This window comes from Aethalodelphis obliquidens, unplaced genomic scaffold (assembly GCF_003676395.1).
Source record: "Aethalodelphis obliquidens isolate GAN/ISIS:26980383/991018 unplaced genomic scaffold, ASM367639v1 scaffold23, whole genome shotgun sequence".
NCBI lineage: Eukaryota > Metazoa > Chordata > Mammalia > Artiodactyla > Delphinidae > Aethalodelphis > Aethalodelphis obliquidens.
Window position 1 is genome coordinate 8,277,636 of NW_020837967.1, and position 509,004 is coordinate 8,786,639.

General features: G+C 42.0%; 6 protein-coding genes, 3 long non-coding RNA genes and 1 pseudogene across 66 annotated transcripts in view; 5 read left to right on the forward strand and 5 right to left on the reverse strand.

Annotated features, from left to right (window-relative positions):
- Positions 1 to 4,502: 4,502 nt before the first annotated feature.
- ABI1 (abl interactor 1) lies at positions 4,503 to 110,282 on the forward strand. Of its 14 annotated transcripts, XM_027121693.1 has the most exons (12): positions 4,598 to 4,829; positions 47,573 to 47,740; positions 82,982 to 83,158; positions 88,068 to 88,082; positions 88,814 to 88,914; positions 90,210 to 90,350; positions 92,945 to 93,045; positions 93,962 to 94,042; positions 98,310 to 98,486; positions 101,721 to 101,807; positions 105,526 to 105,711; positions 108,337 to 110,173. In XM_027121693.1, the coding sequence occupies exons 1-12, from the start codon at positions 4,713 to 4,715 to the stop codon at positions 108,510 to 108,512; spliced, it is 1,527 nt and encodes a 508-aa protein (XP_026977494.1). In that variant the 5' UTR covers positions 4,598 to 4,712; the 3' UTR covers positions 108,513 to 110,173. The 14 variants fall into 14 exon arrangements, with proteins under 14 accessions (XP_026977482.1, XP_026977483.1, XP_026977486.1 ...); XM_027121681.1 differs by lacking the exon at positions 93,962 to 94,042 and having other exon boundaries at positions 4,503 to 4,829; positions 108,337 to 110,282; XM_027121682.1 differs by lacking the exon at positions 93,962 to 94,042 and having other exon boundaries at positions 4,503 to 4,829; positions 98,313 to 98,486; positions 108,337 to 110,282.
- PDSS1 (decaprenyl diphosphate synthase subunit 1) lies at positions 98,421 to 157,459 on the reverse strand. Of its 12 annotated transcripts, none has more exons than XR_003435969.1 (12): positions 157,182 to 157,459; positions 153,271 to 153,335; positions 151,581 to 151,701; positions 148,830 to 148,960; positions 139,938 to 140,079; positions 136,084 to 136,195; positions 135,880 to 135,989; positions 119,435 to 119,515; positions 119,221 to 119,334; positions 113,494 to 113,574; positions 110,495 to 110,718; positions 98,421 to 98,528 (listed from the first exon to the last, which is right to left on the reverse strand). XR_003435969.1 is itself a non-coding variant. In XM_027121695.1 (11 exons), exons 1-11 carry the CDS (start codon positions 157,317 to 157,319, stop codon positions 110,578 to 110,580), a joined length of 1,236 nt encoding a protein of 411 aa, XP_026977496.1. In that variant the 5' UTR covers positions 157,320 to 157,459; the 3' UTR covers positions 110,265 to 110,577. The 12 variants fall into 12 exon arrangements, 6 of the variants coding, with proteins under 6 accessions (XP_026977496.1, XP_026977498.1, XP_026977497.1 ...); XR_003435970.1 differs by lacking the exon at positions 98,421 to 98,528 and adding an exon at positions 105,628 to 105,736; XM_027121695.1 differs by lacking the exon at positions 98,421 to 98,528 and having other exon boundaries at positions 110,265 to 110,718.
- Positions 157,460 to 157,554: 95 nt separating this feature from the next.
- Positions 157,555 to 185,639, forward strand: LOC113628295 (UPF0061 protein ETA_18310-like). 5 transcript variants are annotated; one of them, XM_027121676.1, is made up of 19 exons: positions 157,555 to 157,984; positions 161,334 to 161,452; positions 162,071 to 162,199; positions 163,451 to 163,515; positions 163,598 to 163,654; positions 163,745 to 163,843; positions 164,033 to 164,100; positions 166,622 to 166,709; positions 169,185 to 169,254; positions 170,012 to 170,084; positions 171,544 to 171,627; positions 172,421 to 172,550; positions 175,698 to 175,742; positions 175,854 to 175,935; positions 176,037 to 176,129; positions 178,036 to 178,115; positions 179,154 to 179,197; positions 182,299 to 182,378; positions 185,345 to 185,639. In XM_027121676.1, the coding sequence occupies exons 1-19, from the start codon at positions 157,678 to 157,680 to the stop codon at positions 185,465 to 185,467; spliced, it is 1,836 nt and encodes a 611-aa protein (XP_026977477.1). In that variant the 5' UTR covers positions 157,555 to 157,677; the 3' UTR covers positions 185,468 to 185,639. The 5 variants fall into 5 exon arrangements, with proteins under 5 accessions (XP_026977477.1, XP_026977479.1, XP_026977478.1 ...); XM_027121678.1 differs by lacking the exon at positions 176,037 to 176,129; XM_027121677.1 differs by lacking the exon at positions 163,598 to 163,654.
- Positions 185,640 to 187,792: 2,153 nt separating this feature from the next.
- On the reverse strand, positions 187,793 to 291,255 carry APBB1IP (amyloid beta precursor protein binding family B member 1 interacting protein). 2 transcript variants are annotated; one of them, XM_027121673.1, is made up of 15 exons: positions 291,168 to 291,255; positions 290,802 to 290,991; positions 247,984 to 248,055; positions 245,661 to 245,748; positions 242,070 to 242,362; positions 239,360 to 239,437; positions 231,983 to 232,142; positions 230,695 to 230,816; positions 217,874 to 217,960; positions 212,757 to 212,900; positions 208,858 to 208,968; positions 201,455 to 201,553; positions 200,712 to 200,871; positions 190,164 to 190,267; positions 187,793 to 188,649 (listed from the first exon to the last, which is right to left on the reverse strand). In XM_027121673.1, the coding sequence occupies exons 3-15, from the start codon at positions 248,053 to 248,055 to the stop codon at positions 188,140 to 188,142; spliced, it is 2,028 nt and encodes a 675-aa protein (XP_026977474.1). In that variant the 5' UTR covers positions 290,802 to 290,991; positions 291,168 to 291,255; the 3' UTR covers positions 187,793 to 188,139. The 2 variants fall into 2 exon arrangements, with proteins under 2 accessions (XP_026977474.1, XP_026977475.1); XM_027121674.1 differs by having other exon boundaries at positions 188,140 to 188,649; positions 200,757 to 200,871; positions 291,168 to 291,251.
- Positions 291,256 to 291,362: 107 nt separating this feature from the next.
- Positions 291,363 to 322,027, forward strand: LOC113628301 (uncharacterized). Of its 3 annotated transcripts, none has more exons than XR_003435976.1 (4): positions 291,363 to 291,856; positions 319,138 to 319,310; positions 319,417 to 319,461; positions 321,336 to 322,027. It is a non-coding gene; the product is annotated as an uncharacterized LOC113628301 (long non-coding RNA). The 3 variants fall into 3 exon arrangements; XR_003435977.1 differs by having other exon boundaries at positions 291,363 to 291,852; XR_003435975.1 differs by lacking the exon at positions 291,363 to 291,856 and having other exon boundaries at positions 317,846 to 319,310.
- Positions 322,028 to 322,485: 458 nt separating this feature from the next.
- LOC113628302 (uncharacterized) lies at positions 322,486 to 325,078 on the forward strand. Its single transcript, XR_003435978.1, has 2 exons — positions 322,486 to 322,589; positions 324,851 to 325,078. It is a non-coding gene; the product is annotated as an uncharacterized LOC113628302 (long non-coding RNA).
- A 617-nt stretch (positions 325,079 to 325,695) lies between these two features.
- CCNY (cyclin Y) lies at positions 325,696 to 453,029 on the reverse strand. The gene is made up of 10 exons (XM_027121702.1): positions 452,773 to 453,029; positions 358,705 to 358,779; positions 351,830 to 351,864; positions 346,564 to 346,664; positions 340,776 to 340,811; positions 337,504 to 337,561; positions 337,292 to 337,411; positions 331,992 to 332,158; positions 328,565 to 328,727; positions 325,696 to 327,906 (listed from the first exon to the last, which is right to left on the reverse strand). The coding sequence occupies exons 1-10, from the start codon at positions 452,924 to 452,926 to the stop codon at positions 327,790 to 327,792; spliced, it is 1,026 nt and encodes a 341-aa protein (XP_026977503.1). The 5' UTR covers positions 452,927 to 453,029; the 3' UTR covers positions 325,696 to 327,789.
- Positions 453,030 to 469,041: 16,012 nt separating this feature from the next.
- LOC113628303 (uncharacterized) lies at positions 469,042 to 469,790 on the forward strand. Its single transcript, XR_003435979.1, has 2 exons — positions 469,042 to 469,147; positions 469,275 to 469,790. It is a non-coding gene; the product is annotated as an uncharacterized LOC113628303 (long non-coding RNA).
- A 19,259-nt stretch (positions 469,791 to 489,049) lies between these two features.
- LOC113628305 (heterogeneous nuclear ribonucleoprotein K pseudogene) lies at positions 489,050 to 491,724 on the reverse strand (annotated as a pseudogene).
- Positions 491,725 to 495,728: 4,004 nt separating this feature from the next.
- The window catches only part of CREM (cAMP responsive element modulator), a 66,042-nt gene continuing 52,766 nt past the window's right edge, over positions 495,729 to 509,004 (reverse strand). For 5 of the 27 annotated variants that reach the window (XM_027121707.1, XM_027121706.1, XM_027121723.1 and 2 more), the window contains 3 exons: positions 504,578 to 504,613; positions 500,498 to 500,654; positions 495,729 to 496,547 (listed from right to left, as the gene is read on the reverse strand). In XM_027121707.1, the coding sequence (XP_026977508.1) occupies positions 496,403 to 496,547; positions 500,498 to 500,654; positions 504,578 to 504,613 (338 nt within the window). In that variant the 3' untranslated portion in view covers positions 495,729 to 496,402. Of the gene's footprint in view, positions 497,276 to 500,497; positions 500,655 to 504,577; positions 504,614 to 509,004 lie in introns of all 27 variants that reach the window. The other 22 variants (XM_027121711.1, XM_027121714.1, XM_027121704.1 and 19 more) reach the window with 8 other exon arrangements.

Sequence of the window (509,004 nt, forward strand, 5' to 3'; positions counted from 1 at the left end):
TTTTTTTTTTTTTTTTTTTTTTGCGGTACGCCGGCCTCTCACTGTTGTGGCCTCTCCCGTTGCGGAGCACAGGCTCCGGACGTGCAGGCTCAGCGGCCATGGCTCACGGGCCCAGCTGCTCTGCGGCATGTGGGATCTTCCCGGACCGGGGCACGAACCCGTGTCCCCTGCATCAGCAGATGGACTCTCAACCACTGCACCACCAGGGAAGCCCTTTTCACTTTCTTAATAGTGTCTTTTCATGAACAAACTTATAATTTTAATGATGGCTATAGTAGGCTGACTAATGGCCCCTCAAGGATGTCCATGTCCTAATCCCTGCAAACTGTGAGTATATTACCTTACATGGCAAAAGGGACTTTGCAGATGTAATCAAGTTAAGAATCTCGAAATGGGGAGATTTTCTTCGATTATCTAGGTGGGATGTATGTAGTCACAGGATCCTCATAAGAGGGAGGTTGATGGTCAGAGTCAGAAAGAAGTTGTGATGACAGAAGCAGTGTCAGAGAGAGATCTGAGGATGCTGTGCTGTTGACATGAAGATGGAAGAAGTGGCCATAGTGAAGGGATGCAGGTAGCCTCTAGGAGCTGGAAAAGGCAAGGGAATGCATTCTCCTCTAGTCTCCAGAAGGAAAAAAGCCCTGACATTTAATTTTAAACAAGTGAGATCTCTGATCTCCAGAGCTGTAAGATAATGAATTCGTGTTGTTCTAAGTCACTAAATTTGTTGTAATTTTTTACAGCAGCAATAGGAAATGAATACAATGGCTTAGTTTTTCATTTTATTAAAAAGCAATTTATACACAAAACCAAAAACCCTAAATAAAAGCAATTTATCTTTTTTTTCTTTTTTTTGTTAGTGCTTATTGTGTCCTGGTTAAGAAATCTTTGCCTACCCCAAGCTTGTGCAGTTACTCTATGCTTTCTTGAAGAAGCGTTATTGCTTTACCTTTTGCATTTGGAACCGTGATATATCCTGAATAAATTTTGGAGTATTGGGTGATGTAGATTCAACGTTCATATGAAAAAAACGAATGTCCAATGGCTCCAGCACATTTATTGGGAAAAAGAATCCTTTCTCCCATTGAATTTCATTGGCACTTTTGTCATAAAATAAATTTCTGCATATATTAGTGTCTGTTCCAAAGAACTATTTGTGTTCTTCACCAAGTCCACTTTGTCCTAATTTCTGTAGCTCTTTAGTAAATCTTGAAATTTGGTAGTGTATGTCCTCTAACTTCATTTTTCTGTTGTCTTGGTTGTACCAGGGCCTTTGCATTCAGATAAATTTTAGAATCACCTTGTCAATTTTTACAAAAAACCTGTTAGGATTTTAATTAAGATTGTACAGAGTAAGTTGTTGTGTTTTTTTTGTTTGTTTGTTTGTTTTTTGGGTTTTTTTTTTGCGGTATGCAGGCCTCTTACTGTTGTGGCCTCTCCTGTTGCGGAGCACAGGCTCAGCGGCCATGGCTCACGGACCCAGCCGCTCCACGGCATGTGGGATCTTCCTGGACCGGGGCATGAACCCGTGTCCCCTGCATCGGCAGATGGACTCTCAACCACTGCGCCACCAGGGAAGCCCCAGAGTAAGCTGTTTTGATATAGAAATTCAGGTCCTTTACTTTAGCTAAGTTTTATTCTATTAAATCTTTTAATACATATTTTTCTGGTCTGTTAATAACTGTGATTTAAAAAAAATTTATGACAATATAAATTTATCATAATAATATATGCTTAGTAAAGGGTCATATTTGTTTAATTTAGTGGAAGGGAAAAATGGTTTTCAAACTATGGGTCATCTTTCTGTAGTGGATCATGAGATCAATTTCATAGTCCTTACCAGCATTAAATAAATTGAATTAGAATAGGAAAAATAAGAGTATCATACTTAGTTTTGTGAAACTTTTAAACCAGCATATATATATATATATACATACATACACACACATATATATATATATATATATATCCTGGTTCACATTGTGTCAAAAAATATTGAAACCCATGGCTACAGTATGGTGCTGGTGTTTTATGGTTTTATCCCCACAAATCCTATTTGGTTTTAAAGGAGATATTGCCTTATTACAGACTATCATTATAAGGGAAACTAGTAGTTGTTTTTTTAAATAAAAATACAAAGGATAGCATATTCAACTCAATCACCTTAAAGGTATGAGGGATAACTTCATTGAATAGACTTTATATAAGCCATAAATATTTCAAGAGAAAGTTTTAACTGGATAGTAGAAAGACCTCTGTTCTAGAAGTCAGAGAACTTGACTACTATTTTCAGTGCCATTAGCTAAACCTCTTAACCTGTGTGCGCTTAAATGTCCTTATTTGGTGAAGATAGAAAAGAATCTTTAGGTCATTTATCTCTGAGTTGTGTGCGTTACAGAAATCTTATAGGACTTTGAAAAGAGTAAAGCAGCATCACCTGCCTAATCACTCCCCAATGTTGTTGAAATGTATCAGTATGTGGAAATAAGTTTAGTGATTTCCATAGTTAAATCTGGCTCGTGTAGAGACCAGATTCAAGAATACATCAAATTTCAATAACTTGTATTAAATGATGTTTGGATTAATGATAAGTATTAAAGAAAGACTATTACGTCTATTTTGGATTATTATGGAGAGTATGTCATTTATTGATTTATGGACCTTAGAATCCTTGATTGGGGGAATTCCCTGGTGGTCCAGTGGTTAGGCCTCCGCCTTCCAATTCGGCCAGGGTTCAACCCCTGGTCAGGGAACTAACATCCCGTAAGCTGCACGGCCGAAAAAAAAAAAAAAGAATCTGGTGACTGGGTGTAGTTATCTCTTTCAGGTAGGAGAAGATATAAATTTTTCCTTGTAGAGGCTGAACATCATATGGCCCCTAGTAAAGGCAATATCCAATAAATACCTATTCATGGGTCAATTTTTAAACATTTGGTTGTTATGTTATTATTTTTATAGTTATTGTGATTCTAAATGACTTCATGGAGAGATGAAAATATGGACTTTTAAATGATCTTTAAATTAGTTTCCTTTTGGCCTTTGGACAATACTTTTCATAGTCCATTATATCAAAAGCATTTAATGTTTCTCTTGAAATAAAAAGCTTGAAATATAGGGTGTTTTAGGCTTTTCCAAAGCAGTTGATGATTTTTAAAAAAGCACAATGATTTTACACGATGTAGAGAAACAACCTGTACAAAACTTCAAAGATGTAGGGAGATATATGCAAAGAGTCAAAGAATAAGAGATCAGGATGCAATAGTACTAAAAATTGTTTGGTTTTATTTTTAAAAATTAAAAAAAAATTAATGGAAGTATAGTTGATTTACTGTATTATCTTAGTGTTGTAACCAAGCAAAGCGCTTGTGGGCTAATGGCTCAGAAAGCCAAACTCTTGACTGTGGGAGTTTGCAGCAGAGTAAGGGTTTATTGCAGGGCGCCAAGCCAAGTGAGTGAGAGAAAAGCCTCAAACCCACTCCAGCTTGGTCTTTGAGTTACGGGTGTTTTAAAGATGAGGAACAAAGAAACTGGGATTAATCGTTGCCCTGTGACATTTCTGTGACATTTCTTAATCGTGATTTCGGGAGTCAGAATGTCTCCAGTTTATGATTCTCTGGCCAGGTGGTCCATGGTCCACGGTCTGTGAGCTCACCTTGCCCTGGAGAAACATCCTGAGTTTGTACCTTAATGATGACACCTGTAACAGCGATTTTAGTGCATTAACGACGTTATTGACAGCAGTAACTATAGTCACCTGACGTAGGTTGATTAGTATTAGCACAGGATTGAGGTCAGAGGGGAGAAAGAAATGAATGAAGTTTTGGATAGAGATTAATCATAAACTCAATAAGGGACCATGGTTTTAAGGGGACTCCAGTTTCAGGTGTACAACATAGTAAATATTTTTTATAGATTATATATGTGTGTTTGTTTTTAAATCGTCGGTCTGTAAGTGTATAGAGTCTCCTTACTGAACTTGTACCCCCAATGTTGAGTACATTGCTTGGTATAGAGCTGTTAATATCAAGTGTTACCCAAATTTTAAGTGAATTGAGGAAGTTTAGAAAGTAAAGCCTGCAGAAGTTTAGAAAGTAAAGCTTGAGTCGCGTTATCTCTAACAAAATAGAGGAAGTAAAGATTTGGAGTTTTCCATACTCTAGTCCTTTTAAATCCTTATCAGATGGGTATCTGATTCAAGGGCGTTTCCTAGTTAACCAAGTTCTGCCAAGCTTCACAGCCTTCTCCGGGAACCGGTTTCATTCTCTAGAATCACCCTGTGGCGCCATCTCCCGGAGCTGTCAAGAAACTCGGGATTTAAACCACCACCCTTGTTCCAACTTCTTTAATTGCTCTCCTCCCGGGTCTTTTTCTGAGGTTCCCTGGACGCATGCGCTTTCGATGGGCGGCCAAGCCAGTGAGAGACTACAATTCCCAGAAGGCCATGCCAAAGGGGGGGGAAAAAGCCCGTGGTTGCGGGAAGGGGGAGGGAAAGACAGGAAGGCTCGCGAGAAAACGAGCTTGGGGAGGCTGCGAGAAGTGGGTGGAGGCGGGTGGAGAGCGTGAGGAGAGCGAGGAGGAGGTGCCGTCCCACAATACCAGGCGGGAGGGCGGGCAGGCGGTTTGTATCCGGGCTGTGAGGTGCTCGAAACCTCCGCGGACCTTGCAGCCTCTGTCTCTTTAACGCGAGAGGAAGCGATGCAGAGGGGTGGAAAATGGCAGAGCTGCAGATGTTACTAGAGGAGGAGATCCCGTCTGGCAAGAGGGCGCTGATAGAGAGTTATCAGAATCTGACCCGGGTGGCGGACTACTGTGAAAACAACTACATACAGGTGAGGAGCGCGGGCGCGCGGGCGGGCGCTGCCGGCCGGGCCGAGGACCCGCCGCCGGCCGCCCGAGTGACTAGCCCACTGGGCGGGGTGGGGAACTGGCTAACCTCAGCGGCAGCCCCAACCCCAGCCCCAGTCGGGGAGAGAGCGGGTGGCCGGGCTGCAATACAGGAAGTGGCCGTGGTGGTTGAAACCCATAGAAGCGGAGAGAGAAAATGGGCGAGGGAGCCCGGAGCAGCGGCCGCCGCGGTCCGGCGCCCCCCTGCCGTCCGCCTCCCCGCGGACTCGGCCCCCCGAGCGCGTTGCCCCCCGGCCGCCCTCCACCCGCCGGCCTTCCGTCCCGGAGCCCCCCGCCACCTCTCCGCCGGCCGAGGGTCTCGGACCGGGCGAGCGAGCGGAGAGCAGAGGGCTGGGACGAGGCTTGGGGAGGAGCGGCAGGAGCGAGAGGAGAAGCGGGGGGTGCGTCGGGGGAGGGTGGGTGGGGGCGAGAGTATGTCAGTTCAGCCCAGAGGGTGTGTCTTTTATTTATTTATTTATTTTTAAAATTTGTCGTGAGTCACATCACACAGACCTCCCCCGAGGAGAGGAGGAAGCGGGTGGGGAGCGAGGGAGGGCGTAGAAGAGAAGTTAAATCTCCGAATTCCGTTAATTGAAGGTTTGTAAATCTGCCCGCCTGTCCGTTTTCAAGTCGGGTTTTCTCCCCCGCGTCTCATCATTTTCACTTCCGCCCCCACCGTAATATATTCTAGAGGTTGTTAGGGCGGTCGTTTGTGTAAAGCACAAATTATCCTTAACTGCTTGGAAAAATGGCTTCAATACTCTCTCTTCCCCAAAAGTTCTTGAACTGCTGGCTTCTTAAGTAACTTAACTTAAAATAGAATGGTGTAATCGCCGGTTGCTTTTTTCCTGAGGTTTCTCTCTTTACAGTACATGTAGAGAATGAATCCCCGAACTAGAACCAGAACGTCAAATATGTCATTCTAAATTTATTAGAAAATTCTTTGGACCTTATCTATGGCAGATAGTCGGTTGTTTGCTTTTATTTTAATGATTGAAAGTGAATTATGTTGTGTGGTAGTTTGGTGTGTAGATCTTTAACTGCATAAACTAACACTTTGCAGTAGAAGCAAATAAAAGTAGCAGAGTCCTTTATATCAATGTAATGGCACCAAAAATTCGCTTGTTAGTGGTAAGGCATGACCAAAACGTGGTTTCAGAGGCTGGGGTTATTGCAGTTCAGAACTAAAGTATTTATAGCAATGCATCCCACGTGATTATCATTTTTAAGAACCAGTGGTTTCTGTGTTGGCAGATGCTTTTCCTCTATTTTTAGAAGGAGATACTGTTTTCAGAATATTTTGAATGTTTCTCAGTTTCCATATTAGTAACATTGTATCTTCAGTAGCACTACTAGGAGTTCATCTCACAAATTTTTTCAAGCTTTTACTTTAGGAATTCCACTGATAAACTTGTTGAATGCCTGCCACATCTACTGTATTACTTGTTTTTGCAAACTTTATATTTAGCTTTTAAAAAAATATTCTAAAATCTAGTAGAAATGTGGATATAGTTTTCGAGCAGAAAAATTTTCTGTAGGTTATCGATATTAAAAATAAACATGTTTTATTCAACTTCACATGAAGAACTTTAAAATTGAAGTGAATCTCAGTTTGCTGAAGGTTTTAAAGATTTTGAAAGTCAGAGGGAGAGCACAGGAAGTTAAATTGCCCCCTTTCTAGAAAAGTCATTTCTTTGTAGAAGTCAGCAGATAGGCACTTCATAAAGGGGTGGCTTCTTTTCGTTTTGCATGTTGGGAAATCTGACAAATATATGGTGTGTTAACTGCTACGTGTTTGCCAATGCAAACGTGTTTTAACCTGTCTTCTGGCTATTTCTTTTTCAGGTAGTTGTGTGCTGTACATTTTTTTTTCCCCTGACCCTTTTCTTTTCTCCTCTTGCCACCGTAATTTTGAAGCACTTTAAAATTTCATTATATCCCTAATAAAATAAATCATGTTATTTCTCACATAGTCTTTTAAGCATGTTAGTACCATGATGCCAAGATCCACTGTCACTGGCCCCAAGTTTTTTTGGTGGTCCTAAACTTGACACCAGTGAGATATTTAGAAATACTGGGGGGGGGGGGAGAATGAAATTCACACATAGCACTGTAATAGCTTTTAAACTTTGGGCTGCATGAAGCTGGCCACTAGCTCCCTTCCCAGGAGGCTCAGACAGGGTCACGCTCTGACAGGCTCAGAAGATGGTAGCTGATTTTGTGATGTGCTGTGGTGCTGTGAAGAAGGAACACATAGTACTAGAAATATCCATTTAGATGTCTTTTGAGATCTCTCTGTATCCCTTCTGTGACCGATTGGATAAGGGCTAACACCCTATGTAAACATACCTTCTCTTGGGGAAGGTATATGGTCACTTGTGTTTTGTGAATTTTTTTATACCCAAGGTGAGTTAAATTATTGCCTGAGTGATTTTTATCCTGAGAATTTACTTTTCATTTTGTTGTTTTCCTACAGTTCGGAAGTACAGCTCAGGTAAGGTGTTTAGCTGGCAAGTTCTTTTGGCTGTAGTGCAATTGAGTCCTTGAGCACTTTATTAGCTCTTTTGGTCTTGTTGACTTTAATTATTAAATTGTATTATTAATAGCAAAACTTCTCATAAGAGTCCACTATCTTAAAAAGGACAGGGTTTTTGAAATTCTTATGGGAAAATAATACTCAAAGCAGAGAGTGTACTTTATATAAACATTTTTATAGACATAAAGAAAAATCTTTGCCTTTTCCCACCTTTAGTTTGAATTTTCTGATGGATTGTGTCAAGGACAGTCACTCTTCAACTTGAAGAGTTGTTTGTTCATCTGGCCAGTTCTCTTTGCTCTACTTTAGGGTCCATACTGCCTTTGTCATGGGGATTATTTTGAGGAATAGGGCAGAGATCTAAGTGAAAAGGAGTAGAAACTGGTTACGAAAGGTTTCTCGGCATAGATAGGGTAAGGACAGAAAAGTCTCCCTTACAGCTTAACTTTTTTAAAATTAATTAATTAATTAATTAAATTTTTTTGCGGTACGTGGGCCTCTCACTGTTTTGGCCTCTCCCGTTGTGGAGCACACGCTCCGGATGCGCAGGCTCAGCGTCCATGGCTCACGGGCCTAGCTGCTCTGTGGCATGTGGGATCTTCCCGGACCGGGGCACGAACCCGTGTCCCCTACATCGGCAGGGGGACTTCCAACCACTGCGCCACCAGGGAAGCCCAGCTTAACTTTTTAATTTAATTTTTTCCACGGAATTCCGCCAACAGGGGCTTGTTTGGGTTAACAAGTATATACTAAAGTCTGGGAAGATGAAGGGGATGTCATCAGTGAGCTACTTAATTTAGCTTGATTTCCTCCACCCATGACGTCAGTTTATATTCATTTGCTCATTATACCCATGTGATCTTGGAAGGCAGATAATTTTTTGAGGGGGAGCACTTTAGAGTAGGTAAAAGCTGACATTTTTGGTACTTTACAGTTTATTCCAGTTTATAAACTAATGTCACTTAAGTATTACAATAATTATGATCATTTTTTCTTTCTTTTTTTTTTTTAAACAAATGAGCAATCTGAGGTTCAGAGACGTTGAATACCTAGCCTAAAGTTCCATATCTTGTATGAGATGGTGCCTAGAATCAAACCCAGATTTTCTGATTCTGTATCCTAAGTGGATAAAAAGAAATGTATGAAAAGGGTAATAGAAAAGGGAAGAGTAACTTGCTTCTACTTATTGAGTACCTACTCTTTCACAGTCTGTGCTGGTTGATTTGTATTACCTTTAATCCTTACAAAAACTCTCTGTGATAGGCAGTATTCTCTTCCAGATGAGGAAATTGGGACTTGGAAAAGTTAAATGAATTTTTGTTTGATCACACATTTAGGGATTGGCAGTCAGGATTTCTCCCTAACTCTTGACAGGCTCCAAAGGCTATGCTCTTTCCATATCACACTGTCTCCAGATGTGAATGAGTCTAGAACTCAGACTAGTTCAGAAATGTCATGGAATAGACTCTGATGGGTCATGTCTGGTAAACTAACAACTGTTTTACTGTTGTTTCCTCTGCGTTCCAAGTTGTAATATAAGAACAGGTGTGTTTGTAATTTGGGGACTTGCCCAATCACAAAAGATGGTAACTTTGGCACTTGAAGTATTGAATTACAGGAATCATAGGCTAGTTTTTCACTGAGCTCAGTGGATCCTCTTCTCTTGTGCATCTTTGCCTTTTATTTTTTTTCTGTTCTGAATCAGCTTTGCAATTGTGATAAGGAAATTTGTAGAAGAATTAGTAGAAGTTAGCAAAACAAAAAAATGTCTTGAAATATTTTGGGTAGTTCTGATTTCCACACAAACTATGTTCAGGTAAAGATGTCAAAGTGCTTGCTGAGATTAGGACAGATTGGAAATGGTAGAAATCTTACTTGCACTTGGAAGTTTGAGTAAAACAGTGGCTAGCAAAATTAGAGATATAGGTTGGAAATCTAAATGAATTAAACAGGGTTTTAGTAATGTACAACATGGTAACTCTAGTTAATAATACTGTATTGTATAATTGCTACTAGAGTATATCTAAAAAGTTCTCACCACAAGAAAGAAAAAAAAAATTTTTAATTTGTGTGGTGATGAATGTTAACTGGACTTATTGTGGTGACCATTTTGCTGTATATAAAAATAGTGAATTATTATATTGTACACCTGAAACTAATATGGTGTTATATGTCAGTCATATCTCAATAAACACAATAAAATGGGATTTTAGATAATTTTATGAAAAATCCTCAGTTAATTGTTAGATTGACCTATATCATGTCATAACATTAATTAAACATTAACGCTGCTGTCAAACAGGCAGAATCTGACCTTGCATATTAGGTCTTAATGAAAGTCCATTCATCTCTCTTTTTTTCCTTTTGTAACTATAATATAATAAGAACTTTACGTGTGGTACTGTGATCTAGTTCTGGTGTGTTTAGATCCTCAGTTTTAGTAGGTTTGTATCTTTAGAAGAGGGTTTTTTAAAGAAAATTGTTGAAATAATCCCTTAGGATAAGAACACTTTTCTAATTCCTCTTATGTGCTTCTGCTTTCTCCAGTTGGTTCTGATAGCTGAAGAATACTAATGCTCCTTGAGGTAGAAAAGAGGTATTTGGGCAATTTGGATTCTGATCTATGACCATTTATTTATTTATTGGCCGTGCTGTGAGGCGTGTGGGAATCTTAGTTCCCTGACCAGGGATCCCCCCTGCAGTGGAAGCTCGGAATCTTAACCACTGGATAGCCAGGAAAGTCCCTCTGTGGCCATTTAGAATAACTGTATCTTCAGTTAAATTATGTCCTAGGAATTAGAAATTTGTGAGTTAATAGGCAAGAATGTATTAGCCAGAGAAGAAGAGTGCTAATATTGGAACAAGAATTTGAGTCAGACATTAGGAGATTGTGTAGACGTAATTCCATGAAAATAGTGTTTGTAAGAAAAGTAAGGTAAAAGTGATAGTTGAAAGGTAATTTTGGAGCATTTAAAAAGTTTGAATTTGGGGGGAGCTATATATTTTTTCTAATGTCTTTTTGTGTTGATTGTAATTTTTACTGAAGTTATGGTTTGACTTTTGAAGAATAATAGTCAAACCCTGGGGCTACAAATGTTTTAGACCTTAATATTTATTTAATAAGACGCCATCCTAAAAAATAAGGGATTTTTTAAAAAAGTATGATATTGAGAAAATGGCAATTGTTTGATTTTGGAAAATGTCAGTTACTGGATTTTGTTTTTAAAGGAGATAGCTAACCTGATGATTTTAACTGTAAACATTAATTCCATAGAAAGGAGACTTGAAGTTTTTTAGTATTACCACTCTGTGTCAACCCAAATAGGTACACTTAACTAACTAATTTACTAATTTTCTTCATTTACAAAATGAAATTTTCTGAGAAATAGTTGGTAGTGAACTAGTATTTGTGAAAAAAATCTGGAAGCAAAACAAAACATCCTAAGGAAGATAATATTTATTTGTTATCAGATTCTAATTTTGATATGCATCTGTGCTTAGCAAGTTCAGCAGATGTTTGTGGAATTGTGATTTATATCAACTAAAGAATATTGGTAGTACCATCTCAGGTATAGCTTAAAGTATAAGGAAACCATTTAAAGTCTTATTTTACTAATTTTTAGCACAGTAATTAAAAACTCATATACTCAGATGTGGAGAGAATGGCATAATGAACCCCGACGTGTTCAACATCCAGCTTTAACAATTACCAACTCATGGCCAGTCTCCTTTCATCTGTAATCCTCTCCTGTCTGTCTGTCATTATTGTAAAGTCCATCTTTGATGTATCATTTCATCCATAAATATTTTAGTACGTGTCTCTAAAAGATAAAAGGCTTATTTAAATCCATTGCACAATTTCTATATGTGGGGGAAAAGATAATGAATGTTATTATGATTTATTTATGACAATAAGGAGTAGAGAGCTTTAAAATAGTTAATGTATTTTAAGTTTACAAACCATTTTGTTAGTAATTCCTGCCATAGGTTGATTAGAATATAGCTATATTATATGCTTCATAATGGAATTTAAAAAATTGAGCTGTAAGTCATATAATATAAAACCAACCATTTTAAAGCATACAGTTCAGTGGTATTTAGTGTATTCACAGTGTTCTGCAACCACCGCCTCGATGTATTCTAAAACATTTTCATCACTCCTCGGGAAAGCCCATACCTGTTAAGCAGTTTGTCCCCATCCCAACCCCCCGGCACCTGGCATCCATCAGTTTGCCTTGTTTCTATGAATTTACCTATTCTATATATTTCATATGAATGGAATTATACAATATGTGGCCTTTTGTGTCTCTTTCACTTATGTAAAGCGTAATGTTTTCAAGGTTCATTCACTTGGTAGCATGTATTAGTACTGTATTCCTCTTTATGGCTTAGTAATGTTCTAGTGTATGTATAGTATACCACATTTTGTTTATTCATTCATCCTTTGATGGACATTTGGGTTGTTTCTACCTTTTCGCTGTTGTGAATAGTATTGCTATGAATATTCATGTACAGTATTTGAGTGCCTGTTTTCAGTTCTTTTCCATATATACACCTAGGAGTCCTTCATAGTGGTATTTTGTTGTGAAATACCTAATTACCTAATTTTGCACGTAGATAATTTTGAATTTCTACCATTGTACTGCAGTGTTAAGAAGGAATTCCAGGCATGAACATACACTCAGAACTTCAGTGTGGATTAAGGCTTGGAGCCTAATTTTCCACTTTATATGTAAAGTTAATTTTCCCGCTGATTACCAAAGTAATATCAAATACGGTAATTGCACGAATTTTAAACTTTTTAGAAATATATATAGCTTAGACAGGACAAGTTCCTTGTAATATCACTCACATATACAGCTTTCAACGAATATATCTAAACTTTATATTGTACAATTGGTAAACTCATATTGCTGATAATAAGGCAGAAAGTATTTCAGTCATAGTATACTTTAAAATTAAATTCTAACACTTCTGTGAGATTATCTAATTATTAATTCAAATGTGAATTATATTCTTATTTAGAGCTTAAATGAAGCATAGTACGTAAGATGTGCAGCTGGATATTCTCAACTGCTTTTGATTGGAGCAAAATTTTATTATTTATCTCCTTGAAACTTAAAGGAAACAAAAATACTGTTAATGAAAAAGTGTATTACTGAAAAAATTTAATTTACCTTTAGTTTGTTTCCTGACTTTATGTTTAATTACTGTTAGTAATTTCTACATGGTGTGATAAAATTGGGTTTGGTAAATTTTATTTTCATTTTCTTGAAAGGCAAGTGTGGTACTTTGTGGAACCCTTTTTATTTGGGCCATGGGGAATTAATGCCCTCTACTTAAACACCAGAAAGGTATGTAATGCAGCATATGGAAAAAGATACTTAGTTCAAATACTGGCAACCTAAGACTTGTAGTAACAAACACTTTTAGGAGGCAGTGTAGTGGAAAGGGTTGATTAGTGCCATTTAAAAATCATGGTTACCACTCAAAAGTGAGGCCTCAGTATAGCCCAGCAATCCCACTTTCTTTTTCCACGTCATTTAATTTAAGTTAATTAATTAATTTATTTTTTGGCTGCATTGGGTTTTCGTTGCTGTGCGCTGGCTTTTCTCTAGTTGTGGAGAGCAATGGCTACTACTCTTTGGGGTGCGTGGGCTTCTCATTGTGATGACTTCTCTTGTTGTGGGCACGGGCTCTAGGTACACAGGCTTCAGTAGTTGTGGCACGTGGGCTCAGTAGTTGTGGCTTGTGGGCTCTAGAGCGTAGGCACAGTAGTGTGGCTCACGGACCCAGTTGCTCCGCGGCATGTGGGATCTTCCCAGACCAGGGCTTGAACCCGTGTCCCCTGCATTGGCGGGCAGATTCTCAACCACTGCACCACCAGGGAAGCCCTGGCAGGCAGATTTTTAACCACTGCGCCACCAGGGAAGTCCTTCCACGTCATTTTACACCATAAACTGTTTTAAATTTTCTCTTCCCTTTTAAAATCTCTTTCCTTTCTCATCTTTTATTTCATAGAGAAAATAGACCTCATTGTATAAGACATATACTTTCTTACCACTACATTTCCAAGCCTACTGGTGTCCTCATTCGTCCTATTCTGCTTCCTTCTTGTAATGGAGGAGAGGTGTGCTTCCTCCTAGCTAAGGTCAGTCCTTATCTTTGCTCTGGGTCCCATCCTTGCTTGCCTTTTTAGAAAACTTACACTTCTCATATCTTTATTTCTTCTCTCCTTACTGATTTTGTGCAGCCAGAATTGAAGCATCTCAAGCTTCTTGATCAGTGTTTAGTTCTTTTCTTGCTTGTTTTCTCAGCATCACTTCACACAATTGACCATTCCCTCTTTTTTTTTTTTTTTTTAAAGCTAATTCTTTGGCTTCTGTGATGACATTCTTTTCTACTTTTTCCTGTTACCGTCTGGCCCTTTGTTCTCCCTTACCTTGAAATATTACAGTGACTTTGTATGAGCTCCTTTCTACACCTACCCCCTTAGGCTGTTTTAGTTATTCCCATCTGAATGATCTCTCTTCCACTGCAATTTCAATCCATATATCTGCTTGTTTGAGTCACAGGTACCTCAGACTTATAGAAACTGAACTCATCCCCTTTCCCCAGTCTCTCCTACTACTTACTTTCCGCTGACTCACGCACTCGAAACCCGGGCATCGTTCTTGGCTCCTCCATTATTCTTTCCTGGCACCTCCTTCCCCAACTACCACTACTGATTCATCTGTACCGGGTCCTGTTGAATCTTCTTCTTAAATCTGTCTATTCCATCTCCTAGTGTAAAGCTTATACAACTGCTGTAGCTTCTGTCTTCTCATCACCACGTACCCCCTCTGATCACCTCGCTATTATCCACACTGTGCCACTTGAATGTCACTTTCAAAATGGAAATCTGATCATGTCACTTCCCTGCTTAAAAGTTAGTCAGTGATTCCTCATAAATATGCAGTTTCACAGCGAGGCCTATTAGGCCATATGTAGCATAGCTCCTGTCTTTCTAGTCTTACTGCATTCATCCCATTACCCTCGTCTTAACCAGTCAGTCATATTGGCCTTTCAGTTTTTGAAATTTCGTTTTTTTGCCTTTGCAAATGTTATCTGACTAGAAAATTTGTTCCTCTTGGTCTGAATATTATTCATTTGTCAGGTCTTATAGTTCAAATGAAAAATTACTATATTCATTCATTCATTCTTCATTTGATCAAAATCCTTTGAGTACCTACTAAGTGTCAGGTACTATCCTAGGTACCACAGATAGAAATATAATGTGAGCCACATATCTAAGTTAAAATTTTTCTAAAAACCACATTTAAAAAGTAGGAAGAAATAGGTTGAAATTAATTTTAATAACATTTTATTTAACCCAGTGCATCCAGAATATAATTATTTCAATAAGTTATCAACATAAATAGTTTGTTAGGGACTTCCCTGGTTAAGAATCTGCCTGCCAATGCAGGGGACACGGGTTTGAGCCCTGGTCGTGGAAGATCCCACATGCCGCAGAGCAACTAAACCCGTGCGCCACAACTACCGAGCCTGCACTCTAGAGCCCGTGAGCCACAACTACTGAGCCCACATGCCACAACTACTGAAGCCCGTGCACCTAGAGCCCGTGCTCTGCAACAAGAGAAGCCACTGCAATGAGAAGCCTGAGCACTGCATCGAAGAGTAGCCCTTGCTCACCGCAACTAGAGAAAGCCCATGCACGGCAGCGAAGACCCAACACGGCCAAAATTTAAAAATTTGTATTAAAAAATAGTTTGTTAATGAGATATTTTACATTCTTTTTAAAGTACTAAATCTTTGGAATCTGATTGTGTTTTATACTCGCAGCACATCTTAGTTGCTGCAAAGACAGTGAAAAACTGGGACAATTAATACGTGGGAAGTCCTGTGAAATGTAAGGATAGTTGGAATCGAGGTACTAGAGTAAACTGCAGAGATAGAAGTTGGGTGTTTAGAATGTGGGATTTTTAAAATCTAGATTTTTGGAAATGGTGTAATTACTAGTGATGACCATGGGAGGTTTTGACAGTGATGAAGAAAAAATGGAAGAAAAGATTGTTTTAATTCAGGAAGTCAAATGACTGAGAGACAAGAGTTTTGGGTGGATTATCTGAGTGAATGTTGACATCACTAAGAATATGATAGGAATAGTGATGAATTAGTGAGTCCTTAGCGAAGGAGGGGAGTAATTAGGATGTTGGTGGATGACAGCAATAAGGTTTCTTTCTTAAACACCTCTTCCCTGTCCTACAAAGTCAATTTATACCCTATTAAATGCTCTCATAGAATCCTATATGTTTCCTCTGTGGTGCTCATTACATATGTTTGACACTTGATGCTGATCTACAAGAAAGCAGGTTTACCACGTTTGTCTTGTTTATTCCCATATCTCCAGTGCCAGGCACATAAGCTCTCCAAAGTTTACATGAACTGTTTAAGGAGTCTGGAAGCTTAGTTCTGGTCCTCAGTTCTATCACGAATTAGTTGTATTTTAACCAGCCTTTAACTCTTTTATTTTATCTTCTAAAAAAGGGCGAGTTTGAACTAGATTATGTCTAAAGTTACAATTCTGATGGTTTTTAGTAGAGTTTGTCTCTAACTTTTAGCCCTATAGTTCTGATGTTTTTCATTAGTTTGTTTCTGAGTTAGTCCTTCAATTTCCTCTAAAAAAAAATCGCCAATTTACTTACACTTATTCCTTCTATTTCGTTGTTAACAAATGTTATGTTTAAATGTTTACTTTGTCATAATTAAGGTATCAAGATACTGAATAAATAGGTTGTTCAGGAAGTGGTTTAATTCAGATTGTTATGAACTGTGATTCCTCTTAAACATTCTTAAAATCTTTTTATTAAAATCACTTTTTCAGTCTTGCTGAAGAGCGAAAATATAAGTGAGATTGTGTTAAATTAGACATCTTTGTCTTTATTCCTTCACTGTATAGATCAACAGTACTGAAACTTACGGTCTCAGCACTCCTTTATACGCTCAAAAAATATCAAGGATCCCAGAGAACTTTCCTTTAGGTGGTTATATCTATCAGTATTTACTGTATCAAAAGTTAAAATGGAGAAGTTTAAAATGTTTATTAATTCATTTAAAATAACATGTAATGGGTTTTAAGATAAATAATGTAAATAATAATTTTCTGAAAAATATCCACAGGTTTCCCAAACAAAAAAAGTTTAATGAGAAGAGTGGCATTGTTTTATATTACTGCACATCTCTTTAGTGACTGGCTAGAAGACAGCTAGAAGACACTTCTGCATTCAGCCTGTTGTGATATTTTATTTCGGTTGAACTATGTGAGAAAATCTGGCTTCATACAGTTATGTAGTTAGAAAGGAAGGAGTATTTTAATAGCCTGTGCATAGAATTATGGATAATTTTCTTCGATATTGTATCAAAACTCGGCAGATAGTAGTTCTTAAAGGTTGATTGCTGTGTGGACTCTGAAACCATACCGATGAACATTTTATACTCCAGTACATTAAAATTCATTGCATGGGTCATTTGGATGGAAAGTATTTGTTCACTTAGTTATGTGGATCCTTCTGAATGTTGACACATTTCATTATACGATATGAAAAAAATCACATTCATTAATATCACTACAGATCTTATGAGTCTTTAAGTATTGAAAAGCTTCCAAGCTCACACTGGTGGATGAAAGGTTTCCAAAATTCTATTTTTTACTTGAAAGCTCGAATTTTACTGTTGACAACAAATATTGCCAGTTATTTTCCTTGAAATGATAGGCTCACTTCGTTCATTTTTAGGAAAATGTCTGCCAAATATCCTATCTGATTAACCATAGTTTGTCAGTTGTTTTTTGAAGTTCCGTGGAAAAATGGCTTATTCAGCTTGCAACTAAATTGCACAAGTGCTTTTTCCTATTGTACTTAGAATGCAGAATTACTTTATATATACTTTTCATTTTGTCACACAGAATGTTAAAAGGCATCTTGCCAGAAGAGAAGGCAAATAGCATTAGTATTATTATGAAAATAGTTTTGACCTTGTGAACGTCCAGAAAGGGTGTGAGAGATCCTCAGTAGTCCGCAGACCACACTTGGAGAAACTTTGGTATAGATGATTGGTTTAGTAGACTTAATGTCTTCCATTTATGGTAATAGTGGGACTCTGAATTTTAAATATCTTTGTATAGCACTATCTGTAGTGCGCATCTCTGACTAAAAGCTTGTGTAAATACCTCATAAAAAATTTAAAGTTCCTTGTGTAGGAATTCTCTTAGTACAGCATATACTATGTTAATCATTTTGGATAGTTTCTTATATTATGGGTCTTATTATTGCTCTGTATATTTCACCTTTCAGCACTAATTTTGAAATAGTATTAGTTTCATATATCTGTTTTCTCCAAATTTTACCCATGCCAAAAGTTTGGTAATTTGTTTGAATAAATTTATTTGATTAGTAGGAAGTTGTTTAAATTATATGATTTTTATGAAGCAGTATGAAACACTAATTTTAAAGTGTTTATCTTAATCATTTAGTTTATTTCTAATTTGAGTATGTTCCAAATTAGAGTTGAAGAAATCTGTTGTCGATATTACCTATGGTACATATCTTCCTTTTCTGTACTAAAGTATTTGTCTCAAAAAAAATAAAAATGACCCAACTAAAGTAGTAGAAAAAGACAAAAAAATGGAGAATATGTTTTTTGTTTCAGCTGTTTCTCTGACATTTTCCCTCTTCTGTTATTTATTTTTATGCTTTTCATGAAAAAAGCTTTGGATTAATCCACTTCTCTTTTAAACCATTTCCCTTTCAAAAAGGTTGCGAAATCTTTTTTTCTTTTTCACCTCCACATTTCATTAAAATTAATATTCAATCATATTTAGACTTTATTATGAATAGTGGGGAGACAAACTGGCGATACTCCCATTCTTTCAGAATAATCAGAGAATGCCATAAAGATCCTAAAGAAAACTGGCAAATTTTTATGGGTTCCCAAGTTGGAACCATAGGAATGCCCAATAAAGTGAAATATGTGTAATTATATGTAGCATACTTCACTGTATGACAGAATATATTAGTTAGTCACTTATTCAGTTATTCAGCAGTTTTTGACTATCATGTGCCTAAGTATATTTTGTGAATCAGATGTAATGGTTGCCCTTAAGATAAAATCTCTGCCTCCCTCGCTAATCAAATAAATCACATCCTGTAATAAATTTTGTCTAGGGAAGCACATGTCGACATGAGAGTGTATGTCAGCTGCTCCCACCCAGCCTGGCATATCAAAGAAGTAATGTTGGGATTGAGATCTGAAGGGTGAATATAATTAACCAAATTTAATATAGTTAACCAAGAAATTTTGAGGGAAGGAACAACAGTGTCCTTACCAGAGGGAACAGGAACATTATGTATACAGGCCCAAAGGTGAGGGAAAACAGAATTATTATTATTATTTTTTTGCATCTTTATTGGATTATAATTACTTTACAATCTTGTGTTAGTTTCCACTGTACAGCAAAGTAAATCAGCTATATGTATACATGTATCTCCTCCCTCTTGAGCCTCCCTCCCACCCTCCGCATCCCACCCCTCTAGGTCATCACAAAGCACTGACATGATCTCCCTGTGCTATACAGCAGCTTCCCACTAGCTATTTATTTTACATATGGTAGGGTATATATGTCAGTGCTACTCTCTCAGTTCGTCCCAGCCTTCCCTTCCTCCCCGTGTCCATACGTCCGTTCTCTATGAGCAGAATGATTTTGAACAAGTTATAAACCTGTGTGCTTTAGAGTATAGTGAGCAAAGAGGGGAAAGTGATCTGTGGGGACTTAGGGACCAGATCAAATAAGTTTTTTATAGGCTATGTTAAGGATGTTGGTCTTTTTTCTGAGGCTGATGCGAAGACGTGGAAAATTTTAAGCAATGGTATGACATTATCATTTTTACTTTTTAAAGATTACTTGTGTTTTGGGCTTCCCTGGTGGTGCAGTGGTTGAGAATCTGCCTGCTAATTTAGGGGACACGGGTTTGAGCCCTGGTCTGGGAAGATCCCACATGCCGCGGAGCAACTAGGCCCGTGAGCCACAACTACTGAGCCTGCGCGTCTGGAGCCTGTGCTCCGCAACAAGAGAGGCTGCAATAGTGAGAGGCCTGCGCACCGCGATGAAGAGTGGCCCCTGCTTGCCACAACTAGAGAAAGCCCTCGCACAGAAATGAAGACCCAACACAGCCAAAAATAAATAAATAAATAAAAGACAAGCATTTGAAGCCCTTTTAAAAAAATAAAGATTACTTGTGTTCAGAGTGGAGAACAGATTGGAAGGAGGCTGGAGTATGTATGGATTGGAAGGAGCTTAAGAGGAGCTGGTGGGAGGCTGATCTTGAGGTGATGGTAGCGAGTGGTCGTGAATTATCTAAACTCTCTAGTGCCTGGAATCATTGTGATGGGCTGTGACTACTTATTTTTCTTTTCTAGAAGGAGGAGTGTTTGAGGCTGTAGAGATGTGTTAAAAGTAATTCAACAACTAGTTGTTTGATGCTCAACGAATAGTTATTAATTGCCTACTCTATGATAAGACTCCAGGTGTTGTGATGTCTATGTTATATGCAGTATAGTTATGTAAAAATCATTGAATGATAGAAGATTATAAAGCCTTAAATTTAGGGAAGAGAAAATTGATCTGTAGTACTTACATTTAAATGAGGAAATGTTCTGTATAGAAGAAAATAATTGTAACTTTTGAAAGGTTTTTAGTTTTGGCAGTTTGTAGAATTTTGCTTACAGAAAGAAAAAATGTCAAGCAGCATTTTTTTTCCTAAAAGAGCATCTAGGTAATTAATAGATTCCCATAAAAGATTAAATAATTCAGTTGTATTAAAAGCAAAACCTAGAGTTTCCCTTCCTTCTCCCCATATGCCTGTTCATCCCCTCCCCCAAACCACCGTCAAGTTGTTTTGTATCCTTCCACTTTTTGCACAGAGGATGAGGAAGATTCGTCTGGCATTGGTGCAGGATGGATTTGTGAAGGGGCAGACTGGATGCAGAGTGACAAGTTAGAGGACTGTTATATCTGTTCTTGAATTGAGATAGCTGCAGTTAAGATGGAAAAGGAAGAAATAGGTGCAAGAAGAAGAATCAGGAAGCTCGGTGAAGGAGATATGGTGGATAGGGAAAGGGAGAACTCAAAGATGACTTATTTCACCTGGAGCCATTCTCCTCCAGCGTAAAGCCAATATGCCCACAGAAGGTAATTTGCAGTCACAGAAGTGAATCTATGGACCTTCTCTTTTTCAGCCGTTAGTACACAGTTGGTTCCGGCACACTCCAGCTTTTACTCCTCCACAATTGAATTGATTGGCAGAGCAGTGGGTTGGAAAATAGGAATAAGACTTGACTGTTAGCTGGCAGTGTGGGTAGAAGTGGGCAGCGGGAGGAGAGAGGAAAGGCACTCTAAGGTTTCTCTGGCTGTGTGCTGTGGTGTCATGAGGCTGAGGGGCAAGTTCCTCCTTCTAACATTAATTTTGATGTTCTGTCGTAATCTTCTGTATTATAGATTGCTGGATTTTTAGACACTTAGAATCGTTTTATAAGTACCTTCAAAATATGTGTGGCTTATATGTGGATTGAGAACTGTCCCTTTTAAAAAGGAACTTTCAGAGAGAATTTTAAGGAACAGTGCAATGTTTGGGGGTTTCAGGGAAATTTAAATTTCTCATGGAGTGAGTTTTTCTGAGTCATGAGTTAAGCGGAAGGGGAGGTTGGGAGGCAAGGGATCTAGGTAGTAGGAAAATCATGTGTACCACGACAAGTTTGAAAGAGCTACACATAATTCGTTTTTGATAGTGTCAGATGCAAGGGAGGGTAGTGGAGGAGATGAGGTCTCAGTCAAAAATATACCCAAACTGCTGGCATTAAACTGTAGAAAACCAGTGTAGTATTTCCCACATTTGGAAACAGAGAAACCACATTTTAAATTTAACACTGGTAAGATGACACTGTGCTTTTTTTTGCTGTGCCCTGATATATATTGTGTTCTTTCATCTGGACACATTTGGCGTAATCAACAGAAGCCATTCAGTAAGTGGGTAAATGCAGGAGAAATGGATTATAGGTCTGAATAAATCCCTTTTGTATCAACTAAGTATAATAACTTGGGGACTGCTTGAGTTACTGGATTTATTATTAGTGTTTAATTATATCTTGTGGAATATAGAGCCACTTATCTCCAGTTCAGTTGCACATTTCTTACACTCATCCTTATTCCCCCTATTCCCCCTGCCTCCCTCCGCCCCCCCCCCAAAAAAAAAAGAGAGAGAGAGAAAAGAAAGGCAGGCAGGTAGGATGGTACTGTCTATATGAAAACCCTGCCACTCTCAGGGTTTTTGTTTCGTTTTTGAGTGAAGAGGTAAGGTGGTGTAAAGTGAGAGGAATAAATGACATATTTATGTCGCTGAGAAGAACTGTAATAAAACATTCTTTTTATAGTCAGGCACAAGTCTTCGGAAAAAAGTTTACTTCCACCAAGATGTTTTGACCTCATGGATACTATAAGTCATGTAATGATCTTGTTTCTTTTTTTTTTTTTTTTTTTCCCCCCCCCGGTACGTGGGCCTCTCACTGTTGTGGCCTCTCCCGTTGCGGAGCACAGGCTCCGGACGCGCAGGCTCAGCGGCTACGCGGCATGTGGGATCCTCCCGGACCAGGGCACGAACCTGCGTCCCCTGCATCGGCAGGCGGACTCCCAACCACTGCGCCACCAGGGAAGCCCCTGCTCTTGTTTCTTTATCTTTGTGGATTCGTGGAGATCAGAGCCAAACTTATGGCTCTGATTTATTATGTAGTACTCTGTGGTCTCTGTGGTCTGTGTATTAACATCTTGCCTTTATCTTTTATATTATTGGATAACCTGATTTTTATCTTGTATATTTTCCTTTTTTATTTTACACATTTTTGTATTGATATAGTAATACCTGATGGCACTACCCTAGACCAATGAAATTGTAATCTTTTTGGGGGGAGGTGAGGGTTAGATTGGGTCCAGGGCTCTGGACTTTTTTTAAACAGCTCACCAGGGGTTTTGATGTCCACCTAGGGTTGGAAATCACTGTTCTAGAGCAGGAGTGGGCAGATGTTTTCCCAAAGAGCCAGATAATAATTATTTTAGGCATTGCAGGCCATGTGGTCTGTCACAACTACTCAGCTCTGCCATTGTAGTAAGAAAACCATAGATGATATGTGAATTAATAGGTGTGAAGGTGTTCTAATAAAACTTTGTTTGCAAAAATGGGGGGTAAGTATTTGGCCTGAGGGTCATAGTTGTTGAGCCCTGTTCTACAGCCTGAACTATACTGTTGATGTACTAAAACTGTGCTTGAGCTAACATACTGAGGTGAATGGATTTATTTTTTTCTCTGTCTCTTTCTTTTTTCTTTTCCAGTTGACTTTTTGCAAGCAGGTTTAGATGCACAGCAAAATTGAATGGAAGGCACAGAGACTTCCCATGTACTGTCTGCCCCTACACATGTACAGTCTCCCACATTATCAACATCCCCCACCAGGATGGTACATTTGTTACAGCTGATGAACCTACACTGATACATCATTATCACCCAGAGTCTGTAGTTTGTTTACGTAGTTTAGGGTTCACTCTTGTTGTTGTACATTCTTTGTTTTGAAAAACGTAGAATGACATGTGTCCACCATTATTCTGCAGTACACAGTAGTTTCACTGACCTAAAAATCCTCTGTGCTTCACTTATTCATCCCTCCCTCCTTCCTGACTCTTGGCAACCAGTGATCTTTTTACTGTCTCCTAAGCTTTGCTTTTTAAATAAGATCATATAGTTGGAATCATACAATATGTAACCTTTTCAGATTGGCTTCTTTCAGTTAGTAATATTCATCTAAGGTTTCTCCTTGTCCTTTCATGGTTTGATAGCTCATTTATTTTTGGCTCTGAATAGTATTCCATTGTGTGGATGTATCACAGTTTATTTATCTGTTCATCTTGGTTGCTTCCAGGTTTTGGCAATTATGAGTAAAAACTGCTATAAACATTCATGTACAGGTTTTTGTGTATACATAAGTTTTCACCTCCAAACTGACTGTACAGTTTTGGATTCCCATCATCAGTGAATGAAAGTCCTAGTTGCTCCGTATCTTTATCAGCATTTGGTATTGTCATTGTTCTGTATTTTGGCCATTCTAATAGGTGTGTAGTGATAATTCATTTTAATTTGCATTCCCCTGATGACATGATGTGGAGTATCTTTTCCTATGCTTATTTGCTATCTGTGTCTCTTCTTTGATGAGATGTCTGTAAGGTCTTTGGTCCATTTTTTAACTGGATTATCTGTTTTCTTATTGTTGCGATTAAGAGTTCCTTGTGTGTTTTGGATAACAGTTCTTTACCAGGTTTTTAAAAAAATTATTTATTTATTTTTGGCTGCGTTGGGTCTTCGTTACTGCGAGCAGGCTTTCTGAAGTTGTGGTGAGCGGGGGCTACTCTTCGTTGCGGTGCAAGGGCTTCTCATTGTGGTGGCTTTTCTTGTGGTGGAGCGTGGGTTCTAGGCGCGTGGGCTCAGTAGTTGTGGCTTGCAGGCTCTAGAGCGCAGGCTCAGTAGTTGTGGCGCATGGGCTTAGTTGCTCCGCAGCTTGTGGGATCTTCCCAGACCAGGACTCGAACCCATGTCCCCTGCATTGGCAGATGGATTCTTAACCACTGCGCCACCAGGGAAGTCCCATATCAGGCATATTTTGCAAATATTTTCTCCCAGTCTGTGTCTTGTCTTTTCATTCTCTTGACAGTGTCTTTCGCAGTGCAGAAAATTTTAACTTTAATGGGTCCAGTTTATCAATTCTGTCTTTTCATGGATTATGCTTTTGGTGTTGTATCTAAAAAGTCATCACCCGGGAATTCCCTGGCAGTCCTGTGGTTAGGGCTCCGTGGCTCAATTCCTGCTGAGGGCCCGGGTTCGATCCCTTGTCGGGGATCTAAAATCTCACAAGCTGCGCCGTGTGGCCAATAAATAAATAAATGAAAAGTCATCGCCCAACCCAAGGTCTCTAGATTTTCTCCTATAAAACTAGGAGTTTTATAGTTTTGCATTTTGGGTAGGTCTGTAATCTGTTTTAAGATAATTGTGATGAAGTATGTAAGATCTCTGTTTAGATTCATTTTTTTTGCATGTGGATTTCTAGTTGTTCTAGCACCATTTGTTGAAAAGATTTTCCTTGCTCCGTTATGTTGCCTTTGTTCCTTTGTCGAAGATCAATTGACTATATTTATATGGGCCTATTTCTGGCCTCTCTGTTCTGTTCCATTGATCTATTTGTCTGTCCTTTTGCCAGAACCACACTTGTCTTGATTACTGTAGCTTTATAGTAAGTCTTGAAGTTGGGTAGTACAACTTCGGTCTCAAAGTTGTATTTAGCATTGTGTTGGCTATTCTTGGTCCTTTGACTCTCTAGATAAACTATATTTATTAAAAATTTCAATCTTTATTGATATACAATTGACATGCAATATTGTGTAAAAGTTTAAGTTATATAACATGGTGATTTGATACACGTACACATTACCAAGCGATTACCACAGTAGGGTTAGTTAATACGTCCATCACCTCACATAATTACCATTTTGTTTTTTGGAGAAAGCAACTTTCAAATATATAATACAGTATTGTTAATTATTGTCACCAAGCTATACATTAGATCCCCAGAACTTAGTCATCTCATAACTGGAAGTTTGTACCCTTTCACCAACATTTTCCCATTCCCCACCACCCTTGGCAACTACCATTCTACTCTCTGTTTATCTGAGTTCAGCTTTTTAAGATTCCACATATAAGTGATATTATACAATATTTGTCTTTCTCTATCTGACTTATTTCACTTAGCATAATTCCCTCAAGGTCCATCCATGCTGTTGCAGATAGCAGGATTTGCTCTTTCTGGTGGCTGAGAAATAATCCTGTGTGTGTGTGTGTGTGTGTGTGTGTGTGTGTGTGTGTGTGTATATATACACACCATATCTTTATCCATTCATTTGTAGATGAACATTTAAGTTTGTTAAGCTTGTTTCCGTATCTTGGCCATCATGAATAATGCAGTGAACATGGGAGTGCAGTTATCCTTTTGAGATCCTGATTTCATTTCCTTTGGATATACACCCAGAAATGGGATTTCTGGATCATATGGTAGTCCTGTTTTAAAATTTTTGAAAGCCTCCATACTGTTTTCCATGGTGGGCATACCAATTTATATCCCACCAACAGGACACAAGGGTTCCCTTTTCTCCACATCCTTGCCAGTGCTTGTTATGTCTTGTCTTTTTTTTTTTTTTTTTTGGCGCTACGCGGGCCTCTCACTGCTGTGGCCTCTCCCGTTGTGGAGCACAGGCTCCGGACGCACAGGCTCAGCGACCATGGCACACGGGATCCCCCCAGATCGGGGCACGAACCCGCATCCCCTGCATCGGCAGGCGGATTCCCAACCATTGCGCCACCAGGGAAGCCCTATGTCTTGTCTTTTTGATGATAGCCATTCTGACAGGTGTGAGGTGTGGTTTTGATTTGCATTTCCTTGTTGATTTGTGATGTTGAGCCTCTTTTCATGTACCTGTTGACCATTCGTATGTCTTCTTTGGAAAAATGTCTATTCAGGTCCTCTGCCCATTTTTAAATTAAAAAAAAAATTTTTTTTTGCTATTGAATTATGTGAGTTCTTCGTATATTTTCAATATTAACCCCTTACCTGATAGACGGATTTCAAATATTTTCTCCCATCCTGTAGGTTGCCTTTTCATTTTGTTGATGGTTTCTTTTGCTGTGTTGTAGCCTTTTATTTTGATATAGTCCCACCTATTTATTTTTGGGTTTTTTGCATGTGCTTTTGGTGTCATATCCAGAAAGTCACTGTCAAGACTAATGTTAGGGAGCCTTTTTTCTGTGTTCTTCTAGGAGTTTTATGGTGTTAGGTCTTACGTTTAATCCTTTTTTGAGTTGATTTTTGTGAGTGGTGTAAGATAGGTGTCCAGTTTCATTCTTTTGCATGTGAATATTCAGTTTTCTCAACACCATTTATTGAAGAGATTATCCTTTCCCCATTGGGTATTTTTGGCTCCCTTGTCAAATATTACTTGACTGTATATGTGAGGGTTAATATCTGGGCTCTTAATTCTGTTATATTGGTCTTTGTATCTGTTTTTACACTAGTACTATATGTATGTATATTTTATATATACATAATTTTTTTGATTAGTATCATTTTGTAATATAGTTTAAAATCAGGAAGTGTGATGCCTCCACCTTTGTTCTTCTTCCTCAGGATTGCTTTTTCCAATATATTGTAGTTCCAATACAAAATTTAGGATGTTTTTTCTATCTGTGAAAAGTGCTTTTGAAAATCTGATAGGGCTTGCATTGAATCTATAGATGGCTTTGGGTAGTGTGGACATTTTAACAATACTAATTTTTCCAATCCATGAACATGATAAATCTTTTCATTTATTTGTGTCTTCAGTTTCTTTTTTCAAAGTCACATGGTTTTTACAGTATAGTTCTTTTACCTCTTGGATTAAGTTTATTCCTATATATTATTGTTATTTTTGATGTTATTGTATAGCATCCATACAAACCAGTACAAAAAATTGTATTTTATTGTTTTTGATGTTTTGTATGCTATTAATGGGATTTAAACAAATTTCTTTTTCAGATATATTATTATTAGTGTATAGGAAGGCAACTGATTTCTGTGTGCTGATTTTGTATCCTGCAAATTTACTGAGTTCTTTTATTCTATTTTTTTTTGTTGGAGTCTTTAGCATTTCGTATACAGATCATATCATTTGTGAACAGACTGTTTTGTGTATCCTTTCTGATTTGAATGCCTTTTATTTCTTTTTCTGGCCTAATTGCTCTGACTAGGACTTCCAGTACTAAGTACAATAGAATAGAGGTGGTGAGTGTGGGCACCCTTTGTCTTATTCCTGATCTTAGAAGAGAAACTTTGAAACTCTCACCTTAGAGTATGGTGGTGTCATCTGTGGCCTTCATCATGTTGAGCTACATTCTGTCTGTACCCAATTTGTTGAGAGTTTTTATCATGAGAGGATGTTGAATTCTGTCAAATGCTTTTTCTGCATCTAATGAGATCATATGATTTTTATCTTTCATTCTATTAATATGCATCGCACTTATTGCATATGTTAGGTGTTTATGTTGAACTGTTCTTGAATCCTAGGGATAAATCCCACTTGATCATGGGGTATGGCCCTTTTATTGTGCTGTCGAATACAGGTAGCTAATATTTGTTGAGAATTTTTGCATGTTTATTCAACAGGGATATGGGCCTGTAATTTTTTTTTTTCTTGTAGTTTTCTTATCTGGATAATGCTGGCCTTGTAAAATGAATTTGAGAGTGTTCCCTCTTCATTTATTTTGGAAGCCTGTGAAAGATTGATGTTAATTCCTTTTTGAATGTTTAGTAGAATTCACGGGAGAAACCATCTGGTAATGGGCTTTTCTTTGTTGGGAAATTTTTGATTATTGATTCAGTCTCCTTACTTGTTATTGGTCTGTTCAGATTTTCTAGTTCTTCATGATTCAGTCTTGGTAGGTTGTATGTTTCTAGGAATTTATCCGTTTCTTCTAGGTTATCCAGTTTGTTGGTGTATAATTGTTTATTGGAATCTCTTATGATTTTTTTAATGTTTCTATTGTATGAGTTGTATGTCTCCACTGTACTTTCTGATTTTATTTATTTATTTATTTATTTTTTGCGGTACGCGGGCCTCTCACTGTTGTGGCCTCTCCCGTTGTGGAGCACAGGCTCCGGACGCGCAGGCTCAGCGACCATGGCTCATGGGCCCAGCCGCTCCGCGGCATGTGGGATCTTCCCGGACCGGGGCACGAACCCGTGTCCCCTGCATCGGCAGGCGGACTCTCAACCACTGCGCCACCAGGGAAGCCTTCTGATTTTATTTATTCATGTCTTTTTCCCCTTAGTCTTACTAAAGGTTTGTCAATTTAGTTTGTCTCTTTGAAAAGCCAGATCTTTGTGTCATTGGTCTTTCCTATTTTTTCTGGTCTCTATTTCATTTTTTTCCACTCTGATCTTTATTTCCTTCCTTCTGCTAACTTTAGGCTTAGGTTGTTCTTGTTTTTTTCTTGAAGTGTGATGTCAGATTGTTTATCTGAGATATTTTTCTTAATGTAGACATTTATTTTATTTTATTTTTATTATTATTTTTTTTGTGGTACGCGGGCCTCTCACTGTTGTGGCCTCTCCCGTTGTGGAGCACAGGCTCCGGACGCATAGGCTCAGCGGCCATGGCTCACGGGCCTAGCCACTCCGCGGCATGTGGGATCTTCCCGGACCGGGGCACAAACCCGTGTCCCCTGCATCGGCAGGCGGACTCTTAACCCCTGCACCACCAGGGAAGCCCCAGACATTTATTTTAAAATGCATTTCTTTTTAATTTATTTTGGCTGCGCCACATGCTTTGCGGGAACTTAGTTCCCCGACCAGGGATTGAACCCGGGCAACGGCAGTGAAAGCACCAAGTTCTAAGCACTAGACCACCAGGGAATTCCCTTTAATGTAGACATTTATTGCTATAAACTTCTCTCTTACAGCTGTTTTTGCTGTATCCCATAAATTGTATTTCCATTTTGTTTCAGGATGTTTTTTGATTTCCCTTTTGTTTTCTTTTCTGATCCATTGGTTGTTCGGGTGTGTGTTTTTTAATTTCTACATATTTGTGGATTTTCCGGTTTTCCTTCTGTTATTGGTATCTAGTTTCATACCATTGTGGTCAGAAAAGATTCTTGGTATGATTTCAGTTTCTTTAAATTTGCTAAGACTTGTTTTGTGACTGACATGGATTCTATCCTGGAGAATGACCTGTGTGTGCTTGAGAGGAATGTGTATTCTGCTGCTGTTGGATAGGATATACTTACCTGTACCAGTGTGTTGTATATTTTCATGTTGCTAATTAGCATCCTTTCATTTCATGTTGAAGAACTCCTTTCAGCATGTCTCATAAGGCAGACCTAGTGGTGATGACCTCCCTCAGCTTTTGTTTGTCTGGAAAAGTCTTTATATCTCATTTGTTTCTGAAAGACAACTTTGCTGGATAAAGTAATCATGGTTGGCAGTTTTTTCTTTAAGCACCTTGAATGTATCATCCTGTTCTCCCCTGGCCTGTAAGGTTTCTGCTGAGAAATCTGCTGATAGCCTTATTGGTATTCTTTTGTAGGTGACAAGCTTCTTTTCTCTTGCTGCTTTTAAGAGTCTCTTTGTCTTTGATTTTTTGACAGTTTCATTATAATGTTCCTTGCGGAAGATTTGATTTAAATTTGTTTGGGAACGTGTGAGCTTCATGAACTTGGGTGTCCAAATCTCTCCCCAGATTTGTGAAGTTCTATGCTATTATTTCTTTAAAAATACTTTTTGCCCTCTTCTCCCTCTCTTCTCCTGTGGGACTCCAATAATTCACAAATTTCTTTTTATCAGATCCCCAAAATCACATAGGCTTTTCCCAGTCTTTTTCATTCTTTTTTCTCCTGTGATTGGATAATTTCAAAGTTCCTGTCTCCTACTTAACAGATTCTTTCTTCTGATTGATCCATGCTGCTGTTGATGGTCTCTGTTGCATTTTTTATTTCATTTATTGCATTTTTTTGCTCCAGAATTTGTTTCTTTATTATGATTTCTGTCTCTTTGTTAAATTTCTCATTTTTGTTCATGTGTTTACTGATTTCGTTACATTATCTTTGATTTCTTGTAGCTCATTGAGCTTCCTTGAAACACCTGTTTTGAATTCTTTATTGGGTAAATCACAGAACTCCATGTCTTCGGGATTGGTTACTGGAAAATTGTGAGCCTTTGATTGTGTCATTTTCTCTTGAATTTTCATATTCTTTGAATTCTTGTGTTGCTGTCTTCACACTTGAAGTAGCAGTCAGCTCCTCCAGTTTTTACTAATTGACTGCAGGAGAGAAACATCTTCTGTCAGATGTGCTAGGGATTCCGAGGCTTTGATATATCTTCTATGGGTATTCCTGCTCCACATTTCTTGCTCCTCCTTGTGACAGAATTCTTAAGCTTGTTTGCATTCTCTTGATCCTGCAAAGTACCAGGCCGGATGCTGACAGCCTCCTTTTTGCTTTCCTGAGGGTGGTGCTTATGGCTCAAGTTTATGGTCTCTCCCAGGCCTGCAGGTTCAGGCTGGCTTTCTATGTGTGCTCAGTAGCCTGCTGCAAAAGCTCACTCTTGGTACTGTGTGGAGCGCTCACGGGAGCCCGTCATGAGGTGGGGTATGTGGGGTCGGGCATGAGGGGCACTGGTGGCACCTGTGGGCCAGTGTGGGGATATCTGTGGGCAGAGCATCCCCAGGAGCTTGTGCTTGGGCCTCCTAATGGAGCCCTTGACATGCTTAGTAGGATCCACATCCCTTCTGTTGTGTTCCGCACCAAGGTCTGGCTGCTGGTCTCCCAGCCACTCACCACCTCCTAGTTTTGCTGCTCATGACTCAGTATTCTGGACGGGGCTTCTTTGGCAGTGTGTCACACAGCTGGGGAAGCTAGGCGTTCCCTCACCTGCTCTCACTTTACCTCGAGGGGGAAGTCATTGGCTGAGAAGTGTTCTCTTGGTTCTGAGCTGTGCTGCCTTGAAGGGATGGGTAAAGCGGGTAAAATCAAACTGTGCTTCTTACCCTTTCCAATGCATCTTATCTCAGATTTCTTTTGTTCCATTGGTGGGCTGGAACTTCTCAACTGGACTCCTAGACTTCCACAAAGGTTCTCTAATCTGTGGGTGATTGTCTAAATTAGTGTTCTCTAGAGGCTCCTGGACTGCAGCTGCGAGGGGCTGGAGCTCATTCACAGGCCAGTTCATGGTTCACATCTGAGACTGAATGTATGTGTATTACCTGATGTACTGGTGGGTAAGAGTCCTCCCATGCCCCTTGGCATATGGTGCTGGTGTCAGAACCAAAGCTAAATGGGGCTATAGCCATGGCCTCTGATATAAAGTTGGTTCTGAGTCTGTAGCTGAGACCGTGGGTACAGGTCTGTCTTAAAACAGCTCTCCTTGATCTTGGACTGCTCCTGAGTTTTATAGTCTCTTTGGATCCCACAGCTCCCTTTTGCCCAAGGACGGATGCAAAATTGTTGTTGAAGGTGGATACGATGAGGGGTGTCTCACTCGGCTATCTGGATGACATCATCTTTGTGTATAAACTTTAGAATTACCTTTGTTGATATTCACACAATAACTTCCTGGGGTTTTGATTAGGATTCCATTGAATCTATAGATCAAGGTGGGGAGAAGTAATGTCTTGACAATATCAAGTCTTCTTACGCATGACCGTGGATTATCTCTCCATTTATTTAGTTTTTTGATTTCTTTCATCAGAGTTTTGTAGTTTTCCTCAAATAGGTCTTGTACATATTTTGTTAGATGGCTTTCTTTTTAATATTATTGTATCTCCCTAATTGGTACTTAGATTTCTGATTGGTTAAATTATTTGGTTTGGATTCAATTTGTGGTAATTTGTTAATAAAATATTTTTCCTTCTTTTGTCTCTATTTTTATAACTGATGGGTGTTAACAGAATGTTCCTCTGTTCATGTCTTAGATTTTTTGGAGTAGTTGTAAAAATGACTCTCTGTCTCACAGTTTTTGGGAATAGCTGTCTGTAATTTAGAAAATTTAGTTGATTTCAGTAAAGATTTGTTAATTGATTCATACTGTTGTAATTCTTATACTTTTATATAACAGATTAAGAAATTAGGGTAAAGGTAGTTTGTCAGATAGTGTCATACTAGTTATGATTTTTGGTTTGGAAAATGTGGTTAATGAATCACTCGGATGGAGATAGCCAAGACTGATTCTGTGAGACTTATATTGTAAGCTGGTGTGAGTGAGGAAATAGGCAGAGTCAGTGGTAGCACAAGGTACTTTTGTTGATATTTATAGAACCTTGATTTTTTTTTTAAGCAGAAGTACTTTGTTTTTCTTAAGTTAGTTAATTAAGGGTGGTGCTGACTGTGACAGTGTTAACTACTACCTTACCTTGTAGTTTTTGAAATGATGCATTATATTCCTTTAGTAATTTCCTAGCAAAGTCACATTTATTTGGGTATGAATTAAAGATGTGAATTTGTTCCTTTATTGAGGAATAACTTAGAAAAGTGTTAAATGTTTAAGTTTTTTTTTTTTCATTTATAGATCCCGTATATAGAGCATTAATTGTTTCGTAGATCAGAAACATTCTCAGCTATCTGGAGAAAGTCAGCTTTCTCACTCTATTCTTTTTTCCCTTCCAGTTAATTAAAATTCATGTGGTGCACAAATTAGTTAATGATGACTTGGGGTGGCTCATCTTAGACGAAATATTTCAGTGGTTTCACTGTGACACATTAGAACTATACTTTGTTCACTCTTAGAATTGTAGACTGGGAGGCAGTGTGGCATAGGGGAGACCATGGCCTTTGGAGACCTGGTGGCTCTATTCCTTCCTAGCAGTGCTCCTTTGGGCAAGTTACTTAACCTCACCAAATTTCTTTCTCCTCATTGTTAGTTGTCTTCGTGGGGTATTTAACATAAAGATGACTTTCTTGTGTGTGGTGCAGAGTACATATTATAACAGAATTCTGTCTCCATTCTCGTCTGTATTTCCACAGTCCACTTGGTAAAACTGCAACTGAGGTGATCTTTCTAAAGCCAAAAACTAGTCATGTCTTTTCTTTCTGAAAATCCTTCAGTGGCTCCCCTTTAGCCTCAGGATGAAGCCCAAATTCCTCAAGGGTCTGTAGGATTACTCTAGCCTTGTGGCATATTTCCTTCTCCGTTGAGCCTGCTGACTAAGCTTGCTTACCTCCAAGCTAATGTTCCTGTTAATTTCATTCTGCTTTGAACTCTGTCCTTTGCTCTTTCTGACCTTCCTCTTTCTGACCCCAAGCTGCTTCTGTTGTTCAGAACATTAGGTTAAATAAAATTCCTATCTTTTAAGTGCATATGACAAGATTAAGAGCTGTGTGGTACACAGTCCTAGCTCCACCATTTACCGTTTAGGGGATCTTTGGACAAATTAGTATCTCTGAGCTTTACATAGTGCCTTATCTGTGAAACGAGGATGTCTGCTTAGTTTACTATGTGAAAAATGCTTTGAAAACCAGTAATACATGCTGTTAAAAGTATTACTATCAGGAGTACATTTTGGGTATTCGTAAGAGGATATATTTCTTAATGTTCAAGAAGAAAAATGATGGTATGGATTGAATTATGCCCCCTGCTCCCAAATTTATATGTTGAAGCCCTAACCCCCCCACCCGTATAACTACTGTGTTGGAGATAGGGCCTTTGAAGAGGTGATTAAGGTTAAATGAGGTCATAGGATGGAGCTCTGGTCCAACAGAACTGGTGTCCTTATTATAAAAGAGGAAGAGACACCAGAGGATGAGGACGCAGTGAGAAAGGTGACTGTCTCTGCAAGCCAGGAAGAGAGCTCCAGAAACAGAAGCCTGATCTTGGATTTTCCAGTCTCTAGAACTGTGAGAAAATAAATTTCTGTTGTTTAAGCCAGTCAGTCTGTGGTATTTTGTTACGGCAGCCTGAGCAGACTAATACAGATTAAAATATAATTGCCTTGTGGGAAGGGCAAACTAGGCTGATTTTTCAGATAAATTGTAATGAATAACACAGTCAGCTATAAATTAGTGGATTAGTTTGGAAAATAGTCTTGGTAATTTGGAAGTTACTCTAATAGATTTTTTTTTTGTGTCTATATGACTAGGAGTATTACTATAAATTGTTAATTTCTAGTTTAACCAAGACTCTTTTTGGGAAACTTACTCTCCCCCTCCCTCATATAAAAGTTAAGTCATGGGCTTCCCTGGTGGCACAGTGGTTGAGAGTCCGCCTGCCGATGCAGGGGACACGGGTTCGTGCCCCGGTCCGGGAGGATCCCGCGTGCCGCGGAGCGGCTGGGCCTGTGAGCCATGGCCGCTGAGCCTGCGCGTCTGGAGCCTGTGCTCTGTGACGGGAGAGGCCACAGCAGTGAGAGGCCCGCGTACCACAAAAAAAAAAAAAAAAGTTAAGTCATTTAGGATGCATTAGGTTTGCAGGTAGTAAACTCATCTCAATTAAGATTAAACAATAAGAAACATTTATTGTTACTTTGTATTACAAGAAATTCCAAGGTAAGATTATCCTACTGTTGGTTAATTCTTTAGCTCAGTGTCATCAAGGATTCAAATTCTGTTTCCCCCTCATGCTGTACTAAGACTGCCTTCTTAGTCTCCTGGTGTCTGCAAAAATGTTACATGGTTATTGTTGAACATTTGGAAATGTCACAGAAGGATAAGGATGAAAACACAGATCATTTATAATCCAGCTGTTAACATGCTGATGTATCTTCTCTCATTATCTGATGAGTTAGCTTGTGTAGGTATTTAATTATACCAAAGAAAATTAGGTCAGAGTATATACACAAATATATATTCTGTTTTTTTTCCCATTAAGATTATACCAAGAGAATTCTCTTAGTAAAAATAATCATTTTTGCTTGTTATTGGAGTAATGATCATTTAAAATATTGGATATAGAGAAATATAAAGAATATTTAAAAATCACCCAGAGATGACCACTACTGTATTGATACATTTCCTTTTAGACCTTTTCTGAGGTGTATACACATTTCTTTTAAAAAAGCAAATACATAATCATTTTATATCTTGCTTTTTTTTTTTTTTCTGCGGTACGCGGGCCTCTCACTGTTGTGACTTCTCCCGTTGCGGAGCACAGGCTCCGGACGCGCAGGCTCAGCGGCCATGGCTCACAGGCCCAGCCGCTCCGTGGCATGTGGGATCCTCATGGACCAGGGTATGAACCCGTGTCCCCTGCATTGGCAGGCGGACTCTCAACCACTGCGCCACCAGGGAAGCCCTATATCTTGCTTTTATTACTAAGTATTTTATATACCTTCTCTTGTAGTGTGTACTCCATATGGTGTATACTCATACTCCTGTTTCTTTGCTTCTTCACTCTCACCCCACACCTATGGCCTCATGAGGAGTCCCAGTCGACTGAGGAAGAAAACACTTTGGTCTAGTTTACAGATGGTTCTACATAATATGCTGGTACCACCTGAAGATGGACATCTGTAGCATTATAGCCATACTCAGCAGTTACCCAGAAGGGCAGTGGTGAAGGGAAATTCTCCCAGTGGATAGATCTTTTTTTTTTTTATTGACGTATAGTTAATACACAATACTGTGTTAGTTTCAGGTGTACAGCAAAGTGATTCAGTTATATATATATATATTTTTTCTTTCAGATTGTTTTCCATTATAGGTTATTACAAGATATTGAATATAGTTCCCTGTGCTATAAATACTTGTTGCAAACCACTGGTAGATCTTTGAGCAGTGCACCTAGTTGTTTTGTCTTGAAAGAGATGGTTAGAGATGTGGACCCACTCTAATTCATGGCAGTAGCTAATCATTCGGCTAATTGATGATGGGCTTGGAAGGAACATAATTGGAAGTATGGGGAATAGATACATAGATATGCTTCCAAACGGACACAGAGTAATATTTGTGTTCATTGTGAATGCCCATCAAAGAGCAGCCTCAGCAGAGAAGGATCTTAGTGATCAGGTGGACAGGACGTTACCTCTGGATTTCACCCTCTTTCCCTATCCACCTCTGTCCTTGCCCAGCGAGCTCATGAAAAAGACACTGGTGGCAGGCATGGAGATTGTGCATATACTCAGAAACATCGTTTTCCACTCACCAGACCAACCTGGCTACTGCTACTGCTGAATGAACACCTTGCCAATAGCAGAGAGCCACCAATGACCCCCTAAGAGGGCACCATTCCTCTGGAGGGACCAGCCAGATATCTGGTGGCAGGTGGTTGGCATTGGACTACTTCCATAATGGAGAGGACAGCACTTTTTTCTCCCTGAAAAAGCTGCTTACTCTGGGTATGGATTTGCTTTCCCTCTCTGCATTGTTTCTGCCAAAACTCTTTGTGACTTTCAGAATGTGTTAATTATGTCTTGGTATTTGATATCACATTGCTTCTGACCAGGCAGTTCATTTTACAGCAAGTGAAATGTGTCATTGGGTTCATGTTCACGGAATCCCTGGTCTTACCTTGTTCCCCATTAGCCTGAAGGAGCTGAATTGATAGAACAGTGGAATGTCCTTTTGAGGACTCACTGCCCAGTTGGTGGCAATTCTTTGCAGTGTTGGGGTAGTGTTCTCTAAGATGTGGTCTAGTCTCTGAATCAGCCACCGGTGTGTGGTGGGGTTTCTCTTGTAGCCAGCATTCATATGTCAGGGAATCAAGAGGTGGAAACGAGGTGACGTTTTCTCACGATTACCCGTAATGATCCACTACCAAAAATTTTTCTTCTGTATTCACAACTCTGGGGCATGCTGGTTTAGAGTTCTTAGTTCCAAAGAGAGGAATGCTTTCATTGGGGAATGCAGTGCTGGTTCTATTAAACTGGAAGTTGAGCACCAGTCACTTTGGCTTCCTCGTGCCAGTGAACTAACAGGCAAAGCAGGAGATTACTGTATTGGTTACTGTGATTGATCCTGACTCTCAAGTGGAAATTGGGTTGCTACTGCACAATGGGGGTAAAGAGGAGTATGTCTGGAATGCAGGAGATCCTCTGGAGTGCCTTTTACCACTCCTGTCTCCTATGATAAAAAAGTTAATGCAAAACAAAAAACAACCCATTACAAGTAGGACTGCTAATGGCAGAGAAGGTTTGAGTCAGCCCACCAGGCAAGAACAACAACCATATGAGGTGATTGCTGAGGGCAAATGAAATATGTAATGGATAGTAGGAGAAGAAAATTATGATAAACACCAGCTATGACCTCATGACCAGTTATAGAATGAAAACTCTAGTAGTTATGAATATTTGTTCTGTATCTTAATATTTGTGTACATAGTAACCTATTCTCTGCCCCCCCATTCTTCTGTATTTAACTTAAGGTGTGTTATTAGTGGTTAACGTTGTATTTCAATATTTAAGTTACAGGATATCAAAGGGGAAGTACAACTCAACTAAGAAAGGAAAGAACATTACTCAAAGAGAAAAGTAGACTTTGTACTCTCTTTTGGGGAGATGGCATCTTTTTGGTTGTATGAGGGATGGTTGCATTATGTTAGACTGAAGCGTGATTTTGCTGTTGTTTTTTTTTTTTTTTGTGGTACGCGGGCCTCTCACTGCTGTGGCCTCTCCCACTGCGGAGCACAGGCTCCGGACGCGCAGGCTCAGTGGCCATGGCTCACAGGCCCAGACGCTCCGCGGCATGTGGGATCTTCCCGGACCGGGGCACGAACCACGAACCTGCGTCCCCCGCAGCGGCAGGCGGACTCTCAACCACTGCACCACCAGGGAAGCCCTTGCTGTTGTTTTTATTTAGGAGCTGAATATGATGACAGAGGTGTGTGTGTACCATATTGACAGAGGGTATCACGGTGGTTCATACTATATCAGTTTACTTAAGGTGGAATTGTGTATGGCATAGTTATAGTATGGTTCCTTCCCTGCATGTTTGTGGATTAGAATTGGCTAAAAGAGAATTTGTGTAAGCAATACTCACTAACCTCTGAAGGTTTTTGTGGTAAGATGCAGTGAGAGATGCAGAGGTGTTGGTGGGTTCCAACTTGACCTTGGTCTCCTTTGCTCTGCATCCAGCTCTCTTTCTTGGTTGCTGATAATTTGATCAACAGTGGCATCAGGCCCACTCACCTGGTGGGAGACCTACAGCTTCCCAGATCTCTCCATGAGTCTTTCCGTTGCAGTTGCTTTTCTGCAGCTGGATGTGTTGGGTGTCTCAGATAGACTATTTGATGACTCTCTGATCCTCATACTTCCCTCTGGGACCTTCACAACTTTCCCAGCTATTCCTATAATTGTGTAAAGTAAAATTCTATAATTTCTTATTCTGTAACTCATAGTGGTTCTACTTCCCAGTTTGAATTCTGACTTAATGCATTTTCCTTGTTGGTAAATACCTAGATCACTTTTATTGACTGCACGGCATTCTAATACATGAATATTTTAACCACCAGTCATTGGCCATTTAGATTGTTTCTAGGTTTTGTGGGGTTTTTTTTCTGTTACAAACAAAGGTGTGGACATTCTTGAGCATACGGTTTCTTTGCACTTGGCCTTTTATTTCTTTTGGGTAATTCCTAGAAGTGAAGAATATATGCATTTTAAAGAACCATGATACATATTATCTAATTGCACCCTCCAGCAGAATGTTAAAGTGCTTGCCCAGGCAACACTCCTGATCGTCATGGCTCTTTCAGTTTAATTCCTTTTAAGAAGAAATAAGATTATATGAGAAGATAATTAGTTAACATGGAAGGAGTTGATGGAAGGAACCCAGTGTCTTGGACTCCTGTGCAATATATCCTGTCAACAATACACTGACATTATTTAACTTATTTAATACATTTAACTTATTTTGTGTTTAAATGTAGTTGCTCTTTCTAAAACTGGGTTTTTACAGGTTCTCATTAAGCCTGTTTTTTATAAATATAATTCCTTTACCATCCTGTAGTATGGTACAGGATGGTAAAGGAATGAGTCGGGATTAAGTGTCATTGACTGAGGCTATAATTAGGGTAAAACCTAAAGTTTCAGAATGTAATTATTTGGTTATTGGAAATGCCCTGGAGTTATAAATTGACTTGTGAAGGTTTAAAAACATGATCTATGTTAGAGTTGAATTTGGAATGTTATTTAATAAGTATACCAGCTAACGGGCTTTCCTGGTGGCACAGTGGTTAAAAATCCGCCTGCCAATGCAGGGAACATGAGTTCGAGCCCTGGACCAGGAAGATCCCACATGCCGTGGAGCAATGAAGCCCATGCGCCACAACTACTGAGCCTGCGTTCTAGAGCCCACGAGCCACAACTACTGAAGCCCGTGTGCCTAGAGCCCATGCTTGGCAACAAGAGAAGCCACCGCAATGAGAAGCGCATGCACCGCAATGAGAAGCCCACGCACCACAATGAAGAGTAGCCCCTGCTCGCTGCAACTAGAGAAAGCCCGCGCACAGCAATGAAGACCCAACGTAGCCAAAAATAAATAAATAAATTTATTTAAAAACAAAGTATATATATGAGTATACCAGCCGTTGATTGTTCTGTGTTAGCTCTTCAATTAAAGAAGAGCGTGTGCAACAACTCCCATGCCTGTACCTCAAAACTGTGTGACACAACAGGCAGCAGGGATTTCCCCTGGATTTTGCTGGGAATGAAAGGACTATTAGGCAGTTAGCAGTTACTTTAAGTGGGAGGTGGTGGGGAGGAGCTGTGCTAGAGCTTACAGTGACTAGGTTTCAACCTGAATTGTTATGCAAAAATTTATTCTTCTTGCTGGATATTTGCTGTAACTTGGTAGGGTTTCTTTTTGTTTCCTTTTTATTTTTATTGGAATAGGTATTGTGTTGGAGAAAAATTAGATCCTTTCAATGTTAGCTAGGTATTGAGTGTATGCATACATACCCTAATCCCCATGGCTCCAACCAGGATTTGGCCTGTGTGCTCTTTTTTCCTGAATCCTCACATCCCTCTCCACAAAGTGATTATGGATTCCTCCTGGAAAGTTTCTCAAGTCTCAAACTAACCAAATACCTAGGTGGCCTTCAGCAAAGTAGATGTTTTGTTTTGTGTGTATAAAACTCCTCCTGTTACAGGTATTAAAAGTTGACATTTTAAATCCTTCTCATTACCATTAACATACTTCTTTAAAAATAAAAAGAGTTTTTAAACTTTATAGAGTGTATTTTAGCTGTTCTAAGAAACTTTCTCCTCACCCCCGCATATTAACATTTCTGTAACTGGGATGCATTTTACAATTAATGTTGTCCTTAAAAAGCTATCAGCCAAGCAGCAGTTGTTATTGTTCCCGGTTGTCTTTGTATGAATTTGGGTGGTTTTGCTGTTGGTATAACTGTATTATTGCAACCTGTCAACAAACCATTTAAGGACCATTTGAGGAAAGAAAAGAGTCAAACCATTTAAGGAACATTTGAAGAAAGAAAAGAGTCTTGGGTTTTCTCTTAAAAAATTTTTTTTTGATACCTCCTGGTAAGATTAAGGTAGCACCAGCATCAAAGTTTACAGAATTAGTGTCAGGAGCTTGGAGCAAAGTCCTGGGAATAAAGGTGGAACCTTATTTTAAAAGATGTATCACACGTAGTAGGAAGTTCACAGCATCTCCTATATATTATTCCAGCCTCTCTGTTTAATCTGAATCTGATCATGAGGAAACAATCAGACAAATCCAGGTTGTAGGACTTCCTATAAGACAGCTGGCCTGGAATTTTAAAATAATGTCTATGTTTTGAAAGAGAAAAAAAGGTCAGGGTTGGGAGGGGTTATTCTAGTTTTAAGGAAACTGAATAGACATGACTGTCAAGAGCTGTGCACAATCTTTGGTTACATCTTGAATCATACAAAACAAAAGATGTAAAGAGTTTGTTTTGGAAGTTGGAAAAATTTGAAAATGAGCTCTGTAGCTGGTATTACTCTGTGATTAAGAGTGACATACAAAGTTCACCATCTAAATCCCAAAGAGCATTTTCTTTTAGTATAAAATAAAATTTCTTCATAAGAAAGCATTCTGACATAATTGAGTTGGCAGGTTTTTTCCTGAGTGATACATAAAAATGGTGCCTCTGACATAGCTGTTTTGTTGGAGTCATTGAAATATGGTGTTTTTTGGTAGATGTGGGCTATTTTGTAATGAATTATCATGAAATATCTTCCATTTTTTCATTGGAAAAACCTTACTTAAATATTTGAAATATTCTGTGGGAAAAATACTGACTGGAAAAGTTTCTGGCAAGTTTGGATTAGAGTTAAGTTAGAAGTTGTTAAACAGATACAGTGTGGTGACATTTCTGCAAAGAGTGGGAGGAAAGGTAAAGACAGAAGCAAGATGGTTAAAACTTTTTTTTTAAATGCCCATGAGACCCCTGTTTTGTTACCTAAGCAGGGTTATTAAACCACTTGCAATTAGGACACAGAGAAATTATTGTTCCTCAAAGAAAACAAACTATTTTCAAATCCTCTTGTCAGACTTTAAAGAAGGTTCAAGGTAAGTAAGAAAGAGAACATTTTAATTTGTCATACTATTTTTCTGAAATGTTATTAGGCTAGTACTGTAGGATATGTGCTAGGTATAGGCTCTGTTTTCCCTGTAGGACATCTTGCAATAGTTGGGCCCTATATTAGAAATGATGCTCTTAAAGTTAGTTTATAGGTTAGTGTTTGTTTGGAACTTAATTATACAGCTAAAATGTTACAGAGAAGAGTTGGGAGAAAGTGATTAGTTTTATTAGACTTGTAAAATAAATAAACAAATACTTTTTTTCTTTTGGCCTCACCGCGTGTCTTGAGGGATCTTAGTTCCTCAACCAGGGATCAAACCTGCCCCCTCTGCAGTGATAGCACAGAGTCCTAACCACTGGACCTGCAGGAAATTCCCAATAAACAAGTACTTTTTTTTAAAATAAATTTATTTATTTGTTTATTTATTTTATTTTTGACTGCGTTGGGTCTTTGTTGCTGCGTGTGGGCTTGCTCTCGTTGCAGCGAGTGGGGGCTACTCTTTGTTGCGGTGCGCAGGCTTCTCACTGCGGTGGCTTCTCTTGTTGTGGAGCACCGGCTCTAGGCTCCTGGGCTTCAGCAGTTGCAGCATGCAGGCTCAGTAGTTGTGGCTCGCGGGCTCTAGAGCGCAGGCTCGGTAGTTGTGGCACATGGGCTTAGTTGCTCCGCGGCATGTGGGATCTTCCCGGACCAGGGCTCGAACCCATGTCCCATGCATTGGCAGGCGGATTCTTAACCACTGAGCCACCAAGAAGTCCCAACAAGTACTTTTAATAAATCAACAGTAGTAGTGTTTGAGGAATACAGATTTAAGGTGGAGCTAGAGCAAAATGACAGTATTGATGTTTTGGTATTTATTTCATATGATATAAAAATATCTAGGGCTTCCCTGGTGGCGCAGTGGTTAAGAATCCGCCTGCATCTGGGAAGATCCCACCTGCCGCGGAGCAACTAAGCCTGTGTGCCACAACTACTGAGCCTGTGCTCTAGAGCCTGTGAGCCACAACTCCTGAGCCCGTGTGCCACAACTACTGAAGCCCATATGCATAGAGCCCGTGCTCCACAACAAGAGAAGCCACTGCAATGAGAAGCTGTGCACTGCAACGAAGAGTAGCCCCTGCTCGCCACAACCATAGACAAGCCTGCACGCAGCAATGAAGATCCAACACAGCCAAAAATAAAATAAATAAATTTATATAAAAAAAGAAAAACTTCCTTAAAAAAAAATCTGTGTTAAAATGGGTATTTTAAGATATTTTCTAAGGGTCCTGACTTCATTTAAAAATCAGTGAAACTTAATTTTTAATATATTTTAGATATAAAACTTTGCAAGCATTATAAAACCAAGTAAAATGTGAATTTTTAAAACTAAATATGACATTTATTGAAGTTGAAGGACAGATACATGGGGTTATCATATTACTCTTTCTACATATATATAAGACTCTGTGCTAACCAGGGGAACAGTAGGAGATATTTGTAATTCACTGTACATGTTTTCCATTGGATTCCTACAGCTACGAAATAATGCCATCTCTTGTTTGGTTATTTAGAGGAAGTTGGATTTGAACTTGCTTTTCACATTGATGCCCTGATTAAAATCAGGGTCTTAATACTAGAGGAATTAAAATGAGAGTAGGCAACAATCAGTTACTGCCATAATCATGAAGCTATTGAAAATTGTTTTTTAAAAAAGAATAGGAAGAGAAAAATAGCACATGGGAAAATGCTCATGGTATATTTTTAAATGAAAAAAGGTTATGTAGCTATAGAGTATGGTAAGTTTTACATTCTTGTATACATACATGTACTTGAGAGACTTCGAAGAAAATACACTAAACTGTTAACAAGGTCAATTTGAATGATAGGACCATGGTACATTAACTTTTAAATTTCTCTCTCTCTCTCTGTTAAAAAAGCAGGCAAAAATGAAACCATATAGTATTTTTTTCACTTAGAATGCATTCCTTTTTAAATTTTTTAATTCATTTTATTTTTGGCTGAGTTGGGTCTTTGTTGCTGCACGTGGGCTTTCTCTGGTTCTGGTGAGCGCAGGCTTCTCACTGCGGTGGCTTCTGTTGTGGAGCATGGGCCCTAGGCACGTGGGCTTCAGTAGTTGTGGCATGCGGGCTCAGTAGTTGTGGCTCACGGGCTCTAGAGCACAGGCTCAGTAGTTGTGGCTCACAGGCTTAGTTGCTCTGTGGTATGTGGGATCTTCCTGGACCAGGGCTCGAACCCGTGTCCCCTGAATTGGCAGACAGATTCTTAACCACTGTGCCACCAGGGAAGCCCTGCATTACTTTTTTTTTTTTTTCCCCTGCATTACTTTTTAAGCATACTCATGACAAGGATGTTCTCTCTATCTCTTTTGGGGTTTAAGTAATTACTTGTGATAGAGGTAGAAAGGTTTTTCTTGTGGTCGTATGTGAAGGTTGAGAATGAGGGAGAGGAAGTGTGGTTAAAGATAAATGTATAGTTATGAGAGAGATTGCTTATAACTCCGTAATTTCCACTTTAGGGAGTGAAAAACGAGATTATTTTGCCTGTGTAGTCACCTTGAGGGGCAAGAACAGGACTTAATAGGAGTAGTTTTACTTGAAAAGTTTCTTTTCTCTAGCTAAGCTTGGTATCCACAGGTGGATAAATGAGGAAGAAGAGAGCTAGTTTTATATATGGGCTCTTCAGAAAATTCAGTTATCTAAAGAATTTCCTGTTTAGTTCTTGGCTACATTGTTTATTTTGAGTTTAGCTCTTTTAAATAATTAACTTTTCCTTTAAAGCTGAATACTTTTATTTCCATTTTAAGCAAACTTCATAAGTGGCATAAGACAGGGATGGCAAATGGGTTACGTATCACGTGTCAGCTCCTAGAGTGATTAGTTAAAAGTATATAGACTTTTGTAGGAAGACTGCTATAATTGATTAACAGTGTCTGTTTCAGCTCCTTGGAGAAGTGCTGGCTATTTGTCTTCTGGTTTATAATCCATTTTGTGTGATCCTTTGGAACATACTAAGGCTGCTTGGTAGTTAATACAGTAAAAGCACCAAAGAAGGGCTTCCCTGGTGGCACAGTGGTTGAGAGTCCGCCTGCCGATGCAGGGGACACGGGTTCGTGCCCCGGTCTGGGAAAATCCCACATGCCGTGGAGTGGCTGGGCCCGTGAGCCATGGCCGCTGGGCCTGCGTGTCCGGAGCCTGTGTTCCACAACGGGAGAGGCCACAACAGTGAGAGGCCCGTATACCGCAAAAAAAAAAAAAAAAAACACCAAAGAATGAGGGAGACCAACTATTGGATACTAAACTTACAAACCTGAAATAAGTGACAACAGTAATTCTTGTGCAGATTTAACTTTTAAATCCATGGTCTGTAGAGGAAATTAACTGTGACTAGAACTGCACTGTCTCCAGTAAGGCCACAATCTACATATGGCTCTTGAGCCTTTAAAATGTGGCTAGTTTGGGAAAATGAATTTTAAAATTTTATTTGATTTTAATTAATTTAAATTCAAAATAGAAGCAGTGTAAAATGGTTTCTGTTAAATACAGCTTTACTTTTTTGGTAGGGCTACATTTTACTTTAACCATTGCATCGGAAGACGCATGGGAAGTTTTTACGTCTAGGCCTGGAAGTAGCACCTGTATCTGCTCTCATTCCATTGACAATACTTAGTTAACACATCCATCACTTTATGTATATCTTTTTTTTTTTTTTTGCTGAGAACATGTAAGTTCTACCCTATTAGCAGATTTCAGTTATGCAGTACAGTGTTAACTACAGTCACCATGTTTTACATTTAGGCCTTTTCGTTGGACAGAGTTAGGATATTGATATATAATACGTGATAAAATCAAAATTAGGTTCAAGTGAATGCTTTCAGTTTAAATCCAGAGCTATAGTTTTTTCTTAACTTCATTCTTCTTACATCAGAATCTCTTTTGAATTATGCCAAACATCTCAGGTCTCAATGACTTAAACATAAGTAATGACTTGCTTTGTCCCACACTACACAAACAATAGTCTCAGGATAATAATTCCAAAAAAACCATCAGCAACAAAGTGATTGAAAACAGCTTTAGTATTTTTTTGTTTTCCTCTTTCAGTTGTTTTCGTCCTAAGGATAAGCTCCATTAAGAATGTACAATCAGGGCTTCCCTGGTGGCGCAGTGGTTGAGAGTCTGCCTGCCGATGCAGGGGACACGAGTTCGTGCCCCGGTCCGGGAAGATGCCACATGCCGCGGAGCGGCTGGGCCTGCGCTGCTGGAGCCTGTGCTCTGCAACGGGAGAGGCCACAACAGTGAGAGGCCTGCGTACCGGAAAAAAAAAAAAAAAAAAAAAAGAATGTACAATCAAAATTTCTGTGCTTTGAAGCCACTTTCAGGATATTTTCTTTCTGGTTAAGCCACTAATTGGATGCACAGTTAGGCTCATTTGATTAATTTTACATTTAATTTTGGGAAATTCCTTTTTAAAATTTAATTTTGTTATAATTGTATGAATTATTTACATAGTTCCAAAAACAAATCTAAAAACAAGGTATGTTTAAAGAATCTTATCCATGTTCTCGCCAACCTATTTACCCCCGACCCCATATGTAATTATTTTTTAAAGATGTTATGTTTTATCCTTTTTTCTTAAAAACTAAAAACATATATTTATGTATCTTTCCCCATTTCTTAAGTAATAGCATTCAATAAACATTTTTATTTTCTATCTTTTTTTTTTTCACCTTAGCAATATTCTGGAGATCGAGTGTAGTGGTAATAACGACATCCCTCAACGTTCCTTCTTAGAGCTGTATAGTACTCTGCTGTTTGGAGGTCCCATAGTTTATTCAACCAGTCCCCCATCACTGGTTATATCCGTTGTTTCTAGGCTTTTCTATTGCAAATAGTGCTGTAATGAATAATTACATAATATTTTTGCCAGTGATTATTTGAGATAGATTCCTAAAAGTGAAATTACTGGGACAGAAAATAAGTCCATGTGTAATTTTGCTGGCTATCACCAGCAGTATTATCAGAGAGTCTTTCCCACAACTTTGCAGAGTACCTTGTCCCACTTTTGGATTTTTGCTGGATGGGTAGGTGAGAAATAATATCTCATATTAGTTTGCATCTGCATTTCTTGTCTGTGATGAGCGATGTTGGATTTTTTAAAAAAAGGTTAAGAGTGGTTGCATTGCTTCTTTTTTTTTTTTTTTTTTTTGAACTGTTAGATCTCTGTTCCATTGTTTCTATTTATTCTCGGCCTTTTAATTTTTAGATTACATATTGTTATACAAGTTGCTGGCCACCCTGCTCCCCGCCCCCCTCCATTCCCTCCACCTCCCCCTGCCCCCCAGAGTTTATCACTTGTATTTGAATTTTGCTCTGAACTTTGTCTCTGAACATTTCTTACTGTTTGACTCTGAGTTGTGTACTAGAGTTTGGGAAGAATGGATGGGTAAAGGGTGGGGTCATAAGATTTACAGTAGTTTTTGTGGAGATGAGAAGCTTGGTTGTAATGGTTAATGGGGGGTTTGGATTTCTGATGGTGATTAATGTAAACAGGAATGTAAGGTAGAATGGATTTATAGTCCATATCACTGGACTAGTAGATGTGATTTTTTTGTTAAATTAACATTTGTTAATTAGAGCCCCAGGGTGTCATGGATGGTGAGCTCAAGGTTCAACAAAAGACTGGAAGGGAAAGTGAAATAGAGACATTTATTACTCACAGGTCCTGGAGGAGATACACAGCATGCCTTGAGGGGACACGTGGCGAGGTCAGTGCAGGGTGCAGGCAGAGAGTGAGCAGTAGGACCTGAGGCACGTGCCTTTATTAGGGTCCAAGGGTAGAGTGCTTTGTGGTTCATCAGACAGGTCCGATAAATTTTTTGATTCAGTTGGGCTTTTCTATTAAAAAATATAAATTATAACTCTACCTTTCTATAGAACAGATGTTTAATGAATGTTAACCTAAATAAATATTGGTTGTTTTTGTTCTTATTTCAGGCTACAGACAAGAGAAAAGCTTTAGAAGAGACCAAAGCCTACACAACCCAATCCCTAGCTAGTGTTGCTTATCAAATAAATGCATTGGCTAACAATGTACTCCAATTGCTGGACATCCAAGCCTCTCAGCTTCGGAGAATGGAGTCTTCCATCAATCATATCTCACAGGTAACAGCTTGTAAAAAGCTTTAAATTCACATTTAATTAACTGGCAATATAGTATCAATAGGTAGCCTAGAAATATGGAGTCCTTACTCATTTTCTTACTGACTGACTAGTCATTACTGCTTTCAGCTTTAGCTTTGGGTTCAGTAAGCCTACTCTTCTTTTTTTTTAAAGTTTTTGTGTGTGTTTGGTAAAATATACATACCAGTGGTTATTGGTCTGTGGTTTTGGTGTTAGTGTAGTGCTGGTCTTACAAAATATGTTGGACAGTATTCCCTCCTCTTCAGTTTTATGGAAGAGTGTGTGGTATAATTGATTTTCATCCATTGTATTGATTTTCATTCTGGTCTTTTTTCTCTTTTTTTCCTTATCCATTTACCCTAAATGCTACCTTTACTATGTATGCTTTTTATTGTAGTTGGGGAGTTTTTGAAAGGCAGCAGATTGTATTGTTATTCAATTTAAAAAATTCTAGAACCTAGCACTAAACCTGCCATATGCTTAGCATTCAGTAAGTGTTTGTTAAAATTTCTGTTTAGGAGGGGTTGGTCTGTATACTATTCAATACAATACATGGAAATATTTAATAAACATTTGAATAGAGAAAAAAGTCCTGTGGGCATGTAGTTTGGGTGGTGCTGAAGGAGTGACATTTAAGTTGGGGTTTGAAGGGAGCCTGTGCATTTATCATATTGACATGGAGTGCAGATGCATTCCAGTCTAAGGCAACGGCGTTAGACAAAGACATGATGGCTTGTTCAGGGTGACTAGAATGTAGGTTTTGTTTGGAATGAGGAATGTACCTGGAGGTTAGTTTGGAAAAATAAATCTGAAGTTCTAAATTGTAGTTCATTTCTCTTTGATTTGGTTTCATTGATAAAGCTGAATGACAGCTTGTGTTTCATTAGGGGAGTAGGTGTATGCTTTTGTTGCTTCTCTGCTTCTCTTACCTGCTTGGTGGGAAATATATAGCTCCTGAATCAGACCAGCATGTTTAGCAGAAAAAGAGAGTTATCAGTCTTCCCTAACCATCATCAGATGGCAGACTGATGTGATTAAGCCTTGAAGCAAGGGAAAGAGGATCCTTTGGAAACTGGAGACTCTGTTCTTTAGTTTTAAGGCAGACAGCAGGCTATCCTCCCTCTGTTCAATATGCTTTTTGGAGAAATGAATCACCCAAGCCCATATTCTGCCTCAGATAGTCTCTTTGTGGTGTTGAGGAAGCAAACCTCCAAACCCGTACCTGTTGATCACAAAGTTTGGGCTAAACCATATTTTAGTTCTGTCCTAATCAATAGTAATAACTGGGGACTGGTCTCATCTCACTTAGAATAAGGGCTACGTTTTTCAAAAAGGGACTTTGGGGGCTTCCCTGGTGGCGCAGTGGTTGGGAGTCCGCCTGCCGATGCAGAGGACGCGGGTTCATGCCCCGGTCCGGGAGGATCCCACATGCCACGGAGCGGCTGGACCCGTGGGCCATGGCCGCTGGGCCTGCGCATCCAGAGCCTGTGCTCCGCGACGGGAGAGGCCATAGCGGTGGGAGGCCCGCGTACCGCAGGGGAAAAAAAAAAAAAAGGGACTTTGGAACCCTCCTTCTTCTGTTTTGATTATAAGCGGTTAGTTTGGGAGTTTCTTTCCAGATCTTCTGACCTTTTGGTTGTCTGTAAGCCATTCACCAGGCTATAGCTTGAACCTCCTAATCAGTTGCTGGGTCTTTACAGTTGCCTAATCTTGTTTCAAAGCCTGGAAATGGTTTTTCACTTCCTGTGGTTTAAACCTCAGATACCTTAGCGTGGCATAAAAGGCCCTTTGGTCTGGTCTCTTCCAGCTCTCATCACATTCCTGCCATGCTCAACTTCTTGAAGTGTTCCAAACACGGCATGCAATTTTGTGCTTCTTTGCTTTTCCGTAATCTGTTTATCTTACTTGGAATTAACTTTGTTCATCTCTGTTCTGCTTAACATAAGCGCCAGATGAAGCCTTCACTGATTAGCTCAGGGTAGGGTTACTGACGCAGTCTATGCTCTGCCGTCTTCCTCCTTGTATCAGTTACTTGAGGTATCGATACATGTCTGTCTCCCCTTCCTCTCTCTTTGAAGGTAAAGATCATCCTGTGTAAGTACCACACCCCGACCGATTGTGCCCCAGGAGCTCCTCATCTCTGTATCCTCAGTACGTAGTTAACCAGAGCTTAAGAGGTGGTTTGAAAAGTATTTTTTGAATGAGACAGTGTGGTATGGTCTGCTTTGAAGTCATAAAGATCTGGGTTTGAATCCTAGTTCTGCCAGCATGTGATTTGATCAGATAACCTAACTTTTTTGAGTTTAGTTTTCTCATATGCAAAATTGGGACTATAGAGCTGACCTTAGAGATGAAATAAAGAATTACATGTAAAGCATTTAGCCTGACACCTGGATATAACACGTTGGCATTATTAGTCATCATAGCTAATCATCCATTCTTTCTCTTATATTCAGCCTCTCTTCAATTCCCCCTCCAATCAACATTATTTTCCCCCATCTTAAAAAAAGCATTCCTTACCATGTGTTTTGAGATATTACCTTTTCTCTCTTGACAGTTCACAGCCTGAGTTCTTGAATCTGTCATCTTGTGGCATCTTCTTCCTTGAAACATATATATGCCTCAGTCCATTGTGGTTTGATTTTGTCTCCTTCTACTCCATGGATGTTGCTTTTGCAAAAAGGAGCAGTGATATCTTTCTTTTAAATCTAGAAATATTTTTTGCCACCTCTTCCTTGTTGCTTTTATTTGTGGCACGTGACAAATTTGTGATTATGTTTGTTTACTTATTTAATGCCTGTTCCTTCTCTTAGAGGTAAGTTTAATGATGACAGAAACCTCATCTGTTTGGTTCATCACTGTGTCCCTAGTGTCTCCCTTAGGGTCTGGCAAGGAGTAGATCCTTGAATCTTTAAATTATCCGTGTGGAACTTCAGAAAATCTGTAGTCCTTTGTGAATAAGCATCACTGTTTTTATTTTCTTTCAAATTAATTAATTAATTAAAATATTTATTAACATTAGCTTTTAAAATTTATTTTATTTTATTTGTTTTATTTTTGGCTGTGTTGGGTCTTTGTTGCTGTGTGCAGGCATTCTCTAGTTGTGTCGAGCGGGGGCTGCTCTTTGTTGCGGTGTGCGGGCTTCTCATTGCGGTGGCCTCTCTTGTTGTGGAGCACGGGCTCTAGGCGCGTAGGCTTCCATAGTTGTGGCACACAGGCTCAGTAGTTGTGGCTCGCGGGCTCTAGAGCGCAGGCTCAGTAGTTGTGGCTCACGGGCTTAGTTGCTCTGCAGCATGTGGGATCTTCCCAGACCAGGGCTCAAACCCGTGTCCCCTGCATTGGCAGGCGGATTCTTAATCACTGCGCCACCAGGGAAGCCCAATATTTATTTATTTATTTGGCTACACAGGGTCTTAGTTGCAGCACTTGAGATCTTCATTGCCGGGATCTTCGTTGCGGCATTCAAGATCTAGTTCCCTGACCAGGGATCGAACCCGGGCCCCCTGCATTGGGAGTGCAGAGTCTTACCCACTAGACCACCAGGGACGTCCCTCATTGTTGTTTTTAGAAAGTTCTCCATTTCAAAGGAAAATGAATGTACCCTAAGGTAAATTTTGAATTATCAATGATTTGGTTCAAAATCTTAAACATAGAACTTAATGTGGTCACTGAAAATATTTTTGCCCACCTGTTCCCTGAGAAAGTCCAAGTGTGGAGAATTAAAAAAAGGCTGAAGTGGATTAGAACCTGTAATTACATAGTGTCAGTGTTTGCAGTCTTCTCCATACTCACACTCTGCCTTGCAGTTCTTGTGAAACAACCAGACAGGAGCTGGTCAACAGATAAGAGCGAGAATTGACCATTACCATTAAAAAGAAAATCTCTGTGCCTATTACTTTTATTAAAAACCCACACCCACCTCTATCAGATGATATTTCAATCCTTAAACTTTGCCTTCAGGACAAAGGCTGGATTGTTGGTGTGGTATTGATGCAAGCATGGTCTTGTCTTCCCTTGCCTTTCTAGCTTCATTCCTTCCCTCCCTTCACACTCTGTGCTTCAAACCTCCTCATTCAGAGCTCTAGCAGTGTGTGCTGTAGTGGCTGTAGTCCCTTTGCTTGGAATGTCTGTCTCCCGGATTTCCTCTGCCTGGCTCACTCCTGCTCACTGTTTAGGCTTCAGCTTAATTGTCCTGGTCTCATGGAAACCTTTTCCTTGGTTCCAGAAGGCTAGGTTTGATCTTTCCTTGTACTTCTGTGCCTACTCCTTCATGACAGATAGCTTATGTTTGTTCTTCCTGATCTGTTCTCTCCCCGCTGGTCTTTACCCTGGGAGGTGTACTGTATGCATTATGTCAATGGGCGTCTGTGACTTCCGGCTTCAGATAGGGTGCAGCCAGTGTGGACATGGGTAGATCGGAAGCAGTGAGAAAGGTAAGCTCAGAATATTTCCCTGGTTTCTTCCTGGTGGACTGGCTGTGTCCCAAGACAAGTCATTATTCCCCTCAATAAAGCCCTTCCTGGTAGCCTTGTCTGTGTGACTTTCTCTTCCTCGTTCTGGTAATCTCTCCTGCCCTTGTCCTTTTGGATTTAGGGGTGCTGTTGCTACTGCTAACACTAGTTCCTGTACCTTCCTTTCTGTTCCCCTATCCCTCACCATTCCTTTGTCTTTAGTCCGTCTATGTTATAAATGCTCTTTGAATTTTTCTAATTGGAATAGTTTGTCAGTTTCTGATTGGAAATCTGGCTAATACAGCCCACCATGTGTTATTTCTGATACTGCCCCCTCTCTTTCCTCCTGTTTTTGCCTTTGCCCTCACTTAGGGAAGCAGGAAGCTCAGCTGGTGAAGTTCTAAAGCACCCTCTTTCTACTTCAGACAGGACAGTGCTACTTTTGTTTATATTACATAATGAGATTCTGTGTAAGAGTTGATTTGAAATTAGGATGAACAACAGAAAGATTTGAAAATCAGTGACTGCAAGAAAAATCTTAAAATCTTTTTAACAGCATTTAAGTTTCTTTAAGAGGCCTGGCACCTGCCTTTATTTTTAGCCTTATCCCTTGCTACTAACCCACCTAGGACCTTTAAATTCCAGGGATAAGAAATCTCTCTGCCTGTCAGTGTCCTGGCTCCTATTGTTACAGACATGTTTCACCTGGCTAACTCCCACTCATCCTTGAGGTCTTACCCTAAATTTTATTAAAGGGTGGTTTTCCCCAATTCCCCTTTCTGGCCTGCCTCCCACCTGCGCACATACTATTAGAATTCTGTTAGTTGTTTTTATAGCGTCCTATACTTCCCTTTCATCGCATTTATTATTAGAATTACATCGTTAATTTGTCCTATTCACCGTCTGCCTTCCATAGGGTTCACTGTGACCTTTGCTGTATTTCTGGTGTCTGGCATGCATATGTCTATTTATTCAACAAATAAAAGGGAAGGAAGTTATAGTGGAAAGTCTCAATCTCTTTAGAGGAGCCCAATGCAGAGACTTTAGGGCCATTAGAATTTGTAACAGTTTTTTTTTTTTTTTGCAGTACGTGGGCCTCTCACTGTTGTGGCCTCTCCCCGTTGCGTGTAACAGTTTTGAATGGGGCCATCCCTTTTTAATTTCAAAAGTCATTGTATCCTTATTTTAGAGAAACCATATTTGGTTGTGTTCCTCCACAGATTAATGGAACATTGATTGCTAAATACCTCTGAATCATTGAACTTGAAAAAAAAAAAAAGTCTTGCTCTCATTTTTATCACTGAGTAGTAAAGATGACTTAAAATATTTTTTTGGAGGGGGAGGAGGGACAATTTTAAACTCACAGAAAAATTGCATGTACAGGACAAAGAACTTTTTTGTTTTGGACTGTTTGAGAATAACCTGCTGCTATGATGCCCCATCACTCCTGAATACTTTGGTGTGTATTTTCTATACATAAGTACATGCTACTGCATAGCCATAAAACAGTCATCAAAATCAGGTTAATTACCATCTAATCCACACATTCTACTTATCTGCCAATTTGTTCAGTAGCTTTATGGGAAAAAGACCCAGTTCAGAAGCATTTAGTTATCATGTCTCCTCAACCTTCTTCAAACTGCAACAGTTCCTCAGTCTACCCTTGACTTCACCTGACCTTGATACTTTTGAAAATTACAGGCCAGTCAGTTTGTAGAATGTCAATATGAATATGTTTGTTTCTTCATGATTAGATTCATGTGATAAATTAAAGATAACTTTTTGGAGGCAATAGCTTCCTATTTAAAAACCACTTTCATTGTCTTAATTTTTTTTTTTTTTTGCGGTACGCGGGCCTCTCACTGTTGTGGCCTCTCTCGTTGCGGAGCACAGGCTCCAGACGCGCAGGCTCAGCAGCCATGGCTCACGGGCCCAGCCGCTCCACGGCATGTGGGATCTTCCCAGACCGGGGCACGAACCCGTGTCCCCTGCATTGGCAGGCGGACTGTCAACTACTGCACCACCAGGGAAGCCCCATTGTCTTAATTTTTTAAAGAAACTTTTTTTGTTTACTTTTAAGTCTTTTTCTAAGTGTTTCTAGCATTAGGGCTTGTAAATCCATAATAATATATATAAAGATAGAGGAAATCTATAAAGAATCTGGCATGTACATCAAGGCATAACATCCCTAAAAATATTTTGTTAGAGATCCAACAAAATTTGCTGTCATAGGAATTTTTATTTTAACTAATCAGGAATAATTGATTTTGCTATATTTTGTCATTAAGATCGTTTCAGAGCTAAAAAATTTTCAGATTTAAAAATCCTTTGGTTCTGAATTGCAAGTGATACTTGAGAACTTCTAAGATATAAATAAGTATATTTAATTATGACAGAACTTATTTCTAAAATAACCAACCATCTTGGTTAAAAACAAATTGTATACATTTTAGCTCTGAAATAATTTGAAAATCCAAATGAAGTCAGTCAGAATCACTGTTCTAAGACTATTTTTAGTTATTTTTCCTTAGAGCTGGTTTCCTTTCTAGCCACCTGCAGTTTTATGTGCCGTCCCACGTGTTCATTTTTTCTAAAACTGTTCCCCCACCAAGCTTGGCATGAAAGTAGCTTCTCTAATGTTTTTGGTTTGTTCTTTTGAAGAGCAAAGTATAAATTATAAAACCTCCATTGAGTAAATTCATGTAAAAATATTGATGAAAGACAGCATTACTATGGAATAAAGGATTCTCTGGCTCTAGGGTTTTTTTTAATTACAGTTTATTTTGTCTTGATATCATTATACTACATATTAATATATAGAATTTATCTTTTCCATTCTTTTAAAAAAATTTTTTTAACCTTTTATTGAAGTATAACACACATAGAAAATGCACAAAACGTAAACCTACATTTTTAATGAACTATCACAAAGGAAAAATCTGTGTATTCATCAAGACCTACAACATAGCCAATCATCCTTATGTTCTTCCCACCTGCCACCCCTCCTCTCCTTCCCAAAGGTGATCACTATCCTGACCTCTGGTAATGTAATTTAGTTTTGTTTTTTTTTAACATCTTTATTGGAGTATAATTGCTTTACAATGTTGTGTTAGTTTCTGCTGTATCACAAAGTGAACTTTTCCATTCTTTTTACTTTCAACTTTTTCCTGTTAAGATTTGTCTCTTTTAAGAATAACTGGATTTAAAAAAATACAGTGTGAGAGTTCCTTCGTGCACTAGTGGTTAGGATTCCAGGCTTTCATTGCCATGGCCTGGGTTCAGTCCCTGGTTGGGGAACTGAGATGCTGCAAGCCAAAAATAAAAATTAAAAAAAAAAATACAGTGTGATACTTCTTTTAACTGGGGCATTTATTGCATTTATATATTGATATATTTGGATTCAGATGAACCACCATTATTTTGTACTTTTTATTCATGCCATCTATTGTTACTTTTTCTTTTCTTTTCTTTTCTTCTCTTTTCCCTCCTTCCCTCCTTCCTTCCTCTGGATTAACATTCTCTTTTGGATTAACATTCTTTGGAGGCCTTATTGTGTATGTGTGCACGTATATGTACGTGCATATGTGATGTGTGTATGCTGCCTCCTGCTTATGGTGAATTATTTCCTTATGTGTTTTATAAATTTTGATTGTGAGCTCAACTTAAGATCTCATCTTTGAGATCTCTCTGCAGGCTAAGGGTAATACATTGATAAGATAAATTGATTATTCCTAGACAGTTTTGTTCTGCCAAGTGTTTTAGGGATACTATCAGTCCAGGACTATTTAGAGTTTTGTACCTGAAAACTTCATGGAACATGTTATACTATCTTGGATAACTGCCCCCCTTCCTCTCCAGTATATGTGTGTGTGTGTGTGTGTGTGTGTGTGTGTGTGTGTGTATGTATTTGTGTCTTAGAGGTGTTGTAACAATTACCTCAAACTTAATGTCTTAACACAACTTTACTATCTTATAGTTCTGAAGCTTAGAAATATGAAATGGGTTTCACTGGGGCCAAACTTGAGATGTGGGCAGGATTGTTCTTTCTGGACATTCTATGGGAGAAGCTGTTCTCTTGCCTTATTTTAGCTTCCAGAGGCTTCCTGCATTTCTTAGCTGGTGGCCTCTTCCTCCATCTTCAAGCCAGAAATGGCCAGTTGAGTCTTTTTCACATGGCATCACTCTGATCAGCACTAACTGTCCTGCCTCCCTCTTTCCCTTTTAATTAAAGACCCTTGTGATTACATGAGCCCACATCAGTAATCCTGGATAATCTTCTTTTCTCAAGACCTTTAACTTAATCACATTTGCAAAGTTCCTTTTGCCATGTCAGTTCTATCTTCCCATCTTCAGCAAGCCAAGGCCTTATATTTAGTTCCCATTTGGCATAAAAGTCTAACCCTGTTTGTTAGTGGCCAGCAAGCCCCTATAGGATAGCTTCTTTCATATTTTCTGCTCTGAGTTTTAGTCCTCCTTTCTCCTTCTCCCTGGATTTTCTTTGCTCTATTTAATATTGGACTGAATTTTAAAAAGATGCTGTCATAGTCTATCAAGCGTGTTTAGGCAGTTTGTAAGTGGGAGAGTTTTCAGGTTATCTAATCTGTCATATTGCCTCGGTTGGTATTCCTTATATTAGCAAGGTATTCCTGAGTTTTAATAAGATATAAGGTCTTATTAATATTACTTTTATTTTCCGATTATCTTTTAATTTAAAATGCTTTTAATTTAGCCTCAAAAGAAAACAAAACAAAAACCAACCCCCCAAACCTCAGTGAATCTCATCTTTGAACAAGCTTGTCATTTAACTGTGATTAAAAGTCAGTTTCTGGGCTTCCATGGTGGCGCAGTGTTTGAGAGTCCGCCTGCCGATGCAGGGGACATGGGTTTGTGCCCTGGTCCGGGAGGATCCCACATGCCGCGGAGCAGCTAGGCCCGTGAGCCATGGCCGCTGAGCCTGCGCGTCCGGAGCCTGTGCTCTGCAATGGGAGAGGCCACAACAGTGAGAGGCCCGCGTACTGCCAAAAAAAAAAAAAAAAAAAAGTCAGTTTCTCTGTTTAAGTACTCTGTTTTACCCTTATCAACAAACTGTGTTGTTTTTCTTTAATCTGACCCAGGCTCTCCTGGGTTACTCTGGTTCTGCTGCTCAACCAGACCAAAAATCTCTCTTACAACATCCTGTTTCCCTTTTTGACTGTCTGGTCAGGTGGTTCTCTTTCAATACAAATTTTTGTTTTCTATTTTTCTGTCTCATTTGAGCTAAAGGCATATAGATATTATTCTCTGCCCAGGTGTTATCATTGGGCGTCATTTCACAATTCCCTCTGTCCGTCTGATAATATGTGAGTGTGTTCAAGCCAGTGAGATACTACCTAAGGGATTATAGTGAAAAGCTAAGTTCTGTATCACCCCTTTCTTTACCCAGGCTTGCTTTCTAGAGCACTTTTATAGTAAGTACTGTGTATTAGGCTTTTTACACACATGAACACCTATGAATTAATTCTCACAACAATCCCATCTCACAGATGAAGAAACTGTTATACAAAGCAGTTATATTACTTGTTCAGGATCATACAGCTATTAAATGGCATTATTTGAACTAGGAAGTCTCATTTTGGAATTTGCTTGTTATCACTGTGCTGTACTGCCCTTAGTTTTAGACTGAAAATTATTTTCCTTCGAAAGGCAATAGAGTCTATTTCTTCTGGCTTCCAGTATTGTCATTGAGAGGTCTGATATGTCTCTGATTCTAGATCCTTTGTACGTAACTTGTCTTTTTCTCTCTGGAAACCTTTGGAATATTTATTCTCTTTAGCTGTGGTGTTTTGAAATTTCACAGGGAAATAACTTGGTATTGGTCTTTTTTTTTTTTATTGGTCGGTTTTTTGTGTGTGTGTGTGTGGTATGCGGGCCTCTCACTGTTGCAGCCTCTCCCATTGCGGAGCACAGGCTCCGGACGCGCAGGCTCAGTGGCCATGGCTCACGGGCCCAGCCACTCTACGGCATGTGGGATCCTCCCGGACCGGGGCACGAACCCGTGTCCCCTGCATCAGCAGGTGGACTCTCAACCACTGCGCCACCAGGGAAGCCTGGTATTGGTCTTTTGAAAGTACATTATGCTGGCACTTGGGGGATATGCTACTATATTTTGCAAGGGGGGGGGCGTCTAGTGTTATTTCTTTGATAATTTCTTTTCCCATGTATTCTCTGTTCTTTTTTTCTAGATGTTCTATTCAGATATTAGACCTTCTGAATTAATATTTTAGTACTGTTTTCCTTTCTAGTTCTACATCTTTGGGAGACTTCCTCAACTATAAATTCCAGTGTATCAGATATTTATATTGTTAAGTTTTACTATTTTTAATTTTTAAGAATTTTCTTGCTCTTTTTCACAAGTTGGATTCTTATTTATTAATGAATTACCTTTTATTCATATAATATATCAACATATATGACATATGAATATATATATTTCATATAATATAAATCCTTTTAAAAAATGATTCCACTAGGCTCTGCAAGTTTTTTTTTTCATGTTCTTTTTTTCTGTTTTTTGTTTTGTTTTGTTTTGTTTTAGGTCCTCCCCCACCCCCCATGCAATGTTATATCAAATAATCTGGTGGTCCTAGTCTGCTTCTATTTAAGAATGAGGAACTGAAATGCTTAAGTAGAAACTATAAATATGTGGCAGAGACTGTCAGTTGGGGGTGTTGTGCTTTGGGCAGGGCCCCACCCAAGTCTTCAGTGTTTAGAAGTCTTTTCTTGTGCTGTTCTGTTTCTGCAGTGAAGAATTTTTCTAATTTCTTTCATGAGAGTTGTGTTTATGAGGAAAAGCTGGCATTTGAGAACATGGTGAGTGGAAGGACAGCGAACTCAACAGTTCAGTATATAGACACTCAATTCTCCAGCTTTTAGCTCTGTTCCTCACTTTTAAAAGAAAAGCAGTTGTATTGAGATAGAATTCACATACCATAGAATTTACCCACTTAAAGTGTACAATTCAGTGGCTTTTGTTATATTCACAGAGTTACACATCCATCACCACAGCAATTTTAGAATATTGTCATTACCCCAAAAAAGAAACCCCCTATCCTTCTTAGCTCTCACTCCCCAGTCCCTGAATCCTCTCTCCACCTAGCCCTAAGCAACTAACAATTTACTTTTTATCCCTGTAGATTTGCCTATTCTGAGTATTTCATATAAATGGAATCATGTAGTAAGTGGTCCTTTGCAGTGGTTTCTTTCACTTGGCATGATGTTGTCAAAGCTCATCCATATTGTGGCCTGTGTCAGTGCTTATTCCTTTTTATTGCCAAATTAATATTGTTTTATGGATATATCAGATTTATCCATTTATTAGTTAATGGATATTTGGACTGTTTCTACTTTTTGGCTATTATGGATAATGCTGCTGTGAACATTTGTGTACAAGTTTCTGTGTGGACATATGTTTTCAGTTATATTGGTTATATACCTATGAGTGGAATTGCTGGATCCTATGGTAACTCTAGGTTTAACCCTTCAAGGGACTGCTGACTGTTATCCAAAGTGGCTGCACCATTTTACATTGCCACTGGCAGTGTATCAAGGTTTCAGTTTCTCCACATCCTCACAATCTCTGTTTTATCTATTTATTTTTAATAGCCATCCTAGTGGATGTCAAGTGGTATCTATCTCATTGTGGTTTTGATTCTGTTCCTCACTTTTGTAGTCTAAAGAAACTGTTGCTTCCAAATTCTGAGCCTCTCAAGGGTTATTTTTTTCTTTTAGAATAAATTACCTTGCTGTCTACGGGCGTTTTGGGTTTTAGCTTCTTCTGTTGTTCTGTTCAGTTAGTTACCTTGCTTCCATTTGTTTTCTGATATCCAGTGATTTATTGGAAGTTCTTGTCCACTGATTTTTCTCCTCTTATTTCCCTTTATCATTTTGGGGAGGAAAAAATATATATATATTCAATTATATATATATATAAATATAAAATAATGTAATCAATCCTCTAAATTTAATCTCTAAATTTAATCTACCAACTTGTATCTTTAAATATTTTTTCTGTATAAATATCCCCAAATGGTGTCCTTTCTTGTAAGAAGAATTACAGGACCAAAAATACTCCTGTGATGAATATGAAAGAAATGAGGCTCAGAGAGGTTATTATTAAGTACAATCCAGATCCTTTTAAAGTGTTGGATTTGACTCTTCTGATAATACTGATTTACACTCCTTGTTATATGTCTAATGTATCTGGAACATCTTAAATGAATTAAGTAACAATTTTTAATTTCTAAGATTGTTCATAAGAGTTGTATTTATTATTGGCTATAAGCTTTAACAGGTTTAACATCATTTGGTAAACTCAGAGTTAAACACTTGAATATGGATGGGGAACAGAGAATAATAATAATGATGATAATAATAATAAATAATACTAACATTTATTTAGTCCTTTCCATGCCAGACACTGTTGAAAATCCTTTATACATGTTACCTCATTTAATCCTCATATTAACTGTGTGAGGTTGATAAAATTCTTTGTTTTTAAACCTCATTTGTCTGGTAAAAAAACAGGCTACAGAGCTAGTAAATGGTAGAGTCTACTTGTAAATCTGTGCAGTGTGCTTCCTGAGTCTATGCTTTTGAAGTCATTAGATTATAATGCCTGACATTTTTACAGAATTTTAAATATATTATCTTTTTGAGAGGGGAGGGACACTCATGAGATATTAAAACAAATGTTAATTCTTGGGTAAGGAGTAGTAGTTGGGGAATTAGTACAAGCTTATGAGTGATATGTAGAAGATGAACTGTGATCTAATGTTCTCTTAAAAGCTCATATTTACTTTAGATCCTGGTTTGGATCAAAAATGATTATCACTAAACTAAACACAAAAAATTGTTTTTTGATGTGGACACATAATTGCCATGTAGAGTGTTGTATAGTGTGCATTATATTTCTTAAGCAGGAGGGGAGGAGACAGAAAAGTGTCCTTGTGTTGTACTAAAGTTGGGTGTAGGCCAAAGTATTAGTGACAGATCCAGTTTTTCCCAGGATAAAATGTTTCAGAATAATTCTGATCTGGGTGTTTTATATTATGTTCTTCTACCAGAGTCATATTTTGCAGCTCATCTTTTCTAAATAGGTCTGTTTTATAGTGTGTATATATAGGTCATTCTGAATCAAGTTAACTTCACAGTTGATTGGGACCTTGTTTCAAGCTTACTGAACAAAGCTCTGTAACACAGAATTTTGGGCATAGGGCCATTTCCAGAGTCTGGTCCAAATAAGCAGTAACAGACAAAGATTGTCTCTTTCTTAGCTGAAGGCTTTCTCTGTGTGGCTGGTCTCAGGACTCTTTTACACTTTTTCTACCCCTTTCATACTCCTCTCCTTTTTCTATTCAGGGCAAAAGTGTTTTGGTTTTCATTCTGTAGTTACTCATTCAGCAAGCATTTATTGTGCTTTTACTTACATACAAGGTTCTTTGCTTGAAACCTATAATGACCTCGCTGTATTGGCACTGTCATTTCTGGGGCTAGTAGGCCTTCAGATATGATATTGAAGAAAATATGTGAAATATTAAGTAGTTTTGCTATGTCATACTTCTTTCCCACCTGTCTTTTGATAATTAAAAAGGATTGTTTTCTGGAGGATATTTAAAAGGAGCATATGCTTTCTTTACACCCCGCCCCCCGCCCAACTTCCCAAAGTGGTAAGGGAGAGTGTAATTAAAACAACATATTTCCATACAATAATTTTAAATAATCATGTCTTAAAAGGCAATTTAAAAATCTTGTCTACTTGTGAAATTTATCTTTTGATTTCAACATTCGTTTTGGAAAACAGTTTTTCTTTTAAATAGAATCACTTTTTGAATATTGTAACTGTTCTTTCCTTCGAACCTTTGCTTTCTACACAATTTGTTTTACCTATTCCTATTCAATTCCCATTCTGCTCATATTATGAAGGGTCAGCTTGGCCCTTTAAAAAGAACTTGTCAAGTTTGGTTTCCTAATTTCTTTAGTCTTTCTTTAATAACTCTTAATATGAGTAGAGTTCAACTCATTTTTATTCATGCTATTTAAAATTTTCTCTAATCTCTAGGCAGGTGTTGTATTTTCACGCCTCTTTGCCTTTGCTTATACTGTTCCTTTTGCTTGGAATCCCCACCCCCACCCCCCACCCCCAGTCTACTTTCTTCTCTTTGGCCTGCCAGATATGGCTGGCTAAAGTGAGGTTTCTTTTATGGAGTCTTCTGATAATGCTCCAGGAATAGTAGTCATTTTTTTCTCTGTGCTCTATTTTTTTTTTTTTTGCGGTACGCGGGCCTCTCACCGTTGTGGCCTCTCCCGTTGCGGAGCATAGGCTCCAGACGCGCAGGCTCAGCGGCCATGGCTCACGGGCCCAGCCGCTCCACGGCATGTGGGATCTTCCCGGACCGGGGCACCAACCCGTTTCCTCTGCATCGGCAGACGGACTCTCAACCACTGCACCACCAGGGAAGCCCCTCTCTGTGCTCTATTTGTGCTTTTTGTGCAATTTAAAGACTTAAAAAAATTATACTAAATAACATTCAAAAGAATAAATGTAATATAACAAATTTTATAATAAAATAAACATCTGTGACTCTACCACCAAAGTTAACTAGAAAATGGTCAATTCTGTTTTTTCTACCTTTGTGCTTCAATCTATACTCCCAAGGGACATTATTATCATTATTTCCTTGCCCTTTTAAAGTTTATCACAAATTATGTGTATCCTTAAATAGTTACTGTTTAATTTTGTTTGGGTTTGGGTTTAATAAAAATAGATTCAGGCTGTATGTTGTCAAAACCAAAGCCCAGTATAGCTTGCTTTTTTAATTCAGTGTTATGTTTCTACTATTTAGCTGTATTTCATTCATAGTAGTTCATTCTCATTAATGTAATATTTCAAGTATAAGTTTGCCACTTATTTGCATTTACATTTAATGAATCTGGAATTGGTTTTTTCGCTCTAGCGTGAGGTAGGGATCCATTTTCTGTGTTTCTATCTGGCAAACTAGTTGCCCTATTTAAATAATGCATTCTTTTCTCCTGTGCAATCACTGTAAGGTAACAAGTTTCCTTATGATCATGCGTTTGTTTCTGAGTTGTATCTTCTGTTGAATTGGTCCATTTATTTAACCCTTTTTAAGAACCCTACTGTTTTATTTACTTTGGCTTTATAATAAATATCAGCAGGCAAGCCCCCACCTCCCCCTTCCTTTTTTTGTTTTTTAAACCATGTCTTGGTCATTCTTTCCCCGTTGCCCTTCCGTATATATTTTGAAACCATGAGAAACCCAGTTAGGGTTTTTATTGAGAGGCTCGAAGCTGAAGATCAGTTTGCGAAGATTTGGCATCAATACTGCATTGGATGGGAGTGGAGGAATGAGATGTATATCTGGTTGTGAGTAGGTGGGGTGTGTTGTACTTGGCTTTGAAGGCCACACTTTTTTTTTTTTTTCAGGTTAATCTGTCAAACTCTCATTTCACTGTTTATAACCGCATGGGGAGGGAGTTTCTTAGGGTTATTCAGGGTGTTCTGGTTATTTTGGGGGGTAGAATATTTCTGCTGATTTTCCTATGTTCCCCATTGCTATTATTCTTTCTCACAACTCTTGATATTATTTGTACTTGTTATGGTAAGTCTGCCAGAGTTTTCTAGTTGTGTTTTTTGTTTTAATTTTATTTATGTTTTTGGCTGTGTTGGGTCTTCGTTTCCGTGTGAGGACTTTCTCTAGTTGCGGCGAGCGGGGGCCACTCTTCATCACGGTGCGCGGGCCTCTCAGTGTTGCGGCCTCTCTTGTTGCGGAGCACAGGCTCCAGATGCGCAGGCTCAGTAGTTGTGGCTCACAGGTCCAGTCGCTCCGCGGCATGCGGGATCCTCCCAAACCAGGGCTCGAACCCGTGTCCCCTGCATTGGCAGGCAGATTCTCAACCACTGCGCCACCAGGGAAGCCCAGTTGTTTTTTTTTTAATAAATAAATTTATTTATTTATTTTTTGGCTGCGTTGGGTTTTTGTTGCTGCACGCGGGCTTTCTTTAGTTGTGTCGAGTGGGGGCTACTCTTCCTTGCGGTACGCGGGCTTCTCATGGCGGTGGCTTCTCTTGTTGCAGAGCACGGGCTCTAGGCGCGCGGGCTTCGGAAGTTGTGGCACATGGGCTCAGTAGTTGTGGCTTGCGGGCTCTAGAGCGCAAGCTCTGTAGTTGTGGTGCACGGGCTTAGTTGCTCCACGGCATGTGGGATCTTCCTGGACCAGGGCTCGAACCCACGTCCCCTACATTGGCAGGTAGATTCTTAACCACTGCACCACCAGGGAAGCCCCTCTAGTTGTGTTTTATTAGCTCTAGGTTGTGCCTCTTAACGTTACCCAGATCCAAGCCTTGTTTACTTTGTATTAGGCTACTGCAGCTATGTCTTTGTTATGAGCCCATTGAAGTACTGTTTCATTTTATGTGCTTAAATTGCAATATAAAATAATAATAAAATTCAAAAAATTATTTTTTTAATGTGAAGATTTTCTTCAAATTAAAAAAATAATTAGGAACCATTGTGTAATTTCAAAACTGGACAGGGAAGTTGTTAAACTATTTTATTGTCATTTGATGTTTAAGCAGGAAAGAAATACTGTCCTGTGTTAAACTTAGTTCTTGAATTTTTGTGAGTTTTGGATTATAGATAAGATCTTTAAGAATATACTAATGCCTACAAGGTGATCACCCTATGCTTGTTCATTCGATTCATTACTTCCAAATGTATGTCATATCATTCTTTTATTTATCAGTTCTCCTTAAGTTGCTGGATCATCAAGCATGGTCATTGATCAGAACTTGTCTTTGGGTTTCTATCTTTTCTCTAGTTTGTCCTACTGATACCCATATCTGTAAGATCTGCTTTCTTCTTTCAAATGAATTTTAGCCTTTAGGACTTGTCTACCTTGGAATCAATGAGTTTCAAGCTTCTAGAGCCTTAATGCTTGTTAGACTGGGCTCTGAGGAGTTTTCTAAAATCTTTTTTATTGCTAGTGGCAAAAATAGAGATTTGAACATAATGCATATTCGTCATCTTTCCTTTTTTATTTTATTTTTTAAGATAAAAATCACATATATTTAAGATGTACACCACCATGATTTGATACACATATACCTAGTGAAATATGACTACAGTCAAGCTAATTAATGTATGTTTTCCTCATATAGTTACCTTTTTTGGTATGTGTGTGATGAGAGCACTTGAAATCCATTCTCCTAGCGCATTCCCAGGATTCAGTACAGTATTATTACCTGTAGTCACCATGCTGTACATTGGATCTCTAGACTTATTCATCCTGCACACCTGCAACTTTGTCCCCTTTGACTAACATCTCCTCATTTCCCCCACCTCCCCACCCCTGGTAACCACCATTCTGCTCTCTGCTTCTAGTGTTCAACGTTTTAAGATTCCACGTATGAGTGAGATCATGACATGTCTCCCCTACCCCCAGCCCCGTATCTGACGTATTGCACTTAGCTTAATGTCCTCCAGTTTCAACGTCTGTCGTGTTTCTAATACACCATGTGCTGTGTCCATGTTTTTGTATTAATATTTTGGAAAATACTTTGCCTTAACTGCAGAGCTGTAGATTGGATAGTTTGATAGATATGATTCAGTTGTGGTTAATTTTTTCTGGTACTTTTTTTTTTTTTTTTTTTTTTTTTTTACGGTACGCAGGCCTCTCACTGCCGTGGCCTCTCCTGTTGCAGAGCACAGGCGCTCCGGACGCGCAAGCTCAGCGGCCATGGCCCACAGGCCCAGCTGCTCCACGGCACGTGGGATCCTCCCAGACCGGGGCACGAACCCGCGCCCCCTGCATCGGCAGGCGGACTCTCAACCACTGCGCCACCAGGGAAGCCCTGGTACTTTTTGTATTAAGCAATATTATAAATAGATTCTAATATTATCCCAGCCCCCATTTTATATAAGCAAAATGGAATCTTAGTGAGTTAAAACTTGTATAAAATTTCATAACTAGTAAGTGAAAGAGTATTCAAACCAAGGCTTTCTGATTTCACATTTGTGTGCCTTTTTAAAAAAATGAGTGGTTTTCACCTGTGCTTCACGGGTCTAGGGATTGCTGTAGGGTGCTGCAGCCTGCTAGTCCCTCTCAGCTTGGGATACTCTTGAATTTTATGGTTATTATATTAGAATTGAAAACTAATTTCTTTATATCAGACTGCTTCTTTTGCCATCTAAAGATAAAGTGTGAAAGTAAGGAAATTCAGATATGAGAAGGAATTGGTCTCCTTGGAAAAGCTAACTTTGGCTTGGTGAACATACGCATGCTGCTGTTATACAAATGTTCCAAGCCCGTTCCCCTCCTCCTCCTGCTTTATTCACTCACCCTGTCATATGGAGGGTTGTACACTGCCGGACAGGTTGTGATGTGGACTTTCATTATTCGAATTGGGAGACTGGGGAGGGAGTAAACTCAGAGAAAAGTTTTTTCAAGTAATTTGAAATAGTGTCCTGAATAGTGCTACAGTGTGTGAGGGAAATGGGAAGGATGAAAAAAAAGATGATTTTAAGGAGAGTTGTGGACACCATGATGTTTGAGAAAAATATTTAAAGAACTTGAGCCATTTTGGATTTGTTTTTCCCATGAAGACTGGGAACCATGTGGGATATTCTTTTAAATAGGATTTAAACAGGTAAGATAGCTTCAGATTTTTTCATTTTGTCTTCACAAATTTACTTTTTTGGTGAAGATCACCGTGGTTATACCGTGGAGAACAGATTGGAAAGAGGCTAGATTGGATGCAGGTGGACCAGTTAGACGGCAGATGCAGTAGCCAAGGTGAGAGATGATAGTAGATTGACTAGGATTAAAGTGTTGGAAACAGAAGGAAACAAATTTCTGGTACTTAAAGGTAAATGTGACAAGATTTAGTGATATTGGGTATGAAATAAGCGCTAGATGTCTGAACTATATAACTTGATAGAGAACTGAAGTAGGAAGTAAAGTTGACTCTGTGTGTGATTTTGGGCACATTCATTTTGAGGTACCATTGAAATATCCCAGAGGAACATAGCAGGTGTTTGTATGATTCTGTAGCGCAGAGGAGAGGTCTAGAATAGAGAAAAGTTTATGTGAGTGTAAGAGTAATTTAGACCTGAATGTGGATGAGTTTGCCAAGGATAAAAGGGGAAGATCCTACGACTAAACCGGGAGGCACCATGCCTGTCAGGCAGCCTTGTAAAGGAGACACAGGATGAGTGTTGAGTGTTCGGGAGTTAGGAGCACACCAAGGTGAGTGGTGATCCATCTTTTTTTTTTCCTTTCCAGTGAAATCTCTATTTTTCCTTTTGTGGAATAATGAGTACCTAAACTTAATTCCATGTCAAGCAAAATTTAGCTAAAATTTGTACTAGTTAATCTTGTGCTGGAACTGTCAGACAAGGAAGGAGTTTGAGATATGTAGGGGCACACACACACAAAAATGTAGCTAACTGCAGTTTAACAAGTTAGCCTGCCATAGTTTCATGGATGCTGGTAGAAGACACAAGACTTCTCAGTCAGAGACATCGGACTTGATTCCTCGCAGTAGCAGGATCGGAGTTGTTAGCATGTGAGTTGGTTTCCTAGCCTCACGCTCCATAGAGGGCTGTGAGGAGGGTGAGTGATGCCTGTGGTGGCGCCGCTCCTACATTTGCAATGCAGCCTGTTACAGGAGAGGAACCTCCAGACCTTCATAATGGGCAGTAAGCCTGCCTGACCTTAATCCTGGAGGGAGGTGACGTCTTTATTGTGCTAGATAGTGAACAAACCTGCCCTTTGTTCCTGAGGGAGGCATTTCTATCCTTCCTGGCTGTTCGCTGTTCACTGGACAGACATACTTAAGATAGTCTGGAACAAAGAGAGGCAGCGCCTCCACCTACAAGATGCACAGAAATGCAGTGGGCCCAAGGATAATTGCCTTCCAACAGCATTCACCCCTCATGTCTCTCCCTTCTTGGCTTCTGGTAAAATTTCCCATGATTACGCTCTTCATTGGCCACCCTGAGTAATCTGTCTGACAGAGCCAGGTACTGGAGCCATTCAGTTTGTCTCATAAAATATGTAATTTAGTTTACGTACTATCAGCATGGTAGCAGGATGAGGCCAAACTGCAATCTTGACCTCAACTATGCTCCCCAGGGTCCTAGACCAGCCAGCTGAACAAATACATAAACCTTCAGGGTCTGCCTTAGAGAGCCAAGTGGCTTTCTCTTTAAGTTTCTGTACTGACTTTCTACTTGACCCAAGTACTGCAGGAGTATTAGGGAATGCACAGATTTGGCCTCCCTGCAGGAAGGAAGTCTAGGGCAGTTCTGTCATCCATAACGATCCTGGCCCCTGAGCTGACACTGACCTTAATGGCTCCAGGGCTGATCCGATCTCATTGTTCACCTCAGCTAAAGTCAGGGACAGATTTCAAACTACTGTTTCTAATTGGATAACTCCCATTTCAGGCATAAATGCCTCAGAGCAGATTACACATAATTAACAAGTCAGTTATCCTTCTGGGAGGGCCCCCTCCCCCCAATCAAGAATAGCCTTACTTTGGAGAGGTCACAGCTGTCTGGGGATACAGGATCTACTGGTGGTGCTTGCTTAAATACTTGCAGGTCTCTTATGATCACCCCTGCAGTGCACGTCACCACATTTCTGGAGGGAAGTAAGGTAATGCCTGGCTTCTGCATGAGTACACCTGCGAAGAATGTGGTGCTTACAGTTGTCGTCTGCCCTCCCACCCCCACCCCCCGACCCCAGGTGGGACCTACTTAGCGAGCACAGGCTGGCAGTTTCTCCAGTGTTGCCTCCTGGACAGCTGGCAAGCCTTAGGGCTCCCAGTTCAGTACAAATAACTGAGTCTAGTACTTCTTTTTGTTTATGGAGGTGTTACCTGAAGGCAGTCAGTCCAGTCTGTCCTGTTTGTCTGTGCCACCTGTCAGGTTGCATTCACCTGCCCCTTAGGGATGGCTGAATGATAGCTACAGGAATTGGGCGGGGTGGGGGCGGTTTGGAAAGACACCTGGAGGTATTGGCAGGTGTTCTTTGTGGGAGGCTCAGGGGGTAGGACCATCTTCTTCTGCTTTCCTAAGATTTTTCAGTGACCTTGAGGAGAAGGATGATCACGTTGTGATCAGAGCTGTCCAGCAGGGCATGGCAGAGCTGGCAGGCAGTTCAGTTTATTGAGGCACTTGCACAATCTGGGAGAGCCACACCTGGGACTTTTCCTTTGTGAGGAAGATTCTGGGGGATTCAGAAAGACAGAATCACGAATGTCCCTCCTTCTTACCTCCTGAGGTTTAAAGTTTTTCTTTCACTGGTGCCAGGGTTGTTCTCCTTCCACCGCTGCAGAGTCAGTGTGTCCCATTCCAATCACTAACCTTTCCCTTTTTCCCAATTATCCCTGACCCTCACCCTGACCTTTTTTGTCTGGAAGGGTCAGGTGCCAGAGGGATGAGAGCATTTTTATTAAACTTAGAGATCCTATTATGTCCACCACTTTGGTCCACATGGTACAATGTAAGGGGATTTGGTGAGCAGAATACTTAAGACCACAGAAGTACAACAAGAAAATTCAGGCGGCTAAACCACAATTAAGTTAAAATTCCCAAGGCCCCCTTTTGGCTGGGCTGCCACCCAGAGGCTGTACCGATCAGGCCAGCATGGGGTCTCCATTAGGGGAAAGAATGAAGCATCACGCTTGGGCGGATCCCAAGTGGCCAAGAGGAGACAGTCTCTTTCTGGGAACAGCCATGTTCAGTGACCAACCTGCTTTGCTGACATATGTAAACCAGGAAGAGTCAAAGGGGGTATAGTCAGAAATCTTTTAGAGTTGACTAAAAAAAATGTTTTTTAACTGTGGTAAAATACACGTAACAAGATTTCCCATCTTAACTGTTTTTAAGTGTACAGTTCAGTAGTGTTAAGTACATTCACAGTGTTGTGTAGCCAGTCTCCAGAACTGTTTTCATCTTGCAAGACTGAAACTCTGTGCCCATTAAACAACAGCTTAATTGCTCTCTCCCTGCAGCCCCTGGCAACCACCATGTTACCTTCTGTCTCTATGAATTTGACTACTCTAGGCACCTCATATAAGTGGAGTCATACAATACTTGGTTCTTTTGCAACTGCTTATTTCACTCAGCATAATATCCTCAGGTTCATCCATGTTGTAGTATGTGTCAGAATTTCCTCCCTTTTTAAGGCTGAATAGTAGTCCATTGAATGAATATATATACCACATTTTGTTTATCCATTTTTTCATTGATGGACACTAGTGTTACTTCCACCTTTTGGCTCTTGTGAATAACACCACTATAAACATAAGTGTACAGATACCTCTTGGAGACTCTGCTTTCAATTCTCTGGGGTATATACCCAGCAGTGGAATTGCAGGACCATATGGTAATTCTATATTTAAGTATTTAGGACCCACCATTCTGTTTTCCACAGCAGCTGTACTGTTTTACATTCCTACCAACAGTGCACAAGGGTTCCAGTTGCTCCACCTCCTTGCCAACATTTGTTATTTTCTTTTGTTGTTTGCGGGAGGCAGATAGCAGCCATCCTGATGGGTGTGATGTCTCATTGTGTTTTTTTTTATTAGTTATCTATTTTTTTATCTTTTTTTTTACATCTTTATTGAAGTATAATTGCTTTACAATGGTGTGTTTCTGCTTTATAACAAAGTGAATCAGTTATACATATACATATGTTCCCATATCTCTTCCCTCTTGAGTCTCCCTCCCTCCCACCCTCCCTATCCCACCCCTCTAGGTGGTCACAAAGCACCGAGCTGATCTCCCTGTGCTATGAGGCTGCTTCCCACTAGCTATCTATTTTACGTTTAGTAGTGTATATATGTCCATGCCACTCTCTCGCTTAGTCACAGCTTACCCTTCCCCCTCCCCATATCCTCAAGTCCATTCTCTAGTAGGTCTGTGTCTTTAATCCTGTCTTACCCCTGGGTTCTTCATGACATTTTTTTTCTTAAATTCCATATATATGTGTTAGCATACAGTATTTGTCTTTCTCTTTCTGACTTACTTCACTGTGTATGACAGACTCTAGGTCCATCCACCTCATTACAAATAGCTCAATTTCGTTTCTTTTTATGGCTGAGTAATATTCCATTGTATATATGTGCCACATCTTCTTTATCCATTCATCCGATGATGGACACGTAGGTTGTTTCCATCTCTGGGCTATTGTAAATAGAGCTGCAGTGAACATTTTGGTACATGACTCTTTTTGAATTATGGTTTTCTCAGGGTTTATGCCCAGTAGTGAGATTGCTGGGTCATATGGTAGTTCTATTTGTAGTTTTTTAAGGAACCTCCATACTGTTCTCCATTGTGGCTGTACCAATTCACATTCCCACCAGCAGTGCAAGAGTGTTCCCTTTTCTCCACACCCTCTCCAGCATTTATTGTTTCTAGATTTTTTGATGATGGCCATTCTGACTGGTGTGAGATGATATCTCATTGTAGTTTTGATTTGCATTTCTCTAATGATTAATGATGTTAAGCATTCTTTCATGTGTTTGTTGGCAGTCTGTATATCTTCTTTGGAGAAATGTCTATTTAGGTCTTCTGCCCATTGTTGGACTGGGTTGTTTGTTTTTTTGTTATTGAGCTGCATGAGCTGCTTATAAATTTTGGAGATTAATCCTTTGTCAGTTGCTTCATTTGCAAATATTTTCTCCCATTCTGAGGGTTGTCTTTTGGTCCTGTTTATGGTTTCCTTTGCTGTGCAAAAGCTTTGAAGTTTCATTAGGTCCCATTTGTTTATTTTTGTTTTTATTTCCATTTCTCTAGGAGGTGGGTCAAAAAGGATCTTGCTGGGCTTCCCTGGTGGTGCAGTGGTTGAGAGTCCACCTGCCGATGCAGGGGACACGGGTTCGTGCCCCGGTCTGGGAGGATCCCATGTGCCACAGAGTGGCTGGGCCCGTGAGCCATGGCCGCTGGGCCTGCGTGTCCAGAGCCTGTGCTCCGCAGCGGGGGAGGCCACAGCAGTGAGAGGCCCGTGTACCGCAAAAAAAAAAAGGATCTTGCTGTGATTTATGTCATAGAGTGTTCTGCCTATGTTTTCCTCTAAGAGTTTGATAGTTTCTGGCCTTACATTTAGGTCTTTAATCCATTTTGAGCTTATTTTTGTGTATGGTCTTAGGGAGTGATCTAATCTCATACTTTTACATGTACCTGTCCAGTTTTCCCAGCACCACTTACTGAAGCGGCTGTCCTTTCTCCACTGTACATTCCTGCCTCCTTTATCAAAGATAAGGTGTCCATATGTGCGTGGGTTTATCTCTGGGCTTTCTATCCTGTTCCATTGAACTATCTTTCTGTTTTTGTGCCAGTACCATACTGTCTTGATTACTGGAGCTTTGTAGTATAGTCTGAAGTCAGGGAGCCTGATTCCTCCAGCTCCGTTTTTCTTTCTCAAGATTGCTTTGGCTGTTCAGGGTTTCCATACAAATTGTGAAATTTTTTGTTCTAGTTCTGTGAAAAATGCCAGTGGTAGTTTGATAGGGATTGCATTGAATCTGTAGATTGCTTTGGGTAGTAGAGTCATTTTCACAATGTTGATTCTTCCAATCCAAGAACATGGTATATCTCTCCATCTATTTGTATCATCTTTAATTTCTTTCATCAGTGTCTTATAATTTTCTGCAAACAGGTCTTTCGTCTCCTTAGGTAGGTTTATTCTTAGATATTTTATTCTTTTTGTTGCAGTGGTAAATGGGAGTGTTTTCTTGATTTCACTTTAAGATTTTTCATCATTAGTGTATAGGAATGCCAGAGATTTCTGTGCATTAATTTTGTATCCTGCTACTTTACCAAATTCATGATTAGCTCTAGTAGTTTTCTGGTAGCATCTTTAGAGTTCTCTATGTATAGTATCATGTAATCTGCAAACAGTGACAGCTTTACTACTTCTTTTCCGATTTGGATTCCTTTTATTTCCTTTTCTTCTCTGATTGCTGTGGCTAAAACTTCCAAAACTATGTTGAATAAGAGTGGTGAGAGTGGGCAACCTTGTCTTGTTCCTGATCTTAGTGGAAATGCTTTCAGTTTTTCACCATTGAGGACGATGTTGGCTGTGGGTTTGTCATATACGGCCTTTATTATGTTGAGGAAAGTTCCCTCTATGCCTACTTTCTGCAGGGTTTTTATCATAAATGGGTGTTGAATTTTGTCAGAAGCTTTCTCTGCATCTATTGAGATGACCATATGGTTTTTCTCCTTCAATTTGTTAATATGGTGTATCACGTTGATTGATTTGCATATATTGAAGAATCCTTGCATTCCTGAAATAAACTCCACTTGATCATGGTGTATGATCCTTTTAATGTGCTGTTGGATTCTGTTTGCTAGTATTTTGTTGAGGATTTTTGCATCTGTGTTCATCAGTGATATTGGCCTGTAGTTTTCTGTCTCTGTGACATCCTTGTTTGGTTTTGGTATCAGGGTGATGTTGGCCTCGTAGAATGAGTTTGGGAGTGTTCCTCCCTCTGCTATATTTTGGAAGAGTTTCAGAAGTATAGGTGTTAGCTCTTCTCTAAATGTTTGATAGAAGTCGCCTGTGAAGCCATCTGGTCCTGGGCTTTTGTTTGTTGGAAGATTTTTTTTTTTTTTTTTTGCGGTACGCGGGCCTCTCACTGTTGTGGCCTCACCCGTTGTGGAGTACAGGCTCCGGACGCGCAGGCTCAGCGCCCATGGCTCACAGGCCCAGCCACTTCGTGGCATGCAGGATCTTCCCGGACCGGGGCACGAACCCATGTCCCCTGCATCGGCAGGCGGACTCTAAACCACTGTGCCACCAGGGAAGCCCTGTTGGAAGATTTTTAATCACAGTTTCAATTTCAGTGCTTGTGATTGGTCTGTTCATATTTTCTCTTTCTTCCTGATTCAGTCTTGGCAGGTTGTGCATTTCTAAGAATTTGTCCATTTCTTCCAGGTTGTCCATTTTATTGGCATGGAGTTGCTTGTAGTAATCTCTCATGATCTTTTGTATTTCTGCAGTGTCAGTTGTTACTTCCCCTTTTTTTTTTTTTTTTTTTCCTGTACGCGGGCCTCTCACTGTTGTGGCCTCTCCCGTTGCGGAGCACAGGCTCCGGAGCGCAGGCTCAGCGGCCATGGCTCACGGGCCCAGCCGCTCCGCGGCATGTGGGATCTTCCCGGACCGGGGCACGAACCCGTGTCCCCTGCATCGGCAGGCGGACTCTCAACCACTGCGCCACCAGGGAAGCCCTACTTCCCCTTTTTCATTTCTAATTCTATTGATTTGAGTCTTCTCCCTTTTTTTCTTGATGAGTCTGGCTAATGGTTTATCAATTTTGTTTATCTTCTCAAAGAACCAGCTTTTAGTTTTATTGATCTTTGCTATCGTTTCCTTCATTTCTTTTTCATTTATTTCTGATCTGTTCTTTATGATTCCTTTCCTTCTGCTAACTTTGGGGTTTTTTTGTTCTTCTTTCTCTAATTGCTTTAGGTGCAAGGTTAGGTTGTTTATTTGAGATGTTTCCTGTTTCTTAAGGTAGGATTGTATTGCTATAAACTTCCCTCTTAGAACTGCTTTTGCTGTATCCCATAGGTTTTGGGTCGTCGTGTCTCCATTGTCATTTGTTTTTAGGTATTTTTTGATTTCCTCTTTGATTTCTTCAGTGATCACTTCGTTATTAAGTAGTGCATTGTTTAGCCTCCATGTGTTTGTATTTTTTACAGATCTTTTCCTGTAATTGATATGTAGTCTCATAGTGTTGTGGTCGGAAAAGATACTTGATGCAATTTCAGTTTTCTTAAATTTACCAAGGCTTGATTTGTGATCCAAGATATGATCTATCCTGGAGAATGTTCCATGAGCACTTGAGAAAAATGTGTATTCTGTTGTTTTTGGATGAATCAATGAAGTCCATCTTGTTTAATGTATCATTTAAAGCTTGTGTTTCCTTATTTATTTTCTTTTTGGATGATCTGTCCATTGGTGAAAGTGGGGTGTTAAAGTCCCCTACTATGAATGTGTTACTGTCGATTTCCCCTTTTATGGCTGTTAGTATTTGCCTTATGTATTGAGGTGCTCCTATGTTGGGTGCATAAATATTTACAGTTGTTATATCTTCTTCTTGGATCAATCCCTTGATCATCATGTAGTGTCCTTCTTTGTCTCTTGTAATAGTCTTTATTTTAAAGTCTATTTTGTCTGATATGAGAATTGCTACTCCAGCTTTCTTTTGGTTTCCATTTGCACGGAATATCTTTTTCCATCCCCTTACTTTCAGTCTGTATGTGTCTCTAGGTCTGAAGTGGGTCTCTTGTAGACAGCATATATATGGGTCTTGTTTTTGTATCCATTCAGCCAATCTGTGTCTTTTGGTGGGAGCATTTTAATCCGTTTACATTTCAGGTAATTATCGATATGTATGTTCCTATTCCCATTTTCTTAATTGTTTTGGGTTTGTTATTGTAGGTCTTTTCCTTCTTTTGTGTTTCTTGCTTAGAGAAGTTCCTTTAGTATTTGTTGTAAAGCTGGTTTGGTGGTGCTGAAATCTCTCAGCTTTTGCTTGTCTGTAAAGGTTTTAATTTCTCCATCAAATGTGAATGAGATCCTTGCTGGGTAGAGTAATCTTGGTTGCAGGTTTTTCTCCTTCATCACTTTAAGTATGTCCTGCCAGTCCCTTCTGCCTTGCAGAGTTTCTGCTGAAAGATCAGCTGTTAACCTTATGGGGATTCCCGTGTGTGTTATGTGTTGATTTTCCCTTGCTGCTTTTAATATGTTTTCTTTGTATTTAATTTTTGACAGTTTGATTAATACGTGTCTTGGCGTATTTCTCCTTGGATTTATTCTGTATAGGATTCTCTGTGCTTCCTGGACTTGATTAAGTATTTCCTTTCCCATATCAGGGAAATTTTCAACTATAATCTCTTCAGATATTTTCTCAGTCCCTTTCTTTTTCTCTTCTTCTACTGGAACCCCTATAATTTGAATGTTGGTGCATTTAATGTTGTCCCAGAGGTCTCTGAGACTGTCCTCAGTTCTTTTCATTCTTTTTTCTTTATTCTGCTCTGCAGTAGTTATTTCCACTATTTTGTCTTCCAGGTCACTTATCCGTTCTTCTGCCTCAGTTATTCTGCTATTGATCCCATCTAGAGTATTTTTCATTTCATTTATTGTGTTGTTCATCGTTGTTTGTTTCATCTTTTGTTCTTCTAGGTCCTTGTTAAATGTTTCTTGCATTTTCTCTATTCTATTTCCAAGATTTTGTATCATCTTTACTATCATTATTCTGAATTCTTTTTCAGGTAGACTGCCTATTTCCTCTTCATTTGTTAGGTCTGGTGGGTTTTTATCTTGCTCCTTCATCTGCTGTGTGTTTTTCTGTCTTCTCATTTTGCTCATCTTACTGTGTTTGGGGTCTCCTTTTTGCAGGCTGCGGGTTCATAGTTCCCGTTGTTTTTGGTGTCTGTCCCCAGTGGCTAAGGTTGGTTCAGTGGGTTGTGTAGGCTTCCTGGTGGAGGGGACTAGTGCCTGTGTTCCGGTGGATGAGGCTGGATCTTGTCTTTCTGGTGGGCAGGTCCACGTCTGGTGGTGTGTTTTGGGGTGTCTGTGCACTTATTATGATTTTAGGCAGCCTCTCTGCTAATGGGTGGGGTTGTGTTCCTGTCTGCTAGTTGTTTGGCATAGGGTGTCCAGCACTGTAGCTTGTTGGTCGTTGAGTGAAGCTGGGTGCTGGTGTTGAGATGGAGATCTCTGAGAGATTTTTGCCGTTTGATATTATGTGGAGCTGGGAGGTCTCTTGTGGACCAGTGTCCTGAAGTTGGCTCTCCCACCTCAGAGGCACAGCACTGAGTCCTGGCTGCAGCACCAACAGCCTTTCATCCACACGGCTCAGAATAAAAGGGAGAAAAAGTAGAAAGAAAAGAAAAGGAAAGAAAGAAAAAGAAAGAAAGGAGGGAGGGAGGGAGGAAGGAAAGAAGATAAAATAAAGTAAGATAAAATAAAATAAAGTTATTATAATAAAAAATAATTATTAAGAAAAAAAATTTTTTTTAAAGAAAAAAACGGACGGATAGAACCCGAGGACAAATGGTGGAAGCAAAGCTATACAGACAAAATCTCACACCGAAGCATACACATACACACTCACAAAAAGAGGAAAAGGGGAAAAAATCATAAATCTTGCTCTCAAAGTCCACCTCCTCACTTTGGGAAGATTCGTTGTCTATTCAGGTGTTCCACAGATGCAGGGTACATCAAGTTGATTGTGGAGCTTTAATCCGCTGCTTCTGAGGCTGCTGGGAGAGATTTCCCTTTCTCTTCTTTGTTCTCACAGCTCCCAGGGCTCAGCTTTGGATTTGGCCCCGCCTCTGCGTGTAGGTCGCCGGAGGGCGTCTGTTCTTCGATCAGACAGGATGGGGTTAAAGGAGCCCAGACAGGATGGGGTTAGAGGAGCCGCTGCTTCGGGGGCTCTGGCTCACTCAGGCCGAGGGGAGGGAGGTGTACGGAGTGCGGGGCCTGCAGCGGCAGAGGCCGGCGTGACGTTGTACCAGCCTGAGGCGCGCCATGCGTTCTCCCGGGGAAGTTGTCCCTGGATCCTGGGACCCTGGCAGTGGCGGGCTGGACAGGCTCCCCGGAAGGGAGTGTGGATAGTAACCTGTGCTTGCACACAGGCTTCTTGGTGGCGGCAGCAGCAGCCTTAGCGTCTCATGCCCGTCTCTGGGGTCCACGCTTTTAGCCGCGGCTCGCGCCCGTCTCTGGAGCTCACTTAGGCGGTGCTCTTAATCCCCTCTCCTCGTGCACCAGGAAACAAAGAGGGAAGAAAAAGTCTCTTGCCTCTTCGGCAGGTCCAGACTTTTCCCTGGACTCCCTCCCGCTAGCCGTGGTGCACTAACCCCCTGCAGGCTGTGTTCACGCTGCCAACCCCAGTCCTTTCCCTGTGCTCTGACCGGAGCCGAGCCTCAGCTCCCAGCCCCGCCCGCCCCGGCGGGTGAGCAGACAAGCCTCTCGGGCTGGTGAGTGCCGGTCGGCACCAATCCTCTGTGCGGGAATCTCCCCGCTTTGCTCTCCGCACCCCTGTTGCTGTGCTCTCCTCCGCGGCTCCGAAGCTTCCCCCCTCCGCCACCCGCAGTCTCCACCCGCGAAGGGGCTTCCTAGTGTGTGGAAACCTTTCCTCCTTCACAGCTCCCTCCCACTGGTGCACGTCCTGTCCCCATTCTTTTGTCTCTGTTTTTTCTTTTGCCCTACCCAGGTACGTGGGGACTTTCTTGCCTTTTGGGAGGTCTGAGGTCTTCTGCCAGCATTCAGTAGGTGTTTTGTAGAAGTTGTTCCACGTGTAGATGTTTTCTGGTGTATCTGTGGGGAGGAAGGTGATCTCCCCGTCTTACTCTTCCGCCATCTTCTCCTCCTCAGTTATCTATTTTATACATATTGGTGTCATGTGGTTTTGATTTGCATTTCCCTAATGATTAGTGATGTTGAACACCGTTTCATGTACTTATTGGCCATTTGTATATTTTCTTTGGAGAAATGTCTATTCAAGTCCTTTGACCATTTTCGAATCCAGTTGTCTTTTGTTTTTGAGTTTTTTAAGTTGATTTTTGAGGACGCTGTTTCAGCACTCACCAATACAAGATGCCTGTGGATGGTAGGGAGTGTGGAAGGCCATCACATACTTTGACAACCCATTTTTTGTGACTTTTTTGTTAAAAAGTATACCATTGTCAGATAGCAAATGGTTTGGAAAGTGAAAAACATGACACAGATTAGTGTCAGGGGCCACAGTGGTATGGTTGGAGCCAGCTGATTGGATTGGCATTGTAATACCATAACCTGGAAGAGTGTCATCAGCGGTGAGGCACTACTGATGGTGTGAAGACGGGGTTAAAGGTCTGATGTAGCCGGTCTGCCAGTAGCAGGAGATGTGGCCTCTCTCACCATGAGACGAATGGGTCTTTTCCTGGGAGTCACCAGTGTGGGACGCAGAGGTTGCCTCTGCATCAGGAACAGAGTCCTTTACTCTGTGTCTGTTCAATGATGGTCCATGTGTTGACGCATCTGGAGTGGTGATGGATCCGCCGGCAGAGGTGGCAGTCTGGGCAGTGCAGGCATCGTCAGCAGCTGGACTCCTGTTAGCTTCACCAGACAATGGGCCCTTACTATGGCCCATATTAGTGACCTAGATGGTCTGCTCGGCAACTACTGTCTGTCTCCACAGTTTATATGGCAAGTCTTTAAGATGTCAGTCTGTAGTTTTCTAAGTAGCAGACCCAAACAACTATTACCAATGGGTATTAGCCCCATATCAGTAGAAGCCTAACAAGGTTTATCACCGGGAATATCAGCCAGATCTCTGAGAACATCCTTGAGTTCTGCCCGCAGAGCACAGCAGCCACACCCACTTTCATTTCTGCATAGCTGGCACTGAGGTTGAACAGCACAGCAGGCCACGGAACACCACAGGGTCTCAGCTTAGTTGAGTCATTAGTGCACCAGGCCCAGGCATTTAGGGGATCCTCTGTGAATCAAGGGCCTCATTGAACCAACAGAATGGAAAATAAATTTTCCCTAAAGGGATAGCTGCCACTCTTTCCTGTAGAGCTGAGAGGTCATAGGGGCCAGGCTGGCTGCATTCTTGAATATACCAAGTCCAAGGGGCACCTCTGGTTGGAGGCTGTTCCTGTTGTCAGAAGCTCCAGTCAGTAACATTACCCAGGCACAGAAACTTGTACTCAGAGGGGTCATAAGGACTGTGGGCCACTAAGGCTGCTAGTGCTTTTCTACATGTGGCTCTTCCCAGGTGGCATAATCCCCTCTGGTTCTTAAGAGTATTCACCGTGCAAGCATGAAAAATATGAATACCAATTATACATTCAGTGTTGGAAGCCACAACAGTAATACATTGAGTTGGTACCAAGAGTCCCACCCAAAAGAACACATTAGCATCTCTTCCGCACCGTGAACTGCACCCAAACCTCATAGCTGAAAGCAGGTACCCTCTCCCTCCACAGGATGAGGCATGAAGGTGACATGGGCTCCAATATATATCAGTCAGAGCTATAAAATGTCCCTCCCCTCCCTACAGTGATCTCGCAAACCCAGGTATGTTTGATCTTCAGTTCCCCTTGGGGACTGGGAGAACTTGGCCCCGCCCCTAACAATCTTTCTCTTTAAAGGGCGTAGGGGGAGGCTGGGAGAGAGCAGCTCTGCACCAGTAAACAAGGTGAATTTATTTCAGTTTTGAGTGGCGCCGTAGCTGCGAGCATTTGGGGCACCCAAAGCCCTGTGTTGTGTACTCTGTGGCAGGGCCGTCATTGCTGACTGGCATCATCCATTTCCGTTAGGGATGCCTTGATTCAGCGGCTACAGCCACATCACTTCCCGGCGGGGGCCATGAGTTTGTACTCTTTGGCCGACTTGGGCTTGATCTGCACGGGTGGCATCGTTGTTTTTAGGAGTCCACCTAATGTGGACTATCTGCTGCTCGCTCCATTGTCAAAAGAACAGCCCTTCAATTCTTGCTTGATTTCAGCATAAGGACTAGGAGGGTTTTCTGAAGCTGATAGAATTTAATCTACATTTCTGTGGGTGAGTTTCTCATTCTGTGGTGAATCATTTGCTAAATCACTTAAAATCCACTTTAGTACGGAAGAGCCCAAAGACTAGTCAGTGCCCTTGGGAGATTGTTTCGGGGAAAGTTTCCCAGAAGGACCAGAACTGTCTTGTAGCAGACAGGGCCCACTGCCAAAACCTGAGGTCTTTTACTTATCTCGAATGGGGTTAATGTTGAGAAGACAGACTGCAGGAGGGGCTGAGCACTAAAATAGCCAGGTGTTGCCTTTCTTCTTTAACAAGCATTATGTGCCCCTCCCACCCCCTCAATCTCCCCAGCAAACTAGCAGTTGCTAAAGATTCTCCTGGTTCTGCCCACAGTGGTTACAGTTTTCCTTCTTTCACACTCAGTATGGATACATTTATGGTGCTCCCGCCTCCCTCTGCCAGACAAATCCTATTACTAGTTGTTTACAGGGCCGACCTGGTGAGCTTGGTGGATAGCTGACAGTAGCCAGGGCATCGTTCAGACTGCTGTGTTTGAAACTACTTCCTGGTACTCAGCCTGAAACTGCCGCACCAGTTCAGCATCATTAGCAGGCAGTGAAGTAGAGGACCAGACATTGCCTGGGGGGGACCATACAGTCTGGTCAACATGTTCACTCCCGATTCCCATGGACTTCTCTCAGTTCCTGCTAACTGTCCTTTCATTCCGTTTCTAAAAAGCTTTGTCTTTGTCAGCATTCCATCTTCATTACCAAAACTCAGAAATTGTGAGGGGTTGAGATCCTACCCTTTGTGGAAGCTCACAAGTTAGCCTGCACAACTCCATGGATTCAAGTAGAAGACATGAGACTCCTGGTCAGAGACAAAAGCTGTCATTACTCCTGGCAATAGTCAGCACTTGTGTCAGATAACCAGCCACAATTTCTACAGGATACTGCAAAGAGAGCCAGGTGACTGATGCCTGCACACACAATTGGGTGTGTTACAGGAAAGGAACTCCCAGCTTAGGGGACCAGATCTTTTATAATGGGCAGTAAGCCTTCCTGTCCTTTGCCCTGGGGAGTGACAGTATCTTTATTATACCAGACAGTAAACAAACCTGCCTTTTGCTCTTTGAGGAGACACTATATCTTCTAAGGTTGTTTATTATATAAATATACAGAACAAAGGGAATCAGTACCTCTTCTCACAAGATGTGCAGAAATGCACATAACATTGAACTTTTTTTCCTGACAATACCTTCCCCACCCCCTTTCAGTTCAGTTCACATACTTAAATTTTCTCACCTAGGCTACTGTAATTATTTCCTAACTGGTCTCACTGCCAGTAGTCTTCTGTCTGTCCTCAACACCTGTGCCAGAGGGATCTTTTAAAATGCAGACCTGATGATGTCACTCAGTTTAAATTTGTTATTGGTTTCGCATTACTGTTAGGCCAAAGTTTAAATTGTTGAGTGGTTGTGTAACTATTTCTCATGTGCTGACTACTACCCAGTTTTTGAATGTTGGCAATTAAATAAGGGGGAAAAAAACCTTTTTAAAGCCGTAAAGGCCAGTACTAGATAGGCTGCAGATGTGTAGGCTGCATGCTGCCAGATTGGAACCTCTGGTCTTACCTTTTTTTTTTCTCTTACACCTTTGTCTGCAACATGTTGTTCTTTTTGCCTTGAATAATTTACATATTTGTCTCATATTTCTATTCATTTTTTAAAAACCTACTTACTCTATAAAGCCTTCCCAACCTAGTTGGACATCTTGCTCTCAATACCTTTAATTTCAAATAAACTGTGTGTGTGTCATTATAGTACTTCATCTAGTTGTTATTACTGATTTTTTTTTCTGGTCTGTATCCCCACAAAATAAAGTGTAAGCTACACAGAGCAAGAGCCCTCCCTTTCCATACACACCAGGTTTTTAGGAAAGAAAATTGCTTTCCTAAGAATCATTTTGGTATCAAAACCAATAACTTAGTTGGTGCTTTTAATCACCTTTAGATAGTCCATGTTTTGAGCCTGAAAGATATTAATTTGCTTAATTTTGATGGGGAAGATGCAGTATTATTCACTGGAAAATAGACATGTGATACAGTCTTATGGTCCATTATATGTGGATATCGTATATATTATTTACTCTTCCAAATAATATTTTCTTGTTTTGTTCAAATTTAAAATATAGACTGTGGACATTCATAAAGAGAAAGTGGCTCGAAGAGAGATTGGTATTTTGACAACAAATAAGAATACATCAAGAACTCACAAAATAATAGCGCCTGCAAATATGGAGCGTCCTGTAAGGTATATTCGGAAACCTATTGACTATACAGTTCTGGATGATGTGGGCCATGGTGTCAAGGTAAGCGTTTTATATTATATTAACTTGAAATAATTTGCATATCCAATAAATATTTTGGATAGGAAATATAGTGAGAAAGCTGATTTTCTTAAAGAATTAATAGATTCTCTTAGTAATTAGCAATACAATTTTTATAGAACATTTATTTAATACTAGTTATGTATTATACTAAGCTTGGGGCAGAATTTTACATGTGCAGTAGGCTGTATTCAAGAAGATATAAACACTTAAAATGGCCATTCATTTGTTAAGCCGTTTGAATCCTAGACTGATGTTATAAATTTGTGTTGTCAATGCCAAGTCTTGTTTTCACTACTGAATGAATTTTTAAGAATAAAAAATGTATATGCTTTCCAGAATTGGTTTAGAAAGTAATTTATAAATACTTTTATTCATTTATTCATAAATATGTGTGTATTAATACATCTGTGTGGATGTGGATATAATTTCAGCAGTTTATGCAAAATGACACAATTGTGTGTAATCTTGTTCTGTACATCACTCCCCACTCTCCCACCCCCTGCCCCAACAGGCTTTTAGGAAAGGGATTGTTTGTTGCCCTTGTCCATTTCTTAGCATGGCAGAATTAGCTGCTCTTGAAGGATACCTGTAGCTTCTCAACTTTTTAGATATTCATGTGTTATTTTGGAAGCATCTGGAATGACCTGAATTCTTTAGCTATCTTTGCTCAAGATAAACTATTCCTCTGAAATTTGGTAGTCCCTTTCTTAGAGGACCATTATTTGATTTTGTTTCTGGTCTCCAGAATATTTATAATAATTTTTTTAGGGGTCAGCTAGAATCTTGAAGCTTTTCCTAGCTGGTTATCTGCCTGGTGCTATTGCTGGATTTGTTGCATTCTGACTTATCTGGGGTTCCTGATCAAGAGGGGAGTATAGCTGGTGACATCGCTCTTTATTCTGCTCTTCTCAGAGACTATTGGAATCTCCCCTTCACTGTCAGGCTTGGAAGTTGGAACACTTTGCAAATGTAGAGCAGGTTACTCGTTTCTTGTATTTTTACCCAAGGATGTGGCTAGGGTTGTCTGAGAGTTTAAGTTCAATTTTAATTTAAGATATTTAGACTAGATTGATTTAATTTGAATTTTGAGAATTTGGAAGAACTTATTATTACCTGCCTTGGAAGTAAAAATTATGTATATACATACACCCGTGCACACACATTCTCATGCACTCACTTCTTCCCCTTTTGCTTGATTTTTCTTCCTACCAAAGCAATATACACTCATAAAAAAAAAAAAATCTGTCACCATCTTAGAAGTGATTATCCTCTATTATCTCCCCACTAATAATTGTGTTTAACAGTTTAATACATAGTACATAGCAGAGTATAAAATGAAACCAAACTTTACAAGGAAATTTTGGGTGAGAAAATTTAACTGTTTTATTATGTATGTACAAATGAGAAATGTAAACACTGCATAATATATACTGAAAGTCTGCAGATGTCAATTTTAGCAATCTACTTTTTGTAATGTGGATAGTTTAGACGCAGGTTTGTTTTTTTTTTAAGTTTTTTATTGTAAAATATACATAACATAAAATTTACCATTTAACCATTTTAAGTGTACAGTTCTGTGACATTAAGTACAGTCACATTATTGTACGGACTATTTTGAAATATTTTTTTGACCATGGGTAGGAGGGTGGGTGGTCAGAAGCTGATATGTGGCTTATTTGTCCACATTTTGTTTCTGTGATATACAAATACATACAATTATTTTTCTCCCAGTAGTCTCATTGCAGCTATATTGATCCAGTTTTATTTCCCTAAGAAATCATTGTTGGCTTAAATATTTCTAGAGGATTGTAGAGATCTGTGAAAGTTGGAAATTTGGAATAGTTGATGAGCAAATGCCAGGGCCAAAACTACAAGGAGGAAAACTGTAGATTTATTTTTAAATTAGTGTCTAAAGCACTTTTAAGGATTGGAAGACACTGTACTTACAGTTCTAGAGTTATTTTCTTATCTTTTGCCTACTTTTCTATTTAGAAGTTTGTTTTCTTACTGACTTGTAAGGGTTCTTTTTTCTATCAAAGAAATTAGCTCCTTATATTTTGGCAAATATTTCCTCATCCTGCTGTTTGGCTTTTGACTTTGATGCTTTGGTATTTTAAACAAATATTTACAGGATGTTAAAAAATTGTATCCAAATATATTAATATTTCTTTTTAAAATTATTTTTTTTCTTTCTTTTTTTTGGGGGGGTGCTGTGTTGGGTCTTAGTTGTGGCATGCGGGGTCTTCATTGCGGCGCGCAGGCTTCTCTCTAGTTGCGGCTTGCAGGCGCTCTCGTTGAGGCACGTAGGCTCAGTAGTTGTGGTGCGCAGGCTTAGTTGCCCTGTGGCACGTGGGATCATAGTTCCCCAACCAGGGATTGAACCCACGTCCCCTGCATTGGAAGGCGGATTCTTTACCACTGGACCACCAGGGAAGTCCCAATATTTCTTCTTATAGCTACCAAGTTTTGTGTTGTTTTTTACCCCCCAAGATTAAATATTCCATCATATTTTCTTCTTTCATGGCATAAATTTTAGTGTTTTGGTATTTGTATTATTCATTTAATTGATATTTATTGTGTTAATGCATTTTATGCTATGAAATAGGTGGTACACATAAGTTTAGTAAGAATTTAAAATATGGAAAAGGTGTCTTAAGGTAAGTCTGGTTTGACTTTTGGAAACAGCATAAGATATAGATAAGAGAATCCTTGCATAGAGAGACTGCCAGAAAGTTTGCCTAAAGGAGAATAAAAAAGAAGATGAACAATAAAGTTCATCCTAATAAAATAAAAATAAAAATACTAAAGTTCATCCTAATAGAAGGAAGAACAAGGTTTCAGAGTATGCTTAGACTAGAGAAGGCTTGAGCACTTAGTAGAAACATTTAAAATTATTTCTGTTAAACAGTTATAATAATTAACAGCTTTATAGCCTGGTTCATAACTTATGAACGACTTTCCACATATGTCTTTGTTTTCAAGCCTTGAAAAGACCATATGATCTAGGAGTTATTACATTTTATTAATGGAAACACTAAAGCTTTATAATACATAGGAATGGTATTTTTAAAAGGTTTCGATTTTATTAGAGGAGTGAGCTAATGAGTCATTTCAGAGAAAGAATTGGCATCTTACAGACTTTCGTACCTGTGGTATGCAAAGCTTATGATCTACTTCGGGCTTGCAGGTAGGTAGGAATCAAAGAGTTCTATTTTCAACCTGAGGTTCCAAGGAAATGGTAAACTGACTCATCCATAAATGTAAATGTTAAGGAAATGAAGTGAGATCTTAAGGAAATAAAAAGCCTAGTTTTGAATGTGTTTGGGGGACACTGAAATGGAAAAATTTTGTAGGTTGCTAACAATTATATTTTGAGTTGTAAGGTATAGAGATCATTTCCTTCCAACACTCGCTAACCCCAACACATTTGTATACATAAACATGCACTTAAGAGAGGAGGCTGTGCTCCATAAGAGGTTAAAGGTTACACCATTGCATAGTAGCAGAGTTCAACTAGAATTTTCATTCCCAATTAAATTCTCCTTTCATCCTTTCATTTGGGATCAGTTTATACTGGTATGCTGTTTTTTTTGTTTGTTTCTTGTTCACTTGAAACAGCAAATGAGGGAAGATGTGTGGTCATATTTAGAATATTTCTAAGTTACTTTAGAATAGTATTTAGTGTATTATAATGCTATCATATTAATAAAGCTTATCTTCAAGGATAATAAAGTTATTCAAGTTTAATTTCTAAATCCAGGTGTGAAATGTAGTGGCTAGGTAGGATTCCAGACATTGTTTAATCAGGATAAAAATGAGTCATATTATTCTAAACAAACACTAAAGAATACCAAGATTCTGGCACAGTTTCTAGAAATGAGAATATAAGTCAAAGGATATTCCATTTTTGGATGATTTCCTTAATGTTGCTTCTGTGGTCACTTGAAAATGATAGATACATATTTGGAATGGCAGGTATTATGGAAAGAACTTAGACCCCACACCCCACCCCAAAATGTAGGAAAAGACTGCAACCTGAAGGCATTTTTTTCTTAAGTGGCGTGGTACAAGTAGGATGCTTTGGACGCATTATTTCATATATATAAGCTAGCCAGTTTTCATAGAAGTAGCCTTTAGGATCAAAGCAGCTTTTCTTCAGTTTTGAATTATGGTCAAACTTGTTCAGAAGAAAATTTAGAACTAGAGCAACATATAACTTTCTACTAGTGTTGGCCTGGTCAGGATTTGTATTCATAAGCTACACATGAGAGGGTATCCAGACCCTGTTTGCTTGTTCCTTAATCAGAATCTGGCTAAGCTATTATTGTGCATTGTAATTTTGTTTTTAAACACTGAGGTGCTAGGTCCTTTTCTGAATTTGGAAAACAAGCTGTGATTTTGAATTTTAACATTTGCAGTTTATCACTCTTTAAAATAATATACTACCATTCAAATAATAAATACTCATACATGGGCATTCATTATCCAGCAGTCTTAGGTCTTATACACTGATGTATTAAAGTAGCCATACATTTAATGAGGTATGGTGTTTGTGTTTAAATCAAAATTTGTTTTTTAAATCATCTATGATTCAGTTGGATTAATTTCATAGGATAAAATACTGACCTAAGAAATTATTGGAGCTGCATGAGATTGGCATAATTAAGTGATTTCCTTATGAATGTATTATTTTGAAAAAATATGTGATACCCATGAATATTTCCCTGCTGCTTATGGATATCTTTTCTTTACAAAATATTTGAAATATGACTGGGTAAAAAAGCTTATTAACATGAATTGAGTAACTGTAAATGTAAACCTGTCCTATCAGATATAACTTATCTAGAATTAATTTCTACTTTTTCCCCCCTTTTTTTGCAACGTAAAGTGGCTAAAAGCCAAGGTAAGAGTTACTACTTATCATTTGATCCACAGTTTCCCCTCTATATCGATAGAGGCTGCAGAGCCACTAAAATTTGAAAACTTTTCCTATGTCTGTCTGCTTTTTCCCCATAGGATTTATGTAGATTAAATATACTCAAACTCAGTTCAAATCAGCAACATTTAGCTTGGATGTGTTAATATATCAAAGATATATTGACATCTGCATTTATATAGGAACATTAATTTTGCTAACATTTATTGCTTTGCTCATTTTTTGATAGTTGCCTTGCTTTTATTGACTTACAATTAGGAGGTTTCCCAGGCATTATATATGACTTTGTTACTGAGTTGTTGGGATAGAGGTGATTTTTTTAGATGAATATTTTAGCAAATTGACACTGAGATCTGCAGTTTATATTCATGCACACATTCCAAAAATTTTAAGAAATCCAGCATTTGAATTGCAGATAAGTTAGATCTCAGTGAACATTTTTAACAATAAAATAATATATAAAATTCAATAATCTCACCTGTATTTTGCAATAAATTGGTATGAAGGGCATAAAATAATAAGAAAAGCCAAGTGCAAGTGGTATCTTGACTTTTTAAAATGTAGTACCAAAGTCTGTTATTAAAACTGTCTGGGAATCCTTATTTCACATTCTGATAATAAAAAAAATAATACATGGTGTCAAAACACCAAGAGAACAATTTGATATAAAACTAAAAGCTTTTCTTTCCACATTTTAGCATGGAAATAACCAGCCTGCAAGAACTGGCACACTGTCGAGAACAAATCCTCCTACTCAGAAACCACCGAGTCCTCCCATGTCAGGCCGGGGAACATTGGGGTAAGAATTCAGCTACATCTTACAAGAGGATTTGTATGTCAAAGGAAGAGATGTTTTTGTGACTTAAGTAAATGTATGGATCCTTGTGACGGGACCCTCTCTGTGTGATAATACTACCTTTTACAAATTCATTTTGGTTCCTATTTCCTTGAACAGAATCCAAAATGAACCTGCCTGTTCTGTAATATTCTCTAAGGAATTCTGTACTAGAAAAGTTTTTTTGTATGTATGTAAATGAGCATTATTTATTTATTATCTTCTAATTCATTAAAAAATATAAATATATAAATACATATATAAAAAGATTTATATATGAATCTGAGTTATGTTTATTTAAAATGAAATGACCAGAAGGTTCCATATATGGTGTCTTCACATGTATTTGCAATATTGATATTACAGAGCTTTGAATAAGTGGTCTACTTTGGGTACTTTGGTTTGCTAGCCTGCAGTTCTTCTGTTTCCCCTGAGACTTGGGGACTCTTTACTTGGAGTACTTCTAACTGTGCTTCTGCTGGTAATCTTAGGGCCCTTCATTCTAGAGTAGCTTTGTAAGAAGGCCAGTGGAGAAGTAGAAAAGGTAATTGTGACTTCTTCCTTTCCAATTTTCAATGCAATACAAATATTGAATACTTCATAAGACATTTCTGAAAGATAGTTCACTTTATTATAGAAAATTAGACTCCTTATTTTTGGTGGAGGGGTGGGGGAATCATTTTATAGTAACAGGGATCAGCAATCAGCTTTCTTATAGGATCTTAGTTTCTATTTTCATTCTGTAAACCCCTTACCTCTGAAAAAAACATACAAAGTTATTAAATAGAAAAGTTAAAATCATTTATTGAGAAGTTAATGGCATCACATCTAGGATCAGAATGTACTTGTTCATATATCTCTAGATTGAGGTAGGAGTAAATTGCACAGGAGATATTTAGCTTCCATAATATACAAGGACAGTGGCTTGTGGGTTACTGATCTGGGAATAATATGTATTTCAAAGTTTGATATTACTGAGCATTAAAAAAATTATAACCATGATTTTTAGAAATAAGATGAGAACTTTTAAATTACCCTTTCCATTGGTTTTCCTAAGAAAAGGCAACAAATTTTAGCTTTTGTGTTAAAGTAACAAAATTCATACACCCCAATTAAAAATGTTTTTTAAAAACAAACTTTATTATTAAAAAAACCCAAAACTTGTGTTATACTTGGTTATAAAGGGACAGTCACAAATTTGGGAGAAAATACCATTTATCTTTCTTATTCATATTCCTTTCTCTATTATGCTTCTTTAGACGAAATACTCCTTACAAAACCCTGGAACCTGTTAAACCTCCAACAGTTCCTAATGACTACATGACAAGTCCTGCTAGGCTTGGAAGTCAGCATAGTCCAGGCAGGACAGCTTCTTTAAATCAGAGACCGAGGACACACAGGTAAATTTTTAGGTTGAGCCTTTGAACTGAGAACGTGCATTATTGATTGGTGACAAACTCCTATAGAGTTGCTGGTAAAGGTAAAGTGCTAGTCTAATGCTAATATAGAATGTAAAAGTTTGAGGGTATTAATATTGTATATGTTCCTTTAAATATATGTTATAACTTCTATTTTTTAGATTTTTTAGTATCTATTTATACTGCTAGCAGATTGCTAGTATTTCCTCCTTTTGACAGAGGTACAAATGTATATTTGGATGAAGTCTGAAGAATGTTTTTTTAAAATGGTCTTTTAGAAAAGATGAAGGTAACCACTCTTAAATTTTTTGGATAAAAGGTTAAACATCAGAAACTCTACAATGTGATTTAAACTTTAAGAGGTTGGAGGAAAGAAAACAGTTTAGATTTGAGGAAGAATTTCTTAAGAGAGTTGATGTACTAGAATATGTTACTATATAAATTCATTTTAAAAAGTTCTAGAAATCAGCTACCCAGTGGATTTTTAAAAACTTGGTTATGGAACATAACATACATTCAGAAAAGTATATACTTTATTAACTGTAACAACTTGATGTATTAATACAAATTGAATATAGTCATGTAACCATCACCCAGATCAGAAAATGGAACATAACCGCAATCCAGAAATCCCCCTCAGGCCCTTTCCCAATTATTGCCTCAGCCTTCCTCCCCTCAAAAGTAGCCACTTTATTTTTGTGCAAGTTTATAAAGCCAGACAAAATTATCGTATAGCTCAATTTGTTTTATTCTTTGATTTTTACCTCTCACTTAATAACTTGGGCAAGGACCCTCTTTACCTTGACTTTTAGGATGGTTTTATTAGAAATACAGTTTGGTAAAATCATTTTGGAGGCTTCAGTTACGCAGGATATATCACGCTCTTAGATGCTATGTAATTGTTATTTGTTGTTATTGTTAGTAAATAAATTGTCATATTGATATCTGCAGTTACTGAATCAGGGTAAGTTCAATGAGGACCAAAATTGCGTTTTTTTTTTATATGTTTATTATTGAATTATTATACCAGCATGGTTGTTCTTTATAGTGGATGTAGTAATTAATAGTTTAATCATATTCAACAACTAGTTAGTTGTTAAGAGTTACTTCATTAGATATCACGGATATACCTATGAGATATAGTTCTTTTTTTCAGGAGCTTGTTCTGTTAGAACAGGGATCAACAAACTTTTTTATAAAGGGCCAGATTGTCAATACTTTAGGATTTGTGGTCCATACGGTCTCTGCTGCAATTACTCAGCTCTATCATTGTAGCATGAGAGCAGCTACCAGCAACACGTAAATGAATGAGCATGGCTGTGTTCCAGTAAAACTTTATATATGGCACTGAAATTTGAATTTAATATAATTTTAATGTGTCATGAAATATTATTCCTCTTTTGATTTTTTTTCTACTAATTAAAATGTAAAAAAAATGTTCTTAGCTCACAGGTTGTAAAAATCAGACCATGGGCCAGATTTGGCCTGTGGGCTGTAACTTGCCAATCTCCATGTTAGAAAAAGGCACATAAGCCAGTAATTGTGGAAGTGCATAAGTGCAAAAATATTCATCTGTCTGTGATACGGTGGTGGCAGAAAGCAGAGTATTGGCCAGCTTGGGAGGAGGGAGGCCTTCATAGCAAAGCTATTTTTGTTATATAAATAGCTTTTTTCCCCTTTCTATTAGTATGTGATAATGTGATTATAGAATGCTCATATTGGAGGGAAAAAACTTATCTAGGCAGTGCAAATCATTGCCCTGTTGGGTTTCTGGGCCTACTGAGCCAATGATGTTGATTTTTAAAAGTATAATATGGAGCTTAAGGCTACACGTGTACATATGTACATTTGCATAATGTACATGTGCACACATACATTACTAAAACTGGTCAGTGCGAGGTTGTATACCTAAAGGGACAGTAAGTCCATAGAAGTAATTGGTTAAAGTTTAGTAGTATCAACTATTCTAGACTGTGCCTTGCTGAAACTTCATTATTGTCTTATTTGTCTTTTTTTTGTCATTTGCTCATTTTTTCCAAACATTTCCATGTTTTATTGCCATTCTTTGAGATGAGTGGAGGTTTACATACTAATTTCAGACTAAAACTGGTTACCGTTTTTATTAACTTCCATAGCATCTTTTGTGGCTTCCATCACACTATTTGTTAATGTCAGTTTTCACAGTCTCAGTGAAGAGCTCCATGACAGTGTGGTTCATGTCTTGTTTGTTCACTGCTGTTTATACGAGGTTTTAAATAAATCCTTGTTGACTCATTGTACTATAAGATTATATTGGTCATTCATGTCTCAGTGATCTCTTATAGTTCTGAGTACTACGTGACTATATTGGTTTTTCAGTAGTTGGAGAAATAGAGTGAAACACAAGAACCACTTCAAGTATTAGGGTTAAAATTTATATTGGACTGTTAAAATTTGTCTTTATATATACTTGTGTGTATACATACAAGCACACACATATGCATCATAAAAGGAGTATTTAGTGGCTTTGAGTTGATTTTTTTCCTGAGTAAATCTCTAGAATTGCTATTTTCATAATTTTTCTCTCTCCTTTGCAGTGGAAGCAGTGGAGGAAGTGGAAGCCGAGAAAACAGTGGCAGCAGCAGTATTGGCATTCCCATTGCCGTGCCTACACCCTCACCACCCACTGTTGGACCAGGTGTGTCATATACTCACCCATTTTAATATGTGGTAGTAGTTAGCTTTATTATGGAAGTCTGAAATAATTTAATTACATTAGATAAAACTATTTATTAAACTTATGAGATTGTTGCCAGAATGAAAGCAAATTTAAAAACAATTTTTGATTGGTTTTCACAGGGTCTTTAGAGTTTTGCAGATGTTTCTCCTTACTTATAGAAAAGCATATTAAATAGCTTTATTAAATAACTTTTTGGACATTTTGCTTTAGAAATACTTGCCTTGGGCACAAGTCAAGAATGATATTTATTATTTCAAGAGCAAACCAATATTATTGATAATTCAACCAAAAGATCAGTGTCTTTAATGTGAATTATGTATCATTGAACTTTGATGTTGCCTTATAGGCTAGTAAGTATGTCAACTCCACTGTTAGCTGGTTTTGTGACTTTACTACATTTATGTATGGTATTCAATACGTATTTCAGTAAAATGCCATGAATGTAAAATGGGATTAAACCAGGAGAAGCTCTTTTACTTTTTAGATTATATAAAAATTTAAGAAATCACAGCAGAGCATTAAATTGGTCCCTTGATTTTTTTATTAAGTGAAAGGAGGACTTTATGGTGTTAAAAGTACACACTTTAAAAGTAAGTTTGATAATCAAAAGTTGTTAGGGAAAAATACTTAGTTTCTCAAGGATGTTGTTGAAAAGGGAGAAAAAGCTACTTATAAAAACAGGCATATTTTATAGTTAATGAATGCGTGAACTCAATGATCTTTTTACCTAGTAAAATTCTTACTCATTCGAACATGCTTTACATATGGGTATCTTTCTCTTTTTTTCTTATTTCCAAAACGTACTTCCTTACTGTTTCAGAATGATTAGTTCTGTTTATTGCACTCTGACCTGAATTATAAACTATTTTATTAGAAAACATTTCTGTCCCTCCTCCTTCTGGAGCTCCACCAGCACCACCTCTTCCACTACTTCTGCCCGTGAACACTGTGATAGGTGAGACTGCATAACCACCGGAGTGATTTACCTTACTGTGCAGAGTTCACAGTAAGCTCCTCTGTTAGACGGCTCGCTTTTGTAGTTGTTAGGTTGTAGGTGGTAATACAAAGTTTAAAGTATTAAATCTAATTTACACTAATTTCTTCTGGTGAAAGGCCTCTGAAGTTACACAGAAACTTCTCTGTGATGTCAGATGCTTCTATGCCTAGTTTATAACCAATTTAATGTGGTTTGCATTTGTTCTGTTTAGATTTTTCTAGGAATATTATAGCAGTGATTGTTCAAAAAAAATTTTTTTTAATAGTGATGTAATATTTTTTTAAAGTGAAACTTGATTTGGAACTCCCTGGTATATACCACAGTCACAGGAGTGGGGTGAAGGTGGGGGACAAGAGGAAGAAGATGAAAAAGAGAATGGTGTGCGGTGTGGGGTACCCTGAGGCTTTCCAGTGGGTCACAGCTGAAAAACTCTGATATAGCCCAGGATTTATGGCATCTGAGGATGCCATGAAACATTTTGTTCAATAAAATACATTTAAATTGCTCCCAAGTTGGGGGAGACTGGATTGAGCATATAAGGAATTCCAAATATAGACTTGGTATAAAACCATTCAGCCTAGAAATGCACAGTAGCATTTGGGTGGAAATGGATAAAGAGCTGTTTCAAATATTGAGAGCTTAGGTGAAATAAAGCCATCTAGCAACTTCTTTTCAAAACGTTGGCACTTGTACTCAGAGGAGAGGGGAAAAGGAAGTAATAAACAAAAGACCCAAGTAATAGAAATTGTTGGCAGAAAGTCCATGTGGAAAAAAAATGCCCTCAACCTAATTAATAATCAGGAAAACAAAAACTACGAGATACTATTTTATAGCTACCAGATAGGTAAAAATGTAGAAGTCCACCAGTACCATATGTTGATGAGGATGTGCAGTAACAGAAAGGTACGTTGCTGGTGGGAGTTTATTTGTTGATTCAGTCACTTTAGAACATAATTTGTTGTTACCCAGTCAAGTTGAACCAGGTTTCTACCTTAGATTTATCAGTTTCATTTCTAGATATTTGCCCTAGCGTACTGGTTCTCAAAACATGGTTATGGAACTCCTGGGGGTTGCCAAAATCCTTTCTTGGAGTTTTTGCGGTCAGAACTATATCCATAATAATACTAAGACTTATTTGCCTTTTTTATTCTCATTCTGGTACAAGTACACAGTGGAATTTTCCAGAGGCTACATAACATATGATAACATCATTTTTGACAACTAATGGATTGTGTATTTGTGTATTTATGTATTTTAAAGATAAATCAGTTTTAATTTCTAATATGGTAATTAATCAGTTAATTATGGTAATTAATCAGTTTCTAATATGGTATAACCCACTTCAACAAAAATTTTTTGAGGTTCTCTAATTTTAGAGTGGATCCTAAGACCATAAAGTTTAAAAACTACTATACTAGAGCAGTGGCTTTTGGAGTATGATTTACAGACCAACAGCATCATCATCATGGGGGAACTAGTTAGGAATGCAAATTCTCAGGTCCCATTCCAGACCTACTCATTCAGAAACTCTGAGACTGGAGCCCAGCAGCCTGTATTGTAACAAGCCCTCAAGGTGAAATTCTGATCACTGCTGAAGTTTGCGAACCACTGTTCCAGAGAAACTTAGGAACCATATTTAGGAATGTTCACAGTAGCGGTATAATAATAATAGCAAAAATCTGGATGTATCCCAAATGTCTACAGTGGAATGGATAAATAATTGTGGCATGTTCATATGCAAATAAAGCAATAAAAATGAATGATATATTGATATACTTCTCAACATGGATGAATCTTAAAAGATAATATCAAAGGAAAACAGCAGAAATACATAATCAATACAGAATCATTCCATTATGAAAGTTTATAAATTTGCAAGGTCTCTGTGTGTACTGTTTAAGGTTATAATTATCTATGATTTTTAAAAAACTGCATACAGTGAGTCCCCTACATACGAACGAGTTCCGTTCTGAGAGCGCGTTCATTAAGTCCAATTTGTTCCTAAGTCCAACAAAGTTAGCCTAGGTATCAACTAACACAATTGGCTATGTAGTACTGTACTGTAATAGGTTTATAACACTTTTCACGCAGATAATACATAACAAACACAAAAAATAAAACATTTTTAATCTTACAGTACAGTACCTTGAAAATTACAGTAGTACCAGCTATACCAATGCTGCTTTTACACTTGCTTCCGGACATCCTGGGCTTGAAATAAAGGTACTGTACTACTGTACTCCATACAGTGCTGTACAGTAAAGTACACGGAAGCACAACCACTTGTAGAGGATGCACGCACATGACAGTGTACATCAGACACGTGAACTAACTTTAAGTGATTGGACACGCGAATGCATGTTCGCATCTTTTGAAAGTTCGCAACTTGAAGGTTTGTGAGTAGGGGACTTACTGTATAGTGAAGAGAGAGAATGTTTAACACATATGTTTTGGAGTTTGGGGTTCAGAAGGGGCAAACAAGCTTCAGTGATACTGGTAATATTCTAGTTCTTGGAGCTGAGTATTTTTCCTTAAAAAATATATGTAATATATATAAAAATATAAATAATATTTATTTATGTAAACAAATTATATATAACCAGTATAAATAATTATATATATTAGTATATGTAACCATATGTATATGTATTATTTATATATAGCATGTATGATTATGTATATATCAATCATACACCGTTTGGTATTATTTATTTCATAATTTTATTTTAATATTAAAATAAATTCTAAAATAGGCATAGTTTGGAACTGCTATTAAATAGCTTTATTTTGGTTTTAAATCACCAAGACAAATAACCTGGATTTTATACAGTTTTTATATAAGTCAAAAGAAATATAGAAATCATTTTATTGAGATTTCTATTAAAAATGGTTAAAGGGTTACTTCTTAGCTCTTTGGAAAACTTACCTGTCCAGAGTTACTCGTTCATGAAGGCATTTGAATAGACTCTTATTTATAAAGTGTGTTTCTGTTTAGGAATTGAGCATGTGGATGATTTAAATAATTAGTGACTGCCTATGGCTTGGGAGCTCCAAAATGTTGAATATTAGCACTTCTTTTAATGAACAACCTCTGCTGTATGGCTTTTTTCTAATAATTTATATGACCTCTAGGAGAGGTTAAATTGGATGACTGAATGAAAGTAAACCAGGATGTTGTCTTTTTATTTGCTCAGTCATGGTTAGATGTTTGGGAGGATAATGTTAATCCTGAAGTTACCTTTGGAAGGTATAGTTAACTTTAGAGGCTTTGAACTTTATATTAACCTTTAAAATTTTAAACTTCTGAAATGTTGGTAAATAAAATTTTAAGTATTGTTAATACTTTAGTTAGTTTAGATATGCATAATATAAAAAAAAATGTGCTTTGGGTGTAGTACGGAAAAAAAGCCCTCCAAGGATATGGAAAAAGATAATGGATTTTCTACACAAAGCTGCCTTAAAATGTCCATGTTTTACAGAGTCCAAAATTTTTTTCAGCTTTATCAGTTACAGAAATGTAAGTGATAGGGCAAAATGTGTAATTCTTAAAAGCTGGGAGATATACAACAAATCTGACATATATAAGTGCTTTGAAACTAGAAATTATACTTTTCTTAAAAATGATTCTACTATAATATGTATTGGTAATAACTGCTAATACATTAAACATTCAAATAAATATAGTAGTGCATGTGGAAAATATGCTTAATTGTTTACATTTTATAATTTAAGCTGGGTTTGGCTGGATAGATTCTTATACTGTGCTTCTGAAGATTTGGCAATGGAAAGGAGAAGTCTGTAAACCAGATATTAAGATATTCACATCTAAAAACTGATGCTTTCCACCTCAGACTATCATTTGGTACTTATTTTCTTGGAAAGACACAGTTGACATATAAAAGCTGTATGTTTTAAAATGTTACAGAAAAAAATTTATACATTTTATTAGCAAAATACCATTTGGTATTATGCTAAATTAAAAGGCTTAAGAATATTACTTATTTACTTTTGCACTTTCCACACAGTATCTGTTTTTCCTTCTTTTTGTAACTTCAGAGATAGAGCTGTTTGTGTTTTATCTTTACTTTTCTCTTTATTTTGTGCTGTGGGCTTTAAAAAGTAATAAACATTTCTTGCCGATAGTCTCCTTCTCTTTGTTCTGCCATCGGAGGTGACGTGCAATGCTCAAGTTCTTTGTTGGTTGCCTTTGACTAATGCTTTTCAGCAGCCCCGGGCTCAGCTCCTGGTTCCCAGTATGGCACAATGACCAGGCAGATTTCTCGACACAACTCTACCACTTCCTCGACATCTTCTGGTGGATACAGACGGACTCCCTCTGTGACGGCTCAGTTTTCTGCTCAGCCTCATGTTAATGGAGGTCCACTTTATTCTCAGAATTCAAGTAAGCTTGTGCTTTGCAGGTTTAACGGCAGCAGTGGAGCTCCTTTTGAAGGAAATTATTTGAAATTGTTATTCTTGCCAGTGATAGACAACAATTGAAACCGTGCTATTTCATGTTTATTTTTGTTTTAAGAAGTTAAACCTTGGGGACTTCCCTGGCTGTCCAGTGGTTAGGACTCTGCACTTCCACTTCAGGGGGTGCGGGTTTGAGCCCAGGTTGGGGAACTAAGATCCCGCATGCTGCATGGTGCGGCCAAAAAAAAAAAAAGTTAGACCTTGAAGCATATCATTTTAAGAATAATTGCTTATCCCTTTCAAAAAAATTCAGGCTTACTGAGTATACTCGTATACTAAAATTTAACTGATGAAATTTTTACTACTGTAAGTAGAACTAGAGAAGAAAACCACTGAAATTAATTAAGCTGAATTTATTTTTATTGGCATGTTTGATACAGTTCAATAACAGTAAACTTAAAAACATTGTGACAGTTTTTCTTTACAATAATATAATGAAATTGCTGGCTATCACTTTTAAGCTTGTTAACCTATACTGAAATGAGTTCCAAACCATTAAAAACCATTTGTGGTGCCTGCTTATTCTGTCTCTAATAATTGTAACAGTGGGGAGGACTTTGTTTTGATTTTTTTCTGTTCACCTCAAATTGCACATCTCAACACTAACTGCAATCAGTGTTTAAAGGCTGATAAGATTAGAAAATAGCTTTGGCATAAAATGTGAGAAAGTTCAAATTGCTTAGGGTAGTCATTAATTCCACTTTCCATATCAAAATGCTCAGTCCAACCAGGAGAAATCTGAAATGAGCCAGTTCAGTATTTGTTACTGGCTTGAAGCGGTGATCACCAGGCATAGACTGAAACACTTCCCCATGTGGCTTTTGTAGGCTGCATGTTATGTTATATTATTTTACCTAAAAAACACTGAATACTCCATATTTACATAGAAAGTTGGTTTTAAGTTCTTTTCATTTATGATGCATGTTTTGAACAAGTTTTAAAGTAGAGCTAAGGAGAAAGTTCTGTTATTTATTTTTTTGGTTAAACTTTAAAGACTAATTGTTATAAACAAAAAAAGTCCTAAGAACTGAAAACCACTTTAGCAGAAATATCACAACTCATAGATAATCCCAAAATGTATACAACCCTTTTCCAGACTAAAATTTTCATCCAAGCTACTAAGAAACTTTACCAGTTAGAATTTTACCTCACATTTCCCCTGGTCTCCTTTTGGTAATGAAAAGTAGCTGGCGGCTGAGAATTCCACAGTTAATCTGATTATTAGTCTCACTAGTTTCATGAACTTTTAATTTTTTTTCATATTCTGCATTTTTAGATCCCATCTTTGTGTTCATTATTTTTTTCATCGCTTAGTTTACTCCGCAAATAGGGTTTCTGGTGACTCTTCACCTGATACATGTTTGTGTGGTTCTGTTTTAACAGTACTTGGGTGGGTTGCTTATCCTCAAGACATTTTCATTACTGAATGACTGTATTTTTGGACATCATAAAGCAAATTTGGCCTCAAATTTTAAATATATTACTGTGTGTTGTCAAATTAATCATCCTTCAACCTGAGTTATTGTTGGTGTTGTAGTAGCAGTAGTAGTAGTATGTAAATGTTTTTAGTGTTTTGATGTGCATATTCCCCTTCTGTCTAAATGTGGTGATAATGATTAGTATTGTCACAACATAGCCTCTTTTTCTTTATGTACTAACCAGCATGGCTCATTACTAAGGGTTGTTTCTAAAAAAATTTTTTAGGTTTGTGGGAGTTGTTTTTTTTTTAAGTTAAAAAGCTATAATGTTTTATTAAAAGTATATATATGTATATACTGGAACAAGTGTGTGTGTGTATACACACACACACACGCACACACACACACACACACACACTTGTTCCAGTATATACATACTTGTGTATACTTCTATATACAGAGTATCAGAATGAACCAGGACTAATTTCATAGTGAATTGAATGTTATTTTTAGCCATACAATGAATATTAATGCACATATACTGCTTTAAGTTGTTGCTTATTTGTATACTGAACATCTTTCATATTTTTATGCCTACCAAACTGAATTTGTAGATTGGATTAATTGAAACAATCTTTCAATTAAATGATCCTTGGGAGCCAATCAGTTGTTTTTCCCTGTCAGTTTAGTGTCACTTCTTGGTGACTACCAGTAAACTGAATTTTGTGATTCAGTCCTGTTGACTTTTTCTAAGCAATCTTTGGCCATTACCATCTTGTTAAAATAAGACAGGGTGGTAAATATATGAATATTTACTTTTAGATAGTTTTAATTTTTAATACATTTGCTGTCCACATGAGCATTTGCTGTCAGTTTCCTATAAATTATGTGTTCTCCAGAAAGAAGACAGAGTATGTTTCCAGCTACCCAGTGATTCTTTAGAAATTATTTTAATACAAATAATTGCATATTTTACCTTATTGTTAGATTAGGTTTCCTTTTTCAGAGTATTGATGAAAGGAAGGTCACTTGAAATATTCCATGAAATTCAGTGAACAATTAACATGGTATATGGAGCACTCTTATGCCCTAGTAAATTTAAGAGTGATGTCTTTAAAAATAAAACTGTCAACTTAAAAAGTAATAATAACCTTGTTTTACAAACAACGGTTTTTCCTAAAGAGCTGTGTGTAAATTCGTTTTTAAAGAAAACCTGTAATTGATGCATTTATTTATACATGGAATAAACAGCTATCCTGTAACATATTCGTTTTGTTTATTTAGGTTTATTTACAACATCACCCTAAAGCTAGACATACCTGTTAGGTTAGAGAGATAAGGCGAAGACACAACATCCTGGAAACCTTTATTGGTATTTCACTGTTAGCTGTTTTTTTTAAAGTCTTTCCTTAGAATTCAAAAATTTCATTGCGTGAAAGTGATGGTAAATTTAAATCTTACCCAAACAATATAACATTAGGATTAAAGCAAATGTATTTGTTTTTTAATAAAATTAACCAGCTGGCTAAACACAACTCAGCTTTAGGTTTGCTCCTGGGAAATGAACTTGAAGAAGGTTCTGCAGGTTTTTGTTTTGTTTTTTGTTTTTTTTTTGTTTCATTTGCAGACTGTTCTTTGCATACTTATGTTTGTGGTCTTTGTAACTGACTTCTGCTTTTTGTTTGTTTCCTTTTCTTTCCTTTATCTGTTTTACTTCCCCCATTCTGTGTTGTTGCTGCCAGTTTCTATTGCTCCACCCCCTCCCCCTATGCCTCAGTTGACTCCACAGATACCTCTCACAGGCTTCGTGGCCAGGGTGCAGGAAAACAGTAAGTTTGGAAAAACCGAGCTATCCAAGAGTAGAGGCTGTCTCCTTATATAGCATGCATGGCTGATGAGTCATCATTTTCCTTACTTTTATTGAGAAGCTAATCTTATCTTGAAAAGGGGTGCAGATATGTTATTGAAACTGAAGAGCACGATCTTCAGTTTTTCTTCTGTGTGCATGATTACTGACTCAGATGACTTTCAAAACTGAAGTTTTCTTATGTATTTATATGCTCTAAAACATGAAATCTGATCTTTGCAGATTCTTAAGGAAAGAGTAATCAAACCCCAAAATTCAAATTGTGTGGAAACTACTAGCTTGAATTCAATAGTTATTAGGGGAATTGAGTTCTCATCAAGATGTATAGGTAGTTACACTGTGAGATTAAATTTATCATGCAGTTGGGACGGGTGTTTTATTTTGTTTTTCATTGTTTTTGTTTTCCTCCTTTGGTTACATTTTTGGAGAAAACTTTGTAGCCTCAGATTTTTATACGTAAATCGTTTTGAACCTATTATTAAGATTTGTTGTTAGGATAAAAATGAATCTGCAAGAATAAGTAAATTACATCCATGCTCTCCGTTAAGAGTGATAATCAGTGTAGAGTCCTCTTCATGTTTTGTCTATGTGTGGGCCCATGAGGATGATTTCTGAACATGCAAATCTGTCACCTTTTTTAGGTCTTCTCTGAAGGTCAGGTTTAATGACTTGGAAATTCTTTTGAATATATGGATTTAATTAGGATAGAGTAGTTTTTATATTACTACCTGAGTACTTTGACGTTCTAGGAGATATATAATCCTAACTACATGATCATAGTGAGTGTTATTTGGCAAAATGAAAAATACCCCTATTACTGAATTGTATTATGCCAAAATAGCTGTTGAGGTTAAGATGGTAAGGTGGTCCAGTACTAATTCACCTCATTTGGGATCATCACCATGCAAATAAATCTCAGAATGGTTTGAACAAATGTGTAACTCATATGACCAGCCCATCCTCCAGGAGAAAACATTGTGGCAAATTCCACCGTGCAGCTTTTGCTGACCCTATTATGTTATTCTCCACATTTCCTCCCTTCGTCCAGTCAAGTATTTGTTTATTCAGTGTTACGTCCTAGGCTCTGGGAGGAATACACAGTCTAAGACAAAGTCCCTACCTTTAAGAAATTGGTGATTTAATGGGCTTTTAAAACAGTTTCAAAATGTTGAAACTTCTGAGCATAAACCAACCTTATCGTTTACATTTGGTTGGAAACTCTGTTTAAACATGTAAAAATAAGTGAATCTTCCTTTTAAAAATAAGTGAACAAAGGTAAATCGCTGGTCCTTAATGCTCTAAGAGTTTAAAAACTGCAAGAGTTTAAAAACTAAGCCAATTCAACTTTTGAAGTGCCTTAGAGCCAAGAATTTTTAGGACATATTTTAAAATGGCCATAATAAACATCCAGTTAGTGAGTCCAAAGCTCATTGATTAGGTTTTTGGTAATAACCCCTTTTTTATAGAAATTCGGTGTTAACGTACATGCATGGTCTTGCTAAAGAGGCCCACGGTACTATTTTAGTTCTTTTTCCTAAACATATGAACTTGAGTCAGTAATTCTCCTTGTGCTGCAGAATGCCCAACTTTATTTGGCATCTGTTTTCTTTAAAAGCACGTTAGGAAGGTTGTTGATAAATTGTGTATCAATATCTTAAATGTTTTATGAATTACAGATTTTCTGTGTTCGTTCTTCTCATAAACGTTCACTTATGGCACTCAAATTGGTGATAATGAATGCACGTAGCAGTTAACCTATTAATAAATGTTTCAGTTTAAGACATAAGCCTCTGAAAAAAGCAGTGTGTTTACATCTGTTTATGATTAACATCTGAAAGCGTTTGAACAATCATGCGTCGTGCTAGACAGAGTATTATGCACAGAGAATAAGACTGACTGGACTCTTGCCCCAATGTATGTAATTTGAAGATAAGCCAGTGTAGATTAACAGCAGTTGGACATAGTAAACTAGTAAATTATGTATAAATCAAGAGTAAATGTACTTTAAGATTTCAGGCAAACATATATAATTTATACATTAAGCCATATTAAGGACATGAGCTATGGCTCTTTAATGTCAGAATGGATTCACATGCATTTTCTTCTCAATAATATTTGCAAGTTTTATGGAGAAGGGATGGGCAGAAATAAAATGAATCCTACCATTTGGAGGAAAAATAAATTGTACACCTGTTTGAGAGCTATCCGAATGAGCATCAGCACACAGGATTTGTTTCTTAATAGTCTTTTTCATCCCCCAACAGGATAAAATAGAAATCACAGAATTAAATTGGTTATCAAGTAGGGCTATTATCTGCTTATGTTTTAAATCTGGATTCCTTGGTTATATTCTCAGTGCATTATTCCAAATAGGGTGTAGAAAACTTTAAGACTATATTACAAATAGATGATGACCATTTTCTTTGATCACATAAATAGCCCCAGAAATTGGCATTTGAATTAGTATGTTGGTATTCTGAATTTCTCCACTGCAGATATTATATAATTCCTGTATCAATTTATATCAGAGCATTTTCATATGTCTTTAACTTTTAAAGAAATTTGTCAATCAGAAACTTAAGAATTAGTTGTGCTCCAGCTCTGAATTCCTTAATATTGGGAGCATTTGTTATCTGGTATCATATATTTCATTGAACACAGTTCTAGCCTGACATTTTCCTGTTTCACTGTTTACACCTTTGATTATTTAAATCACACACATACACATTCCACAACCATCTAGAATTTGAGGTATGAGTCATTTTTATTGTTTTGCATGATTTGAGTTCCTTTCTTTTTTCTTTTTTTAAACATCTTCCTGCAGTACTTTATTTTTAAAATCTTTATTGTGGATGTATTCTTAGAAAATTGGATCTTTAGGATCTAGTCTTTCCCTCGTCCCATTCTTAGTTTTACTAGCAATAATGTAAAAATCTTAGCTTGCTTTCTACATTTAAGAAGTTGATTATCTTAAAAAAAAAAAAGTTGATTATGAATACAAACATTTTTGAAAATATTCAGTGAGATTTTTTTTACTAGCTTGGAATTATTTAATTTTAAATTTATTTTCCCTTGTTAAAATTTAAATAAAATAATAGAAAAACGTACACATAGAAGCAGACCTAATACCACCAGCTTTCTTTTTTTTTATTCCTCCAAAAAAACAAAAAATAAACACGTATCCACCCACTGGAGACTTATTTCTGTGGAACTAAAGGTAACTTTTTAAAAGCCAAAACCAGGGACATGAATGTGCACAATAAATGATTATCAAACCATTAATGTTATTCATAACGTTTACTATAGTGCAAATGACAAATGTGACGTAAGGCTTATTTAGGGAGATATGCTAACTAAAGAGTGACATTTGTTCTGATCTGAGCCTTGGAATAAGGGAAGTTCTTTATTCCTGTAGTCTTATAAACAGATTGTCTCCTAACCTCTGCATTCATTAATTTGTAGAACTTCCTAATACCCTTAATTTTTTAGCTCATTTTATTATTGCAAAATTATTCTTAAAAGTAGTAGAAGCTTTAACACACCAAGCTTTTATTTCTAATCATTGCATGTTTTATTATAGTGCATGCTGTATACGAATTAGAGCTTTCTTCAATTCTGTTAACTTACGAGTTTCTGTCTAGTCTGATTTCTGATTCAAATTCAGTATCTGGATGTTTTAGTTGCTGATAGTCCGACCCCACCACCTCCTCCTCCACCAGATGACATTCCCATGTTTGACGACTCTCCACCACCGCCACCGCCGCCGCCAGTGGACTATGAAGATGAGGAGGCCGCAGTAGTCCAGTATAACGATCCATATGCAGATGGGGATCCTGCTTGGGCCCCCAAAAATTACATCGAGAAAGGTAGGGTACAGTCATCGTTGAACTGCTGTAAAGGGTAAGAGCTAATTATAGTATTTTAGAGCCATAAAAAACACAGAGTCCAGCGTTTCTCCACCTTGAGAATAGCTTTACCAGCCAAGATGATTTAGTTCCTGTACATTCCCAATATAAAGTGAGGATTCTTTATTTTTTCTTTATTTTTTAATTAGAGTATAGTTGATTTACAATGTGGTGGTGATGTTAGTTTCAGGTGTACAGCAGAGTGATTTGATAGCTGTATATATTGCAAAATGAAATAGTTTAAACTTGCCAGCCATTCAGTCTTGTCACAACTACTCAACCCCACTGTTGTAGCACAGAAGCCGTCGTGGGGACTTGCCCGGCGGCCCAGTGGTCAGGACTTGGCACTTTCACTGCTGAGGGTTCCATTCAGTCCCTGGTTGGGGAACTGAGGTCCCATAAGCCATGCAGTGCAGCCAAAAAAAAAAAGGAAAAAGCAGTCGTAGCACACAAGTGAACGGGCACGACTGTGCCCCGGCAAAATTTCACGGACAAACAGAGGCACCGGCTTGGATTTGGCCATGGGCCACTGCTTGCAGACTCCTGGTCTAAACCAGAGAGTTTTAGTATTTAGTAGGGTATTTAGTAGGGTTAGAGTCCAAGCCTTCAATAGTCACCTTTGTAAATCACAAGATGACTAAAACCTGGTTTAATAGGAGTTCAGTTGAATATGTTAACCTGGCAGTATGACATGACTGTTCCAGAAGTCAGATTCTTAGGGTACATTAGCTGAACTTCAACCTAATATGTACAAATCTGATAATATTCATTTATAGTAGACCAGTATTATGTTTAATTTTAAGTACCATATTTCAGGATCTTGCAAACAAGAATGCCTTCAGAGGAGGATATTCAGGAGGCTGAAATATCTAGAAAGTGCATCTATAAAAAGAAACAGCTGAAAGCACTGTTTTTAAGTTGAGGAAAAAGATTTCAGAGGGACTAGACAGCTATTTTCAAATTTTTAATCATGTAGATAGAGGTAGATAAGAATATTAGATTTCTATTTCCAAAGAACCCTACCGTTAAGTACATACAGAAGGGAGAGTTTAGATCTTTATGTGGAGTTAGGGTCCTGGAGATAGAATGGACATTGAATGGTTAAATACTCAGCAGTGAGAGTTATTAAATGAGAGAATATATGCACTGGGGGAGGGGAAGTTAGGTGGGACTAGGTTTCATTTACAGAGGGGATTTGGAAAATAGAAACAATTAATTTGACACAGTGTTTTTATCAGCTCTTTGTACAAGTAGAACTAAGAACCCGAGGAAATAATATTTTCATTTTGCTGAATGACTTTGAGGGTGTCAGGTGTTGTCATGATCAGTTTAAAAGTCATCTGTACCACTCAAAATGGGACTCTGAATACAAAGAAAATGTTTCTCCCTAGCAGTCACTCGGTTTTCTTGGGTGGTTATTTAGCCAAAACACCAGGATAATAATTTAACATTATTTATTCTGTATGTTTTGGTGTTTTTAAAACTGGTATGTTAAGTGAGCTTGTGATCACAATACTGTGATTCTGCTACAAGATTAAAATGGAGAATGGACTTGTTGGATTTACTTCATATACTGTTTTGTAAAGGGGAAAAAAGATTGCCTGTTTCAGTTTAGAAAATGATGCTGTGGATCAGTACTACACGTCTCTTCCTTATTGTAATTCACTGGTTCAGGATAATTATGGGGCAAAGCCACCTTTCTTAAGGGAAAAATGAGTTCCAGAAGATCTTAAATGTCTTAAAAACTCTATTTTAAGAGAAACACTACCTGAGGTAAGTTAATGAAAAAAAATTTGTATGACATACTGTTTCACATATACTAGAAAATTACATATTTCAGAATTATGTTGTAAAGACAGAGGAAGGAATAATTAAATTCATAAACCAATAGTTTGGAAAGCTGGTAGTTGTTTGATGCCTTTCCTTTCCACAACACTGTTTGCAAAGGAAGTGGATATTTTGAACTCAGCATAATCACAGAATTGCAAAATGGTTCTCTAAGTCTTAATTAATGAGTCTTTACTCACCTAGTTCCCCTTTAAAAATAGAAATTCTTGTTGACCTTTAAGGGGTGTGTGTGTGTGCGCATATGTGTATGTATATTTAAATCTAGGTATAGCCCCATAAACTACATGAATATTCTCCTGCGATGGGTAGGATATTCACCTCCCAGTATATGTATATTTTTAAATTAGATGGTTGTTACCTGGTTTACTGATTGGCTACGCAGCTTTGCTTACTAGTTATTTTGAAAAATGGTGCTTTGCATGTGGTTGGCACTTAGTAGACATTTGAACGAATGAATTGAAACATCTAATAAATCCTAAAATTCAGAGATCTTTCCTACCTAGGTTGGTAGAAACTCTTGACTTCTCTAATTTAGTTGTCAGTTTGGCCCGAAGATCAAGCTAGTGATTTAGTAGCCATGGTTGGCTACTTGACCTACCTGGTATATAGATTTAAGAATTAAGACTTTTCATTAAAATAGTTGGGTTGGCTATACTGTTAATTGGTATTACATTTTAAAATTCGATTAAATGTTGGATATAGTGCACTGACATGATATTTCAACTCTTTTCTCCATAGTTGTGGCAATATATGATTATACAAAAGACAAGGATGATGAGCTATCATTTATGGAGGGTGCGATCATCTATGTAATAAAGAAGAACGATGATGGCTGGTATGAAGGAGTCTGCAATCGAGTGACTGGTCTGTTCCCTGGGAACTATGTTGAATCGATCATGCACTATACTGATTAAATCTTTGCTTTTAAAGTAGGTTCTTATTATCACTCAGTCATACTGTGGGACTATTACGGTTAACAGGATTGTCTTAAAATGTTTTAAAATGTGCCCATATGTTCAGGACATGCTGTTTTATTGGTATAATTGAATGTCTACCTGTAAGCATAAATCTCTGAGGCAGTTGGGGTATTGCTAAACAGCAATCTATACAAGAGGCTGTCTGTCACTGATTGTGCTTATATACTTACTTACACATTGTTAACTTCATGACCAGCCTAAATATTCTGGGGGTGTGGGGTATAATATTTCACAAATCATGACTCAGATTGTGCCATTACATGTTTCAGTGCAGCATGGTTACTAACGCTCTGTCAGACTAATATTAAAATCAGAAAACTTAAATGCTGGTGCTGGTCATACTTTTTGTTTAGACTCTCTCATTCTTGAAATATACTGTTTGTTTAAAGCATGCATACAAATTTATGTATTGAAATATACTTAACAAAATCCAAGATGCTTCCAATTTGTGTAATACTTACTTGGAGTACTCGTACTTAGGTCTCTTGAAACGAATTGAGTCTCTAAGATCTCCATGTGAAACAAAGACAATTGGGTTACCTGTAGTCTTGTCATTTGTACCGAAGTTTTTTAATGAGTGAATTTGCATTATAAATTTTGTCCATTCATAAATACGTAAGTGAACCAAAGGTTTTTGTCCTTTCCTTCACTGGTTTGCTTTAAAAAAATAATAAAAGATACTGAATTATGGCAGAATTATGGTTCTATTTTCTCAATATATTAACTTGGGAAAAAAATTTTAGCCTTTTCTCAACCTATCCCAACAGCAGTGGCTGATTTTTGTAGAATTTAAAATCTGAGATGGTTATTTACAAGTCAGTCTACTGAATTCCTTTTCTAAAGTAACTTTTTCAAAGCTAAGAAAATGTGTGGAAGTGCACATGCTGTAGGTAAAATTCTTAAGGATTGCTCTATCAGTCCTTTGGTTTTCCAGTGGACTGTGATATACTGGTTCAATGAAAGGAAATAATTATCTTTTACATATTTTTTTGGTAGAAGTGGATGCGATTGATTTTTGAATACGCACTGTTTAACCCATTACCTGGCACTAGCAACATAAAAAGATTTTAAAAATAAAATAATTGGGGAAAAAAGGTGCACCATGTATTAATCATTGAACAGGGATATACCTGACCAACAGATTTGTATTGTCTTTTGACATAACTGAAATGCAACACGTGCACTTTGTGTGTCTCCTCTTAACTTAAGGGAGGGTTAGAGGGATGTTTTCTCTTATCGTGTGCATACTGCCTAGGATGTTAAAGTAGAGCACTCACCTGTGGGTTTCTGTGTACTGAGGATTTGTTTGGATTTCAAATTACAGTTATGTACTGGGCATTACAGATAACAGCATAGTAAATGGTAAGACTAGTGCAAAACGTATATTTCTGAAAATTAAAGACCATTATTGTTACCAAATCAATGTGACTGTTGAATATGCATTTTGCCTTTGTTGATTTTAAACATGATTCCAGTATCACTATTGATCAGTTACCTTCTTCATTTTTTAGAGTGGACTGTTCTCTTAATTTTGTATATAACCTGTTGTCTAAATTTTATGTACAGTCTTTTATAATAAACCATTCTCCTATATGAAATTTTGGATACTGTTAAAATCTAACTAATGTGGATTGAAATGTAGACTTCAGTTTTATGATCTTTACTCCTATGGTGAAACAAGATAAACCATTTGAATTTTAACATTGATTATTTATTTGTGTAATGGCTTTACATGTGGATATTAACCGTGTAAACAATACCACATCTAACCGTCAAGTACCGCGATTAGAGTTTACAGGACTAGAATGACAGATTCAGATGGTTTAATGACATTTAAAAAGTTTTCTGAAAAACTTTGCCAATAAAAAAAGTCCCATTAATAAGGTGGAAATAATTTTTTAAAATGATTTTTTGGTTACCTGCACATGAAGCAAAGTATACTCCACAGAATTCTTTAGGCACAGTCTGGTAAAATAGCTGCCAGAAATAACAGAACGAGCTGTCATTTATCTCTTGTGAGCACGATTTCTGAAAGTTGTATGAGGGCGTCTCTTTCTGGGGATGGTCGAAGTTTACTGATCTCTCTCACTGCTTCACGGCAGTACCGCTGGGCGAGGTAGGTTGTCTGCTGCACACCATCGCTCTACGGGACACAGGACAAAATACAACAGAACAGATGCATGTCACCCACTGGGATCAGCTCTTAAATTCCTGCTATATGAGTTAAAACATACTTTTGAGATCCGGTAGTGAGGAGCCGAACTGTGTTTCAAATGTTCTCTCTCCAACTCACAGAGCTTCCTCCGCCCACTTCCTTTAGGCCCCTTTCTTAGACAGAAGCACGTTTTTATTCTATTAGCATGCCAAGCAGTGAACTCATTAATATCAAGTAACCTTCTATTTCCCCCTATTTTTCATTTAAGCATTAGAGTTTTTAAAAAGTTCTGCATATAAAATCTATACAGTAAAATTCCAAGTGAAAGTTAACACACATACATGATAAATAAAAGTACAGAAGAGCTTACGATGAAAAGCAACAGTTCCCTTCTTCCAAAGGCACCAGTTTTATCTGTTGGCTTTAATGTTTCAATTCGTAATTTTAGTTGTTATCTATTGCCTTTCTGCTAAGAAAGACAAGGATTTAGCCCACCCATACTGTCTCCTAATTTGACCACTGCCTGCTATCTTTAGTTCTAATACAGATTACTGTTGTCACATCATGTGGCATCGACTTCTGGCTTCATCTTTAAGATGAGGACACCAGTGCTCCTTCTCTTTGCTCTATGTTTACACTAGAGACTTGACTTGCATTCCATTCTGTACCCATGTTTTTATGTTGGTTCTTTCTAAAAGCTAAACACTAATAAAATAATTACATTTACTATTTCCATTATGTCAAAATGTTTACTGCAGAATCTAGACATGTACTGTGATTTTATTTCCTTCTCCATGGTTCCCTCTGTCATTCAAAACAGTATTTGTAGTATCATGGTTGAGAGACCTCTGGTTTTCTGAACCAAGTTACACAAAATATGACTCAAAATACGACATGTTTTAGTTTGCTTTGCCTTACCGTACGGAAGCTCACTTCTGAATATAATTGCCTCCTTCTCTTCGTTACTTAGACTGACTGCTTTGTAGCTCTGCCGTACAGCTGCCATCACAGGATGACTTTTCATTGAACTCTGGTTCATTCCACTGGTTTTAGTACCCATGTCTTTCTCTTTTTGGTGTTTCCACAGTTCTGTTGCACATCAGCAAATAACTTACCCAGAATCTGTATACTGGAAGTCAACTTTTTCGTTCTTTGTGTAACAGTGACATTGGCCTTCCTACTTAGTGGATGGTTTACTGGATACAGATTCTAGGTTGAAAGCGTTTCCTCATCATTTGGATGGCCTCGCTCACTGCCCTCTAGAGTCCAGGGTTTCGCTGCACCCTGAGCCAGTACTGAACTTTTCCTTTTGTAGGTGACCACCTTTTTTCTGATTTTTGTTTTTTTGAGTCTCTTCCTGAAATATTTGTTGCATGATTGTACTGATCCTGTTAAGAGCCTTTCGCATTTTCTTCTAGAAGCTGCTGTATTCATTTTGAAGACTTCTTCAATGTCACATTCCAACAGTTCTTCAGAGTTGGCTTTTCACATTCATTTAAAATTTCTTAGAGCTCGTTCTTATTCACTGTTTTTTAGAAAATATTATCCTGTTCTTGTTTGATGAATGCAGTATTTTTGAATCCCCCTATTATTTTTCCTGAGTCTGTTTAACTTGGTCTCACTCTTTCATTCAGTGAGCTTTAATCAACTATTTAGCAATCCTACTAAATAAACCCGACTTGTCCATTCATATTTAGTGAGGGAATACGGGCTAGGAGCCCTGCGGCTGAACAGGCAGCTGGAGTTCACAGGTCTTTGGAACATTCCTGTGGACTTGTTGCCTAAGTGCACCTCTGCCCAGGCTTGCTGGAACTTCAGCGTGTGGTGTAAGAGCCACAGTTAATTTCCCTCTTTTCAGTCCCACTTCTCACTTTAGCCGTCAGTAACATCATCATTTCTGAAGCCATGACCACTCCCAGGTATACTGCCTTCTTTATCAGCTCCTGCTGCCCTCACACTGAGTTTTTAATAGTACAGCCAAACTACCCTCTAAAAAGGTGGTAGCCATAGCACGTTATGATTAACCGTATAGAGAGTTAAGGGGTTTTGCTTTGTGGAAATTTTAAAAATCTGAAAGGTAATTACTTGGAATTCTTTCAGGTATTTGACTTAACGACAGATCTCAGACTACGACTGCTTACTAAAAATTGCTCACTCTCTCTCATTCATGAGACCTATTGGCTCCAAACGGCTCATTCACAAAATACAGTGATCCAAACTGAAAATGTGCAAAAAGATCTGGCTTCCACAGAAAAGTTCTGAGGATATGTGGTGCTATATTTGAAATAAGCTTATAGCCCCTGAAGGTTAAAGTTTAATTTGCTATGTTGGTTTAAAATTTTTTCAAAGGTACCGTTTCTTTATTCGCACATTTACTGCAGTTATGTAGGATGGACGAGGAAAGCCCAGTTTCCTAGGGCTCGGACAGGAGGGGAGTCTGGTGACGGGAGGACAGCGGAGCTGCTGTGGTGGACGTGGGGGAGACTGGCTGCAAACCAACAGGCCTACCCCTGACTGCACGTGGGAACCCCTTAGAGTTCCCCAAAATGTTAGCGTCCAAGCCCCACCCAAGGCCAATTACATTAGAATGGGAAGACTTCTAGAAGAAAAATGCATAATATAACTTTTTCCTTCTCAGTTTCTGCCAAATCAAGAATTGATCAAACTTAGTCTGTGTCAAAAATTCGTTACGTTATTTGTTTAAAGAACTCTTCTGCCACACTGTACCTGCTGTTGCCTTTCTTCTTTTTGAAATCCTCTCACCTGTAATACGTATTGTCTCGCTCTGTCCACATCTCCTGGTGAACTGAACCGTCTCATTATCATAGCATTCATTTCTGGGAACTAACCAGAAAGAAAGAAAATCTATTTAATGCTCTTGGGAGAAATCAAATGTTCAAACACTAGTAGGTAAAAACCGGTAAAAAAAATCCGCAAAAGTGAGTAAATGTTTAAGTGATGGGGGCGGGGGAGCAGTAAACTAGCGATTAAAAGCAGCAGAGCTAAGGACGCCCGTTTCCGGGTCCAGGGACGAGCTGGTGCACAAGAGGGACAGCCGTTGATCCATGTTCCCTCCACTGTTCTGTTGTATCCCTGGTCCAGGGCCGAGTCAGAGAGAGAGGAGGAGCAAGCGTTCACCTCTAAAATCTCCTTACTGGCTTCTCTTATGGCTCTCAGCTTTAGGGGCCTACCGGGCCTCTCCCCCGAGGTTTCTAATTAAGTAGCGCTGGGGCCCGAGTGTGCACTTCTAACATGTCCCCAGATGCTTCTGGTCCTGCTGGTCTCTGCTGACAAATTAGAACCACTGGCCTAAGAAGAAGGTGGGCAATCTGTTTTTAGTTTGAAACTGAGTGACAACCGAAGGCTACCGAGGTCTTTGAGCAGAGGGCATCACAGGCAGAGCTCCGCGAGGCGGCCCGTGGAGGGGACGAGGGCAGCGCGGCTCGACACCGCCGGCCCTGGAGTCACGTGACCCTGCACCATAGTTTGAAAAACTTTAGTCATTTCTAATATGCAGCCAAGGTTGAGAACCATCGGATTAGAGAGACAGAGGTAGAAGCAGCAGTCGGGTTGCTGTAGTAAATTCTAAAGACCAGTGGTAAGCTGATGGCAGTAAGAGGAAAATAGAAGACAGGTACAAGACGCATTGAAGACAAAATCTATGTTCTACAGTACTTGGCAGCAAGGTAGGAGAACTGTCACCATGATCGGACTTGGGAAGCCAGGACACTGTCTAGCCTGGAGCTCTAGTCCTGGTGCTGCCACAGCTGAGCCCCTCAGCCTGCTCATCTGTGTTAGGAAGGGGCTGAGCTACCTGATCAGAAATCTCTTAGTTCTACCAACTTCCGGGTCCATGAAATAAGAGGTTAAGAGGGGTCTGGTTCTGGCTGCGGCAGTGCTCACAGCAGCTGCCAGCGCTTCCCTGGCAGTGAGCCCGAGGGATGAAAGCAGTTGTGGTCCTGTAGCCACCGCCTCGGTATTAGTAATCCTAGAAGGAAAAATAGGGCAGAGAGAGAAAAGTCTCAACTAGATGATGGCAAATGAGGAATTAAGAATGTTCCTTTCAGAGCAAAGTACGTGTCCAGACAAAGCAGAGGCTGCTAGTAACATCCTTATGAAATTTACAGAGCCGGCAACTGGTTAGTTCTTAAATGAAAACCCGTAATTAGTTTTAGGTACTGGCCTTTTAAGAATAAAAATTGAAGTTTCATAGGAAACAAATCAGGAAAGCTCAAATCAATTTTACTGGTCAAAAGTCAAATCAAGTAGGCATTGGTCTTAGTTTCTTAATACCACATTTCAAACTTGGATTTCTATAAGGCCGTATATCCTTAAAGCTAATGTGATACTGTCCTGGGCATCTGGTAAAATTACCATTTTTAGGGTAGACGAGCTTTTTCTGCAGCACCAACAACAATGGTAAAATGTGCTGATTGGGCGGTTTCTCTGATTCCTTTTACTATAAAAAGCACTGAGAAAGCAAAATTTGAAAAAAACAATTTTTTTCCTTCACTGAGTGTGACTGCATCCTTCCTCTGACACGTGTAGTGTGTGCAGTCTTAATGTGCAAGTATCAATACCAAACTCTTCCCTGAGGCGCTCCCCTGTCCCCAGGATGTGTGGGAAGAAATAAGAAATGTTAACAGGCAGATGTGCTGAGAAATAAGGTTCCTGTTGGCCTAGGCTCTGATTTTACGAGTAGGAAAATCATCCGTGGATGAATCAGAGTCCAACTGTGAAATCTGTCCATAAACTCACGACAAAGGCGATCAGTAAAGTGTAGTGAGCTTGTTACTCGAGCAGAACTTGGGTGACTCTAAGGCCCCAACAGTCACAGCGAGCAGAAGCCCGTGCAGCTGGTGCGGGGCTGGTGCTGGTGACAGCAGTGGAAGCATGACTACAGGCTGACATTTAGGTCTGCTGACTGATCGCAGAAGGAAGGAGAGAGCTTTTAAAGGGTATCTGGGAACTAATGGAATCTCACCAAAAAAAGAAAACACTTCCATTTGGTTTCTGAAGATCTTGAAATCCAATCTCTATTCTTTAAAGGTTTACTTTAACATAAGGTTTTTGTTTTTATAGACAGTATGTGTACACATATACCTGGAAGGACAGTCATCTCTGGGACCTCCCAGCAATCCAGAAGCTTTTCTTAAATACCCTGTTGTCAAGAAACCCCTTCAGAGAGAGGTCAAAAATAGTGAATTCCAGACAGAGGGACTTTCTATCAACAAACTCCAATTTCAAGACAACCCAGCATGCTAAATAGGGAAAGTGTTTTCCCAAGGCTGCTTGTCTTGGTCCAGTGAAACTCCATGTTCATAAGCAGAAAAGTTCAAAGACTAATTTATCTAATCTGCAAACGAAACTCACCTACCTATGGAGAAAGATGACAGACATCTTGCCACTACTCCACTAAACGGGCAGGTTAAGGACAAATACTGAAGGCCGACACTGAGACTCCTCTGAGTGTCGTCAGTGCCTTTTCAGTGCGGGATCAGCCAGTCCTCTGCTCTGGGCGGCCTCCCAGGGCTCAGGCCCATGGGGCACTTGCGCTGATCGCCACGAGCAGAGGCAGTAACACTGCAGCGTGTGGTGAAACGACTCTGGTCTTTGAAGACATGGAGTGTTTAATTGCCTGTTGTGCCGTTTACCAGAGGTTTCATTCTGGCCAAGTTTTGAGCATCACTTTCTTACTTGTAGAAGGCACATAATACCTACCACAAAAAGGAGTTGTGAGATCAGAGTTAACAAACAAAAGAATCCTTTGCAAATTATAAAAACAATGCATTTTCATTAAATGGAGATATGGCACGTTCTCATGTTATTTTGGGGACTTGTTTTACCCCAATCTTAGCTCCAAAATCTTGACAAATTTCTGACCAAGAACCTAATTTTTGACAGTATGATCTGCTGTAGAGCCTAAACTTGATGTTATAGTTGAAAAGAACTTAGACGTATCTAACCTAACTTTTGGCCCATGTGCTGTGAGACAGAACAATCAGTCTGCTTAGGAAACAAGTCCTGTCCAGAGCCGCGTCGTGCTCGGCCTTATTTGTGTCCCTTTTCTAAGGCTGCACGATGTGCCTTGTAACTCCTTTTCCTGCTGCCTTCTGGACCGACAGGAAAAGCGCTGTCTGCTGAGGGTGAGTATGTGCCTTGTGATGCTGGGATTTCCCAGTGATACACACACAACTGTGGTTTGGGACACTGGAAGCTTTTGTTTGTTCCTTTTCCTTGCCTTTTTAAACCATCATTTTTTAATCTCTTGTAGGTAACTGACAAGTCAATCTGTAGGAGTGGTCCATTTCCCCGACTTTGCCCCTCCGTATCTGAACACAGAATTAGTCATACTCCTTTGTGTAGAGAAAAGCAAATGCATTTCTTTTGAAATATGTTCATAGTGAAACACAATCAGAAGAGGCAAGCATTCTCAGTCATCTTAAAATTGAAGCAGGACTCAGGTGTTAACTTAGTATCACGGGGCTCATGACAATTATTTATACTTGTAAAGATTTCTATCAGCACAGCCCCCAAGGCTTTTGAGTAGATGCAGGCTTCTTCAGGGAAAGGTGCCTTCCTCAGGCATCCTGATAAGCCCAGGGCTGCAGCAGCTCAGTGCAGCCGGCCCAGCTTGTTTTCCTTATTCACATTTCCTCACCAGGGCCTGGGGAACAGACTCATGTCTGCAGCTGTGCACACGGCAGCCAGCGCCTTGTCTTCCGAATCTGAGGATGCCTTACGTTTACATGGCTCATGAATCCTCTGCTTTTTTGTGGGTTAATGGTAAAACAAACAAACAAACAAAAAAAAAAGTCCCTCACTCATGCTTTAATGCACACAAGGGGATTTGACAGATTTTTGCCAGAACGCGGCACACGTATGAATACTCTTCTTGAGTTCTGGGTGGGCGAGTCAGTCTGTGTGGGAGAAAGGAGCCACTCCTAGCAGCCCTTGCACTTCTCACCTCTGCCTCAATGTCCTGAGAGGGTGCCCAGAGCCTGGTCATCAGCACCTCCATTCCCTGCCCTCGTTCCTGGGTTGACTGCTGTCCGCTACTGGGCCGCCCAAGGTAAGCGGCCCAGCCCCCAAGCATCAGCCTCCTCAGAGGGTCACCCTGTTTACGGCTCTATTAGATAGTGACCAAAAGATGACCTCTCCTTTCCTGCACCAGCAACTGATCGAAAGCAAGGTTTCTGTAATATCAAAATGGAATCATCGAGGTCTATGGAAGACATGATTTATCTTTGTAAATTTTGAGAAAGAATAGAGGCAAAATCTTCGGAAGACTAAAAGTTACACAATTTTAGATCAAAGAGCTAATTTCTGATTTCGTGGCACAGCGATGACCACTTTACTGCTTTGCTCAATAACAAATTAAATACCACTAAGATGAAAATCTATTCAAAAGCTGTCCAAACACCAGCTAAGGCTCTACTTCTTTCAAAGAGCATCTGGCACAGCCAGAAGCAGCGTGGCCAGGGGCCAAAGCAGGTTCTGGAAATGTCTGCCTTGCAAGTCACCACAGCATCTCTGCCGCTTCTCCTCAGCTTTTCATCCGTATTAAGGAGAATATAAAGGTAGCTTAACTTACTTCCTTAATTGACAGCCCCTCAACCTGGAGAAAGGAGGAATTATGTGGTTCTAGTGCATTCCACTGACTTCCTGACATTTTTGAGGCAATGGCTGAGGCTCTCTGAGAGCAGCAAACAGTCCCATTAAACTTCTAGAACTGGAGAATTTCTCATGCTTGGAGGCCTTCCTGTGCCTGTTTAAGGGGCTCTGAGGCACAGCCAAAGTCCAGCCCTATCATCAAGATGTAGGTAGACACCATCCGCCTTGTCAGTGCCCAGGACACACAGAAAGAGTCACAATGCTTCCTTACATGCACACAGTGCTTAAGTTACATAGTACCTGCACGAACATCATCTCACTTAATCCTCACAATGACCTTAGGAGGAAGGCTGTCATCTTCTCAATGTTACAGATAAGGAAACGGACAGAGTTTAGATGTGGAATGACTGGCCTGGACACCTCAGTCCTGGAACTAGGATCAAATCTGGAGCTGTGGTCTCTTAGAAATGCTTTCCATCTCCTCATCTAACCTTCCCATCAGCCATGCCTGGAAGGTCCTGGTCCTGCAGGGCTTCTCAGCAATGTGTCCAAGGGAGTTCACAAAACCTATCTGCTAGGACTTCCCTGGTGGCACAGTGGTTAGGAATCTGCCTGCCAATATAGGGGACACAGGTTCGAGCCCTGGTCCAGGAAGATCTCACATGCCGCGGAGAACTAAGCCCGTGAGCCACAACTACTGAGCCCATGTATCACAACTACTGAAGCCCACGCGCCTAGAGCCCATGCTCCGCAACGAGAGAAGTCACCACAATAAGAAGCCCCCGGACCATAATAAAGAGTAGCCCTCCCTCGCCGCAACTAGAGAAAGCCTGCGCACACAGCAACGAAAACCCAATGCAGCCCAAAAAAACCTACCTGCTGACAAGCAAATAAGACGGGACCGGTGGCTAACCCGAGCTTCAGGTCGGCTGAGGTCGGCTTGCCCATCCGGTCAGAACACGAGGTGAAGTCCAGGACGTCATCTATTAGCTGGAAAGGGAGAAAGGGCTGTCACAAGCACCACACCAGTGTCCCCGCCACCCTGCCAGCTGGACCAACAGGCCACACTCTTACAAAGCAGCGGACCAACCTGAAAAGCGAGTCCCACGTTTTTTCCGTATTGATAGGCAATTTCATGTACCACTGGGTCAGGGCATCCCAGGACAGAGACCTGAAACAGAGGATCCTGAGATAGGCCGCTGGCAGGGCAGCAGCCCCGGAGGGGGAGTCATGCCTCCTTCCTCTTAGAAAAGAGGCAGTGAGGCTGGATTATGTGCAGTCAGGAGAGACTGCTATCAGGAGACCAAACACGTACAAAGTACCTGTGTTTCAAACGTTTGTAATGAAAGGATTTCAGCCTCAGATTGTTTTCTTAAACTTTAAGAAAACTCTCCTTTTCCCCCTTCTTTCACAGGATAAGCCATCTTTCCCACCGCTCAGAAAAAACTGAGTTACAACTAGACCAGTTCTGCTGGTCAGCCTTTTTGACATGCAAATGAAAGAGACTCCAGTATTTGAAATGCTGGCTTCCAGCACTCAGCAAACCTCGCCCAACTGTTGGCATTATTTTTATTTTTCTACCGACTTACCCTTGTTTTAGGGATAGATGTCTAACCTGATCTAACTGTGCACAGGATGCTGCCATGCTCATTTCCCCATCTGTAGTCCGTCCTTATAATACTTCTTGGTGATTTCACTTAATTCTGAAATGCTATTATTTCTTGATGTGTCTGTAACAGCCTCAAGTCTCATGCCCCTGTTCCTATTGTTTCCATATTTCTCTCATTAGAAGTCATGTAACTGTATACCTTTTTTCACCCTTTCCAGTGGGGGAGAAATAGGACTTCTAAGTCTTCTGTAAAACTACAAAAAACCCAGCTGGCACTGGCCACTCAGTGCGTTTCCCGCTGCTCTGCTAAGCATGCAAAGCAGGCCCGGCCACATTTCAGAGAACAGATGTGGTAAAAACCAGAATGGGGGGTGGGGGAGGAGAGGGACACTCCCCTACTGGAGAGGGAAGGTCTGTACTGACCCCCGGAGAGCCAGACGGCCTCTCCTGGCCCACAGGCACCACGTGACCTCTGTGTGTCACTGAGTCTTTCTGCGCTTCAGTTTTCTCATCTGTAAAACGGAGGCTCTTAAGTGCCTACTGCAGAGGGCTGCCGTGAGGAATACACGTGATGCTACCTGTAAACGCTCAGCACAGTGCCGGGCAGCTAGTTCTAACTCCGTATGCCTGCTGTGACTGTGAACAGTCCTCCTCCGCTCCACCGGACGCGCAAACAGGAGCCTGGAGAGTGTCCAGGCACCTCTGCTGCAGCCAGAGCACAGGACCTGCTCGGCCCTGAGAAGGTTTCTGATGACTGGATGAAGCCTGTGCCTGTATAATGTTTGGCCACACATCCTTGATAAAAAAGCGCACATCATAAAAGGCCAGGCGGCCCCTTACTTGAGTGAATAATAAACTCAACTGCTTTCACCAGCAAAGTCCTTACCACCGGCAGGCACTGACCCACAGGCTGTAGGGAGGGATCTATGAGACCACCCAGGAGACAGTGTAGAAATTTTGAAAGAAGAAATGCATCAAGTTGTCTGAGAGAATGAGTGCATGGCAAGGCTTGGGCAGCCTGGGATACGCTGAGCTCAGAACACAATGACACCCCCTTCCAGGCAGAAATAACTCATAAAGCAATTCTGTAGACAGGGTAACGCTGTTTCCTCAACACAAAGCAGCATAGAAATGCAAACTTCCTTCCTGAGAAGTCAAAGATTTTTAAAAACTCCATTCTATTTCTAAACTCAAAGAATTAAAATTTATGGCGTATATATGATGAGCACTTTACATTATCTTAGTTAAATTTCACAACATCCCATAAATATTTCTTCTGCGGTTGATGACAGTAAAAGCTAACAATCACTGCGCACGCTCTATGCGCTGGCCGCTATTCTGATTTCTCCCATTTTAACTCACTGAGGAGGCAGCTGCTGAGACACAGAGGGCACCAGACATTGCAGGACAAGGAGACGGTGGAGTCAGGACTGAGCCCAGGAGGTCTCCTCCAGAGACTCTTCTTCATCACTCGGCTACACTGAGCTTCCAATGGGCCTCAAAGTCAAGGCCCAGACAGGCCAAGTCACGTGGCCCAGGACGCATGAAGCCTTGAGGTCTGCCTGTGCTGCCCGCTGCGGCTCACAGGTGCAGACACAGAAGCCCGCTACTCCTCAGCGGGCAGCTTCTGGCCCCCAGGCTGGGAAGGGACATTTCTGCTCGATGTCCAGCAGTGCAGAGCAAAGAGCACCCCTCATCCCTGCAGAGGCCTACTCCCCCGACCCAGGTGCGGACTGTCTGGATCTGTCCTACCCAACCAGGAAAGGCAGAAGCGATGCAACCCCCAAAACAGAAAACAAGCATGCTGCTGGAAATGAATGCTTCTTGTCCTTAGCATCACAGAGATGCCTCACATCTTTCTGGAGAAGGGTGGAGAACAAAGAGCGATTCGGTAAAAGAAAGCAGAGCTCAGCTAACTGTTCTGTCTGAAGCAGGCCCGCAGCCAGGCCACATGGTGCACACGTGTGTCTTTGGGGGGAAGGTCCACACCCTTCAGGAGACTCTCCTACACCTTGCCTCAAAAAGGTCAGAAAGTCCTGTTTACACTGGCAGGGGCACAGCACTTGACATTTATCAAGCATCTCTATCTTTAAAGGGTGTGTTTACACCACCATAAGAGTTAATATACGTACTGTGGTATTATTTATTAAAAATAATGGAGGGACTTCCCTGGTGGCGCAGTAGTTAAGAATCTGCCACCAATGCAGGGGACGTGGGTTCGATCCCTGGTCCAGGAAGATCCCACATGCCGCAGAGCAACTAAGCCCATGCACCACAACTACTGAGCCTGCGCTCTAGAGCCCACGAGCCACAGCTACTGAGCCCATGTGCCGCAACTACTGAAGCCCACGCGCCTAGAGCCTGTGCTCCACAACAAGAGAAGCCACCGCAATGAGAAGCCTGCGCACCACAACGAAGAGTAGCCCCTGCTCGCTGCAACTAGAAAAAGCCCACGCACAGCAACGAAGACCCAACGCAGCCAAAATAAATTATTTAAAAAATAACAATAATAAATAAAAATAATGGAGATTATTGGAGCTCCACCATTACATAAAAAATATCAAAACAGGTTGTTGTCAGAAACCAATGGAAAATATTGTGAGAAAACATTTTCAACATAGTTATCACAGATGATGGGCTAATATTCTTAATATATAAAGATCTCTTTAAAACTGAGAGGGAAAAAAGACCAACCACCCATTAGAAAAATGGGCAAAAGACATGAGTAGACAATTCACAAAAATTAAAGACATAAAAACGGCCCTTACGGATCTTAAAAGGAGTTCCACTTCACTCAGGAGAGATGTAAATTAAAACCCCACTGTAATACCATTTCTCATCTATCAGACGGTCAAATATTAAAGTCTGAGGCCACATTCAGTTAGTGTTGCTGTACGGAAACAGGCAAGACCCGCCCCTAAACTGCTGGTGGAAATGCATACGCACAGCCCTCATGGAGGGACGTTTGATAGATTCTAACAAAACCACATACACCGTTACTTTAAAACAGAGCCCAAAGGCACACCTCTAACAACACAAAAATACATCTGCACAAGCTTAGTCACTGCAGTGTTATTTGTAGTTACATCAGAAATCGGGATGTCCGTATATAGGAATGCTGAGTAAACCATGCCATATCCACACGGTGGGATACGATGCAGCTGTTTAAAAAGAGGAAGAGTCTACAAATCGGCATGGACTGACATCCACTGTATACTGTTAACTGCAGAAAGCAAATGCAAAAGCAACACAGAAAGCAGTAGAGTATAATACTGATTTTTGTTGTAAGAAAGAAGGGGAAATAACATGCATGTATGTGCTCATTTGTGTAAAAAGAAACACAGGAAGGAGGAAGCAGACACTAAGGAGACTGGTGACTTACAGGGTGGGTGGAAAGGATCGGGTACGGCCAGGGTGAAAGGGATGAGCGGGCAGTCACCTCTTGTACACTTGACTTCCGGAGCCACGTTAATGCTTCACACGCTAGAAACAACAATCACCTCGAAACCAAAGCACAAAATCAGTCAGAATGGAAGGGAATCCCTAAAATGGAATAAAAAGGAACCGAACCATATTTCAAATAATAAAACCACTGCAGCGAGACAGGGAGAAAGGTAAATTTTGAACACGGAACTGTGACAATGTTATCCTCAAGCTAAAGACAAAAGGAACTATAAATACTGAACTACTAGGTTTTTTCAGAGAGATATGAGCCATCAACTTTTAACCCCGTATGGTATATTCTAGGATTGAGCAAATAAATATGTTGCAGAGAATGGGGTCCACGTTTCTTACTTTTGGGGAAGGAAGTTACAAGTATGGAAAGGCAGAATGTTGGTATAAATCATGAAACCTATAGTATGATAAAAATATGATACCTCAGGGGTTTGAATAAACACAGATGGATAGAGAAAGACATAGCTATACACATATCCACATACAGAGATTATACACACACAAATTCCCTAGCTCTGTCCACTGGGAGAGCCTAGGAGCAACGATACCCAGTGTCCAGGTCTTGATTTCTAAATACCATTCTCCACCAAAAGGAACCAGCACCCCTTGGAGAAATGATGGATCCCAGCGCTGGGGAGGACAAGACAAGCTTGGAACATCTCCTGCCAGAAATTAAGGAAGTACTGAAAGAATGACAGGGACAGATTAATAGGACACAGGAGTCAGGTTAAAGGGCCTTTCCCATTGGCCAAATATGGGACAACTGAGCATTAAAATAACAGTAATGGTTACAATCCATAGACTAAAATAGAACCCAAGAGTCCATACAGATGAGCTCTTCCTTAGAATAAAATACCAAGTCTACCGCAGAAGTGACGTGCAGGAGGAATGATGGAATGAGCTCTTCCTTAGAATAAAATACCAAGTCTACYGCAGAAKTGACGTGCAGGAGGAATGATGGAATGAAACCGTCATTTGGCAACTGTCTCAGGAAAGAATCACAAATAGACGTTAAAAGCAGAGTCAGAGTTTGATATGAAACAGAACCATTTACATAATCTCAAAATACTTCCCCCAAATAGGGAAAAACAGTCAACTTAAATGGAAGAACCTGGTAGACATGACGTTAATCAAGTGATCAAAATGAACGGACCGGTCACAGGACAAAGGGCCATGGTGCACCCGGCCTCCCCATGTGGTGGCCTGAAGGGGCAGCACTGCTTCTGTTGTACCTGCCCCAAATTCACAAGCTTGGGCCTCACCTTGAGAAACACCAGCCAAACCAACCTGAGGGGCTCAACAACATAACCGGCCTGGACTCTTCAAGATATCAAGGTTATACAAGGGCAAAGAAAGACTGAGGAACTGTTCCAGGTTAGAAGAGACTGAAGATTCAGGACAGAGAGGGGAGCAAGATGGCGGAGCAGGAAGACGTGGCGCTCACCTCCCCCCACAAACACATAAAAATACACTGACATGTGGAACAATGCTCACAGGAAACCAACTGCAAACTGGCAGAAGATTTCATATACAACTAAAGCTACAAAAAAAGATCTCTATGTAACTGCATAGGCCGAAAAAAAAAAGGCATCAGGATGAAACTGGTGCCCCTGGGAGGGATGGTGAAGGAGGAGAGGTCCACAAAGGCAGGCCCTCACCCTGGGGAGCCCCCCGTCTGCTGGGAGGTCCACTGGGACAGACAGAGGGGCTGGAGGGGCTGGACTCTGCTCGTGAGGAGTGCATGTGTGCGGGCTTACCAGCAGTCACAGCCAAAACGGGCACTGACACCTGCCACCTCATCGCACTTCCCAGTCCAAAACGCACGCCAGACGGGGCTACTAGTATAAACAGCAGCTAGGCACTGAATCTCAGAAGGACGGAGTGGACGGGTCCTGGAGAGGACCTGGTCTAGTTGCATGGAGACAGCCGGGAGGGCCTGGTGCATGGTCCAGGCCGAACCTCAGAGCCCACTGTCTGCGTGCACATAGCGGGGCTGGGTCCGTCAGTGGTGGACTTGGTATGCAGACTTAGTGCACACACCGGGTGATGCCACAGAAATGCTCGTCTTGGGCGGACAGCCCCTGGGGAGGAGTATGCAGCAATTCATTCCCCAGCAGCTATGCTCTGGTTTGCCCGCCCCACACCGCAGCTTGGAGCTGGTTCTGGGGCCAACAGGTCCTGGGAGAGGCAGATCAAGTCCCAGGCAGCAGCACAGCCACCTGCAGCCACAATGCCCCAGCCCTTAGCACCAGCCCACTCCACACCACAGCCTAGCACTAGGTCTGGGAAAAACACAACAGAGAAAGGGACATGACCTTGGGCTGCTTCTGGGCAGAGGTGCAGATGCCTGCACTGGTGGCGCATAGTTTCATGGTGGCCACATGGGCCTCACCTGCTTCAGCACTCACCTCCTTTGGAACAGAGCACACTCTCAAGGGCAACAGAGCCTTACTGAACCCAACCCTTAGGGCACCTACTCCAACACCTGGGGAGCAGACCTTGCCCCTGACAGGGCTGTGACAGCCACAGAGCAAAGAGGAGGTCCTGCCCAACTTCCAGTGCAGGCTCTGGTCACCACAACACCAATCACACCCCTTATCAAGGGGATAATAGCCAGCACACTCTGAGGAAAGACACAGCTGGCATCCACACCAAACACAGGCCTCACACCAAAAATACTGGACTCACAGTCTACATAAAAGCACCCCTTGAAGACCACAGTAGACAACTGATTCTCCTAAATTCGTAGAAACAGAGAAAGTTAAGTGAAATTGAAAAAGCAGAGGAATTACTCCCAAAAGAACAAGAGAAATACCCTGAAAAAACAACCAATAAAACAGAGCTCACCAGTCTACTAGACCCTGAGTTCAAAAAGGAGGTAATAAGAATGCTAAAGGAGTTAAGAAAAACTATTGAAAGAAATGCAGATCACCGTAACAAGGAACTAGAAACTGTAAAGAGGGACCAATCAAAATTAGACACATCATTTATCAAGATAAAAAACAATCTAGAAGCAGACTAAATGACACAGAACAAATATGTGATCTGGAAGACAGAATAATGGATATCACCCAATCAGAACAGCACACAGAAAGACAAATGAAAAAAAATGAAAGCAACATACAATATCTATGGGATAATATAAAGTGTGCCAACCTATGCATAATAGGGGTTCCTGAAGGAGAAGAGAGAGAGAAGGGGACCAAAAATGCATTTCAAAAAATTATGGCTGAAAACTTCCCAAACCTAAAGAAGGAAATAGATAGCCATGTACAGGAAACACAAATAATCCCAAACAAGATGAACCCAAACAGACCTACAACAAAACATATCACAATTAAAATGGCAAAAGTTAAAGCTAAAGAGAGAATTCTGAAGGCAGCAAGAGAAAAACAGAGTCAGTTACAAGGGAACCCCCATATAAGGCTATCAGCTGATTTCTCTGCAGAATCTCTGCAGGCCAGAAGGGAGTGACATGATATATTCAAAGTCCTGAGAGGGAAAACCCACAATCTAGGGTACTTTAATCAGCAAGATTATCATTTAGAATAGAAGGAGAGAGAATGAATTTTTCAGACAAGCAAAAACTAAAAGAGCTCATCAATACTAAACCTACCCTAAAAGAAATATTAAAAGGCTTTCTCTAAATAGAAAAGAAGCAAGAATCTATAGGAAAGAGAAAAACACAATAGGAAAGGCAAATATATAAAAGGACTGAAGATCACTTAAATAAGACAGCACACAGATTAAAAAACAATCAAAAAATTCTGTAAAAGTGATTATAACTACAATTAACAGCAAAACGATGAACATGTAAAATAGGACATCAAAATCACAAAATGTGGGAGACAGGAGCGAAAAAATATAGCTCTTTCAGAATGTATTTGAACCTATCAGTCTAAAGTAAGTAGATACTGTTATGAGTCTACATACTTGAACACCAGGGTAACCACAAATCAAAAACATACAACAGATTCACAAAAACCAAAAAAGAAAGGAACTCAAGCATAATACAAAAGAAAACCATGAAACCACAAAAGGAAAAACAAAAAGAAGAAGTTATCAAACAAGAACTACAAAATCGGGCTTTCCTGGTGGCGCAGTGGTTGAGAGTCCGCCTGCCGATGCAGGGGACATGGGTTCGTGCCCCGGTCTGGGAAGATCCCACATGCCGCGGAGCGGCTGGGCCCATGAGCCATGGCCGCTGAGCCTGCGCGTCCGGAGCCTGTGCTCCGCAATGGGAGAGGCCACAGCAGTGAGAGGCCCCCATACCGCAAAAAAAAAAAAAAAAAAAAAAGAACTACAAAATCAACTGGAAAACAAGGTTTAAAATGGTACTAAATACATACTTGTCAATAATTACTTTAAATGTCAAATGGACTAAATGCTCCAATCAAGACACAGAATGGCAGAACGGATAAAAACAAAAAAACCCCAAAAACCTACAATATACTGCCTACAAGGGACCCACTTCAGAGCGAAAGACACAGATTCAAAATGAGGGGATGAAAAAAGACATTTCATACAAATGGGAAGGACAAGAAAGAAGGCATAGCAATATTCAAATTAAAACAGGCTTTAAAACAAAGTGCATAAAGAAAGACAAAGAAGGACATTATCCAACAATAAAGGGATCAATACAAGAGGATATTACAGTTGCTAACATATATCCACCCTATATAAGAACACCTAAATACATAAAACAAATACTAACAGACATAAAGGGAGAAACTGACAGGAATACAATAATAGTAGGAGACTTTAACACCCCAATGACATCAATGGACAGATCTTCCAGACAGAAAATCAATGAGGCAACAGAGGTCCTAAATCACACAACAGACCAGTTGAACTTAATTGATATCTACAGGACACTGCATCTAAAAAAACCCAGAATACACATTCTTCTCAAGCATGCATGGAACATTCTCTAGGAACAGACCACATACCAGGACACAAGATAAGCCTCAACAAACTTAAGAGGACAGAAATTATTTCAAGCATCTTTTCTGGCCACAACATTATGAAACTAGAAATCAACCACAGAAAGAAAAAGGGGGAATAAAATGAACACATGGAGACTAAACAACATGCTACTGAAAAACCAATGGGCCAATGATGAAATCAAAGAGGAAATCGGAAAATACCTCAAGACAAACAAAAATGAAAAGACAACCTTACAAAAATCTACAGGATGCAACAAAAGCAGTTCTTAGAGGGAAGTTCATAGTGATACAGGCCTTCCTCAAGAAATAAGAAAAATCTCAAACTAAACTACCACCTAAAATAATTAGAAAAAGAACAAACAAAACCCAAAGTCAGCAGAAGGAAAGAAATATAAAGATCAGAGAAGAAAAAAATAAAATAGAGATTAAAATATCAATAGGAACTTCCCTGGTGGCACAGTGGTTAAGAATCCACCTACTGGGCTTCCCTGGTGGCGCAGTGGTTGAGAGCCCGCCTGCCGATGCAGGGGACACGGGTTCGTGCCCTGGTCTGGGAAGATCCCACATGCTGCGGAGCGGCTAGGCCCATGAGCCATGGCCGCTGAGCCTGCGCGTCCGGGGCCTGTGCTCCACAACTGGAGAGGCCACAACAGTGAGAGGCCCGCGTACCGCAAAAAAAAAAAAAGAAAAAAGAAAAAAAAGAATCCACCTACCAATGCAGGGGACATGGGTTCGAGCCCCGGTCTGGGAAGATCCCACATGCTATGAAGCAACTAAGCCTGTGCTCCAGAACTACTGAGCCTGTGCTCTAGAGCCCGCGAGCCACAACTCCTGAGCCTGCGTGCCACAACTATTGAAGCCCGCGAGCCTAGAGTCCGAGCTCCGCAACAGTGAAGCCACCATAATGAAAAGTCCATGCACTGCAACGAAGAGTGGCTCCTGCTCACCACAACTAGAGAAAGCCCACAGAGCAACGAAGACCCAATGCAGCCAAAAATAAATAAATAAATAATTTTATTTTTTTAAAAAATCAATAAAACCATGAGCTGGTTTTTTGAAAAGATAAACAATATCAACAAGCCTCTAGCCAGGAATCACCAAGAAGAAAAGAGAGGACCCAAATAAACAAAATAAGAAATGAAAGAAGAGAAGTTATAACCGATATCACAAAAATACTAAAAATCATAAGAAAATACTATGAACAGTTATGCCAACAAATTGGACAACCCAGAAGAAATGGACAAGTTTCTAGAAGCATACAGCCTGCCAAAACTAAGTTAAGACGAAACAGATAATTTGAACAGTCCAATCACTAGAAGTGAAATAGAATCTGTAGTAAAAAAAAAAAAAAAAAAAAAAACTCCCTGCAAACAAAAGTCAAGGACTGGATTGCTTCACTGAGGAATTCAACCAAACATACAAAGAAGAACTTAACACCTATCCTTCTCAAACTATTCCAAAAGACTAAAGAGAAGGGAACACTCCCAAAGTCATTCTATGAAACCACCATCACCCTTACACCAAAACCAGACAAAGACATAATAAAAAAAGAAAATTACAGACCAATATCTTTTTTTTTTTTTTGCGGGGGGTGGGTACGTGGGCCTCTCACTGTTGTGGCCTCTCCCATTGCTGAGCACAGGCTCCAGACGCGCAGGCTCAGCGGCCATGACTCACGGGCCTAGCCGCTCTGCAGCATGTGGGATCTTCCCAGACTGGGGCACAAACCTGTGTCCCCTGCATCAGCAGGCGGACTCTCAACCACTGAGCCACCAGGGAAGCCCCAGACCAATATCTTTGATGAATATAGATGCAAAAATCCTCAACAAATGTTACAAACCAAATCCAATAATACATAAAAAAGATTATATACCACAATCAAGTTGGATTCATTCCAGGGTTGCAAAGATGGTTCAACATATGCAAATTAATCGATATGATACATCACATTAACAAAAGAAAAGACAAAAACCACATGATCACCTCAATAAATGCAGAAAAAGCATTTGATAAAATTCAACATCCATTCATGATAAAAACTCTCACCAACTGGATACAGAGGGAACATATCTAAACATAATGAAAGCCATTTATATCAAACCCACAGCCAACATAACGCTCAATGGTGAAAAGCTGCAAGCCTTCCCACTAAATTCAGGAACTTGACAGGGATGCCCAGTCTCACCACTTCTTTTCAACATAGTATTGGAAGTCCTAGCCACAGCAATCAGGCAAGAAAAAATATAATAAAAGGTATCCAATTTGGAAGAGAAGAGGTAAAACTGTCTCTATTTGCAGATGACATGATACTCTATATAGAGAATGCTAAAGACTCTACATAAAAACTATTAGAACTAATAAATGAATTCAGCATAGTAGCAGGATACAAGATTAATAAAAAGACATCTGTTGCATTTCTTTACACTAACAATGAAATATCAGAAAAAGTAAAAACAAAACAGAACAAAACAAAACAAAAACTCATTTAAAATCACATCAAAAAGAAAAAAACACCCAAACCAACTTAGGAATAAACTTAACCAAGGAGGTGAAAAATCAATACACTGAAAACTATATAACATTGATAAAGGAAACAGAAGATGATTCAAAGAAATGGAAACATATCCCAGTCTCGAATTGAAAGAATTAATATTGTTAAAATGGCCACGCTATCCAAAGCAATCTACAAATGTAATACAATCCCTATCAAAATACCCATGACATTTTTCACAGAACTGGAACAACTAATCCTAAGATTTACATGGAACCACAAAAGACCCAGAACTGCCAAAGCAATCCTGAGGAAAAAGAACAAAGCTGGAGGCATAACCCTTCCAGACTTCAGACAATACTACTACAAAGCTACAGTAGCAAAACAACATGGTATTGGCACAAAAACAGATAGATCAACGGAACAGGATAGAGAAGCCAGAAGTAAACGCACACACCTATGGTCAGTTGATCTACAACAAAGGAAGCAAGAATATACAACGGAGAAAAGGTAGTCTCTTCAACAAATGGTGATGAGAAAGCTGGACAGCTACATGTATATCAAGGAAATTAGAACACTCCCTCACACCATATACAAACATAAACTCAAAATAGTTTAAAGACCTAAATATAAGACATGACACCATAAAACTCCTAGAACATAGGCAAAAAATTCTTAGACATAAATCACAGCAATATTTTCTTAGATGAGTCTCCCAAAGCAAAAGAAATAAAAGCAAAAGTAAACAAATGAGACTTAATCAAACTTAAAAGTTTTTGCACAGTACTGTAAGGGAAATCATCAACAAAAAGAAAAGACAACTATGGACTGGAAGAAAATATTTGCAAATGATGTGACCATTAAGGGGTCAATATCCAAAATATACAAAGAGCTCATACAACTCAGTATCAAAAAAGCAAACAACCCAATCAAAAAATGAGCAGAAGACCTAAATAGACATTTCTCCAAAGAAGACACAGAGATCACCAACAGGCACATGAAAAGATGCTCAACATCACTAATTAGAGAAATGCAAATCAAAACCACAATGAGGTATCACCTCACACCAGTTAGAATGGGCATCATCAGAAAATCTACAAATAAATGCTGGAGAGGGTGTGGAGAAAAGGGAACTGTTGGTGGGAATGTTAACTGGTGAGGCCACTATGGAAACAGTACGGAGGTTCCTTAAAAAACTAAAATAGAGCTACCATATGATCCAGCAATCCCACTCTGGGCGTATATCCAGAAAAGATGAAAACTCTATTTCAAAAAGATACATGTACGCCAATGTTCATAGCAGCACTATTACAATAGCCAAGGCATGGAAGCAACCCAAGTGCCCATCAAGAGACGATCAGTTTAAGAAAATGTGGTGTATATATATACAGTGGAATATTACTCAGCCACAAAAAAGAATGAAATATTGCCATTTGCATGGACCTAGAGAATATTATACTAAGTGAAGTAAGTCAGAGAAAGACAAATATATGATATCGCTTATATGTGAAACCTAAAAATCAATACAAATCAATCTATATACAAAACAGAAACAGACTCACAGATATAGAAAACAAACTTGTGTTTACCACAGGGTGCAGGGATAAATTAGGAGTATGGGATTAACAAATACAAACTACTATAAGTAAAACAGATGAGCAACAGGATTTACTGTACAGCACAGGGAATTATATGCAATATCTTATAATAACCTATGGTGGAAATAATCTGATACAGATATTACTGAATCACTTTGCTGTACACCTGAAACTAACACAACTATACTACAAATGAACTATAATTCAATTAAAAAAAAAAAGAAGGGCTTCCCTGGTGGCGCAGTGGCTGAGAGTCTGCCTGCCGATGCAGAGGACACAGGTTCGTGCCCCGGTCTGGGAGGATCCCACGTGCCGCGGAGCGGCTGGGCCCGTGGGCCATGGCCGCTGGGCCTGCGTGTCCGGAGCCTGTGCTCCACGGCGGGAAAGGCCACAGCAGTGAGAGGCCCACGTACCGCAAAAAACAAAAACAAAAAAAAAAAAAAGGAAAAAAGAAAAAAAAAGATTCTTGACAACTAAATGCCACATGAGATCCTGGGCCAGAAAAAAATTTTTCCCATTTGTTACTGATATAACAATATTACAACAACTGTTAAAATTTGAATAAGGTCTATTTGTAGATTAGATAAGAATATCATAACCAAAAATAGGTGTTCAGCAGATATGACCCACAAACTGAAATTCTGTGGTGGCCCTCTGTAGCTTTGAAAATGAGGTAACAGGAAGACAGTCAACTGATTCCAGGCCACATGCAGCACTCGAGAGAAAAGAAATTCAGGAAGAAATGAGAAAAATACATGAATCTGCAGGATTATCATACCCAGTTCTGGGTTCAAATCCCAGCTCAGCTGCTGTCTGACTGAGTAACACCGGATGGGCCACCCCTCTGGTCTCATTCCCATCAGATTTTCTGGGGAACGAGGCATAGTGTTCATTGGTAAGCTACACAACGTATTTTGCATGACTATGTGTAGAAACAAGGAGCCAATCATCTTTCAAGATTACTTCTATTTTTAACATCAATCAGTGTCCCAAAGCAATCCTAAACAGCCCTCTCTTAATCTTCATACTATTTTCCATTAAATAGCTCTTAGGACAATGAAATATAAGCTATTAAGTTTCCTTCAAATTCCCCTAACATCTTGGAATTCCATTAGTTCTGCTATAATGATTCTGATGTTTAAATTCTCCTTACTCCTTCCTTTTGGCATCTCTAATTTGCTTTGCATGCGTTCTTTCAGAGCTCACGTCTTTGCGTTTTAAGTAGCAAGATTGCACAAACATAGCAATTCTGAATATATAACACCTCTGGAACATCTCTACCCATAGGCACTTAAATATAGAAACTTTTATTCAGAGAGCTCACACTGAGATTCTGCTTTATTATTGCAACAGCTCTGGAGCTTAGGAATAAATCGCATGAAAAGTGGGTAGTTCTGGGGTGATGCCAGCATGCCTCCTAGTGGACAGTATAAAACATTTCATTTTTAACGAGGTTCGGGCCATATTAATATGCAAGTCCACTTTTAACTTGCTGATCTGTGAAGGATGAGGTCCTCTTTATAAGCGAATACACGTGCTATCCTGTCTTGGCTTCCTAAGCAGAGGAGAGTGAATTAACTCTTTCCTTGATGACGTGGCTCCACTTCTGCGGGCCCTTGCAGGACTCGATCACTGAGTGCACTAGTTCATATTCTGGCTCCCGTGTCACGCTGCTGCCCTGGGCCTGTGTGGACAATGACCCTCAGGTTTTCCAGTTCCAACAGCCCCACTACCTGCTAGTGCTTCTAACTGCAGTCTCAGGCCTGTGAAGTTGTTACTGAGCTTCCCCTAACACAGTAATGTGCCTTATGAGGATGGGTCTCCATCTTCATGGAGATTTTGGCATCAAAATCCAATGAAGGATTAAGGTCACAGCTTTGTGGCCCCCATTTTAAATCAGTTATTCTTTTATTTAGCTTTCTAGTGTCTATCATATTGTTGTCTGTCTCTCTTTTTTTAGAAAGCTACACTCGCAATTTCTTGGAAATAATAATAATAAAAAAAGGAAATGCTCTTTCAATAAAAAGACAAAAATGGCTGAGATTGTGGCCAGCATGTTCTACATAATTCACATTCCTTAGGGTTTCACTTAGGTCTTTTTAGGAAGAAATGTTGCTCTCATTCTTTTCTGGCTTACAGTTACACATTTCTTGACACTTTTCCAAATAGAGGCACTATTGGCAAAGGACTTTTTCACCTGAGAGGCCTGAGAAAAAGCTCTCTTTAACTGTAATTATGGTATAATTATTACCTAACATAATTATGTATCATGACAGCAACTGACATTTGGCCCTTAGAAGTCTTCCTTTCTTGTTGCTTTAATTACAAGGGACTCTTACTTGCCCAGTTTTCATCTCATTTATATCTGCTAGGCTGAGAGACAATCAGATGAACAATTCTATGGAGAGAATTGTCTCTCATTCATGGGCTAGCAGTGAATACCACAGTTTAGTCTACAGATTAAGGATAATACTAACTGATTTTTAAAAAGAAAAACTATGCGAAGAGTAGAGGGAAGGCCAAAGAGAAAGCAAGGGGTAAAAAAAGTTATGGTTCACACTCAATTTATACTCGGAAGGAAAATGGCTTGTCTATATTTCATATAACTGGGAGGATCTACTACTCATAAAAAAAGTATATAGAACACTAATACAATCTGATAGTTATATATTTTCTCCCAGGTCAATATTATACTTAAGAACACAGTACTTCATTACTTTTTATATGTAAAACGTAAGAAACAGTGATAATCACAAGAGAAACTAGTTACGATAAGTTGTTCAAAACGTTATACCATTTAGGGACTTCTCTGGTGGCACAGTGGTTAAGAATCTGCCTGCCAACGCAGGGGACACGGGTTTGATCCCTGGTCTCAGAAGATCCCACATGCCGCAGGGCAGCTAAGCCCATGCGCCACAACTACTGAGCCTGCACTCTAGAGCCTACGAGCCACAACTACTGAGCCCACGTGCCACAACTACTGAAGCCGGCATGCCTAGAGCCCTTGCTCCGCAACAAGAGAAGCCGCCACAATGAGAAGCCTGTACACCACCCCTGCTCACCGCAACTAGAGAAAGCCCACATGCAGCAACAAAGACCCAACACAGCCAAAAATAATAAATTAATTTTAAAAAATGTTATACCATTTGGAAATTAGATTGGGGACTATATTATAAAGCTTATTTTGATTCAATTCTTGGGAGGAAAGATGAAAAGTTGATGTTTGCATAGCAAAAGAAGACAGCAAAAAAGGAATCCTCAGCAGAAGTTCTCCACTGTCTGGGGATGCAATTCTTTTCTCAATGACCTCTTGGGATTTCGGTTACTATTTTAAGGTTCTCCAGTGAAATTTTTTCTAGGAGAATTAACTCCCAAGAAAGAACTAGGAGGTTTGTTTGTTTGTTTTTAACTTGAAAAGAAACAGAACGTACATACTGCTTTACAACTGTTGGCTATCAGACTTGCAGTCTTCTTGAACGTCTTTTCAAGGTAGTGTGCAAATCTTTCATTTTCATTTTCTTTTGACCCGAGCTGAAGAAATTCACCTATAAAAAAGGAAAGTGGTCATGTGAGGGGTTTTTTTTGCTTGGCAAAAAAATAAGATTGAATAAAAAAGAAGAAAAGTCAGAATTAACCTACCACGCACCAAATCTTCAATCACTTGGGTTAAAATAGATACAACAGTTGTATTTCCAATTCGTGCCAGAGCTATCGATGCTGCAGAAAGAATTAAATCGCCAGCAAGGACAGCCTAGAAGAGAAGAAAACTTTCAGAGAAAAATATCTGAGCATCGGAGCCAACAATGAAGTTAACTTCTCAGAAGAGAAACAGGATGGGAGGTAGGGAGGGGGTCATCCTGGATATATTTTTCCCCTTCCTCTTCCTCAGCAGGATTACGTTATAATCAGCTACAGATTTGGGATGCTGTTTGAACTGGATGGGCTCTCAGAGATGACCCAGTCTGCCTCTCCAGTTCAGAGCTGAAGAAATGAATGCCTAGAGACGGAAGTACCTGACCCTCTGGCTTCATCCCTAGCCCCAGCAAAATGTCACTGCCTTCATTTAGTTATGCTGGACCATTCGCTCTCCCATCAAACTATGTGGCTGTGCCTTTGCACTTACTGTTTCTTCTGCTCAAAAGAGTCCTTCCCCTTCATCACCTGGCAGACTCATGTGCAGAATTAGCTCAGGCGGCACCTGCAGGAAGTTCACTCAGATCCCTCACTCTGATCTTCTGTGAGCACAGCACCCCTTGGATATTGCTGTCTTCCCACATTTTTCCTATTTACCCAACTCCTAAGAGCATGTAGCGGGAATTATCCAGCTAGTACTTAGTACACACCAGTGCACGGCCCAACCCATGCTTTTCTCAATGAAAACTAAACCAAGGAATCTTGGCTCCAAGTTCAATGCTCTTAGAACGCTATTACACTGCCCCTCATTCCAGGACAAAATATTTTTTTCACTGAACACCAATCAATATTTTCCCAATCTTCTTTAGATTGTGAACAAACGTCTGCATTGTATTTGCAACTAATTATAAGTTATTCATGACCGAATTACATGCTGTACTCAAATACACTAATTTGCATACTTAAAGATATGGATAGGTGTTATAGAGTAGTTATAAATGATAGAGTTTGTGGAATTTGAATCCACAGAATTTGCAACATAACCACATTTTAAGTTTTTTTATTTGTTGTTGTTGTTTTTGTTTTTGGCTGCACCGTGTGGCATGTGGGATCTTAGTTCCCCAACTAGGGACTGAACCCGTGCCCCCTGCAGTGGAAGCGTGGAGTCTTAACTGCTGGACCGCCGGGGAAGTCCCAAGTTTTTATTGTCTGTTAGTTCTCTAGTATCTAAAATTAGTGATGTTCAGTATGTTTACCAACTAGTCATTTTATATAACATATACGGTATAAGGTATCTTGATGTAAATGTAAATATACATTTATAATGTCATTGTAGGACTTTCCTGGTGGCGCAGTGGTTGAGAATCTGCCTGTCAATGCAGGGGACACGGGTTCAATCCCTGTTCCGGGAAGATCCCACGTGCCACGGAGCAACTAAGCCTGTGCGTCACAACTACTGAGCCTGTGCGCCACAACTACTGAGCCTGTGCTCTAGAGCCCACGAGCCACAACTACTGAGCCCATGTGCCCCAACTACTGAAGCCCGCACATCTAGAGCCCATGCTCTGTGACAAGAGAAGCCACTGCAATGAGAAGCCTGCCCACCGCAACGAAGAGTAGCCCCCACTTGCCGCAACTAGAGAAAGCCCACACGCAGCAACGAAGACCCAATGCAGCCAAAAATAAATAAAATAAAAAATATAAAGTTATTGTACGCATTATGATTTATAGGTACACACACATCCATCATCCACCCTACATCATTAGCAGCTGAGGGCTCAGGATCCCTAGACTTTTGCCTCTTTCCTCTCCTGGCCCTGGGGATCCCAGAGGCCAAAAGCTTCCAGCATTTGGAACTAAAGCTGCCACATTGGGGATGGCTGGGGTGAGGGGTTAAGGGAAAGAAGGGATAGGGACCCAGACAGGGGAATGAGGGTTCATGGAGGAGGTGCTGTACGAATGGATTTTTATTGGTAACACAGCAGTTTTGTTTGACGGGCAAAAAAGGGGAGACTAGCAGGTGGCCCCATGCAGGGCAGACCAGCCTTGCAGCTGAAAGAGGCAGGTGACAGTGTAAACACAGTCTTCCAAAGGAGGCCCCCGGGACTTTTCTGGTGGCGCAGTGGTTAAGAATCTGCCTGCCAATTCAGGGGACACGGGTTCGAGCCCTGGTCCGGGAAGATCTCACATGCCGTGGAGCAACTAAGCCCATGTGCCACAACTACTGAGCCTGTGCTCTAGAGCCCGCAAGCCACAACTACTGAAGCCTGCGCGCCTAGAGCCCGTGCTCCACAACAAGCCACCGCAATGAGAAGCCCAAGCACCGCGTTGAAGAGTAGCCCCCGCTCACCGCAACTAGAGAAAGCCCGCGCGCAGCAACAAAGACCCAACGCAGCCATAAATAAATAAACAAATTAATGAATTAATTAATAATAATAAAAAAAGGATGGGGGACCCCAACAGCAGAGGCAGTCACAAGAGGGGACCAGTCAGGAGAAAAATCTTAACTTGTTCACTTAATCCTCCCCCTTTGCCCAAGGGCTCAAGTATAAAGCTTTAAGGACAGGCTCTGAAAACAGACACAGCAGACTGCAGGACATGTCATAGAGTTACCCAGGGCCTCTCCAAAATGAAACTCCACCCTTTTTTACCAACATTCTGATGTATAGAATTCTGTCAATAGGACACAAAACCTTTTCATCTAAAATCGGAAATAAAAAGATTTAACAAAATCATGTGCGCTAAAGAAAAACCAGCATGTAAAGATAATAATGAAGGTATATTTTTTCTTTGAATACGATTAGAAAACAGGTGGGAACCAGGTATTACAGACATGTGAGGGTGGGGAAGGTATGGAGAAGGAAAACTCATTCACATTAATGTTTTGTTTGTGCTTCAAATGGGCAGGATGGCCAAGGGAAGGGCATGTGTGACGGGAGATGCCTGCTCCCAGAAGGCCCGTGGGTCTTCCCTTTTATTTGCTGAATTTTATCCCCTTCCTCAACCCATGATTTAAACATCCTTAAACAAGATGCCACATTCTACACACCCCCTTCAAGAAATGCTAATAAAATAACGTGGAAATATGCTTTAAAATATACATGAACTATTCAATTATAAAGCTTCTATTTAAAAAGGTAAAAATTTCATGGGAGAACAGTATTCCTCTGAGATTGATACAGATGTGTATGAATATGTGTGTGTATATATGTGTGTATATTTATACATATATATATATATATATATATATATATATATTAGTTTTGTTTATTTACTTGCCTTGAAACTCTTGCATGTGGCAGTTAGTAAATGGTTAAACAATTAAAGTGAATCTGAGTAATGTAAGCCCCAAAGTAAAAGGTGTGATTCCTCATGAAATATGCTTTTTGGATAACTACAAAAATCTCCTTCCTTAACCAAATTCTTATATAAAACTGTGAAGAAGCAGAAACACTAAGTTTATTTTTCTGTGCTGTTATCCATGATCAAACATCTGTATATAGACCAGACATGAAAACTATTTTGAAAGGTGGAAGACCACATTTGATGAAGCATTTTTTTTTTTTTTTTTTGCGGTACGCAGGCCTATCACTGTCGTGGCCTCTCCCGTTGCGGAGCACAGGCTCTGGACGCGCAGGCTCAGCGGCCATGGCTCACGGGCCCAGCCGCTCCACGGCATGTGGGATCTTCCCAGACCGGGGCACCAACCCGTGTCCCCTGCATCGGCAGGCGGACTCTCAACCACTGCGCCACCAGGGAAGCCCATATTTTACTTTTTAATGAGACAAATCTGGAAAATAAATGCAATCCAAAGAGTATGGGATTTAATAAGAAAGATTTAAAAAACCAAAAAGCCATACCTTCTTTTCACCCCAGATCTTATTAACTGTGTGTTTTCCTCTTCGGGAACTTGCATCATCAATGACATCATCATGGACCAGGCTGGCAGTGTGGATCATTTCTGCAATTAAGGCTATGGCACGCTGGCTTGCTTGCACATTTCTAGTTAACAGAAAGCAATGCTTTTTAACAGAGACACCGCCTATAACCTGCTCAGCAATCATCTTGTGAAAATTGGACATCGGATCTAGGATAAAGAATTTTATTTCTCTAAGAGAAACTATATAAAAACTTTGGCTTCCCTACACAGCCAATTCTATCATTTGGAGAACATTTTAAAAATGCACAAGATACCCTGTACCAAGATTATGTTTTTGGGACACCACACTAAGAAGTAGAATTTGTATAATTAACAACAAAAAAAGGATAAACACCTGAGATGTCTGGGTATCTGGCTGAAGAATCATCGTTATGTCCTATAACAGTGGTCTTGGTCAGTTGGTCAAGTTTACAGTTAGGTTACAATTAAATTTCAGGGGTGGATGGGGAAGATGGGTGAAGAGCATTCTAAAGAAGTGTATGAAAGAACCAACGGTCACTGTGTTCAAAGCTTTTAATAATGTCTTAAATATTTAGTAAGAAGACCCTGATAACCAAGAGAGCTGGAATTCATAATTCCAATTGGCTATTGATATTGGTTACCAATATGAATTGATAATTCATATTGGAATATGAATTCCAATCCAAATTTAACCTGTGCATTAGAAATTTAAACTTTCATTTTCCAGATTTAACACAAAATACAGGAGAAACATTCCCGAGAAGATACTTGGATGCGACTTTTACAGTTAAAAGGGAACCCCAATTTCTTTTTAATCATCATTATTCTCACCATCATCATCTATGGGAATTTAAAAAAACTGAATTTTAAGAAAATCAAACTGGAGAAATAACCAACTGAATTTTCTGAATCTAACACAGAAGCCTGGCTCAAACACACGCTAACTAAATGTTTTATTTATTCCTATAGCTTACTTTTCAAATATCACCACGTTCTCTCTTAGAAGAAAAGAGAGAGGGATACTGAAATGTGGCTTTTTTTCTTTAAGAACCTAATCTGAACATCTGCAAAAGCCAGTGCTCATTCTAATTCCTCAGATCCAGCAGAAAGCCATGAAAAATGAAGTATAACTAACATTAAAGATGCTGGAATTTAACTACAAACACTAAATCAGCCTGAAGACTATCTTCCCGTCTTGCTTGAAATGTAATTTTAAAATATGGTGCTTTACCAGCAACTCTTACTTAAGATTTTTAGAACTAAACCTCAGAATCTTCCAACTGCTTTTAGCCCAGAAATCAACTGTAAAGTGCTGCTCGTTATTTATTAATGTCACAATTATAACAGTTCTAAACACTTCTGGATCACAACACATTCTTCTGAGGAGGTAGAAGTAAAGAAACAGAGGGGAGGGACAAATCATCCTGTAAAACTACTTTAGTTTATGAGAAAATGGAGCTTTGGATGGCTTCCAAGAGCTTGTTCTGAATCCTTCTGTGAGAAACTCACAGACCCTATAGAAGGAAGCTTGGACCTTAAGTATTTTTCAGGTAAATTTACTGGATCCTGTCTTAATGCACAAGAAAAGATGTAGACTTTTACCGTTGTTTTTTACATAAATAGAAAGACTATTTCTTTAGAACATTTTCTCAATGAATTTCAGTCTGATGAAATATACACTTGCTACTCATTAATAGTAGATCTTACCTTAAACAACTGGTAAGACCTCTAAGCCTTTCTCATGTATTTAGAGGTCGGGCACCACTTCCGTTATCACAAACTATGTCAGCAGGCAGGGGTCCTGCTGGGAAGCTGCAGTAAAATGGCAGTACTCACTGAGACACTAGAGTTTTTTGTAATTTGAAGATATTAAAACAAAGATTTCTTAAAATATCTTGAAATTTCATAGACTACATATATGTAAAAATGCCTTTTCTACGGCTAAATTGATGAAATCAGGATTCTTGCTTAGAAAGTTATTTGGCATCGTGACACAGCTCCTACATAGGATAAACATCACATTTTAGACGCTTTATCATTTTATCTGATGTACTTTTTCCTGCACAATTAGCCTTTAACATGTGCCAGCTTCTATCTGGAAAATACTGTCACTACGTATCCACAGTACAGCATAATGGTCTGCAACCCAAATTTACAGATCACAGAAACAACTCACACTGTTTTGAAGATGAAATCTTCGAAGTACCGAACTGAGTCATGCCTTCAAAAAACTGGGCATCATGTCTACTTCCTGCTGTGAAAGAGCTGCCACACTTTCCCAACTTCTGGGAGAGGTGCTAAGAAAAACCAGTCAGGCGAGACAGCAGGAGAAAATGAGGCCCCGAGTCTGAGTCTCGAAAGGTGGCTCTGTCCTCCATCCTTCACACCTGCAAGAGCGTGCGATGACTCAGCCAGCCCCTCACAACAGTCAGGTTCTTCCCTCTTCATTAGATTTCAAACAACATTTTTATAATGAATAATTTCAAGCACAGACGGAAACAGATGGAATAATATAATGACCCCCCACATACCCTTCACCAAGCTCACATGTGATTTAAATAAAATGCTTTTTCCTCCTATTCATACTGATATATAATGCCAAGTCTTAAAGAAATGACAAGTAAACCCCCAGTGTGGGAAAACTGTCTCCAAAAAGAAAGTCAAACCTTATCAATGGGTTACCTTGATTTGCAACAACTGAGGGAAGCAGAAGAATTTAAATAGTAAATGTGGTTTCACTCTAACCGAGACAGAGAAGCTTCTATTCCCAAAGCTACAGAGGTTGTATAAAGACCAGAGTTCTCAGCTGGGTTACAGAAGGCTGTTTCTATTTCCCAATGTTCTTCTGTTTATTTTCTTCTGCCAATTCTAAACAGAAGCGTTTCACTTTGTTTGTGAGAACTCTGACAAGATTAGTGTTTCTTAAATATCATCTCTTGCCCACTGTGTCAAAATCAATACTCTTGAAAATACAGACTGAAAGTTCCTTAGACTTAGGAACTGGGATCCCTCATGATGGGGCTCAGGAACTGGCATTCTGAAGCAGCAGTCCTGGTGATTCTGACACACAAAGTTGGGGACATGCTGCTCTGTAAGTGGGGTATTCGCCTGACTGACTGCAAGCCCCAAACGGAAGCTTCTCCTGAGAAGGGATTTGACACAAGCTCAGCCTCTGCTGCCCCCCTGCAGCCCCGCCTCTAAACCGCGGGCATGACCTGAAACTTGGGGGCCCAGTTTAAAGGTCTTATGCCAACGACTCCCCAAGTCTCTTCGGAGCTGGAGGGCAGGAGGTCTCCCCTGTTCTGAAAGGCACAGTCATGGGAGGGTGACCTCCTCTTCTCCGACACTTCGCATCATCTCGAGTTTTAAAGGCACGAATGAACACTTTATCAGTTTGGTACTGAAGAACTCTCTAGTTAAAATGCAAACAAAGTCTCTCTCTGTCTGTCTCTAAAATTCTTCAGGATGTGAACTGCATCTCCTAGTTGTTACCTGATAAAAGTACACACTTGTGTACCTGATAAAAGTACACAAGTTTTCAGTATGCTGAACAATATATCCACGTCACTTAAGATTCTATCTTTATCTGCCACTGAGCTGACTTGCTACAAGTTTGGGTCCCTCAACTACTGACACTGTGGAAAGTGTTCAGCTCCCCCCGGGTCTGCGCTGCCAGATCTGGTGCATCCGGAAGCGGTACCTCCAGAGGGAGAGAAAAGTCCCAGCAGGCACACTCTCCACACTCGTGCGATATGATGTGAACGATGGGGTTTGTCCCAGTTTCCTGTGGCCCGGTGACAAAACACCACAAACTTGGTGGTTTAAATCAGTAGAAATTCTGCCACAGTTCTGGAGACCACAAGTCCAAAAGCATTTTCCCTGAACTGAGATGGAGGTATCAGCAAGGCCAGGCTTCCTGCAGAGTCTCAAGGAGAGAATCCTTTCCTCGCTCCTTCCAGTTGTGCTGGCTGCTGGAGGGCCTTAGTTTGTGGCCACAAGCTTGAAGCAGCCACCTTCAAGTCTCTCCCCTCCATCTTCACACGGCCTTCTCTTCTGTTACGGCAATCTCCCTCTGCCTCCCTCTTTAGGGATACAAATGACTGCATTTCCGGCCCATCAGATAATCCAGGATGACACTCCCATTTCAAGATCCTTAACTTAAGCACATCTGCAAAGACCCTTTTCTTGCCATATGATGTAACACTTACAGGTCCCAAGGATTAGGACGTGCATACTTTTGTGGGGCCATTTTTCAGCCTAACACAGCTTCTTACTTTCACCATCCTCCTCTGCTGATGCGCACATGTTTCCTTTTCAGTGATCTGATTCTTAAAATTACTTGATTTTACTTCATCTGTCTAAAATCTTGTTTCTCCACATTACTGACACGACCTTGAAGTGTCTCCCCTTCCGCAGCGGCATCCAGGTTGAACGCGGGGGACGGAAGGCGTTCCTGCCCACCCCTTACTCTCGCTTCTCATCCTCGGCCCAATATTTCTGTTCCTTGGCCTCTGCCCCCAGCCACTGCGGTCTTGTTCCCTTTCCCTGTATTCCTTACTGGCACACTGATGCATGAACATCAAAGGTGCCTTCCTTCTAAGGGACAGCAGAGTACAGGAGGGATACCTGTGAGCTCCAACTTGGAGCTAGCACGTCATTTTCCTTGGTCACTGGCCATTCACCTTTGAAAACCCAAACAAGCGCACCAGACTACAGTGGAGACTGCCTTTCTTTGGAGGGAGGAGCGGTTTTAAGCTTGATCTTAACGGTAACGAATCCATCAGCAGTTTTAGTATCAAGAAAAATTAACTGACATTCAAGAGCAGCAGCTCCTGAATCTTTCAGATTTATATCCAGATAAAAACAGATGTCTGCAAAGTTGCATCGTAAATGATGCAGGATTCATGCTCCTGGTTATCTTCTTGCCACTGAAGAAACACTGCATTTTGGAAGCCCTGGACATGTGGAGAGTGACTCCATGATGATATCTCAGACCTGCAGCTTATCCAGGCTGGCTTTCTCCACAGGATCCAGGGTGCAAAAGAATAATGCAGCATTTGGGTTTTTTAAATTGAGCACAGCTGATGAACGTGTAGACGTTGATTCCTTCAGTGATAGAATCAGCCTCCCCCTGGGTGGTGGGAGCCAACGAGTGAGCACACACCATGTTCAAAGCCCCATAGCCGCCTTGCTCTCAATGATGTTCCCCTCAGGCTTGGGCCTGACCTCACCCATGAAATGGACAACCACCTGGTTATCAAAGCCTCCTCTACCTCAGCACGTATCCCTTATCACAGACTTTACATCAAGATCCATTTTAATTGAGTATGGACACATCAAGAGTGCCATCTCCTAGGTTAAAGACAAAAATATTTCTCGTGGCACCAACCTTCCTAACCCATAAGCCGCCGCAGCAGTAGCTGGCTCAATGATGCAGAACACACAGAAACCAAGAATGGTTCTAGAATCGTTAGCGGCCTGACTCTAGGAATCATTCATGTGAGCTGGTGCTGTGATGATGACTGTTTTGTTAGTTTCCCTAGAGTAAGTTTTTGTAGTTTCCTTTGTCTTTATGACAATCACAAAAGTTACTTCCTCTGAATTTAAGAGTTTTATCGCATTTGGAAGCTTGACCTATTTACTAATGTGAAAACTGCATCTTATCTGTTCTATCTAATCAAATGTCTGGCTTTGTAAACTAGACTAGTGGGATTCAATGCCACTTGACTATTTGTACAGTCAAGATCAACAGATCTGTGCCCAATGTAACTTGAGTAGGCCTGTTATCCTAATCACTGGCAGTGATATCCACTTTCCAGTGCCAGATTTCCACGAGAAACTGACGGTGTCAAGACTGATGATAAGAACAGGTGCCTTCAATGAGGTCTCTGAGTAGGACAGGTTTGGCTTGTTTGAGAAGAGACACTAATTGTGTTGTGGTCAATAAGTAGAGCAATTTCATAGAATCTATTCTTTATAAAGCTCAGTTCTGACTTGGATTCTTTGATAAGGTAAGTTCTGACCCACAGGTAGTTGGGTTTTGCTGAACTCTGTTGAGGGTTGGGTTCTCGGGAAAGCACTCTCACGTTTAAAGTACAGAATGTCTACTCAGAAATGCCCTTGGGATCAACACCTGAGGGAGGGGGAGGAGACAAGAGGATAGGGTAGAGGGAGAAGTTTCTGCAGTGCAGGCCCATCCAGAGCCACAGCCACTCCATCGTGTGCTCTGGAGCTAGAATGGCCCCTCATCTGTCAGTCCCTGGACGTGGACTGGCTAAGGTGAGAGGATTCTCTGCAGCCGGGGCAACCCTTGAAGAGGCTGCGAACTGAAGGCTCTCCACCAGCAACACTGGCCCAGGAGCTGGGGCAAAGGGTCCTTCAGGGAAGGGGGATCTGGGCAGCGTGGCTCAGAATCCACCACAACTCTGTTTTCTGGACCTTTCAAGTCTGATTATCTGTTGTATGCATCCTACCTTACCTGACCAGGTACTGTAGTTATCAGGATACACAGAAGAAAAATAAAGATGAAGCCTTAAGGTTTTGGGGGCCATATTACCCTTTAAGAATATGCTATAAGCCATGTATACCTTTGCGTGCAAACATATGAAAATTTCTGCACACAATTCTAAGGGGCTCACAGACCCCCCCCCCACCTCAGCTTTCACGGACCTCAGGTTAAGAACTCCCAGTGAAGTGATCTAGCAGGGAACACATAATGGACGACGGACAAGCTTAATACAGGAAAAAGAGAAACTCAGTAGAAGGTAGTTCCCCCACCCCCCATTTCTTAAGGTATCTGTTCCATTCTGTTTTCCAAAATCCCCTCCAGGATTACTGTTAACCTATTTAATACACATCTCAGAAGCAAGACAATGATGTCTAATAAGCCTTAGAGGAGCCATTAAACTGTGACTGTCAAATGATGAAGCAGGCCTCTCGCAATTCTGCCAACACCAACAAGCAGGCAGGTGAAGTAGTGGAACGGCTGCTGGTGGCATCAGCTAGAAACAGAGGCCTGCGTGGTCCTGCCCAGAATCTTTTACCTTTGCCCCACATGGCTCTAAACCTCTTTCAGCAAGCAAAATCACAAATGGCCCAGGCCCTCCCCCCATTCCCCACCCCCTCTTGCTTTAAGTGGCTTGGAAGTTAACAGCTCAATATTTGGCCTATTAAGAGCCTGATCCAAAAGGGTCCTTAGGAAGTAAGTATTCTCAAGAAGCTGGGGCTTGGAGAATAATATCGTTAGGCTACTGTACCACCCAAATGCACGCCACAGTCACGACTCACATCCTGATGCCTCCATACTGTGCCTTCAGCAAGCCCTAAGCTGTAGCCAGAACATCCCTGGAGAAGGCAGAATTGAACTTCCTTTTCTTTAAACCAGCAATGCCTTTTCTGGGTATATAGTCTCCCATTTTTTTCCTGCAAACAACAGTTTATACAGTTTCAATGAGGTAAATTGAAGACTGACTCTGGGGATAACAGCTGACAGGATTTAAGGTGAGCAATGCAGAATATTTTCTTTCCCTTGTTTTCTGTGAGGGTGATGAACCGTATTGTTAATCTGAGAAATTAAAAATATAAACACACACTATCTCTAGACCAGTGGTTCTCAACCAGGGACGATTCTGCTCCTCCGGGGACATCTAGCAATGTCTGGAGAAATTTCTTGGTCATCATCAACTAGGGGAGGGGCTGCCAAACACCCTACAAGACACCTAACAGTCCCCGCGGCAAAGAATTATCTGGCCCTGAATGTCAGCAGAGTCACAGCTGAGAAACCCAGTTCTAGACCACGTGAGAGGTATTTCAAGTTTGGTTCAGAGGGAGCATTTCTGCTGCCCTGCCTTCCGGCAAGGTGAAAGTGGTCCTGATGATGGGAAAATGGTCACTGCCAGAGATTTCACTGCTTGTTCAAACTATACTGTGAGCACTTGGAAAGTCTCAGGGTAAGTGGGAGGCACCCATGAGCATGGAATCATATCGTGGAGCTGGATAGGCACAGCAGCGGGGCACAAACGGCTGCGGGCAGAGGCAAGCATGTGCTAAGAAGCAACATCTGACACTCGTTCTGACAGCAACCTTAAATTTAGTGCTGGCAAACCTTAGGCATTCCTTAAAGTGCTATCTACAGAGAAAAGGGAATGTAATGCAAATGTTCAACACTAGGGAAATGTATGAGTCTATTACTGTCTACTGGAGGATATATCAATAGATTACATGATGTAACAAAAAAAATTATGAAAACACTCCACTAACATGGCAAAGAGTCTAAAAAATAATGGCAATGGGTCCATTGTCGTTTTCCTTTAATATTAAAACATTGCAGTTGTTTTAATATTTGAAAAATTTATACATATTTGAAACATAGAAGTTGAAGACCAATAGTCAAATGCCTTCTTTTAAGAAGATTTTTCTTTGGCACGTTTCCAAAGGCCACAGGAAGTCAGGCCCTGCAGTGGGTGTGGTGCCCAGAATCCAGGCCTAACTCATGACTTTATAACCATCAACCTTTGGACTAATGGCCCCGTGTGTACAATGATTACAAGTATGCATACATCCTGGTATTCTTTACTTCTGAATGAGAAAACTCAATGTGGCTTTGAAAATTCTTTCCAAAATGTTTATTTGCAGCTGAAGTTGTTCTTCCACAGATACTAAAAAGCATGGAAAAGGAAGATGCCCAGACTAGACTCCAGGGTGACCTTGGGAACACAAAGCTAGAAACTAACTACCACAAAGTGAATTCTCAAATACATGCTACTTCTTAAACAGGAGATTAAACAGTAACCTTGGGAAGGAAGGTTTGCCAAATATAAAACCAATAAAGGGGAGAAAGTAAATAACTCACCGGGAGTTATTATGATGAATATTACAGGCTCGGGCCATTAGCACCACAATGATTGGTCGAAAGGCTTTTCCTTTTCCATCAAAGTAGTATTCACACATATCCTTAAGTTCTGTTGTAGATATGAATAGTTCCTGAAACAAAGTTTCTCCGTGTCAATACAGCATCATAACTGCACAGTCAGTGGGATTTCTTTCACAAAACTTTGATTTTAGTGTATTCATTTCAACTGAGAAATTCAACACTCAGTAGGAAACGGTTCCAATGTTGTATGGCCATAAAGCTGGCTGTGTGTGGCTGGGCCACAAGCAACGCCTGGCTCGCCCCCAGGGGCCTCAGTGCTGGGGTGGGCACTGCTGCCGCCCCATGACTCCAAGAGACAGCAGATTGGGGGAGGAAAGCACCAGATGGCCAGTGACAGCTGGAGAGAGAAAGAAACAGGGCTGGTTGCAGCTTGGAAGATGGAGGGGAGAGGACAAACATGGGGAGTGTAGGAGCCAATGAAGCAGGAGGTCAGTGGGTATCAGGGGCTGGAAGACGAGATGTGGCCAGAAAGAAGAGCAGGGGTCAGAGTCTGGCTCGGCCGTTACTTAGCCACACAAGCCAAAGGTTCATAGGGAAAGTGTAAGACATGGTTTACCTGATGGCAAGGAGCTTCCAATTGAGTTGGGAAAGCAAAATTTTAAAAAATGTGAAATATTCAGTGAATAATATGGTGGTAACTTGAACAATGCCGTACGTTAAGTGCATTAAAGTTCAAAGAATGGAGAGATCAGTGTGGACGAGAAAAACTGAACATTTCATGGAGGAGATAAGCTTTGATTGGGGATTACAGGATAAGTAGGATTTTGATTTCTGAAGAGGAGGGAGAGCCTTCCTGGTGATGGGCATGTGTGTTTACTGTATCTGTCCCTCAGGGACTTGCTGGAGAGAACCAGAGCTTATGCCCTGGGAGCAATGGGAGCTACAAATGGACCCAAAGGACCTTCAGCAGGGCTCAAGTGAACACAGTCCAGCAGGCCAGCCACTCACTCCCTCAGTTACTGACTCAGTGCCAAGGACGATAATAAACGCAGAGGTTTCAAAGATAAATAGGACAGCCCCTTGCCTACAGGCAGCTCAGAGTCTAGATGGGGGAAGGAAAACAACATTGCGGGGGGACTGCTGTCGTGGAGGTAAGTGCAGCTGCTCTGGGAGCACAACGGGGGCGTCTCTGGCTCAGGCTGAGGGCGGGAGGAGGAAAGCAAGGCTGGGGACTGAAGGCAAGAGGCAGACGAGACGAGGAGGGTGTGGAGGGGAAGAGGAGGCTGCATCGAGGATCCTCCCCGGGTTCCTGGGTGGCAGCCTCCAATCAACAGGACAAACAAGAGAAAAAACAATCTGTAGGAAAAGGCAGAGCTTCAGATCTGCCAAGTGCGAGACAGTCACGGACATTCCAGGGAGCTGCCCAGTGAGCAAAGTTTAGGAGAGAAAATTCCATCTGGACTGGAGGTATTATGTGGGACTCATAAGCATGGGAATGGGTAAACTGAAGACAGAGAGAGAAGAGGAGCTGACAGAACCCCAGGGACGGCACAATTAATAGGGGTGGGGTGGAGGGGACAGAGAGGAACCCAGGAAGCTGACTGAAGGATGGCCTAAGAGTCAGGAGGACGAGCAGAGTGCAGAAGCCAAGAGGTGGGTTTCACAGATGGGGGCTGTGGGGAACAGAGTCCAATGTTCAAAGAGCCCGGGAAGATACAAACCAGCAGTGCCCACTGGATTTGGTGGAGGGAAGCAAAGGCAGTTTCAGAGGAGAAGCTGGAAAGGAAGGCACAGTGTGATGGCGGAGCAGTGGTGAAGGGGCAAAAGAGAGAGAGAGGCCAAGAATACTGGAAGGGAAGGGGTAGGAGGACACAGGGTCAAGGGATGGTCCTTTAAAAGACAAACAGGAAGAAACTGGAGCATCCAAAATGGATCTGAAAGAGAATGAGTCTGCAGATAGACAGAACAGGGAATTGCAGGAGGAGTTCCTAGGGCCCCGAGGAGGCAAAGGGGATGGGACTTAACCAGAGGTACAGGGATGAAGCTGGAAAGGAGGGAACCCTGACTTCACTGAGGTGGGAGGGGAGGAGGCCGGCATGCAGCAGTGTGGGCTGCAAATGGCCCAGAGCAGGCGTTCAGGGAGTTCCTCCTTCATGGCCTCTGCTTGGTCCACTGGACAGGAAGTGGTGGAAACAGGAGAGTCGGGTGGGGCCTGCAGGGGCAAAGTGCGGAACCTTGAAACGGGAAGGAAGCTGACCAGGGGCACGTGAACATTTCTGGGCAGCATCTGAGAATCCACGTGAGGCTGGGGGCCACTGAAAATTTTGGGAAAAGAATGCTTAGCGAAGAAAGCCCTATTTGGGTCAGCCTGGCACTGATATTCAGAACCCGACAGGAAGATAGTAGCAGGAGTCACCGGAGGCTTCATAGCCTCACCAGGCCTGGAGCACGGGATGGATTTGGCAAGGAAAGGTTAGATGACTCTTTGGACGTGTACCTGCTGCCTGTACCTTTTTTTTCGGTTTCCTAATTCTGCCATCACCCCCCTCTGGACAGTAACTTGCATTGCATCCCCCACGATGCCCCACACTTGTTGCTCAAGAAACATTTGAAACCTGACATTTGGGAATCAAATCTGCAACAGCACGGCACACATGTGAAAACCTGCACTGTTTGCTCATAATTCTAAGAAATCAACATTACTTTACAGCATCGTCAAAAATATCTTACCTTCCTGATGTCCTCGTACAGACCTTTCAAGTCTCTCCAGCCAAGGTTAAAAGGATCAGTGTATTTTTCACCGCTCCGTGTTCTACTACAGCAGCACACTGCTGGCGTCACGTGATGGAACCTGGAGAGGCAGAAATGCACACAGTGGAAGACTGAGCGTTACTTTACTGAGATAACTTCACTTTTAAGTAAGAATTATACAGACCTATGCATATATATACAGCAGAGTATGATGATGGAAAATTTAAGCCCAGATACTTGCTGGAAATTAAGTATGAATACAAAAAGGTCATTATAATTTAGAAAAACATAACAGAATTCTGATCTTGCTCAACAATACATCAATTTTTATAACCAGGACCCTGGGAACCCACAAAATCAAAGAAATATAAACCATGTTCATTGTGTTCTGAGTTTAAATTTTATACAGTTCCTCCATACCTATGGGTTCCGCATCTGCGGATTCAACCAACCTCGAACTGAAAAAAAATATTTATATATGTAAAAATATATATTTATATATATAAATATATAAACTCATAAAATTCCAGAAAGTTTCAAAAAACAAAATTTAAATTTGCCATGCTTGGTAACTGTTTACACAGCATTTACATTGTATTTACAACAATTTGGACAGCATTTACATTGTATTAGGTATTATAAGTCACCTAGAGATGATTTAAAGTATATGGGATGAGGGGCTTCCCTGGTGGCACAGTGGTTAACAATCTGCCTGCCAATGCAGGGGACACAGGTTTGAGCCCTGGTCCGGGAAGATCCCACATGCTGCGGAGCAACTAAGCCCACGAGCCTGTGCTCTAGAGCCCATGAGCCACAACTACTGAGCCCATGTGCCACAACTACTGAAGCCCTTGTGCCTAGAGCTTATGCTCCGCAACAAGAGAAGTCACCACAATAAGAAGCCCGTGCACTGCAACGAAGAGTAGCCCCCTCTCCCCTCAGCTAGAGAAAGCCAGCACACGTCAACAAAGACCCAACGCAGCCAAAAATATAAATAAATAAATAAATTTAAAGTATATGGGATGGGGACTTCCCTGGTGGTGCAGTGGTTAAGAATCCACCTGCCAATGCAGGGGACACAGGTTTGATCCCTGGTCCGGGAAGATCTCACATGCTGCGGAGCAACTAAGCCTGTGCGCCACAACTACTGAGCCTGCACTCTAGAGCCCGTGAGCCACAACTACTGAGCCCACGTGCCACAGCTACTGAAGCCCTCATGCCTAGAGCCCATGCTCCGCAACGAGAGATGCCACCGCAATGAGAAGCACACGCACCACAACAAAGAGTAGCCCCCCTGATCGCTGCAACTAGAGAAAGCCTGCGCACAGCAACAAAGACCCAATGCAGCCATAAATAAATAAATGTTCCTTTAAAAAAAATAAAGTATATGGGATGATGTGTGTAGGTTGTATGCAAATATTATAGGACTTGAGCATCCCCAATTTTGGTATCTGAGGTGGGGGCGTGGCTAGAACCAATCCCCCTCCACCATACCAAGGGACAACTGTATTCCCATTTTCTCAAAAGGCAGAGATCACATAGAGCAGATATTGTGGCACTTAGTTAAACAGCATATCCAACTTGTTGGACTAGCCCATCACAATTTAGAATAGAAATTTACTGGCAGTATGGCCAATAATTTTAGTTGCAATACGGATTATAAACTTACCGTGATATACTATACATATTTGGAAAGGCAGATGTTAAACTCTTCACAAGATTAAAACAGGACATCTATAAAATAAAAGTATTAAGAAACTTGTAAGAATATTTGTGAAAAACTTGTTTATAACATTAGATAAATTAAAACTCCCATAATTTATAATAAAAGTAACCTTTTAGTTGTCCATTTAGACTGCAGACTTTAGAAAAAAATAACAAAAAGTTTTCTTTCCTTATTACAAAAGCAATATTCGTCATTACAGAAAATATAAATATAAAAAAGCAGAAAATAAAAAGCATCTATAATCTATCCCTTCCCCCAAAGACTGCTCCATATTCACATCTATCTTTCCAGATCTGAAATTCCCTTCCATTTAGCTAAGAGTGGGCAAAGAATAGTAAGGATTAGTGTGGTTTACACTCTTTTAAAGTCTTAACTTGGTTTAAAACAAAGAATAATCAAGATCCCAAAAGCATCTGCCCAGACAGTGAAAAAGAAAGGATTTCAATGTTAAGGAAGAAATTTACAGTTACACAAACACTGCCTATTTCAAGCCACTGTTCCTGAATATACTTGGAAATGGTACTTCTTGAAAAGTAATGTCAACAAACAAGCAAGCCCAGCAGCACATTTTGATAATATTAATGAGAGATCAAGAACAAGAGACGACTTCTAAAGGATTCAGAGGTGGTGCCGACAAATAGTTCCAACAATTATTGTGCACAGCAGTGGGGACCCACAGATACAGCAGCTCACTTGAAGAATTCAGGGACACGGGCATTTCAAAAATTACTAATTTACTAATCTGATGTGTGAAGGGCTCTTACAGAATACTTGAAGAAGATATCTTGACAAAGGATGGATTTAGCAGTAGAAAAAGAAAATGAAGGTAATAAAGCCTTACAATGTGCTTTCACACTATTTGACTCTCACAACTACTTGTTCTTATACAGCCGGGGAACTTGAAATTCAGAAAAGTCTGAAAAACTGGTAATACGGGTATGTTTACAATATATCAAAAGAAAAAAGCACCTACAGCCCTGTGTGCATTATGTGATTCCACTAAAAATGTGTACACCCACACACAAAAAATCAGAAAACAGGGTTTAGAAGCATATAAACCAGGCTATTAAAAATAGTTATTTTGGAATAAATAGGATCGTGGGAGTTTCTTGATTTATTCTTTTAAAATTCATATTTTCTGAATTTTCTTTAGTGAACACACCCTGCTTTAGACATACTAAAATGACAATAAAGGTTGACTTTGCCAGGCAGGCAGTGGCCAAAGAAGGCGGTCCTGAGTTCTATTTTCACCATAGCATTATATTCATTAAACCAGTAAGGACATTTATGACACCCCAGGCATTAAAATGTCCTACGGAAAAAAAGTGATAATCCTTTCATTTTACCATTACATGACACTTAACCTACTTCTGTCAGCCTTCATGCGTAAATGATTCACACGAATTTAGGATTTATGATGATGCTTATTCAGTCTGAGACCTAACCTCTAACTTGGGGTGAAGAGTTAAAATTACACAGCTAATACAGAGGCTCTTAACCACTGGGCAGTGCAACAGTGTAGCTTGTTGAAAGCCTGGAAGGTGGATCTTGGTTCAGATCCCAACATTTCCCGGTAGTTACCTTGAGACAGCTTTCTGATAATATCTACTCACAGAGATGCTAAGATTAATTGAGAGATCATATGTAAGGCTCTTAGCTGTGTACATTTAATATGGTATGTACTCAACCAAGCTGTCTTCTGCTTTAAGAGTACCTTCAGGCGGGCTTCCCTGGTGGCGCAGTGGTTGAGAGCCGATACAGGGGACACGGGTTCGTGGCCCGGTCCGGGAAGATCCCACATGCCGTGGAGCGGCTGGGCCCGTGAGCCATGGCCGCTGAGCCTGCGCGTCCGGAGCCTGTGCTCCGCAACGAGAGAGGCCACAACAGTGAGAGGCCCGCGTACCACAAAAAAAAAAAAAAAAAAGAGTACCTTCGGGCAATGTTTCCCAAAGTGAGGTTAGAGGTGCTCAGAAGAACAGGAAAGTATTCAAAGGGAGTGGTGTAACCGGAGCCACTTGTGCCACTGTTAGCACAGGCAACAACCATCTCCCAATTCCGATTTTGTGTCTTTCCATCACATATTCTCCCTGAAAGCCAACCTTGCCTCTCATGAAGTTACGTTTTTTAAAAAAGAGAAAATGCTGAGTAAGAATCAAGACATACTGACAAGTGATTTCTTACAATCACATACACACTGGTTTCTGTCCTATTCCAAGATGTTTGAACACTACCAATGAAGAAGTTGAGAGAACATACAAACATCAGGAAAAATGGAGCTGTGCTGGGAGAGACGGGCGTGGCTTTACTGTTGTTGCTCTTCGTCCCCAAGGACTATCAGGCCCTAACGGACTTGAACTAGCCACAACACACCCTCCTGAGGCAGACACCAGAAGGCTCATGTATTTACAGTGAAAAATACCACTGACACGAATCAGAAATACACGGTACTGGCATTACCAGCAAGGCTCCTCCTTGTGGTCATTAAGGCAGACGTGGAAGACATCCAGCACATTCTCTCCAGGAAAGCACCCTTTCTGTGGCTAAGATAATTGTTTAATGGGCATGGAATTTAAAAATAAATAAATAAATAAGGAGCATCAAAGAAAAGAAGTATCAGTAGCATCAGTGGTGGGGGCATCCATCTCTCCAAATAACATCCTCATCTGCGGTACTGGAAATATTTGAAGGCTGGCTAGGACAGTACTGAAATGGATCCCAGCAGACTCTCTTTCTCCCATATTCTCTCTTTACTGTCTAATCCACAGACTAGCCCAGTGGCCATTCTCTCTCCAAATGTCTATTTTGGATAAGTTGTGATTATGTATGCATATGTATCCCAAAGTAGACATTTAGAAATACTACATATTTCATATTGGGAAATGGTCTTTGATGGACACGGAAGTGCACCAAATCTGACTGAAACAGAAGAGTCCTAAATTCAAATAAACTTAAAAAAAAAATGAGCCTGGAGGATGAGAAGAGAACACATACAATTACTATGCGACCGGAGAAGTCTCTAAAAGGACAGTGAGTCCACAGGCCTTGCGTGGTTATGCTTACCAGTACGAGCCTAGCCTGTGGTACGCCAGGAATTAATCACTACAAAGTGCGGCAAAGGACTCACAGAGCCATAGAAACACAGGAGCTAAACTGCCCGGAAAGGGAGAAAAATTAGATGGAGTCCAAAGGCAGCAGGGGAGAGCGTCAGGGAGTCACGGTTAGTGCTCAGATTCTGACTCTGCTTCAAGAAGTCACAGGTCGATTTAAAAATCAAGGTTTCTCCACTTGCGACATCCTCAGGCCTCTTCTCCTTCCAGCCCGTCCAGGTGTGCCCTCCCTCCGAAACAACTACCGCAGGACTTAACTCCGGTCCACTCTAAGCATCAGTCCTGCGTTCTCCACGAGACTTTTCCTCCTATTCCGAGGCTACCCGGACCCTCCGTATCTCTGAGCGCTCAGAGCACCTTTTGCTCTAAAATCCCAATTAAGTTCTGTTGCCCCCGAAGCCCTGGCTGTAACTCGAAACACCTGCAGACGCTCTCCACGCTTTACGCATACCCCAGGAGACCACTGGGCCACACCTGCGTTTCCCCGGGACCTGGCTTCTCACCGCCCCTTCCCCACACCCGAGACGCTCCCCTGTCCCCAGGACACAGCTCTGCACCCCGCGCGGGGCGCCCACCCCTCGGTTCTGTCCCGTCCTCGGTGCCCCGCCAGCCCTGGGTCGCGTCCCAGCGCAGCCCCGCAGCCCCCGCCCGCCGCTCGTGCAGCTCGCCCTCATTCATTCTGCGGCGCCGCTGTCATTAGTGCGGTGACCTCTGCGCCCAGCTACGGCGCGCGCTTCCCGGCCTCACCTGCGCGCGGGCTGCAGCGGCGGCGGCGGCGGCGCGCAGCCCGGACAGTCCCGCGCGGCCGAGGGAGCCGGGCCCGGGACTCCGCGCCGCCGGCCTCCAGGAGCAACCACGCCGCCACCGCCACCAGCACGAGGCCATGGTCCGCGTCTGAAAGTCGCGGCAGACCTGCAGCTCCGCCTCTGGCCCGGCGGCCCCTCCTGCCGGGACCCGGAGCCGGAAGTCCGGCAGCGGAAGAGCTTCTGCCTCGCCAGCCCCGCCCCTTCTCGCTTCTCCCGAGGGCGCGTCCCGCCCCGGAGGAGGAGGAGCGGCCGCAGGGGGCTGAGCGGCGGTGGGGCGGCTAGATCCCCTCGTAACCCCGCCCGCTCGGCCGCCGCTGGCTCGGGAGAAACCAGCGTGATCTTCCTTCTGGGGAGCGGCCTCCCCCGACCCCGCCCAGCCGGTGCCTCCAGCAGTCTCCGCAAAAATGCACCCGTGTTAGACCGGCTGTCATCTAGAAATGCTACAGGGCGCCCGACGAACAATCAGGAACTTTCCTGTTGCGTATTTAGGCAGAAGTAGGACGCGAAGCATCGGGTTCCTGTTGTGCTGCCGAATCCGGAGGCTCCAGTTTCCGCGGCTGCTTCTCTTGGGTGTTACCTGCCACGCCGTCGTCTGCTCCTTATGGCGACCGGGCCTTGCAGGAAGTGCCAGCCTTTTGCATCTTTACAGTAACAAGTCAAACCCCGAGCAGGGCTATTGTGAAAGAGAAGTTAGATTAGCCTCGTCTCTCGACTTCTGGACGCTCTCCTCTGAAAACCTTATAGGTATATTGTGGCCTAGTTTGGCAATCTTGCTCACATCTGGATATGTGAGTCCCGCTCGTGGGTGTACTGAGCTGTGCGAAGTTGTTTAATATTTGGTAATGTTGAACCTACTTGTAACCAGCCCGGGGAATACTGGAGAATGGACAGGATTAATGCCCGTTAAGGGTTAGAAAGACCTTTCCTTAATTCTGTGGCCAGATCTACTCTTCTCATGGTAATGAGAGGGTGTCTTTATAAGAGAAGTGATATAATTAATCATTCAGTACATGCGTACAAACGCACAAAGCCTATCAGAGAAAGTGTAAGCATTGGGGATACAGAAATAGAAGAAACTTAACTCTGTCCTCAAATAATTCACTCTTATGAGAAAATAGACCAGCAAACAGGCAACTGTGATTCTCTGATATTTTTTCTTGTTCTTCTGACTCATGCATTTTGCATTAAAGAATGCAAGTACCCGTATAGCTGAGCACATTTTTACACTTATCTTCAAAATTTTTTAACTGAATAAAAGCATATAATAAAGAAGTTTTTAAAAATGTCAGTTTTATTGAGGTTTTTTTCCCCTAATTTTGAAGAATATTATATAAAAGATGTCAGGTGCTTTACAAATTAAGGTTGTTAATATGCACCTGTGGCTTATCTTGATCTAGGTTTATGTATTAAGAAATATCCACAGGTGGAGTTGGCCAAAATAGAGTGTTGCAGTAAACACTTGTACTTGCAACAATCCTGTGACTTAGAATATTTTCATTTGCCCTTTTTTTATAGGTAGAGAAACAGATATATAGGAATAAGTGTCTTGCCCAAGCTCACATAGTTGGTAGATAGAGCACTACACAATTCTGTTACGCCATTTTCATTTAGAAATTGTTTACCCAGATTAAAACAATAACCTAGCTCTTAAAAAGATGTAATTTGGCAAAGCTAAGTAGGGGGGAAGGCAGATGAAATTTGTGAAGGCCTCCACCATTATAGTATAGCTAAACTTCCCATGAACAATAACCCACCAACAGGACATGCAGAATACAAAGTAGTTCCTTTGACCCAACTAGGCCAAGCATGAGTCTAGAAAGTTAAAACATTATCTAAGCTGTGCAAGTAATTGCCAAAGAACAAACTCCTCTCGTGCACAGCCTAGAAATGGCTTGGGCCTTTTTGACTGCACGTATACAAATGAAACAGCTAGCCACACTGATAAAAATGGAATAAGTGTACAGTTGAAACATTTTCAAAGTTATTTTGATATTGGAGAATTGGCTACACTCGAAGACATTTTATTTCCATAATGATGATACTGTTCAAAACATTAGGTAGGACCAGGTTTTACAGCCAAGGAGAGATTACATACAAAATATAACCATATATTGTTTCATAGTACTGCATAGAAACACCTCATCCTGATGTTATTAGATAACTGATAAATGAATTATCAATGTAACTCTGGTAACAACATTGATTGAGAGAAGAGTTGCACTGAAAGGTGAGCAATTTTTGTGCATTTCATATTCTTAGACCAAACTGAATTCTGAAGACTTGAAATAATACCCTTATTTCTACTACCGATTTCTCTGAAATGTTAAGATAATGGGTTAACATGCATTTGGAATTTTCTCTGGGGTCTTAGTCTATGACTGATTAGTTCGCTAAATGTAACAAGGGTGAGGACTGGGTACCTCTGAAGCAATTAGTCTTTTTTGTTCCCTGGCCAGTGATCACAGGTGTTAGGTGATCAGCTGCCTTGCCAAAATGTGAGTCAATCAGTATAAAAAAATAAGTATTAGTGAAACGTGATATACTGCCCATGCTCTACTAAAATTTTAGAGCATCCTAAAAGATAATGCATTAATTATATAATTTAGTCTATTTCCACACAGAGGCTCTCCTAAAAGAGAAGAAAATACACTATTGGATCATCTGCTCCTAATCATAGTCAGGTTTTCTTGATGGATACTAAAATCTGTTTTTTGGTTGACTACCCATTTGTTCCCCCATGATGCTGCCTTATTCACCATGTACTTAGGGGAAAGTGTAAAGAGCTAAATCTGACCCACGTTTGCCTGTTTTTTACTCATATGGAGAAGATATAAGAATTCTCTTGTTTCTATTATAACTGACATTTAGTTCACCTAGGCTTGTGTGGAATAAAAAGGAGTTATTCCAAACAATTGAACAAATTGACATGATGCCACCTTTCTCCACTGATTCAAAATATTGTTTTCATTATATAGGGAATTCTTACATTACTTTGGACTGTTTCTGTGCTTTTTATGGAGTCCCATTGATTTTTGCATCTATTTTGGGGATAGCATTATTTTTGGGGATAGTTATTTTTACAATTTTTAAAATGATAAAGAAGCTCCCATTTCTGTTATTTAAAAAAGCATTTTCTCAGATTTACACTTTCTTTCTTCAAAAAAAAATCCTACTACGATTTTTGACTGGATTTCCATTATGTTTAGTAAATAATTTGATTGGATTTCCATTATGTTTAGTAAAAATTTGGTGACAGTGACATCCTGATAATATCTCTATCCAGAAACATAGGTTTTTGTGTCCCTTGTTTTAGTAATACACCTGTCCTCTTCTATTTTTTGTTTTAATTTGTTTGGATTAGGAAAACATTAAGATTTTAAGAATTGTACTTAAAAGTAAACATTTTCTGAGTATCTAAAGCATGCCCAAAGCTCTCTTTTTTTCTCTACAGCTTTTTAAATAAAGTATATGGGCTTTAGTGCATGGACTTCATGAAACATAGTTTATCTCTTTAGAGGCAATTTTTAGAATTCTAGCCCTGTGAACAGGCACGTATCAAATGTTTTGAAGTTTCTGATGGGATTGGAAGCAGTTTTGTACATTTAGTAAAACATCTGTTGCCTGGTTTAGAGTTATTTATGTATGTATCTGTTTCCTTCAATTAATTATGATTTTTCTGAAGGGCAGAAAGAATGTGATTAAGTGTCAAATATTTTTTTGGTTGGATCTACTGGATTGGCCAGTACTGTAATTCTGATGCTGTAATGCAGCTCACCTCCTTTTATTCATATATTCTTATTTATAAATAAATTGCACATCCCGTTGGTCTCCCATAAGTGAAAATCTTTGAAGACAGGGTATGTGTCTTGTTTTAAACTTTTTTCATCTCCCATCTTCTTGGACAGTTTAATATACTGTAATATATGAATATTGAATAGATACGGTTGAAAATAAGTCTTTAAATAACAAAGTATGAACAAAGTAGTAGTTTAAGTTGATTTTCTTCAACAACTGTAGGCTTTCTAAGGACGATTAATGCTGTATATGCAACAAATGAGAACATTAAGAAGGGTTGTCTTTTTTCTTTTATCAGCTGTGTTGCCAATTGATCCTGTTAAAGAAAATTATGTGCGTAAAGTGGAAAACTGTGTTTTCTCGATTGCCTTCCCCACTCCTTTCAAATCAAGAGTACATCTTGTAGCAGTTTCAAAGGTTAGGCTTTACTTTTTCACAACACTTAACTCACTATAACTTTTGTCTAAAAAATTAGTAATATTTTTTTCAGAGTTAAATTGTTAATCTATTGATAAATGATTATCTTTGTGTTTAAATTTTGTAACTTGGAGAATGTCATTCTTAGAAGTCACTTTTTGATACTTATTCCTGGAGCCTAGTACTCAGTTCCATTTTAAAGTTACCTTACAAGGAAAACACACTTTTGTGGAAAAAAGGGGTAAATGAGTTAAATTCTTAGAAAGGGGCTCCAATAACAAATTCTAAATTATTCTCTCATGATATAGATGAATTTGGGATAACAATAGGACATTTATTTTTTTCTAGTTCCTTTAAAGAATATGTACTAGGAAGAATATTATTTTACCATGCATAATAAGAAAGCCATAACAATTTTAGAACTATCTAATAGACCTAATTTTCCCAAGTAGCATAAATAATCCTAGAAAGTACGGTACATCTCTTCTGAGAAAATATTAATGTAATTTTGGAAGAAGTTTATCCTTTTAATTTTCTTTTTTCCATAAAGTTTATTTTCTCAAAAACTATTAAAGGATTACTTAAGTTTGTAAGAAGATTTTTCTTTTCCTGCCTCAGCAAGTGCTAGAAGATATTTTGGACCTTGATTTATCTGTCTCAGAAACAGATGATTTTATCCAGCTTGTAAGTGGCGAAAAGATAGTACCTGGATCCATTCCATTGGCTCACAGATATGGGGGCCACCAGGTAAGAGTAGCACCAATATCACTTCCTTATGCAAATATAAACAGCTGGTAGAAATGCTATCCTATTGAAGAAGTTATTTTGCATTAATTTCTAATATTAGTGTATTGAGACTTCAAGAAGATGTTTCTAAAAGAATGTGTCATATATAGATTAGCTGATGTGATTTCTTGTGATAAAGCTAGGGTGTAAGTTTTTCTAATGGAATTGAGAAAACTGGGGGAGCACACTATAACATTTCTGTGATTATCGCTAGAGAATTCATTCAGTGGAGTTTTGGCAAGAGATTTAGGCAAAGTCAGGCCACACAGTGAGTCAATATAAAAGTCTCAGAAGGGCAAATAGAATATAATTTTGCCAGGATAGCTGTAGAACATTTTTAGAACTGCTAGAAATTAAGTCAGGATTAATTGGGGATGTTATACATGCTGAAGCAATTAAGAAGGCACCTTCTAGAAATACGACAAGACGTTGAAGCAAGTTCAATGTGTGGAATCTGATTTTAAAAAAAGGAGAGGAAACACAGAACCAATTGTTGAAACTGCTGTGACTTTCTTGTGAGTTAAAGATTAATTGATTAATTTAAGAGAATAGAGTGATGTTTAACTTAGCAAGTAATTGTTGGCAATAATAATTACCCTCTTTTGAGCACTTTGGTGTGTTGGACACAATGCAAGGCATTTTGCGTATATTAACATTCATTCTTACAACAATCTGGCAAGGGTTTTCCCATTTTACAGAAGTGAAAGGTCAGTCTCAGTGAGATTAAGTTACTCAAACAAATTTCCACAACTAGTAAGTGGCACAGCTGGGAGCTGAACAACCACAAACAAATTTTAACAGAAAAGTTTGGAAACAGTTAACCATGTACATTCAAAAGCAATTTTTTCAGGTACAGTATGCTCCTGATTTTATATTGTATGTGTATAGTATAGGCAAATTTTCTACTAATAAATCATTCCTAGTTCCTATTCTGGAATTAAATAGATCAGTTCTCAGTATTCTACACCTAACAAACTTGAGCTCAGCTATAAGATGATGAAGAAATTAATTATATGTCTTAAATTTATGTTTTTTAAATGAATTTCAGTTACGTCTTATGGATTGAATTTTATTTTCACCTTTATTCAGGTTGTTGATTGTTATAATCTTAAAAATGCACTATTCCATTTTCAATTTTGACAAGGTAACTTTGATTATAAATTACAATAAAAACTTTAAAGGTTAATAAACATGAATAATTTTCCCTTTTAGTTTGGGATATGGGCAGATCAGCTCGGGGATGGAAGAGCCCATCTTATTGGAATTTACATGAACAGGTACTACATGTTTTCTTGAATAATAGCTTTTCTGCTCAATATTAACACAAATCTGCTAATATTTAGGTTTTTTTTTTTTAAGGCAGGGTGAAAAGTGGGAGCTCCAATTAAAAGGCTCAGGAAAAACCCCATACTCCCGGTACTTCTTTTTTTTTTTTTTAGTCATCTAAATAAAAATTGGTGTTATCTTAATTATAACTGAAAATCTTTTTTATCATATTACCCATAGAAATGGCGACGGCAGAGCTGTGCTTCGTTCCTCCGTGAGAGAATTTTTGTGTAGTGAGGCTATGTACTATCTCAGAATTCCCACTAGCAGAGCTGCAAGGTAATTCCTCTTCCCTTGAAGCTAACTTTCAGGACTGCATCATGTTATCTCCAGAAATGTGTCAGTCAAGTGAGCAGATAAACCCCCAATAGCATGATTTCTCATCGTTTCTTATAGTTTTAGTTACTTCTTGAGAGCTTGCTAGAAGTACAGTACAGTATAACTTTGTTTGATTCTCTTACCTTTTAGTCTGGTTGTAAGTGATGATGCAGTATGGAGAGATCAGTTCTACAATGGAAACGTTGTGAAAGAACGAGGTAATAGCAGTTCTTAGAACACTTACATAAAGTTAGACTAAGTTCTTCAGGAACAACAGAAATTGGGCATCTTTGCAGTCTTCTTAAAACATGACCTGGGGATCTTCATGATGTAATTTCAGTGTTATGATATTATAATAGAATATCCTTTCCCACACCCTTACATCACTAACCCATCCTTTTCTAACAACAAACTTCTGGGAAGTTAACCTGGGAAGTTTATGAACAGCCAGCAAAACATTATAAAGCCAGTGCATGAACATTCATATACTTCCTTCCCAGGAGACCCCCTCAGACTTTACCTCAGATCCTGATTGCTCTTACTTCATGTTTACTTCCAGTAAGTTCGGTTAACTTTTCCTTCAGCTTTTAGTAGGTCAGAAATAAATTAGAAAGGGGATGAGAAAGTGCCATAGAGCAGTGAAAAAGGAAGAGCGAGAGAAACTTGACTCTGAGTCTCTGGAGAGGCAGGAGACCTGAAAATCAATAAGAAACATATTTAACTATTTAAAATGCAGAGCTATTGAGAACCGCTGACAGCCCTACTTGCTTTATTGGGCCCCTTGGACATCACTGTGTTACGGGCCAGTGTTTTTACTGCTGTTTATAGTGATTCACCAAGAGAACATTTTATGTTCTTCATGCTTTGCGAAAAATATGTTTTGATAAGGTTTTCATAATAATCCCCCTAGAGTATTCATGTTAATTAAACATGAATTAAAGGTTATTTATCTTTAAGGCATCTCTCTCTCTCTCTCCTAATATTATCTGCATAAAATGCATACTATTACTGCACATGGGGCTTTAACAGCTATTTAGGTCTTTTTGTTTATGGTGATTGGAAATGAGATTCCGATCACAGACTGTTAATATGATGGGCACAATACTACTTTTATGTCTGTGACATGTATATTGTTAATGTGAATTTTTTTTTGGCCGCGCCTCATAGCCTGTGGGTTCAATCCTGACCAGGACCTGGTCGGGATTGAACTCAGGCCCTCAGCAGTGAAAGGGCAGAGTCCTAACCACTGGACCACCAGGGAATTCCCTGTTAATCTGAATTTTGAATTAGATGGTTCGGAAACCAAACTTAATGGTTTCAAATTATTTCAAGTATTTCTCCTTTTTAGGCCTTTCATAGAATTTCCACATCAAAGTCATATACAGATATTTTGATTGTGCTTTTCCCTAATACTTGCCCAGCAGACACTGTAGGAAAAGAGCTGGACGGGCAAAAAGAATATGTGAAACCTCTAACCGGCTCTGTGGGAATTGATTTGTGACTTTGGGCAAGTCACATTTTTCCCGTTTCTCCAACTAAAATGAGGGGTTAGATGAGATGACACCTTCTATGTCTTTCAGTAATGACATTCAGTGATTCAATGGCTATTTATAAAGTAAACATTCAGAATCATCTATTGAGCTCTTTTTTTCTAAGTGAATGTATTTTTATTGCTAAAAAAAAACCACATGAAAATAAATATTCAGATTACTAGCGTGAATGAGTCCTGACTATATGGATAACTTAGTCAACCCAGAAAATACTAATTAGCCCTTTTCTGTGCATACCACTGGACTCATCTCTGGGGGTCCAGGAGTAATAAGTATATACCGTGGTCCCTGGTCTTAAGAAACTCAGTCTTCAGACACTATAGCAATAGTGTCTATAGCAATAGACACTATAGGCTCCATAGCAAATGAATAATAAATAATCTGAGGTTAGGAAAAGGGCAATCCGGTTAGCTTTATGGAGGAAGTGGGAATTGACCTTGAGCACAAGATTAGAAAGTTAGCAAGGATTTCAGTATGGGGAGAAGAGGGGTTGGGGCAGGGAGAAGTGCACAAAGGCCCAGAGGTAGCAGCGAGTATGGTGTTTCATTGAAGGACAGCACCAGCAGAGCAGCAGCTTTGTCATCTGGGATAGACCTCACCTTGACATGGAAACACGTGTCAGTACAGCATTCCTTATAAGAAAAAAGCGTGACTTCATTTACTAATTGTATTACTAATGTCTACGATCAGAACGGAAGGCGGAAATAGAAGGCTACAAACAATCACAAAATGCATAGATTCACTGTATTTCTTCAGCATATTCATAAGTTAGAACATATGCAAATTTTTTAAATTGAAGTTAATTTCCAATTAGTTACACAAATGGAAGTCATGTACAGGGACTGTGCCACAGAAATATTCCACTAATTCTATATTTCAGGGTGAGGTACAGGGAAAAGGTCACAACTGAGGAGACAGTGGGAGCCTAACAGTTTAACCAAGTAGCATCTCACTAGGCTGGGGCCTCAGTATTTCTGAAGATGTTGTGGTTCCTCACATTCTAACTGATTCAGGCATAAAGACAGACAGAAAAATCCTTGACCCTTTCTAGGATGTAAATTAATTGTTTTTCTGATAAATCCAATCACTGTATTCTTTTTTATTAAAGTCATTTCATTTTAAAGAAAAACATATGCTGTGTTTGCGTAGTTTAAAATAGTTTATGCTAAAATAAATGTTTCTTTTCCAGGTGCAGTAGTGCTGCGTGTTGCAAAATCATGGTTTAGAATTGGATCGTTAGAAATTTTGGCTCATTATGGTGAATTGGATTTACTAAGGTTAGAAAACCATTTTTTCCAATGGTAGAAGACAATTGAAAGAAATGCTTATTTATGTGCTGTGAAGTTAAAATATTTTTGGTTTTCTTGTAAGTAAAACCCAAACTTTCAATTAATAGATATTTTCAACACTTGCTGTGTGCCTAATATCGTGTGGGTTTCTATGAGGCTGAAAAACAAGGGTTTAGACCCAGTAGACCCTTTTCTCAAGGAATGCTTTTATCTAGTGTGCAACCCAGTTGGAACTGAGGGCCTCTGTGCTACCCAGACACCTGGGTGGAAGTGACTCAAACTCCCCAATTCTGCAATTCCCTTCCAAGTTCTGGGATTCCCAGGATGCGTCCTCTGTCTCGTATGTCTTCTTTCCTGGACTCTGGTTTTGACATGTGTGTGATGCCTGTTTCATACTGGGTTGACCCAGACATGAAGCTCAGTCCCTTCAACAGGACAAAAGCAAACAAAAAACAGACTGAAACTGCACAAAGCACTTAAGAACAAATCTTACTGGAGATTTCTTCAGGGAAGACAGATGAATGGTTCCTTCAAAAGAGCAAAAGCTCTTCCCCTTGTGTCATGCAGTATATCTTCCATCAAACTCTGATGCCTTGGTGCCTGTGGAATCTGCACTCACAAAGTTTGTCTTCCTCAAGCCAACTTAGCAGGATGTTTCTTCAAACAAAAACATTTACTCCCGACTTCCTGGTGGCACAGTGGTTAAGAATCCACCAGCCAATGCAGGGGACATGGGTTTGAACACTGGTCCAGGAAGATGCCACATGCCGCAGAGCAGCTAAGCCTGTGCGCCACAACTACTGAGCCTGTGCTCTAGAGCCTGCGAGTCACAACTACTGAGCCTGCGTACCACAACTACTGAGGCCCACATGCCTAGAGCCCATGCTCCGCAACAAGAGAAGCCACCGCAGTGAGAAGCCTGCACACCACAACAAAGAGCAGCCCCCGCTCACTGCAACTAGAGAAAACCGGCGCTCAGCAACAAAGTCCCAATGCAGCCAAAAATAAATAAATAATGTTTTTAAAAAATTTACTCCTTTAAGAGGAATTCTGTTTCCATTTGTTAAGAGCATACAGTTCTAAAAAGCCATTAGAATATATAAGAAAAAAATTCTCTTAGACAAACCAGAATCATTTGGAATATGAATCCTACACTGTAGGTATCAGCTTAGTAAATCCAGATACCTGGTCCACGGAGAGAATGGGGAAAGGGAAGTGAACGTGCAGAGCAGAGAAGTCATCACCATTGTCATGACCGTTCTCTGAGTCTTTTTAGCAAATATTTACTGAACTCAGGGTCATCCCAGCTTGTTGAGAGAGAGGTCTCCTCTCACTGGGCATTTTCACTTCTCATTTGTTCTTTTGGGTCACTTCTGCTCAGATTCACTATGTCACTGAAATTGTTCTATCTGGTGGTCATAGTTCAGTTATATTTCACTTATCTCTATGACATTTGATGTATATTGGTGAGCACTTTATCCTTAAAATGACTGGACTGGCTAACATGACTATGTATGTATGCCTTTTTGTTTCCCAAGTGCCTGAAACAATTCTCTAATCCACTCTAAACAAACTCACTCCTACTGGACTTTAATAATTCCCAAGTCATATCTACAACCCCCAGTTATTTTCAGGATTCTCTCTTATCCAATGCAATAAACACTAGTATCAATAGTTACTTGACTCATTAGTCAGTTAAAACAGGGAATTAAACATAGGATACATATACAACTTAAATATTTTAACTTCAAACCTTGGCCAATTTATTTGACATCTTATTTGTGAAATCTTACATGACCTTCCACACATAAATAATCATTCTTTGCTCTATTATTTTTATACTTTTTATATATTTCTATTATTGTATGTATTATACGGTAATGTCATTATTTCTTCAGATGTTCTTCTCCCCTAATAGACTGTGTGCTCTTTAATGTCTGGGTTTGGGTCTGTCATTCTTTTTCCTAGCACTTGGAGGTTCTCAATGGATGTTTATTGAATTAATCTGAATTTGTAACATAATAAGATGGCATCTAATATGATCTTAGAAACATATTTCCAGTTGTGATTGGTATTGAGGAAATATTTCTCTATGGCTATTTTGGGAGTAAAATCTTATTTAACTTTTTTTTTTTTTTTTTTGGCGGTATGCGGGCCTCTCACTGTTGTGGCCTCCCCCGTTGTGGAGCACAGGCTCCGGACGCGCAGGCTCAGCGGCCACGGCTCACGGGCCCAGCCGCTCCGCGGCATGTGGGATCTTCCCGGACCGGGGCACGAACCCGTGTCCCCTGCATCGGCAGGCGGACTCTCAACCACTGTGCCACCAGGGAAGCCCTTCTTTTACTTTTTAAAATTCTAAGCATGCATCTAATGAATTCATGAATGTCAGGAGTGGATTGAGATGATTGGATACTCAATACTGTATTCTGAGGAACACTGATGCTATCTCCCCTTTATCTCTAGGATGTTATTAGACTTCATCATACAGGAACACTTCCCCTCAATAGATGTCAAGGAACCTAACAGATATTTGGTAAGTTTTTTAAAAGAAAGGACAATACTCTGTTTTCTATCATTGGCCGGCCACCTTAGTGGTTACAACTTAGCACTTAAAAATCTAAAGTTAAAAAAGGAAATGTAGAGCATTTTGAACATTTTGTTAAAGAAAGAGACGATGAACCACCTTGTAAACAAGACATAGATAAGGAAGTTGTTCTGTTTGAAAGGTAGCTAGAAAAAGAGAACAGGTGCGACTACATCCTGACTATATACATTACTTTTTGAGCAGCATTTGTAACTTGGTCACATACATTGTTTTCTCACATGTTGGATATATAGGTATTTCTATAGTAGTAGTTCTAAAATAAATACATACATAATAGGCAAATGTGATTTTCTATTCTTGTGGAAAGTTTTTGATCTTCATTAACTTTTTCTTTCTTTTAACAGCCACAGAGAAGGAAATTCCTTTATTTTTCTTAGTGACTCATTTCAAAATTTAATAACGCATTTTGCTTACATTTAACTCCCTGTGCTGAATTCTAATGTTTTTCCTTTTCTTATTGTACATGAAGAAAACCTGGTCATAATACTATGCCTGAGCCTTGTATATATTATTTCTGGATCAATAACTCTATGTTCTTCCATTGTTTTCTTACACGTACTACTTTCCATCTCTTTAGTCATCTTTTGGCCCACCTTTGAGAACACCTTTTCATGTTGGAAATCGGAAGATCCTAAAAGAACATATGTTACTGAAAAATCTGAAAATTTTCTAAATTTCATTTTAGGATTTTTTTTCTACTGTGGTGTTTGAGACGGCACAGCTTATTGCCTTGTGGATGTCTGTTGGTTTTGCTCATGGTAAGTTTTCTACTGGCATTTCATGCTTCTGATGAGAAAGTAGAATTAATTTGTTGAAGCAGAAGACTTCTTTTTTGTGTATTTCAAAATATTCCTGCCAATGAGCAGGAATAACATTTATAATATATGAATTTATTTTTAGCAAGAGAGAAACAACTTTCTCATGTTTAAAATGATTTTGAACGGAACAGATACACAAAATAGAATAAGCGTACTCGACCCGTTGATGTTGTTACCTGTAAAGCTTTTTAACCTTGTGAGTATATATTATATTAGGTCTTTTAAAAGCTTTTTAAAAAACCATTAATCATAAAAGCACTACATGCTTATGGTAAAGAATTTAAAATATACAGAAGTGCATGTGAGTTCTGTTCTCCAGGAGAATCATTATTAACCATTTTATCTCAATTCTTCTAGACTTTTTTTCGATGGTATTCATATATCCCCTACAAAAACAGTAGGGCTGGCTTGTGTGTGTCTGAAGCCATTCACTGTGTGGGGTTACATTGGAAGGAATATCTGCCTGAACTAAGAATAACTGTCTTAAAATAAAAGCAAGTCACATATGTACTAAGGTCTCTAGATAAATGCCAAAGGGGGATCCCACATTGTAAAACTTCTTGAAATCTGCTTTAATTACATCCTCGCTGGGTCTCACTTTGGTGGGTAGGGTGGTGAGCAGGGGGGTGTTTTAGAGGTTTTGCTGTTATGAACTGTGCGGCAGTGACCACCATGCATTTATATCTTTACATTCTCGAAGGTGAGTTTCTGAGGATAAACTCCTGAAAGTGGACTGGCTGGATTCGAGTCTATATATGCACTGAACAGTTTGATAAGCAGGGTCATCCTGCTCTAAAAAAGGTTGAAACTGTCTACACTGGACACTGTTGCCACCATGCCCAGCTATCCTATATTGGGCTGGTGTATGCATTCCCTGCCTCTCTCCTGCCTCATGCTCCGCCCCCATCCATGACCCGCTCCCCGACCTAGGAGGTCACACTCCCTCCCCACACACTGCTGGTGGTCTGCAGCTAAGGACTGTTATGGGGTACATATCCATATTTTTACCTTTTCTCCCTCTTAACAACCTTTGAAAATTAATTAATGTTTCTTTAGTAGTCTCAATTCCATTCCAAATAACATATATTTTTAAATAAATGCTAGAAATTCAGGATAAATGAGAGGAGCTTTCATTTCTTGGGCCTTTTGTTCCTGTAGTATTTGACATCTTTGGTTGTGGAGGAAGTATACAATGAAAGGCTAAATTTAATTTTAAAATACAGTTTTAATATATATTAAGCTATTTGACTTCACCAGTTAAACTTTCAATTGATAATTTGTTCCATTTCTAAAACAAATGCATTTTCATGACCTTTCCTATTCTGTATAAATTTTATACAGTTAAAAATGCTTTATTATTTTATTGTCATGTTTTGGGCATCTTTTGTTGTTGTTTTAGGTGTTTGTAATACTGATAACTTCAGTTTGTTATCCATTACAATTGACTATGGTCCATTTGGTTTTATGGAGGCCTATAATCCAGGTATGTATGATTTATATGTATATTCCTTATTTCACTAAGAAAATTATCACTGGTTTATTTTAGATAAACCATTATAGCTAACTCAGTAGTGGGGTGGTAGAAAGAATTGGGTTCATTCATAAAACGGTCATTTTATGTGCTACTCAATCTTCCAGGTGCCACAGGGATACAGTATTGAGTCCTTTGTGGTCTCTGCCCTCAAAAAATGACATATTAGAGAAGATGACATGACGAGAGGAAGGGAATGTGTTGTCAGACAGACATGGGTCTGAGTTCTGGCATCTGATCCTTAATCTGTGCCCTTGGATGAGTAACTTAACCTCCCGCTTTACTAATCTGTAAAAGGATCAGAGCAGGCTTTGTGGGGGACATGCTATCAAGTTGGAGTTTGAAGTACATGTGTGATAACCTGGAAATCCTTGTAGGTTAGAAATGTATTCCTCTATTAGGCAAATAATCATATTTTAAAAGATTTTCATGTGCATGGGTATTAAGTATTTACATTACTTTGAAGTTAAATGTTTAATGTCAGAAAGATTTTTATCTAATATATATAAATTTATTAAGTTTAAACTTAAAAATGAAGAAAGAGGGACTTCCCTGCCGGTCCAGTGGTTAAAACTCTGCGCTTCCACTGCAAGAGGCATGGGTTTACTCCCTCGTCAGGGAACTAAGATCCCGTATGCCATGTGGCACGGCCAAATAAATAAATAAATAATTTTTTAAAAAAATGAAGAAACTATCTATTATAATTATCCCCACTGTAAAGCAATAGTATGTTTGCTCTAAACAGATTTTGTACCAAACACATCTGATGATGAAAGAAGATATAAAATAGGAAATCAGGCTAATATTGGAATGTTTAATTTAAACAAGTTGTTACAAGCTCTAAACCCATTACTGGATCCTAGGCAAAAGCAACTGTGAGTAAATCCTAAATCTACTAATTAAATCTGTGTGAAAATATATTTGTATAATGATCATGCTTTGAAAAGCAAGAAACATTTTTAAAACCATACTATTTAATCTTTAATAACAAAGGCTTTCAAACTATATATATGTGTGTATATCTATTTTTTTGGGGGGGGTACCATTTTGGCTTTTTTCCATAGTTATCAGGATAAAGTCTTTTCCTATTTATTGCTTTTTAGGTGCTGTGAAATCATGGTTTATTTCTTCTTTGATCCAAGGGTTATTTATCACTGTGTTTCTGAATTCCTAAGTAGTTGGGCTTATTTTGTCCATATTTTTATGATCAAAGAACGTGTTTGGTAAAATCTAGTCAAAATGTGTTACAGTTTCTTTATGGTCCAACATAATAAATTTTTGTACATTTTCATGATCATATAAAAAATGTGCACAAACGTTTTAATATATCAGATTGAGTGTATTGAGTATATTATTCAAGTCTTTTATGATTCTGTTTATTTTTTTATCTATTAGATAAGTTTGATTCATAAGAGATGTGTATTAAAATCTCCCACTTTAATTGTATTTTTAGCAGCAATTTTTTCTAATTGTTTTGAATTTGTGCAATATTCCGTTATTGGTACATACTGATTTTTTTCTTATATTTCCTTCAGAAAATGTGCCTTTTATCCTAATACAGTGACCCCCTTTATCCTGATTAATACTTTTAGCTCTCAATTTCAACTTATCTGATATTAATATTCATACTTACTTTTGTTGTATTTGCCTTGAATCTCACTTTATTTTTTTTATCTTTATCACATGGTTTTAAAGTATGTTTCTTATAAAAGTAAACAAAACATAGCCAGGTTTTAACTCAATGTGATGGTTTCTGATTTAATAGACGTATGTGGGCTTTTCACATCTATTATAATAATTGATTTATTTTATTCCTTCTGTCTTACATTGTGTTTTATTTTACATGTTAGTTTCCCCCTATTCTCCTTACCTTTTTATGATTTGAGGAGCTTATCCATTCCTCTCCAACCCCCAACTTTGATTTGGAAACTACTGCATCCCCCACCCCTCACAGTTATCTTGTTTTTCTGCCACTTTCTCTACTGTTATATGAGAACAAGTTTCCAAATATTTTCCCTCACTAAGCTCCTATTTGCCCATTGTTTTTCCCTCCATCCCAATGAGACCTTTAGAATGCTTTTGTTTTACCTCTAATTACCCAACTGCTACATTTTGCTAAGATAGTTTAATATTTTGAATTTCAGACTGTTAGTAGGTTTTCCCTTGAAGTATCTCTCTTCCACCCCCCTCCCTGCATTTCTAGTCATTTTACTGCTTACTAACATTGTTTTTATTATTTTTTTAAATTCCGTCTTGAAGTCTCTGCCTTGATTACTTTCTTAAGTATTTGACTCACATGGAGTATATAGGTGATATACTTTCTGAAATCTTACGTAACCATTAATATTTTCATTTTACTCTGATTGAGATGTAGGGTATTAGATAAAGTATGGATTCAGTTGCTTGTAACAGAAATCCCAAATAATAGTGGCTTGAACAAGGACATGTATTTTTCCCTCACATAAAAGTATGGTAATTCATGTTGGTAATTCAGGGCTGGTATGGGGACTCAGTTGTCTGAGTCCCAGACTGCTTTTAGCTTTCTATGCCACCATCCATTGTCTGTGGCCCTCATGGTCTGAGATGGGACCATCTATCACATCCATATTCTAGGTAGGAGCATGGAGAAGCAAAGAGGCAAGTCCTCAATACTGAAGGACACATTTCAGAATTTATACACATCACTTCCCTTATTTCACCCTGGCCAGGACTTAATCATATAGCCATATACATGTAGTGGCCTTATACTGTATCAACTTAGCTAAACTGGTCGAAAAATGCCCTTCCCTGTTTGGTCACGGGTTGGGTTGGCCACAGGAGAAATCGCCAAGATCTGGAAGGCAGAAGAGAAGCAGCAGTGTTTACACCCAGAGGGCTGGTATAGGGTTGGGCACTACTGCAGCTCACACGCCTTGTCAGGGGCTGGATTTGAGCAGAGGCTTGAAGGAGTAACAGGAGCAGCCACAGAGATATGTGGGGGAAGAGTGCTATAGGCAAGGGAATAGCCTGTGCAAAGGTCCTGAGGCAGGAGTGTGTGTGGGTGTTTAAGGAACAGCATGAAGGCCAGGGTAGCTGTAGCAGAATAAGCAAGGGGAAGAGTCATAGGAGATAAGGTCAGAAAGGTCAGGGGAGTGGAGCTTCAGAGTGTGTTGAGCATCTGTATAATTTAAAATACATTAAGAATGTTAAGAAATAGCCAATTTGTTTAAAAATGGGTTTAAAGTTAATAACTTTAATTTTTAAATTTTTATGAAGTATTTCACTATTTTCATACATTCAGGCAAATAAAATGTTATTGTATTGGGTGAAGTATCTGTAATACATTATTTTGGGTCTAAGATAATTTTTAAAATACGCCAGGGCTTCCCTGGTAGCGCAGTGGTTAAGAATCCGCCTGCCAATGCAGGGGACATGGGTTTGAGCCCTGGTCTGGGAAGATCCTACATGCTGTGAAGCAACTAAGCCCGTGTGCCACAAATACTGAGCCTGCGCTCTAGAGCCCACATGCCACAACTACTGAAGCTCACGCGCCTAGAGCCTATGCTCCGCAATAGATAAGCCACCGCAATGAAAAGCCTGCGCACTGCAACGTAGAGTAGCCCCCGCCTGTCACAACTAGAGAAAGCTGGTTTGCAGCAACGAAGACCCAATGCAGCCAAAAATAAATAAGTAAAATAAATAAATTTAAAATAAAATAAAATACACCAAAAAAAGCCATTTATATAACTATTTTGGTATTATAAAGACATATTAACATTTATCCTATAAGCTAATTGTATATAGTCATATTTCAGGAGTTACCTGATTTGACCTGTACTGTATCCAAATCTTTGAGACAGTAAATTTATATTGACAACTTTCTCTAAGGTATGATATACAATTAAATCACTAAATCAGAATCAGTAGTATGTAATCGAATGCTATTTAATGTATGAGAAAGTTCACTTTGTTCATGTAAAATGTAATTCAAGAATGTTGACATTTAAGCAAGGTTTAACGGTGCTATCTTTTTTCTCCCTCAGTGCTGCTCAGATTCTTGAGGGGTATCCCATTCTTTATGATACAAGGTTTGTTGTTTGTTTGTTTTAACACATATTAGAGCATCCTGCTTGGTTTGAGGGCAATTCTTAAACAGTGAGAAATTTAACAACAAATCAAATTGACATTTCTCCTTTTAGATTTAGAGAATTGTTCAAAGCCAAATTGGGATTACTTGGAAAAAGCAAGGGTGATGATGATTTAATTGCATTTCTCTTACATGTGAGTTTATCATTTTATCTCTTTCTCCTGATTAACATTTGAATGACTATTCCGTATATTCTTCAAGAATTGAGGTTGCTAAATGTAAGTATTTTCACTAGCTCATGGAAAAGACAGAAGCTGACTTTACAATGACATTTCGGCAGCTCAGTGAGATCACTCAAAGCCAGTTACAGGAGCTCAGCATTCCTCAGGTATCAATTTGTGACTTTTGGCTTTTTTCTTAACTCAGTTTTCTTTAACAGATTTGTTGAGGCATAATTTACATACCCTAAAATTCTACTCATTTTAAGTGTACAAGTCAATGATTTTTAAATAACTTACAGATTTGTGCAGTTATTGCCACAATTCAATTTTAGAACAATTCCATCACTCTGAAAAGATCCTTTTTTGCCCATTTGCAGTCAATCCCTTTTTACTACTTCCATCCCCAAGCAGCTACTAGTCTACCTTCTGTCTCTTTGCCCTTTCTAGACCTCCCTGTAAATGGAATCATATGGTATGTGGTCTTTTGTGTCTGGCTTCTTCGCTTAGCATATTTTTGAGGTTCACCCATGTTGTAACCTGTATCAGTGGTTCTTTCCTCTTTAGTATTTTTAAGATCTTTTAAGTACGTCTTAAAATATTATTTCCTCTTTATTACTTTATTACTCCCTTTTTGGATGGACCACATTTTGTTTATCCAGTTACTAGTTGACAGACATTTGGGTCATTCCCACTTTTTGGCTATTGCGAATAAATACTACTATGAACGTTCATGTACCGGTTTTTGTGTGAACATATTTTCATTTCTCTTGGGTAGATACTAGGAGTGGAATTGCTGGATTGTTTAGCAAATTTATGTTTAATTTTTTAAGAAACTGCCAAGCTGTTACCAAAATGGTTCTTCTTAATTCAGTTTTAAGAAAGGTGTTGCCTTGTTTTTTCAATACTAATCTGCTACATTTATGGAATAATATGGGTATTAACCAGAAGACTCCCACTTATTATAGATTTTTAGAAACATAGCTCTGTTTATAAGGTGTAAGTCTTTTATATTGCATTGTTTTTATTATTTTTCAGATGAAAATCTAGGCATATTTTTTAAAATTTCAATTTCTTCATTATATTTCATGACTTCTGTGTTAACTAAAAAAAATTATTTATATATAAAAACTATTTGTGTATAGTTCTCACAGGTATGTAATTGCCATAAATTACATTTTTAGGAGTGATTTGAATAAAAGAATGTCTACCTATTCAGCAAGAAATCCAGCAAAATGTTAACCAATAAGCATCTCTGATATAATTTAAAAATTATTAATGAACTGTCAGAACTAATTATCATTTAATGTGAGATTTAACATTTAACATTAACTGAGACAAAGTAATGTTAAAGTGATTTGAACGAGTTCTTGACAGATGTTAATATTTAAATTACTGAGTGTTGGGAAAATTTGAGAGAGATCATTACACTTTTAATCATTTTAATAGTTAATTTCTGTGTCTTCTGAATTTCAGACCTTTTAACTCCCTAACTCTTAACTAGAGCTAATAGCTTATTCGTGTTCCCTTAGCCTTTATGTATATTTCTATAACACTTCTAAAATGGCATTGACTTATTTGTTTACATACTTTCCTTTTTAAAAGCAGTAATTATGTCTTATTAATTTTTTTTCCTTCCCAACTAACGTAGTTCCTAGCACACAGTTGACATTCCATAAATATACGTTAAATGAATTAATAGATAACTAAATAAAACAGTTACAAATTAAATTTTTTAAGTAAATTATATATTACGTGAGTTTTCCCTATTTAAAGGAAGGGTTTTGATAATGTAAGTATTCACATGTAATGTCTATTTATAAGAACTATGTATATTTTTTATTTCTCTTAAATCATGCCATTACATGTATCTCCATGAATTAGAATTTGAGTTGAAAGTTATATAAAGAAAAGGAAAACATTATTCCTTTTTAGTACTACTTCTACTTGAAATAGAGAACCTTAAGAGAAATCTGGATGTTATAAATTATTGTTAAATACATAATTTAAGGGACATGAAGTTAAAATAAAGTGAACAAATATTAATAAGCAGTCTATTACTGTATTTTCTTCTAGCAATTCTGGGCACTGAAAATGATCTCAAAGCACAAACTCTTTCCTGCCTGGGTGTCCCAGTACCTTTTGAGACTGAAGAGGTAAGGTAACCTAATCACTTCTTGAGAAAGCATGTAATATATTACTTTAGCATCGTCAACCCATCAGATTCCTCACTTCCTTTCCATTTTTCAACATTTCCTTTTTATTCCCGGGAAGTCTGCTCTGGCTGAGGAGTGTCTGGTAACATCTCACCCACGCAGAGAGCACCCTTCTGTTCACCTCAGCTTTGATAATGCCATTCCCCTGTGTCCTGAGCCCAAGTCTCCCAAGCCTTGAAGCTCTGGAGAGACAGCTCCCCAGGCTTTCATCCAGTGTCTATAAATTGTCACATCTCATACAATCGTCAGAAGTTACTTTGCGTCGTTAACTGTCACAATGAATCGGAAGCAACAAACATGAAAGAGTAAAGAAATTGTAGGTAGTGGTGGCTGAAGGGAGAGCCAGGACAACCACAGGACGCACAGGAGCAAATAGCCTGTCACAGTTTAATGGCAGCTGAGGGCTATTCATAAAGATGACCCTGAGTAATGAAGAACAAGTTAAATTATTTTCAGAAAACTATGTTTTAAGATAAGGAAAGAGAGGTGCCAGAGAGTTTCGATTTTTTTTTTTTTTTCCCTGTACGCGGGCCTCTCACTGTTGTGGCCTCTCCCGTTGCGGAGCACAGGCTCTGGACGCGCAGGCTCAGCGGCCACGGCTCATGGGCCCAGCCGCTCTGCGGCATGTGGGATCCTCCCGGACCGGGGCACGAACCCGTGTCCCCTGCATCGGCAGGCGGACTCTCAACCACTGCGCCACCAGGGAAGCCCAAGTTTAGATATTTTTTTAGACAAAAGTATTTTTTTAATTGGTAAAAATAAAAAATTTGGTATTATCTAAAATAACGAAATAAGGTAGTATTTTATATATTGTTTAATCAAACAGGATTTTCTGTCTTCCTTTCAGACACTGATTCAATGTGATTTAAAATTTTTTTTTCAGTATTTGTCTTGTGAAATAATTCTCACCCTTTTGGAAAAACGGTATGATTTGGGGAGACAGTGATTAATTCTGTTCTTTGTTCTGTTCATTTTTAGTAACATGAATGATTCAGATGCTGAAAGAAGAAAAAGAATGACAAGTAGGTAATCCTTTTGATTTTTTTAGCTTGAAGGATTATTACATAAAAGCAACAGGAAGTAATTACTGGAAGTAATTACTCCCAGTTTTCAAAATCTGGAAAACTGGAAGTAATTACTTGAGGGAATTGGATTTGTTGTTTTGTTTTTAACTACAAAAACTCTAGATGAGTGTATTTTAGTTGAAGTGTCATATATGAGCCTTTCTAATTTCAGATGACTTTTAACTTGATTATGATAGCCCTGCTTTCAATAAGTTTGCATATTGATGTTAAAATAATATGGCCTTAAAAGATGGTGGAGAGACAAGGAAGGTGGTGTGGTTTATGGTGGAAAGAACGTGAGTTTTGGAATCTGACAGATGAACCTCATCTTGCCACTTTTTTGCTGTATAATATGAAAGATATTTAACTTTCCAATTTTCAAGGCCCATAGCTATTATAAAATGGGCATATTTTGCAGGGATGTTGTAACGATGAGCAATAATATATGTAAGTTATCTTGTTACAGTGCCTGGGCCATAATATACACCTAGTAAATGGTAGTGCTAAAAATAAATCACCTTTATATACTGCTTTCAGTTTACCATGTGACTTTACACTTGGCTTGGAGAAGAAGAAAAAAGGAAGTTAGTCCTTTTTGCAACATGGGTTCTAAGAAGATCAAAGAAGTTAAGACAGAAGTACTCAAGTCCTGGAGTACTCTTACCTTACTTAGGACTGGTGTGGAGAGCTAGTGTGTGTCATCAGGGCGGCTGATCATTTGATGAAATAAGAATGATGCTAATATTCCATGTTAAGTTAGAGGATGAGACTGCTTCTTGACTCAGGACACTATTGTAGAAATAAAAGCAAGCTGAGTTTTTACAAGGAAGTGAGTAATCAGTCTTTGGGGCTTAGCATGGATTTAGCTGCCAGCCACTTATGTTCATGGGTGCAATCATACAGAATTTATAGGCCAGCTCAGTATGGACTATATCAGCAATTAAGAGAAAAAAGAAATTGAGAGAAGAAAATGTCGTGGCTGTCTTTAGGATTTGGATTTGTTTGGTTATGACAGGATGGATGAGATGGTAAGATGAAAGACATTTAGTGAATTCAAGGCTGAAGCTTTGAATTATTTTAGAGAAATAATACATGCTGAACAGTGTACTCTCAAGGAAAGGAAAAATTAATTTCCACAATGAGCAATGGGAAAAAGTTCCAGACGAGATAAAAAAAATGTACAGAATTAGATAACCTCAAAGAATCCTATGAACAGATCTACAATTTTCTGATTTCAGGTAGTTTGTATATATCAACACATAATTGATCCAAAGTACTTCTGCTTGCAGCTACAAGTCCCAGCATATTTTAACAGTATTTCGTTGCCAGGTTTCTATAAAGTGTTGGTGAAGTTTGTCAAACTTTTAATTGGGTGACTCCACTCTCCCTCTGCCTAAGTCGACTGCTTCCACAATTTCCCTTGCATGTCAGTTTTCCTAAGGATTATATATATTTATTCTGTATATGTGTATATGTGTATATGTGTGTTCATTTTAAAAGAGTTCTGCATGAATTCTTTACAATTTGGAAGATGCAAACTTGTAGAAAGAATAAAAGGATTCCCATCACTCAACCACAGTTGCTATTCACTTTTCCATGTGTTTATTGACACTTCTAGTCTCTCTTTTTCTGTGTGTATTGATTAGGAGAAAATGTAGTCATAATCATATTATGGTATAATTTTAGATCCTTCATTTTTCACTAAAAATAAACATTTCCCCTGACTACTTCATTCTTTATAATGTAACATTTTTAATGACTGCATAATATATCTTTGAAAGAGTATGTAATGTTTCACTTAACCAGTCCCCTATTAATAGGCATTTAAGTTGTTTCTAGTTTTCCTTAATATAAATAATGCTTTCTAATGTTTAAATTTGTTCCCATAGACTATACTCCTAGAGCAGTAGAATTACTGGGTCACAGGGCACTTGTATTTTAGATCATCTGTCATGTCTTGGCAGCTCTTTAAAACCAAGTCGAAGTGGAATTTGTATGTTCCCTCCATTCAAGTAACTCAGAAAAATGTTGTTGAGAATCACAAAACAGTGATTTCTGGAGTCCTCTCGGAATTTCTTTCAGGCCAGTGAGGATAAACATCCCTCCTTTCCACCTAGTTGATAAATTATCTTGGAAAAGTCTCATCTCAAATAAAGACATAATTTCTGGAATGTGCCATTATTATAATACTTTTTTTTTTAAGATTTAATTTTATTTTTGGCTGTGTTGGTTTTTCGTTGCTGTGCACAGGCTTTCTCTAGTTGTGGTGAGCAGGGGCTACTCTTTGTTGCAGTGCGTGGGCTTCTTCTTGCGGTGGCTTCTTTCGTTGCAGAGCACGGGCTCTAGGCATGCGGGCTTCAGTAGTTGTGGCACATGGGCTCAGTAGTTGTGGCTCGCAGGCTCTAGAGCGCAGGCTCAGTAGTTGTGGCGCATGGGCTTGGTTGCTCTGCGGCATGTGGGATCTTCCCAGACCAGGCATTGAACCCATGTCCTCTGCATTGGCAGGCGGATTCTTATCCATTGTGCCACCGGGGAAGTCCCTATAATACTTTTTAGTATGAAAAAATGCATGGTTACTATAAAAAATATAAATTTACAAAGAGTTTTGCCTGCATGTAACCTTTCCTATTTGCTCTTGGCAACAACAGCATTAAGCAGTCCTACTGAGTCAGACCTGAATTCTGTGTTTGAAGATGTTAAAAGCAGCAACTTTTTCCTCCCTTCATTTGGGCTACAGGATGAATCTTCTACTTTCTCCCAGCTTTATAAAATGCTTAGTGAACTGAATATGGTGAAAACCAAATTAATGATGAAACACTGAAAAGAAAAATAAAACATAATATTGCTCATGATGCGAAAAAACTGTTTTTCCTGTACCATAAGGTGATAAATACTGTATATTGTTTATCAACAATCAGAATGACTGACGCTAATCATTCTTCTCATTTGAGCCTCCTGGCAAAGTTCTTAAAGGTTATGTCATTTCAGTGGTAATTTCACACGGCCTGTGTCGACTTAGTAATTATTGTTCCATGATGAACTTTCCCCTCTTGTTTAAGCTGTTAATCCTAGATACGTGCTGAAGAACTGGATGGTGGAATCCGCAGTGCAAAAAGCAGAAAGGAACGATTTTTCAGAGGTAAGTTGGTTGACTCTTCTGGGCTTATTTTTATTAATTTAAAATGTATCATACTTTACGGGCTTCCCTGGTGGTGCAGTGGTTGAGAGTCCGCCTGCCGAGCCCCGGTCCGGGAAGATCCCGTGTGCCGCGGAGTGGCTGGGCCCGTGAGCCGTGGCCGCTGGGCCTGCGCGTCCGGAGGCTGTGCTCCGCAGCGGGAGAGGCCACAGCAGTGAGAGGCCCGCGTACCACAAAAAAATGTATCATACTTTAAACACCCTGATTTTGTTTGCAGATATGCTAAACCATACCTTTGCCAGCACCAGCTTCCCAGCTTCTCACTACCTGGTCTCTCTTTAATCAGTGAATCATTTTCTCGTATTTCAAAATTTATTCTTTAATGTGTTTAAAGTTTTAAATATTCATTTGATATCATATCTACATTATTTGAACTTCTGAGGGTCTGGTTCTGCTAGTCATTGTTTATATTTAGGGATTTTGGATTTCAACCTCAGAAATCCAGTGACGCCGATTTGAGGGTGCATATCTCCAGAGGGAATTAGCTTTTGCATCTACCAGGCATCTATGGCACTAGCAACCTGGGTCTATGAAATGAAATCTTGACATCCGGGAAGATGAATGCACTGGATCTATACACATCAGCTTGTATGAATCTCACATATAATGTTTGGCAAAACAAGCAAGTGGCAAAGGAATACATACAATGTGTTACCACCCTAATTTAATCTAAACATGTAAAATCATGTCTTTAGGGATATATGCATATATAATAAAAGTAACAAACTGAATAAAGATGATAGCATCTTTGGACAGTGATTGATTTGCAGGAAGGAAGAAATTCGAGTTAGGGAAGGATATTCAAGGCTTCAGCCATATTGGAAGCATTTTATTTCTGAAGCTGAGTGGAGGATACACAGGTATTTGTCATATTATTCTGCATACCTTCTTCTATGCCTCAAATATTTCCTCGTTAATTGTTTAAAAATGCATTGCACACAGTGTATTTCTTAGAAGAGGAATAGCCCCCAGCACTCTTGCTGTCACTCTTTTGTCCTGCACTGGAACAGACATTATTAACGATCGCGGCCCCCTTTCTCTCTCAAATGGGTCACAGCCTTGGGATCCTTCTCATCACAGCATGCTGTGTAGTCACTACCAACTGATCAGAGTGGGCACGACAGAGAAACTGTTCTTGCTATTTCTAATTTGGAACTTGCATTAACTTTACATTTCAGTAGTTTAATTAGCCTGACAAATCTAGGTTTTCATTTTAGAAAATAAAATATTTTTAAGTGTAATCTTTTTAGGGTATTAAGGAAAAACAAAGAGAAGGAAGCTAGCTCAGTATTTATCTTTAGATAAATTAGTCTAAGCTGGGGAAACTAAACAGTGTTTAATAAGATGTTTTTGTTACCTTGTTTCACCTTCCTTCCCTCTCTTTTGTTCCCTCCCTGTTTTCTCCCTTCCCTCAAAATTATATTTGAGTAAGGATGCCGTGCCCACCTTGGGTGGGGAGGTGTCTTCCTAGGTCCAAGTAAACGTTCAGATTCATAAGACTATTACAGGCTGCTTTTGGCCCCCGTTAATTCAGAAAGATACAGGACAGAAACATAGCTTACCAGCAGGGCACCATTAGGTTCCTCCTTTGCAGGAGTTGTTGAAGCATCCACGCAGGCAGGGAGGTACAGCGGTAAAGCTCAGGTGCAGGGGGACACGATCCACACTGGGAAGATGCAGGGGCAGCCCTGGCTGAAAAGCTGCATGTTCTACAGAAACCAGTATCTCTTCTAACAGCTCCATGGGCATAGTTTCCAACATCCCCACAATAGACCTGCCTTATACCGTGAGTCCCTACACCAAAGAAAGTCCAACACATTCTATCAGGTGTTTACAGTTCTCCCAGGACAAATGCTATTTGTCAGTCATAAGCCGTGTTGTATGGTGATACAGTGGACATACATATACCACCTTATCAGGTTACCAGGGGAACAGATCCAGAAAGTTAGTAACTAAGGGTTAAATTCTCATGCAGGAAAAGAAAAAGATCTTGTTAAACTTTTAGACCTATAACTCTTTACACATACACCTTGTGTTTACATTCCTGCATCAAACATTTCTTGAGAATTCACCCTCTGCGAGTTGCTGTGGAGAAGTATAAAAATCTATTCGGGGAGCTTTTAAACTAGTAGGTAAGATTAGATAGGTATAATATTTATTATATTTACTTTTTAAATGGAGGTATAGTTGAAATATAACATTTTGTTAATTTCAGGTCTACAACATAATGATTTGATATTTGTATATCTTGTGAAATGCTCACCACAATGAGTCTAGTTAACATGTCATCATACACAGCTACAATTTTTTTTTCTTGTGATGAGAACTTTTGAGATCTACTCTCTTAGCAACTTTCAAATACACAAACAGTATTATTAACTATAGTCACCATGCTGTACATTACATCCCCACGACTTAATTATTTTTATAACCGGATGAGAATATACATTTTGATCCTAGAATTATTGCTGAAAGAGGTGTGTTTGTTGATCCCTCAGTTTATACCGTGGGACAAAATTGCAAATGAAGCAGTATGAGTTGGAATCCATGCCCTTGATTTGGAAAGAGTGTAAATCATTGACATCCTTTTATTTTTATAAATATTTTAGAAAATTATAATTCTCTTAATGCTGTGAAGGAATTTAGAAATGATCAGGAAATATATGTATTCTTTGTGATGATGTACATATTCACTGTCCTGTTTCAGCGAAAAACTACTACTTAAGGAGCTTTCTCTGGAATAATAGAAATTTTAAGTAACAGCTATAGTTGAAGTTTTAATGAAACATAAAATGTTTAAACATTTTCATGCACATTTAAAATTTACCTTGTCGTTTCAGAAATGTAGAAAATTAATAAGGGTCCTGATTAAGAGAATCTATATTTATCTACTTTAAATTGTTTACCAGGTCCATCTCCTCCAGCAAGTTCTTCGCCGTCCTTTCCAGAAGCATTCTGCAGCTGAGACAGCAGGCTATTCCTCACCTACTCCTTCCTGGGCCAAAGATCTCAGGGTTAGCTGCTCATCTTAATTTGGGGAAAATCAATTAAGGGATACTTCTATCACCGAACCCAGCATAGAATAATCAATTTGACAAATTCTTAATGACCACCTACATTTTCTTGACAATCCTGCATTTCATAATAATGGTTATATATAAAAACATTTTTTAACCAAATAAAGTGGACCTATTCTCTGGAACACGTTTGTGGTCATTTTTGTTTTAATCAATCAATTTAATGAATAATAACTACCTGAATTATTCTCAATAACTAAAAAATCTTATAACAATCTTTTAATGAATTTGTAAGTTTTCATCTAATACCATGTACCCAGCAATTTGGGGCACATCAAATAAGAATATAATTTAATTGTACTCCTCAATCTTTTTTGTCTATTATAGTAATTTTCATTTACCAAAATAAAAGAATAGTTTAATGAACCTGATTTACCATTCAACCAGCTTACTAAGTATCAGTGCATGATAATCTTGCTTCATGTACACCCCTACACACCTCCCCCTTGTTCCTAGTTATTGTTTTAATTGAAGTATAATTTATATATCCCCAAGTATTTTAAAGACATTCCCAGACATAGTTTCATTTAATCTATGAATATTTCTGTATCTCTAAACGTTAATAACTTAAGACACATACATACAATACCATATCACCTTAAGACACTTTTCTGTCTGTGCATAAACTGAATAACAAATATGCAGTGATCAATTGATCAATCCCTAATGGTGTTGAAAGAAGGGATGTGACTGGTCACTGTTCATGATATGTATCTGTTATTTATGTAGTGATTTGTGGGTTGAAGAGCTAATAGCAATGTTTGTACTTTGCATAATTACTAACTACTAGTTAAAACTAATTACTAGTTAAAATAGCATGGCAGCAAATGTGAACCATGTTGGGGACTAGTGTTATTTAACTAAATTGTGGTAATTGAAACTCGTGCATGTTGAACTCTGTAAAGCAAGGACCATCTGGACCATCTATTTCCTAATGTTTTCTTTTATATCCTGTAATAAAGGCGCAGGGATGGAGAGAGACAGTGCATTCAACCTTTCGGTCCACCAAAATTATATCAATATTTTGACCACAAAATCAGTTAATTCTTTTCCATAGTTTTTCTAAAATATATATTATCTAATGCTAAAACTCACAAACGTTTTAATGTTTGAATTTTTATCATTTTTCCCCATAAAGTAAATGTACAGTATGGATAGAAGTTAGGAGACTCAGGCGGTGACCCAGCTCTGTGAGATGTAGGTTAAGCACATCTTCAGGCCTCATTTCTTCTCTGTTAAGTTAGGAATATGTTTGAATTGATGGTTTTGGGGGTCATCTGTGAAGCCCATAACAACCACATCTCTCTCTTTCCCTTCCCCAGTCCCCTAGATCCTACTCTCTGAGCCCTCCTTTTCCATAGTGATGGGCCCCAGTGCTTAGGAAAAATTTAGTGCACCTTACCAGTTTTAATTACTAAATATTTTGGTTTTAAAATGTGAATTTGCTTTTTCATTGTTGTTTTAAATGTCAATTTAGAGCTCACTTTTTTCCAAATATTAAAACATAAGATTAATTATCTTCCTTAAGTAGAAAATAACACATTAGTTATTATTATTATTTTTGGCCGTGCCGCCCAGCATGTGGGATCTTAGTTCCCCAACCCGTGCCCCTTGCACTGGAAGCGCGGAGTCTTAATCACTGGACCGCCCGGGAAGTCCAACACGTTAGCTATTATTTTCTACCCACTTTAAGAAGATTTTGAGGTGTTTTACATTAAAAAAAAAAAAAAACAGAACCATGGAAATAAAACTAAGAAAATCTAAAAGGACTCTCAGAAGCCAATTAGAAAGAGAAGATAAGGGTAATAGGAACTTAAGATAAACTGGTTGTTAAAATTAAGCATTAAATTTATCTGAGGGAAAACATTCCTGGTTGAAGAATATAATTTGATTGCCTTTTCCTGTCTCTAAATTTTTATTTATAGCAACTTATAGCATTATAATAACAGAATCCAAAAACTATCTAAAAAACTATTTTTTTCCCCCAATTACTATGTTATTCAACCATTAGAAAACCAAAACCAAACTAGGGTATGTCCAAGACTCCAATGAATCAAGCAATGAGTCTCAAAGAAACTAAATTCACTCTACCTCTCCTGGTTTTTTCTTTTTCTTCTTTCGATTTTCCTGAAAGTTCTGGAGGTCACTGAGATGGAGATGGAAAATATGTCGAAGATCAACAAGACTTTAGAAGGCCTAGGATTTTTAAAAGGTCAAGTATATTATAAAATAGAACTGATATTGCACTAGATTTATACTGATATTTCTAGAAATACCATCTTAAGGAAAAAAATTTAAACTTTTATTAATTTGATGCTTCATAACATAATAAAATAAATGAACATAAAACATCATTTTACTTAACTTGGAAGGGAAGATAAAATCCATTGAAGTGGAAATACACAGGAAAGATATGTACATTCAGGCAGATATTCTAAATTCTGTGTTAGGTTAAGGATTATGAATGTACTTGAGAAACAGGGAGACGTTTCCTATTTGCATTTCTAGTCTGAATACTTCAATATTGTATCTAAAATGAACAAGATGTCACGGAAACAAAGTAGCAAAAATGCAATTGAGGTTAGCAATGATTACACCCATCACCCAAAGATACTTCTAGGCTTCCCTTAGGACATGTTGCTTCTCTTCTTTTGCAAAGCTTTCATGAGATCCGACATGAAATCCTGCTCCCCGCCTCCTCCGCCCGGTGGTCCCGGGTTCGCCTGCCTCTTGGGAGGAGCTGGCGGCCTTTTGGCCACCACGGGGGTTGGCTTCGCGGCTTCGGGGACGAGGGCGGGCGGGGGCGGGGGCGGCGGCAGCGAGGACCCCGCGTCGCCCGCAAACGACGGCGGCGGTGGAGGAGGCACGAAGTCCGGGGGCGCGTCGCTAAAGTCGGGGGGCGGCGGAGGGAGCTCGTCGTCCTCCAGGGGTGGCGGCGGCGGAGGCGGCGGCAGGAGGTCGTGGGGCGGCGCTGGGAAGCCGGCGGCCGTGCCCTTGACCTTGGGCAGCGTCCCTGGGCTGCTGCAGCCGACTTCCGAGGACCGTCGCACGGGAGGGGGCGGAGGCAGGCTGGACATGGGAAGGGTCTGGGCCCTGGGCGCTCCGGCGTCGTGGCTGCCGAGGCCGGACTTCTTGTCCTTCAACAAAGCGACAACAGCATTTATTCTTGACCACATGGCCACGTGGACATGACAGTTCCCGGACAGGTGAGTCTCCGGATTTAGGAAGCGTCTGCCCCCGAGGGGGAGGCTCAGTCCCTCAGTCCTGAGACTCCAGGTTGTTCCTGAGCTAGCTCACCTCATATTTATATAATGCAACTTCCCCCAGGAGTTTCAGGCAGCTGAACTGAATCCCTCTGTTTTAGTGATAATTATCATTGCAATTTACATTTTATCAGGCTTTCATTTTATTTCTTTCTTTGCTTAATAACCTCTTGCCACTGGAGATTAGAAATTTTTTTTTCCCCTAACAAAGTGCCCTTATGATTGAGTTTATTTTATTTAGTTCAACTGCTTAGCATGATAAGAAATTAACCGGTGATGTATTTTTTTTTAAATTCTGAACAGGCAGTTTGGGAATTAGTGTTCACGCATAGTTAAGTGATTTCTATTATGGGATCCTTTTATTGCTTTCAGCATTTAAAAATGTTTTTCTTCAGTTGGCATTACAAAAACCATGAAAATAATAATCGCTGAAAGTACACTGCAAGATGAGATTGTCAGATTTGAGAAGCTAACAAGAATATTAGAGAAACACACCTTTTAATGGTCTATTGTGGTTTTCAAAAATTATAAGAAGCTCGATAAATACAGGATTTAACTGTTCCCACCACTGGCTGATGGACAAAATGAAAGGGGAGAATGAGGTGGAAAACTACTGAAACACATTTAAGACTGGTTTGAATCATACATGGGAAATATTCAGTGGAACTTGTATAGTCAATTAAGTCGTTACCAATTGGACTAATAACTAAATTATAACTTTTGGCTATAATTTTTAGATAGATTTAAATGAATCTTCATTAATCTCCTCTACTAAAAAAAAAAAAGTTACGGAGAATGTTACACCAATTTGGAAATTATTTTAAAATGCGTTTTCTTCTCTGTCACCCTGAGGACATATGTAGAACGTTAACAGAAAAATACAATAATGAATATTTTATAGTGGGACCCTGTCAGTACTCTTCTAATCTGGTTTGGGGTCCAGATAGCATTTAACAAAGGGCTTCTGACTAACATGTTGCTCTAATTTATTCAGAAAAAATAAGTAAAAATCCCAAGGGCTTAAAATGCAGATGCCACTTTCAGAGAGTGCTAAAACCACTTGACTAAACAAACAAACAAACAAAATTGCTTCAGTCAAAATAAATGTAGCTAAACTAAAAATAGTTACCAATCCTCAGCATTAAAGAAAATTCTTACATTTTCCCGAAGCTGTGATAGTTGGTTTTAATTTTCCATCCTAGCCTATGTAACTTTAAGATAAATATATATATATATATACATATAAAAGAAGCAATTATCTAAATGAAATTACAGTGACTTTTGAATTGTTGGAACTCTATTCTCTCTTTTTAAAAGAACAATTAGAATACTGCTAATGGTTTAGAATATGGGCTTACAGGTGACAGTCTGATAGAAGTGGGTCTTACCTTAGTTGTTTCAACATGTCTCTGGGCTTCTCCGAGAACAGTACTCATAGAATGTGCTGCCTGGGGGATCTGACCATTGGCCTGGGTGGTGCCTGTTTTAACTCCTAAAGGGGAGGAAGAGAGACAAGAAGAGTGGGCAAAGGTGGGAGGGAAAATTAGGAGTATGGGATTAACAGGTACAAACTACTGTATATAAAACAGGTGAGCAAGAAGGAGTTACTGTGTAACACAGGGAACTATACTCAATGTCTTGTAATAACGTATACTGGAAAATAATCCAAAAAAAACCTCACCCTGAATCCCTTTGCTGTACACCTGAAACTAATACAATATTGTAAATCAACTATACTTCAATAAAAAAGGAGTGGGCAAAGTATTTTCAACATCCTTCAGAGTTAACCTGAAAAGACAAAGCAGTTTTATGTCTCCAAAGCAAAAGGATTCACAGGTACACAGGGCTTTTGAAAAAACCTGAGGTTCTACGACAATACTTCATGAAATTCAGCAAAACATTCAGGGAAATGAATACTTTATACAAGCAACAAAATCTGGATTAACTGGGGTTCTAGAGAACAGTATGTTCTGCTTTTAAAAACTTTTTCGTGACTGGAAAATGAACCTTGAAAACCTCCTTTTTAAAAGAATTGTTGAAGATTTTTCTGAAATGGATGTATCTGGGTTCACACCATGCTATGTACAGGAACAACTTTTGAACGTTATCCTCAACAAAAAATACTTTGAGCACAAGAACAGTAGCCAGGACTTCCCCAGTGGCGCAGTGGTCAGGAATCCACCTGCCAATGCAGGGGACAAGAGTTTGAGCCCTGGTCCGGGAAGATCCTACATGCCGCGGAGCAACTAAGCCCATGTGCCACAACTACTGAGCCTGCGCTCTAGAGCCCGAGAGCCACAACTACTGAAGGCCGTGCGCCTAGAGCCCGTGCTCCGCAACAAGAGAAGCCACCGCAATGAGAAGCCTGCGCACTGCAACGAAGAGTAGCCCCCACTCGCCGCAACTGGAGAAAGCCCACGCGCAGCAACGAAGACCCAATGCAGCCAAAAATAAATAAATTTATTTTTTTAAAAAAAAGGTGGACAGAGGGGATTGGGCAAAATATACAAACCCCCACTATATCCTGAAATTAGATTTTTTTTTTCCCCAGGCAGTCCTGATATGTGCTTCTTTTCCTGCTTTTTTTTTTTTTTTTTTTTTTGCGGTACGCAGGCCTCTCACTGTTGTGGCCTCTCCTGTTGCGGAGCACAGGCTCCGGACACGCAGGCTCAGCAGCCATGGCTCACGGGCCCAGCCGCTCCGCGGCATGTGGGATCCTCCCGGACCAGGGCACGAACCCGTGTCCCCTGCATCGGCAGGCGGACTCTCAACCACTGCACCACCAGGGAAGCCCTCCTGCCTTTTTATTTGTCCTTTTGCACAAAAGTGTGCCTAGCTGAGGTTTCACAGTTTTGAGAGTCAGAGAAGCAGCTGTGTGTTGATGTCTCTGGCTCCGGAGAGGGCATCCCGGGGGGAGGACAGCCAGCTCTCCACACCCTGAGCCTGCTCCTCCCATGATTGAACTGCCTCCCAGACCCCGACCTGAGGTCTCCTCCCTGAGGGATTCCGAGGTTGCCTTAGCTCTACTCAGTACCAGCTGTTCTGCCAAATATTTATGAAATGACTGTGTGCTTGCTTCTCTAAATATTTTCCAAATATTTTGAAAAACCCAAAACTCTATGCAACAACTCAGAGAAGGTCATTAAGTACTTCAGGAGACAGGGAAGAAGGGAAGGTCTGATGAGGAATCAGATACTTTCACTATCTCAAAGTATCTCTGTACGAATTATTAAGTACAATATGAAATAACTGCATAGGAGAGAAATCTGACAGCACGTTAGCCAAGTGGTCAGAATGAATGTTTCCAATGAGGGGCAACAGACACCATACGCCTCCGACTAGGATACGCCGAGAAGGACACGGCAGCTTAGTCCTGCCCCAAACACATTACCTGAGATGAATTACGAGGAAATATCAGACACATCCAAACTGAGGGACATTCTATAAAATAAATGGCCTGTATTCTTTAAAAAATGTTAATGTCTTGATAGACAAAGAAAGGCTGAGGAAATGTTCCAGAGGAAAGGGGATGATGCCTAAATGCAAACTCCAAATCTGGACGGCACCAGTGCCAGGAAAGAGCATTGCTGTAAAGGCATCATTGCGACGACTGGCAAAACTGGGATATGGGCTGCGGTTTACATAAATATACTCTATCAACATGAAATGTTAAATTTCCTGAATTTGATAACTGTACTGTGGTTAGTAAGGGAACAGCCTTTTTTTGTGGTTTTAGGAAATACAAAGGGAAGATTTAAGGGACAAAGGGACACAATATAGTCAATCTACTCTCAAGAGGCTCCCAAAAAAAAAAGGTCTAGGGACAACATATGGGGGGTGGGATAGGGAGAGGGGGATGATACAGCAAATGTGACAAATACTCAGTATCGGTGCTCTGGGTCAAGAGTCTATGGAAATTCTTTGCATTATTCTTGCAACTTTTCTGTCAGTTTGAAATTATTTCAGAATAAAAATATGTTCATGTCCATTTATACAATCAAAAGGCTGGAACAGGCTATACCAACTTGTTCTGCTGTAAGGTTTGTTGCTGTAAAATGCATGCTCCTCATTCAGCAAGAGCAGCCATGTCCTTGTTCAGAGCTGCCCTCCTCGGCACATCTGCTCGGTGCCGTCAGAACTTAACACCCTGTGCCACGTAAACACAAGATTATCTCTATGACTATTTAATGTCTCTCTCTGATTAGCCACATCTTTGCTCTGGAGGGCGGAAAGTAACAGGTTTAAACTTCTTAAGGTCTTAGGATGTTTAAATTTAAGAGTTTTTCATAAGGCCTTGTGTCCCATCCCATGCCACCCCTGAGAGATTTAAACCCCTTAGATTCCAAAGTGCTTAATCTCCTCATTTCCTTTGGTCTCTTCTCTTTCCCCTCTTCCCTCTTTGTATGCATATTCAAAATCTTTCTTTACAGGTAATGGAAACAGAAACCAAAGCTGAATACTGAAGACAGTTAGGGGAAATTCCTTTAAAGGGCACAAATTATCAACATATACATTTTTTGCTTCTTTTGCCCAAACACACACAGTCTGATTTCTCAACAACATAGTGCACATTGCTATGTAACCAGGATGTCTAGGTCTTTGCCAGTCTGTGGGAACAAAAGAAGTCACGTCTATAGCAATCTCTCAGATGCTCCAAGCTGCTGTCCTCCCTTTACCAAGAAGTCTAATCTTTTCTGTGGGTTCTCTGCCCCATCCTGAGACAACCCATGGGTACCCACATAACTCATATATCCTGTAGGTGCCACCGATTTCAGATCTAGGTTGTCCTGGGGTCACAGTATTAACGTCCCAGCTGTCAAGTAGCAACACCACTCCTCTTGCTGCCACGTCTCTCTGGCAGACCTCAAAGGAATTAGGGGTGGGAAGTTCATTAAACGTATGTTTTACAGAACTCAAGTGCATTCCCAGGAGGGGACAGATCCCTCATCCCCTTCTTCACCCATGTGGTTTGTAAAGGGCCGATCCTACCACTTGTACTGGCATCCTCTTCAGTGCGGCTACGTGATTTAGGTATAAGCATGCAATGGAGCCCTTCCAGGGCGTTTTCAGAAGTGGGGCTTTCTCTTTGTACTAAGATTTCCAGCTGTGTGAAAAATGTTAGCCTAGAGAGCCAGTGGCAGTCCTTGCCACCTCATGGGGACACTGCCCAAGAAAGAAACAGTATCTTGATGACTTCGCTTAACCCCCTGGATCCCGCTGTGCCTGAAAGCAGCCTACCTCTGGATTTCCTAGTTTTGTGCCATAATAAATCTCTCCCCCTTGGTTTTTGTTGCTTAAACTAGATTGAGTTGGATTTCTGCCAATTGCCACGAAAGAGTCCTGATGAAAAATAGTGGCTAAAGTCATAAAGTCATTTAATAAGTACTAAAAAAAAGCCTCCACGGCTGTTTCCTAATATAAAAGAAAAAACCCTGCCATTTATGGAGAATACATTACTTGTTGCTAAACACTCTGGATGTAGAACGATGCCTCGGGATTTTCAATTGGGTAATCACAGCAGAGGCACACAAATCGTCTGCGGTTTGACTCCCAGCCAGTGACCCTGCACCACTTGGCCCTGCCTCTCCAGGACTCTGGGCCAACCACGGGAAGAGGGAGAGGGCAGGAGAGGAAAGGGATTCCAGGTGAAAAGTTGAAGCGGAGGAGGCATCAGACTGATGGGGCCTGGGGTTGATTGTCTCCAGGCTCTATCAGATGGTTTTATAGCAGGTCCTGCCCAGGGAGAGTTAGTGCCCGTGCAAGGTCTCCCCGGCTGCAGTTCTTGTTCTGATCTGTCTCTCGTGGGTCCAAGGTCCAGGAAATCTGTCTTCTGTGGGTGACCCCCACTCTGCAAGCCAATGACTCAGAAAACAGTTGTTGGGGTGATGAAGGAGGCTCCCTGACTAGTGCCCCAAACAGCCCGAGGTTCAAGTGAGCCCATCAGCCAGTAACTCCTCTGATCCCAAGGAACGTTTGTTTTTTCAACACTATTCTTGACATTTACCTTAATTTTGGCGGCGGAGGGAAGAGGGCTGTTGCAAGGAACGTATGGTTTGATTTGTCCCGGGCTCCTGGATGGACATGGGTCCCTTAAACACCTTCCAAGGAGCCCTAGTGATTTTGTGTGATGAGTTTAGGCGAAGAGAGAGGCTTGGATAATAACATGCGAGAAGAACTGAATTTTAAAAGATGGCGTCATTTCAAGCGGGTCTTTGTTGCTAAGATGTGATCACGGTCATCACGTACGTATGTGTATAACTGAGAAGAATGAACTTCACGTTCTATTTGAAAGTGGCTTCCCTTCCTTCTAAGCTCATCATCTTCAGTTCCTTCCGAGCTGGTCACTAATATACTTTAGAGCTTAAAATCCCACCCAGCAGGTGCTCATGGCAATACATTCTAAGGCATAAACTGAAAGTTTAAATTGAGGACGTTTTTCCCCTTAGATGCTCAAATGGAAGCATTTACTAATAAGCAGGGATGCTCTCAGTATGGTTTATTTTAAGATCTCAGCACATTTGTCCTCTGTAGGGCTGCAGGGCTTAATTTTGATAAATAAGACTCTACAGCAGAACCAAGATGGGTTAATTTACTATCTACTAACAGATATTCCATCGTGGGAAAGATCCTCCTTTTTGATCAATGGACATCTCATCTGACTGCTGCAATGGTGTTCTTCAAAAATTGGATTTAAGCAATTCATTTAGGAGAAACGGAATGAACATGCATTTTGCATTTAGTATTAAGGCTGTTCACATTACTTCACCCTCAGAGAAACCCCCTACCACGTATTAATTCATTTTTCCATTTGTCATCCCAACCATCTTCGAATTCTAGCCGAGTGCCTGTTATCTGCCCAGCACTGCGGTCCGTGCTGGGAAAACTATGATGTACCAGACAGAAACAGTCCCTGACCTTATGATTTCCTTCAGTGCCTGGAGGAGGGAACAGATACTAAACTAATAATCACACAGATTATTAATTATGACTGGCCTACCAAGGACAATTCATTTGAGATCTGAGGCTGGGCAGGAATTAGCCACATGAAATCAAAGAGCATCATAGGGCTTCCCTGGTGGCGCAGTGGTTGAGAGTCTGCCTGCCGATGCAAGAGATACGGGTTTGTGCCCCGGTCCGGGAAGATCCCACATGCCGCGGAGCGGCTGGGCCCGTGAGCCATGGCTGCTGAGCCTGCGCGTCCGGAGCCTGTGCTCCGCAACGGGAGAGGCCACAACAGTGAGAGGCCCGCATACCGAAAAAAACAAACAAACAAACAAAGAGCATCATAAAGAGAGGAAGAGCATCTGAGAAGTCCTTGAAAAAGGATGGTGCTTGGGGCTTTGAAAAAGTGGGAAAAGCAGATGGGCTCTGTGGCAGGAACAGGAAGACAGGGGTGGGGAAAGAGGCAGGTGAGATGGGCGAGGCTCATTTCATGCAGGTTTTGGTGGCCTTGCTAAGGACTGGGGACTTAATCTGAGAGCAGTGGAAAGCATCTGAAGGGCTGAAGCACCACCCCATGGGGCCAAATGAACATGGTGGCTAGGATTTGATGGCAATGGAGACAAACAGGCAGGGACAGATTTGCCCAATATTCAGAAGGTAGAATCAGCAGGATTTAGAAGTGACTGGATTTAGAGGTGAGTTTTCTTGCATGTTTTCTGCAGGAGCAATTGGGCAGATGATGATGTTATTTATGGAAACAGAGAACAACAATGGGGGGGCAAGTCTGGAGGGTAAGAGGATGAGCTCAGTTTTGCAAATGTTGAGTTTGAGGTGTCTGGGAAGGATCCACGTGAAGCCAATGAGCAGACAGTTGGATACATAGGTTTGAAGGTCAACAGAGAAGCCTGGATTGGATTTACATAGCTATAGGTGGTCAGCTCATACACAGTGCTGGGGGTGGATTAGATCACTTAGGGAGATAGTGTAAAATGAGGATAGGGTTAGGATTGATGGGTCTTGGGTAGTTTAAGGTGGGGTAGAAGAAGAGTTACTATAGGAGGTTAAAAAAGAGTGGTCAGAGAAGTTGGGGGGCGGGGTGGGGGACTTGGAGTGTGTGATATCTGGAAAGCCGAGACAGGAGACTGGTTCAAGGAGGAGTGGTCAGTTGTGTTGGGGTTGCTGAAAGGTGGACTAAAAAGAGGGGTTTACAGTAGTTTGATTTAGCAACACAGAGGCCGCTGGTGAGATTAGCAAGAGCATTTTCCACCAGGTAGTAGAGGCAGAAAGAAGCCTGACCGAAATGGGTTGAAGAGTGAAAAGGAAGTAGAAAAATGGAGACAGCAAATATGGTCCACCTTTTAGAACAGTTGCTTGTCAGATGGGGCACTAGCTGGAGGGGGATTTGGAGTTGTAGGAGGGTTTTAAATTTGAGTTTGTTTCTTTGAAGAAGGGAGCAATATTGATGAGAAGAAAACAGTAGAGCAGAAGAGAAAGTAGAAGAGAATGGCATAATCATGCATCTCTCTGGTCTTTGTCCTGGGTTCCTGGCACAGAACTTGGTATTTTCCAAGCCATCAGAGTGTCTTTGTTATTCAGCCCCTAGGAACACATCTGAGTTTATGCAAACAAGGTGGGTCAGGATGGGTGCTGGTCACCAGAAGACCAACCGACTGATTAGAGGGTTGAGGCTTTGGGCTAGCCTGACATCGGCAGAGTAGAGAACGGGGGCTAGAAATTGAGTTCAGTCACGTGGTCAATGATTTGATCAATCATGTCGATGAGTGAAATCCCAATAAAAACTCTGGACAGTGGTGCTTTCCTCGTGGTGAATACATCCATGTGCTGGAAGGGTGATGCACCCTGATTCCAGAGGACACAGCTCTTCATCTGGGACCCTCCTAGACCTCACCTTATTCGTCTTTCGTTTGGCTGGTCCTGATGTGTATCCTTTACTTACATTTTTAATTTTTTAAAAATGTTTCTTTCTTTATTGTTTGGTTGTGTTGGGTCTTCATTGCTGCATGTGGTCTAGCTGCAGTGAGCGGGGGCTACTCTTCGTTGTGGTGCATGGGCTTCTCATCGCGGTGGCTTCTCTTGTTGTGGAGCACGGGCTTCTAGGTGAGCGGGTTTCAGTAATTGCAGTAGGCGGGCCCAGTAGTTGTGGCACACGACCTTAGCTGCTCCACGGCATGTGGGATCCTCCTGTACCAGAGGTTCCCCACCGAACCCGTGTGCCCTGCATTGGCAGGCGGATTCTTAACCACTGTGCCACCAGGGAAGTCCCAGTGTATACTTTATAATAATATTGTAACAATAAGGATAGCACTCTCCCAAGTTTTGTGAGTTGAACTGTTGAACCTAAGGGGGTTCTGGGAAACCCCCAGATTTGTGGCCGGTAGGTCAAAAGTTTGGGTGGCCTGGGGACCCCTGAAGTGTGGCTGGCATCTGAAGGAAGGGCAGCCTTATTAGGACTGTGCCCTTGTGGGGTCTGAGCTAACTCCAGGGGCAGCATCAGAGTTGCGCTGCAGGACTCCAGTTGGGGCAAGAATAGGGGACGAGAGCATGCATGGAAGAATCGGCCCTTGTTAGGAGGTAACACAACAGACATGGGCTAGGATGGGTGTAGATGCAGGTAAGTCACTGGGTTTGGTGGTGGAAAGTTGATGGTTCCTTTTTTTTTTTTGCTGAGAGTAAAGGGGCTGGAGATTGGAAATCTGAGGAGAGTGAAGAATGTCTGAAACAATTAGAGAAACTAGGAGATTACACTGACTGGGATAGGTCTTCTCAACATGACTGACATCTGGGACTGGCAAATTCTTTGTTGTTCAGGGCTGTCCTGTGCATTGCAGGACAGGCAGTGTCCCTAGCCTCTACCCATTAGATGACACAAGCACCCCCCAAAGCATGACAACCAAACATGTTTTCAGACATTGCCAAGTCTTCCCTGGGGGTCCAAATCTCCCTCGGTCGAGAACCATTGGTCTAGAGAAACACAGTAAGAGCCACAGGCAGTATTAAGGGCCCGGTTGTGGTTGATGTCGACAGATCTGTGATGGACTCAGTGTCTACCCTATGCCGAGCCCTCTAGGAGGAAAGGATGTCCCAATCCCTCTCCCCACGCTGGAGAAGCCTCACTCCCCCTACCCTCTCCTTTTCTCAACCTCCAGATTTCCTATATACTAGGTTAACGGTGGGCAGAGTCCTGTGGGTGAGAGCCAGCCCAGTCATTCTGCTTCCTTCCTTCCTTCCTTTTCCCCTCCCTCCTCTCTCGCTCCCTTGTTTTCTTCCTCTTTTTCTTTAAATCCCTGGTGTTATAGTCGCCTCTGGCTAGGGCTGAAACTTAGGCGAGAGAGATGCCCATTTCAAGCTTTGAGTTTAAACCACATGCTCTAGCTTGTTCTAACAGGTAGCCTTGAATTGGGAGTTATGAACACTAGCCCAGCTGATCAAACATGGAATTCTAATTTGCCACGGTTCCTGTGTCTATATCTTTCTCTTGGGAACTTCATGGGAGGGATGCCTGTGTCTGGATGTGGGCTCAGTGGCGCCCTATCAAAATAGCATCTCACAGCACCCCCAAATCCCCAATGACCTCTGACACACACACATAACTGGTAGAGCTAAGGTCCTGGCAAGATGTGGGTTCTGTTTCCACCCAAGTGGGTGGACTGTAATTCAGTTGACACCTCCTGGAGTTGGCACCAGACTCTACAGGTGTAAGGTACAACCTTCACAAGGCTGCCTCCACTTCAATGCCAGCCAACCGCCACTTCTGACCAGCCCTTTATAAACTGAGAGGTTCCCACGACCCCTCAGGTTCAATAATTCAACACAATGACTTGTAGAACTCAGGAAAGCTCTATACTCACCCATTACAGTTTTATTATAACGGATGCTCACAGGGCGAGGTCTGGGTGGGTCCTGGACGTGGACCCCCTTCTCTGTGGAGTCAAGGCATGTAACCCACCTGGTTCCTTGAATGTTCACCAACCAGGAAGCTCCCCCGAGCCTTGGTGTCTAGAGTTTTTATTGGGGTTTCATTAAGAGGTACAATTGATGAAATCACTGGCCACAATGGTTCAAGTTCTTCCAACCATTATGTATCATAAAGACAATGTGTTTGAATCACAGCTCAACCACTGAGAAGTACTACATACCAACTTCTCCAAGCTTCAGTTCTCTCAACTGTGGAGTGAGGATAATAATGTATACCTTGCAGGGTGGTTGTAAGGACAAGAAATAATGTGTATATAAAGCAATGCATAGTACCCACTCCATCCCTCAACGTCTTGCCCTCCTTCTTAAAAATATAAACCAGTAGCTGTTATATTACCATTAAAATGTGATGTCCAGGGCTTCCCTGGTGGCGCAGTGGTTGAGAGTCTGCTTGCCAATGCAGGGGACACGGGTTCGTGCCCCGGTCCGGGAAGATCCCACATGCGGCGAAGCGGCTGTGCCCGTGAGCCATGGCCACTGAGCCTGCGCGTCCGGAGCCTGTTGCTCCGCAACGGGAGAGGCCACAACAGTGAGAGGCCCGCCTACCGCAAAAAAACCAAAAAAACCAAAAAAAACAACAACAAAAATGTGATGTCCAGAATTGGGTGAGGGGCTCTAACCATGATGTTATTGAGGCAAAACACCAAGGAATGATCTCACTGTTGGTGCAAGCAGCCTGCTGGGCACTAATGGAGCCTCGGACAAACATCACATCTATACTGTGATGAGACATAGCTCCCTACAAGCTCATCCTAAGCTGGTGATCACCATCTTGTCCACAGGCATATCATGAAAAAAGGGTCAGAGCTTTGCTAAAGGTCACTTATAAAGAAATAGATACACGTGTGTGTGTGAGGGGGGAGCGGGATCTTAGAAATAGATACAAGTGTGTGTGTGAGCGGGGGATCTTAAATTTGACCATCAGGAGGGAATGTATTCTGTACAGTGTCTACAAAGTTCTGTTTCTATGAAATACATTAGATAAGTTTGAACACGACCTCTGAGCTTTGAACAGGTGTCAGACTCTCCCCTCTGCAAGGTACCTGTAGAAGACGGGGCTGGTGGGGCTGCGTTGACAGTGCCCAGGTTGGTCCACCGAGAGGCAAGCCCTGCCCTGGCCATGGCACGCTGATAGCTATCATAGAGCGTCTTTCCATACTAGGGAGAGAACACAAAAGAAGCAAGAGAGTAATCCCAAATTCTGCACTCAACTGCAAACTGCAAATTCAGGGAAAAAAGGACTTCATCACTACTCTTTTTATTCCTTTCCTGAGATTTTTTTTAGTCGACGTATTTCAATGAAAAAAATCCACAAATCATGTTTTCGTATGTTAAATAATTTTCCAGATTAGCAGAGTCAGGTAATACCTTCACCTCCCCATTAGAGGAGAGCTTTAGCCACGCACTGTGATGACATATATCTTTATGTAATTCTACTGCAGATTGTATCTCGTGTTTCTGAATTACACACGACACTTGCAAAGCTCTCCATACATCAATAGCTGAGATGTCTCACGTGAAAGTAAATCCCTGACTCCCAGGTCATGGGAGAGGTCCATGTATCAACCACTCTCATTTACTTAAAAAAACCAATGGGCAAATAAGGTAATATCTATGGCATTGACCCCTTAATGGCACTGACTCAGTAAGAATGGATCAGCTGTTTCTCAGTAGCACAAAGACTGGACCCAGGTCAGGAGGCTGGTTAGCAAAGACAGGGTGAGTCCGAACGCTCTCTCACCTTGGCGATCCTGATTCCCGTAACCCACTGATTTAGCATTCTTGCGTCATCACAGCAGAGATACTTGATATACTGGGACTCCTTCTGAATTTGGGGATGCTAGAAAAAGCCATTTCAAAGACCGTTTATAAGCTCTTCACTTATTAGCACCTTTCAAAAACATTTAAAAATTCTCACAGTGTATGAGATTTCCTGAGAAGGTGGCCAAAATTACCGGAAGCAATTTTAGAATTAGGAACAGGAGTATATTTTTTTTACAGAAGCTAAATTTGGAAAGAATTTCAGAAAGCAGTGACATGATTTATCACAAGCATTTTTTACTATATTATCAATAATCATTTTCATTCCTGCTTTTTGAATGCTTGAAAGCCTTCACATTTATCACGTTTCTAGCCCTACAAGAAGTCCAAATCATTTCTCCATTTATCAGATAAAGGAACTTACCTGATGTAATTCTTATGTCAAGGGATTAATGCTTTTGTGACTCCCCATCAGTCCTAGGGTTACTTCTGCTACCAGGGATTCAGGGTTTCACCCCGTCTTCTGTCATCTCTTACCCAAATGGGCCATTTTGGCCTCCAGATGGATGGCGCAGAGAAGGAATATTTCTGTCTAATCTTAAGTGGCAACGAGCTAGGTGCTGCACTAGGGGTCATCCAGGCCTTCCAGGAGCTCCTGATCAAAGAGAACAGTGATGGGCAGGCACGAAGGGGAAGGAGAGTCACGGGTCCTTGGTCACACAGAACATCCTTGTCTTTCAGCACCAGAAACAGCTCCCTAACTTCCAGTGGCATTCCTGTTCTGACTGTCTTGTAAGAGGGGCAAAACATGGGTCTCTCCAGCAATTTGATGCCTATAGTTCTTAGAAAGCAGCTGTTGTTTTGTTCTGTTTTGTTTCTGGAGGAATTTTAAAAGTTGATCTTGTTACCTTTGGCTTGATATATTAAAATTTCTTTGGTTTGTTTTTTGGTGCATGTCATGTCATGGGAAAGCCAGGTTCCCAGGAGCAGACTTAAACTGTATTGTGCTGGCAATGAAAGCAACTGTCTAGGTAGAGGGATCCACTTAAACAGCACAATCAACAATTTCTTAAGTATATACTTCATCTAAATAGACTAAAATATAGTCATTCCCTTAAGCATAATGGCTGTTGAGCACAAAAGAGAGGCAAGAAATCTTGACCTTGAGTTCTAACTATGGCTCCTCCTATGATCAGGAGATCAAAGTATAGACTTTGGTTCATTTTCTCCAACATTAGTGGGGTGCGTCTCACCAACTTCCTTATGTCACATGTGTACTAAGACTGTATACAGAAGAATTAAGCATCAGATGACCCTGAAGGTCTCTCGTGATCCTCAGGTTTTATGATTCTAAGATGAGCTGCCTAGTGGGCTCCTTTCTGGCTCCCTCGTGAAGGCAGGAACCTTCTAGGCTCCCAGGACATCATACAGGAAGTTCCTGTGCTCATTCTTCTGTCGTGTCTTAGGACCTTGCCAAGGGGTTTACTCCCTTGAGCTTTTCGCTGAAAAAATATTTGCAAAGACGTTTAAGGAAAAATGCTGGCTCCGTGCCACTGGTTAGACTCTTCCACCATTGGTTGCTCCTGACCACAGAAAGAGAAGCTCCTGCAGGATGTGCCAGGCAGCACACAAAGGTCAGGGCAACTGCAGATGGTTGTTCAAAGGGATCTTACAGATCCTCTAAACTTACCAGTGGGAGACCAGAGAAGTTAAGCCATTTATCCAAGGTCAAAGGGAGTGGCAGAAGCATAACAAGAACCAAGGGCCTGTGCATTCAATAGATACCTCTGGGGTGCTCAGAAATATACCAATCCCTAGGTAGACAGAGATGAGAAAGAAAGGCTCACACTGTACTTAGGAAGTGGCAGCTGGGATGTCCCTGGGGGAGACATATGTAAACAAATGTATGATCACTCTATGACATGGTAAAGTTCGTAGTAAAAGTTGGAAACCAGAGAAAGGCTCTTTGGACAAAGTGACAGAATGTTATAATACATTTGAGGAACGTGTAGAAATTCTGCGTGGCCAGGACCTGGGAGCCATGGAAAGAAGAGGCAGAAAAGAAGCTGGAGAGGAAGCGGAGTCAAGGGCCTCGTGTCAAAATAGCATCTGGACGTTGTCCTCTAGGCAGTGGGGCCATCAGACCTTTGGAACAGCAGGGCATCCAGGCAGCAGTGGTGGCTGGGGCCGTGGAGTGAGGAGGAAGACAGACAGAGAGGGCTGCATGCAAGCCGTCTCTCATAGAAACCAGAACTTGAGGGACTGGACAACAGAGGGGAGAGGAGGGACTTCAAGGATGCTTTCTCTATTTCTAGCTTGGAAAAGTAGGTGGGTATTATGGGTTTCATTGTGTCCCCTCCAAAGACATGTTGAAGTCCTAACCCTCTGTTTAGGTATCTGTGTGAATGTGACCTTATTTGAAAACAGGATTGTTGCAGATGTAATCAGGTTAAGGTGAGCTCATACTTGATTAGGCATTTATATTCTACTAGGGGAGAAAGCCAATAAAAATACAAAACATTAAGTAATGTAATTTCAGACTGTGAAGAAAATGTAGCAGAGTAAGGGTAGGGAATAGGTGAGTGATGGAGCAGAAGTCCAGAACTCTTCCCATGACCCCTCACCACCTCTCAACGGAGCTCAATATAGACATAATTCCTCCTGGAGGATGGTCACTTCCACTGCCCCATCATACCTCACCTCAGAATGCAGTGAGAACAAATTCACAAAGGAGCAACTTCACAGGAAAGGGGAGTGTGCATCAAAGAGCAAGCACAAGGGCAGAAATGATTCTGGGGTACCAAGTCCTTTCTTGGGAGTATGGACAGCCTCTGGTATCTTTTTTTGTGAGTATGGTCAGCCTCTTAAAAAACTTCTTAATTTACTTATTAATTTTTAAAAATTGAAATGTAGTTGCTGTACAATATTACGTTCGTTTCAGGTGTACTACCTAGCGATGTGACACTTGCCTACATTATGAAATGATCACCAGGGTATGTCTAGTAACCATCTGTCACCATACAAAGTTATTGCTGTATTACTGACCATACTGCTCAACCTCTTAAAGGACAGGTGATGTCTCTACTGCCTTCTCAGAGTGTGGCCCCTGGGCCATCAACATCACCTGGGAACTTGGTGGAAGTGCAAATTCCAGGGCCTGATCCCAGACCCACAGAATCAGAAACTCTGGGGGCCCAGCCACCTGTGTTTTAACAGCTCTTCTGGTGAGTCCCATGCACTCTGAAGTTTGACAACCACTGGTCAACAGAAATATTTAATTGGTTCTAGAGTGCAGTAAGAATGCCTTCCAGCTCTTGCTTGCTGGCTGTGTCTCTCGACATTGCACTGATGGTCTTATGGGCATATATTGTTTAATCTGCACGGGAAGTGTTCTTTCTTAAAAAAAAATTGTTTATTTATCTTTTTGGCCGTGCCATGTGGCACGTGGGATCTTAGTTCCCCGACCAGGGAGATCGAACCCGTGCTCCATGCAGTGGAAGTAAGGAGTCTTAACCACTGGACCACCAGGGAAGTCCCCAGGAAGTGTTCTTATTTCCACTTTGTAGCAGAGGGCAATGAAGCTTAGAGAGTCCCGACAATGCGCCAGGTGACAAGGCCAGGACTCAAATTCCCATCTTCCCGACAGCGCCCCACCACGGACTGTGATAGTCCGTGAGTTTATCCTGAGTAAGAAACTCCCGGGCTGAACTTCTCAGCCCTTGCATGTCTGTGGAATCACATGATCTCTTAACATGCTTCGCCATAATCTCCAACTCCTTTTGCAATGTATGTGCACATTCTTTGAATTCTTTAAATCTGCTCACCCTCATGAAATATTTGCATGTCAAGAATTTTTTTCCCCACGGTGGACAGAAAGGCACATAAATGACCAAAATGTTCATAAACAAATTAGGTTCTCCAAACGATGACAGACACTTTTACTCAGCAAATGAATAGAAATTCCTAATATTTCGGGAAGGAACTGAGAAGCATGCCCAAGAGCAAATTAAGCAGGGTGATTGCCCGTAAGGAAACTGGCTTGAGAACAGAACTGATCATTCTGAGGAAAGGGAAATGTGTGTTCCCCTTGGGTTGTTTGTCCTGATTCATGTTTGTTCTTGGATCATCAGGCCTGCTTTTCTTTCACCTCCGAGCCCTCTCTCCCATCTGGGAGGCCCTGCCCTCGGTCTCAGCATTGCCACGCTCAGTGCAGCCCAGGGTGACCTGTGTCCCAGATCAGACAGTTCAGCCCGTGATTCTGGGACCTAGTTCCAAGCTTGTGAGTCAGCACCAGAAACCGCATTCCCACCCTGCTCACTGGGTCTAAATCCTCAGCCTGGGAACCTCTGGGTCTGACAGCTCTTCTTTCTCTTGCTGGAAATCCCTCCTCCAGCCTCTGGACCCTGGCCATGGGTTTGGGCCCTTGCCCCCTTCTGACAACGTTCATTCTATTTGTCCGCTCTGAAGTGGATTTCGTCGCCAGCTGGTAAGCCCTGACTGTTGACGCTTAGAGTTAGAACACATTCTGATCCTCTGAGTGCAAAACTTGACTGCGCTGAGGAAAAACTAAGATTCCTGGGCCCCATCCTTAAATGGTTTGATTCAGTGGGTCCCGGCCCTGGAAACTGTATTTCTAACCAGCCTCCCCTGACTCTGATTCAGCCAGTTTATTGACCAGCATTTCAGAACCTCTCTCTAAAACCTTCTCCCTACCTAAGAGATGTGGGCAGTGCTGCAGAGGTGCAGTGCACGCCCATGTGCAAAGGAGGGCCTCCATTTTGGTAATTTCTCAGGGTCTCAGGATTGCAAACAAGGGCCATGGGGGCAGACAGAAACACAATGAAGACAAAGTTCAAGGGCGGCTTGGGCTGGGGGGAGGCAGAGAAGAGATTCTGTGTCCTAGCAAACAGTGTCCGAGAGAATGGCCTCTGGGCCACCACCCGGCTTCTCATCCTGGCTCAGCAACTTCCTGATCGGGAGTCTCTGTGCCCAGGTTCCACATCTACAAACTAGGGAGAATTGTGGCTCTCACCTCGTAAGGCTGATAAAGGGATTAAGTGAGTTAATATATGGAAAGTGCTTAAATCATTGCATTACACATGAAACATTTCTCGTGTGCTTTTTGTTCATTAAGAAATGTCATTTTCTGACAAAGGGATAGAAATGAAGAATAGCTTAGTGGTGGCCAGGGGGTAAGATGGGGATGGGAATAGGAGCAAAGTGGGTGTAGTTATAAAGGAGGGTACCTTGTGGTGATGGGAATGCTCTGAATCTTGACTGGACCAATGTTAATATCCTGGTTATGACATGGTACCACGGTTTTGCCAGATGTTACCATTGGAAGAAACTGGGTAAATGGCACATGGGACCTCTCTGTAGTATTTCTTACAATTGCATATGGATATACAATTCTCAAAATAAAGTTTAATTAAAAAAGAAAAGAAATGGCATTGCCTTCAAACTGCTGCATTTTATTTATTTATTTATTTTTTGCTCTGCATGGGCCTCTCACTCCTGTGGCCTCTCCCGTTGCGGAGCACAGGCTCCGGACGCACAGGCTCAGCGGCCATGGCTCACGGGCCCAGCCGCTCCGCGGCATGTGGGATCTTCCCCGACTGGGGCATGAACCCATGTCCCCTGCATCAGTAGGCGGACTCTCAACCACTGCGCCACCAGGGAAGCCCCAAACTGCTGCATTTTTAAAAGACAAATGGGAGCAGTAGAAGGGGATGCCCAGGCTGTCTGTGCCCCATCAGGGTTTTGAGAATGGTTGGGTCAAGGCGATACCCAACTCCTGGAGTAACAGGCGTGTGACAGTGGCACACGAGTGTGGGCGCCTCTGAAATGATGGAGTGGGTTCATGATCATCTCCAGTGACAGGGTTCTTGATAAAGAATACGTTTGCTACCAATGTAAATGTAAGCACTGTCCTTAATTTGTGAAAATGATGTAAAACTATAGTATAGACTGGCCCACTTCCTCGGTAGAGGTGACAGCTTTGCCAGGAGCACAGATGCACACACAGAGTCCAGCTTTGGACGTTTCCAGAAACATGGTAATGGGGTCTTCCTGGGGGTGGATGGGTGACGGACGTACAAAGGTGCCTCACCAGGAACCTGGTCTCGTTAACACCTGTTCCATAGACTTCTAACCCAGAAGGAAACAGAGGAACCCCGATTCAGAAAGGAGAAATTCTGGGGGATTTCAGGGAGGGGCAATATTGGGGTTGGGGATTAAGAGGTAAAAACCATTAGGTATAAAATAAGCTACAAAGATATACTGTATAACACAGGGAATATAGCCAATATTTTATAATAACTATAAATGGAGCATAACCTTTAAAAATTGTGAATCGCTATACTGTACACCTGTAATTTATATACCATTGCACAGCAACTATACTTCAATTAAAAAATAATAAAAAATGAAGTATATTTGTAGGGAAAAAAAACTCTGTACACAGCCCTGCACCGGGGCCAAGTGGAATGTGCTAACCCCTGCTCTCTGGTGTGAGGCTGTGAAGGGAAAGGAATCTGTGAGGTCGGAGAAAATGGCGTGGCCAGAACAGCTGCATAAATTCCCTGAGTTCATTTCTAGGGGTCAGTCGTTACAGCTGGCAGATAAAAGTTACTTTTGGGGCTTCCCTGGTGGCGCAGTGGTTGGGGGTCCGTCTGCCCATGCAGGGGACGCGGGTTCGTGCCCCGGTCCGGGAGGGTCCCGCGAGCCGTGGCCGCTGGGCCTGTGCGTCCGGAGCCTGTGCTCCGGGCCTGCGCGTCCGGAGCCTGTGGCGGGAGGGGCCCCAGCGGTGAGAGGCCCGCGTACCGCAAAAAAAAAAAAAAGTTACTTTTGCCCAACCTTCCAAAATATGGTGCTAATGTCAACCTTACCAGACACCTGATAATACATATTGCCTTTTGATAATATGCACCTTAAAAAGTTTCAAGACCCAGTAATGCTATTTTTAGAAAAAGATATATTTTCCTATTTTTTGTATTTTCTATATTTTTCTAGAAAATCTTGTCAACTTCCTAATTTCTAAAGATGTCTTACAATGGAATAAGAGTCTGATAAATAAAGAACTAAAAGACTGATTGTCTTGTCAATAAAATCGTAACTAAAATTTGTTCAAAATATAGAGTTCTCTTTTTCATAAAGTGAGGAAGAAATCCAGACAGATTGACTTGAAAGTTTGAGACTCAACAGGCTTTGGAGAAATGATCTGAGTTGGTAGAAATGTTTCCCCCTTTCCTATTTTGGTTTACAATAAAAAGCTTATTATGTTATACTTGTAGTTAACTGTATAATATTTAACATTTTTCTTCTTAAAAGGAAACATTACCTTAAATTGCTTACAGATCTAAAGTAAGGACTTCTTAAACCTACCTTTAAAACAAAGCAGTAGTCAGTGGGTGCTTTGTATTTCATTTTACACTGAATCCCATAGTAAATGTTGACATTTTCAAACTGTATAAAACATGCCAGATCTCGAGATGTCTGAAAGAGAAGGAAAAAATAACCTCAACCTCGCTGACAAGTAATATTTTTCTAAGGTCGTTCTTCATGGCACAACGAGGCATTACATTTTAGTAGGAAAATACAGAATTTCAGGTAATTTATATAAGCATCTACCACGTATAGCTTTCTAAAAGCCAAGCCTACATTTTAAGAAGGAAAGAGCACATCCAGGCAAAACAGCATGCCACAGGCCAAAAGTGGAGCAAAAGATTATACTGCTGTTCTAGCACCTACGCGTGGACTCCCAGAGATGACTGATGGGGTTCAGACAAGGTGACCGAGCACCTCGTCAAATATTTCATTTTGTCTTTTGCCATTCTAAGTCATTGATGGATTTCATGACTGAGCATTTAGAAAAAAGTCCCCCTCAGGATGAACAATGAGAGGTAAATTTGATGCTCAGAAAATTCGCACACACTTCATACACTTCTTCCTGAGGAGAAAAGATTCCTTTCATGCCTTCTCTTTAGGGCTGGTGGTGTTGCTGTGGAAACAGAACCCTCTCCTCCATATATAATATGCATTGAGAAGACATCAACCTCTAATCTACATATTTGGTTACACTTCAATTACAAACTTGTTCTGTTACTTTTTCCCCCTCACGTTCTATAATTCTTTACTGAGTTAATGAATAAAAAAATAAAGGGTAGAATTGCTACATCTCAATGCACAATTATTCCTTTATATATGGTAGTATACTTTTTTCTTGTAAGATATTTTCTTCTGATTTTCAAAGTTTTAGTTTTTTTATTAGAAAAATAAAACATATTCATCATAATTTTAAAAATAAGTTATTCTATATATAGTAAAACAAAAATTTTCCTTCATCACTCTTTTTTTTTCTAATTTCATTCTCTTCTCCAGAGAAGACATTCTTCCAAATGTTTTTGGGGATACATTTATATACCTATGTATGTGTAGACATACCCACATACATATATACAATTATTTAAATATAAATGAGATTTTACTCTCAATATTTTTCCATGACTTTGTTCTTTTTCTTAACAATATATCTTGGGGTCTTTCTATGTTAGGACATATGAAAGGATATATCACATTCTTTGTATAGCTGCATAACATTACACTGTATAGATGTAGCTATTTATTCCACCATCCTACTATAGATGACTAGAGGTTACTTCCACCATCCTACTATAGATGACTAGTGGTTACCTCGATATTTTGCTATTACAAAATATATTGTGCATATGAGCAAATGTTTCTGTGGGGTAGGTTGCCAAACATGGAGCTGTCCTTGGAAGGGGCATTCCCTATTATATTTGCAAAAATTTTGCTAAACTGTCCCCCAAGTTGGCTGTACTAGCTTACATTACAAACTTCCGTACATAAGAGTGCCCATTTTTCTTACCCACTCCTGATGAAATTTGCGTATCATCAATATTGTTAGTGTTATCAATCTCACGGGAGGAGAAATTTCACTTATTTACATTTTCCCGATTACTAATAAGATAGAGCAACTTTTTAATTATTCACTGGCTACTGATATTTCTGTTTCTGTGAATTCTCACTTAGTAAGCATTGCTGTTTTTCTATGAGTATGTTTATCTTTTTCTTAATGAGTTGTTGAAGTCTTTTTATGGATATTCATACCAGGTTATACACGCTGCAAATGTACTCTCTGACTCTAGAGCTAGTCTTTAACTTCTTGTTTGGTATCTCTGGCCATAAGGAGTTAAACACAACTTTATATATAGTCAAATCTGCCAATTTTCTTTGTTAAAATTTTGAGTTTTTAGTCTTGTTTAAGAAGGCTTCCCCACTGCCAAATTATGAGAATATTGACCATATATTTTCTCCTAATATTTTGTAATTTTGTCCAAATACATTTAATCAACGTAAGATTTAATTTGGAACATGGTATGAGGTAGGAAGCTATATTTTTTAATGGATATACAATTATTTTAATGCTATTTGTTGAGTATCACATTCTCTCCCCACTGCTATAAAATGCTCACTTGAATTTCTCTTATATTAGATGGTTCTCTGTTGATCTGTTTTCTCTTCCTGTACTGTTTTTGTCTAATGTTTTGACATTTGGGAGGAGGGGTTCTTCCATAATGTTCTTTAAAATTTTTGTGTGTGTCTGTTTTGGAACCGCATCTCTTTCTGATGAATTTTAGAATCAGTTTTTGAACTTCAAGTAAAAAGAATCCTATTGAAATTTTTTTATTGGAATTGAATATATAGAAAAATTGGGGGGAGAATTAATATCTTTTCATCTAGCAACACTGTACATTTCTGTTTATTCAGTTCGAACTCATTTCCTTTATTAAATTTTCTATTTTACGCCATACAAGATCTTGAACCTTTCTTGTTAAGTTTATTGTCAGGTATTTTGTATTTTTTTGTTCTTGCAATGCATGGAATCTTTTGCAGCATATTTAATTTGCATGTTGTTTATATAAAGGAAAACAATTTCTTATTTGGTAAGTTTATTTGGTCCATTGGGACCAAACTCTTAAGTTTTTCAGTTGAGTGTCTTATATTGTCTGGTAGACAATCATGTTGACTGTGAATAAAGAGAGTTTTGCCTCTTCTTTTCCAGCAATTATACTTGTTATTCTTTTTCTTGACTTCCTGGCTAGTTCCTCCATTAGTGTTAATGGCAGCAGAGACAGAAAGGATGCCTGTCCAACTCCAATGTGAATGCTTCTAATTTTCGTCCCTAAGTGTGTTGTTTTTGATAGGCTTGTATGTCTCACTTATATGTAAATGCCAAAGACATAACATCTCTAAAATAAAACAAATAATTTGTGGGTCAACTGTTATGCCCCCCACGCTTGGGACTGGAATGAAGATAGCACAGATGGGAAAAGTATGAATTCTAAGACTGAAACGAAATAGGAGTGGTAGCTGCTCTGGACCAAGAATTTCCCATAATGCTCTCCTGCATTGCACAGAGATGACAGTCTTCTAACTAGTGGGAATAGCCCTGGATAGTCACTATGACTTCACCTGCAAGGGATGTGGGTCAAGCCTTATTAGAAGCAGCTTGCAATTTGAAAATATGCCGTTGGGGGGTGCCCTGGATTTGGCAGTGAAGGCAAGACGCTTTGGCTTACTCCAGATATAGAAAGAGAGACAGACTACAACTTTGCAAAGGTGAGCAAAGGATGGAAATGGCCATCCTCTAAGAAAGGTCTTAGAAAAAGCTAAGAGTTAGAATGAGAGTTAAAATTACATTTCAAAGAAGACAAATTTACTATGTGCTTGTAGATTTGAGGCAATAATCCTAAATTACCAAGTAGAAGTGAAATGATATCTAAGATACTCTGCTAAATTAGGCAGGGAAATGCATATAATATAATTCAGAGAACAATTTAAATATTCAAGTTATAAAAGCTAAAATCTGAATTAAACTCTATCAAGACTTCTAACACCACTATGATTCCAGATAAAAGAAGTTTTACTGTAATGACTACAGAACAATAGAGTAAAAAGGGGGGAAAAAAGTCCTCCAAGATCGATATGTGAAGAAACAAATTAATTTCTAAAAAAGTGCTTCAGTCATAATTTCTGAAACCTGACTTTAAAGTAGATAAAACTCTTCACCTTCAAGAGAGAGCAGTGGAAAGATTCAGGATTTCTGTAATTCTATCCTAATAGGATATGTATCTGTATAAACACTGTAGTAACATGAATCTCACAGCAAAGTAGAATGTATTTAAATTACCACCTGAGGATTTCTTTACTTCCACTTTCATGAAATGCCTTTTTGCAAAAGCATATCTTTTTTTTCTGACCTTAGTCTTTCCTTTGGGAACATAATAAATTCCAGAAGCTCGTAAAAGAAAATAGCGCCTTTTCCAGGATTTCTTCCCATCTTCTTTCAAATAAAGAGCTCCCTCTAGTTCTGGCACAATGATGGATGTTCCACAAAAACTCTCCTGAAATTGAGATTCCAACGATATAAAACCCATGAAAGATAAAACACATATTTTGTTCACATTTAAACAAACTGTGGCCAACTAGCCTTCAAGCTAAAAATCGTTTTGTCTACAGCTTTGATTGAATGCATATATTGACACTGCATACCATTTGCCAAAAGACAGGAAGAACATGGTGGTTGAGTCTCAGCTCCTGAGTTAGACTTCCAGGCTTCTTGACCACTTAGCTCTGTGACCCTGAGCAAGTGACTCAACCTCGGTGCCTTTACTTGCAAAATCAGAGTAACGATAGCCCCAACTTCATAAGGAAGGTTGTGAGTACAATCTTGGTATATTATAAAAGAAAGCATTACATAAAGTCTATTTCTGTTACTGTAAGTTGATAAATAGAAAACTTATTCCTGTACCTGTAAGTGAAAAAAATTACTGTTTCACTGCTAGTAAATGGAAAAATTAAAATATACAATTTTATACATAAAATATTTTGTATATTAATATTTTATTTTTGGCATAATTTTCTTTTCTTTTACATTGAGATACAATTGATATAGAATATGTATTAGTTTTCAGTATACAACCTAATGATCTGATGTATGTATATATTGCAAAATGATCACCATCTTAAGTGTAGTTAACATCTATCACCTCACGCAGTTACACATCCTTTTTTTCTTATGATGAGAACTTTTAAGATCTACTCTTTTAGCAACTTTCAAATATACAATACAGTATTGTTACCTACAGTCACCATGCCGTACATTACATCCCCAGGACTTATTTATTTTATAACTGGAAGTTTGTACCTCTTGACCCTCTTTAGCCATTTCATGCATCCCTACCCCCGCCTCTGGCAACCACAAATCTCTTCTGTGTATCTATGATTTCAGGTTTTTTGTTTTTTGATTCCACACATAGATGAGACATACAGCTATTTGTCTTTCTCTGTCTGACTTATTTCACTTAGCACTCAAGTTCCATCCATGTTGTCAAAAATGGCAAGATTTCCTTTTTGGGGGATAGTTTCTTATCAAAGAAGAAAGAAGACAATTATTAATACTGTAGTATCAGAAAAGGATAGTGACAAAGTACATTTTCTAGGTGCAGATGTTTAAAAATCAAAACATGCATAGAATTATATAATCCTTAATAAATTTCTTTTAAAAGCAGTACAAGAAAATTACATATTATTCTATCTTTCAGTTCAAACACTCAAACTTATTTTTGGCTTTGCTTTTTTATAACTCTCAACCTCCTTTCATTCAGTCTCATAAAAGCAGAATAAACTTAATTTTGCATCCTTTCAAGTAAATGTATGTGTAGTGGATCTGGGTGACATCTTTGTTCATATCTTTCCCAGTTTCCCCCAGTTTAGCTGGTATTAGTTGCCTTGTCAATAATCTCTCTCTCTCTCTCTCTCTTTTTTTTTTTTGGTCAGCATAAATTTCCTTTAATAATTCCTCCATTTCCAGTAGGATTTCATTTTGAGGTTTAACGTATCAAGCCAGTATAATGTTTTACAGTTTTAGTAATTCTGGATTCCGAGTCCTTTAAGATGAAAATGGAAGTGCAAAGTTTACTTAAGAAATTTCATTTTCTTCGTTTGTAACATCTAAGTCTTCATCCTCTTCATCATCATCTTCTGCTTGTTGATCCTTTCTTAGTCGACAGGTAGATACCTGTCGTGTTCCAGATGCACACTTAGCTGACACTGATCTCTGAAGACGTGACTTTGAATTTGCTCTTATGATATCTAAATGGGATGAACAATTTGGTGGATACAGAGAATTTCAGAAAACTCTAAATCTTCTTCACCAATCTTTTGTGTATTTTGGTAGGTAGTAGTGGAGACGTCTAAAGCTTTGCCGTGAAATAACATTTCGATAGTGATAAATTCTGAAAATATAGTCTTTATATTCTTTGTTTTCTGCTTTTCAAAATTGTCAGTAGTTTCCTCCAGATGACGAGTTGTTCTAGTAGCATACATTGTAGCTCTTTGTAATTCAGCTTTTTAAAAAATTAATTAATTAATTTATTTATTTATGTTTGGTTGCATTGGGTCTTCATTGCTGTGCACGGGGTTTCTCTAGTTGCGGCAAGGGGGGCTACTCTCTGTTGCGATGTGCGGGCTTCTCATTGTGGTGGCTTCTCTTGTTGCGGAGCACAGGCTCTAGGTGTGCGGGCTTCAGTAGTTGTGGCACACGGGCTTCAGTAGTTGTGGCACACGGGCTCAGTAGTTGTGGCTTGCGGGCTCAGCAGTTGTGGCTCGTGGGCTCTAGAGCGCAGGTTCAGTAGTTGTGGTGCACGGGCTTCGTTGCTCTGCAGCATGTGGGATCTTCCCGGACCAGGGCTTGAACCCGTGTCCCCTGCAGTGGCAGGTGGATTCTTAACCACTGTGCCACCAGTGAAGTCCCTGTAATTCAGTTTCTGCCTGTGAAATAACATGTCGATCAGATGGGTTTCTCTGACGTGTTCTTTCTGAGTTAACTGTTTAGCTCCTCAATTCTTTGCCATTAATGTTGCTTTGAGGTCATCTGGTTTCATTTTTACAGTGGTTCCGTAACCGAAAGTGGGGTCCAGCTGCTTGCTGCTCAAAAGTCATTATAAAGAGGCCAGTCTGGTGGAAAGGAAAGTTTGCTTTATTTTGAATGCCGGCAACCGGTGGGGAGGGCGGACGCCTATCCAAAGGCCGACTCCCCCCACTGACAGTCAGAGGGCAAGAGCTTTTATAGGTGGAGGGAGGGGGCTACATGCAGAAGCAGCACAGTCAGCTCTGACCGTCATCTTGACATTGATCATCGGTGGTCTGATCAGCGTCATCTTGATTGTTTTAGGTACAGTTAATCTTTAGTTCCAGGGTTGGTTTGTTTTCATTTCTTTGAGGCCGATTCTCGGAATTGTGGCAGCTTATGTCATGACTACAGTCTGGTCATCATGTAGTTAACTTCTTCCACCTGGTGGGGTTTTCAGTACCTATAAGACAGCTCACAGGATATGGCGCAGAATGTGATCTATGGCCCTTGAGGAGGAACCGAAGGTCCTTGACTTTGCTTAATGACTCAACTATTATTATTTGGTCTCCTTTGACTGTTTTCCTTTGTTTCTGCATTTTCTCACTTCTCGGATTAAGCTTATTCTTTGGCTAATGTTTTTCCACAGACAAAAGGCAGGCTGAGGACATGGGGGGCACAGGGTCCTGCTCCCTTCCACTTCCAGAAGCTTGCAAAGGTTCGACTACTTCGGCTTCAAGTCTTTCAGCCTCTGCTTGTCGATAATCCTGAAGTTTGGCAAACTCATCAGCCAAGTTTTTCAGGCCCTGCTTTAAATTTGGGGTCTCCATAGAGGCTCACGCGTTGATGTCATTCCCCAGGAGGTCTGCTCTGTCTCCGCACATAAGCAGCAGCGATCTGGCACAAAACGCTTCTCGTCCCGGTTTTCCAAGCTGCGCCTCCACATCTGGCCTCGCGTGTGGTGGGAGACCCCGGGCTGGGGCCCGACCACAGGGGCTCCGAGGCGCCCGGGCATGCGCGGGGGACGCGAGAGCCCTTCAATGATCTCTTAAATTCAAGCAGATTTGGGGTCCAAGTTCGAAAGCAGGATAATGCTGCTTTTTCACAGCATAACATGCTTTGTATTTTCTTTCCCATCCGGCTTTTGAAAAACTGCTGAAGTCTCTTCCAACAAGACCTATTCAGGCAATTGTATAAACCAAGGCACAACCAGTCCTTGATTTACAGACAGCTGCTGATGCAATAAGCACTGATTAACGGCCAAGGGCTGTGTCAGGAAACTGCTCCCTCCCCTTCCATGTCTGTCTGTGTCCATCACTGCTGGGGATGCTCAGAACCTGCATCTCCCTGCTGCTGGGGATGCCTGGTGCTTTACCTCCCTCAACTCAACCTGGAGACTCTTTGATAAATGCAGAAAGAATGTCCCCACTCCCACCGTTGGCCTCCCTGGGAAATACCCACTGTGTTCTTGGTCCCAGGAACCAAAACTTGTAGCCTGTCTCCAGGACCTTGGGAGTGCATGGCAGCAAGGTTGTAGGGCCTGCTCCATCGGGAACAGGGCTGGGAGCGCCGGCAGGGCTAGAACCCTGTGCAGGGGTCTGGGCAGGCCTTGGTACCTGGGAGAGGGTGCCCTTTAGCATCAGTGAATTGGCTCCAGATGGGAATGTGGGCCAAGGTGTCAACAGGTCTTCTGAGTTTTCAAGAGAAGCCCCAAATCTCCTAACTCAAGAAAAGGTCAACATGTTGTCGGGGACAACAAAAATCTGTCTGGGGCTCCTGTGCCCATTTGTGATCTGGCGTGCATCTGCATTAGGGTCGGGGAACAGAGCCTCGATTGTGAGCAAAGTTGCTGTGTGAAAACTCATTAGAAGTTTCAGAAAATCAACCGTCAAATGAACTTCTGGAACACAGCCCTGTAAGTGATAATCCAGACATGTGTACCGTACTTTACATGCTGTGTTTCCACTGCCTCCCTAAGTCTTTGTAATAATTCAATACAATACAGGAAACCAAGGTTCTTGGACTTGCCCAATAACACATGACCTTCAACAGGCAGAGGCAAGCTCGGTTCAGATCTCTTAACTGCAATCTCACACTTTCTACCACACCTGGCTGCTGGAAGGGCACCTTAGAATTCACTGCAAAGAAGTCACGCCTGACTGTGGAGCACATAAGCAATGAAATATATGGTCAGAGATGAGTTTTATGTGGATTCATGTCTTTTAGTCAAGAATTACGAATCCAACTTCATGAAGAGTAAAATATATTGTCGAAAGCAAAACTTTTTAACAACTGACTCCAAGAACCAGTTTAATTGTCTAAATCGCTATAATTTAGTAATGATTTGATTTTAAGACCCCAAGTTAAAATTTCAGTGTGTCTCAGAATTGCCCATTGTTCTGAGAAGCAAATAATTTAAAAATACACTTAACTCTCTTTTATTCTACTCTACAAAATTAAACATACCTCAAGCAAGGACTCCTTGTTCTTCGCATTCATTTTCTCATTTGTTTCCTTGCTTTCTTTTTTTCCTCTGTTATCCAAGTAAAAATTCTAAATAAAATAGTAAAAGGTCAGATCAGTAAGTGTTCATTACCATGGTAGCCACTGCACGGAACTCGCGGTCTTGCTGGAGAGAGGAGACATACCTGGAGGAAGTAAACTGTCGACCACAGTGTATGGTCTCTGTCAATCAAGTGCTTATGGAGGGACTTGCTAAGTGCTGACCACTGCTCCACTGGCCAGAAGTAACACCTTCCCTTCCTCCCAGAGTGCACATTCAATGAAGAAACAAGCAAAGAGAGAGACCACCAGCAAAGGATACAATGTCATTTAACTGTTAAATTCCATGGTCTAGAACATGAGTCAAATGCTGGAAGCTGGGAGACCCCAGTGCCCTTAGAAGAGCCCAGAACCGGAGGATGGTAGAGCCCGTGTCCCATGTCCCAGGCCTTTGATCACCACGTAGGATCCCAAGGCCTTGAGGACTAGAGATTCTGGCTTATCTAGAGAAGCATGAAATGTGGATTTTTATAAGCGTTGGCAACTAATTTTAATTTTTAAAAACGACGTGGGTCAATCACAACATGAAGTTTGCTACTTGGCAACTTCTAAGGACAGAGAGAAGCAGAAAGGGCATTTCTGGAAAGAGAACCAGCTTAGCAAAAGAAAGACAGACCACAGTTTAGAAGCACTCACGATTTGGGGGAGTACCTATTACATGCCAGATCCTCAGCCAGACGCTTTGCAAACATCACCCCCAATCCTAACAGCAAGGCTCTGAGATAAACGACAGTGCCCCCATTTTACAGGTTAGGAAACCGAGGCTCAGCAAGGTTAAACAGCTAGGGCACTGCACCCTGAATGAACACCAGGGGCTGAGTGTGTATGATGTGTGTGCCCTTACCACCACACCACACTACTCATGAAATTGAAGGTCAGTGAAGTTCAAGGGCAGAGAGACTAAACCTACTCTAATTCCAGCAGCTCCCGACTCAGGGAAGCAGGACCCTCGCCCTCTCCCGTGATTACCTCTTTGGAACATCTGTTTGTGGATTGTGTCAGGCGTGACCACTGCCACAGTCAAAGTATTTAGCACTTTTATGTGGAAATGTAGAGTTTGTAAAATAGTGCCTGAAAAAAATGTATTAAAACTAGAACATATACTCATGGTGCATAGTGACTAAATTAAGGACCCTCCTGAGTCTAAACACAAATGTTTATTGACACGACGGGAGTGTTTCTCCAAGTGTGATCCCCAGACCACCTTGATGCTCCATGAAATGCATGTTCCTGGGCTCCCAACCTACGGAACCAGAATCTCAGGGGGCCTGGGAATCTACACTCCAACACACTTCCTGGATGATTTTTACTTACACTGAAGTTTGAGAACAGAGTGTATTGGACAGAGAGGAAGCAGACCGCAGGCAAATAAAATTTGCAGAATTAGGAGATCTCCTAGAAATACAGTGCATAACAATGGCAACTTGCTAACTTAAACAGAGGAAATAAATCAAGTACAACTCCTTCCATAATTCTTATTGAATTATCTTTTAATATGTTTTTTTTTTTCTTTTTTTTTGCTGTACGTGGGCCTCTCACTGTTGTGGCCTCTCCTGTTGCGGAGCACAGGCTCCGGACGCGCAGGCTCAGCGGCCATGGCTCACGGGCCCAGCCGCTCTGCGGTATGTGGGATCTTCCCGGACCGGGGCACGAACCCGTGTCCCCTGCATCGGCAGGTGGACTCCCAACCACTGCGCCACCAGGGAAGCCCCCTAATATGTTTTTAAAGAAACTTTTACGTGTTATTTGAAAGGACAGCATAGTGTGATTACTCTATGGGGTTTGGAAACGATTCTAATTTTATGTGTTTGGCTTGAGGACGGTGACTAATGTAATATGTAACGTATGCCACCTGCCAGAACTCTACACTGAGGCCTTACAGGTATGCTTGTCATTTCATCCTCACAGGAACTCCACAGTGTAGGTGCGATTGCTGTTTCACAGCTAAGGAAACAGAAGGATTAAGTGATTTGCCCGAGGACAATTAGTGTCAGAGCTTTGAGTTTTTCATGACTTTTCTGAGCATTAAAATGCTCTAAACACCATAGGAGAGAACCGAGTATGACAGTGTGGATGGGCTTAATACCACTGAACTGCACACTTAAAAGTGGTTAAAATGGTAAATTCTATGTGTATTTTATGTGTATTTTGCCAAAAACAAACAAACAAAAAGTGATGACCTAGTTGAGAGTGAATGCAGAGTGTGCTCCTAGCAAGCACACTTGCTTTCGGGCCCTAGAAAAAGTGTGAGCCTGTATGAGTTGAAAGAATGGACAGAGACCGTGAAGGAGACTCCAGGGCATGTGTGTTTCATCATCATCTGGGAAAAGGAGGGCACGTGTCGCCCTCTGCAGGATAAATGAAGGAAGAGCCTTTCTAAACACGAAGGGTCTCATTTTATGAAGTTATCGTGGAGGGTCAGGACGTAGCCGTGTCTCCTCTGAGACCCCTCTCACTTTTTCGGCTTCTGAATACCTTTTTTTTCCCCTTCCAAGTGATAGTGCTATATTGTGTTTTTGTTTTAATGAAAATGCAAAAAGCACAAAGAAAATCCAAGCTGGAGATCACGCAGGGCAGTCCTTAGAAAGGACGGATTGCTCTTGGGTAAGAATTTGGAGTGCTCTGTAGCAAGCAGCAGAATTCAAAAGTTAATTATCTGTTGGGGACAATCTGAGAGGAACAATAAGGGAACTTTAAAATGGGAAATGAGACTTTCAGTGACAGCCTGCCTCTTTTTCTCACAGCTTCTGAAAATGCAAGATTTGAGAGCAGCAGGATAGGACAGAAACAGCAAATATGTTACATTTTTAATATCGCCTTTCTGGAATAAAGAGTAAATCAAACAAACATTTATCAATCCACGAGTAAATATTTGTGAGTGCCCTTTGCATGTAAAATATCACTGTTCTTAAGAATCTTTCTATCACACTGAAAACATAAATATAAGTAGACGGCTATATATCTGTAGATGGGGGAACCATATAAGACACTGCATAAATGCAAAATGAGCTAAGTTCTATAGGTTTTCAGAGAGGAAGAACTCACTGTGAACCGAGATGATTAAGACTTACAGAGGAGGTCAAAGTTGGAACTTTGCCTTGAAAGATGTTCATATTCAGGTAGGGAAAAAGGAATAAAGAGAGCGTGCAGGGCAGGAGGAAAAGCATGTAAAAAGGCCCAGAGTTAGATAAATATTGGGGCTCTTTGAAGCAACCTAAATGTCCGTCGACAGATGAATGGATAAAGATGTGATATATATTTATACAATAGAATACGACTCAGCCATCAAAAGAATGAAATAATGCCATCTGCAACAACATGGATGGACCTAGAGATTATCATACTAAGTGAAGTAAGTCAGACAGAGAAAGGCAAATACCATATGATATCACTTATTTGTGGAATCTAAAGAAAAGGATACAAATGAACTTATTTACAAAACAGAAATAGACTCACAGACATAGAAAACAAACGTATGGTTACTAAAGGGGATGGGGGGCTGAGTGGGACAGATAAAGTAGTAGTCTGGGATTAACATCCACACAGAACTATCTATAAAATAGGTAAACAACAAGGACCTACTGTATAGCACAGGGAACTCTACTCAACATCTTATAATAACCTATAATGGAAAATAATCTGAAAAAATATAAGTACCTATGTATGTATAACTGAATCACTTTGCTGTACACTTGAAACTAACACAACACTATAAATGAACTATACTTCAATTTAAAAAAAATACTGGGTGCCTTTGGAGCACCCGTGAACAAGCAGCCTGGCTAGAGCTGGGGTACACCTGATGAAGACCTGACCATCACTCCCAATTCTTCTCTTCCGCCCTGGGTCAGAATTCACCGATGCCCGTCATCTAGTGATGACTGTGCAGTGCCTCCCCCGAGAATGGCCGGAGCTCATTTCCTTGCCCCCCTATGTTGGGTCTGGCCACGTGACTTGCTTCGGCCAACAGAACGTGGGTGGAAGGGACAGCGCCTCCATCTGAGCAGAGGACCTGAGAGGCGGCATTGTGTGTTTCCACTCATTCTCCGGCGCGCTCGCCTTTCACCAGGAGAGTGTGTCAAGGTGGCTGCTGGTCCGAGGACGAGAAGAGGCACGTGGAACTCCCTGGATCTGACGCACATTCTGGAGCCGTGGACAGAGGACCCGATGACCTGCAGGCCCCAGACAGAGGAAATACCTGCTACTCTAAGCCACTGGGATTCTGAGGTTGTGTTCATGTCTCCAACCCTGACTGATACACATACCCACACTGGTTGCTCAGGGGCTCTGGGGCACTGAAGTCAAGAGCAGACTTTCTTTTAAAATAGGAGCCTCTCCTGGAGGCCGTAAATGTGACGCCTGTATGATTTTCCTTCCAGCTGGGCCTGGTCCCGGATGGTCAGAGATGAACCTTGGCAGGACAGGGAGGTTGGAAAAGAGGAGGGACGCCATGAGGTCATTTTCCCCCACAGTGGCTGGTACCCTTCTACACCCGAGGGGAAGTGTGACATTGTGGTTCTCTCTCTGCTCCTCACTTGTGCAACCAAATAAACCATCACCACCACCAAATTTTGGTTAAGAAACAACAAACGGAATGAAAATTGCCTGAAATATCAATAGTGATGATTGCTGGAGTGTGTGGATGATTTAACTTTCCTTTCTTCTACTTTTCAGGTTTTTTTCCAATAAACTGATATTAATTTTGAAGTCAGAAACACAAAGGATGTTACTAAAAGAAAGGAACAGCAGTACAGCAAGCAGGCGACCTTACGTTAATACGTTTTCCCAATACCTTCTCTGAAAGAGATTCTTCGGGCTCCTAGCAAGAAGAACAGCTAATGTTAACACCAGGGTTTGTCTCCCTCTCCAGACACAGACCTCAGGCCTCACGCATCTCTTTTGGTTTCAGGCCCCCACTGGTCTTTGCCAGTGGGAGCTGTATGTCAACGCAGCTGGGAAAACAAAACTCTTTGGGTTACGGCTGAGTTTCATTTGTTCATCTGAACATCTGGCACTCTTTTAGGATGAGCAGACCACCCTGTGATTACAGTCAACTGGGAAGAGGAACTTTCCTAACGCCAACCAGACTGAGAAACTAGGAGAAGCTCAGCTGCTTCGTCAACAAAGTTGCTTTAATTAGGACAGTAAGGTTCTACTGCCCCAACCTACTTTACCCCAAAGAGGCGGGACCACGTGGGCAAAAGGGTCCCTGTCCTAACCCCATGCTTTAGAGGGTCCCTACTCTGCCCCTAACCTCAGGGTATTTCTATTCCCCTACACTGTGAACCTAAAACTGCTCTTAAAAATAGTCTATTATCTGGACTTCCCTCATGGCACAGTGGTTAAGAATCCGCCTGCCAATGCAGGGGACACAGGTTCGAGCCCTGGTGCAGGAAGATCCCACATGCTGTGGAGCAACTAAGCCCACGTGCCCCAACTACTGAGCCTGTGCTCTAGAGCACGCAAGCCACAACTAGTGAGCCCATGCGCCACAACTACTGAAGCCTGCATGCTTAGAGCCCGTGCTCCGCAACAAGAGAAGCCATCACGGTGAGAAGCCCACGCACCACAACAAAGAGTAGCCCCCCTCGCCGCAACTAGAGAAAGCCTGCACACAGCAACGAAGACCCAACGCAGCCAAAAATAAATTAGTTAATTTATGTTAAAAAGTAGTCTATTAAAAAAAAAGCTTACTCGTGTGCTTTGTAAATGGATGCTGCCGGGAATCAAATGGCGTGGAACTGCATTTCGGTCCCACTGGCTAATGGCCGTGGAACTGCATTTCGGTTCCACTGGCTGGCTTATTAAAATGCCAGAACTGATAACATGCTGGACACTGCATCCTCAGCATCTATTCAAACTTGCGATGCAAAGTTCTGAAACATTGTTTTGCATGTCAACATACAAATGTGTGAGGCGGTACATCACTTCTCAAACTTGTTCTAGGGGGTTTGCAAGCACAAAAGTTTGATCTTCATTCATAGAGGCAGCCTTCATAGAGGTCAGCCATAAGGGGCTGTGTGGGAAGAGAGTAAGGGGGTCACTGAGAAGGAGGGCGAGGACACAGCTTGTGGAGGGACAGAGGGACAGGAGCTAGAGGTCCGAGGGAGATCCGGAGCAAAGATGCTCTCGACTGTGGTCCCCACAATATTCCTTTCCAGTGCCAGCCCAAGAAGCCTGGTCATGCTTCCATGAGATGCCTCTGTATCCTTTCAAGAATCATGTTAAAAAGTTCCAGGTAGAGCAGTGTCTCATGACCAAGCGATCCCCAGTGCCAGTTATGGCAATGTCTGCACACCCAGGAGTCAGCAGTAGCTCTGAAGAACCACTGATAGTCTTGGATCCTCTTCAAGGTTCACGAATGAGACTCCTATGTGGTTCCTTCCTCTTGCGCATGAAGCTAAACCAGTGATGTCCCAAAGTAGCTCTTCAATGGGTGGGGTGTAACAGCAGCCAGCAGGAGAATTCATGACTCTGCTTTTCCTCCTTTAAAAATGAGGTGATGTGGGACTTCCCTGGTGGCCCAGTGCTTAAGAATCCGCCTGCCAATGCAGGGGACATGGGTTCAAGCCCTGGTCCGGGAAGATCCCACATGCTGTGCAGCAACTAAGCGCGTGTGCCACAACTACTGAGCATGTGTGCCACAACTACTGAGTCCGTGTGAGTCCCTGTGCCACAACTGCTGAGGCCCGCGCGCCTAGAGCCCGTGCTCTGCAATGAGAGAAGCCACCGCAATGAGAGGCCCGTGCACGCAACAAGGAGTGGCCCCCGCTTGTCGCAACTGGAGAAAGCCCTCACACAGCAACGAAGACGCAACACAGCCAAAAATAAATGAATAAAATAAATAAATTTTTTTAAAAGGGTTAAAAATTTTTTTTAATTTAAAAAATTAAAAAAAATAAAAATGAAGTGATCTGCTATTACCTCTCTAAGTATAGACCAGTCATCCTGGGGAAATTCCTTCCTAATTAAGCATCTTTTGGTCCACAAATTTGCAGGATCTGGTTTCTCTCCGTCACCTTATTACAGATAACTTTTGTTAAATTAATTAGACAAGGAGGCCACTGGACTGCGGGGACTCCAATGCCGGGCAGCCTACGTAAGCAAACCCAAATCTGAGCCTCAAGGTTACAAAAAACCGAAACCTAAGGGCATCCGATCACAAACAGTTACCTAGGCTACAATCAAATAATTTCCTTTCTTGGTTTCTGTACCTTCTCTCTGTAAGTCTCTCCCCTGGTTCTTAGCTGAGGAGTGCTCCTAAAGACTTCTGATTTGGTTCTGCCGGATTCGAATCGAATTTTGTTCAAATAAACTCTTACATTTTTTTAATATGCTTCAGTTCATCTTTTCTTATAGGTGACCGCTGAATTTCGGTTGGCATCAAATGACTTGACTTTTATATATAACGTTGCGATGTTGCAAGCGGTTTTCATGCTGGATTTAACCTTGCGAGGTGGGAAGTACAGCCGTATCACATTGTACAAATAGAAACGCTGAATTCAGGTGTCATCAGAAAGCCTGCTAAGACCACACAGTCAGCAGGTGACACTTGAGACACAGGTGAACAACATCACTTTTCAAGTCATGGGTGGAGGCGGTGCTTTGCATGTGTGCCTGCAAAGCACACCACTGATGTCCCCAAATCTTTACTGATGGTTGTTTCTAATATTTGAGCTCAAAACCCCCCTTTGCATTCATTTTACTGCCGCCTGCCTAGACTTATCCCCGCAGGTAAGTAGTTTGTAAGAGAATCCTATTAAGTACTAAGGATTTCAGTGTTGTAAAATTTCATGAAATTTTACATAATTTTGTATGGTTTAGTAATTTTCCAGAAGAACTGATACTCTGGGCCACAGAAGCTCTTTCTCAGTCAAGCTGCAAATACTAATCCGTATTTTACGTATCAAACAGGCTATGGGGAGGCCAAGAACAGACTGACTTTGGAGTCATGAATGCAGATTCCAAGGAGAAAGACAGAATCTGAACTCTCAAGCACTCCAGGGATCTACACCTGCAGACCTATGAGAGTAGGCACCATGGTCTCTAAGGGAGCAGAGGATGTCATTTACCATGTAAAACAATGTGACTGTTAGCACACGGTTCTTCAGGAATGGTGGCCCAGGCCAGGCCTATTCATCCACTTCTACAGAGACAGCAAAAGAATAAATGGGGGCTTATTCTGATCCGGGCCTCTGGCAATCAGTTTCTTCTCATTGTGGGAAACTGAGTCAGTGTAGTAACTTCTGAATCAGTTGTTTCCATTTGTGGTATCATCCTGCTAGCCGTATTCAATTTACCTTGTCTGAGGACATCCTCAGTCACTACCAATTTCATTCCAGGTTTCCTATAGTCTTGAGAGCTCTGAACAGAAGACTCAACCTATGGAAACCACTCATCAAAGTCCCCAATGAGTCTTAAGATCAAACAAAGGCCTCCTTTCTATCTTTGATCTCAGTTTTCTCATCTGTAAAGAGGAATAGCAATATATCCTTCTTATAGTTGTAAAGATTGGAGATAATACTTGCAAAGCTTCTAGCCTCGCATAGAGTAGCTATTAATAGTTTCTAGCAATTTCCCTCTTTCCCTGGATCATCAGTTTATCCCTCTGCATTTGATAAAACATAGCTTTTGTTATAAACTGCCATGAAAATAAGTTCTTAGGCTTTTCCAGCAAGCGGCCTGAGGTGACCTCTAAAAATGGTTTGCTATTCACTTGATCCAGAAAACCCCAAAAATCATGCAAATCAAGAGGTTCAACTCTTCGTGCTCACTTTAAGAACACTCGTGAAACTGCCCAGGCCAATACGTATGTGCGTATCCGAAAAGCCACCAAGTATCTGAAGGATGTCACTATAAAGAAGCAACGTGTGCCATTCTGTCGTTACAATGGCGGAGTTGGTAGGTGTGGCCAGGCCAAACAGTGGGGCTGGACGCAGGGTCGGTGGCCCAAAAAAAGTGCTGAATTTTTACTGCGCATGCTCAAAAATGCAGAGAGTAAGGCTGAACTTAAGGGCGTAGATGTAGATTCTCTGGTCATTGAGCAAATCCAGGTGAACAAAGCCCGCACAATGCAACGCAGGACTTACAGAGCTCGTGGTCAGACCAAGCCATACACGAGCTCTCCCTGCCACACTGAGATGGGCCTTACTGAAAAAGAACAGATTGTTCTTAAACCAGAAGAGGAGGCTGCACAGAAGAAAAAGATATCCTAGAAGAAACTGAAGAAACAGAAACTTCTGGCCCGGGAATAAATGCCGCAAAAAATAAATGCAAATAAAAGTTAGAAAAAAAAAAGTTCTTAGGTTTGATATCTTAAGAACTTAGAACCAATACTATCTAATAGAAGTCAGTTCCTGTCACTATCTTCATCTCTAGAAGTTTTTTTACAATCACAGAGGAAAGTCCTTTAATGCAAGGTAAGTTTGGGGGGGATATTGGGAAAGTGACCAAAATCCAGTCAATTCTCTTTTTCCTTGTAAATAAATACCTTGGAGTTGGAGAACAGGTGAGATGGGGATGTCAAAGGTAGAAAGATTTTTACTCATCTCATGAGAAGAGAAAAACAACACAAGGAAAAAATTAGAAGCATGTCTCTAGTAACATTTATAGGTAAAATATTGCCCATCTGATAGAAAACACAAAAGTAAAAATGTGTACATTTCATGCTGAATTTATGGAGGGTGAAATGAGATTTTTTTTTGAAGGAGAAGGAGAAACTCAGCAATGTTTAAAATCTAGTTCATCATGTTTATATCCCAACCTATTTCTCTTCTCATGCTTCCTACCGAAGGGAAGGGCATCAGGATCTATCTAATTCCCGAGCGGGGAATCAGTGTCATCCATGTCTGCTTCTATGCCTCCTTACTATACCAGCATCCAAGCGGTCACCATATTCTGCAAAATTCCATTACCTCCTGAGTCTCTCCCAATGCCCTTCAGTCCATCGTTATCTGTTCTTTCTGGGCTTCTGTAACCACCTCTCCATCACATGGCAGCTGCCACTTTTACTTTCTCCAAATCCATTCTCTGCTGTGCAATCACACTGATCTTCCCTCAACTCAACACCCTTCAACGGCTCCCTGCAAGCCTCAGGACGAAGCCCAGTGTCTTTAACACGATCTACAAAGCCCTTGATCATCTTGTTCCTGCTGCTCTCCAGTCCAAAGGAGGTCTTGCTAGGACCACATGATTTTGTTAAAAAACAATTTGATCAAGAACAAAATCACAGCAGAAACAACACGTTGATTCAAAATCTCCCCCACCACTTGTTTTTCAGGTCTTAGTGATTCGGATGCACTAAGTATTTAGTAGTGCTTAGTTTTTATGCATCTTCAAGCCTTTGGGACCATTTTTCAGACTTTTTCAGTTTTTAAATTTTATCTCTATTTGATTCTTAGACAATTATGCTTGTTTGGCATCTATTCCTAAAGCTTTGGGGCTTGTGGCAAAGTACTAGAGAGTGAAGTGAGTGTAAATCAATGGCCTGATGCCATGGCTGCCGGCCAGGAAGACCAGGATCTGTTCCAGCATCCGTGAGTCCTAAGCGGGGTTGGACCTCCACCGGCTCTCACTGGCACTGGGATGCTGGGAATAAACGCAACACACTATAGGCTGAATGCAGTGAACAATACCCTGGAACACTGTCAGCGGCTTCAGAATCTTCTGTCATCTAATAAGCTTCTGCAGATGACAATTCACTCACTATCCCTACTTCCATAAATCATTTTTCTGCAAGAACGAACCCTAGACTTGAGCTCTTCCACCCACAGAGAGTGGGGCACGCTCCATGCCCCTCAATCATGACCACAAAGTTGAATGAATCCCATAGTGGCAAGAAAATGCAGCTTCATATAAGAGAAATATAGAATATAGCTAAACAGGCAAAGTAGGCATGAGTGGTTGAGGCTGGGTTTTTAAAAACAGCAAAATGTTGAAACAAGAAAAATCTCGAATAAACAACCTAACCTTATACCTAAAGCAACTAGAGAAAGAAGAACTAACAAAATCCAAAGTTAGTAGAAGGAAAGAAATCATAAAGATCAGAGCAGAAATAAACGAAATAGAGATGAAGAAAACAATAGCAAAGATCAATGAAACTAAAAACTGGTTCTTTGAGAAGAGAAAAATAACAAAATGTTGGAACTTCCCTGGTGGCACAGTGGTTAAGGATCCACCTGCCAACGCAGGGGACACGGGTTCGATCCCTGGTCCAGGAAGATCCCACATGCTGCAGAGCAACTAAGCCTGTGCGCCACAACTACTGAGCCCATGTGCTGCAGCTACTGAAGCCCGTGAGCTTAGAGCCTGTGCTAGGCAACAAGAGAAGCCACCACAAAACAAGAGAAGACACCGCAAAATGAGAAGCCCACGCACTGCAACAAAGAGTAGCCCCTGCTTCCACAACCAGAGAGAAAGCCCGGGTGCAGCAGTGAAGACCCAACACAGCCAAAAACCCCAAAATGTTAAAAACTGAGTAACAGCCTGAAAATATATTTTAAACGAACCCCTTACAATCATGATTGCATGAACTGGTGATTGGAAACATTCATTTCTGACCTGCTTTTATTTTAACCAATATGCTATTTCTTTTTTTTAATTTTAATTTATTTTTATTTTTTTGGGTGCATTGGGTCTTTGTTGCTGTGTGCAGGCTTTCTCTAGTTGCGGCGATCAGGGGCTACTCTTCGTTGCAGTGCGCAGACTTCTCATTGCAGTGGCTTCTCTTGTTGCGGAGCACGGGCTCTAGTCACGTGGGCTTCAGTAGTTGTGGTACACAGGCTCAGTAGTAGTGGCTTGCAGGCTGTAGAGCGCAGGCTCAGTAGTTGTGGCACACGGGCTTAGTTGCTCCGCAGCATGTGGGATCTTCCTGGACCAGGGCTCAAACCCATGTCCCCTACGTTGGCAGGTGGATTCTTAACCACTGCGCCACCAGGGAAGCCCCCAATATGCTATTTCTATCAGTTTCTTTTCCACAATTTATCTGAATGCACTGTCACCCCTGTCCCTACCTCCTCCTCGTGGTCCAGCTGTACAATTTCCCATGACCTAAAAGAACTTCCCTCGTTCTTCTCGGACTTTGCACACACACCCCGCCTAGGATGCTCGCTTCTACTCTACTCTTCACCTGGTTAACTCCAACAGATTTCGCAGGTGAGCGCTTGAACGCAACTTTGTGTGAGGAAACTTCCCTGCCCGCCATGCGCAGACAGTTGGCTGGAGATTTCCATGGGACAAGTCTAGGACATCCTTGTACGCATGATCTGAGGAAGCTTTTTCAAACATGGAGAACAACACTTTTTATTTTGTAGACTGTACGTAGAGTTGTACATTTTCTAGGCACTCTCTTGACTTATCCCAACATCCATAAGCACCAAATATGAACAATAAAGAACAGGGTATCTTTAAACTATGAAGTGTTAATGGCTCAGAGTGCGTCACATATATTGGATTAACGTAGCCAACGAGCTATAAGGACAGAAGAGGAGGATAAGTCAACAAAGAGGTATGTTTTGGATGCTGAATCAAAAGAAACAAAATGGATTATTTTCTCTCTGAATCCTTCAAGGGGCTCTTAGTTTACGTATGGCCTAAGAGTTGTTTGTGTTTCTTTGAAAGGAATACATTTGTGATATTTTGTGAGATGATGAATGAGCTGGTGAGTACACAGGTGACATTAAAAAATGGATATTTTATATGGTTTAACAATATACAAGTTATCTTACCTGGGGGTTTTTAAATACAGCGTATTTTTCCTCCTTCTCCAAAAACAGCACTTTATTTTCTGTGTCTCTTGTCCAGTCTGATAAGACTTCAACAACATTTTCATGGTCTTCAAAAAACCTTTCTGATAAAACAAGGAAAAGCATTCTTTCAGACCCAAGACATCAGCGTTTCCAACAGAGAAATAAGCTGGTGTTGAGTTAACACAATGCTTCATACTTCTCATCAGTTTCTAGAAATTCCTAATTCTTACATGATGTCACATTGTAACATCTCTATTATGTGTATTCTTCAGTCTCAGGTCTTCAACTTATTTTCCATTAAAAACATGGCAGATGAACCTACAATGTAGCGATAATGGTCAGCCATTGCTCTTTATTTCATGTTAGAATTTTTGACTATTTTAAATAGCCCCAGGTGGACGTAACATCCTATATGGAAGGAGGCCAATTAAGCAATAATTGGGTAAACAACTTTGAATGAAATTGTGAGAAATTGTGGGATAAGTGATGAGTACTATAAAACATCACTCCCTAAAATGCTAAAAAACAATGTATTTCGGAACCAACCCTAAACCTTCCTTTAGAGAGCTTTCAATTCTCTATTTGACTCACAGAGTTGAAGAAAACTTCAAGAGGTTATTTCTGTGCAGACCATTTCCTCCAGAAAGATGTGTACCCAAATCTTCTAAAACATGTATTTCTGTATTCCAACAGGCTCTCCCAGGAGACAATTGTTCTATGAGTGGTATTAAGAATGAGAAGTAACAAGAGTATTTCTTTAATTGCTTTTTAGCTTTTTAAAAAAACTCAATCAACGTCTATCCACTGTCCTTTGCTCTTCGGGGCTGAGCCTCTTCCGCTAGACAAAGTGTCAGACATTGAGTGAGCGGGCAGTGATGTGAGGCCCGCGGCAGAGTTACCCTAGAGTATAAAGAAGTAAACTTTAAAGAGACATCGGCTGACAGACACCCAGGCTCTCCGACCATCTGCTCAGCTTGCTAATCATGCGGTAAGAAGTATCCTCCTGTCACTTTCTTTCCCTTTTGGATCTGCTAGAGAAGGAGCAGCAATAATGCTTACATTCCCCAAGGTCTGGCCACCTGCTCCAATCCGAGTATCTGCCACAGATAAATGAAGAGGCAAGCATTGAACCTGACCTAAGGGAAGTGATGTAGGGGGAGTCTTGATAGCCTTGAACCAAACTCTTCTTCGCAATAGACCAAAACCCATAATAAAGCAAACTCACAGGTTTTTTGGAGTACAGCCAATTGCTGGAACTGGGACTTACCGATTTGTAGTTCTGGATATATTTCATAAAGACACCAGTCCACATTGCAGTCACAATGGGTTTTCTCAAAAAGGTTGTCTAGAACATCTCGGGCTAATTGCCGCTCATCCACCATCAGTGACTTCGTGCTGTTATCATTCATGTGCACCTTGACAACGAGCTGAGGATAAAGCCACAGGGCAGCCAGTAAATTCAAGCAACTGTAGAAGGCCACCCACTGAGGTTAAGGTTTCAATGCTGCTATCTCTTCTGCGAATTTAAGTAAGAAGGTGTCCCACAAACTCACTCATATGCCAAGCACTTGTTTAAGGTGCCAGGAATATAAACGTAGAGAAACCAGTTCACAAAAACAGAAATAAATACACAATAAGCAAAGTCCCTGCCCGGCTTTCAGAGACTCTGCATCCTGGTGAGGGAGAGAGAAAACCAACACAACCCAAGAAGTGCTGCCTGCCAGCCTCCCTGACATCTTTCTGTTACTTCTTCCGGTTCATCTCAGAGCCCAGAAGCGTTGCTTAGCTGAAAGCCGTGCCGGTACCTTTATAATAAATTCTTCTGTCCTGCTTAGCTGGAGTTGGGTCCCATTTCATGCAACCCGAGAGTTCTATGACACAGGTTAAGACCAAGTTGGTTAATCTACAATTCTTTGAAGGTCGGAAGTTGCAGAGTGACAGCGTCACCGAGGGGTCTTATTGAGAGGCAGGTGGTGTCACAGCAGGACACGTTTGAGATTAGAGGCGGACTAAGCCAGATCAATGTAGACTGAGAAAGCGCTATTATGGAGGCATGCAGGCCAATGAGTGACCTAATGCACTTTTCATTTGATTAAAAACAAATTTACTGCATTGAGTTCACAGTCAAATTGGTAGCTACCTTATTCCAAATCTGGACAGTTTGGTGTGAGAATTTACTCCTAAGGGCACAGGATTTCACTGATTTTTCCCAGACAACTTGTCAAGGTTATTAAAACTTCTGATCCCTAAGAGAGACCATGATTCTGATGTAACATAACAGAATTAATTCAACAACTAATCAGCTAGGGTTTGGATTTTCTTTGATACCTGTGTATTTGTAGCTTTTTTTTTTTTTTTTTTTGGTACACGGGCCTCTCACTGCCGTGGCCTCTCCCGTTGGGGAGCACAGGCTCCAGACGCGCAGGCTCAGCGGCCATGGCTCAAGGGCCCAGCCGCTCCGCGGCACGTGGGATCCTCCCGGACCGGGGCACAAACCCACGTCCCCTGCATCGGCAGGCGGGCTGTCAACCACTGCACCACCAGGGAAGCCCTGTAGCATATTTTTAATTCCGGCAGTTGTTAGTTATGAGTGCTACAGGTTATAACGGTGCTATCTATCCAGTCTTCAAAAGGAACAGTGGAAATGTGCCCATGAAGCCCACATTTATTAGACACTTATGTTTAAGGGAAGATTTTCCATAACTCCTTCTGGGAAGATCTACGTTCTTATTTTATTCTTTGCCAAGATCACTGATCCTCCCTGATTAAGTGGGAGTTAGCTCTAGTTAGAGTCCATCTTTGAGTGCCACACGGGAAGGAAGGGCTGCCTTTCCCTTTCCAGACCATCCCTGCCCAAACTCCAGCCTGCAGTGCCTGCACTTACTCCACAGGCTGCCAGCAGAGAATTCCCAGAAGCAACATCGTCAACCAGAACCCCCTGACACTCTTGCTTAAACTTCTATTCTAACTTGAAAAGAGAAGCATGAGATAGTTAGAGACAAGTTCTGCCTATTCTGTCTGTCTAAGGTTGGTCCTGGTTATTCACATATGAGGCTCATCATTATTTTTAAAAAGTGTTTAGATGGAGTGAAGAGAGAGGTCATACAAGTGGTAACATTTCTTCCTTCCCCCAAAGTTTGGGTTAGATTCTGAGCAGCAGGGAAACTGCCCCTCTGGTCCCACTCCCACCCAACTGGATCTTGAAGACAGTGTGTAGTTAACAGTGAAGAATGCAATTCCTGTGGATTTCTGTGCAGAGTTACTGAGAGCAACCAAGGGTGTGGATGGTGATAAGAATCTGGACGAAGAGCAGGCAAGGACCACAAGTCGAAGCACACCTAGTATCTGCTCTTCCCACACTTGCACACCTAAGACTCAAATGCAGACATCAGGGCAATAAAGGTGCATTTCCTCCTCCTGGAACCATTCAAATGAGACCATTATTCCAGGCTTGTCCAAAGAATACTTTTTTTCCCTTGAAAACCTGTAGCCCAGAAACGTCTAGTTGGACAGTTGTTTTTGTTGTATGTTCATCTTTTTTTAAAAAAATAAATTTATTTATTTATTTTTGGCTGTGTTGGGTCTTCATTGCCGTGCGTGGGCTTCTCATTGCGGTGGCTTCTCCTGTTGCGGAGCATGGACTCTAGGCATGCAGGCTTCAGTAGTTGTGGCACACGGGCTCCATAGTTGTGGCTCACGGGCTCTAGAGCACAAGCTCAGTAGTTGTGGCACACAGGCTTAGTTGCTCCGCGGGGCATGTGGGATCTTCCAGGTCCAGGGCTCGAACCCGTGTCCCCTGCACTGGCAGGCGGATTCTTAACCACTGCGCCACCAGGGAAGTCCCTGTATGTACATCTTGTGATGTATTTAAAACAACAGGCCCAGGACATCCCTGGTGGCGCAGTGGTTAAGAATCCGCCTGCCAATGCAGGGGACAGGGGTTCAGTGGGGAACCTCTGGTCTGGGAGTTCCCACATACCGCAGAGCAACTAAGCCCACGTGCCACAACTACTGAGACTGCACTTTAGAGCCCATGAGCCACAGCCACTGAGCCTGTGTGCCACAACTACTGAAGCCTGTGCACCTAGAGCCCATGCTCCGCAACAGGAGAAGCCACCGCAATGAGAAGCCCATGCACCGCAAGGAAGGGTAGCCCCGGCTCACAGCAACTAGAGAAAGCCCACACGCAGCAACGAAAATCCAATGCGGCCAAAAATAAATAAATTTATTTTAAAAAATAAAATAAAATAATGAAACAATAGGCCCAACTACTACAATGTCAAAGACCCATTCATCTGACCAGAGAAATCAGACGTGGATGGTTGTGTGGAAAACAGAAATGCCTCAAATAGTGGAATGACCATGGCTTATTTTCTGTGGAAGGCATACCTGCTGCTCTCAGCTGAGGAATATTGCTATAAAGTAGTTACATGTCCTAAGAAACACTACCAGTGTTAGGATTCAGAAGACAATCTTCCTGATGAAAAAATCAGTGATGTTTGACCACATTTCATTCTTGCTTAGGAATTCTTGAGAAAATAAAACATAGCTTGGTGTTTTGCTTTTAAAGAGAGAAAAAAACCTAAATCACATAATTTGACAATGATGCAATTATGAAAGGGTTGGGGTTTTTTTTGGCAGAAATTGCAAACTAAATTTAATCCATATGTAGTTACCAATGTCCACAATTATAAAACTTAGGGGAAAAAAAACCAAGAGAAGGCTGATGACTTTTAGCAAGAAGAAATCATATTTAGTCTTCTTCACAGCTTTCTTCACATTTACAAGCTGAAGAGTAGCTATATACCAACACATGACACCCTAAGTCACAGGCGATTAGCAAGCTGAGTACTTATCATACCAACACCATATGATATAGAGTAAAATGACTCAAGAATGAAAAAACTTCCCCTTTCTAATCCATCATAGTAAAGATTTAATGGTTTTTATCATTTCTTCTTTTTCTTTTGCAAACTAATAAATACAAAATTATCCCAGCCCTAAATCATTTGCAATATATACATTTTTGCTTCTATGATAAAATTTACAAATGGAATTGGTCTCCTGTGTCACAGAGCTTTAAAACAAAGAAACAAAATCAATGAGTGAATCCGATTCTGTTTCCAGTTCCAACAGCTTTGCAACACAAACTGTGTACATCGCTCTTCGTGATCCAAAGTGATGTCAACACCCCACAGAATACTTGAGGGCAAAGTACTTCAGATAAACTTGATTCCATCCTTTATAAAACATGTTGTAGCTTATGTGTTAGTACATCTTAGTTACTTTATTAATGGATGAGTATGACTCTTTTTTTTTGATGTTCTGTGCCACACAGCCTTTTGTTTTTAGAAATAAGTCTGGAAGGTCCTAAGTCAGAAAAAATATACACCTTAGCTTCTTAATTTTCTTTCCTCTCCCACTGATCAGAACTGCTTCTGTTTCACATCTGCTTTGTTGACTAGAGGCAGGTGGTGCTTTTTGCTACTGTTACAATTCACCTCAACTAAATTATGGCAAAGTTCTGTGGAAACACTGCTTTCTCCTCCTTGTTCTCTTCATCTCCAGCTAAGCAAACTGGCCAAATATGCTAGTTGTTCTACCTTATTTTTTATATTTTTTAAAAATGCATTTATTTATTTTGTCTGCGTTGGGGCTTCGTTGCTGCACTCAGGCTTTCTCTAGTTGCAGCGAGCGGGGGCTACTCTTCGTTGCGGTGCACGGGCTCTCCTTGTGATGGCTTCTCCTGTTGCGGAGCACGGGCTCTAGGCCCACGGGCTTCAGTAGTTGCAGCATGCGGGCTCAGTAGCTGTGGCACATGGGCTTAGTTGCTCTGTGGCATGTGGGATCTTCCCAGACCAGGGATCAAACCCATGTCCCCTGCCTTGGCAGGTGGATTCTTAACCACTGCGCCACCAGGGAAGTCCCAGGTTCTACCTTTTAATCTAAGAACCAACTTCTCTTTTCATTTATCCTCTGAGAGTATCTCCAACGTGGCCCCCATTTTATAAACCATCCAGTGGTTTAACATAGTTGAAATAATTATGAATTGTATTTTTACTCATTTTCTCTTGTCTTTTTATCTCCAAAGGGAAAGTCGGCAACCGAAGACAGCCCATCTTCCCCTGCCATCCATTTGTAACTTGGTTCAGTACATGTTTATCTACAGTGAGGTCTTGTGCTAGAGAGACGGCTATGAAACAGGTCACCCTGCTCTCATCCCTTCCCCTACAATCCACTTTCCACACAATGGCCACTACGATCTTTAAAAACCATATATTATCCCTTGTTAAAAACCCTCATATGGGGACTTCCCTGGAGGTCCAGTGGTTAGGACTCTGCGCTTCCACTGCAGGGGCCACAGGCTCAATCCCTGGACAGGAAGCTAAGATCCCGCATGCTGCATGGTGCGGCCAAATGCTTTCCCACTGCACTGACAATATGTTCCAAACTCTTCGTCAGACCTGTGAGACCCTGTGACCCCACCTGCCTTTCTGCCCTCAGCTCCTCCCATTTTCCCTCCTGCTCAAGAGGTAAAGGGATCAACAGTATGGTGACGGATGGAAGCTAAATTTTGGGTGGGGAGCACACTCTAGGGTATACAGAAGCAGAAATATAAGAATGTACACATGAAACTTACATAACGTTATAAACCAATGCTACCTCAATTAAAGAAAAAAAAAGATTCCCTTGGGCAGTATCACTCCTTCCGGCATTATTTTCTTCATAGCACTTCTCTCCCCAGCTAGAAGTGAACTCTACACAGGCAGGGACCTCACCTGACTGGTTCACCTCTCTGTACCCCCAGCACCTGTTCTATGAGATGAGGATGCATCGGTAAAGAAAACACAAAACCCCCTGGAGGAGCTTCCCTGGGGGTGGGGAGGGGAGGTAGGCATTAAACAGGATAAACAAGTAATCTGGACAGTACGCTGTACGGGGAGGAAGGAAAGCAGGGGGAAGGTAAGGGATGTCAGGGGTGTGTGTGTGCATGGCACTGAACAGGTGACCAGACCTAGTGAGGGACAGAGAGAACCCACTGGAATCTGGGGAAGAGCTCTCCAGGCAGGGGGACCACAAGGCACAAAGGTCCCGAGGCAGAGGCATGCCTGGAACATCTGTGGAGCAGCAGTGAGACCAGTAAGCTAGAACGGAGGGTGAGGGAGAGGGCTGGCAACGAGATCATGCAGGGACTTGAGGATTTGGGCTTTACTGTGTGTGTGTGTGGGGACATCCTTGAGCAGAGGAGGGACAAGAAAAGAGGTGGGAAGAGAATCACACGAGGGGGACTGGTCTTAGAAACATGGCAGTCCACGCACAGGAGCAGGAAAGACCATGGACCACCTGCCACAAGTGCAGGCGGGTAGGGAGGCAAATGTGTTGGGAGCTTGTAGAACCTTTCTTTGGATTGCTTCTACTTCTCAGTGCAATGGGCTGAGAAAATGTGGGAGAGGAAGGAGGTATTGGAGATTTTCAGAGAGAGGACAAGGTGGAAGTAGTTTTCTAGGTTCGTGGGAGAGAGACTGGACTTGGAAGCTCAGGCAGCACTGAAGGCCCAGGCTGGATTTAAACAGGGGTTCACAGAGCGAGGACAAGGGGGGAGAAGGCAGCCGAGGATGTATCAGTTCAATAACCGACCATAGAATGCAATCACACGTAGAGAATGGGGAAGAAAAATGATAAAAAGGTTCATGCATGCCTGAAATGAATGGAACCAGAATGACCTGAAAAAATTCTCATAGATGAACCTTGGAAGTCTGGATCCTGGAGTAGTCAAGGAATATTTATGAAATATCGATCAACATGTACTGAAATCCTTCATTCAAGGAACCATGAGAGGTGCTGCAGGAACATAAAATCTAATGCCCTGTATGAAAAGAATAATTCACCCAACTGTAAGTAAAAAGTTCTTAACGACTCTCAGCCACGGTATATGCTTCAGGAGTCGAAGTGAGATCGTTTATCTTTCTCTTAATTTACCTAACTAACTATTGTTAACACTTTATTATTAGGTAGATGCTTCTCCTGAGCTTAAATACATGTGTCTCTGATATAACACAATATACGTGTCTCCAGAAAAACCTATGCTCTACAGAAAAAGCACGATAAATGACAGGCTTATTGGGACAATAGGGTTGAGGCAGGTCACTCAAAACCTATGCCAACTTTGAACACACAGCTCTAGCCAAAAGAACATTTAGCATTTCAGGAGAGAACTTGGACATCCAGGGCAGACTGGGGGCTGCCTCAGGGGGTATATAAAATGCAAAAGAGCAATCGTGGAAATGAGGTGATGCCACTAGAAGCTGAACTCTGACCCAGTTGACTCGCCAACTCGCCCCCAGAAGGGGGCGCCACCTGCAATTACCCAAGAGTGAGCAGAACCCAGAGTGCATCCTTAGGGGAGGGAGCCCTGGGGGTAGAGACTTGGAAACCTCCATATTTACACTAATGTAGGTCCCCTATTTATCAATCACAAATGAGCCAAGCGAGGTCATTAAAAGAATCATTTCTCTTTGTCCTTAAATTTAAAAAACTACAAGTCATTGGAAAGCACCACTTGAAATTAAAATCTTTTTTAGGCTTAAGCATAATAAAAAGTCCTTAATTTGACTGCCCCATGCAAAAGTGATTCATAATTTACCTTCTTGACCTTGGCCTCCTTCAGTTTTTCCAACGCTAGCTTAATTTTATCAGCCTTAGCTTGGGCTTCTTCTTCTTCCTGTAAAATGACAAGACATTCAACACAGTCCATTAAATAACACCAGGGAGTAAGTACCCTTGCCATCGTTAGTGTCTTAGTCACTTTATATTGACAGAAGCCTGTGGTATACAGGGCACCAAATTTCACATGATTGATTTTCAAAATTTAAGTAACTGTAACAGAAATCTTCAACCTGGAGATACAGAAGACAGTCACCCTTTATATCTTAGGAATAGTAACTTAAAAGATGAAATGATGACTCAGAGTTTCACATATTTAGTCTGCAAAAATCTCTGTTTGGCTCAAAATTGGGTCTAACCTGAGGAATCTATAGGTGAATCTCAAGGGATTTGAGCACTTCCTGCAATTATACACATTCTTTTGAATTAGTATGTGTTTTCTGGGATTCTTAGTTTTTATTAGATTCCTAAAGGGTCCTTATCTTCCCCAATCAAACTTAAACTTATAATTCACAAAAAAAACCCCAAAAAAACCACAACAAACTACTGACAAACACATGAGCAGGCAGAAAAGAGAGTGAAATATTTTATGAGCCCAAAGCAGACATATATCTTCTTATACCAGTAGTTCTTATATATTTTTTGAGCCACAAACCCCTTTAGGAATATGTTTAAAGCAATGAAGCCCATAAAGCTTCACATATGCATTGACTTTGCAGACAGCTGGGAATCACAGACTCCTTGACCTCTTCATGGACCCTATATTAAGAGCTTCTGCTCTTTAGAATGGCTGTTATCGAAGACAAGAGATAAAAAGTGTTGGCGAGGGCTTCCCTTGTGGCACAGTGGTTGAGAGTCCGCCTGCCGATGCAGGGGACACGGGTTCGTGCCCCGGTCCGGGAAGATCCCACATGCCGCGGAGCAGCTGGGCCCGTGAGCCATGGCCGCTGAGCCTGCGCGTCCTGAGCCTGTGCTCTGCAACGGGAGAGGCCACGACAGTGAGAGGCCCTTGTACCGCAAAAAAAAAAAAAAGTGTTGGTGAGGAAGTGAAGAAATGGAAACCTTTGTGCACTGTTGGTGGGAATGTAAAATTGGTGCAGCTGCTACGGAAAACAGTATGGCAGTTCCTCAAAAACTTACAAATAGAACTACCATATGATCCAGCAATTCCACTCCTGGGTATCTACCCAAAGGAAATGAAATCAATATCTTGAAGAGATCTACACTCCCATGTCCGTGGCAGCACTATTCACAGCAGCCAAGACATGGAAGCAACCTCAGTATCTGTTGATGATGAATGGGTAAAGAAGATGTGGTGTAGATATACAATGGACTATTATTTATCCACGAGAAAAGGAAATCATGCTGTTTGTGACAACATGAATGAAACTTGAGGGCATTACACTAAATGAGATAAGTCAGACAGAGAAGGACAAATAGTGTATGATCTCACTTATATGTGAGAATCTAAAAAAGCTGAACTCATAGAAACAGAGAGTTGAATGGTGGTTGCCAGAGGCTGGGGACAGAGGAAATAGGGCGATGTTGGCCAAAGGGTACAAACCTCCAGTTATAACATGAATAAGCTCTGGGGATCTAAAGTACAGCGTGGTGACTACAGTTAACAGTACTGTATTATAAACTTGTTTAGAGAGTAGATCTTATATGTTCTCACCATATGCACAACAAAAAGGTAATTATATGAGGTGATGAAGGTGTTAACTAACCTCTCTATGGTAATCATTTCTCAGTATATGTGTATCTGATCATCACGTTGTATGCCTTAAATCTGTACAATACTATATGTCAATTATATCTCAATAAAATTGGGGGAAAAGAGCCTCTGCTCTATATGGATCACCGATTTTCAAATAATTTTTATACAATAATCACACAATAGAGCAATGAATAGGATTTAATATTTGGTTTATATTTCATATTTGTTCATTCAAAAGGCATTGTAGGGACTTTCAGGGTGACTAGGGTCGTATTTATGAATACTGATCATCACCCAGTACAACGAATGCAGAAGCCACAGGAAATAGAGCTAGGTTCTTACTGTAAAATATTTTTAAAGTGGCTTACTCTAAGAAAAATCCTTAAAGCGCTCTTCTTGCATGGATGAGAGACATGAGTTAACGTCCCACGTAATGACAATATGAACTTCCCAGAAATCTATTAATATCAAGCACTCATCACCTACCCGCCCCATAACGCCCCTCCCAACTATGACCTTACACGTGATACATAGATACCTTTGCCCTACTGAATACGGCTGCCGAATTCAGCAAAATTCCATTTAGTTCAATTCTGAAATATGTAAGGAATGCCTTCTATTCTTTATGTACTAGACTAGGACCAGGGACACAGAAATGTATACATCACTTCCACAGTTCATACCAAGTTAATAAAACATGACCCCAAAAGGTTGAGTATTATCAGGGAAAGTTGCATACAAATACAGATTTTAGCCAAACTATAACAATTCCTGAATATGGCCCTAATAGGTCCTTTATACACACCAATGTGTCCTTTTCTGGAGACTCTGGCTTTGCAATGAACACATCTGGGATTCTTGTTTCTTAGAGTCTCAGAGCTCTGGGCGTACAAACTTAAATGTAACCGCCACTCTGAAGAAGGTCAGAGATCTTGGGTAGCAGAGGTCAAGAGTCCTGACCCCACGGACTTACCTGAGAGAGAGGTTCAGGAGCGGGTGGTGGCAAAGGAAGGTCTAACATGGGATCAGCTGGTGGAGGAGGTAAGTCATCCTCATATTGGTTAATACTCGGTGCAGCAACATTTGCTGTGTAACCAAGAGAGGCTGCACCACTGAAACTTGGTATATCCAGAGATGCTGAATGAGGTCGGCTCTGAGAGGACTCTTTCTGGGCCTGGATTGTCCTCTGCTCAGCTTCTCTTATGTCTGCTACCAGATCCGCCATGAGAGCATCTAAATCTTGGTCTTCCAGTGCATTTAAGGACTCTGATAGGAAAAATCACGTTAATGGTCAAGACAACAACTTGCACCTAGAAAAACTTAACGAAGGTCATTTTAAAGAGTACATTTGAGTACTGGTTGCAAGGGGCTGGGGTGGGGGAAATAGGAAGAGGTTGGTAAAAGGGTATGAACTTTCAGTTATAAGGCGAGTAAGGTCTGAGGATCTAAGTATAACATGATGACTACAGTTGATAACACTGTATGGTATAACTGAAATTTGCTGAAAGAGTAGAACTTAAATGTTCTCACTAAAAAAAAAAAAGAATAGGTGAGGTGATGGATGTGTTAACTTGTGTTAACTTGATGGGGGAAATCCTTTCACAATGTATATGCACACCAAATCATCACACTGTACACTTTAGATATCTTACAATTTTGTCAATTAAACCTCAATTGACACTTCCCTGGTGGTGCAGTGGTTAAGAATCCACCTGCCAATGCAGGGGACACGGGTTTGATCCCTGGTCCAGGAAGATCCCACGTGCCACAAAGCAATGAAGCCCATGCGCCACAACTACTGAAGCCCGCGCACCTAGAGCCCATGCTCCGCAACAAGCCCCTGCTCACCACAACTAAAGAAAGCCCGTGCACAGCAATGAAGACCCAACACAGCCAAAACAATTAATTAATTAACTTAAAAAAACCTTAAAAAAAAAGCTAAAAAAAAATCACTTCCCTCCAAAAAAAAAAAAAAAGAGAAAGAAAGAAGAGAAAAGAAAAAAAATGGAGGAATGTCTTCCCTACATTGGGACCTCACAGGTCAGCTATAAAGTCAACTCCAAGCACCTGATTAGATGCCTAAGTAGAGAATTCTTGTACATTCTCGTGCAAGATCTTAGAGTTTTAGAAAGTAGGGGAGGGGAGAGGCTGGAAGATTCTCCCCAGGTCTTTGGAGGGCAGACAGAGCACCACTGATAAATATACTTGGAAGAAAGTAGGTCTCCACCAACTGGGATTTATTTAATACGCCTTGAGACTTGGGGTGAGGGCAGAGTTTCTGTGGGCACACCGTCCAACTATAGGAACTCTCACGTCACAAAAAGAGCAGTTAATGATAAATATTTAATAGCAGGAAATAAAGCACCAAGGGGGTTAAGGAATGAAAAAAAAATTTTTTAAATTGGGATTAAGTGGTAAAGACTTCATAAGACAGTGAGCTGGGAGTTAACTCTTAAAGGAAAGGGCATACCCGAATTTTCAGAGTGAGGGTGAGGGAGGACGATTTTCACTGGAATTTCTTCCACGTGAGAGATTACTGTGGCGATAAGACCTGGGATCCTGAAAGCTGATTAGACCACGTGGCCTACAGGGAGCCGTGGCCGTGAGTCGTGTTGCTACAGCACTTTGTCCATCAGGCGGTCACCGGATGGTGAGTGTGATGAACAAAGTATGGGCAAGGTGGAAGTGATCATGAGGGGGAGAATTCTAGCTGCTGTGTGCAGCGTGAACTGGATTGAGGAAATGCGGGCAGGGGAAATGAAGCCCTCTCAGGAACCAATGAGCAGAAAGCGTGGTGAAATCATTTACTGCCAAACATCATCAGCATAAACACCATGTAGCATATTACATTAATGCCAATAGCTCTATGTACAGCACTTGGACTGAAGTTTGGATTTCTTAACCAGGTAAAAAGCATTTTCCTTCTAAGCCACCGCTGTTTTGCATATAGCTTTTCATAAAATTAAGTGAAATTTTAAAAATCTCAGAGAAAATATGTGTAGAACTAATGAAGCCTATTCCTAATTTTCTAGTGTCATCAATTACATTGTGACTGTAGACACACAGCAAATGATTTTAATCCTTTATAAAAATTTTAGGGACAAAATTCCAACAGTAACACATATAGTAACCATTTCCAAAGCAAATTATAGTCCTCAACATATTGGTATGGGATTGAGTGATAAAGAATTGGGGATTCTGTTCAGAAGTTTATCGTTAACTCTCCAAATAACTTTGGGTGAAGTATTTTTTGACTCATTTTAAGCAATGTTTTAAGGGAAGACAGTAGAAAAAAAAATCTATTCCTATTGTAATTCCCAACAAATTTAATTTTCAGTACATATCAGTACTTTTTTAATGGTCTTGTCTCCTTAATGACACGAGTTTCTTGTTAGTGTCTTTTAACATGACTATGTTTATGTATTGCTGGGTTTCTTGGATTCTGACATTTTCAGTAATTTTTTGATACTAGGTAATAAGTGCTTCGAAAGCATTAGTTGAGCTTACTACAACTAAATTACTGATTAAATTTAATGGAACTGATTATTCAGCTGTTATGAGTGTGTCAGGCAAATCTGCACTGTTCATATATGCAAGTATATATTCTCTATTAACGTCATAATTTGACAAAAGTGTGTTGGTTTTCTGAAACTTCATGAATGTTACCATCATTCCATGTTGCAGTGGAAACGACTGACAGAAATAATAAGTTTATATGGAAGATAGAAAAGAGGGTGGGAAAAGAGGAAATCAGAAGTGATGTACTATAATTTATCAAGATACAGTTATTCGAACCTTAAGGTTTAATCTAAAACTTACTGAAAATGACAGAAACAAAGGAACCCAGTGAGTGATGGAAATAAAACTTGGAACTCTGGATTTCTGTAACTAGGCTTCTCTATTATTTTGTTCTTTATTCTTTTGGTTGGCACTGCAAGTCTTTGGAAAATCTTTTCCAAGAGTTGCAGTGAATTCTCATTAATTTGGAAGCAATCACTTCAAGATTCATTGTAATTTGAGTAGCACATGGGCTAAAGATTGTCAATGCACTAAGTAGGAAGAGAGATTTTTGTTAATAAAATATGACAAACTTCAGGGGACTAAAATGTCAAATAGACCAAATATACTATATTATATATTAAATATATATTAATTAAAATATATTTTGAAGCATCTATTCTCAATCATTATGAAATGGGCAGTTCATTAATATCCTCGAAGGGACATTTCCTTATTAATATTTTCTTATACTACTGTATCTTATTACTGTAATGGCTTAGGAGTAAGAAGAAACTCTCTGTTTTTTAAAAAAAAAAAATTAGAAAGCTTTGAGACTTTCAGCAAATACAGGATAGTGTTCCTTTTCATTACAGGCAAAAATATCTTCTTGGCCTCTCAATTCAATCCAAACGGCAGCACTCAATCTGAATGAAATCCAGGACTTTAAAAATTATACTTGTCATGATGTCCAAGTTCCTTAAATTTTGTTTTCAGATTACAGTTGTGTACAGATTTTAGTCATTGTTATCATTTCAAATTACTTAAGAAAAGAAATGATACTCACCATTTAAATCCTTAAACCCCACACTGTAGTTAAATTCAGCTCTGGGCAGTTTAGGTTCTGGAGGAGGGACAGTGTCGACTCCTAAACTCTGTGAAAACGGATCCCAACCCCCAAAGTTATTCATGATACTAATATTTTTGTAGTGCACTTTAATCATTAAGTAAAGAATCATTTGCTGCTTATACATATTCTCTTTAAATATGTTCTCTAAAAACTGTATTCTTACTTGAACATGCTTTAGGTGATTTTTTTTTCCTACAGAAAATGACAAGTTAAATTATGACAAGTTAAAAATGACAAGTTAAAAATTATTCTAGAAGGTACATCTTGAAACAAAACAGGTCAAATGATGAGAATGAGGTTGTTCATTTTTAGAGACAACAAAAAATTTCCGGGAATGAAGCATTGTGACCCATACACTACATAAGGATTTAAGTTATGACATCAAAGAAAGGAATTGTTTAGTCACTTGAAGATAAGAGCTGTTTCAGGATGCAATCTGTTATTACACAGTAAAATGTTAATGCTGTTACTCTTATTTAATAAAACTTGTTAAAAAGAAATTAAGCCACAGTAAGTTACTAATTTTGTAAATAACATTATTTTCTAATTGATAAAGTGACTGCTTGTATGATTTAAAAGATAATATTTAAACATATTTTTACATCCATAGTTTGAGAAGTGATTTCACCTGTTCTTAAACGTGAATGTTTTCATGACAATGAGTACATTCTTTGATATTAATTTGACTTGGTAAGTAATATCCTTGTTCATGTCTTAAATTTCTGAAGGAAACCAATCATTATAGGTTTGAGAATAAATTAATGAGATATCATCAGTTATATGTAGGGAAAAAAAGGCCATTAATCAAGAAGAAGTTAAAAAAAAAAAGATGAACCCAATCAAGTTAGAATCAAGGATAAAATGTAGGGAAAAGTGACTGCAACTCCAGAATTCATTCTAAAAACCGGAATGAACTTGCAAAAATTGCCAAGAAAGGGGGAGGTTGATGGAGAAACTACGGGGCAAATACCAGGAAAAAAAATTTAGTGAAAGAAAGTACAAAAAAAGTCATTAACTAGTTGGTTTTTAAATGCTATAACTGGGAAGTATAACTTCACAATTAGGGTTGCCAACTCATTTTTTTCCCAGGAATATAATTTACTAGGCTACTTACAGAAATTAGAAGTAGTTCTCTAACAAAACATGAATGCATGAATGTGTAACGTAACAGGCTTTGAGTAAAATACAGAGAGAGGGAAAGGAGAGAGAGGAAACCGGTTTTAGGAAGGAACTCCTTCAATCACAGCTTTAGCCAAGCAAACCCTGTGACCCCACTCACCTGAGCGCAATAAAGAAAGATCAAAACCCAGAAAGGCCTTCAGTGAAAGCAGGTCCAAGACACTCTAAGGGGCCCTCTTCTTACTCTTGAATTGGAGTAACAACACTCAACTATGAAAATCCCAGACTCTGACCAATCAGAATAATCATTCCTCTATGGAGCAGAAGTGAGTGAATGGACAAAGAGACCACAGATGTTCATTAAACCCTCCCCCTTCATGGGAGGAAAACGGTCCTCTGATTTATAGCAATGTGGCTTCCATCCTAACACTCCCTGGTTATTAGTCAGCACCCTTTTCTCTAAGCCTGTCGCCTCACATTTTGTCTCTTCTTTCATAGAATCTAAACCTTCTTGAATTTTATACGGAATATAAAGTAGATGCTAACTAACATTGATTTATTTTTCCTAAAATAAATACTTAAAAAAAAACGTAGATTATTCTTCATTTACTTTGTAGAAAACTTTAAGATCCCTATCATATTGAGGAATACTGGATGATTCTTATTTTAGTGCTTTATGCAGAAAGCGATGAGCTGACTAGTCTTTATATAAAGGTAACTGCAGGGGAAATTGTTTAGTGGTAGTGCTTGTGGAAGGTTTGCTTGGGGAAAATTCCTCCACTGGCTAAATATTTGAACACGATGAGCATGAAAATTGCCATAATAGAATGTATGTGTGACCCAGGCATTCAATTAACTGAACTCAGAAGGGTATAAACAGGAAAAAAGGTTTATTTTCTCCCCCACCACTGTTACATCAGGAATATATAATATTGTCAATTTCCAGTCTTTTTAAAAAGATAGCTCTTGTCATATTAAAATCAAATTCTGTAACCCCATCTTTTTTCTTTTAATGTTTTTTACTTTGAAAACTGTCAAACAAGAAGGTGAAAAAATAGTACAATGGACAACTATATACCCTTCGCCTACATCCATTTAACCCCATTTTTTTCTCATTTGAAAGTTAAGGAAGGGAATTTACCTGGGTCAGGAGATCCATCTCTCCCAGCAAATTGCTGAACATTTGGTCTATATCTTCGTTTGACTCACCCATCTGAAAAAGGAAGAAATCCAGTTATAAACAATCTAATAAAAGTCTGGGGCTTCCCTGGTGGCGCAGTGGTTGAGAGTCTGCCTGCCAATGCAGGGGACACGGGTTCGTGCCCCGGTCCAGGAAGATTCCACATGCCGCGGAGCGGCTGGGCCCGCGAGCCATGGCCACTGAGCCTGCGCGCCCAGAGGCTGTGCTCCGCAACGGGAGAGGCCACAACAGTGAGAGGTCCGCGTACCGCAAAAAAAAAAAAAAAAAAAGTCTGATCCCCGGATAACTGTCCCATCTCTCTCTTTTCCCCAAAAGCCCCATAGACAGGCAAGTAAGTCAAGAAGAGAAGGTTGTAGAGAGGGAGGTGCACTTCACCCTGAAATTCCATGCCTGACCTCTCTGCAATTTGCTTGGTCCAAGATTGAACGGAACCCTAGTAACTGTCTCAGACCAACAACTGGACTCTTTTTCCAGATGGAACTAGTCTCTTTGGGGCCAAGTGGACAACATTCAGGAATTCACATCACCATAGGACACCCTGATTGGAAAAGAAGAAAGCCTCAGGCCACAGGTGATGGCATCAGAGTCATGTAGAACTTCATTTCCATTTGAAAACCTACCCAAAAATGATATGTCAGCGGTAAGATTATTTACCAAACGATTCCTTACTTTACAAAGTTGTCTCTGAAACAGCAGCTTCTGGCACATTTATTTGGAAATTTTAGGGTGACAAACACTTAGAACTGAAATGGCCACACAATCAAGTGATGAGAGATGGAAATAAAGCCAGTTTTACATTATAATCTTTCCCTACTTAAGCTGAGTGAAAGAACTGTCCAAGAGAGGAAAAGTGTTTCCATAAAGTCGGGTGGGGACACCCTGGGAGGTGTAACTAGTCGCTCTCCTCCTGACATCACTGGCAAAGCTGGATTAGGACATTAGGAGACATGATTATGAGGCTTAATGAGTAATGCAAAGGGACTCAACTGCTTCATCTGTAAGACGAGGAGTTTGCCGCAGATAATTTCTTAGGGTCCCAAATGCTCTAAAACACTAGAAGATTAGTACCAATTACAGCTCAAGCTAAGAAGTCTGGTGAGTGCAGCATGTATTATTTAAGCCAAACAATATTTATATGTATGTGTGTGTTTGTGTTTTAATTATTTTATATGGAAACTTTTAAATATATACAAAAGTAAAGAGAATAATATAATGATTTTTATGTACCCAGTGTCCAGCTTTAACAATGATCAACTCATGACTAATCTTTTTTATGTAGATACATACGTGCACTGAAAGATTGTTGTTGTTGTTTTTTACCATAACCATAATACCATCATCTCTGCACACACACGTGTTTGCATTTAAAATAAATTATTTGGGACTTCCTTCGTGACACAGTGGTTAAGAATCCACCTGCCAATGCAGGGGACATGGGTTTGATCCCTGGTCCGAGAAGATCCCACATGCTGCAGAGCAACTAAGCGCGTGCGCCACAACTACTGAAGCCCACGAGCCTAGAGCCCATGCTCCACAACGAGAGAAGCCACCACAATGAGAAGCCCGCACACCACAATGAGGAGCAGCCTCTGCTCGCTGCAACTAGAGAAAGCCCACGTGCAGCAACGAAGACCCAACACAGCCAAAATAAATAAACAAATAAATAAAATAAATTATTTGAATTGCCAAGATTCGGAAGCAACCTATGTGTCCATCAACAGATGAATGGATAAAGAAGATGTGGTACATATATACAATGGAATACTACTCAGTCATAAAAAAGAATGCAATTTTGACCTTTGCAGCAACATGGATGGACTTGGAGGGCATTATGTTAACTGAAATAAGTCTGACGGAGAAAGACAAATAGTGTATGATATCACTTATATGTGTAATCTGAAAAATACAAGAAACTAGTGAATAAAACAAAAAAGCAGACTCACAGATATAGAGAACAAACTAGTGGTTACCAGTGGGGAGAGGGAAGCGGGGAGGGGCAATATAGGGGTAGGGGATTAAGAAATACAAACCATTAGGTATAAAATAAGCTACAAGGATAAATTGTACAACACAGGGAATATAGCTAATATTTTATAATAACTACAAATGGAGTATAACCTTTAAAAATTGTCAATCACTATATTGTACACCTGTAACTTACATAATATTGTACAGCAAACATACTTCAATAAAAAAATTATTTGGCTAAAATAGGCAAAGTCAGATCTATCTTTCCTTGAATAAATCATCTTGAAAACTTACAGTTCTCCCTTTACCATAACTTCAAACTAATACTCGAGCAATAATACTTTTTCATATTTAATAGCTTTAGCTAATCAGGGGTTCTCTCTTTATAAAATGTGTATATAAAAGACCTTTCTCATACTGACTCTGCTTACTTAAAACTGACCTGAATATCTTTCTAAAAACCCAATTCTTGGAAGTACAGAGATGTGGTGACGGTAATGATGACGACGATGAACACATTTATCTAGCACTTGACCATGTTCCAAGAACTGATCTACAAGCTGGGTTGATATCAACAGTAAACACCCAGAATGGCACTGACACTGGGAAATCAGAAGGAATGAGGGCTGTAAAAACCATCTAGAGTGAATTAGTGCATATCCCCCAAATATCCACCCTGCAAAGCTAGTGTTCAATCTTCCCATATTATCTTCAATAGTTATCTTCACTTTACATCACAGGAAATCTTCTGGCTTACTTTTCCCATCATATGTTTTCCCCTCTCCCAATTTGAAGAAGGAACAATTCTTTTTTCCATGTACAACTTTACCACCTTCGCTGAAGATGAGATGAGGATTTAGAGTATTTTCCATCTGAATTTCCTGCTCCCCACAATAACTCTTTCTTTGCTCTCCTTCTAGGCTCTCTCTCCAGTGAAACATAAAAGCCTCTCTGCGCTATATAGTTCCTGAGTACATTCAATAGTCATTTCAAGTTTTCAGTTGTGCATGTTTAATATTGGAGGGAGAATATTTGAATTGCTATGATTGTTAATTTTCCAGAACCTCCTATCTGGCTTCCACTGGAGGAGGTATCTTGCAGGAGCATGGGGAAGCTACAAAACTGGGTTGACCAGGAAGGGCCAGGAAGGGGACTTCATTCAAACAAAAGAAGTCTATGATACGATGGGACAAGCCCACTTCTAAGTAGCAGACACACCTGAAAGAATCAGGTGAACATACACATGGGACAGGGAGGCACGTGTTTGAGTCTGATGAAGCTATTCAGTGAGTGCTCAGGGTCAAACCACACAAGGTAGGCAGATGAGCCCTCAGGACAGAAGTGACAGGTAAGGCAGACACTGCAGGTGTGGGTCTATGTGTGTAGGTCTAAGAGGTAGGAAGGATTCAAACAGCATCAGTGAAGAAAGGATGGAAGAAGTTCATTCCATTCTATGGATTGTTGGGTTTAGTGTTTATCATAATCAGAGAAGGAAAAAGAGATGCAGGTGGGCCCTGCCTCTGGTTGGGGAGGGAAGTCAATGCTAGGATCCACTCACATATGGTTTTAATTCCCTCCCAGTTGCTTATAAAGTATCTGAATCATACTCTCCCTTCTTCAAATTACCTACAAAATAGAGGAAAGAAAATATTTAAGTCAACAAAGTACTCATGGTTTCAAAAAGTGTCCCTTCGGGCTTCCCTGGTGGCGCAGTGGTTGAGAGTCCGCCTGCCGATGCAGGGGGACACGGGTTCGTGCCCCGGTCTGGGAAGATCCCACATGCCGCGGAGCGGCTAGGCCCGTGAGCCATGGCCGCTGAGCCTGCGCGTCTGGAGCCTGTGCTCTGCAACGGGAGAGGCCACAACAGTGAGAGGCCCGCATACCGCAAAAAAAAAAAAAAAAAAGTGTCCCTTCAAATAATTAATCTGGTTTCAAAATCTTACAATGGATGATTCACTCATTACTTTAATAAGAGGAAATTAGCAGAAAAAAACTATTAAATTCCAGAACTGCCCATGTGAATTTATTTTCTTTAGAATATTATGCAGTACAATAGTGTGACAAAATAAAGGAATCCTTCAGATGAATTATTACTAACAGGGCAAGTTAAGAGTAAGTACTAGTGTTAACACATTTCAAAGTTTTTCATGAGAGAAAAGTAATCCTTTCAGAGTGGAAAAAAATAGATTTATTTGCCGACCTCAAAACTGCCAGTCAGTGTTAAAATAAACTCAAAGGAACCAAAGATGATGCTAGTAATTAGAATCTTATCCTTGATGCTTTCTCTGAAACCATTACATTTGGAAAAGTGCTAAATGATGAAGAATGAAGTCTTGAAAGGAAATGTGGCATTGATGGGTCAGAAATATCCACTGAGCCCAAAGACCTTAGCTTCTCAGCCTGTATACACCACTGATACAGAATGGGGTGAGGCGTATAAACATCACTATATGTAAAACAGATAATCAACAAGGACCTACTGTATAGCACAGGAAACTCTACTCAGTACTCTGTAGTAACCTAAATGGGAAAAGAAATGGAGATATGTATAACTGAATCACTTTGCTGTACACCTGAAACTAACACAATATTGTAAACCAACTATACTCCAGTATAAAATAAAAATTAAATTAAAAAAAAAAACAGAACAGGTTGAGGACTTGCCAGAGTGAATCATACACCTAACACGGAAATAACTTGAAACAGCAGCATCTTCTTGTGACCTCTGCTGACCCTTCCTGCGTTCATCTGGTAAAAATCTTTCCCCCTGCCCTTTCATTCCTTTTCCCCAGAGTGTGCTGATATTGAATTATTTAAAGGAGTCAATATCAAAATTATTCTGTAAATCCTGTCATAAGTAAATATGTTACTGAATGGATCACAGTTTAAAAGAGTTGTATCCTTGGTGAAAATAATAAAACATTTAGTTAAGGGCTATTAACATAAATGTGTACATTCAAATCATCTTACATATTTATATTCCCCAAGAAAACCTTATGGACAGAATAAGAGTCCCGCGGATATATATAGTACCTATACACATGCACAAGAAAATAGGGCTGTGTCTATTTGTATGTTCAGTATTTCCTGAAGGTCAAAATCAGGATGAAAAAGAGAGAAAACGAGCAAGAAAACACCCAGCCCTGAGTGCTCAAAGTGTTGTATGGGTTAACAGCCCCAAGAGCAGGGGTGGAGGAGCCTTAGTGTAGCAACGGATTGCAAAACAGCAACGTGCACATCGCAACTGGGTGGAATTAACATCTTCTTGTAAGTATGTCATTTCTGAATTCCTTTTGTGTCTTGGGAAGAACAACAAACCGTAGATTTAAAAACTTTGGAGGGACTTCCCTGGTGGTCCAGTGGTAAAGAATCTGCCTTCCAGTGCAGGGGATGTGGGTTCAATCCCTGGTTGGGGAACAAAGATCCCACCTGCCACAGGGCAACTAAAGCTCGCTCGCCACAACTACTGAGCCTGCATGCTGCAAACTACAGAGCCCACGCACTCTGGACCCGGGGTGCCACAACTAGAGAGAGAAAACCTGCATGCCACAACTAGAGAGAAGCCCGCGCTGCAACGAAAGGTCCGCACGCCTCAACGAAGACCCCACATGCCGCCACTAAGACCTGATGCAGCCAAAAAAAAATGAAAGAAAATAAAAATTAAAAAAAATTTTTTAAATAAATAATTTGGAATAGTTCTTTATCAGACAGATTTCACTGGGTTTTTTTTGGAGGGTGTGGAGAGTGGATAGGAGAGGGGTGGGTGGCTGAGGCTGCACATCCAGGCTGAAATTCTGCCTCAGATTCCTTGAATGACGGGGCAATTTTCCTGAATTCTCAGTCTTTCCACAAGGCTCAAGCTTCTAAGCCTCAGCTTTTCTCTTCAGATAGTTTTTCTTCTCCACATACGTAAATTTCATATATAAACTTTAAATACACATATTTTAAAAATCTGTCCATAAGAGAAAACACTGTGACTATGCCAGGTGATGGATATGTCAATTCAACTTGTTGTGGTGATTGTTTCACAATATATACATATATCACAACATTATGTTGTACACCTTAAACTTAATATGTCAGTTATACCCCCAGAGAGCAGGAAAAAGGTCTACTCTAAGTACTCCGATATATATATGCTTAACAGGACACCTGTTTCTATCTATGGCCAAGTTAACCTCAACTATTTAACTCAGTTTGGATGCAGGTTTCATTGCCATTTGCACGAGCAATTCCAGCCATGACTTTGGACCTGAGCCAGGGCAGACCTCATTTTATCTGAGTGGCTCGCCTAAAACAGCCCGTTCAATAGTCCACAGTCCTTCCCATCATTCTCCCCCCTCTGGTGCATTCTCCTTCCACATGTCCTAACTTGGCTCTTGGTCATTATTCATTTATTAGTCTAATTTACAAACCCTGGCATAGTCCCTGACTCTTCCCATTTTTCCACCCAATCAGTCAAAAAAAATCCTGCTGGTTTCCCCTGCAGAGAGCTTCCTTTCCTTCATCCTTACTGTTGAGACCCTCATCAGCTCATCCAGCCTGCAGGCTCCTGGATCCCCCATCAAGCCCCATCACCATCACTTCGAATTTGAAATAGAAATTTGAATGCGCCAGTCTCCTGTTTGAAAATCCTTCGTGACAGATCACGATGAAGTGGGGAGAGTTCAAGTCTCAGTATGTCTTTCTAAGTCCTTCGTAATTTGCCCCAACCTACTTTTCAGGATTCAACTCTTACCCATCAGGGCCCTTGACATTGTCCGAACAGGCTTTTAAACACTCTCTTTGTCTTGGTATATGCTATTCCCTTTCAGTAACATCCTCCTCAGTGCACTTATCCTTCATAAAACCCTACTGATCATTTGGAATCCAGCTTTCATGGATGTCTTCATACCTGGTAGAGAGATGTGCTGTCCATTGTACTTGGTAACCCTATCAGTAAATCCAGTCCCCCAGAAACAACCACCTTGATAAGGCATTTAACCTCCCTGGGTTTGTTTCCTCATCTGTAAAATGAAGAGATTAATATGTAATTCATAGGATTGTTGGGACATTTAAATAAAATAGCATACAGTACTTAGTGTAAGCACTCAATAATGGCATCTATCATACTGGATCACGCTCTTTTTGTTACTGTGTTAGAACTTCCGTCCCAACTGGGAGCTCTTATTAAGGAAGGATTAGCTCTTGCTCATCTTTAGGTTTAAAAGTGCTTTGTTGAAAACACAGAGAGCATAGGTAACCTCCCAGACTAGTGGGAAGAAGACATTAGTCACTGTCATTCCACCTCCTGTGCCCTAGACGTGGAGTCTGTTGCCCTGCACGCAAAGACGTGACATTCCGGGGCTGGACAGTCCTTGGAGGTCACCAAATCCCACGTTTCCTTTAACTACCAGGGCAAATAAACAGAGAGTCTGTTTCCAAGCTGTAATCACAGCTACAGGTCTCTGGAACATCACTCACTATAGCAATATTTCACTTTTTTTTAGTGCTTTCCAAGTAAGTAAATACTGGTATTTATACAGATAAATTTTGTTGGCAAACACAGAGGTTCACTGGAATTCACAACTATTTAGGCCTGAATCAGTTTTTGTTGCTTTGAGAAAAATCTAATAGTCACCATGCAACTCAAGTGACGTTATCCATGACTTTCCTTCTTATCTAATTCAACCTGAAGTCACTTAACATTTCAAGGAGTAGGTTAATTTGCCATTATTTAATAAATAAAAAACAAATTATATCTTCTATTTTAAGTATTCCTTTATTCACATCATATATCTAATTCATTTTAGCCCCATAAACAGAGATTCATACCTCACTTTAGAACAGAAATGGAATAGCTTAATTACACAGTAATAAATCAGGTTACCTATATCACTTTAACATAAAATCTATATTATATGTGTTTTGCTATTTATACAGAATTAGCTGTATGCCTCAGGCTTGCACTGGGCTTCAAAACTGAGATAAATTATATGTGCCTGTTTGCATCTGCCAATGTCACATTTTGGTTTTTTACGTGTCTATGTGTAAATCTGCGAATCTGTGAGAACAAAAATGAATACACATATGAACACATTCAAATATTCTTCTCATGACACATGTTATACTTTCTTGTTTGGAACTGAATTTTGAGCATAATAGTATTAAAATAAGGGGTTATACAAGCTTTGTCTGTATAGCTGGACTTTGCCATGTTCTTTGCTATCCTCTCCCTGACCTCTCTTCTATTCCAGTAGTTTCCTTTAACCTCTCGCCTATTTAATTTGGTACATCACTGCAATACCTTAAGAGATGACTCTTAGGAAAGAAAAAAGGGGGGGTTATTTGACACATTTAAAAAGAAAAGATATATTCATAAAGACCCAATTTTGTATATTAAATAAAAGAGTTGATAAACATAAGAATTTTTCATAAAATAGAAAACGACTACTGTTCATACAGGTTTTTAAAAAGTGGTTCTGGGACTTCCCTGGTGGTCCAGTGGCTAAGACTCCACGTTCCCAATGCAGGGGGCCCAGGTTCGATTCCTGGTCAGGGAACTAGATTCCACATACCTCAACTAAAAGATCCCGCATGCCACAACAAAGATCCCGTGTGCCGCAACTAAGACCCAGCACGGCCAAATAAATGAATTAATTAATTAAAAAGTGGTCCTAATAACTTCTGCATAAAAATAAAAAGGTTAAGATTTTTCCTTTTTGATGATCAATTCTTGGCTTTACTAAAAGATGTATTCAGTGGCAGCCAGCATCAATACAATGAAGAACCCTGTGTTATTTACATTTTTATAAGGCGCTTATTTGTCAAAAGTGGGCTTTCCTATCGCACCAGATTAAGAGATTATGAATTTGTGGATGGTCTAATTTGATGGTTGTAAAGCTCTTCTTTTCAGCCGTGCTTTTAGTCATGCATCATCTTTACTTGCTTTGAGGTCCTGGTACCAAGAACAGAATGAAAATTTAGAGCAATAAGAATTAAAAGAAAAGATAGAATAGTTGTTAGTAAAAAAATTTTAATGCAACAACAAAGGATGTGTAAAATTGACTTTTTGATCATTAAAATGAGTTGGTCAATTAAGTTCAGACAGGTTAGAACTGGTCTTCAAAATTCCACCAGAACAGCCATCTATATACCCAGAAGAAAGTCCCCTGCTCTGTTGCTCCTGTGCGTGGCTGTCGGTTGAGAGAGAGGAATCTACTCAGTCTCTCTACCTGCCTGATGATAATAAAAACAATATCTAATAACTATTAGGTGTCCTCACTCTGTGCCAGGCACTGTTCTTGAGCTTTACAGGTACTGACTCATTAAATCTATCCCCACAATCAACCTAGATAGGCCACTTATTTTCCCCATTTAACAGATGAGCAAACTAATGCACCCAGAGGTTAATTAACTTGCCTGAGGTTACACAATTTAAGTCAGTCAACAAATACTTACTGGGACTTCCCTGGTGGCACAGTGGTTAAGAATCTGCCTGCCAATGCAGGGGACACGGGTTTCATCCCTGGTCCAGGAAGATCCCACATGCCGTGGAGCAACTAAGCCCATGTGCCACAACTACTGAGCCTTTGTGCCACAACTACTGAAGCCCGCGCACCTAGAGCCCGTGCTCCGCAACAAGAGAAGCCACCATGATGAGAAGCCCGCGCACTGCAAGGAAGAGTAGCCCCACTCACCACAACTAGAGAAAGCCCACGGGCAGCAACAAAGACCCAATGCAGCCAAAAATAAAAATAAACAAAACAAAACAACAAAAAACAACAAAAAAACCAGATTGCTTGGTCCCATTCCCAGTGTTTCTGACAAAAACAAAAAAATTTACTGATCCCAGACACTGTTCTAGGCTCAAACAAATCTCTGAAAGATTTTCCTAAAATATAAATAAATAAATAAAAATAATAATAAAAAAAGATTTTCCTCAGTGGGTCTTCTACAACTGTGTTTCTCTTCATCAATGTATTATGGATTAAATATCTAGACTTCATCTACATACTATATGTCTTTCCATGTTGAAGGCAAAGAAAAATGTTTGCGTCCTTGCATTGAGACTTCTTTTTTACCCTCCATTCCATCATTTTTTGGGTAAATTTTAGAAAATTGAAGTAAAATATCCATAACATGAAATTCACCATTTTAATAATTTTTAAGTGCACAGTTCAGTCACATTAAGCACATTCATATTGTTGTGCAACCAGGACCATTCATTTCCAGAACTTTTTCATCTTCCTTAACCGTAACTTCATATCCATTAAATAATAACTCCCCATCTCCCCCCTCCCCCAGCCTCGGACCCTGGTATCTGTCATCCTACTTTCTTTTTTTATGAATCTGGCTACTCTTGTCATCTCGTGTAAGTGGAATGAAATATTTGTCCTCAAGATTCATCCATGTTGTAGCACTATCATGTATCAGGGCAAGTGGAGTGGTGTTTTGAGTCTATAGCTAGATTGCCAGAGTTAAAACATAACTAGAATTCATGAGAAAGAAGGTTGAAAAATCTGAGGCTCTGTCAGTATCAATGTGCTTAGGTATTTTTTATTACTTTTAAATTAAAAAAACGGCTGGCTGTGTTTTTTTTTCCTAGGAAAAAAAAATTAGCCCACACATTGCAACTACAGATACAAAAGAGGAGATAATTTTTAAAAGATCTGTTGATGATAGGAACCACACTTGGTATGGAATATGTAGTGCAGAATCCAGGTGATCACAAATGCTGGCGGAAACTATGAAGTAGCTAGCGTACAGTATGATTGGAAAATAACGGACAATATTGCATTTTGCCTGATTCCTTCAATGTAGTTTTTTTCAAAATGCAATGAAAGCGCTCCTCAAGAGGAAGTGGTTCACGGAACAACACAGCACGTGGTTAAAGGTTCTTGCAATGTTTGGGGGAGGGGGGAGCTAACATTTCTGTGTAACATAAAACAGGAAACAGAAACATCTCTAAAATTACACACAGTATCAAATAATACTCAAAAAAGAACTAGAAGAAATCTCTTGGGCCAACTTAACTGGCTTTGCACAGTATACTTGAGATCAGTGAAAATTTTAAGAACTAGGCTAACAGTTATTAGGTTAACAGGATAATCACTATGGTCATACGAACAATACAAACCCAACACAACAATCAATCTCAAAGGAAATTCACATGGACAGCATAGACGTGTATATGTACGGTCACCCAAAAGAACAGCCAAGACAATACGATTCTTTGGTAGGCGGTACCGTGATGGCAAAAGTTTGATGGAAAAAACATTTGCAAATGAAAGAGTAATCATGAAATGACATATTTTTTTCGATAATTAAAAAACCCTAAGGGAGCAGCTTGAAAAACCTTAGAATTTGTCAGTGTAGACACACACATACAGAACATGAGATGGACTACCCTATTTTTTAAAAGTATGATTTTAAAATGGACTTATTTCCAAATTGCTTTGCTTTTGAGTGAATGCAAGGTGGAGCGGGGCAGAGTAATAATGCACTCTGCTAAGTCAAACTCCAGAGAGGTGAAAAGTGAGATGGCAGAAGAAGACCCAAAAATGTTCAACAGGATTCAAAAGTAAACCATGTGTGACACAGGGGAAGGTCAGCTCATATGAACACGATTCTCACTTGCATCTGTCCTGATGGCTTTTCTGTATCTTTAGGAGGCAAGATGGAGACTGGTGTCACTTGGATATACTTGGGCTGAAAAGAGAATTTTTAAATCTTGGGATTTTCTTAGGTTCCCTTTTCATTCTATTTTGAGCATCTACATAAAGCATGGGGAACTGCTTTTATATTTAGGATCTACTGTGACAGCAAACAAAAGTGACAACGTAATTTATGGTTTTTTGAAGAGACAAAAATAGAAAAATACATTATTCACTCGTTTGTAAATAAGAATGGGCATTAATTTTCATACACACGTTACTATGAATAATTATCTGTATTCACTGTTTCCTACTTGTCTCCATTTCCTCTTGAATTTACCCTGCTATGGCTGAATGTCTGTGTCTCACACCCCCTTCCCCCCAAATTCATATGTTGCAACCCCAGTCTCCAATGTGATGGTATTTGTTGATGGAGCCTTTGGGAGGTAATCAGGTCATGAGGGTGGAGCCCTCATGTTGGGATTAGTGCCCCTGTAAGAAGAGACACAAGAGAGCTTGCTTCTTCTCTCTCTCTGCTGTGAGGACACAGCAAGAAGATGAACACTGCAAACCAGGAAGAGGGCCCTCACTAGACACCGGATCGGCTGGTGCCTTGGTCTTGGACTTCCCAGCTTCCAAAACTGTGAGAAATAAAGGTTTGTGGTTTAAGCTGCCCAGTCTATGGCATTTTTGTTAGAGCAGCTCAAACTGACCAAGACATACCCCAACTGGACTTTTGTTCCCACCATGTCACCAAACTGTGTCAAGATTACCAATGACCTTCATGTCATTCTCAGCAGCTTAAACAGCATTTAACACCATTCATTGATCACCTTTTCTTGGAAATGCTTTCTTCACTTGGCTTCCAAGAAGGCTTTCTTTCCTGCTTTTCCTCCTAACAGAGACCAACTGACCTTGAAGCCAATAAAGCTTAAGTTTCAGGGATCCTCACTTGCAGGCTCCTTCTAAGACCTGCAGTTCTCTTCTGGCACCCCACAACAACATGGAACACCGTTTTCTTGCTGGGTGGTCACCTTGGTAGTGGTCCAAGGGCTTAAAGTGGGGTTGATAGGCTGCCAGCACTACCTTCACTTCACCTGGACTCCAGCAAGAGCTGGACCCAACGTAAATCTCATGGACTGTGGACTGTATCTTCTATTCCAAGGAGAATATCTAAAGGAAATGCTGTTCTGCTCTGCTCCTTGCACGGAATCACCTTGACCCAGGCTTCCACAGCCACCTTACACCACCCCCAGGGCCAGCCTAGCAGTTGGGAGGGGGCAGGAAATGCATGGTCCTAGCTGAGCCGGACCAGCTGCTTCTTGAGCCATTGGGAGCCATGGGTGCCATGTCATATCTAGTGAGAGCAAATGACTCAGTTAGTTCTCTGAGGTCTTGCTCCTGGGCAAGAGGCACCTCCAGCAGTAGAAACCACAGAGGAAATTACAGATAAAGTCTTACCATAGAGAGCTGTAAGACTGAAGTAAAACTTTTTCTAGACTATCAATAACACAATTAATCTTGAGTAACCACGTGGGAGAAAAGACTAAATTAGCTATTTCCACTACAGAAAATTGTATTTCAAATGTATCCTCATATGGAGTGGTGATCAAAGAATATGCAGCCAAAAATGTAGGAAAACATATCAGGCAGTTAGTAATAATAAAAATGTACCTTTTGGATTTTGTGATATGTTTTTTTTAATTGAAATATAGTTGATTTACAATATTTCAGGTATACAGCAAATGATTCCATTTATACATATATTATATAGTCTTTTTCAGTTCTTTTCCATTAAAGCTTATTACAATATTGAATATAGTTCCCCATGTTCTAAAGTAGGTCTCTGTTGTTTATCTGTTTTATATGTAGTAATGTGTATCTGCTCATCCCAAATTCCTAATTCATCCCCTCACCCATTTCCCCTCTGGTAACTGTAAGTCTGGTTTCTATGTCTGTGAGTCTATTTCTGTTTTGTAAATAAGTTCATTTGTATTTTTTTAAGATTTGTGGTATGTGTTTTAAAAAATTAGTAATTTGTTGTGATTCCTTTCTCACTCTAATATTTACTTTTTTAACTTTTATTCATCATTTTGTACTCTTTTTTTTAAAGGGGGTCTCCCCAAAATGTACAAAGTTCAGGTACCTCACTGGTCTCTCCTCTTAGCCTCTTTGATTGGTTCTGCCTCATCTCCCAGATCTCCTGGTTTTCCTTCTGGCCTCTATCTACACTCACTCCCTAGCGTATCTCATGCTGTCTCATGGCTTTAAATACCACACACAAGCTGCCAACCCCCAGTGTGTATCTCTAGCCCAAACTTCTCTCTTATTTCACATATTCAACCATATTTAGCCCCGCCCCATCTTTTGCCTGTCTGATTTTATCTCCTTTAACTCTGCTCCCGGCAGCCTCCCAGCTGTTCCGTGGACCCTGCCAGCGTGCATTTGCACATGCTTTTCTCTTTGGAACACCTGTTCCCCGCTGACCTAAATGGCTTGCTCCCCACTGCCTTTAGGTCTTGGCTTAATTGTTCCCTCATCCCTGAGGTGTTCCCTGACCTATTTCAAAACCAACTCTTTCCCAACAAGTCCACCTCTCCCTGTTTATATTCTCTCCCCACTTACCAACTAGAAGTAAGCCCCATGAGGGCAGGGATTTGACTGTTTTTGTTTCTTGCTGGGTTCTCAGGAAGCAGAGCAATGTAGATACACAATAGACACTGAGTGAATATTTGTTAAATGAATGAATGAATAAAAAAAATTAAAATGCAATATATTCATTTAAGTTTCACGAGGGCAGGGGTTACTTATGCCTTCCTAGTGCCAAGCATGGTGCCTGCTCTGGTCATGAAGACCCACAAAAGTATTTGCTAAATGGATGAATGACTTCAAGGGAGAGCAGTGGAAGAGCAATGTAGAGGGGGGAGACAGATAAGAAAAGGGAAATGGGGACTTCGCTGGTGGTCCAGTGGTAAGACTCCTTGCTTGACTGCGGAGGGCACAGATTCGATCCGTGGCCCAGGAACTAAGATCCTGCATGCCGCGCGGCGCAGCCAAAAAATTAAAAAAAAAAAAAAAGAAAAGGGAAATGATTCTACCGCCACCATAGTGGGTGGCAAGAATGAACAGCAGGGAATTTCCCGGCAGTCCAGTGATTAGGACTCTGCAATTTCACTGCCAAGGGCCCGGGTTCGGGGAACTAAGATCCCGCAAGGCTCGTGGCACAGCCAAAATAAAAAAGAGAAAAGAAAAAAAAACAAAACTTGAGATAAAGAATGAAGAGTGGATGTTGACACCGGTGGGTGAAAGATGATTCTCTGCTAAGTCAAGCTCCAGGTAGGTGAGAGGTGAGATGAAAATGTTCAACACAACTCAGAAATAGAACAGTAAGTGACACAGAGTATTCCTTAACGCTTTCAAAGGAAAAATCTGGTGGACACACTTTTAACCAAATAATCAAACTTAGGATCGTCGTTGATGGGACAATCTGACACTGTTGCCCCTGATGTGATGCCCCCGGGATGTGGCGTCACCTTTGCCACCAAAGTGTTTCGCTTGAGTCTAGTCAGGAGGCATCAATCCGACAAATCTCAACTGAGGGACATTCGGCAAAATAAACAAAATGACTGGCCTGGATTCTTCGAATAAAAAAAAAGACATTATTGGGATAATTTGGAAAATGTGAATATGAACTACATTATCAGATAATGTATTAAATCAATTAAATTTTCTGAGCGTGATAACACTACTGTGGTCGTGTAAGAGAAGGTCTTTGTTCTTAAGAGATAAATGGTGAAGAAAATAAAGCACATGCAGTAAAATGCAGACAATGAGTGAATCAGAGTGAAGGGAACACGGGTGTCTCTTGCACTATTCTTACTTTTTTGTTGTTGTTGAAGTGTTGAAACTTTTCAAAAGAAAAAGTTGGGGGAAAAAAGAACCAATCTTTTAAGTCAGAGAGACCCGAGTTTTAAAAAAGCAAAGCAGGGACTTCCCTGGCAGTCCAGTGGTTAAGACTCCATGCTCCCAATGCAGGGGGCCCAGGTTCGATCCCTAGTCAGGGAACTATATCGCGCATGCCGCAACTAAAGATCCTGCTTGCCGCAACTAAAAAAAGACCTTGCAGGCCGCGACAAAGATCTCGCATGCAGCAACAAACGTGTGTGCCACAACTAAGAGCCAGAGCAGCCAAATAAATCTGGGGGAAAAAAAGGCAAAGTGAAACAAAACACAAAAAAAGAAAGAAAGAAAGAGGAACAGGGGAGAATGAAATGTTAGATGAAGGCAAAGACAATGTAAAAGAAAAAAGAGGGCTTCCCTGGTGGCGCAGTGGTTGAGAGTCCACCTGCCGATGCAGGTGACACGGGTTCGTGCCCCGGCCCAGGAAGATCCCACATGCCACAGAGCGGCTGGGCCCGTGAGCCATGGCCGCTGAGCCTGCGCGTCCGGAGCCTGTGCTCCGCAACGGGAGAGGCCACAACAGTGAGAGGCCCGCGTACCGCAAAAAAAAAAAAAGAAAAAAGAAATCTATCCTGGGCAGGTTGATACATTATTTCATCTAATTCTCATAAAAACCATTTGGGGGTAGATCATACTACTCCCATCTTCGTAGATGAGGATCTTGTGGTCCGGAGTTTGAGTGACGGGCCCAAGATCACAAAAGACAAGACTCAAACTGAAGTCCAGTCGCTTTCACTGTACTGCTTCCTCTTGCCTTACACAGAAAATAAGCCACGTAGATGGAAGTCATAGCAGGAGAGGTGTGTGAAAGAAAAACACAGGTGGAAAATACACTTAGACACTCATAGCACATCTGCCTAGAGATGACACATGTTCAACACAGAGAAAAAGTAAAGGAGAAAAAGGCACACACAACAAAGAAAGTCAAACAGAAACAGGCTCTCACGTGGTCACATCCCACGTGAGGGAGGATCTTTCACATCACTGCTTCTAGACTCCAGAACTGGGTTGTGTCTTCAAAGACATGAGGGTGGGTACTATGTCATAGTCCTCCCTGCTCTAGAACAGCTAACACTAAGCTAGGGTTCATATCTGGCCACGACCTTGACATCTACCCCTAAGATAGGCAGAAAAGGAGGGGCCACCTGGGTCTAGATGCCATGCTTAACGAACAGTCTGAAGCAGAAATGAGCTGGTAATCACAAGATTCTCATGGATGATTTTAAAACATTAATCTTCTCTTCTTCCAACTGCAAGCTGAAAGTGGAAAAGGATGAAGGGGAAGAGGTCAAAACACTTTGGCTTCAATTTTTCATTTTGCTTTGGAGTGAAGACCAATGTTGACTAGCCCAAGGAAGATTTCCCTGAGCGATTGCTAAAATTCTCAAATACCCAAGCATGAGAATATTAGTGTCAGATGGCTTTTTAATTTCCAGGACTGCAGAGGCGATATCTGCTAAAGATTCCAAAGAATGAAGAGTCATGATCTTGGCCATCACTGGAGTAAAGAGAACCAGACACGTCCACTGAGGTGTGGGAAACAGCCCGAGGCAGAGCACACATTCCAGGCTTTGCTTCGAAAGCAGGCAACAGCCACCCTGGGGCTGAATCTACCACAACAGCACTCTAAGACTGATGGCCAGCTTTGTGAGTTGTTTCATATTGCAAAATAAATCCACAGGTTGCTGCAGAACTTCAAAAACACTGAAACCAAAAGGAAAACTAAAGGCAGCGTATCTCCTCGATTCAAAAGCATATTTTGACATTCTAATACTTCTCAAGTTATGATTTATACAGTCAGATATGAAATCTGGCTACCACCAACAGGAATCAGCTATGACGTCGTTTTCCTTAACTATATATGTTCCGAGTGGAACAGAAAAGGTGTCTTTTTATTTAATTGTCAGTTTAGTTAAGTTATCTGCATTGGTAGTAGAACACACAGTTCAACTGTTACATTTGGATCCCAAATCTTCATTTAAAAAGTTTTCAAAAGATTTCATGGGCTTCCCTGGTGGCACAGTGGTTGAGAGTCCGCCTGCCGATGCAGGGGACACGGGTTCGTGCCCCGGTCCGGGAAGATCCCACATGCCGCGGAGCGGCTGGGCCCATGAGCCATGGCCGCTGAGCCTGTGCGTCTGGAGCCTGTGCTCCGCAGCGGGAGAGGCCACAACAGTGAGAGGCCCACGTACAGAAAAAAAAAAAAAAAAAGAAAGATTTCACGATGCAGCACTGAAATGTAAAGTTAATGTCTGGCGAAGATTGACATTCACAGACCAGGACACACAATTCATGGCAGCAGAAATTGCCAGAGCGCTCAGATTATAATTTTCAAACTCAAAAGAGACTGATGCGGCAGATTTATGTATCATGAAGGATTATCCTTTAGGTACCAAAGGCCTACCTATCAAACACTTGTAATTGGAATTCCAGAGAAGTTGTTTCAATTCCAACAATACTTAAGACAATAAAGAAAAATAAATCTTTGTATTGAACCCAACAAGAAACATTAAAAAAAAATTCATGACTTTCTCTGATAAGCCTAAAAATTATATTGCGAACTCTAAAGGTCGAAAGGAACAGACGTGGGTTATGAACAGCACACTGGGCTAATTGTCCTGGCACGCTCTGCCTGTCTTAGAATCTTTAGATTCTCCATGTGAGGAAGTGAAGACTCACACTTTATAATACTTGTAATACGAAGAAGAAATGCTATGTAACTCTATGACAACTGTATAGTTTTATGTCCTAAAATGTCCCTGAACATTCAGTGCAGCACCTCCCACCTCCAGAAAGAAAATGGTAATGAACTGATCAATGCAATGGTATAACAATGTTGAATGTTCTCAAGATAAGAACTGAAAAATGCCCTCTGTCTTTAACCACACAGAAGTCACTGGTTATCTCTGGAGAAGCGTTGAGGGTGGAAACCAAACGGAGCCCCTTCAGAAGTGAGTGGGGAAGAGAGATAATGACACAGCCAACTTATCTGAAAAGGTGAGTCCATTCGGTATGTAGCAATTGTAACATGCGTTCCTCTCTGGCACTCACAGTTCTTCCAATTTCATGGCTCCAAGCATCTTTGATGTGGACGTGCTGTACCATCATTTAACCAGTTCTCTATTGCTGGAAACTGACCGTTTGCCTTTCTTTCAAGAAATAATGTTATGAGCCTGATATTTTCATTTGCTGAAAAATTATATGCAGCATGGCCTAAGGATAAAACTGGAAATATCAACCAATTCTTGTTGCCTTTCTGTGGGGTGAGGAAATTTCTGTTTTTTCGTCTTGGTCAATATTCTGCACCTGGCTCCAAAACCCCCAAAGGATTGGGGCTGTTGGTAAAAATAACAGTCAAGGGTGGTAAACTCTGCACTAATGAGCTCAAGCAGTGTGTGTCCCATGGTGCCCCTGCTTTCTATTTGCAAGGATTTATGGCCATTCCTGTGACCGCTTGTGTCCAAAATATATGTGCCATGGAAAAAGTTTATATCAGAACAATCTGAGGTACGTTTAAGAGTTTCCAGCGGCAACCCAGTTCTAATTCTTTTCCTGAGTCTTTTAGTAAATGTTCTCTCTTCTTCCTCAAAGATGCACTGACAATACTTTCTACTCTCCTGTTTTGAAGCAAGAAAGGAACTGAATTTTTACTCCCCCACATTCAAGATGATTCATCCCTTAAAACAAAAACATCTAATATTTTTCTCCCAACCTTCCATAAGTAGCTGGGGTGCGGTGTTGGGGGGAGGCTTCTATTTTGTTTACATTTCCCTTGTGACATGTGGGCTCACCTAGGCCTGAGACTGGGGGACCACTGAGTCCCTCCCCAGGGACAAGGACAGAATCTAGAACCAGGAGGCCGGGGTTCAAAACCCAGCACTGCTGCTTACTGGCTGGGTACTTGGGCAAGTTACTTAACCGCTCAGGGTTTTAGTTTTCTCATCTTTGAAAGGTGTGATAATCAGCTACCTTGTGGGGTCAAAGTGACTCCCATAAATGAATGCATGTAAAGTCCATAGAACAGGCCGGGCTCAGCTCTAAGTGCTCAGTAAATGTAAGCCTTAATATACCACTAAGCAGTTGGAACTGAAGCCTTCTTTTAGCTTCCAGAAGGCCTGGAAGGCTGATAGCATCCTCATAATAATCCTTTGAAGTTAGCATTATTTTTCCTATTTTACAAAGTTTAAGTAACTTATCCTAGATCACAAAATCAATTAGTTGCAATAGTATGGAACCACCAATTACTTTACTTAAAGTAAGTGCCACTTTGAATCACTGCCTTAGGGTCTTAGCATCTTAGGCTTTGAGGAGAGAGATTTTAGGTGAATGCAGCAGCTTAAAAATAGTGCTTGAGATCTCAGCTTAAATGTCACCTTCTCAAAGAAAAGCAGGCCCCTTCAAGATCTCCGCCACATCACACTGGATGCTCCAGTGATCAAGGATACAGGCTGACTGCATATTCCGATCACGGCTGTGGAGAGGAGGGTGATGGTGACCAGCACACATCACGCTGTTCGAGCCAATGGTCTCCTGACCAGGATCTTCCCGCTCAACCAGGATCTTCCCGCTCAGCCCATCCCTTTCCCACCAACTGGCCCCAAGGGCATTCTTGGTTGTAACGGGTGGGGGTGGGGAGGTCATGAATTGAAAGAAAAGGGAGAGGGTTAAGACCTGGATTCAGCTCTGCCCTCACTGTGGTGTGATGCTGGGAAACTTAGCCTTAATAGTGTCGGTTTCTCAATCTATAAAACGGGGATATTTCACTGGGTTTTTGTAAAGAATTAAATAAGATAAGATAACGTATACAAAGTGTTTACAAATGTCTCATACACATGGGATGCTCAGAAACTGGTAAGACTGGTCGTATCACCATTGCCCTTGTTCAGTTAGTAGGTATATCCTACGAGAAGATTGCCAAACTCTGAAAGCACGTGGCGGGTTGATAGAGCTGAGTAATCCAGTGAGGCCGATGTGGTTCTGCGCCTTCTCTGCAACGGTGGTTCTCAAAGTGTGGGTCCTCAGACCTGCCCCACAGCATCTCCCAGACACGTGGGAATGAAAATTCTTCGGCCCCACTCCAAAATTACTGAATCAGAAACTCTGGGGCGAGGACCAATAATCTGTGGGTTTTTTTGTTTTTTGGTTTTTTGGGCTGCGTTGGGTCTTCGTTGCTGCGTGCAGGCTTTCTCTAGTTGCGGCATGTGGGCTTTCTCTAGTCGCGGCGAGCAGGGGCTACTCTTCGTTGAGGAGTATGGGCTTCTCATTGCAGTAGCTTCTCTTATTGCAGAGCACAGGCTCTAGGTGCTTGGGCTTCGGTAGTTGCAGCGTGTGAGCTCAGTAACTGTGGCGCTCGGGCTCTAGGGAACGTGGGCTTCCGTAGTTGTAGTGCACAGGCTTAGTAACTCCACGGCATGTGCGATCCTCCCGGACCAGGGATCAAACCTGTGTCCCCTGCATTGGCAGGTGAATTCTCAACCACTAAGCCACCAGGGAAGTCCCAATAATCTGTGTTTTAACAAGATTTCCATGTGATTTGACTGTACACTAAAGTTTGAGAACCACTGCTCTACATATAGATGGTAAAGTTAAAAAAAAAAGTCACAGGCAAGTACAGGATGTACAAAGATTATGAGAACCAAAAGTTTTAGCCAAGTCAAAAGTGGCTTGTGTTTTATGTCAAACACAAGGGAAGAAGACACTCCCATGCCCTGTATTATTATCTCAGTGTTGAAAATGCATAAGAAATTGTCGCATCTATTTATTGTTTAAAGGTACGGAATGAAAAAGAACCAGGCGTTTAATCTTAGGTGTCGGAGAATACAGCTCAGTTTTTACCACTAATGTTCCTGTCCTGGGCAACATATAACCTCTTGAAGAAAATAGTCACTCAATTCCTGTGGAATTTGGAAGCACTTCCTTTCCTTATTCATATGAAAGAAGCATATTCACAGTATAATGATGATGATGGTTTTAAAGTGGCTTCCCATTCTTTGATGCTTCTCCCCTCAAGATGTGGGGTCTCTGTCCCCGCCCGTGACTCTGAGCACGCTTGTGACTGCTATGATGGGTGCAGTGTTAAGGAAGTGACACTCTGTGTGCAGGGCAGGCCATCCCCTGGCCTCTGAGAACTCCCTCCAGACACTCCTTGTAGAAGCCCAGCTGTCACCCTGTGAGAAGCTCAAGCCACCTGGAGGGGCCACAGGAGACACTGTGGTCACCAGTCCCACCCAGTCCAGGGGCCAGGCCGGTGAGTAAAAAACCGTCCAGGTAAGCTCAGTCTCCAGCTGTTTGCATCACCCCCAGCTGTTCAAGTCTCCTCAGCTGAGGTCACGGACATTATGGAGCTGAGGCCAGCTAGCCCTGCCGTGGCCTGTCCAAACTCCTGATGCACAGAATCTGTAACCATAATAAAATTGTCTGTTCGACAGCAGTAAGTTTGGGGTGACTTGTTATGCAGCTGTTGAGAGTGGAACAAATGATCATAGTAGCTACCATTCCATGGTACCTTCTACGTGTCCAGCATGATACTATGCTCTTCTGCTATACCCCTCCTCTTTGCGCCCGCTCTGCAAAATATATTAGTCCCATTTGCAAGTGAAGAAATGGAGGCTCTGAGAAAATAAGTATCGTGCAAAGGCACATGTGGTAAACGACTATTTACGTCAAACTTCAGTGCGTAAAAAAATACCAGAATGTCAGTCGTTAGCTATCTAGAAACGATAATGAGAAAATGGCAAACATTGTGATGGTCATTTCGTAACAGAACAGAAATATCCAATCACTATGTTGTGCACCAGGAACTAACAGTGGTTGTAGGTCAACTATACTTCAAAAACAAACAAAAACACTCATAGAAAAAGAGATAAGATTTGTGGTTACTGTGGCATGGGGTAGGGTGGGGACTGGATAAAGATGATCAAAAGGTACAACCTTCCAGTTATAAGATAAATAAGTACTAGGAATGTAATGTACAACATGATGAATATAATGAACACTGCTGTGTGGTATCTATGAAAGCTGTTAAGAAAGTAAATCCTACCAGTTCTCATCACAAGGAAAAGTGTTTTCTATTATTTTAATTTTATGTCTGTATGAGCTGATAGATATTCACTAAATTTATTGTGGTCATTTCATGATATATGTAGTTCAAATGATTGTGTTATACACTTTAAACTTATACAGTGCTGTACATCAATTATATTTCAATAAAACTGAAAGAAAAAAATATATAGTTTCATATGGTAAATATATATATATATATATACACACCCATATATATATATTAGTAATACAGTAACACCAGTGAAGTAAATACAATAATTAAAATAATATGTTACTGGTCCAGGATTCACTGACCAATGAAATAGAAGTCTAGAATGGTCCAAAGTAAAGAGATAAGAAATAAAGATTAAGGAAACAACCTTTCAAATACAACAAAAAGTTGAGTTAATTAATAAATAATATTAGGACAATTAAACAAATACATTAACAAATTATATGTTCACGGTTTATAATGGGGGAAAAAAGGGTTTTTAAGGATAAGAGATAAATGACACTAGCTATTCTGAAACTGGCCCATATTAACTGGAAAAAAGAAATATAGGGACTTCCCTGGTGGTCCAGTGGGTAAGACTCCGCATTCCCAATGCAGGGGACCGGGGTTCGATCCCTGGTCAGGGAACTAGATCCCACATGCATGCCACAACTAAGAGTCCTCATGCCGCAACTAAGAAGTCCGCATGCCGCAACTAAGACCCGGCACAGGCAAAATAAATAAATAATAAATAAATAAATATTAAAAAAAGAAACATAAGCTTCAGTTTCCTCATTTGCAAAATAGGAGAGATGTTATGTATTTCATAAGATTAAAGGGAAAAATGTCCATGGAAATCACTTAGCATAGTTCCCAGCACACACTAAGTACTAAATGAACTTTGTGGCTATGAAAAGAAAATGGGAAACAGTAAAAGTTAGCAATGACACAGTTACAGTGTTTAAAAAAATTTTTTTAAAGGTTAATTTTTTTTCTGTGGAGAATTTAAGCATTTTATCTACTCATCAGGAGGTCCAAAATCATTATTATTAATTACAATTAGTAATTATTATATCATTACAATATATAACATATAATATCAGCATTAATCATTTGATTTAATTAATTTTGCCACAATTATGAGATGTTTGTCATGAAAAATACAGAAATTTGTGTCCCTGAATAAACCAACTAGATAGAAATTAACATGTCTACAGAGCATCACTAACAGCAAACTAGTTGAGATCTGAGCACATTTACGAAGCAAAGAAGGGCGCCTATTGGTTCAGTGGACAGCTGACTCTTGATGAGTTTCTTCACTTTCTTTGGGAAGGATATTTACATACGAGTTCCTATGGGTATTATTTTTATATGTGACAAATGAGAGCCTTTTAATTTAATTATATTTTTCCTCCACACAGTCTACATGGGATCAGACCCATTCTAGAGCTACTGCATTTTAAATTTCTCTCTTACAGCTGTGAGAAGGAACAAGGATAGTATGGAAATAATGTATTTGAAAACAGAGTGCTCCAGAGTTTCCTGTCAGTTTTATTTAGACCACTAAGCCAATTCTCTATTTAATTCACATATCAAGGAAATAAAAACAGTGAATAAGGAACTTGGAATTACCCTTGATCATCATTCAAATGGTCCATGTTGGAGCCCTGCTGTATCACCAGGGCTGTATCACTACATGTGAATGTGATAACTGGATGCTTCACACCTGGGTTCAATGCTAAATGCATGACCCTGAGCAACTTACTTAACCTTGTTGAGCTTCAGTATTTTCATCTGTAAAACGGGGATAAGAAATATAATTCATAAAATTGTCGGGAGGACTAAATTAACACAGTCAGACCCTGGCACAGTAACTGGCACACAGTGATGTTTGCATATAGGTAGGAATATTTAAAATGCATTGATAACTTCTGGTTAGTGGGCAGTGAATACACAACCTCTCCTAAAATTCCAATGAAAGGACTCCATAACAGTCCGGAAAGCCAGGAAAGATGGCATTGCTAGACCAAAACCTTTGAGGAATTTCTGGAAGATGTTAAGGAGAAGGGATTGTACAGAGAACCTCTAGAGCTAGGGAGACAGCAGTTCAATATGGGTCTGGAGGAGGGCTGTCAAACATAGAGCCAAGGAAAACATCTACACTCAGGGTCAGCAAAGATGGAAATTACATCCTGGAGGATGTAATTACAACCTGGAGTAATTAAAGGACTGACGCTATGGGCCATTCGATTTCTCTGTCACAGGGAGAATGAGAAACCGCAATTGCCCTGGGTCTAAAATCAGCAATAACCATTGTCTTATATAATGTGGGAGAACTGTCTTACTGGTTCTTAAGGTGGGATTTGAGCCAAAAAAACCCCAAGTAGAGCAATTTGGGACTCAGAAAGTTTGGGATCCTGTAACAGATATGCAGATCCCAGTCCAATCGCCAACTCTCCATCCATCGTTCCATCCTTTCCTCCATCCATCCATCCATCCTTCCATCCATGCATCCAAAAGGGGTGGGAGGAGAAACATCCACGTTCAGTGAAAGGCACTAAGAACTCTCTAGGAGCTCCACCTCTAGCACAAGGCTTTGCTAGCCTCAGCAAACAGCACTCAAGGAGAGCTGAAACTTACATGCCTGACTGTTATCCAAACCAAACAGGAAAGCTACCTGCCAATCCCCACTTCCATCTATAGAACCCTACAGTCAGCCTCCTAGTCAAGAAAGAGGCTTGTTCTGCTACAGGTAAATCATACCACCTTCTTATGTTATTCTAGCCCTTCAATTAAAATTATGAATCAACAATCAAGGCCCATGAAATATTTGAGGAAAAACACAAACATGGGAGCATCAAGACTAAAAACCAAAATACTGACCCCTGAGGAAAAAGAGTTGATGAAAGAAATAGAAGAGAGAATAAAAAAAATTCCAGTTGATGTCTTCAGAGAGATTTATGATGACACAGTAATAAGAATAATTGATATTTAAAAAGCAGTCAGAGGACTTCCCTGGTGGTGCAGTGGTTAAGAATCCGCCTGCCAATGCAGGGGGCATGGGTTCAATCCCTGGTCCGGGAAGATCCCACATGCCGTGGAGCAACTAAGCCCATGAGCCACAACTACTGAGCCTGCGCTCTAGAGCCCATGAGCCACAACTACTGAAGCCCGTACATCTAGAGCCCGTGCTCCACAACAAGAGAAGCCACCGCAACAAGAGAAGCCACCACAACGAGAAGACCACACACCACAACAAAGAGTAGTCCCCACTCGCCGCAACTAGAGAAAGCCCGTGCACAGCAACGAAGACCCAACGCAACCAAAAATAAATAAATAAATTTGTTTAAAAACTAATAAGAAAATAACAAATCAATATTACTTACAAATATGGATACAAAAATTGTAAAAAAAATTTTAGAAAATTGATTCCAGAAGTATATTAAAATATGTAATAACCAGGAATGCAAGAACAGCCCAACAGTAGGAAATATATTAGAGTAATTCACTAAATTAAAATATTAAATGATAGGCCACATGATCATCTCAATGCATGGTGAAAAGACAGTTGGTAAAATTCAATACCCATTCCTGATAAAAACCTCTTAGTAAGGTTGAAATGGTCGGTGCTTTCCTTAACTCGATAAAGGGTATCTACCAGAAACCAATGGCAACCATTATTCGAATGGTAAAACACAGAAAGTCTTCTTATTAAAGTCAGACACAAGTCAAAGAGTCTCATCATTATTGCCACTATTTCAGTTTGTTTGGGTGATCTTAGACAATAAAAGTTCAGAAAAAATATCTCAAATTTATAGATGCTCTGTGGTAGGATTCAGCAAACTTTTGTTATAAAGAGCCAGCTAGTAAATATTTTAGGTTTTGCAAGTCATATGGCCTCTGTCACAACTACTCAAGTCTGCTGTTGTAGGGAAAGAGTTGTTGTAGATGACAGTAAACAAGCAAGCATGACTAGTATCAATAAAACTTTATTTACAAAAGCACTGCAGTGGATATAGGACACAGGCAACAGGGAAAAGACAACATTAGCATAAGTAGGTGATATGATTGCTTACATAGAAAATTCAAGAGAATTAGGTGCAAGCAGCCTTAATAAGATGGCTGATGCGAGGTAAATATATACAAAACAATGAGATTTCTATATATCCAGCAATAAATATTAGAAAGTGATGTGGCAAAAGGATCAAATTTACAAGAGCAACAAAAGCTATGAAAAGTATAGAAATAAATAAAAGGAATTTGTCAATCCTATATAGAGAAAGCCATACAGCATAAGAGAAGACGAACAAATGGAGAGAAATACCAGGTTACCAGAAGGGAACGTTCAATGTGGTAAAGATGTCATTTCTTCCTAAAGAATACAAAATTTGGGGAATTCCAATTAAACCTCCAAATGGATTTAAAATCGAAACCAAATAAAAGCTGACAAGCTGATTCTAAACTTCATCTGAGAAAAAAGGTTATTCTTAAATTGTAACAAAAAATGTATTTTAAAGAAAAAAATTCTTGGTACTTCAGGATTTACACAAATAAACCAGTGTAAAAGAACAAAGACTGCAGAATTCAAATTTAATATATGAAAAAGTTGGCAGTTAATAATCAGCAGAAAATAATATATTATTCAATAAATGGTATAGAAACAATTGGCTACCCATTTGCAAAAAATAAAGTCAGATCCCTACCCATCACCATAAACAAAATAAATTCAAGTTGGATTAAGAATCTAAGTGTAACGGTAAAACTATAAGTCATAGAAGAGAAAAGTTTTTCTTTCCTTCTTTCCTCCTTTCCTTGCTTCTTTATAATTTTGTGACAGATACTACTGACTGGCCCTTTGAACATCCTCTCCAGGTGCCTTGCAGCATGTGTTTCCATTATACTGAAGCTGGAAATCTGAAAATAACATTTCCATGCTCCCTTGCAGCTAGGGTTCTACCTATAGTCCAGTCAAGCAGACACAGTGATGGGAGGCCTGCTAGATGGCACTGAGCAACGTGAAGTGAAAGTGACAGATGGTAAAACAGAATCTCCTGGGGGTAGTTGTTCTGTCCCTATCACCTTAGGTGGAGCAGTGGGTCTTGGCTGCAGTGAGGTTTTGCCAGAACAGTCCTGAAGGTAGAGCTGGGCATTTCTCCTGGCTGTGTTATTCTTGACTGTTAACATCAAACTACCTTCCTGACCCTCCCAGTTTTGTACACAGCCGTATACTTTGTAATAAACTCTTTTCTGTCTAATCTAGAATGAATTCTATTTCCTGATCGTTACAAGTAGTGAAGTATTTTCCAAGCATGACCTGAAGTCCAGGAGCTTTAAAGAAGCTCTTTCTTTATATTCATTCATTCATCAACAGATGTCTATTAAATATCTAGATATCATGGAAATGTTCGTTGTCTTTGGTTTGTTAATTCAGTCTCTGGGAATTTAATTCAAGGAAATCTTATAAACTTTGAAAGAACTCTATATGCCTGGAGATGAAGTGGCAGCATCATTGGAAATTAAAAACAACAAACAATATTTGTTGGATATTTATCCGACAAATATGAGAAGAGTTAATTACTGTAATGCACTCAGTGGGTTTTTGTTGTTGTTACCATGAAAAATGGCTATGAAGACTATAACAACATATTTAAGTAAAATAAATAGGATACAAAATAATTTATATTCTAAAATTACAATAATGTAAGAAAACCAAGAACACAGGGAAAAAAATACTACAAGATAATAAATCAACATGTGAAAAAGCACTTCTATCAGGATGCTGGTCTATTTTTCTCTATTTTGCACATTTTCTATAATGTATTAATTTCATAACTTAAAATAAAGTTAAGAATCACAATTGGTTTTAAGTCCATAGAAGTGGACTTAAAGGGCATATTAGCAAAACCAGAGGTTAATATGTAATTTTTTAATTGATATATAATTGGCATATAACATTGTGTGAGTTTAAGGTATACAATGTGTTGGTTTGATATACTTATATATTGCAAATGCATTCCACTATAATCATATTAGATAATACTTCTATCATGTCCTATAATCATCATTTCCCTTTTGTAGTGAGAACAAATAAGATCTAGTCTGTTAGCAACTTTGAAGTTTATAATGCAGTATTGTTGACTATATCTCTATGCTATAATTAGATCTGAAGGACTTATTTATCTATGAGTTGCAGTTTGTACCCTTAAACAACATCTCCCCAATTCCCCCACCCCCAGGTAACCACCATTCTACACTGTTTTTTATGAGTTTGGCTTTTTTAGATTCCACATATGAGTGAGACCATAAAGTATTTGTCTTTAGCTGTCTGACTTATCTCACTTAGCATAATGCTCTTAAAGTTTATCCTTGTTGTCACAAACGGCAGAATTTCCTTCTTTCTCATGGCTGAATAATATTCCATTCTCTCTCTCCCCTCTCTCTTTCTCTCTCTATAAATATATATAATTATATACATAATATATGTATCAGTTAATAATATATATTATATAAATTATGTATATAATTATATATATATATATATCCATCATATTTATCCATTCATCCATTAATGGGCCCTTAGGTTGTTTCCATATCTTGACTATTGTTAATACTGCTGCAATGAACATGGGAGTGCAGATAACTCTTTGGTATCCTATTTCCACTTCCTTTGGATATATACCCAGAAGTAGAATTCCTGGATTATATGGTAGTTCTACCTTTAATTTTTTGAGGAACTTCCAAACCGTTTTCCACAGTGGCTGCATCAATTTACATTCCCACCAACAGTGAACTAGGGTTCCCTTTTCTCCACATCTTTGCCAAGATTTTTTCTCTCTTGTCTTCTTGATAGCTGTTCCAATAGGTGTGAGGTGATATCTCACTGTGGTTTTGATTTGTATTTTCCTGATGATTAGTGATGTTGAGCATCTTTTCACGTATCAGATAGCCTTCAGTATGTCTTCTTTGGAAAAATGCCTATTCAGACCCTCTGCCCATTTTTTAACAGGATTGCTGGTTTTTTGTTATTGAGTTGCATGGGTTCTTCATATATTTTGGATATTAACCCTTTATCCAATATATGGTTTGCAAATATTTTCTCCCATTCCATAGGTTGCCTTTTTATTACATTCCATTTTGAAGGTTGCTCACAAAAAGGAGAAAAGGGACTCTTCTCCACCCCACCCAATTGTGACTTTCTTCTCCTAAACATTGCTGGGATCAATTCAAGGAGGATGATTTCAGGTGGAAAGTACACTGCAACAGTTCCTTGTCTTTCTTGCCTAGATTCTAAAAATTCTTAGTGAAAAGAATTTAAACTAAGTGAAAAGAATTTAGTTTAAATTCTTTAATTTAGCTTAAATTAAAACTAAAATGTATCCTTCATGTGTTGTTTCTGATAGACAAATTTTATGATGACCTTTTTTTTAAAGGGTATTTTATTTGTTTATTTTTTGTAACTAAGCTTAGTAACTTTCCAGGGAGTGTTTTTCTTGTCATTAATTAATTATTTTCTTTATTTCTCTAAAGGCAACAACTAGACTTAAGAATTTAGCATTATTTGTCTTGATTCAGAACTGAGTCATCATTAAACTTCCCAGCCAAGAATATATTCTTTTATTGATACAAATGATTTCGAGGACTAAATCAACGTTTCACAGAAAATAATACTCAAGAGTTGACTTACAAAATTATGACCTTAGAAATTGTAACAAATTTCTTCTCTATATTTGATTGATTAATGGGGAAAAAAAGATACAGAGACTTTGAGTAAAAAGTATGGTTAGCTTATAAGACATTTACTGAAAACTAGTCACATGCTAGAAAATCTAAATTCCCCAAACAAGAAATTGTACAGGCTATATTTTCTGACCAAAATGTAATAAAAATAGAAGTTAATAACACAAGATTTAAATACACTTAAAAACCCTGAAGAAAAATGTATTTTCCTAACAACTTAGGGATCAGAGAAGAAAATCTGAAAAGGACAATCTCAAACTATCTAGAAAACAACCATAGTAAAATCTACACACACATACACAATTTAACCAGAGTCAAGTTCAAAGGAAATTTTGGAGAAAAAAAAAAATAATAAAAGACTTCCACAATGACAATAATTAAAGCAGAACAGTAATGGTGTAGGAATAAAATAGATATTACTGTCATATAACAACACAGAAATATATTTAAGAACATCAGAGAATTTGGCGCTTCATAATCTTACCAGAATCTAAACTATCAAATGAAATATATATGAATAAATTTTTGGCGGGCATATGACAGACTCTTTGTTTTGTACCTACTTTACCCCTAATAACTTATTTCAGATCAATGCAACTGCCTGATGATGCCCTGGTACAAAAGACAGATGATAAATTAAGATACAACTTAGGTTCGTTTTGATATGGACACTGAGAGAAAATGGGATACCGTGCTTGGTTAACTTCTTTGGTAGGTGTTTGTGGACCTTTCCAGAGAAGGTCTCAGTAAAACTTCCAAGAATCCATCCGTTAGCTTCCTGCACTTCCACCCCATTCACTTTCCTATTGTCCAAGGGGGCTATCTTGACAAAGGTATTAGTCAGACACTCAAAATATCCAGATTTCATAAATATGAATAAAGATGCAGCTTTACTTTCTGAAGCAAAGGTGGCAACAATTTGCCCTTATATTTTCTTATATGGAATTTTATAATTTTAGCTCTAACATTTAGCTTTGTGATCCACTTTGAGTTAGTTTTTGTGTATAGCGTGTGAGTCTTTATTTTTTAATAGATGTTATTGAGAGCAGAGGGTTTTTTTATACCTAAAGGACCAAACAGACAAACAAAAAAGCTCTTTCTCTTTCTGTGATGTGATAACTTTTACAATTCTCTGCACATTCAATCAAAACATACTCATGGAGTCATTTTTGCAAATGTATGTAGCAATGAACCAAACACTATACGCTAAAAGAATAAAAAGAAAAAAACCAGCAGCAGTAAGTACTATACTACTATAATCCAGGACCAACCCAAATGGATTTAGGGTAAATTTATGATTGCTCCTGCAAAGAACTGGATTCCAGCAAAACTAATTTAAATCAAGTCCATCCATAGAAAGATCACTGATTAACCGGGCATGAAAATTAATTCTTGACTTAAAACACACAGACACCAACAAAACAAACAAATCCCCCCCCAATCTCAAGAACCCCAAACAGCTGAATCGGCAGACATAGAGGGAATTCAACTTCTAGAACTGCACGTATTTTATATGTATTTCACATAACAGTTTCCACGTAACTTGACAAAGTTAAGCTGAAAATCCCCAAACGCTTTTTAAAAATGATAACATATTCACAGTACTTAATTCATGGCTTGCATTTATATTTCAATCAGCTAAGCAATATATTGTTTTTCTCAGCATCTTTCATTTATTTGCCTCTTGGTGAAGAATCTGAACCCCTCCACCATCTGCCTTATCCTCCCAGCAGTTCTGCAGCAGAGACAACCAGTCAAAAATGCAATTATTGGGCTTCCCTGGTGGCGCAGTGGTTTAGAATCTGCCTGCCAATGCAGGGGACACTGGTTCCAGCCCTGGTCCGGGAAGGTCCCACATGACGCGGAGCAACTAAGCCTGTGCGCCACAACTACTGAGCCTGCGCACTTAGAGCCTGTGCTCTGCAACAAGAGAAGCCACCGCAATGAGAAGCCCGCTCACCACAACGAAGAGTAGTCCCCACTCGCAGCAACTAGAGAAAGCCCGCGTGCAGCAATGAAGACCCAACGCAGCCAAAAATAAATAAATAAATATTTTTAAAAAATGCAATTATTCTCTCATTGCTTCATAATGTAGTGTCAAATTGGGGGGGGGGCAGTCATTCAAGGTCCCTCCTGTCAATATTCACCAGGGGCAACGGCCCCCCGAGGCCTTTTTCAGGAGTGATCAGGGTCTGTCCTGCAGCCCAGAGGAAGGTTAGCAGTCTCCAGGGCCAGGTCAGCAGGCTTTCCAAAGGGCACAAACACCAAATGTGGAAAGTCCATGTCAATCAAAGGCAGGCAGAAGGTGAAGGAGTGGGTGGCAGGGAGGCCAGTGCGTCTAGTCAAGGAGCAGAGGCTTGATGACCAAACCAGGGCCCTCACTGTCCCAGTGGGCACAGGTCATCCTGGCATCTCCCCAGCTTGCTGGAAGAGTTTTCAGGGCACACATCTCCTGGGATGAGTTTATCCATGATGCATGCCACATACCTCTCCAAATCCATCAGCATCTTTCTCTTACTAAACCTTTGCTTACAGTGAAAGTAGGTGATTTCTCTTCCCCTGTGCAGGCCGTCTGTAATACCTCTGCATCCCATTTTCTCCACTCACATTAGTCCTACCCACCACCCAAGGCCAGCTCAAGGCTCCCTCCTGCATCCTGGTGATCTACCCTCCTCTAAATCCTGTGGCAGCAGAGTTAGGATCACTAATTTGACAGTTCACAAGGTGCCTTATGGCTTATCTGTCTCTTTATGTGCATTTAAAAAATTTTCTCAACTATGCTGAAGGGGCAGAATTTACACCTCAACTCTCCTAGTAGCCGGCACAGCGCCACGGTTGGCATTAGGGTGGCCAAAAACGTCTTACAGAAAAACCCAGACGAACTTTTTGGCCAACCCAATACTCAGACCTCATTGTAAGCTCACATTAATATGTATTAGCACCTACTTTAAAATAAGAATAGTAGGAATTATAAATATGGAAAAATTACTACAGATCAGGCACCTACAGTGCCTGACTTAATTCTCAAAGCAATCTTATGAGGTAGTGACATTATTCTAATTTTATAGATTATAAAACTCAGAGAAATAATAATTTCCTGCCTGGAGAAATAATAATTTGTGCAAGCTCATGTGAGTGGAGGACTGGACCGTGTCTAAGTCTAACTCAAAACTCACGTTCACAGTCAAGCCACGTGGCCTTCTGAAGACACAGGCTGATTAAGAGGTAGAATGTGGCAGCCACTCTGCTAACGCTGCTGTTACAGTATCTATACGTCCAGTTCGAATACAACTGACTTCGTGTCTGTCTTTCACACCACACTGAGGTTAGGCAGGGAATCTTGTATTTTCATCCAAGCATGTGACACACACCACTCACTAAATACACTCAGCTGCTGGGTGATCTTGAACAAGCAATTTAACCTCTCTGTTGGTTTAGTTCCCTCATTTGTAAAATAGCAATGAAAACAGTCCCTACGTCGTAGGGATGAGATGACGCCTATAAAGGGCATAGCATAGCATCTGATGCATATAAAGTGATATTAGTGATACTAATATAGCTATTATTATTATCACCATTATCATAATCATTTTTGTTACTATATCTCCCTCTAAAACCACCAGTGGAAATAAATGTCAGTCACTTATTCACACACCACATACATGTTCCCAAGTCCCAAGTACTAACTGATGGTTACTTCTGCCTGTTGCATTTCTGTGTACCTGGACTGCCATTTTTCCATAGGCCAGGGACATTTTTAAAAGACTAAGCTACTGGGAAGGACATCTGTAAGTAGTGTTTCTAGGACAGAGGTTTTCGTTTTTTTGGCCGTGCCATGTGACATTTGGGATCTTAGTTCCCCAACCAGTGATCGAACCCGTGCCCCCTGCAGTGGAAGCGCAGAGTCTTAACCACTGGACAGCCAGGGAAGTCCCTAGGACAGAGCTTCTTAACCATTCTGAACAAGACAGGAACTGTATCAGAATCTCCCTGAGACTTTTTCAAACTGTACCCATGACACCTCCAACTCCACAATCCAAATCTTATCATTACCTCCTGCCCTGAAAGGGAGGTGTACTTCTGGAGTTGAGGGCCCCCACAAAGAGAGCTGCTGTTGATGAGGGTACGTTACGCCCGTGAGCTAGCAGGTGGAAGCTAAAGAGAAAAAAAAAAGAGTTGACAACCACCGTTGCCTAGGGCAACCGATCACATTTTGCCGGATGTGGGTTTAGGGCATCCTGCTCTACCTTTTACTTCCACTCTTTTTCAGCCCCTGTTACTTTTAGGAAGAATCCAAAAAATAAGGGCAGTGTGGGTGGGGGGGCAGCAGAGGGAAGAGAAAGAATAAAAAGAAAAGTAAGCAATGGCAATTTGATGCTGTTTGTTTTTGTTGCTAGAGGGCTCACAAAGCATTCTGGGTATAGGTTTAATTATGCATTAGAACCTGGTTCCAGGGAGAGACCCCACAGTAAGAGAAAATGCTTTTCCTGTCTTTTTTCCTTTAGCTTACTTCATAGTACACCTAATATCCTCCATGCAGCTGAAGGGTTAACACGGAGTTAGGATACAGTGTTTATGCAATTACCTAGAGCTGCACTGTCCAATTCAGTAGCCACTAGCCACAGGTGGCCATTGAGCCCTTGAATTGTGGCTAGTCCGAAATGAGATGTACCGTAAGCGTAAAATATGCTGGCTTTGGAAAACTTAGTATGAAAAAAGAAAGAGTAAAAGAGTTCATCCACCATTTTAATATGACTTTAATGCAATTTAGTATAATTAATATTAATTAATTAAATAGTCATTTTGGATAAATATATTAAATAAAATAGATTACTAAAATTAACATCCCTTGTTTCTCTTTTACTGTTCCTAGTGTGGTTTCCTGAAAATGTAAAGTTATCTATGTGGGGACTTCCCAGGTGGTCCAACGGTTAAGACTCCATGCTTCCACTGCAGGGGCCGTGCATTTGATCCCTGGTTGGGGAACTAAGATTCTGCATGCCGTGCAGCACGGCCAAAAAATAAGTAAAATAAAAAAAAAATAAAGTTATCAACGTGGCTTGCATTTTGTTTGGACCGGACAGGGTAGGTCTAAAGTAGAACAGTTCCGTTATTAAAAGTGCCTAAACGTTTGACTCGAAGATGGTAGGTTGTGGTGACTGTACCATATGAATGTAATCTGAATATTACTCACTAAGAGTTCAATCAGAATCTCCCCATTTCCTTTCCCACTGTACTGTATGCTCCAGCCCTGTTGAACAATTTCATACATGTGGTGCCTGGAGGAAACTCCACTGGGCCTCCTGGAAATAACTTTAGCCTTGAAAGTGCCTCTTGGTCACCCCTCTACAATGTCTTCTCTAGAATCACTCCCGTCACCATCTTATGCACATCACACCCTGGAATGTGTTTATTTGCAGGCCTGTGTCTCCCACTGGACCAGAAGCTTCTTGAGGTTCAGCACCATATCTTATTCTGTTTTACACCTTCTACTCTGGCATGTGGTTGGCCCTCAACAGGTATGTGATGAAACTGAAAAAAAGTTCCAATGACAGCACGTTGAGCAGAGTTTCATTCAACTCAAGTGTCTGTGTAAGCACAGAAGCCCCCTCTACGAGTCTCGAGGATGCTCCTCTGCTCTGAGGGTCAGTGCAGTGAGCTCCCTGGGCGTTTCAGCTTTTCTCTTCTACACTGGTCTTAAGAGATCTGCTCACAGGATCACGCTGCATTGACCCACGTTCCTGGCCCAAGCCACTTCATCTCTGTTTGCCGCGTACAATGGGGGAAATTTAATGCACCGCGTTAGTCAACAGTCTTGAATCGCTAAGAAACAGTCTTGATTTGCTAAGTTATATCATTTACGGAATTTAACTAGAAGGAAGTCATTCCCCTTAAAAAAACAAAACAGGGCTTCCCTGGTGGCGCAGTGGTTGAGAGTTCGCCTGCCGATGCAGGGGACACGGGTTCGTGCCCCGGTCCGGGAAGATCCCACATGCCGCGGAGCGGCTGGGCCCGTGAGCCATGGCCGCGGAGCCTGTGCGTCCGGAGCCTGTGCTCCGCAACGGGAGAGGCCACAACAGTGAGAGGCCCGCGTACCGCAAAAAAAAAACCAAAACAACAACAAAAAAAACGAAACAAATAAACAAATGCTACATCCCAAACCTCATCAGTTCACTGACCCAGCTGTGAGTTTTACGTCGGCAGCAGAGATGAAAAAGTTCATTAATACTATAAACACAGCAGCCTTAGACAAATTCATTTAATGTCACTGAATTGAGATCATTCTGTAAATCACCTGAAAAAGATTTTGTGGTATTTTTTCTGCCATGTAACTAATTTTTTCGTTCTTTTCGTTTTGAGATGAAATCCTAATAATGCACTTAATTGAAAACTGGACTTTTGCCTGTGGGGAAAAAAACAGTCTATTTCATGGACTATGGTGTAGACAATGATATAAGTAGCATTCTACTAAGCACTACTCTTTCATAATGACACTGCCCTGACACCTATTATAACCAAAACAAATAAAATGTCAGTTACCTCCATCCCAGTAGCTACTTCCTAAAATTCACTTTCAGCTTGCCAAATGTCATAACAGCGTCATCTATCATTCTTCAAGAGCTACTAGTGACCCTTTAGACCTGCTCTAACGCTCGCATCCATTTGAATCCAGCTGTGCAACGAGGAAGCTTCCTTCTCTTCCGAATCTGGTCTTAGATTTTGAAAATATAAATATCTTAGCCTCAGGGCACGAAAAGCTCCTTTGTGGAAAAGGCCATCGTCTTCCCTCCCTCAGAATCCTGCTGTTAAACTCACAATCATAGAAACCTGGTATTGCATAATACACGTAACTGGTTATGAATTTATGTATAAATATGGGGCTTTTTAGTATTCATCTCTCCCTCTCCCATTTATTGAAAGAATATTCACTGTCTTGAGTCTCATGGGCATGAAATATTACTGATTAGCTGACTCTACTCTTATTTTATTTATTTGATAAAGATTGCTGCTCAGGGCTTCCCTGGTGGCGCAGTGGTTAAGAATCCGCCTGCCAATGCAGGGGACATGGGTTCAAGCCCTGGTCCGGGAAGATCCCACATGCTGTGGAGCAACTAAGCCCGTGCACCACAACTACAGAGCCTGCGCTCTAGAGCCCGTGAGCCACAACTACTGAGCCCGTGCGCCACAACTACTAAAGCCTGTGAGTCTAGAGCCCGTGCTCTGGAACAAGAGAAGCCACTGCAATGAGAAGCCCACGCACCACAATGAAGAGTAGCCCCCGCTTGCCACAACTAGAGAAAGCCTGTGCGCAGCAGCGAAGACCCAACACAGCCAAGAATAAAATAAATAAATTAAAAAAAAAAAGATTGCTGGTCAATCCTTTCAGCAAGTTTGTTTGCTTGTTTTAGCTTTTGGCCACACCCCACGGCATGTGGGATCTTAGTTCCTGACCAGGGATCCCCCCGACCAGGGATCAAACCCGCACCCTCTGCACTGGAAGGCACAGTCTTAACTACTGGACTGCCAGGGAAGTCCCACTTTCAGCAAGTTTTGAAAGAAGAGTTAAAGCATTGGGATCCCAAAGATCTGGTTTTATGTCCCATTTCTTAAATTGTAATCTCAGGTAAAATTCTTAAAACTCTCTAAATTGTCATTTCTAATTTGTACAATGAGAATTAATAACTGTATCTTTCCAAGTAGTTACTTAGGCTGAATGGCTGTAGTCTTTTATATAATAAGCACATAGTGATTACCAGTTGATACTTCACATCCACGTCCAAAACTCAACTTCTGATGGTCTCCCCTCTAACCTCTCCATGTTGGTTGATGATATTCCATCCTTCCTATTGTTTGCGTCAAAAACGTTGGAGTCATCTTTGGTTCCTCTTTCTCTCACACCCCATATCCACTTTGCCAGGAAACCCTATTGGCTCTACCTTTAAAATATATGCCGATTCCCAGAGCTTCCTAATAGGCTCCTTACTCTGTGCAGCCTTTTCTCAATCAATCAGAGTGGGCCTTTCACATGTAAGTCAGATCACATTACTCCTCTTCTCAGAATCCTGTAATGGCCCCTCAATTTAACTCAGTGAAAAAGCCCCCGTTTTCACGATGGCTTACAAGACCCTTCACCCCCACTCTTCCCTCTCCAACTACATCTCCTATGACTCTCTCCCTGCTCACTTACCTCTAGGCCACATGGGCGTCTTGTTCCTCAAACACACCAGGCTGACCCCTTTCTTACAGCCTTGGCACTGGCCGTTCCCTCTGCCTGGAACACTGCTCCCTCAGATAGTTAACTCCTGCAAACCTCTGCTCAGATCTTACCTTCTCAACGAGGCCAAGCCTGACCACCTTATTTAATACTGCAATTTTACTACGTTCAACTTTGCCCTTTTTAATAGGACTTTTCACTCACGAATACCTACATTATTTACTTATTTATTATGCTTACTGATGATTGTCTACATCTCCCCATTGGAATAGAAACTCCACAAATGCAGAGACCTTTGCCTCTTCTGTTCACCTAGAAGAGTGCTTGGTAAATATTTTTTTTTGAATGACTGGATTGTATTTAAAGCAGAAATCTAAGTAATATGGAAATTAGCAGTTCGCAAGTTACATATGCTTTATTGCACTTAAAAGTTATAGTTATCCCCTGATGAATCTTGGTCACTTCATTAATGACTAAGATACCACTCCTTCCACGGTACTTACTCTTAACCATTTGTAATCCACTATGTTTTAATGCTATTTAAATTAAGTTGTCTTTACTTAATAGGACACCCTATTTATGACCATGCTTCAAGTCAGTGGAGATTCTAATTTGTTTCCCAAGTGCCGATATACTCTAATTCTCAGTTTGACATTTCTGCAAATGCATGTACGTGCTTTCTAAATGCTTTTTAAAAAATCAGCACATTCAGCATAATGATTACCTCTATCAAGAAAAAAGGGTAATTCTATTGGGAGGAAGTCAGAAGACGTATTGATAATATCTTACTTCTTAAGCTGGGTGATAGGTATCCAGATGTTGGCTTTATGATTATTTGCTATAATTTACGTATATATCTTACACCTTCTCTTGTATGTATGAAATAATTAATAAAATCTAGTGTTTGCTTGTTCTCCTACCACTCTTTATTTTCCCTCCAGTTTGATATGATAGTTATCTATGGATGTAAATCTTCCAGCCAGTCTGTGAGGTAAATCACAGCTGCTGTGTGATTTAGCATTTATCCCCTCCCCCAGCCCACAGTCATCTCACTGATGAGTCTGTGATATGAGATCAAACCAGAAGGATCCCCAGCAGAAATAGAAAAAAAGCTACTCACTACTTCATTGATTTAATCAACGTAGCCAGCTATCAAGAGGGACTGGAATATAATGAAGATAAAAATGAAATCACGATTGCTGCTAAAGCAGATTATTTTTTCAAAAGACATATATAAAGATAATAACTTCACAAGTGATTATAGCTTGTCTTCCCACTATTAACAAGGCACGTTCTTTGCTTGCCTACCTTCATTTCATCTTCCCTGACCCCAGGGTGGTGTAGGAATCTGATGGGTGCTCCCACAGCACACGATCTTGGTCACGTGTGGAACTGTAACTGCCCATTTATATCTCCCCTATTAAACCACTGAGAAAAGGCCTCATTGTTTTTTCACCGTTTAAGCCCTTGTCCTTGGTACAGCACTTCAAGTGCTGGTGTCATACTGGCTCAGTTCAAAGGTCAGCTCTGCTTCTCACTCCTTAGGTAAGCTTCTTAACCTCTCTGTGCTATCATTTCCTCAACCATAAAAGCTGATAATAGTATAAGCCCAGGATGTGAGGCTTAATGAAACAACACGTCTAAATTAGTTACACAGGGTCTGGTACAAAATCTAAGCAGAATAAATATAATTATTATTTACTACTACCATTTGGTGATAAAGAGGAAACAATTGACAGAGAAGAAAGACAATAGCTCTTATAATATGATTCTTAGTGATTCAAGTGCATAGATGATGTTCAGGAAATGTCTGGAAATGGAGTCATGAATTCAGGCTCTAGAGTATGTGCTGAGAAGGCGTGGTGCCTTGGAGTGGTGCTACATTTCTGCCTGCACAAGCCTAAGCGTTGGTAGCCTAAGGGTGTGGCCCGTGCCTAAGCGTTGGGCCTGCTGGGTCTCAGGGTCTTATGACATATTGATGGTACAATCCAGAAGTGGAACTCATATATCTGCACGTTTAGTAAGTGTTATTTGAGTCCCAACTATGGTGCCAGGAACTTGGCTAGGTGATGGCGATGCGGTGCAATTGTAAATATCTTGGTGTGACAGACTATGAAACACAAACTTAATTTATTATAAGATTCTGCACTCACGAAAAGGTATCGGGTATAAAAATAACTAAAATAAAATTGAAGAGGATTCGAAGTAAGTGAAAATAGTCACGCTTTTTGAAAGTGGGATGGTTTGAAGAAATTCAAAGTGGCATATCAAATGCAGACACTCATGGTAATGCATTCTATAGGTAGTTCATTCTAACAGTAATATGAAAATATCTAGAACTTTTAATTTGTTATTGAAAAAAGGCAAAAAAATAGTGGGTGAATGGTATACATTCTCAGGACATGAAAATACAAAAGATTTAATGGACACTACATAACCCAGTAAGTATTGCGTTTAAGATTTAAAGTAACTAAGTCATAAAGTAATCCATATTACAAACTTATATTTCTTGAGAAGTAACACGTGAAGAATTTTGAAATCTAATATGGACCTGCCCAAGCTTGGGCATATCAACTCCCTACTGAAGTTTTTCAAAAGAATGGAAATTTGCCGTCTTACATATAGGCCAAAAATTGACTGTTTTTAGAGGAACTTCTAAAGAACAAAGGCCTCGAAACATTTCAGAATCTAACAACACCTGTTATCGTTATTTTCTCCATTCTTTCTTGTGAGTGATCAGCAATTCTAACTCTGTCAGCATTCCAGATAGGACAAATTCAACGAATTATGGCAATTCTTCAATTGCTATTTTCATGACAGACATTTGGTAGGCCAATAATCGTTATGGGTAAGTTATCTCAGGTCTAGAGAGATCAAAGCAACTTAATCAACGTCACTCTTTTCTAGTTAAAGGCAGATATGGAACAGAACCCAAGTCTTCCAAATACCCAGAAAAGACACAGATATTAGTAATAATGTGAAAATTACTAAATACTAATAGTCTGAAGATGATATTAAATTTCTTAGACCTTTCACAACACATTGAGCAGACAGGAAATACCACCCGGAAGACATTACGGAAGTTTCGTAGCAGATCCTCTGTTAATTTTGCTAGCCAGCGTTCCTGTAAGACTGCCCATGTGCCGTCCCAGTATTTCAGTGAGGCCAGAGGGAAAATTGCCACTGGAGGTTTATTCAAAGGGACAAAGGCTCCCAAACACCCATTCAGAGGCCCTAGACTTTAAAATTAGTAGTAGCTGGTACCCTGGCCTTTATTTAAATCACATTATACCTGAGGAGTAATAAACTCATGAGCTTTTTCTTTATGTTACTTCCTCCGATACTCCATTTCTTTCTATAATGATCACATTAAAAGTTATTTTTGAACCGCTTTGCCATGAGTGGCACTAGGAAAAAGCACGTTTAGCGTTCCACAATGGTCTGAACGATAAGAAATGCCTTCCCAGAAGGAAAATAAGAGGTGCACTGGGCAAGGTCTTCAGGGGGACCCCTGCCCCGAGGTCCTCCTGGGTATAACGATCTCCTGGTTAGTTTGCTTCGTGCTCTAAAAGGATGCTCTGGATACTCATTCCAAGCCAAATTACAAAACTTCTGCCTGGTGTCCACATCCTTCCTCTACCTTATTTTAAAACGAAAAGGACAATAATTCGGAGGAAAAGTTATTTTTAAAAAGAAGAAACAGCCGTCTGAAAGTTTTCAAAGAGGAAACACTCTAAGACGCGTCAGACTGCGATCGTCACTCAAATTCTCACCCTACTTGCACTCAATGCATAGCGCCCTGAAATACCCCCTGAAATGCCCCCCGTGAAATACCCCCCGGGATTCCTTCAGCGTCGGTCAGCCCGGGGCTCCCGGACCCGCTGGACAGGCGAGGGTGTACCGGTTCCCCGTCTGACCTTGGAGCAATTTTCTGGGCAGGAAATCAGTCAAATATGACAAATCCGAACGCGGGGAAGACAAGCCCCAGCCCCAACCCCCCGCGGAGCTGGGTCAAGTACAGGGGTCGGCGAAGGGGACTCCGGGGACCCGCTGCCCTAGAGGGCCCAGCGGGGGCCGCGCGTTCACCCGGCCGGCGCCGCGAGCTGGGTCGGGCCTCGGACCCGACAGGCCAGACTCCTGGTCGGGTGACCGCCCGGCGGGTCCCGGTGCAACTCCCAGGGCCCCTGGGCGGGCCGGCGGCGCCGCTTACCTCGACGGCTGCGCGGGGCCTCGAGCGCGCGGGGTTGGGCCGGGAGGGCGACGCGGCGCACTGGGCTGCGCTCCGGTTCAGGTCGGCAGCCTCTGAAGGAAGTGGTGTTAGCCCGCCCCTTCCCACGCAGCGCGCAGACGTGGAGCGCTCGGCGCGCGGCTCCGCATCGAGGTGCGAGGAGGGCGCCTGTCTGGAGACACACCCACGGATGTGGATAAAGACGCCTAAAGCTCGGGGGCTGCTTTTTTCGACTCCACGGGTTTGTGCCTCCTTTCGTCTTACCCCTCCCCCCTGCCCCACCCCCGAAGAAAACAACTTGGTTTTAATTCTGGGGAAAGTTGCGCCTTCCTCTCAGCCCTCCCCTACCTGCGCCGCGGGCCCTCCTCTCTCGGGAGCGACCCCCTGGGTTGTCGCCTCGATATATCAGTGGCTAAGGGATCGGGGGCCGGATGGCGGTTCCACAAAGGCCCAAGAAGCCGATTTCTTTTGCAACGGTCTTCCGAAGTGTTGACTTCAGCCCTTTCTGAGCTTCCTCTTTCGGGCCAGTTGTGCAAGGCCCGGCTTCCCTGCCGCGCGCAGCCCGCCCGCAGCGCACGCGGGAGCCGGAGAGAAGCGGTTCCCCCCACCCCCACCCCCCGCGCCTGGCCGCAGGGGAGGCGCGGGACCGGGGTTATGCGGTCTCCGCTGGAGCCGGGGCGGCGAAGGGCGCGCTTCGCAGCGGCGGTTTCTCAGCTCTCCGGTTGGCAACCGCCCCCCACAGCTTAGCGGCACTCAGTTGGCCGGCGAGGCTGTGGCTTCTCCCATAACGCTGGTGGAAATCCAAAATGGTCTGAATCCTGTAGACAGGGATTGGGCAACAGCGACTTAATCTACATCTGCAGTGACCCTTTGACCCAGCGATCCCACTTCTAAGAATGTATTACAGAGATACAGTGATGCAAATGAAGTAATGCGTACGCACCAGGCCACTCTTGGCCACACAATTTGTCATCGCAAAGGACTAAGTGGAAATAACGCCGTGACTTTTGAAAGTGGCGTGTCCAGAGAGAAAGTGGGTGAGATCTGAAAACATAGCAGTTAAAGTCAGTTAGATTTGGAAATGTGGTTGAATTCACCTGTCCTTCCTCTCTACAGCTGGGTTGTCAAGGACTTATATGTGGGGAAGGGGGTGATGAAAGAGTAGGACAGTGGTAGAGGATGGGGACCAAGAGGTAGGCAGGCGCCAGACCAAGCAGGGCCTGGGGCTCAGCCTTGAGGACTTTGGGTTTTATTCTAATTGCAACGGGGAGCTATGGGAAGGCGTTTAGCAAGTGATTTGATTTCTTCTGTGTGCCATCCTACTGGCTTGTGATTGGAAAATCAGTCGGACGGGGCAAGAGGAAAAGCAGTAAGAGAGCACTCAGGAGGCTGTGGTAACAGTCCAGATGAAAGGTGATGGTAGCTTTGGTGAGGATTCTACTGCGGGGATGGTGAGAAGAGTTTGGATCCAAGACACATTATGAAACCAGAACCAACAACATTTGCTGATGGGCTGGGGTGGGAGTGGGAGAGTGGCAGAAGGGATTAGAAATCGAATGCAAACCAGTGGGACTGGTGTCCTGGGAGCTCTGGTGTGAGGCATGGCTAGATGGAGAAAGGTCAGTAGGGACAAACTGTATAGGACCACGTGGACCACGTCCAGGATTGTTTTCTCATCCTAAAAGCAATGAGATTGTGTAAAATAATATCTCAAGCCTCTATTTTCTTTGTAAAGTAAGAAAAGAAGCAGGGTCATCAGCTGGGGGTGAGATAGGAGGTTAGCGGGTCACAGATTTAGGGAGCTGGAAAGTTGTTTTTTTGTTAATGTTTACTTACTTATTTGGCAGCGCTGGTTCTTAGTGGCATACAGGATCTTTAGTTGTGGCATGTGGACTCTTAGTTGCGGCATGTGAGATCTAATTCCCTGACCAGGGATGGAACCCGGGCCCCCTGCATTGGGAATGCGGAGTCTTAACCACTGGACCACCAGGGAAGTCCCAAGAAAGTTTAACGAGGTCATTGCAGAGAATCCAAGAGTGTGTTGCTCAGAAAAATATAATGGGATTTCCAGGCAACCTGAAAGCCTGAAATTGGTGATGGTGGTGGAAGCAGTCTGCTTAGTCGTGTGGCTCTCCTGCAGGGCCAGGTTACCTGGGTTTGGAGAAAGTTTAGTTGTAATGGGAGTGGCCAAAAACAAGCCAGCTGGAAGGATGGGTCATTGTGGTCAGAAGGTAGGCAGATTGAATTTTGCTCCTGGAGGCAGTGAGATTAGTTGACAATGTCCAGGGTGTGACCAAGGGCCTGGGTGTCCGAGTTGATCAAGGAAATGAGGCCAAAGGGTAGCTAACTGTTAAGTCACCCAGGATTAGGGTGGCCACATAAAATTGTTGAGGCTGGGACACTTTTGAGGGTACCAAAGTGCTAACTGGATGAGAAATCAGGAAACAGGTGTAATGCATGACTCTTCCAGGCAAACAGAATGATGAGATTTAAGCCCATCTTAAAGGAAGATTGGGAGTCAGGTGTCAGGGTTTTGAAATGAGAGAGCAGGAGTGACTGGGATTTGGGAAGATGACAGTCTGAAGAGGTGAACAGAATAGTTTACTCAAATGGCGTGAGCCTCGAGAAAAATGTGTTTGGTCTTTGTTTTGTTTTGAAAAAAAAGCTGAGCCACTAAAATGTCTGCAAGTAGCAGTGGGGAGCACAGAGAACAGCAAACCCACCTTCTGAACTTAAGGTGCACGGAGTGTGAGAGAATAAACTACTTTCCCTTAAGAAAGTTGTAGTGGAAAGTCTGCAAGGGCAAAGTTAAAGCCCCAGGTAGAGGAACGCTCCAGAAAGAGCTTCAAGACACAGGAGTGGCAGTGAACGAGTTTGGGAGATGGCTGATTGAATCACAGGCAAGGAAGAACCGAATATCCTGGAATGATGATGTGGGAGAAGATTCTCCAGGTGGCACCCTCTTTGGGTAGGGACTCCCTGGAATATCTCTGCAGAGGGTGGCTAGTGGCTAGAGAATGCAGGGGAACTCAGTTTACTTAATTGAACTGGATTTTTACTGTGTTTCTTACAGCCTCACTCTTTCGGCATGTCTACCAAGTCCAACATGTATTTTTGCCCATTTCCTCCAGGCTAAAGAGCGCTTTCACCTTTTTGCAGGGACCTGGGTTGACTTGAAGTAAGAATCCTGCTACTTTTTTTTTTGGAGTGGAGAGGGATTTTTTTTCTTTGGTTGAGCACTTTGTAAAGTTTTGCCCATTTATTTTATTTGACTTGCTCTTAATAGTAAGGAATGTTTGTTTCTGATATAAATATCTAACTTTTATGCTGTCTGCAGCAGACTGTATTTTCCAAAGATGGCCAGGACCATCTCTCCCTTCCCCATCAAGAGCTGGAATCTGTTTCTTTCCATCCCCCTTGAATCCAAGCAGGCTCTGTGACTGCTTTGACCAAAAGAAGGCAGCAGTAATGGTGGTGGACTTTGCACTTAACTGGCTCTTTCCGCCCTGAGGTGAGAGAGGCCACATGGGGCAAATTGAAGCATCAGATGTGAGGTGAAGGCGCCGTCTTGGGCACCCAGCCCCTGTCCGGCCTTCGGAGGACTCCCGCCCCAGCTCTTATCTAAATGCAGCTGCATGAGAGACCAGGGGGAAGAACCACCCAGCTGAGTCCAATCAACCCACAGATCCCTGAGAGATTATGATAAATAGCTGTGTGAACCTCTAGGTTTTGGCTTGTTCACAGCTGGAGATACTCAAGATGCCATCTTCGGTACCTCTGCTTCTCATTTTTCTGTCCTGGTAAAGCTCCTGTGCTTTACTTTATAAAATATAAATTGGTAATAAAAAACAACTCTGCTCATGATTTCTATTTTAACCATAACATGCATATGTAATTAGTATATTGCTAATTATATGTTTTCCATATAGTATATGTTTTTCCTCTTGCCTGTTAACCAGACTCTCCCTCTGCCTGACCCACTCAGTCCTCTGGCCTTTGTTCATCTCCCTCAGCCAACCCCTTCCTGCTCCACCCCAGTGACAGTCAGTGGGAGGAGAACAGAAAGGAAAGGATGGAAGAATAGCCCCAGGAGGAGAAGGCTGGGGAAGAAGAGAGAGCCCGAGAAGGCTTGGGAGAGAATTTTTGGTGGGGAGCTGAGAGCAAAGCAAGGAGAAAGATGTTTGGGGACACTTCAGGGTATGAGAGAGGCAGAGAGTGAGAAGAAGGGGTAGAAGGGGGTTTTAAGAATGATGGGCTTGGTTTAAAATTAAATGTGGCTGTTAGTTTTTTTGCACTGACACTGCACAGAGGCTATGCCCGTGGAAGCCCAGTGTTAGGTTACTTAATAAGCATTAACATCTGTGACATATTGAGATACATATGCATACACTATCTCCCCAGAACTTGTGTCTCTAAAGCAGTTATCATTGCTACCTAGTATCATTGGCTGAAAGTATGAAACAGATAGGGATTGATTTATAAGGAACCAAATCCATTCAAAGTGGCTCAGGTGCAAAGGAGAAGTTCTTGGAGAAAAACTCTGACAGCTCATTGAACTCAGGAAGTATATCTGGGTCTCTTGAGAGACTATGCTAAGAACCAGAGGATCACTAGGAATTCTCTCCGTCTCTTGTTTTCTTTTCTTGTTTTTTTTTTTTCAATTTAAAAAATTGTGGTAAAAATATATACGTAAAATTTATCATCTTAACCATTTTTAAGTGTACAGTTCAGTGGTATTAAATACATTCATACTGTGGTGCGACCATCACCACCATCCCTCTCCATAGCTCTTTTCATCTTGCAAAACCAAAACTCTGTACTTACTGAACCCTAATTCCCCAGTCTCCCCTCCTCCAGCCCCTGGTAACCACCTTTCTGCTTTCTGTCTCTATGAGTTTGACTAAGTGTCTCATATAAATAGAATCATACAGTGTTTGTCTTTTTGAAACTGGCTTGTTTCACTTACATGTTGTCCTTAAACTTCATCCATGTTGTAGCATAAATCAGAATGTCCTTCCTTTTTAAGGCCGAATAATATTCCATTGCTTGTGTATACACATTTTGCTTATCCATTCTTTCATCCGTGGACACTTGTTTTACTTCCACGTTTTAGCTTTTGTGAATAAAGCTGCCATGAACATGAGTATGCAAATATCTCTTTGAATCCTTGCTTTTAATCATTTTGAGTATATATCCAGAAGTGGAATTGCTGGATCATATGGTAATTCTATTTTTAATTTTTGAGGAGCTGTCATGCCGTTATCCACAGTGACTACAATTTTACGTTCCCACCAACAGTGCACAAGTGTTCTGATTTCTCCACACCCTGTTTGTTTCTAGTAGCTATGTTAATAGGTGTGAGGTGGTATCTCATAGTAGTTTTAATTTGCATTTCTCTAATGATTAGTGACATTGAATATTTCATGTGCTTGTTGACCATTTGTATGTCTTCTTTGAAGAAATGTCTATTCAAGTCCTTTGCCCATTTTTGAATTGGTTTGTTTTTGTTGTTGAATTTTAGGAGTTCTCTATATATTCTGGATATTAATCTCTTATTATATATGTGAATTGCAAATATTTTCTCCCATTCTATGGGTTGTCTTTTTACTCTGTGACTTGTTTTTTGATGAACAAAAGTTTTCAATTTTCATGAAGTTAAATATGTCTATTTTTCCTTTGGTTGCCTGTGCCTTTGGTGTCATAGCTAAGAAATCACTACCAAATCCAATGTCATGATTTTTGCCCTATGTTTTCTTCTAAAGTTTCATAGTTTTACATCTTATATTTAAGTCTTTGATCCATTTGGAGTTGGCTTTTGTGTATGTTGTTAGGTAAGGGTCCAGCTTCATTCTTTTGTATGTGGATATCCAGTTTTCCCAACACCATTTTTTTTAAAAGACTGTCTTTTCCCCATTATATGGTCTTGACACCCTTGTCCAGAATCATTTGGCCATATATGTGAGGGTTTGTTTCTGGGCTTTCTCTTCTATTCCATTTGTCTATATGTTTATCTTTATGCCAGTACCACACTGTTTTAATTACTATAGCTTTGTAGAAAGTTTTGAAACCAGGAAGTGTGGGTCCTCCAGATTTTTTCTTCTTTTTTCAAGATTGTTTTGGCTATCCAGAGCCCCTTGGGATTCCATATGGGCTTTAGGATGGGGTTTTATATTTATGGGAAAATGTCATTAGGATTTTGATAGAGTTTACATTGAATCTGTAGATTATGTTGGGTAGTGTTAACATCTTAACAATACTAAGTCTTCCAATTCATGAACATGAGTTGCATTTCCATTTATTTATTTCTTTAATTTCTTTCAACAATGTTTTCCTTGTAGTTTTCCTTGTACAAGTCTTTCACCTCCCTGGTTAAATTAATTCCTAAGTACTTTATTCTTTTTGATGTTATTGTAAATTAAATTGTTTTCATAATTTCCTTTTCAGATTGTTCATTTTTAGTGTATAGAAATGCAGCTGGTTTTTTCATGTTGACTTTGTATCCTGCTACTTTGCTGAATTCATTTATTAGTTCTAACAGTGTGAGTGTGTGTGTGTGTGTGTAATCTTCAGGATTTTCTACATACTATTAGAAAATCTTTAGGATTTTCTACTATTAGAAAATCCAGGATTTTCTAATAGTATAATGTAGATCATGTACATCCTAAAGATCATTTAGGATTTCTACATATAAGATCATGTCATCTGCAAACAGATAATTTCACTTCTTCTTTTCCAATTTGAATGTCTTTTATTTCTTTTTCTTGCCTAATTGTTCCGGCTAGAACTTCTAGTACGATGTTGAGTAAAAGTGGTGAGAGTACACATCCTTGTCTTGTCCTTGATCTTAGAAGAAAAGCTTTGAGACTTTCACCACTGAGGATGATGCTTGCTGTGGGATTTTTGAAAGGGATTTCATTGAATCCATAGGTTGTTTTGGATAGTAGGGACATTTTTACAACATTAATTCTTCCAATCCATGTGCATGGAATATCTTTCCATTTATTTGCGTCTTCTTCAACTTCTTTCCTCAACGTCTTATAGATTTTGGTGTATAGATCTTTAACTTTTTTGGTTAAAATTTTTCCTGAGTAGTTTTGATACTATTGTAAATGGGGATGTTTTCTTTATTTCTTTTTCAGGTAGTTCATTGTTAGTGTGTAGAAATGCAGCTGATTTTTGTATGTTGATTTTGTGTTCTGAAACTTTACTGAATTCTTTGTTTATATCTAACAGTTTTTAGTGGCATCGTTAGGGTTTTCTATATACATCATGTCATCAGCAAAGAGAGACAATTTTACCTCTTCCTTTCTGAGTTGGATGCCTTTTATTTCTTTGCTTGCCTAATTTTTCTAGCTAGGAATTCCAGTACTATGTTGAATAGACGTGGTGAAAGTGGGCACCTTTGTCTTGTTCTTGATATTAAAGGAAAAGCTTTCAACCTTTCACTATTGAGTATAATGTTAGTTGCAGGCTTGTTATATATGGACTTTATTATGTTGAGGTTTGTACCTTCTTTACCCAATTTGTTGAGTTTATCATGAAAGGATGTTGAATTTTGTTAAATGCTTTTTCTGCATCTATTGAGATGATCATATGATTTTTGTCTTCATTATACTAGTGTGGTGTATCACACTGATTGATTTGCATATGTTAAACCATACTTGCATCCCAGGAATAAACCCCAGTTGATCATGGTGTATGATTCTTTTAATGTGCTGTTGGATTCAGTTTGCTAATATTTTGTTGAGGATTTTTATATCTATGTTCATTAGGAATATAAACCTGTAAATTTCTTTTCTTGTAGTGTCCTTATTTGGTTTTGGTATGAGGGTAATGCTGGCCTCATAAAATGAGTTTGGGAGTGTTGCCTCATTTTCAATTTTTTTGAAGAGTTTGAATAGAATTAGCATCAATCTCTCTTTAAATGTTTGGTAGAATTCATCCATGAATCCATTTGGTCCTGGGCTTTCCTTTTTTGGGAGATTTTTGATTACTGATTGATTCTCCTTATTTGTTATTGGTCTGTTCAGATTTTCTATGTCTTCATAATTTAGTTTTGATAGATTGTATATTTCCAGGAATTTACCCATTTCTTCTAAGTCGTCCGATTATTTGGCATATAATTGTTCATTGTAGTCTCTTATGATCCTGTGTATTTATGTAGTATCATTTACATGTATCCTTTTTCATTTATAATTTTAATTATTTGAGTCCTCTCTCTTTTTTTGGTAAGTCTAGCTAAAATTTGTCAATTTTGTTTATGTTTTCAAAAAAACCAACCAACTCTTTAGTTTCATTGATCTTTTTATTATTTTTCTCTTGTCTGTTTAATGTATTTCTGCTCCAATGTTTGTTATCTCCTTTCTGCTGATGCTAACTTTGGACTTAGTTTGTCTTGTTTTTCAAGTTACTAGAGGTGTAAAGTTAGGTTTTTATTTGAGGTCTTTTTTCTTAAGATAGACATTTACTGCTATAAAATTCCCTTTTAGAACTGTTTTTGCTGCATACCATAAGTTTTGGTATGTTGTGTTTCCATTTTCCTTTTCTCAGGATATACTTTGGTTTCCCTTTTGATTTCTTCTTTTACCCAGTAGTTCTTCAGGAGCATGTTGTTTCATTTCCACATATTTGTGAATTTTCTAGTTTTCCTCTTGTTATTGATTTCTAGTTTCATACCATTGTGGTCAAAAAAGATACTTGGTATAATTACAATCTCTCTGGTAAGGGAAGACTTTCACCGTGGAGGTGCAGACACTGGTGCATGCTGTGACCCCAGGTCTAGTGGTGCAGGTTGCCAAGTGCAGGGGCACGTGGTGGCACCCAGTCTGGGGGAACGTGATGGCTCACTGACTCGGGCTGTTGGGTTCCACAGCATCATGTGTGGTCCTTGGTGAGCACTGCATGAGGAGCAGGGAAAGGTCTGCAAAGGCTGCAAGAGCTATTGGGGTCCTCAGCAGTGTCTCCAGGTTCAGTGGATAGGGACTAGGGCAAGCAGCGGCAGGGGCTGGCACTGGTGGTGTGCACATGCCTAGCTGTGGTGGCCAGCTGCAGGTGCCTGTGGAATGGAAGCCGGTGAAATCTGCGAGGGGTCTCTGGTGGCTCTGGTGGATGTTGGTTTCTTCGGTAGTGAAGGCTGCTGGGTCTGTGTCTAGAGCAGGTCCCTGAGAAACCATGATCCTTCCTGCTGTATGGCTACTCTCGGTAGCCTCTGATTTTCTTTATCATTCCTAGTCATTTGTATATATCTCAGCTTTGCTGGTCTCTGGTTGGGGTGAAACTGAAGTGGGACTTTTTTGGGGGCCCAGAAAGACTGGGAAGCTGGTTTCTCTCCCTGCTCTTCCTCTTCCTGTGAGGGGAACTGTTTCTAACGGAGTTCTCTCTTGATGCTTAGCAATGCTGTCCTGGGGGATGGGATGGTGCAGGCAAAATGAGGCTGTCTTCCTTCCCGTTTTGTGTGGTTATTCTCAAGTTTTTTTGTTCCACTGTGTTAAATTTCGTCAGTGAACTCCAGAGCTCTCCCAGTGCTGTTTTTGTTTGTCGATAGCTGTCTAATTATTGATCTTTGTTGGGCTATGGAGACTAGAGTCCCCATACTCTGCCATCTTGGTTACTTCATTCTCCCTGATAGACATTAAAATATATGTAACATATACACACGTATTAGATACATGAAAACAAAGCTAGCCCCCTCTTTCATACTATATACAGAAAGAGTAAAGAAATTAATATTAGAAAATGTTAGCACAAGTTCGTGTGCCTGATGCCTAGTGAGGCCAAACAAACTGAAACGTTGGAGTTTGGAGCAGAGAAAGGTTTATTGCAGGGCTATGCAAAGAGATTGGCGGCTAATTTCTCTGAATTAGTAAGAAATAGAAAACACATAAGGAAAGAAAGGGCAAAGGTGATTCATTGAAGATAAAATTTAAATAACTAATAAATATATGAAGAGATACTCAAACTGGCTAGAAGTCAGGTTGGTGAAAGTTAAACAAGGAGTTTATTTTATTTTATTTTATTTTTGCGGTACGCAGGCCTCTCACTGTTGTGGCCTGTCCCGCTGCAGAGCACAGGCTCCCGACGCGCAGGCTCAGCGGCCATGGCTCACGGGCCCAGCCGCTCCGCGGCACGTGGGATCTTCCCGGACCGGGGCACGAACCCGTGTCCCCTGCATTGGCAGGCGGACTCTCAACCACTGCGCCACCAGGGAAGTCCAGGAGTTTATATTTTTAAATCATGTAATTGGCAGGGAAAAAAAAAGAAACAAAGGGGAGGGATCACACTGTGTGCTGTCAGGGTTGCAGGAAAGCAGATATTCTCTTACTTTGCTTCTGGAAGTAGTGAATTGCTGTGCCTTTTCTGAATGTAATCTGACCACATCTACCAAAATAAAAAAACTCATTCTCTTTGGCAGAGGGATTCCAGTTTGGAAATCTGTCTTATGGAGATAGTGGTATGTAAAGCCATATGTTCCTGGATATTTGTTACAGCTTTGTTTATAGTGGCAAGAAAACTGAAAATGATTATGTTGGCAGTTACTAAATGACTAATTTAGGAGGATGTTAAAAAACCAAAGATTCATTTACGAGAAGATTCTGACATGGAGCCATGTCTTGTGACCTTGTTCCTGTAGCAAAAACTGTGCCAGGGGAGGAAGTGCCTTGACCTTGATTTCAATATTTTACAAGAATGACTTTTTATCTTGGAGGCTTCTCTACGTGAAGTTTAGGTATTTGTGTTCATCATTATCTGTTCTGCTTTGCTTAGGTGTGGAGTTTGGAAATTCTTTCCGATAGAGGGAGGATTGCCTAGATGTACAACTAAATAATCCTGGGGCCTTGTACATGCTAAACAGAGTGTGGTTTATCTCTACAACATATTTATGTGTATAGATATATAATTTTTATATCTTGGTATATCAATATATATGATATTAGATATAGATATGATATGGATGTGATATGCATTGACAGAGCTGGGGAATGTCCATGATTGTTATCAAATGAGAAAGGCAACGTGCTGAGAAATATCCATGATATGCTCTCATTGTTGTGAGATCAGATACATTCCCTGTATATTAGCATTTATTCACATTAATTTGGGGAAATTTGTTGAGGAAATAACATCAGCTTATTAAAATCAAGTTTTTTAGCACATAGTATGTCTTTCACTTTACAAATCTCAGATAGATTCTTCTGTTGCAATGAGCATGTATTACTTTAATTAATTTTTGTAAAACACACAGACTTTAATCTTTGCTGAACTGCAAATGGATTAGTAAGTTTCTGGACTTTTGGGGGGAAATTCTAGCTCTAACCTTGCCTTCCTTTTACCCATCAGTATTCTTTTGGGAATTCCTCAACATCTGCCTGTGAGTTCTTAGGAAACACAAAGATATTTTAATAGTTACAAGGTAGAATGTAATTTAGAAGGTCAATTGGATGCAAAGGAATAAAACAATGCATTTAAAAGCCAAAATGACTTGTTAGGTTCATTGGATTTTCTGGATGCTTCCTTTAATTAATACAGGTAACTGACCCAGCTCAAAAAATGTTAAAGCTAGTTCTCTGATTAAGCAGAAACTCCCTCAGGGTTGATGGCAGGAATTCATTATCAGGGTTAAATTCTATTTTATTTTCTCCCTGAGGCAGAGTTCATTTCCCAGTGGTAGAAAAGAGGAATGAAAGAGTGTGGTACACAGCACCTCCCTTTGTGGGTATGAGCTCACTGGGCAGAGAGGGAGCTTCTGCTTCCCCCTCTTACTTCAGAGCCTAGAGCAAGGGCTTCTGCTTTTTCATCATTCCTCCCCATCATTAGTTACTAGGAAGAAAGGAGATGATTCAGGGTGAAAAACTGCAAATGTGGAGGGAGGAGTGTATTTTGATTAGAGATGAGAAGGCTGATAGAAGACTTGATTACTCTCTCTAAGTTTTTGAGAATTTTTAATGAGATATGTATTGGAAAAGTTGTTGATTGAAGATAAAAGCCTGAACAGGTGAGTCTAGACTGATTGATGCCTTGAGTTTCCTGTGGTACTTTTCTATTTATCAACAAACAACCTGGGAGTTACCTGACCGTGCAAGTCCTTTTTGGAGAGGACAGCTGTTATCATTTAAGTCTGTTGCCCGATTAGGTTAGATTGTCCTTTGGGACATGTCTGCAATTTTTGGAGTCCTTCCTGAACTTGGAATTGTATTTAGTTTGAATTTAATACATTTAGGAGAGCTGATTGGAATTTACAGTATGGTTAGTTTACAAACAAACTATTGCATTAAAAAATTGGCATTTGTGGTTCAGAAGTTTCTTGTTTTTGATTTTGCTTTTTTTTTTTCTCCTCTCCTTGGGCTAGTAAATTTTTTTAGACTGGATAATAGCTTTAGAATTTTGGGTTAAAAAATAGCAACAACAACAAAAGAATGAAAAAGAGTGAAGATAGCTGAAGGGACACCGATCTCAGAAGGATGCAAGAGAAAGAGGCAGAAAGTTTTTTTGAAGAAATAATGACTAAAACCTTCCCTAACCGGGGGAAAGAAACAGATATTAGATCCAGGAAACCCAAAGAGGACCAAAGAAGATGAATCTAAAGAGACCCAGACTGAGACATATTATAATTAAGTTATCAAAAGTTAAAGACAAGAAGAGAATCTTAATAGCAGTAAGACAAAACCACCTGTTATGTACAATAAATCCCCATAAGTCTATCACCAGACTTTTCAGCAGAAACCTTGAAAGCCAGAAGGGCATGGGCAGATATATTCTAAGTACTGAAAGGATAAAACTGGCAATTAAGAATATCTGGCAAAGTTGTCTTTCAGAATTGAAGGAGAGACAGTTTCCAAATAAACAAAAGATGGAGGAGTTCATCACCACTAGACCAGTCTAACAAGAAATCTTAAAGGGATTTCTTCAAGTTGAAATGAAAGGACGCTAATTAGTAACATGAAAACACATAAAAGTATAAAACTCACTGGTAAAGGTAAACATATAGTTAAATTCACAATAACCTAATATCATAATGGTAGTGGGTAAATCACTTACAGCTCTAGTATAAAAGTTAAAAGACCACTGGAAATCTTTGTCAGGGCAATTAGGCAAGAAAAAGACATAAAAGGCATCCGAATTAGAGAAGGAGTAGAGCTATCCCTATTTGCAGAAGACATGATATTATATATTTAAAAAACCCTAAAGATGCCACCAGGAACTGTTAAAACTAGTAAATAAATTCAGTAAAGTTTTAGGATACAAAATCAATACACAAAAATCAGTTGTGTTTTTATATAGTAATAACAAGCTATCAGAAAGAGAAATTAAGAAAACCATCCCATTTACAGTTTCATCAAAAAGAATAAAATACCTAGAAATAAATTTTAACCAAGGAGGTGAAAGACCTATACACTGCAGATGATAAGACATTAGGGACAGAAACTGACAGACACAAATGAATGGAAAGATATTTTATGCTCATGAATAGGAAGAATGAATATTATTAAAAAGATAATACTACCCAAAGTAATCTACAGATTCACTGCAGTCCCTATCAAAATTCCAATGGCATTTTTCACAGAAATAGAATAAATAATTCAAAAATTTGTGTGGAACCACAAAAGACCCCCAATAGCCAAGCAATCTTGAAAGAAGAACAAATCTGGAGTCATCATACTTCCTGATTTAAAATTATATTACAAACGTATAGTAATCAGAAGAGTATGATATTGGCATAAAAATAGACACTTAGATCAGTGGATCAGAATAGGGAACCTAGAAATACGCCCACAAATACACGGTCAGTTAATTTATGACAAAGAAGCTGAGAACATACAATGAGGAATGGACTGTCTTTTCACTACATGGTTTTGGGAAAACTGAACATGCAAAAGAATGAAACTGGATCCCTATCTTACATGATACACAACTCAAAATGGATTAAAGACTTGAATGTAATACCTAAAACCATAAAACTCCTAGAAGAAAACATAGGGGCTAAGCTTCTTGACATCAGTCTTACGATGACTTTTTGGATTTGACACCAAAAGCAAAGGCAACAAGAGCAAAAGTAAACAAGTGAGACTACGTCAAACTAAAAATTTCTGTACAGAAAAATAAACCATTAACAAAATTAAAAGGCCACTTACCAAATGAGAGAAAATATTTGCTAATCATATATTTGAAAAGGGGTTAATATCCAAAATATAAAGAGAACTCATATAACTCAATAGCAGAAAACCAAACAGTCTGATTTAAAAATGGGTAGAGAAACTAAATAGACATGTCCAAAGAAGACATACAGATACCCAACAGGTACATGAAAAGGTGTTCAACTTCAGTAATCATCGGGGAAATACAAATCAAACCACAATGAGATATCACTTCACAGCTGTTAGAATGGCTATTATCAAAAAGGTGAGAGATAACAAGTATTGGAGAGTATGTGAGGACAACAAGTGTACCTTCGTGCACTGTTGGTGGGAATGTAAATTGATGCAGCCACTACAGAAAACAGTATGGAGGTTCCTCAAAAACTTACAAATAGAACTACTGTATGATCCAGCAATTCCACTTCTGGGTATTTTTCCAAAGAAAACAAAAACACCAACTTAAAAAGAAATATGCACCCCCATGTTCATTGCAGCATTATTTACAATAGCCTAGATATGGAAACAACCTAAGTGTCCATTGATAGATGAATGGATAAAGAAAATGTGGTGTGGTGTGGTGTGTGTGTGTGTGTGTGTGTGTGTGTGTGTGTGTCTAGGTTTAGATTATTTGAACAATCGATCATCGTGACTTTATTACTGATGTCTTTTGCTGTTGTTAGGGAGCATTCCTGTTGGCACCTACAGAATCTGACTTGTTTACTGTTGTATCAGTACTTAGATCAGCAAAGTGTCTTTTCTAGCCTCTAACTCAGCTAATGAGCACAGAAAGGCAGACTTCATGTCCAGAGGATAATCAAAGGAGCTTTATATGACAGACTGAAATGTTCAGTTCCAAAGCCAAGTTAAAAATTCTTTATTGTTTCAGCCATGAATAACCAAAATCTTAAGACTATTCAGTGACCCTGGGCTGAATAACCAGGACATATAAGAGGGAACCTTGTGCTGTTGATGGGGCTATGAAATCAAGTCTTTGAGATGGAGTTGAAGGGCTGATGAATAAAAGTCTCCAATCTATGAGGCTGTGATTCTTAAGCCTGCCACAGGTGATGCACTTGGCTCTGTGCATGGCTTATTTTCAGCCACATTAAGTGGCAGTGTGCCCGCCAGTCACATTGACATCAGCAGCAGTGTAGGAGCAGACGCAAGTCATGAATATTTTTTTAAATTATTTATTTATTTTGGCTGCACCGGGTCTTTTTTTTTTTTTTTTTTTTCAGTTGCAGCATGCGGGCTTCTTAGTTGCGGCATGCATGCGGGATCTAGTTCCCAGACCAGGAATCAAACCCGGGCCCCCAGCACTGGGAGCGCAGAGTCTTACCCACTGGACCACCACCAAGTCCCTCAAGCCAGGAATATTAAAGTCACCAAAACTATACATTTTTTAAAATATCAAAGATAAGAACAGAGGATGTGTCTGAGGTAGTCCACCCTCAGGGAATTTTCATTCAAGAAACATGATCATTATCTTTATATAAATTTAAGTAAATCCTGACATTCAAATATTTCTTAGTGCTTTGAATGCAGTGTTTCTTATTCATATATTTAATCCTGTCAAAGCTAGTTTGCTATAAAGAGATTTCTTGACTGAATGCATTTCAGTATTCCTAGGCTTTTAGTGCTGGGAGGCATCTATTGGGGGTACAAACTATAATTGCTTATACAGTAAATGATTTGTTGAAACATCAGGGATGCTAAACTATGCATGTTATGCACTTAAGTGAACTCAGCTGCCATACGTAAGAATTAAAGCTACTCAGGAAAAAAATAATTTTTCTCTGAGGTTTACAGTTCTTTCAAGTCAGCACTTCAGTAGTTGACTGGTATCTTAGCTTGGACTGTCATAAATTATCAAAGGCTAGGTGGATCAAACAACAGAAATTTATTTTTTTAACAGTTTTGGAGACTGGAAGTCCAAGATCAAGGTCTTGGCTGATTTGGTTTCTAGTGAGAACTATCTTCCTGGCTTTCTTGCTATGTTCTCAGATGTATGCACACAGGGTATGGAGTGTTGAGGGAGTGGGAAGGGGGTTGGTGGGGAAAGCGAGAGCCCTCTGGTGTCTCTACTTATAAGGACACTACTCCTGATCAGGGCCCCACCCTTTTGACCTCATTTAACCTTATTACTTCCTTAAAGGCACAGCCTCACTGGAGGTTAGGGCTTCAACATATGAGTTTGGGGGGAACACAGACAGAAGGCAAGCTACCCTTAACTTTATGGCAGCTGGATGGAACTTTCACATATAATTGGGAGAATTGACTTGATATTGTCATAATTGATATTTAAATGATGGGAGTAGACATATCACAGATTAATGTGAGGTTGCTTTCATATACCTAATTGAGTAATATCGATAGCATTCTTTTGTTGTGTGTGAGCTAATTAACTTTAAAAACACTACTATGTCATTTATTCCCACCACACTCCTAGTAACCATTTGTTGAACATTTAGCATATGACAGATGCTGGCTAAAATGTTTGTATTCATTAATCTGCATGATAACTGTGTTAGGGAGGTAGTATTTTACCCTCTTTATGGTGGTCTAGAGAAGTAAATGACTTGCCAAGTTCTCAGGGATTGTTCTGGCAGAGGCCTTGTTTTAACTCTGTTTGGCTATCTCAGAGCTTGTGCCCTTTCCTTACATCACCTTATCTGATAAAGAGGAACTGCCCTGGGATTCCTCTACCTTGGGATTCTGGGCTGTTTCACTTTCTTCCTATTAACTGGGCATTTATAGCCATAAGACCACGCTATTCACCATATGCTTAGTACTGAAAACACTATCTACTGAAATTCAAGAGAAGTTTTAAAAAGAAATATGTTCAAGGAACCACTTTGGGAGCTGTAGCTGTGTATAACTGAAATGTTAGTATCAAAGTAACTTGGGTCAGGCTGTAGGGCAATCAAGCTGAGCCTGAATGCCCTGATAGTCACATTCAAGTAGACCTGATTGTAAAGTTTTGGTGCTTTATTTTTCACTTGTGGAGTTTGAGTTAATGCCATCTTAAAAATTTACATTAGTTCTTTCCAGTATATGGAGGTGTTTCAGGGTGATAATGCTGGGGCATGGGAATTCACATCAGAATTTACCAACAGCTATCTGTCGAGCAGGAAGTGTCAAATGAACTTCATACAAACAAGAAGTTGGCAGGTGCCAGAGCAGATGCTAGCCATGGGCATGAATATGGACTTCTACATGATTTAGGACAGGAAGTGGCAAGATAAAAATATATTAGAGGGCTTCACTGGTGGTGCAGTGGTTGAGAGTCCACCTGCCGATGCAGGGGACACGGGTTCGTGCCCCGCTCCAGGAGGATCCCACATGCCGCGGAGTGGCTGGGCCCGTGAGCCATGGCCGCTGAGCCTGCGCGTCCGGAGCCTGTGCTCCGCAACGGGAGAGGCCACAACAGTGAGAGGCCCACGTACCACAAAAAAAAAAAAATTAGGCTGCTTTGTAGTCTTGTCATTTGAGTTGTTTTTTGATCAGGAGAGTTATGTTATAAAAGGCAGCTCCTAGATTTGGCAGAAGAGTGATGAAGAGGATGGCCAGAGTCTTCATTCACATAACTTGAGGCCAACACCATATCCTTCAACCAGAGCATAAGCTCCTTCAGGGCAGGACTGGGTCAAATGCTATAATGGTGGATGTAGTGAGAGACACAGGAATGATTTTCCTGAATTGAATGGTAGAGTCCAGTTAATTAATTCTTTCAGATCTTTGGAAAATCTGGCAGAAAGCCCTCTCATCAATATTTGATGAGAAAACCTTGCAGCTAGTTCTACAAAGATTACCAGAAAGGTGAAGTTCACAAAAAGAAAGGAAATCAAAAGCTTGAAACGGATTTTCTTTCACATCCACTGTGCTGTTGTTGGCATTTCTTTGCTTCCCTGGTTGAAGCAGAGTGGACTTATCCTGTGTTACTGGCACCACCTGGGAAGTGAAATGCTTCTGAGGACTGTTTACTTGTAGGTTGCAGATGGAAAGGGAAGGACCTGAAAGAATAACTTTACCTGTGCTATTACACCAGAAGTGAGAGGCCAGTAGATGTCAGCATAAAGACACAATCCTCCTGATTTCTGTTTCACCCAGATGAAAAGATTGGGTCCTGTTGCTCATATAAACAAGAGCAGGGGGAGCTTCCTCCCTCTCCAGATGCCTGATTCTCCCTCTAGGGGTGTGGCAGCCCTTACGACTATTTGCGGAAGAATCATTTCATGCCCTTGGAAATCACCTGTCCACCCTCCCATACGCATGACAAGCCCCCACTCTTAGGATTCTTATTCTGCATTTCTGGAGTAGCGTCTTGGATTTTGCATTTTTAATAATCTCTAAAGATCATTCTGAGGCACAGCCAGGGTTGAGAACTAATGTCTGAAGGAGTAGTAACAAATACATGACTTTGCTTCCAAGCATACTTGTCGTATCTAAATGTGTCCTTGGATTTGACTCTGTCTTATGAAATCTATTTGTTGATTTATTGTCATTGTTTCATTTATTAGTTCATCTATAATTTGCAGAGTCTGCTATGCCCCAGGAATTGTGCCAAGTGCAGCTAAGGAGGCTACCCCTAAGTGTGGCAGGGGAGATAATAAGAAACAAGTAATTTCAGTATAAAGGGACAGCTCTGACAGAGATAAACTCAGCAGTGAAGAGGAGCTCTTAACCTAGGGAACACAGGCATGGCACAACTAAAATGTGGGGACGAGAGGGCAGGGAAGAAAGCCCAGGCAGGCATGGGTGCCCTTGTCCTTGGTGCTGAACCATCTCTTCCCTGGCTGAGGAAAAGAAGTTTTCCCTAATATCTGGTTTCTGATGATTTCTCTACTACCTCTGCCACTAATTCTGAACCAGATGAGGAAAGGGGTAGAAAAAATGAAGGAACCCAGATGTAAGCAGATTAAAGAGGTTATTGAAGAAGAGACAGCCACTGAGTTATTGAGTTGGTGATGTGGAGTTTGGGGGAGAAGGGAGCAGAGATTTCAAATAATTAATTCCCAAGAAGAAAGTTTCTCCTCTGGAGAGGTAAGATCTCCGGTACTTTCTACAGTGCTATACTTAAGAAAGCACAGGCTTTCCGGAAGTGATCATGATCTGAAATGAGTCCTGAAATTCGCCTCTAGGTGGAGAGGACCTGAGAGGCATTCGGGGAGAGAAAGCAATATTAACAGAAAAAGAAAAAAACTTGTTTAAGGACCCACACATAACTTAAAATAGCAAGAACATATAGTGTGATAGCACGATATAATGGTGAAGATGTAGCTAAGAGTTATGTCATGGATAGTCTTGTATGTGTATATTATTTCATTTGATAGTGTCCCAGAAGTCTCTAAATTATGGCTAATTTAGAAAATGTACAGAAGTATTAGGAAAAAAAGTCATCCATGATCTCCAATGTAAAGAGGACCAAGGTTAGCCTTTGGTATATTTTCTTCCACTCTCTCCTTCTAGTCTATTATATATATATATATATGTATATATCATATATACTATATACACTATACATTAGACTATATATGTGTGTGTGTGTAGAGAGAGAGACTAGAAGAAAAATATATATACTCACATATACCTACAGTATCTATATATTCCTATAATGTATATATGGAGATAAACGAATATAAAAAGGTGTTGTGGTATTCATCTGCTGAAATAAAGACTGAGAATGAGATTTAAGAAATGTTCCTAAGACATGTGCACATTAGTTACCATTGTGAGACTTAACCGGAATTTCCACACTGCTGCTGACCAATGTTGTCCTACATGAAATGCTGTCTGTCTGTGTGGCCCTGTCTTGGAGCTGGACGATTCCTTCTAATTGTCCTTCACCCCAAGAGTCTTCATGGTTTTGAGCTGACTTGGCCATTCTGAATCTACAGGATCTTAGGAAGTTTCAGGAGCCTTGTGAGAGTCTGTTGTGTGAAGGGCTATAAATTGGAGAGAACTGAATACAGTATAGTTATGTATATGCTGGAATACTGCCACCACTAAAAGTCATGTTTCCTAATGATATTTAATGACATGGGCATGGCTCACACTCACTTCCCCTTCCTTGGCACACAGGAAGGCCAAATTTCCTAGACTCTGCTTACGTTATATTGAGATCATGTGTTTGGATTCTGATCAATATTGGTAAAAGCAGTATTGCCCTTAGATCTGAATGGGACAAGCCTCTACCTGTCTCTGAGCATAGAGAGCCCTGCATATTATAAACACGTGGAAAATAAATATTAAAGGATACATACAAGGTCACCCAGCTAGTAAATGGAAGAACTGGGATTAGAATCTAGGCAGTCTGGCTCTAGGATCTGTGCTTTGAACCATTCCACTTTCCACCTTTGCTACATGTATAATTATGCCTTAAAAATACCCCTATTATGAATGGTTATATTTGTGGGGTGAAAGAATAGGGATTTTGTATTTTTTTCTTTATGTGTTTCTCTACGTTTTAATCCTCTACAGTGAGAAAACATTTATAAGAAAAAGTAATACATGTATCACTATTTTAAAAAGGAAGATTCCTCTCCATCCCACCCGCCCCGGCATTTGAATAAGCAAATGTCAAGCATATTTTTTTCACTAAGGACTTCATTTTGGATTGATTCAGCCATCCAGCCCCTAGGTTCTTACCCCTAGGTTCTTCATGACATTTTTTTTGTAAATTCCATATATGTGTGTTAGCATACGGTATTTGTCTTTCTCTTTCTGACTTACTTCACTCTGTATGACAGACTCTAGGTCTATCCACCTCATTACAAATAGCTCAATTTCATTTCTTTTTATGGCTGAGTAATATTCCATTGTATATATGTGCCACATCTTCTTTATCCATTCATCCGATAATGGACACTTAGGTTTGTCTCCATCTCCGGGCTATTGTAAATAGAGCTGCAATGAACATTTTGGTACATGACTCTTTTTGAATTATGGTTTTCTCAGGGTATATGCCCAGTAGTGGGATTGCTGGGTCCTATGGTAATTCTATTTTTAGTTTTTTAAGGAACCTCCATCCTGTTCTCCACAGTGGCTGTATCAATTTACATTCCCACCAACAGTGCAAGAGGGTTCCCTTTTCTCCACACCGTCTCCAGCATTTATTGTTTGTAGATTTTTTGATGATGGCCATTCTGACTAGTGTGAGGTGATACCTCATTGTAGTTTTGATTTGCATTTCTCTAATGATTAATGAAGTTGAGCATTCTTTCTGTGTTTTTTGGCAGTCTGTATATCTTCTTTGGAGAAATGTCTGTTTAGGTCTTCTGTCCATTTTTGGATTGGGTTGTTTGTTTTTTGGTTATTGAGCTGCATGAGCTGCTTATAAATTTTGGAGGTTAATCCTTTGTCAGTTGCTTCATTTGCAAATATTTTCTCCCATTCTGAGGGTTGTCCTTTGGTCTTGTTTATGGTTTCCTTTGCTGTGCAAAAGCTTTGAAGTTTCATTAGGTCCCATTTGTTTATTTTTGTTTTTATTTCCATTTCTCTAGGAGGTGGGTCAAAAAGGATCTTGTTGTGATTTATGTCACAGAGTGTTCTGCCTATGTTTTCCTCTAAGAGTTTGATAGTTTCTGGCCTTACATTTAGGTCTTTAATCCATTTTGAGCTTATTTTTGTGTATGGTGTTAGGGAGTGATCTAATCTCATACTTTTACATGTACCTGTCCAGTTTTCGCAGCACCACTTATTGAAGAGGCTGTCCTTTCTCCACTCTACATTCCTGCCTCCTTTATCAAAGATAAGGTGACCATATGTGTGTGGGTTTATCTCTGGGCTTTCTGTCCTGTTCCTTTGATCTTTCTGTTTTTGTGCCAGTACCATACTGTCTTCATTACTGAAGCTTTGTAGTACAGTCTGAAGTCAGGGAGCCTGATTCCTCCAGCTCCGTTTTTCGTTCTCAACATTGCTTTGGCTCTTCGGGGTCTTTTGTGTTTCCATACAAATTGTGAAATTTTTTGTTCTAGTTCTGTGAAAAATACCAGTGGTAGTTTGATAGGGATTGCATTGAATCTGTAGATTGCTTTGGGTAGTAGAGTCATTTTCACAATGTTGATTCTTCCAATCCAAGAACATGGTATATCTCTCCATCTATTTGTATCATCTTGAATTTCTTTCATCAGTGTCTTATAATTTTCTGCATACAGGTCTTTTGTCTTCTTAGGTAGGTTTATTCCTAGATATTTTTGTTGCAGTGGTAAATGGGAGTGTTTTCTTGATTTCACTTTCAGATTTTTCATCATTAGTGTATAGGAATGCCAGAGATTGCTGTGTATTAATTTTGTGTCCTGCTACTTTACCAAATTCATTGATTAGCTCTAGTAGTTTTCTGGTAGCTTCTTTAGGATTCTCTATGTATAGTATCATGTCACCTGCAAACAATGACAGCTTTACTTCTTCTTTTCCCATTTGGATTCCTTTTATTTCCTTTTCTTCTTTAATTGCTGTGGCTAAAACTTCCAAAACTATGTAGAATAAGAGTGGTGAGAGTGAGCAACCTTGTCTTGTTCCTGATCTTAGTGGAAATGCTTTCAGTTTTTCGCCATTGAGAACGATGTTGGCTGTGGGTTTGTCATAAACGGCCTTTATTATGTTGAGGAAAGTTCCCTCTATGCCTACTTTCTGCAGGGTTTTTATCATAAATCAGTGTTGAATTTTGTCAAAAGCTTTCTCTGCATCTATTGAGATGATCATATGGATTTTCTCCTTCAATTTGTTAATATGGTTTATCACGTTGATTGATTTGCGTATATTGAAGAATCCTTGCATTCCTGAAATAAACGCCACTTGATCATGGTGTATGATCCTTTTAATGTGCTGTTGGATTCTGTTTGCTAGTATTCTGTTGAGGATTTTTGCATCTGTGTTCATCAGTGATATTGGCCTGTAGTTTTCTTTCTTTGTGACATCCTTGCCTGGTTTTGGTATCAAGGTGACGGTGGCCTCGTAGAATGAGTTTGGGAGTGTTCCTCCCTCTGCTATATTTTGGAAGAGTTTGAGGATAGGTGTTAGCTCTTCTCTAAATGTTTGATAGAAGTCGCCTGTGAAGCCATCTGGTCCTGGGCTTTTGTTTGTTGGAAGATTTTAAATCACAGTTTCAATTTCAGTACTTGTGACTGGTCTGTTCATATTTTCTATTTCTTCCTGGTTCAGTCTTGGCAGGTTGTGCATTTCTAAGAATTTGTCCATTTCTTCCAGGTTGTCCATTTTATTGGCATAGAGTTGCTTGTAGTAATCTCTCATGATCTTTTGTATTTCTGCAGTGTCAGTTGTTACTTCCCCTTTTTCATTTCTAATTCTATTGATTTGAGTCTTCTCCCTTTTTTTCTTGATGAGTCTGGCTAATGGTTTATCAATTTTGTTTATCTTCTCAAAGAACCAGCTTTTAGTTTTATTGATCTTTGCTATCGTTACCTTCATTTCTTCTTCATTTATTTCTGATCTGATATTTATGATTTCTTTCCTTCTGCTAACTTTGGGTTTTTTTGTTCTTCTTTCTCTAATTGCTTTAGGTGCAAGGTTGGGTTGTTTATTCGAGATGTTTCCTGTTTCTTAAGGTAGGATTCTATTGCTATAAACTTCCCTCTTAGAACTGCTTTTGCTGCATCCCATAGATTTTGGGTTCTCGTGTCTCCATTGTCATTTGTTTCTAGGAATTTTTTGATTTCCTCTTTGATTTCTTCAGTGATCACTTCGTTATTAAGTAGTGTATTGTTTAGCCTCCATGTGTTTGTATTTTTTACAGATCTTTTCCTGTAATTGATATCTAGTCTCATAGTGTTGTGGTCAGAAAAGATACTTGAAACAATTTCAATTTTCTTAAATTTACCAAGGCTTGACTTGTGACCCAAGATATGATCTATGCTGGAGAATGTTCCATGAACACTTGAGAAAAATGTGTATTCTGTTGTTTTTGGATGGAATGTCCTGTAAATATCAATTAAGTCCATCTTGTTTAATGTATCATTTAAAGCTTGTGTTTCCTTATTTATTTTCTTTTTGGATGATCTGTCCATTGGTGAAAGTGGGGTGTTAAAGTCCCCTACTATGAATGTGTTACTGTCGATTTCCCCTTTTATGGCTGTTACTATTTGCCTTATGTATTGAGGTGCTCCTATGTTGGGTATATAAATATTTACAATTGTTATATCTTCTTCTTGGATCGAGCTCTTGATCATTATGTAGTGTCCTTCTTTGTCTCTTCTAATAGTCTTTATTTTAAAGTCTATTTTGTCTGATATGAGAATTGCTACTCCAGCTTTCTTTTGGTTTCCATTTGCATGAAATAACTTTTTCCATCTCCTTACTTTCAGTCTGTATGTGTCTCTAGGTCTGAAGTGGGTCTCTTGTAGACAGCAAATATATGGGTCTTGTTTTTGTATCCATTCAGCCAATCTGTGTCTTTTGGTGGGAGCATTTAATCCATTTACATTTAAGGTAATTATCAACATGTATGTTCCTGTTCCCATTTTCTTAATTGTTTTGGGTTCGTTATTGTAGGTCTTTTCCTTCTCTTGTGTTTCTTGACTAGAGAAGTTCCTTTAGCAGTTGTTGTAGAGCTGGTTTGGTGGTGCTGAACTCTCTCAGCTTTTGCTTGTCTGTAAAGGTTTTAATTTCTCCATCAAATCTGAATGAGATCCTTGCTGGGTAGAGTAATCTTGGTTGCAGGTTTTTCTCCTTCATCACTTTAAATATGTCCTGCCAGTCCCTTCTGCCTTGCAGAGTTTCTGCTGAACGATCAGCTGTTAACCTTATGGGGATTCCCTTGTGTGTTATTTGTTGATTTTCCCTTGCTGCTTTTAATATGTTTTCTTTGTATTTAATTTTTGACAGTTTGATTAATATGTGTCTTGGCATATTTCTCCTTGGATTTATCCTGTATGGGACTCTCTGTGCTTCCTGGACTTGATTAACTGTTTGCCATATTAGGGAAGTTTTCAACTATAATCTCTTCAAATATTTTCTCAGTCCCTTTCTTTTTCTCTTCTTCTTCTGGAACCCCTATAATTCGAATGTTGGTGCGTTTAATGTTGTCCCAGAGGTCTCTGAGACTGTCCTCAGTTCTTTTCATTCTTTTTTCTTTATTCTGCTCTGCAGTAGTTATTTCCACTATTTTATCTTCCAGGTCACTTATCCGTTCTCTGCCTCAGTTATTCTGCTATTGATCCCATCTAGAGTATTTTTCATTTCATTTATTGTGTTGTTCATCGTTGTTTGTTTCATCTTTCGTTCTTCTAGGTCCTTGTTAAATGTTTCTTGCATTTTGTCCATTCTATTTCCAAGATTTTGGATCATCTTTACTATCATTATTCTGAATTCTTTTTCAGGTAGACTGCCTATTTCCTCTTCATTTGTTAGGTCTGGTGGGTTTTTATCTTGCTCCTTCATCTGCTGTGTGTTTTTTTGTCTTCTCATTTTGCTTATATTACTGTGTTTGGGGTCTCCTTTTTGCAGGCTGCAGGTTCGTAGTTCCCGTTGTTTTTGGTGTCTGTCCCCCAGTGGCTAAGGTTGGTTCAGTGGGTTGTGTAGGCTTCCTGGTGGAGGGGACTAGTGCCTGTGTTCCGGTGGATGAGGCTGGATCTTGTCTTTCTGGTGGGCAGGTCCACGTCTGGTGGTGTGTTTTGGGGTGTCTGTGGACTTATTATGATTTTAGGCAGTCTCTCTGCTAATGGTTGGGGTTATGTTCCTGTCTTGCTAGTTGTTTGGCATAGGGTGTCCAGCACTGTAGCTTGCTGGTCGTTGAGTGAAGCTGGGTGCTGGTGTTGAGATGGAGATCTCTGGGAGATTTTCGCCGTTTGGTATTATGTGGAGCTGGGAGGTCTCTTGTGGACCAGTGTCCTGAATTTGGCTCTCCCACCTCAGAGGCACAGCACTGACTCCTGGCTGCAGCACCAAGAGCCTTTCATCCACACGGAAAAAGAGGAAAAGGGGAAAAAAATCATAAATCTTGCTCTGAAAGTCCACCTCCTGAATTTGGGATGATTCGTTGTCTATTCAGGTGTTCCACAGATGCAGGTACATCAAGTTGACTGTGGAGATTTAATCCGCTCCTCCTGAGGCTGCTTGGAGAGATTTTCCTTTCTCTTCTTTGTTCTCACAGCTCCCAGGGGCTCAGTTTTGGATTTGGCCCCGCCTCTGCGTGTAGGTCGCAGGAGGGCGTCTGTTCTTCACTCAGACAGGACGGGGTTAAAGGAACCGCTGATTCGGGGGCTCTGGCTCACTCAGGCCGGCGGGAGGGAGGGGCACCCCAGTGGATGTTTTGTTTAAACAAAGAAACCCCAAATCAGAATTCCTTTGGTTTATATGAAGAGCTACCCAGGGTAGCAAACAATCACATTTACAACGAATGTGTGCATCTGGTTGACTTGCCCACAGCAATTCCATCAGGAGGTGATTCTAATACCACAGGCAGGAAGGGCAGTCACAGCACAGGGTTGGCCTATTGCCATGGGGCTTACAGATATTTTCTCATTGAATCCTTTCAATCCCCTGCAATAAGCATCACTAACCCAATTTTACAGATGAGGAAAAGACATTCAGAATTTATCAAGAGAAGGGACAATGTATTACTGAGGAATAGGGAGTTTTGTCATTAGTCAGGAAGAATGGAAGGGGCTTGTGGCATTTTGGAATATCTGCCTCAGAGTCAGGGTGAGGATAAGACAAAAGAATTAAGCCAGGCCTGGCCCGTTCCTCCATCCCTGGATTCCCTCAGTGATCACTGCTCTAATTATCAGATTAATGGTGTCAGTGAATTGGAGACCTTCACACAGTGGATTTACTCCCAGACTGAATCATAATAAATATAATAAATTATATATAATATATTATTATATATATTATTATATACATAATAATTTATATAACAAATTATTATAGCTTATTGTGACAGGAGCAGAGAGAATCAATCAATACCAGAATTTAATTTCCCACCCATGCCTAACTAGAGATGTTCATTCTGGGTAGATATTTTACCAGAAACTCCATCCACCCTTTCAAAAAAGTGAAGTGAAGGGATGTTTTGTTTCTGCAGCTTTAACAAGCACATACACAGCAAGAAGGAAACACTTTCTTTACTTCTTGGCTGCTCTTTCCTGAACGCACACCAGCCTGAGCCCAGCCAGCTGTGGAGACACACAGCAAGGGGTGGTCTCTCCCTCTAGAATATGTCTCAACAGTATGGAGGGAACAGAGACCTTATGCAACAATGTAAATAAAAATGAACACTAAAGAAAATCCCTCTTCTCTACGCTCTTGATCTCCACTGTCCTAAAGCAGACATATAAGGAGATCAAGAGAAGGCATTAGCCTTAGCAGCAAGATTTCCTTTGAACTGACTAAAATCTGAATTGAAAGAAACTGTTGGAATCGCTCCTTTTTTTGAGTTTGTGTAATTGAGTTTGCTTGGAATTCACAAAGTTACCGCGTTTAAATAACTTAAAATTCCTCTAGAAAAAAAAAAAGGTGTTTGGGACTTCCCTGGTGGTCCAGTGGTTAAGACTCCAAGCTTCCATTGCAGGAGGACCAGGTTCGATCCCTGGTTGGGGAACTAAGATCCTGCATGCTGTGCAGTGCAGCCACAAATAGAATACAAAGAAGAGATAGAATAAAATAACATAGAAAATTCCTCTTGAACATCATTTACCTGGCAACTGTAATAAGCTTTTAATTACTTTTCCGTAGCCAGAAGCCTCAGTTCTGACACTGTAACCAAGAACACTTTTTCCAGAAGTGGGACAGGATTCCAAGTAGAGAATCCCACTCGCGAGTGTAGTTTGTGTTTTTTCTGTGCACGTGCTACAAGGCCAGGACTGTTGGCAGCAGCTCCCGGGCAGAGGTGACCTTCAATGCAGATCTTTTAGTGCTTGTTTACTAGTTGCGTTTTGAGGCACTGGAAACTCTTTAATGGCCTGGGGAGACCAAGTCACTCTTCCTTCTCGTGGTGTGTGGCCAAGGGTTCATTCTCCATGTATAAATGGCAGCTGGGAGGGCTTGGGGAAGTGAGCATGTTAGCCATTCCAGTGAAGCCAAAGCTGATGCCCATGTCATTGGCTCTAACTCTGCTGGGTTCCTGTCTGAGGCAAGGATGCTCCCTGGGGAAACGGGTTCAAATAGCTACTGGATGATTCATCCCCACTGAGATAACTTACTTCCTCTTGTGCTTCCTTTCTCCTCAGCTACCCTGCCCAGCCCTTCTGGGTCTCTTGACTCTGCAAAAGCGAAGGCTGAGTCTGTGGCCTAGGCTGCCTCAGTCCCCAGCCTGCGGTCCTCGGGGATGACTCAGAGAATGGCTTTCTACAGGATGATGCTGCTGCCACGTCCTCTCTGCGTTCAGGATGATCTTCTCTAGGTGAGCGAAGTAGGATGAAGGGCTTGCCTAGGAAGCCTGGTCCTTACAGGCAGCAGGCCAGAGTCAAAATATATCGAACACATACCGAACATTCACTGTGTTCCAGGCACGGGTTCTCTTCTCATCTGAATCTTCATTATCGTCCTAGGAGGTAAGTGCTATTTTGGTCCTCACTTTACAGATGAGAGAATGGAGGTTCAGAAAGGTTAAGTGATTTGCTTGGGGTCACAGAGCTAACCCACAGCAGAACTCATCTGAGGCCAGGCAGTTATCTCCAGCAGCTGCCTTGTTGGAGGAATGAAAATGTGAGCACACAGATCCGATCTCTCCTGGCAGAAGCCCAGGTTTCCAGGTCCGACAAACCCAGCCCTGCTTACTCAGTATCCCTTGGATGTACTGCACATATTTTTATCCTTTCACACTGGTCCTCATCCTCACCATGCCACACTTGTTATCTTTGCTTAGAATCCCTTTTCTCTTCCAGTTTGTACAAAGATTCAGGGCTCTGAATCTACAAAGATTCCAGGGCTCTGCCACAGTCCCACATCTGCTAGGAAGCCTTTCCTGACTTCTGTAGTCCATTAGCCTATTTTCACTAAGCTATAAGTATATGATCCTTAGATCCATAGATTCTGTCTATATTCTAATTCCATTCTGTCTATATTCTAATTTCCTACTGTCCCCTCATTATGAGAAAAAAACACTTCATCTTTGTACTTCAACTGTAAGCTCCAGAAGGGCAGGGACAGTGTCTTTCCCTTCTTTTATCAGCACAGCACTGTGTGCACATGGAGGGCTCCCTGAGTCCTTACTGACTGTAAAGAGTGGCATAAAAGGAACAGCTCCAAGGACGAGGCATACATTTTAAATTATGTCCAACTGTATGCAGGATCTGTCCACATATTTTACCACTGGAGTTTGTAAATATAACATTGATCTTTTAGGTTCATTGCTGCAAATATGTAATCAGGAATGTAGATGTCAGGGAAGCTTTAGACTTATTAGCTTCATAGTCAGCAACTCAGTTCAACATGGGACCCATAACTTCCGTCAGTTGTGTTCATCTTAAATGAAGGATAGATTCAAATGGAACGGAGTTATGAACGTGTGACTTTTGAATATCAACACTTACATAATTATTGGTTTGCAATGAGGTTTTAATCCTCAAGGTACTCAAGGTGAAAAATCAACATGGTTCCCATCAGGACCAATTATTTGTTAGCTACCAAAGCCAAAGCCAGACTTGACCTTCATGTTCATTTCACATCCTGAACCTAATTTCCTCATCTGAAAATGAATGTGGATGATGATTCCAACACTGAGATTTTCTGATTCTAGATGAACAAGTTCTTACATCCCTTTCTGCTCCTTCCTTATTCCACAAGGAGGTAATGTAAAGAGGAATGTTTCTGTTGGGTTGATCCTCTTTCACCCAAAGGATTAACAATGTATGCAAGGTGTCAGGCTCATGCCGGGGAATAAATATAAAAAAGAATTTAAATATTTCAAGACTGGGATTAAGTTCTGAAAATGGATCTACTAGAATATTTTAGCCTAAGGACATGAAATGTATCACTTTGTGCTGTGAGGCGTGGTAAGCCAGTGTGTTCCTGGGAAGAAAAACCACAAATTAGAAAAGGAATTCCAAATCCATGTGTCTGCAGGAATTTAAGGAAAAAAATCACATACTATTCGTTTTATTTGTGCAATAAATTATGCTTGCTCTTTAGCACTTATAAAATAAGGCTAATGCTTTACTCAGTGAATTAAACTCTGATTTTTGTTTTCATGGGCTATCCAAGTAAGAATACATAGGAATGGGATTATTTATTAAGGACAATCAACTCAAATTTTTCAAATAAATGCAAATCAGAGGTCAAAAGACCAATGGTAACAGCCATCATCCCAAACAGATTTCGGCATAAAGTAAGAATGAACCACCCCCCCCCCCCCCAGTTCCTGAAGCCAGCTGGGTTGGCAGAAATCATAGCTGTCTAAATACATATGACTTTTGGTTGCTTCCAGAAAATGCTGACAAACTAAAATTAGCAGCAACATGGAACATCTACTTCACTGCATGATCACTACTTGTAAGTTAAGAAGGAAAATAAGATTCTGACTATTCTGATGAGTACATAGCATTTTAATTTTGTGTAAAAAATTTGGGGGGGGTCACATTCTTGGCTTTGCTGAATAAACAAAGTCGGGAAAAGAGGGGCTGCATGTTGAAGAATTCACTAAGGCTTAATGAACAAGAGCTCTTTGGGGATGCCTTAAGAGTTTTAGTGTACCATTAACTTTTTCAATCCTTCAGAAATCAATAATCAGGGAACTCTTCCGTAATTTAAATCCACGTTTCTTCCAAAGAGGGCTCAGATTACAGCACCATGAAATAATCTTACAAAGATATCACAGAAATGTATTTTTCACTATGTGTTAACAAAACCTTTTTGTTTTTAAATCTTGGAAGCCTGAGAGAAATTCTGAAAAATGAAAAAGCAGAATAGCCATAAATATTTGAAGACATTAAAATCTCACCAATTAAATTCCCCATTACATTTAATAACATAAGCTTTAAAAGAGTCACTTTATCTATAGGCCAATCTACTTTACCAATGTACTTTTTTAATACTTTCTGTAAGCTTTTATTATTGTTTATTACTATATTTTATTGAGGTATAGTTGATTTATAATATTATATAAATTTCAGTGATTCACAATTTTTAAAGGTTATACTCCATTTATAGTTATTATAAAACATCGACTCTATTCCCTGTGCTATACAATATATCCTTGTAGCTTATTCATTTTATACATAGTAGTTAGTACTTCTTACTCCCCCTACCCCTATCTTGTCTTTCCTTACCAATGTACTTTTAAATCCACTGTTGACCTTCTGAAAGGCCATCAGTCAGTATAGGACTATAAAAGCTGATAGAAGAGATGCAGATAACGATCAAATATAATAAAAATGAAAATACAAGATGATGATGAAGAAGAAAAAGAACCAGAAACACAAGAGGGTGATCAGTTACTGCCTGGGACTCTTGTCAGATGAACATCTGCATGAAATCTCCTTGCCTCCTGCATTGGTCGAACCCGTTTGTACGTGGTCCCGTCGCCCTGGTGGTCCCATCCCCATGGTGCCCCAGGCCTTCTGTGTCCACTTTGCCTCAGTGACAGTGGGCCACCTGCACACTCACGGTCCTGACTGGAAGCAGAAAATGCACCAACCAGATTCGTCTTTCCCTCCCCGGTGAGACCTTGGAACGCTTCACGGTAGGCTTTCCCAAATTCTGTGTTTGTTTTCGTAATATTGCAGGGGTGAGTAAATCTCTTGTGAGTCCCAACAGTGCTCCTGGAAATCTCAGAATAACTAAGTGATTTGTAGGATAACTGAGTATTAGGAGTGGAAGGATCTTAGGGTGACCCAGGGGGTGACACATTTCTTTGCTTTAAAGAAAGATGAAGCTCTGGGAATCCAGCCAAGCTCTGAGACTTGCCAGACCGTGTGCCCTGGCGAGGCCTCGTACTCGTGCGTCCTGACCCTGCACAGTCACTGCTTTACCTTATGCTGCCCCCAAATGCGGCTCTTCTCTTTGGAGTGGACCCCCAACTCCTTTGATCCCCCCAAATGCAAGTCCTTTGCAGAAGATCCAGGAGCTGGTGAGCAGAGGCAGATCTGGGAAGCCTGCAAGTGGCCAAGTTCCACGGAAGTGCCACAGGGTGGGAGTGAAGGCCTCCTCCTCCAGGGTGGCCCCCAGAGCTTTGGGTCTGCAGGTCTAAGAAGGAGAAGCATCACCTGGGGGCTAACACAAAGATGTCTTCTCAAGACATTTGTCAGGGGAGGATTCCAACGCCCAACTTCACTGTTGCAAGATTTTCATTGTCCATCAACATGGACAAGAACCACAAGGTACAGTAAGACCCAACTGGACAAGCTGCAGATTGAGGTGCATTAGGGCAGACCCAGGAAGGACAGACAGCAGCTGAATTCTGGATACCACATCCTCCTCTTAAGAACAGCTGTATCTGCCGACGGCCACCCTTCTTTGGGAGGCGCCCTGGAAGAGACAACCGATTTCCCCGGGGAAACTCACAGATAAGCTCGGACTTGTCTTTCAGTGGGTCCAGCCTTCCTACATCCACGCAGAGCAGCATCCACCAATCGTGATGCAAGAATGGCTGAGCAGAGTGTGTTTAGAAACAGTAAGACAGGTGGTGAAAACGTGAGCAAGTGTATCTCTGCCAGTCAAATTCACTGAGTGATCCAGAGAGGTGAAGTAACTTGTCCAAGGTGGCAAAGCAAGTTAACTTTGGTCTGAGACTGAAACCCAAGGTTCCATTACAATACAAATCAATACCAATGTTTGTTACTATAAATGTTATGCCTAAGTTCTAGTTACATTTAATATTTTTGTTCAAAATGGCAGTTACTTTGGAATGCCGTACTTTTATCCTGCATTCTGTTGAAACAAAGTTCTTTAAGGAATAAAGCTCCCTACCCAGACCGAGTCCCTAAAGGACACAGGTTCCTCCAGGGTGCTTCCTACAAGACCTACGATGGACAACGTGGGTACCAGGACCTCCCGGGCATTGACCTACAGCCCACACTCACAGCCCACACTCACAGAGACCTCCTGTGACCCTTTCAAGTCAGAGATGAACGCTTCTAATGGAAAGTGACACTGTTGACCTTGAGCAGCTCCAGACATGCAAACTTAGTAAGAAAACCTACTAGGAAGAAGTGGAAGGAAGCCCCTGCCCCGGGCCGGTCCGAGTCCAGCAGCCCTGGCAACTGCGAGCCCCTGCACGCCTCCCTTCCCCTGATGGGGTCTGCTGGCACCTGCGGGATGATCTGTTTTCGGTGCAGAAGTGCTGGGAAGGCTCGGTGTTCGGGGGCTGCCAGTCATGACCTGCATGCACTTGTGTGCAGGGGCCTTCCTTGCAACCCACAGAGCTTAAAATATGAATCCCAAATTAGTCCTTCAGTGTCCTTTTCCCATTTCACTCGAGGGTGTGTTCCCTACTTCCTTCTCTTTTTCAGCAAGGTTAGGGGCTCCCTGGTTGGCCTTTCAGGAGACAATCCATGTCTCCATGATCCATCCAATGGGAGTCTTGAGACGCTGACTCCACTGAAGCCAAGGGGGCTGAAGGGATCACAGATGAAACAGGGCATTGCTACACAAGTGGCGAGCTCTGCTAGGCCTCCAGGAGGCCCCAGTCCTTCTGAGGATCACTCAGCACCTACCGAACACATAACAACACTTCTCCACTGCTCTTGAAAAGAACTGGTTCACTCAGCATCCACAAAACCTGTTCAATTTTATCTCAGTGTCATATTCAAAAAATGCAGCAGGAAGGTAGGCACTATTTGTTCTCTGTATCCATTTATCTAACAGTAAGTACCTACAATGAACTAGGAATTATATTTTATTATTTAAAAAATTCAAAGCTGTAAAATACAGCCCCAGGTGAGAGGTTACCAAAAGCAGCCTGAAAGGATCAGAGTCGCTCACTCCCAAAATTCTGCTCTGCAGCTCAGCTGAGGATCAAAACCCCCAGACCCAAGGGAAAGCCCAAGATGGAGATGGTCTTGCCAAAGGCCAAAAGGAGAGGCTCGGGAAGCCAGCCAGCCCGGGAGAGGAGCCAGACGATGGCCTCAGGCAGCGCATAAGGCACAGGGCACGTTGGGGATCTTGGTAGGACCTCCCACCTTGCCCTCCAATTTGGTTTTAAATCCCTGACTTCTTTCTCTTCTCCCAGTTTAAAAAGAAAAAAAAGCCAAAAAGGAAAAATTCATTGAGATACTTTCATTTGTTAAGTCAAATCTAAACTTAAAGTCAGTAAATTGTGTGGTTTTCTTCATCCTTCATTAATGATGAAAACTGTCCATTCAAAAACTACACTAAGACAATGTGTTCCTAAATAGCAATACAGCTTTAATTGTAGGGCATGAATCACCTTGCAAACAAATTACATCACGATGATTTAGCAATAGGTACTGTACTGGTTGTTGTCGGGTGTTTTTTTGGCAAACTTAGAACAAACCAGAGAACAAAATGTAAGTCTCCATCATCATGTAGAAAAATAAAACAAACCTAAAGTATCTACCTTCGTGTCAAGTGATTCACACTGCAAAAGTAAAACTGAAATCTACACTTACAGCAGAGTTTTAAAAATCCTTAGTGTAAGAAACATAACCAATTAATACAGATCAATGCTCATTTATATGGAAAATTTTCCTATACAGAGGTAGAGTCCAGTGCACAGGGCTAAAACAATATTCATAGTCTAAACAAGACTGAGTCAGGTTTTACGGAACCCACTTTCAGTTACCAGACTGTATGTACATACATACAATAAATAGACTATACAATTTTTTAAGTAGTTTAATAAACTCCATAAAATAATAGCAGATGCATTGAAATATTTACATAATTCAATTTTCAAATCTCTCTCATTCAAATAAAAGGGATAAAAATAAGATGTCTGCTTTAAAGGCAGCAGAACCTCTTTCCTGAAATGGATGTTGGGTAAAATACGATACTTTACATGGGAAGAACTAATTTGAGAGGTATTCGTATTCAGTTAAGAAAATATGTCCCTTTTTAAGCTATATAGATTAGGGAATATAAAATGATATTTTCTATATGTTTAGGTCTCTATTTCAAATTCTAAATCCAACTCTTACTTGACGAGAGAAGCTGATTCTGGAACCCATACAGAGTGTATCAACACAATTATAATGGAAAGATAATTAACTTTTCATATTCTGCTTGTTTGCTTTTGAAAGTTTAAGCCAGAAAGAATCTGACAGTATTTCTGGCCCAAACAGTTCCATTTACACATGATACAAATTTCACAGAACCTGACTAGTACTTGGCTTGGTGTTCTTGGGATGCTGGGTGTTTCCGAGTCCCTCCCATTAAGCAAAGCATGTCTCATCTGGAGCAGGCATGTCTGGGGAGCAGGTGGATGAGTTTAGGACACAGACTAATAACCTAAGATTCCAAAGTTTTCCAAGCTCACACAGGAGGAAGGTGAAACACAGATTTCTGCTGCCATTTGCCTCAAAGACCTGATGAAGGAGAAACTTAGAAACCTCTGTCATTTGTGACCCAAGAAAATGTGCAAACCCCAAAGCATTGTATGCTTCACTGACCCAGATTCTTAAGACTGACGTGGTATTCTATCGTTAACCCTTTAATTTTACTTGCTGTAACAGATTTTTATCCAGCCCGTAAGGAAATGAGGGATAGTCAGAAACGAAAAGAGGTGGTCATAATTAATGACGCATAAACCTTCACAGTTTAATTTTGTATAACTTCACTAAGCACCCACAATGAAAATGCAAGTTGAGTTTTTTATTCAATCATTCTGTGAAAAATACCTCAGTAAATAATAGGAACATTTTGCCCTTCAATGATCTTCCACGGGAATACCAACCCCCACCCCCGTTTTTTTAAATTTTAGATTTTTAAAAAATTTTATACAAATAGACTAACTTTGATTTAAAGTAAACATATAAAAATTGAGAGGAATATTGCTTGCACAATGGACGTGGAAGTAGAGGAGGGGGTGGGCAGGGGGAGGAAGGGCTCCCACGCGGGCCGCGGGGGAGCAGCCTCCACCAGGGCGTCAGGGCAGAGAGAAACCACCGCAGGACCAGAAGGCACAAGCACCCATGTGATCTAGAATGTTCCCGGGGGGAGGAGTCGGGGGAAAGGGCTACGTTTGGTTCAGCACTACAGTCAAGTTGATTCTGCCACTGTGGAGAAAACCGGCTAAAATAAAGGTGCACAGAAACGTGACAAGTGCTCCCCCTGGAGAGGAAGAAAGCTCAGAAGACAGCTCGCAGGAGTTGTGCAGAGAGAAACAGCCAGTACTATTTATTTGGATGTCTGTGCCATGGTGGGTACAAACTATATTCTCTGCTCTGTGGGACCAAAACCAAAACAGAAGAAAACAAACAAAAATCCCCCCCCCCCAAACCCCCGAGAAGCAGCAAGAAGGAATGCAAGAAGTCTTACGGGACATACTGATCCAGGTGGGGCGGTGAACGCGGCGTGTGACTTGAATGCACATCCAACTTCGTCACCTACGCCGGGCTTTCCTGTCGGTTCCGGCTACTGACCGACGGTGGGGGGCTTAGGAAGTGGCCAAGCCGCTTTCCGTGCCTCTAGCCGACCTCCTTTCCCTTCCCTTCCTCCTCCAGGGTTAGAGTCTTTCCTCCACGAAGGAAGCGCTGTTCCGGGGCTGGGGAAGGCTGGACTGGATCCCACGGTACCGACTTTGCGTCCTCGGAGCCCTGCTGCGCGTGCGCGTGGCGCGGAGGCGCTCATCAAGGCAGCCTGGCGGAGCTATGAATTTTAAAAAAAGGAAGAGAGAAACAAAACCAAACCACCCCAAGACTGTCTTTTCTCGAACTAAAGGAGAAACTGAGGGATGGCACGGCCTCCAGCGGGGACGCCCACGGTTAGGAGATGATGGCCGGGGACCACCTGGGCAGAGTCAGATTGTCAGCACTCGCTGACCGCTTCCTCGTGGGTCTTCGCAGGTCCTTGTACTTATCCTCGCAGAGGCGGGAGATGGCCTGGGGGCAGAGGGGAGGTAATCAGGTCAGCTGGGAGCCAGCGCCCTCGCCCTGGCCGGCCCTCGGCACCGAGGACACTCGGGATGAAGGTGCAGAGGGCCTCTGCACCTCCTCTGAAGGAGGGCTCTAACCCGTGAGCCTCCTTGTCCCCACACTTGCAGCCGTCAAAGTCGGATGGGAAGAGCTGGGTGCACGTGCAAAGCTGAGCTACACACAAGTGTAAGACACGAGTCACACAGCTTATCAGTGATGGCCCAGAACCCAGGCCAAGACCACAGGGGCTGGCCCTGGCTCTAACTGGGCTGTGGAGAAAATACTTTGAAAAAATGAAAAATAAAAAGGCAGAATCAAACTTTTTCGGATTCCCAATCGGTAGGGTCATCTGGTAACTTTTTCCTTATAAAAGTGCATGCTGGGAACACTCTTTTTGTGGGTACATTTTTTAAAAAACGGGTTTTTAAAAAACTTCTTTGACTTAAAAAACAATCAGTGCACATTAAGTAAAAACCGCCATTAATAAGGTTATTAAAAATATGAGGTTGTACAAATTAAATCCAGGGCACCTCGTCCTTATTTTACGACACGCAGTATCAGGAACTGCCGCGAGCACACAGCTCAGTCGGCAGCAGTGCACCCGCCGGGCACCAACACCTCTTACCTCCAGCTTATGGGCCCTCTCCCTGCTAAGGGGCTCCAAGGGGAAGCTCAGGTTGTTGGCTTCCGCCAGAGAACGAAGATCAAAATAATACTTGGCATAAACACTGGAGGGCACGTTGATGTTGAACTGGAGCAATTCGAGGAACTGTCGCTCCAGCTCGTTCCTGCAGAGAAAGCCACAAACGCACAGCTCAGCCATTGTCCCCACCTGTGGCCGCCTGGGCAGGCTGCTGGACACAGCCAAGTCCACCTGGTCCAGTGACCGGAAGGATGAGTCCTGATTAACTGGGATGATCACCAGAAAGTGCTTAAGGGCGACCCTGACACTGAGACTGAGTACATCTGTGCACGCGCGCGCGCACACACACACGGCAGGCTCTGGCCTCACCTTTCCGCGTGGCTCAAACAGGGCAGAAGATGCAGTCGAGAGCTATCAAGTGGAGTCCAGTGAGGGCGGACAGCAGCCTGGAGGACAGGCCTCCCCAAGACCCAGAGGACTGCCCTTCCCGGGAGGAGAGGTGAGGACGCGCTGACCGGCCTTCCTCCGGACCACGGGAGGAGGAGCGGTTCCCCAGCCCCAGCGCACACCCATCACCTGCAGGGCATGTGAGGACCCCCTGCTGGGCCCACCCATCTGATCCGGCAGGTCTGGGTGGGCCCGAGAACGTGCATCTCTAACTCTCCTGCGAGCTGCCGCTGCTGGTCCTGTCCGCCCCCTCAGAACTACTCAGCGACAGCCCCTGGTCCACAAGGGAGCCAACCAGCTGTATGAAGACGAACCAGGGCGGCCAGAATGCATCTGAAAACTTCCCTGTCATCAGGCCTACTTCTCGGTAGTTACTGCCGGGGGAGAAGCGTCCTCAGTGACAGGTCTGTCTGGGAGCACTGCTCCAGGGCCACTTCTCCAGGCAGCACCTCGGGATCACTTCTGTCCTTTATCACAGTCTCCCCTCCTTGTCTCCTCGGAGCCAGAAACCGTGACAGCTGATGGTGCAGCCTGGCCCCAGCTCAGCACCTGACATGAGGTTGGTGCTCCATAATTCCTGTTACTGAAAGGAGCGCACCAAGCTCAGCCTGGGCGGAGGAATCCAGGGAAGGCTTCCGGGAAGTGAGAGCTGAACTGAGCCCCGGAAGCGACCAGCTCCGGCGGGGAGGAGCCAGGTGGGGGCGGGCTGCTCCCGGCGGGGCGGGGCGGGGCAGGGCAGCTCGTCTGCTCCCGGCCAGGGGCCCCATCTAGCCATCCGAGCCCGTCTAGCGCTGCTATGACAACGGGGGCGGGAGCACTGAGGCGGCAGGGTGGCTGGTTCCCCGACGGAAGCTCCCAGGCAGATCAGAAGCGAGAAACTTCAGCAAGTCGTTATCGAAGGCCTGAGCGCCTCAGAGGGGGAGGAACCAAGACGTCGCATTCAGGTCATTTAATCGGAGGGGCTGCTTCGATGCAGCTTCGAGAAAGGAGTAAAGCCCCAAATGTGTGTGTTGTGCTAAACTTTACACTTTTCATGACTTGTATTTATGGCTCCTTTCAGTGAGATTTAATAAGAGGTCATCCTGTGAAATACTGGAACCCAGGTAAAATCTTAAGTGTCAAAAATACGCTAAGGCAGAAGTGTTCTCCTGGGCAACCTGGGAGCTGCCTGTGGACAGACTGCCACCCGGTGGCTAAGAGGTGCCACTGCAGATCCCGTTCTCCAATGCCAGCAAGTTTTTAGTATAAATGTTAAGAGAACTAGTCAGCTAGCTATTCCTGCCCCAAATGGTATCTAGACACCACTGCCTCTTGTTGAGGGTATAACTAGGATTAAAGTCAAGAGGAATCTTGTTTTGAACAAGGTGGCAGTTTCCCAGGGTTCCTTAGGGAAAAAACAGCCTTCCTGAATACTGAGTGTTTTCTTGAACAGAATGTTTAAGTTTGGGGGAAATAAAGATTTTAGAGCTTCTGTGTTTTCCAACTAAGGCAAGATTTAGAAAATAAAAATAATTCCCCAAATCTGAATTTCCAAACGGCAGAAGTACATCCTCCAGGGACATCTGACAGCTTGTTATGTGATAAATCATCAAAAAACTAAGTGATGCAGAGAGAACGGGCTTGATGGATTTACTGCCCCGAAGGGGATAATTATAAGGAAATAGTTCTGATGTAAAACTTTATAATAAATAAATTCAAGTCAATAAACAAAAAAAATTTAAGAAATATTTGTTACGTTAGATCAACGCTGTAAAGAAACCCAACTGAACTGATGCCATTTAGCAACTTGCAAATGGGGTTCTAAAATGGAGTAAAGAGAGTTGTTTTCATCACCTAATGGCCTGTCGGCTTTTGTAGAAAAATGGGCTCACTTTAAAGACCAGCCAACAAGGAGCAATCCCATTTCTGGGCATAGATCCCAACGAACGGAGAGCAGGGCCTCTGGGAGGTATCTGCACACCCGTGTTCATATTCACGACAGTGTTATTCACAGCAGCTCAAAGGTGGAAGCAACCTACTTACGGTCTGGATGACAGTTATCTTAGTAACTGTTTTCACCTTGAAATGTAATCAAGAATTTTTTAAAAATATGCTCATTTTATTTTTCTTGCTGTCAAAAACTTCATATTTGTCTTACTTTTTATGATAAAGAATGACATGTAGGAAGGAGTCATACAGGTATGCAGCAGGAAAAGCCTCTGGCAAAAGACTGAAAACACAAACAGGAGCTCCCAGGGCAGCACAAAAATGGGGTGCCCAGCGAACCAGCAACCGGAAGAGGGGGGGTAGGGTGGGGAGGAGCCCACACTGGTCACTGGGTCCAGGGACCTGTATGTGGACCGGGACACAGTGGAACCTGCTCCAGCTCAGAGCTTCCTCAAGGAAGCCAAACAAGACGAGAAAAATATTAGCAAGAATCATGTCAGAAATGCCTGTAAACCATAAGGAACTGTAAGAAATTCATCTGATTGTTTCCAAAACAGCTCATCGCTCCTGGGAGGTTCTGACCCCACTTCTTGTACGCCCAGCCCCTGGGACCCCAGCCCCCGGGACCCCAGCCCCCGGGCCGCAGCTAAGTGTGAGCTCAGGATGGTGCCCTGAGAACACGCAGCCCGACCAGGACAGCACAGGGGGACCTCGAGGACACAACGCTCATTTTAAGCAACTGAACTTGCAAAACGTGACAAAAGCAGTGAAAGTCTTCTCTCTGAACAGAAACAGGTAACATTTTAGCCCATCTGCTGCCAGTCATCAGTCTGCAGTAGATACAGAGCTGGGATGAGCCCCAATGCAGACAGGGAGCAGGAAGGTAAAGGAAGGTTCGCCTAGAATAAGGCTTTTAGCAACTGTGTCCTTGCTCGGCCAGCCCACAACAGACGTGCAATCACATCCACTCATAACCACACTGAGCAGGTCCACAAAGGGGAGGGTTTCCTCTGCAGACACCCCCGCCCACACTCACATGTCCTCCACCGTGATGTCCTTCAGGATCTGGCAGTAGTCCACGTTCCACACGGCCTGGTCGTCCCATACCTTGGAGGCCAGCAGGATGGCCCCCAGAACAATCCGCTTCCAGTTGGCCGGACAGATGTCAATCTCTGCATATGTTAGAAGCCTTTCGAGGTACACCTGGAAGACACGAGCACGCCGGCGCCCGGTGACCTGCCTTGTTACTGCTCCACACCCGCCAACACACGCGAACCAACTCCCAGCTGTTCACTGCACTCCCCCAGCTCAGCTTTAAACAGGCGCTGACAGCCTGATCACACGTATTTTAAAAAGCCAAGGGGCTCAATGAGTCTGAGGCAAAATGGGCTGAGAGGCACACTCCGTAACTGGATGTGTGAATGAGGCCGGCCCTTAAGACTCCGGGGCAGGAAAGTGTTCTAGGAGCTGCGGGTTAATTTCTCACTCTACCAACTATGACATCAACACACATTCAACAAACCACTGGGCTTCCCTGGTAGCGCAGTGGTTAAGAATCCGCCTGCCAATGCAGGGGACACGGGCTCAACCCCTGGTCCGGGAAGATCCCACTTGCTGCGGAGCAACTAAGCCCGTGCGCCACAACTACTGAGCCTGCGCTCTAGAATCCGCGAGCCACAACTACTGAAGCCCGTGCTCCTAGAGCCCGTGCTCCGCAACAAGAAGCCACTACAATGAGAAGCGCGCGCACCACAACAAAGCGTAGCCCCTGCTCGCCGCAACTAGAGAAAGCCTGCATGCAGCAACGAAGACCCAACACAGCCAAAAAAAAAAAAAAGTTCCGTTTAAAAAAAACAAAACAAAACCACCAATGTGCCAAGAAGGAGAACAAAGGATGTGAAAGGAAGAAACCTATTTTTTTCTATCTGTAGTTGTTTCTAAATTAAACTCTTTATTTTGAGGTAATTGTAGATTTACAGGCAGTGTTGATAAACGTATTTTTTTTATTATTATGGTAAAATACACATAAGATTTACCACTTAATCATTTCTGTGGCATTAAGAACAGTCACAGTGTTGTGAAATCGCCACCATCTATCTCTATTTCCAGAACTTTTTCATCTTCCCAAATTGAAACTCTGTACCTATTACAACTCCCCACTTCCCCTCCCCTGGCCCCTGGCACCCACCTTTGTACTTTCCGCCTACGTGACTGTGACTACTCTAGGTACCTTACATAGGTGGAATCGCAGTGTATTTGTCCTTTTGTGATTGGCTTCTTTCATTGAGCATAACGTTCCACGTTGTAGCATGTGTCAACATGTCCTCCCTTTTCAAGGCTGAATAACGATCCGTTTTATGTATGGACCACATTTTGTTTATCTATCATCCACTGACAGACATTTGAGTGGTTTCCTCTTTCGGCTACTGTGAATAATGTTGCTGTGAACACTGGTGTACAAGTATCTGTTCGAGTCTCTGCTTTTGATTCTTTCGGGTATACACCCAGAAGTGGAACTGCTGGATCATATCATAATCTATGTTTAATTTTTTGAAGAAGCACCATACTATCTTCCATGGCAGCTGAACCATTTACATCCCCACCGGTAATGCACAAGGGTTACAGTGTTTCCACATCCTTGCCAAAACTTGCTGTTTTCTGTATTTTTTTTTAATTATTGTCATCCTAATGGGTGTGAAGTATTTTTTTTTTTAATATTTATGTATGTATGTATGTATGTATGTATGCATGTATTTGGCTTCGCCGGGTCTTAGTTGCAGTACGTCAGAGCTTCGTTGCTGCGTGATGGATCTTCAGTTGAGGCATGCGGGCTGAGTTGCAGCATGCGGGATCTAGTTCCTTGACCAGGGATCGAACCCAGACCCCCTGCATTGGGAGCATGAAGTCTTAACCACTGGACCACCAGGGAAGTCCCTGAAGTGATTGTTTTTAAATGAAATAATTCCAGCTGAAGTTGTAAAATGAAACCATGTAATATAGGATTTATAAACTGCCATAATTTAGTTTGAAGACAAACATCAGAAATACCCACAAAGCCCACTGCTTAAGCTGGATCACAAGGTACGAATGCCTTTTAAAGTCCCCCTTCATAAAAATCTGTTTATTGGTATGTTTAACATTTTTCTGAACTGTGGAATGATTACTTCCATAGTTTTTACAAAGGTTGATGACTAATTCTTCTCATTCTACCAAGGAGAGAATCAAAAAGATGTATGATAGGGAATTCCCTGGTGGTCCAGTGGTTAGGACTCCACACTTTCACTGCCGAGGGCGCGGGTTCAATCCCTGGTCGGGGAACTAAGATCCCACAAGCTATGTGGTGCGGCCAAAAAATAAATAAAATAAAATATTTCTTAAAAAAAAAAAAAACAAGCAGAAAACTGAAGCTGGGCCTAACTCCAGATTTTTTAAAGCAATTGTTATGAACAGTCTTCATCCAGATCCCTAAGACTCTATTCCTTTATACAGACGAGCTATGTAAACCTCTCCAAGCTCCCCAACGAAACAGCTCCTCATTGACTCAGTACAGAAAGAAGGCTACTCAATTTTCTTCTTACTTTACCATAGTAGATAGATATTAACAGGTACACTAGATAATATTTAAGATAACATTTAGAAAAAAATAACAGGCATCTACCATGTCTGATATTCCACTAGGGCTAACTAGAGGAATCAGACATGAAAATACAGTCCATTACTGAGGGAAGGCAGTTGTTATGTTGGGAGATAAGGCATTCATAATAAGCGCCACTTAACAGCATGTAATTTAGCAGAACTTGCCAGTAAAGCTATACTCAAGGGTCAGCTGCAATTTCTTTAGTAAATTCCCACTTGGGTGTTTTAATTCTCTGCCAAGTAAAATAACAGACAACTGATTCTTTCTCAACACCATTCCCTAGACCGTTGCTAACAGGACACTCTTGCTCAATTAAATTTGCAGATTTACTTTCATAAGAAGGACCATCCTTGGGAGTCTCTAGAAAATACAGGCCAGTGAGCACTTACTGAGCTACAAAGAGCATTCGGTTGACTGTACAAAATAAAACTGTTAAAGGCACGGGGGAGGAAGAAAATGCAAGCTCATGGAATCCAGGATATGTGACCAAACTTCCGACGATGCTGGAACTTTTCCATGGATTTTAAAGAGCAGCACTGGGTCCATTCATCTTAAGACTCTCGTACCCAGAGCTTAGCCAACTGGGACCTCAACAGCGCTTCCTATTTGCTAGTATTTGAAGGAGCACAAGAATGAGATATTTGGATTCGTCACTGGACACCATCTGAACAACAGCTTTTGACTTCCTTAGAAACCACTAACGTGACCTAAAAAGGGAGTCTTCAGGGTCAGAATGGATAGATTCCACAGGTCGCCTCAACATCAGAGCACCAGCCTCTGAGAGGCACTTTGGGGCTGCAGTCCAGGGGCTGAATGGCAGCCCTCATGGCCATGCAGCAATGGCTGGACCTGCCAGGCCACTCGAGGGGGACCCAGCTGGGCTGGCATGACTGGTGCTCCCTGATACAGCCAGGAGCAAGTGGCTGAAGGTCCTGGAAGCTCCTTGCACAGGCAGGCTGCAGTCTGGTTCCTTGTGTGCAGCAGTGCAGAGCTAACTGTGGGCCCCCCCGCCTCCCCCCCGGGCATGCCGCCAAGAGAAGGCCCAGGAGAAAGGCCGAGAGAGATGCAGCTCTGCCAGCTCTAGACCGGACCTGTTGTGAACGGCTGCTTCTACCTCTAGAGACTGGAGAGAAGGGCAGGATCATCATACATGGGGCTCGCTCAGAGCTCGCAGCTGTCCGCCCTCTGCCCACAGGCCCCAGGCTGACTCGGCCAACCAAGCAGGCCCCAGAGAATCGGTCTGCAGAGCTGGGCCTGCTGTGCGGGCCCCGAAGCTGCTCACCTTTAGGCTGTAGCCAGCAAGACCGCCATATATGTATGCTAATCCCCTGCTAAGCCACCAGCTGATGTCACAGGACAAGAGAAGATTTCAGCAGTTCCAATGACTGACAAATACACATCACTCTCGTAGTACTCCCAAGACAAACTAGCCACCCCTCCCAGCCACCCTCGGAGACAGGGAAACACACTTTACATGTTCTCCATGTCTCTGCAGAAACTGTGTCCTCCACAGGACGCTAACCTTCTCCTTCATGCTAATAAATCCAAACTCTAAGGCACTACAGGGCACGGTCAGGTCACCGTTTTCTTAGGAATGGAAGGTAAAAAAAACCCCACCACATTCCATCTGCAGAAGCTTCAAAATGAATCTTTCATCATGGTGTGGATTTTAGTACTAATCTTATCCACGGTGTCATCTGATTTTCTCACCCTTCCCTCCCCTTCATCACAATCTCCTTTCATTAAAATATCAATCCTGCTGCCCAAGGTGTGTTTTGTTAAGGACGTGACATCCTTTGGAGGAACAAAGCTGAGCAATAAATATGCTTCCCAATCATGACCTAAGGACCTATCATCACTCCAGATCACCAGAGGAAGACTTGTTGAATGTCTGTTAACCTACCAGGCGGCAAGTTCCATGAGAGAAGAAATGAACAAACAAACAGGTACTGTCCAATCATCCGAGAGTACAGGGCTCTTAGTGTGGCAGAGACACAAAGGGTCCTGTACACTTTCTGTCACACACCAATCTCTTCTCAGGAACTGCAGGGATGACTTTCTGGTCCCTCGGGGCAGCCCGTGCACTGGCAGAGCTTACTTCTTATCTGAGTTGCACACAGTGTCAGTGACGAAAGGTCAGTGACAATGGGCTACACAGCCAAATCTATTTCCCAAATGAGATCTGACCTAAAGAGTCCGTCCCTAAGGTTTTCAGAGTCTAAGTAAGGTTACAGATTTTTATCTCAAGTCTTAAAGTGCAGATTTATGTCCATGCTGTCTCTGAGTATCTTACAGACACATATTTACATGAAAATCACAGAAGAGAAGGCAGCAACTACAGCAGTCCTTCCGATATATGAACTTATCACATCTGATCAATGGTATTAAACCTCTGCAGGGAACCAACACCACAAACCTGGACGTTAATGAGGAGGCGCTGGTCCTTCTCAGGCCCTCGGGCCCCGTGCTTCACTTACCTGCACGCAGCATTTCAGCTTTCCTGATTCTGAGTGCGATCTGACAATGGGCTTTAGGTGGGCACTGTGGAGCAGACCACACACGCACCCTCTTTTAGGAGATCCCGTCGCTACCCTCCCAGATAAAAGACAACCCTGAAGTGGTGCTGTGCTTCCCAGGTCCGTGACGGACATTCCTGCCTGCGCCCCACTCCACGACCGCGTCACCCTGTGGGCACTCACCAGGGTGACAATGGCACATTCCGCAGTCAGCTGAGCAGCACTGAACAGTGTCCGAACAAACCGGTAAATCTGCTTCTGCTCTGGGTTGTGTTTGTCATAATCTGGTGGCACTTCGCATTTCTGGGAAAGGAGAGATTCTCAATGACTGGCCGCCCAACAAGAATAACAGAGACACGACTGGACAACACCCTGAGACCCCGGGGGAGGGTTACCGAAAGAGGGTGAAGGTTCTCATCGAAAATATCCAAGAGCATCCTTCCATCTGGGTCCCTGGTTGGGGGGGCGGGCCGGGGGGAGAAATAACAGAAAACGGAGTTTACCTTCTGCAAGAATGAGTGCCAGTCAAAAGGAAACAAAAATGTATTTTGATTCAGCTGTTATTTCAAGAAACAGAAGCAGTGCTGTTAAGAGATGCTACTGATTATTCATGAATTATAATTTGTTTTTCTTGGGGACAACACTTAATCATTTTTGAATAGTCCAAGAAATAAAGGTTATGAATCACATTTAGTTTAATTAACTTAAGTGAAAATCTAGATTTTCATTTCCTGAGTTTTCAAATGAACCAAATCTAAATTTCTTTAACCTCTTGTTTCTGAGCAAAGGCTGACAGATCTGTTTAAACCATCCTTAGGTTGTGGTCGACAAGAAAGAAGTCTGAGGGTAACAATGAACACTCATAGTGTGTCCTGGAGATTAGTTTGAAAGTTTCACAGCATGCAACTTAACCACTTCGCTAATGAGGAGTTTCATGATTGTATATTGAAAAACAAGAGGGGACACGTAGAAAAGTGTAACTGGTTGTTACCAAGCCGGTAACTGCACAGACCCATTTAAAGTGGCAGCGTTCACTGTGAGCTCAGCGGGGCCGCTGGGCTCTGGGGGGGTCGTCCACACTCCACTAGTGATGGCTCTACCTCCATCTGTTTTATGTCATTTGAGTTTTGTCTAAAATTATTTCTTTAAAAACCAAATTTGGAAACCACTGCTTTGGTTAACAGCACACAATTTTCCAACGTCAACTAGGCTCGCAAGTATCAGAAGGCTGCAGATCTGTCCCTGACACGCACGCCCCGTGGCAAACACTACAGTTTCTGTTCTATGAACTTACTGTCTGCATCAAAATAAAAGCGAAAGAAAGAGCTTGGCAGACCAGCTCAATTTTCATCCCTGTCTTTGCACAGTGGGAACTGTTTTTAAAGCTCTGGGCATTCATACCTGTGCTGCTTTTCACTAGCCTGCAGGACAGACAGCAAAGATTTAGATGAACCCGAATAAAAGCACGGCTCAAGCAGTCAGGACTGGAGAGTGGGGTGAAAACATAAAGTGCACCTGGCGCTGAGGAATCGCGATCCCTCTCGACTGCCAACCACCTCTGCCAGGTACTCAAGGAGGAAGGTGAGGGACGCCCCCAACTCCTCAGGCTCTTCAGCCCTGTTCAGTTCTCCTGAGGAGTGAGAGCCCCTGAAACACCATTCAGCACTCTCGAGAAACTTTCACAAGTAATTTTAAAAATCAAAATGTAGGTTCAGAAATATAAATAAGGATTCAGAATTTAAGCTAAAATGACTCCTCTGAGAAGTGGATTTTGCTTTCACTTCCATTAAAAGCTATGAATCTCAGCACAGTCTCTATCAAAGCTTGTTTGATCTATCACCAGCCCCTGAGGCTGGGTCAGTATGACTTATCAAAGAGGAAGTCTGCAGACACCTCTTCTCAAGACACTTTCAGGCTACAATCTGTAAATTAATCATGCTTGTTTCCACAGGCTGACTTTTCTGTTGGACTCTCTCCACTTCCTCTCGGCCCAATGTATCACCATTAACCCAGCAGAGCATATCATTTAAAGTCTCAGTGGTATATTGCTTGGGTTCAATTCCCAATTCCCCACTTTACTAGTTGTGTAATCTCAGGCAAATTATTTAAAAAAAATCTCTCTATGCCTCAGTTTCTTTATCTGTAAAATGGAGATAATGTCAGAATCACCTCATGGAGCTGTTATAAAAAATTAAATGAGATAAGGCACGCAAAGAGCTGACCAGGGCGGTCAGAGTAAGCATTTAATGGAGTTGGGTCTTATTATTAATAGCTATGGCTACAGATTAGCTTTGAGGCCCATAGAGTCTAAGAACTGAGAAATCGGAGACGCTAATGCAAAACTGTTTTGAGAACACATCTGAGTTTCACCAATGGTATTACATTGCTAGTTAAGACCTAAGTGTTTAAAAAGTGTGAACTACTATCATAGAAATAAGCAGCAAGACGAATCTACACTGTCACTAAGTTATTCTGGTCAAGGTTCGAAGTTCCAGTACCCTACATTTTGTAAGTTCGTAAATCCAAACTTCTCAAGCACCATAATGAACCATGAATCACAGTTACACTACAGAGAAAGGTCATTACAGAGAATACCTTTCCAGGTATTTGCTTCCAATGGCTGTGTTTTCCCATAACCTGTCCATCACAAGCTCTGTCATCTACCCTCCACGTCACTGCTTGTCACAACTCTCCCTTATCCCCTTCCTAAAATAGACTCCAGGGCTGTGGCTCCCACCACAGAGACCCACGCTAGCCAAAAGGTGACCTTGCTGGTTCCCGGAACTGTTACTACACTCATATAACACATGTAAATGTCACACCCATCAGTGGAAGAGGACTGCAGTGAGAGTGGCTTTGTTCTCATGAAAACGAAGAAGGATGCTTCATAAAGACCCAATAAAAGGAAATCACTAAAAACAAGTTTGCTGTAGATCAGGTGTGGTCAAAGCCTAAAAGATTCTACAGTCATTGTTTAGCAAATGTCACAAGTTTTCTCGCTATTGATTACAAAAACAAACCAAAAAACACACACAAAACAGGTGTGGCTTATAAAAGGACAGCACTTCAGTAATCAATGCCCCACGCTCAAAGCAGAAGCCTCAGTGCTGCATAAAACTGGCAGATGAGTGTACTTTTACATGTTTTATGTTGAATTAAAATGCTTAAGGTAAATGTTTAAATGATTCTTCTGTGAGTCCCTGTTTTAACTGACTTTTAAAATTAACTGAACTATCTCCAGACATCTATCAGAGAGAATTTCTACTACATTAAAATAGTTTATGACTAAATTTTCAACAAAACTTTTTCTACTGAATTGAAACTATAAACTAAACATTTTTTCATGTTAAAGCTGCACACAGAAAATTGTTAAAATATTTTATAACAGACAGAATGTTTAAGCAAATTATACAGAAAATAAAGTCAAGAGGAGGCTGAACATTGTCAAGAAACTTTGTTTTGCTGGCTTCATTTGGTGTCCTCTGACTCAGAAGCAGTTCAGCATTTACCTAGGAAGTGTGGGTAAATTGTACTACCTTTAGAGATTCTATGAAAATGAAATAAGAATATAAAACTCAAAGGCTGAGGAACTAGAACGTAATAGGAAAAACATCACAGTAGATGATGTGTGATGTTTTTAGCACAAAATTAATCAAAATCCACCTACCTGTTTTTGATGTGGTAATATATTGCGAGAGCTACACTGTAAAATAAAATGCAGAAGTTCAGTGTTTCATAAGCACATTCAAGATGTTATATATTATCTGGCATCAGTCTGACCATAAATATTTAAAATTTAAGTAAAAAATGACCCATCTGAACAGCCCCACTTAATTCACAATGCTGATTAAGAAAATGCATTCTTCAAAGTAAATCAATCAGGTACTTATTTTGAGCAATTATTAAATCTTTTCCAGAAACACCAAAACTTCAAGTGATATTCAGAAACAAATTTCTCTTTCTAGCTGAAACCTTAAGCTTTCTTCACTTTAAAATATAGGCACTATGTAAAAAATAGGTGGTGAAATTAAACACCTCTAGAAGTCTCCAACTCAGCACCTGCTGTTTTAGAAAATTAGTGGTTTCTTTATAACTACCATCAAAATGTGAATATTACCCACAGTGGTTTGCCATTTTTTCTTTTAAATCAATAACCTCTTGGAAATCTGCCTAATTTATTCATTCATTTGCTGAAATGGTAGTGTAACTCTTATTTGTAATACCTTAAAATTTTATTTTACATTTTAAAAGATCTGGATTTAATGAAGACATTCCTATCCCCTGAATTTTCTTCAAATAATGTTTTTCTGATTATAAAATGTGTTACATTCAGATTGAAGAAATTTTTGGAAAATAAAAAAAGTATACAGAAAAATAATTCCTCTGCCCAGATTATTACTATCAGCTTAAGATACAGAGGTATTTATTCGTATCTACCTAAAGCAAACAGGTTTGCATCCCACTTTTATCCTCATTAACATTTTTCTTACCATTAAAGTGTTATTCAAAAACGTGACTTTAAATGGCTGACTATATTCCATTACAATATTGAATAATTTATTAACCATCCCCCTACTATTGAACATTTAAGTTATTTTTAATATTTTTGCAATTATGATTAACACCATAATGAATATACCCACAGATAAATATTTGTGTGACCTATGACTATATTATTTCCATAAGAAAATATCCTGTACTTGGAATTACTTGCTCTAAGGTCATTAATAACTGTAAGGCTCCCCACATATACATCCCAGTATCTTTGCAGAAAAGCTGTACCAGTGTACTTCCCCACCAGTGTCTGTCTCACCTCCCCTTCACCAACACTCACCTTGAATGTTTTGAAAAAATGTTCTCCAACTGGACAGGTTAAAAGTGTAACCGTTTTCAATTTGAGTTTCTTTGATCACCTGTCAAGTTGGCAGGGTTATTCGTGTTGACTGCCCAATTTTTTTTTATTATTTCCTCTTTTGCAACCTGTCTAGATCCTTCCACAATTTTTGTTTTACTTTAAAATGTACTGAGGAGGCCAAAAATTTATTTTTTAAGCTTCTAAGAACATAGCTAACTGGCTGCATCAGATTGTGTTCTCAGAGCACAGAAATTGCCATCCAGGGCACCAACATGGAGGTAGAGGGCTGGGTCCCAAACACCTCAGCTCACTCGGCGGCGGCACTCACTCAGAGACCTGGGCATGCACGCTGGACTCTGAGTAGCTCAGATGTTCACCCACGACTCAACATGACTATAGCTCATCTCACTCTATCAAAAGAAAGCATCTCCTTCTAAATCTCTCTTTCCAGATCTATTAATTCAAATGATTTCAGCTAAGTGTTAAAAGTATCCCTGAGCAAATGTAATATATTCTCTTCCTCCTAACATCTTGAAAAGCATCTAAGCTGATGAAGGAAAGTGGGGTGAAGGGACTTCAGAAGTTTAAAAAATAATGGTACAGTTTTCAAAGTGCCTTCACGTACCTTAAAAGCCCTGCAATGGGAAATAATAAATGTTACTGATTCTATTTTATAAATAAGAAAATTCAGGTAGAGACACTAGACGTCGGGATTTCCGACTTGTATCATGGTTTTATGCCCTTTCATTCTATAATGCTGCCTCTAGAAAAAAGGAAGAAAGTACTGTTTTATTCATTTAACAGTCCTGCTATGATGATTAAATTGAATGTTTCATATGATTGGGTTTGGTATAGTGATTACTTTAATTGCTTTGATTGATTGAGAAAAATATGGTCCCTGCTTCCCCTGTGAGGGAGCACATCACAGGAAAATCACCACTGCACTGAAGTCAGACCAGCTGGGTTTAAAAACTGGCTCCTTCATCAATTAGAGTTTATCCACCTCTCAGAGCCTTCAATTCCTCAACTAAAAAATTACAATTCAACCCACATCACAGAGTGGTTATTACAATCAAATGAAATGTATAAAAGCATGATCTCAAATATAAAGTTCTAAAGCAAAGTTATTATTATTATTGTTGTTGCCCTATGAATAATTCCACCTCAAGAGGTCTTCCGGCTTCTGTAGATGGACTGAAGGTCTTCGGGGCCCCAAGGTTACTGTCTCCCAGATCTCCAGAGCTGAAAGCAAGCTTGGACGTTATCATGACTCAGGCCTCCATAAAACACAGTGCCAGTCTGTAGGCCAATGTCCACTCAAGATCATACCCCGGAAAGTGAGAAAACCAAGCTGAGGATGCACGTGTTGGGCCCAGCTCCACAGGCCAGTTCAGTCGGTCATTGTGAAAGAAGTGACTGCCGGGGGCAAAGGACAGTCAGCTGAAAACAGAATCAATTCCAGGCTTCAGGCTTTACTCCAAATGCCCAGCTTTGGAGGCCTGCTTAGTCTGCCATGTCCTCAGAAAATGGTGAGGTCACCCAGGACAGGCTGACCAGAGGGTTAGCTCAACTGCCCTTGCTGCAGAGCCAGGAGGGAAGGGGAGCTGGGAATGAAGAAATGCTATTTTCTTGATCAGGAAAACAAAACATGTTTCTGACCGCGGGTACTACCCTCGCTGTACTTCCCACCTAGAGCTAAGTCAGAGGTGCCGGGTTCTGGCGGGTGTACGAAGCTGCTCTCGACCCTCAGGCCCGGGGCCGCGGATGGTGTGGGCAGCTGCAAGCGGCCCTCACCACCCTCCCCCCGTCCTCTGAGCACCATCCCCGTGCTCACACAGGATTCGGGGCCTGGGTCGGTTACAGGGGCACGGGGGTGGGTGGCAAACTCTAAATTCATACCACAGCTACTGACCTTCAGGAGAAAGATGCGTAAATCAAGTTCTCAGAGAAGATACTATGCCTGTGAAAAAATGAGCACAGAATTGTGCCCAAATGTGTCACACTGCTGCTGCTTCTCTTTGACAGTTAGAGCCACTCTCAACCCTCCACCCATTCCTGAACCAGAATTCGTAAATGTTTGTTCATTTTGGCAATCCCCGATTTACAGAAGGGTTTTCTTTTCTTTTCTTGTTCTTTTTTTTTAATATGAATTTTATTTCAGAGTACTTTTCAACTCCTGGATTTCCATTTGGTTCTTTTGTAACCTTTCCCCCCCACCCCCACCCCAGCCGCATCACGTGGTTTGCAGGATCTGTTCCACAACCAGGGATTGAACCTGGGCCACGGCGGTGAAAGCCTGGAATCCTAACCGCTAGGCCACCAAGGAACTCCCCAGAAGGGTTTTCTTCTAAAATTAGCTTAGAAAGTTATTGTTAGAACCCAGAGCATTTTCTCCAAGGTCCTACATGGTTTATCAGGAGGCGAGTTCAGCCCACAAACGCTCACTCTGCCCACAGGAAGCTGAACTACTGATTAATGAGTTTGTATCAATTTTAACATCTTGGGACAGGAGGTCACAAGGGCCTTGGCAAGTGTAGGGATACGGTTAGGCAGAATTTTAGAATAGGAGGGCCTTCAGACTTCCAATCTCCCTGCCCTTCATGACATTCGTTGCCCTCGTGCTGTCAAAGGCCCTGGCTGAAGTTACCCAGGCCAGCTAACATCTCAAAATGACCAGAACCAGGTCACGTGTGACATACGGGAATTTACAGGGAAAGATTCTGATGGTATTGCTACAATTAGGGCCCACCCTACCCAGCTCCCAGGTCCAAAATGTACATTTTTTAAAACGGCACATTTTAAAACAAATAAGCGACTGGCTGAAGGCATCTCAAATCCGGGAGGTGTGGAGAAGCGTCCTCTGGACCAGGGCAGCCACAGCATCCACCCTGGATGCCTCCTCTCGGCACTCAGCCATCATCACTGGCCCAGCTGTCCAGCTGCTTTTCCTCCCGGTATTAACCACAGGTTAAGCTTTCAAGGGAACTCGAAGGCAGTTGTTCACTGACACCAGGGGTTCTCGGCCTTGGCCACCTATGAGAATCTCCCGGAGGGGTTGACATTCCAGATCCTGGATCTGCGGGGCCAGACATCACACCTCAGTGGGGCTCTAAGCCCTCGGGGGCCTTGCGGGTGTGGCGAGCTGGAACCACTGATTCACAGACCGCACTTGTGACTGCGGAGCTTCTACCTCCCAGACTCCACACTGAAATATCAAACTGTCACCCAGATCTCCCACTGGGCCCCGGAGTGTCTGCATCACAACCAGTGGCAGTGTGAAGTCATCCCTAGGTGAAGCACTGAGCAACAGAGTCCGAGCCCCTGGAAACCCACAACTCCCGCCAGTCCTGGAGGGAGGGTCCCAGGCCCCAGGGAGGCGGGGCTCTAGGGCTCGAGCGGGTGCCAGGTGCCAGGTCTCCAGGCTCCTGCTTCCTGCCCCAGCACCTCCCAGACCCCGGCACAGAGCCCAGCCCCAGGGTAGGGCAGCTCGGCCAAGGGCAGGGCGGTGGAGCGGGGGCACATGCGGGCTCCCAGCCGTGAGCGCCCACTGTGGGGTGATGCCCGCTGGTCCCTCAACCACCAACGGAAGGAGGGAAGAAGCTACGTTCCCGTTTAGATCTTAGAAACAAGCAACCCATAGGGGAGAAGGCGGCCTCGCTCTAGGCGGGCCCACCTCCCACCTTCCGCCTGGAGGGGGCACCGTCCCCACTGCTTGGCAGGCCTGACTGCCACGTGTGGGCACACGCAGAACAGGGCTCTGAGGCCTGGATGCCTGACCCACTGGAACACAAGAAGGCTTCTTATTTACAAACACAAACACTCACCGCACACGCTAATGTGGACTGCTGTTAAATGTGGACTCTTCTTAAATGAGTGCAGAGGCAAAATATCCCAGGTTTTTCATAGCTGAGCCATAGGCCACAGACCCCAGCACCTTTATCAAGGCTTCCTACCACAATGCTAGTGGGAACATTTCAGGAAAAACCAGCATTCCATCCCTCCCACCTCCCCCTTGAAAATAAGAGAACTGAAACCACAAAGGGAAAAGATTTTATCCGAAGACCGCCCCCCCTTTCCTCCCTTAAGCCCCATTTTACAGTAAGAGACCAGAGCGAGGGGGCTCAGCCCACCCTCCCTGCTGGGGAGACAGCCAAGGTCAGAACCCCACTCTCCACGCTCCAGGCAAATACACTTCCACGGTGCCAAGCCTGCTTTCTACTGCAACCCCACGTCAAAGTGGGACCCATTACATCTTGAAGGTAAAATACTAGCAGACTTACGCCAGGATGGCTTCAATAGGAGGTGGGAAGGTAGAAAGTATGCACAAAACTCAAAAATACGCTCTAACCTACATTTAAAATCACTGAAAAATTTGGCCTTTTTATGTAAATGGTAATATAGACAAATATTTTGAACACCCCACATTTTAACTCCCAAAATCACTTTTTAAAAAGACTTCTTGAATATGGCCTCCCCCTGCCCAATCTTACCACTCCCAGACCCCACAACCAACCAGTTAGCCATCAGGTTAAGGAAAAGAAAAGACATTCAGTTAAGGAAAAGAAAAGACATTCAGTTAAGGAAAAATGTGTATACCCACCATTTAATTGTATACTTGAGGTTTGGTTGACTGACTGTGCTATCATCTAGGAAAATAGTCGAGCAGGAGCTGTATTTCCTTCCTATTTGTCCTGGAGGATGCTAAAAAACAATGGCAACAAGACAAGGACAATTAAATAGGGCTCAAAATTCTTCCAGGGAACATCATCCCCTTCACCTTGAGACCAGCCTATAGAGGAAAAGTGTCTTGGTGAGAAATGTTAACACTACCAGCAAGAACAGTACAAACCCACTTCCTTCCTACAAAGAAATTCCATGTTCTTCCACAAAGAAAAGTCACCACCACCACTCCTGGCCCCCAGCCTCCGTCAGAACAGTACACTCTCGCAATCGAGCATCAAAGCGTGTGCTGCAGAGTCCGTAAAATCACTGAGAAACAAGAAGTATGCGCTCATCACACCAATGAAAGCCCTTGCTGAAGGCGGCATCCTGGTTTGAGGCACCAGGATCAAGACAAAAGTCCACTGCACCCATTTTTTCTATTCTTGGGATACAGTCGATTTGGGGACCATGGAAAATGCAGCCAATGTTCATTTAGAATCTCCGAATCTTGAATTTCAGGAGGTGAAGATAAAAATAAGTGAAAGTTATCCGATGCTTTTGAAAATACTACCAATGTATAAGCTTCAGGTAGGGTGCCTGTGCAGTCTCATGCCTGGTTTTTTCACAGCTACATAAATTTTGAGCTCTTTGGAAAACTTCAGAACTAAGATCTACTTCTGAAATATACTGTTAAAGAGCAAAGAATTTAAAGAATTTAAATTACACTCGGATGACATCTAATTGAATAGTAAGTCGATTTTTGGCAATTATGTGGGCAATATGATTAGTAGACATCAATCTGGATAATTCTAGCTCAAAGCATGTTAGAAAAAAAATAATAAAATCATCCAAACAAGTCTCCACTTGCTTGGTGTTATGCTGACAATCTAAGTGTCATTTTCAGCAACCAAAAAAGATAATTCCTTAAGGATAACAACACTGCCTGCCTCATGTGCCCACCCCCAACGAAGCCCTCAGTATCCATGGTTTATGAACATGAAGGGAGCTTTAAAGCCCATCAGAGACCAAATGCCCTGTTCGATACTTTTAACATTTACTTCTTATTTAATAAGGTTTCCCGGGACTTCCCTGGCGGTGCAGTGGTTAAGAATCTGTCTGCCAATGCAGGCGACACGGGTTCGAGCCCTGGTCCGGAAAGATCCGACATGCCGCGGAGCAACTAAGCCCATGTGCCACAACTACTGAGCCTGCGTGCCACAACTACTGAGCCCACGAGCCACAACTACTGAAGCCTGCATGCCTAGAGCCCGTGCTCCACAACAAGAGAAGCCACCACAATGAGAAGACCACGCACCGCAAGGAAGAGTAGCCCCTGCTCACCACAACTAGAGAAAGCCCGCGTGCAGCAACGAAGACCCAACGCAGTCAAAAATAAATTAAAAAAAAAAAAAAAAAAAAGAGCAAATCTCCCAAAGAGGCAAAAGCAAGGTTTAGAGTATTTAAAATTTCAGTTCCTGGATCACACTCACTTCATTCCTTGACTTCTATGGCTTAATACTCATGAAAAAACTATATCCATACTTAAAACACTGGAAAGACTTTCATCAGTTTTGCTATTGAACTTGGAAAAGTATACAAAATTTACCTATAAATCGAATAAGCAATAACAATAATAACATCAACATAGTCAGCTGTTGCTAAAATCAGTTTGCAGATCACCTTCCCGTTCAGTCTACCACGTGAACAGGTAGACAGGAGTCATTCTACGAGATCGGAGAACTAAGACGTCAAGGCTTTTTCAAGGCCCCCCATTTATCAGGTGGTAGATCTAGGGCTTGAACAAAATTCTTTTGGCTCCAAGTCCAGCTAACAATGTGACTCTTGCTTAACTGATAAATAACACTCTCTAGTTACTTTATTCCTTCACAAAGTTTTTACAGCTATCACCTGTCTCAATATTAAGACAAACACTGTGATTGTTTTGCTGAGGGTAAGGGAGGCTGGCCATTCAACTCCTGATTCATTCTGTTTTAATATCTTTTTTTTTTTCCCCTTTAACTTAGAATGATCAATTCACTTTAGGCATGCTGTCGTCGAGGGGAGGAGGATGTTACAGAAAAATTAGGCCAAAGCAAAAGCCATGAGTTTCCCCTAAGTTTCCGGGGGGTTGATTCCGGACTCCCAGCCACCTACAATGCCACCCACAATTTATAATCAGAGACTTCCACATTTTAGTTAAAAGATTCATTAATTAGCTAACCAAAACGTCAGCAAATTTTAAATAAACTACAAACTTTAAATAAAGCCCTTTACACAAGCCTTTCTAAAATACCTAAGCATCTCTATTGTAATGTATTAAATTTTCCTATAACTGTTGATCTAATTACATCTAAAACACAGGTGCTGATTAGAATATTAATCTTTATAATTTGCCCTAGCTCAGCTTACTGTTAAAAGTCCCCCAAGGGGTTTATCCTCAAATGGTTTCAAGCTTTAAAATCTATAATAATTCTTTTAGAAGCAGCCTCCTTTTACTTTTTAAGTCTCTCTCGGCAAATTCACAGCCAGGGAAAGGCCCCCTCTTTTCCAGCCAGGGGTTCCTTCTCTACTGCCCTCTCCCTGGCGACTGTTCCCAAAGTCAGCCTCTTTCACTTGCTAACATGTGCTGCTGGCTAACGTGTTTCTGGAGCCAGAAAACCCTTGTTTCTCTCCACCTGGTGGAAGTTGTTTCCCTGTTGTGATCATCTTCCCTCACCTCTCCTTACATGGCTTACCTATGGCCACTGCTTTTTAGCAAATAGCAGCCTCTTTGTAGATTATCTTAGCAACATGTACTAAGCAGGTTATTCAGACACTTAAAGGAGAAATTAAAGAAACAACGTCCCTCACGATAAAGCAAATAAAAACCAAGAAGGTTTTATAATAAATAAGGGCAAAGTATAACGGTCATTCCAGAGTTCAACAACAAATTAAATTACAAATTTTAGTTGGGCCCAAATTCAGAAAAGAGTGTTCCCTCTGACTTCAGATAAATAAGTTAAACAACTTCTGTCCAGGTGGGGCTTGGCGGGACCATCTGAGAAGCACAGAGGAGGAGAGCTGGGAGGGCAGCTCTGAAGCCAGTCCCCTGGGCCTCAGTGCTGGCTCCACCGCTCATCTGGCTGATTCTTTGTGCCTCACTTTCCTCATCTGGAAAATGGGAGTGATAAATAGTACCTCCCAGGTGTGGTTATCGAGTACACTAAACCAATTACAACAGAGCCTGGCACAAACGTGGTAAAACACTCAATAGACTGTACTGATTATTATTATTGCTACTTATCTTTTCTCTACTGCTCTAACTTATGACACCCACGTGTCCCCAAACCTAAAAAGCACAGCTGGTTTATTAGCCTAATTGAAGCTGCAGGTAATTTCACTCAAATTCTATTTCAGTTGGTTGCAACGGCACATTCCAATGGCTCCTCCTGTTGTGGGCAGAGCTGAAATGCTACTCTGCAATGTGGTCTGCAGGGTCATGCTGCTACCCTGGTCATCTGCTACATAAGGCAGCACAGAAATTTCTTTTATAGGAATAAGCACACCTGAGCACATTCCAACAACTGTGTGCTTCCGCTTTTTGTGTCGGGAGGTGAGAGAGTTCACAGGGGAAAGAGGACACTCTGAGTCAGGATGCACAGCATGGGGCAGGTCACTGGGACTGTGCACACCGCAAAGCGTGAGGTCAGCAACAGCATGTGAGACAGATGTGCAGACTGGTATGAGGAGGGCGCAGCTCTGCCCACGAGCCACCCTCAGAACTGCCTCTCCCTCCAGCCCACTTTAAAGGGGCTGCAGTGACCAGCGGAGGCGGTCTCTGCCCCACCCTTCCTCTTGTCTGCAGGCTCCTCGGCTGACCTGCTAATGAGGGGGGAAGTGTTCCAGTGCACCCAGCAGGTGAAGAAATGGGGGTGAGGGTTTACGGAAGGAGTTCTTCAAATCTCTCAACGCTCTATGTCCAGGTTTATACAGCTTTCAAAAAATAAAAAAGGGCACGGTAATGTTCAGCGTATTTTCCTTAAGACATAGCTTGTAATTTCACATATGCTTTACACTGATTCTTCAAAACTTGAGAGGGCCAGGGAAGAGGCCACTGCTTTAAGAATCTGATAAAAACTACAGACCTTCTCTTTGACCCTTAGAACACGGTTCACGCACATATATACTGACATTGCCCAAGAAGGCATCACCAGTCTCCCACAGGCCGAGCGTGGAGGCCCTTGAGTGCAAGGGCCTGGCTATGAATTTCTTTCCAACTGCATTTTGTCCAGATTTTCAAAGGGCAGAAAAGACAGTATTATGGCTTTAAGTCTGTTTAGCACAAAGCTTCAGGGCCAAGTACTTCAAGTTCTACAAATACTTAAATGCAGGCAGTCTAGAAATCCTGAGAAAACCCCCCTGAGAAGTCAAATACTTCAATCTTGTTCTCGATATGAGAATCGATAGCACGCTTATTTGGTAACACGCCTACTTCATCAAGGGGCAGAAGTTTACAGGGCAAGGAGATTGTGGCTCTAACTCTCCTGGTGGCTGGGCGCCACAGTCCTGGGGGTGCAGGTTGGGGTCGCCATGGGGCAGGGGTGGAAGGAGGCTGGCTGCACCCGTTGCTCAAGGAAGAAAGATCAAGTATCTTTGATGCCTAGCCAGCAGGTCAGGGAGATGCTGCTCAAAATGGCCAAAAGACTAGAGCTGGATTTTTTAAAAATTAAAGTGTTATCAAATTTATCCTTTCTTAGAGCGTCGAAAGAACGTGCAGACTCCACTGGACCTATAAACAATGAGGGAGAGGAAAGACTGTGTGGAGGCAGACAGCCTCATGGAAAACAGCTGTACGCTTATTCAAATGGGACTGAGTTAGGAGAGTAAGCAAGTCTCCTGGGGGAGCGGGTAGGAGGGAAGGATTAGAAATGTAAAAGAAGTGCTCCCGTGGACCTGAGTGGGGTCTGCTGCCGTATCGTCCACACACATCTTCCCAGGATCGGCAGCTGTCTGGGGCTTCTGGACAAACACTGGCCCCGGGGAGAAATGCCAAGCCGTGCTCGTCCAGTCACAGACCCCACAGAGCACGAGCGCACTGCAGCATTCTTCACATTCTTCCATGTGCGAACAAGATTCACGGACCATTTCCCCATCACAGACACAGTATGACAGCTCTCTGCGCTGGACAGTCATTATGAAGAACACAGGGAAACAGCTCCACTTACATGGTTAATGAAGAGACTCTTGCGTTTTTCTCTCACTGTGAAAACAAAAGATGCAACAGAAATGTTACTCGCCTGCGTGCCAAACCCTTGCAGGCTGTTGAGGACGGGCCTCTGCGTCAAGGTCCCATCCTTCCACCAACCAACGTGCCCAGATGCTCAACTTACTACATAAGAAACGCAACCTGCACAAATGCAGATCTGACCTCGGCTAGCTAACAGAGCAAAACCCACTGACAACATGGCACCCAACAAAATCACTGCAGCCATAGTTAACTGAGGGGTAACAGCTTTCTAAGAAATAAATAAAGTAGCAACTAGTAAATCTCATAAAACTTGCATGCATCCACTAATTTAAGATGATCAACAGATAACAGGACTATTTATTTCTAACCCAACCAGACCCATAAACGTCCATACTATTTGGGTGAAATATGGTAACAACAATACCCATAACAGCATTAAAATACAGGACAGTGTATGTCGGAAGCATTATTGGTCATGGAATCCAATTACTCTCCGTGCTGGTGCAGGGTAGGAAAACCGGCTTCTGCGGAGGCCGCCCAGAGCATCCTGCCCCCTCAGGGAGGCTGATCCAACTCACAACAAAAACACCGCCCCTTCTGAAATGCTGTTCTCACGCTCTGTGTGCGAGGTGTGGTCTGCACCCAGCCTTCCGTGCCCCAGATCCCAGTGTTTCTCAAAATGGGGGCCCCTCAGCCCCAAAGATGTAGAAGGGGGACACGGAACCCAGAGGAGCTTTTTGACAATGTAGTAACATTGAGTTTTGCATTTTCTTTCCTGAAGACTTACTTTTGAGAATATATACTAATCAATCAACACAGGTAATGAGCAGGTCACTGGAGAGGACAGAGATATATTTAAATCAAAAGGGAAGCTAGGAACACTAGTTGCGAGTGTTCGAGGAAAAGGGCAGGTGGGGCTCTTTCATTCAACCTGGATTCGATTCCCTGTCCATGCCTGGCAAGGAGATGAGGCTGCTCTAGAGGGCGCATGAACGCTGGTGCTTCCCCAGGCTCCCGAGCGCGTTGGGTTAGACCAGGCGCCTCCAGATGACAAGAGCAGTGGATACAAGTGACAGTCATTCACATGGCTGATAAAACCTTTCAGATGTACTTCCCAGAAACTCGAAAGTGCGGAGCTCCTACAACCAGGTGAGAAACTCTTTGGCAAATAAGTGGACTCCAATTCCTTACTGTCAACAAAACTGAAGACTGAACTGCAGCTATCAGGAATTATTTTGGATGATAAATCCCTTGGAGTTTTTTGACATATAAACCAAACAGAGTAGAAAGAATTTAGTGATTAACAAAACTCCTTCCATCCCCACCTATTGATGTGTATAAACAAAACTTTTCAGCACTTACACATCCATAAAAACAAGAAGATCTGATGACTAGCACCTCGTTCCAGCTACATGTAATAGTCATACACAGAAACATCTCAGTAAGAAATGTTTTTCCAAAAATTATTTCACTTTTCTGTTTAATAGCTATTCATTAACATTTTAATGCTTGTATTGTTTTGATCAACTGGGAACTAACAATAATGATACCACAATCCAGAATTTATTTATAACACTGAGAGACTTATGAGAAATAAAAATTAAATTCAAGTGAGATCCGTATTTTCATAGAAGTATGATAGTGTGACAAGTGAGTTTTAGAAATCGAATATATTACATTAGGATAAAATTCTATGAAGAAAATGGCACGGAAATACAAGTTCAAGATGAAAGGAATGATATGAAATTTCCAACTGTTAAAGAAGAGCGTGTTCATACATTTTTAAATGACTGCTGATGGTGGATTACCAAATCACCATGGTATTAAGATATTATTTGAAACATTTTTTAAAAGAGGGACAGTTTTATTTTAAAGTACCAATGTTTACATCAGAAATTACATCCTTTGATAGCATGAAAAATTGGTATGGTCAACATAAAAATGTTTAAAGGAGTTCATAGTTTTTAAAAGTTATTTTCCATGGTTTATAGCATGAAAATCAGCAGCATAAGAGCTTTAGGCTCCTACGGATTCTTCAATATCTCACTGCAAAAGCATCCCCTGTGGAAACTGGGAAGCTGTGGGGAGACACACAGTGACTGACGGGGAACTAGAGAGACAGGCACCCTAAACAGGGCACCCAGGACCATGATAAAGAGAACTGGGAACCTCACAGGCACAGGGTTTGGCTGCCTGCAAATGTCTGACTAAAGGAGAACTAAAAGGCTGGTCCTCTCATCATGCAGGAGTTCAACACTGCCAGGAACAAAAGCAGGACCCCAAAGAGAGGAAGGCCACAAAACGTTTCTCAATGTCAGTGTTTCTGAATGACTGTGCAAAGAAAACCAGAGCTCATATTTTAATTTCTGAATTTTAGTCTTTCTACTTTGGCTTCAAGTCATTCAAGGGACAAGTTGCTTTTATTCCTTTAAATATTTCAAGGAACTCCTGAAAAACACACAGATCACACATTCACATTCTCTCTCTCTCTCTCACTCACACTCACACACACACACACACACACACGTTTTCATTTTTGTCCAACTTCTTTCTTAAAGCAAAGAACTTTTCTAAAAACCAAACTAATTAAAATAAAAAAAATACACTTTGACTGTTTTCTCCTAATACTTAAAAGAGTAGGCTCTCATGTCTTTGAAAACAGCAAATTAAAATGGAATAGAAAAGGAAAAGACAAAATCAACTGCAACTCTCCCCCACAAGCAGAAATGAGAGCACGAAAAGGCCAGGCTGAGCAGACTAATCTCTCACAGGCACCTCCTCTCCCACTACAAGGAGCCTTTGGTCCTTTCTTTGTTGAGTGGTTCTCATACAAAGAAAGTCCACACTGACATCTCATATGTGTGAGGAAATGACCGAGAGAGCAGTCCGTTGGGCTTGGGACAGGACCTCCCTAACTTCAGCCAGCTGGGGAGGTCTGATCAGGAACGCCTTCCGTGATCACAGTCAGCCCAGCCTAAATCTCTTTGCTATTCAGAGGGAAAAGGAACTTAACAGCCAGGAAGCTCCTAATGACTTAATGCAGGCACATCTAAAGCAGAATCACGGAACAGCTGGTGGCAGGGAGCGTGGCAGGCAGAGCCTGGCTGCCAGGCCGAGTGCTGAGGAAGGAAGGAGGACGAGGGTCTTCAGAGCAGAGAGCTGTGAAGGCCGTGGTCCGGGCGGAGCTGCCCCAGCATAACTGCCATGGCTCCATCCATGGTCTCCCACCCAGAAGCCTATCCTGAACTGCAAAGGAGCACATCGACCTCAAGAAGAGATCACCAGATTCAAATGAAAATGTGTGCTTATAAGCTCACATTACAACACTTCTTCCAAGGTTGGGGTCAGGGGGGCACAACTGGAGCACGTGGAACCCACAGGTTTTAACTGCTCTAGTACTCCTGGAAGTGGAGGGAGTGCTGCAATGGCAATGGAAGTTTACCCAAGTGAAGACAGATCACAATCAAATCAAGAATGTCTCCTGGCTTTGTCTTTTCCTTTCAACCACCTAGGGTGAACACATCCTCTGTATCAGGCAGAGCAAGGCAAAGGGATACTGAGATCCAATATCACACATTCCGTTCCCTCCAGGAGCTCGTTGGTGATACACATGAGGAAATAGTTTTAAATACCACAATATGGTTCAGATATGAAGAAATATTCACAGGGTACCCTCAGGACCACTTAATCTAGCCTGAGGGGTCAAGAACACCTTCAAGGAGGAAGTGATAGCAGAAATGAGCCTTGAAGACTGAAGAGATGAGCTGTGTGGAAGACAGAAGGGAAAACCCAGCTAAACGCAAAGGAGCAGGGGGCGAGTGGTGCCCTGGGGTGCCGCAAGCGATCCAGCGTGGCGGACACAGTGCAAAAGGAAACAGACTGGAAACGACGGCGGAGGACGGACCTCCAACGGCCTGTATATCATGCTAAGCCGTTTGGAGTTTAACATCAAGGCAACTGGGGAACCACAAAAAAATTTTAACAAGGAAGTGACATAATCAGATCTGATTTACAGAAAGTCTCTTCATCTAGCAGCAGCGTAGACACAGGACTGGGAAGGGAAAAGGTCAAAGGCCAGGCCACAGGCTGCGGCAGGAATCTAAGTGAGAAATTATGGACGGAGGTGGCAGCAACAGGCATGGGAAAGAGTAGTCAGATTAAGGTGACACTGAAGAGGTAAAAACTGATACACTTTCGATTAACCTGGATGCAATGGTGGCTGATAAATGTTTAACAGATGCCTTTTAAATAAAAGAAGAAGAAGAAGAATGCCCTGACTTGTAGCATTTGCCAATTTCCATGCTGTAAACACTGCCATCATGGCTGTTTTGAACTCCTGGCCTGCTGTCACTGATCCTGGAGCTGGAAGAAACGAGCATGGTCGGCTCCAGCACCACAGCCAGCAGGCAAGCACCAGAAGAGGGAAGGGCCTTCTCTGGTCTGGGGAGAGGGAAAGGCAGGAGGCGAACCCCAGTTACTAAGTTCTGTTTAGGACACACTGAGTTAGAGGAACCAAGAGCCTTCAGTGTAAAAGATGTCCAGCAGCCAGTTGGACAGACGGAGTTTGAATACTGCAGAGCAGTATCTGGCTGGACATTCTAGTTGACACGGAAGCCGCAAGGAGCTGCGCGCAGGCCAAAAAGATAAGAGGGTAAAAGCACATAACCCTAGAAAACACTAACATCAGAGGGATAAATGGAGAAGCTGATTAAGATGTCTGAGAAGCACCTTAAAGAAACAGGGGGTTTCTCAGGACCCATTTCCAAATAGCCAATTCTCTGTGATCAACTCACCAAAGCATGAAGTCTTTAAAGTTACCAAATTTACCTATTTTAAAAAAACCCATTTCTTTTCATCATCTATAAGGCAAGTGTTCATTAGTTGGACTTGTCTTCAGCAATACGGCCTGTGTGAGCAAGTGCCACACGAGAGCAGGAGCCACCGGAGGCCGTGTCCTCAGCAGCCTCAGCGGTCACGCCACAGAATGGGGGGAGGGAGGAGGAGGCCAGTGGGAAAGCAAAGGGAAAGGGAAGGAGGAGGCAGCACCAGGGCTTTCACTCGGCAGGTGGGAGACGGTGTCAGTTATTTTTCCTTTTCTTGTTTTTAACCTGTGAGACCCAAGTAGGTTTACACTGAAAGGAAAGAGCCAGCACTTGAGAAACTGAAGCAAAAAACAGAAGGATCAGAGTCACTGATACCCTGATGATCCAGGCAGGAGAGGAAGGGAACGAGAGGTGGAGCAGAGGTGAAGGGGAAGCTACACCTGGGGACACTGTTAGGTCAGAGAATCCTGCCATCCCTCTCCCGGTGGCAACCAAGATATGTGTCATCTACTTAGAGGCTCTAATTCCATTCCACACAAATCTAGGTAGAAAAATTTCTGACTGATGTTGGTCTATACCCTAAATTCACAGGAAGCAAGAACCAAATATGAAAATATGCCAGTCGTGTAACTTGTTTTCACAGCACTACATTCAGCGCAAAAAATTGCTTCTGATTCCCATTTTTCATTGTCCCAAACCCTCACCCCATCGCCACTTTCCTGCCTGGCAATACCTACCCCTCCCAATGGGCTCCCACTTCACCAGGTGAAGAAAAAATGTCTTGTTTTGTTTTTACCCAATACGTTCTAAACTTATTTCACAAGTATTTGATACCTACGATGACTTATTCTCACTCTTGGCAACACTGTTTTTTTAATAAATGCACCAAATTCTCTCAAATCAAGTCAGTGGCCTGCTTAATTAAAGAGCGCCAATATTATATCAGCATTATACTACATCAAAGTTGTCACCTAACCATAACTGAGGAGTTATCAGTTCTTATAAATGAACTTACTGTCTTAAATATGTTTATTTTTTAGTCAGTTTAGGACTCCGTCAAAATTAGAGCTGAGCAATTTGCCAAAAGAGTCAGGGCTAGAATCACTAGGGCTCCAGCACTGTAATATAACATCTTCATCACTGTATCATCATTTAACAAATTCCTCCCACTACTCTTTTTTTTTCTTTTTTTAAATTTATTTATTTTTGGCTGCGTTGGGTCTTCATTGCTGTGCAAAGTCTTTCTCTAGTTGTGGTGCTCAGGTTTCTCCTTGCGGTGGCTTCTCTTGTTGCACAGCATGGGCTCTAAGCGCACGGGCTCAGCAGTTGTGGTGCATGGGCTTAGTTGCTCCATGGCATGTGGGATCTTCCCGGACCAGGGATCGAACCCGTGTCCCCTGCACTGGCAAGCGGATTCTTAACCACTGCGCCACCAGGGAAGTCCCCTTCCGCTACTCTTTTCTACAGGAATCCAACTGAGAGACTGTGTTCACCATACTGTGTGTTTTCTCTCTCCTTTACAGTGAGATTAGCCAAGGGCTGAAAAGAGTGGAAAATCCCCCAGGAGAAATTCCATGCCACAGAACAAACTGGTTAGCAGGAGTCTGACAGAAAGAAAACATCTACCCCTAGTGTACAGGCTCAATTCGGTTCTCAAATGACACAACAGAGACAATGGCGCTTTAATTTAGGGTTATATTATACCTTCTTTTACATACTAATTCTTCTGATCTTTAGAGAATTTATGCAAAGATCAATTTTTAAAGGAAAATTTCTGATTCTCGGGGTAGAAACTACTTAGAACCAATCCAGCTGATTGGCAAAATGAGGACAGTTGCTTCAAACAGTAAATTCTAAAAGCATAACTATAAAATAAAGAAACCCCAAGGAAACCACTACCAAACAATATCCTTAGGGGTCACTAAAGGGGATTCTATTTTTATCCTGGGAAATCAAGACAGGCTAGTTGCCAACGTAAGTCTTCTTTAAAAAAAAAAAAGAAAGAAGCATAAATATATCAGTAACCTACCGTCCGTCTGAGATTTACTGAGGAATATTGTGCTGGCCCGAGGATGGTCTGAAGGATTGAATTCCATGTTCAAATCTTTAAAGAAAGAAAAAGAAAATATATGAATATCCATCTGATAACTAAAGGGAGTCAAGATTTTCAATCTTAAATTACTAATACATTCAAGGATTCTGGAAAAAACCAACAGTTACTGTGCTAACAGATTCTTCTAGGTTCAACTGAGAACACTGCTATTTAGAAACTTGAGAAAGTCATACAAAAAATTAGACACTTGGCTGGAGATCTATTAGCCGAAAACTCCATTTTCTTTTTAAAAGTCTGCTCTGCACCCAGGATACTACAGAATAGCAGGACAAAGTCCTAACACGTAATTAAGGAGAGTTATGTGCTACAACTGACTCATCTAAACCCCCAGTTAAGCGAGTGATATTTCCTTGTTAAAGTGACTAAAACACAATACCTCAGCCAAATCAGCATCTACACACTCTGCTTAATCAAGACTGTTCTTTTCTGAAAACTTAATCCTTTAGAGCAAAAGCTCAAGTTGGCCATCTGTGGGCATAACCTGGGCCAAGGATGTAAGTTTTGTTTGACTCATTCATTTTCTTTCCTTTGTAAAAAATTTGAGCCAATAGATAGTGATTTTTACATTTCAAACACAGACCACAAAGGAAAAAAGAAGGTCTGTGTTTCCAGCTTCTCTTGAGAAATCAGATCATTGGCAACACCAGGCCCCACCACAGCAGTCACAACTGACAGGACCTGAGACCCCAGCGCCCCCAAGCGCCCAGTCCTCACCCTCTGCCTCACTTCGTACCCCTTCTTCCCCCACTGGCAAGTGGCTCTGTAATCCTGCCTTAGAACAGTCTCCAAGGGCTACAGGCTTGTCAGTCCAGTATAAACAATTAGAATCCGATCACAGAAGAGTTCTTCCAATTAAAACAAAAACAAAAAGATTCCACAGGGAAAGAATGGCTAAGCAAAACAAAAGAATAAAGTTAGAGGAGGGAAGAGAGAAGATCAAAAATAATGGAGGGACTTCCCTGGTGGCGCAGTGGTTAAGAATCCGCCTGCCAATGCAGGGGACACAGGTTCACGCCCTGGTCTGGGAAGATCCCACATGCTGCAGAGCAACTAAGCCCCTGTGCCACAACTACTAAACCTGCGCTCTAGAGCCCACGAGCCACAACTGCTGAGCCCACGTGCCGCAACTACTGAAGCCCATGTGCCTAGAGCCCGTGCTCTGCAACAAGAGAAGCCACCGCAATGAGAAGACCGCGCACCGCAACAAAGAGTAGCCCCTGCTCACCGCAACTAGAGAAATGCCCATGCGCAGCAACAAAGACCCAACACAGCCAAAAATAAATAAATAAATGAATAAATAAATTAAAAAAACAAAAAAAAACCCGGAAAGTCAGAATGGTCTTCAAATCAGCTTCCAACATCAGAATGAAAACTATTTTGAGTTCCATTACTTCAGTAAATTTGCAAAGAAATCTAATCAACACCAATAAAACCAGATGGTATCTATCCTTAGTTTAATAGCTAATCCAGTCAAAGATAAAAGGAAAGAAAAAACAAGGATGGCCACATGTATCCAGGAGGCAACACCTGTCACAGAGACCCCTCGGCAGACCTCTGAGGTGAGGCCTCTTCCTACATCAGCAGATGGCTCGTTGCACTACAGCTGCTCACCTCCCGCTGGGGGCTTGAGGAAAGCGACACCTGAATCGCAAACGCTATCTTTATTATCTGGTCCTTCTTCTGTAACAAGTATTAAAGTTATATATAGTGGTTTCACAGCTGAAGGCATTAAGGGATTCTGATGGAAGGAGAAAGACAGAGGAAACAATTTTTCAAACTTGCTTCCATTTGTACTAGATAAAGTTAGGCCAGAAATTTCTGGTAAAAATGAGTCTGTGAGGAGCCTGACCAGAATGCTCGCTTATGTCCCGGGTGGTTTCCTGAATGGGTGACAGGCCAGGTATCATTTCTACCCATTCAATGATACAGAGCAAGTCAGGAAGAGTTCAGAGGAGCCTTCAAGCTCTGGGCTTGACGTGATGTCACAGATGAGGCGAGTGAGGCCAAGAGAGCTAAGTGTCGAGCGGGGTGATAATAGAACGTGGGTTGGGAGCTGCGGTCTCCAGAGGCAAGTCCAGAGTTTCCCCACCGTCCCTGTTAGGCCAGACCTTGCTCAGATCCCCAGTGCCCCAAAAGGACTGGAGCCTGGAACAGGAGGGAGGTAGAGGCTGATGCGGAAGGAAATCCAGAAGCCCCTAAAGCTGGCTTCCAAGTTCTCCCTGGAATTTAAGTTTTAGGATCTAGATCCTAGATGAGATAACCAGGAAGTTTCCACAAAGAGAAAAATCAAGGACTTGTTTCTGGACGCAGGGCAATGCAATGTTGCTGAGGGAAACAGATCATCAGTTAAATTTTATGTGAAAGCACATCCAAATGTTTACACTTGTTAGGGGGCAACATCTCATGAGCTGCCAGGACATTACTTAAAAAAGGATTTAACAGCAAGTTGGTGTGCATTTTCTCCAATCCTAAGCAGATTCATATTCCATAACTGTGGCGTGCACAGTAAACCCTACGCCCAGGTGCAAGCCAACAGGCCAAGTTCCCAAGCTCGTGCAGGCCAGGCCTGAAGGGACAGAGTGCTCGGGGCGCCCTTGCTGTGAAGGAGGGCCAGCCACAGAGGCCGATTACCTAGCCTGACTTAAATATGCAAAATGGCACCAAACAAAGGTACAAGGAACTGCCAGGTGTTTCCTAAGACAGAGAGCAGCCCCAGACCTTGAAGAGAATACAGAAAGTTATTCACAGTGTGTGCTTTGGCAAGGGAACTCCAACTTTGGGGGGAACAAAAATGGGAAAAGGCAGCCTTCTCACAAGCCAAGCAAAATAAACCTGCTGTGTCACTCAAACTTACACTCCGAAGTCATGACAAACCGCTACTTTAGCCATGAAGAAATAAGTCCCCACCCTGCAGTCAGGGATCGGGCACAACAAACTAAACTGGAGCACATTCCGAGGAAGGCGACGCTCCCCGTTGGCTCAGGGATGCTTCTGAATTGCAAGAATTAAAAAGAAGAAATTCACAGGCTATTATGCTTAAAATTAGAGATTATGGATGAAATAAAGCACTCTGCTACAGTCGGTTCTGACAGTATAGTACCTATTTTGAAGTCACCACCATGTCAAGTACTCCTCCGCCCCCCAAGCCCCTCCTGGAGACTCCCAGTGCCCCAGCTCTCCCCCAGACGGGCCTTCCCAGAGCACACACAGCTCCCACCTGCCCCCATCGAGCTCCTGAAGTACATGAGTACTAACCCACCCAGAAGAGGAGTAACTTATAAATTTTAAATATTTACTTGGCTGGGACTTCCCTGGTGGTACAGTGGTTGGGAATCCACCTGCCAGTGCAGGGGACACGTGTTCGAGCCCTGGCCCGGGAAGACCCCACATGCCACGGAGCAACTAAGCCCGTGCGCCACAAACTACTGAGACTGTGCTCTAGAGCCCGCGAGCCACAACTACTGAAGCCCGCGCGCCTAGAGCCCGTGCTCTGCAACAAGAGAAGCCCCCGCTCTCCTCAACTAGAGAAAGCCTGCACGCAGCAACGAAGACCCGACGCAGTCAAAAACAAACAAATAAGTAAATATTTAATTGGCTGTGTGCCATTTCAGTGTCGTATGAACAGACGTCACTGCCCTTACTGAAGAGTGAATCCCCATCCCTGAAAGACCCCGAGATGAGCTCGGTGGTGACACACATGGGGGCCAACAGCTCTGTAGGAAGGTCAGCACAGCCTACAGGATGACTTACAATTTAGTCACCACTAGTGCACAGGACCAGCTAGTGAACAATGAGGAAAGAAGATTCTGACCAAATCCTGCGAGAAAGAGAGTAGTGTGCTTAAAACAAAAGCACTCAGGGCTTCCCTGGTGGCGCAGTGGTTGAGAATCTGCCTGCTAATGCAGGGGACACGGGTTCGAGCCCTGGTCTGGGAGGATCCCACATGCCGCGGAGCAACTAGGCCCGTGAGCCACAACTACTGAGCCTACGCGTCTGGAGCCTGTGCTCTGCAACAAGGGAGGCTGCGATAGTGAGAGGCCCGCGCACCCCGATGAAGAATGGCCCCCACCTGCCACAACTAGAGAAAGCCCTCGCACAGAAACGAAGGCCAACACAGCAAAAATAATTAATTAATAAACTCCTACCCCCAACATCTAAAAAACAAAACAAAACAAAAAAGCTCTCAAACAAAGCAATGGACTCTAAGAGTCAAAAATTTTACACTGCTTTTTTTTTCCTCCGGCAAGGCTACACAGTTGAATTCGGTTAAACTGAACTCTACGCCAGGTATTGTGTTCAGTCCTGCTGATACCAAAAGACTACTTTGGGGTGGTAACCATGTCTGTGTCTTTACCTTTCCAGTTCTCCACACAAACTATCTCATGGTCATAAGAATGCATTCTTCATTTTCAAAGGGCTATAGTCAACTAATGGTGAGACAAAATATGTATTTAGATGCCTTCATAATGCATCACATGTTACTTCTGTCACAGAGATGCCTTCATAATTAACTGTGGAGGGGTAAATGAGCATCCTATTAGATACCACGAATATCACCACTGGGGGGTGGTCAAGGCCAGTCTAACCTGCCACACTTTTCACTCATTCAACAAACCATCACTGAGCATCTTCTGGGTACCAGGTACTGCTGAGTTCCACATCCTGAAGATACAGAATTGAACAAAACAGATCAAGTCCCTGATCTAGTAGAGTATCCTTCTAAGCTGAAGGTGAGAAGTACCAGTAAAGAAAACAACAAGGATGGAAGACCATCAAGAATATAAATTCTAAAACCCACATCCGGAAAGCTGAAAGCTGAAAGCTGACAATCCTGGAGTTCTAGGAATCATTCATTCCCCAAGGAGAAGCTCAAATGGTGGAGTAAAAGTAACACGTTTTATAATGTGGAAGATCTAGATGTGATAAGATATATATATATGTGATATGTGATAAGATATGTGATAAGATATATATAAGATCTGCTAGCTCTATGGCCTCGGGCAAACTGCCATCCTATTCCAGGTTTCATTCCCTCAGCTATAAAGCAGGTGAGTAACACCTTACCCGGAGGAGTGCTGTGAGAATAGCAGTTATGCAACAAAAAGCAATAAGCAGGACTCGCGCCACAAAATAGGAGCCCCATAAACAATGCTATTAAAATTTTAGGGTACTGATAAACAGTGTGCCCCAGCATCTGGCTCAGTGCTGAAGACACACGTCAAACCTGGAGACAGTTAAATGTGTTAAAGCTCTGTCATCCAATCTCTGCTCCCTAAGGAGTCCTGACGTTCACAACTTCGGCATTCCCTGCTGGTGACAGAGGTCCTCCTACCTCTTACAATGACAAGATGATCCATCATGACAAGATAAACCAGCCTCTGAGGTGGGGGTACTTCAGCGAGAAAAGGCAGTTTTAGGAAATGTGACAGAATTCCTAGGGTTGACTTCAACCTAATGCTTAGGAAGCAGTTTGGAACCACTTCTTTATGCTGATGATACTTACTAAGACACATGTCAAATTAAAATACTAACAGAACATTCTAAGAGTCTATTGCCAGACTATCAGGTGATAACAGAAATACTCAGTCACACTGCTTTCAGTCCATGTTTCAGCTAAGTAAAAGGCATGATAGGATTCCTTTAGTCAAAACTGAAAATAAATCTAACAGCTGGGAACCTAGTGTAATTAACAATGCAGTCAGCCCTCCATGTCTGCACCCATGGGTTCAACCAACCTTTGGTCAAAAATAGTTGGAAAAAAAAATTCCAGAAAGTTCCAAAAAGCAAAACTTGAATTTGCCACACATAGGCAACTTCTTGTATAACATTTATATTGCATATTTACAATTATTTATATAAAATTTAACATAGTATTAGGTATTGTAAGTAATCTAGAGAAGACGAAGTATACAGGAGGATGTGGTAGGTTACATGCAAATACTATGCCATTTTATATAAGGGACTTGAGCGTCCATGGATTTTGGAACCGACTCCCAGTGAATACCAAGGGATGACTATATTCTCCCATGCCACATAATGTAGTTTTTTCTGTCCTTTCCACAGATGTCACACCATTGTTCATCTCAGCTTCTAAAACAGCACCAATGCTATAAAAGATCCGTGTGATAAAATAATGCCTAAGATAAGTGGGAGTCATAATCCATCACTGATGGTTTGGAAATTTAGAAAAAAGGAAAACAGAACAGTGCAGCAAGGCCTAAACTATGCTGGGTCTAATTTGGATAGACAAGGAAACATAAAAGACAACCTTTGGGGGCTTCCCTGGTGGTGCAGTGGTTGAGGGTCTGCCTGCCGATGCAGGGGACACGGGTTCGTGCCCCGGTCCGGGAGGATCCCACATGCCGCGGAGCGGCTGGGCCCGTAAGCCATGGCTGCTGAGCCTGCGCGTCTGGAGCCTGTGCTCCACAACCTGGGGCTTCCCTGGTGTCACAGTGGTTAAGAATCTGTCTGCCAATGCAGGGGACACGGGTTCAAGCCCTGGTCCGGGAAGATCCCACATGCCGTGGAGCAACTAAGCCCGTGCGCCACAACTACTGAGCCCGCGTGCCTAGAGCCTGTGCTCTGCAATGAGAAGCCACCGCAATGAGAAGCCTGCGCACCGCAACGAAGAGTAGCCTCTGCTCGCCTCAACTAGAGAAAGCCCACGTGCAGCAACGAAGACCCAAGGCAGCCAAAAATAAAATAAATACATTTATTTAAAAAAAAAACAACCTGCAAAATCAGAGACTTCCTACCTCCTACCTCCTTTCTCTGCATTGCCAGCCCCAGGTTGATCACTGTTCCAACAAATCATCCAAAAGATGGGCTGTTCACTTCGGCCTCGACAATATCAGTGAGTAGAGCCCAAAGGATTCAAGGATCCTGTGATCCCTTGATAGTTTTGGGAACTCCGTGGTAGAAAGTCAACTTAGATTCGAAGGCCAACTGTGGTCAGCTAACAATCCCAAACTTAATCTTAAGATGATTCCATCAGGTCTGTTTCCTATCTGTAGACAAATATTTGACATGGTCATAATCTCAAACTTTTAATTTCAATTTTAGGTAGTCATATTGCTAAATGTGACTAGGGTCTGCAAAGCAATGATGAAAAGTCAACAAATAACGCCTGTTAATTTTAAATGAGATTGGCTTACTTTTATTTTTTAGTCACTATTGACCCACTGCCTGAAAATCAGTGATTATCTCCATTCGTTAGGGCCAATGAGACCAAAATACAGAGCTTGGCCCCCTGGTTTGCTCCATGCAGTCGCCACCAGGCAAGCCCCAAACCCAGGGGCCCACATCAGCATCCCTATTTATAACTTCTGTAGCTGGTGCCGTGGCAGCAAACTGCTGTTACTACAATTCCAGTTAATTCCAAAGCCATCTTTTGTACCCCCGCCCCCGCCACCGACTTCACGTTTATTCTTTACGATTCTTTACGATTATTCTAACACACTCAGACTGGGTTATTTTCCATTCTCACTCTCCACGTTGATCCGTGAGTACGTGTCCCGGGGTGCACCCCTTTCAGCCTGGGTCTGCACCGGGACGTATGTGTCTCTGTGTGCACCTCTCTGTGAACACACATCTGACTCTCATTCATGTGCTCTCTGTCTGTCTCTCCATCTCCCTCTTTCCAACTTGTCTCTCAGTCTCTCTTCTACTCACTCTTTTTCTCTCCCCATTTGTTTCCTCTGTCCGTCCCTCACCCTCTCTCCAGTCTTTCCACTGTCTCTTTCAAATATTCTGTGTTAACATGAACCAAAGGAGAGAAAGATCCTAACGTTTAAGACTGTTAAACGTTACGACAGATTGTTCCACCAATGCAGCAGACTAGATGACCTAAAAGCTCTCACACTACAAGCACTTAGAAATGTGAGATAAAACATAAGACATCCATTTAAAAGCCTAGAGCGTGTAGCTAGGGAAATGGCCGGAGGCTCTAACCAAAAAGAGAACTGGAGTCTTCCGGCAGAACAAAGGCTTCCCAGCTTTGTGAGCTGGGTCTTGGGCTTCAACCAAGGTGACCACACGCCTTGGTTCACACCTATTGCCCTGGTATAATTACTAATTCTATCCTCTTTACTTACAGTGTCTTGATTTGGAAGTCACCTTGTTTTAATGTCCTGCAGGATAGGATATAAGCCAGCAGAGTGGATACAAGTTAGAAAAGATGCTTTTATATATGTCTGGAACCCTCGAAGAGCTACAATTACAACAAAAACTGAATTAGAAAAAAAAAGTTATCTATGAACACAGATGAAAAAGGAGCTGGGCCTCAGTGGGAGAAATGTCTCCCAGCACCCCAGTAACTGGTAACCACAGGTCTGTCTGTATCTCTAACATGGTTCTGGAGTTCCCCTCTACTCTGCACATGTAGTGCAGGGAACCCTGTGGCAAGAAATTTACACCAAACTGGTCACATGCCAGTGAGATCCCTGGGTGCCTGGCAGAAGTAACTGCAAACCGCTCTGGAGAAGCCTGCGTCCCTGAACCCCGCCAGACGATGCCCTCTGAAGACAGGCTCACCATCCCACACGGCAAGACACAGAGGAAACGATCCATCACAAGCAAGGGTCAAGAGACACAACAAATGGCAAGACTGGCCCTAGAGAACCTGAGGTAACAGAGCTGGCTACAGACCATAAAATAAGCGTACATTGCAGTATTTAAAGTCCAGCAGAGAACAAGATAAAAAATGTACAGTTGAAAACTAGAAGACTGAATTCTGGTTTCTGCTTGAGCAAATCATGTTACTTCTCTGAGTCTCAATAAATAAGGATGATGGTAACAGGAACGCTCTGACAGGCCACTGGGTCCTGTGATGATCAGAGACAGTACACGGTAAAGCCAGTGGGATCCGGGGGCCCCACCTAAAGGCTGAGTGGGGTCCTCATCCCCTCCAGTCAGTACCAACTGAGGACAGGAACCCTGTGTACAAAGTCCAAATGCTCAACAATAATTAACAAACAAGCTGAATAATGGAAATACATAAAAGAATGATCAAGTGAAGTAGCTCTTTTCAGCTTTTTTAAAAAGGAAAGAAAAAGGAAAAGAAAAACTGGCAAGGACCAACCATCAACTCATATGTAGATTAATTCAAAAAGAATCTCCTAGCAACCAGCTCCTCCTGAGGCATGAATTAGCGCTATCACTGAAACAGGAAAAACATCACTTGGAACGTTGATATTTTAGTATCAGGCAAATAACTAGGTCTAGTATGGGCAACACTGATAAAATTGGCTATTGCAGACAATTAAAAAGTGTCCAAAATGACAACCTGAAAGCTAGTAGAGACATCTGAGTCCCCGTTATTACTTTATTCAACAGCTGACAAATCTTTATATTGAGAATCAACTCGACGTGTGCAAGAAATACAATGCGAAAGCCCCTGCGGCCCCCCAGTGTTTAGGTCTGGGGGTGGGGGAAGCAGACAGGCTGGGGCAGTGACAAGTGTTCTGCTAGGAGCAGTGCCATGGAGAGCCCAAGAGAGAGCTGAGGCTGCTGGGAAGCCAGTTACATTGTGCGTAGAGTGAGGGGTGGGGGGAGAGGGGGGCGCTGGGGATAAAAACATACACGCACCAAGAACATTCAGCCCACAAAAAAGGTTTACTTATGCATTTTAGAAGCAGGCGGGATCGAATAACATCAGGGACAAAGTTACTAATGTTGAGATTTCCCATTAACAAATCAGACATTATTTCCTCTTTCAAACACAAAACCACTGAAAGCCCATACTTGCCACAAAGAACACAGAACACAAGCAAGAGGGTGGCAAGAGATCCTCAGATCAAATTCTCACCAAGTAACACCAAGTGTTCCCCCAAAGGCAGCCACCACCAGCCATGTAAATGAGGGTTACACCCGAAGCAGATGAAGAAAGTGCTAAAAACAGAAATCACAGCTATGTAAATTAGGAATTATCTGAAAGCACTTAAAGAAACTAAATAAACCAAATAAAAAACTAAAACAAGATTATAAAAGGATATCACACCAAAGACAGGAAAACAGAAGATACAATTCAGGAGACATACAGTGGAACCTACGTGTGAGAAAACCTGTTGGGTGGGTGACACACCAGGATGTGGGCACCGGGGTGCAGCACCCCAGGACTGTCAGAGGGGAGAGGAACGACCTGGCCCCTACTTGAGTCAGACAGCACAACAGAACGGATGACAGAGGAAGAGCAACTCCACCTCTGTTACAGCCACTTCTATCCCGCAGGATCTGAAGATTGTTTTCTCCGTCCCAATGTGTCATCCTAGAGCACTTCTATGATTCCTGGCGGTCAAATTCATAGTCACGTCTGCAAGTGAGATCATCACCCATCGGTATTTTCCTCACTTTCAGACCTGATATATAGCTTATATTTTAGGAAGAAAAGGTTAAATCTAGAATTTACCTCCTACCTCAATCTACAACTACAACCTGCCTTTTGAACATCCCGATTCTGGGGGAAATAGAAAGAAAGGGAATACTGTGGCCTCTGAGGGTCACCTCAGACACAAGGAAATGGGATGCATAACTAATGATAAAATCTGAGATGCAACTGCCAAGGCAGAGTCGTTCTGCATTTAATCAAGTCTGTCGAGCTTCAGAGGGATGGATAACAGGCAGCCAGATGGACAAGATTTGCATTCAGAAAAGCCGCACCGGAAGATCCAAATGAATGTGCCTCAGAATCCTGCCATCAGACCTCCTGCCTGGTTTAATAAAACTTGAATTTAAACAATCACAAAACCAAAAAGGTTTAAACAATCCATTTCGTTTCTAAAGCTGAATCAATACTAAGGCAGTGAGCCCAGCATGAGAGAAGTTCGGTGCTAACTCTCTTCTGCTCCATTTGAGTGCTCAGCCCTGCTGCACATCTGGCTCTGGTCCAGGCTGCACAGAGACACGGAGAGGACGGGAACGCACATGTCTTCCTTCCAAAACTATCTGGCGAATGGTGAATGCAACTTTACAACCCTGAGCACGTGCTGAGTGCAAGCATACACACGCCAGGGTACACGACAACCCTTACTCCTCTGCAAAACCTGAGACACCTAGCCAAGGAGGACATGCAGCCAAGGACCTACCTAGTCTGCCATTAAAACGGTCACCATGACTGCAAAAGAGAAATGAGGCAGATGTACTCAGGTTCCCTGGCTTGTTAATCTAGTAAACAGTGTTCAATAAGATGGCACAAAGCCAGGGGCTCAGTACTAATCCTGGACCCTCTCCTCTCAAGACCTGGTGAGAGACCAGAGGGAGGGAGCCAGGCACTGCCGCTGAGCTCCAGGCTCCAGGGCCTGCCCAACGTCCTCAGGCCCAAGTGGAGGAGTAGAGGAGTAGAGGCAGCGGCCCGGGTGCTGGGCCTCCTCTCTGTGCTGGCAGCTCAGCAGCGACCCCATGGGGAGCACAGGGGGAGCAGGCCCTCTGGTAGGTTCCTTGTGATGGAGAAGAGGAGGGGAGAATGCCACATATATTCCATTTTTTCCTACCACAATCTACCAGGTTTGGTGAAATTTGATTTTTTAAAAATACTTATTTGGTTCGTCGGGTCTTAGTCTTTAGTTGCGGCATGCAAACTCTTAGTTGTGGCATGTGGGATGTAGTTCCCTGACCGGGGACTGAACCCAGGCCCCCTGCGCTGGGAACGCAGAGTCTTAGCCACTGGGCCACCAAGGAAGTCCCGTGAAATTTGGTTTTTAAGCCAATACTTTTCTCAGCATTCCAAGAAATCCATGGATCAATAAATATATCCTTGCTTTCTATTTTTGAATTTCAGTCAGCCAATGTCACTATGTTGAAAATAGGAAACGTCACTTGTCTGCATGATTCAATGAACTGTCCTTTGAGAAGAGAAAAATACTACCAGGGATTAGCTTGGATTTCAGTGATGCCTTCACCTGGTGGGGGGAAGAGGTATTTTCTTCCATAATTAGAATGTCCAAGAGAGTTCACTGAAATGTCATCCTGCCATGGTTACTATATCCAATGGAAGGGGAGAGTCTGCAGCTACATCAGGCCCTTTGAAACCCTTGGGTAAAAGAGTCACCAATACCATCCTTCTGAGGAGTTAAGAGTGATGCAAGGTTGTGTGTAAGTCACTGCCAGCCTCCTCCTCACAGCGCCCAGTGGCCCGCCTCTGATCCCAGCAGGCTCGAGGTGCACAGCACCCCTCCCTCCATCCGGCCAGCAAGCAAAGGGCAAGGTTGTGAGGGGTTGAGAGAGGCGGGCAGACTGGCATCTCCAGCCGACCCTCCTCCAGGCCGCTGTGCAGATGTCCTGTGCAGGCCGCTGTGCAGACGTCCTTCAGTCTTGGGATTCTACCCTAGTGAGAGGATCTCACATGCAGACAAGGCTTTAAGCCCGAAGATGTTCATTACTGCATTATGTATAATAGGAAAAAGAAAACTGTAAATAACCTAAATGTTCGGTAATAAGGGACTGAATAGCTAGGTGGCAAATTTACTATAAGGAAAAATGTGTAGCTATTAAAATAATAATAAATAAATATTTATAAAAAGCTCACACATTTGTAATTGGGGAAATACTTCTATTTATCACGCTAAGTGAAAAGGAAGATACAAAATTTTGTACACAGTGTCACCACAATTATATGCTATACAGGTTTGGGTTTTATTGTTTTGGTGGTGGTGGTTTCATTTTAAATAAATTCAGCTTTTAAAAGTACTAGAAGAAACTACACAAAAATGTTCACAGTACTTCTTTTGTATAAGGCAAGCACAGGAGCTTCTTCTCTCTCTCTCTCTCTTTTTTTTTTTTTTAAACTCTTCTATATGTTCCAGTTTTTCTCTGTGGGCATATTTATTTTGCACATTCAAAATGGAGAGAGTGTTAGAGCTTCCCTTTCTAAGTATACCAGTGCTACAGAGTTTTCAATCCTACCATTAAATTTCCAACCTCAAAACGTATGGACACCAAGGAGGGAAAGGGGGGAAAGGGCGGGTAGGGTGGGATGAACTGAGAAATTGGGACTGACATATATACACTAATATGTATAAAATAGATAACTAATGAGAACCTGCTGTATAGCACAGGGAACACTACTTCACTTGGCTGTACTGTAGAAACACAACTTTGTAAAACAACTATACCCCAATTAAAAAAAAAATTTCCAACCTCAAAGAACAAAGAAATTTACTCTAAAATGGTGGAAACTTCAGCAGTCATTTAGATGGAAAAGAGAGTTGATAGAACTTCATACCATGAAATGGGAAGACAAACATTAAAAATTAAACAAGTAAAGATTATATTTATTTACTGCTGAATAGGAATATTGTTTCATTCCAGATAAGCAAGGTTATGCTTGGTTTAAGGAAGACCAATACTACTGCAGAGCTGATACAAACTATAGGGCTATTTTGGTATCTGAGAAGGAGGGGAAAAGTCTGCATGTCATTTCTCATTTCAGCAGCATTTAACCTAAAGGTATATGCAGAGACAAACAGACTGTCTCAGTCATAGAACAAATTAATAATCACACAAGTCGCTCTGATCACTCTGAGCCTCAAATGTGGACTGCAGTACAAACTGTTCTCGGAGGCCACTTTCAACATCACTGCCAACAGCTGCACCTTCAATATGCAAAATCATTATTTACCATCTTTTCTCTTGACACTCAACAAGACAAGTTCTATCCTATTCTTTCACCTGTCCCCCATATAAATTAATTCTTGTAGGAACACAGAAATTATTAAACTAATGAATAAGACAAAGTATCAGTCTACTCTTGAAATACATTACTATTCGAACTATTAAAGAATTAAAAAGGGAAGACAGTATCTTATTAAACACTGCACTGTAATACAGAGCTGAAATAAAACTATCAAAATGAGTGAAAGAGAGTGGCAGAGGGCACTGCACCCAAGTTGCCGTGGGATGGACACAGGTGTTCCAGAGGGCGATGCCTGCCTGCTGGGGGTGAGGGTGGGGAGGGGAAGGTGTGCACTGACCGCTCCCCTGCCCAGGCCATCCTCGGGTGAGTCAGTAGCGACTCAGGCCTGTGCTTGGGGAGTGCATGGCCCTGGGTAACAGGTCCAGCCCTGGGCTGACCCAAGATCTGTGAGGGACAGGCCTCAGGAAGCCCCTGGGTGTGCCCGTGTCTGCTCTCAACTCACACCATAAAATGTCATTTCTAAAACCTAACCACCTCCACAGAGTGCCTTTCAGAAGGGACCCTACGAGGGGGCCAACAAAAGTGGAAGCCAATCAAACACAACCTGCCAGACAAGTACTCTTCCATTTGTTCAGCACAGCCTTATTACCCTGGCTGCGCTCTGATATCAAAAACATCTTAGACTAATCTGATTTTCTAGTTAGTTTAAGAAGAAATGGAGGGCTTCCCTGGTGGCGCAGTGGTTAAGAATCCACCTGCCAATTCAGGGGACACGGGTTGGAGCCCTGGTCCGGGAAGATCCCACATGCCGTGGAGCAACTAAGCCCGTGTGCCACAACTGCTGAGCCTGCGCTCTAGAGCCCGCAAGCCACAACTACTGAGCCCGCGAGCCACAACTACCGAAGCCCGCACACCTAGAGCCTGTGCTCCGCAACAAGAGAAGCCACTGCAGTGAGAAGCCCGCGCACCGCAACGAAGAGTAGCCCTCGCTCGCCACAACTAGAGAAAGCCCGCACGCAGCAATGAGGACCCAACACAGCCAAAAATAAATAAAATAAAATAAAATAAATTTATCATAAAAACAACAAGAAATGGAAAATTACCAACTCATTCTGAATCTAAGGCTCTTGGTAACAGTTACAATTTCCCAAGCACACACACAAAAAGCTGAGAATACAGCCAGCTCTGAGCCTACCAAGCAAAACCACTACGCCCAGGCAGCTAAGCCACCTGTGAAGCAGCAAATCACTCTTCCTTCCTTCTCTCAAATTCATTCTTGTTTAGAGCAGGAGAAGTAGGGGGAGAAGATTACTTCACAATGTATATAAACACACAAGCTAATTCTGGGTCTTCTTTAAGCCGTTATCAGTAGCACCTCCTACATATTACACTCTTTTAGAAAATACTAATTAGCAGGAAGTATAAAATGTTATTTGATATAAACGTGCAGTAAATAGGTAAATTTTTTAAAAACAAAGAACCTGCAGATCATAATTACAAGAATCATCTTAAATAAATAAATGGAATGGGGTTAATTTTAAAACCAAAGGATTTTATAGCTGAGACGCCCCACCCCTGCCACCATCTTTTTAAACAAAGGAGAAGAGGCCCGGAGGAAGTCTCTCTCCAAGGTCACAGCAAGTGAGGACTAGCGTGCAGACCCCAAGCCCGATGCTCTCTCACACTAGGCTCCCTTCAGCAGCAGAATCTGCTTTAGACAAGAAATTCGACCCCGTGCATTTAATAGTGCCATTCTCCAAAGCAAAGGACAGAGAGAAAAGGAAGAAAATTAAGGAGGATGAACTTCCACTATATTTAAAATAGACATCTCTTACTAAGAAATACCGATTTATAAAATGCAAAAAATAAACAAGAAACCTCCCAGTAATACCTCCTGACAGCTCCATCTCCAGTATGCAGGATTTAAAGAGGCAGCTCTGAAGCCCCGGACCCCTGACAAGATACCCTCCCCAAGATCCCGCAACCCCAGCGCCACCATCTTCCACAGAAAAATCCCTCCACTCCTGTTTGCTTGCCTCAGTCAACTCAGGAAGCCTGCAGCTCCCAGGCCACCCTCACTATCCCCTCTCAGCCCCAGAAGGCCCCACACCACCGCCACTGTCTGGCAGCTCCCAACTCCCAAAACACACGTCCTTCCTCAGCAAAATGCCCTGTGTGTGCTCCCACACCTCCCCGCTCTGAGCACCACGTCCCTACACTGTCGGGGGTCTTCTCTGGAGCCTCGCTGTCCCCTTCAAAACCAATTCCTTCTCCCCTCTGGCCCTACCCAGCACCCCCAGCTGCCCTCTCTCCCTGGGTACTTCACCATAATATCTAGGGATTTCAACATCTAGCTAAGCGAACCTTCTACTCCCTTGACCTCCTGTCCTCTGTGACCTTGTCCTCACCTGACCCTGGGCTCCTGTCCCCATGGTTACCCACCCCAGACCTGTGGTCACTAGTAACAACACTCCTTGATCTCAAGGCCAAGCAGCCGACTCCACCCACTGCCTCCCACCTTCCCAGCTAACTCCCTCTGCCACACCAACCCCTTCACCTCTCAACACATCAAGACCACATGCACTATCTTGAGAACGAAAAATGGAGCTGGAGGAATCAGGCTCCCTGACTTCAGACTATACTACAAAGCTACAGTAATCAAGACAGTATGGTACTGGCACAAAAACAGAAAGATAGATCAATGGAACAGGATAGAAAGCCCAGAGATAAACCCACACACATATGGTCACCTTATCTTTGATAAAGGAGGCAAGACTATACAGTGGAGAAAAGACAGCCTCTTCAATAAGTGGTGCTGGGAAAACTGGACAGGTACATGTAAAAGTATGAAATTAGAACACTCCCTAACACCATACACAAAAATAAACTCAAAATGGATTAAAGACCTAAATGTAAGGCCAGACACTCTAAAACTCTTAGAGGAAAACACAGGAAGAACACTCTATGACATAAATCACAGCAAGAACCTTTATGACCCACCTCGTAGAGAAATGGAAATAAAAACAAAAATAAACAAATGGGACCTAATGAAACTTCAAAGCTTTTGCACAGCAAAGGAAACCACAAACAAGACCAAAAGACAACCCTCAGAATGGGAGAAAATATTTGCAAATGAAGTAACTGACAAAGGATTAACCTCCAAAATTTATAAGTAGCTCATGCAGCTCAATATCAAAAAAAACAAAGAACTCAATCCAAACATGGACAGAAGACCTAAACAGACATTTCTTCAAAGAAGATATACAGATTGCCAATAAACACATGAAAGAATGCTCAACATCATTAATCATTAGAGAAATGCAAATCAAAACTACAATGAGATATCATCTCACACCAATCAGAATGGCCATCATCAAAAAATCTAGAAACAATAAATGCTGGAGAGGGTGTGGAGAAAAGGGGAACCCTCTTGCACTGTTGGTGGGAATGTAAATTGATACAGCCACTATGGAGAAGAGTATGGAGGTTCCTTAAAAAACTACAAATAGAACTACTATACGACCCAGCAATCCCACTACTGGGCATATACCCTGAGAAAACCATAATTCAAAAAGAGTCATGTACCAAAATGTTCATTGCAGCTCTATTTACAATAGCCAGGACATGGAAGCAACCTAAGTGTCCATCAACAGATGAATGGATAAAGATGTGGCACATATATACAATGGAATATTACTCAGCCATAAAAACAAACGAAACTGAGTTATTTGTAGTGAGGTGGATGGACCTAGAGTCTGTCACACAGAGTGAAGTAAGTCAGAAAGAGAAAAACAAATACCGTATGCTAACACATATATATGGAATCTAAGAAAAAAAAAAAAAACAAGGTCATGAAGAACCGAGGGGCAAGACGGGAATCAAGACACAGACCTACTAGAGAATGGACTTGAGGATATGGGGAGGGGGAAGGATAAGCTGTAACAAAGTGAGAGAGTGGCATGGACATATATATACTACCAAACGTAAAATAAATAGCTAGTGGGAAGCAGCCACATAGCACAGGGAGATCAGCTCGGTGCTTTGTGACCACCTAGAGGGGTGGGATGGGGGGGTGGGAGGGAGGGAGACACAAGAGGGAGGGGATATGGGAACATATGTATATGTATAACTGATTCACTTTGTTATAAAGCAGAAACTAACACACCATTGTAAAACAATTATACTCCAATAAAGATGTTAAAAAAATTTTTTTAAAAAAAGACCATATGCACTGATTCTACTCCCTTTCTGCTGTCTTCACCCCTTCCCTGTCCTCCCTTCCTTCTTTTTTTTTTTTTTAATAAATAAATTCATTGACTGATTGATTGCTGCATTGGGTCTTTGTTGCTGTGCGCGGGCTTTCTCTAGTTGCGGCGAGTGGGCGCTCCTCTTCGTGGCGGTGCGCAGACTTCTCACTGCAGTGGCTTCTCCTGTTGCCGAGCACGGGCTCTAGGCGCAAGGGCTTCAGTAGTTGTGACACGCAGGGTCAGCAGTTGTGGCTTGTGGGCTCTGTTGCTCTGTGGGCATGTGGGATCTTCCGAGACCAGGGATCGAACCCGCGTCCCCTGCATTGGCAGGCGGATTCTTAACCACTGCGCCACCAGGTAAGTCCCTCTTCCTTCCTTCTTTATCCAGCTCGGGGTGGACAACTCATGGTCATCACGGCTCCCTGGTATACTTCCTTGCCACTGTGCCCTTCCACCCTCTGAAGAACTCTCTGGTAAACCCCAGAGCAGGTTCAATCCAGCTCTTCGCCTCCTCCACCTCTGCCCCAGCAGCTGTTCCCAGCCCCAGGTGCAGGAAAATGCAGAGCCCAGTGGCTGGTCTCACTTTAAATTCTTGACAGCCCCTTGGGTGGGCCTGGGCACCACCCACAGCTCTTCCTCTCTCCCCTCCTCCCTCTCCTGCTCCCACTCTGGCAGCCCCCTCACTCTCCCTCACTCTTCCTTCCAGGACCCCCCAGCTTAGAGAGCTCAGCCACACACAGCTGAATGCCCTCTGGATGCAAGAGCTCCCACACCACTGTCGGTGGCCTCTCCCCTGAACTCCCCCACTGCCCATACTCCTACCCCTGACCATCTAACACGTAAGTCAAATCCAGGTGGGCCAACCGGCTCCTCACCGGCTTTCTCCGCTCACCAAGCACCAAGGGGCAGCTCCAGCACACCGGCAGACCTGCCAGCTCTCCCCAGGCTCGAACCTCCACCATCACGCCCACTGCCACCAGCAGGCTGGAGCCCCATCGCCGCTCCCTGGGGCTGCGATGCCCCAGAGGAAGTCCTCACGATGGCCACAGGTGGGCCACGCTCTGCCCCCCACGGCCTCTCCCACCTCACCTGCCAGGGTCCCCGTCGCCCCCTCTGCTCCCACTCCACTGGCCGCCCTGCTGCTCCTCAAACCCAGCAGGCACACACCCACTCCGCCTGAAAGGTTCTTCCCCAGGTATCCACATGGCCTGCTCCCTCATCCTTCAGGTCTGCTCAGATGTTACCTTACATAAAATGACTAATCAGGTCACATTATAAGCATTATCACAACACTAAGGCATAGTGGCTGTGAGTCAGCACTGTCCTAATAACTTTATGCATATTAACTTATTTAGGACAACTTACTCAACCCTGTTATCCTCACTCTACCAACGAGGAAATAGACGTGGATAAGTCAGAGCCCAAAGGCACTCAGCCAATGAGGATGCTACATCCACACACACCCTTACACACCCTACTCGTAATTTCTTGCGTCCCCTGCTGTGTTTTTAGCGGTACTGCGTCTGCTCGCTCCCCTGTGGTCATGGGAGCTCTATAAAGGCAGGGGTCTGCCTGCTTTGCTCCCAGATACCCCTGAGCCTGAGGATGTTTAACACGGAGCAGGTACTTGGCACTGACCTGCTGAAGGAAGAAAGGAATCACAGAACCACTGAGCCACCTGCTGCCCCTCCAAAGCCTGCATCGCACCAGCTTCTGTCTCTGAGCAGCCACATGACAATGAAAATGAGGCTCACGGCTCCCCGCTGGTGCCAAGGGCCATCCTTCACTGGCTGGAGGCAAGTGGACAGAGGAGCGCAGGCTGGGACACCACCCCTGGGGAGTGGAGCAGCGCAGCGAGCTCTTCCCCAAGGAAACCCAGGGAGAAATTTACATGTTTTGGCTAAAGGCGTATCAATTGTTTCCTGCCTGTTGCTTCCTTATCAAACTATCTGTGGTTCCAACCACATTTCCCAAAATTACTGACCCAGCACAAATAGCCAACCTTGGCTAAACAGACTGAGCAAACCAGTGAAAGGAAATCACATGAAGCATGCAAACTCACCAAAGTGTCAGACACGCTAACTATTTCTGGCATTTCGTGGCAGAAAACACTACACTTGGGTTATTATTTATAAACCTTTCAAGCTACTGAAACAACACTGCTACTAAATAATCCTTAAAATCTTAGAAATTAAAATTTTACATTAATTTCCAGTCTTGTCATATTTTTCTTTTTTTTCTTTAGGATTCAGATTTTTTTCGTTTGTTTCTTTTTTTGGCCATACTGTGGCGGCTTGTGGGATATCTCAGTTCCCCAACCAGGGACTGAACCCGGGCCACAGTAATGAAAGTGCCAGGTCCTAACCACTAGACCACCAGGGAACTCGTCATATTTTCTTAAGAAATGGGAATGCGTAGTGTTAGAAATAACTGGTGATCAATCATCGTCATCACCATCTCAGGACCAGAGCGATGGCTCCTATCCTCTGCTTTTAAATGTGAATGAAAACCCCTCTAACCAGCAGAGCCAGGAACTATGAAGAGCCCTGGGGTAGTATCCACGGGGGCCACCAGCCTCGGACCCCACAAGGGGGAGGGCAGGGGCAGAAGGACCAGCTGGCACTGTCAGTCTGTCTCTACTCGCCACCAACAAAGACCTTGGCAAGAGGGAAAGCCGCTCACTAAAGACAATTTGATACAGTTTTATAATTCCTGTTCGTGAATTTTATGTTCCAAATACACACTATACATGGCAAATATGCACCACCACGCTTTTACTAAAAGCAGGGAAAGGACAAGGGAATGACTTCTTGCACACAAATGTGCTCTGGGGGGCAGCGAATTTAGGACAATTAAGTACTATTTAAATGAACTAAAATGTTCCGTATTTAGGGGGAAAAAAACTTCACATTTTCCACTGGGCCTATTTGTTCCGTGCCTAAATAAGGACAACATTTTAGGGATTTATTTCACGTGTAAGTATTTTGAAGGGAAGACTTCTGAACCTCACTGATCTAGCTCACTTGTCAGACAACCAATAAATAACAGTGTTATACTGTGGAATCAAACATTTACTATTATTTGAAAAAGGTCTAAATAGCCATCATTTCCCTCTACTTTTTCTGTTGATCAGCTACCAATCAACACAGACCAATATCTAAAAAAATATTTTGTATTTCAGAAGTTTATAGTATAGACCAAGTCCCAAACTGTCTGTGTTTAAGCTTCTCAGTAGGCAAATAACCACAAAATATTTTAGGAGGTGGACGGGGTGTCCTGGTTATTTTTCAATAAGGCTTCTCAAAAGCCTTTTCTTATGAGAGTAAAGGGTACTAAATAGATTATATACAACATAAATACAAGTAACAGGTTCATAAAATATGAAATATTTAGAAGTAAAAGTATCTACTGTCTGCAACTTATTCTCAAATGGTTCAGGAAAAAAAATTATGTAAGAAAGAAAAAATCATAAAGCAATTGTGGCAAAATGTTAACTGCAGGTAAAGTTAGTTCTATTCCAACTTTTCTGTAAGTCTGAAATTGTTTACAAATAAAACACTAAGGAAAATGTATCAGCAGGTTTACTGCACAAAAGAAAAGTTATCTAGGTTGTGAACTCTTTCCTGCACATTCTGCCTTTCCTCGCCTCTGATTCCCATCCCACAAGCTCCTTTCCTGCTCGGACTTCTAGGAAAGCAGGCTCTCCTCCCACTCCCCGCTGCAAGCCGCCTCCAAACATGGTCTCCGTCTCCTCTCAACTGAAACCTTTCTCACCAAAGTCATCAACGACCCTCATCCCCAAATCCACCAACACACTTGCTCTAACCAGACTGCAGCTTTTCTGGTAGAGATGTGGCTCCAACTACTGCTTCTGTGCTCAGTCTCTCCATGCAGTTTTCTTCCTCTAACCCTTATACTTCCCTTGTATTTCATACACCATGGACATTTTGCCCCATCTCCTGTCAATTCCCAGTGCTGTGCCTTGCGAAGGCTCCTGAGGTTCCCCAGGCTCAGTGGGAGGCGGTGTCTGCCCTGGCTGGAGGGTGGAGAGGAGCAGAGCACGCCTCCAGGAACCTGACACCCCTCTCCCTGCTCCACCGGGACTCTGACTTCCAGCTCTACAGGCTCTCTTTAGGGAAACTCACCTCCTCCTACAATTTCAACTACGTAGTTCCAATACCTGCCAAATGTTCTCTTCAAGGCACGCTTCTCCACTGACTTCTAGACCTATGCTGCAAACCACTCAGGGGACAGTTCCACTTACTGCTCCATGGGCATGAACTCATCCACCACCAAAACACACTCTTTTCTCCATAACCCCAAACTGAGTTAAATGGCACTACTGGCTTTGTTGTCAAAGCACAAATTCTAAAAACTTCCCTGATCCCTACTGTTCCCTTACCTCTCACACATCCAAATCTACATAGTCAATTATCCTGTCTGTCTTTAGAAGCACCTTTCTCATTTCCATCATTACGTCCACCACCCTAATTTAAGTCCTCATCATCTGTCACGTGGATACTGCAATACCCTCCCAACATATCTCTGTACCTCTAGCCTCCTCCATCACCAAGTCTCCACACTGATTTACTAGGACTATCCTTGAAAAATAGAAATCTAACTTAATTTGTAAAAAAAAATTTTTTTAAACATCTTTATTGGAGTATAATTGCTTTACACCGTTGTGTTAGTTGCTGCTGTATAACAAAGTGAACCAGCTATACATATACATATAACAAAAATATATTAAATGACGGGGAAAATAACACAAGCCCAGATCATGACCCCATCCCACAGTTCTCCAGTAGTTTCTCACCGTCCATCATCACCAGGCTGGCATCCCTCATTTTGGCCCCTCCCAACTTCACTGCTCATACCTTATGTTCCAAACATGACAATATCTTCTGTTCCCCTAAACATCAACTTGTTTCACACCCTTGTACTTTGAGTGGCTTTTCCTTGGCTGAAGAGTCCTTGTCCTTCAGGCAAACTCCTATTTACAGCCTTTTAAAACTATGTTCAAATGTCAAGTCCTGCAGGCAGACCTTCCTAACTCCCACCAAAGCTCCTCCTATCCAGGCAATTTCTGTGTGTCTCCGGTCACATTATATTTCACCATCTGTTAATTATAAAGCCATCTCTCTCCCCACACTATGAACCTGATCATAACTGATGACTAATCAACTGTGAATTAATTTTATGTACCTTTAACAACTCACATTGCTTCTGCTTCTAAGTTCTAAGCTTAACATTTAAGGCTACCTACCATGCATTCCTTATTTATTCTACCTATGTATCTGTATCTTCCATTTCCACAAACGGATGTACTCTCCAAGAACCACCCCCAGGTGGTCAGCAAACGTCCTCCATCAAGATCTAGATATTTCAGGCTTTATGGGCCACACGATCTTCATAGCAGCTACTCACGTCGACATCACAGAGCAAAGGCAGCCAAAGACAAGATGTAAAGGGCGGGTGTGGCTTTGTTCCAGTAAGATTTTATTTATAAAACAGGCATCCAGGAGCACAGTTGGCCCTGCTCTAGACTGATTTTCGCCTCAGGTTTGTCCACACTTCTCCTCTGGCCTGGAAGGCCTGCCTGAGGTCTATTCTGTGTCCACCCTCTGACCTCAGAGACCTTACACGGTGTTCCTTCCTCTACGTTTCCACAGCACTTGACGGAAACTGCTCATCTGACGTTTAGCCTCTGCCATCCCGAATTCTTAATTCTCTCTGAACAGCAGAGCCACTTCACCAGCTTACCACTGTAAACCCTCACAGGGCAACAGGCTCTGCCTTCAAGTTTGCAAACGTTCAACCCCAGCACATGACGCTACACACCAGGGGTGATGCCGATGCTGCTGGTCAGGTAACCTGGTCATTAGCGCTTGTCGTGGAGGCTAGCTGACCTTTCCAGCCCATGGGTTATGCCCGGGCACACTTTCATATTGCTTTATTCAGACTTTTAAACTGTTATTTTAAAACGTACTTTCTTTATAATTGTTTCACTGTTTAAAAACTTTTCTATCTAAAACTATAAATGGAAACTTTCCCTTTCATATATTCTCTTATAAGGTTGGGCATTCTCAGTATCTCAAACCCTAAAGCCAAGTTTGTTTTCCAGAGAAACACATTTTCTTTCTCTTTAATTTTACAGTGAGTCATTAACCGAAAATAACTTTATATAAAAGGCATCTACACTTTAAAATGAGATACGACAGGACTTCCCTGGTGGTGGAGTGGTTAAGAATCCGCCTACCAATGCAGGGGACACGGGTTCGAGCCCTGGTCCAGGAAGATCCCACATGCCGCGGAGCAACTAAGCCCGTGTGCCACAACTACTGAGCCCACATGCCACGACTACTGAAGCCCGTGCTCCGCAAGAAGAGAAGCCACCGCAATGAGAAGCCCACACACCGCAACAAAGAGTAGTCCCCTCTCGCCTCAACTAGAGAAAGCCCGCGCACAGCAACGAAGACCCAACGCAGCCATACATACATACGTACACACATACATAAATAAATTTTAAAAAACAGAATGAGATATGACAGATAAACTCCTATCAAGTTTCTGCTAATAAGCTACTGCTTTTTCCATTTAAAAGCTTAATTTTTAAGCTAAAGTCATATTCATACAGCACTAAAATAAAGAAAACAAGAAGCATACACAATGCAGATACACAGGAAAAGAAGCTCTGTGTAACCACCTAAGGCCACAAACACATAACATCTGGAAAAGCTCTTACTCATCCTGTCACTCTCCCTTCCAAAGTGAAAGTCATTTCAAAAAAGACTGTTTCTGCTTCTCTGCTAACAATAGTCTAAAAGCCAACTTGTTCCTGAGTCACAATGGCTCCATTCTGCAACACGGTGGAACAGGCTGTGTTCAGAAGGAAGGGGCCCGACACCTGTCGGTGCTGCAGAACCCCACACCCCACACCACGACATTCCCTGCAGGAGTGGCCAGGAGCACAAAGCCCATGTTTCAAAGCATGCGATTTTATGGAAAAGTGCTTTTTCTCAGACTATTTTATAATTGTAGCACTTGGAAATCAGAATTAACTTCCTATATTAAATTTCTACTGCTAGATTTTATGTCCCTTTAGTATAAGAACTTCTATGAAATTTTACATTTCAAGCAATTTCAGTTAGTCAAATTTTAACACAGCCCTTTCTTTAATTAAAAAAGGCGGGGTGTAAACAAGGACCACTTAATTTTAAATATTACTGTATTTTTATTCATCTAAAAAGGGGGGGATTTCCCTTCTCATTTTAAACATTTATCATCTTCCAGTTTTTATTACCGGCCTAGTCTCAAGTAAATAATCTAATGCATGTTATTCATTTCATTCTGGCTCCTTAAGAGACTCTGTATTTCCAGCAAATGGGACCTTGACAGGGAGGTGCTGCTAACAATATAGCATGAACTCTGGATTAGCAACCACAATACTCTCAGCTGAAGAAAAAGCATACCATTCTTCAATGCCTCAAGCCCACAGCTATACAACAGAAATAAGAGCACCCATCCTTAAACAACTTCACAGAAACACAAACCAAAATCATGTGTAAAAAGAGATGTCTTGACATAGCAATGCTACGTGAAAATCCAGACGTTTCAGCTGAACTAATTTATAAGTTAGATGATCTCTCCAGCAGCATGATTAAAAATGTTATTAACTAGCAAACACCTGTTGTGTAATGTTGATCGGAAGTACAGTTGACTAGGGACTGGGCCCCGGTGTGCTCAACTATGTGTCCCTTTGACTTTGGAACTTACTTCCGGCTCCATCATTTCTGCTGCTTAGCATCTCTGTTTCCAAGAGCTGGACATCCTTTTTTTTTTTTGAAAGTCCCAATGTAGCTAGTTACAGCAATCCTATAAAGGTGGGTCTTTTGATCCCCATTTTACCAATGGAAATGCAGAGGCCAAGAGAGACCTAAACAACTGGCCCAATATCTCAAAGCTAGAAACTGGCAGACCCAATACCCAAACCTAGCTCACCTGACCCCATAACTTATAAACCGTTTTAATCTCCTACAGATATAAATCATATGTGAACTCAGCATACCAGAGAAGCATAAAGTTACTTCCTTACAGAGCTGCCTCTAGGGTGCAGTGAATAAGGACAATTGCCCAAGATTCTTCCTCTCTGTAGCCTAAGAAAATCCCAGACCCAGGAAACGCAGTCACAGTCAGGAGTGGAGCTGGCAATTCCTCGGTACATTTTGCCCAGTCCCTAAATCTACTACCTCAAAGGCCAGGCAAACGGTGCTTCATTCAAGCTCCTGGTGCCATGCTGCTCATGGTCAATTACATTCCCCTCCAGGACAGCCACGTGTTCATTTAAACAGTTAACTTATCATTATTTTGATTGAAGAAAGGAGAGACGGTCTAGATGTGTCCCAAGCGCTCTCTTCTCCACAGTTCCCTGAAGTTCACAGAACCACCACGCAGCTGCTCAAACCAGAACACAGTTCCCTTGCCTCATGCATCCAACACGTGCTGCTAATGTTACTACCTCAATCTTACCGTCATCACCTCTCACCTGCACAACTCACCTCCACAACTCCACTCTAGATTGTTCTAATCTACTCTCCAACTCTGACAAGTGTTCCTCCCGCCTTCCCTCTCTTCTTAAACACCCTCCCTGGCTTCTCACAGCTCTTAGTGTAAACACCCCGAGAGGACTGCCACATCCTATCTGCCAGGCTTCATCTGGCCCTGCCCACCTCTCAGGGCTCACCCTCCGTCACCTTCCCTCCCTCTCTTGTTTGCGCCACATGGGCTTCCTGTAGCTCCTGGACCGCAGGCAGCAGTCCACATGCTTTCCCCTCCACTCAAAAGGCCCCGTACCACCACTGGTGCCCACCCATCCCTCAGATCTCAGCTCAGCCGTCATGTCTGCAGTAAAACACACCCCCTGGTTCTCTGTTGCAGGCTCTCCCGAACGCCCCCCGGCACTCATCACAGAGCTCTGATCTAACACCCACAACGCCTCCCGACTAAAAATAACACGGCAGCAGTAACAGCATCTGTTTTTGTTCACCATTTTAACCCAAAGCTTGGCATATAGTAAGTACATCATAAATAGCTATTAGATGAATAAAAGAATAACATATAATCAGAATGTGCTGACTCACGTACAGAAAGAGTGAGCCAATTTACGTTCCCACAGACTGTGAAAGTGACTTTCCCCACCTTCGCCACCAGGTACCAGGGAAGTTTTGATGTCCTGGTTAAGTGGCTGCTGCCAGGCTCAGGAGGGGCTGTGGTCCAGGACACAGCGTGTGATGTCGGGTTCCCTCACAGCTGGCCACCGTCAGCACTTGACTTGTTGCCTTTCCTTAAATCTCAATGAAGGATGTAATCTGAGACTTGATTTCAGCCTGTTGTACCAAGACCTCTGACAGGCTCCTGCTGACACTACAGCTTACTCCTGGCAAATCCCAGAAGCTGATCTCAACTCCCTTGTAACCTATGTTATTTACATATATGCTTCCGTGGGACACAACTGATTTCCCTTATATACATACGTGGAGAACGTGTGTACCAATATTGTCATATTTACACACACACATCATTAACATTTATGGAACACTTATTATGTGCCAGGCAAAACACCAAAGGCTTTACATGCATTATTTCAGTTACTTCTTACCAGAAGGTTTTCCAGAACATTCTATCATCGTATCCATTTTAAAATGAGGAAACTGGAGGTTAGAAGGCTGGGTAACTCGCCCAAGGCTACCACGCGCGAGTGGCAGAGCGGGCGTCTGTCTGCTGCAGACCCGCCATCTCTTCCCCCAACTTCACTGGACTTCTGCCCAACTACAGCCAACCAGCAGGAGCTCAGCAGGAGCTTGAAAAGAAACATGTTGTTTTGGCCTTTTTTTTTAAGAGAAGAAAATACCATCTTTAGCTTAATTAGTCTTTCCATGCCAGGGCAGGCCCTGGCTACACACGGAGCTAGCACAGTGGGTTTATTTGGAGACCCATCTCCCCCACGGAATGAACTCTCAGGCCAGACGTAAACACATACAATCATATGCATCAAAGACAGTGGGGGAAAAAACTACCAAGAGTAATACAATTTATTTTGTGAGTTTTTTGAAACTAGCTTTTTTGATTGCACCCTTGCCGGCCTGGATGGAAAACTACAACATGCGCTTTGGAAGCAAGTACTTTAAGCACAGAGAAAACCACCACGTCCCTCCCTGGAAAAACGCCCTTGATGTACAAAGCCTGGCGCACAGCAACACCAGGGCCCTCTCTCTGCTCGCAGTTACACCTTGTCCACCTTTATCCCTGTCCACTTTAAGAAAAAGTTAGCTGTACTGAGGTAATCTGCATACAATTAAATGTATACCCATTTTGAGTGTACAATGAGTTCAATGAGTTTGGACAAACTTATACACTGTGTGACCACCAATATAATCAAGATACAGAGTATTTTCATAACCTCAAATGTGCTCATGTGCCCCCTTCCCAATCCACACACCTGCCTTCACCCCCCAACACAGGCAAGCGCTGATCTGCTTTGTCACTCACTGCAAACTGGATTTGTCTTTTCAAGACTTTCACACAAACAGATGCAGAGTATTACTCTTGCCCACCCTTGACTTACACATCTTCTCCACTGTGCACTGTTTTGTGAATGCTGGTATTTGATGGATTCCAGCTGTCCTGTCTGATGCAGGAGTGCTTTGTTCCAGTGATCCACGGGGTGGTGAGTGAGGCAGGTTCAAACCACACTCACACAGGCGTGCGTGTGCGTGCAAACAGCCAAGCCCCGGCGCGGTGCCCGATACCCTGGGCCAGCTTAAGGGATCAAGCCTGGGAAGCCCTGGTTAAGTGTGAAACCCAGGAGAGTTCCCTGTGACACTGGCTGCTGCAAACTCAGACCCCAAGTCACGGCAGGTCCTCTGGTCCCTCTGGAGTTGCGTTAAGCTTCGCTTTTGTCTCATTTAACATTTCAACCCCAGTTTTCCGTTTCCCTTCCTTCCCTTTTTATGGTATCTTCCCACGTGTGTAGGTGTCAAACAGAAAAGGCGTGCTGGTTTCTTGAGTGGACGTGAGGGTGGGACATGAAGACACGTGACAGCCCCCTCTTCCCTTGGAGGAGGGCTCCTCCCCACTCACTAATCCATCTGAGGCAGCCGTGCTCACGTGGCTGCGCGTAAGACTCACCTGGGAAGCTTAAAAAATACTGACGCCGGCGTCCACACCAACAGCTCCCAATTCAACGGGTGTGAGATGGGCTTGGGCCCGGCAGACCGCAGAGCTGGTCAGGGAGGCTGCGGGGTGGCCAGAGGGAGCAGCGGGGCCCTGGGTCAGCCTCCCCGGGGAAGTGCACAGCCCCTGCCCCACCATGACACACCCAACAGGGGCCCAAGTCTCTCACCCTAAGATCTGAATGCTTCGGTGCACCCAAGTACCAACTGTGTCCCCCCACAAAATTCATGGCCTGCTGCGTGCCCTCGTGCTGCAGCCTGAGCAGTGGATTTTTCCAGTGATGCTTAATAAAGCTGTGATAGGGTCTGTCGCATTTAATCACTAACACAAAGCCCAAGGTATTGAAGGGATCTGATTTCTGCTCCGCATAAGGCACAGATATACTTTTGAAGAGTGCACCAATGTATCTTAGAAACGGCTTCCGCGACTGTGGTTCCAGCTGTCTGGGTCGAGACAGGAAGCTCCAGAGGCACAATGGCTTCTCCTCAAATAAAGGAAGCACAAAGCCTATTAGTGACGCACAGACGGGTGGAAATCTGGCTTCTTCCTCAGAACAAAATTTTGAAGCCTTTTCTGTCAGAGTGCTTGTCCACGCAGAAACGGCAATTCAGAATATACCGCACCAGGGTGGAGCGTTTCCAGAAAGACTTCTGGCCTCAACTTGACATTTTATTTTTGAGACAAAGAGTTCCAGGGAGATGGATACTGGCTTTAAAGTCAGTGAAACCACTGGTTCAGCATCACAGAATTTCCAGATAACTAATGCTGTAATATAACATACTGTTAAAGAAATTTTAAGGGTGTTTTTTAAAAGGTACTACACACCATCCTGCCTTCCTAAGCAGAGTACCTGAAACAGCATTTTGCCTGTTCCCGATGCCTGTCCACAGTCATCAGGATAAACCGCCAGCGACGGAGTGTTAACACAGCGAGGCGGCTGCTGAGGCACGGTGGGCTCTCTGCACCAAGGTGAAGTGGAGTTTGACGTGTGGAGTTTTTTCAGGCCTTGGTTTATTGCTCTATAGTTTTGCCATCTCCTGCTTCACCATCAGACTTCCCTAAGACCGTGCTGCCAACTGGGAAAGCAGGCAACACAGCATGTCTGCAGAGAAGGTTTCAGAGCAAAGGCCTCGTGTGCCACTGTGTGAGTGGGGTGTGTGTGCACGGGTGTGTGATGGGGCGGGAGAGGGGGAGGAGGGGCCAGTGTTTTAACTGAGCGAAGGTCTCTGATGTGAGAAGACTGACTGGGCTTCTTGGGGCTTCTTGGCGCTGCTGGCTGACCCCAGGGCCGAGTCCTCCCAGGGGACAGCAGGACGCTACAGGCCCTCCCGGCACCTCTTGGCAGCATGAAGAAGGAAGTAACCTCCCAGAGGAGACCCAGGGTCAAGGTTGGCCATGGCACTGGCCGAGTTTGTTTTTAGTTTTTGTGCAAAAGCAACCCCTATAACTACTTAAACATTTACACAATACAGAAATGTAAAAATTTATAAAGTGGAAAGTCCTCTATTATAATGTTACACTCGCTTCGCTCCCTTCACTACTGCTCTGAACTATCAAAACAAAACTTTTCCTAATCAAATCATTCGTTTCTCCCTCTGTGGTCTCACTGCACGTTCACTCTACACAATGTTATAAACAAACCCTGGGCAATTCTTACCTTACTGTTCTTCAGTGAGCCCTTCTTACTCATTTTGGATACACTTTCGTATCAGTACTTATAAAACTCATTTTAAGCCAAATACAGTATTTCATTCTAGGAATGTACCATAACTTATTTAACCAATCTCCAATAAACAGTTGCTTTATTATAAACAATGCTATGATGAACACCCTAGACCTGTGCAAATGTATACAAGTATTTCCAGGATAAATGCCTTTGAATGGAAATTCCTCAGTCATAGAGCACAAGTAAATTTAAACAGATATTGCCCAGTTGCCTTCCAATCAGGTTGTACCAATTTACAGAATAACTTTTAATCTAATATGATACCAATGCGATAATCTTTAGGCCCATCCAAGGTTCCTGGCCAAAATGGGAGAAAACAATAAAGAGTAAGTCAAATAAATGGGAACTGCAATCCCAAAGCCCATCCTATTTGGAGGGAGCCCCCTCTCACGGGGGCCTGCAATCTCCGGAGCAGAGGATCAGCGTGTGCCTCCCGGGCGCCCAGGCCACACACGTGACTGCACACATGCGGAGTGAAAGCAGGGCACCCACACTACTCCTGGAGCACAGCACACAGCATCAGGACCCCTGCAGAACCAGAAAAAACCCCGGAGGCTGAGGTCCCGGCCAGTTTACGGGGCTGGGAAGAAATCATGGTTCTCTTTCTTTGTTTTTAGAACCAATGCTGTACCTGACATTTTTACTAACACTTTCCTAGCTCGTGTAGCTGGAGGACAAAGTGGATTAGACATTTCTCTAGAATTGTACCTAAAAGGAGATAGGTTATCAGCAAAGGAAATTTCTACAATCACACAATGCATGAGTTTCAAAGCATGAATTCTGTAACCTCTATGCATCTACTCAGGCACATTTTGGGACATACACCTTGGTTCTTAACACTCCTGAGAGTCTGCAAGACCAGGCTCTCTCTGGTCACACACCTTGAGCGCTGGGGGGCCCTGGGCCACCGCTCACTAATAGCAGACGTACCTCCTCGAGATGATGCTGTGAGCATCGGATGAGAGAGCAAGTGAGAAAATGCTCCGTAAGCCACAAAGCACTGTGGAAATGCGAGGGGCTATTGACCACAATTATAACAGAGTAACTAACATTTGAGAGCTTATGGTGGGGCTCTACATGAATTAACCTGTCCAACGCTCACAGCTGCTCTGAAGGAGGCGGTGGGGGGGGGGGGGCGTTTACTACCCACGCTGGGAGGGTCAGGATGTGGAGGGAGCCCGGGAAGTCTGACTGCAGGGTCAAGCCCACACTCTGCTCCGCCACCTTGTTCCAGGCATGTTCCCAGAACAAGGGTCACCTCCCCTGCCTCAGTTTCCTCATCTCCACGCTGAACGGGGACTCAGGGGCCATATGAAGGGCTCTTCTCTAACCATCATGTCCTACTACGTGAGTTCTATTAGGTGATCAGAAAAGCGACCTTTGGATAAGTACAGTCTTACTGAAGTTCAGAAAAAGCAAATGTGAGAATTTTCAAAACAGTACGTCTATGAACGAGTGCTGCTGTTTTTAATCATTTGCCTGAGCTGGCCATGGCCAGTACTCCAGGAATTCAGGCAGGCCAAAGTTCTTTTGGACAAAAGCTTTCCTTGCGCGGTTCTCCAAAAGGACTCGGGCGTCGAAACCACGCTGAGACGTCTGCCACCATCCAACACACTCGGGGGAATCTCCTTCATAAAACCTTGGTTTGTTCCAAAATAACCCGCTGCTTAACCAGCCCCCTCAGTATACATACCCCCTCCCCCAAAAGCCTCTTTTGGTAGAAAATGATTAAGTAAATGAAAGACTATAGAAAGCCGAACTGAATGAAAGACAAACATCACGCCACCGACGCAGCACCGAGGAGGGCCAGACTTACTTTAGGAGACTGAGGCAGGTGGGGGGTTCAGCATACAAAGCAGGCTGGAAACAGAGGTTCACAGATCAAGCGGTTGTTCGTCCCCATTAATTAAAGCAGTAACTACCGATGACTTAGCACCACCTAACAACATGTGAAGTCAGTTTCAAAGACTGCAATTAGATGAAAGCAGATACTACTTTATTGTGCTTTTAGAGAAAAATTTTTATAAGGGCCTTTACTCTAGCTAGACATTAAATGAGTCAGCATTTGTTACAAGATAAAGTAAATGGGAAAAAAGATATGCAAAAGATAAACCAGTATCTTCAGGCTTAACTAGATGGTAAAAGTATTCTGTTTTGAATGGAAAAATTCTCTCCGAACGCTTTAGCTCTTAAGTGGAAAAAACAAAAACAAAAAAAAAGCCTTGCTTCGTCCCAAACTGAATGAAAATTGAGAAGCCTCTTTTCTTGGTTCCATCCACCATAAACCCAAACTGACTAACTGCAAACATGAACGAGCATATTTCTCAAGTTAATAACAGTTCTCAACTTTTTCATAAAAAACATAATAACAGGGCTTCCCTGGTGGCGCAGTGGTTGAGAGTCCGCCTGCCGATGCAGGGGACACGGGTTCGTGCCCCGGTCCGGGAAGATCCCACATGCCGCGGAGCGGCTGGGCCTGTGAGCCATGGCCGCTGAGCCTGCGCGTCCGGAGCCTGTGCTCCGCAATGGGAGAGGCCACAACAGTGAGAGGCCCGCATACGGCAAAAAAAAAAAGACAACCATAATAACTACCATTTTCTGAACATCTATTATGTGCCAAGCACCTTGCTACTGACTCACAGTTAATCTTCTCAAATGCCTCTGAGTTAGATGAGGAAACAGATCAGAGAGGTTACAAAGCTTGTCCGAAGTCACACAATTAGGCAAGGGTTCAAAACACCACACCTGCCTGTATTAAAGGGTGGCTGAGCACATATGAACGAGCTAACCCATCCGGGGACCACTGGGCCAGAGAGCAGAGGAACCAAGACTCAGCAAGTGGTATAAAGCAGTGGTAAGAGAACTGGTTCCAGAGCTAGGTGTCTAAGTTCAAATCCCACTGCGCCGACTTAGCCGCCCAACAATCTGGGGCAGTGACCTACCCTCTCTGTACTTCTGTTCTCCCATCTGCAAAACAGCGAAAAGCACCCAAGACTGAGACCCATGTCTGGCTATAGTGAGCACTGTACTGGTGCTGCTGTTATGAAGGGAGATATCTGAAAGAAATGCAGAGAGACTGGACTCAAACCTAACAGGCTACCACGTGGACAAGGACAGAGAGCCGAAGAGAAGAGAAAGCAGGAGGAGGAAACATCCTGCAGGACGACGAGTGACTGCACTCAAGAAAACGGGGTGGGGCTGCCCAGACCCAGAGGAAAGGGTCACTCAGACTCCAGGCTAACGGGGTCCAGCCAGGAGAGCTCGGCAGCACCTGGGTAAGACTAGCAGGGCGGTTCTGGAGGACAAAAAAAAAAGCCCAAGGGGTATGAAACTGGAGTCCCTGACAAGAACAACCTTACTCTTGTAAGTACCAAAGGGAGTCAAAAGTCCTTGGCCACAGACTGCAGACAAGACAATGAAGGCACACTCGCAAGTTCTGAGTCATCAAAGTCAAGGGTCTAGAATAACAGGAAAGGGCACCTGGATAGGACTGGAAGGCACTGGTCCCGTAAACCTGCGTCAAGCTGAGCAATGGGAGACAAGAGTTGGGATTTACTGAGTTAAAGAGAGAGCAGCGTGAAACACCATGTTGTCTGCCCTTCAGCCTGGAGACAGTAACTTCCAGAGAAGACAAAGTAAAACAGTGTCCGTGAAACCAGGAATGCCAACCTAAAGAAGAAATCTCCTCTCCTTACACTTGGCCTTAGAAAGATAACCCGAGAAAAGCACATGAGTGGGCTCCTCCGGAGGGGCCCTGTTGGACACCCGTGTGGCTGCATCCGTGTCCTCAGCCAGGTCCTCTGGACTCGATCCTGCACCCAAGATCCAGCGCCAGAGCTGAGCAGGCGTCAGCACAGGTGTGGGATCACGGGGCACGAACCGGGGCACGAACCCGTGTCCCCTGCATTGGCAGGCGGACTCTCAACAACTGCGCTACCAGGGAAGCCCAGTTATTATGTTTTTTATGAAAAAGTTGAGAACTGTTATTAACTTGAGAAATATGCTCGTTCATGTTTGCATTTAGTCAGTTTGGGTTTACGGTGGATGGAGCCAAGAAAAGAGACTTCTCAATTTTCATTCAGTTTCATTCAGTTTGGGACGAATACAGCCCAACTTAGACGACAGGCCTATCAACTCAGCTGGCTGTGCTATTAAGAAATAAATGGAAATATGCAATTTACATTTGACCATGACATGCTCAGATCTGGCTTAAAACGCTACAGGGTATGATTCCGAATTAGTCAACAATGACACATTTTTCACCTCACTCAGCCAAATAAGATTTTGAAATGAGAATTCAGACTCATTTTCATCTAGACTCCAAATTAATAGTTAAGAACTTATTCTCCACCCGTATTCAGCTTAGGTTTGACAAGCAAAGTTGCCAAAAGAAAGCATCTGTTTTTGCAGCTTGAGAGCTACTTTTCCTTTTTTTTAAAAAAAAGTTTACTTAGCATTCAGTTTCTATTTTTTAGGTGAGACTTTGTTTTTATTTTCAAGTGAGATTTTGAGGTAAGGTAGTGATTTTCCTTATGATTCGATTATCAGGGACCAGAGAGGTGATGCTGGATCCCACACTCCACTCCCCAGAATCCCCATCACTCGTGTGGGATTTACCTCATTCAAACTGCACTCCAGCCATTTTCATCTTTTTTTAAACCACAAATTGAAGATACGCCAGAAGAGTAGGTGTAAAGTCACCAAAAAGCTACCTGTGCCAAGTCAGAGGCATAAAAATATCATCACAACAGCTTCACACCTTCTAGAGAAACAAGACGCCACCAGTGAGAAAGACCCAGAATATCCAGGAGGACCTAGATTCTCAAGCTAGCTCCCTCCCCATTAGGAAGGACCACTGGGGCCAGATCCCACAAGCCGGCCTCCACTGCACACAAAGCAAACAATACCAGAACTTTCTTCCCACAGAGCAGGACATGAATCACTCAGGCATTGCTCTATACACTCCCACATACAAACAAAAGATAAAGCAGGATGCAGATTTCTCTAGGGAGCAAAGTGGTTCAAATGAAAACTTTTGGAATTTATATACATGACAATACTTCCACTATTTTAGCTATAAAAGACAGCACAGGAAAAATCAGGCAAGCACAGGCATAGGACCCCAGTTAAGAAAAAGAGAAAATTAAGAACAGGAGTCACCAAACATTTCCTTTAGAGAAAAATAAAACTGAATAAGAAAGAAATCATTTGCAGGACCAAATAATGACAGCCATAATTCTCTCTTCTTTTAGTTAGAAAATTTATCTAGGAATTAGTGATCAGTCAACCTACTTTCTACCTTCAGCAGAGTGAAGACAGTCACAATGATGGGAAAGAATAAAAACCTAAAACATCATATATATAATTCGTGTGTGTGTGTGTGTGTGTGTGTGTGTATGAATGACTAAGGATGAAGCTACTACAATGAATGGTATGTCTATGGGGATCTAGTTTTGGACAGTCTCCAAATTAGCTATTCAATCACTCTCTCAACCTCTAATTTAACACCTAATACACACTGCAAAGAAAGGGAACGGTCCAATGAGCTCCAGCTCCTCTTTTATGTTCCCATGGCTACCGCCTGGGTGCACACCTAAGGCACACCTGCATTCATTATTTCAACAGGTTCCCAGTGAAACCTCGGGTCCATCCTGGACCACTCTGCCAGTGTTCCAACATCTCTAAAACACTTCTTCATGCCATTTCTTTGCTTAATTTTTTAAAGACTTACAGGATAAAGTCCAAATTCTTTAGCATCACATCACATTAGAGGTGCCTCACAATTAACCTCAACCTACTTTTTATTAACTTTTTTCCAAGAATTCCTGAATAATAGTAATAACACAACTGAACACTCGCAGTATATCAAGACAGCATCCAAAGGACTTGACATGCGTGAACTCACAACCACTTTATGGCGTAAGCACTATCAGTACCCCCGTTCCATCCGGGAGGAATCTGAAGCATGAAAGAAACTGCCTGGGTTTGGTCTCCTGTGAGGAAGCAGTGGGCCAGGGTGACACCAGCTGGTCAGACTCCAGAGCCACACTGGACCCAACATGGTGCCCGTCTCCACCCTCCAATGTCCCACACGCCTTCGCTCTCTCCACTCTGAGTCCCAGCAGTGCGTTCTCAGTTACCACTTATCCCACTTGCCATCGTTTTTACGCAGGACCAAGACCACGCCTCAATGCAGACAAGAGCTATGTAGAGGTGACTCTACGCAGCACACAGCCCGTGGAGCTGGCTGACCCATGCCTGTGTGGGCATGTATCTTCCCTGTCTGTCCGGTTTCTCCCTCCCGGGCAGCGAGAGCATCGTGCCACAGTAGGTTTCCCTGAAAAGATGCGGTGATCAAGCCAGGAGGCTTTCCTAACCCTTCCATCCCTCTGTCCCGACTGGAGGCAGATGAGGTACATGCTGGGTGTCGTTCAACACTCCGTCCAGGCCACGGGAGGAAGTGCCCGCTTTCCCTGCTCCCAGACGTTAGTGTCTGCAAGCCAGCACTGAGCTCTCTGTTACATCAACTCGCAGCCCTTCACCAACTTTGGAGTCAAATGATTGCCTGTGGCACAAAATTCATTTTACACTTAAGAACCTCAGCCTCAAGCTTTACTGGATGATTTTTTGCAAAGGAGACACTCCAAAAGGCCACAGGTTTAGAGCTTTTTTAGACTGGCTGCAAATGGTATCAGCTGAATGTCACACATCATATTGCTGAAGGCTTTTTGGAAACAGCTGATGAGAAAAGAGAACAGACTGCCGGAGAGGTGAATGAGCTCTGGTAGCTTCCTCTTCACTCTCGCAGCTCTGTCAACCCAGAGACATGCTGAGACCTTCGAAGCCTGGAGAGAGATCTCTTACCATTCCCCGGAGCACTGCGAAGTCAGCTCTGACAGCTGCCTCCTTCATTACTACTGGAGCGCTCAGGTTAAAATAAATTAACATAATTCAAAGATGCAGATCCATTCCCTCAAACGCCTGAGAGAAGGCACACACCAAAGAATTAAAACTGTGACAACCAGAAGTTCTACAAAGCATCCACTATTTACAAACGCATCTGAGGAACTGGGGTTTAACTCTCATTAAGACAAAGAAAGCACCGAACTGATCTCCCTGTGCTATGCGGCTGCTTCCCACTAGCTATCTATTCTACATTTGGTAGTGTATATATGTCCATGCCACTCTCTCACTTTGTCACAGCTTACCCTTCCCCCTCCCCATATCCTCAAGTCCATTCTCTAGTAGGTGCTTTGTGACCACCTAGAGGGGTGGGATAGGGAGGGTGGGAGGGAGGGAGATGTAAGAGGGAAGAGATATGGGAACATATGTAGATGTATAACGGATTCACTTTGTTATAAAGCAGAAACTAACACACCATTGTAAAGCAATTATACTCCAATAAAGATGTTAAAAAAAAAGACAAAGAAAAACATGCTAAAATATTTTAATGGAAACTGACCATAAACCTTTCTTTCCCCCATAGATAAAAGAAAACTATAAATAGACATAAGGATAATTTGTTAGTTCTTGACATACCCACACACAGAGGGCCAACAGCCTTGTGGGCACAGAAGAAAAGTGGGTCACCGTTTCAGGCTGACAATGATGACGACAATGATGAGTACTGACCAGGTAACAGGCAGTATTCTAAACTTTAGTCTTTTTTTTTTAAATTGAAGTAGAGTTGATTTACAATGTTGTGTTAGTTTCTGGTGTACAGCAAAGTGATTCAGTTATATACGTATATATACACATACATATGTTATATACAGTTTATGTGTGTGTGTGTGTGTGTGTGTGTATATATATATATATACACAAACACACATCTTTCTCAGATTCTTTTCCATTAGAGGTTATTACAAGATATTGAATATAGTTCCTTGTGCTATACAGTAGGACTTGTTGTTTGTCTATTTTATATATAGTATAAGCTTTAGTCATTTAATCACCATTTCATCCTTACAACTGTCCTATCAGTGACCCCATTTTACTGATAAACTGAGACAGAGAAGTTAAATCATTTGCCCACAATTACAGTCAATGGTGGATCAAGAATTCAGACTCTGGTGCTGGAGCCCACACGGGCTACTACGCTCTGCTGCCTGTGGGACCAGCTCTTCCTAAAACTCCCTGGAGGACATGCAGGATGAGAACACCCTAGTCAAGATCCACAAAGGTGACGGAATCTAACGCACCTCCCTGCCAGAAAAGCTACCATGAGGTCGAAGCCAGGCAGGCAGGGGAGCGGACTAGCGCTCCACGTGCTCTCTACACCACCCACTCCCCCAGCCACCCCGCCGTGCTCCGGGGCGAGTGACTGGGTCAGGCCAGTGGACTGTAAGAAGGGACACTTCTCACTTCCAACGTACCTCTTCCATCTCTCTCCTCCTGCTGAAGTGACCCTGGAGAGGATGAAGAAGGGTCACCTAGCCTGCATATAACCCTGCTCAAGCAAGTTGTATTAAACCCTGAGACTTGAAGGTTGATGAGTTATGAAACCTCGCATCAATGACGCTGCCTAATGTAAGAGGCACAAGGACATGTTCCTGAACTCGAACTCCCTTCCCTCTGTGCTCCGGCTGACTCTTCCTCCCCCAGGCTCCTCTAGGCTGGAGTTAGGTCCCACTGCCACCTGTGTGAACGGGTTTATTGTGTTCCCAGAAGCCACAGGGAGTGACCTCCAGAACAACCGTGCCAAGTAAGCAAGGGGTGTGGGCCTCCTTCCAACGGGGCCCCACTCCAACCCCTGTCAAACACACCTGATGTCTGGAGCAGAACAATCACAATCAAGTAAATCACTGCAGCCTAGTTTCACGTGATAAAAAAGCCCGGGAGGCCATGAGGAACCTTACTCTTGCTCTGTGGTGCCTTCGCTGCCATTTTCTCAAGTAAGTCTGGACATCACTTGGTAACGACATGGCACGGTACTTCTCCAGATCCAGACTTCTTTTATGACTCCTCCCAGATTCCATTTCTCCTCTATGGAAAGGATTCCCCATTCTTACAGACAACGAATGACTTGAAGAGATCCACGGGGCCTCCACGGTAATTCTCAACACCACTGGGAAATAAGTGTTCTGAGTCAACCCTGAAAAGGGCAAGACTAGACAGAGTGCCAGTGCTATGTACCGAGCTGACATCACATCTGCAGAAGCACACAAATGCCAGCTTCATCAAAGTAAACGGTGGGCGGCCAGGACAGAGGTAACAACCACACAAAGCCTCACACAGACACACACCCAACTACCATAAGCTTCCCAGCCACGCCACACGACGCTGGTCAGTATACAACGTTCACTAGTGTCATCAGTGACGCTGACAGTGCCGCGGATGCCAGTTTCTCTTCCTTTTAAAAAGCAGGTGCTAAAATGATGTGGAAAGCGGTTCCTTAAAGAATTATGGGGGAAAAGCGACCATTTCTTCTTCACATCCAACATGACAACACTGTATCATGAAAAGATGTCTTTTTTACAAATACTGGTTTTTACTGACAGATAGAAAATAAAAACTATTCCTCATCAGCTCTTCAGAGTTGGCAGTGCCACTCGCCTGGCCCACTGAATGATTGATTCTCCACAGCTGAAGGCATGACAGGAGGGAGCTGGCCTGCATGGTCAGTTGGAAGCGGGCAGTCCTGATTCATTATCCTGGTTTAAAGCCCCCATCTGCCCACAGGACCAAGCTCCACTTCCTCTGATGGAACACAACCTGCCCCAAACTACCCTTCCAGCCACACTCTCACTCTTGACCTTCCATGTCCCTGAAGACCAGCCTCATAAACCTGCTAGCTTTCTCCTCGAAACAAACGGCGCCTGGTCAAGTTCCAGCGCCTCTCTTCTGCGGCTCTCCCTGCCCAGAGTGCCCAGCTGCACACTGTTCCTCTCCCTTGTTGGCGGGAAAGAAGCCTTTGCATCCTCCAGAGTAGTGTCAGTTAGCTCCACCTCCCAACCCCTCAAAACGCAGGTCTCGTTGCACACCTCCTGCCAATCAGACTGTCCCTTGTTCCGAAGCCCCTGGAATATGGAAGTTCTTGAGCTACCACTTCAAAGTTCAGATCACATCTCATCTTCACTGGCATCTTTTCTGGCACCCCTTTTACCACGGACCTCAAATTGCTTGAAGGCATGTTGCCAAAGTCTCAAGACAAAGAGAAGCACCTCACAGTTCTACTGTACTGCAGGCAGCCTCTGAGATCCTCCCCTGCAATGATCCCCGCCTCTAAGTAGGGCACTCACTCCCTGCATAATCCCCTTTCCTGCCTGTGGGTGGGATCTGTGATTTGCTCCTAATCCAAAGAACACAGGTAATGCCAGTTCTGTGATCAGACTGCAAAAGACGTGCCTTCTATCTTGCTACAGATTCATTCTCTCTCTCTCCCTCTCTCTCTCCCTCTCTCCCTCCCTCTCTCCCTCCCTCTCTCCCTCGCTCTCGCTCTCTCACTCTCTCGCTCTCGCGCGCTCTCTCTCACTCTCGCTAAGTTTGATGAAGTTAGGCTGTGAGTCAGCGTGGAAGCAGATCTGCCCTCACTCAAGCCTTCAGCCACGCAACTGCATCCTGCAGACACAGCTGAGCCACGCCCAGACTCATGACCCACAGAAAACTGCTATAATAAATATATTTATTATTACATTTATTAAAGTGTTTTAATAAACATGTTGTTTTTCACTGCTGAATTTGTGGTGATTTGTTACACAGCTATAGAAAACTAACACAGAAGGGACAGGTTTTAAAAGGATATAAATCCTTGGGCTGAAAGATCAGTATCTGCAACTTGATTCTCTAACAGAGGCTCCACGGCAGAAGGGAACTTGAGAGGTCAAGTTCAGCCTCCACTGGCTCCACATCTCCACTTAAGAAAGAAGGAGAGGGACTTCCCCAGCGGTCCAGTGGTTAAGACTCCACGCTTCCACTTCAGGGGCATGGGTTCGATCCCTGGTTGGGGAACTAAGATCCCACAAGGCATGCGGGACGGCCAAAAAAAAGAAAGAGGGAGAGAGCTCTGTCCTGAACATGACAACTCCCTGTCTCTGCCCTCACTCTCCATCCAGTTCTGTCAGGCTGGTATGCAAGTAGAGCAGCGGGGAATGTCGAAGAGACCCAAGCTGCTTGTTTTATATCATCTTCCACTTGGGGAGCCTGCCTCTTCCTTGGTTGTGCTCCAAACATAAGAACCCTTTTTGACTGTTTTGTCCCCAGCGTTTGTGAAAGCCTCTGCTTATTCTGGGCTTTGACACTGTTCAGAAAAGTCAGTGCTTCTCATGCACCTATGATTTCCTCCTTCAAGGGGAATAGGGCAAGGTTGATTTTTTTTCTTCCTTTGTGTTTCTGTACCATCCAAGTCAGGTAAGAATCACAGACAACTTTATCGCATAGGGGCAGAATACCTCTTATCTATACATTTTATTATTAATTTTTATTTTACAGTGAGTTCTTCGAAGCGTTCCCTATACTGTGTCTTTCTTTCCTAGGAATCATCTGTACATCGGTTTCAATTAAGACAACTTCTCTTTTCACGTTAGAATTACAGTGCAGTTTTCTGCTCCTGGCTCTGTTCCTCTCCCTCTTGCCACTCTGGCCCAGCCTCTAGAAAGCAGGAGACCAGCTGGTTTTCTGTTCACAGCCGTTACTTTCCAGCTGCCAGCGGTTACTTCAGTGACTCAAACTTCTTGGAGCGTGTGGCCTGGCCTCCCTGCGCGCGGCTGCCCTACTTCAGACGCCCAGACAGCAGCTGTGGCCGTGGCTCCCACAGCCCGCACCCACACCTGGGTCGGCATGGCGGGCTCTCCCAGCACGGGAGCTCAAGAAAAGGCAGCGAAGGCACTGAAGCCACCACTGCAGTGACCTGGGCACCCACAGTCGAGCGGGGTCACCGTGGTAGATGCAGGATCCACCCTCATGAAGGCAGCTGGCCACACGGCATCATGGCTCCCGACCAGGACTTGGGCCAGAAGCTTGGTGATTCCTGGTCATAATATACAGCCTAGCAAGTCCTTGAGGGAGACACAGTCTTCTCAACATAGTTTGCTTCTCTGCCTAGTAATGAGCTATGACGTAGGGTCAATTTGATTTCTGCTCTCATCTCTGTGCCTGGGTCGAGGCAAAAGAGTATTTTTGCTTTTCTCCATGACCAGAAAAGAACAAGCATTAAGTAGGGCGGGGCTCGAACACAAGTTGAGCCATTCATGATGAAACAATACAGTTTGTTAGTTTGTTTTCATCAATTTCTAATGTCAGTTTCCCTAGGCCTTCGCTCAGTCCATCTTAAACATTCTCGGGCAGAGCTGGACATGTTTTTCGTTCCTTTTCTCTTCTGAAAATAAATTTCCCTCAACCTTTTTTTTTTTTTTCTCACGTATTTTGAGTGGAAAAAATACTTCCGAGTGAGAAAGGAAGATGCCTTTGCTTGAACAGCCACTCCCTGCCTCCCACCCCCCAAAAAACCTCGGGAAATTTAGAACTGAGCCTGCTCCTGGCAAAACAAATTTTTGCTATAGCTGTTCAAGGAGAAGACTGACAGGCAATCGTTTAATTCGGGAGTCACAGAGCTGGAAGGGAAGAGTGTTCTATGGTCCTCTGGGAGATCCCAGGGCTTCGTTATCACCTCTGGAGCAATGAGGCGGTCACAGGGCAACACACCGCAGCCTCCTCCTGGGAGCAAATGCTCTTCTGCAGAGGCCCGCCCGCAGCCTCCCGTTCCACTCGTCTCATCAAACCTGAGAGGGAGCGATCACAGGGCAGCTGGGGGCCAAGGATGCGAAGAAGCACATGGCACTCGTGACAGAACCCCCCTCCAGATGGGAACACACACAAACACAAGTGCCGCCCGCCCACCAGGGGGCGTGCCAGCCGGCACCTCCCCTGCCAGCCCTGCGTACCCTTCAGAGCACAGTTCACAGCAGTCTGCGTTCCAGAAAGTACATATGCAAAAGTCTCTTTTCTTCTCCACCATCTTCTCCTTCTCTCAAAAGAAAGAAAGCAAACGCTGATTAAAACAACAGATCACTACCACACAGTGCCTACTATTAAAAAGAAAAACCCAACAGTCTGGAAATTCATGCTGAGGTTGCCACAGCAACAGTTCCACAGCCCAACCTGCAACATTAACCATTCCCTGCCGAAATGCTGTAAAGATTCCCGGGGCAGGGAAGACTCCCCTGTTTTATGATTTGAATTCTCTCCATTGAAAACACTATTTAAGCACATATTGTACCATTAATATTCCTGCTCCCAGCTGTCTAACAAACAGCAGATAACTCTGGAGATATCTACGGACAGTTCCTTTGGTTGGAAGACTGGGAGAGATGTTGGTTAGGAAACACTCTTTGAGTTCTTAGAACAAAAAATACGCTTTCTCAACAAAGCATATTCTTAACCAAGCACACAAGGTTATTTCAAGTAATCCAATCAGGTCAGCAACTAGGAGGCTCCAGACTGTGACGCAGTGTCTCCTCCCTCTGTGAACTGGCAAATTCAAAGGGACCCACTGAAGTGCTCTGAACATTCATTCCCAAAGGAGGAGCGGGAGGGGTGAGAAGAAGGTAACTGTTGGGCTTCCCCTCCCAGAACAAAACCCCAGCACTGTACCAGGGAGGTTCTGAATAAAATGCCTGTTCATCGCATTACAAGGATGAGTTCTTAATGTCTCACAAAGGCCAGCAGGCCTCCTCTACAAAACTGCCCACATCAAATACATATTGCTGGAAGGAAATCCAAATAGAAAGGAAAGCTATCCACGGGGCTGGAATCAGGCAAGAGAGATGGGGGCATGTCCAAGAGGCGTTGGTGAGACTCCAGCTCCGCGTGTTTTCTGAGAGCCCCTATAAATAGGAGAACCATATGCCTGGCCTTCCATTCCAATAAAGCCCTATCTCCAAGGTTTGAGGCACGTGTCCTCAAACACCAGTTTGGAGGCTGATCCGGTGTCCAGTCAAAATGTTCCCAATCTATAGGAGAAAGCACCCTCAGGGTTCCCAGTGTAACAGGAGAATTTTCTCCCTGTGGCATGGAAAGGAGCATATTACTGAGATCTGCTCAGGGGAGTCCAGCAACACATTCCCCTGTCGGTACATAAAAATAAAAGATCTATTACACAAGAGATACAGCCACGTTTCAGTTGAGGAAAACAAACACAACAGCCTGCTTTTCCTTTGCAGAAAGATGCTCCCCGCTGAAGCTAAAAAGCACATTTCCTGCGTTGACCCACGCCGCAGGCAGGCAGGACCTAAGGTCACGACACCATCTTCCCACCACTTCAATACTCTAGTGCCCAGATTCAGTGGTGGGGCAGGAGGCGTCCAGGGGAGGGGTGCAGAGAAGGCAGCGGCCACGGAAGGAGCCCTGTGGGTGGACAGACGAGGGACCCAGGCAGCTGAGGGTTGGCAGCCAGACACGGGGTCCACGTTCTCCACAGCGTGCGAGGGAGTTAACAGTCTGATCACATTAGGGAGGGATATTCAAAATGCGACTCTTGATTTCAGGATCCCTTTAGCTGCCTTCCGATCGAACGCACACAGCAAGCCCTAAAGCAAGAGCTTGACGAAACGTGAAAAGAGAAAAAAAACAAAATATGAAAGAAACCCAGTCAGCCTGCAAGGTTCTCAAAGTCAGTTTGCACAACACTGGTTTGGAACTCAAAATGCATTTCCACAGCAAGTCTGCAATCAGCCCAGGCTGTGATGGACTTAAGGACAGAACCAAAGGACCAGGGAAGCCAAGCGCTGTGTGTGTCTGTTCCCAGGCCCTCGAGATGCCCAGGCCGCATCAGTCGTGGGCCTCAAGCCAAACATCCTCCCAGACAGCTTGAGGCTACCTCACTCCCATAAATGCCATTTGGTTAAATGAAACAGTAAAAATGAAGCACGTTTTCAGCTGTTTTAAAGGAAGAAATGCGTACTAAGGCACTTCATCTACAAATTTACTGAACTGGAAACTTTCAGATTTTTCTAGACCAAATACACTATGCATTTTGTAAAATACAGGAGAGCTCCAGTTCAAGAGCAGTTACAAAACTTACGGTCTTAGGAGTCTGAATTAAGGACTAACTTTGAGAGAACTGTGGGGCAGTTTATCTACCAGAAAGTATGATTAAGTGGGTATTTCCTACTATATTGACACATCAGGAAGAGAAAAAATAACAATAAAAAAGAGAGCCCCTGAGGACTTCCCTGGTGGCACAGTGGTTAAGAATCTGCCTGCCAACGCAGGGGACATGGGTTCGAGCCCTGGTCTGGGAAGATCCCACATGCCGTGGAACTACTAAGCCCCTGCGCCACAACTACTGAGCCTGTGCTCTAGAGCCCGTGAGCCACAACTACTGAGCCCGTGTGCCACAACTACTGAAGCCCGCGTGCCTAGAGCCCATGATCCGCAACAAGAGAAGCCACCGCAGTGAGAAGCCCACCTACCGGAACGAAGAGCAGCCCCTGCTCGCCGCAACTAGAGAAAGCCCACGAGCGGCAACGAAAACCCAGCACAGCCAAAAAATAAATAAATTAAAAAAAACAAAAAAAGAGAGCCCCTGTCTTAAGAGATCTTATAGTTATTTTCTTCTAATTTTCTGCAGTAGATGTATATTACTTTTATAAATACAGAAAAAGTCATTTTGGAAACATTTTAAGGAAACATATAATGAATGGTACAGGAATTCAGAGAAGGCTGAGGTTCCTATGAACAGGCCTAGGAGGGAAAGAGGAGGGTGTGGGAGGGGAGGGGAGGGGAATGGGAGGAAGAGGAAGGGAGAAGGAAGGGTTGGGGGGACGAGCAGACTGGGAAGGGACTCTCAAAAGCAACAGCTGAGGATACCATTTATTGGGAGCTGTCAGATCCCAGGCTCCCGACAAGCATAATCTCATCTCATCCTTGCAGCCACGCAGCGGGGTAGGTCTTATAATTTCCATTTTAAAGATAACAAAACTGAAAACTAGGGTGACTTGCCCGAAGCACACATCTAGTAAGTGATGGAGTCTGTGCTCTTTCTACTCTGCTAGGAATTTTTCAAGTGGGTTCTGTGTTACCAGAGGGATCCGTGGACACATGGCCTCCGTCACCGCCCTGAGCAGGGCAGGCTCTGGGTCCCATTCAGTATCACCTGAGCAGTTCCATCTTAACCCATTTCCTGTATCTTCAGTATCTGTGTAAGACAGCATTTTTTTTAGATACAGGAGTTCCCAACACTTCAAAAAATAAACAACAGTTTGAAAACCACTGCCCTATGCCACCGCGCCAACTACAAAGGCCCTGAGGGGCTGAGATATATTTGGCAAGTATATAGATATATTTATGCTGGGCTGGGGACACAGAGGGAGGAAAAGGGCTGCGCTGCGCATGTGCTGGGAAACAGAAATGAGAAGGAAACATGAGAGCTAGGAAGTTCCAAAGGATGTGGAGTGAGGCAGAGGTGAAGGAGCCTTTCTACTGGTGACAACAATCCACCTCCTGCTCACATAAAAACCAAACGTGCAGGCCACCCTCAAAGCAACCAGCACTTAATAAAAACTTCAGAAAGCCCGCTGTTCTGTTAGGGCCAGCTTTGATTTAAAAAATTCAAATACCAAGACAAATGCAGCACATGTGCAACTCTATTTTAAAACCACCTGAACGTGTGCCAATCCTGCAAAAGAATGTGAGTTTTCTCAGCATTCCCACTCCCTATGCTGTCTCACCAGGTATGCTGGGCAAGTTTTTGGGGGTGCTTCTCCATCCTAGGTTTGCCTCCTACTAATTAAACACTGAAAGGCAGTGCAAAGGGCATTTAGACAAGGTCAAACTTAACTGACAAGAATTCATCTTCAGCCATAATATAAAGAAAGATCAAATTATGCTATTGTGCTGATTTATATGGTATATTTATACAAACATAATCTGATAGTTCTCACAGTTTTAAAGTATTATCCTTAAGAGCAAGCCAGTAATGAATGTTTGGTATGAGATTTTCTATTTTCCATGATTTATTACGAAGCGATACTGTTTAGCAGAGAGCAGTTTTCAAATAGGCAAGCGGTAATTCATTCTGTTCATTTGGTTTCACACTCATGACCAGTATTGGATGATGGGAATCTTCCTGAGAGATGGCTACAATAATGCATTCTACTGCACACGCAGGTTGTCTGAGCCTTGCATTCAATGGCTTTACAGAAGTCAAGAGATAAAAGGGGTTTTGAGCTCTCACTGCTTTGCTGTAAAAGTCATAACTCTCTAGCTCTTAAATTTGTTCTTAAAATTGGGGTGTTGAAACAGTTTTGTTTAGCTTGGCAAACTCTTACTGAGCACCCTATATGTGCACCAGATGCAGTGGAAATGCTGGGAAGGCGATACAGACAATGTGGTGGCCCTGGAGGAGTCTGTGAAATCCAGAGGAGTGAAATATATGTAAACGGACAACTTCTGTATAACTTAAGTACAGATCAGGGTACTATGGAAATACAGAAAGAGCCTGTGATAGGCAGAATAATGGCCCCAGAGATGTCCACATCCTAATCCCAGGAACCTATAAATATGTTACCTGACATAGCAAATGGGAATTTAAATTGCAGATGGAATCAAGGTTGCTAATCCACTGACTTTAGAGTAGGGAAATTATCCTGGATTATCTGGGTGAGCCCAATGTAATCCACTTAGAAGTGGAAAACAGAGGCAGAGGAAATGTGATGAGAGAAGCAGAGTCAAGAGACGCTAGGCTGCTGACTTTAAAGACAGGGAAGGGGGCCATGAGCCAAGGAACGCAGCTGGAAAAGGCAGGGAAACAGGATTCTCCCCTAAAGCTGCAGGAAGTACTGCCAATCCCTCGATGTTAGCCTAGTGATATACCCATGTCACTTCTGAACTAGAGAACTACCAGATAATAAATACATTTGTATCGTTTTAAACCACTAAGAGTGTAGTGATTTGTTAAGGCAGCAACAGAAAATTAATCGACAGCCCTTCAGTGGGAAGATACAACTATTTATATGTGAAAACACGCATTCTTACTAATGCTTCATCAGCCACACTCAGCAAGGAGGGTGAGGCTGTTAAACCTTAATGCTCGATCCAGAAGCACAAATGGCCGAGCCGCACACATTCATCGTGTTACAGTAAGTCTCCAGGGCCTGTTCTCAAAAGATCCTTCACACACTCACCAGCCAAGAGAGCTGTCACTTGGGAGACAAAGTCGCCAAATACAAGGCCACAACTATTCTGCCAGCACCACCACTTTGAACGTGTAAGTGCCACGTGTACGATGCTCACGTAGGCCTTCTGAAATGTCTGCTAGCAGACTCTATTCTGCTGCAGCCTCAGACAACAGAGACTATAAATATAGCTTACTATGGAGCACAGCATTTAAATGTGATACCACAAAAAAGCTGCAGAATCACAGGCCAGAGAAAGTCAGCTCCTCTGGAACTGCTCTCCAAAGGAGTAGAAAATAGCCCCAAAGCTACCTGCCAGGCCACATTCTGAAACATTAAATGAAAATGAAGGTGGGAAAGCACAGAGGGACTGTTGCCCCAAATCCCAGCCTGGTATTTGTCTGCTCACTCAAGACGACTCCAGCGAGCACAGCCTCAGCGGGACCGAGGCCAGAGGGGAAGGGCTGCACCTAATTCGGCTATTTTCAGGAAAGCCGGGCTCCGGTATGAAATTCTACAGCTGTGTTCAGAATCCATCAACGATCTGTGGCTTAAAATATTATCTTGTGGATGCTGGCAGCAAGTTTAATTCTACATGCTATATGTTAACTACTAAATTTATTACACTGTCCGAAATTGTCTTGTTTTTTGAACTTAGAAAACTGCCCACCATAAGTTTTTAAATCACAAGCAAACTGTGTGCATATAATCACTTTTAAGAACATGTGTACCCTCTCCCCCTCCCATTTCTTTTTTACTTAATTTTTTTTTTTTTCCTTTTTTTTTGCAGTACGCGGGCCTCTCACTGTTGTGGCCTCTCCTGTTGCAGAGCACAGGCTCTGGACGCACAGGCTCAGCGGCCATGGCTCACGGGCCCAGCCGCTCTGCGGCATGTGGGATCTTCCCAGACCGGGGCACGAACCCGTGTCCCCTGCATCAGCAGGCGGACTCTCAACCACTGCGCCACCAGGGAAGCCCTTTACTTAATTTTTATTGGAGTACAGGTGCTTTACAACGTTGTGTTAATTTCTGCTATACAGCAAGATGACCCTCCTCCCTTTTCTTGAGCTCCTTCTTCTTCCTGATCTACTCACGGCTCCTCGGAGGTCTTACCCAATGTCCTATGTCTGGTCAGCAGGCTGATTAAAGCTGTTCCCCGTCCCACCACAGGTGGGACACTGAGCACACAGTCTCGTTCCAGCTGAGGCTCTCCGGTTATCGCAGCGGTAGGGTCTCCTCTTCATCACTACCCTCCCCTGGTGCTCAGAACAGCCTTGCCAGTCATTCCAAACCCACATTTTCTCAGGGGAGTGCCTCCGACCCCTTGTCCACTGAAGGGGGAGGACATACATCATCAGCACACACACAGCTCTCCCGAGAGACCTACCAGACAAGAAGACTCACTGTTCTCTACAAGGGATCCTTTTCCACCCCAGCCCTGCCTTCTCACCAACACCGAGGAGGGAAGGAGAGGGCAGCCCCACAGACTCTGACGTCATACAAAGACAAAGAAAAAAGAACTCACAGGATGTGACAAACGACTCCTCAACCAGCCAACAAACACCAAGTTAAGTGTCCCCGGGTCACCAGCTGTCTTTTTACAGGATCTCGATACAAATTTTCATCTAAATCTAATAGAATTTCGCATCCAAAGGTCCAAAAAGCACATCCAATTCCTATTCCTCTATTTCTCATTTTAATCAGATTGTTGGGAACAAATATATAAACAGACAAAGGATCAAGACACTTATGAGAAACATTAGTATAGATATGAAGTGATGTTTAGAACTCACATATTTATGTTAAATTATGCCTTCATGTTCACCTAAATGGACAGTACAGTGTTAACCTTCTTCTTTCCAGTGGCTGAGCAAAGGGCCACTGTCACTCTCAACTAAAGCACCTAACATCTCATTGTTGGATGGAGAGACCACAATTTCCTCATCTATGGAGCACACCCCAATAGCTACATTGAATGTGATGGTTCTGATGACGCGTACTGCAAAGTTTTTTTTAACTTTTATATACTATTAGGAATATCACAGTGAAACGAAATTTCACTTATTTTAAAAGAAAGATCAGGTGCTGGTGAGGATGCAGAACAACTAGAATTCTCAACCTTTGCTGCTGGTAGTATACATTCCACTCTGGAAAACTGCTGACAAAGTATTTAACCTATGAACTAAAATTTGCAGGTACCAAGCAACAGTATTACACTGCAAGTTCTTTTAAACACAAAAACTCCAGTGGCCACACAGGAAGACAATCACTGTGCTATCACTGTTTACTCAATCTCCCGTTAACACAGTAGTAGCACCAGGGGCTGGAGACGGCAAGCTCCAGAGTCAAGTCATCGTGAACTTTCCTTCACAACCAATGAGCCTGGGCAGCTTCGTCCACAGGTATGGAGCCCAGTCCAATTCGGAGCCTCCCTGTGAACTGAAAGAGAAGGCTTATCCAAGTTAAACAAAAGCCTCAATCAACAGTCTTTGCAGCAAATATATGGAAGCTAGACCACAAAAGATTTGAGGAGGAAGAGTATCTTATCACTGACATTGTTTAGAACAGCAGGCAAGAAAAAAAAAAAAGCGAAGCTAACTTTTGGTCAGCTTTATCATAGTTTTTAAATTCTCTACAATGGACCCCTTTATTGCCTGCAGACGGGGAAGAGGAGGCCAATCATTCCCATCTCCCTGTCCTTGGTTAATCACTCCTTGCCAATTAGAGTTGAAAAGGATAAGTAATAAAAGTGTGTTAATTTGAAGTTTACATATATTTGAAATTTCTTTATGACCCAATACTCCCACTTCTAGGTATCTATGCTGTAAAAAGATGAAAACATGTGCCCAAAGAGACATGTGCAAAATGTTCATGGAGTCAATATTTGTATTAATGAGTAGTTAGAAAAAAAATAGGAGACTAGCTAAATAAAATGGGGTATAAGGATTTACTATTTTATAGCAATTACAAGCAATCAACTAGAGCTGTCGATTTTATCTGCAATACTCCAATTTTTAATTCACATATTTGTATAATTCAGATTGAGTATTTTCAAATCACAATAATCAAAGCTATAAGTAAGCAGATTATTAGCCACCATCAGTTCTCAGCAGAGAACTGAGCTATTAAACACCTGGTTCTCTACTACTATCTTCTTGCCACAATCACTGTGAAATACAGATGAGCTCAATCCCTTTGTTGGGAGCAAAGGTCCAGGGATCTGACTCTGTGCATTAATGTGAGTTCCTAGAGATGAATGCCCTTGGCTGAAATGGTGGCCCCAAAGGAACTCATCAGCCATCTAAGCACCGGCAAAACTTCCTGAGACAAGCATGGTGCGGACCTATGGGAGAAATCAGGTTACCTTCCAAGGCATCACCAGAGAACGGACCGTCATGAGCCCATGCAAGTGGATCCTAACGGAAGCTCCTCCCATAACCCCAAGCTGGGAGTGCCCCAGGCCAACCCCACGCACAGGAGTGGCCTGGAGCCATCTCAGGGGTGTGCATGCAGACCCAAAGGGACTCAATCTGCATTCAAGTTATACTCCGGTGAGTCGTGATCTGCATCAACCCCACTTCCTCCACTGCAGGGTCCCCCCAGCTGCTTATCTTCTGGGACATTACAAAACGAAGTAGCCAGCCTGCTAGAACACTAGCTGGAAGCCTCCTTTAACTAGAATTTGTGGAGCATGAGTTGATATAATTCGTTGTTTCTTAAAGTGTTGTTTGTGGAACATCACGCTGCCGTGTGCCTAATAAAAGAGGATTCTATAGTCACGTAAGTTTGGGAAATGTTGCCTAATGTATATAATCTTACTCCCACTCCCCACAATGTGTAATGCAAATTATCATATTAAAGGCTCAGCAGAGCTCTAGAGGAAAGAGGTCTGCTTTACCCTCAACCAGGGTTTCCCAAACTCACTGACAAAGAAACGCTTTTCCTACCTAAAAGGACTGTTTTTCAAACTTGCCTCATCTTAAGAATCACCTAGGACTACTGTTAACACAGAGGATTCCCACTACGCAAGCACAACCCCTCCACCCCCAACCTCTGAAAGTCTTCAAGGGAAAGATCTTATCATTAACAAGCAACCCAGGTGGCTTATCATCAGACCAGTTTTGAAAATACTGACAAACCAGCATTGGGCCAGAAACACTATTTCCTGTTCAAATGCTTCTAAGTGATTTCCAGAGCAATTTCCTAATTTAAAGGCAGGATCCTGGGAATTCCTTGGTGGTCCAGGGGTTAGGACTCAGCGCTTTCACTGCCGTAGCCCGGGTTCAATCCCTAGTCGGTGAACTAAGATCCTGCAAGCCACACAGCATGCAAGGAAAGAAAGAAAGAAAGAAAGAGAGAGAGAGAGAGAGAGAGAGAGAGAGAGAGGGGGGAGAGAGGGGGGGAGGGAGGGAGGATCCTAAGCACCACCGTCCACTTAGAGCAGCCAGGACATGGAGTGGAGTACTCCTACTGCACTTGAGTGGTCACAGCAGCAGGTTTCCATCCTATGGGTCTCTCCACCAGGTTAACCATCATCGTTACACCACCAACTGACTTCTTCAATGTATCATCTCCCATAGTTTGCCACAAAATCCCTATGAGAAAAGCACTATTATCTTCCCATTTTGAGGAAATGAGGAAACAGGCTAAGGAATTTTAAGTGATTTGCCCTAAGTCAGTTTCTCAGCACCATGGACGTTCTGGGCTGGAGGATTTTTTGCCACGGGGGTGGAGAGGCTTCCAGTGCCCTGTAGGATGTTTAGCAGCATCCCTACCTCTACCCACTAGAGGCCAGAATCAGATCCCCTCTAGCCGTGACAACAAATGTCTCCAGTCCTTGCCAAATGTCCCCTGGGGGCAAAATCAGGTAGGGACCACTGCTCTGCATCAGGTCAGAGCAGAGGACACAGAGTCTCCACCAGCCCACCGCCCGGGAGCAGCTGCGATGCCACCCTTTGCTACTGGCAAGCTGAGAGGCCCAGCAGGCCCCAATGGAGCCCTCACTGCTCTGTCTCACAGGCTGTGGGCCCTGAAGCAAGGCCTGGGAGAAGCTCACGGAGTGACACAGTGAGATAAAGGTGCAGCCAGTGCCAGCGGTGATTCCTGGCACAGACTCATCCCTCAATAAAGTAGTGCCTAGTGTGCATCTTTCTTCCTGTCCTGCCAAAGGCTCCAGTTGCACGTATAAAAGATTCTCATTCTGTTCACTTAAAAAAGAACCATAGAAAAAGAATTCTGCCTGCAAGGGCATACCTAGTGTGTTCAACACCCAGGAAGGACCATTTTTTAAAACACTCTCCTCATATGAAAAAATTATTTTCAGTAATACTTATGTTAAAATCCATTATTTTTATGATTTGTTCTTTAGTATCAGAACCATCAATTTTAAAATAATACATTTCAACTTTACTGATATTATCCAAATTTAGTAAAACAGTTCATGTATGAACTAAAATTTGCACTTACCAAAGAAAAATACTATACCTCCAGGTCTCCGCTGTTTCACCTTTTAAACAGAAACAAAAGCTCCAAATGGTCACAGAGAATGACAGAATTACAAACCTCAGTAATACTATGATTGTTCATTTCAAATCTATTGTTTAAATGTAGAAATATACAGGGGTTAAATACACGAAGAATGTCTGAAGCAAAGTGGAACAATTCCAAACTCTTAAAAATCTTCTCTCAAAATGAATTCACGTAGCTGAATCCCATGCCATGTGTTGGAGGCTACCTGTATAATTAGGAGTCTCTGATTTAACTTCCATGTAGTCTACGATGTCTATTAAAGGATAAGTAATCAGGACTTCCCTGGTGGCGCAGTGTTTAAGAATCCTCCTGCCAATGCAAGGGACACGGGTTCGAGCCCTGGTCTGGGAAGATCCCACATGCCGCGGAGCACCTAAGCCCGTGCACCACAACAACTGAGCCTGCGAGCCACAACTACTGAAGTCCGAGCACCTAGAGCCCATGCTCCGCAGGCAAGAGAAGCCACTGCAGTGAGAAGTCCGCCCAACGCAACAAAGAGTAGCCCCCACTCGCCGCACCTACAGAAAGCACACACACAGCAATGAAGACCCAACACAGCCAAAAATAAATAAATTAATTAAAAAGAAAGGATAAGTAATCAAAAAGTACTTATTTGAGGCTTACATATATATTGTTAAAACTCAAGTTACCACAGCAATCATTCAGAACACACACCAACAAAAGATTTTTGTTGGAGGAATATGTTATCACCAACATTCAGAATTACAGGCACAATTCTAGACTTTCAGACTTTGCAGACAAACTTTTGGATGGTTTTATTTTACTATTAAATTTCCTACAGACACTGCACCCCTTTATCACCCACACCAGAGCAGACTACTCCTACCACCCAGTCCTTGGTACACCACTGTCTGCTTCACAGGGTTAAAATGGTACTCAGAAGTTCCAAGCCCATAAAGTAGTTGGGTGCCAAAGAATAATGGAAAGAGAAAAGTCACAAGAAAATCATCATAAAAGAAAATGAAGTGGAGAAATCTCCTGGTCCCACTTCTAGTCTGACTCCGGCGGACTGTGTGAGACAAGCTAAGAAGTGTTTCCAGGCAGTGCAGTGCAGTGGAGGGACTCAGCACACAGGCTTTGAAGGTTGGCTGCTGCTGTGTGACCCTGGACAAGTCACTTAATCTCTCTGGGCCTGTCAGTTTTCTCATCTTCAAGATGGAGATAAATAATATCTGCCCCATGGAGCTGTTGTAAGGCAATAAAAGGAAAGCAGAATTAAGTGCTCTGTATATAACAGTCAGCTGTACCTGGGAAATATCTTGAAATTACTGAATCTGGATGATGAATATATAGGGATTCATTATACTATTCCCTTTTGATACCCTACACATACTCGCCTCAATGACTGGATGTCGGACTGACTCCAGGCATTCATTACAAAATACAAACATGGGAGCAGTGCTTCCAGATCCAAGCCCGATGACCTGAGACTGGTGCCCTGAATCCTTCTGCTCTGCATGGATCAGAGCCCAGCAAAAGACACAACAATGATATGAGGACTGTTGCCGAAGGAGGGAAATCCCCCCGAAAGGCTGAATGAACTGAATACAATACATACCACAAACGACTCTAAGGCTGGAATTCCAGGGTCAAGCTGGGAAGAAAGCCAGGAACCCCCTTCAGCACATGCAGGACTTTCAAGCCACCCAAGCCCGGGCAGGCAGGCAGGCAGGCAAGGGAGCCCTCAACCAAGCTCATCCTCAAAACACAATGAAAGCCAAGCCAGTGTCCTTCCCCTGCTCTCCTAAGACACCTGTCGGCCTACCCGACAGCCTGCCCCACACGCTTCCCACAAAGCTTCCCATGTCTTAACAAGGCTTGCCGGATGCTCTTCGCGCACACGCGTGTGGCCTCCTCGGCCCCTGACCTATGAACCAAGCTTGGGCGGGGCCGCCCCACCTCTGCACATCTCCTGGTGCTCCTTCCTCCGAGTCTTTTCCAAGGTCACCACTTAGCATACCAGCTCCACCAGTGTCTCACTCACAGAGCATGGCTACAAACTAACACCGTCCATAGGAAGCAGGAGGCCTGAGGGCCGGGGCCCACTCCTGGCTAACCTAGGACTTCAGACTGGCAGGTGTGAGTCCCCCTTTCCACACCTATAAAACTGGGTAGTAATCCTGCCTCCCTACCGAACTAGAAAGATCATGGTGAGGATCAGAATGGGCGGGATATGGGACAGCACTGCTGCAAGTTGTGACGCCCACACACGCTGTAGTTCCCTGAGGTGGAAGCCCCTCCCTAACACCCCGCCCTGCTCTCTGCCCTCTTTCTGGCTCCCTTCCGTCTCTGCCCTAAAGGCTTAGATCACTACAAACAAACAAACCAAAAAACTCCCCAGTTCTCCTCAGTATATGTATACCACACCCTAGCATAAAAAGGAGTAACAGAGGACTTCTAGGGAGTCACCATATAAATAGGTTAACACCAGGCAAAATCTCTTATGCTGTGAAACACTGAATATCACACATCTTATCACAACCCCCAAGACCAACAGCTGGGGTTCCCTTTCAACTTCTGAGCCCTCTGGAAGAAGGGAGTATTTTGATCACACCACAGAGAATCTGCTTACAAAGGAAAGCGGCTTCTCCCACTGAAAACAACACTGGTAATAAGGAAGAGCTCTAAATATCACAACAGTCACCTCCAGGTTAATTATCCAAATATCAGGGTTAGGATAAAGCATACCAAAAAACTCTTCCAACTCCTTAAGGTAATGGCTCCAATACTCATGAACTTTTTGTCATCACATTAAAAACAAAAAACAAAACAAGTAAATACCCTGCTTAAAGTGCTGAGAAACCAGGTCTTAATGGAGAAATGGATCCAGGTGGAACTCAGCCTCCTGCAGCTACTCAGCCTCCCATGTCCCAGCTGCCCCCTCCCTGCACTAGCACCTGAGTTCCCTGTGCACATCCAAATGGACATGTGGGCCAATTCCTGGCAAGAGGCGACGGTTGGAAACCACACATGCTCCGGCTGCCTGAAACGTCTTCATGAGCTCAAACGTCACCACAGAAACCCCTGAGACGTAGGTAAACAGCCAAATGTCAAATATCAAATTCTGCAGTTATCTCATGCCCTTGGGGAAAATGTCATTCACCATCAAAGTTACCAAGAAAGCACTAAAAGATGAACCACACATCCCATAAAGCAGCCTCCTTCCTTTTAGCATCCAGCACAACAGGTAGCTATTTAACGTGACCTCCCCCAATACTAACCCACAGGAGTTCATGCATTAATCCCATATGTATCAATGTCCTTACTCTCTCTGGGACACTGTGCCCAAGGCTGAAGATGAAGAAATAAGAGCCTGGATCAAAGAAGACGGAGCTATAAATAAAGCATTGTAACACAAGACAATAATACCAGTTGATGTATGTACTTAACACCTACTATGTGCTAGTCCAGCAGGCCTCAAAATGTGGTCCCTGAAGCCCCCAAGAAGCTTTCAGGGGGTCTGAAACCATCTGTATTGTAATACAAAGAATTTTTTGCCTTTTCATTGTATTGACTTTTGCAGTAATGGTGCAAATGCAATGTTGGTTAAAACTGCTGACGCCCTGGCACAAATCAAGGTAGTGACACCAAACTGTACCAGTAATTCTTGTATTCTTCCCCTCACGCACTCACAGAAAGGAGGGAAAGAAAAAATAAAGGCCAGTTTCACTTAAGAATGCCCTTGATGAAACAGTAAAGATAATTAATTTCACTAGATCTCTACCCTTGAGTAAATATCTTTTTAATATTCTATGTGATGAAATGGCACGTATTTCAATGGTCACCTTGAGAAAAAGCTCTTAAGCATGTGGCAACTGAGTTGTAAGTTAAACTAGCCATTTTTCATAGAATATCATTTTTACCTGAAAAAAAAATGACAAACTATAGTTATTCAGACTTGCCTATCTGTTAATATTTGAAGAGAGCCTGTTAACTTCAAATCTGCATTGATAATGGTATAAAATTTGAGCTTTCACTTAGAAGTCAGAACTCTAGAAACTCATGTCTGCCACCGTAGCCTTGATGATTTCTAATCGTCAAGACTTTTCTGGTGAGATCACAGGTGAGTCAAGTGTAATTTTATTTTTATTTTTTTTAATTAATTAATTTATTTATTTTTGGCTGCGTTGGGTCTTCGTTGCTGCACGCAGGCTTTCTCTAATTGCGGCGAGCGGGGCCTACTCTTCATTGCGGTGCACAGGCTTCTCATTGCAGTGGCTTCTCTTGTTGCAGAGCACGGGCTCTAGGTGTGTGGGCTTCAGTAGTTGTAGCTCAGGGGCTCTAGAGCGCAGGCTCAGTAGTTGTGGCGCACAGGCTTAGCTGCTCCGTGGCATGTGGGATCTTTCCAGACCAGGGCTCAAACCCATGTCCCCTGCATTGGCAGGCAGTTTCTTAACCACTGTGCCACCAGGTAAGTCCTGAGTCAAGTGTAATTTTAGATAGACAGATTGATAGAGGTGAGTGGAAGTGTAATTTTAGGTAGACAGACAGAGAGATGGATGGATGAAATATGACAATATTTAAAAGATCTGCATAACTTGGTAAACCAATGTTTTCCAGATGATCAAAGCATGATGTTACAAAACTTTGGATGGGTAAAAGATCCATTCAAAGTACAAGCTAGATCAATACATTTTAATGTAACAGAATAAATGGTTTCAGATTCCACATTGCAACTAACCTGCAGTAAACTACCACCTGTCAAGTTTTGGTATAGTATCAAAGAATATCCATATTACATTAAAAAAAATGGCTATAGGAAAAATACAGTCTCACCATTAACATCATACTCCACGGTGAAAGGTTGAAAGCTTTTCCTCTATAATCAGGAACAAGACAAGGGTGCTTACTCTCAACATTCCTATTCAACACAGTCCTGGAAGTCCTAGGCAGAGCAATCAGGCAAGAAAAAGAAAAGGCATCAAACTTGAAAAGGAAGAAGTAAAACTGGCTCTATTTGCAGATTACATGATTTTTATATATAGAAAGTCCTAAAGAGTCCACCAAAAAACCATTAGATATAATCAACAAATTCAGTAAAGTTGCAGGATACAAAGTTGACACACAAAAATCATCAGCATTTTCTATACTAACAATGAATTATCTGAAAAAGAAATAAAGAAAACCCATTTTCAATAGCATCAAGAAGAATAAAATTCCTAGAAATAAATTTAACCAAGTAGGTGAAAATCTTCTACACTGAAAACTACAGGACATTGATGAAAGAAATCTAGAAGACACAAATAAATAAAAGGGTGTTCCATGTTCATGGACTGGAAGAATTAATATTGTTAAAATGTCCATACTACCAAAAGCCATCTATAGATTCAATTCAATCCCTATTCAAGATTTCAAAGGCATTTTTTACAGAAACAGAAAAAATGCCTAAAATGTATGTGAAACTACAAAATATCCCAAATAACCAAAGCAATCCTGAGAAAGAAGAACAAAGTGGGAGGCATCTCACTTCCTGATTTCAAGCTATATTATAAAGCTATAGTAATCAAAACAGTACGTACTGACATAAAACCATGTGCATACAGTAATGGAACAGAATCAAGAGCCCAAAAATAAGCCCCTGCATATACAGTCAACTAATATTTCTCAAGGGATTCAAGCATAAACAATGGAGAAAGGACAGTTTCTTCAATAAATGATGCTGAAAAGCTGGATATTCATAAGTAGAAGAATGAAACGAGACCCCTATCTTACATCACTCACAAACATAAACTCTAAATGGATTAAAGACTTAATGTAAGACCTGAAACCATAAAACTCCTAGAAGAAAACATAGAAATAAAGCTCCCTGACATGGGTTTTGGCAATGATTTTTTGGATATAACACCTAAAGCACAAGCAACAAAATAAAAAATAAACAAGTGGAACTACATCAAACTAAAAGATTCTGCACAGCAAAAGAAACAATCAAACATGAAAGACAACCTACAGAATAGGAGAAGATACTTGCAAATAATACATCTGATAAGGGGTTAATATCCAAAACATATAAAAGAATTCAGTAACAACAACAAGAAAATACCCCAATTAAAAATTGGCAAAGGACCTAAATAGACATTTTTCCAATGAAGACATACAGATGGCCAATAGGTACACAAAAAGGTGTTCAACATCATTACACATCAGAGAAATGCAAACTAAAACCACAATGAGATATCACCTCTGCCTGTTAGAATGGCTATCATCAAAAAGATAAGAGATAACACATGCTGGTGAGAATGCGGAGAAAAGGGAACCCTTGTGCACTGTTGGTGGGACTGTAAATTGGTACAGCTACTATGGAAGACAGTATGGAGGTTCCTCAAAATATTAAAAATAGAACTACCATATGATCTAGAAATTCTACTTCTGGATATACATCCAGAGAAAAAGAGAACACACTGTTGAAGAGATACCTGCAACCCAATGTTCATAGCAACACTATTTACAATAACCAAGACATGGAAACAAACCAAGTGTCCACTGACAGATGAATAGATAAAGAAGCTGTGACATATATAAAACGAAATACTACCAGAAAAAGGAAGGAAGTCCTGCCTTTTGCTACAGCATGGAAAGACCACAAGGGCAATTATGCTACTTTTACTGTACCTCTGAAACTCTAAAGGGTGACTTTTGAATCCGTCTCTCCAAGTCTGTGCTATGACAGATGCACGGAGAGGAGCTTAATAAGCACAGGAAGTGCAGCACTCTGTCTGCCTGCTGGTGCCTGTCACAGGCAGTCTTTTATGGGAAACCAAGAAGCACAGAAGAGACAACAGAAGAAAGAGAGACACTATGGATGAAAGTGAAGGAGAGATGAAAGAGTGGAAAAGTGGGCAGGAACCACAGGAAATGAAAGGAGAAGGGCCCCACACTTGGGATTGCACACAATGTCATCACTGGGGACTGGCTTCTTTCACTTAGCCCAGTACTCTGGAGATGCACCCAGGGTGTTACATGTGCAGGTAGTTCGTTCCTTTTGATTGCTGTGTAGCATTCCATGACGTACTCATTGACCTGTTTAAAGACGTCTGGGTGGTTTCCAGTTTGGGGCTCTTCCAAATAAAGCTTCTATGAACACTAGGAAGGAAGGAAGGGAGGGACGGAGGGAGGAAGGGAGGGAAGGAGGGAGGGAGGGGCACTGACCTATCCACAGTCTTTCCCTGGAGCTTTTCCACTTCTTTTCTTAAAATCTGAACCCTCATTCTTAACCCTTATTCTTTTCTGTCAAATGACAAGCATCAGAGTACCTGCTCAGCACCACTTTGTAACAAGCGCTGACAATTCGCTTTTGTCTCCTTTGCATCCTGGTTTTAACAATCCAAATCTCTTCCATGGACAATGACTTCATTTTCTCCCTTTTTTGTCAGCATTCTCTTTGGCATATTTACCTATTTTCCAGAGACACATATATGAGACCTCTAGTTAGACTTCTAGTATGCTATGAACATAAACTGTTTCAGAATGCATATCTGACAAACCAAGAAACACTTCACAAAGATCAAAGTTGCATCACCATTCAATGAGGGGCTTCCCACTGGCTCAATTATGAAACACCACCCCATCTGCACCTGTAAAACATTTCAACACAATCTCTAGGTTACAAGTGTCATTTATCACTAGGCTCTATGTCATGAGACATATTTTCAGCACTAAAACTGAATGTGCACTCATTCGTCACAAAGACGGATGAGAGCTAAAACCCAGTGTGACTGGCTATGGAGATGAACAGAATAGAATACTCTTTTAAAATATTTATATTGGTTTGTCGAGTTCTCATAGAAAAAGCTTCTTTTCCTGTTTCTCTGTTAGGAAACATCTGTATTCCTACAGAGAAAATGGAAGGATCAGCTATCCAGCAACAATGTCAAATAAATTAAAAATTAACAAGAAAAAATTAACCCCACGGAAATATTCCTTCTCTGGTTTCATAAGCTATATAATATGTATACTTCACACAGCTGCCCTACTAAATGTCTAAGCCTCAGCATTTGTTCTGAAAAGGAAAGGGCCGAAAATAAATCATTTCAAGATGCCCAGGGTTCTATGGGCAAAGACAAAGCAGAGCAACTTTAATGGGGGAAACTTTAACCTTATAAGCTGCATCTCTTGCCATAAATGTGATAAATATCTAATTATGTGCTACTCCCAACTAGTTGCCAATCCAAAAAAAAAACCTGTAAAAATGATGTCAACACTATGTGTACACTAGTTTGCTAGAATAAATATGTGCTTCCTTCTATGCAATCACCAGGAAAACAACGAAACCACTATTTGCATAGGGCACTTCACGAAACAAGTTAACACAGTCATAAAGAGCATCCACCACCTCTTTACTACACGACGTGCACAGCCGTGGGACTGGAAGTTCAGAGCAGAATCCCGCATCCTTGCCCGCACTGCACTGAGGAGAAGGGGGCACACTCACCCGCTCTCCTCTACCTCGTCATCCCTCCCGAGGTTCAGCCAAATGCTGTCGGGAAGCAAGGAATCTGTTACTAACAACTGTAGTGTGGACTACAGAGCACTTACTGTGTGCCAGGCCTGGGCCCCCCATCCCTAAAAGGTAGGTTTCATGATCCCCACTTTGTAGGTTAATAAGGTGACAGGATGTAACCACCCCACGCCACACCCAGGGAGACGCAGAGCCAGGATTCAAACTCAAGTCAGCCCAACTCAGGCTTATCCTCTGATATTTACATACATTTTCTTATTACATTTTATTACAGTTAAAATTATTCCTGGATTTAAAAATCCTTTCAGTTATAACCTAGCAGAGGAAATAAAAGCATGACTAAAAATAACCATAATTTTAAGAAATGTGTTTCCATTCTCTATGGGATGAGATCTACAGTTAACCAACACCTAATGAGCAGAGGAGGAAGGCGGAGCAGGAAAGGGTCATTCCGGCCAAGGCCTGAGCCAGCATGAGCAAAGGCACGTCATCGGCAAACAGCCGGGCCTGTCGAGAGAATGACACACAGGACAGGGGGTCCTCGAAGGCAGACAAGCGATGGCCTGGGCACCACGGAAGGCACCGGGCTCACGCCTGAGACAGTGAGTCACCTAAGCTTTGTGAAGAGAAGAGGATAACACAAGACAGACCTTTCCAAGACTAATCTCTGCAGAATCAGTGCAAGCTATCCCACGCACGCTGCTACCAGTGAGACTCCTCTCCTACCGACAGAACCCAGCACTGCCGCCTGCCTCCGCCCTCTCCTCCTTCCTGACTGTCAGAGGCAACGGAGTTCCTGGGGGAACCCCATCCCTACCCTCCTCCTCCTCCTCCTCTACGATCGCTCTTTAAATTATTCTGAATCTTCTTCCCCTCTATACCAGCTCCATCCTCTGGGCCTTCAAAACACCTAAGAATCTGTCATTTGCGGGGGCGGGGGGGGGGGATAAATAAATAAAACCTGCCTTTTCATTTTCAAATCTCACAAATGAGTGGTCTGGCCCCCCACTGCTGGGCAATTTAACTTCTGTTCCCACCGAAATCTTTACAGAACACACCAAACTGCCATCCTTCGCTCATCAAATGCAATGGAACCCACTCGCCTGAACACTCAGTATTGCTGATCATCCTCTTCGTCTTGAAGTTGTTTCTTCCTTGGACCTCTGTGGCTGCCTCTTCTGGTTCTTGTCCTAACTCTGACCACCCTTTTCCACTCGAATTCCAAACCGGGTGGGTGCTGCATCCCCACGTCCCGTCCCAGGCCCTGCAGTCTATGCCATGGGAACACTTACAACATCTCTGCCCTGTCCTTACCCTCCTCAGCTCGAGCCCCACATTTAAAACTGTGCGGAAGATGAAAAAACAGGTCCCAACTGGGACAGACTTAGTTTGAAAGGGCAAGGTGAGATGTTTAGAAAAGCAGGCAGAAGTGAAATTGTGGAAAGCCTCCCAGGTCAGGGAGGGTCAGCGAAGGTCACTGAGGAGGGAGGGACTCTTCAAACTGGCATTTGCAGGTTAGCCTGGCAGGGTGGTGAAGGATGGGTCTTGAAAGCAGAGGGGCCCAAGGAGACCACTGAGTCCAGCCTTAAGAAATGAGAGCAGGAGCGACTGTGGCAACAGTGGCAACAGAAAGGAAGAGGAGGTCCCCTCTCACCAGTCCGCCATCACTAACGAGGTACCATGTTTCCTCTTGCGTCTCCTCGGCAACGCTGGGCAGTGCTGTTACCGACATCATCCACATACAGTCCCTGCTGTGAAGGGACACACAGGCTAAGTGGGGATGACAAGAAAAGATGTCCAGCCTTTTTAAAAAAAAAAACCTCACAAAACAAAAAGTGAAATAAGCTATCTGAGAGGCAATCAACAATGAACAGAGCTTAAGAGCTTCTATCCAAAGTAGTAACACTACCTGGCCAAGTCTCCAGATAACCAACCACACAGCAATAGAAACAGAAGATCCCTGATCATTATCATGCAATGTCTATAACTAGCTAAGTTAGAACAACGTTCAACTGAGGCTTCATAATCAGCCCACTTCTAGGCACACACCAAATACACATAAATGCCCAAAGAATATGGGTAGGGTGAAAGACAGAATTCACCTCCCCTCTATGAGCATATGCCCTCAACAGTGAAATCTCGGGGTTGTAGTGAGGCTTGTAGGAGCTAAGGCTTTAGGGCAAATCATCTGAGCAATTTACTGAAAACACATATTCCACAGTTCCATCCTTGCAAATTCTGATTTAGAAATCTGTGTTTTCAAATAGCCATCCGGGGAATTCTGATCCAGAACAGTGTACCAGTCACCCTTTTAAATGCTCTCAGAAGTGGTCTGCCAAGCCTAGAGTAACACAAGTCAGAATTCAAATGCACTTTATTAAGATATTTGGTCACCTCTAATCTAGTAAAAATATTGATTTCTCTGGGGTCCAATTTGTGAAACTCACGAATGTGATAACGTGCAGAAGCAGAAAAATACTCCATCACACATTAGTAGGCTTCATCTCAGAAACACACCTCAACTGCAAATTTTTATATATGTTCAGCTCACCTAAGTTGGTTCAGAACACTAATAAAAATCCTGTGAAAATCTCAGGGAAGAAAAATTTAATAGAGGAAGGCCCAATGGAGCAGTTCTCTCAAATGGGTATATTAAGCTATAAAACAAAGAATGCTGTCCACCATCCAGTTCTACCTACAGTACACCATGAAAGGAATTCAGGGTGAAGATCAGGAATGAGGCACTCCATGTTCTGGGAAAACAGGCAGAACAGGCCCTCACACAGGTATTTTTAGGAGAAAATTTTACGAACACAGATGCTGGCATCTTCCCATACTTAGAAAAGCACCAAAATCATTAACATAGATATCTGTTGCTCGTGACTAGCAGCAACTTCTACTGAGAGGCGTGCCTGATTACACACACCCTTCACCAAAATCACACACATGCGTGTCTCGGTGGAGCAAGCCCTCAGAGCTATCCAAGAGGCTGTCTGCCAGGCTGCAGTCCTTAATGGGACCACCCCCCCAATCAAACTGAAACTCACAGCCCTAATGCTGTGCGTTTTTCTTTTTCAAGTCAACAAAGCCAAGAATTTATTCTCTTATATTTTCATAACTCTTTCCCATAAAAAAATTGATTGGAATTTCTTCTGTGTTTTCTGAAAGCAAGAATCCAGGGCTTCCCTGGTGGCGCAGTGGTTGAGAGTCCGCCTGCCGATGCAGGGGACACGGGTTCGTGCCCCGGTCTGGGAAGATCCCACATGCCGCGGAGCAGCTGGGCCTGTGAGCCATGGCCGCTGGGCCTGCGCGTCCGGAGCGTGTGCTCCGCAACGGGAGAGGCCACAGCAGTGAGAGGCCTGTGTACTGCAAAAAAAAAAAAAGAAAAAAGAATCCAAGTTTTCAGGGATCACAGAAACAGTTCCGTTTAGGACTTGCCAGAGACCACAACCTCCCTGGACTCTGTTGAGCCTTTCATCCTTGGCTTTCCGAATGTGATGAATAACAAATCTACCCCTGAAACCAGACAATGTTCAGGCCCTTAACAGCTTGGCTGAAGCCTCTGGCGGGATGCAATATGGTGCGAGTGGGTCCAAGGTCCCAGGCGAGATCTCTGTCAAAGCTCATCTGTCCTGCTCTGTTCCTCTGTCCCACTGACACCCGCAGGGGCAAGTCAGTGCCCACACAGTCACCAGCACCTCAGACACTCTTAACTAACCCTGTCCATATCACAGTGCAAGGCAGTTTCTGCCTGATGATGAATTAGTCCAGAACGCTTTTTGTGCATTTGGCACTGGACTACTTCCACAAAGCAAGTTGGGCGGTGTCCATGAAGTCAGACCAGCAGGAAGTTCCTCAAGATAACAGGCAGGATACTGCCACTCCTTCCTATACACCAGGAAAGTGGAAAACACTGAAGGGTTTCTCAATAGAGCGATGAGATCTCAGAATTCAGTGGTGGAAAGTACACCAGATTGGAGTCTGGAGAGCTGCTGGCCGAGCCCCACTGATCAGCCTTTCAGCAGCCTTGTGACCTGGGATATAACTCGGAGCCTCAGTTAAGGAGACAGTAAGATGATCTCTGAGGCCCCTCTGAGGTTCTAAAATCTAGGATTTTATGACTCTTTCCTTCAAAATTCTGTCTTTAATCCCACTGGGAAGGGCCCTGCAGGGCAGTCAGTGCTCCAGGGCAGCCCTCCGGTCTCTGGGAGGGGATGCAGATGGCTCCACTGCAAACTGGGAATGGTTTCACCAGTACAGAGATGCCTCTGACAGCCTAGCAGAGTATACAATGACAACCACATCTGTGAAAATAACAAGTCCATGTATTATCTATGAATATTCATTTGCAGATGAAAAGAAGCAAAAAAGTTTAAGACAATTTTATATAAGAAAAACTCAGAACAAAGGAAAGCTTATCAATGCATTGTAAAAAATTTTTTTCTTTTTGCAAATTAGGAGAAGACTACGATTTTTCCATTTTTGTGGTAGCGCAGTTTCTGCAAATGAAAAATACTGGGACACAATCTGCAAATCAATCCTAAAGATGAGGATTAAAAACGTGAAGCCTCGGGGCTTCCCTGGTGGTGCAGTGGTTGAGAGTCCGTCTGCCGATGCAGGGGACACGGGTTCGTGCCCCGGTCCGGGAGGATCCCACATGCCGCGGAGCGGCTGGGCCCGTGAGCCATGGCCGCTGGGCCTGCGCCTGAGAGGCCACAACAGTGACAGGTCCGCGAACTGAGTAAACATTATAGCAGGTCTCCTGATTTCTGGGTAGGTGTTTCCCACTACACAGCTGCCTTCCAAAAGGAGCAGTTCTCACCTCTGTTGTACTGCCCTCCAGGCAAGAAGACTTTGTTGCCTCGCCTGTAATCAATTCCAGCTCTAACCTTTCTTATTTTCAAGAGTTTCCTTGGCATGTGCACCTAAATTGCTCTTCTGATAATTTTACCCATTTCCTCATGTTGATAAAAAATGGCCTTCCATCTAGGTAGTAACCAAGCTCTTTAAACCAGCAACTATACTCCAAAGTTTTACAGAGGGATGGAAGCGGGGAATCTGTGTGTGACTGTTCTTTGTATCCCATTACTCAGGAGACTGGGCAAAATGAGAGGTCCTCTGAGAGGAGGTTTTGTTAAATGAAATCTTTTACTTCTGGTCATTCAGACGTGCCTTTTTCTGGTTTAGGAAAATCACTTTCAGACTGCAAACCTGTGAAGGTGTCCAGGGAAAAAACACAGGTACAGGGGTGCCCTGACAACCCTGCCCACCTCCACCAACAAACAGCGTGACTCCCACAGACTAGGCCGCCGGGGAGCCAGCCTCGTGGAGAGCTGCATTCCACAGATGCCTGACTCGCTGGTTCCAAGGTTCCATGGTCACCACTCTGGACTCTGAATCCAGAGATGCCTAAATTGTCCCAAGTTTTAAGGTGTTTGTTTTATTCAATAAGATCCATGAGATTTGAGCCCATGTCATCTCACAAGAAATGACCTTTACCTAGTAATATTATTAATAAATTAGTATTTCTTGAGTGCTTATTTTGTACCAAAGTAAGTGATCTTGATCTTTTTACCCATTTTTATCCCCCACACAAGTCTCTGAGGTAGATTTTTTTATTATCCCATTTCACAGAAGAGGAAACTGAGGCTGAGGGAAGTGATGAAACAGGCCCAGGCACTCGCAGCAGGTGCTCCACGAACATTAACACATTTGCCTCTTTCACCTTCTTATAGATCTAATAAAGCCTTCTTGTTCTGTGACTTTTCATTGTGTATCTTATTTCCCACATAACTCCTCTACTGTCTGATAAGCAAGTGTTGAGTTATTCCCATCCACGTACAGCCCGACACATTTTACACGTTCAATGCCTGTTCAGAGAGAAAGCTTTTCACCATCCATTCTAAAGTTTGGGGATTTCATCTCTGTGCTAATAGTGCTGCACTGCCTCAGGGTCAATTCTAGTAGAGCTCAGTTCCCACCAGAATTTTTAAATTATCACTTTCTCTAAAATGCAGGCAAATAAGCATGTGTCATCAGGGTAATGCAAATTAAAACAAGATATTACTCCATACCTATTAGAGTGGCCCAAATCTAACACCACCACCACCAAACGCTGCTGAGACATGGAGCAACAAGGACTCTCATTCATTTCTGGTGGGAATTCAAAATGGTACAGCTACTTTGGAAGAAAGTCTGGCAACTTCTCACTGAACTAAAGGTACTCACACCATACAATCCAGTAATGACTCTCCTTGGTACTTACCCAAAGGAGGTGAAAACGTAAGCCCACACAAAAACCTGAACACAGATGTTTATAGCAGCTTTATCTAGAATTGCCCAAACTCAGAAGCAATCAAGATGTCCTTCAGTAGGTGAATGGATAAACAAACGTGGCACATTCAGACAATGGGATATTATTCAGTGCTAAAAAGAAATGAGTTATTAAGCCACGACAAGACATAGAGGAACCTTAAATGAATATTACTAAGTGACAGAAGGCAGTCTGAAAAGGTTACAGACTGTCTGATTACAACTACATGCAATTCTGGAAAAGGAGAAACTATGGAAACAGTAAAAAAAAAGATCAGTGGTTGCCAGGAGTTGGGAGGAAGAAGGGATGAACAGGTGGAGCACAGAGGATTTTTAGGGCAGTGAAAATACTCCATCCGACACAGTAATGGTGGATACATGTCATTATGTATTTGTCCAAACCCAAAGAATGTACAGCACCAAGAGTGAACCCTAATGTAAACATGGACTTTGGGTGATGATGACGTGTCAGTGTAGGGCCATCAACTGTAGCAAGTTCCATCCTGGTAGGCGATGTTGGTGGTGAGGAGGCTCTGCAGGTGTGCGGTCACGACACAGATGAGAAGTCTGCTTACCTCTCTATTTTGCTGTGAAAACTGCTCTTTAAAAAGTTGTCTTTAAAAATAAAAATAAATTAAGAATAAGGCAGGCTACTTTCTTTCAAGAAGCCTCTGAACTTGAGACCATTTTCAACAGATTAGATAGCATCCTAAGAAAAGTGTGAAAGAAAAAGGCCCCCTTTTGTCCCAAATGTAAAATAACACCTATTTTCAGCGCCAGACTGGCAGCACTGACCTGACCGCAGACGGCTCACTCAGTCCAGCAGGAGACACACGGGCCGTGAACATGGCACGCCTGTGCTCAGCCGGGGCCACCATCCTGGGGCAGCAGGCCTGTGGAGAGAGGGCTGAAGGCTCCAGGCTCGACGACCAGGGACCAGCTTCTCTTACTGAGCGACCCGACAGCGCAGGACCGCATAACAAGTGGCAAGAGCTCCCCACGGACCTGCCGAACGAGCCCCAACCCTGCCCCAGGAGGTGCCGTTTAAGCATCACCCACAAGGTCAACCCAGAAAGCCAAGTGTCTAACACCACACCACGTTCAAGGTCACTGTATCTTTGCCCTGAACAGCGCAGAAAGAAAAGACAAACAGAAGATTTAGGAATGTGCAGATGCCCCCTCAAAGCTGCCTTTGTGTCAACACACAACCCCTAAAATGTGTTTCACTCTGATGAACAACCTTCCACAAATGCCAGTTTAGAGAGTAAACTGGGTGCAAACTTGTTGGGCGGGGGAGGGGGCGTTGGCGAGGAGAAGCGGCGGCATCAGGGGCACTTTGGCAGTAAATACCGAACAAAACAAAACTCTAATATACACCTACGCTTTGACTGCGAAATTCTACTCCTTGGAATTTCCTGAGGACCAAAGCAAAGATGTACCCCCACAAAAGAATGTACATTAATTAGTCTTCTAAGAATTGCATGTAACATAAAAATTGTATGCAATATTTTAAAAGGATAAATAGGAGATAAGTAAATGATGGCAGAGCCATAAAACAGAACACTACAATAGTGATTAAAAATGACGAGATAAAAGTATCCTTACTGACATAGAAAAGTTTATGTGAAAAAAATTATGTTTTAAAATGGTACCCAAGGGGAATGCCTGGCAGTTCAGTGGTTAGGACTCAGAGCTTTCACTGCCAGGCCAGGGTTCCATCCCTGATCGGGGAACTAAGATCTCGCACGCAAAAAAGGTACCCAAAAGGTGCCTCTCACTAAGGTAGCCCTAAAGCAAAAGCAGAGTCAACATGGTTTCTGTGTTGCTTTAATGGAGATTTTATATTGAACAATGGAGAACTGAATGTCTGCATCCAGTCCCTTTACACTTAAATTGGCTTTCAAAGTAGTATTAAGGAACGAGCAACGGCAGCTACCAGCCACAAGTGGCTATCCACAGTAAAATTCTTTACAATTAGATAAAATGTAAAACTCAGTCCCTCAGTCACACTAGCCACATTTCAGGCGCTCAGTAGCCACATGTGTCTGGTGACCACCATACTGGACAGCACAGATATGGAACCTTTCCATCACCAGAGAAAGCTTTAGATCAAAAGGAAAAGGGTAGGCAAAGAGGATAAATTGGGGCTTGACTAATAAAGAATGAAAGCACAGCCCAAGCTTCCGGGTTAGTGTTCACACTAAGCAACAGCACGGCCCACACAGCAACTGCTGAAAAACCACTGGTCCTTTCATCTATTAATAGGGATGTGACCAACAATTTATAATGGTATATATCTAAGTGACAACCTTTGAAGCTGAAATCTACAAATTAAACTTAGTCCAAGGATAAGACCACTGCACAAAGAAACTTCACGCTGTTCCTTAGAAATCAATTCAGAACCAGTTCATTTCAAAAAGAAATCTCATTTCTTAAATTTAGATCCAAATCATTATTAAACTGCTTGATCACTCAACTTACACATGATGCCCCAAATCATATGCTGCTTTTCGCAAAAAAGCCCCATCCCACCAAGAAAACAAAGGTGTAACAAGCTAAAATGAAATTCTATAATCTTTTTGTAAAGCCAGTGTCTTCTTTAGATGCACTTACTGCATATGTGTACGCAAACTGATATCTGTGCATCTACGCATATAGATACATAACACAGAAGAGAAGAAGGAACAAGTCTGCACTCACTGAACACACGAGCACAGCATTTTCATCCTCCTGAGATAGTTCAACTCTCAATTTTTCAGGTTAATGAACATAAACAAGGAATCAACCCTCAGCAGACAAACGACTTCTATCTGGTTTTGGAATACACTAATAATTTTGCTGATAAATTAGTCATTTTTTTAACATTTTATTTTGAAATTATTTTCAGATTACAGAAGAATTATAAAAATTGTTCAGAGTTCCTATATACCCTTTGTCCAGCTTCCCCCGAAGTTACAACACCTTATATACACAGTTTTAAAAACTAAGAAATTAACATTGCTACAATACTTTCAATTAAAGATTTTATTTAGATTAATAATCTTTTTTATTTTTTTACCTAGTATTATATATACTTAACTGGCCTTTTTTTTTCCATTAATTAATTAATTTATTTATTTTTGGCTGCGTTGGGTCTTCATTGTTGTGCGTGGGCTTTCTCTAGTTGCGGCAAGAAACTAGAGCAGTAGTTGGGGCTACTCCTTGTTGCGATGCGCGGGCTTCTCATTGCGGTGGCTTCTCTTGTTGTGGAGTTCTGGCTCTAGGCACGCAGGCTTCAGTAGTTGTGGCTCACAGGCTCTACAGCGCAGGCTCAGTAGTTGTGGCACATGGACTTAGTTGCTCCAAGGCATGTGGGATCTTCCTGGACCAGGGATCGAACCCGTGTCCCCTGCATTGGCAGGCGGATTCTTAACCACTGCGCCACCAGGGAAGACCCCTTAACTGGCCGTTTCTAAGCATACAAAGATTAGTAGGGGCAAAAGAGAACTGACAACCTCAAATCCAGAGAAGTTAACCAAAAAATCTTGATTTGTATTAGGGAATTAAATATCTTGACAGTAACAGCATACAAATGAGGGAGAATTCATCTGTGACTTTTTATTTTTGAAGTTCAACATTCTTCAACTGGTGGTAGGAAGCACAGAAACGTCTCCTCACTTGATAAGCATAAAAGAAATAAATCTAGGTTTTGGTTTGGTTTTAAGATATAAGGCTGCAGTAAAAATAAGGCAACCACTCTTTGCCACGCAAGTCTTTTTATCACGAGGACCATTTAAACATAAGCATATGTATATATTTTTTTCTTTTCTTTTCTAGCTGAGTATCAAATTTATGCTATTCTTGCTCTCAAATGTCCTCCAGGGAAAAAGATTACCTGTCTCACTTATATTCCATAAACCTCACGAGCTCAACAAACACTACTAGGCAAGTTTGAGATAGAACTGGCTGTTAAGTATGTAACCCAGTGATAAAAATCTTTCATGTGCACTTAGAATTTTCCACCTCCCAGAGCACTAATGTTCAAAGATCAACATGTTACAAAACACATTTGTTTAAATTGACTGATTGTTAAACATATGCTAACTGGCTCGTTTCAAAAGTATATACAAGGTGGTCTTGAACTTAAATGAGCACTAGGAGAGCTCAGAAAATGTCCACATTTTGACAATTAGGGCCCAATTCTAACTTAGGACCACTCCCCAAATCAGATTTATACAGCTTTTGCTTTGGTAAAGTCCTCAATGTGTAAAAGAAGATGGCTTTTAAAAGTTCAAAAGTTAAAAGAGTTAACAGGCAAATCATATAAATAACCCGAAGTTTTGAAAAAAACACAAACAGTAGCTGGAAGAAATGAAGCATAAAAACACACAATTCTCAGAGGTAAAATGTCTAGTAAGCATATTAATGTAGGTAGTGCTCCTATTAAAGCTGACTTTCACATAAGAATTCAAAACTTTAGAAATATGTCGTCTCTTGATATTCTACACTACTATGAACACACATTCAAACATGATCCTAATGTGTGGAGAAAAGGAAACCCTTGGTATACTGTTGGTGGAAATGTAAATTGTTGCAGCCACCATGAAAAACAGCATGGAGGTTCCTCAAAAAAGTAAAAATAGAACTACCACATGTCCAGCAATTCTACTTCCGGGTATATACCAGAGAAAACAAAAACACTGTGTCTGTCTGCACTCCCATATTCATAGCAGGATTATTTACAATAGCCGAGACATGGAAACAACCTATGTGTCCATCAACAGATGAATGGATAAAGAAGATGTGGTATTTTTATACAATAGAGTATTAGCCATAAAGAAGAATGAAATCTTGCCATTTGATGGATGGACCTTGAGGGGATTATGCTAAGTGAAATGATCAGACAGAGAAAGTACCATATGATTTCACTTCTATGGGGAATCAAAAAACAAAACAAATGAACACATAAAACAAAACAGAAACAGACTCATAGATACAGAGAATAAACGGATGATTGTCAGAGGGAGGGGAGTGGGGGGATGAGTGAAATAGGTGAGGAAGATTAAGAAATACAACTTCCAGTTATAAAATAAGTCATAAGGATGTAATACACAGCATAGAGAATATACTCAATATTATTGGAATATCTCTGTATGGTAACAGATGGTAACTACACTTATTGTGGTGATTGTTTTATGATATATAGAAATATTGAATCACTATGCTGTACACCTGAAACTAATATAATATTGCAAGTCAATTATACTTTTTTTTTTTGGCTGTGTTGGGTCTTCGTTGCTGCATGCGGGCTTTCTCTAGTTGCGGTGAGCGGGAGCTACTCTTCGTTGTGGTGCGCATGCTTCTCATTGCGGGGGCTTCTCTTGTTGCGGAGCACGGGCTCCAGGCGCATGGGCTTCAGTAGTTGTGGCACGTGGGCTCTAGAGTGCGGCCTCAGTAGTTGTGGCACGCGGGCTCTAGAGTGCGGGCTCAGTAGTTGTGGCTGGCGGGGTCTAGAGTGCGGGCTCAGTAGTTGTGACACACAGGCTTAGCTGCTCTGCAGCATGTGGGACCTTCCTGGACCAGGGATCGAACCCATGTCCCCTGCATCGGCAGGCTGATTCTTAACCACTGTCCCAGCGGGAAAGTCCAGTCAATTATACTTTAATTTAAAAAATCACCCTAATGGTACATCTGACCACTCCACCACATCGTATTTTTAAATTAGTTATATTGAACCAACTTAAAAACTTATGTCTGAAAAAAAAAAAAAAAAAACTTATGTCTGGTGGTCAGAAAGCAATCTTTTGGTATATCTAATTATATGTGGAACAAACAGGACGTAAAATTCAGTCAACTTTGTGTCATGCTAGCTTGAATAACTTAAAGGAATAATCAAAAGAACCTTTACTTAAATCTAAATACTTGAATTTCACCCCTACTTGCCTCCTCTGTTTTGAATTATGGGTGAAGGGCTAAAAGACCAGAAGTCATATGAGAAACGAGATCAAAGAATCCCAAATCACCAAGAGCTGCTGTAAACACACATTTTCATCAAGTAAAATGACTATAAGTCTGGATCCTTTCATCATTTCTTTGAGGATGAGAACATTCAGATCCTTTCACATTACTAGACCTAGAAAATTACATTCTTAACAGGAATATATTAAAATGAATTTTGTAAAAACTAATTATCACTTAACACTGAGGGAGACTGTGTAAAACCTGTCTATGCCCCCAAAGTTTACCCTCTCCTTCCTCAAAGCCAATTCTTCCTCCTCCTTCTCCAGTTTCCATTCACCAACACAGCATCCTGCCGTCTCCAAGGATCCTGAATTCCAAGGCTGCTCCATTCATTCTCTCCGGTGGGCGGGGTGGGTGCTCTGAGGGACTCAAAGTCTGTCTGGGGCTGGGGGGTGTGGCAGCAGGGTGCGTCCATAACCTTCTTTCCAAGACCCCCATCCCACCTCAGACTTCCCACTGGCTCCAGTCTTTTCCTGTTCACATCTAGTTCCCATAGCTCCAACATATTAATCTTCCTGGGCCACTCTGACCAGCTGAGCCTACTACCCAAAACCAGATGCTCCAAAACGCAGCACTCAGGACAGCCTGACCTAGGATTCTCAAACAAATGCCATCTAGGGGTTTAGGTTGGATATAAAGAGTACACTGGACAGAAAAAAAGGTCCCAGGAACAGCCTGATGCACACAAGAGCTAATCACAGAACAGATGTGTAGCCAAGTGGATCAGGACAAGGAAGGAGTGCAACAACCAGGTCAGCGACCGTCAGAGGCCATATGACATCTCCGCGTGGAGGTGTCAACCATATTACAAGTGGAAAAGTGCAGAACGGCTCCGCCACGGTGCCCCAGCAACCTCACCCTCCTCTACACAGCCCCGGAAGCAGATGTGTCCTGGAGGAGCACCTCACGCCCCTCCCAGAGCACGAGAGGAGGGTCTGAGGAGCACCAGGAGGCTGTCTTAGTCTGTTCCGGCTGCTGTAACAGAATACCACAGCCCGGATGGCTTACAGACACCAGAAATTGATTTCTCACTTTTGGAGGCTGGAAGTCCAAGATCAGGGTGCCAGCACGGTGGGGTGAGGGCCCTCTTCCGGCGTGCAGGCTTCTGACCGTACCCTCTCCTAGTGGAAGGGGCAAGGGAGTGCTCTGAACTCTCTTTTATAAGGCTCCACGCTCACAACTCAAGCACTCCCAAAGGCCCTACTTGAACACCAACACAATGGCCATGAGGATTCCAACATGTGGATTCTGGGGAGACACAAACTCTCAGACCATGGCAGAGGCCAACTCCCATCGGCCTCCCACCCTCTCTGATTGCCTCCCAGGTTCTGATGAAGTATGGGGCCTTCCACACACACCACCCTGCTCTGAGTAGACGTCCAGAACATAAACCCACACAGACTTGGCTTCACAGCAGCAGGGTGCCTGCAACTCACAGTCACTGGTCCCTTTTATTTCAGTGTCACCCTTTCTGGTGTGTGGTTCACAAGCATTTGGGGACGCCGGCTCCTTTGTCTGTATAGGTAATCTATCATCTAAATCTGAAAGTGATTTGTCATATCTTTATAGGTCAAACGGGTCAGGCCTTGGCCTTGCCTTGCCCTCTGTGTGTGAGCCGGTGAAGAGGACAGTTCGTTACCAAAGTTCGCCTTTCCGACCTCACTTGTTCTTATGCACAGTCTCATCTTCCTCCACTAAACCCTCCACCCCAGGGAGCACAGTGGGCGCTTGTCTTCAGTTTTTCCAGCTCCAGGTAGAAGGCTTTACACGTTGGCAGTACTCAATAAATACTGTCAACATCTCACTCAACTATCTTGTCCCTGAGCTACCGGCAGATAACCTGCCAGCTCTCTGATTTCACAGAACCAGCAAGCAAAATCATGTGAGTTTACAAAAAGAGAGACTTGCTTAAGGCCACATCTTCAGGCACCAAGATTGGCTACTGACGTTACTGTGATGTTCTGTAAAGGAAAATATTGCATCCATATTTCTTAAGGGAGAAAACGTTTTCCAAACCAAGAGAAAAATTATTTCTAAAAGGCAAATATCCTGTGAGAAATTAAGGAAGTGTTCAAGGAATGAGGAGGACATATCAAAAGGACAGAGCTGATAAAGAAACCAGTTTGCAGTTTGAAGAGGCTCCCACCAACCAAATCTGGGACAATCTGAGCAACAACAAAAAATAAGAAGAACATATTGCAACTCACTGAATAAAATAAGAATCCATGACTCCAAACTGGCAAATCTATAAATGAGAAGAGCTCGCCCGCACATCAGATGCCCACCCAAAACACGGGAGGACCTAAGTCACCAATGGACACTGAAGCTCACGAGAAAAAACTGATCAGAAACAGGGCATTTACATAGTCTCAATCTCCCCACAAATTACTACTATTAATTAAAGCTACATTATGCTGAAGAAACCCAGATGGTACCACCCCTTAACCGAGTATAAAGTCAACATCAGCAGCCCTGGGATGAACAGGACACGTGTGCCCCTGTCCGTGATGCACCACCTCTGCGGTACTCCCGCTGAAAATGCAGAACCTGAAGCAAATCAAGAGAAAACATCAGACAAACCCAAACTAAGGGGTAATTTTAAAATAACTGGCCTGTGCTCTTTAAAAATACCAAGGTCAAGAACCACAAAACGTTTATTAGATGTGAAATGAATGCACTATCTCTACTGTTCTAATACTTACTGAGCACCTTCTATGTGCCAAGTGCTGTTCTAGGTAATGGGGATCAAGATGGACAGAGTCCCTACCCTCCTGGAGTTTACATTCTGGCAGGCGGAGGATGGCAGGAGGGCACATAACAAATAGGCAAACAAGGTAAAGTGACAGAGAGCAATGGGCCTAGGGCTGGGGCTGGGTGGTGGCAGAAGGCTCCCCTCTCTGCGTGCACTCCTGCCCCGGAGCGAGCCTGGGAAGAGCACGCAAGGCAGGAGGAATAAAGGATGCACAGCCCTGAGACAGGGGCAGGCTTGGCAGTTTGAGAAGCACCGAGGAGTCGCTAGATGAGGAAAGAGGTCTGTGCACAGGCAGGGGCGCGGGAAGGAGATTGTGTCTGAGCGAACCCAACTAAGGCCAAGTGGGGCTGTAAGCAGAGGGACAAGATCAACTCCACGTGTGTAAAGGGGAGAAAGACTGGATTATAAGAAATAACAGATTGAAGAGAATGGATCATAAGAAGCAACTAACATGAAGAAGCTGGAGAAACTTGCTGCATCGTCCCAGAGATTCTGCAACTGCAGTCGACAGTCTTTTTCCCTACCAGATTCTAACAGGAAATAGCAGCGTCATTACCAAATCTACATCTACAATAATGGAGTACTGTGTGAGGAATGTATTAGGGTAAATAGTGGGAGCTGACTTTTCCAAAGGAGCACCAACTGGCAAACCTCGCAAAAACCAGCAGACTCTGAAACGCTCAGAACACCCTCTGGGTCTCCACACCCACCTGTGCCAACGCCACTTGCCGGCTCCCCCCACCCAGGGACCTGTAAGGGCTTAGCATTCCCAGAGACCATTCTGCCAGTTTCAATTTTTAACCAACAGAGCAACATCCTAAAATGTACAAGCTTAAGTATTCACTGCATATTAATCTGCTTTAATTGCTGCCGCTATTGGACTGTTCAAATCAAACTCCAAAACAAAACTCAAAACCAGCCAACCAACTTGTCTACAAAGCAAAACGAAAGATACCTCTGGGAAAGGCTTTCAGTTTCTATCTTTATAACACAAAATTTCTTACGGCTAAGTCAAAGTGTGCAAAAATGTCAATAAAAACCTTCTGTGCACCTTTATAATTTATTGAAATCAATTAAAGCCAAAAACAGTGTTATGAACACACTTAAGTGGGCAGTTTTAGAACAGAACAAAAATGCTTATTTCAATTCAAGTTACATAAACTGCTAAAAAAAAAAATCTAAGATAGGAAAGCTGACAGATGTTCACAGTGTAAGAGCATTTTTTTTAAGTGGATAAACCTGGAATTTATAAGGGGCAAGCTCAGAAAGAGCAAGAAAGAGAAACAGCAATTTTAGTAACCAATAAGTCTCCCAGCTTTCAAATTAACAGATGTCTCAAAGACTGTTTTTTAAATTTCTTAATAGAGATAACCATGCTTTTCTGCTAAGGTCCCTCTTTTCCAAACTATTTGCAAAACTTATCCCTAACTTGAGTTTTACCCAAATTCATTCATTTTAGGTCTACTAGGGAATTCCTTTTCCTACTAGGGAAAACTGAAACATGGATTTTAAAAATACATATCTGATAAAATTATTTCCAAATGCCCTTCTCTGAAATGTGCTTCCCCCAACCATCACCACCCCCTGCAACCTCACCCTTTTATCCACTTCCATAACAACAGAGGTAAAGCTTCTGTAATCATGTCCAGACCCCCACCTTGACCTTCACCCACCACAGCTGACTGGACACTTATCACAGGGGAAGCCACCCCATTAGCTGGGTGGAGTGCATGCAATCCTTTCTCCTGGGAAACTGGAACACTGAGATTCTAGTCAGTCTTTTGTGGTCTTAGAATTGAGGGAGAGAGGGAGGGAGGGAGGCAGGGAGGGAGGAAGGAAGGAATTTTACAGAGAGAATAAAAATTGACAGAAAAATAAATTTGAGACATGGAGAAAGATAAGACCAACTAAGCCTGACAAGAGAATTTAACAGTAAACTGAAGAGACAGCTGCCTCTGTTCCTACAGGCTGTCCAACTCCCAACTCCAGTTCCCTATGAGACTCAGGTATGCTCCTGGTCCTTGCTTTCCATGAAATATCTTCACATACTTGCAATAACTCTTCCCTCCTGCACTTCCCACCCATTTTGCTCAAGCAGTTTTAGTGGACGACCCTTACATACAAGCAAAAGAATCCTGTTTAGTGCCTGCGGTAAGCAGCCTCCAATATAGCCCCCCCAAACACCTCTAGGTTTTCACACTCTTATGTAACACTGTCCCCTTGGGTGTGGGCCAGACTTGAGCAATGACGGAATGCCATTTCTAACTCAGGTACAGAAAGGCGGCGGCTCCTACCCTAGGGGTCTCTCTTGCCCTCCCAGATCACTTGCTCTAGGGGAAGCCAGCTGCCATGGTGGGAGCTGCCCCTGGAGAGGCTGGCAAGGCAAGGAACTGATGTCTGAAGCCAGCAGCCAACGAGCACCTGAGGCCTTGGAAGGAGATTCTCTTCTCCTGGTTGAGCCCTAAGAGGACCATGGCCTCAGCTGACAGCTCGACTGCAATTCTACCAGAGACCTTGAGCTAAGGTGTGCCCGAGTCCCAACTCACAGACACTGAGAGATGATGAATACTGTTGTTCTAAGCTACTAAATTTGGGGGTAGTTTGTTACACAGCCTGATTAGCCCACGTGCCACAACGAAGAGCCAGCGCAGCCAAAAAAAAAAAAAAAAGGTTAATCTCCTTTGGGGAATATTTAATCTTCTGGCGAAAACCAGTGTGAAAGACCCTATCTCCCATCAGGAGACTTTCCTGCCTGCACGCCACCCGGAACGAGCCGTGTGATGCTGGGGAGCAGCCCTCCCAGCAGCTTGGCTGCCTGACCTGAAGCGTGAGGATCTCGGTGGTACTTGATGGTATGAACGCTCCGTGATTCTATGAAGGCTCATGTCTCATACCCAACAAAAACAGCACATTGCTTTTACAGTTCTCAAGACATTATTCTGTCTTCCACGTTACAACTTTGAGTAATCATTTCCCAGAATCCAGAGTATATGCAAAATACTCAAGAAACTGCTCTCCAATGCACATCCATCCATTATGAAATCTTTTAGAACAAATGTCCCCCTGAGGAGCATAATTCATTAAATAAGATGTTTGGGGACTAAGCCACCGATAAGTTCAACATTACCTACTGACTTCAAAACGAAGTTATGCCCCAATGCACGCAGGATCTTTCTAAAACAGTTTCCCTGCACCCTTTCCTGCCCCTTCCCCACTCCCACTCCTCTTGCCCTCGACACCAGGCTGTCTTGGCAAAGTCTTCCCTGACCACATCCCCTCACCACCTAGGACAGAGATCATCATTTCAGCCTCCCTTCTACCTCTGTATATGGTATTGTAATCACTTATCTGCGTATCTGTCTCCCTTAAAGGATCATTAGGTCTTTAAGGGCAAAGTCCGAGCTACATTGATCTTTGCATTCCCAGCATCCAGTGGGGAGCCTAGAACTCATTAGTACTTGGATTGACCAATATCTGTTGACCAGTAGAAGAACTGGACCTTAACCTCCAACAGGGGACATCAAATTCTCGCTCGTATGCAAAATGCCAGCATAGCACTGCCCAAGATAGCCAGGGCTCTGAGCCCAGTCATCACAGGCACCATGAGTTCCCCCTTTAAGTGATGGAAAACAGACGTCTCTCGGCCAACACTTGCTGCTGAATTCCATTTTCTCTCCAACTCCTGCTTCTCCGTGGCTGAAGACAACACATTCTAGAAATACTTCTCACAAGGAATTTACCACTTGCTAGACATGTTAGTTTAAAAGGAAAGGAAGCCCCCCCCCAACTTCTCAGCTTGTCTAGTTCCTCACAGCATTAGCATTCTGCTTATGTGGCCTCTTTTACCTATAATGAGAATTCCAAACTAAACAACTGTCACCACTTCTGAACTCTGGGGAAAAAAAGGAAAAAAGAAAAAAAAAAAAAGCTTTGTGATTAGTTTTGCAGCCACAGTCATCCTACAAACTGATCCCACCCTCAGCAATAACCGGCATTTCAAATAAAAACGGTACTGGAAACGCTATATTCTAGGTAGACTTCCTGGAACAAAACAAGTGAAACGAAGGCCAAGACATCACACCCCAAGTGTCTTATAATAATACCTGAAAATCAGGGAAATTACGTACACCCTCAGGAGCAAACCAAACAACATGGCCAACGCAGGTATCAGTGATCACACCTACCTGGCCAAAGCGTGTAACGAGCAATGGCCCTAAAAACTGTTGGGCTGAAGACATTCAAGAGGAGCACTGCTGTTTACTAAGAGAATAGGATTCAAATTCATATTGGATACCGCTTTATATACTGGTTACCTGTTCACCAAAAGAGGTCTCGTAAGGGCACCTAATAAGAAGCACTTCTGTTCATCGTGTCCCACGCTTTTGTTTTATATGCTTAAAATAAAAGTACTTAAAATATTCTACAATCATCATCTTCTGTCTCAAGTTACATTCCTGGTCTCCACGAACTGCTAATTACCCCTACCTTAAGTGGTACAGAAGACATTTTGCCGTATTTCTTCTTGTGCAAACAGATTCTCTAGACAGCCTGCCCACGAAAGCAGCTGAAAGAACTATGACACACTTCGCTTGGGTAAGGCCAGACCTTCCTTCCCTGAAAGACCTCTTATTTCATGCACACGGGCATATACTGGGCCTCGTAAAACTTCAGATTCACTCTAAAAACAATACTGAACGTCACTTCAGAGGGCCTCAGAATACAGAAGGAACAGAGAGAAAATGACCAAGGTCTGGCTGCCTCTGCATGGCTCATCTCCATGTCACATCCAGATGTGCTATGCGGACCAGGAGGGGCTCATCCTTGTAACTCCAAGCAGTGCTGCTACAGGGCTCTGAGAGCACGTGGACGGGCAGCCCCAGAAGCAGTGCCAGCCCCAACCGCTCCGTTCTCCCATCTTTCTGCCGGGAGCCGTTTTAATCCTGCCGTCAAGGCCCAGGCAGCCGGCTTCCCTCTGAGCTCTGCAGCAAGGCTGCTGACCCCCTTGCTAATCCAAGGCTGCACCTTGACAACGGGGACGCTTCCTAACCAGCGATCTGTGCTACACGGGCGCCGCAGGCGTTGACTGCGCGCCTTCAACCCTCAGGCTCTGGAGGAACATCTTCAGCTTCAGGAGCCACTTCCATTCTATCTTTACAGGTAACTTCACAACTAAGGGACTGACATTTGGGGTTCAAATATTCATAGAGGCAAGGTTTAACTGTCAGGAATACAGCATCACCACATTTTTTGGAGCTTTCCTCACCTAGGCAAGCTACAAATCAAGACTTGAATTTCTAAACCTCAAATCAAATCAAGTCTTGAAATCAAATGGCCTGTTCATCCCCAAACTTTTTCCTCAAGAGTGTAACAGTGCAACACAGATACGACACCCAGAAGGGTTTCCCCCCAAGTTTTCTATTAAGCATGACCCTGAATACCAGACCCTGAATCAAACACCATTTCTGTTCACCCACCACCTGCCTCAGGAAGCCAGGTCACCCAGCTGCAGTGATGAGATTTGAAAAGGTCCACAAAAATACAAAACTTCACTGAGCACTCAAACCCAGCCAAAGCGACGTCAGAAAACACATCAGAGCTTTACCAACTCAAAGAGACCATCTTTATATTCCTCCTCAAAACAGACTCTCAAAGGAAAGCCCACTGTGAGTACTAAGAAAATATGAAAAACCCACACAAAAAACTAGCTGATATTAAAGTTGAAGTAAAAAATAAAACTGCTGGCTAAAAGAAGAAAAATGTACCACGCCTCTCAGTATTGCACTAAAAAGGGAAAAAAGAAAGGGGAAAAAAAAGAGAAGGCATACGGAAGATAAACGCATGACTTTTTAATTTGAACAAAGGAATCACACACCTTCCAGGTGCACCCAGAACACCACGGCCCCATCAGCTCAGAGTCAAGGGCACATGTTTCTGTCCACAGTACCACGAGGAGCCCCACCTCAGAGCACGTGCCCGTCCTAAGGAGTCCAAATGAGCACAGAAAGCAGCCCTGTGGGGAAACAGCGGGGTTGTTCACACAGTGCCCCTGGAGCCCGGCATGCCTGCCCATGGCCTCGGATGTGTGACAGTGACAAACGTGCAGAACCGAGACAAAGGGGAGATAGCGCTGTCCCCTCGCAGGCTGCAGCCCATGCTCACCCGGCTCCACCCACTCTTGTCTTGTCCTCACACTCCATCCTCAACTCCCTCCATCCTTCCCTCTGTTCCTGTCACAGTGCCTTTTTACCCCAGACACAAGAATAACTTCCATTTTCGAAAAACCCAACTTAGGCTTCAACAAAGGCTCCTTCCAGAACATTCTTGGTTAAATGAGAGATGACGATGAGGTCCAGTCGTCCAGTGTCTCCTGGTTCCACACCAGAAGCCCACAGGGCCTCTCCCCAACAGGCCACCCCCACTGACCCTGAAAACCACAGCCCCGCGCGCCGTCCAGCCCCAGTCATTCTCAAGGGCACGAGGCACCCAACGTGGCCCAGGAGCAAAGGCACTGACCACTCGTGGGGCCGTGCCCGCCCGGGGGTCTTGCACAGGGTCGTCCCCACCCACCCCCACCTCCTTGAGGCCGCCGCAGCCCCTCCGCACACGCTCTGTTCAAGTCCTGCACTCCCCAAACCCAGGGGCCACCGACAGCTGCAAAGCCAGCGACTAAGCAGTGTCCCTCCCGCTGCGGAGGAGACACTACATAGCGCACGGGGTCTGCACCCGGGTGCAGGGCTCAGACAGAACCACCAGCCTCCACAGAAGAGAACGGCGTGCACAGCAAGGACCCGTGCTCTCCTCCTCCAGTTCAGAGCTGTGCGGTTGATACTTCAAGTCACACTTCTGAAAGGCAGCTTTGTTATGCTTCCTCCAGACTTCCGACAAAATGCAAGACACAGAAAATTAGACATTAGATTTACCTACAGAAAAGAGTCAAATGTATGCTAACATTAACGTAAACGTCCCTCTTCATTGCCTTTAGCTCTCGAAGACAGAAGGCAATCTCCAATTCTGTAGAGACCCTGTTTACCAATGTCTTTCAAGCAAAGGAGTAACAAGAACTACACATTAAAATAACGGCCCATCACTTACACACAGCTTGAGGGGAAAAAAAAGATTATCCGCATAAACTGACAAAAATAATTGCTCACTATAAATGAAAGAACTGCTTGATGAATGTGTGAGTTCGAAATTTTTGAAGCTGAATTTAAACACAGCATCACAACTTCAACTCTCATCCTAGATTTCAGCAGGACACACAGGGAGCCCTAAAACCTGGACTCGTAAGCAACTGTACAAAATCTAGATCCACATCTAAAAACCAGAGATAGTTCAAAGGACAACTGCGATTACACTTAATTCAATAGCTGTCATCAACTAGTATCCTAAGTCAAGGTTCATTCCTGGACAGAATCCTAAATGTGGGGTGAAACCTTTTCTTGAGGTGAAGGACAGACCTCTTAACCTATCCATCCATGCACTAATTCCCCTGATTAATGCTAAATTTGCAGAGTGAGACAAGAGTTTATCAAATATAATCACAATATCTTTAATAGCTTCTCTTTCCCCACCAGGAACAGAATCATCCATCCACAAGAAAACGTGCTTACAAAATGTTTCAAACACTACACACTGTTGCAACACACAGCTATATTACATGTGAACTCCCATGCCGAGTACTTCCTATTTACCCTCCTCAGAGACACAAGGTCTATAATCGGAGGTGTCCAAAATAGAAGTGACTTGCATTTCACCATCCAACTGAGATTTCTGTAAAGCTCACGAAGCAATCTGGCAAGGATGTAATTGCAGTTGCTAACAATTATCTTTAGTGTACTCCAGCTGTACTTCTCTCAGTACCAGGAGCCAGCTGACATGTCTGCGGAGGCTGGTACATCTCTGCTGAGCATGGCACTCACATCTATCACACCCAATGAGCCCCCACTATACAGCCCAAGTAGGGGACAAAGACCACAAAAGAATGACCCAGGAATTAAAATTACATATGTTAGGTAATGTGTCTATCAAATAATGAAATCAGGTTGAATTTTTTTTAATCAAAGTAGGATAACCAGAGGAGACTGGACACTTATCCCAGAGATGTTACCATTGACCAAATATTTTAGAACTCCCTTTCAGTACAATTTTTGAGCCATATGAAAAACAAATAAAAAAACAAAGTTTCTTTACAAAGTCAAAACTGTTGTACAGAATGTCAATATTCTGACAAAGGTGAAGAATAAAGGATTTCAAGGTTTTCCACTCCAGTATTTAAGTGTAACCTCCCCAGCAAGGCAACAGAGAGGCCCAAAATGTAGCAATTTGGAACTGACCGTCCCTGAGATGATCTCTCTTCTCAGAGTCACCAAGAGGCTTTCTAGGCAAACTCTTGCTGACTGAGGAGCCTGCCAATGTGTCAGCTATCAGACCAACCACACTCGATTTTAGCTTCAGCACACCCCTTTTTCCAAGCTGGCAGAGAGCAAAAGAAGCCCCAGAAGAAGTAAAGGAAGGGAGCCATACGAAACAGCTATCAGCAGCACAAGCAGCTGAGAAAGGGAACAGAGGGCGAGGTCTCCCTGACCTCTCTGCAGCTGTGGACCCAGCCAGTCAGATTCTTCCATGAAAAAGATTGGCACAAACCGCCCCAAAAAACTCGCTCAGGGCTTCCTGTGCTTATTTTTCAGCCCATCAATTCCTCTTTATTTAAAGCAGTATTTTAATATAATAAAGCACCTGTATGCATGCCTCAAAAACCTTATTCTTTGAAGAATTTTGTTTTTTAAATCCCTGGCCTTACCCTCTCTGTCAGGGCACAGGCTGACGTTCCCAGGAACCCAGTTCCACGGGCAGCCAGCCAACCGGCCGGCTGGCTGGAGGGGCCGGGTATCCCCAGGAGTTGGAGAAGCTGTCTCAAATACTCATCCCACTTTCACTGCATGGCATCATGGTATGACTTTGGAAAGATGCAACCCAGAAGAGCAATAAATGCTAGAAAGAGGATGATTTCTATTCCAAATTCTACTGCCACCAAGCTCCCACTCAAAGGTCACAGAGCTCTGCAAAACCTCATCCCACCCAGCTCTAAAATTCCACTTATCCTTCCGGTACTACCCTGAACGCTTGATATGTTGGTAGGATGAGCCCCTTGGCTTCTGCCTTCTCTGGCTATGGAAAGTTCAAACACAGGTTGCTGTAGCTCTTGCAGCACACTGCATATTTAATCCAAGAAAATCAACATGAGAGCCATGTTCATAATGACATACGTGCATCTAGTACTTTCTGGTTTATTAAGCATTTTAGTCTCATTTTAGGTCCCTTGGGTCATATGTCAAGGCAGTATTTTTTTTTAATAAATTTACTTATTTATTTAGGGCTGCGTTGGGTCTTCGTTGCTGCGCGCGGGCTTTCTCTAGTTGCGATGAGCAGGGGCTGCTCTTTGTTGCAGTGCGTGGGCTTCTCACTGCAGTGGCTTCTCTTGTTTCAGGGCACGGGCTCTAGGCGCAGAGGCTTCAGTAGTTGTGGCTCGCGGGCTCTAGAGCTCAGGCCCAGTAGTTGTGGCGCACGGGCCTAGTTGCTCCGCGGCATGTGGGATATTCCCAGACCAGGGCTCGAACCCATGTCCCCTGCACTGGCAGGCAGATTCTTAACCACTGCGCCACCAGGGAAGCCCTCAAGGCAGTATTTTTAAGCACGCTTTTTTAAGCAGAGAGGAAAGTGGCTCACTAGGGCAGAGGCCCCACAGCAAAGGCAGAGTCATGTCCGGGGCACAGACCTCCTGATTACTGGGCTCCTGCTCCTTGCCCTCCATCAACTTCACAGACCCAGAGGCACATTCTGTAAACCCCCTGGGAAGAGCCTTCTCTCATTCTTCAGGAAAGGCAGGATAGGACAACAGTGAGTCTTGGAGCACAGAGAGGAAATGATCTCCTACCCAAGACTCCCAGCAACAAACTCAACATTTCATGATGACGCGAAAGGCTGCAGGGAGAGCGAGCTCTCTCCCTCCTTCCAGTTACCAGCTGAAAATGATACTGAAAGCACGAGAGGCTCTAACATCAAATGTTGGTGCCACAGACTTACCCTGGGTGCCTACATGTTGAATCGTTAAAGGATCTGTATTTTGAAGTATGACAAGCATGATACTGTGAATTGCTCTCTTGTGAAAAATACCAAACACTACTTCCTTAAAGGTAAGTCCAACACTATATGCCTGGAGCTAAATCTCTGACCCTGCGTGATTAAAACAGGATTTCAAAGCTGCTCACGTGGCTTGCCTCTCATTATAGTTTTCCTTTTGGTTCTGCCCTTTTCTGGATAGGAATGGATTTAATCTTTTTTTAAAATTTATTTAATTAATTTATTTATTTTTGGCTGCGTTGGATCTTCATTGCTGTGTGTGGGCTTTCTCCAGTTGTGGTGAGTAGGGGCTACTCTTCGTTGCGGTGCATGGGCTTCATTGCGGTGGCTTCTCTTGCTGCAGAGCATGGGCTCTAGGCACGCGGGCTTCAGCAGCTGTGGCTCGCGGGCGCTAGAGCGCACGCTCAGTAGTTCTGGGGCACGGGTTTAGTTGCTCTAAGGCATGTGGGATCTTCCTGGATCAGGGCTTGAACCCTTGTCCCCTGCACTGGCAGGAGGATTCTTAACCACTGCGCCACCAGGGAAGCCCTGGATTTAATCTTTCTGTTGTTAGTTTCATCTAGCCAGAAATGTGAAAGCAATTCATCTCCTTAAGATGATAGAAACAATCAGCTTCGTAGAAAAGGGTGAGAAAATCTACAATTCCAAAAAATTATTTAATCTTCACTCCTCCCTAAAAGGAGCAGAAAAGTAAAAATCCTATTCGCAAAGTACTGTTAGCCAAAAGCACACAGGCAACAACTGAAACTCTGAAAACAAGACAGGCGTGGGCCAGGCACAGATCACTCCCTCCCTAAGTAGCTATCACAGGGTAGTTGAGGTGTGACGCTCTAGCAAGTAAGGATAAATTGGACCCCAACTCTGCTACTAACTAGCTGTGGAAACTTGAGCAAATTTCTTAACATTTAAGGCTCGATTACCTCTCCTGTAAAATGAGGAGAAAGATGTGAAGAGATTCACTACCCTCTTCCAGGATCTGCATGACCTGCGCAAGAGACTGCACCTTCCAAGATTCAGCTTCCTCATCCGTGAAGTGAGGGGCAAATGACTCCCTGATTCTAAATTAGGAAGGAAAATAAGTGAGTGGAATGGAGGTCAGGGGGCCACAATCATTGCTCCATGGAGCCACCACTGTATGCAGTTAGCCCACACTCGGTCGGAACATCTTCACAAACCTCACAGGCAGCATTGCTAATAAATTTTAGCCTGGAAGCAAAGTCTACAGGCATGGTTTTGCCCGTCAGGCTGGAAAGGTTAAAGTGGGACCGAGACTCGAGAAAAAGAACGCAGAAGGGATCAATTTCCATAGGCTGCAGACAGCGCAGAAACCAAGGGCAGGAGTCCGAGCTCCTGCTCCAAACAGGCACTTAGGTCTGTTACCAGCTCTCTTGTCGCCCCAGCCTTACAGCAGTTGGCTTCCCCAGCTACCCTGCGGTGCCTGGGGGAGCGCCTCAAGCTTCCAGCTTCCCTGGCCGTGGGAGGTTCAGATACCAGTGCCATATATCCCAGAACACATTTCACGTTTAATCCAAGAAAGTCACATGAATGGCTATGTTCATAATCACATTTGTTTATCTAGTGTTTTTTGATTTATAAGCATCTTAGTCTCACTTTGATCCTTAAGGACGTGAGACCACAGCTAAAGCCATTCATCTGAAGAGACATCTGAAATAAGACTAAACATATCACGCTGTTAAACAGACTTCCACCAGCCATTGGTTTCCTTTCAGTTTGGGCGTGTTTTTTTCTTTTGTCATGCTTTGAAATCTTTCTTCAGTTTCATTTTCAGGATATCACCTTATCTGCTTACCTCTCAGGTTAAAACGCAAACCAACCAAAAAGTTTCACATCCACTCTGCTTTCATTATTACAAGTCTTATTCATTCTCTACTTCCTTCTGCTTCCTCTCACTCAATAAATACACACACTGATGCTCTGACTCTGATGTCCTTCAGTGGCTGGCTTCACTCATTCATTCAACAAATATTTAAAGCAGTTCTTCAAGGTATCAGGCACTACTGTAAGCACTAAGGTTACATCAATGAACAAAAAAGTTCTAGCAGAACTTGTACGCTAGAGTAGAAATATTATTACAATACATACATATGTGTATACAATGTACTACAGGTGACATGGAGTTAAGAAATCATAGTGCACAAAATGTATATTAGGATTGCTGATGGGGTGACCAGAGGAATGTTAAAGTGGGGTGATTGGGAAGGCCTCACTGAAAAAGTGAGGCTTGAACTAAGACTGAAGGGGCTGAGGGGGCCTGGCCAAGAGAACACATGGAGAAGAGCATTCCAGGCAGAGCGACAGAGCAGAGGTCCTGGAGTGACAGCATGTCTGGTGTGTTCAGGGAACAGCACTGAAGGAGGCCAGTGTGGCTAGAAAGAGCTAGTGATTGAGGAAGGCAGGCAGATCACAAAGGGCCTTGGAGTCCACTGGAAGGACTCCACTGTCAAGTTCACTGTAAGGCTTTTACTCCATGTGACATAAGGAGTCGCTGCAGTTTTTTGAGCAGAGGAGTGATGTGTTAAAGTTCTGAAAAGGATCTCAGCACAGCTGCAGTGTTGAGAACAGACCGTGGTGGGTAAGGGGAGAAGCAGGGAGACCAGTCAGGCTGCTTAGATTGCAACAGCAGGAGAGGTTTTAAGAAGGAGTCAGACTCTGGATATATTTTGAAGATAGAGAGTCATGCCTTCCTAGCAGACTGGATATGAGATGAGGGAGCTATTGGATTGTCAAGGATGACAGCTGATCCTTGGATGAAGTGGCTCCCAATCATTTTGAGGTTTGAGTTTGTCAACCCAAACTGACACTCTGGTACAGATGTTAACAATTATCCTGATTTATTTAGTCTCACCGAATTTTAAATTCTCTTCAGTCCATTCCTCTTCTTCTCCTCCCACAAAAATAATCTAATCTGGTAAATCCAGCATGTTACAGATGGAGGAAGTCCTTCCCAGAGAAACCATGGATACGACACAGTGACACAGAGCCTACCCCAGAAGGCAACCCCACACTAGTTAATATTTAGTTAATATTTGATGGCTAGTCAAGCAACAGTGGAAAGTTTCCACTAGTCATTTACTGGCTCCATAACTTTGGGCAAGTCATTTCTCCTCTCTGCCTCATTTCTTGGTCTTAAAGTAAGGATAATATTACCCCCAGGGTTACTGCGACGACTGAATGAATGAGCTGATGTCAAGCATTAAAGCAGCATCCATCACAGAGTAAGCAATATGTAAGGGTTGTACTTATTACCATCACTGTTGCTAAGTGTTTTTGTTTTTTCTCAATCTCACAGTAATTTTACCAGGAGTAATACCTGGGTAACTGATGAGTCTAATATAAATTTCTAAAACAGGAATAACCTAACACTAAGGTACACTAAATACAAAGGCAGGCAAGTTGCCTGTGGGCATCATGGAAGCCTAACACAGTCACTGAAATTCTACAAACATTACCTGCTGTGTTTGGGCAGGGAAAACATGAACCTCATATCTTTGTGCTCTAAAGAAACTAACCTAACCCAGCTCCATGAACTTCTCTGAACCTTCCAAGACTAGCTGTCTGGAAGATCTTTCAGGGTATAAGAAATATGGTACTTAGGCACTTCAGCTTTTGTTACCTACTAAAATCAAGAACTCCTGAGATGCAGTTTTTACATGTTTACTAATCACCTAATAATCAGAAGTTAAAATACAGATATATATGTATATCTATACACTACAACTTAAGCAAACCTATTCTCTTCTCCCAGCCTCGGACAGAATGAATTTCCATGGAAAATGCCCCTGAACAACAATGACACTTCCAAGGCTCACCCAGCCAGCGATTTTCAATCCAGCTGCATCTTAGAATCACCTGGAGCGCTTTACACATACTAATGCCAAAGCCCAGTCCTAGATTTCTGCTCTAATTGAAACTGTTGAGAATGGCCAAATAGGTAAATACTACAAGTATTATTGACTGAATGTGGCAGACAGAGAGAACATTGTTTACATAGTGAATTAGTATTTCTGGGTTTAAACTAGCCTCATATCAACTGGGTTCTGGGGTGAGAAGCCACTACAGCCCAGATTAGAAATCGTCTACAGCCCAGATTAGAAATCCTCTTAACCTGCTCTATAGTCTCTCAAACCTCCCCAAACCTCCAAAACAAGAGCTGCTGCTCTTCCAAATGTTTTCTCAAAAGCGAATGATGACCAAAACTTAGATTTCTTCCAAATGAAAGAACACAACACTACTCTATTTTTTTCTGGCAAAATCCTTCTAAGCCTTACTGCCAAATAGCTGATTACAATTACTTTTATTTTCCTGTTTCCTTACTATAGGCAATAATAACACGCAGCCTGGGTCTAAGAAATGAGAGTCTTCCTTTTGTTTGTATTATTTTAATCTATTATTTAAAACACAACGCCTCTACCTGATATTAGGGCACAACATAAGGGAGAAATTATCTTCAATGCTCCAACATTATATAGGACTAAGTGATGATTTCCTACAACAAAATCATTCATTCATTCCTGTAAAACACAATACTTAGTGTTTATTACATGCTGGCCACTTCTTTCAGGTGCTTGAGACCATAGGAATGATCATGACAGACCGAACTTAATATCCTGCTAGATGCTTTTAAACGCATAAATTTAAAAATAAAGTACGGTTATAGTTCAAAGGCAACTAAAGAGTAGGTCAACATAATGGAAGTCTAAAATAACACCACTAGAAATGTCATACTGAGCCCTAATTTACTAAGTGCCTACTATAAACCAGACATTCTTTTAGTCTCTTTTACATATGGTACTCATTTAATAAAGTTGTTGTCCTAAAAAGAAGAATTTACTATTTAGAAGAAATTAAATGAGGCCAAACAATAAGAAAATTCTTCCCTTTGGTAGAGTTTAAATTTGGCTTTGCATACTACATGGAATGTGCCATCCTAAAAGCGACAAGAATAAATTACGATAGGCTTGTGCCAATTCATTCACACAAGAAATTTTTTCAGATTAGTTCAACCACATCAACTGTGAAAAGATTCAATGGTTAAAAAAAAAGTCAAGTTGTCATAAAAATATATTTCCAATTTTTAAGGTGAAAACTTATAAACTGTATGATGCATAAACTACCCATCTGTAGATATTAAACCACGTCGCTTATTGATAAGATGGTACTAATAAAGGTACTGTAAGACCAATAAAATAAACAACCATTACTAGGCGCAGCGATCAGTCCTTTAACTTCCTTTACAAACACTAATCCAAACCAAAAGTCATTCCAATCAATCAGAAATTCACGGGACTGTGATTCAGCCCCAAGCAAAAACGAGGGGACTTATTCCAAAGCTCTCTGCAAATCACTGTGATAATACCGTAAAGAAAAAATTTTAAAGAATTCTGGTGAAGCTATCTGACTGCAGTCTCTTAAACCCCCCCCCCCCAAAAAAAGCTTTTTGTTGGTGGTGTTTTGGGGAGGTTAGTTTTTCATGGAAATGGGCTGAAGGCCAGCAAGTGGGATCAACTGGCGAGTTTCCGGGCAGCTGACCCAGGCACCCAGTCCTCGGCCTGCCCAGGGTCCCCATACCCTTCGCCTTTCGGAGGACGGACGACCTCACCCTTCTGCGCGCAACTAGACAGGCGGCTCCGCCGGACAGACGGCCGGAGCCCGGCCTGGACCCCGCCCAGGCCCGCTCTCGGGGGCGAAGACCCTGGCCCGCTCGCGGGGAAAGACCGAGAGCAACGGCCGCCGGGCGGGATGCGGGGCGCGCGCTCAGGCGGCGCGGGGCGTCGGAGGAATCGGAGGGACCCCCGCCCGCCCGCCTCACCGTCGATGTTCTCCCGGTCGCTGATGTGCTGCAGGTTGCAGCCCGTGTCCTCGCGGCTCAAGTCGGCGTCGGGCCGGCAGGACTCCAGCCGCGAGTGGGCATTCCTGCGGAGCTTGGGGCTGGACGACACGCAGCACGAGGCGGTGTTCCCCATGGCGGGCGCCCCGGCCCCGGCGCGGCCCCGGGTCAGCAGCGGCGGCGGCGGCGCGGCCTCGCCATGGGCGGCCCGGCTCCCCTCGCCCGGCCCGGCGGCCTGTCCGCGGCGGAGGAGCGCCCGCGCCCGCGCGACTGCGGCCGCCCGGCCCGGCTCACCCCGCCGCCGCCATGGCAGGCGCCGCGCAGCCGCCTCCGCTTCCCGGTCGGCCCGGCTCCGCGCCGGCGGCCGCAAGCGGTTCCGGTTCAGGGGGCGCGGCCGCTCGGGACGCGGGGACGCGGGAACTCGGGGACGCGGGGCGAACGCGGGCGGCGGGAACGCGGACAGCCGTGGACGGCGGGAACGCTGGCAGCGGGGAGGAGCAGCGCCGGGCCTGGGCGTGGGCGGCCGCGGGGACTCTGGGCCCGGCCCTCCCGGCCCCGCCCTCCGCGCCGTTTCTCGCCCCGCCCCCCGCGCCCTCAGCGCCCCGCCCCCCGGCACCGCCCCGCCCTCTGCCCTGGAAGCGGATGCGCTACCGAGGAGGGGGCGCTACCGAGGAGGGGGCCCTCCCGCGGGCGCGGGCAGCGCGGCGGCGTCGCGAGGGACCGGTGCGGGGAAGAGAGGTTCGTGCGGCGCCTGGGCCTCGGGGTAGGGGCCGCGGGGCGGCTCCGGGCTGAGCGGGGGCGGTGGGGTGGAGCGGAGTGAGGGGCTTTTTTTCTCTTTTATGCGCTGAGAGGCAGCTGGGCAGGGTGGGGGCGCTCTCCTGTCCTGAGCCGCCTGTCGTCTGCCCGGAATGCACCTTGGGCCCGGGCGGCGCCGCGCTCCCCGCAGGTTACCGTCAGATCCGTTCAGTAGTGCCTGCTCTCCTGTTCCCCCGATCTCGTGGGCCTTGCGTGTGGGGACTCTGGAGGGTGGTCCCCGCTCCTCCACCCCCAGTGCATCGCTGCACCTTCGCCTGTCGGGGGGACAAAGTAAGGCGGCAGAAACAACCCTCCCACCTTTTCCAGGTGGCCAGGGCAGGCGTGCTGAGGGGAGACGCGGGGACAGAATGCTTTGAACAGGAGAAACCTGGCGCAACCCATTTTCCATATGAGGAAACTGAGGTACAGAGACACGAAGTGTTAGTGACGGACGCAGGTACTAACTGGGAAGAAAAGTAAGGGAACTAATACCCAGCATCAGCAATGTGTGTACATCTTGCCAAAGGCAGTGTAAGCATGATTTTGTCTAATTCTGGACGACTTTAACCTTTTTTTAACTTGTGCTCCCCCCGGTCTCTCAGTAATGTTTATTACATTTATTAGTCTGTATTTTTAAAAGTTCCATGCTCTGAACTGTATTATTGCCATTTGTTGGGTTAAGTGGTGGGTGTCCTTGTCCTGAGTTGGCCTGCTGGTCCCCTCTGCAACCATGACTGTACTGTAACGGGGATTGATGGGCGGCCAAAGGTAAGACAGTTTACATCCCACCCCCTTACCTGTGAGGTCGATTCTGGTATCATCACTCTTTCCTTTTTGTATGTGCCGGAATGGCCTCCCCCTCCTCAGAAGAGATTTGCTGAATAAACTGGGAGCTAGTACTCTTAGAACAGGGTGCGGTCCCAGAAGGAACAGAGATTGTATCTGTTAGTAGCCCCAGATGACCCGCCTTTTGGTCATAAAAATAGTCCCCAAGAAATTAGGCAACAGGTAGATCGTGTGGTTTGAGACGTATTGGTACCAGGAAAGGCAAAGCATGTTCCCCCAATAGAAATAGAGGAAAAGCCTGGGGGAAAATACCCTTGGCAGAGGTACTATCCTTTAAAGCCTGAGGTCTGGAGGCAGGGGAAGGGGTGGGGATGGGGGCCAACTGCTGCTCACCAAATTCCTAGAACCTGGGCTCATTTGGCCCTGCTAGTCCACTTCTCTAATTCTCCCCATCCAAAAGCCTCCCGGGGATACGGTGATACTGGTTGGTGCAAGACTTAAAAGCAGTGCATGAGGCAGTCATCCATCCCATTCACCCAATGGTGCCAAACCTGTACACCGTACTCAAATGCCAGGGGGTGCTCAATACTTCTCTGTGTTAGACCTCAAGGATGTATTTTTCTGTATCCCCCTACATCCAGACTCCCAGTACCTTTTTGCCTTTGAATGGAAGGAACTTGACACCCGGGAAGCTATTCACTACACTTGGACAGTGCTTCCACAGGGCCTTCGGGACAGCTGCTGTCTTTTTGGAAATGCGATAGGAAAAGAACTGAGGGAACTGAGCCTGAAAAATGGAACTCTGTTACAGTATGTTGATGACCTATTAATAAGGTCCTAAGGTCCTTTACCTAAAAAAGGTGAAGCAAGATTCAGATCAGAATACTGTTAAGGTCCTAAATTTCCTGGCAGAAAGGGGATATAAAGTCTCCCCAACAAAGACTCAGATTTCACAGCAAGAGGTTCAATATTTAGGGTTTGTTTTGACCCCCATCGCATGAGCCCTGGCCATAAATCAGAAAACAGCCATTAATGCATTACCATTGCCAACCACAAAGAGACAGCTCGGAGGCTTTCTCAGAATGGCTGGGTTCTGCCGTATCTGAATTCCAGATTATGGCCTTATAATCAAAGCCCTACAGGAAGCTCTAAAGGGAGAAGAAAGGGAACCCCTCTAATGGAGTAGGGACCACCAGTGGGACTTTGAGACCCTAAAGATTGAGTTGAGTAGGGCACCAGCACTAGGGCTTCCAAATTTAGACAAACCCTTCACCCTATCGATGAGAGGTCAGGGATAGCACTAGGAGTCCTGACCCAAAAGCTGGGAGCAGATCAAAGGCCAGTGGTTTACTTTTCAAAACAACTGGACTCAGCCCCGAGATGCCCCAGCTGCCTACAGGTGGTGGCAGCCACGGCCCTACTGGTCAGTGAGCCTTCTGAGCTCACCGTGGGACAACACCTAGATGCATCAACTCTTCATCAGGTGCAATCTGTGTTAGAAGCCAAAGGACACCATTGGTTAACCAGGGGAAAGTTAGCAAAATATCAGCCTCTCCTGATGGATACCCCTGATATTACTTTAAAGGTGTGCCAAGCCTTAAACCCAGCAACTCCTCTCACAGCTGTCGAAAATGGAGATTTATTGCATCAGTGTACAGAGACAATAGAACAAACTTATTCCAGCAGATCCAGTCTCCTAGATGAACCCCTTGACAACCCTGAGGCTGAACGGTTCACTGATGGGAGTAGTTTTATAGAGATGGGAACCCGAATGGCAGGATGCTATAGTTAGCTTAAATGAAATCATAGAAGCCAAGGCCCCACCACCCCAGACTTCAGCCCAGAAAAATATTTTTACTGATTCTAAATATGGATTCCATGTACTACACGCTCATGCTGCCATTTGGAGAGAGAGAGAGGAATGTTAACTGCTAGAAATTCTTCCATAAAACCTAAAGATTTAATCTTGGCTCTTTCAGAAGCAGTGCAGCTCCCGACCCAGGTGGCAGTAATTCACTGTAAGGGCCATCAGAAGGACGGGTCCTTTATAAGCCAAGGAAATAACAAAGCTGATCAGGCCACAAAACAGGCAGTTCCGTTGCAAGAGCCTGACCAAATCATGGCCCTAATGATTGGCCCCCCTGAACTCCCTGGCCTGCCCCAGTATTCCCCACAGGAACAAGAGAATGCTGAAAAATGGGGCTATAAGAAAGAAAGCACAGGCTGGTATATAAAGGATGACAAGTTTCTTATCCCTGGGGCCCAAGAAAGGAGGCTCATTAAGGGTTTACATGGTGCCACGTACTGTGGGGGGAATACACTGTGGGACTTGATACAAAGGACCTTTTCAGGAAAGGGGCTCAAAGGAACAATAAAATGAGTGACCCTTGCCTGTGATTTGTGTGCCCATAATAATCCGCAGGCCCATCCAATGCCTCCTTCATTACTCAAGCCACTTCAACCCCGTGGGACATACCTGGGGGAAGACTTGACAATTAAACTTCACCCAAATGCCCCCACAGTCAGGATATAAATATATTCCTGTGCCTGTCAGTACTTTTATAGGATGGGTGGAAGCCTTCCCCACTCAATCTGAAAAGACCACTGAAGTCTGTAAGTCCCTCTTAAATAAGAAACGATTCCTCGGTTTGGGCTTCTAAAATCCCTCCAGAGCAATAATCGGCCCTCCCTCATAGCGAACATCACCCAAGGCCTATCGACCGCCTTGGAATTAGCTACAATCTGCACACCTCTTGGCACCTCCAATCTTCAGGAAAAGTAGACAAAATGAACCATACTTTAAAGAAAACCTTAACAAAACTTTGCCAAGAGATTCATGAGCCTTGGACCAACCTGCTTCTTATTGCACTCCTCAGGGTTCACATAGCCCCCAGGAGTCTCCTGAAGCTTAGACCATTTGAAGTGACCTATGAGACGCCCTTCCTTACCACTGGTATGAGGAAGTGAGCCAGAGGCTACAGTGTGTTATTAACCGGGGACAGGTGCAAAAGGCAATCTTGGACTAAGCCAAGAAGGCACTGCCAGGTCCCACTAGGGATAAAACAGAAGGGGCAGCCCCTCCACAAATTAACTTCAGGGTCCAGGTTCTTCTTAAAACTTGGAAGGAGGGATCCCCTGGAGATCAACTGTTACCAAAATGAAAGGGCCCCTGTAGAGTAATTTTAGCCACCCCCACTGCCATTAAACTACAAGGAATACCTAGTTAGGTACATTTATCTAGATTAAAACTCTTGCCTCCCAAAACCCCACAGGCCACAACAGAAGGATACACCTGTGAGCCAGTAGAAGGCCTGAGATACTTACTCAAAAACCGAGCACCACTAACAGATGAGTAAAGGGGGATGTGGTAGGCTGGACTTCTATTTGCTTACTTTGTTATAGTTTTGCTCACATCTTACCGGTTTGCTCAACCACCCCCACTGAAAAAGCAACTCTTTTGTCCCTCCTGGGTCTAGAAGACCAGAACCAATGACGGAGTGGAAAACATGGGCACTTCTCTTGGCCCTTCTCCTAAAGAGGGGCTGGGGAGAAAATAATAAGGGAAGGGGAACCTGGAGAGAAAACTCAGTCGTCAACTATTCCAGCATTTTGGCCTCAGGAAAAAATCTCTCTAATTGTTGGATCTGTCATCCTCTCACACAAGAGGGGGTTTCTCGGTTCCGGTTTGTGCCTGTAGATGAGGACATTAATCTCATCCGGACTTCTGAACCCATTAGGAGCACGCCGCTTCTCATAGTGGAACTCGAAGATCATGATGATATCGGGTGTGTAGAGCTTACAGACCCTTGGAACCAAACCGGTCTCTGGATCAAGCGGCCCCTTCTCTGCACAGGGCAAGGAAAACCCTGTTGCCCCTGCCAGACAGATACCTGCCTTACTGATACGGGACGCTCGCTCTCTATTTATCCTATGTCATTTTCCACTTCAAGCTCCTCATGCACTCCTAACCAGACTCATTGGTGTGTAGACCCATCTCTGCTCTCCCCAGGGACCCAACCCAACACCTCTTGTACGCACTGGAAGGGAACAGCAGCCCCTTCCTGGAGGCTCACCTATCAGACCCCATCTGCCTTCAGTGACGAGGAGGGAATAGAGGAAAACTCAGAACTAGATGGAGGACCACTAGACGGAGGGCCCCTGTCCCCCAGATGCAATAATGCACCTAGCTGGGGTTCCCTTTTACGTCGATAGTTTAATTCCACTTCACCCCACCAAGCTTGCACCCCCACTGGACATCTGTTCCTCTGTGGTCCACCCCAAAATAAACTACCCTTCGAAGGGAACCCAAATTCCTCCTTCTCCTGGCCTCTCCGAGCAATGGCCTATCCATGCTTAGACAATGTTCACTTCCGGGGAGAATGCACTTTGGGACGACTGGGCCCTAAAGGACAAGGTGCCACCATATGTAATAATGCCACCTCTCAAAACAGACATAGCTGGGTACTCAGACTAATCCTGGCAGGAATTGGGGTGGCCATAGGAGTGGCCGCCCCTGGGGCGTTTTTCCCTATCACAAAACAACCTTAAGAAACCCACACAGGCCATGGAGAACCTGGCCTCAAAAACTGGTGATGGGAATTCCCTAGTGGTTAGGACTCAGTGATTTCATTGCCGAGGGCACGGGTTCAATCCCTGGTCACGGAACTAAGGTCCGGAAAACCTCACTCGGCGCAGCCCAAAAAAAAAAAAATGGTGATGCCTTTAAGGGGCCTCCAGGAGTCCCTAGATTACTTAGACAATGTTGTGTTTGACAGTAGGTTAACCCTGGATTATCTTCTGGCTGAACAAGAGGGTGTCTATGCAGTAATTAACAAAACTTGCAGTACATACATCAACAACTTGGGGGAAGTTGAACTAAATATTCAGGAAATTTATGAACAAGCTAAGTGGTTACTTGGGTTCAGCTACCCCACTGCCCAAACTATATGGGACTCAATTAAAGGTTACATCCCTAGCATTACTTGGTTCCTGCGTCTCCTGGGCCCTCTAGTGGCAGTAGTTCTTCTGTTATTGTTCAGACCCTGCCTGTTTAATCTTTTAGTTAGATTTGTGTCTTCCAGGCTTCAGCAGTTCCAAGTGAGGTTCATGGTGGCCCAGGGATTTCAACCCGTTCCATTAGAAGGTGACCCATGTCCCTTTAGGTCCTTGGAACAGTCATCAAGGGACTTCTACACCTCTAGGGTAGGCTAGGGTCTGTGGCCCCTGTTCAGCAGGAAGTGGCTCCAGAAGAAGAGATGTTTGGCCCCTTGACCCTTAAGAATAATGGGTGTAGGGCTTCCCTGGTGGCATAGTGGTTAAGAATCCGCCTGCCAACGCAGAGGACACAGGTTCAAGCCCTGGTCTGGGAAGGTCTCACATGCCATGGAGCAACTAAGCCTATGCACCACGACTACTGAGCCTGCGCTCTAGAGCCCGCAAGCCACAACTACTGAGCCCATGTGCCACAACTACTGAAGCCTATGTGCCTAGAGCCTGTGCTCCACAACAAGACGAGCCACTGCAATGAGAAGCCCGCACACCACAACAGAGAGTAGCCCCCACTCACTGCAACTAGAGAAAGCCTGTGTGCAGCAACGAAGACCCAACGCAGCCAAAAATAAATAAATAAAATAAGTAAATTTTTTTAAAAAAAGAATAATGGGTGTAGAATCCCTCAAGAGAGAATGAGATTGGCTGGGACCTAGAGTCATCTACCAGGACACTTGCACCTGGACAGCGCCTCCTTGAACAACAGGAAGCTGGCAACCATAAATGGACCAAGGGGTAAAGCTTCCTTAAGCAAAGGGATGCTGAAGGCCGTGAATCAACCACAAGTGATTAAAAACAACCTCATGCCTGTGCAGTAGGGGCAACGTTGACCGCTACACAACCTTCCTGGTGGCGGTAACGAGCAAGTCTGCCATTTTGAGGTGCCAGCACAGAAAGTGGGAAACTGCACATGATCTCTGTATATGGCACTGCCGAGAAGGATGGACAAACTGCCTAAGCCATGCCCCCTGTCTGGCCTGCAGATCCACCCCCACTGTCACCCCATCAGAGGACCCAGGGAGCTCTTTGTGAAGGAGTGGGCAAGGACACCTGGTGCTTGCTTTCACTTCCTTATGCTGCAGCACAAGACCCCATAAAGCCATGTCTGAAATTCTCATCTGGCCTCTTGTCAATTTCTATTGATTAAAGAGTCCAAGGGTGCTGGTTGGTAACACTTGGAATATAAATGATAGCAAAATGCTGATGCTGAGGAGATGAGGAAGGAAAGTTCTAAAGAACTGCAGCCCCAAAGAGGTGGGTAGGTAGCAAGCATATGAAATGATTCTCTTTATTAAGGCAGTTCTGACCCTCTTGCTTCCCAGGAAAGCTTGTAACATAATTGTAAGTCAGTGAATATTCAGATTTTCAGGGCTACAGTGCATGGGTAAGATGGCTGAAAATTGGGAGGGGGTTACCGTATTGTCTGTTCTGATTGCTGTTTTGTGATTTGAGTGTCGTATGAAAGGAAGCATCCAGTCATTACCATATGTGTGCAGCAGATCCATGCAGGCACATTAAATTTTTATTTAATCATAACAATTATATTAATGATACAGTTTGAAGGGCTTACAAGGATACACAGAATGGCACTTAGGAGACAGCATGACTGTCTGCAAGCTTCTCATGCTGACAGGTCATTGGCAGAACTAGATGGCAGTGTTAACCGAGAAAAGCATCTGGAGGAGGGGGCAGGGTAGCCACAGACTGTTGCCAAAGGATGGATAGCTACTGGTCTGCAGGGACTTTTCTGCACTCCCCCCACCTTTGATGTTCCCACCTTATTCCCCTTAGGAATGCACCTGTTGGGCTTATTCAGGAATATGACTTCTGGTCAGCACGCCTGGAGAAGAAAGATAAGTACGAAAGCCTTGCCAGTAATTTACCAGGGTGTCAACCCCACCCCACCCCTGCCAAAACACACACACACACACACACACACACACACACACACACACACGTCAAAATCCTCCAGGCAGAGATGCCTCCTGCTTGACACACAGTGACACTTTAGGAAAGGCTGCAGAAGCAGTGGGATGCCAAGATGGTAATGAAAGGTGTCATTTCTTGAACACCTTCCAAATACTAATTTTTTTTCACAAGCAAGCCCACCCTATTATTCCCCATTTTACAAATAAAGACACTTGAATTCTGATAATTAAACCTGTGGAAGGTCAGACTACTGAGAAATGGCCTAAGTGGGGATCTAGTCCATGAGGTCCCCTCTTAGCTGCATCTACCCCACCCCCCTCCTGCCCCCCCTCCAGGAATCACTGAACCGGAGGAGAGCAGGGAAGCAGACTGGAATAATGAGGGAAGGAATCTGCAGACGTTTTGAGTAGAAAAGAGACTCACTCTAGTGAGTCTAGCTTGTCTTCTTTCTTTTTGAAGGAGTTTGGGAGTGACTGCTTAGGACTAGTTCTAGACTTGAAGAGAGGGGAGCCTTGTTATTTCTGTGGGTCCAGCCCTCCCGACCAACGGCAACAAGGTTGAAGAGAAGCATTATTCAGAAAAAACTTGTGCCTTTAGCCACAGTATCTACCATGATGTATCACTTGGGATTCTGAATGCAGGGACACTTCCTCCGTATGGATCGAGCTGAGGTTTGGGGCTGGAAGGGGAGAGGGAAGGTGAGCACTGCAGCCTGAGACCCCGTCCTCGAACACTCAGCTTTAGAAAACATCCAGCTGGATCGACTCAATCACACCCTGCTCTTTGAGCAGAAAGAAGCATTGGGGAATTATGTTTCTTCATCTCCATAATCGCTATATAAGGTTTTGGTTGTAGAGAGGTGCATTTGGAACTCGGGTGAATAGCTAAGTCAGTGCTCTTCAAACTTTTTAGCTATGGCAGCTTTTTTTTTTTAACAAGGTTTTGAAAGGAATCACAGTATTTAAAACATTAGCAATATCACTATTAGCTTAAACAATTTATAAATATCTACTTATAAAAATAAATCATTGAGAATAGCCTAGCTTGATTGAATCAGGGAGAGTGTAATTACAGTCTCTTCAGCCATACTTGTATCTTTGAAATATGAACCAATCACTTGCACAACTCCCTGAATCACCTCCTAGAAGACAGAAAACGCTGAGCCAAGTTAACTCAGGAAATGGACCTTTGGTCAAAAGAAGGAAAATGGCTAAAAGCTTGGACCAAATACCTGCTTAGACTATATCTGCTCTTTCTTTATCACCTGGTAGCCAGTTTCCTGTGTCAGTCACTCTGGCATTTGTAAGGCAGATGTGGAGTAACCAAGACCCTTCGTTGTGCCACCAGTGCTCTTCCTGTCACCTTCTTATTCTCCAATGACCCCCCCCCAAATTAGGCCCCCAGAATACTCAGTGGTAACCAGCTACGGGGAAGTATTGACTGATAGCAACTTGACTTTGACCAACATAAGTGATTCATTTATCCATAGAACATTTCTTGTACGTACCAAGCCAGGGACCTTGGGGATGCAAAAATGGATAAAATAGAGCTCTCACCCTAGAGAAACTCATAGTCCAGTAAGGTAAACAGTCAAAAGAACAGGTTTAGAACATCTCAAGTGATTGCAGTCACTTAGTGGTAAAATCTGAATACTTTCATTGCGTGTGGATACACCTAAATTCCACTATGAGAGATTTATTCCTATGAAGTAAAGAATTATATCCAGAGATCCTGTCAGAGTGAAAACTCCCATAAGCAATTAAAGATGGCTAGTAGACTGAAACACTAATGCCAAGCCTTTCGGACCAGAAATACCTGCCAGATTCTGAGGTCGTGCTCCCACTCAGCAGAGAAGAATGCTGCAGTGAGGAAAGGAGAGGGAGGAGACAGCACCGTGCCACACAGTTCCTATCCATGAGCAAAACCTGTGTTTATGGGACAAATAACGAAGCAGGGACAGCCATAGTTGCTGGGTATCTGGGCGAAGGCCCACGTGGGAACTGATTCATCTATCTTCCTCACCACTGAAAATTCATCTGTCCCCAGGCTAACCAGCCTTGAGTCCAGTCTCTCTCTTGCCAAACTATCGTCTTTATCCCTCCTACTCACCAAGAATAAAAATGGTAAGTGTATGTGGATCTCTGAGAATTAGGATGTCCTCTGGACAAGGCAGATTCCAGCACCTCACAAGTCAGGCGTAGGTCAGGTTGGGAGAGGCTGCATCCCTACCCAGTGTCCATTCTCCCGTCTCCCTTAGTACAGGGCCCTTCACCTTGTGAGGAACACAGTCTGCCCAACTCAGAGCCCACAGCTGGCCACGCGACCAAGTCCAGCCAAAGATGTGAGTGGAATCTTCCAGGCGAGTGCTCTGAAAAGGCTCCCTCCTTTTTTCTTTTTGGAATGGGGCTGGAATTCTAGAGCATGCACTTTTAAGTACCAGGTGACCTTAAAGAGGGAAGCCTTGACCTAAGATCATGTCCCTGTGCTCTTTTGCATGAGAGAAATAAACTGTTATATAAGCCACTGTTGGGAAGGAGCCGTGGTTCGGGAAGATCCCACATGCCGTGGAGCAACTAAGCCCATGTGCCACAACCAGTGAGCCCATGCGCCACAACCAGTGAACCCATGCGCCACAACTACTGAAGCCCGCATGCCTAGAGCCCGTGCTCCGCAACGAGAAGCCACCGTAATGAGAAGCCCACGCACCACAATGAAGAGTAGCCCCCACTCACCACAACTAGAGAAAGCCTGCGCACAGCAACGAAGACCCAAGGGAGCCAAAAATAAATAAATAAATAAATTTATTTTTTTTTTTTTGCGGTATGCGGGCCTCTCACTGTTGTGGCCTCTCCCGCCGCGGAGCACAGGCTCCGGACGCGCAGGCTCAGCGGCCATGGCTCACGGGCCCAGCCGCTCCGCGGCATGTGGGATCTTCCCAGACCGGGGCACGAACCCGCATCCCCTGCATTGGCAGGCGGACTCTCAACCACTGCGCCACCAGGGAAGCCCAATAAATTTATTTTTTAAAAAAAGAAAAGAGATATACTATAAGCCACTGTTATTTTGAACTCCTAAGTTATATGCAGCTAAACCTAATCCTGATATGGCCAGGATTTGATATTACTCTTTGATTGGAGTTCCATGTATTCATGTTGACAATTTTCACTGATTGGTCCCCAGATAATAAGGGACTCTGACCTAGAACTGTGGGGTAGTCTTATATGCTTGGCTCCCCATAGTAGAATCCTGGTTGGAGTGGGAAGATGCAGTAGGCAGGCTCTGGAGCCAAGGTAGGATTTTGGTGGCAAAGGGAATTTTTTTTTCAGCTGCGCCCTGCAGCTTGTGGGATCTTGGTTCCCTGACCAGGGATTGAACCCAGGCCCAGGCAGTGAAAGTGCTGAGTCCCAACCACTGGACTACCAGGGAATTCCCAGCAAAAGGAACTTATTCCTCTAAAAGGCAGATTAGTCCCCAGAGAAATTAAAAGAATTAAATAGCTGATACATTATTTTAATATAGCACTCCTTCAGCATCCGCAGAACTAGAGCCGAGGGTTCCTGTGAGTAGGAAACTCCATGAATAGACCCTGGTATATATGCTCAAGAGCCACCTGGTCCAGGAAATTGATTCTTTCCCGTTCAAAACCTTTTTTTTCTTCTGGACCTCCCTTCATGACTCCCCTACTAACTACTTGGGAAGGGAGTCTGAAGATCATTTCTGCCACTTTGTACTCCTCCCAGCACAGGCCAGAAGGCTCTTTAGTCCCATGTGGCTGGCCTTGGGGTGTTGGCAGGGGATTCACTGTCTCCCAGTAGCTGGGTACTTCCACATACCTTTATCTTGGTTAACTGGCCTCAGTTCAGACCCTGTTCCAACACCGAAAACCCAGCAGCATTTTCTTTTAATTAATTAATTTATTTTTGGCTGCGTTGGGTCTTCATTGCTACGCGCAGGCTTTCTCCAGTTGCGGTGAGTGGGGGCTACTCTTGGTTGCGGTGCGCGGGCTTCTCATTGCGGTGGCTTCTCTTGTGGTGGAGCACGGGCTCTAGGCACGTGGGCTTCAGTAGTTGTGGCTCGCAGGCTTCAGTAGTTGTGGCACACGGGCTCTAGAGCACAGGCTCAGTAGTTGTGGTGCACGGGCTTAATTGCTTCACGGTATGTGGGATCTTCCCAGACCAGGCTGGAACCCGTGTCCCCTGCATTGGCAGGCGGATTCTTAACCACTGTGCCACCAGGGAAGCCCCCCAGCAGCATTTTTAAAGTAAAACAAGGATAGTTGATGAGTTGTGTAAACTTATTGTCTCTACCTCACATTTTTAGCCTCCAAGAAACTCAAAACACCCTGCAACTATAGTTCGACATTCAAATAGGCCTGGGGTCCCCAGGAGCAGCGAGGTGGATGCTGCCGAAGTGGGCAGTCTTGTCACCACCTTGCTTAAAATCTGTCAACAGCCTCTCACTGGTTTTAGAATAAAAACTCCACTCCCCCTGACCTTCAAGCCCACCCTCCCTCCAGTCCATCAGAACTTCTCAGAACTCACTCCTTGCCTGCCATTCCCACCTCTCACTTTACTCACGACCGCATCCCCCAAAACCCTCTTCCTCCTCCCCTGCCCCAGCTCCACATGTTTATAATTCTTCAGGCCCAGCACAAACACTGTTTTTTCTCAAGCCCTCATGATGCTGGAGATCATAAACTCACATAGATTTCATCTAAAACCACTTTTCCTACTTTTTTATGTTTGTTTTTTTTTGTGCATTCATTTGCTTGATCCTGCCTACTGAACTGTAAGCTTCTAAAGGGTACCCATGCTTCCCAGACTCTTCGATGTGCTCACCAGGCGCCTGGCATCTAAGAGGCACCCCAGGACTATATGTTACCTGTAGGAGGTTAGACAAGAACCAAAACAGGCTCCTTTTTCACCCCCTCAGTCTCCTGGTACTCTTCTTTCTCTCCTTTATTCTCAGCAACAGAAGGACAGGGAATTATTTGGGGACAGGGGAGGTTACTAGCGATGACTGTAAAAAGCTAGAGTTGTCATGGATAATTCCCTTTGATTATATGTTGAAATTTTTGAGAAAATATCTTTCTCATTCTCTGCATTGTGAAGCTTCTGATATTTATAGAGATCTTTTGGAAATCAATAGTGTTTTTTACCTTTAATGCTTTCTCTCGAATGTAATTAACCAGGAAAAGGGCCCTTGTGACATGGAGTTGTACTTCTCAGAGCCTAGCTCTGACTGCATTAGGAAGAAAAACATCAGAGTGAAAGTATAATTCATTAAGTTGTCTACTTCAAAGGCAGAAATCAGAATTCCACAGCTCAGGTTGCCATGCCTTATGTCTTCTTTTTTTCTTTTAAACCTGAAAGCAGCCAGATCCTCCAGAAGAAAAATGTGTATGCCGTGTGTGTGTGTGCGTGCGCCCACCTGCGTGTGTGTGTGTGTGTGTGTGTGTGTGTGCTTGCAAGTGGCACATATGTACTAATAAGCCATATTTCTTCAGTTGACCACTTTTGCCAGTTTGTCCCAAACAGTGGTTTGCCCCTGTCTAGAGATACTTTTTTGGGGGGGTGGCCACACCGCACGGCTTGTGGTATCTTAATTCCCGGACCAGGGATTGAACGTGGGCCCTCAGCAGTGAAAGTGCCGAGTCCTAACCACTGGACCCCAGGGCGTTTCCTGGAGATACGTTTTATTATTCCCACTGGGGAGGGACTGTACTGCATCTAGTGGGTAGAAGCCAGAGATGCAGCTAAACATCCTACAGTGTGCAAGACAGCCTCCACGGCAAGAACCGTACAGCCCACAATGGCAGTAGTGCCAAGGTTGAGAAGCTCTGTCTAAATCTGCCAGTTATTCACTTCAAATATGTCATTCATTCCTTCCTTGAGAACACACTTTTCATAGTCTCTGAAAGAAAATAACAGCAATTACTATCAAGAACTCATTACCTAGTTTAGCTTTCCACTGAAAACTGTGTAAGAGGAAAAGTAACATATTTTCAATAAAAAGACTGTTAATCTCAAAACACTTCTTAAGTGTGAAAAGACATTTTCTTATTATGTGAGTACCTACATAATATCCTCAATCTTGCCTCTTAGCCTACAAAGCCTAAAGATTTAATATCTGGCCCTTTACCAAAAAAAAGAAAAGCTCCTAATCTAGAAGACTGTGGATGTTCTGAAATTTGCTAGGAAACCTCCTTAAAAGTGGCGCTGAAGGACTGCTGGCTGGGGAAAGTTTGCTTACGTGTGAAGTCTGATTAGTCCGATTTAGCAAACAAAGCCCATCTACAGTTACATTATTTAATCAAAACAGAATTGGGGACTTCCCTGGCAGTCCAGTGGTGAAGACTCCGAGCTTTCACTGCAGGGGGTGCAGGTTCGATCCCTGATTGTGGAATTAATATCCCACATGTTGCTCATGGCCAAAAGTAAAAAATTTAAAAAATAGAATTGGACTTGAAGCTACATTTATCTGCTATAAACCTAACACTGTACAATTTAGTTTCAGCAAAGAACACCATCTGTCTCACATCAACATTGCCAGTTTGAATTTTTGTTAGTTTTACAGTTTTGTTTGTATCCTATTTGTACATCATGCTTTGACTTAAGACATCCATGTCATGGAAACAGTGGAGTGTCCAGAAGAGGCTGTATCAGGCAGAGCAGACCTGGACAGAAGTCTGGTCTTCCCTCTTCAAATGCAGGGCTCTTAAACTTAATATGCACTGAACCACCCAGAAGTGTTTCACATTCAGCCTCCCAAACTTTTCTCCCAAAGAGAAACATGCGTTGATGGTTCCTATAGTCACAGCTTTGTTCTGGCCTTTGCTTTAGACCCCAAGAGGATCTTTCACAAAGCTCCAAGGCAATCTTCTCTATAAGAGATCCCCACCATGAGTTAGGAAGAAAGGGAGCCCACTCTACCTTAGAATTCATTGTTACTATAAATCCTAAACTGCACTTGTTTGCAGAATATTCTAGAATACAGCAGTGCCTTGAGCTATTTCATTTGTAACCAACTAGCAGTAATTCAGGTTTAAAGATACAACTACTAAACAAGGGAACTTCCAGTTAAAAAAGAAAATATGGCTAAGATTCATTCTCTATCAATCTAGTTAATTTTTAAGAAGCTTTAAATAACATAAACAATCTCAGTAGTCCTAGATTTTAGTGATTTTCTGAAATATTCACCGCAGGTTCAAACATACATGCAAAAGCCCTTGCTTCATTGCCTGCAAAACCGATAAATATTTTCATTTTAGATAAAAGTCAGTAGTCCAGCACAGGCTTCATGGTTAGTATAGACTCTGTACTACTGAAAAAAAGTCTCAGTGCCAGGTGCCAAAAACCTAGTGTCTCTAAAAAAGGCTTTCAAAAACCAAGTCGCCTTAAGTTCAGGCCACTTCCTAAGCTAACATTGCTGAGGAAACCAGGGTATTAATCTGTGACTTTGACTGACTATGTTACACAAGCTACCCTCCAGACCCCACAGCCCACTGCCCATTAAGACGTAAGACATTTATTATAAACAAAAGCTTTTTCTAGGAAGGGGAAGATTTTTAGACTGGACAATGACAGGACCAAGGCTCACCTGGTAGCGAAAAGCTCCAGGGCAGGAAATCCCAGCTCAACTCCTGACGTGGATGTGACTGAAGGGGGCTTGGGTTCACCATCCAGTTTCCTCACCATGAACCTGGAATGACAACACACCCGACTTCACAAAGGAGCCAGGACGTGGGACGAACAAAGTGACAGCAGCATTTTCCCAATTCAAGATGGGAAAGCATAAAGTAACTATACTCCAATAAAGATTAAAAAAAAAAAATGGGAAAGCATAACTTCATCGTGTGTGATGTCCCCACGCACCTTTCAGTGACCCTCTGCCATTTAAACTATCAGTTACTTATTTATTCTCAGTCTCAGCACCTTCTGTTCAGATCCCTTTGGGTTCCCTAACCTCGGCTTTGGTCTCTGGTGGTGAACCCCGACCCAGCTTTCCGACAGACATTTCTCCTGCCTCCCAGCTCACCTCCATCCCCAGCGCCCTGGCGTGGCTTGCACAGACTCACCACCATGCGTCTGCAGCCCGCCTCTGGACAAGCCTGCCAGCCCACCAGCTATCAGCGGGATGGCCCACTGGTTCTTGCCCGGGATGAAGGGCACATCTCTCCCTGACCCCCCCCTTCCTCCCGTGTGCAACCCACATGCTGTAATAATGCCCCTTGTGAGTCATAACTAGGTCACGACCCTCCTCAGGCCATATGTCACCTCCTCACTTCTTTCAGATCCCTGGTGCTCTGTATGTAAGAGAGTTCAATATACACCACCAAATGGTAATTATTTGTTAGACCTGTCATTTTCCAGTGGTTTGGAGAATGTTTTCCTAGCTCAGTGGATTCCCTCTTTCCTTAATCAATAAACGTTTCATGACCATACAAACACCATTAGCTGAAATTATTATTTTGGTTTAGTATACATCATTACATCATGATTTAAATTTGAAAAGGCCTCTGTATGATTATTATACGTGGAAACAGCGACATCTCACTAATGTGGCATTATAGGAAGGGGTCAAGGCCATAAAAGTGAACTTCCTGGATAAATGAAAATGACCTCCTTAAGGACCAAGCCCTTGGAAAAATTTCACAATTTTTAATGGAACTCTTTGTTTTGGAAATCATTCTAAAATTAAACACTTCAATACTTACATAATTATCAATGGATTTTTTCTTACATAACTACCAATGGTTTAAGGATGCCTGCCTCCTTATACAATGGAAATCGAACATAATTTAACTTTTTCATTATATTCCAGATCACCATTAAGAGTATCCATTATTGAATATTGTAATAATCCAGTGCTAGTTTTGCTTCTTGTAATTCTTGTCATTCAACGTTAGATTGCCAGACGACACTTCATGCTACTGTTTTACCTGCTGGTCCCTTCTAATTCATTGCTTCTAATCTGCTCCAGACCAGCACACCAGGAAATCAAACTTAGGAGTCAGAAACGTGTTTGGGCACTGCTGGTGGGAATGTAAAATGGTGCAGCTGCTATAGAAACTAGTATGGTGGTTCCCCCCAGAATAAAAATAGAATTATCATATGATTCAGCAATCCCACTTCTGGGTATATACCCCCCAAAAATTGAAAGCAGGGTCTCAAAGAGACTTTTGTACACTCCTGTTCACAGCAGCATTATTCACAATAGCCAAAAGGTGGAAGCAACCTAAGGGTTCATCAGCAAATGAATGGGTAAACAAAATGTGGTGTACACCTACAATGGAATATTATTCAGCTTTAAAAAGGCTGAATTTTCCCTCAGAGTCCCTACATTGTCCTGGAAAGAGTGAGTTTTCTTCCCTCTTGGTCATGACCTGTGCGTGTCATGACCCACCCCTCACCCTGGCCCCTCCCTCTCTCTGGTCCCGGGATGGTCAGAAGAAGAGAGAAGGGTATTTAGTAGTGGGAGATGGAGTAAGAGGAAAAACCAGCTCAAGGGGACGGGCAGGGGAGGGCTAACAGCCCCCCCATCCCCTCGTTTGTGCCAGGCAGGACAGCTAGGTCAGTGGTCCTGTGCATGTGTATATATTATGACCCCATTTTACATATGAGGGAAATGAGGCCCATTTCCAAATGCCAAAAATGAGTGAAGTAAGAGAAACAAAGACACCGTTGTGAGTTCACTATTCTCAGATTATATCCTTCCTAATTTTTTTTACGGCTGGGGAGGGACAGGTGGGGGAAGGTTAAAAAAAAAGTAAGGAAGGAAATTCTGACACATGCTACACATGAATGAACCTTGAGGACATTGTACCAAGTAAAATAAGCCAGTCACAAAAAGACAAATACCGTATGATTCCAAGTATATGAGGCACCTGGGAAGTCAAACTCATAGAGACAGGGCTTGGGTGGGGGTATTGGTTGCCATGGGGTGGGGAGAGGGGCAAATGGGGAGCTGGGTACAGAGTTTCAATTCTGCAAGATGAGTTCCGGAGATGATTACACAACAATGTGAAAGTAATTAACACTACTCAACTGTACACTGAAAAATGGTTAAAATGGTAAATTTTATGTTATATGTATTTTAGCACAGTTAAAAATAAACTTTAAAAAAAGAGTTAGAAACATGCATTAATTCATTCAATAAACATTTCTTTTGTGCCTACTACATATCAGGCCTGTTCTTGATGCCAGGGCTAAGGGGCCTTCCAGCGTTTCCATTCCAGTGTATAGTATATAAGAGCACATGCACCTTTGCGGTCCACCTAATAAAGTGCACAACTGTAGGACACTGGTTTTCATAAAATAAATGATTTACCCAGAATGTCTGCAACCTGACCTATTTGGATGAAGACTGTATTTGAAATTTAAATATATTAATTTGAAAAGAGCATAATTTTTTTTTTTTTTTTTTTTTGGCCGCACCGCAAGGCATGCAGGATCTTAGTTCCCCAACCAGGGATCAAACCCGTGCCCCCTGCAGTGGAAGCGCGCAGTCCTAACCACTGGACCCCTAGGGAATTCCCATTATGACTAAAACTTTTAATTAATCTCTCGCCAACATCTTTTGGGTGTGTCTGCTTAGTTTTTCTTTCTGTTCTCGATTAAGGAATGGGATGGGAGAGACTGAATGTACACACAGACGATGGCCAGGCCATCCATAGCAATAGAGCTCTGCCCCACAACCTGCAGCCACCTGCCCGGGACACCAACCGCTCTTCCACAGTAACCAGCCCAGGAAGCCAGCCTCCTGTAAATCAGACTTGCAGGAAGCAAGATTGCTGTCTCTAGCAGCAAACCAGGAAGCTAAATAATAACTTTTGTAACAATTGGCCCCAAATGGCCAGGGCTTGATTAACAACTGACAGCCCTCCCTAAGTTTTGTTCCTGCTTCCAACTTAAAACCAACCAAAGAAAGCCAAATCTGCCCCCCTGACCAATCACTTAGGATGCCCAATTCTAGTTTATCCACCCTCACCTGCCCCCTGCCACCAGCCAGGCACACCGGAAGCCTTCCCTTTCTGCACCTTATAAGGCATTCCCACTCCTCTGCCCACCTTTGAGTCTCCACCAAAACGCAAGTGATAGTGGCTAGCTCCCTTACTATAGCAAACCCAGAAAAATGGCTTTTGCTTTTCTCATTTCATTGGTCTTCGATTATTTCTGCAGATGTTTACTGTATAAATGCAAAACGCTATTCAACCTTTTGCAGCACTTAATAACTACCAAAACATAACTGTTACACCCTAGGTTCCTAGCAAGATCACCAAACTCACCCATTACCTCTCACACCGGTTGCCATGGTTGCCACGACATGAACCAGCCATCCAGCACGTGCCATAATCACCACGTGCCTGCCCTCGATCAAATAGTTCTTTCATTATTACAGTGTTGAAATTGTTAACAATGGGTAATCATTTGAAAAATTCTTTTAGAACAATTCTTTGGCCATTTAGATTCTTCTACTGTACTTACTACAGTCACTGAGAAACAGAAAACATCTGTTTGTTCTAATGTTTGTGGACAGGTGGAATGGCCCCAGTAGATAACCCCCAAATAGTAGGGATGTTTATACATCCTACTTAAGAAGGTACATGTGTTCGTACTGCTTGCTGCACGACAGGCTAATACATTGAGACGAGTTGTCGGGGCAAGGAATAACTACTTTATTCAGAAAGCCAGCAGACAGGGAAGATGGTGGAGTGGTGTCCCAAAGAACAGCTTGCCTGAGTTAGAATTCAGGCTTCTTTTATACTTAAAGGGGAGGGAGTAAAGTTAGACACTTCCTGGTTTGGTAAATTCAATAAATATTTCTTTTGTGCCTACTACATATTAGGTCAGCCTCCAGAGGGGAGGTGTTACTTTTTTCCTCCCTGCAGTCATTCACAGGTGGGCCTGGTCAGCATGCTTCCTGGGAGCTAAACAAAGGTACTTGAGCTTAATGCTCATTACCTGGGAGGCAGGGTTCCCAGGGACGGGCCATTATGTATAATTTAAGCTTATAGGCAACACCCCTTTAGTGATTAACTTGTAATAGAACACAAAGTTTCTTCCCTATTACACAGGTTAGGAGCTATTTCTGTTTGCTTGGATCTAACTACTGGCTAAACATCAGGCGTTAGAAAGTACTTGATAAAGAGACTTCCCTGGTAGTCCAATGGTTAGGGTCTTTGCCTTCCAATGCAGGGGGTGCAGGTTCAATCCCCAGTCGGGGAGCTAAGATCCCATATGCCTCGTGGCCAGAAAACCAAAACATAAAACAGAAAGCAATATTGTAACAAATTCAGTAAAGACTTTAAAAATGGTCCACATCCAAAAAAACCTTAAAAAAAAAAAAGTACTTGATAAACCTGGCTTGACTGTCATGCTGAAGAATCGTAATGGGTATTATTTTTTAAATAGATGATGTACTTTTCTCCCTGTACCTCCAAGTATATGACCTCCCCCTATCCTGTTGGCGGCATCCATTTGTCTCAGGCAGGATTATGATTCTTATGGAAGGAAGGCAAAGAAAATACGTTATGTTTTTGCAGTCTAGTCTTTGCTTTTGAGAATTGTTAAGATCACAAACTTGCCAAACAGGCTTTCAAAGAGACAGGACTTTCTAAATCCCAAATGCTCCATCTTTGTATTTCCAGGAGCAAATAGGGCTGGCCCGTAGATCATTACAAGGGCATAAATTTTAACTCAGATGATCATTTGAAAAATGTAAAACAGAATTTTACTTTAAACCAGAGTGTAAGTGAGTCCTTGAAACAGGAAAGGAATAGAGAAAAATCCCATCTCTTCCAGGTCTGGGAAGAGGAAGCAGCAGCAAAACGAGTGAGTCCTAGTTGGTCCCCCTCTAGTCAGAGAACTACGGGAGGGTGACATCTCATGTGTGGAGAGGAGAGATCTTGGAGATTTCCTACCCTATTTTTCTGGTATTTTCCTCAAAGACTCACTAAGTCATCTATCAAATTCGATTCTGGTTTACAGTTTTAGGTTCAATGCATTACATCATCAATCTTAGGGGCTTGTTATTTCAGTATTTCCTGTGAGTCTGCACCTACTCCCTGCTGGTCCCCATCTCCATCCATGGCAAATGGGAAAGGTTTAATGTGAATACGCTTGTTGAAAACCATATGTTGTTTGCTACCTTTTTAAGACATTGAATGTGTTAGTTATGTTATTTCAAGGATGTTTTTAAAAAAAAACATATCTTTTAGAAAAGTGATTAATTCTCACGTAGGACTCATTTTGACACTGCATTGACTGACTCATCAGCGCAGGAGATAGGCTGTCATTTATCAATTTGGCTCCCTCTAGTGGCCAGTTTGCAAATTTTAGTAGGTTCTCATATTCCTTAAAACCCCTTTTAAACCACAAAGCAGAGTCATTTTTCTTAGGAAGGTTTGGGGGTAAATGATTGAAATTAAGAGAATATATACCTTTTTAGCAAATATGATACTTAGTCATACGTAGTCATTTTTTTGAAGAATTACTAAGGTTTCTATATAGGGTTGACAGATTTAGCGAATAGAAATACAGGGTACTCAATAAAATTTAAATTTCAGATTTAAAAAATATTTTTTTTTAGTATAAGTATGCTCCAAATACATGAATCTGGGAATCTATAGATTTGTATTGTATTTTACATCTCGTTTAGCAAATGAGGATTCTGAGGATCAAAACTTCCGACTTCAAAGCATTTTTCCCATTTTACTACGGCTTGTCCTTGTTTTTTCATTCGAAATTTTCCTCAAAGTTCCCAAAAGAAATCAGATCAGAGGTGTGATCAGATAACACTTGAGTTTAAGCTCCAAGGATCCTGAAATATCTTTAACTTGACCAGGTGAAATGATCTCCGTGCAAGGCCCCAGGAAACCCTCGACCTCTCCCTGACCCCTCCCCACTTGGCCCCTGGGGCTCACCTGCGGGTTCCAGTCACTTGTCGAGGACAGGGCTACTAAGTGGGGGCAGGGATTTAACTCAGAGAGGCCCCCAGTTCTCAGCTCTGCGGCGGGAATCACCCAGGTGACACCCACCCCTCACCCCCTCACCACACCCCCCCCTTTCTAGTTAACTGGACGGAGGGGGAGCCCAGCCTTGGTGTTTTAAAAAGCTCTGAGGTCTGGGGACTTCCCTGGCGGTCCAGCAGTTAAGACTCGGCGCTTCCAATGCAGAGGACATGCGTTTTGCTCCCTGGTCGGGGAACTAAGATCCCACATGCAGCTCTCAGGTCTGGTTTCAAAGCAGAACTTCTCAACCTTGGCTGCATCTTAGGGTCTTAGGGTCATGGGGTGGAGCGGGGTTCAGCAGGTGGCCAATTAGATCCATAACATTAAACCTTCCCACACAGTTCCAGAACTGAGAAGCACTGCTGTAGGGCAGGGAATGGCAACGTTTTCCGTAAAGAAGCAGATGGCAAATGGCTCAGGCTTTGCAGGGCATGGGTCTCTGTCAGAAGCACTCAGCAAAAGCAGCCACGGAAGACACATGGACAAGCAGGTTCTGCTGAGTTCCAGGAAACCTTGAATTCCAAATAATTTTCATTCCTTTAATTTTTCTTCATCATTTTAACATGTAAACACCATTCTTAGCTCTAGAGTAGGAATCGCCAACTAAGTCTGTAGGTCAAACCCTGCCCACCACCTGTTTTGTACCAAGTTACTCATCTTTTGTCTCCCCAGCTTCCTCTGGTAGGACTGTGATAGGGAAGAGCCTTCGTATTCTACTACAAGTTAATCACTGAGGGGATGTTGCCTATAAGCTTAAATTATACACAATGGCCCATCTCTGGGAACCCTGCCTCCCAGGTAATGAGCATTAAGCTAAAGTACCTTTGTTTAGCTCCCAGGAAGCATGCTGACCAGGCCCACCTGTGAATGACTGCAGGGAGGAAGAAATTAACACCTCCCCCCAGGAGGCTGATGGGAATCAGGAAGTGTTTGACTTTACGCCCTCCCCTTTCAGTATAAAAGCCTGAATTCTAACTCAGGCAAGCTGGTTCTTTGGGACACAAGTCCACCATCTTTTCAGTCTGCTGGCTTTCTGAATAAAGTCGCTATTCCTTGCCCCGACAAATCGTCTCTCAGTTTACTGGCCTGTCGTGCAGCGAGCAATACGAGCTTGGACTTGGTAACAGGACATTTCCTTTAATTCTTCTTGGTAGAGTAATTCATATGACAGATGCTGTGATTTATCAAGTCCAATGTTTTGTCTTTCCACGGTGCAATACAGGGCTTTTATGTAAGTAACTGGCTTATATCCTTTGGGAGTTCTTTTTAAAAACAAATTGGTATTATTACCTTGTATCTATGAATTGGCATAAAATTAGTGTACCATTTTAACAAAATAGTTCTTTTACCAGATAATCCATTAAGAGTTTTCCTCTTAACTGGGCGGTAATCTGGGCACAATAGCTATAAAGAGAAATCCACTTGCTTTTGTGACACCAGGAACTCATCCCCAAGTTCTACTTTGGAGTTACATATGTGCTCATCCCCCACGAAGGAGCAGTAACTGTGGTCGCATTTGAGTCCTGGGCACCTCACTGAGTGTTCTCACCTGCATGGTGCCCAGAGGAAGGTGTGGCAAGGAAACATGGAGAAATCTGCCTGGGATTTGGGGGGTTTTCTTCTTCTAATACCTGTATATTGACAGGTCACATCTCCTCCTTTCAAGCAGTAATATTTTTTTCTTCTAAAAATAGATTAACTCTTCAGCCCTAAACAAAATTTATGACATTTGAGACAAAAGGTGAATTTGCAACTGCTAAAAATTTAGATTTTTAATTACTTTTACCATGCTTTCCAAGCTTTCAAAAGAAATGGATGAATCATTCTGGCTTATGGGAAATGGTTAAGGTATTAGGTATTGCAGGGTCACAGAATATGCCACCCCACAATAGGGCACTTTGGCATAAGGATTATTTTGAGCTGAAGGCGGTTGAGAAGCAGCAGCTGCTCCCCCATTTGCCTAAAATCAGGACATAAATTTACAAAGGTGTCCCTCTCCACTCTCTGCCAGGAAGGACAGACGTTAATGAGACAACTTTAGACCCTTAGTCTGGAATCAGACAGCACCAGAGGAAGCAACATGACAAACTCTACTAATTAGCCTGGATCTACTATTGGTTCCCAGATATCTGCCTTCCCACAATTTGCCACCCCTAGAGACTCAAGGTCCTTTTCCTTTGTCTTGTCACTTCCCTAAATTTTTTAGTGTTGCTTTGCCAACATGCTCTGTAAGCCCAGTTCTAAGCTCCCTTTGAGTCGTTTGTCTCTGAGTGCCCCCGTGGGTCGGATGCACAAGCTAATGAACCTCTGTGCTTTTCTGTGGTTAATCTGTATCCTGTCTGGTCAGCTCAAAGGAGCCCAGCCAGATGACCCAGGAGGCTAGTAGGAAGGAGAATTTCTACTCCCCTATAGGATCTTGAAATTAGGCTCTCTGCTTCACAAAGGGGAGATTCCTGGGTCAGCACAAGTCCATCCCCACACACGTCCCCGGGCCTGGGATGTGGGTGCTGATGCCTCCCAACAGAAAGGTCAAACCAATATCTGGACCATGTGTCTGTGCCCATTGGGATGGACCTCTGTCCCCTGCAGAATGGAAGAGGGTCCCATGTGGTCTCCTCAGGAGATAGCACCAATCAGGGGACACGGTGCCTGTCTCTACCATCAGCAGATTAGATATTTTGTTGTACAGGTTACTAGATCAGTCCTGGCCAGTGGGTGTATTAGTTATCTATTGCTGCATAACAAATAACCCCAAAACTTAGTGGCTGAAAGCAACCTTTGTTACAGTTTCTGCACATCAGGAATCTGGCCCCGGCTTACCTGGGTCCTGGAGCTCAGTCTCCCTTGGGCGGAGTCACCTGCCTGGAAAGAGCGGCTTCCAGGCTCACTTGCAGAGGCAGTGCTTTTCTGAGGACTCTATCTGCTGCCCCACCAAGGAGGAGTGTTTTCCGCTTTGGCCATTGGAGACACAACCATTCCCAACTCCACTGAGCTCCTTTCTGTGGTCCTTTCCTTGGCTGGTCTGACTTGATAGGGGGCCTCTGGGGTCTGGGCTCCTCTGCAGCTCCCTCTTCTCTGGACGCTGCTACCTTGGCATCACCCAACCCTCAGCCATCTCCTCAACATAGGGAGATTGCTGGCTGGCTGTTGGATTCCCCTCCCTGCCTGGGGGCCTTGGACTCCTCCCAGACCTTGGGCTGGGGCAACCACAGGGTCACAGAGAACGTCCCTTCCCTCAGGGAGCCCTGTGCTGAGCTGCTGTGTCAGGCAGGCAGATTGATCTGGTTCCCGCTGCTCCGTCCTGGTCAGAAGGCACCTCTCCTGTATCCTCTTTAACATCTGTGCTGCCGGACTTCTGAATTCACCAGTCTCCTGGTTGCAGAATGCTAGCTCCCGGTCTGCAGCTGTAGTTCCTTCATTACTGATGAGGTGAAACAGCGTTTCCTGTGTTTGCTGGCCAGACACGTTGCTCTTCTATAAGATACTCATGTCTCCTGTTCCTCTTTCTTTGCATTAACTTTTCTTTGCTAGATAGGAATTATTTCTATATGTTGGATATTGCTCATAATTACATATATTGCAAAAACAAGCACCCCTTTCATGTTTTAGATTTTTCACTTAAAAAGAGAAATTATTTAGTCAAATCCATCTTTTCTCTCATGATCAGTCCATTTGTGTGTTGAAGGCAGCATTCCCTGCCCCTCTTCTCCCACTCCCAAGTGGGGCAGTCGTCAGCCCCTGGTCACCCAGCACCCCCATGAAGCAAGCCCCCCGCCTCCCTGATTGGAACTCACCCTGCAGCCTGGAGTGCGGAGCCGGTTCTGTTCTCCTAGTGGCTCATCTGTTCGTGCATTGGTGACCTTTATGGATCGTGGATCCTGAGCCCTCCAGGTCTAAATTAGGGAAGCTTTCCTCAAGCTGTGCTTTTCACTGGAGCTCTCCCTTACTGCCCTTTTCCACCCAGAGCCCGAGGCCAGCATCCGCCCAGCCCACCACCAGGCCGAGGGCAGGTGCCCCCAGAGCGACACCGCTGCGGCCACCCACCCCCACTCAAGGCAGCCTTACCCCTTAGCGTGCCACCTGCTCCGACCCAGCTTGTGTTGTCAGGAGGTGGCCCTTGCAGAGGGTGGGGTAGAGAGCTCCAGTGCTTAGATGGATGGCAGTGGGGGGTGGGGGTCTCAGAGCACCTAGTGGAAGTGAAGTCCACACCATTTTTTATAAATGTATACACATAGATGCATATGGGTATAATTTTTGTAAAACTACTAGATCATATGTTTGAATTGTGCTGTCATTTTTGTTTTCCTGCAAGCATGTCTTGGAAAGCATTCCTTGTTGGTATGTCTCATGCTTATATACTTTTAATATTATAATAGTATTTAATACCCTGGGTGCACCATATGTTATTTAACCATTTGGGTACTGTTAAAAGACGTGAGGGCCTGCAGCATGAGGGCCTAGAAGAAATGGACAGGATGCCACCTTAAATACAGAAACAGAACACAAGGAACATTAGTTGGGCTAAGTTCCCAGGGTTTGGACACGTGCGTGCATGCGAATGCACACACTCACACACAGAGGCTTTTTTTTTAGGAGGATCCTTTTCCCAAATAGGGTCAAGCAGCCTGAGATGCACACCTCCCTCTGCTCAGGGGGCCATCCTGGCACCTAGAGGGATTTCCAGATGCACGAAGACCTGGGCACCCATTCTACACCCTTTTCAGAGGACCCCAGAGGTACATAAACAGCATCCAGACAGTTAATCAGGACACCCACAGACACGTCCTGAAGCTCGCACAGCTGCCCATCGGTGTCGTGACCGCAGGGTGGGGATTCTTCCTGACCACTGACACCACTTGGGTGGAGAACACTCAGAGCACCTCGGCCGCTGCCCTGCCAGGTGAGTCTGAAGGCCCCTTCTCAGACTGCTACGTAGGGCATAAATAATTCATCGATCCACTCAGATCTTAAAGGCATTTGCCCTGCGTCCAGAGGGGTCCCTGCCAGCTCTCAGCGTCTCCGGTTCACATGGGATTACTGTACTGATGCACACACAGTCTCTAGTGTAGAATGCAATGGACAGAATAGACGAAGAGCTTGGCGTGTACTATTAACCACCACAGTCTTTATCACGAAACCCAGCCCGACCACATACTGCCTCAGACTCTCTCCTGCGACTCCAAATTGTCACTTAACTGGTGACGGTGGATGCCTCCCGGGTGGCTTGGTGCCAGGGATGGGAGACAGACTTTTCACTGTGCACCTCTGTATCCTCTGAATTTTGAACCTCAAGTACGTCTTACCAATATTAAAAAATAAAGTATTTTTTAACGTGTTAATTTTTGAAAAGTAAAAAGAGACAATTCGGATTTTTCAAAAGTTACACCTTCCGGGAGTTGGTGAGCTGAAAGGCGAGCTTCACGTGCCTCCCCCGTGCAACCCATAACTGCGGGGCTGTGGACAGAAGCCATGGGAGGGCAGAGAGGGAGAAGGAAAGGCTTTCAGCTCAGGATTATCAGGCTCTGACTGCTTTCTGCACGAAGACCCCAATTCCCACTGTAGATTCACAGAAGGGCTTTATCTCCACATCTGATGGATGGTCCAGGGAAAGAAAAGACCTGGATTAAAAGCAAGAACAAAGGGCAATGAAGTACGTGTAGGTGTAGCCCAACCCACACTGGCTCAGCTTCTTGGTGCTATTCTCCAAATACATGAATTAAGCAGCAGAGTTAGCAGTTACTCAAATAAGGGACAAAACATCTCCATTAAAATATTCATATAATTTAAACAATGAAGGTTTTGCCTTAAGTCCCAATAGTTATTCCATTTCTTCTATTTTTTTTTTAACCCAACAATGTGTTAAGGTACTTTAGAGTCCATTGTGGGGTGAGGGGGTGAGGGTTGTTGTTGGATTTTTAGTTTAATATTGATAGAAACCAAGCTTCTCAGGACCAGATCAATAGAAGGGACAAATAAGCTTTGCAGTGTTTCTCCCCTGGATCCCCACCAGCTTGGAAAGGGCATCAGGCCCTTTGGTTTATTTTATTTATTTACTTTAGTTATTTTAAACTTTTATTTATTTGGTTGTGCCAGGTCTTAGTTGCGGCAGGCAGGCTTCTTAGTTGTGGCATTCGAACTCTTAGTTGTGGCATGCATGTGGGATCTAGTTTCCTGACCAGGGATCAAACCCGGAGCCCCTGGATTGGAAGCACTGATTCTTAATCGCTGTGCCACCAGGGACGTCCCCAGACTCTTTGGTTTAGACAAGCCTTCACGCACACGCAAATCCTTGAGTAGCAAATATGATATGAAGAGAATCATAATGCTTTTTTAAAATACCTCTTTGATCCCCAAATAGACTTAATAACAATGGGTCTTTTAATTTCTGAGTATGCTCTTCATTCCCAAGCATATGATTATGTCAAATGTACTCAACCAAAGATTCAATAGTTCTGATTTTTTTTTCAAAGCAACTGACGAAGGATTAATCTCCAAACTATGCAAGCAGCTCATGCAGCTCAATATCAAAAAAACAAACAGCCCAATCCAGAAATGGGCAGAAGACCTAAATAGACATTTCTCTAAAGAAGACATACAGATGGCCAAGAGGCACATGAAAAGCTGCTCAACATCACTAATAATTAGAGAAATGCAAATCAAAAGCACAATGAGGTACCACCTCACGCCAGTCAGAATGGCCATCACCAAAAAATCTAGAAACAATAAACGCTGGAGAGGGTGTGGAGAAAAGGGAATTCTCCTGCACTGTTGGTGGCAATGTAAATTGATACAGCCACTATGGAGAACAGTATGGAGGTTCCTTAAAAAACTAAAAATAGAACTACCATATGACCCAGCAATCCCACTACTGGGCATATACCCAGAGAAAACCATTTCAAAAAGACACATGCACCCCAATGTTCATTGCAGCACTATTTACAATAGCCAGGTCATGGAAGCAACCTAAATGTCCATCGACAGATGAATGGATAAAGAAGATGTGGCACATATATACGATGGAATATTACTCCACCATAAAAAGGAATGAAATCGAGTTATTTGTAGTGAGGTGGATGGACCTAGAGTCTGTCATACAGAGTGAAGTAAGTCAGAAAGAGAAAAACAAATACCGTATGCTAACACACATATATGGAATCTAAAAAAGCGGTACTGATGAACCTAGTGGCAGGGCAGGAATAAAGATGCAGACATAGAGAACGGACTTGAGGACGGGGGGTGGGGGAAGGGGAAGCTGGGACGAAGTGAGACAGTAGCACTGACATATATACACTACCAAATGTAAAATAGATAGCTAGTGGGAAGCTGCTGCATAGCACAGGGAGATCAGCTCGGTGCTTTGTGACCACCTAGAGGGGTGGGATAGGGAGGGTGAGAGGGAGGCTCAAGGGGGAGGGGATATGGGGATATATGTATACATAGAGCTGATTCACTTTGTTGTACAGCTAACACAACATTTTAAAGCAATTGTACTGCAATAAAAATGGGGGGGAAAATAGGACTTCCCTGGTGGCTCAGTGGTTAAGAATCCGCCTGCAATGCAGGGGACATGGGTTCGAGCCCTGGTCAGGGAAGATCCCACATGCCATGAAGCAACTAAGCCCATGCACCACAGCTACTGAAGCCCACGTGTCTAGAGCCCGTGCTCCACAACAAGAGCAGCCACCGGGATGAGAAGCCCACGCACCGCAACGAAGAGCAGCCCCGCTGTCTGCAACTAGAGAAATCCCGCGCGCAGCAACGAAGACCTAACACAGGTAAAAAAAAAAAAATAGAATTCTCTCTGGGACCTCCCTGGCCATCCAGTGGTTAGGACTCTGCCCTGCACTTTCACTGCTGGGGGCGAGGGTTCAATCCCTGGTTGGGGAACTAAGATATTTCAAGCCGCGCGGTGCAGCCAAAAAAAAAAAAAAAAAAAAAGAATTCTAGTTTTTATGAAATTCTCAAATTACAAATGATACTTTACCATTCTTTATATCACAGGAAGCAAAATAAAACCAAACTAGTTAACTATAAATGGGCATGAACCATCTTAGTGGAGTGGTGGAAATATTCTAAACCTAGATTGTGGTGATGATTGCACAGCTAGGTGAATTTGCTAAAAATCATTGAATTGTACACTTAAAACAGAGGAACTGTGGTATGTGAATTACATCTCGGTAAAGTTACTCACAGAGCCCAAATTAGTTGCAGTGCATCATATGACCACAGAATGTCAGCAAAGATTTTTCCATAAATCTATCTCCAAGGGGGACATAATCAACCACGGCTGTGGCTGCTGCCCTTCACCACAGAAATTCCTCTGTCCTGGGTCTCAGGGGCTTGAAGTTACCAAACACCAGAGTCAGGTATTAGGAATAAGGAAATATTTTCAAATATTGGCTTATGCAAACCTACAATGATCGGAGCTATCAAATCGTTTAATCCATGATATATACAATTAAGTAAAAAATCTCACACCACAATAATATTCAATAATCAAACTAGAAATTCAGTCCTACTGGAAATATTAAAGTCCTTTAAAACTAGTTTTGGACTAATTATACGTTCTAGTAAACATTATACAAACTTTAAAAAAATGTTTTTTTCTTTTTTTCATTGTTTTATTTATTTAAGTTGAGCCATGCATCCTTTTTTTTTTTTGCCCGTGCCGCATGGCATACAGGATCTTAGCTCCCTGACCAGGGATTGAACCTGTGCCCCCTGCAGTAGAAACCTGGAGTCTTAACCATTGGACCGCCAGGGAAGTCACTGAACTTTGATTTTTATGGCTATTATATTTTACATTAAAAATGTAAATTTAAAAAGTACAATTTAAAAAATTTCCATCGAACTCCTTTTCAGTTAAAGAAAGTAATCAATAAAACCTTTCAAATAACTAATTAACATGGAGAAATCTTCTAAAAGGAGTACAGTCTCTCTCTCTCTCATTACTAATTTATATCTTTCAAGAACGTAAAAACAGTAAATCGGATTATGGGAAGGTAAACCTCCTAAAACACTGAAAACCACAGCCACTTCTAGGCTGCCAATACTTCCTCTTAGTGCAGCTATGTTAAGATGAAGAAGGGAGGAGACTTGTGAGCTGGAAAATTTTCAGTCAGTCACATTTTGAGCATATTTATAAATAAGTGTAAGTGAAGTAACATTCGTCTAAATAAAGTCTTAATGTGTCAAAATCTTAACCTAGGTGAACCAGATCAAAGTAGATGCCTCTGCCTTCATTACGGCCATTTCGCTCGTGAACTCCGGTTACAGGCAATCTGAACGATGCTTTCTTGGGTTAATGACTTCAGTACCAAGAATGTAGAAACTGTGCTCACAGGGATAAGAAACTATACGGTCTGATGAAATATTACTTGTATTTACTCTTCTCAGAAATTTGAGGGTCAGCCGTTTTCTTCACAGTATCACTAAATGCCAAGGTCAAAGCAGAGGAACAGAGGTTGGGCTGGTTAAGTGACCCAGGGAGTTAGTGGAAGAGCTGTATCAGCCATGAGTCCTCCATTACAACAGACAGCCATTATTCATTCTACACGCTGTATCATCTGTAACATTGCTTTTGGTTTTGTTGCTGTAGTTCTTTTAGTCAGGATGAATTTTTTTTTCTTTTTATTTATTTTTATTTTTGGCCGCTCCACAAGGCCTGTGGGATGTTATTTCCCCGACCAGGGGTGGAGCGCGGGCCCTCAGCAGTGACAGCATGGAGTCCTAACCACTGGGTGGCCAGGGAATTCCCCCCAGGATGAATTGTTAAAAATAACCACTGCCTGACTTGAAAGCTTTGAAATCAAAGTCATGAGACAGTGAGGTCTGGGATACTAAACGCTCTGACGGCACGGGTTCAATCCCTGGTCGGGGAACTAAGATCCTGCATGCCATGCAGCACAGGGGAAAAAAAAAAAAAGATACATGGCCCAATTAAAATAAATAAATAAAACAAAACAAAAAAATGAAAAAAAGAAAAAAAAAATTTTTTTAAGTTTGTATAATATTTACTAGAACGTATAATTAGTCCAAAACTAGTTTTAAAGGACTTTAATATTTCCAATAGGACTGAATTTCTAGTTTGCTTATTGAAGATTATTGTGGTGTGAGTTTTACTTAATTGTATATATCATGGATTAAACGATTTGATAGCTCCGATCATTGTAGGTTTGCATAAGCCAATATTTGAAAATATTTCCTTATTCCTAATACCTGACTCTGGTGTTTGGTAACTTCAAGCCCCTGAGACCCAGGACAGAGGAATTTCTGTGGTGAAGGGCAGCAGCCACAGCCGTGGTTGATTATGTCCCCCTTGGAGATAGGTTTACGGAAAAATCTTTGCTGACATTCTGTGGTCATATGATGCACTGCAACTAATTTGGGCTCTGTGAGTAACTTTACCGAGATGTAATTCACATACCACAGTTCCTCTGTTTTAAGTGTACAATTCAATGATTTTTAGCAAATTTACCTAGCTGTGCAATCATCACCACAATCTAGGTTTAGAACACTTCCACCACTCCACTAAGACGGTTCATGCCCATTTACAGTTAACTGATTTGGTTTTATTTTGCTTCCTGTGATATAAAGAATGGTAAAGTATCATTTGTAATTTGAGAATTTCATAAAAACTAGGAGAGAATTCTTTTTTTTTTTTTGGCTGCACCGTGCGGCTTGTGGTATCCTATTTCCCCGACCAGGGATTGAACCCTCGCCCTCGGCAGTGAAAGCGCAGTGCAGAAAGTATTCGAGTGATGAGTTACAGTGAAAATGCCTTCTGTCTGGGGCTTCCCTGGTGGTGCAGTGGTTAAGAAGCCGCCTGCCAATGCAGGAGACACGGGTTCGAGCCCTGGTCCGGGAAGATCCCACATGCCGCAGAGCAACTAAGCCTGTGCACCACAACTACTGAGCCTGCGCTCTAGAGCCCGTGAGCCACAACTACTGAGCTCGCGCACCACAACTACTGAAGCCCGCATGCCTAGAGCCCGCGCACCGCAACGAAGAGTAGACCCCATTTGCCGCAACTAGAAAAAGCTGTGCACAGCAACAAAGACCCAACGCAGCCAAAAATAAAAAAAAATATATTTAAAAAAAAAAAAAGCCTTCTGTCTAAAACACTGCACATAAGTCCTCCTGTGCTCTGGTGGCTGAGGCCTGCCCGGGTGGGTGGGAGGTGCCCCGGCCGCTCTGCAGAGTCCACACTGCAGCCCAGGCTTCCTCGCCCTTATCACCATGCTGGGTGCTCTGGGAACCCACACTGGTCTGCGGACTGCCCCCCTTGTCCCCCCACCAAACTGCTGCAATCCTATGAGTATTTCTGGAGCAAGAGCACCAGCGTTTAATGAAGTAAGCCATGTTTCTTGACTGCAAAAATGAACGAGTTAGGCAGGTTATGTACCCTTGATAAAGTAGATTTGCGTTCTGCCCTTCAAGGTCTAAACTCCAGCAAAGTCCAGCTGGGAAATACCAATTCAGGCATCTCAATAAAAGGATAAAAGAAAGCTTGTAAATAATACAGAGCTATACATGCCTGCAAAAAAAATCACACTGTCTAAAAGCTGCAACCTCTGTGGAAAATCAAATGTGTTTTAACACTGGCTGGTTAAGTGACAAAAAGGATAGTAAAATGTGCATTCTTAAACAAACAATGAAATGGATTAATGTTCTAAAATTTGTGATTTCTAATATTCTCTTATTACTCATAATTTCATATATCAGAGTCCCTGAATTGAAACCGTTCAAAGGCAGACAACTTCAATATCATTACTTCGTGTCACTAATCTAACCTCTAAGAGATCCCAAATATCATCAGTGCCTCCATCTCCAGTCACATTTTCTTCATCTTTCAAGTTAAGATAACAAGACAAATGCTGACCTCAGCATCTAACAGGATATAGTATTTTTTTGTTTGTTTGTTTTTAATTTTTATTGGAGTATAGTGATTTACAATGTTGTGTTAATTTCTGCTGTACAGCAAAGTGATTCAGTTTTATATATATACTTTTCAGATTCTCTTCTACTATAGGTTATTATAAGATATTGAATATAGTTCCCTGTGCTACACAGTAGGTCCTTGTTGATTATTTTATTTTTTTTACTTTTTATTTTTTTAAATAAATTTATTTATTTATTATTTTTGGCTGTGTTAGGTCTTCCTTGCTGTGCGCGGGCTTTCTCTAGTTGCGGCGAGCGGGGGCTACTCTTCGTTGCAGTGCACGGGCTTCTCATTGCGGTGGCTTCTCTTGTTGCGGAGCACAGGCTCTAGGCACGTGGGCTTCAGTAGTTGTGCCATGCGGGCTCAGTAGTTGTGGCTCATGGGCTCTAGAGTGCAGGCTCAGTAGTTGTGGTGCACGAGCTTAGTTGCTCCGCAGCATGTGGGACCTTCCTGGACCAGGGCTTGAACCCATGTCCCCTGCATTGGCAGGCGGATTCTTAACCATTGTACCACCAGGGAAGCCCTCTATTTTATATATGGTAGTGTGTATATGTCAATCCCAATCTCCCAGTTTATCCCTCCTCCCCTTTCCCCCCAGTAACCATAAGTTTGTTTTCTACATCTGTGACTCTATTTCTGTTTTGTAAATAAGTTCATTTGTACCATTTTTTTTAGATTCCACATAATATAAGCGATATCATATGATATTTAGTATTTTAACTACTGAAACATCACTGCTCTCCCTCAGTGAATGAAACACTTATTTTCCCAGTATTGTCAATAACTTCAGTGACGTGATCATGCTCAGCTGATCCTCACGAGGCCGACAGTCTGATGACAGGTTAAGATGAGAACTATTGATAAAATGCCATCCACCGTCAGGGCTGAGTGACACCCATAGGTAGGACGGTGAGCAGAATTCTTTGACCTTGGTCTCATTTTCCATTATATTTTAACCACCTAAAGTAACTAATTATAAGCAAAATTGGCAATTTACCGATACGTGGTTGATTCATCTTAGTCATTTATTTGCTAAAAATATACGACTTAGAACTAATTTATAAGGTTCCTATACCAAATAGCTCGTTGTATTTGCAAGTAACTGTGTACCTGTATACTCCTGGGGAAAACCTATAGTCATAGGGTTCCAAATCTTGTCAAATTATTGCCCCTCCCTCATAATAGTTTACCCAAGACCTCCCAGAGTTACTATGCACATAATTTACTAAACTAGATCAGAGAAAACTCCTTTTACCCCCCCTACCTTCCTCGGGCTTTGGACTTGGAGAGTCCATGGCAGAAAATATCACCCATGAGGTTTTGTTTTTGTTTTTACGTTCGCTAAATTTACTTTAAAAATCATAAAACGGGGGCTTCCCTGGTGGCGCAGTGGTTGAGAGTCCGCCTGCCGATGCAGGGGAGACGGGTTCGTGCCCCGGTCCGGGAAGATCCCACATGCCGCGGAACGGCTGGGCCCGTGAGCCATGGCCACTGAGCCTGCGCGTCTGGAGCCTGTGCTCCGCAACGGGAGAGGCCACAAGAGTGAGAGGCCCGCGTACTGCACAGAAAAAAAAAAAAAAATCATAAAACGTTTCTTACAAAAGAGCATTACATTCTGCACACTGCTCTGAATAGATGCCAGGGACATACGGACTATTGTTACTTTTCCTCCCTATCCCACCCCCGAAATGTGACAGTGTCCACAAAGCAAAGCGTTCACAATAATTACATGGGGGGATTTTTTTTTAAAACCACCAACAATGAACAAAAATTAAAATTCACTCACTCCGCTGCTGTTTCAAAATTTCAATGTTTTTGCACACCCGCCCCCAACCCCCAACGCTGTTCGTAAGGAACTAAAACATTACATCTGGTGAACAGCAAAGATTTCACTACACCTCAAATGCAGAACACCTATGAAGCAGAGGAATGTTGGCTTTTTAAACAGAAGCTGATAAAAAAAAAAAAAAATGCAGGACTCCTTCAGTTCTTCACTAGTCTTAGAAAAACTTTCCAGAATACTGCTTCACACTATAAAAAAGAAAAAATATCTTGCATTAGAATGCTTCAACATCTGCATACTGTTTCACACTGTTCTGCTCAGCAAATACTGTGCATTCTGTATCTAGTCCCGTGTTCTTTCCTGTAATGGTAATGATCCGATCTTCGGATCCTTCTAAAGGCTCATCAATTTTGATCGAAGCTCCTGACTCATGACAGATCTGTTTAATCCACTGACCACCTTTGCCAATAATAGATCCAGCCAGGTCTTTGGGAATAGTTACTTGTGTAGTAATAATAGGTCCACCAAGATCACCATATGAGCCACGACCCCCTGCATAGGGATAATCATATCCAGAGCCACCCTGTGGTTTATAAGCCATCTGCCGCTCTGATGGGCTCCAGGTATCTACTTCAGAGTCGCCGGTCTCATCAGCACTGAAACCAACCATGCCATCATAACGGTCTCCACGTCTCCCTCTTCTGTCATAGGCCATTAGCTCTCCTCCTCTAGGTGGTGGTGGTGGAGGAAGAAGAAGATTCCGAGCTCTGCCACCACCCCGGCCCCCTCGTCCAGGAGGAGGTGGAGGAGGTCCTCGGCGAGGGCTCTTATCATCACAATCTCTTCTGGATGGAGGCATGGGACGCCCACCCCGACCAGGAGGCATTCTGTCAAAACCGCCTCTACCCGGCATGGGAAATCCCACGGGACGTTCACGGCCGTCATCAAACATCATTGTAAAACCACCATAATCATAGGTTTCGTCGTAAAAATTGGGATCCTAAGGCTGAGCACGTCCTTTGATGGGAGACTCGGATATAAAATCAAGGATGATCTTTATGCACTCTACAACCTTATCAGGCTTTCCTCCAATAAGAACAGCTCTGTCAGTGGATTGAGGACAACGTTCCTGGAAAAGCTTGATTGTTGTCTGAGTGTTCCTCGAAGTTCTTTGATTTTAGCGCCTTCGAGCCCCATAATTCCTCCAGCCAGACTCTGATGAATCAACAGTCTCAATTCGCAGTCAAAGTCACTTCCTTTATAGTGGTGGTAATTCAAGCATTCCACAGCATCAGATTTGAGCGGGAGCTGGCTGGTTGCAGTGGGTGATGGCAACTGCACGCCCTCTTCCAAGGTAGGGATGATTTTCTTCAGAATTTCTCCAACTGTTTCAGTATCAGAACTGATACTCAATATGCACTCGGGGCCACTGCTGTCTGGGACTGAAACACTGGCATTGTAGTCTGTACGGAGAGCCTTAATATTCTTGCCTCCTTTTCCAATCACTGCCCCAGCATTCTTGCTCTGAAGCAGAATGCCTAACTCAACCATCTCATCAGTGTTTCTAGATCTTTCAAAAGTTTGTTCCTCTTCCATATCTTCAGCAGGGAGCTTACCAAATTCCCCATTGATTTCGGTGTTGGGAAAGGTTTCCTCTGGCTGTTCAGTTTCCATTTTCTTACATTAAAGGGACACACCAATCAGTTATTAAATATATCTATCCTTGCAGGGCAGAACTGAAGTGTTCTGGGCGGGACCAACTGACACCCTAGTGCTGCAGTAGCGGGGCAAGGCTACCGTCCCCATGCCGCCGCGCTGCCTCGGCGGGTCACAGCTAGACAGAGAACGAGCCCACCCACGAGTTTTTGGAGTCTTCATAGACTAAGAATATTTCAAAGAAAAGGAATTACAGAAACAGCACATACACTATGTAGGGCTGTGGCATTAAACCATCTTGTGTGCTCAATAAATGCAGGCTAGGAACAGCCACTCAAGGGCAACCATGGCTTAGAGGGAGATGGTGTAAGGCCTGACCCAGACCACGTGGTCAGTGTTCTCCAAAATGAGTGTCTGCAGAAACAGGCATGGTACTGGCCAGAGATAGGAACGTCCAGAGCTGCTGAACCAAATCTCAACACAGGGAATGATAAACACAAATAGACACATGGGCACACTCATGTTGTCCTCTATCTAAAAAGCCCACTTTCAGGGAACTCCCTGGCCGTCCAGTGGTTAGGACTCCACGCTTCCACTGATGGGGTTCCATGTTCAATACCTGGTCAGGGAACTGCATGGCCCAAAAATTAAAAAATAAATAAAAATCATATTTTCATTAAGAGCCTCCTTATCTGGGCTACTTACTTCCTCAAAAGTATACCAATAGTTACTGTGTTTTGAAAGGGAAGAATTTGGGAATTCCCTAGTGTTCCAGTGGTTAGGACTCAGTGCTTTCACTGCCTTGGGCCCCAGTTTGATCCATGGTTGGGGAACTAAGATCCCACAAGCCGAGCGGCACAGCCATAAATAAATGAATGAATGAATAAATAAAAGGTAAGAATTTAAAAATTTATTCCCAAGTCAAGCCCGACACTAGACTGCCATGTCAGTGCTTCCCAGAGCTCACCAGACACTAAAAGCAGGACCCATCAGAGCTCACCAGACAGTAAAAGCAGGACTCATCATGAGCCTCATTAAGAGCCAGCTGTTCTAGAGACATTGTGCCATGTGTCAGCAATCGATGGGTCCAGCAGGGTCCTGCATCCTCCCATTGGGTCCAGCGTCCTCCCGTTGTTTCAGGGACAACAAGAGCTAATGTTTTCTAGAAAGCTATGCATTCACCAAAAGCTGGTCGAAAACCCAGTTTATAGAAAAAGAGAGGCATCATGGGGATATAAAGATGACTACACTAGTTAAGAGTTCTGAGTCTCTCCATTCCCAATAACTATAAACATTTAAGTAAATCAACCTAAAATCTGGTTTCCTTGCCTATAAAATTAAAGGAGTAAGTTATACCTTTATGACCTCTTTTAGCTTGAGGATTCTATTTCAATGTGTACATCTGTAGCTTTGATTGATATCCCAACAGCTAGTCCTTAAAACTGCAGGATCATTTGCTCCTGATCGGCGTCATGGATTTTAAACAGCAGAGAGAAAGGATGCCTGCTTTTATCCGTTAGAACAGGAAAGGTTCCGGTGCTCTTAAGTCCACCCGCTTGGACCACAGAACTCTCTCCACCAACCACCTACCTGGCCAGCACACACCCCCTCCGGCTACCTTCCTGCTTTGGGTCCCGGCTCCCTCGCTCCCTGCCAGCTGTGCTCTTGGCCCTGAGCCCTAACAGCTTTGTGACCTTGGGCAAGTTACTTACCTTCTCCAAGCTTGCTTCCTCATCTGCAAGATGGGGATGATGATAAAAGCACCAACACTGACGAGAATTAGGTGTGATAAGCCCCGTAGGGTGCACGGTTTGGTGCCTGGCACAGGGAAAGCACTCAGTGAATGGCAGCGATTACTTCTGATGATGACAACTGCGTGGTTAGAGCATCCACAGGACTCAGGACGTAACGGAAGAGTCTAGGAAGTGCCAGCAAAGGGCCAGTGTTGCCAGGGCCCCTGGTCCCCTCCTCCTGGACCCCTTGTCACTTGTAGACTTGAAGGAATGAACACGCTGACTGACTCCCTGTGTCTCTTCCCAGAAACTCCTCATCCCACAGCCCTGAAGATGGGACAGGAATCTAAGTAAACAGGTGAATCTCTTTCACAAAAAGGAAACTGGTGACAGTGGTTGCCTCCCGGGTGGCTTGGAGCCAGGGATGGGAGACAGACTTTTTACTTTGAATTTTGAACCTCAAGTACATCTTACCAATATTAAAAATTAAAGTATTTTTTAACATGTTGATTTTTGAAAACTAAAAAGAGACAATTTGTATTTTTATTTATTTATGGCCGCTCCCCACAGCACGTGGGATCTTAGTTCCCTAACCAGGGAGGGAACCCATGCCCCCCCCAATGGAAGCGCAGAGCCCTAACCACTGGACCGCCAGGCAAGTCCACAATTTGTATTTTTAAAAGGTTACACCTTCCCTCCGGGGAACTGGTGAGCTGAAAGGCGAGCTTCACGTGCCTCCCCCGTGCACCCCATAACTACAGGGCTGTGGGCAGAAGTGGTCTAATCCCCTGACCCAGGATCAGTAATTTCTATCTCCAGAAGTCCAGATGCGGAAACTCTTAGGATTAAAAAAAAGCCACAGATGCAGTGACAGCTCTGGACTCTGCCCAACACTGTTGCACAAGATGAGCCATGTTCACACGGCTTCCAACATACGGCTCGCTCTGGCCACCAGGAGGCTGTAGGCAGCATCTGCTAAGGCTGGGTGGAGACCTAGCGAATCATGCTAATCTAGCAGCAAAAGGTCCGCTTCCAGGGACAAATCAGATGAGCCGGAATCTGGAGGAGTCCCGTGCGGCTCCGACAGCCTGGCTCCAGCCCCGAGTCACACAGCTTTTCCCAGCTCCCCACCAGCCGCGGCCTCAAACATCACCCATATGGCAGACGCCGCCAGCTGCCCACACCCTGGTCTTGCAGAACCCAGTTCTATTCTGCACCGATTGGCCATATGCTTCGCAGAAGCCTGGAACCCTCCCCACCCCAGGGGTTGAATCCTCACTAGTAATCCAGAGCTTTTAATTCCACTCTCCTTGCCAGTGAGCAGTTACGGAAGGAGTATGATGGGCGTCTACTGCTGAAGGTCTTCTGTGCAGGTTTCCCTTTGCTCTTAAGACAGGACAAACGGTAGAGGAGCTGCCAGCTGCCCCCCTGGTGCCTGCACCCGGGCAGCAATATCGGGATCGGGGGACCAGCTACACAGGGAGCCAACGGTCGTGAGGCCGGGTTGAGACACTGAATCTCCCACCTCTGCGCCTGGGGTTTTGTGAGGTGATAACATTTCCTCACTGTTTAAGCCACCGTGGAGAAGGGGGGACATCAGCTATGTAGGGCCCCAAGTAGTCAGATGCAATCTCCTTCCCCTGAGACGACAGAGTGGGGTACACATATGCACGCACGCTCTCTGTTACACCAAACCAACCCCTGGTGAGTCCTAACTTCACCTCCCCCATCTCCTTGACTCCAGCTCCTTTTGGGGCGTGCCTGCTCTGTACCCCATCTGGATGCACCACTCTGCCCCCACCCCCCAGCAGTACCACTCACTTCCAAGTCTGCCTCCTGCAGGAAGAGTTCATCTGACCTTGCCTACAGCTTCCTCCAGTTCTAACACAGAGCGTCTCCTGCCTCGACATCCCTGGGTTGCCCTCTTGGTGTCTACATTCTGAGCACACGTCATTTACAGTGACCGACTGACTGATTAACTGAATGAAAGGATGAGTGAACTGTGTGAACGATGAATGTGTGAGTACAAAGCACCATTTTCCTTCACCTGAAACCTGGGGTTTTCCTTTCCTTTTTTCTTTCTTGTCTTCTTTCCTCATCTTACTTCTCTGTAGAACAAAAGACAAAAATTGAGATATAAGATATTCAGAGCTCAGACTCTGTAGGATGAATAAGTATTTCTAGAGAAAGCCCCAAACGGCATGCCCGCCCGACCTCCTGGGAGTTGCAGATAAGGGAAGGGGATGATGGTGTGGGGATAGCACTTAGACTCTGCACGACAGACTCCTGCTCTCTACCCCGCAACACACAGCTCCACACAATGACCAGCTCCACTACTGAAACTAGGGGAGGGGCAGCCTTAACAGGTCAGGAGTCACAGCAGAAAATGCAGCAAGTCTAGCAACATATGTCCCACTGGAGAATGAGGTGACAGAGCATCTTGTGGTTAGGGCTTTGTTTGGGCTTATACCTTGAAGTTTTTTATTATAAAAGCAGGATGAAATGTGGATACCAGTAATCACCCCATGTAATGAATTTCATCTGAATGTGCAGACTAAAAAATGTTTGACCTAAAAGTAGCTGTTTTGAAGTGGAAAATAAAATTTTGCGTTGTTTTAGTTTTTACTTTAAAACTCCTATGGTTGGGACTTCCCTGGTGGCGCAGTAGTTAAGAATCTGCCTGCCAATGCAGGGGACACTGGTTCGAGCCCTGGTCTGGGAAGATCCCACATGTAGCAGAGCAACTAAGCCTGTGAGCCACAACTACTGAAGCCCGCGTGCCTAGAGCCTGTGCTCCGCAACAAGAGAAGCCACCGCAGTGAGAAGCCCGTGCACCGCAATGAAGAGGAGCCCCCGCTCGCTGCAACTAGAGAAAGCCTGCGCGCAGCAACGAAGACCAACGCAGCCAAAAATAAATAGATAAATTTATAAAACACAAAAAACAAAACTCCTATGGTTGTTAGCCAAAACTCAAAATAGAGGGCCACCAGCAGGAGATTTCCAGACCATCTGCAGAAAGGCCTATTCCATCATACCAGCTGAACCTCTCATAGCTGCTCTTCTGTGTAAAAGCCCTGGGGCCGAGCTTCTGATGAGATGGCAGAAAGAACACTGCGGAGATCACGACCCACTGTGGAAATCGGCAGTGGACCCCCTTGACGGTATGCAAATACAATTCTAACTTAAACCTTTAAATCAGGACAGACATTAAAATTTGCGTTAATGTTCATCATGTAATAGCAAACCGACACTAAAAACTTCTGCAAGATCTTTTATGTTACACAAGAGTAAAAACTGTAGTATATGTTCAGATAGTTAAATGAGCACCAAACACTACAAAGTGTAACCAACATGGTTCTATTAAAAACTCTCTTCAACTATGGCATTCAAGGACAGCAATACAATATTTTCTTTACAAAGCAACCAATATAAAAATCTGCAAATGCCATAAATTCATTTATAGGCTATTATTTTCACATAGGCATGTCATTAGATTCTTTCAATTCTTTCTTTCTTTCAGTTCTTTCCTGAGGTATTTTTTGTGGTTTACTTTTATTGTACTGCTGGATGCATTATCTTTGATCATCCTTTCCTAAAATGATTTTTAAAGACCTGCAAAAAATTTTTATTGCATAGGACACTGTTCATGACACAGAGATCGGGAACTGCAAATATGTGGCACTGGAACAAGCCTTACAAATGTTGCATTTTAAGAATTTTTTTTTTTTTACAGTTTGCCTCTTTTAAAAAATTGAAGTTACAGCTAAGAGTTAACTACGTACAGTGAAGCAGTTTGGGAATGTTAGAGATTAGAAAATACGATGAATGATAAAGGGAAAAAAAAAGCCATAATTCTTGCTGGCTTTATATTGTATTGCCTTCAAAAGCAACTGTACATATTGCAATCAGTTCATAGTTTAATATTTCTACTAATCTGTTTTAGGAGAGTAAATGTCTTTCAAGGTTTCCAGTTCCTCTATGAGCTTCTTGTTCTGAACTTCCAGCACTGCAACTCGACTCTCCAGACATTTGACATATTCTTTCTTTCGACGTCGACATTCTTTAGCAGCTTCCCTATAAGAGAGTAGAAGCAAAAGGGCAAAAACAAAACATTTTTTTTCACATGCATGCTACTGACAGGGAGGTTGAAGTAAGCTTGGTAAATGTGATCGTGGTGTTCCAAATCCTGGGACAACATTCCCAATGCGATTCCAAACCCTAAGCCAAACTGGGTTCTGAAGGGTCACAAGCATCCCTTCCACAAGTCCACACGGCAATTAGTAAGACTGCTGCATCTCCTGCCTTGATTAGAGCTCTGGGCAAACAAGGCCCAAGTCAAAGTCACTCTGCTTTACGGCAGTAAAGATCTTTGAGGGCCTTGAGTTCCTCAATGAGAGTCTTGTTCTGGTTTTCAAGCACAGCCACACGGTTTTCAAGACATTTGACATATTCTTTCTTCTTCCTGCGACACTCCCGGGCAGCTTCCCTGGAACCAACACAAGGCAAATGACAACAGGAACAACCTCTCAGCACAATCCAGAGCGGCTTGTGAGTCTCTGCCCCCCAGACTCAACTGCCGGTCAGTCCTTGGGGATGTCCGCACGGAGCCGCACAACAGTCGTAACCGAGCACATGCCTCATTGGGAGGTTACCCTAAGACAGCAGGAACGACGGCAGAGCACAACAATTCGCCCGGCATCCGTTGTAAATGGTGTTTTCTTAGGGCACACGTCCCATGGTCACAGTGACCAGCAAGATTTTCAGTAACCGAAACGATAGGACCACATCCCCAAGTGGAATTTCTACAAAAACATTTACAGATCTTTTCAATTCTCTTAATTATTTTTGTCCACCAAAAGCCACATATTCCATCACAATGAGTTAACTTTATTTGATCAAAAATGATTAGAAAAATTAATCCTTAGAAACCAGTGTCAGCACTGGAGATTTTAATTCTTCAAGACTAAATCTCAGTAAAACAAGATCAATCATGACTGCAAGCCAACAGTTTGTCGGCTAGAAAACAACATGGATAAGAATAACAATAAACAAATCATGCACATTTTCATAAACCAAAATAGAAGGGACTCTGCTTCTGAAAACTAAGGAAGGAGAGAAGAGAGGGTACAGAATACAACCCTCAATAATTCAGATAACTTAAATCCAGAAATGTGAGAACACCACAGCTGAAGTCATGGAAAGGACGCGAGAGATGCATCTGCTAACCAGGATTTAAAGCACTGCAGACACGCCCGGAGAAAGGCCAGACCAGCAGCCAAAGCAACACACACAAACAAACAGAGGAGCTGAGTTAGTCATTTTCACACATAACCCTGCCAAAATACAATGGACATGGCCAACATTTTCTTTCTTTCTCCTTCTTTTCAGGGTGGGAGGGGGTGGCTACTACATCATTGAACTCCTCTAGAGAATATACCCTCTGATAACAGCTTTATTTTGGAGTGTTCCTTTGAGAATAACTGCCTTTGGCGTACCCATCATATCAAAAAGCCTACATTGAAACAGGTAATTCAAATATGTATAAGCAAAAGTTGTGTTGAACGTCTAATCGCCAGTTACTGTAATGCCAGTTAGCACTGCTGCAATTCTGGACTAGGAGTGACACATGCAACACATGTGGCCAATTCTGTTTTATTTTTAGGATAGTTGATGCTCACTAACAACTGGTTATCTGTGTTTTCTCTGTGGGAAGCAAGGGTCAGCAGAAGAGAGCCCTTGAAATCCCAATGAACTGCAGGAAAAGATCGAGCCCTACTCCCCAGCCAAGAACAAAGCCATCACCCTGTGAACGTGAAAGGTTCTCAGACTTCTTAACTGGTTAACAGAAAAATTAACAGTGTAAAAGTGAACACAATCTGATAAACACAGATGAATTTAATCTAAATCATGCACACGGCAATGCCAAGAATAAATCCAAGCACACTTATACGTTTGCCAGTTTGGGAACACAATTCAACTCTTCCACAAAGAAACTAAAATACATTTCTGAACACCAAGGTTTTTGTGATTAAATCATTATATTAAATTCTAGGTCTGGAAGGAAGACAGATGGTCATTTTACAAAACAAGTTACTACTAAATGAAATTTTAAATGTCGAATAGCTGTGTTGTGGGATGTCTAATGTTTCAAGTGTAATTTACCAAGCTGTGCTATTTCTCGTGAGTATGGATACTTCGTGTCTCATGCGCCTGCATGCGTGTTACCAGAGTCAAAATATTCCAGGCACAAAGCTCTGGATGGCCACACCAGTAGGTGGTACATTCCTAAGTAGTCTCGGCTAAGGAAGACACCTGTTTCTTCTATTAATAGTTAGCTCCATTTTCAGGCCTTGCATTGGTCTGGATATACCCTTAGCATGGAGAGGAAGTACATGGCAAAGAGGAAAAGCTGACAGGGTTATTAAAGCAATAACAACTGTAGCTGGATTGGCAGAAATACAATTAAGTATCTATTATGAATGCCAGCCAAGGAATTTAGCTGAGAGAATGTGTAAGAGGTCTTTGACATTAATAAGTAAATCCTACATACTCTCCATAGAGCTAAATCTGCAGCTGACACCGGGGTCTCTTTGAGGTGACCTGGTGTTAGTGCAGGGTGGGCTCTGGGGAAAGACGGCCTGACTGCAGTTCCAGGTTCTGTCCAGTTTGGGCTGTGTGATCTTAATCAGCTTGTTACCTGACCTCTCTGAACCTCAGTTTCTCATCTGTAAAGTAAGGGAGAATAACCAGACCTACTCTCATGTGAAAGCTATGTGTGAGTTAAAAAAAAAAAATGGTAGAGGGCTTCCCTGGTGGCGCAGTGGTTGAGAGTCCGCCTGCTGATGCAGGGGACACGGGTTTGTGCCCCGGTCCGGGAAGATCCCACATGCCGCGAAGCGGCTGGGCCCGTGAGCCATGGCTACTGAGCCTGTGCGTCCGGAGCCTGTGCTCCGCAACGGGAGAGGCCACAACAGTGAGAGGCCCACGTATCGCAAAAAAACCCACAAAAAAACGGTAGAAACAAGCACTGAAAACTTGCTCAGCAGACACTGAGCAACCGAAGAGCCATTTATCATCTGCTTTTCTCTTGTCCTGCTCTGAAACTGAAATTTGGAAGCTAAAATAGACCCTTCTCAGAATCCCGTGCACCTAGGGGCTCTCTTGTTTATTTCTAGCCAATGAAATGTGCAAGAACACGTGAGAAAATGAGAGAGGGAACTGGAAGCGTATGTACGATAGGAGGCATCTCTATGCGGTGGGGCTGTGGGTAATTTTAACTCTTCCTCTTGCTTTGTACTTGTCCCCAGCTAGAATTTTTCAGAATAGATTGTACTTGGGTATAATAGAGAAAAAACAAAGTTACAAAATAGATAAAAGAAAACTACATGTAAAAGACTTAGAAAATTCTGAACTCACACTCAGATTTATTTTGCTCACAAAGAAGCTAAAAATTATACGTATCACCTACTTCACAAAGTAAATACCAAGTACAAAATGAATCTTTATTTGTAATAAAGTCCTTCCATTATCAGTTAAAAAATGAATGTATCGGGCTTCCCTGGTGGCGCAGTGGTTGAGAGTCCGCCTGCCGATGCAGGGGACACGGGTTCGTGCCCCGGTCCGGGAGGATCCCGCGTGCCGTGGAGCAGCTGGGCCCGTAAGCCATGGCTGCTGAGCCTGTGCGTCTGGAGCCTGAGCGTCCGGAGCCTGTGCTCCGCAGCGGGAGACACCACAACAGTGAGGGGCCCGCGTACCACAAAAAAAAAAAAAAAAAAAAAATGAATGTATCTTTTACACATTACCCTAAAACACATGAGGATGTACGGCCTGCTGATGAAACAGTTTCATGCCTGGAACTCTGACTAGAAGACTTACTTAGCACATGCAGAGCACAAGCCCACATAAAATGCCACACAACATGTAACTTGGGAGAAATAGCTGAGGAAAAGTTAATGTTTTAAAAGCCCCACAGTAATAAATGATATGTCCCCTAAGTGGTTGCGGTTTCTAGTGAAACATCTTACCTATTTTTCATTAGCCTCAGCTCTCGTTTGCGTGTTGCTTCCTCTGCTAGTTGCTGGGGACTGTGCAGGCTTCCCGGCGAGGCAGCCATCACTACTCCCTGTGGCAAAGCAGTAGTTGGAGCTCGGATCTGGTAAGTCGGCATGTCACCAGTGGTGGCTGCAATGAAACAAAATATCACGTTATATAAACAACTTATGACTTGATATTTTCCGTAAAATTGACCTGGAAATAACATACTTCTTTTTACATGTTTTAAGAGGTGAGCTTGCTAATGTTTAAGATGATTATTCTGAGCATTATAGAAATTTTAGGTATCAAAGATCCCTTCACCATTTGGAACAATGATACTCAGCATGCTCTATACATTTAATTGAAAGGTTTTTATCAAAGGCTAAAGTAGACAGGCTTTTCAACTGATAGTTCATTTAGCCTAAAATCAGTGGTGTGCTGATAAATATTTAACCACCAGCTCTCTAAGGGGGAAAAAAAAGCCCTGGTCCGTAGTGTTTATCATTCCCATGATGTAAATGCTTTCACCATGGCCAATTTCAAGCTACCGATAAGACTTCACTAAATGTAGAGTTGGAAAGACATACAACAATAAGTAGCACACCATACAGACAAAATAGATGTAAATAACCTCAAGAGCATAGATACAATTATTAGAAATGATGAGTTTTAAGTATTTATTAATGTTGTTTTTAATGTAATTTGTTAAATATATATGTATTTATGTCTTTAGTTTTTAATAATATCTGTTTTTGCAACCAGTTCATAAAAATCCTGAAAACTTAATAATTGGCTCCAGCAAATGAGTGGGAGCTGGCCCTAGCACACCACTGCAAACATTTTAATTAAGAAGAACATCTCCATCCTCTGAATACCCCAGCTAAGAGATTTTCCTAAACCCTGCAGCATGCCTGAAACAGTTCCTGAATGTCTTTAAGTGCAAGTCTTATTAACAGGTGATGACTGGTACTGGTACTGGTACTGGAAGGAAAATACTAGCTTACTGTATTTTCAGCTTAAAAACAAGGACAAAATAAGAAACAGGAAAGCTCTACTTAAACCTGGTTTCTGTAGGGAAGGATAATTTTTGTCTTTCTTAGATTTCTTGGGATAATAATACATTTCTAAGTATTCATTTTTTAAAACGCATTTTCTAATTATAGTATAATCACAGTTAAATGACAGATTTAAATATTTATTTAGTATTCAGATTGAATACTAAAAGTCCCAAAGTGTAATAATTTAATTTCAAAATTTGTCTATCTACTGCAATAAACACAGGTTCCTAGAAAGGACAGATGGATTTAAGTGATTAAAAATGTTTCTACCACCAATGTGTCAACTTTGAGAATGTATGGTCCAGAATTAATTTGACGTTTTGATGAGATATTACAAAATACATGCTCTCTCAAAGCTAAATGCAAGAAAAAAGGTTAAAAAATCCTATAAAATCCTATAAAAATTGGTCTGATCTAAATCCCAATCAAAATATGAAATGCATCACTGCTGTATGTCATTAAAATGTATTATACCTATTGAGTAAGAAACAAAATTTTACCCAAAGGGAGACAGAGACTTTTTTCATTTAAGTAGAATATTATCACTGAAAATAGCCAAGCAGTTTAAAATTTAATCGAAAACTGATCTATGTGCTTCTTTTGGGTAAATGCCAGGTGTCTTCCCTCTAGGGCTCAAGAGTTAGGTGAAAGAATAAAAATATGGCTTTGGGGGCTTCCCTGGTGGCGCAGTGGTTGAGAATCCGCCTGCTGATGCGGGGACACAGGTTCGTGCCCCGGTCCGGGAAGATCCCACATGCCGCGGACCAGCTGGGCCCGCTGAGCCTTGGCCCCGACCCTGCGCCCCGAAGGGGGAGGCAAAAAAAGGGGGGGGCCCCCGAAAACAAAAAAAAAAAAAAAAAAGGGCTTTGGGTGAAGATCACTCAATTCTTCATAAGGTTTACAAAAATATCATTTATAAGGTTCTTCCTTCTATATATAATTTAATAAACAATGGTGAATAAACAGTAACTGTGATAGATATAATGATCACCAGCAGAATCTCTATTAATAAACTTGGGAAAAATCCTAAATTTGTTTTCATGTCTATTTAAAATACTGTACACACATATGTCTCATTAGGTGTCATAGAAATTTTTGAAATATTGAAGAAGATAACTTTAAAAATCAGCTGTAAACTTACTAAAGATTTTTTTTTTAATATTTTAATCATATTGCCAGAGGAGCTAGAACGGTGCACAGAACAACATGGTTCTCTCCTTTTCTCTTTATCCACATCAAGGGAAGGTGGCTATGGGATAATAAAGGTTAAACAATGGAACCCGCTGGAGGCAACAGAGGCTTTCTAAAATTGGAACAATGGCCAGCAACGAAGAAGAAGTCCATGTGTCATTATGCTGACATTTGCAGGCAGCAGGGATGCAGACCTCGGTCTAGGGTTGCTCTTGCCAAACACTGCTGACAAAGAGTGCAATACAATGAATAGAAAGGTACAGAGGGGTTTGCTGTGCTTGTTCGAGTTTTGTGTGTACTTTTTGTACTGTAAGTTAAAGCAGAATGCTTGAGTAACCATTTTTTCAAAAAAGGAAAAAGTCGGGGTGGGCAGGAATACTTTGCAGGCGAAAAGTAAAGTTCATTCACTGGTCTTAAAACCAGAAATGGTTCTAAAATTGTGCCTATTTCCAAAAGCTGAAACTACCCTCCAAGGACCAAACTTGGCACCAGGAAGAACAATGGCACTTTCAAAAGAAGTATTCTTAAAACATTTTGAGCAACAGCTCAGGAAAACATATCGCTTTAAAATGATAACTTGGAAGGGAATGATATATTTGGATGTATTAGTTCTGGATGTTAGCTAACAAACTGAGTTTTATTACAATTTTTCAGACATAGTGTATATTCATTTTATCTCCTTCAACAAAAATCAGTTTGCAGCTCATCAGTTCAAGCCAGAAACAGGAATTAGTATAAATTAGTAGGAATTTGTATAAATTTCTGTAATATCCCAACGAATCTATATGACAGTACTATTCTAATGGTCACTGAATAAGTATCAGTGGATGAATTCCATATATTCAAATATGATCACATTAGCAAGCATGTTAATAAGATATGGGCAAAGAGAATCTCTTGTTTTGAGGAAATCCAAATGTCAAAAAGTTTTGTTTTTGAAACAAGTTATCCAAAAGTTTTTATCTTAGCTTTAGTTTCCAGTGTTATGGATGCAGTGGTGATTTAAAGCAGGTTAGCTGTTGAGGATCACAGTTCAGAGAACCATACTACATTCTTCGATGACACATTCTGATCCCTGTACTCTTATGAAGGCCAATTCCTGTTCCATCTTAACTACTGAAAGTGTCCAAATTATTTTTTATGCTAGAATTTCACTGTATAAATTATTTCTGAAAATAAATGGGCCATCAGTGGGGGCTTCAAGCTCATGACTGAAGAAGAATAAGAAAAATATATTTATACATTAATTCTATTCTAAGGCAGCAAACTTTAAAGGCAAGTCAGGGATATCCTTTTTACCCTAGACTCTAGCACAGTCCTCGGCATACAATGGGTGCTTTGTGAGTTTACATGTGCACCACAAAGTAAATTTTGAACTTCTCAAGGTTTTGCAAAAGCCCACTGCCATTCAGAATGTTTAAAATAAGCAATCTTATTATTATAAGACTATAATTAGCTATTGTTATTATAGCTAAGTCTTTAACACTAAGCCATGGAAAGCCCGATAAGATGCCATATATTTATTCAAACTGACTTTTCTTGATAAAAGGCATTATTTCTTAAGTCTTCCCTTAAATATTACTTATCTACCCTGGCATTTTAGAAACAGAGGAGTTGTAATTACAGTGTGATTCCAACCATCTAACTCCTGACATGAAAAAAAAGTTTAGGTTTAGTGTCAATATTTCATGGGAAAGAAAATTCCTAGGACTCTCAACTCTGGTCAGTAACTTCATACCTCTCTTTGCAAGCTTTAAACACGGTACAGCAGAAAAAGCATGGGATTTGGAGTCTGGGTTCTAGTCCAGCTGTGCCACTTACCAGATATGTGACTTGGGGCAAGTTCAGTTTCCTCATCTGTAAAATGGGGATACATGATCTCATTTAATACTCACAATAAACCCTATAATGTATGTCAAAGTGTCTAGCACAGTGCCTGGCACATGGTAGGCTTTCATCAAATGTTAGTTCCCTTCCTCTTCCCTTCCTTAAGTTCTGAAAGACAATGTTCCAAATTATGCTTATACTGTATAATTAAAAGACATATAACAACCATATTTTCCCCTGGAGTTTCCCTTCTAACAAACCTAGGTAATAGAATGACTGAAACGTATGGCTCTTATTCCTTATTTTGTTTAAAAAATATGCCCCTTAAAAAGCTTTTAAAATTTCTACTATATTTTATTATATCCCTTTAGAGAATAAATCATTAAAAGATAATATAAAATGTCCTTTTTAATGTGCATAATCACCTAAAAGAGAACCTCGAAGATGGAGGATCACAAAGAAACACGATACAATCTCATCAGACTGGTAATAAGAAAACTGAAAACCTCACAAGTAAAAGGTGTTTGTTTCTTTCTAACCAAGAAAGAAACAAGAAACTCAGCCAAATGCCTATCTTGATAGCTTCCAAAGTGAAACAGTTTATCAACACCCCAAATGATGGTGATATTACTTGCTTATTGGTTTATTGAGATCTCTGAGCACATCAGCTGAATAGAAACATTTTTCTATGTGCAGCTCCTCCCTTCATATGTCATTTTGCTCTGCGTCACTAATCCCAAACACACTGAAGTAACACGCAATGGAGGTGACTTAGGAGCCGTACTTGTTAGCAGGGGCTTCTTTCCCTGGCTCCAGCGAACCAAGGACATCTTCACTTTTCCTTTTGATCCTCTCCTCCCCACCACCACACCAGTACTCAAAATGCCCAAATCAGGCTTGTCCTCGCCTGGTGTCTCACACTGTCAAAAACTTTCCCTCCTCCATTGCTCCACTTTTTCCAGGAAAATGAAATCCTATATAAGTGTAACTAAGTACTGATCATTTTCAAATTTGCTACAATTACTATAACAGACAGACCATGTGGAATTAAGCCAGTATTATTTTTTATTTTAAGTTACACATATAAGGGACCTTCCTGAGTTGTTTATTAAGTGAAACTCTTAAAGTGACAAAAAAAAGTCTATGTAAAAAGATAAAATTATGAATATTGAAATTTAAAGTTCTCTATAATAGCAAATATATGCTCTATTGTCCTTTGAGAGTAATAATAAATATTCTAGAAAAAATCCATTTTGACTACTTAACATGATGCTAACTTCATTTTGCATGTTTTATAAGCAGTGTGTAGTATGCTATTATAACTCATCTAACCGTAGCATTAATTTACCAATGTCAGGTGGATTTTGAGCAGCAATGTAATATGGTGTGAACAGAACCAGACAAGGAGTCTGAAAACCCAAACGGGTTCACCACTTGCTAGCTTTGTGAGCTAGGAGAGCCTTTACCTACTCTGATCCGATCCCTGTTCAGTTACATGCAAATGAGTGTAACAATATCTGCGCTAAGTGCCTCAGTGAGAATGCATGGAAAGTGCTTCTCCTCTCCGGTATTTAAACATGGTTTCTTCATTGAGGCTTGCCCTGATCCTTTAACCCATATTACTGCTTCCTGTGGGTCTCTCGTGATCTGACAGCTTCTTTGATAGCACTCACCCCATAAGTGATTTTTTTAATTTTAAAGTTTATGTAAATGCAAAGCATCATCATAATTATTTTATTAGGCAACGTATTCATATAGGCATATAAAACTGGACAAAGTGAAACAATTATCCTAAACTATATTTCATTAAAAATTTTTCAGAAACAGTGAGGAAATAACACAGAGGCAATTTCAGTATACCTTCCACACAGGTTTGGAGTTTTATGGAAACTTAAGGTAGATGAGTGACTTCTTGTTTTCATTTCCAACATGATTATAACTTGCTTCGCTACCAACTTCAAGAAGCTGTTATAACTTGATCCAAAACATTCCTTTACGTGAGAATTTCCAAATAAAAACCTTTTCCAGCAGCCTCTTTTCACAAAGGTAAAATGCATCCTTATTCACTAAGATACTGTTTTCCAAATTTGAATTAAGTTGTAATATTTGTTTTTTAACAATTCAGAAATCCAGGCTGAATACAATTCATCAGAGTTTTTTAGACTTGGAGACTAAAGGGTATGGAATTAGGCTCCTAAACATAATCAGCTTATGAACAAAGCCAAGAACTATTTCTAATAAAACTTTAAACTATACCCAACAGAATCAATAATATAATTCTATAAACCAAAGATATTCACTTTCACATTCGATTCTATGATCCTGTAAGCAAATGCTCCTAAAACCTTTACCAGGCCAGTCATTATTTTGGAGCCTGAGTTTGGTCCAGATCAGCTTTTCAAACTATAAGTTGTAGACCATGAGTAATTCAGTAATTAATTTCATGGGTCAAGAATAGCATTAAAAAAAGAATGGAATAGACAAGTATGAGTACATCACATAGAGTAAGGATAAGCACTATTTTTGAAACTTGTTTTATATAAATGTACTTGTTTTATATAAATACACACACACACACACACACACACACACACACACACACAAGGTCTATGGCATCATGCTGTAAAATGTGGGTCATAGTCAAAAAGTTTGCAAGTCAAATATCTAGCTCAGTCCACTTGGTTGCAATCCACACGGGGAGGGGGCGGAACTGGGACTCCAAAGGTGGGCCCCAAAGCTGCTCTACTACACCTTGAAAAGGCCCCTTAAATCCTGTGCTCTTTGGGCTCCTCGAAAAAGCAAATAAAATATGCTTTTCATTTTCAAATAGCATTTTCAATAGAATTGATTCTGTGAGAACTGACCAGATTTCCAAAAATAATGATTTCCAAAGGCACAAAGAGGTCTTGCGAAAAAAGTGACATTTAAAAAATTTCACATTCTGAAAAATTTAAACTAGAATGGGTAAATCATGTATAAGCATTATGGGTAAAACTGTGAAAAAAAATATTTTCAAGGATAGTGGTATGTTCACTCTGTAAACATAAATGCATAAAAATGTTCATTTATTTTCAAGCAATGGTTAAACATTTATGTAAATTTTTACTTTAAAATTTAATATTTAAATATATTCTGGGTATTCTCAAATCATTTATTTTTTGTTATAATTCTCTCTCATGTTTGGACATGAAAATTGGAATTAAAGGCTTAGTAAAGAAAGATATAAGGGTGGGAGGGAGGGAGACACAAGAGGGAAGAGATATGGGGACATATGTATATGTATAACTGATTCACTTTGCTATAAAGCAGAAACTAACACACCATTGTGCAGCAATTATACTCCAATAAGGATGTTTAAAAAAAAAAAAAGATTTAAACCAACTAATAATTTTTAGAAAATACATGTATGCGCAAAAATGCCTTTTGGTTCTAAGAATCATATGACATGCAGTATCTGAGATTATTTTAAGTCCATCTATATCTTACAATAAATCTGTTATGTGAGGGCTTCTGCATTCTATAGCCCCTCTAAAACCTCACGAAAACTTCTTTGAGAAAAACAATTTAACACAGGCTTTACTTGCTCAAGACAATGGAATGTTCCCATCCGGAAGAGAGCCGAGACCCACTAAGTGAAGAGATAAGGTGTGGTGAAGCTGTTTACAGTCACCCACTCTTCAGGAATTCAACTGCGAGCTTAGCACCAGGCTGGCACTCAACTGCCGGTAACTAAGTCACCAGCATTACCTGTAACTGAGGGTACCACCCCCGGGAAGAACTGCAGGTGGGGCGGGTGGGTGCGGGTCGGCACTGAAAGATGCGCACTCCCCGGACCCGGCGCTAGCGGGCACTCCGGCCCCGCCAGGCGCCTGCGCAGGCCGCTCGGCCCCGCCAGGCACACACTTACCTCGAGCGGAACGTTAAGGCGAGGCTCACGGGACCTGCTAGGGGTCTACGGGCGCCGGCGGAGAGGGTGGCAGCCCCCACCTGCGTGCGGCCGGGCGGAAAGAACTGAGTCAATCACAGCGTGACTCGGGCTGACGTCAGCGTGCTGCCTGCCTGCAGTTTAACTTTCCACTGCCCGCCGCACCGATTCCAGGAAATGTAATGACGTCGGCCCTTTGAACTCGGTTAGCTGAGAAGCAGACCATTTTAAACAGGACGGAAGGAACGGCAGGCTCACAAACACCCCTGACGCGCTGTGTTTCCTATTCTGTCTTGCAGCTACATTTGAACACAGCAAGAAAATCGGAAGCTTTTTTTTTTTTTTTTTTACAACTTGAACAGAATGTGTGTTTGACTTGCAGCTGCACTGGATCTGCAACAGGTTGCAGATGAATCAACAGCTTATTTTAGTAGAGCAAATGGAGACGGGGCGGGGGGAGGGAGAGAGAGAGAGAGGGAGGGAGGGAGGGAGGGAG

What these genes read in the sequence shown, in the direction of transcription:
- ABI1 (XM_027121693.1), top strand. Translation starts at nt 4,713, where the DNA reads ATGGCAGAGCTGCAGATGTTACTAGAGGAGGAGATCCCGTCTGGCAAG. An exon ending in TCAGGCCGGGGAACATTGGG is followed by an intron (nt 88,915 to 90,209) that starts GTAAGAATTCAG and finishes ATGCTTCTTTAG; the next exon opens with ACGAAATACTCCTTACAAAA. An exon ending in ACTTTATTCTCAGAATTCAA is followed by an intron (nt 98,487 to 101,720) that starts GTAAGCTTGTGC and finishes TGTTGCTGCCAG; the next exon opens with TTTCTATTGCTCCACCCCCT.
- APBB1IP (XM_027121673.1), bottom strand. Translation starts at nt 248,055, where the DNA reads ATGGGTGAGTCAAACGAAGATATAGACCAAATGTTCAGCAATTTGCTG. An exon ending in AGATGGATCTCCTGACCCAG is followed by an intron (nt 245,749 to 247,983) that starts GTAAATTCCCTT and finishes CCGTTTTCACAG; the next exon opens with AGTTTAGGAGTCGACACTGT. An exon ending in ACAAGGAGTCCTTGCTTGAG is followed by an intron (nt 212,901 to 217,873) that starts GTATGTTTAATT and finishes TCTCAATTTCAG; the next exon opens with GAGAGTTTTTGTGGAACATC.
- PDSS1 (XM_027121695.1), bottom strand. Translation starts at nt 157,319, where the DNA reads ATGGCCTCGTGCTGGTGGCGGTGGCGGCGTGGTTGCTCCTGGAGGCCG. An exon ending in AATATGTATAGTATATCACG is followed by an intron (nt 151,702 to 153,270) that starts GTAAGTTTATAA and finishes CTGCCTCTCCAG; the next exon opens with GTTCCATCACGTGACGCCAG. An exon ending in GATTGAAGATTTGGTGCGTG is followed by an intron (nt 135,990 to 136,083) that starts GTAGGTTAATTC and finishes CCTTTTTTATAG; the next exon opens with GTGAATTTCTTCAGCTCGGG.
- LOC113628295 (XM_027121676.1), top strand. Translation starts at nt 157,678, where the DNA reads ATGCTACAGGGCGCCCGACGAACAATCAGGAACTTTCCTGTTGCGTAT. An exon ending in GGAAAAACCCCATACTCCCG is followed by an intron (nt 163,655 to 163,744) that starts GTACTTCTTTTT and finishes TATTACCCATAG; the next exon opens with AAATGGCGACGGCAGAGCTG. An exon ending in GATCCTAGGCAAAAGCAACT is followed by an intron (nt 172,551 to 175,697) that starts GTGAGTAAATCC and finishes TTTCTCCCTCAG; the next exon opens with TGCTGCTCAGATTCTTGAGG.
- CCNY (XM_027121702.1), bottom strand. Translation starts at nt 452,926, where the DNA reads ATGGGGAACACCGCCTCGTGCTGCGTGTCGTCCAGCCCCAAGCTCCGC. An exon ending in CGACCGGGAGAACATCGACG is followed by an intron (nt 358,780 to 452,772) that starts GTGAGGCGGGCG and finishes CTTTCTTTAAAG; the next exon opens with ATTTGAACATGGAATTCAAT. An exon ending in AGAACCTTCACCCTCTTTCG is followed by an intron (nt 337,412 to 337,503) that starts GTAACCCTCCCC and finishes CTCCTTTCCCAG; the next exon opens with AAATGCGAAGTGCCACCAGA.